The 576,716-nt window shown below is 40.9% G+C and overlaps 1 protein-coding gene across 3 annotated transcripts; it reads left to right on the forward strand.

Moving 5' to 3' along the window:
- The first annotated feature begins 107,632 nt into the window (after positions 1-107,632).
- SEMA3A (semaphorin 3A) lies at positions 107,633-373,612 on the forward strand. Of its 3 annotated transcripts, none has more exons than XM_056573400.1 (17): positions 107,633-108,277; positions 182,275-182,432; positions 187,177-187,239; positions 230,686-230,805; positions 274,347-274,440; positions 288,044-288,163; positions 305,892-306,034; positions 307,482-307,596; positions 309,266-309,335; positions 309,779-309,923; positions 312,999-313,218; positions 329,446-329,537; positions 334,878-334,919; positions 339,294-339,451; positions 344,036-344,103; positions 363,103-363,245; positions 371,412-373,612. In XM_056573400.1, the coding sequence occupies exons 1-17, from the start codon at positions 108,166-108,168 to the stop codon at positions 371,865-371,867; spliced, it is 2,319 nt and encodes a 772-aa protein (XP_056429375.1). In that variant the 5' UTR covers positions 107,633-108,165; the 3' UTR covers positions 371,868-373,612. The 3 variants fall into 3 exon arrangements, with proteins under 3 accessions (XP_056429375.1, XP_056429378.1, XP_056429376.1); XM_056573403.1 differs by lacking the exon at positions 107,633-108,277 and adding an exon at positions 146,434-146,487; XM_056573401.1 differs by lacking the exon at positions 107,633-108,277 and adding an exon at positions 160,755-160,892.
- Positions 373,613-576,716: the final 203,104 nt, after the last annotated feature.

The raw sequence follows: 576,716 nt of genomic DNA on the forward strand, positions 1-576,716 counted from the left end.
AAAATGTTCCAGAAGCTTACAAAGCTACAGTACAGGCCCAAAGAAAATATTTTTTGTAATTACGGATTCATCCAACATGTGTATAAATGGTCTTACATGTGATGTGAGTATTAAATACATATACATTGTTACTCAGACTTTTTATTTGATATTGCAAAAGTGATTGTGTATTTCTTTACAAGTTATCAGCGATAGTCTTTTTGGTTAAGTCACCTATTAACAATGACATCACAATATCAGCTCTTTAAGATAAACACTGAAGATAAAAGGCTTTTTTCAAAGGTGACTACACCCCAAATACCCCATGGTGTGTTTTTTACACTGATATGAAAATGTTTCCACTTTCCAGATGTCCCATGCTACATATTTGGCATACTGAAGGGTTTCTGATCCTCAAACAACATGTAATATTAGACAAAATAAATGAATAACAACTTTTTTGAACTATCACTGAATAAAAATAAAGAAGATATGCAATATCTGCGAGAAAAAGTAACTGCTCTCTTAAATTGGTTGGACCACCAGCAGCAATAATTGTAACAAAAAAAAAAAAAAAACTTTTAAATGTTCTTTTAAATGATTATATAAATTTTTTACGTTTTTCTTTTAAATGTTATTTTAACACCTTAAGGACCAAGGTAATTTTGGCCTTAAGGAACAAGCCATTTTTTGTAAATGTGACCTGTGTCACTTTATGCATTAATAACTCTGGGATGCTTTTACGTATCATACTGATTGTGAGACAGTTTTTTGTGACATATTCTACTTTTTGTTGATGGTAAATTTTCATCAAAACTTGCATCATTTCTTTGGGAAAAATTCCATAATTTCATGAAAAGTTTCAAAATTTTGAATTTTTCTAACTTTGAAGCTCTCTGCTTGTAAGGAAAATGGACACGCCAAATAAATGATATATTGATTCACATATACAATATGTCTACTTTTACTTCTTGAAGACATTAGAGCAGGGTTCTCAAACTGGCAGCCCTGCAGATGTTGCAAAACTTCAACTCCCAGCATACCTGGACATGCCCAGAAAGCCATTTTCTGCAGCTAATGGCTGTCGGGAATGCTGGAAGTTGAAGTTTTGCAAAATCTGGAGGGCTGCCAGTTTGAGACCCCTGCATTAGGGGTTTCAAAGTTTAAAGGGGTTATCCACCATGAGGTGATTTTAGTACGTACCTGGAAGACAGTAATGGACATGCTTAGGAAGGATCTGCGCTTCTCTTGGGGCTAAATGGCTATGTCATGAGATTACCATAACAATGTGGCTAGCTGTTTGTGAACTAGTATTACCCGTTTGACTTATTTTTTTACTACAAATCCCACAATTCCATTTCCTCCCTCTCACACATCAGCCACCCCATCCATTGAAATAAAAGACCTGTGGTTTTCAATCAGGGTGCCTACTGCTGTTGCATTAGTTGCAGATTGATCCCTCCACCCATTGAAGCAGACAGGCTCCCTGTCATCAGCTGACTAGTGAGGTCTTGGCTGCATTGCAACCTGGGAAAAATCTGAGACAACAGTAATTTTGTATGCTGTTAAAAATAAATATTGGGGTGAAAATCACAGAAGAATTGTGAGAAAACCGTCACACACAGGTACAGACACTATATTATGAACTACACTAACTTCCCAGCCCCTGTAGCATAGCTAAATAAATAAAAAATTTCTGGAATACCCCTTTAAGATTTTCAAAATCTGAAGTTTTCAGGGACCAGTTCAGTTTTGAAGTGAATTTGAGGGCCTTTAAGTTATAAATCCCCAATAAATTATTCAAAGTATTCAAAATGACATTCAGTAAGTTTGTTAACCCTTTAGGTGTTTCACAGTTACCACTAACATGTTATTGTGGCCCAATTTTTTAAAATATTTTTACAAGAGGTAACAAAAGAAAAAGCCCCACAAAATTTGTAAGTATTGAAATACCTCATATGTGGATGTAAAGTGGTCTGTGGGTGAACTACATGGTTCAGAAGGGAAGGAGCAACATTGGACTGGAATGGTTTGGGGGGGGGGGGTTCATGTTGCATTTAGGAAGCCCCCCATGGTGCCAGAACAGCGGGAACCCCCACATGGTACTCCATTTTGGAAACTACACCCCTCAAGGAATGTTACAAGGGGTACAGTGGGCCCTAACTCCCCACAAGTGTTTCACAGCATTTCATAAAAATTTTGAGGTTTAAATGAATAATGTGTTTTTTTAACACTAAATTGTTGGTGTTACCCCAAATTTAGCATTTTCACAAGGAGTAATAGGAGAAAAATCACCCCAAAATTTGTAGCCCCATTTCTCTCGAGTAAGGAAATACCCCATATGTGGATTTAAAATACTATGCTAGCGAACTACAGGGCTCAGAAGGGAAGGAGCAAAATTTGGCTTTTGGGGAGAGAATTTTGCTGAGGTGGTTTTTGGGGGGCATGTCACATTTAGGAATCCCTCATGGTGCCAGAACAGTGGGAACCCCGCACTTTGCACCCCATTTTGGAAACTACACACCATATAGAATCCATTTAGGGGTGTATCAAGTTTTTTTTGACCGTACAGGTGTTTGAGGAAAGTTTGTATAACTAAGCAATGAAAATGAAATTTCTAATTTGAATGCATATTTTGCACTTTTAGCACCAATTTTTTATTACTTTCACAAAATATGGAACTACACCTGTCAAGGCATTCATCCAAGGGTACAGTGAGAATTGTTTTTAGTTTTGTTAGGGGTTTAGCAAGGTGGTGAAAATATAAAAGTACATTGGCCAAAGTATTCGTCTAGGGGTATAATGAGAATCATTTTTAGTTTTGTTAGGGGTGTAGCAAGATGGTGAAAATAAAAAACTACACCTACCAAACTATTCATCTAGGGGTATAATAGGAATTTTTTTTTTTTTTTTAGGGATTTGCCAATTTGATTTTTGGAAATAATGCAACGGAGAAAAAGGGGAAATTACTGGATTGCTCACTAATAAGTAATAATGTAATTCCAAGGGTGTGTTTAGGGTTATCCAAAGTAATTGGAAAAATAAGGGGACAAATTCAGATATCAAAAGATGTGTGATAAATTTTGAAACAGTCTTGAATGCACAGACCGGGCTTGTGGGGACATGTCTCTCAGTAGTGTATGGTGTCTTTTCTAATGCCACGTTTGGAGCATACCCAACACCTCTTCTGTAACTTACTCCCAGATTATTTACGGGGAACTACTCCAGGAAAATGTTGCCCTGGTACTATTCTGCTCTCTGATCCTGTATCGCTGCTTCCCTCCCCTTCCTGGTCCCCAAACAGAAAGGCCTTGATAACATTTTCCTGAATTTGCAGGGATGTCCCTGTATTTCCTGCACGTTTGTACAGCACAAATGAATTATACATGGCAATTTGGAGGAGGTGCATTGCCAATTTCTTATACGAGGCCCGTGTTTTGCGAAGTTGTGGATACACACAGGTTTAGGGGCTCTATCTGTGGTACCATGGACTTGGACAGGGGTGGATCTGTCTGGGTGTATGGTGGTTAGTACAAGGACATCACCCTTGTCCCTGTACTTGACAAGCATCATGTTATCTTTGCAGACAGCCTTGCTTTCCCCCTTCTTCAATTTTTGCCGTACAAAATTTTTTGGAAGATCCCTTTGGTTTTGCCTAATGGTACCACAGGCCACAGTATCCTTGGCATTGTAGTAATTGGACACTAGTATAAAAATTGTCAAGGTGTCCAATGGGATTGATGCAATTTTGGTTAAAAACAAAAGGGTAATTTTTGCTAAAATTTGGATTATTTAAAGCAAGAACACTGTGGTATCGCAATGAGATAAGTCAACATGTAAACTTGGTGTTAGAAGCATGAAAAAAAATAAAAAAATAAAAACACTAAAAGTGGTCCAATAAAGGACAACCTGTAAACCAGGCTCAATGACATGCATAAGAAGTGAAGACTAGTCTCTCTGGTTTAAAATCACAGAAAAGCTGCCGCAGCACAAGTACAGGATAGGGAATAAGATGTCTGATCGCTGGGGTCCGGTTCGGCTTGCGATCTCTGTGCTGGGTTCGGGAGGCTGTGGCCCTTCCATTCATGGGATGGGGTGTGAAAGCAGATCCTGTACGTCTGAATGCAGCCTAACACTAAAAAAGCAGCATCAAGTACTCCTGGATGTCGGTAGATGCCTGCTGATGTTAAAATGCTATGTTATGCTATATTATGCTAATTGGAAGATACTATGAATTTTTTCATGCGTTCCAAAAAATTTGTAAAAGGATTGGTAATAGTGTTTCAAAATGCTGAAGATTTAGTATATGTTCAAAGCTTTTCTCAGCTTGTTATATATTGTACTGTGATGTTTTTTGTGCTTGTTCTACAATCAGACTGCTGGGATCTTTTGTGCAGCAACTGGACACAGTAATGCAGAGATGAACAGGAGGTCACTGTCTGAGCTCAGCTTACTGCTCAATACTTTGCTCAGCTTGCTTTGCATTGTACTGTGATATGAGCTTTTATGGGCTTGTTCTGCAGAGACACTGCTGGGATCTGTAGTGGAGGTCACTGATCAATGCATTGCTCAGCTTGCTTTCTATTAGAGAGATCTGGAAGCTTTCTCAGAACAGTAGTTCCTTTGTGCAATGCTATTTTTATCTTTTCTTCCAAGATGACAGTCGCATTGCAGTCCATAGGGTTTTATCTCCTGATTGGCCTGAGAGCTGTCATATAATGCAAACAATAATTGGATCACATAGGGTTATGTTAGCTGCAAAGAATGCTGGGCTATGTCCTCTTAGTGTCCAGTGCTTCATTTATTCAGGTCCCATGCCTCATTTCTTCTGCCAATAATAGTGTTAATGCCAAACCTGGCAAAGTTTGAAAGTTCTGCAAGACGATTTTACCCTAAAGTTCTGAGCGAGACCGGGTTCACCGGGCTAATCTATAAACAAGATAGTGGTGTGTTGACATGGCCTTCAAATTGTTTAGATTTCAATCCAATCGAGCAACCTTGGGATGTGCTGGAGAAATAATTCAAATCCATGGAGAATGCACCTGACAACTTACAGGACTTAAAGGGGTACTCTGTTGCTAGACATCCTATCCCCTTTCCAAATAATGGGGGATAAGATGTCTGATCGCAAGGGTCCAGCCACTGAGACCCCCTGCAATTTCCTTGCAGACACTTGGTGTTGTGAACATTAAGTTCAGAACTCTGGGTTCCTGAGATTGTGGCCATGATGTCACGCCACGCCCCCCTTGTGGCCCTGATTTACTAAGAGTGAAGTAAAGGTTTTGTTGTTTTTTTGGCTGTTCCAACATTTTTTTCCATGGTATTTACTAATTTACTCTGCTTTGGAAACTTTATACATGCTTTAAAGTTTAGGGTTTTCTTCCCTGAAAATTCACATGATTTTCAGAGTGGTTTTCAGAAAAAACGAGTGATTTTGGATGAAATGTAGGGAACACGCCTCCCAAAAACCATGCCCATTTTGTAGGGTGATTCCGATTCTGTTGGGTTTTTCTGTCGCTCATACTGTTGCATGGTCTGTGCCACAGAATTAAGACGCAAAACCCGCCAAAAAGAGTAGGAATCCTGTTAGTAAATGAGGGCCAGGTGTCTGCACCGAGATCGCGGAGGTCCCAGTGGCAAGACCCCTGTGATTCGGCATCTTATCCCCTATCCTTTGGATAGGGGATAGTATGTCTAGTAATGGAGTAACCCTTTAATGTTTTGCTGCAATTGTCTTGTATAGTACTGCAATGACACTTAAAACTTAGATTTTCTTTTTTATCTTTATGTGTTCTCTTTGTATAAACTTATTCTTTGATTAGCCACAAAATGCTAGCATCTACCTTATCGTTTTTTAGCAACATACGAAATATAGGTGTATAAAATATATAATCTATACTATTTTAAATGAAAAAAATGCTAATTTGCCATTCAACTCAGTAGCAAATATTGTACAAGGTAGAGATATTATTTAAACTAGCCCGGAAATTGTCTTTTATGTGCCTAAAGGGCTTTTGTTCTTCTACTGTTTAAGTTCATAATTTTATTTATTAATAATTCAGATTGTGTGTTAGGGCATGAAAAATTGTATAAGTAATGTATGTTTTCATTTTTACATGTTTGCATGATCTTTAAGAAACATATCTACAGTATTTTATTGTGTGAGTTAGCAATAACCATAAAGAGTAACTTATTTATATTGATAGTAAACAATTTTACTGTACTATGCAATATATGTGTGCTCTGTAGTAACCTTGTAAATGTCACACAATATGCAAATTTAGGATTCTTTAGAACCTTTAATAGGGCCATTATCTAACTGATATTCACTTTAATGTTGAAAACTAATTGTTCAACTTGTTCAGTCATTGCAGAGTTGACAGATCCTCCCTTAGACCAAAGTATGCACATAGTCTTCTGTGAAGAATGAGATACTCCCACCATCGTTGGTGGCTGCCAACGTCAATCATTACCACAATGCTGATTGTGGAGGGGCAGATGACACTTACTATATGACTGGCCCTTAGTGAAGTTAAAGGCACAAGGAGCAAACAGTGGATGTTGTTACTGAAAGGAAAAGACAGTTGGCACATAATAAGAAAAGAGCTTGGGCAGTTAGAGTTCTTATTCTTGGACAATGCAGAAAACTGGCAGGTCAACTCTAAAGTGAGTCATTCTGAAATGACTTGTGCTTTGGAAATTCTTCACTTCTGTTCATTCTATTACTATAACATCAGTATCAAGAACCATTGTTGGAAATTCTACAATTAGAGTGGTGTATTATTTTAAATAAAAATATTAAATATTTAAACTAAATCTACAAATGTGCATTCGGCTTCCTTGTTTGACAATGCAGTGTTATCATTACTGTGCTGCTATTATTTATATGTGTGTTTTACTAAAATGTTGCTTAAAATGAATCAGCACCCAGATTAGGAAAAAATGACTTATGTCTCATTGGAGATTTGCCCCTGAATCAACATTGCAAAATTATTGATTCAACTAGATAGACTTGTGACTGTTTTTGCTATGCTATGTTACAATCAATATTATTCCCTGTCCACATATTATTAACCCTTTAATGACCATATGATTTCCTTTTTTAATGAGCCACTACTTTTTTTTGTACCTTATCATGGTACCATTTTGAGGTGTGAATAACTTTTTGTTAACTTTCTTCTTTTTTTTTCTGGGAGGTAGATTAACAAAATACAACAACTCTGGCATAGTTTACTTTTTCTTCTTACAGCATTCTCATGGGATGAATAATGATATAATATTACAGTTCAGGTCTTTACAGGCTTGGTGATGCCAAATATTTTATATAAAAAAATATTGTAAGGGGAAATGTGTATTTTTAGAGGACTTTGCACTGCTAATATACAGCAATGTATTAGGCCTGTCAACATAAAGTTACTGGGTGACCTAACATGGAAGCCTTCATTAGGCTCCCTGGTGATATTAAAACCCATCCACATTCCAGCAATTATGTTGTCTTGGTGTCAATGGAGTGAGAGATGTCAGAAACCACTAAGATGCCACAATCACAATTTGACCATGGCATCTAAATAATTAAACTACAATGTTGGGAGGTTTCTCTTCTCCTGGTAGTTAGAGCAGGGGCCTTGGTGCAACAACTGAGCTTCAACTCCTAATGTATTGGTCAGTATTATCAATAAGCTATATCCTATCCCCTTTATCCATTCTCATCCCTTTCCTTCATTAATCTTCTTCCCTCCTTTGTTGAACTTGATGGACATGTCTCTTTTTTTAACTGTACTACCTATGTAACTATGTATGATTTGATTTCAGCACTATTACTGTACACCATTTGTTTGGCATCAATAAAAGGTACGGCAAAAATAATTATCCAACATGAGGCTAAAGTACCATTTAGAGTGTAGGCTCTCCATTTTACTTATTATTGAACAGGTGTCTTTCAAGACAAAAGAGGAGAATAGGTGAGTACTTTTATACCATCCTTAGTAAAGAGGGACTGATTGGGATGCACCACAAATATCTAACGTGTACTGCCACTTTTAGACAATATACTTGTATTAAATAATTTATTGTCATATTCCTCATACAGAAAAATATGTGATTTTTTTCAGTGATCTTGAGATTGTGAGTAAACTTAAAGGGGTATTCTGGCCATAGACATCTTATTCCCATCCGAAGGACAGGGGATAAGATGTCTGATTCCCCCCGATCTCTGTGCATCACTCGGCATTCTGTGCCGGGCTGTTGCTCCAATTTCGGACACCTCTGAGTTTCAGGATTGGAGACGCCACACCACGTCCCCTCAATTAATGTCTATGTTGTAGTTTATATGGGGCAGATTTATTTTTATTTTTTTATCTTTTTTATTTGGATTTGAAAATATGCATGCAGAACAGGCAGACAGGCCACGTATTGACATGTTTCCATGAGGAAAGCGCTTGGGTTTTTTCAGGCAGTGGATTAGTCCAATTGTAAGGGACTAATCCACATGCAAAACCATAACAATATCTTCAACATCTGCTGAATAAATTTAAGCGTTTCTGATGCAGATTTCACAGTGATATTTTGTCTTTGTTGTGAAATGATACAAAAGTTTGGTCATTTGGTTTGTTGATTCATACTTCCATTTCTTTCTAAAGAAACAATGTATTTGAAATATTTCCATATAAACACATTGAGCAGTAACTACACAATAGTGAGTAAGCAGTGAATGTGGCTCATGGCTGAATGCCTCCCTCATCTACTTCTGCTAGTGTCAGCTTTGCTCAAAATGGCACGTTTACTATTGAGTTGAATTTATTTATTTTTTGTTTTAAATTGTTTAATTTATTTGTAAAACTTTAATGCTTAGAATACTAAAATAAAGATAAACGTAAATTCACAGTAGGTTGACTATAGGTCACTTTCTATATAATATGTAAAGATCAATAGTTTGTAAAATTCAAGGATATGTAGCAAACACAAAACATATCATCAATCACACAAAAGGAAAAAAGATATGACATCTGTCCATTGCTCCTCCTGCTCATTGTCAAATATATTTAGAATGTGTCCAGTGTCTGATGTCCAATGTACTTTGGGGGTTTCGCTCTACCAAGGAGCAACAGATGTTCATCCTTCAATATCTTTTGTTCCAATAATCCTTTCTTAAAAGCATGAATCGTTTTTACTCACCCATGACTGACGTGATTGGGGGAGGGACCAAGTGAAAGATATGAGAGACAAAAAACACGAATGACACAAATAGGAACACATATGTGATGGCAGAACCAATAACAAGGAGAAAGGAAGAAAAACAACACTGACAGGGTTTCAGGAAAACATAATACCTCATGACAAATGACTTCTAAAGACAAGATGGCTAGACATAGAACAATATGCTCCATGTCTCCAGAAAAATGTTAATAATAATAGATACAATGTAGCATTATTAATACATATAAAACCGACATATTTAGAAGTGTTGTATACAGTTTGTTATCGCTCACACCAGTATGGTCCACAAAAGCATGCACGATCTAATTTATCTACGTCAGACAAATTCACAGATAAATAACAAAGATACATAAATATGCCTGTTCAAAAATGTAGGTGCAATTTGTGTGGAAAAAAAAAAACTTACATGAATTGTGCCACATTTTAAATGTGTTTAGGACACTTTTTATTTAAATTTTTTACTTAGTTTTATGAAGAGGTGGGGCTTGCCTGAAAGTGGGTATGAATTTAGTGGAAAGCAGGTAGGGATTAAAGAAGTAGTGTAGTGAAACATAACTTATCAATCGTGGGGGTCCGACCGCTGGGATCCCCCACAATCTCCTGAATGGGGCCCAGGCAGTCTGCTGGAAGGGAGCGTGCCAACCCCCGCACAGAGCAGCGGCCGACACGCCTCTTCCATGTATCCCATAGAGATACATGGAGGGGGCATGTCAGCAGGGGCTTCCTTCGGGGATCGGAACGGCTGCTTCCAGCAAACTGTTGGGGCCCCGTTAAGGAGATCAGTTATAGGGGGTACGTTATAGTTTGTGGGGGGTCCGACTGCTGGGGCCTCCCACGATCTATAACTTATCCGCTTCCCAAGACAGCCCAGAGCTGCACTTAGCTATCTCTGCCATCCAATTGAAAGTGAATACAGAGTTTTGCTAACATAAACATTTAAAATGCATCAATTTCTACTTGCTTAGCAATTATTGCTTGGTTGTGGTTATAAAGAATGAAGTATGACACAGACAACTGGTCCAAGAATACAGAATAATAGTCATTGGGGAAGGAGGATAAATTAGATTTAGGTGAATATGTTTTTTATAGGTGGAAAATAAAGTGGTAAGTTACCTTTTCTTTAATACATGTGGGAGATGAAAAAAAGATCTACTCAGAAAAACATATGAGTAAAAATGTATTAATCCCTTTAGGACGCAGCATTTTTCAGTTTCAGTTTGTCTCTTCTGAGGAGCCTCAGAAGAGACAGGTAATAGAGCTGACAAATGTATCACAGGGGCTCCCTTTGCATTTGGGACATCTTGTTAGACATCTTCTTCTTATTTTACCACATATTGGTTCACTCCAATATTTCCCTTCAAAAGAATCATGCATATCATTAATAAATCTATATAAAAGAAGGAGTGGGTGGGCACTGCTAGAGAACCACTATGCAGACATCACAATCAGTGTTCACGGGTGAATGGCTGGGTATCTGGTGCTGGACATTAACAGGGAGCAGTCCTGAATAAACAATAGCAAGAAGAAGGAAAGTATGTCCGCACTTCTTGCTATTGTTCATTAATAAATCTGCCTCACATTATGAATTCATGCAGCTATGGCCACTTTTCATAGTTGTCTAGTAAGGTGTAAAAAGGTGGTTAAAACACATATTGGGCCTCATTTACTAATGTTGTCGGTGTGTATTGTGGTTTGTTTGTTTTTTTCCCTCCTAGTTTTCCGTAATTGCTTACTAATGTGGCGCAGATTTTGGCGCGACGGCAAAAAATTTTTTGTTCAGACACTCATCTGGAAGTTTCTCTGCCAGGTCTTAACATATATTTATTTATATTAAAAATGTTAATTAGCAGTATTCGACCTTGCTTGAGGGTGGCATAGATAATCCCAACTATTTTGGACACTTTTACGACTGGGAAATTGATTTTCTGACCAGCTTTTACCTGGTGAATTTATTAACGCTCAAAACCGACTATTTTTTGTTGGTTAGTTTAGTAAAAATGTAGGGATGTGTAAAAATGATAAAGCCACGCCCCTTTTTCATTTTTTTAGGGGCTTTAGTTGATCTAGTCGGCAAAGTGTGGCGCACACTGGCGTATGGTGTCTGCGACATTGCGCAAACATTTTGCAACACAATTTGGTTGCAAAAACGGACCAAAACATGTCGGGAAAATGTTAGTAAATGAGGCAAAATAAGCTTGATGCATGGTATTTACACCATTTCTATTGGATGGCAATGAATGTCTGGTACAATATTACAAATATACTGTACCACTATCAATTTAATTGGTTCTCTATTATATTGGCCATAGTATGGATAAAGCATACAAAAATTAAAATTAGATTGTGAGCTTCATAGGTTAAAGGAATTGATTTTAGCAAACACAATCACTGTAGAGTGGTGTGAAATATAATGGCACTAAATGAAAAGGAAATTCATTACATAAATAGGAACAGCAAACACAGTGAAATCCCTTTATTAGGAGTTGGAATTTTTATGAACCCTTTTTTACAAGTATATAACAATACTTTATCAATAGGATTTACCTCTCCTACGGCCAGTTCTTGGATTACAATATTATGAATGCCTTTGGTCAATGCAGGCTTTGTCATATACAAGAGACTAGATTATTATGCAAATAAACGTGGATATATCTGATCCATAAAGAATACACCAGGCACAGCATGCTGCTTATTGGGTGGCTCTTATTATTACACTCACAGACCTGGGGTGTTCTACGTCCCATATAGATAATAGTAGTATATACAATAGTCCCAGTAGAAGTGAAAGGACGGATCACTCACCAGTTTAGCCGTATAAAAAGTATTCTCTTTATCTCTTAGTGCATCATGATGATACAAATGTGCAGGTAGGAGGAGGGATTTCAGTTCATCGTCTGTTTCGTGGAACTTCTTCCGACCTCCTCGGACCACTTCCCACCAAAGGTGCATTTTAAGGCAGGTAAAAAAGGGGGAGGGACCTTCACCATGATATTCAGTACACCTATGTGTGGTTTTTAAAACTTTTAAAAACATTCACATGACCTACAAAAACTGACAAAATTTGGCTCTATCATTTAAACCCAATGGTCCCAAAGCTCCTGTTCTTAAGATCCATCTAGTTTCCATTTGGATTAGAGTGTTATCTCTATTACTCCATCTTTTGAAATGGGAATCTGTTGCAAACCTGCAAACTTAAGGATTTCAGCGTCATTATTATGATGTTCCTTGACATGTTTTATCAACTTAGGGACATCTTTACCAGTTTTCAAGGAATTTAAATGCTCACGGAACCTGGTGAACATTTGTCTTTTGGTCTTGCCTATGTAAAAATACCCACAGGGGCAACATATACAATAAACAACATATGTGCTTTCACACGTAATAAACTGTTGTACTTAAATATTTTTACCACCTAGTGTGAGCGTGTTCACTTTTAGGTTTTGTGACCAATATGAATATTTTCTGCATACATGATTACCAGGCCCCTTCCTTTTTTACCTGTCTTAAAATGCACCTTCGATGGGAAGTGGTCAGAGGAGGCCAGAAGAAGTTCCACACCAGAAGGAAACGGACATTGCCTCGTGAACCCTGAGTCTAATCTGATATCCCCCACCTACCTGCACATTTGTATCATTGTGATGCACTGAGAAATAAAGAGAATACTTTTGATACGGCTAAACTGGTCAGTGATCCCTCCATTCACTTCTACTGAAACGTGAATATATGTTGTACTCTCAGTGTAAATACTGAACCCCAGGCCCCTGGGAGCTTTTATATATGTTTAACTTTAGGTTGTGTTATGATTCTTGGATATTCTTGCATTTTCCATGCATCAAAGGACATGTCATCAAAAACAACATGATATGCTCTGCTGATTTATATTGTAATGTTAAATGGTTTAAAATGGATTTAATCAATAAATCATGAATATCTGTCTTTTATACTTATATTAGTCTTGAATGTAAAACGGCATTACTTATTTAGTCACATTTCATTGGTGGTACATTCAACAGCTGCTCATATAAAATCCTTAGATATGATTCTGCTTTTGAATGTATCACTGAAAAAGAATGAGTGGCTAATCCGAGTAATTCTGCAGGTGTTATTACAGTCACTGCCTGAAAAGCCAAGGAGTTCAGCCAGTTGGAATTCCCTGGGAAAATGACTGGATTAAATGTAAGTAAAATAAGTGATCTATAGTATTAGGTTGGACAATGCAGATATATTGGCCCAGATTTATACAAGATGTCTGAGACTAAAACTGTCTGGTTTGGCCTATAACAGCCAATCACAGCTCAGCCTTCATATCTTAATGATTTCTGTTAAAACTTAAGCTAAGCTGTGATTGGTTGTTATGAGATAGTTTTTGTCTCAGACACATTGATATATCTGGGCCAGTATGTAGGTAAATATGAGAAATGATATTATTTTAAAAGCAAACATTGGTATGGCCACTAAATGTTTTTTTGAACAGTAGGAAGTCAAAGCTTGGAATCTGTAAATGTGACCTTACTCTGGATTTCTATTGCTATTTTCCTGTTAATGTAACACCATAAAAAATATTGCTATGATGTAAAACAAAAGGCTGTTCCACCATTAGGGCATCCCAACTATGTGGACTATATGCAGACATAAAATTACACGTGTAGCCATAACTTAAATTAAAGAGGTAACATTCTGTTTGTTGTCTACTGCATCAAGCATTAATTAGATTATGTTGCTTTATGGGCAATTTAACACCATATTGCTGACTGAAATTTTAGTCCAGATTTTATTATTAACTAGCGGTATAGTGAGGACCAATGTATGAGTCCAGCATGTTCTGTTGTTATCAGCTTTTGGGTATACATTTATGCCTCTAGAGGTCAATCCTGGATGTCAGTGTACATGTATGCTGTCGACACTGATTGAACAAGGGATACACCCCTTATCCATATCTATCTATCAAAAAAAAAGGTGCTTCAAAACGGCATCGAGAGGCCGCGGAAACATTGCTTCTGTTGTATGGTGATGCAATAATCACCCACTTTCTTTTCGCCAAGTTTGTGTGCTGTTGGAGTCTGGATTTTGTATCTATTTATCTACTATCTATCTATCATCTGTCTTTTATCTGTCTATCCAATGACACACATTATCCACATATAGTTTTATTAAAACTTTTTTACTCCAAATAAGAACTGTTTGTGTAACTAAAAACCCTTTGTGCTCTCTGTTGGCCAGACAGAGAACAATGGACAGAGATATCCTAAAAATACACTACTAAAATGAAACAGTGCACTTGAGTTAGGATTGTTGTTTTGTTTGTCAGTATGTATGATAAGACTTGATTTTCATATCTGACTCAAGGTGCATGTGTTTCTGCATATGTCATATTATTTTTTCCCCGTAAAAGTGGAAACCAATTTGTCCTACACACGTAAATCCTGCAAAACAAGGTAAGACCATCCCAATAATAACGTTCTCTCTACACTTGATATCCATAGAGAGCTCCACTGGCGATTTTTTTTAAGCCATGTTGTGTCCAGTCTAATAAATATTTAAGGATAGCAGCTGCATTATATAACTGAAGATCAGGCATATCCACTCCACCTTGTGCTTTCAAATTCGTGAAGGTGAGTCCCTTACCTCTAGGTCCCCCCCCCCCCTTATCAATTATACTGGGCATAGATGGAGATTGTCTGGATTGTCTGGAATACATACAAAAACTGTGGGAGTATATCCATCTTAAGAACACTAAACCATCAAAACCATGATACATACCGTACTTATATACCAGCAGGTCATCTAGCACCTTTCTCTGTAAGAGGAAATAATTAAATGAGTAAAGCAGTTGAAGCTGAGAAGGAGTTTGAATACCTAAAAATGTAATACTTTCCTCATTCCATTGAAATGTAAAAATGCTCTAATGTTTCCCCATATCCTGAGGAGGGAAATATTTAACCCCTCCATTTTTCCAAGATTTACTTTAAAGTTGTGCAGTTATCCAAAATGCTCAAACACCTGCAAACCAACTGGGAAGGATGTATATAGAGAGACTATATACAACAAGTCTGTATAGAAATCCAGTTTGTGCTGCTCCTGCCCAGTTTCTACTCCTTTAATGTTAGGGTGGATATGCAAAGCATTCGCCAGGCGTTCCATAGTAAGTATATAACAGATGGGACCTTGAAAGCCTCAGACAGAATCCCATTTTTCCCAATTTTTGCAGAAGGATATGAGTATTATATCATAATCGTATTACTGAAAGAAATACCACATCTGATCTGCTCTAAACGACAGTAACTTCCAATCCTTCCCTGTTGAATGCCTTCTCCGCTTCTATCAAAATTAGACACGTCAGCACTCCCTACTGTATACAATATTAGAGAAATAGTTCTCTGGGTGTTATCCCTACCCTGTCCCACCACAAACTTCACTTGATTTGAATATTATTATTATTATTATTATTATTCATAATAATAATCTGCATTTGCCTTGTTGTGTAAGACAATTCCATTTTAAAATATGGATCTAGGTTTAAATATTTCAATTAATATGTGGAGAGAAAAGGTCTCTTCTAGAAAATCAGTTGTCTGTGAACAATAATAAAAAATAAAAAAAAGTTCAGTCCTCTGTATTGACAGTTTTACGTTAGAATTTTTTTTTATCTGTTAACATACATTTTAACTTCTTGGGGACGAAGGGCGTATGCATATGCCCTCGCGTCCCGTCACTTAAGCACGGAGGGCGTATCCATACGCCCTTGGCATTTCCGATCACTGCCGCTCGCCGGGCGGTGATCGGACCGGGATGCCTGCTGATATGTATCAGCAGGCATCCCGTGGTAATGCCTAGGGGGGTCCTGAGACCCCCCCCCCCCCCCCATATCGGCGATCGCAGCAAATCGCAGGTCAATTCAGACCTGCGATTTGCCGCGATCCGGGCAAATCGGGTCACTGGTGACCCGATCTCCCGGAAAATAAGACTGATCGGAGCTATCAGAGACAGCTCCGACCAGCCTAAAGCATAGGAGCGAGGTGGCAATGTTGCCACGCCCTCCTATTCCCTGCCATTGGTCGGTCAGGCTGACCACCAATGGCAGGAGGGGGGCGGGGGGTTACAGTTCATTTCCCCCCCGCTCTGCCCACCGATCGAAGTCGGTACAGAGCGGGGGGAACACGGGCGGCGAGGTGGGGGACATGGCCCGGCTTACCCGGACCGGAGGCGGCATCCCAGAGCAGCGGCGCGAGCAGAAGGAGTGGCGGCCGGAAAGTGCGGCTGAGAAGGCTGCAGTGAAGATCGCGGTAAGTAATCTTCACTGTGGCCTTCTAAAAGCTGCAAAACTACAACTCCCAGCATGCCCACACAGCCAAAGGCTGTCTGGGCATGCTTGGAGTTGTAGTTTTGCAACATCTGGAGGGTCACAGTTTGGAGACCACTATGTAGTGGTCTCTAAACTGTGGTCCTCCAGATGTTGCAAAACTACAACTCCCAGCATGCACTGACTGTCTGGGCATGCTGGGAGTTGTAGTTTTGCAATATCTGAAGTGCACAGTTTGGAGACCACTCCCAGCATGCCCAGACAGTCAGGGATGCTGGGCGTGTAGTTCTGCAATATCTGGCCCTTCAGATGTTGCAGAACTACAACTCCCAGCATGCCTGGACAGTCTGGGCATGCTTGGAGTTGTAGTTTTGCAACATCTGGAGGGCTACAGTTTGGAGGCCACTGTTCTTCCCCAGTTGTTGCATAACTACAACTCCTAGCATGCCCAGACTGTCCAGGCATGCTGGGAGTTGTAGTTCTGCAACATCTGAAGGGCCAGCTATTGCAGAACTACACGCCCAGCATCCCTGACTGTACGGGCATGCTGGGAATTGTAGTTTTGCAACAGCTGTAGGCAAACACTGAGCTAGAGTCTGTTTCCTAACTCAGTGGTTCCAACCCGTGTGCCTCCAGCTGTTGCAAAACTACAACTCCCAGAGTGACAGACCGTACATGCTGGGAGTTGTAGTCTTGCAACAGCTGGAGGCACATGGGTTGGAATCACTGAGCTAGCCTGTATTCTAACTCAGTGGTTCCCCACCAGTGTGCCTACAGCTGTTGTAAAACTACAACTCCCAGCATGTACGGTCTGTCAGTGCATTCTGAGAGTTGTCATTTTGCCACAGCTGAAGGTTGGGGGTGCCCCCCCCCCCCCTTGGGGCGCCCCCCCCCCCCCCATGTGAATGTACAGGGTACATTCACACGGGCGGGTTTACAGTGGGTTTCCTTCAAGGAAACTTACTGTGAACCCCTGCCTGTGTGAATGTACCCTAAAAACACTACACTACACTAACAAATAATAAAAAGTAAAACACTACACATACACCCCCTTACACGTCGCCCCCCCCCCCCCCCCAATAAAAATGAAAAACGTCTCATATGGCAGTGTTTCCTAAACGGCGACTCCAGCTGTGGCAAAACCACAACTCCCAGAGTTGCCGGACAGCCATAGATTGTCCTGGCAGGCTGGGAGTCTTGCAACAGCTGGAGGCACCCTGTGGGAGACACTGCTGTAGGGTTTTGGTGGAGACAAGCCCCATCCTTATAACCGGGTCCACCCCTACTGCAAATTCCTTATTCAGGCCTCAAATGCGCATGACGCTCTCCCACTTCAGTGCCCTGTCGTATTTCAAGGCAACAGTTTAGGGCCACATATAAGGTATCTCCGTACTCGGGAGAAATTGCATTACAAATTTTGGGGGGATTTTTCTCCCATTACTCTTCGTAGAAATGGTAAATTTGGGGAAAAAACCTGCACTTCAGTGAAATTTTTTTTTTTCATTTACACATCCGAATTTAACGAAAAGTCGTCAAACACCTGTGGGGTGTTAAGGCTCACCGGACCCCTTGTTACGTGCCTTGAGGGGTGTAGTTTCCAAAATAGTATGCCATGTGTTTTTTTTTTTGCTGTTCTGGCACCATAGGGGCTTCCTAAATGTGACATGCCCCCAAAAACCATTTCAGCAAAACTCACTCTCCAAAATCCCATTGTCGCTCCTTCCCTCCTGAGCCCTCTACTGCGCCCGCCGAACACTTGACATACACATATGAGGTATTTCCATACTCGAGAGAAATTGGGTTACAAATTTTGGGGGGCTTTTTCTCCTTTTACCCCTTGTAAAATTTCAAAAACTGGGTCTACAAGAACATGCGAGTGTAAAAAATTAAGATTTTGAATTTTCTCCTTCACTTTGCTGCTATTCCTGTGAAACACCTAAAGGGTTAACAAACTTACTGAATGTCATTTTGAATACTTTGAGGGGTGCAGTTTTTATAATGGGGTCATTTATGGGGTATTTCTAATATGAAGGCCCTTCGAATCCACTTCAAAACTGAACTGGCCCCTAAAAAATTCAGATTTTGAAAATTTTGTGAAAAATTTGAAAATTGCTTCTGAACTTTTAAGCCCTCTGATGTCTTCCAAAAGTAAAAACATGTCATCTTTATGATGCAAATATATAGTAGACATATTGTATATGTGAATCAAAATATTATTTATTTAGAATGTTTATTTTCCTTACAAGCAGCTTCAAAGTTAGAAAAATGCAAAATTTTCAATTTTTTTCATAAATTTTTTGCATTTTTCACCAAGAAATGATGCAAGTATCGACAAAAATTTACCACTAACATAAAGTAGAATATGTCACGAAAAAACAATCTCGGAATCAGAATGAAAAGTAAAAGCATCCCAGAGTTATTAATGCTTAAAGTGACAGTGGTCAGAATTGCAAAAAAGGCTCCCATCCTTAGGGTTATAATGGGCTCCGTCCCCAAGGAGTTAAATACTATTTTGTGTGAACAGAAATATTTAAAAAATGCATTGGACTCCACATCAGCCCATTAATATTTTTGGGAATACCAGATCTCATGGAAAATACTGAAGTGTCTGATGCCAAACTGAATGAGTAGATCTTAAGTTTGTCATATTGAAAACTCCACTATGCATTCCATTTCTCCTATTAAACCTTGATAGGAAAGTAAAATCACACACTCGTATAAACAATGCAAATGTTTCTAAAAGGGATTAGTATAAATCATACTTTAAAGAACTAAGGCCTCAGCCAAGTCGTCTGACTTTTTGTTATTTTTGGATGTGTCAAAATCAATAGAATGGTCATTTCCCAATATAAAAAGAAAACAGGCACTCATATTTCTGACTTGGTGTTTGATTTGAATGTTTGAAGAATTCTGAAAAGGCAATCTTTCAGGTAACAGTTAGAACAAAGTAAGCCAGTTATTGTAGATTTAGTGCACATGTCAACTATTTAGCAAACAAATTAAACACAAATGCAGAACGGCTGTTATTCTGGCACCAACAATATTTTATTTGGAGTGCTCTGGCTGCCTTGGTTCACTTTCAGAATAGACCATAGAACATTTTATTTAGAATACAGAAGCATATATTTATGTTTTAAATAGTTTTGCTGCCTTTTCTGGGCAGAGGACTATATGCAAAAATGACACATGAGTAAACGAGTAAAGAGTTTTCTAGTTAAAGTAAACCTCTGCCCAAAAACATATGTTTATAAAGGTTTCTTTTATCTTATTCTTCACAATATTTTACTTGAATGAGAAGTATCTTCTGCAGTCCTTTTTAACTGCTGTCAGGAAGATGGTGTACCCATGCTGGTTCTTAGACATGGAATACACTATGGGAGGTAATGAAGCAGTTCACAATAATAGTCAGATGTTATTCAGAGTTCAGTACATAGGAAAGAAAACAAGAGACATATGCAGTTTGGGTCTAGAAACAAAGGAAGTCAACTGTGGTCAGTTTGGAAAAATTGAGACAGTAGATAAGTTTAGGAAAGCTGGATCATAGACAGCAAGCCAATAATCTGGAACAGGTACAGAGCTGGGGGTTAATATAGGGCAATTACTATCATTGTCCCCAGAGCAAGGGCAGACCATTAGCCAATGACTGGATGTAGCAAACATGTGCCTGGGCAAGGCTAAAAAGAACAGATTTCTTGGTTGTAAAGTGACAAAATCTGCAAAGCTCAACTGCAAAGTCCAAAGTTCAAGTCCAGTGAAGCTCAGTACCTATCAGTAGCAAGCTTAACCCCTTAAGGACTCAGGGTTTTTCAGTTTTTGCACTTTTGTTTTTTCCTCCTTACCTTTTAAAAATCATAACCCTTTCAATTTTCCACCTAAAAATCCATATTATGGCTTATTTTTTGCGTCGCCAATTCTACTTTGCAGTGAAATTAGTCATTTTACCCAAAAATGCACGGCGAAGCGGAAAAAAAATCATTGTGCGACAAAATTGAAGAAAAAACGCCATTTTGTAACTTTTGGGGGCTTCCGTTTCTACGCAGTGCATATTTCGGTAAAAATTACACCTTATCATTATTCTGTAGGTCCATACGGATAAAATGATACCCTACTTATATAGGTTTGATTTTGTCGCACTTCTGGAAAAAATCATAACTACATGCAGGAAAATTTATACGTTTAAAAATGTCACCTTCTGACCCCTATATTTTTTTAATTTTCCACATATAGGGCGGTATGAGGACTCATTTTTTGCGCCGTGATCTGAAGTTTTTATCGGTATGATTTTTGTTTTGATCAGACTTTTTGATCACTTTTTATTCATTTTTTTAATGGTATAAAAAGTGACCAAAAATTAGCTTTTTTTGACTTTGGAATTTTTTTGCGTGTACGCCATTGACCGTGCGGTTTAATTAATGATATATTTTTATAGTTCGGACATTTACGCACGCGGCGATACCACATATGTTTATTTTAATTTTTTTTTTACACTGTTTTATTTTTTTATGGGAAAAGGGGGGTGATTCAAACTTTTATTAGGGAAGGGGTTAAATGACCTTTAATAACACTTTTTTTTTACTTTTTTTGCAGTGTTATAGATCCCATAGGGACCTATAACACTGCACACACTGATCTTTTACACAGATCACAGGCGTGTATTAACACGCCTGTGATCAGTGTTATCGGCGCTTGACTGCTCCTGCCTGGGTCTCAGGCACGGAGCAGTCATTCATCGATCGGACACCGACGAGGCAGGTAAGAGCCCTCCCGGTGTCCTGCAAGCTGTTCGGGACGCCGCGATTTCACCGCGGCGGTCCCGAACAGCCCGACTGAGCAGCCGGGTCACTTTCACTTTAGAAGCGGCGGTCAAAGCTTTGACCGCCGCTTCTAAAGGGTTAATATCGCACATCGCCGTGATCGGCGATGTGTGGCATTAGCCGCGGGTCCCGGCCGTGGCGCGATCCCGCTTCATATCGCGGGAGCCGGCGCAGGACGTAAATATACGTCCTGCGTCGTTAAGGGGTTAAAGGCTAAGAAGAGCTGTATTTTTTCAGACAAATACACTATGCAAGCACCCGTGGACATTTTCTTCTTCTTCTGTTAACTCCTCTTTTTTTTATTAATAACTCTTACTGCTTTCTTTACATGTATTTTGGTTAGGATACAAGGGTTAGACAATATTATAATTAGGTAGGAACATTCACGGGCACCCTGAAACATCTTCATATAAAGCTGTTATCCCAATATATTTTTCACCTTTTCTATATGTCTTACTAACCCCTTAAGGACACATCCCATTTTGACCTTAAAAGGGTAGTCCGCCCCTAGAAATCTTATCCCCTATGCAAAGGATAGGGAATAGGATGTCTGAAAGCGGGGTCCCGCAGCAAACTCGCTCTGTGCGTAATGATGGGCGATACAGGGGTCGAAGCATTGTGATGTCACGGCTCTGTCCCTCATGACATCATGCCCTTAATACAAGTCTATAGGAGCAGGTGTGGCGACCGCCACGCCCCCTCCCATAGACTTGCATTAAGGGGGTGGCCTGTGACATCACGAGGGGCAGAGCCGTTATGTCACACTGCTCCAGCCCCTGTATCGCCCGTCATTATGCACAGAGCGAGTTTGCTCTGTGCAGTAATAACAGCAAGGTGCTGCAGCCAAGATCTCGGGGGTCCCCAGCAGTGGGACCACCGCAATCAGACATCTTATCTTAGCTTTTACTTCAAGACTGTTTTTTCATGATATATTCTACTTTAAGATAGTGGTAAATTTTTGTCATTGCTTTTATCATTTCATAAAAATGAAAATTGGGAATTTTTCTAACTTTGAAACTCCCTGCTTGTAAGGAAAATGGACATGTCAAATACATTATATATCGATTCACATATACAATATGTCTACTTTATGTTGGCATCAGAAAGTTGACATGTTTTCACTTTTTGAAGACATTAGAGGGCTTCAAAGTTCAGCAGCAATTTTAAAAATTGTCACAAAAAATGCAAAATCTGAATTTTTCAGGGACCAGTTCAGTTTGAAGTGGATTTCAGGGGCCATTTTGTGATAAATCCCCCATAAATGACCCTATTATATAAACTGCACCCCTCAAAGTATTCAAAAATAACATTCAGAAAGTTTGTTAAAGCTTTAGGTATTTCAAAGGAATAGCAGCAAAGTAGGGGAGAAAACATGTTCTTTTTTTACAAGGTGTAAAATAAGAAAAAGTATGGAAATACCCCTTATGTGGGCGTAAAGTGCTCTGCAGGAGCACTACATTGCTCAGAAGAGAAGGAGCAAAATTTATTTTTTGGAGAGAGAGTTTGGCTGGAATTGAAGTCAGGGGCCCTGTGTGTTTACAAAGCTGCCATGGTGCGAGAAAAGTGGACCACCCACATGTGACCACACTTTGGAAATTATACCCATCATGAAGTGAGCAGTGTGTGAGTGAAGTGAGCATTTTTGGAACAGTGGGCTGTGCAAATGAAAAATTATTTTTTTGATTTTCCTAGACCACTGTTCCAAAAATCTGGCAGACACCTGTGGGGTGTGCACACTGCACCCTTATTACATTCATTGAGTGGGGGAGTTTCCAAAATGGGGTCACATGTGGGTGGGGTTTTTTTTCGTGATCATCTCAGAACCGCTGCAACTATTAGCCACCCCTGTGCAAAGGTGCAAATCATCAATTTAGGCCTCAAATGTACATGGTGAGCTCTCACTTCACTCCCAAGCCATGTTATACACCGCAGATTGCTTTGCGTCCACATATGGGGTGCATGCGTACTCAGGAGAAATTGTGTTACAATATTTGGGGGTCTTTTTCTCCTTTACCTCTTGTGAAAATGAAAAGTGTGGGGCAACACCAGCATGTTAATGTAAAAAAAGGTGTAGCCCCAAACTTTTTTTCCTAAAGGGTAAAAAGAGAAAAAGCCCCCCAAAATTTGTATCACAATTTCTCTCGAGTACAGAAATACCCCATATGTGGCCTTGAAATATGACAAGGCTTTAGTGTGAGAGAGCGCCATGCGCATTTGAGGCCCGACTTAGGGATTTGAATAGGGGCAGACTCGGATACAAGCATGGTGTTTGCCTCCTCCACCTAAAATACCCTAAGACTCACAACACTTTAGAAAATGAAACTTGTAAAAAAAAACTCATCACCAATGTTTTTTCAGGTAACTCTGATGTGAATTGTGTTTTTGCCCTAAAACGTATTATAGGGGATTTACAACATATTAAAGCTCAACAGCTGAAAATGTGGTGGGATGCAACTACTCTAAAACAATATGTCGAAAAATCTATGATTCCCAGGGGACTACGGATACGCAAGAGATCCACAGCAGTATATGATGAGGACTTTAACATCAGGTGGGATAATGCCCTCACAAAATGCTCTTTTGAACTAATGTCCTTAGCAAAAATTCAACAACTTGAACAGTCAATTAAAAATTTACGTGAATCGTTGGAACCATATAAAAAAAAAACAAAGAATTAGAAATGCTACAACTAAACATAAACCAATCCCTACAAAAACTGGAAGAATCGGTTACTTCTATAAAAAAAACAACAACAAGATTTAACAGTGACCTCAAAGATTATACCATGAACAAGGTATACACATACAACAACACACAGACCCAGGTCAATCCTGAAAAGCCACAATGAACCACGCTATAATAGTTTAACATAAAAGATTTTCATCTGAAAATGAATACGATTATGGATCAGAAGGGTCTGAAACAGAACATGAGAACATACCAAACATGTCATCTAAAACCAACTCCAGGTCCAGAAATAACTCATATCAACCACCGCCAAAAAACGGATATCAGCCCAATGTGAACCCACACAAAAATTAAACAAGAGGAGGAACAACAAACACAGGGCAGGCAGAAAACACAAGAACCATATATCCAAGAAACAAGAAAACCTATCCACACAACAAGTAAACTCTCATCCAGTTTATAATTTATCAGCATCCATCCATTTCTACGGCACAGATTGAAGTTTTAGAAAAAGGCTTCAGTTTTGTCCCTAATAGACCCTTTGATCTTTACACTACCATTTTTGACTTAGATAAATTTATCTGGTTATTAACAGTCAAGAGACATTTCTTTGAACAGGACAAGGAAGATATAGGCAGCTATACAGCTAGCAAATCTAGTTTGAACATCAAAGGGACCAATATGATGCAATTGTCATCTAGCTTCCAGAGACAAACTGTGGTCATCATGCTTACAGATATGCAACAATCAACTGACAATATGTTCCACATTAACTCTACTGTAACTACCTTTAAAACTACTAACCCCACATTTTATCCCATAAATTCAAGATATGAAGCAATGAACATATTCCAACAGCGTGTTGAGTCAGATCTGAGAAGTCTAGAACTACAGAAGAACACCAATGTACATAACTTGACTAAGAAACAAAGACAAACACTGTCAGAATTAGCTTATAACACAAATATAATAATTTTCCCCTCTGACAAGGGGGGGGGGGGGTCAGTAGTAGTAATGGACAGAAATCTCTACAAAAAAGAAGTTATGTCAATGCTTATGGATGCTGACACATATCATAATATCCCAAGTGATATGACTGAAATTGTATAAAAACTAACTGGACAAACCATTATGAGATGGTGTACATTTAAACATAATAAAAAAAGAATATCTACTACCATTACACTCAGTTTGTCCCATATTTCCAGCTTTTCCCAAAACTCACAAAAACAAGTTTCCGCCACCACTGTGACCCATAGTTGCCGGCATCAATTCTTTACTAGAAAAATTAGGAGCTTGGTTGGATGCTCTCCTTCAGCCCCTAGTTATACGCACTCCGGGGTACATTCGTGACACAAAAACCTTGCTACAAATCACCAGACAAATGGAATGGCCAACAGGTGCATCTTGGATACCCTGCGACATTGTCACATTATACACTTGTATACATCACTCTATAGTGATCAATGCTGTTGCATTTACAAAAATACAGCAACTATGGTCCTGATTGAATTCAATACATACTGGATGTTCTTTTGTTTTTGCTAACACATAATTGTTTCTGCTTTAATTGCAATTTTTACCTGCAGATTAAAGGATACCCAATGGGTGACAAGTTTTCCCCATCTCTGGCCAATCTCTACATGGCATACTGGGAGGAGTTTGCCCTCTTTGCCTGTGTCAACCCATTTTTCCATCTTGTGAGTTAGTATGGCTGGTATATTGATGCCCTCTTCCTGGTATGGAAGGGCACTGCTGTGGAGTCAGAGTCATTTGTCACTTACCTCAATCAAATGATAATCAATTTGGCTTACAGTTCACAGCTAAATGAGACGACCAAGTCACTAACTTTCAGGATATAATGTTAACTGGATTGTCTTCTGACAACAAAGTCTACACCAAATTAGAGTAAGAGGATACAACAAAAGGACTATCATCAGAGCAAAACAATTTTTGTGGATTCAAAACCAGAAGAACATTACCTGATGGAGAGACCAAAAAACAATACAAGGGCAATAAATAGAACTGAAAGCCATATCAACAATGAAACTTTGGCTGACCTCCAAAGCAACCCTCCCAAAAATGAGAACAACACAAAACACACAAATAATAATAATCTGCCTACATTTAGTACCCCGTACAGTATTCATCTCCAAGAAATCAAAAATATTATTTTGAAACATATATCGTTATTACACCATGATGAAACCTTGTCTAAAATATTAATAAGTAATAATAATAAGTAATGGTATAAGAGTAGTACCGCGTAAAGGCTTTTCTTTACACAATCGTCACTGAGCAACTATACTCATAGCAGTGATAAACCTACATGGTTATCCTTTAAAGTTACCTATAAATGTAATCAAAACAGGTGAAATGTGTGTAAATATATTAATTCTTCTTCCTCTTTATACTCGATTAGCACTGAGAAAACATATCCTACAAAATCAGTTATCAACTGTCCAACAACTCACATTGTATATCTGACCACCTGTTCTGCGTGCAACCTCCAATGTGTGGGCTGCATGTCCAGAAAATTCAAAACCAGAATCACACCAGATTCCCGAAAGGTCTAAATTTCCGAAATGAATTGGTATACATATATTAATAATTTTGTATATTGGTATATAGGCAAATTGCATATATTAAAAAATGCATATGATCTTACTTACACAATGTGAATTGTCTCGTGTGTGAGCCCAAGCTTCCTCACACGTAGCCTGGAATGTTGCACACCACAGGTATATTTAGAGTGCATTTAGATGACTGGCCCAATAGTAGCAGACTGAGGAACTCTGAGGTCATTTGAAGTAGGATGTATAAAAAGCAAGTAACCAAAGTCAAAATATCGCTATGATTTAAGGGGTATTCCAGGATGACTATGCTACAGGGGCTGTAAAGTTAGTGTAGTTCATAATATAGTGTCTGTGCCTGTGTGTGACGGTTTTCTCACAATTTTTCCCAGCTTGCTATGCGGCTGAGACCTGACTCACTAGTCCGCTGATGACATGGAGCCTGTCTGCTTCAATGGGTGGATGGATCTCTTTGTGGGAGAGATCAATCTGCAACTAATGCAAGAGCTGTAGGCACCCTGATTGAAAACTACAGGTCTTTTGATGGATTCAGCTCATTTATGTTTCAATGGGTGGCATGGCTGATGTGTGGGAGGGAGGAAAATTGAATTATGGGATTTGTTGGCAAAAAAGAAAAGTCAATCAGGAAACACCAGTTCACAAAAAGCTAGCCACAGTATTATGGTAATCTCACAACATAGCCATTTAGCCACAAGACAAGCATAGTTCCTTCCTAAGCATGTCCATTACTGTCTGCCAGGTACGTACTAAAATCCCCTTATGGTGGATAACCCCTTTAAGGTTTTGTCTTAAACCGAAATGCATCAGCGTTTCATTTAGCTTTTAGTAGGGTTGTTTTGAGCACATGGATATTAATATATAGATTAAAAGTAAATTTTTAGGGGAGCTGGAACACTTTATCCTTTGGTTTTGGACATTCCTCCATGAGTTCGGGCTCAACTGCATAGCTGCGTGCTTCCCTGCACAAATTCCAGTTGTGGCTGCACTTGAACTACATAAGTGGTGAGCTGACTCTATGTATTTTTTTGTTTTGTACCCTATGGCAGTGTTTCCCAAACCAGTTGCCTCCAGCTGTTGCAAAACTCCCAGCATGCCTGGACAGTCAGTTGTTGTCCGGCAATGCTGGCAGAGGTTGCTTTGCAACAGCTGGAGGCTCTGCTTTGGAAACACTGGTGTACAAGCGTTTTTTTTTTTTTATGGCGGGGGGGGGGTTGGGGAGTAACATTGTAAGGGTGTGTTTATGTAGTGTTTTACTTTCTATTTAGTGTAATGTTTTAAGGGTACATGCACATGGTCGGGTTTACAGCGAGTTTCCCACTGGGAGTTTTTAGCTGTGGCAGAAAATATGCGCAGCTCAAACTCTCGGCAGGAAACTCACTGTAAACCCGACCATGTGTATGTACCCAGTACATTTTTTTTTTTTAGGGGGGAGCAAATTTCCAACCATTGCAAAACTACAAATCCCAGCATGTACTTACACAGTGGGAGATGTAGTTTTGCCACAGCTGGAGAAACACTGGTGGGAAAACCCTGAGTTAGGTAACAGGCTGTTTTACAACATCTGGAGGGAAACAGTTTAGAGACAACTGTGTTGCATAACTACAACTCCCAGCATGCCCCGACTGACCAGGCATGCTGAGAGTTGTAGTTCTGCAACATCTGCAACTTCCAGCATACCTAGATTATTTGAGCATGCTGAGAATTGTAGTTTTGCAACATGTGGAGGGGCACAGTTTGGAGACTACTGTGCAGTAGTCTCCAAACCCCTCCTTCCAAGCCCTCCCTCCAAGCCCCTCCAGATGTTGCAAAACTGCAACTCCCAGCATGTCCAGAGAGTCCAGGCATGCTGGGAATTGTATTCTGCTACATCTGGAGGACCACTGGTCACTCACCAGCACTACCCACACCTCAGCCATTACCGCTGATCTTGCCATCTCAAGATCAGCTGTGAGATCAGGGGCAGCGCACGTGTTCCCTCATCTGCTTGGACTAGCAGAGCGGGGGAACGGGACTTCAAATCCCCAGCCTCCAGCAGCGATTTGTCACTTGGCCCCATCCGACCTATTGCAGCTGTAAGAGGAGGTGGCAGTGCTGCCACTTCACTCCTACACTTTACAGTGATTGGTGCTGTCTCAAACAGCACAGATCACTGTAGTTTTCCAGACCACCGGGTGACCAGAGACCCAATTGGCCCGGAAAAGGTCTGATTCGCCAGTCAGAATTGACCGGTGAATCAGAGCGATTGCCATTACGGGGAGTCTCAGGACCTTGTAGGCATTGTCCCAGGATGCCCATTGAACAATTTTAGCAAGCATCCCATTCTGATCACTGACAGGTGTGCGGTGGTAACTAGAAAACCGTAGGGCATACAGGTATGCCCCTGGTCGTTAAAGGGGTACTCCGGTGAAAAACATATTTTTTTAAATCAACTGGTGCCAGAAAGTTAAACAGATTTGTAAATTACTTCTATTAAAAATCTTAATCCTTCCTGTACTTATTAGCTGCTGAATACTACAGCAGAAATTATTTTCTTTTTGAAACACAGAGCTGTCTGCTGACATCACGAGAACAGTGCTCTCTGCTGACATCTCTGTCCATTTTATGAACTGTCCAGAACAGCATATGTTTGCTATGGGGATTTCCTTTTACGCTGGCAGTTCCTAAAATAGACAGAGATGTCAGCAGAGAGCACTGTGCTCATGATGTCAGCAGACAGCTCTGTGTTTCAAACGGAAAAGAATTTCCACTGTAGTATTCAGCAGCTAATAAGTACAGGAAGGATTAAGATTTTTTTAATAGAAGTAATTTACAAATCTGTTTAACTTTCTGGCACCAGTTGATTTAAAAAAATAAGTTTTTCACCGGAGTACCCCTTTAATACCCCCTTGTCCTGGAGGGGGTAAAGGGGTATTCCAGGCAAAACCTTTATATATATATATATATATATATATATATATATATATATATATATCAATATATATCAACTAGCTCCGGAAAGTTAAACAGATTTGTAAATTACTTCTATTAAAAAATCTTAATCCTTCCAATAGTTATTAGCTTCTGAAGTTTTCTGTCTAACTGCTCAATGATGATGTCACGTCCCAGGAGCTGTGCATGATGGGAGAATATCCCCATAGGAACTGCACAGCTCCCGGGATGTGAGTCATCAGAGAGCAGTTAGACAGAAAATAACAACTCAACTTCAGAAGCTAATAACTATTGGAAGGATTAAGATTTTTTTAATAGAAGTAATTTACAAATCTGTTTAACTTTCCGGAGCCAGTTGATATATAAAAAAAAGTTTTGGCCTGGAATACCCCTTTAAGTCATGCAAATATCGTAAAGTAGCATGACTCTGCATCACCCTACCTTTTAATGGACACCTAGTAATACTCAAGCTACAGCAGCTGCCTAAACAATTCCTCAATAATCTCAACATATTGTCAATTCTGATGCCCGTGTACGTAAAAAGAATAGGCTTGCCTATTTTTTGCTACAGATTCTGCTCAGAATTGCATTGACAACTATGAGACAGCGCATTTTCAAGCTTTTGCCAATATGAGGAATGTATGCCCATGTTTTTTGGGCGGACAATCCTCACATTTTTGGGTGTGTGAACCCAGCCTTTGTGTGAAAATGTATTCTGGACTTAAGATTGGCTTTAAGATTTTAGGAAGTGTCACATACAATTTTGACTAAAAGTATGAAGTAGCTGTTCATGAGTTCAATCTCAATGTAACACCCCATTTGCTAAAACTTGCCTGTTTTCCCTCAAATGTGACAGATATGAGTTTACAAAGAAACAGGGTTCCCCCAGTGAGCAAAACAACAATTAAGGTTTTCTAATTTGTCACCAACCATCTTCTGTCATTGAAGCTACACAAGAATTAAAAGTTCCGACAGTCTTAGATTTATTACTCTAGTAAGACAAAAGGTGATGTGACTACTCAAGTGTGTGCGATGTGATTGAGGGTGTAAGGCAAATAGGAAAAAGGCATTTAGCAGGGCTATGTTATCTATGGTGCAGTCCTTAGAGTCTTCTTCTGAAGAGCAAGTTGCAGTTACTGGCTTAAACTCAGCAGGAAAGTTTGTATAAGGCTCTAACAGCAGCTATTTGTCCAAAGCGACCTCTCATTTTTCTAACTACATTCAACAGCTTAAACTGGAGCCAAGACAAAGAAAACATTGTCAAACCATTTTAACTCATGTAAAATGCATTAGAAAAATACCACGGTAGAATTGTTGTGTTAAGTCTAACTTCCTAAGCAGTTGTTTTTGCAGTCACCATAAACTCTCAAGAAACACTAACATTACACTTCAATAGCCTTTCTTCTCATTAACAGCTATGCATTGGATATAATTCCATCCTTTTTACAAGGCATACACGCATGTCTAAAACAATATTGAGATTGAAGTAAAGTCACAGGTAAGGTGAAACATTCTTCTTTAATAGACATCTCTAGGATTTTCCCCACAGATGCATCTGTCTGGGCCTGACCTACAATAACCCTCAAGGAGTCACTCACGTTGACTGCACTTTCTACTCTTTTGGTGGAATAAAAAGATCATTGCTTAAGGCACAAATGACTATTAGGTTAATAACACAAGCATATGTAGACCATTCTTATAGTTTTCAATTGAACTCACCAAGCACCTATTTTTTTTTACCCTAAAACTAAAACAGTGCACTCTAAAGAAGGCCGGTCTCTATTGTATTGTGCGGAGACATCTTACCATTTTGTAAAACATGGGAATGCAGAGTGTTCTTAGAGTAAATAGAAAAAGGTAGGATTAGTATTCTAAATCCCTGTACAGAATTAATAGAACTCCTGAAAAGCAACTGCATGCTTAAACCTTAATGTGAAAACAAAAAGAAAAACCTTTGATATTCAGTACATAACAGAAGAGCTAGAGGTTTGATGGATGGTGCAGGAGGGAACAGAGAAAGAGATAAGCTCTGAATTTTAGTTTGAAGTTAACCAGTGTTGTTTTGACCCCTACTAACAAACATACAAACACACGCTGCCATCAGTTAAACCACCAGTCTACACAATTCAAATATATTTTGTAAATGTCCCTAATAAAACAAAACTATGACTGCATAGAATGTATGCAATAATATGCTTTGTCTTTTATTATAAAGTCGATCGAGCTGGAAATTCAAGAAAAGCCACATCGTTGACATATGCATCCTCCTCCTCATCAATTTGTCTGGTCTTATCAGTTCTTTCAGAAGTAGTGATGGGGTTATATGGCCAAAATATACAATCACTTAATCTGTCTTCCTATCATTCCATTTAGATCATAGTAAGGTGTTTTAAACATGTCAGGTGACAAAACTTTTCCATCCTCTCAAGGATTTTTCAAAACATTGCAGGTTTGGTGTCAAGGGTGATATAAACTGTATGTATTACTGCACTGGCTACTGCAATTTTCATTTACCCAATAAGATGGAAATAAGATTTTTTGTTTCTTGTATACATGTAAAAACCATATAATTACTAAGCCTTATAACATGAGAAAGGAACATACCTTTAAGTCCAACCTACTGTGTTAATGGGGTATTCCCATCTACCATAAAGGCCTCCCGACCTCTCTGACCTTTATGCAGCTGCTGGAGGGGACAGGGAAGCTGAAAACAGTCAAAGCAGGCGAGTTACACAGTTTTAGCCCAGTAGAGTCAGGAAGAAAACACACTGATCAACAATCATGGACCGATTTCCCTTAGTGGGACCCATCTGACCTATTGTATTATCCGATTACCCATTGTCTTACTGCACCAGTGCTTCCCTTGATCCCTATTACACAGGGCGATGTGCGGCTGATCAATGACAATTTCTAAACATTTCATACAACCAAAGAGCTCCCAGGTTTTAGAATAAACCAAAATTGTACTTCAAAAATGATTAAAGGTACAGTGGAGAGTTGCCTAAAACATAAAGTTTAATCAGGTATTTAAAATACACCAACTTGTACTCAAGTGAAATAAATCAATATAAAAAAACAATAAAAATATTAAAATAGACCGGGTTACTTATATAGATTGGTGATGACGATATGTTCAAAGCATGTCACCCATAGCAACCAATTCAACATGACTCTTAATTTTGATTGGTGATAAAGCTATATACAGTGCACGATGTCACCTATACAACCAATTATGTATGGCTCTCAATGCGTTTCTGCCACATTTGCGTGGCATCCTCAGGAGAGACCAATTAGATGGCCAGAATATCAAGATCAACCAATGTATATAACACAAGGTCCTTATGGAGTGATATATACTTAGATTATGAAATCAATATTATGGGTACATTAGTCTGAGCACCATATAGGACCAATGTCCATTAGTGAGGCAGGAATCGTTGCTCCAGGTGTCAGGTACCCATGAAATTCAGCGATGATGATTCCTTGCCCGGTCAGGATCTCACGGATGGAGTGCTAACCCGCAGTGGCGGGGAGCCGTGCAGTCCTAGCGGCTTCTTTGTGGAAGCATGGGTTGGCACACAAATGTTTATGCACAATCCTACATATACTTGCTTACATGATAGTGCACTTAAGATTTAAAGGGGTTGAGAGTAACTATCTAAGCACAGCATAGTCATGCAATAAATAACATTAAAGGGGTATTCCAGGATCTTTTTTATTTGACTAGGCTACAGGGGCTGTAAAGTTAGTGTAGTGCATAATATAGTGTCTGTACTTGTGTGTGATGGTTTTCTCACAATTTTTCTGTGATTTTCACTCCAATATTTATTTTTAACAGCATACAAAATGACTGTTGTCTCAGATTTTTCTCAGGTTGCAATGCGGCCGAGAACTGACTCACTAGTCAGCTGATAACAGGGAGCCTGTCTGCTTCAATGGGTGAAGGGATCGCTTGGTGGGAGAGAGATCAATCTGCAACTAATACAACAGCTGTAGGCCCCCTGATTGAAAACCACAGCTCTTTTGATGGATGCAGCTCATTTATAATACAATGGGTGGGGTGGCTTATGTGTGGGAGGGAGGAAAATGGAATTGTGGGATTTGTAGTTAAAAAGTCGAAAAAAAGTCAAACAGAAAATACCAGTTCACAAAAAGTTAGCCACAGTATTATGGTGATCTCATGTAATAGCCATTTAGCCCCAAGACAAGCGTGGATCCTTCCTAAGCATGTCCATTCCTGTCTGCCAGGTACGTACTAAAATCACCTTATGCTGGATAACCCCTTTAAACAAGCGCTATTTAATGCTACAGTTCAGACACACCCATGGAGAAATGAGAAATATGCAAGACTATTAGCTGATCACTGCACTAGATTTCATTGTCGTAATATAAATAAATTAAAAATAAATTAGCTAATTTATATAGAATACTAATGTGCCGGTTTAAAATGAGTCTCTAACCTCTGAGCTCAAGGATAATGACTAGAAAAAAATGTTGTGATTGTTCATCTTGATATGATCCTCTTCTGTATAGACATAAAGGGAGATTTATCAAAACCTGTTCAAAGGAAAAGTTGCTGAGTTGCCAATAACAACCAATCAGATCACTTATTTCATTTTTGAAAAGACCTCTGAAAAATGAAAGAAGTGATCTGATTGGCTGCTATGGGCAACTCAGCAAATTTTCCTCTGGGCAGGTTCTGATAAATCTCCCCCATAATTTTTATATAGATACCTATAGATGTGTCTTAAATAATACCATATGTATATATTTTTTTAAGGGCATCTGACAACTTATATATATGCTGTTCTGTTTTGTAGCTCTTATTAATATCCCCAAGTTTCCTTATCCACAAATACAGTATAATATTTCATTATAATTAATAAATATTTAAAGTAAAATGAAGAGAAATCTAATAATCTATAATATAAGAGACAATGGGGGTATTCATCATCTGAGATTATTTTGCCGTCTGGAAAAAACGGCAAATAATTCCACAATTTCTGTGATAGTTACAGATGTTGTGCAATTATTTGTAGTTTTCGCAACGGCTCACAAATGAGGCCTGACCTGCTGAAAAGGGGGCATGGTTATGGACGAAGAATCATGTTCACCCCCATTCACCAGATATATGTCAGTTTACATTGGCGAGCCAGCATAAACTGCTGTTGAAATCTTTACTAGCTTATAGTTAGCGGAGATTTCACCATGTGCATCCACCCAATGTTTTATAAAGACTTAGCTTGGTAACAGAATATCCTTTCAGATTTGTAAAACATGCCAGCATTCTTTTCTATGTCTCAAGGTGCGCATTCAATAAAACATATGTACAGTATAAAGTATGTATAAAGGTCATACTGCATACATAAATACAGAAGATACATAACTGTATGCAATGCATTTCCTGAGCAGAAGTTACAAGTAATAATATTGTAAACAATTTTATAACATAAAGTTTCATTTTACAGAAGTGAAGTTTAGAATTAGCCATAGTGATTCAGATTGCATTGCAAGCGGAACATAAGCAGTACAATAATGTCACTGAATATCTGTTTTATCATATCACATTCTTCTAACTAGTTCCCACACAGGTTATGTATTTCACAATAAGCAGAAGGACTTATTTAAAGAAATCACAAATATGCTCTTAACCATGGAAACCAGTGAGATGTCCTTGTTTTCCAGTGCAGTTGTGTACACAGCACAAACTGTAATACAAGCCAATATTCATGAAAATATCTAAAGCTCAAGAGGGCCTAGTAGTCTTCAAGTATGTTCAGATTGGTCAGAATTGGTGCATAAAATGCACACCAAAATCAGATTTTTTTGTTTTAATTTTCCTGAGGAGAAAAGCGTTGGGAGCCAGGTGTAAAGAGACATTGAAATATTAACAAATTGTCATGTTTTGCTCAAAGTGGGAACACTAAACCCTATATGTAGTCAATGTCTAAGGCAACAAGTCGAGAGAGCAGTTCTGAATTCATACAAAATGGTGAATACTAGACATTTAGTCAGACATGCAACTATATTATTGCCATCTGAGTTCCCACAATCACTTGGTAACAGAAAACCTGCTGAATTTCCATGGACCTTTGAATGTCAGAGAAGAGTACTAAATATACTTTTAATCAGTATGGGGAAAGTTGGATATTTGTAAAGCTAAAAAATAGTTTTTAGGTTAAAATATTTCAAATACCAATTTTTCAAACACCATATTAAGGAAATTTTAGTGAAAATTAGGTCATAACGTCCCAAGGGCCCCATGGCGTCTGTATTGTATATGAGATGTATTGATTTTAATGTAATACATTTTCTTAGATTACATACTGGTCTAATTCTATAAGGTGACCAAACTATACATCATACATTTATATTGAGAAAGCTGATACGCTGAGGACCAATACACCTATTTTGTCCAGTTCTTGCTCTGACCCCTGTTCTGTGCTCTGTTCAAGTATTACATGATCAATTATTGATTTCAATGAGATTTTTGAGGTGCTACAATAATAATACATTATATTATAGTTTATTAAAAGAAAACTGTCAGCTTGCTGGCCTGTACCAGTTATCACCTAATTAGCATATGCCAGAAATCGAAAGATTACAGCCTAACGGCGGTGCGGATCCAGGCATGGTAGGCATCAAACTGATCAGCATCCCTCACACTACCAGCAAGTACCACTGGTTAGTGCGGGGGAGCAAGCTGACAGTTGTCCTTTAACACTGAAATAAATTGTAGAATGCAAACCTAGTGACCCTTAATTTATCTTAATATGTAGTGTGAAGTCTATTGACCAAGCAAAGATTAAATAGGTACTGTCAGATCCAAAATCCTTTTATATGTTATTACTGATGAAAATGTAAAAAAACATTTTATATGTAATTAAAAAAAACAAAAAAACAAAAACGGCTCCTAAAAATCTCACCACTAGGGGTCCCCATACCTACTGGGACACTAACCAGTCCTGCAGCAGATCAGGCTTGTCTATAAGTAATGGACAAGGCTGGAGGAGCAGACACACCAATCACCTCCCACCCCTACAAGGGAGGGACACGCCCCATTCCCCTAAGAGGATTTCTAACAGTGTGAGCTAATGAAAAAAGGTATTTTCATGAGACATAGGTTATGGAGGCATAAAAATTTGATGTACATGATCAGGATTAGGTACTGAGTAAAATATCATTAATATTATATTTTGTGGAATCTGACAGGTATGCTTTAAGTAAATTGTCCAAGAAAAGAATCTCATTGTAAAGAAATAATAGTAACTTAAATGCATGGACTTTTGTTTTGATAAACTTATTTAGTTAACTTTACTTTAATGCACCTTAACTGAAAACACTGAAATATCATTACTTTTGAAAGATGAAAGATACATTATCAGGGACCTTGATACAGACAAGAGTCCCTCTGCTCCTGGACTTCCAGATATGCCTAGTCTTAAGTTTCCTTTAGTTAAAAGAAATCTATCATCAGTGACACTGGCACTAACCTGTCAGTACAGTCAGGTAGTGCAGGTGACACTGATGACGAGTCTTACCTGATCCAATTACGTGATCCCATTCTTCCATTACATTTCTCTGTATCTTCTGTTCCAGGGCTGACTTGGTGCATGGGTGGAGCTTCTTGATGTCACCACTACTGCTTCTTTGCAGGGTCCCACTGTTAGCAAACAGTAGCAGTGATGTCACAAAGCTCCGTCCATGCTCCAAGTCGTCCCCAGAACAGAAGATATAGAGGAAGATGGAGAACCAAAGCAGGAATGGGATCAGGTAAGTATCATTGTCATCAGGGTCACATGCAGTAGCTGACTGTACTGACAGGTTAGTGCAGGTGAAACTGATGACATATTTCCTTAAAGAAAAATAATTTCTTATGAAAACAAAACAACATAATATCACAACATGATCTCAGAGCACTAAACATACTTTATTTACAGAACAACCACTCAGTGAGACACAGAGGGGGGATTTATTAAAAATCCAGTAATGAGCATCAGTATTCTGAATTAGAAGTCAAATACAAAATGAATTTGATGACTGATTTTAACCCCTTAAGGACCCGGGCTTTTTCTGTTTTTTCATTTTCAATTTTTCCTCCTTAACTTTAAAAAATCATAACTCTTAAAAGTTTTCACCTAAAATTATATATCATGGCTTAATTTTGCATCACTATATCTACTTTGTAATGACATTAGTCATTTTACCCAAAAATCTACGGTGAAACGGGAAAAAAAATCAATGTGTGACAAAATTGATGAAAAAACACTATTTTGTAAGTTTTGGGGGCTTCTGTTTTTACGCAGTACATTTTTTTTCAAAAATGATACCTTATCTTTATTCTGTAGGTCCATACGGTTAAAATGATACCCTACTTGTATAGGTTTGAATTTGTATCACTTCCGAAGAAAATCATGAATACATGCAGGAAAATTTATACGTTTAAAATGGTAATCTTTTGACCCCTATAACTTTTTATTTTTCTGTGTTCAGGGCGCTTTGAGGACTCATTTTTTGCGCTGTCATCTGAAGTTTTTAGCAGTACCATTTTTGTTCTGATCAGACTTTTTGATCACTTTTTATTCACTTTTTTGTGGTATAAAAGTGATCAAAAATGCGCTATTTTGGACTTTGGAATTTTTTTGCGCGTACGCCATTGAACGAGCGGTTTAAAAAGCGATATATTTTTATAATTCGGACATTTCCGCACGCGGCGATACCACATATGTTTATTTTTATTATTATTTACATAATGTTTTTTTTATTTTTGGAAATGCCGGGTGATTCAAACTTTTATTAGGGGAAGGGATAATTGAAAGGGTTAATGTTTTTTTTTACACTTTTCTTATGCAATATTATAGGTCCTATAGGTGGCTATAACATTGCATGTACTGATCTTTTACACTGATTGATCCATCTCCATAGGAATGGATCAATCAGTGTTTTCGGCGATTGAATGCTCAAGCCTGGATCTCAGGCTTGAAGCATTCATTCGCCGATCGGACAGCACAGGAGAAGGTAAGAAGACCTCCTCCTGTGCTACAGCTGTTCGGGATGCCGCGATTATACAGCGGCGATCCCGAACAGCTCCCTGAGCTAACCGGCACATTTTACTTTTGTTTTTAGCCGCGCGGCTCAGCTTTGAGCGCGCGGCTAAAGGGTTAATAGGGCGCGGCACAGCGATCAGTGCCGCGCGCTATTAGAGGCGGGTCCCGGCTTCACTATGACGCGGGCCCCGCCGCGATATGATGCGGGGTCACCGTGTGACCCCGCGTTATATCGCAGGACCGGGACTCATGACGTACGCATACGTCATGGGTCCTTAAGAGGTTCATGGACCCTCCTAAAAGATGCAGTGGACTCTGGAACCTTTTGCAATGGTGCAGTAAAACATGATGATGTGATAAGATGTAATTTCTCAGATAATAGACCTATTGGAAATGTATGACTAAAAATGAAAATAAATACTATGATTAGAGATGAGCAAATCGAAGTTGACGAACCCGAATTCATTACGAATTTCATGAAAAATTTGATTTGCAACAAATATGAATATCGCCGCGATTCTATTGCGCAAATCGCTTCATTAAACTCCATTTTACAGCGTTCCAGGATATTGGAGACCTAAGATGGTGGATCCACATGTGAGTACATGAGGCAGCGGATTATGGGAGGGCGGGAAACAGCAGCGGGAATGAAGGTAGGCGGGCTGACCCAGAACCACATGTGAGATGCAGCCTATCAGTGTTCACTGACCTGTGATGTCACAGCCCCTATATAATCGGCGGCCATCTTCCCTCACTTCATTTCATCTATGCACTCAGATAGAGAGGACGGGACTGTGTGTGTGTGAATAGCTTATACCACAGCGTTACACTGCAACTGCTACTCACATCAGCATTAGGGAAAGACGGGAGTGCAGAGTGCTGTGCTGTTACACTGAGAAGGATCATTGATAGCTAAACCTCCTATTCACGTTATTGAGCATTGAAGCAGAGAGGGGCAGATAGCTGTCAGCATACAGATCTCCAAGCTGCCTGAACTTTCTGAAGCATCTTATCTCCTCATTTTTCAGCCCAATTGAGTTTTTTTTTTTTTTGCTCCACAAATCTTCTGCTGCTCAGAATTGTGTGACAGAGCGCAATTTAGGGTTTAATCCCTGGATTTTTTTTTGTGGTGCTGCACTGTTGGGTCCTGCTGCTGTTCAGAAATATGTGATTGTTCAGTGGACTGTAGTGCATTTTTACCATTTTGTATCTGATAATCTGTAAAGGGTCTGGCTACATACTGTGCAGGTTTTTTTTATAGTTTTTTTCTGCGTATAGTTACGCATATATAACTGCCCTCATCAGTGCATACCGCATAGGTACATCCAAGTATTGTACCATTTAGAATCTGTTAAGCTGTCAAGGTGCTCCATACCGTCAAAGTCCAAACAATAATATCCACCGGCTGGTGTTTTACAAAAATACAAAGTTTTTTCTGCTAATAGTTAGGCATATTACTGCCCTCATCAGTGCATACTGCATAGGTACATGCAAGTATTGTACCATTTAGTACCTATTAAGCTGTCAAGATGCTCCATACCGTCAAAGTCCAAACAATAGTATCCAAAGGCTGGTGTTTTACAAAAATACAGATTTTTTTTTTCTGCTAATAGGCATATTACTGCCCTCATCGGTGCATATCGCATATGTACATCCAAGTATTGTACCATTTAGTACCTGTTAAGCTGTCAAGGTGCTCCATACCGTCAAAGTCCAAACAGTAGTATCCACCAGCTGGTTTTTTACGAAAATACTGATTTTTTTCTGCTAATAGTTAGGCATATTACTGCCCTCATCAGTGCATACCGCATAGGTACATCCAAGTATTGTACCATCTAGCACCTGTTAATCTGTCAAGGGCCTACATACTGTTCAAGGACAGCCGTAAGTAATCACCTGCTGCTGTTCTAGACAAATACTGTTTAAAAAGTAGTGTAGCATACTGTAATACCCTCATAAACGCACTTAGTATGTCAGGCAGAGAAGTGTCAGGATGTGCACAGAGGAGTGGCAGAGGCCTAAATACTTCAGGCAGAGTTGGCAGCAGACTCGGGGCGAGTGGCAGCAGGAGTCGCAGCGAGAGGCCTGAACTCCCGTTATCAGCCAGCGGTCGTGTCTCCACCAGCAACCCATCTGCCGTCGTCGATAGGTTAACACGCTCATCCACATCATCACAAGTGACATCTGACACCCCCAGTCAACAGTTGGTGGGTTCCTCAGACACAACCCTCAGTTGGCATGGCCCGGGAGCAGTCCGTGTCCTCCGTTTGCCTTTGTCCTATGCTGTTCCCTCTCCTAAAGAATTATCTTATGCTGTGGGTTCAGCTCCACTATTTACTGAGGACGATCTAATAGAGGACAGTCAGCAGCTACTGGACAGCCAAGAAGGGGAGGAGACATGTGCCGCTTGCTCTGCTAGGCGGCCAAATAGTGATGCAGAGAGTGACGTGGGAGGCGGTGTTGCAAGTGTTCAGGGTCCTGAAGCAGACACTGTTGGGGAACCTTAGGAGGACATCAGTGACGTGCACACAACTGTTGATGATGATGAAGCCGATCGCAATTGGGTGCCGGGTGCAGAAGGGGCTTCATCATCATCAGGAGAAGAGAGTTGCAGGTTGACCTTGAGGCAGCAAGGCGGTAGCACGGTTGGCAGTCAGCGTGGTGGCAGTAGTGGAAATTCAGGAGCCAAACGTACCCCGGGGGAGACCACCTGCTTCGCCGCAGCCTACCTTTCCGGGAGGTAGTGGAATAGGGGTTCCTGGTGATGGCGCCAGTAGCAGTCAATTAGTGCGGACTGCGGGTGGGAAAATCGGTGGTGTGGAAGTTTTTCATAAGGCATCTGGAGGAGGTTCACGTAGCCACATGCAAGATCTGTCGGCAGATGGTGAAGCTATTCCGCCAACAATCCATCGGCGAAGCCCTGTCCAAGAGACAACAGTATGCACCCACTCACCCAACGGCGCAGAAGTTGAATGTGCTCCTGTCCAAGTTGCTGGTGTTGCAGTCCCTCCCTTTTCAAGTGGTGGACTCTGCACCTTTCAGAGAATTGATGGCTTGTGCAGAGCCAAGGTGGAGAGTCCCAAGCCGTCATTTCTTTGCGAAGAAGGCAGTACCAGCCCTGCATAAGTTTGTACAAGAGAAGGTGGGCCAGTCCTTGAGCCTGTCGGTGTGTTCAAAAGTGCACGGCAGCGCCGACGTGTGGAGCTGTAACTACGGGCAGGGACAATACTTGTCTTTTACAGCCTACTGGGTAAATGTGGTTCCTGCACAGCCACAACAGCAACTTGGACAGGTCACACCACTTCCTCCTCCACGCTCTCGCTCCCAGGCAGTCGGTCCTGTTACAGTTTGCAACGCCGCCGCCTCCTCATCCTCCACCGTGTCCTCGGCCTCCACTGCACGTCCAAATCTCGGTGGCCCTTCATCGTACCATGTGTGTAGGGCACGGCGGTGTCAAGCTGTTCTTCACATTGTTTGCCTTGGCGAACGGAGTCACACAGGGGAGGAACTGCTAAAGTTCATTCGTAAAGAAATACGAGTATGGCTTACTCCACAAAATCTGGAAATGGGAACCATGGTGACCGATAACGGGAAGAACATTGTGTCTGCGCTGCGACAAGGAAGAGAGAGACATGCGCCCTGCATGGCACACGTGTTGAATCTGGTTGTCAAGCACTTCCTCAAGTCTTCACCCCATTTGCAAAACATCCTGAAAATGGCAAGGAAACTGTGCATGCACTTCAGCCACTCGTACACCGCCAAGCACACCTTCCTTGAGCTGCAGCGTCAGAATGGTATCCCACAACATAGTCTTATTTGTGATGTTGCCACACGTTGGAATTCCACCCTCCATATGTTGGACAGACTATACGAACAAAGAAAAGCCATCACTGATTTCTTGATGATCCAAGCAGATAGGAGTACTCCCCTGTGTAACTTCAATGTGAACCAGTGGCAGCTCATACGTGACACCTGACCTGCCGTTTGCTGAGGCCCTTTGAGGAAGCCACATTATTTGTGAGTCGCCTGGATTACATCATGAACAACGTAATTCCACTCTTACATTTCCTTCAACAAATGATTGAAACCATGGCTGGTCACGGCAATGGAGACGTTGCACCTACATCTCAAGGCTACATGAGTCCTGTGGGGGCTGAACTGGAGGAGGAGGATGATGAGGGGCAGAGCGGAGCACAGTTTAGGTTGGATGAGATGGCCGGTGTTTCTAGTCATCGGACAGGAGAGGAGGAGCAGGAGCAGCCAGAGGAGCTGGAGGGTTATGAGGAAGTTGAGACAGAGGACCCAGACACAACGTGGCAGTATGCAGTGGAGATGGAGGCAGGTAGTCCCTCCGAGTCACTGGCGCAAATTGCACGATGCATGCTCAGTTGCTTGCGTAGTGACCCCCGAACTGTCAAAATTCGTCAGCGGGATGACTTCTGGATCTCCACCTTATTAGACCCTCTCTACCGTCCAAAATGGGGGCCTTTTTTACACCCACTGAGAGGGAGGAAAAACTGACCCACTACAGAGAGATTCTACGTAGTCAGTTGGCTGATGCCAATCGGCCACATGGTCCATCCACTCGCAGGTCTGACTCGGGGGGCCCTCTGTGCTCACTTTCCACTCCCATAGCTGCTGGGGAGGGGAGGGGTGGGAGGAGCTGTACCAGCTCAATCAGCAGCAGCCTGAGTCTACAGTCGCTGATGAGTAGCTTTCTTCACTCACATAGTGAAGCAACTCATTAGCAGCAGGTAGACATGGAGCAGGACCTGAACCAGCAGGTGGTGGCATACCTTGACATGGCCATGCCAACAACCATTGAAGATCTGCTGGACTTCTGGGCAGCCAAACTTGATTTATGATCACAACTAGCAGAGTTTGCCCTGGAAAAGCTGTCCTGCCCGGCCAGTAGTGTGCCATCAGAGCAGGTGTTTAGTGCGGCCGGGGCCATAGTCACCCCAAGGCGAACTCGTCTGTCCACCAAAAATGTGGAGAGACTGACGTTTGTCAAGATGAATCAGGCATGGATCAGCCAGGATTTCCAGCCACCAATGCCACATGCCTCAGAGTAGATTGACCATGCTGCTACATCAACATTTCCCAATTATGGTTGGTTATGAAACCCTCTTGGGTTATCAATTAGGGTTATGAAACCCTCTTTGGTACTGCGATTGCCTGCTCCTGGCTCATCCTGTGTCTTTCAGGAACTACTTGCCTCACTGATGCTTCTGGCCTTGGGCCTTTAATTTTTGGATGTTTAGCAGTAGCTAAATATATGCTTAATGCAAATGTCAACATTGATCTTTAAATGTAAGGGGTTATGAAACTCTCTTGGGTACTGCGAAAGCCGGCTCCATACTCATTCTGTGTCTTTCAGGAACTACTTGCCTCCCTTCCCTCAGGCCTTGGGCCTTCAATTTTTGGATGTTTAGCAGTAGCTAAATACATGCTTAATGCAAATTTCAACATTGATCTTTAAATGTTAGGGGTTATGAAACCCTCTTGGGTACTGTGAATGCCTGCTCCATACTCATTCTGTGTCTTTCAGGAACTACTTGCCTCTCTGCCCTCAGGCCTTGGGCCTTCAATTTTTGGATGTTTTGCAATAGCTAAATACATGCTTAAAGCAAATTTCAACATTGATCTTTAAATGTAAGGGGTTGGTTATGAAACCCTCTTGGGTACTGCGAATGACTGCTCCTGACTCATTCTGTGTTTTTCAGGAAATAATTGCCTCCCTGCCTCGGGCCTTGAGCCTTAAATTTTTGGAAGTTTAGCAGTAGCTAATACATGCTTAATGCTAATTTCAACAATCATCTTTAAATTTAAATCTTGGGTACTGCTGATGCCTACTCCTGACTGCTCCTGTGTCTTTCAGGAACTACTTGACTTCATGATGCTTCTGTGCTTGGGCCTTTAATTTTAGGATTTTTGAAATACATACATACATGCTTAATTAAAATTTCAACATTTATGGTGCAACATTTTTTTCAAATTTTCTGATAATTATCACAGTAATAAACTTGAATTTTCCACAATAATAACCATTACACCATTAAACGATTGTTGCGTGTGATTTTTTTAAGTAAAATTTTCAAAAAATATATGCAGAGGGATGAACTCTGCTTCTTTATTTCATAAAAAAATTATTTTATAGAAGAATGTCTTTTGGTGGTCCACCATCCTGCATTATAGAGTCTTCTGGACTCTTGGATATGCGCTTGTTCTTAAACAAAGGTACAAAAACCAAAAATGGCCAGTCAGGGCTATGCAGATGTTGCGCCTACATCTTACGGCCACATGAGCCCTGTGGGTGCTTGTGAGATTAGGTCCTTTGTACCCACACGGCGGGGTCCGGGACACAAATTTTGATTTCAATTTCAAATAAAAAAATCACACATTTCAATGGTCTCCTCATTCTGCAGCCAACTCCAGGTTGCGTCATTCTGGTAATATATAGAGAGCACTCACTGTCCTAAATTTTCATTAAAAGTTTTCGTCAAAAATGTTTGTCTTTTTTATTAGGGATTGTGAAGCTTTGGTGCGTAATCAGCCAACTCCAGCCTGTGTCATTCAGGCAATATATGGTTTACTGATGGCGCTGCTGGGCCTGGGTCTGGGAATTTCATATGTTCTCATAGGTAGCACCCGCTATCCATAAGTCTTCTTCATAAATTTCTACAATTGTTGTGTTTTTTTGGAGGGATTGTGAAGCCCTAGTGTGTACTCATGCATCAGCCAACTCCAGGGTGTGTCATTCATGCAACATATAGGTAGCACCCGCTGTCCTAAATATTCTTAAAATTATTTTAAAAATGGTTGTTTTTTCTTTGGGATTCTGAAGCCCTGGTGTTTACTCAATGCTGCTTCCTGCTGCACTCAGCCCGTTGGTCCTGTGACAGTGTGCTACTCCGCCTCCACATCCTCCACTGTGTCTTAAGCCTCCACTGCCCGGACAAGTCTCAGTGGCCCCTCAGAATACCATGTGTGCAGGTCACGGCGGTGTCACGCTGTCCTTCACATGATTTGTCTTGGCGAGAAGTCTTGGAAACAATGGCCGGTCAGGGCAATGGAGACATTTCGCTTAAATCTCACGCCCACATGAGCCCTGTGGGGGCTTGTTGGATTTGGTCCTTCGTACCCACACGCTGGGGTCCGGGACACGCAAAGGTTGTTTTAAATTTCAAATCAAAAAATGATGGCGCTGCTGGGCCTGGGTCTTGAAATTTCAAATTTTCTCATGGGTTGCACCCGCTATCCAAAATCTTCTTAAAAAATTTCTAAAATTGTGGTGTTGTTTGGGGGGGATTGTAAAGCCCTGGTGTGAACTTGTGCATCAGCCAACTCCAGGCTGTGTCATTCAGGAAATATATGGGTTACTGATTGCCACTGTGGGGCCTGGGTCTGGTCATTTCAAATTTTCTCATAGGTAACACCCGCTATCCAAAATCTTTTAAAAAAATTTCTAAAATTGTGGTGTTTTTTGGGGGAGGATTGTGAAGCCCTGGTGTGAACTCGTGCATCAGCCAACGCCAGGCTGTGTCATTCAGGCAATATATGGGTTACTGATGCCGCTGTGGGGCCTGGGTCTGGTAATTTCAAATTTTCTCATAGGTAGCACCGACTATCCAAAATCTTTTCCAAAAATTTCTAAAATTGTGGTGTTTTTTGGGGGGGGATTGTGAAGCCCTGGTGTGTACTCGTGCATCAGCCAACTCCAGGTTGTGTCATTCAGGCAATATATGGGTTACTGATGCCGCTGTGGGGCCTGGGTCTGGTAATTTCAAATTTTCTCATAGGTAGCACCCGCTATCCAAAATCTTTTTCAAAAATTTCTAAAATTGTGGTGTTTTTTGGGGGGGATTGTGAAGCTCTGGTGTGTACTCGTGCATCAGCCAACTCCAGGCTGTGTCATTCAGGCAATATATGGGTTACTGATGCCGCTGTGGGGCCTGGGTCTGGTAATTTCAAATTTTCTCATAGGTAGCACTGGCGATCCAAAATCTTTTCCAAAAATTTCTAAAATTGTGGTGTTTTTTGGGGAGATAGTGAAGCCCTGGTGTGAACTCGTGCATCAGCCAACTACAGGTTGTGTCATTCAGGCAATATATGGGTTACTGATGCCGCTGTTGGGCCTGGGTCTGGTAATTAAAAATTTTCTCATAGGTAGCACCCGCTATCCAAAATCTTCGGTTTAAATTTCTTAATTCATCTTTTAATCTTAGGGATTGTGAAGGCCTAGTGCCTACTCATGCTGCTGGCAACTCCGGGCTGTGCTATTCAGCCACTATATGGTCTCCTCATGCTGACAACATGTCCATGCTGTGCCATTCAGCCACTATATGGTGTCCTCATGCTGCCAACACCTCCATTCTGTTTCATTCAGCCACTATATGGTGTCCTCATGCTTCAGCCTCATCCAAGCTGTGCCATTCAGCCACTCTATGGTCTCCTCATGCTGCCAACACCTCCACGCTGTGTCATTCAGTAGTGTTGAGCGGCATAGGCCATATTCGAATTCGCGAATATTCGCGAATATATGGACGAATATTCGTCATATTCGCGAATATTCGCATAGTCGTAATATTCTCGTTTTATTTTCGCATATGCGAATATTCGCATGTGCGAAAATTAGCATATGTGAAAATTCGTATATACAAAATTAGCATAAGCGAAAAATCGCATATGCGAAAATTAGCATATGCAAATTTTCGCATATGCGAAAATTCGCACACCGGTCTCACACAGTAGTATTAGAGCCTTCTTACACCACATAAGCTGGAAGCAGAGAGGGATGATCACTGTGATGTGTACTGTGAAAAAAAGAAAAAGAAAAAAAACGAATATTCGTAATTACGAATATATAGCACTATATTCGCGAATATGCGATATTCGCAAATAAAATTCGAATTGCGAATATTCGCGAGCAACACTTTCATTCAGCCACTATATGGTGTCCTCATGCTTCAGCTTCATCCAAGCTATGTCATTCAGCCACTATAGGGTGTCCTCATGCTGCCAACACCTCCACACTGTGCCATTCAGCCACTATATAATCTCCTCATGCTGCCAACACCTCCACACTGTGTCTTTCAGCCACTATATGGTGTCCTCATGCTTCAGCTTCATCCAAGCTGTGTCATTCAGCCACTATATGGTGTCCTCATGCTGCCAACACCTCCACACTGTGCCATTCAGCCACTATATGGTGTCTTCATGCTGCCAACACCTCCATTCTGTGTCATTCAGCCACTATATGGTGTCCTCATGCCTCAGCCTCATCCAAGCTGTGTCATTCAGCCACTATACAGTGTCCTCATGCTGCCAACACCTCCACGCTGAAGCCACTAAATGGTCTCCTCATGCTGCCAACACCTCCACGCTGTGTTATTCAGTCACTATATGGTCTCCTGACACTGATGCCACCACCAGGCTCTGTCATTGTGCTGCTGTGCGGCAGTGATTCTAAAAGTGATGCCGGTAATCTGCATGTTATTCTGAATAACAGTATTATTTCACTACCCCAGCACACTCCATATGCGTTTTAGAACACAGCAAAGTGTTCTACACCCTCATAGAGGCTGTATGTAGGCTTGAAATAGCCTTTTTTTAATATAGATTTGCGGCAAAAAAATTCTGATCAAAACAAACTTTTTCGGAAAATCCGGCGAGTCAGCCGAATCGAATTTTTGAAAAGTTCGCTCATTTCTAACTATGACCATGCACCAATTATTAGGAATTATGCCTATTTGATTGATATATCATACATAATACACATTCAGTCCAACTATTGGATTATCTTTATGCTCATGTTTATTAAGATACCAGAGTTTCCAAAAGTCAGAAAAAAGTGTTTGGTGTAACAATGTACAATATATGCAGACTATGAAAATTGAAAAAAGTAAAGATAATAAACATTAGATGGAATGAAAGTGTGAACAAGTAGGGTGGGTTTTCATAGTCCCCAGTGTTAATAAATTCTTGCATGTAGATATCATGGTGTCATTTAAAGATGTTATATCAGTCAGAGAAAATCTATGACTGCAACACAACTGACCAGAAGAAATTCCATGTGGAAGTGAAACTGAATTCCTAATGTATCTATAGAGGTCCAACAAATGTCTGAAAATATAGGGAGGAGTTTGTGATAAGGATCATATGGAAATGAAGACATTAAAGTTTCCTTCCATAAAACATAGATTTATATTTTATAAACCATTATGATTTGTCCCACCCCTTGTTTTCAAGCCTAACTATTCTTCTACCTTGGCCATGTTTTGTGAATAATACACATATACATGCCAAGCATAGTGTGTGCAACACAAACATTTATAAATTATTACAATAATTCTAAGAATGACATAAATCACATATCACATTGTTGCGGTTACTCAATCTAACCTCTGACTAATCTGAAGCCACTGAAAAAAGGCAAGTTTTAAACTAAAAAGGTTCAAAGAACAGTAATAGACTTACCAAAGAAAACAATAAAGATCCCCTTTCTTTAGCTGTACAATGCCTAGTCTGGCTTCTAAAACTCATAACTATAAAGGAAGCTTCTGTGATGAGAATACCTGTTGACTGGGAATAAAAGTAAAACCCACACATAGTGTCACAAAGGTCACTGGGCAGCTTTTTAAATGGTAATGTTATTATGCCAGAAACAGCACAGGTCATATTTGATCATTCATCCTAGAAAGGGATTTAATCATGTGTCAACCTGTTAAGCCATCCCAGGACTTAACTAAGGACATAAGTGTAGTTTTCACTGTCAAGCCTGTTCAAATGTGATACAAGTATTCAGGTTTGCTTTAAGATAATAAACTCACATCACCACTATGCAATATACAAAACAATAGTCAGAGTATAGGATATAAATTGTACATTATTATCATAAAATGGGTTATATAGTTTATATGTATAAATGAATGTATGTCACATATTAACACAGAGCAGGGAGGAAGTGCTCTTACCAGTGCTACAGCATTTTTCATAAAATCATCATGCAATATGGATTTGAAAAGTCCAAAGTAAGTCCATTTTCTACCAACAATTGGTGTCTCTTTCTGACATAAAATAGTATGATAGATATCTACCAATAACAGATAGATACCTGTGAAAAAAATCTATCTTGCTACACTATTTTTTCATTATTGGGTGAAGTTTTTGTGATTGCTTCACATGTCATTCATAAAATATGACAAATGTGAACCTAAATACGATAAGCTCAGTTAAAATCCAGAATGACAAACTTTATTAATATGTTTCTCTCTATGATGCCAAAAGTAAAATCTTGAAGCTTAAAGAGGAACTCTGGTACTCATGTTCTTATTCCCTAACCACAGCCCAAAGCGTCTTTCGTGGTCGACACGTCTCTTGCATGCACTGTCTATGAGAATGCCAGAGATCCACAAGTAGAGCACTCATGTATCTCTGGCTCTCCCAACATATACTTTTAATGTTTATGAACTCTCAGTACCCTCTCTCTTCTATAATGCAAACTTAAACTGTCATTTAAGTAAACTTTTGACAATTTGCACAGACAGGTCAAAAGTTTAAATTGGTTGGGTCTCAGTGCGTGGAGATTCCCTCTAGTCATTAAATAAAGCTACATGAAGTGCATGGCTGTGTGCTTAACTTTTCTGCTTGACTCCTGATCTGACTGACTGCAGGACAATTTCTCCATAGACTTATAGTAGAGTTCAGGCTTTGCTAAAAATTAAATGTGGCTGCATTCAAGAGAAAAAAAAAAAAAAAATTCTCATCCTGTTTGTTATACAAAATAGAGATATTCACATTCATTGATACCAAGCTTTTTGCATTGTACTACTGGCAATTCAAGCAGATGGAGACTAAAGGGAGGGGAGGCACTATTGTGGCCAATAATTCCCTGAGCGGGGCAATTCATGTGTCACAGTAATAAGGAAGAAACAGTGATTACCAGGGGGTCACTTTTTTTTTTATAGCACCCCAAGCCATTTTCAATATACCTGGATATCCCCTTTAATTCGCTTGCCCACTCAGAGGTCTATTTTCAGCAAGGAAATGCTATGACTGGAAATGTGGAAATCCTTCCTATCTGCTGAGATATCAATCACATTGACCTATGATCATTTTAAAAGAAGCAGCGGAGACAACTATGCCTCTTATCTTTTAAATTTATATGCAAAAATCAAAACATTTCGCCGAATTCCCATGTCTTTTTCATATGGTATTAATTCATCTCCATTAACAATATTTTATTACGGCATTCTACATACTATAGTATAGTTGTTGCATTACTGTAAAATTAAATATGGTCATGGTCACTGACCTTTTAATATGTATCGTATGAGCATGTTCTAAGCTTCTCAGTTATAAGCTTCAATGCTTCATTTAAAAAGCCCTAAAATATCACAGGCATGCCAATAAATATTGATCAAACTAAGTTGTTCATGGCTAATTGACATAAGAATGCTGAAGCCCTTTACAGGTTACTTAGAAGGATGGCTTTACGAGATCATTCTCCATACATATGGTATCCACACATAGAAAACATCAAAATGGTATGTCATGCCTTACAATGGATTGTAAATGACCGATGTCTACAGAAACATTCCCATGGTTCTAAGACTTCAATTATAGCTTATGAAAGGACTGTCTCAAAATGGTGATAACTGAAACCATTATTTGTAGATTCCATTGATTAAAATACCTTCAAGGTTATTTGTACTATATGTGCAAACTTCACCTCCGCAGGAGATTCCGTTCAGACTGTTCCTTAGTATAAGCATATAGACTTTTTCATGTGTGGGTTACATATGTGACAGAAACAAAATAGCAGGGGTTTCACATGTTTAGTAAACATCTTAAAATGAATTGTACAAAACAAGTGCATTTCATAGTATGTTTTTCATGTGTCTTTCCATTGATTTGGGAAAAATTGTGGCAATGATGGCAGTATTTTATTTTAATTACACAAGTCAGAGTGAAATAGCACAATTTTTGCACTGGTTTTGCCAGTATTTCAATCTGAGGATTGCTATAATTGCTCCCTATGGGGACCTAAAAAATTTAAAATAAATATATTGTGACTACGAAATGTCCAAACTATCAAAATATAATGTTATTAATCCTGTTCTGTGAATGGCTTAAACGTAAAAAAAAAAAAAAAATTATAAAAATGAAAAATACTAAACAAATTAAAATTGCTGCTATTTGGTCACATCACTTTTGAATTTTTTTTATAAAAAGTTATTAAAAATCACATATATACGCAAAAGTGGTACCAATAAAAAACAAAAGATTGCAGATAAAATTTGCCCTCATACAGCCCTGGAAATGGAAAAGTTAGAAAGTAATAGGTAATCAAAATAGGACAATTTCAAACATACTTTGAAATGGTGGCATATTTGCCACTTACATCACCAAGTATTGATGTGATGCAAAGACCTCTAAAAGGTGGAAGGGAACAACGTATGGTCCATTGTAACCAGTGGGGGTAAAAACTTCCCCTGTAAGGCCCGACCCTTGCATTATTAATTCCCTTCTTGGCAAGTGTTAATCACCCTAAAAAGGGCATCCCCACACAGGAACCTCTCCCTATTTCCACATACAAACACTGCCATTACCCGGGTTTTTGGGTGGAAATAGGGATTGGTTCTTGTGTGGGGCTGCAGTTTTTAAGAGGAGTAACACTTTCCTCAAAAAGGTGGAAGGGAACAACATATTGTCCATTGTAGCAGGTGGGGATAAAAACTTCCCCTGTACGGCCCTACTCTCACCCTATTAAGTCTCTTCTTGGCAAGTGTTACTCATTTTCCCAACACAGAAAACTTTCTCTATTTTCACCAAAAACCCTGGGAAATGGCAGTGTTTGTAGGGGGAAATAGGGAGAGGTTACTCAGCGGGGCCGCCTTTTTTGGGCGAGTAACACTTGTCAAGAAGGGAATTAATAATGCGAGAGTAGGGCCTTACAGGGGAAGTTTTTACCCCCACTGGTTACAATGGACTATACACTGTTCCCTTCCAGGTTTTGCACACCTTCCCTTTTGTTTGATTTAAAAAAAAATTGGGTACATATATTTTATCATAAGAAAAGTTAGGTTTTAGCTAATGCATATCCTCAATATTTACTTGTGTTTGTTACGAAATGCACTCCGGCCGCACACGCTGGCCGTGAGCGCATGGTCCCGTTACCTGCTGCTGCCGGTGGGGCTGGGATTCGCATGGCGGGACAGGACCACATGTAAATCCCAGCCCGTCACTCACCTGGTGCTTCTCCTGCCCCCGCCTCTGCCTCTCTGCTCAGGGCCAGTGCGCCCATTAGTGAAGTAACACCTGGGGCCCATTGATAAATTCCTCCATCTCCCACACTTCCCTGCCGGATCTTTGTTGCCCTAGAGCCTGAGAGAAAGCATTCCTGTCATTGTCTTGCCGTGTATTATACCCTTTGCTCCGTGACCTGACCCTGCTCCTATGCCGCCTGCCTACTGACCAGTTCCTGACTGCGCTACTGTGCCGCCTGCCCTGAACTTCTGCTATCCTGACCACAAGCTTCCTTATTCCTCCTGTGCCTCCAATTCCTCAGCTGTCTGTGTGGTCGAGCCATGCCAGGGGTAGCGACCTGGGTGTCGCCTGCCGCAGCAAGTCCATTCTGCTTTGTGGCGGGCTCTGGCGAATACCAGCGGCACCTTAGACTCTGCTTCCCGGTACGGTCCGAGTCATCTGCCACACAGGTCCAGCGGATCCATATCCACCGGTGTTCCTGTCTTCTGAAACATAAGGGTTACAGTAAGATCTGGCCATGGATCCCGCTGAGGTATCCTGCAAGAGTCTGCTTTGATGCAACAGCCATTGGCCTTGCAGCAACAACAGCAGCAGGTACTGCAACCTGGCCCACTCCCACCACCAGTTCCTTCAGTGTCTCCTGGCTCCCAGATATGTTGGTTTTTACCTTCTAAGTATGATGGTGATTCCAAGTTATGCAGAGGCTTCGTTACATTGTGCTCCATGCACTTGGAGCTCATGTCTAAACAGTTTTCGACATAACGTGCGAAGGTGGCCTTTGTCATTAGTCTACTGTCCAGAAAAGTCCTGGTCTGGGCTACATCCCTTTGGGACCATGGTGATCCAGCAGTATTGAATTGGCCTCGTCCTTTGGGGCTACGTGCTATTCAATGCTTTCTGGGATTCGCTAACTATGTTAATTGTGGCTGTCACTAAGAAGGCTTCTAATCCTAAGTCTTGGCCTTAAGAGGCTGAAGAAGCCTTCTCCCGTTTAAAGTCTGAGTTTGCCTCTGCTCCCGTGCTAACAAGACTAGATCCAAGGAGGTCCTTTGCTTTGGAGATTGATGCCTCATATATTGGAGCTGGTGCCATTCTTACTGAAAAATGCCAAGGGCAAGACTGTTACTTGTGGGTTCTTCTCCAAGACCTTCTCACCTGCTGAGAGGAATTACTCCATTGGAGATCGAGAACTCCTCGCTATCAAGCTAGCTTTGGAGGAATGGTGACATTTATTGGAAGGTTCTTCTCATCCGGACAGCATCTACTCTGACCATAAGAATCTTCTATACCTTCAGTCTGCTCAGCGTTTGAACTCCCGCCAGGCAAGGTGGTCACTGTTCTTTTCTAGGTTCAACTTCTTCATTCGCTTCTGTCCAGCAGATAAGAACATCAGGGCAGATGATTTTTCCAGGTCCTCTGACGTCATTTGTTTGGACTCCACGCCTAGACATATTATTCCTCTTGACCATTTGATTCCTGCCGCTCCTGCTGAAATTCAGCAAGTTCCTCTTGGAAAATCCTTTGTGCCCATCAGATTGAGATGCAAGGTACTGAAATGGGGTCATTCTTCCTTGACAGCAGATCATCCTGGAATACGCAAGACTCTACTTCTAATCTGCCGGCACTACTGGTGGCCTCATCTTGAACGTGATGTTTTTGATTTTGTTTGTTCCTGTGAAACTTGTGACAAAACTCCTCGACAGAGACCTACAGGACTTTTACAGCCTTTACCCATTCCAGAGACTCACCTGTTCCCATATCGCCATAGATTTAATCACCGCTTTGCCGCCATCTCATAATAACACTGTCATTTGGGTAGTTGTTGATCGGTTTTCCAAGATGGCTCATTTCATTTCAGGTCTTCCTTCTGCCCCACAGCTGGCGAAGTACTTCTTGGTGCATGTCTTTTGTTTACATAGTCTTCCTCAGCATATTGTGTCAGATCGTGGTGTGCAGTTTGTCTCTAAGTTCTGGCGAGCCCTTTGTCATCATCTGGACATCAATCTGGATTTTTTCAGGGACCAGTTCAGGTTTGAAGTGGATTTGAAGGGTCTTCATATTAGAAATACCCCACAAATGACTCCATTATAAAAACTGCACCCCCCAAAGGTATTCAAAATGACATTCAGTCAGCATTTTAACCCTTTAGGTGTTTCACAGGAATAGCAGCAAAGTGAAGGAGAAAATTCACATAAGTTGACCTGAAGTGCAGTGGGTGCGAACTACAATGCTCAGAAGAGGAGTAATATTTGGCTTTTTGAGAGAAAATTTTGCTAGGGGGGCATGTCGCTTTTAGGAAGCCCCTATGGTGCCAGGACAGCAAAAAAAAAAAAAAAAACACATGGCATACCATTTTGGAAACTTCGCCCCTTGAGGAATGTAACAAGGAATTAAGCGAGCCTTAATACCCCACAAGGGTTTCACGACTTTTGCATATGTAAAAAAAAAAAAAAATTTTTTTGTTTCCTACCAAATTTCACATTTTGCAAGGGATAATAGAAGAAAAGACCCCCCAAAATTTGTAACCCCATCTCTTCTGAGTACGGCGATGCCCCATATGTGGCCCTAAACTGTTGCCTTGAAATACGACAGGGCTCCAAAGTGAAAGCGCCATGTGCATTTTAGGCCTAAATTAGGGATTTGCATAGGGATGGATATAGGGGTATTCTACGCCAGTGATTCCCAAACAGGGTGCCTCCAGCTGTTGCAAAACGCCCAGCATGCCTGGAGTTGTTGTTTTGCAACAGTTGGAGGCTCAGTTTTGGAAACAGTGGCGTACCAGACGTTTTTCATTTTTATTGGGGAGGGGAGAGGGGCTGTGTAGGGGTATGTGTATATGTAGTGTTTTTTTACTTTTTATTTTATTTTGTGTTAGTGTAGTGTTTTTAGGGTACAGTCACATGGGCGGGGTATCACATTGAGTTTTCCGCTGGAGTTTGAGCTGCCACGCAAAATTTGCTGCAACTCAAACTTGCAGCAGGATACTGTAACTGTAACCCCTGCCCATGTGAATGTACCCTGTACATTCAAGGGGGGGGGGGCAAACCTCCAGCTGTTGCAAGACTACAACTTCCAGCATGCCCTTTGGCTGTCCGTGCATGCTGGGGGTTGTAGTGATGCAAAAGCTGTAGCCCCACTGGTTGCAAAACACTGAGAGTTTGTTACTTAACTCAGTGTTTTGCAACCAGTGTGCCTCCAGCTGTTGCAAAACTACAACTCCCAGCAAGCCAAGACTGTCCTGACAAGCTGGGAGTTGTAGTTCTGCAACATCTGAAGGGCCAAATGTTACAGAACTACAACTCCCAGCATGCCTGGACAGTCTTGGCAAGCTGGGAGTTGTAGGTTTGCAATATCTGGAAGGGCACAGTGTTCCCAAAACTGTGGACCTCCAGATGTTGCAAAACTGCAACTCCCAGCATGCTCAGACGTCAAGGGCTGTCTGGGCATGCTGGGAATTGTGGTATACAGGGTCCCAATACAGCAATGCATGTCGCTTTACGGCGACGTGCATTGCTGTAAAGGGCCCGACCGCGGCTGAAGAGGAACTCACCTGTCGCCACCGCCGTCTTCATCGCCGGGATCCGGGTCTTCAGGGACGAGGTAAGTACCGGGGCCGGTCCCCAGCACTACCCGTCCCCCGCCGCGTCCTACGGTCTTCTTCCCTTCCTCTCCGGACTTCCAGGGGCCAGGCAGGGCGGGAGGAAGTAACCGCCCCCCCCCCCCCCCCTGCGATTGGCCGGTTAGCTAACTGACGGATCACAGGGGATAGGAGGAGGTGGCAGCATGGTCCTGGCTGTCTGTGACAACCGGGATCATGTAAAATTACCGGGCAGTCGGGTCCCAGTGACCCGATCAGCCCGGTATTGCCGCAAATCGCTAGCACGATTTCGCCGGCCGACATGGCCCCTCTCTACGTGTGCCCTGGATCCCTGCTGAAGGATTTCAGCAGGGATCCGCTTCAGATCTCTGCCCGGCGTGAGGCAGGGACGGCAAAACGCCATGACGTCCTGGGACGTCATGTGTCCTTAAAGCCCAGGGTGCCATGACGTCCCAGGACGTCATGTGTCCTTAAGGGGTTAAACATCTCTCTCCTCGAGCCTCTTGTCATAAACCGGTTTTCTCAAAAGAATCTTGTCCCCACACCTGTCTCCTTTGATATCTACAAAGTTAAACAGATTCTTGCCACTAAAATAGTGAGAGGTATACAATTTTTTCTGGTTGACTGGGAGGGTTACGGTCTGGAGGAGAGATCTTGGGAGCCTTAGGAGAATATCCTGACTGTGTGGTCAAGCTGTGCCAGGGGTAGCGACCTGGGTGTCGCCTTCCGCAGCAAGACCATCCCACTTTGCAGCGGGCTATGGTGAAAACAAGCAGCACCTTTGACTATGCTCCCTGGTTCGGTCCAAGTCATCTGCCACACAGGTCCAGCGGATCCACATCCACCGGTGTTCCTGTCTTCTGAAACGTGAGTGCTACAGTGGTTTGATGTGGAGGAATGTCTGTAACTGGGGAGCAGCACCTTAAATATGTTCTGTACTCTCCATATTTGTGAAGTGTTCAATCTACTCTGATGCATCAGGAATTGGTGGGTGGAAATCCTGACTGATCCATACCTGATTCATCTTCACAAAGGTCAGCCTTTCCAGATTTTTCATGAACAGAGGAGTTCTCCTAGGGGTTACTATGGCCCCTGCCACACTAAACACCCGCTCTGATGGCACACTACTGGCCAGGCAGGACAGCTTTTCCAGGGCAAACTCTGTTCATTGCGGCCAAAAATCAAGTTTGGTTGCCCAGAAGTCCAGCGGATCTTCAACGTGTGTTGGCATGGTCATGTCAAGGTATGCCACCACCTGCTGGTTCAGGTCATGCTCCATGTCTATCTGCTGATGATTAGTTGCTTCACTATGCGGGTGAAGAAAGCTACTCATTAGAGACTGTCGACTCAGGCTGCTGCTGATGGAGTTGGTACTGCTATGGCCACCACACCCCTCCCCAGCAGCCATGGCAGTGGAAGGTGAGCGCAGAGAACCCCCTGATTCAGACCTGCGAGAGGATGGACAATGGTGCAGATAGGCATCGGCCAACTGACTACGTAGGATGTCTCTATAGTAGGTCAGTTTGTCCTCCCTCTCAGTGGGTGTAAAAAAGGCCCCCATTTTGTGCCGGTAGCGATGGTCCAACAAGGTGGAGAGCCAGAAGTCATCCCGCTGCTGAATGGTGACAATTTGGCGGTCATTACGCAAGTAAGTGAGGATGTATCGTGCTATTTGTGCAAGTAACTCGGAGGGACTCCCTGCCTCCATCTCCACTGCATACTGCCACGGTATGTCTAGGTCCTCTGTCTCGCCTTCCTCATAACCCTCTAGCTCCTCTGGCTGCTCCTGCCCCTCCTCTCCTTTCAGATGACTAGAAAAACCGCCCATCTTGCAAAACCAACTGTGCTCCACTGTGCCCCTCCCACTCCTCCTCCTCCTCCAGTTAAGACCCCACAGAGCTCATGTGGCCGTGAGATGTAGGCACCATGTCTCCAGTGCCCTGACCAGCCAATGCTTCTAACATGTGTTTTAGTGGATGAAGCAGTGGAATGACTTTGTTCATCCCGTAATTCTGGTGACTGACTAATCATGTGGCTTCTTCAAAGGGCCTGAGCAAATGGCAGGTGTCACGTATGAGCTGCCACTGGTTAACATTGAAGTAATACAGGGGAGTACCCCTATCCACTTGGATCGTCTGCTTGCATTTGAACCCAGCCTAAACATGTGCCAATCTGGAAATTAAATATACAAAAAAGTACTTTTAAATGACTGTAAACAAAAAATAAAATAAAAAATAGCATGATAAATCATTTGCATTGCTGTAGAAATAGATTTGAGAATAAACTGACCGAATGACTGAACCGCAATCCACTGTTAATTTAAATACTTCTGTCTTACATGTATACATTAAATGCATGAAGTAAACACTCATATCTCCTATATAATGTAATAATTTTTGGTATCTGAAATTGTTTTCTGCCCACACATCCTTGACATTATGTTTCTAATCTAGGAGACTCATTAAAACCAGAGGCCTTGATGTGATGTACAGTTTAGTGCCACATTTGATTTTACACTGGAATTGAGCTGATTTGCACAAGGGCATATCACATTTTTCATGCTATAAATAGGAGACAAGCTTAATCTGGAGTATAACATTATGTATTGAAGATGAAAAATGCTTGATTCCAGTTCATTCTGTCTTTGGTTTTATTTTTTCAATTACATTTGTTTATCTTTTTTTTCTTCTTTTTTCCCCTAGATCTCCAATTGTAAAAGACAAGGAAATCCATTTTATATATAAAAACATAAATTCTTTTTAGCTGTCTACTTTGAGCAGTTTTGTACACAGAAAAAGACGTAAGAACATTACAGACATAGGGGGAGATCTATCAAAACCTGTGGAGAGGAAAAGTTGACCAATTGCCCATAGCAACCAATCAGATTGCTTCTTTCATTTTTCACAGGCCTTGTTAAGAATGAAAGATGCAATCTGATTGGTTGCTATGGGCAACTTTGCCTTTCCACAGGTTTTGATAAATCTCCCCTCATAACTCTTTTCTTTTTCTTTCCACAGAGCCATATGAGGGCTTGTTTTTTTTATTTATTTATTTATTTATTTTTTTGGGACCAATTATACTTTGTAAGGACACCTTTCATTTTACAATAAAATTTACAGTGAAGACAAGTAAATTTTTTTCACGAGGGGAAATTGAAAAAAAAAAAAAAAAATTTGCCACATTTGGGAGGTACTGTTCAAGAAAAATACCAATATTACTGATGAGTACTGTTATTGTATTGTACTAAACAATAAATGCCATCCAAAGATCGTATATAATAGTCCCCTATGGACACTTAAAAAGTGTTAAATTAAAAATGAAACATGTTTTCAAAAAAATACCATATTTATCGGCGTATAACACTAACTTTTTAGGCTAAAATTTTTAGCCTAAAGTCTGTGTGCGTGTTATACGCCGATACACCCCCAGAAAAGGCAGGGGGAGAGAGGCCGTCGCTGCCCGATTCTCTCCCCCTGCCTTTCCTGGGGTCTAGAGCTGCTGTCGGCCCTTTTCACCCCCTGGTTATCGGCGCCGCTGCCCGTTCTGTCCCCCTGACTATCGGTGCCGGCGCCGATAGCCAGGGAGAGAGAAGCGGCGCCGACAGCCAGGGGGAGAGAAGGGGCAGCGGCACCCATTGCCGGCGCCGCTGCCCCGTTGCCTCCCCCCATCCCCGGTGGCATAATTACCTGAGTCCGGTCCGCGCTGCTCCGCTGCTCCAGGCCTCCGTCGTGCGTCGTGCGTCCCCGGCGTCATTGCTATTCAGCGCATAGCAATGACGCGGGGACGCACGACGGAGGCCTGGAGCAGCGGAGCAGCGCGGACCGGACTCAGGTAATTATGCCACCGGGGATGGGGGGAGGCCACGGGGCAGCGGCGCCGGCAATGGGTGCCGCTGCCCCTTCTCTCTCCCTGGCTATCGGCGCCGGCAATGGGGCGCCGGTACCGATAGTCAGGGGGACAGAACGGGCAGCGGCGCCGATAACCAGGGGGTGAAAAGGGCCGACAGCAGCGCTCTAGACCCCAGGAAAGGCAGGGGGAGAGAAGCGGGCAGCGACGGCCTCTCTCCCCCTGCCTTTCCTGGGGGTATATCGGGGTATACACGCGCACACACGCAGCCTCATTTTATCATGGATATTTGGGTAAAAAACTTGTTTTACCCAAATATCCTTGGTAAAATGAGGGTGCGTGTTATAGGCCGGTGCGTGGTATACCCCGATAAATACGGTACATAAAAGTTTCTCCCTAATAAAAGTTTAAATCATTCTATTTTCCAAATTCACAAATAAGCAAAAAAATAAATAAAAAAAAGCCATAAGCCAGAATCACTGATTTTTGTCATATCAGAAGAAAAAAAAAATTATAAAAAGAGATAAATAAAAATTGCATAAAAAAAAAAAAAAAAAAAGAAAAAAGAAACTACATATTATGGTGCAAAACTTAGCCCTCATACAGCCCCTAAGGAAAAAAAAAAAGTTAAAGATGCTTAGAAAAGGGCAATTTTAAGCATACAGAATTAAAAGGGTAATCCCCTGGAAAACATTTATTTTTTTAATTTAAATCAACTGATGCCTGAAAGTTAAACAGATTTGTAAATTACTTCTATTTAAAATTCTTAACCCATCCAGTACTTATCAGCTGCTGTATGCTCTACAGGAATTTCCTTTCTGTCTGACCACAGTGCTCTCTGCTGACACCTCTGTCCATTTTAGGAACTGTCCAGAGCAGGATAGGTTTGCTATGGGGATTTGCTTCTACTCTGGACAGTTCCTAAAATGGACAGAGGTGTCAGCAGAGAGCACTGTGGACAGAAAGAAAAGAAATTCCAAAATAAAAGAACTTCCTCTGTAGTATACAGCAGCTGATAAGTACTGCTATGAGTTAAGATTTTTAAATTGAAGCAATTTACAAATCTGTTTAACTTTTTGGCACCAGCTGATTAAAAAAAAAAAATTACCAGAAGAGTACCCCTTTAACCCCTTAACGACGAAGGACGTATATATTTACGTCCTCCGCCGGCTCCCGCGATATGCCGCGGGGTCACGCAGTGATGCCCTGTATTAACCCTTCAGACGCGGCAATCAAAGTCTGAAGCGAAAGTGAAAGTATCTCGGCTGCTCAGTCAGGCACTTCGGGACCGCCGCAGTGAAATTGCGGCATCCCAAACAGCTAACAGGATACCGGGAGGGACCTTACCTGCCGATCGGCAAATGACTGCTCCGTGCCTGAGATCCAGGCAGGAGCAGTCAAGCACCGATAACACTGATCACAGGCGTGTTAATACACGCCATTAATCTGTGGAAAAGATCAGTGTGTGCAGTGTTATAGGTCCCCTACTGGAGCTATAACATTGCAAAAAAAAAAAGTGTTAATAAAGATTATGTAACCCCTTCCCTAATAAAAGTTTGAATCACCCCCCTTTTCCCATAAAAAAAATTAAACTGTGTAAATAAAAATAAACATATGTGGTATCACCGCGTGCGTAAATGTCAGAACTATAAATAAAAATATATTAATTAATCCGCACGGTCAATGGCGTACACGCAAAAAAATTCCAAATTCCAAAAAAGCGTCTTTTTGGTGACTTTTTATACCATTAAAAAATGAATAAAAAGTGATCAAAAAGTCCGATCAAAACAAAAATGGTACCGAAAAAAAACTTTATTTTATACTATAATTATTATTATTTTTTTTTTACTTTAAATCTATCTGTAAGGAAAATATAATACCAAATAAATTATATATCAATTCACATATACAATATGTCTACTATAAAGTTGACATGTTTTTACTTTTGGAAGCCTTCACATTAGAAATACCCCATAAATGACCCTGTTATATAAACTGACATTTATAAAGTGTGTTTACCGTTTGGCTCCAGAAAGTTAAACAGATTTGTAAATTACTTCTATTAAAAAATATTAATCCTTTCAGTACTTATGAGCTTCTGAAGTTAAGGTTGTTCTTTTCTGTTTAAGTGCTCTCTGATGACACGTGTCTTGGGAACCGCCCAGTTTAGAAGAGGTTTGCTATGGGGATTTGCTTCTAAACTGCGCGGTTCCCCACACAGGTGTCATCAGAGAGGACTTAGACAGAAAAAGAACCTTAACTTCCGAAGCTCATAAGTACTGAAAGGATTAAGATTTTTAAATCTGTTTAACTTTCTGGAGCCAGTTGATATCTAAAAAAAAAAAAAAGTTCTTTCCTGGATAACCCCTTTAAGGAGAAAATTCAAAATCTTAATTTTTTACACTTGCATGTCCTTCTAGACCCAGTTTTTGAATTTATACAAAGTGATAAAAGGAGAGAACCCCCCCAAAATATGTAACCCAATTTCTCTTGAGTAAGGAAATACCTCATATGTGTATGTAAATTGTTCTGCGGGCACAGTAGAGGGCTCAGAAGGGAAGGAGTGACAATGGGATTTTGTAGACTGAGTTTTTCTGAAATGGTTTTTGGGGGTGTGTCACATTTAGCAAGCCCCTATGGTGCCAGAACAGCAAAAAAAAAAAACATGGCATACTATTTTGGAAACCACACCCCTCCAGGAACGTAACAAGGTGTACAGTGAGCCTTAACACCCCACAGGTGTTTGATGACTTTTCCTTTAACCCCTTAGCGATGCAGGACGTAAATGTACGTCCTGTGAGGTGGTACTTAATGCACCAGGATGTACATTGACGTCCTATACATAAACGCATCTCGAGAGCAGCCAGGGACCAGCCGGTAATGGCCAACATCCGTGATTGTGCGGATGTCTGCCATTAACCCCTCAGATGCCGTGATCAATACAGATCACAGCATCTGCAGAAGTGCAGCACTTAATGTGGACGATTGGATCGCCCGTAGCGCTGCCGCGGCAATCTGATCATCTGTAATGGCGAGTGGAGGTCCCCTCACCTGCCTCCGTCCATCTCCCGGTGTCTTCTGCTCTGGTCCGAGATCAAGACCAGAGCAGAAGAAAGCCAATAACACTGATCAGTGCTATGCCCTATGCATAGCACTGAACAGTATTATCAGTCAAATAGTTCACAGTAGAGGTGGTGCGGCACTGCTAGTGGTGTCCTGGGGTGTGAGACGGGGGATGGATGCTAGTGTAGCTGTGTTGCTGGAGGTGGTGCTCAGATAAGATAAGGACGGCTTGTACTTTTTGATCAAAAATGTATACTAACAACCTGTTAGTTTTTGATATTATGCTGAGAAGCAATCAGACCATTATACAAGATTGTAGATGTGCACCATGTCTGTTTTTCTACCCGAATTCACACTGTGATTTCTATCCCCTCCTTTTTCTTTGTTTTAACATGTGCTGCACTCTTCCCCACCCCCTCAGCCCAACCCTATATAAGCAGTAGTTAGCTGCACATGGGCCATTTCTTTCCTAGCTGCCTCCCAGTCTGACTGGGAGAGTATGGTAAGTGAGCTATTACATCCCTGTTCACACTGGTGTGGTGCTGTGCGGTGTCCGTTGCTGCCGTGGCACCGTGTCTGCGGGGGGGTGCGGCCCATGGACTGGTTTGAGTGGCATTGGGGCCGCTCTGCCGGTTGGTCGTTCCCCCCCTGTGGGCATTGGCGTCGCGGCGGTGGTGGTCGCCGCCCGGTGCTGCGCCATTTTATGCTAGGGACATTAGGGACCCACTCTGGATAGGTGGCCTTGACGTGGCGAGTGGGCTTGTACTTTTTGATCAAAAATGTATACTACCAACCTGTTAGTTTTTGATATTATGCTGAGAAGCAATCAGACCATTATACAAGATTGTAGATGTGCACCATGTCTGTTTTTCTACCCGAATGTACAAATCTGTTTAACTTTCTGGAGCCAGTTGATATCTATCGGCAATCCGATCATCTGTAATGGCGAGTGGAGGTCCCCTCACCTGCCTCCGTCTGTCTCCCGGCGTCTTCTGCTCTGGTCTGAGATCAAGACCAGAGCAGAAGAAAGCCAATAACACTGATCAGTGCTATGCCCTATGCATAGCACTGAACAGTATTATCAGTCAAATAGTTCACAGTAGAGGTGGTGCGGCACTGCTAGTGGTGTCCTGGGGTGTGAGACGGCGGATGGATGCTAGTGTAGCTGTGTTGCTGGAGGTGGTGCTCAGATAAGATAAGCAGTATACAGATCAGTCCGTAAGAAAAAGAAGATATCGGCACTCACCACTTCAGCTTGCAAGTCTTCTTTATTGAAGTATACTCACATACGGGGTACAGAAGAGAAGGGTAGTGGGGGGATAGTGAATGGCGACCGTGCTCCTGTTTCGCACACTTGGCGTGCTTCGTCCGGCCATATCTGAAAGTACATGTGACTGCTCGAGCGTCACCTGCACACGTGAGAGGTGTGCAGGTACGTGATAGGTGTATCACCTGGTTCACTCACATAAATAGCAGTCACAGGTACTTTCAAATATGGCCGGACGAAGCATGCCAAGCGTGCGAAACATGAGCACGGTCGCCATTCACTATCCCCCCACTACCCTTCTCTTCTGTACCCCGTATGTGAGTATACTTCAATAAAGAAGACTTGCAAGCTGAAGTAGTGAGTGCCAATATCTTCTTTTTCTTACGGACTGATTATAAGTGAAATAATTGCTATATATAGTCACCTATGTAAAAATAAAAGTAAAAAATAAAAGTAAAACAAATCTGAAAAATCCCCTCCCCCAATAAAAATGTTGTTCTTTTTTTTCCCATTTTACCCCCAATAAGTGTAATTAAAAAATAAATAAATAAACATATTTGGTATCGCCGCGTGCGTAAATATCCGAACTATTAAATTATAATGTTAATTATCCTATATGGTGAACGGCGTGAACGTAAAAAAAAAAAGTCCAAAATTGCTGCTTTTTTTTCATAACATTTTATTCCCCAAAAAATTGATAAAAAATGTATTAAAACTTTTATATATGCAAATGTGGTATGAAAAATAATTACAGATCACAGCACAAAAAATGAGCCCTCATGCTGCCGCTTATACGGAAAAATGAAAAAGTTATAGGTCAGTAAAATAGAGGGATTTTAAATGCACTAATTTGGTTAAAAATCATATTGACCCACAGAATAATATTTACCGTAAAGCGTACAGCATGAAAACGAAACCTTCCAATTTCCCCACACAAATAGTATTTTTTTTGGTTGCGCCATACATTTTATGGTAAAATGAGTGATGTCATTACAAAGGACTAGTCATGCAAAAAACAAGCCCTCATACTAGTCTGTGGATGAAAATATAAAAGAGTTATGATTTTTAGAAGGCAAGGAGGAAAGAAATGAAAATGTAAAAAATAAAATTGTCTTAGTCCTTAAAGCGTACCTGTCAGATCAATCAAAAAAACGAAACTGTTATATGTTTCTCAGTATCTCATCCTGATCATGTACATGTACTTTGTATGTGTCTGTGACCTACATTTCTCTCAGAATTAGCTTTATTTCTGAAATACCTTAATTTTATCTACCAGAAGCAGGGGGGCGGGTACTCACTGTGATAACCACTCCCCCTCCTCCCCTCCCTCTCCTCAGTCCAGTGCTTCCCAACCAGGGTGCCTCCAGCTGTTACAAAACTACAGCTCCCAGCATACCCACACATCATTTGGCTGTGCAGGCATGCTGGGAGTTTTAGTTTTGAAACAGCATCAGGATATGATTGTAGTGCCCCTTTATTACACACACACACACACACACACACACACACACTGGGTTCATATATTCTTACATATACACATTAGATAGACACACTAATATACACACATACACATATATCCACACACACATACATGCAGGGACACTTACTTTTTCATCTGCAATGCATGTTTCTGTCTCTCTCATTGATGTTTGCTGTGTGAGAGACGGCAGCAGTCTTCCTGCCCCTCCCCCTCCCCTTCTCTTCACATGAGTCTCTGCAGTGTGTACAGCCCCTCCCCCCTCCAAAATGTCCTGGAGTCCAGGACGAAGCAGTGTTCACAGATGGACTGAATGCGAATGAGGCAGAGGGGTCAGTTCTTTGACTGGCTTTTTCAGTATGAAATACTGAAAATTTTCTAATGAAAGCAATTGCAAAACCTATTGGTTATACATGCTTTACAACATATCAAAAGTTTTTATATCCGACAGTGGCCATTTAAGGCCCAAATGGGCTGAGTCCTTAAGGGGTTAAGTTGGATGTGTAAATGAATTTTTTTTAGCCTTGTTCGGGACTGTTTTTCCATGTGCAATATTTCTATTTTTGTATATGTCCGTGTCTTTCTGCCACCATGAAGGTTTTTTTAACGAGGATTCGTGAATAAAGCTTTGAAGATTTCATTCAGCTGTGCTGGCCTTTTTCTACTTTTTTCTACTTTGGTTGGAGGTAGCCGTGCACGCCCCAGGTGAGCTGAGACTCTTTCCTTTTTTTGAAATGAATTTTTTTTCATTAAAATTCAGTTTTTCCCAAAATTGTACATTTTTACAAGGGATAATAGAAGAAATGCCCCCCAAAATTTGTAACCTCTTTTCTTCTGAATATGGAAATACCCCATGTGAGGACGTAAAGTGTTCTGCAGGTGCACTACAATGCTCGGAAGAGAAGGAGCGCCATTGAGCTTTTTGAAAGCAAATTTTGCTGAAATGGTTTTTGGGGGGCATGTCGCATTTAGGAAGCCCCTTTGGTGCCAGAACAGCAAAAAAAAAAAAAAAAAAAACATGGCATACTATTTTGGAAACTACACCCCTCAAGGCACGTAACAAGGGGTACAGTGAGCCTTTACACCCCACAGGTGTTTGACAAATTTCTGCTAAAGTTGGACTTGAAAATGAAAAATTTTATGTTTTTCACTAAAATGCTGGTGTTACAAGGGGTAATAGGAAAAAAAGCCTCACAAAATTTGTAACATAAGGTAAGGAAATATCCGAGATGTGGATGTAAAGTAATCTGCGGGTGCATTACAATGCTCAGAAGAGAAGGTTGGAATGGAAGTCAGGTGCCATGGGCATTTACAAAGCCCCCATGGTGCCAGAACAGTAAACCCCCCCCACATGTGACCCCATTTTGGAAATTACACCCCTCACATAATTTAATAAGGGGTGCAGTGAGCATTAACACTCTACTGGCATTTGACAGATCTTTGGAACAGTGGGCTGAGCAAATGCATTTTTTTTCCAATTTCCCTTGTGTAAATGCAAAATGTAGGTTAACACCAGCATTTTAGTGAAAAATATAATTTTTTTCATTTTCACATCCAACTTTAACAAACATTTGTCAAACACCTGTGGGGTGTTAAGGCTCACTATACCCATTGTTACATACCATGAGGGGTGCAGTTTCCAAAATGAGGTCCCATGTTGGTATTACTTATGAGTGCGAATATTCGCAATTAAAATATTTATTGCAAAATTTTGCATATTTGTGATTATGGCGAATATAGCGCTGTATATTCGTAATTACAAATTACGGTGATCTCATCCCTCCCTGCACAGTGATCTCATCCATCACAGTGATCTCATCCCTCCCTGCTTCCAGCTTGTGGTCTAAAGAAGGCTCCCATACTATTTACTGTATTAGACTGGAGAGCAAATATCCTCATATTCGGGAATATTGTCACTAAAATTAGATAGAAGGTAGATAGTGACAATATTCACGAATATGACATGACAATATTCAAAATGAAAAATGTCATAGACCCATTAACACTCCTGTATAGACCAAGAATAGACCAAGAATTAGACGACAGATAGATAGATAGATAGATAGATAGATAGATAGATAGATGGCAGGTGGAGCAGCACTCAGAATCAAGTGGCCTTATTATCACCAAAGAATGTACAGCGACATTTCGGCCACCTCACGTGGCCATCATCAAGCAGTTCAGGTTACAAAGTGAGCAGTTTAAATTAGGTGAACATAGGGACATCACATCCTGTGGGCATCAATCTCATTATCATAAGTACACAAATAATCTGAATAAGATTACAGCAGTGCTACTCTACACATCATTCATTTCAGGAGACCTACATTACTGTAAATAGAGTGTGTGCAAAAACAACATAACAATCTATACAGTGCATCATACAGTTACATGTGATTACTCCTATAAAGTGCAATAGTGTTGGACAAATATTAATCTGTACCTCCGGATCGGGTCATGAGAAGAAGAACCAGATCCCATCCACATTAAGTATTGAATCGCAGGCAAATTCCAAAGAAAAAGAAAAGAAAACAGAAGTAAAACAGCGCTTGGCATTTTCCCTGTAGTATGTATACTTCTGTTATGCGCAGCGGCGACACATCATCCCTGCGCATGCGTATATGCTCAGCTCAGAGCTCCGGGCCATCTTAGGTGAGGGCAGCCCATTACTTGAGTCGCAGCGCATTATGCACCAGTGTGGATAGGTCGGCTCCTTACGCCTGCACATCGGCGCCTTGAGAAGCGGACCCGCCATCTTCCTTGCTTAAAATAGGACAGTTTAAGGCATTTCAGTAGAGGTAGGCTTGGTGCATCTTCCCAGTGGGCTATTCTGTGCCAAACTCCAGGAATATTGTCCTCAAGCACTCAAGGTCAGTTCCTGGAGTGCACCAATCCCATCTACTCACTCTCCACACCAGAGGGCGAGCACAGTGGGAAGGGCCCAAGCCGCTGATATGGAGATGGACTCAATGCAGCAGTATCAAAGCCAGTCCTTAATATTCGGCATCATTACAGGCTGTAGATAAGTGTCACCCCACTTTAAAGGGGTTGTGCGCTGCCCTGCAGTTCGGAGCTCCGCTCACAGCGTCCGGAAGTTCATTACTCCGAACGCTGTGTGTGGGGTCCCGTTTTCGTGGCCGCCAGGCGTGACGTCACGCCCGGCCCCTTTGTGATGTCTCGCCCACCCCCTCGTGACGTCACGCCCGCCCCCCTCTACCAAAGTCTATGGGAAGGGGGTGTGACAGCGGTCGCGCCCCCTTACCTTAGACTTTCGTTGAGGGGGCGGGCGAGACGTCACAAAAGCAACACGGAAGCCCGCACACAGCATTCGGAGTAATGAACTTCCGGACGCTGTGAGCGGAGCTCCGAACTGCAGGACAGCGCACAACCCCTTTAAAGGGAAGGTAACATGGCTGTGTGAGTAGAATAAATAAACATAAAGATGTAAATAAAAAGTAAAAAGTTAAATTAAATAAATAAAAAAGAAGTAAAAAAGAAAAAGAAGAAAAAGTATTTTTGGACTGAGGTCTTGAGATGTCCTTACTCAGACAGTGGGAGGGGATCTTGTCCAGTTCCTGACCCGCTAGAGGAAACAGTTGGTAAGTATATTATATAAATCACATAAACACAAAAAAAGTGGATCTACTATCCAACATATCGGGCATTACACATGTCATGTGATTTTGAAGTCCACATTCAGACCTCTTGGTTTGAGACTGGAGTTTGACAATCCAACTCAATTCTTTCTTTTTAAGGTTACTAGAATGATCCCCACCTCTTTTTATGGGGGGAACATGATCCACAAACATAATTCATATGTCCCTCTCACTATGGCCTGCCTCAGAAAAATGCTTGGAGACAGGGAGATCTTGTTTCTTCTTTCTTATTCTTAAAAAAGAAAGAATTGAAGAAATAGGGGAAGAGGGAGAAGAGAGGCAAGAAGTACATAAAGGATGGACGCATATGATACCAATATGATACCAATCCCATTTGCTGCATTTCTGCTGTAGATTCAACAACTATTACTAAGCCTTCCCCTATGTGCATGTCAACCTCCATCCATCCTAGATGTACATCATCATTGATCCAGCAACTATTACTGCACTTTTCCCTATATACATGTCCACTTAAATGTAGCCGATATGTACATTATTGTTGTTTCACCAACAATTCTGCGCTTTCCCCTATATACAGGGTTGGCAATTTATATGGATACACCTTAATAAAATGGGAATGATTGGTGATATTAACTTCCTGTTTGTGGCACATTAGTATAAGTGAGGGGGGAAACTTTTTAAGATGGGTGGTGACCATGGCGGCCATTTTGAAGTCAGACATTTTGAATCCAACTTTAGTTTTTTCAATAGGAAGAGGGTCATGTGACACATCAAACTTATTGGGGATTTTACAAGAAAAACAATGATGTGCTTGGTTTTAACATAACTTTATTCTTTCATAAGTTATTTACAAGTTTCTGACCACTTATAAAATGTGTTCAATGTGCTGTCCATTGTGTTGGATTGTCAATGCAACCCTCTTCTCCCACTCTTCACACACTGATAGCAACACCGCAGGAGAAATGCTAGCACAGGCTTCCAGTATCCGTAGTTTCAGGTGCTGCAGAATGGGCAAAACAAAAATTGGAACAGGACCCTCAGTTTACGCAGAAGATTTTGTTCAAACAAAACCACCGCTATTGGTCTGACACTAACCCACATTGGATAGATCCCTCCAAGACTGTTGGAACACAAAAATTGATGTTATGGTGTGGTATATGGGGTACAAAGATAGTGGGGCCATTCTTCATCAATGGAAACCTCAAGGCCACTGGATATGCAAAATTGCTGCATGATGATGTGTTTCCCTCTTTATGCACTGAAGCTGGCACGTTCCCTGAGTTTTTCCAGCAAGATGGTGCACCACCACATTATGGGTGTCAGGTCCGAGCATTCCTAGATGAACAGTTTCCTGGAAAGTGGATTTGTCATCGTGGGCTAGTTGAATGGCCCCCAAGGTCTCCCAATCTGACCCCCTTAGACTTTTATCTTTGGGGTCATCTGAAGGCAATTGTCTATGCTGTGAAGATACGAGATGTGCAGCAACTGAAACTAAGGATACTGGAAGCCTGTGCTAGCATTTCTCCTGTGGTGTTGCTATCAGTGTGTGAAGAGTGGGAGAAGAGGGTTGCATTGACAATCCAACACAATGGACAGCACATTGAACACATTTTATAAGTGGTCAGAAACGTGTAAATACCTCATGAAATAATAAAGTTACGTTAAAACCAAGCAAATCCTTGTTTTTCTTGTAAAATTCCCAATAAGTTTGATGTGTCACATGACCCTCTTCCTATTGAAAAAACAAAAGTTGGATTCAAAATGGCCAACTTCAAAATGGCTGCCATGGTCACCACCCATCTTGAAAAGTTTCCCCCCTCACATATACTAATGTGCCACAAACAGGAAGTTAATATCACCAACCATTCCCATTTTATTAAGATGTACCCATATAAATGGCCCACCCTGTACATGTCCACCTTAATCCATCCTATATGTACCTCATGCCTCCCTCCTCCCTCTTTCCCTATTCCTTCATCCTCCTTTTTCACATTTCTTCACATTCTTATCCTCTGTCTATCACCTAGTCCGAATTTTCTCTCCGCCTTCATTTATTCCTATTTTTCCCCTTGATCCCCTCTGTTCCCCTTATACACTACAATATAGGTATTCTTGTGCCCCCACATTTTTACATTGTATTTTAAATTGTGTCATTATCTTCATCTACATTTATGTATTCAGCTTCACCACCTTTTTATTCCCCATTCTTTATTACAGAATATACTGTGAGTGAGGTTGCGTTCCACGTGACGTCATCACGCCGCAATGGAACGCATCACACTCACTTCTGGTTCCAGATCCATCCTGCGCCACTTTATTCCATCTTACACTATTGTCTGTATTCATGTTTAGCCCTCCCCTGTTCACCTGCTTTTCTCCTTCCCTGATATTTTCATATGGATCTGCATTGGAAGTGACGTTGCACATCTGCACCATGGCTTCCGGTGAGCTCCGTACTTCACGCCGGCTTCTCCCTCTGCCGCAAGCACACCACCATAGCGACTGCAGTCGCTCCTACCGAGAACCAGCAACACGGCTTAAGGCCGTTTGACCCCACACAATACTCTGCAGCAATCCTTGGTAAGCCAACCATCCAATCCAGTATATTCCTGTTCCCTATGCATTTCAATTATTTCATGTATATCATTTTATGTATATCTTTCTATTTGATTTCCATGCTCTGGTTCCTTTGTCCTCCACAAATATGTTCCCAGCCACTGCCTTTACTATGGTTACACTCCCAATTACTGCTGCATAAGTTATCTATTGTCTGTCACCCACATGGCATGTTACATCTATACATACCATTGCCAATTTTACTGCTCTAGATTTAGTTTGTCAGTCTCGAGTCTGCTTCATAAATATACATATATATACGTGGCTACTTATGCTCTGTAGACCCCTATGGTCACCTTGATATACCACTGCTTCATAAGTTATGCTTTTTATGCTTTTTAATTCCAGATATTTTTTGCCCGTACGATTTCTTTCATCCATATGCACATCTCGACTGCTTTGTTTTTTAATGGGGATACGCTGTCTTGTATATAATTATTATGACATCCATTTTTGTACATAGTTACCTGTATTTATATTATGTTATTATATTTCTAGATCTGATGAAGGTCAATGTTTGACCAAAACGTTATCTCTTGTTTTGGATTGCACATGAAATAAATCTCCCATTCGCAGCATTTGAGTGCCAAGTCTTTTTTCTATCATTTAAAGGAGTGGGATCCTACTTGAGCACCAATCATCTGATCAAGAGTGCAATATTCTATTACTAGAAGTGTTGCAGACACAGTCACTGTGTACTAAACCCAAACTGGCAAAAAGACTCTCTCTCAAATACTATTAGGAATGGACTGCTGGGTATGGGTTATACCATCTACAGACTAGTATATCCAGCAGACCAGTTGGTGTGGAACAAAGACACAGATTTACCCTTAAAAAAAAATTCTCCCTCCTGTGAAAACATTTCTGCAGCTGAGGCACCACACAGCTCTCTGCCCCTCTTTGTAATATAATGCTGTTCACAGTGACTGAGGGGTTAATCGCTGCAGTAAGAATACCTTTCTGTGCAAATACGCTGTGCTATGTGTCCACCAGAACGCTGATGTGAGTAGGATGGGAAACGCTGCTCGAATTAGCTTTTCTGTGTAACACACACAGCGACGTCCGTCCTATCTCTATGCAGTGTAATGATTGATATGATGAGCCGCAAAATGGCTGCCAAATATATAGGGTTGTGACATCGCAGGGGTGACTGGCTGCTGATAGGCTGCATCCTGCATGTGATTCAGGGTTGTCCCGGCTACTTCCCTTCCCGCCTTGCCTTACCAGCGTTCCTTGCCCCATTTACTCACATGTGGATCCGCCATTTTAGATGACCTGGAGCCTGCACCGAAGTAAATGGAGTTTAATGAAGTGATTCATGTGATAGAATGGTGGCAATATTCACATTCGTTGCTGATCAACAATTTCTTGAAATTCGTAAAAAATTCGGGTTCGTCAGCTTCAATTTGCTCATCTCTAATAATGACGTCTGCTTAGACTGGAGATGTTCTCATTGTTTGTTTGTTTTTTTGTTGTTTTTTATATACAAACCTGACAAACCACTTAAGGACTGTTGTTAGGGGAAAACATTGATTCCATTGTTTACCTGGAATATAAACAGTGACAAAGGTGGTAGCTGCCTATCTCTAAGGGCCCTATTAGATGGTCCTACCAGAGACAGTAAACAAGCCCTAATGATCAATATTGGTGCACAATTGCAAAGTCTGTACAGCGCTCAATTGTTTGTGTGGCCCACAAATTAATTTTAATCAGCAGCACATCTCCTGTGAGATGTTCCTCAGAATGTTCAATTGGCTGATAATCGACCCGTGCAAAAAGGGCCTTTAAGGGGTACTCCACTACTTTGAAATCTATTCCCTAGCTGCATAATAAGGAATTAGTTTCTGACTGCCAGGGGGGTGTCTGACCTGTGGGCCCCCCCACGATCTAAAGAATGGGGCACTGTTCCTCCCTGTGCATGGAGCAGTATGTTGTCAGGAGCACCATGCACTGTCTATGGGAGTACCAGGATACATAAGTACAGTGCTTTGGTTCTGTATCTATGGTGCTCTCATATTGAGTGTATGGAGCACATGCCAACACACAGCTCGATGCAAAGGTGAAGACGGGGCCCTCAGAAGTCAATCCTATCATAATTCTGTGTTTAGGGGATACATTTTAAAGTAGTGGAGTACCCCTTTAATGCACAAACTTTGTTGAGCTCAATATGCATATGGTTAGGGTAATAGTTAGCTTAACAGAAATTTTCATTATACTCTCTTTCATGGTGTTCTTCTCTTCAAATGTGTAATGGGTAATTCCCCTATCACCTGTCATTTGACCTGCCTGGTGGTCAGCTTTAACCACAGTCAGGAAACATATATCCTGCCATAATCTTTAACAGACGTTTTATGTTTACTATTACTTTTGGGCTAAATGATTGTTGTTTATTTGTGTAGCAATTACTAAGCAATTGTTAATCAGGCAGATAAGTAGACGTGGCTGATATGCCTGATTTAAGTGTGCCTGGAGTCAATGGAAACTGAATTGTGTTTAAGGGTCTGTAGAGGAGACTGATTATTCTGATAAGTAATTCACATTTATCAAGTGATTGGGAAAGAAGAACCAAAAAAAAAAGTCTAAAAGCATTTAAAAATGTTTTATACTTTAAGTTATAAAAATTGTATATTGCTAAATATTTTCTTTTTTGACATTCTTATTACAAAGTAAAACACATTTATTTATTATTTATGTTTTTATATTGTTTATATATTTATTACGAATATATTAGATATGTCAATGTATTACATTGTTGTATTTATTATCTTTTTAAATGTTTACATTTCTTTTAATTATGTTTGTATACATCACTGACCTATGTACCCCATGGGGGGCTATGTGGAGGCTCTATACTTTTGGAACAATTTTTTGTGTGCTACTGTATGGTAAACAGCTCCACAATGCAGTGTTTAGTAGTGATGAGCGGCAGGGGCCATATTCGATTTTGCGATATTTTGCGAATATATGGACGACTATTTGCATAGTGCACATGCACAATTATAAGTGTTGATATTTGCATAAATATTCGCATAAAAAATAATATTCATCATTACGAATATATATCTATTTTCTAAATATTCACAAAATCCCGAAGTGACGATATTCGCAATAAAAATTCACATTTCGAATATTCGCGCTCAATACTAGTGTTTAGTAGGAAGCAACACGTCACTAATTTTGGATTTATTACAGAATCTTACAGAACCTCTACTTAAAATCGGAGGCATAAGGCAGCACAATGAAAGGCTTATTGAAGTGTAAGGTTTCCGTATTAAGCTCGGTACAATTCAGGGTTTTTCAGAGCCCCTATACATTCCTTACACTAGTTACACAGTAAACTCAGAGTAATGAATGGTCATTGAGAAGGTAAGTTAGTAATACTATATATGAGACATATCACTTGAGAGAACAAAGAGGGATATGAAAAAGTCCTGTGGTACATAAAAAAATTAGCAATAGAAAAAATATATTTTTATTGGGTAGTCAGTAAAGGTATCCCTTCTATAATACTTCAGAAACATATTTATTGTGAACTATTGGTTTATTTCACACAGTCTGAGGTACAAGTATGGAGATGCAGAAAAACACTAAGCCCTTTTTTCTTAAATACCATTTGGGACAGGAGGTACTGATAAGGGAGATATATTGGACATGTAAAGATAGTGGAGCTAATCCTTTTCAAAGGAAGGGAGCTTTATATGTTAACTAGGGTACAAAGTTTCTGTATCTTTTAGGAGAAGAAATCCCTGGTGGTTCTTATAGAATGTCGTGGCTACTTAAGGAGGTTGACTTTTCATATGCAAAATAGATTCATTCACGAAAGGGTCACACATCACTTATATCTAATCCATGCTGTGCTCAATGGTTTTAAACTGGTGACCAAGAATGCAAAAACACTAGTTTTGGCTTGAAGAAAACAGAAGTTCGCTGCTGTTTATGTTTCAAGTCCTTGACCTGTAAAACAGGTCAGTTTGCATGACCTTACTATGCATGAAACCCATTGTAATTTGTCATGACTTTTGCTCTGGATTATAAATGTCCTCACCTAATTTTGCTCTAAGATTAATTAAAGTGCCATACCTCATTGTCCTGTAATCTGCATTAGGTATTTCCATTAAAAGATTGACATAAAAGAAAACAAAAGCCATTAAGGTCTAGGAATATATTATGCCAGACAATAATATTAAATGAATCACCTTTCTTTTTAAAGCAAATAAATACTGAAAAAAATATATATGGTTGATATGGTTCAAATACCCCATTAGTATTACTTATTGGTGGTGCACTTATTGGTGGTGCACTTTTCAATGAGCCAAAACACAAATAAAGTGTTACATCCTGTTGCCCATAGACCATTTACTAGTTTATTTATTAAATGTAATTCTATAGTCTGGTAGAATATCTGGCACATGCTTTTGTGATTGAGAAGGAGGATCTGAGGAAACAAACAATATGCATTAGATTTACATAAGCAACTTCATGTGCTATATAGTTATTATGTGTATGACTGTGTATACAAAGAATGGAAAAGAACAGATATATAACATACTGGGTGTAAGAATCATACAGCTGTAAATGCGTATATATATATAAGTATTGGGTGTTGTCTTGTAGACAGGACATGGGTCATCGTATGATCAGTTGCAAACAAATGCTCTTATAACATCAGAAGATACAAACTTCGGAAAAAAGTACACTTTAAAATTCACATGCATACTACACTGCTCAAAAAAATTAAGAGAACACTTAAACAACACAATGTAACTCCAAATCAATCACACTTCTGTGAAATCACATTGACCACTCAGGAAGCAACACTGATTGACAAATTAATTTCACATGCTGTTGTGAAAATGGAACAGACAACAGGTGGAAATTATAGGCAATTAGCAAGACACCTCCAATAAAGGAGTGGTTCTGCAGGTGGTGACCACAGACCACTTCTCAGTTTCTATGCTTCCTGGCTGATATTTTGGTTACTTTTGAATGCTGGCAGTGCTTTCACTCTAGTGGTAGCATGAGACAGAGTCTACAACTCACACAAGTGGCTTAGGTAGTGCAGCTCATCCAGGATGGCACATCAATGTGAGCTGTGGCTGTCGGCATAGTGTTGTGAGCATGGAGGCACTACCAGGAGACAGGCCAGTACATCAGGAAATGTGGAGGAGGCCATAGGAGAGCAACAAACCCACAGCAAAACTGCTACCTCCGCCTTTGTGCAAGGAGGAGCAGGAGGAGCACTGCCAGAGCCCTGCAAAATGAACTTCAGCAGGCCAAAAATGTGCATGTGTCCACTCAAACGGTCAGTAACAGACTCCATGAGGGTGTTATGAGGGCCCGACATCCACAGGTGGGGTTGTGCTTACACTGTGCAGGACGTTTGGTATTTGCCAGAGAACACCAAGATTGGCAAATTCGCCACTGGCGCCCTGTGCTCTTCACAGATGAAAGCAGGTTCACACTGAGCACATGTGACAGACATGACAGAGTCTGGAGACGCCGTGGGACGCCACGGTGGGTCAGTAATGGTGTGGGGTGGTATTTATTTGGGGGGCCGCACAGACCTCCATGTGCTTGCCAGAGGTAGCCTGACTGCCATTAGGTACTGAGATGAGATCCTCAGACCCCTTGTGAGACCATATGCTAGTGCGGTTGGCCCTGGGTTCCTCCTAATGCAAGACAATGCTAGACCTCATGTGGCTGGAGTGTGTCAGCAGTTCCTGCAAGAGGAAGGCATTGATTCTATGGATTGGCCCGCTCGTTCCCCAGACCTGAATCCAATTGAGCACATCTGGGACATCATGTCTTGCTCCATCCACCAACGCCACATTGCACCACAGACTGTCCAGGAGTTGGCGAATGCTTTAGTCCAGGTCTGGGAGGACATCCCTCAGGAGAACATCCGCCACCTCATCAGGAGCATGCCCAGGTGTTGTAGGGAGGTCATACGGGCAAGTGGAGGCCACACACACACTACTGAGCCTCATTTTTACTTGTTTTAAGGACATTACATCAAAGTTGGATCAGCCTGTAGTGTGGTTTTCCACTTTGATTTTGAGTGTGACTCCATATCCAGATCTCCATGAGTTGATAAATTGAATTTCCATTGATCATTTTTGTGTGATTTTGTTGTCAGCACATTCAACTATTTAAAGACGAAAATATTTCATACGATTAGTTCATTCATTCAGATCTAGGATGTGTTATCTTAGTGATCCCTTTATTTTTTTGAGCAGTGTATGATATTATTCAACATTGACTGAAAATATTGTAGCATAGGCTCAAATGTATTAGTCAATAGTAAATTAGGCTAGATAACTACTATGTTGGAACCATCTGTGTATCTTTTAAGGTCATAGTGGGGGTTCAAACCTTGCCTGTGTGTTTCTCTCTCAATATTTGTATACCTACATTTGCCCCAAACATTACAGCAAGTTGCATCTATGTCTGTCATGTGGTCCAACTAACAAAACAGGTGACAACAGACCACATGTCACCTGTAGTCATCTGTCATCAGAATGTCACTTGCGGAATTAGGACTTTCATGCAGCAATGAACTGGAAGAAGCAAAGTGGGAAGGACATCAATAGCATTCCTAGATGCCACTACAGTTTTCAAGCCAAAGGCATCCAGCAGGAAGGAATAATCCTTCCTTTTTCCATTTCTTTTAAATCCACTTGTGGTTTTGGCTCAAACTGAAATGGTAGTACTGAAAAACAATGTACCTTGTATGTTATTTATGTATTTATTTATTTTAAAGCTGTCTTTTTTTTTATTTTTTTTTTATTTTAAAGCTCGTTTGGAACGAATTACCATCATATGTTGAGGGACCACTGTATATATATATATATATATATATTTCAACTGGAGTACTCCTTTAACCGCCAAAACCCCTTTTGACCTTAAGGACAAGGCCAATTTTGGTTTTTGCAATTTCATTCTTTCCTCCTCCCCTTCTAAAAACCATAACGCTTTCAATTTCCCACCTACAGACCCATATAAGGGCTTGTTTTTGCATTACCAATTGTACTTTGTACTGACATCACTTATTTTATAACATAATCTATGGCGAAACAAAAAAAAACGTATTTGTGAGGGAAATAAATAAAAAAAAAACACCATTTTGTAACTTTTGGGGGTTAAAAGGACACCTTATGTTTATTCTGTAGGTCCATACAGTTACAGGGATACCCAATTCATGTAGGATTTATTTTATTTTACTACTTTAAAAAACTATAACTACATGCTACAGCATGATCTTCTGTCCCCTATAACTTTTTATTTTTATTTTACGCATACGGGGCTACAAGAGGACTCATTTTTTGTGCCGTGGTCTGTAGTTAATATTGGTACCATTTTTGTTTTACTTGTTTTAATGGTACTTTTTGATTGCTTTTTATAAAAAAAAATCTATGCTCTATGAAGTGACCAAAAATGCCCAATTTAGCATTTTGGTATCTTTTTACGTGTACGCCATCAACTGTGCAGTTTAACTAACATTATATTTTAATAGTTCGGACATTTACACATGTGGCAGTACCTCATATGATTATTTTAACTCCTTAAGGACTGAGAGGTTTTCGGTTTTTGCACTTTCGTTTTTTCCTCCTCACCTTTTAAAAATCATAACCCTTTCAATTTTGCATCTTAAAATCCATATGATGGCTTATGTTTTGTGCCACCAATTCTACTTTGCAGTGACATCAGTCATTTTACCCAAAAATCTACAGCAAAACGGGAAAAAAAATCATTGTGTGACGAAATTGAAGAAAAAATGCCATTTTGTAACTTTTGGGGGCTTCCGTTTCTATGCAGTAACGTTTTTCAGTAAAAATGACACCTGATCTTTATTCTGTAGGTCCATATGATAAAAATGATACCCTACTTATATCGGTTTGATTTTGTTGTACTTCTGCAAAAAATCATAACTACATGCACGGAAATTTATACGTTTAAAATTGTCATCTTCTGACCCCTATAACTTTTTTTATTTTTCTGCTTATGGGTCAGTATGAGTGCTCATTTTTTGCGCCATGATCTGACATTTTAGCTGTACAATTTTTGTGTTGATCAGACTTTTTGATCGCTTTTTATTCATTTTTCATGATATAAAAAGCGACCAAAAATACATTATTTTGGACTTGGGAATTTTTTTGCGCGTACGTCATTGACCGTGCGGTTTAATTAAGTATATATTTTTATAGTTCGGACATTTACACACGCGGCGATACCACATATGTTTATTTTTATTTACACCGTTTTTTTTTTTTTTTTTATGGGAAAAGGGGGGTGATTTGAACTTTTATTAGGGAAGGGGTTAAATGACCTTTGTTAACTTTTTTTTCACTTTTTTTTGCAGTGCTATAGCTCTCATAGGGACCTATAACACTGCACTCACTGATCTCCTATGCTGATCCCTGCAGAGCCATAGCTCTGCACGGATCAGCGACATAGGGGCTCGATTGCTCAAGCCTGTAGTTCAGGCTTGGAGCAATCAAACCCCGATCGGACACCGCCGACACAGGTAAGGAGACCTCCGCCTGCGTCCCAGCTGATTGGAACATCACGATTTTATCGTGATGTCCCAATCAGCCCGACTGAGTTTACTTTCGTTTTCAGACGCCGCGGTCAACTTTGACCGCCGCCTCTGAAGGGTTAACAGTGCGCGGCACAACGATCGGTGCTGCACGCTGTTAGCCCAGGGTCCCGGCTATGATTAGCAGCCAGGACCGACCCGGTGTGATGCGGGTACAGGTACGTCCTAAGTCCTTAAGGGGTTAATTTTTTATTTTATTATTTAATTTAAAAAGAGGCACGGAGCAGCAGAACACCGATCGGACAGCGAGGAGGCAGGTGAGAACCCTCTCTCTGTCCTCTCAGCTGATTGGGACATCGCAATTTTGTCATGATAGTCTCGATCAGCTCCGCTGAGCTGCCGGGACAGTTTACTATTGTTTTAAGATGCCGCAATCAATTTTGATCACAGCATCTAAAGGGTTAATGCTGGATATCTGTCCAATCGGCGGTGCCCGACATTAACCCTGGGTCCTGGCTGCTAAGAGCAGTCAGGACCCACTGGGTTTGACGAGCGCTCAACTCATGAGCGTGCTTCAAACCCTGGTAACGGGACTCAGGGCATACAGGTACGCCCTCCGTCCTTAAAGGGGTTATCCACCATAAGGTGATTTTAGTACGTACCTGCCAGACAGCAATAGACATGCTTAGGAAGTCTTGGGGCTAAATGGCTATGTTGTGAGATTACCATAATACTGTGGCTAGCTTTTTGTGAACTGGTATTTCCTGTTTGAGTTTTCTTCTTTTGACTACAAATCCCATAATTCAATTTTCCTCCCTCCCACACATCAGCCACCCCACTCATTGAAACATAAATGAGTTGCATCCATTCAAAAGACCTGTGGTTTTCAATCAGGGGGCCTACAGCTGTTGCATTAATTGCAGACTGATCTCTCTCCCACCAAGCAATCCCTCCACCCATTGAAGCAGACAGACTCCCAGCTGACTAGTGAGTCAGGTCTTGGTCGCATTGCAACCTTGGAAAAATCTGAGGCAAAAGTAATTTTGTATGCTGTTAAAAATAAATATTGGGGTGAAAATCACAGAAGAATTGTGAGAAAACCATCACGCACAGGTACAGACACTACATTATGAATTACACTAGCTTTACAGCCCTTGTAGCATAGTCAAATAAAAAAATCCTGGAATACCCCTTTAAGTACCGGGAGAAGAGGGCATAGACCTATGCCCTCCGTCCCCAATAGGTTAAATATGGTGTTCAGCTCCTATTGACTTCAATAGGGAATGCTTAAATTAACATAAAAACAGAGCGGTTCTGTCTGAAGCTCAACTTGAAATCAAAGGGAAGTTAGGAAAAAACAGCAAGAAACACTTGTACTTTACAAATGACATGTATAAACCATGCTGAATTCCAAGCTGTTTTGAAGACTGTTTTCCCAGGCAGTTTATACAATTGATATTTATTTGGATGTGGTTTTTACAGGTGACACATGTTTATTTAAAGGGTTACTTCGCTCCCCAGTGTCCAGAACATTGAGTTCCTAACGCTGTGTTGGGGCTTCCGTGTTCAAGCCTACCCCCTCGTGACATCACGGTCTGCCCCCTGAAGGAAAGTCTATGGGGAGGGGGCACGACGGCCGTCACGCCCCTTCCCATAGATTTGCATTGAGTGGGCGGGATGTGACATCACAAAATGGGGCGTGATGTCACGATGGGGGCAGGCGTGAACACAGAAGCCTGCACACAGTGTTTGGAACTCAATGTTCCAGATGCTGGGTAGCGGAGTAACCCTTTAACTTGTTTTACCTATATAAACTGCATGACCGATTACCACATTACAAAACTGCTTTAATTTGCAGTTGAACCACATATAATTCTTGATGCAGTTTTTGACCACATGTCAAAAGTATATATAGGCACCCTTAAAAGGTAGTAGAAAATACTAGGATCCAGCAGAAAGGTCACGTCACTTTGCCTTTGGTTCACTGGAATGCCACTGCAAACCATTAGATACTTTATCACACAGATGCTGCTTTTATTTAAAGAGGTTATCCAGGATTTAAAAAAAACAGAGCTGATTTCTTAAAAACAACAGCACCACACCTTTCGACAGGTTGTGTGTGGTATTACAACTTGACTCCATTAACTTTGAAGGAACTGAGCTGCAATACCATACACAATCTATGGACACATGTGGTCATGTTCATTTAAAAAAAAAAAAAGTCAGCTCTATTTATCTAGATTTGTATACCCCCTTAAATAAACCAGAACATCTAATGTTTTTGCAGGATTGGATTAATTATGTATTGGAAAAGGGGTGTGTCCTCCCTTACGGCATGGTTAGCAAACTGATGGTGTTATCTCTGACAGTCTCCCCATGTTGCGGGGGTTGCAGACCTGTGGGCATTTGCAATGTAGCAGGCACCAACATGTTTGGCAGCATACATGGCATGCTACATTATAGGTATAACGCACCACAGAACGTACATACAGGCAGGGCTGCCATCAGAAATTTTGTGGCCCCTTATGTAGCTCAAGGCCTTCCCCTCCCCCCCATGCCTCGCCCCCGAGTCTGCCCCACGGCCTGCCCCCAATATTTTTTTTCTAATAAGATTATAGCAAAGTGCAGTCCAGTGAAATAACGTGGTGCAAGTGCCCTAAAAATTTGCCAATATTCCCACATACCGGCAAAAGAGGTAGATTCCAGCTGCATGCAAGTGCTCTGCAGACACTGAACGTGATTGCAATTACATAAAGTGACTTACAGTTAATGTCTTCACTATGTGAATAAAAGGGCGCACATTATCACATTATCCGCCATGGGCATCATGAAGACTTCTGTCTCCACAGAACCTGTCAGAGCAGCCAGACAAACATTGCTCAAACAAAATGCAGACCTCTTTACAAACTCCCTGTGTGTATTGCATTTAACAGTAATAGTGCCCACTTTGTACCCCCATTGTTTTAGGCTCCACTCTCTGTGCCCCCATAATTGTAGGCTCCAATCTCTGTGCCCCCATAGTTGTAGCCATAGTTGTAGACTCCACTCTCTGTGCCCCATAGTTGTAGACTCCACTCTCAGTGCCCCCATAGTTGTAGGCTCCAATCTCTGTGCCCCCATAGTTGTAGACTCCACTCTCTGTTCCCCCATAGTTGTAGGCTCCACTCTCTGTGCCCCCATAGTTATAGGCTTCAATCTCTGTGCCGCATAGTTGTAGGCTCCAATCTCTGTGTCCCCATAGATGTAGACTCCACTCTCTGTGCCCCCATAGTAATAGGCTCCAATCTCTTTGCCCCCATAGTTGTAGACTCCACTCTCTGTGCCCCATACTTGTAGACTCCACTCTCTGTGTCCCCATAGTTGTAGGCTGCAATCTCTTTGCCCCCATAGTTGTAGGCTTCACTCTGTGCCCCCATAGTTGTAGGCTTCACTCTGTGCCCCCATAGTTGTAGGCTCCAATCTCTGTGCCCCCATAATTGTAGGCTTCAATCTCTGAGTCCCCATAATTGTAGGCTCCAACCTCTGAGTCCCCATAGTTGTAGGCTCCAATCGCTGAGTCCCCATAGTTGTAGGCTCCAATCGCTGAGTCCCCATAGTTGTAGGCTCCAATCTCTGTGCCCCCATAGTTGTAGGCTTCACTCTGCGCCCCCATAGTTGTCGGCTCCAATCTCTGTGCCCCCATAATTGTAGGCTTCAATCTCTGAGTCCCCATAGTTGTAGGCTCCAATCGCTGAGTCCCCATAGTTGTAGGCTCCAATCTCTGTGCCCCCATAGTTGTAAGCCCCCTCTCTGTGCTCCCATAGTTGTAGGCCCCCTCTCTGTGCCCGCATAGTTTTTGGCCCCCTCTCTGTGCCCACATAGTTGTAGGCTCCCTCTCTGTGGCCCCATAGTTGCAGGCCCCCTCTCTGTGCCCCCATAGTTGTAGGCCCCCTCTCTGTGTCCCCATATGTGCCCTCATAGTTGTAGACTCCCTCTCTGTGCCCCCATAGTTGTAGGGCCCCCCTCTCTGTGCCCCCATAGTTGTAGGTGTCCTTTGTGCTCCCATAATTGTAGGCTCTGGCTTCTGTGCTCCACTGCTCCCTTAGTATGGGGTCAGACGGGACCTACTGCTATGGTCTGGAGGTGGAGTGGAGAACAGAGGCTGAATGACGCAGCTTACTTATTATTCCAGGGTCGGGCCGGGCACGCCGGGGAGTATATTCCCACTGCTGCTCCGCTTTCTGTGCTACGCTCTGGACCCGTGATGTACACGATATAACCTGTAATGGACGTGCCTGCATGAGGCACATTTGCTTCCCTACCTCCCGACAGGCACTTCTCCCTTAAGGAGACAGCGGCTGCCAGTGGAAAGGTAAATATATGGCTGGTTCATCTCACTTCACGGTGCAGGAGTAGTGAGTATTGAAGAACTCTACATGTTAAAAAGAGTGCAAATAATAACAAAAAAAGGCCATTGTATTATTTAGTTCAATAGAATTTTATGGTAAAAAAATGTTTTTATATCCATAGAAGGCAAGGAAACTGTGAGTAAACATAGCCTAATAATGATCCAGGCTTGTAACAGGATCCACAAAATCTGTATTCTGTAAATATTTCTGAAATGTTCAGCCAAATAAATATAAATGCCTTCATGTATTCACAAATCACGTATACCTTTAAGTTGTGCTAAACTTGCCTCTCCCAAATCCTGAATTTTTACATTGCAGTTTGATTTAAAGGGGTACTCCACTTACCAGCCTTTTGGCTTCATTCGGAACATTTTGTTCCACGGCCACACCCCCTCATGATGTCAGGCCACCCCCGCAGCGCTCACACAGCATTCAGGACTAAATGTTCCGAACGCAGCCGGAAGGCTGGCCAGTGGAGTACCCCTTTAACATGGTTACCATGGGTGCTCTTGTACACTTCCTGGTAAATGTACTGTGCTACACAGGGGATCAGCAATGCCTGTATGCAGGGCCGCCATCAGGGGGGTACAACCAGTACTCCAGTAAGGGGCCCGGGGCCCAGGGCGGCCCGGTCGACAGTCCTGCCCTACACTGCAGCTGCTACCTGGGTGAGTAGCTGTCACCTTAAGGGGAGAGAGGGGCTAAAGAAAAAGCTTACATAGCTTCACCTGTGTCCTACTTCTCTGCTAGTAAGGCCGGGTTCACACTATGGAATTTCCGACCGGAATTCCGCTCCTGAATTTTGGTCCGAAATTCCGCTGCTTAAAGGTACAATGCATCAATGTGAATGGGTTACATTCACACTGATGAATTCTCTGGGAGTAATTTCCATCAGAAAATTCAGATTAAAAATTCTGCCAGAACACTGAAGATGCTTAAAGTTCTGGGGGAATCCGTGTTGCAGGCATTGCCGCCTATCGGGATAGCACTGTCCGCGTGGTCTTAGCGCTGACTGATTTTAGTCTGCGCTGGCCACACTCTGAATCTCCAGCCGCAATTTTGTCAGCCGGAGATTCTCAATGTGAACCTAGCCTTACAGTCCCATATAATGGCTGAGCAATGCATGCATAAGATTTTGAGCTGCTATACCCGGATGACTCTTTCCAGGTGACAGGCATACAACATGTCACACTTAAAAAGGTGCTTTTCCAAGTTGGGGTTCCTTGTTCACACTATACATCTTCAGAAACATGTTTACAGCATGTACAGTGGGGATCAAAAGTTTGGGCACCCCAGGTAAAAATTTGCATTAATGTGCATAAAGAAGCCAAGCAAAGATGGAAAAATCTCCAAAAGGCATTAAATTACAGATTAGACATTCTTATAATATGTCAACAAAAGTTAGATTTTTATTTCCATCATTTACACTTTCAAAATAACAGAAAACAAAAAAATGGTGTCTGCAAAAGTTTGGGCACGCTGCAGAATTTATAGCATGCACTGCCCCCTTTGCAAAGCTGAGACCTGCCAGTGTCATGGATTTTCTCATGGATTGTTCTCAATCATCATCTGGGAAGACCAGGTGATGTCAATCTCAAAGGTTTTAAATGCCCAGACTCATCTGACCTTGCCCCAACAATCAGCACCATGGGTTCTTCTAAGCAGTTGTCTAGAAATCTGAAACTGAAAATAGCTGACGCTCACAAACCTGGAGAAGGCTATAAGAAGATAGCAAAAAGTTTTCAGATGTCAATATCCTCTGTTCGAAATGTAACTAAGAAATGGCAGTCATCAAGAACAGTGGAAGTTAAAGCAAGATCTGGAAGACCAAGAGAAATATTAGACAGAACAGCTTGCAGGATTGTGAGAAAAAGAATTCAAAACCCACGTTTGACTAAACAATCCCTACAGAAAGATCTTGCAGACACTGGAGTTGTGGTACACTATTCCTATATAAAGAGATACTTGTACAAATATGGTCTTCATGGAAGAGTCATCAGAAGAAAACCTCTTCTACGTCCTCACCACAAAAATCAGCGTTTGAACTTTTCAAATGAACATTTAGATAAGCCTGATGCATTTTGGAAACCAGTTCTGTGGACCAATGAGGTTAAAATTTAACTTTTTGGACGGAATGAGCAAAGGTACGTTTGGAGAAGAAGGGGAACAGAATTTAATGGAAAGAACCTCTGTCCAACTGATAAGCATGGGGGTGGATCAATCATGCTTTGGGGTTGTATTGCAGCCAGTGGCACAGGGAACATCTCACGAGTAGAAGGAAAAATGGATTTGTCACGATGCCGGCTGGCAGGTAGTGGATCCTCTGTGCCAGAGAGGGATTGGCGAGGACCGCGCTAGTGGACCGGTTCTAAGTCACTACTGGTTTTCACCAGAGCCCGCCGCAAAGCGGGATGGTCTTGCTGCGGCGGTAGTGACCAGGTCGTATCCACTAGCAACGGCTCACCTCTCTGACTGCTGATGATAGGCGAGGTACAAGGGAGTAGACAGAAGCAAGGTCGGACGTAGCAGAAGGTCGGGGGCAGGCGGCAAGGTTCGTAGTCAGGGTGGATAGCAGAAGTTCTGGTACACAGGCTTTAGACACACAAAACGCTTTCACTAGGCACAAGGGCAACAAGATCAGGCAAGGGAGTGCATGGGAGGAGGTCAGATATAGTCAGGGACCAGGTGGAAGCCAATTAAGCTAATTGGGCCAGGCACCAATCATTGGTGCACTGGCCCTTTAAGTCTCAGGGAGCTGGCGCGCGCGCGCCCTAGAGAGCGGAGCCGCGCGCGCCAGCACATGACAGCAGGGGACGGGAACGGGTAAGTGACCTGGGATGCGATTCGCGAGCGGGCGCGTCCCGCTGTGCGAATCGCATCCCCAACGGCCGTGACAGTGCAGCGCTCCCGGTCAGCGGGACTGACCGGGGAGCTGCAGGGAGAAAGACGCCGTGAGCGCTCCGGGGAGGAGCGGGGACCCGGAGCGCTAGGCGTAACAGTACCCCCCCCCTTAGGTCTCCCCTTTTTTTTGTCCGGTGACTGCCTCCCCTGGGATGAGGACACCGGGAAGGAATGGATGGTTTCCTCAATGGCAGGCAGTACAGCAGGAGTGGGAATGGGGAGGGAGGGCAGAGGGCGAGGCCTGGCACGGGGCAGTGTGACACCAGGACGAGGGCCAAGAGGAGGCACCGAGGCTTGCCTGAGTGGACTGGGAGGGGGGGAGAGGCATTTTCTGTGGCAGGCAGAGTCCCTAACGACCTTAGGGGGACCGGATACAGGAGGAACCACAGGGTCACGGCAGGGAGTACTGGGAACCGGTTTAAGGCAGTCCTTCGAACAAGAGGGACCCCAACTCTTGATCTCCCCAGTGGACCAGTCCAGGGTTGGGGAATGGTGTAGAAGCCAGGGTAGTCCAAGGAGAATTTCGGAAGTGCAATTGGGAAGGACCAAAAATTCAATTTTCTCGTGATGAGGTCCGATGCACATTAGGAGGGGCTCCGTGCGGTAACGCACGGTGCAATCCAACCTGGCTCCGTTGACCGCGGAAATGTGGAGTGGCTTGACAAGACGGGTCACCGGAATGCGGAATTTATTCACCAAGGAATCCCGAATAAAATTCCCAGAGGCACCAGAGTCCAGGCAGGCCACGGCTGAGAGGGAAGAGCTGGCTGAAGTAGAAATCCGTACAGGCACCGTGAGACGTGGAGAAGCCGACTTAGCATCAAGAGACGCCACACCCACGAGAGCTGGGTGCGAGCGTGCGTTTCCCAGACGTGGAGGACGGATAGGGCAATCCACCAAAAAATGTTCGGTACTGGCACAGTACAGACAAAGATTCTCTTCCTTACGGCGATTCCTCTCTTCCAGGGTCAGGCGAGACCGATCCACTTGCATGGCTTCCTCGGCGGGAGGCCTAGGCGCAGATTGCAGTGGAGACTGTGGGAGAGGTGTCCAGAGATCTAAGTCTTTTTCCTGGCGGAGCTCTTGATGTCTCTCAGAAAAACGCATGTCAATGCGAGTGGCTAGATGAATGAGTTCATGCAGGTTAGCAGGAGTTTCTCGTGCGGCCAGAACATCTTTAATGTTGCTGGATAGGCCTTTTTTAAAGGTCGCGCAGAGGGCCTCATTATTCCAGGATAGTTCAGAAGCAAGGGTACGGAATTGTATGGCGTACTCGCCAACGGAAGAATTACCCTGGACCAGGTTCAGCAGGGCAGTCTCAGCAGAAGAGGCTCGGGCAGGTTCCTCAAAGACACTTCGAATTTCCGAGAAGAAGGAGTGTATAGAGGCAGTGACGGGGTCATTGCGGTCCCAGAGCGGTGTGGCCCATGACAGAGCTTTTCCAGACAGAAGGCTGACTACGAAAGCCACCTTAGACCTTTCAGTAGGAAACTGGTCCGACATCATCTCCAAGTGCAGGGAACATTGAGAAAGAAAGCCACGGCAAAACTTAGAGTCCCCATTAAATTTGTCCGGCAAGGACAGGCGGAGGCTAGGAGTGGCCACTCGCTGCGGAAGGGGTGCAGGAGCTGGCGGAGGAGATGATTGCTGCTGAAGTTGCGACTGAAGTTGGTGCACAATGGTGGACATTTCCGACAGCTGGTGGGTTAGATGGGCGATCTGTCGGGATTGCTGGGCGACCACCGTGGTGATATCAGAGATATAAGGCAGAGGGACCTCAGCGGGATCCATGGCCGGATCTACTGTCACCATGCCGGCTGGCAGGTAGTGGATCCTCTGTGCCAGAGAGGGATTGGCGAGGACCGCGCTAGTGGACCGGTTCTAAGTCACTACTGGTTTTCACCAGAGCCCGCCGCAAAGCGGGATGGTCTTGCTGCGGCGGTAGTGACCAGGTCGTATCCACTAGCAACGGCTCACCTCTCTGACTGCTGATGATAGGCGAGGTACAAGGGAGTAGACAGAAGCAAGGTCGGACGTAGCAGAAGGTCGGGGGCAGGCGGCAAGGTTCGTAGTCAGGGTGGATAGCAGAAGTTCTGGTACACAGGCTTTAGACACACAAAACGCTTTCACTAGGCACAAGGGCAACAAGATCCGGCAAGGGAGTGCATGGGAGGAGGTCAGATATAGTCAGGGACCAGGTGGAAGCCAATTAAGCTAATTGGGCCAGGCACCAATCATTGGTGCACTGGCCCTTTAAGTCTCAGGGAGCTGGCGCGCGCGCGCCCTAGAGAGCGGAGCCGCGCGCGCCAGCACATGACAGCAGGGGACGGGAACGGGTAAGTGACCTGGGATGCGATTCGCGAGCGGGCGCGTCCCGCTGTGCGAATCGCATCCCCAACGGCCGTGACAGTGCAGCGCTCCCGGTCAGCGGGACTGACCGGGGAGCTGCAGGGAGAAAGACGCCGTGAGCGCTCCGGGGAGGAGCGGGGACCCGGAGCGCTAGGCGTAACAGGATTGAATAAAATTTCAGCTAATTTTGGATGCTAACTTGATGTCATCTGTAAAAAAGCTGAAGTTAAAGAGAGGATGGCTTCTACAAATTGATAATGATCCTAAACACACCTCGAAATCCACGGGGGATTACATCAAGAGGTGTAAACTGAAAGTTTTGCCATGGTCTTCCCAATCTCCTGACCTCAACATAATTGAAAATCTATGGATAGACCTTAAAAGAGCATTGCGTGACAGACAGCCCAGAAATCTTAAAGAACTGGAAGACTTTTGTAAGGAAGAATGGGCAAAGATACTTCAAACAAGAATTGAAAGACTCTTGGCTGGCTACAAGCGTTTACAAGCTGTGATACTTGCCAAAGGGAGCAGTACAAGATATTAACTCTGCAGGGTGCCCAAACTTTTGCAGACGCCATTTTTTTGTTTTCTGTTATTTTGAAAGTGTAAATGATGGAAACAAAATCTAACTTTTGTTGACATATTATAAGAATGTCTAATCTGTAATTTGATGCCTTTTGGAGATTTTTCCATCTTTCCTTGGCTTCTTTATGCACATTAATACACATTTTTACCTGGGGTGCCCAGACTTTTGATCCCCACTGTATATCTACATGGTGGTAGTTTAAAGGGGTACTTCACTGGAAAACACCTTATCCCCGCTGGGGACCCCTGCAATCTACAGGCTGGCAGAGCCAGCGTCTCGAACATGGAAGCTTGGGGCTTCCGTGTTTGTGATGTCACATCACGCCCCCTTCATTCATGTCTATGAAAGGCTACTACAGGTGTCAGCAGAGAGCACTATGGTCAGACTGGAAATACATTTTTTTTAAAGAACTTCCTGGGGAGCATACAGCAGCTGATAAGTACTGGAAGCGTTAAGATTTTTAAATAGAAGTCATTTACAAATCTTTATAACTTTCTGTAACCAGCTGATTAAAAAAAAAATGTTTTCCACTGGAGTACCCCTTTAAGGCTCCAAAACAAATGGAGGGTTCTCTTTAACAATGCTACATAAAATAACCTACTAAACAGCTGAGATGGATAAAAAAAAAAGCCCCTTATATTAAAATTCAAGATATGTACAATGACATTATGACTAGGCACAGACTATTCTACCAAAAGCACATGATATCAGCCACACATCACATTTTAGAGAGTGACAAATACACCACCAGTTGTTTCTGCCATGCAGTTAATGACTCCTTTCTGACCACCCTTTATTTGCTGCTGGTGGGAAACCTTTCAAAGCAGTTTGGTGTCCAGTTTAATTCAGAGACTTGTGATTGATTCACAACACAAGCTTTTATGTCACAACTAGCTGAGGACTAGCTGAGTCATCCTTGTTGGGGAGGAAAATCAACAAAGGAGGAAGCTTTTGACTTCATATTCCGTCCTCATATATTGTTGTCATATCCCAACCCCATATCCTGTTCTCATACCCCTATCTCCTATCTCGAACTCCTATCCAGTCCTCTTATCCCATCCTCCTATACCATCCTCCTATCTCGACCTCATATCCCGTCCTCCTATCCCGTTCTCCTATCCCGACCTCCTATCCTGTCTTCCTATCCCGTCTTCCTATCCCGACCTCCTATCCCGTCCTCCTATCCTGACCTCCTATCCCGACCTCCTATCCCATCCTCCTATCCCGACCTCCTATCCCATCCTCCTATCCCGACCTCCTATCCAGACCTCATATCCAGACCTCATATCCCGTCCTCCTATCCTGTCCTCCTATCCCGACCTCCTATCCCGTCCTCTTATCCTGACCTCCTATCCCGTCCTCCTATCCCGTCTTCCTATCCCGACCTCCTTTCCTGACCTCCTATCCAATCCTCCTATCTCGACCTCCTATCCCATCCTCCTATCCTGACCTCCTATCCCGTCCCCCTATCCCATCCTCCTATTGCAACTTCCTATCTCGACCTCCTATCCTGACCATCCCGTCCTCCTATCTTGACCTCCTATCTCAAACTCCTATCCCGACCTCCTATCCCCTCATCCTATCCCATCCTCCTATCCCGACCTCCTATCCTGACCTCCTATCCAATCCTCCTATCTCGACCTCCTATCCCGTCCTCCTATCCTGACCTCCTATCCCGTCCCCCTATCCCATCCTCCTATCACAACTTCCTATCTCGACCTCCTATCCCGACCTCCTATCCCGACCATCCCGTCCTCCTATCTTGACCTCCTATCTCAAACTCCTATCCCGACCTTCCATCCCGTCCTCCCATCCCGTCCTCCCATCCCGACCTCCTATCCCGGCCTCCCATCCCGTCCTCATATCCTGACTCGTAATATGTGTACCAGGTAATGAAATAGCTCCAGCCGAACGGAAATTAAATGGGAACATACCTTTCCCATTGATATGCATGGGACATTAAACAAAACCCCGACCCTCACAAATGGGGTAGTTAAGGGTTAAATTAACTATCCTATATTTTAAGTGGACATATAAGTAATATGTGACCAAGAATTATCGAAATATCTCCAGCCGTTTGGAAGTTATGCAGTAACATATATTTCCCATTGACTTGCATGGGACTTTAAACATAAGCCCCGCCCCTGGCAAATGGGGGGGAGTAAGGGTTAAATCACCTATCCTATGTTTGTTGTTGACATATAAGTAACATGTGTGCCAAGTTTCATGTTAATATCTTTAGCCGTTTGAAAGTTGTTGTGGAACATACACACATACATACATACATACATACACACATACACACATACATACATACACACGTTGATAGATATATATATATATATATATATATATATATATATATATATATATATATATATATATATAGATAGATAGATAAACCACAGACTGGGATTTCAGAGTTTCATACATATTTCTAATGTAACAATTTTTATTAATAGCATTTTAGTTAAGTAAGATGGCTTTATAATCTGTTACTTGTAGTTAGTAAGTATGAATATCATTAGATCACACATATGTCTTAAGAGTCTACAGATAATTTAAAACTTGATTTTCATTTTTTTTTTCATTAAAATAAAGAAAATAGATCACAAGGGGGAGTTTATACATTTTAAAATAAGTGTTACATTGTACTGTGTAGGAACTTACCGTACACTAAATTGGTAAAGATGTATTTTTTACCTATACAGTATTCACTCATTTATCTATAGACTTTATTTTTTTGAAGGAAAATGGTCATCCCATTCCCCTTCACTAAACCCAATACACTGGGTTATACTGTGGGTGCACAGGAGACCGATGCCTGGTCTCTGACTAACATATGTACCTTCAGTCCGGCTCTCGGTCACTCTGAAAGTCCGCTTCTTTATCCTGTGAATTACGCACAGGAGACAGGCAAATTTGAATTCACCCAGCGGGCCTGCCTCCAGTGCGCAATTCACCAAAGAAGGAATCAGACCTTTAGAGGGACTGGGAGCCAGACTGAAGGTACATATGTTAGTCAGAGACCCGGCATCGGTCTCCTGTTTACCCGCACTATAACCCAGTGTATTGGGTTTAGTGTGGGTAAAGGGGATGACTATTTTCCTTTAAAGGGGTACTCCACCCCTAGACATCTTATCCCCTATCCAAAGGATAGGGGATAAGATGTCTGATGGCGGGGGTCCTGCCGCTGGGGACCCCCACATTCTACTATGCGGCACCCACCTGTAACGGCTTTCGGAACCGCTGGAGGTCCTCAGGCTAATACCATCCCGACCACGAGAACGGAAGATCGTGATGTCACGAATCCGCCCCCGTGTGACGTCACACCCGCCCCCTCAATGCAAGTCTATGGGAGGGGGTGTGACAGCTTTGAAAGATCTCCCACCAGCAACCACTAAAGGGTTGTCACACCCCCTCCCATAGACTTGCATTGAGGGGGCGGGTGTGACGTCACATTGGGGTGGAGTCATGATGTCACAATCTTCCGTTCTCGTGGTCATGATGGCATTAGCCTGAGGGCCTCCAGTGGTTCCGGAAGCCGTTACAGGTGGGTGCCGCATGGTACAATGCGGGGGTCCTCAGCTGCGGGATCCCTGTCCATCAGACATCTTATACCCTATTCTTTGGATAGGGGATAAGATGTCTAGGGGTGGAGTATCCCTTTAAGTCCGTGTGCAGTTAATCAATATTTCCCCTGAGCCCCTGTACTTTAAGTGACATATGTAGTCTAAGGTCGGGTTCACACTACATAATTTCTGACCAGAATTCCTCTAAGGAATTTTGGTTGGAAATTCCGCTACATGAAGCTTAACCTCTTAAGGACCCAGGACGTACAGGGACGTCCCCGCACCCTGGGCTTTAAGGACCCAGGACGTCCCTGTACGTCCTGGCGTTTTCCGGTCCCTGCCGCGCGCCGGGCAGAGATCGGAACCGGATGCCTGCTGAAATGCTTCAGCAGGCATCCAGGGCAAACGCCGAGGGGGCCATGTAGGCCCCCCATGTCGACTATCGCCGCAAATCGCAAGGGAAATCGCCCTTGTGATCTGCGGCGATACCGGGCTGATCGGGTCTCTGGGACCCGACCGCCCGGTAATTTTGCATGATCCCGGCTGTCACAGACAGCCAGGACCATGCTAAAGAATAGAAGCAAGGTGGCAAGCCTGTCACCTCCTCCTATTCCCTGCGATCCGTCGGTTAACTAACCGACCAATCGCAGGGGGGGCGGTTACTTCCTCCCGCCCTGCCCGGCCCCTTGAAGTCCGGAGAGGAGGGGAGGAAGACCGGAGGACGCAGCGGGGGACGGGGGAGTGCTGGAGACCCGGATCCCGGCGTGAAGACGGCGGCGGCGGCGACAGGTGAGTTCCTCTTCAGCCGCGGTCGCCGTAAAGCGATATGCATTGCTGTATTGGGACCCTGTATACTACAACTCCCAGCATGCCCAGACAGCCCTTGGCATCTGGACATGCTGGGAGTTGCAGTTTTGCAACTTCTGGAGGTCCACAGGTTTTGGACCACTGTGCCCTTCCAGATGTTGCAAACTACACATCCTCAGCATGCCCTTACTGTCCAGGCATGCTGGGAGTTGTAGTTCTGTAACATCTGGCCCTTCAGATGTTGCAGAACTACAACTCCCAGCATACCTGGACAGTTTTGGCATACTGGGAGTTGTAGTTTTGCAACATCTGGAAGGGCACGGATTGGGAACCACTGTATTAGTGGTCTGCAAACTGTAGTCCTCCAGATGTTGCAAAACTACAACTCCAAGCATGCTGGGAGTTGTAGTTCAGCAACATCTGGCTCTAAAGATGTTGCCGAACTACTACTCCCAGCATGCCTGAGAATGTTTGGGAGTTGTGGTTTTGCAAAAGCTGGAGGCACACTGGTTGGGAAACATTGTCTGTTTCCTAACTCAGTGTTTCCCAACCCGTGTGCCTCCAGCTGTTGCAAAACTAGAACTACCAGCATGCACTGAGACTGTGCATGCTGGGAGTTGTAGTTTTGCAACAGCTGGAGGTCCCCTCCTGTGAATGTACAGGATACATTCACATGGGCAGGGGGCTTACAGTGAGTATCAGGCTGCAAGTTTGCAATGCAGCAAATTTTGTGCGGCAGCTCAAACTCGCAGCGGGAAACTCGCTGTAATCCCCCGCCCGTGTGACTGTACCCTAAAAACACTACACTACACTACACTAACACAAAATAAAATAAAAAGTAAAAAACACTACATATACACATACCCCTACACAGCCCCCCTCCCTCCCCAATAAAAATGAAAAATGTCTGGTATGCCACTCTTTCCAAAATGGAGCCTCCACCTGTTGCAAAACAACAACTCCCAGTATTGCCGGACAGCCGTTGACTGTCCAGGCATGCTGGGAGTTTTGCAACAGCTGGAGGCACCCTGTTTGGGAATCACTGGCGTGGAATACCCCTATGTCCACCCCTATGCAAATCCCTAATTCAGGCCTCAAATGCGCATGGCGCTCTCACTTCGGAGCCCTGTCGTATTTCAAGGCAACAGTATAGGGTCACATATGGGGTATCGCCGTACTCGGGAGAAATTGCCTATCAAATCTTGGGGGTCTTTTTCTCCTTTCACCCCTTATGAAAAGGGGAAGTTGGGGTCTACACCAGCATGTTAGTGTAAAAAAATTAACTTTTTACACTAACATGCTGGTGTTGCCCTATACTTTTCATTTTGACAAGAGGTAAAGGGGAAAAAAGTCCCCGAAAATTTGTAACACAATTTCTCCCGAGTACGGAGATACCCCATATGTGGGCGCAAAGTGCTCTGGGGGCGCACAACAAAGCCCACAAGAAAGAGTGCGCCATGTACATTTGAGGTGATTTGCACAGGGGTGGCTGATTGTTACAGCGGTTTTGACAAACGCAAAAAAAACAAAACCCCACATGTGACCCCATTTCGGAAACTACACCCCTCACGGAATGTAATGAGGGGTGCAGTGAGTATTTACACCCCACTGGTGTCTGACAGATCTTTCAAACAGTGGGCTGTGCAAATTAAAAATTTTGTACAGCCCACTGTTCCAAAGATATGACAGACACCAGTGGCAGGTAAATGCTCACTTTACCTCTTGTTACATTCCTCAAGGGGTCTAGTTTCCAAAATGGTATGCCATGTGGGGGTTATTTTGCTGTCCTGGCACCATATGGGCTTCCTAAATGCGACATGCCCCCCGAGCAAAATTTGCTCTCAAAAAGCCAAATATGACTCCTTCTCTTCTGAGCATTGTAGTTCGCCCGTAGTGCACTTCAGGTCAACTTATGGGGTACCTCCATACTCAGAAGAGATGGGATTACAAATTTTGGGGGGTATTTTCTGCCATTAACCCTTGCAAAAATGTGAAATTTGGGGGGGAAACAAACCTTTTAGTGATTTTTTTTTTTTACGTATGCAAAAGCCGTGAAACCCCTGTGGGGTATTAAGGCTCACTTTATTCCTTGTTACGTACCTCAAGGGGTCTAGTTTCCAAAATGGTATGCCATGTGTTTTTTTTGCTGTTCTGGCACCATAGGGGCTTCCTAAATGCAACATGCCCCCAAAAACCATTTCAAAAAAACGTACTCTCCAAAATCCCCTTGTCGCTCCTTCGCTTCTGAGCCCTCTACTGCGCCCGCCGAACACTTTACATAGACATATGAGGTATGTGCTTACTCGAGAGAAATTGGGCCACAAATATAAGTTTATATTTTCTCCTTTTACCCCTTGTAAAAATAAAAAAATTGGGTCTACAAGAACATGCGAGTGTAAAAAATGGAGATTGTGAATTTTCTCCTTCACTTTGCTGTTATTCCTGTGAAACACCTAAAGGGTTAAAACGCTGACTGAATGTCATTTTGAATACTTTGGGGGTGCAGTTTTTATAATGGGGTCATTTTTGGGGTATTTCTAATATGAAGACCCTTCAAATCCACTTCAAACCTGAACTGGTCCCTGAAAAATTGTAAGTTTGGAAATTTTGTAAAAATTGGAAAATTGCTGCTGAACTTTGAAGCCCTCTGGTGTCTTCCAAAAGTAAAAACACGTAAATTTGATGCAAACATAAAGTAGACATCTTGTATATGTGAATTTAAAAAAAATATTTGGAATATCCATTTTCCTTACAAGCAGAGAGCTTCAAAGTTAGAAAAATGCAACATTTTCAAATTTTTCATCAAATTTTGGGATTTTTCACCAAGAAAGGATGCAAGTTACCACAACATTTTACCACTATGTTAAAGAAGAATATGTCACGAAAAAAAATCTCAGAATCAGAATGATAACTAAAAGCATTCCAGAGTTATTAATGTTTAAAATGACAGTGGTCAGATGTTCAAAAATGGCCGGGTCCTAAGGTGTAAAAGGGCTGGGTCCTTAAGGGGTTAAAGGGGTACGCCGGTGGAAAACTTTTTTTGTTTTTTTAATCAACTGTTGCCAGAAAGTTAAACAGATTTGTAAATGACTTCTTTAAAAAAAATCTTAATCCTTCCAGTACTTATTAGCTGCTGAATACTACAGAGGATATTCTTTTCTTTTTGGAACACAGTGCTCTCTGCTGACATCACAAGCACAGTGCTCTCTACTGACATCTCTGTCCATTTTAGGAACTGTCCAGAGCAGCATATGTTTGCTATGGGGATTTTCCTCTACTCTGGACAGTTCTTAAAATGGACAGAGATGTCAGCAGAGAGCACTGTGCTAGTGATGTCAGCAGAGAGCTCTGTGTTCCAAAAAGAAAATAATTTCCTTTGTAGTTTGTGTTAGTGTGTTTAACTTTCTGGCACCAGTTGATTTAAAAAAAAAAAAAAAAAGGTTTCCACCGGAGTACCCCTTTAACATGCAGGTGAATGGGTTTTCCGTGAACCTATTCAAACTACAGTATTTTCTGGTCAGAAATGTTTTATTAAAAAATTCAGCAATATTGAACCTGCTCAATGTTCTGGCATAATCTGCTCCACAGACATTGCTGTCTATGGGGATGGTATTGCATGTGTGGTCCTAGCAACATTTGATTTAGTCGGCACTGGCAGCACTCGGAATCTCTGGCTGAAATTTGTCCGATTTGAAATTTTGAAGTGTGAACCTGGCCTAAGTCTAATCTCATGCACAGACATACCAACTTAAGGACTGTGCTTTAGAATATATGTCCAATGACCTGTGCATTCTCATGGAAATGGGGGCAACCCAGAATCGCTTGTATGTCATGATGTTTATCTCTACATAGCTTGTAATTGATCACATTAAAGGTGTACTCTGGTGGAAAACTTTTTTTTTTTTTTTAATCAACTGGTGCCAGAAAGAGAACTGTCCTGAGTAGGAGAAAATACCCATAGCAAACATATGCTGCTCTGGACAGTTCCTAAAATGGACAGAGATGTCAGCAGAGAGCTCTGTGTTCTAAAAATAAAACAATTCCCTCTGTAGTATTCTGCAGCTAATAAGTACTGGAAGGATTAAGATTTATCAATAGAAGTAATTTCTAAATCTGCTTAACTTTCTTTCTTTAGTGCACTGTGTGAACACATCCTACCGGTAATTCAAGATCTGGTTTATTCGACCAGATTTGCACAGAAAAATTTCCTTATATAGGGAAAGTTTTCTCAGAAGAAAACACACAATGCATGTTAACCCCTTAAGGATGCAGCCCTTTTTCACCTTAAGAACTGAGCCCTTTTTCGCAATTCTGACCACCGTCGCTTTACGAATTAAGAACTCGAATACGCTTTTACCGAATATTCTGATCCTGAGATTGTTTTTTCGTTATATATTCTGCTTTATTTTGGTGGTAAATTTTCTGCGTTACTTGCATCCTTTTTTGGTGAAAAATCCCCAAATTTCATGAAAATGGTGAAAATGTTGCATTTTTCTAACTTTGAAGCTCTCTACTTGTAAGGAAAATGGATATTCCCAATGGATTTTATTTTTATTCACAAATACAATATGTCCACTTTATGTTTGCATCATAAAATGGACATATTTTTGCTTTTTGAAAAAATTAGAGGGCTTCAAAGTAGAGCAGCAATTTTCAAAAATTTCATGAAAATTGCAATATCTGAAGGTACAGATGTTACAGAACTACAACTCCCAGCATGCCTGGGCAGTCTAGGCATGCTGAGAATTGTAGTTTGGCAACATCTGGAGGTCTACCGTTTGGGCACCACTGTAACAGTGGTCTCCAAACTGTGACCCTCCAGATGTTGTAAAACTACAACTCCCAGCATGCCCAGACAGTTCTGACCAATGGCAGGGGATAGGAGGAGATCGCAGCACTGCGACCTCGCTCCTAGCCCTCAGGATGATCGGGGCTGTCACGGACAGCTCCGATCATCCCTATTTTCTGGGTGATCGGGTCACCAGAGACCTGATCAGCCTGGAATAGCAGAAAATCGCATGTCATGGGGGGGGGGGTCTTAGGACCCCCCTGGGCGATGTGCCGGGATGCCTGCTGAATGATTTCAGCAGGCATACCGGTCCGGTCCCCAACCGGCTAGCGGCAGGAACCGGAATTCCCACGGGCGTATGCATATGCCCCACGTCCTTAAGAACCCTTGATGCAGGGCATATGCATACGCCCGGCGTCCTGAAGAGGTTAAAGTGTCTAATGAAGTTAGCAAATATCTACACCACACAAATAAATACAAATAAGGATGAAGAAAGATCAAAATGATGTATTTTGCCATGTGTTGAATAAGTGACCCTCTGCATTATACTGTCTCTAATTTCTGATCCTCACCATGGCTCCCCTTTCATGCCTATCCAAAAAAAACAACACCTCACACTGACTTGCATAGACTTGCATTGAGGGGGGCATCCCCGTGATGTCATGAGCGGGGCATGACCATGACGTCACGAGCCCCCGGCAGTGGGTGCATCAGGGAGATCACAGGGTCTCCAGCAGTGGGACCCCCATGATCAGACATCTTACACCCTATCCTTTGGATAGGGGATAAGATGTCTAGTGGTGGAGTACCCCTTTAATCCCATTCACAACCCCTTGCATGACTTTTCTCTAATTTTGGCTCCAGAAAAGTATCCATACTAATTTCTGATCTCTAGTATTTCTCTCCTCTCATTCATGATACTTAGCCTAGCTCCTCTCTCATTCCTGGTTCTTAGCATAGCTCTCTTTTTATTCTTCATTTCAGTATAGCCTTGGTCCTAATGGCTCCTCATCTAATTCCTAGCCCCCAACATGGCTTCTCTTTCATTAATGGTCCCCAGAAAGGCTCTGCTCTCCATTTGTCCTTCTAACTGCAAACTTATACCTCAGTGGCAGTCTGTAGGCTTACTTTTTTACTTTTTCTACAATTGCATGGATTGTTCATTGCAGCACAATGTAGGATGCAGCCTCCATTCTGACAGCCTCCCTCCTCTCCTGTGATGTTCACTGGTAATGTCCCTTGCAAATCTTCTCCTCCCGACATAGAGACGGTTCTCAACACATAAAGCTTTCAAAAAAGCTAATTGCAGTTGATTCCCACTAGTGGCAGCCTTATCCTGCAGATGTGTAGGTATAGAGAAAATCTGTTCATACACAGAAACCATTTTTGTGTCAAAGAAACAGAAAACAAGCAATATTGTTTTTTTTATCCTAGTATTGCTATGTCAAACAATCCTTTTAGCATGTGACAATCCATTTTGATGATTAACTTATAGGGTCATATGGGCTCCCTAGCCTTACAAATGTATTGTAAAAATTTTTCCTTTTTGTAAGGAAGTTATAAACTATACAGGCATATCAGATGCCTTTAAAAGGGTACTCCGCCCCTAGAAATCTTATCTCCTATCCAAAGGATAGGGGATAAGATGTCTGATCACGGGGTCCCACCGCTTGGGACCCCATGATCTCCCTGCTGCACCCAGGGTTCGATTGGAGCGTCAGGTGCGGCGCTGATGGCTAGTGATGTCACGGTCACACCCCGCTTGTGATGTCACGGCCACACACCCTCAATGCAAGTCCATGGGAGGGGGCGTGACCGCCATCATCCCCCCTCCCAAAGATTCGCATTGAGGGGGGCGTAGCCATGGCATCAGGAGCGGGGCATGACTGTGATGTCATGAGCCTCCACCCCGCATCGCCAGTCATCCAGCACGGAGCAAAGTTCGCTCCATGTACTAGATGTCTGGGGTGCTGCAGCCAAGATCGAGGGGTCTCGACACGATCAGACATCTTATCCCCTATCCTTTGGATAAGGGATAAGATGTCTAGGGGCGAAGTACCCCTTTAAGCAATTGCCTTCTATATTATTTTAGGTTTACCAAAGGTTATTTATTCCTTCCTTAGTAACAAACCCTATAAATACAATAATATGTTTTATCCTCCTATACACAATTTCCTAGTGAATTTTTATGAAACCGAGTATTTAGACAATATTTATACTTACATTGTATTTAAGTGAAATCTTCTTAAATTTTCTAGTCAGATCTGTTTTGACTAGTAACATAAGGCATTTACCAAAATATATCATCACTTGGTAGGTCTCAGATCCTGGGGCACCTGGCTATTCACTCCAGTGTCAACTATGTTTGTTACTTGTTGCTTTTTTGATGATTCTTCAACATTCTGCTTAACCTTGTTAGCACTCTGACGCTAACAATGACATCTGTCCTCCTTACCATGCTTTACATTATCTTGAGATCTGCCACTTCATAAACCTGTAGGGGGCTCTTGCCATTTGCCTTTTCTTTGTTAAATGCAGCTCTGTTTTGTTTCTCCACTGCTTTTTTCCTCCATTGTTTTCATTTATTTTATGTGTTTCAACATAAGATAAAATGTAATGAAAGTTTCAACAAAAGAAAAAATAGTCAATAATGACTATAAGAGGTGAACAGATACATACATACGTTATAAAATCAACTTTTTTTCTGGTCTCAGTTGCTCCAGATAGGTGCTGGTTTGCCAAACATTCAGGATTATTTAATGGAAAGAATATGTAGGGCAGCACTGTCAAAGCTCTGTGAAAGGAAATGGATTCAAGCTATAGGGGTTGGACCACTACCCTGTAAGTCAGTAAAACAACAGCACTCCAACTGTATATAAATCACAGTGCCTTCTACAGCGTCTTTTTTAAGGCTAGAAAAATCCTATAGAAGGGTTTCAATGCTGCTTGTACACTCTGGGCAATGTACAGTTGGAGTGCTGTTGTTTGACAAACTGGAATATTTGATGGATATTGAACAGGGAAGGGTAGGGAACCCATGGTAGGAAAACACAACATAAAAATGTAATTCAATATCTACTATCTTTATTTTGTGTAATATATTACAGTTTTTACTAGAAACAAATAGTAATAATTGTCAGATATGTATTTTTTTCTGTATTTTAAGGCATCCGGATGTTGCTTTAAAGGGAACCTGTCATGTGCCTCAACCACGGGCAGCATGAAACACTAATAGGATGTTTATCACAACTGTGTAAAGGAATCACAGTTATAAAACAGGCCAGGATAAGGCTAAGTTTCCACTTTTTTTCTTTTTTTTCTGGCAGTTTTTGGAAATCTGCCACTGCAGTTTTTGAGCCAAAGTCAGAAGTGGATCCATAAGGGAGAAGAAGTGTAAGTCCTTCCTTTATATGTCCTATTCCTTTTGAATACATTTCTGGCTTTGGCTCAAAAACTGCAGTGGCAGATATCCAAAAACTGCCAGAAAAAAAAACAAGTGGAAACTTAGCCTTAGGATTCCAAATCATCACTCATCACATCATGGTGATTTATAGAACTACACAGAGATAAAATACAGACAGATCAATCAATCAAGGCAGGTGGAGGTAGTTTTTGTAACTCTTTGGGATAGTCTTTTTTTTTTTTTTTTTTTTTAGAAGACAGTATGCTCTGAGTATGGCATTTGTTTCTTGAGTTTCTCAGTAAGCCTCTCTAAAGGACAAAAAAGACAACACAATAACAAAAATGCTAATAAAAAGAAAAACACAATACAAAATACCTCAAGTTCATGGCACTGAAAAATAAAATGTGCACATGAAAAAATATGCTTCTTCCAGATGTTACCTAGAAGTAAATATTGAAATACAAAACCCCATATATCCAATGATTTGTTTGATTATAGTTTTTTTTTCCCTTGAGAAAGCAGTTTTTCCAAAAGGCAGTATGCATTGTGCATTGCCTATGGTCCTGTTTCCCCTAGTTTGTGCTATTTTTTCCTCCCATTGAAAAATTGCATGTGCAAAAGTAAGTGTGTGTGTATGTGTGTGCGTGTGTGTGTGTGTGTATGTCTGTGTATGTGTGTCTTTCTGGCATTTTTTTCTTGAATCCTCAAAACATATGATTAAAGAATTACATGCCTTAACAAGAAAACAAAAACCATAAAAAACACACATATACTATTCCTTTCATTTGCACATCTGGCTGAAGCCATAAAATAGAACAGATGAGAGAATTGCATGTCTGAATGCACCCTTAAAGGGGTACTCCATTTTTTTTAGGTCTTTTTAAAGGGGTTATCCACCACAAGGTGATTTTAGTACGTACCTGGCAGACAGTAATGGACATGCTTAGGAAGGATCTGTGCTTGTCTTGGGGCTAATTGGCTATGTTGTGAGATTACCATAACACTGTGGCTAGCTTTTTGTGAACTGGTATTTCCTGTTTGAGTTTTCTTCTATTGCCTACAAATCCCAGAATTCCATTTCCTTCCTCCCACACATCAGCCACCCCGCCCATTGAAACATGAATGAGCTGCATCCATTCAAAAGACCTGTGGTTCCTGACACGGACAGAGGTGTCAGCAGAGAGCGGAAAAGAAATTCAAAAAGAAAATAATTTCCCCTGTAGCATACAGCTGCTAATAAGTACTGGAAGGATTAAGATTTTTTAATAGAAGTAATTTACAAATCTGTTTAACTTTCTGGCACCAGTTAATTTAAAAGAAAAAGAAAAAAATTCCACCAGAGTACCACTTTAAGAAATCTGGTGAAGATTTCATCATGTCATCTATTACAGAGCGGTGTGTATAGTATTAACTTATAATGCAGCAACATAAGCTAAACGCAGTATTTGTCTCAGAAAAATGCACACACTCGGAAAGGTTAAAGCTACAAGTAATTATGTACTAGACACTGAACAAATGACTCTCATGTACAGATTCTTTGATTCCCTAATGTGTGGCAGAGAATTGGGAATGGTGACCTTACTTTATGATAGCTGTAATGTAATGTAATGGCTCTATTTGCATATTTAGTGTGGTATTCTCAGCTTTAAACCAGAAACGGAGCATCATTTGCGCTGTATATACCATTTGCTGAATTGTATAATGGAGGGGAAATTAATTAGTCAAACGCAGCAAATAATCTCAAAATGGCATGAATTCCTTTACAGAGTGAATGTCTGTGGTAATCCCTGCAACGCAGACAGGAGCCTCTTGTCATTGAAGACCTTTAATCCAATGCCTGAAGCATGAAAGTATTCCGTGTCTAAATATAACAAGTGTGGGAATCACCAAAATCAACTTTTTTTTTTTTTTTTTACAACCACTGCTTTATTTTCACAATTACAGCATTGATCAATAGAATTGTTGAATTTGGCTGATGTAAAACCGTGGGAGTGATGAGTATAGGCCAGGAAGCAGAAGAGTTTGTGAACACTGCATTTTCCCCTATTGTGTACTATGGTGAGCCATTAATAGCACTGAGGACAGGATGCGCTGGGTTTTCCTCCACCATGAAATTAAGTCTTTACAGTATTAGACTCTATCACCGATTAATTAAAATCACACAATTATGCCCCTTTAAAAATGTGACCTGCCAGGGTGAAAGTGTTTTTTTTTCTCCATGCACTGACATAAGAGGGTTACAGGGTGTTGCAATTAGATTACGTGATTTCAATGCCCCTGCAGTTTGGGGCAAACTTCTAACCTGCTTTGACTATCTTGTTTGTGAAAGACTCACTTTTCCCATGTTTACAGGGGTAATTGACTAGAAGCATAGCATGGAAAATTGTATCTCTTCCATTGAAAGGGGATTTGACACATTATTGCAAACCTTTTGCTTCCTTGTCTAGCAGAGGGAACTAAGACCGGTGTAATTTGACTAATGAAATAATCAAGGGATTTAGAGGAGGCTGCAAGTGTCTAGATAGGTTGGAATTGTTAGAACCCTGTGGAGAATCAGCAAATATAATTTCTAATCCCCATCAGAGCGATTCTTGTCTTGAATAGAACACTAACTAGAGAATTCCCACCAGGATTGGCAGGAAATGTGGCCCTTAAAAGAGGCATGGGAGGGGGCCATATATAAAAAGTATCATTTCCACATTAGATGTTAAAATAGAGAGAAAGAAGGGGGGGGTGTCTGCAATTTTTTTTCCCCTAAGGGTGCGTTCATACAGCCGTTTGTCCCCGTTTTTTTTTTATCCCTGTTTCGGTTCCCTTCTTGCAGGCTGTGAACGGATTAAAAACAGTTTAAAAAAAATCCTGTTCATGTCAATGGGATTTTTTTTTTACAATCCGTTTACATGCGTTTGTACCATCTGCACTCATTTCCGTTTTTTTTTTTTTGATGGCAGAAAAAACGGCACATGCTGCATTTTTCTTTCATCAATAAAAATTTAAGAAAAAACGGATGCAGAAAATTTAACACTGAAGTCGGATTAACAAGGAAAACGGATGAGCCTTTAATGTCATCCCTTTGCATCCGTTTTTTGATCCATTTTTACTTCTGAGCATGCTCAGAACAAAAAAAATGTCTGGTTTATTAACTGAACAATAACGGATCCAAACAGATACAAATGGATAACATCAGTTTTCATCCGTTAGTTTCCTTTTTTTTTTTTTTTGACAGGGTCTAGACGGCCATATAAACGCAGTCTAAGCCATGAGATACATGCTTCAAAAATGTAGAAACATATCTACACATTGCTGACACTTTAATTTACTTAGAATATTTAATAAACACTTCATGACACATCCAAATAGAACTATTTCCACCTTGTTGAAACACCACAAAGTGTGTTTACAAACATATTCCCACGTTATTAAAACAAGACAAAAGTGTATTTATAAATAGAGTTCCACCTTGTTAAAAGAACACAATAGCACAATAACACAAACATGAAACCCTTTCTAAATGCATCATTTTCCATGGAGAAAATAAAAACCTGGATGAATATGCAATATGTTTAAGACCTATTTACAATGTTTTACACCGCTAAGACTTATAGTACATGAGCTCATAAAGTTTATGGAGATGCCCTTGAAATACTTTTATGCCTATGAAATGTGCAATGAAGCTTAGTTTACAGGATGGACCATGCAACCAAGTTACAAGTGTGCAAAAACTACAGTAGTAGGTAATGCATGCAGTGGGCATGCAGTGTTTCCCAACCAGGGTGCCTCCAGCTGTTGCAAAACTACAACTCCCAGCATGCCCGGACAGCCGGAGGCTGTCCGGGCATACTGGGAGTTGTAGTTTTGCAACAGCTGGAGGCACCCTGGTTAGGAAACACTGGGTAAATGTGTGTCTGCTTTGCTTTCCACATGCTTGGTGCAGGTCTCTGTTCCCTCCTCTCATCTCTCCTAGATGGTTTTTGCATGTGTTGTCTGACAGCAGGGAAAGGCAGTGGGTTGAGCTTGCCTGTTCTCCCATTGTCAGTTTGCCTTTGCTGTAGTAGGGAAAACCTGTCTGGGAGATCCTGTGTCATCTCTCTGCATGTGGACAGGAAAAGTCAGCAGCACTGCTCTCTGGACTCCTTTCTGTGCATTCTCCACTCATTCAGCTCCCACACACTTACTGAAGCACAGGATTAGTTTCTTCCACCAGATCTCCTATGAAACAATTGGATCTTTAAGCTCCAGCACTGCAGCACTGGTTCATTTCTGCTTTCCACACAACAGTTGTGCCTCATTATCCAGTGCCTGCTGCCTTATTCTTCCTCCAGATCTCTGAAGTTTCCTATCTTTCGCCTGCACATCAAGGAGAGATGATGGGATTTCTTCTACCTAGACTGCTGCAATGAGGCTGACCTAAGTCACCTGTTCTCACGAGTTGGAAGACCCCTTGTACTGAGCCAAGACTGCAGCAGGGGCACCGAGCTGCCTAAGGGACCTACAGATCTAACTGCACCTCAGCATGGGCTCTTTTACTGGGATTGCATTTCTTTTCTTTGGAGTATCGATAACAACGAGGGCGAACTGTCAGAATGTCAAAAATAACGTGCCAAGGGTCAAATTATCCTACAGAGGTAAGTCAATTCCTGTATGATCTCACTTCTTAACTGCAGCACAAGTTTGCATGTGTTCACACGTGGCTGAACAAGGTCCTTGATCAAATAATAGGGCATTGATGCTACTGTTATAGTATTTTATACGTAGTGTTGAGCACGAATGTTCGTAATGGAAATTTTTTTGCCGAATATCGGCACTTAGCGATTTCGCGAATATTTAGAATATAGTGCTATATATTTGTAATGATGAATATTCATTTTTTATATGAAGTCTGTAAAACGAGTACATCTATAGGTCATCGATTGTGCAGTGCTGCCTATACATTCAGTACACATTACAGCAGGCTTGGAGATGTAGCTTTAGGTGATTTAGTAACCCAAGAACATTCATATAATGTAGTTTATGATACTTGGGACTTGTGCCAGTGTATGCAGGGCTTTACTTACTGTCTTTGGTAATCAGGTCTGAAGGGAAAGCTTTTTATTGACCAAATGCTCACTTGAGATTCATCACCTATAGCAATGTTAAATCTGGAAAGAATAAAAGTAGCCAGGGATAATATAGGACTGTGCTGTAAAGGTGAACATGCTGGAACTGAAGTGATACTGCAGCCTGGAAAGAGGAACAGTTTCTAGCACACAATGGAACATAGGAAGGTATAAGGGTCATTAAAGGAAAATATGGAGAGGGAGAAAGAGCTGGAGTGGAAGGGGAGACACTGCCTGGAATAAAGTATCCTGTGTATGTGATTCATATAAGGGAGGCAGACTTGTTTCTATGGCTGGGTTTATCATCTAATATAAACCCTGTGCTAGAGGAAATGTTTTATTGTGGTATCAGCATGCTTTCTCAGGCAGAGGAAGATATGACACAAGTGTGAAAAACACATCTGTGATACCAGAATGCTGTTTTCACACTTCATGCCAGAGAACTAACCGAATGTAGGTGTTACCATCACATATTTTGTATAATCTGTGTTATCTTGTACATGTTGTATATTTATGCACATTCAGTATCATAATGATATATTTGAATATTGATAATATATATTCTGGTGAAGTGTATTCCGGTCTAATAATCTAAATAAGGTAAGAAGGGAGATCTGAAAAGAGCTTACAATCTAAAGTTTATACACAGTGTGTGTGTATGTATATATATATATATATATATATATATATATATATATATAATGTTCTTGTTTATTTAATACAATGAAACAAATATAAGCTGTGAAGTGACTACCGTAATCCAAAGTTGTACACTTGTCTCCCTGCTCATTCTGAATGTGTTAACAAGGGCCACCAGTAATAAAACTGTCACATATAATGAGATGAGCCTTAATTGCTGAGACTCCTTGAAGTCTAATTTTCTGCTGATTTTCAGGGCATTTCTTTACAGACTGTCACTCCCCCCTCAATAAAACAGTTCATAGTGAAAAAAAAAGGTATGAAAGCAATAAAATGGTATGCAATAAAATTCCACTTGAGGATGAGCTTGCCATAATAGACAATAAATGAGTAGGCTGAGCTGCCTTGTGTGAAGTGAGGATTCCTGTAACTTATTACAGATCAAGCTGAAGGCAAATTCTCTTATATACCTCCTACAATTAGTTTAGGGCCATTGTTATTCAGCTCTTAGGTTTTTTTTCTTAAGAGTCTGCAAATGGAGAAGACTCACGCGGAGTAAAAGAATACACTTTGTCCTTGTTTTCCTTTTGTGACTCTGTTGTATTGTCAATAAGCTTTTCTGTCCACTCGTAGAATTGTTTTGTTGAAGTTAGGACCTTGTTGCTGCTTGCAGGTATTTTGTTTTGAGGAATAATAGTACTTTTTGGCTTCTTGTTTTTTTAAACTAATTAGATGTCAAACATATCTGAAATGTGTAGAACACTTGTTCCAAAAACCATTCCAGAGTGATTCATGAAGGGTTAAATCCCTGCCAGACCTAATTTCCTATGGTCACTAGTTTTCAAAGGTCCACTGCAGCTCTGTCATTTCTCAGGCTGCCAAATACATGTCTGAGTGGTAAAAGTTAGCATGCACGTTTAGTTTTACTGAGGTAACTAAAATGAAAGAAGACCATGAGCAAATCTTGTGGGTTAGACATTAACCATATGTTTATTTTATAATGCTGGACAATGCTCTGCTATATGGAAGACAGGACACACACACAACTCAACATGTCAGCAAAATGGAATATTGGCTCATTTTCAGCAAGATCTTGGTACTACCACTTGGACATGTGGATAGATAGTACATTTTTACCTCCAATGACATTTTTAGTTCAGTCTTTCAATTTTTGAAGTCCCTTTGACTATAAAATAGCTGTGAGTTATCCCTGTAAACATTCAATCCTGGAAAGATACAGGCCTGAATGAGGGGCCTATTTATTAACTCTTTGTTTAATAGTTTTGCTAAAACAGGTCTTGCACTGTATGAAGGCAGAATATGACAGTCAGTTTGGTTCTTTTCAAGAATTTTCTGACTATCTAGGAACCTTTTTATAACTTCAATTTAATTTTGGTTGGAGATGACGCAGTTACTTTCAAGCATATGTAGAGATAGGAACACTATACACACATTGGTTTAATAAATACGAAACATCACTAATACTGCATTATTAGTTGGTATATTACCATAGTTTTTTGATGGTTTAGATGCATAGTATGCATTTTGTCATACATTTGCTGTAAAAATAAAGTGTTTGAAATAAAATATTGTACTTTATCATGAGTAACCTACTAGTAGTTTTTTTTTTTTCATTGCTTTTAAAGTGATATTTACAAAGCATATGATTAATCAATTATTTTGTAAAATAATTGTATATTTTGTTATCATCTGTCCGTTTATAAAAAGTCATTTAAAAAAAGGATGTTCAATACCTTTTCAATATTAGTTTAGTTGTACTGAATTTTATTAAATTCAGATTTGTAAAAAAAAATAATATTGTCTATATTAGACATCTGATGTTTGGAGTGTTAATATAAGGCATAACGCAAAAGAAGGATTTTATTATGCACAATATATGCCAAACTTTTGTTTTTACTTTGAAATAGTACCACTAGTAAACAGTAGACATTACATATTTTGTAGATACAGTGGATATTTTGAGTTTAAGAATTTTTGTATCAAAGGAGTACAGTACTAATGTTTTTAAGCTTGCATAGTGGTTAACACAAAAATAGTCTGTATTGTTTTGAGGTCTGCTGCCAAGAATCAGACTTGATCATATTCTGTTTTGTTGCAGGCACGGAAGAGACTAAAGAGAGGGGCAGAAATAGACATATTGTAGTGCCAGAGTTAGGCCATGTTCACACATCAGAATTTCCATGCCAAACTCCGCACAGAGATTCCGCTGCAGCAGAGTCCTGTTGAATTCAATGGGATTCTGCTACACTGTGCACACGGCGGAATTTCCGACCCAGATGTTGCTGTCATGGAAATTCTGATTTCTGTGTCCGCAGAAAGAATTAACATGTTCAAATTGCCATGTGGTCATGCCGCTGCCCACAGTCCCTGGATTGTCCGCATGGAGATTTTCCGTGCGGACAGTCCAACAAGTGAACACAGCCTTAGGGCTTGTCCTACAAGGAGATATTTTATGCCACACCTGCACCCAGGTGGGCAATGCCACCGGTGTTGTGCAAACTGAACACAGTGGCATAGCTATAGGGGTTTTGCAAATAACAGTTATACCTAGGCCTACTCTTAGGTGGCTAAAAGTTCCTTCCACAGTAATATGAAGTTAAGGGGCCCCTGTTACAGATTTTGCATTGAGACCGAAAAGCTTCAAGTTAAAGGGAACCTGTCACATTTAAATGCAGTCCTATTTGTAGGCAGCATGTAATAATGCAGAAGACGCTGAGTAAAAGATGGTAAAAGATGCAGTACAACCTGTAATATATTAATATAAATCTCTGTTCATTTTAGGTTTTGGGCGGTCCACTTTAGGCAGTGGGCGGTCCCATTATTGTGTAAATTTGTTCAGGGAAGGCTGTCAATTACGGAGTAGAACCCTCTACTGGACTCCAAAGCCCAGAAGTTTATTAATAGTTAAACTTTCCTCAAAAACCTATATAGCTATAGTGAGCTATATAGCTTCTTCTGCTCTATAAAATGCTACCGGCAGATAGCATTACATTTTTAACATGACAGGTCCTATATAAGCCATCTGATGATACTTTGGAAGGGGTTTGGAGTCACTCCCACATTAAAGAGGACACATGATGTCCTCACAAAATCTTTCTGTTAGTAAACACTTCTAGACACTGCTCTACAGTTTCATGTTCTTCTTCTAACCTCCCCTTTCCCATCATTTTAATTAGTTTATTTCAGCAAGTGTCATGTTAATCAGGGTCTAGATTGTCAGTTGGGGAGTCACCACCACTTAGAGTGCTCAGGTTCACAACCCATTAAAGGGGTACTCCGGTGGAAAACTTTTTTTTTTCTTAAATCAACTGGTGCCAGAAAGTTAAACAGATTTGTTAATTACTTTGATTAAAAAATCTTTATCCTTCCAGTACTTTTTAGCAGCTGTATGCTACAGAGGAAATTCTTTTCTTTTTGAATTTCTTTTTTTGTTTTGTCCACAGTGCTCTCTGCTGACACCTGATGCCCGCCTCAGGAACTGTCCAGATCAGGAGAAAATCCTCATAGCAAACATATGCTACTCTGAACAGTCCCTGACGTGGACAGAGGTGTCATAAGAGAGTACTGTGGACAAGACAAAAAAGAAATTCAAAAAGAAAATAATTTCCTCTGTAGCATACAGCTAATAAGTACTGGAAGGATAAAGATTTTTAATAGAAGTAGTTTACAGATCTGTTTAACTTTCTGCCACCAGTTCATTTAAAAAAACAAGTTTTCCACCGGATTACCCCTTTAATGGTTTTTGAACCTAAGCACTCTAAGTAGTACCCCTTTAATTATCAAGCAGTTGAGACTGCCCCCTTGCCAGTATATGGATAGCATTTCAGTCCATTGACTGTCAAGTGGGTGGTCAGCACTACTCGGTTTTCAATGAGCCAATGACCTGAGCACTCTCTCTGTTGAGAACTGAGCAGTAGAGGCTCCACACTTGACATTCTAGAACCATATTAGCATAATGGGGACCAAAATGAGTGCCACCTATAGCTATGGGAAGAATAGAACAAACCAAAGCATAGCAATCTGTGGATATGCAGCTAGATGCAGACAGATGGATTTTTTTAGAGTACATCACAAGTGCTCTCAAAATCTCACCTATTTAAGATTAAAGTGGGGCAATGGCAGGACTGTATACAATCAACTGTGTACAAAATGATTTCTAAGTTAGAAACAGACATTGCCTGTTTTGTGCTATATTTACAGTACATCTTGTATGACAGCATACATGTACAGTGATACATATGTTGACATCTGTAAGCAACTGCTTAACCATGCAACTAAATCTGCTTAGGCTGTTGGCATTTGAAATAAAAAATGGAGCAACATGTTGATGTTAATTACGGTGACTGAATAACGTACACAGTCTGTAGAGATGAGGAAAGTGTTATATTGATAAAAAGAGAATGTGCAGAACTACTGTACAAAGGATACACCTTCTTTACACAGTGCATTTTTACATTTTGTCAGCATCACATAAGTCTTATGGATAAATATTTTCCTGTTAAATATTTTATAGTAACATATATCCTTTACAGTAAAATATTTTTTTAGTATAAGGGTGGATGATTTACGAGTTTCCCAATGCAGGTTTCAAAACCTGCTGCAGCTAAAAAAACTTGCAAAACATCCTCTGGTGTGAACGTACCTTTAAGGGATGCATCACTTGTGTAGCTTGAGCCATGCTCATATACATTATAGAACTATCTCATGAGGTGTAAGTCCTTCTGATCACTATAAAGCAATATGGTAATGATACTGGTTTCATGCAAATTGGTAATATACAAGTTCAGACTACACAATGGGATTATTCTATGGACATGCTGGTATTCATATAACTCTACCGTAGTGAACAGTTTGCAGCTCTATGTCACTTGGACTGCAGGTAAACATGGTAGACATTTATTATGGCATCTGCTTGACCAATTTTTAAATACAGTAAATGCAATGCTTCTTAATGTACTAGTCCTGGCAATAGGTCACATGATATCTGGGTGTTCTGTAAATGTTCAGATTTTAGCAAATCAGCCCTAAACTGATGTTAAAGGGGTATTCCAGGATTTTTTTTTATTTGACTATGCTACAGGGGCTATAAAGTTGGTGTAGTTGATAATATAGTGTCTGTACCTGTGTGTGACAGTTTTCTCACAATTCTTATGTGATTTTCACTCCAATATTTATTTTTAACAGCTCAGATTTTTCCCAGTTTGCAATGCAGCCAAAACCTGACTCGCTAGTCAGCAGATGACAGGGAGCCTGTCTGCTTTAATGGGTGGAGCAATCACTTGGTGGGAGAGAGAGATCAATCTGCAACTAATGCAACAGCACCCTGATTGAAAACCACAGGTCTTTTGAATGGTTGCAGCTCATTTATGTTTCAATGGGTGGGGTGGCTGATGTGTGGGAGGGAGGAAAATGGAATTGTGGGATTTGTAGTCAAAAAAAGAAAAAAGCTAGCTACAGTGTTATGGTAATCTCATGACATAGCCATTTAGCCCCAAGACCAGCACAGATCCTTCCTAAGCATGTCCATTTCTGTCTGGCAGGTACGTACTAAAATCACCTTATGGTGGATAACCCCTTTAATACATAGCTAACTATGTGGTTGTATATATAAATTATAAAAATGATGTATAACTACTGTAGACTATATCTATACTGTATGTTGTCTGGTAACAATGCATGCAGTTTCTTTCCATCTTTTCTGTTCAATCTTTGTCATATACGTTACTTTGTGAGCATACAATATGCTAATAATAAGCACTGTTCATTTTATTTACCAGGTAAAGGGTTTTCTTTTCTTTTTAATACTAAAGCAGACTTTGACTTCAAGCTTGGACTTTAAGCTAGAGAATATGAAACCAACATGGAGTAACTTGAAACTACATTTCTTATGCCTGCATTTTCTGCCCTTTATCTCTGATCCTTTAAGAGCTGGGGGTCTAAACATGGAATTCCTTTATCAGCATCTACTTTTCTTGCCACTTGACATACATGAGGTGACTTGGAGGTACTATTTCTCAATGTTGCCCCTGGTCGTGTTCATCTTTGTTTATGAGCTAATTTTTTTTCTCTTTCCCAAGTGGCATAATATGTTAGATCCTTAAACCAAGTATGTCAGGTCATAAAAAATTCTAGTTTACAATATCCCATTACCAGAGTGAAGCCTGAGACCTATATGTTCTTTTAAGAGTGTGAAGTTACTCATAAAGCATTGTACGCAACCTTGTGATATACAGTGGGGCAAAAAAGTATTTAGTCAGGCACCAATTGTGCCAGTTCTCCCACTTAAAAAGATGAGAAAGGCCTGTAATTTTCATCATAGGTATACCTCAACTATGAGAGACATAATGAGAAATCAAAATCACATTGTCTGATTTTTTTAAGAATTTATTTGCAAATTATGGTGGAAAATAAGTATTTGGTCACTAACAAAAGTTCATCTCAATACTTTGTTATATACCCATTGTTGGCAATGACAGAGGTCAAACGTTTTCTGTAAGTCTTCACAAGGTTTTCACACACTGTTGCTGGTATTTTGACCCATTCCTCCATACAGATCTCCTCTAGAGCAGTGATTTTTTTTGGGGCTGTCGCTGGGCAACACAGGCTTTCAACTCCCTCCAAAGGTTTTCTATGGGGTTGAGACCTGGAGACTGGCTAGACAACTCCAGGACCCTGAAATGCTTCTTACAAAGCCACTCCTTCATTGCCCGGGCAGTGTGTTTGTTATCATTGTCATGCTGAAAGTCCCAGCCACATTTCATCTTCAATGCCCTTGCTGATGGAAGGAGGTTTTCACTTAAAATCTCACGATACATGGCCACATTCCTTCTTTTCTTTACATGGATCAGTCGTCCTAGTCCCTTAGCAGAAAAACAGCCCCAAAGCATGATGTTTCCACCCCCATGCTTCACAGTAGGTATGGTGTTCTTTGGATGCAACTCAGGATTCTTTTTCCACTAAGCACGACAAGTTGAATCTTTACCAAAAAGTTCTACTTTGGTTTCATATGACCATATGACATTCTCCCAATACTCTTCTGGATCATCCAAATGTCTGGATCTGGATCATCCATGTCTGGCACTGCATGATTTGAGTCCCTGGCGGTGTAGTGTGTTACTGATGGTAGCCTTTGTTACTTTGGTCCCAGCTCTCTGCAGGTCATTTATTAGGTCCCCCCCCCCCCTCCGTGTGGTTCTGGGATTTTTGCTCACCGTTCTTGTGATCATTTTGACACCACGGGGGGAGATCTTGCTTGGAGCCCCAGATCGAGGGAGATAATCAGTGGTCTTGTATGTCTTCCATTTTCTAATAATTGCTCCCACAGTTGATTTCTTCACACCAAGCTGCTTGTCTGTTGCAGATTCAGTCTTCCCAGTGTGTAGGTCTACAATTTTGTTTCTGGTGTCCTTCGACAGCTCTTTGGTCTTGGCCATAGTGGAGTTTGGAGTGTGACTGTTTGAGGTTGTGGACAGGTGTCTTTTATACTGATAACAAGTTCAAACAGGAGCCATTAATACAGGTAACGAGTGGAGGACAGAGGAGACTCTTAAAGAAGAAGTAACAGGTCTGTAAGAGACAGAAATCTTGCTTGTTTGTAGGTATCCAAATACTTATTTTCCACCATACTTTGCAAATAAATTCTTTAAAAATCAGACAATGGTATTTTATGGATTTTTTTTCTCATTATGTCTCTCATAGTTGAGGTATACCTGATAAAAATTACAGGCCTCTCATCTTTTTAAGTGGGAGAACTTGCACAATTGGTGGCTGACTAAATACTTTTTTGCTCCACTGTATGCCTTGCAATGTCTGTAATGTATATACACAAATCAAATATCCAGGAATAATATTATGTTAATTTGAATAAAACGCCACATTTTAAACATATGTATTTTAAAAAGGACCAAATCATTTGCAGTCACATAGCAGTACAGTTGAAATAACACTTTCTTATATTGTAAGGGTATGTTCACTCATAACATGTATGCAATGGATTTCACAAAGGGAAATCTATTGGTAAAATCTGATGCATTTAATCAGGAAGCTTCTCTGCATAAAATCTGTACCTAATGCTGACGATTTGATACTTAGGATTTTGGGACACATTTTACTATACAAAAAAAATGCCCACAGACATGTCAAAAGTTAAGATCGGGCGGGGTCTCTATGAAGCCTTTCTTTTCCCTTGCATGCTGAGCTAGGGAGTGAAGTGAACTACTGTGTGCTTCACCTAGCTATATCTAACTATATCCAACAGTTGGAGGAGGCCTTAGAACTGAGATCCCAACTGACCCTAATTTTTGACTGTGGGACAAAAGTTAAAGGGGTATTCCAGGACATTTTTTTTTATATATTTTTATATATTTTTTTATAATTTTATTTATATATCAACTGGCTCCAGAAAGATAAACAGATTTGCAAATTACTTCTATTAAAAAATCTTAATGCTTCCAATAATTATCAGCTGCTGAAGTTGAGTTGTTCTTTTCTGTCTGGCAATAGTGCTCTCTGCTGACATCTTTGCTTGTCTCTGGAACTGCACAGAGTAGAAGAAGTTTGCTATGGGGATTTGCTTACTCTGGACAGTTCCCGAAACAGGTGTCATCAGAGAGCACTTAGACAGAAAAGAACAACTAAACTTCAGCAGCTGATAAGTACTGAAAGGATTAAGTTTTTTTAATAGACGTAATGTACAAATCTGTTTAACTTTCTGGAGCCAGTGGATATATAAAAAAAAGTTTTTTTCCTGGATAACCCCTTTAACTCAAATAAAAGTAACGCTTCTAAAGCAGCCTCAGCCATCTATATCTGAAGGAATGTCAACCTGAATATATATTTGTTAAAAGAGATGGTTCCTTATCTGCAGAAATGACATAAAGTTATTGAAGTGGCTAATGATACTGTGTGTGTGTGTGTGTGTGTGTGTGTGTGTGTGTATATATATAATATGTCTCACTATAAACACCACATCAAGTAGAAAAGTAAACAAGCGATGGGGTGCAAGCATATCTGGAGCCTCGGTCCTCTGGTTCCAAATAATAAGAACAGATGCAGTAGTAAGAACAGATGCAGCACACCACGTAGTTGCAATCAAAGTGAATGGTTTATTCCATGATGTATCAGAGACAACGTTTCAGTAACCTCACGCTACCTTTTTTTAAGTTAGTTACTGAAACGTTGTCTCTGATATATCATGGAATAAATCGTTCACATTGATTGCAACTATGTGGGGTGCTGCATCTATTCTTACTATACATTTATATTTATTTAGATGTGTATATGTGTATATGTATATATCACAGTTATAATTCTCTTGGATGAAAACATACTCAGCTTTGCTTATAGATGAACTAATTGGGGAAAATTTATCAAATTTTGGCTAAGGTTAATTAATAGGTTTCATCTTACACAAAATGTTGATTGCCAGATGGGAGAGGGGGTGGGGGGGGGGGGGTGGGTGTAAGCCAGGGAGACACTTCCTCTGTTCCAAGGCTAAGGTTAAAACTTTTGGTAGAATGTATCACAAGTGTAGATCTGTGTGCTGTGTAGATCTACCTCACCTGTGTAAAGTTGATGTGCACTGAGCAAAACATATAAAAAAAATAAAATAAAAAAAAAGTTAAATAACTTAAAGTAAATTTTGCGCAGCCACATCCATCATGCAAAGAACCTGTGGTAAAAATAACACGTATGCCACTTTACAAGAATTCCTGAGTGCTGGGGCTGCCAGAAACTTAAAACTTTTTGTGTTGCTTGGGCAGCTTAAAAACAAAAACTCTTTTTTTTTTTTTTTTTTTTTTTTTTTAATTAACCTACCTTGGTCCCCTGGGTCTCATACTATGGTATCCATTCCCTTGCAGCTCACTGAAGTGACAGCCTGCTCTGCCAATCAATACATGAAGTGGGACATGACTGCAGTCAGTCATGGGCAGAGCTGGCGGTCATGGCAGTGAAGAAATTGTCTCAAAAGTAGGAGGTAGCTGGAGCTGCAGGGAACCAGATGACTAGACCCAGGGGGACCAAGGTTGATGAGTATGTTTTTTTTAAGCTCACCTCTGCAAGATTTGTTTTTATAAATATCTGGATAACCCATTTAATATAAAAATACTAACAATAGACAGTTTTATTATACTGTGTATTTCAACATAAAAGGTTAAAAACAGTCGTTATTGTTATAATTACTCCAAAGGACGTACACCAGATAATTATACAGTGCTCTTTATGATGGGACGTTGCCTAGGAAAAGTTATTACGGGGCTTGAGTGACACTGCCAGCATCCACAAACGCTCCTCTGTAGATCCGTAGTGTTCTCACTATTGAGCCATTCAAATGCTGGAACCGGGTTTTGTAGGTACTATCTATCTATTTGCTAAAAAGTAGCTACACAGTCCTAATGTATAGATGTTTAATTACGGTATATAAAGCGGGAAACAGTTGCTGCATATGTTTAAAATTGCATGTTTTGTATATAAAAAATATAAAACCATTCACATTTCAAGGCTTATATAAGGGGGTGGATTAGACCAAAGCTGAAGTAAAGCCACTGGAATTAATAACTTCTCAAAGAATAAACATATCTGAAAGATTCCACAGCTAGTGCACTGTGACTATGTTTCCATGGAGATTAATTGGGAAGAACCGAGTAGTTAAATAAATACATGTAAGTTCTTTCTGCAGCTAGCAAAAGCACGGAAGACAGAGTAACAGTTCTCCCTTCCGTGCATTGAAAACCTGATTTAATAGCACCATTACAAGACAACACTTAGGAAAATATACTGTTATTAGACATCTTCTTTGACTAGGTGATACTTTTGTTTTACAGACTAAAAGGAAAAACATTATTTCTGAAATATACCTATAAAGCTTTCCTAAAAAAACAGGGTTTTAACTGTTTTTAAAACTGTTTATAAGGAACTATAAATGTGAATAGTTAGTAAGAAATTACACAGGATCAATGTAATATTGTTATTGGATTTTCAAACTTTGAATATGCTAAAGAGAAAAGGTCCAGAGAGGGAAAGGGCAAAACAGGCACTTATTTTACAGTGCTCTAGGGAAAAAAATGGGGAAGATTTATCAAAATATGTCCGGTGGAAAAGTTGCTGAGTTGCCCATAGCAACCAATCAGATCGCTTCTTTCATTTTTGAAAAGGCCTCTGAAAAATTGACGAAGTGATCTATTGGTTGCTATGGGCAACTCAGCAACTTTTACTCTAAACAGGTTTTGATAAATCTCCCATAATATATCTAAATGATTGTAGAGCAGAACATATCCTTAAAGGGGTACTCCGGCGATAAGATGCCTGATAGCGGGGGTCCCACCGCTGGGGACCCCCGTGATCTTCCACACCGCTCCCCATTAGAATCAGCCCCCGGACCCTCTGGGTCTGATTATTAGCAATCACGGGGACAAAGCATAGTGACGTCACGGCTGTCACGCTCCCTCCATAGGCTTGCATTAAGGGGGCGGAGCATGACATCACACAGGGGCGGAGCCGTGATGTCATTATGCTCCTTCCCCGTGATCATCAGTAATCAGACCCGGAGCGAGCACGCTCCGGGGGATGATTCTAACAGGGTGCGGCGTGGAAGATCATGGGGGTCCCCAGCGGCAGGACCCCCATGAACAGGCATCTTATCCCCTATCCTTTGGATAGGGGATAAGATGTCTTAGTGCCAGAGTACCCCTTTAAAGTTTGGAAGAAACATGAATTATTTGTATAAATGTTACAAGTGATAAAAAAAAAAAAAAACTATTTATCATTGATAGTTCCAGAAACTGTCCAACCAGTTATCTTTAATAAGAGGAAACTGAATCATTCTTTCAGAATATCGGAATAGAAATGTTATGGTAACATACTCGCGTAGAAATTAGTTGACAGAAATACATGGAACTTCTCTAATTGTTCTCATTTTGCCAGGGAAACCAGGATTCCAAATCTTAGACTTTTATTGGACTTACTTTAATATCCCTAATCATATTAGGAAATCAGGAACACGCATAACCTGTACTGTCTCTATAAAAGAATGAGACTTGCTTCTAAGATGTTAAGCGTGGTACTTACTTCTTATGGTCCACATTGCTTTGTCAGAAAGACAATAAATATTCTGTACCAATTGTATAGTTCATTATGGAAACGGTCCCAAAAGGAACTGGCCTGGGGACAAATTCCCTTTTAGGGAGACCATTACAGGTGTCTGTATGCAGATGTACAATGTTTAAAATGGCAGTAGTTCTCATTTACAGTTTCCTAATAAATCAAATTTACATTTTTGTAGGACATAAATAAGTTAAGGTTGCCCTGATTGACAACTATATCTAGCAGAGAACATCTAGTTGACGTATTTGGCCCTCATTTAGCTATTGTAAACACAACATGTCTTGGGATGTGCGCCAGATTCTGGCGCATTGCACCAGAAATTCTGTCTGCACCAGAATTTGCACCAGAATTGATAAAAACCTGACTATCTCTCCATTTGACTGACAAAATCCAAAAAGGGGCGTGTCGGAAAGGGGCATGGTCACCAAAAAGGGGTGTGTTGCTGACATACAAAAAAAAAAACATAATTACTAAGATTTACACAGAAAATGTGGTGGATTTCAGCTGAGGAAACCCCCACAGATCAGAACATGTGTAAAATAAATAAATAAATAAATAAATAGATAAATAAAAATGTAGGGAAACCTTAGTAAACACTGTGGAAAACAAATTGTAGCAATAACTACAGAGAAAACTACACTCCATTCTTAGTAAATCAGGGCCTTTGTCTTTGGAGCAGGCTTTGTGTCCATGTCTTGTTAGAAGTTTAATCTTTGGCCCAGATTGAGGTCGAGAAAACTCTGGTTTAGCTTTTAATTAGGAATATTTCTTGACTTTGCTCCATTCAGCTTTCCTTCAACCCTGACAGTCTCCCTGCCCCAGCCACTGAACACTCCCCCCCCCCCCCCCAGCATGATGATGCTACTACTATGCTTCAACTGTAGGGATGAAATTGAAAGGTGATGGTGCCGGATTCCTCCAAATATGATGCTTAGAATTTAACAAGAAAGTTCTATTTCAGTTTTATTGGACTAGATAATATTGTTTTTCATAGAGTCTTTATTATGTATATTTTACTAAAGAGAGGCTTCTTTCTGGCCACTCTGCCATAAAGCCTATGCCTATAAAGTGTTGTAGTGATGGTTGACCTTCTGAAAGTTTCTCCCATCTTTAGAGCTTAACTCGAGTGACCATTGATCTTGATCACCTCTCTTAGCAAAGCCCTTTTCCCAGATTAGTTTGGTGGGTCAGCCAGCTCTAGGAAGGAAAAGTCCTAGCTGTTCCAAACTTCTTCCATTCAAGAATTATGGAGGACACTGTGCTCTTGGGATCTGTGCCTCCACTCAATCTTGTCTGAGCTTTACAGGCAGCTCTTTCCTCTCATTGATTGTCGTCGTCCCCCCCCCCCCCCCCTCTGAAATGCATTGTCAGCTATGAGACTGAATTTACCTCAGGCGACTCTAATAAAGGTATAGAAATATCTCAAAGATGATCAATAGAAATGGGAGACACACTCAGAGCTAAATTTCAAGTGTCATAGCATATAGGCTCTGAATGCTAATGTCCATGCAGAATATTAGTTTTTCATATTTAATATATATATTATATTTTATGTCCAAAAATGCAGGTTAGTGCAGGGGATACTTATGACAGATTCAATTTAAGCCTTCTCCAATTCCTGATTCTAATCCAGTGGTTACTTCACAGTTGCCATTGATCAGAGATTACTTCAGCAACCAGCAACTTCAGCAAGCAAAAGGTAGAACCTCCTTGTAGGAATCAAGGGTAAAGTGCAGAGGTCCCTTAGACTATCTACCCTAGTTTAGTCTGTGCCAATCTGATTGTGGTATAGTCACAAGTTAGATGCAGTGCTTGAGTATTACTATGTAGATTGTGTCCTTATACCCTTTTGGTTGTGTAATCAATTTTCTGTATACATATTTCTCATCCATTTCTCTCGGCTTCTGTCAAACCTTCCGCATTGCCCAATAGCATCTATTTATTTTATGACTGAGATTCATGACCCATCCAGATGCATTTCAGTTTGACATTTACTTACATACTCTATCTGTTAAAGAAATCATCTAATTTTTCAGTAGCATTTGTTTTTCTAACCCTTAAATTCACCTCAGGCAGTTGAAGGAAGAAGCAGTGAGTTTCCTACAGGATTTTCTAGAAACTAAATTTCACGCAGCATGTCACCATTTGACAGGGAATGTGAGTGACGTCTTTCCATTATTTGAGTGTAGGTATCCTAATGAAAGAGATTAGCAGCCGAGATAAAATCAGACATAGCTTCCTCTTGTCTGCCTTTCCGTGCCTCATTTCTGCTTTTCGTGTAGTACTTTAAGTACCTGGTTGCAATGGAAAAGGATTGTTTGATGTTGCCATTTACTGTGGGGTCTTTAAAGCAATATATGTCCAGAAACTGTACTTGAATTATTCTTATAGAGCCCTTTAAAGCATTCCACTGGCATAATGTTTTGATCTGTATCATTCCATTATGCCACATTATGAGTGGTGACAGGAAAATGTGAAACCTATCAGCTCAGGAATGAGGAAAAGACAATATGTCACGCTTGGAAGGCTTATTGCTTAAGTGAAAATATGTATATGCTGCCAAGATACAGACCTGACGTGTATGTGTCTTTGCGGAGTTCTTGGAGGGAGCTAAGTGTGCTGCACTGCAGAGGACATTTGCAGATGTAATAAAAGACATGAAATACAAAATATATGGTAGTGTAAAATGAATATGCTACTATGGGAAATATTCTATTCTCTATTAGATCTTGGGCAGCTCATATGAGCCTTGTCAGCCTCTACAAGACCATGATAAATAGCTTATGAGCTGAACAGATGTATTGTACCCTTGAGTTCTAAGGACTGTTAAATTCTTGTCAGGTATAAATTAGATGATATAAAATAACAATAAAATAACAGGATAGTACCTGCAGAGACACTTTAGACATATTGGAACCCCTTTCTTTATTCTTCATCAGTCTTACTCTCGAGGGATCCTTTGTATTGGTGATCCAATGCTATGATTTGACTTTAAAGTATAAAAAGCACATCAAGCAGAACCACATCGTCTCCTAGTCAATATCATAGCCTCATTTTATGTATCCTGGCACATTCTGCTTATAGAAATACAGTGGATTCCATATATATTGTACCACACTAAAGTTATAGGGGGTAGGTAGGTGGGTAGGTAGACAGGTAGATATACTGCTCTCAATGTATTCTCTCTGCCATCTAATATTTAAAAAAAATGTGTGCATATGTATAATATATACATACATACATATATATATTATATTTACAAAACACATTATTAATAATAATAATAATAACAACATAATAAATAAAACCCGCCTTTATAGACTCTGTTTTTTCTTTTTTCTTTACTGTACTTCTGAAAAGTGCAGGAATGGGAAAACAATTGATGCTCACATGGCCCACACACCTGCATTTGCATGACAGACTTGGTAATTTGGTACATGATTTATAGGTTGCCTTTCCTTCTAGCTATTTCAGCAGAAAATTCAAAAATTCCTTTGAAATATGAATGCGTGAACAGGCGCCGCTGTACAGCTTATTAGGCACCCTAAAGTTTCACGGCTTGGTAAGCTTGCCCCAAATGTAAATGAACTGGAAGCATAAATGACATTGACACAAAGCCAACATGGCTCATTTAGAAATAGGTGAAAGCTAGACTGACAGAGGTAGGTTCATTCTAATAAAAGCTTGGAGGTGAAACTAACCACAACAAATGTTAAGTGGGAATTTCAAGAGTAGGAAACGGCTTTGAAATATTTTCCTAACAGCCTGAATAATAATTTGAGGCCATGATGACAAAACTGAAATCTTGTTTCAATGTGTGTTACCAGCATTACTGCTCGTGCAAACTATTCCGCCAGAAGCCAAACATGTGGAAGTCATCAGGCTATACATACTGTAGTTGTCTGAGGTATATGAAGGTGACAATATGGAAATGTGTGTACTAGGCACATTATAATTTTATGCTGTCTATAAAAAGGAACAGTTGATTTATTTTTGAAATGGTTCTTTTTAAGCCTAAATAAAAGTTCTGCATATTTTTAGATTGCAAATTAAAGGGCTTAGCCAAATGAACTTCTGAGGGCTCGTATTAATAATATGTATCCCTGGAATGGTATCTAGCTTTATATAGAAATAAATGTATGCTAGAACATTACAATTGGGCACATTGGACATAATTATTTTTTATCAGGCTAGACTTATCTGTGTCTGCCCACCAAATATCTTAACTGGTGTGGCCTTTTAAACCTCACATGTTTATACTAGAAACCATAAAAATAATATTTTAGCTTTACAGTACATTTTCATTTCTTTCTTTTTAGGGGCTATTCTAGCCTATATATATATATATATATATATATATATATATATATATATATATATATATATATATTCCCTAGCAGTAAGCATTATACTGTTAAGTATCCCAGCTGCTTCTTCTCCTACTGGGTATCTTTAGTTCATCATGATAGTGTCCTTCCCATCCTGTTCACACAGGAGACTCATATTCCCACAGAGAACTGCTGGTGGGCTGGAAGCCACTTTGTGTATACCACTCTGAGATTCAAACATCACAAAACATAAGGTGTGATAAGTAGTTTAGGTTATTTATTTTTTTTTTTCTCTAAAAAAATGATATTTGTATATGATTTGTATCATCAACAGTCTGACCTGAAGGGCAGAAGTAGTAAAAAAAAGTTAAATTCACCACGCGTTCCGGTACAATGGCCTTTTTCACCTGCATAGTCATGCATGACCTCAAGGGCACACCCCATCAAAGAGGAAAAAGGTTCCACAGAAATGGTTAAGTACTACAGCTCTGTCAGAGTCTTGCTTGGCCACCAACTGTACAGAGGGACTGCCACCCACCTCAATTCCAGTGAATAAGCATTGTGGCCCTTTCTCTCATAGGAATAGTGCCTCTTTTAACCCCACGAACACAAGGAGGATAGGATTGCATAGAGTAATCCTAGAGTTCAGACCCCCACCCATAATAATGTGATGGTAAATCCTAAGGCTATACCATCACTTTATAAGACATGGATATACTTTAGACAGACAAAAATGACCCTTGTCTATATGCTCTTTTAGGACATATGGATGCTATTAATGGGGTCCATCACTGAGACAGAAGTGGCTGCTAGCAAATGGGTGCTTTCTCATGGACAAACTTGAGTCATCCATGATTTAGATCACTTTTAATAAGTGGACTGTAATAATCTATACCCCTACATCAGCGCAAACTTCTCTTAGCAAAATCAGGGAGATGTCAGGCCCATTGGGATCAGCTATTATATTCAATCTCTATAAGTTATATGTGCACAGTAGTGCAAGACTTGTTTATATACTTTAAGACAACCATAATATTTGTTTCTTAGGGAGGACAACTAACTCCTAAGCCATTGCTGAAACTAGGAATACAGTAGGTTTCAGAGCCAGTGATGGGTTTGACACTTCTTCAATATTTGACATAATTCTGTAATAAAGAGAATATACGAAATGAAAAATATTATCAGGCCAAATTTCTACTGGTATAATGCTAGCGGTAAGGCTATGTAAAAACTATTACATGAATATAAATGGAAAACATATTCATGTGAAACTAAGGAGTCCTAAGATGCAAAGAGCCTGGCCATCAAGGAATTACTATTGCTGTCATTACATTGTTAAAAATGACCTGGAGCACTGAACTTGAGACTGCACATCACAGATCTTGGTTCTAGACCTTTATAACACCCCTGGGGCTTAAAGAGTCAAAACTTCACCCAACAACTGTTCCAGCTGTGAAACAGATTCAAAGGAAGAAATAAATGTATTACTTATCTAATATATTAAATTATGTCGTAATTCAAAATAAACAATGTCCATCATACAGTAGAATGAGAATGGTATTTGATTAAATGGATGCCTCGAAACTGCAAATTGGTTCCTGTCCCGTGTAGAACATAAGAGATACAGTCCTAGCATACACAGCTTAGTGTTTAAAGGGGTATTACGGCCTTAGACATCTTATCCCCTGATACCCTGGATGAATACTTGCTCTTTTATGGTGGATTTAGCATGGCAATAGGGATAACCATAGGCAACACATTAATATATGCTAATGTCTCTCAAGTAAAAGAAAACTGTTTGCAAAGTGAAAGTATCATGGCTACCCTGTGTGTACAAATACCCCTATGTTTATTTCTATAGAGAGTTTTTTACCATGACTTAAAGAGGCACTGTCATTGTTGAAAACTTTTCATATATTGCAGGACTCATTATAACTTGCCATTTCACAATATACAACTGTTAAACATTTTTACACTTTCTCCCGAACTTAAAGCTCAAAATAGCCGCCACTAGGGGTCGCCTGTCTCAGCAATCCTCCCAGCCAGGGCCTCTGCACATGGGGCTATGTGCACTGCAGAGCATTGCACCCTAGTGTCTTCCACAGACCTAAGGGTGCAATGCTCTGCAGTCTGCTCATACCCCCACCTGTATAAGAATTTACATAGACACATGGGGGGGGGGGTGTATGTGCAGACTGCATAACATTGCACCCTGGTGTCTTCTACAGACACCGGGGTGCAATGCTCTGCAGTCTGCACATACCCCCCCCCCATGTGTATAGCAGTGTGTGTGTATGTACATTTCTATACAGGTGGGGGTATGTGCAGAGCATTGCACCCTAGTCTGTACTACTGACAAGGGTGCAATATCTGTATAGGAATGTACATACACCCAGAAAGGAAAGAGTTACAGAGTAGAAAGGAGGGATTGGCTGACTGCCAAGACTCACTCCAGAGACTCAGAGCAGTTGAGTCATCACTGTGAGGGAGACAGACACACCCCCTCCAGCCAGCAAGATGAAAAAGTAACTCAGCAGCAGATAAATGCTTTTTTCTCTGGATATACAGTACAGACCAAAAGTTTGGACACACCTCATTCAGAGTTTTCTTTATTTTCATGACTATGAAAATTGTAGGTTCACATTGAAGGCATCAAAACTATGAATTAACACATGTGGAATTCTATACATAACAAAAAAGTGTGAAACAACTGAAAATATGTCATATTCTAGGTTCTTCAAAGTAGCCACCTTTTGCTTTGATTACTGCTTTGCACACTCTTGGCATTCTCTTGTTGAGCTTCAAGAGGTAGTCACCTGAAATGGTTTTCTCTTCACAGGTGTGCTGGTGTGGATGAGGTGTGATGGTGTGGGGATGGTTTGCTAGTGACACTGTTGGGGATTTATTCAAAATTGAAGGCATATTGAACCAGCATGGCTACCACAGCATCTTGTAGCGGCATGCTATTCCATCCAGTTTGCGTTTAGTTGGATCATCATTTATTTTTCAACAGGACAATGACCCCAAACAGCTCCAGGCTGTGTAAGGGCTATTTGACCAAGAAGGAGAGTGATGGGGTGCTGTGCCAGATGACCTGGCCTCCACAGTCACCGGACCTGAACCCAATTGAGATGGTTTGGGGTGAGCTGGACCGCATAGTGAAGGCAAAAGGGCCAACAAGTGCTAAGCATCTCTGGGAACTCCTTCAAGACTGCTGGAAGACCATTTCAGGTGACTACCTCTTGAAGCTCAACAAGAGAATGCCAAGAGTGTGCAAAGCAGTAACCACAGCAAAAGGTGGCTAGAACCTAGAATATGACATATTTTCACACTTTTTTTTGTTATGTATATAATTCCACATGTGTTAATTCATAGTTTTGATGCCTTCAGTGTGAATCTACAATTTTCATAGTCATGAAAATAAAGAAAACGCTGAATGAGAAGGTGTGTCCAAACCTTTGGTCTGTACTATATAGGTCATAGACACATAAAAATTATATGCACACGATCAGGATTAGGTACTGAGTAACATATCACTTTTTTTGTTTTTGTTTGCACTATGACAGTTATGCTTTAAGCACTGGCCATCTGGGAGATCACATGAGAGATCTTTACCAGTCAATAATGTTTCATTTTTAATCCTACGATAAATATTTAAATAACTTGAGGCATTCATGAGAAGTCTTGCTTGTACAAATATATGTTCATATTGATTCTTACAACATATCTACTGTGGGGATTAAAAGTTTGGGCACCCCAGGTAAAAAAAATTCCATTAATGTGCATAAAGAAGCCAAGGAAAGATGGAAAAATCTCCAAAAGGCATCAAATTACAGATTAGACATTCTTAATTATGTCAACAAAAGTTAGATTTTATTTCCATCATTTACACGTTCAAAAAATGGCGTCTGCAAAAGTTTGGGTACCCTGCAGAGTTAATATCTTCAAGTTCTTTGAGATTTCTGGGCTGTCTGTCACACACTGCTCTTTTAAGGCCTATCCATAGAATTTCAATTATGTTGAGGTCAGGAGATTGTGAAGGCCATGGCAAAACCTTCAGTTTATGCCTCTTGATGTAATCCCCCGTGGATTTTGAGGTGTGTGTAGAATCATTATCCATTTGTAGAAGCCATCCTCTCTTTAAAGGGGTACTCCGGCGCTTAGACATCTTATCCCCTATCCAAAGGATAGGGGATAAGATGCCTGATCGCGGGGGTCCCGCCGCTGGGGACCCCCGTAATCTTGAACGCAGCACCCCAGTTAAAAATCAGTCACCAGAGCATTTGGATAGGGGATAAGATGTCGAAGTGCCGGAGTACCCCTTTCACTTCAGCTTTTTCAGAGATGGCATCAAGTTAGCATCCAAAATTTGCTGACATTTTATTGAATCAATTTTTCCTTCTACTCATGAGATATTCCCTGTGCCACTGGCTGCAATACAACCCCAAAGCATGATTGATCCACCCCCATGTTTAACAGTTGGACAAAGGTTATTTTCATTAAATTCTGTTCCCCTTCTTCTCCAAAGTACCTTTGCTCATTTTGGCCAAAAAGTTCCATTTTAACCTCATCGGTCCACAGAGCTTGTTTCCAAAATGCATCAGGCTTGTCTATATGTTCATTTGCAAAGTTCAAATGGTGATTTTTGTGGGGAGGACGTAGAAGAGGTTTTCTTCTGATGACTCTTCCATGAAGACCATATTTGTACAAGTATCTCTTTATAGTGGAATAGTGTACCACAACTCCAGTGTCTGCCAGATCTTTCTGGAGGGATTGTGCAGTCAAATGTGGGTTTTGAATAGTTTTTCTCACAATCCTGCGAGCTGTTCTTTCTGATATTTTTCTTGGTCTTCCTGATCTTGCTTTAACTTCCACTGTTCCTGAAGACTGCCATTTCTTAATTACATTCCGAACAGAGGATATTGACATCTGAAAATGTTTTGCTATCTTCTTATAGCCTTCTCCAGCTTTGTGAGCGTCAACTATTTTCAGTTTCAGATTTCTAGACAACTGCTTAGAAAAACCCATGGTGCTGATTGCTGGGGCAAGGTCAGATGAGTCTGGGCTTTTAAAACCTTTGAGATTGACATCACCTGGTCTACCCAGATGATGGTTGAGAACAATTCATGACACTGGCAGGTCTCAGCTTTGTAAAGGGGGCAGTTCATGCTATAAATTCTGCAGGGTGCCCAAACTTTTGCAGACACAATTTTTTTGTTTTTTGTTAATTTTAAAGTGTAAATGATGGAAATAAAATCTAACTTTTTATAATAAATGTATGTACAAAAGCGCTGGAGGGTGCCGTGAAAGATACCTGCTCTGCTGCTGTACTGACGTACGTGTTCCCTATATCGTACACAACATGAAGTGGAAACTAAAAAATAGTGAAAGTACGCGCTGAGTAGGCAAGATAGTAATAGTAATAACTAATATATTAATGCAATGATGCCAGAAAACGTACCTGGGATTAAATATGAAATTTAAGAACACATGGTTGGAACAAGCTGAATGTAGGATGAAGTAGACAATGTAGGTGCTACGAGGGGGAGATAAAATATACAAAAATGAATTATGGAAATTAAATTATACTCATGCGTAGAAAGTGAAGCATAAAATCGCTGGTACTACCTGACGTGTAGGAATATGCTGTCTGTAATTGTGATGTATGCACGTTAATGAATGTGCCGCAGTGGGCCGTTTTAAGGATGCTCCAGCACTGCAAAATAGGGAATAGTCTATTACATGTGGGGTAGATGAATTCTATCCACATAAGTTGATTCTGGTAGCTCTAAGGTACCTTTGCTCCCTCGGTGTTGTATCTCGCTGTCCTTTGTGCTTCTGTGAATCTCCGGGTATGTGCGGGCAGTGGGAGAGTGCTCCGGCCGGTAGCGCCTCGACCAAACTGCATCCGTTCCGTAAGTCACGATGGGAGGCGATGAATAGTGACTTCACTATGGGTGCTTGTAAGTCCACAAAGCTGGATCATCAACGCCTTTCGGAAATTCAGCGGATTTCCTTCGTCTGGATGCCCAGACAAGACGAAGGAAATCCAGACGAAGGAAATCCGCTGAATTTCCAAAACGCATTGATGATCCAGCTTTGTGGACTTACAAGCACCCATCGTGATGTCACTATTCATCGCCTCCCATCGCGACTTACAGAACGGACGCAGTTTGGTCGAGGCGCTACTGGCCGGAGCACTCTCCCACTGCCCAAACATACCCGGAGATTCACAGAAGCACAAAGGACAGCGAGATACAACACCGAGGGAGCAAAGGTACCTTAGAGCTACCAGAATCAACTTATGTGGATAGAATTCATCTACCCCACATGTAATAGACTGTTCACTATTTTGCAGCGCTGGAGCATCCTTACAACGGCCCACTGCGGCACATTCATTAATGTGCATTTACATCACAATTACAGACAGCATATTCCTACACGTCCGGTAGTACCAGCGATTTTATGCTTCACTTTCTACGCATGAGTATAATTTCATTTTCATAATTCATTTTCGTATATTTTATCTCCCCCTCGTAGCACCTACATTGTCTACTTCATCCTACCTTCAGCTTGCTCCAACCATGTGTTCTTAAGTCTCATATTTAATCCCAGGTACGTTTTCTGGCATCATTGCATTAATATATTAGTTATTACTATTACTATCTTGCCTACTCTGCGCATACTTTCACTATTTTTTAAAATCTAACATTTGTTGACAGATTATAAGAATGTCTAATCTGTAATTTGATGCCTTTTGGAGATTGTTCCATCTTTCCTTGGCTTCTTTATGCACATTAATACAAATTTTTACCTGGGGTGCCCAAACTTTTGATCCCCACTGTACCATAAAATCAATCTATGTTATACATCATGCACATGTAATACCTGATACAGAAGCATATAGAAAGTAATGATGCTCCTCACTCTATTTTTTAGCATTGTAGGTTTGGTATTTTTGCATTATATGGTATATGATTTCTTTGCATATATGGTAATATAGATTAGATTGCAAAATTTACATTTTTGTATATAATCTTGAAAACTGGATTTTAATAATATAAATATTGAGAATAGGATCAACTTTTGAGGGCCAATAACCCTAGAAATGTAGGTGAGCATGTATACTACATATACTACATGCATATTATATCTGGGTGGTTTACCTATGGCTACAAAAATTATTTTTGTTCATTTAATCATAATTTATATACATCAATTGACAAGTCATAACAATAAAACCACTAAAATGAGAAATTAATAACCTTGATGTTCTCATGAAAATGACACCACATTGCACCATGGGAAGAGAGGCAAGTCAGCAGAGGTAGCTTGATGCTTTGGGAAATAGTCTACTAGGAATCTTGGCCTCTGGCATTTCTGTGGTTGTTATTTCAGCAGATATTATCTACCTAAACACTATTGAGGACCAAGTACACTGCTTCATGGCAACTGTATTCCCTAATGGCAGTGGCCTCTTGCAACATAAAAATGTTTCCTACACTGTACTGTAAATATTCTTCAGGAATGGTAATGGGAACATAACAAAAAGTTCAAGACATTGACATGACTTCAAAATTCCCCAGATCTCATGCAGATCGAGCCTCTATAGGATCTGCTATAAAACAAATCCAATTCATGGAGGCCCAACTATTGGACATAACAAACCTACAGCTAATGTCTTACCAGATTCCACGGGACAACTTGAAAGGTCTTGTGAAGTTCATGACTCAATGGTTCAGAATTGTTTGGTGGTGCAAGAGGAACTTCCCTAATATTGAACAGGTGGTTTTAGTGTTATGATTGATCAATGTATATAATTCCTTAACTTTTGGTTTACCATTGCTGAGTACGAAGGTATTCAAGTCTTTATATGAGTAATTTATTTCTACATCATTGGTTTACCACGGTTGAGTAAGAAGGTATCTAGCTACATATGAGTAATTCATTTATAGCAGATAGCATGTGTTGCATGCTTATGTTTTGAATTAAATACCTGTTTAAAACACATTGAGGAATTCTGATGCTTCCCAGAAGTTATGTCTGTAAATCAATATATGGAAACAGAAGGGAGTAAAGTGAAATAACATAGATTAGAAACCAGCATGTGTCTCCTACAATTGCTCATGTGGGAGTGACCACAGGAGACCCCTACAAGTGTACAGGATGATAACTAACTGCCTATGACTGGAATGCAGGAAGATACAGAGAGCATATTGAATTATCAGATGTGTGCTGCGGATAACAGTTCAGACAAGCCACACACATCAAACTCAATGAAGGTGAATTAAAAAAACTCTATCAGTTTCAATACTGTTTTATTTCCCCCTTAATTTATATTTTATTACTTAAAGGGGTACTCCGCCCTAGACATCTTATCCCCTATCCAAAGGATAGGGGATAAGATGTCAGATAGCCGCGGTCCCGCTGCTGGGGAGCCCCGGGATCCCCGCTGCGGCACCCCGCTATCGTTACAGCACAGAGCGAGTTAGCTCTGCACGTAATGATGGGCAATACAGCGGCCGGAGCATCGTTACGTCACGGCTCCACCCCTCGTGATGTCACGACCCGCCCCTTTCAATACGAGTCTGAGAGGAGGCGTGGCGGTCGTCACGCCCCCTGCCATAGACTTGCATTAAGGGGATGGGCTGTGATGTCACATGGGGCGGAGCCATGACATCATGCTGCTCCGTCCCCTTTATCACCCGTCATTACGCACAGAGCGAACTCGATCTGTCCAGCAATGATAGCGCGGTGCCGCAGCGGCGATCCCGGGGCTCCCCAGCAGCGGGACCGCGGCGATCTGACATCTTATCCCCTATCCTTTGGATAGGGGATAAGATGTCTAGGGGCGGAGTACCCCTTTAATTTACTTTATGCAATATGCTTTTCTTTTTGTGAATTCTATAGAACATAGGGTCATAGTACATGGTCATAGAAATGCATTTTATCACAAAGTTCTATAAAACTATTTTGATGTCTTAACTGTTGTGGGCATGCTGCTACAAGATTTCATGACAGATGAATGTGTGGATAGTATAAAGAAAGAGCTAGATACAAACAAGCCAACATATGACCAACCTGTTGATTTCAGGCAACCCACTGTCGACTGTCTAATGTGAATAGTGGCCTCCTGATCTATGTTGTCTACATCCAATCCTTTGTTCAAAAAATAAATAATAATAATTTAAAAAGACAAAAGCTTCTGCGAGCTATGGCATTTCTCTTTTTTCCCTTTTGACAACATGAGCACATTTTGCCAAGTTGAGAGCGAGAGTGTGGTTGCTGTTGGCCAATGCCTATTGACACACCTCTACCTGTGAAATACAATATACAGAGTATTAAAGGGGTACTTCACCCCTAGACATCTTATCCCCTATCCAAAGGCAAGACCCCCGCAATCTCCCTGCTGTACCTGGCATTTGTTTAGAGCATTGGGGGCAGTGCCGGAGGCTCGTAACGTCACAGCCACTCCCCGCATGTGTCATTTAGAAAGACCCCTTGCACCAACAATCTTTATTAAAGGGGTACTCTGCCCCTAGACATCTTATCCCTTTAGCTTCTGATATCACGACCCCGCCCTGCTTGTGACATCATGACCACGCCCCCTCAACGCAAGTCTATGTGAGGGGGTGTGACGGCCGTCCCATAGACTTACTTTTAGGGGGGCGTGGCCATGATCTCACAAGGTAAAGGGATAACATGTCTAGGGGCAGAAAAAGAATGTTGGTGCAAGGGGTCTTTCTAAATGACAGAAATGGTCAAGAGGGAATTTGGGGTCTATGCCATGTATAGATTGGACTTTTCGATCCTCTGAATCAGCGGGGGTTGGTAGAAAATAAGAAACTTAACAGACTTCAGTATAGAGTAGCATACTACCCCACAGGCTGAGATGCCATTGAAGCAGCTCAAAGCAGGTATTGATTCTCATTGAAGAAATCCAGCTACATATGGAGACATGTATGCAATGCTCCTTGGCAAAGAAGTATTCAAATGATCTTTATTCCAGAAGGTATAAAACAACCTGGAAGATAGACATACATATCTGGATCTCTTCAAGAGAACAAGTATTTTCTCCCATAGCTAAATGAATAATATTATGGAGTTGAGAACACTTCCAACAACTGCCAGGAAAATGATGCATGGCAAGCGTTTCCATATACTGCAAAGAGTATACTACACTATTTCTTAATTTCCTGTAGATTTGGTGCCAGAATATATTGCCCTTTAAGCTAGCCTACATAACTGTCAAATACTGTATCTGTTCAAGGTCATATTGATATCTGTGACCATGAAAGTGTAACTACTGCTTTTAGGATGGAAGACCGTGGACGACTGCAGTTTTACAAGTGCTTGTGTTTCTTTGCCAGACACCTTTCTGGAGTTAATGATGTGTAAGAAGCTGGAACGTATTTGAAGATATATTTTCCATGTGACTTCAATAGCAATCTTTTTTTGGGGGGGGTTATATATACAACAAATATAGAGTATATTTCACTCATACAATCATTTCTGCTCCACAACTTCAGCAGGTTATAAATGTTTTGACTATGATTAGAAGAAACCATGGGTTCAACGCTCCTTAGATTCAATCTGTTAGATGTTCTTACACCTGAAAACTTATTGCAATGCAACATGTTTGAACTCTAAATCTATTGTACAGCAAAAAGTTTGATTTATTGCAAAATAATGAGGAGAAATTATATTTGAAGGCTTCATTGCCTGCACCTATTGAAAGCATATTTTACCTGTGGGCAGGCAAATTGCAACAATATTTAAAAGGCAATTTGACTTACCTGACCAGGCAAGAAAGTATTTGACTAGAGGATATTAGTGTGGCTGAATGGTTTGATAATCAGTATGGGGTACCATGTCAATATGTTCCATATGGCGCATGTTGAAACCATCATTTAACAGTAATATAACACTCACTGATGGAGGTCAGTACACTTTCAGTTGAAAACCGCTCATAAAAACAATGGACAATAAGCAGGGAAGGTATATGAAAACTTGAACAAACAATGCAATAAATATCCATTTATAAGTCACTTAATTATGTAGATATTTCCTAAAAGCACTGCTTCCTCTTCTTTTAGTATTTTACCACTGGATGCCAATATATTTTACTAATGGAACACCTGATCTGAGTTTGTCATTGAGGGACCTTTTTCTTATTTAAATACCAAGTGCGGTGCTTTTTTTTAATAATCTGGTTCCATTTATAAAGTTTCAGGAACGGAGCTTTGTTCTCGGTATAGTTGTGCTGGAAATCAAATAAATCATGTTGTTTGGCAATGAAATAATCAGAAAACATCTTTCATCTATTAGGTTTTGTAAGTAGAAGTAAATGATGTACTCTCCGCAGTAGGATCTTTTTAAATGAACGGATGGGATAATGTTTAAAATATTGAATTTAGAAGCTGGGATCAGTAAAATGCACATTTACAAGCTAATTGAGGTATTATAAATGAAATGTGTTCTTCGCAATAAAGTCAGACATAATTTATCATATGTTGTTGGACTTGGGTGTATAGGGCCCACCATTGTCTAAGAGACTGCTGGAGAAAGCAGAGTACAGTACTGTCTTGTCTCTGTCATTCCTATAGACAATGTATAGAGGGACAGTGCAATTGTGTGACCACACGCTTTATTCAGGTTGTGGTCCTCTATTTAGGATCTTAGACCCAGCAAACATACATTTATATATTTATATATAAATATGTGTGTATATATATATATATATATCTTCCTGCTTTATAATCTGATACTCAGCTGCATGATCAATGTGACATGGTTGTCCATTGAGAACTCCTAGTGGCCAGTAAAACTGCTGTGCAAGAGAAAGCTTAAAGGGGTACTCGCTCCTAGACATTTTATCCCCATTCAAAGGATAGGAGATAAAATGTCTGATCGCAGGGTATCCTGCCGCTGGGGACCCTCGCGATCTCTCCTGCACCACCCCCATTTCTCAGCTGCATAGAGTATAGAGAGGATCTAACCTACCTCAAATACAGTTTTCCAACTAAGAAAGTGATCATATATGGTAAGGACATGCTACATGGGAGGAGGCGTGATGACAACCAGGCCCCCTCCCACAGACTTGCATTGAGGGGGCGGGGCATGACGTCACAATACTCCATCCCCAGCATTGCCCACCATCAGCCATAGAGTAATCCTCTCTTTGTGCAGGTGAGAAACGGGGGTGCTGCAGGAGAGATTGCGGGGGTCCCCAGCGGCAAGATTGCTGCGATCAGACATCTTATCCCCACATCCTTTGGATAGGGGATAAGATGTCTAGAGGTGGAGTACCCCTCCTTACGTCTCTAGAATTCCCTGTAGTCAGATGATCAGAAAGCTGTAGCAGGTCCTAACAATATATGATCACTTAGTTGGAAACCTTATTTGCCATGTAAACTCTTTGGGGCTATCTAACGGTTAGGCTCATATGCTAAGGATCTGATAAGGATTTTGTTAACAATATATACTCAATGCAAGAGAGTGGTGTAACAATATCTTGAAGAATAACGAGCATGTTTATTATTATTATTATTATTATTATTATTATTATTATTTATCATCATTATTATTATTACCAGGCTGCTGCAGTAAGAAGCCTTTTGAGTGTTGAGGGGAAAACTTTTCTTTTCTCATAAAGACATGGCAATAAATGTTTTTGTTTTGTTTTTGCTGAAAGATACAGCACACCTTCCAAAAGCCTTACACTTATTTGAACTTAACACTCTTCAACTGTTCTACTGAACCAAGCTTACAAGACTACAGTCAGGTTGTTACATTTAGATATAGATAGTCAAGCACAGGTACAGTTTGGGTGTAAATTCCAGTGACAAATATTCCAGTCACAAAACATACATTCAGCATGGACTATAAGTTCAAGTGAATCTGTATTTTTGCAATATTCCATCCTATGCACATTTCCAAATTGATCTGTGGAACCACAAAGTTGTCTGTGAACAATTATTGCCCCCATTGAGGCCAGCATCAAAATGTGGGGTGTTAATCTTATCTACCCTCTCAACCCCAGACTAGACATGTGGGGCAAGTTTGGACCGGATGGAGCTTGTAGCACTAAATATTTACACTCAAGCACTGTGACCCAGCTCTGCATAATGGTTTTCTCATCCCTAATACAATGTCTACTGTATGGCTTTACTTTAAGGTCTATATGGGTAAAATAACCTTTTTGGAAGTATATTAAACATATACTGTATGGGGGAGATTTATCAAAACCTGTGCAGAGGAAAACTTGCCAGTTGCCCATAGAAACCAATCAGCTTGCTTCTTTCATTTCCAAGAAGGCCTGTGAGAAATGAAAGAAGCAATCTGGTTGCCATGGGCAACTGGACAACTTTTGGTTTGCAAAGGTTTTGATAAATCTCCTCCCCCACTACCACCCCCTATGTGTTTAGATTCATTAAACATGATAAAGAGATAGATGGTGAATACATGTAAACTAAGTTTAAAAATAGAACACTCTAAAACTCAGAGGAATCCTTTAATTTGACATTTTACAGAAAATCCAAGAGTAAAATACAAAAATATAGATCAATATTTATTACTTATGTATTATTATTATTATTATTATTATTATTCAGACAGTCTAAGTTTGTGTAAACTGAATCCAGTGTCTGACAATTCAATTTCTAAAAAAAACTGCAGATACTTCTAACAGTAACAGGATAATAGCTATAACTATGGGATTTGCTTTTATTTCATTTCATTTCTGAGCCACAGAAATTTGTACTTCAATTTTGCTTTGTTAACCTTTTGGGAACATAAAGGTATTTTCTTCTAATCTCCAGCTATATATTTATAGGTTTGTAGGTTGGCCTTGGGTCAAAAATAAAACCTGTCCTCAATGAAAATAATCTACCTGAGAAAGGGTATAGGCCAATTCATCTTTGATTTCCTAATGGCACCATCTGTGCAGCTGACCCGTACCGCACTCCAATCACTGGCTGTCTGCATCAAGGCCATGAAACTACATGAGCAACAAATGGAATAATTTATCATACTCCACTAATGCCTGTGCTGTATTATTACACTGCCCTGCCAGTATGTACAGATCATACAGTCATTGCTATGTTCCCTGCACCTACACAAAAATCACTTGATGGATGGGCTCCTTTTTTTTCTGTCTTTTCCTAATCTCCATTTTGCAAAGTGAGCAACATCTTTCCTAGAAATCTGTTTGTGTTTATCTGTTAACTCCTTTGTTGCTGTCCTTTTCAGGTTTCAGTCTTCCCGTGAAGCTGGTAAATATAGAAATTATATTTATAAATAGTAAGAAATTTCATTGTTTGTAGCATATAGGTAATTTTCAGTGATGTATACAACATTCTGTCTTATAGACAACATGAGGTTGTCCAATTTGTGGAAGAGAGAAAGAGAGGAAACATAGATGCTAGAGTTTATATGGTGCCCAGGATGGATAAATTGACTTTTATTTTATTATGTCTATGATAGGTACTTTAAGATCTGCCTACTCTCAGATTGCTAAAATAATCCCAAAGGTACTATTTATTGCAAATTCCATTACTGGTCACAAGTGGTGGCTGGAATTAGCCTTGATGTGTTCAGTTTTGGATATAAATGAAAAAAAAAGAAGTGAAAGGGTTTCAAACAGAATACACTTCCTGTGACTCAGTGGGTTTAACTTTACTGTATAGATGTTTAGTAGAGTATCTGTGTACTACTTAATGGTCACTGTCTGGTGAAAATGTTGGTACTATTCTTCAGCTACTATGTGATTATATGTGGCCATGGTATGTGTGTTATTAGACCCTTATTTGATCATTGAACAGTATTTCAGCCATAGATGGTCTTTATCAGGACATCATAAAGACCATCCATGGCAGAAAAATTACTGTACATTACAGATTTTTAAATAAAAGAAAATGGTCTTCTTGGCCCTCTTGTGCCTTGACTTTCCATTCTACTCAATAAGATGTAATAATTAAAAAAAAAATCTATTCTGTCAATACAGTGTAACAATAATTATAAATATTAATAATAATAATAATATTATTATTATTATTATTATTATTATTATTATTATTATTAAGTGCCAACAGATTCCAAAGCACTTTTCAAAACAGGAGGAGTGAGTGCCCTGCTCATGAGAGGTTACAGACAATAAGCAATGGATTGAGACAAAAGGCAGAAAGTGCGTTATGAAGACAGTGGTCTAGCCATATTTTATGAATATGGTAGGGTACATAAGGAGGGTTAACCAGTCACTAGCTAATCTCTGAATGTCTAAAGTGCATAGAGCTTAGGGGAGACTGTCAAATATGGCAATTTTGATGTCTCCAAGACCCAGAGGTTTCAAAAGAGGGCAAAATGAAAGAAGGGGAGACCAATTTGGGAATGTTATAGTCCTACTTGAAGAGATGGGTATTTAGGGAACATTTTAAAATTTTGTGTATAAGTATGAGGGTTTGGGGTATTGCATTCCAGAAAGCTAGTGCTGCTCGAGCAAAGTCTTGGAGATGGAAGTGAGAGGTTTGGATTATGGAAGATGCTAGTTATAGATCAGCAGAGTTGAGAGCACGTGTAGTATGGTAGACAGAGGTAAGAGAGTAGATATATGGGGGTGCAGCACTGTGGAGAGCTTTGTAGGTGAGAATGAGGATTTTGTACTGTATTCTGGACTGAACAGGTAACCAGATTAGGACTGACACAGAGAGGAAGATAAGTCTTGCTGCGGCATTAAGGATGGACTAGAGAGGGAAGAGTTTAGAGAAGGGAAGACTTATATGTAAAGGTCTATAGATCAAAGCAACCATGAGAGTTTTAGCTGGTCAATAGTGAGAAATGAGCAGATTTTAGAAATGTTTTTGAGGTGCAGATGACAAGAATGTGAAAGGGACTAAATATAGGAAGTGAAAGATAGAACAGAGTCAAGCATATCTCCAAGAAACTGAGCTTGCTGCCCAGGAGTTATGGTAGTACCACACACCGAGATGGAAATGTCAGGTTTAGGTAAAAACTAGCTCAAGAAGCTCAGTTTAAGAAAAAAATAGTTTCACATATAGAGAGGACATTATGTTTGAGACAGCAGAGAGACAGTCACTGGTATTTTGTTGGAGTGCAGGGGTGATGTCACGGAAAGAGGTATAGAGCTGTGTGTCATCAGCATAGAAATAGTACTGGAAACCAAATCTACTAATAGCTTTTCCAATGGGGGATGAGGACCCAGGACAGATCCCTGGGGACCCCCAACAGCAAGGCAAAGAGTAGAATAAGTACTGCCAGAAAATGAGACCCTGAAGAAGCAGTCATAGAGGTAGGTAGAAAGCCAAGAGAGAGCAAAGTGCTTAAAGGGGGTATCCACCATAAGGTGATTTTAGCATGCACCTGCCAGACAGTAATGGACATGCTTAGGAAGGATATGTGCTTGTCTTGAGGTTAAATGGCTATGTTCTGAATCCACCATAACGCTGTGGCTATCTTTTTGTGAACTAGATATTTCCTGTTGGAGTTTGTTCTCAAATTACAAATCCCATGAGCTGCACACCATTCAAAAGACCATTGTTTTCTAACCAGGGTGCCTACAGCTGTTGCTCTCTCTCCCACCCAGCTCCTTTTTTTGAAGCAGGACAGGCTCTCTTTGCACACCTATTTAGTAATGTCATGTTTTGGCTGCACTGCAACCTCGGAAAACTTGAGACCTGAGTAATTTTTTATGCTGTTAAAAATAAATATTGAGGCGATAATCACAGAAAAATTGTGAGACCACCATCACACATAGGTATAGACACTTTATTATAAACTACACTAACTTTATAGCCCCTGTAGCATAGTGAAACAAAAAAAAAATCCTAGAAAACCCCTTTTAGACAAATGGAGTGGAGATTACTGAGGAGGAGTTGGTGATCTACAGTGCCAAATGCTGTAGTGTAAGTGGAGAACCATCCTAAGATTAAGCTTGCAGGGTTCAATAATGCAAACAGACATTTCTGGGCTATCTTCATCTGTACCATATATCCATGTCACTCAGGAGTAGCACCACTTCATTCTCTCAAAGGACTTGTGAGTTGCTGTTATTCTTCTGATTATGGGGGTACTGGAGGTAGCCCCCCAGTAAAAAACACATATTTATCACCTCTGCTACAGATAGATGATACATGGTAGAAAACGCCTTTAACATGGCATACATAGTAACTTACAATATTGTGCTAGATCTAAAGAAACCATATGCCTTGGGCCTGTATCAGAAAAAATGTAATTCTAGACAAATCTGATGGCTCATCCATGCTTTAGGATGGAAACAAAATCCAGTGATAGACATAAGAAGTAAAGGCATGTTTTATATTATGTTAGGAAATGAAAAGCAATTGTGGCCTAAAACCAATGAAAAACATATTTGTCGTTCCCTATGACTCAGTTTCTGATCGCTAGAATGACTTACTGCACTATGAACGCGACATAAACATCATCTAATCATTCTTAATCCTTTATCATCTGATAATTAAACATGTTACCAGTTTTTTTGCTTTATTTTGTGTTTATGTAGATATTTTGTGTGTGTATGTATATTTCTGAAGGAAGGGTGTTTGAGAAGTGAAATTGGCATTAGCTGGGAATAAGTTTGCAAGCAAAGATGTCCATGTGCAAAAAATTCTCAAAAATGAGATATAGGTTTACTGATAGACTCGAATGTTATGCTTTATATGACTAGTTCAGAAAGTAAAAATAACTTTCCAATGAATTTTTTATTTTGGCTTTGCTTTCTGTTTAGGGGTGTTCACACTCAGCTTTATGTGACAGATTTTACTCAGCTATATGGCCTTAGACATAAGATAACTGTCTGCTGAACGCTCATTTGGGGAAGAAAGTGGTCGGCACTTCCGTAGCTGGTGGTGGTGTGCGGGGCAAGAAGAGATCAATGTAATTTAAGAAAGGCCCAGCACTCACCAGTTTTGCAGAAAAGGTGAATATTTATTCACATAGTGTCAAGTAACAGGATGTGTTTTGATGGGATGCCTTCCTCCATAGCAGAGGAAGGCATCCCGCCGAAACACGTCCTCTTACCTGATACTATGTGAATTAATATACACCTTTTCTGCAAAACTGGTGAATGCTGGGCCTTTCTTAATTTACGTTAAATTGATACTCCACTGGAAAACATTTTTTTTTCTAAATGAACTGACACCAGAAAGTTAAACAGATTTGTAAATGACTTCTATTTAAAAATCTTAATCCTCCCAGTACTTATCAGCGTCTGTATGCTCCACAGGAAGTTATTTTCTTGTTGATCTGTCCAGAGTAGGAGCAAATCCCCAGAGAAAACCTATCCTCCTCTGGACAGTTCCTGACATGGACAGAGGTGTCAGCAGAGAGCACTGTGTTCAGACAGAAAAGAAATTCAAAAAGAAAAGAACTTCCTCTGTAGTATACAGCAGCTGATAAGTACTGGAAGGATCAATATTTTTAAATAGAAGTAATTTACAAATCTGTTTGACTATCTGGCACTAGTTGATTTAGAATTTTTTTTTCCAGTGGAGTACCCCTTTAAATGCTCATTTTGTTGACAACTACTTAATCTCCATGGATACTCTCATAGCCGTACATGTGTATATCAGGCAAGCAAGTTTACTGTACTGATTGAAGTAAGGATCAAGAATATAAAGTCACAGGTATCTATTTGTTGTCAGCAGACAGGTTTTCTATAGAAATTAGACTATAATTTGACTAAAATTGGTAGTATCATTCTATTTTTATCTAATGTGTATGGCTAGCTGTACTACAGTTACAGCTATAATCTAATTATATGTGAATATATATTTTATTTCTCCATTGATTGCCAATATTGTGATGCATGTACATACCATTCAGACTTCTAAAAATTTGTAGATGTAGCCCATACACTTTCTCAAGTTAAACAAGCCTGTTTTTTTTATTTTAAAATTAGAATGACAGCATTTCTTAGTGTTTATTTGCAGTTTTCAGCATATATGGCTGTGATTGTTGAAAATGCGTGCAATCAAGAATAGCAAGTAAGTGTTTACCACTCCGGATAATAGACGCCCTTTTGATTTTGTGACTCTTTCCATATAATCATTGTCAGTATTGCACAAATCAGACACTCAATGTGTGTTTTTTTGTTTTTTTTTCTCCTGATGTCGGAGAACACTCTATATGAAAAGACTATGTGCTCTGTGCTGGTATGTATGAATTAACAGTATTCAGGTAAAGAGTGAGAACTGAGAATCTCTTTCAGTTTTTTGAATATGTCTCGGCTTGAATGAGGTAACATGTAAATGTTGCGATGACTCAGCCATAAAATCACCACGCTCTAATTATCAGCTTCTCCCGAAAGCACCAGGTGCAGGGTTTCCATATCTACGTGCGTGATGTACCTAATGGTTGTACTTAGCAATAGCAGGTGCTTTGTATCATGGTGTAAAACACTTCTTTCACTACTAGAGCAAAGTCCATTAAAATACCTCTACATAAGCCTAAATTTAGAAGAAAATCACTCATTTACCCTCCTAGATTACAAGCAGAGTCCTGCATGTATGTCAGCATTCTGTGCATGACTGTGGCATCAAAGGATAAGCTCAATTTTTATTAGCTTGTTTCCATCTGTAAATAGTTGTCCCTTGATACGTTTTTTTTCCCTATAATGTTTGTAGTCAAGTACTTAACATTGCACTTTATGCTTGTATTATTCTCTGCAAACATTGTGTTGTCAAAAACCACATGTGAAATTTGCAGTGTCAATACACTGTAATATCTGAAGATTATCAAGGGACGCAATGGTATCGAAGCAAATATAAAATGACTGTTATCCAAGACAATTGAGATAATCTTCTGGGATAGGGCTAGAGCAAACACAGCTGCTTAGAATGCCTTGACTCCTAACAATAATCAAATGAACCAGTGGGAAATATGACAAAGATAGAATCTATTCTGAAAATCTTCAGACCATTTCCCTTTTTCCACATTTTATTATGTTGCAGCCTTGTGCTATAAAAAAATAGAATAAAAAACAAGAAAAAGTGTTCTCCCATAAATCTGCACTCATACCCTATAATGAGACAGAGACAAAATTATAAAAAAGGAAACACTTAAATTTCACCTAGCACTTAAATTTCACATAGCAAATACTCTTTGCTATGATATTTAGCTCTGGGGCTTCCTATTTCTCTTGATCATCTTTGAGATGTTTGAAAAGACACACCTTGTCTATATAAGGTCTCACAGCTGACAATGCATAACAGAGCAAAGACCAAGCCATGAGGAGAAATAACAGCCCGTAGAGCTCAAAGACATGGTCGTGTAAAGGCACAGATTTGGAGAAGGATACACAAACATTTCTACTACCCTGAAAGTTTCCAAGAGCACAGTGACCTTCAACATTCTTAAATGAAATACGTTTGCTACAAACAGGACTCTTCCTAGAGCTGGCTGCCCCAAAAACCTAAGTATTCAAGGGAGAAGTGCATTGTTAAGAAAGGTGACCAAGAACCCAACCCAATCAGATTGCTTCTTTCATTTCTAACAAGGCAAAGTTAAAGAAGCGATCTGATTGGTTGCTATGGGCAACTGGGCAACTTTACCTCTGGACAGGTTTTGATAGATTTCCCCCTCTGTGTGCATGAGCATGGGAGAAACTTCCAGAAGGTAAACTATCATTGTAGTACTCAATAATCTGGGCTTTATGGTGGAGTGGTTAAAAAGAAGCCTCTCCTCAATAAAAGACACATGAAAGCTAGCTTGGGGTTTGCAAAAGAGAACCTAAAGGATTCTCAGACTATAACAAACCAGGTTCTATGATCTGATAGAACTGACATTTTTTTGGCCTCTATTGTAAGTGTGATATCTAGAGGAAACTGAGCACTACTTATCACCTGTCCAATGCCACACAGTGTAGCATGGTGGTGGCAGCATCATACTGTGGGGAATTTTACAGTAGCTGGGATAGGGAGACTGGTCAGGGTTGAGGGAAAACTGAATGGAGCAAAGTGCAGAAATATTCTTAAAGGGGTATTTATTTATTTATTACTTATTTGACTGTGCTACAGGGGCTGTAAAGTTAGTATAGTTCATAATATAGTGTCTGTACCTGTGTGTGATGTTTTTTTTTTCACAATTCTTATGTGATTTTCATCCCAATATTTATTTTTAGCAGCATACAAAATTACAGTTGCCTCAGATTTTTCCCAGGTTGCAATGCGGCCGAGACCTGACTCACTAGTCAGCTGATGACAGGGAGCCTGTCTGCTTCAATGGGTGGAGCGATCATTTGGTGGGAGAAAGATCAATCTGAAACAGCTGTAGGCACCCTGAATGAAAACCACAGGTCTTTTGAATGGATGCAGCTCATTTATGTTTCAATGGGTGGGGTGGCTGATGTGTGGGAGGGAGGAAAATTGAATTTTGGGATTTGTAGGCAAAGAAGAAAATTCAAAAAGCAAATACCAGTTCACAAAAGGCTAGCCACAGTGTTATGGTAATCTTATAACATAGCCATTTAGCCCCAAGACAAGCGCAGATCCTTCCGAAGCATTTCCATTACTGTCTGCCAGGTATGTACTAAAATCACCTTATGGTGGATAACCCCTTTAATGAAAACCTGATCCAGAGTGCATTGGGCTGCAGACTGGGCAGGAGGTTCACTGTCTAACAAGACAATGACAAAGCACACAGTCAAGAGAACATAGGAGTAGCTTAAGGACAACTCTGTGTCGGTGAGTGTCCCTGTCAGAACCTTGATTTGAACTCATGAAGCGTCTCTGGAAAGACTTGAAAATGTAGAGTACAGGGTCTGAATACTTAGGTCATTTTCCTTTTCAATAAATTAGCAAAGGTTTTAATGTTAGAGGAAACTTGATTTTTATTTTTTTGTAGAAGGCAGCAACATAACAAAATGAAAAAGGGTCTTAAGACTTTCCCAAAACACTGTATACAAGTAAATGATCTAGAAAAGGAGGTTCACAAATTATCTCAGCAGCAGTATGTTTCCTTGTCTGCATGACTTGTTTTAGACTAAGTGTGGCCTCTGGCAAAATTAAAAGTGGAGTCCACGGGTCACATGACAAAAGAGTACCATGTTTAATTGTACTACATCTCAGCTGTTGTCCATAACTAGAGATGAGCAAACTTTTCAAAAATTCGATTCGGCCGATTCGCCGAATTATCCCAAAAAGTTTGTTTCGATTCGAATTTGTTCGCGGCGAATCAATATTAAAAAAGGCTATTTCTAGCCTACATACAGCCTCTATAGGGGTATAGAACACTTTGTTGTGTCCTAAAACGCATATGGAGTGTGTTGGGGTAGTGAAATAATACTGTTATTCATAATAGCATGCAGATTACCGGCATCGCTCTTAGAATCACTGCCGCACAGCAGCACAATGACAGAGCCTGGTGGTGGCATTACTGTCAGGAGACCATATAGTGACTAAATGACATAGCGTGGAGGTGTTGGCAGCATGAGGAGACCATTTAGTGGCTGAATGGCACAGCGTGGAGGTGTTGGCAGCATGAGGACACCATATAGTGGCTGAATGGCACAGCGTGGAGGTGTTGGCAGCAAAAACAACACAATATATGAAATTTTTGACAAAGATTTCTCATAGGTAGCACCCGCTATCCAAAAATTAGAAATTTACAGACACAGGCCCCACCTCTGCGGCATCAGGAACCCATATATTGCCTGAAGGACACAGCCTGGAGTTGGCTGATGCACCAGTACACACCCGGGCTTCACAATCCCCTCCAAAAAACGACAACATTTTAGAAATGTTTTAAAGAAATACGTTTGTGTAAGAATAAGCGCATATCCAACAGTTTACAAGACTCTATAATGCAGGACGGTGGACCACCCAAAGACATTCTTCTCAAAAATAATAAACCACACAATGTTTGACATTTTTTTACAAAAACTAATTCAATATGTGTGTAAGCGCATCTGTCTCCAAAAGATCAGATCACCAAAGGACTTTTTTCGCCCAAAATGATGAAGCAGAGTTAATCCCTGTCCGTATTTTTTTTAATTTTTTTATTTTCATTAAAAAATCACACGCAACAAGCGTTCCGTTGTGTAACGGTTAGCATTCTGGAAAATTTAATTTTATTACCGATAAAATTATCAGTAAATTTAAAAAAAACACTACCCAAGAGTGTTTAATTACCCCATACATTACACCAGGAGCAGTCAGGAGTAGGCCTCAGCAGTACCCAAGAGGCTTTAATAACCCCCTACCTTTGCACGATCAATTGCGAGATCGAGCAATACCAGGCGTGTTATGCCCTCAGATTTCCGGGGGCCGCAGGCGCGCTCCACTGAACGGATTAGCGTGTCTCTATCTTTCATCGACCGGTGCTGGTAACCCACTTAATCCCGGAAAGGTAAGCTGCCGTGAAGCAGGTGGTCTCCCCCGGGCACGTTTGGCTCCAGAATTTCCACTACTGCCACACCACGCTGACTACCAACCGTGCTACCGCCTTGCTGACTCAAGGGCAACCTGCATCTCTCTTCTCCCGGTGATGAACCCCCTTTCTCCTGAGATCGAGCAATAACAGGTGTGTTATGCCCTCAGATGTCCGGGGCCGCAGGCGTGCTCCACTGAATGTATTAGGGTGTGTCCATCTTTTTTGGTAGCACCCGCAATCCAAAAATTTTAAATTTCCAGACCCATGCCCCACCTCTGCGGCATCAGGAACCCATAGATTGTCTGAAAGACACAGCCTGGATTTGGCTGATTCACGAGTACACACCCGGGCTTCACAATCCACCCCAAAAAAATGCAAAATTTTATTGAAATTGTCTGACAAAATACCTGTTTTTTAAAAACAAGCACATATACAGCAGTTCAGAAGACTCTATAATGCAGGATGGTGGACCACCAAAAGACATTCTTCCCAAAAATTATAAACCACACAATGTTTGAAATTTGGTTAAAAAATTATTACATGTGTGTAAGCGCATCTGTCTCCAAAAGATCAGATCAGGATTCTAATTGCCAAAAATGAATAAGCAGAGTTAATCCCTCTCCATATATAAATATATATATATATATATATATATATATATATATATATATATATATATATATATATATATATTTATTTATTTTTTATTTTTTTTAATTAAAATATCACACGCAACAAGCGTTCCATTGTGTAACGGTTAGCATTCTGCAAAATTCAATTTTATTATTGATAAAATTATCAGTAAATTTAACAATAACACTACCCAAGAGTGTTTAATTACCCCATACATTGCACCAGGAGCAGTCAGGAGTAGGCCTCAGCAGTACCCAAGAGGCTTTAATAACCCATTACCTTGACTAATCAATTGTGAGATTGAGCAATAACAGGTGTGTTATGGCCTCAGATGTCCTGGGCCGCACTAGTGCTCCACTGAATGGATTAGCGTGTCTCTATCTTTCAAGGACAGGTGCGTGTTGCACGCTGAAACCAGTTCGTGATAGGGATCTCGGATTGCAATTATTTAACCTTAAAACGAGGAATTACAAGTAAGTGAGGGTCATAAGCTGGTGTTGATTAAGTCCCTGCCCTTTGTACACACCGCCCCTCACTATAAGCGATTGGATTAGTTAGTGAGTTGGTTAGTGAGGTCCTCGGATCGGTCCAGGTGGGGTAGGAGAAGGCCTTGGCAGAGCGCCGAGAATTTAACGATCATTGTTGAAATTTGCATTAAGCATGTATTTAGCTACTGCTAAACATCCAAAAATTTAAGGCCAGAGGCACCAGGGAGGCAAATAGTTCCTGAAAGACACAGAAGGAGTCTGGATCATGCATTTGCAGTACCCAAGAGGTTTTCATAACCCCTTACATTTAAAGATCAATGTTTACATTTTGCATTAAGCATGTATTTAGCTACTGGTAAACTTCAAAAAATTATAGGCCCAAGGCCTGAGGCACCAGGGAGGCAAGTAGTTTGTGAAAGACACAGAATGAGTCTGGAGCAGTCATTTGCAGTACCCAAGAGGGTTTCATAACCCCTTACATTTAAAGATCAATGTTGACATTTGCATTAAGCATGTATTTAGTTACTGCTAAATTTAAAAAAATTATAGGCCCAAGGCCAAAAGCATCAGTTTTCCCCATATTAGGAGCATAGTTGTCCCCCATATTAGGAGCATACTTGTCCCCCAGATAAGGAGCATAGTTGTCCCCCAGATTAGACAGCATAGATGTCCCCCAGATTAGAAGCATACTTGTCCCCCAGAGTAGGCAGCATAGATGTCCCCCCGGATTAGGAGCATACTTGTCCCCCAGATTAGGAGCATAGATGTCCCCCAGATTAGGCAGCATAGATGTCACTCAGATTAGGAGCATAGTTATCCCCCAGATTAGGCAGCATAGATGTCACCCAGTTTAGGCAGCATAGATGTCCCCCAGATTAGGAGCATACTTGTCCCCCAGAGTAGGCAGCATAGATGTCCCCCAATTAGGAGCATACTTGTCCCCCAGAATAGGCAGCATAGATGTCCACCAGATTAGGAGTTTAGTTGTCCCCCAGATTAGGCATCATAGATGTCACCCAGATTAGGCAGCATAGATGTCCCCCAGATTAGGCAGCATAGTTGTCCCCCAGATAAGGAGCATAGTTGTCCCCCAGATTAGGCAGCATAGTTGTCCCCCAATCAGTGCGGGCCGGGCAGAGCCAATCAAAGGGCCGTATGTGGCAAGCGGGCCGTACAATGCCCAGGTCTGCCCCAGTGGGTTTCATAACCAACCAAAATAGAGAAAATTTTGTTGTAGGAGCATGGTTAATCTACTCAGACCCATCTGTCATCGGTGGCTGGAAATCCTGGCTGATCCATCCCTGATTCATCTTGACAAACGTCAGTCTCTCCACATTTTTAGTGGACAGATGAGTTCGCCTTGGGGTGACTATGGCCCCGGCCACTCTAAACACCCGCTCTGATGGCACACTACTGGCCGGGCAGGACAGCTTTTCCAGGGCAAACTCCGCTAGTTGCGGCCATAAATCGAGTTTGGCTGCCCAGAAGTCCAGCGGATCTTCAACGGTTGTTGGCAGGGTCATGTCGAGGTAAGCCACCACCTGCTGGTTCAGGTCCAGCTCCATGTCCACCTGCTGCTGATGAGTAGCTTCACTATGCGGCTGAAGGAAGCTACTCATCAGCAACTGTAGACTCAGGCTGCTGCTGATTGAGCCGGTACTGCTCCTGCCACCCCTCCCCTCCCCAGCAGCCGTGGCAGTGGAAGGTGAGCGCAGAGGGCCCCCCCAGTCAGACCTGCGAGCGGATGGACCATGTGGCCGATAGGCATTGGCCAACCGACTACGTAGAAGCTCCCTGAAGTAGGTCAGTTTGTCCTCCCTCTCAGTGGGTGTAAAAAAGGCCCCCATTCTGGGCCGGTAGCAAGGGTTTAATAAGGTGGAGATCCCGAAGTCATAGCGCTGACAAATTTTGACAATTCGGGGGTCACTATGCAAGCAATTCAGCATGCATCGTGCCATTTGTGACAGTGACTCGCTGTGACTATCTGCCTCCATCTCCACTGCATACTGCCACGGTGTTTCTGGGTCCTCTGTCGTCTCCCTCGTAATAACCCTCCAGCTCCTCTGGCTGCTCCTGCCCCTTCTCTCCTGTCCAATGACCAGAAACACCGGCCATCTAATCCACTGTAAATTGTGCTCCGCTCTGCCCCTCATCATCCTCCTCCAGTTCATCCCCCACAGGACTCATGTAGCCTTCTGATGTAAGCGCAACGTCTCCATTGCCGTGACCAGCCATGTTTTCAATAATTTTTTGGAGTAAATGTAGGAGTGGAATTACGTCGTTCATGGCGTAATTCGAGCGACTAACAAAAAATTTGGCTTCCTCAAAGGACCTCAGGAAACGGCAGGTGTCACGTATGAGCTGCCACTCGTTCACATTGAAGTTACACAGGGGATTACTCCTATCTGCTTGTACCATCAAAAAATCCGTGATGGCTTTTCTTTGTTCGTATAGTCTGTCCAACTTATGGAGGGTGGAATACCAACGCGTGGCAACATCACAAATGAGACTATGTTGTGGGATACCGTTCTGACGCTGCAGCTCAAGCAAAGTGTGCTTGGCTGTGTACAAGTGGCTGAAGTGCATGCACAGTTTCCTTGCCATTGTCAGGATGTCTTGCAAATGGGGTGAAGACTTGATGAACTTCTTGACAACCAGATTCAACACGTGTGCCATGCAGGGCGAATGGTTCACACTTCCCTGTCGCAGCACGGCCACAATGTTCTTCCCATTGTTGGTCACCATGGTTCCCATTTCCAGATTTCGTGGAGTAAGCCATACTCGGATTTCTTCCCATGTGAAGGACGTCTTGACACCGCTGTTCCCTACACATGTGGTACGATGAAGGGCCACCGAGATTTAGACGTGCAGTGGAAGCCGAGGACACGGGGGAGGAGGAGGCGCACACTGTAAAAGGACCAACTGCCTGGGAGCGAGAGCGTGGAGGAGTAAGCAGTGTGACCTGTCCAAGTTGCTGTTGTAGCTGTGCAGGAACAACATTTACCCAGTGGGCCGTAAAAGACATGTATTGTCCCTGCCCGTAGTTACAGCTCCACACGTTGGCGCTGCCGTGCACTTTTGAACACACCGACAGGCTCAAGGACTGGCCCATCTTCTCTTGTACAAACGTATGCAGGGCTGGTACTGCCTTCTTTGCAAAGAAATGACGGCTTGGGACTCTCCACCTCGGCTCGGCACAAGCCATCATTTCCCTGAAAGCTGCAGAGTCCACCAGTTGGAAAGAGAGGGACTGCAACACCAGCAACTTGGACAGGAGCACATTCAACTTCTGCGCCATTGGATGAGTGGGCGCATACTGTTGTCTCTTGGTGGCGGAATGGCTGACTACGAGCGGAAGAAGCAGGAGTGCAAGAAGGAGGGTTAGACACAATGCTCCCTTCGGCTGAGGTGGTGGAGCCTTGGCTGGATGACGGAGGGAGCGGATGGCCACTGGGTGATGCGGCAGGCTCGACCACTACATCGGAGCCACGGTTATCCCAGGCCGCTTTATGGTGGCGAATCATGTGTTGACGCAGGGCCGTGGTGCCGAAATTGGGACCCTGGCCACACTTCACTTTCTGCCGACAGATTTTGCATGTGACTACGCTAAGGTCCTCAGGATTCTTTATGAAGAACAACCACACCACAGAGTAGCTGATTTTCCCACCCGCAGTCCGCACTATTTCACTGCTATTGGCGCCGTCTCCAGGAACCCCTGTTCCACTACCTCCCTTAATGTTAGCTTGCCGCAAAGCAGGTGGTCTCCCCCTGGCACGTTTGGCTCCTGAATTTCCACTACTGCCAACCGTGCTACCGCCTTGCTGCCTAATAGACAAAGAGCAAATCTCTTCTCCTGATGATGATGAAGCCCCGGCTTCTGCACCCGGCTCCCAATTGCGATCGGCTTCATCATCATCAAAAGATGTGTGCACGTCACTGATGTCCTCCTCGTGTTCCACAACAGTGTCTGCCTCAGGACCCTGAACAATTGAAACACTGCCTCCCACGTCACTTTCCGCATCACTACTTCCCCGCCTTACGGAGCAAGCGACGCATGTCTCCTCACATTCTTGGCTGCCCATTAGCTGCTGACTGTCCTCTATTGGATCGTCCTCAGTAAATAGTGGAGCTGAACCCAAAGCATGAAATACTTCTTTGGGAGAGGGAACAGCATAGGACAAAGGCAATGGGATTACGGGGACTGCTCCCGGGCCATGCCACTGAGGGTTGTGTCTGAGGAACCCACCGACTCTTGACTGGGGTTGTCAGATGTCGCTTGTGATGATGGGGATGAGTGTGCAAACCAATTGACGAGGAGAGATGGGTCGACGACATGACCGCTGGGTGTTAACGGGAGCTTAGGCCTATTGCTGCGACTCCTGCTGCCACTCGCCCCAAGTCTGCAGCCAACTCTGCCTGACGTATGTAGGCCTCTGTCCCTTCTCTGTGCACATCCTTGCACTTCCCTACCTGACATACTTAGTGCGTTTATGAGCGCACTGTTAAGCGTATTTGTACGCAGGAAAAAATAAATTTTCTTTAATACACCGGCAGGTGTATAACGTGTGGTATAACACAAAATTTAGCACAGACACAGAAAAAAAGGTAGTATATGGAACGCTATTTGCTTGTATGTAGGCCCTTTGTAATCATAAGGCCACTGTTAAGCGTATTTGTACGCAGGAAAAAAATTTTTTTTTCTTTAATACACCGGCAGGTGTATAACGTGTGGTATAACACTTAATTTAGCACAGAGGCAGAATAAAAGGTGGTATATGGCACGCTATTTGCTTGTATGTAGGCCCTTTGCAATGATAAGGGCACTGTTAAGCGTATTTGTATGCAGAAAAAACGTGTGTTATAACACTGAATTTAGCACAGAGACAGGTGAAAAATGATAAAAAGGCACTAAAGTCCACACAAATATGACTTATTTCTGAACAGCAGCAGGACCCAACAGAGCAGCACCACAAAAAAGAATCCAGGGATTAAACCCTAAATTGCACTCTGTCACACAATTCTGAGCAGCAGAAGATTTGTGGAGCAAATAAAAAAAAAACTCAATTGGGCTGAAAAATGAGGAGCTAAGATGCTTCAGAAAGTTCAGGCAGCTTGGAGATCTGTATGAGGCAGCTGACAGCAATCTGCCCCTCTCTGCTGCAATGCTCAATAACGTGAATAGGAGGTTTAGCAATCAATGATCCTTCTCAGTGTAACAGCACAGCACTCTGCACTCCTGCCTTTCCCTAATGCTGATGTGACTAGCAGTTGCAGTGTAACGCTGTGGTATGATCTATTCACACACACGCAGTCCCGTCCTCTCCATCTGAGTGCATAGATGAAATGAAGTGAGGCAAGATGGCCGCCGATTATATAGGGGCTGTGACATCACAGGGGTCAGTGAACACTGATAGGCTGCATCTCACATGTGGTTCTGGGTCAGCCCGCCTACCTTCATTCCCGCCGCTGTTTCCCGCCCTCCCATAATCCCCTGCCCCATGTACTCACATGTGGATCCGCCATCTTAGGTCTCCAATAGCCTGGAACGCTGTAAAATGGAGTTTAATGAAGCGATTCGCGTGATAGAATCGCGGCGATATTCGTATTCGTTGCAAATCAAATTTTTCATGAAATTCGTAACGAATTCGGGTTCGTCAACTTCGATTCGCTCATCTCTATCCATAACACAAATTTATTATTGAGTCCAAATCTAAAAATATAATGAATGTTTTCTATGTTTAACCATAAAAAATAAATAAGACCCTAAAACACTTCTGTATTCTGGCCATGTTAGAGCTGTTCTCACCTGGACAGACATAGTCACATAATACATGAGTATTCCATAGAAGTTCTCTTTTCTTCTCCATCTGGACCAGGCTAATATGATGATGTCTCGTAATGTCTGAAGAAAATACCAAGACATGTGTGGCCCATAATTTCTGGAATCTGGTAATCTGGTCCCAGCAATCAGATACTTGTCATCTATTCTGTGTATAGATAATCACTTGGTGTTCAGACCCCAGATCAGACTAAAAGACCCAACCCCCCTCCCCCTCTACACACTGCCCTACATATTTAAATCATTATGACCCTCTATCTCATGTATACTGCTCCCTATGGTCTCCTACTACACATATACTGCTCCCTATCACGCATATACTGCTTCCCATGCCCCCAAATATACTGATACCTATACTCCCTATGTATTGTTACTATGCCCCCTTCACATGTACTGATCTCTCCTCCTTTTCACAGCCCTCTTCCCCATGCTTTACCCTATTACCTCCTCTGACTGACATCATCAGTAGGGTCCTTTAACATACAGTGTGAGTGTTTGCACTGCTCTATGGGCTCTCTGCAGCCCGGGCACCTACAGGGCCAGTTTCACGTTACTGTAGTCTGCCACAATTTGCACAAGATCAGAGTTTTTTCCCCGCAATTTTACTGTGATTTTGCAGAAATCATCACATCAAAATGCAGTAATGTTCCTGTGGTCCTATAGTTGTTCAGGGGGCCCTTTTGGAGATGTATCCTGCTGGTGGAGCTAAGTGATAGTAATGCTTTTAGTACATAATTCCATATCAGGTGGTTATATTGTAGCACTTCATTCTAGCACACTGTGCTTTTATTCATATTTATTTACTGTAGTGCTATTAACCCCTACAGGATGCAGGATGGACATGTATGTCCTGAGAGGCATCTGGTATGTGATCACGGTGATGTCTGACATTAAAGGGGTACTCTGCTGTAAACATCTTATCCCCTATCCAAAGGATAGGGGGTAAGATGTCAGATTGTGGTGATGCCAGCCGCCACGCCCCCTCCATTCATGTCTATGGGAGGAGGTGTGATGGTTATGTACTAGGCATCACGCCCCTCTGATAGACATGAATGGAGGGGGGGTGGTGTAACGTCACAAACGCGGAAGCTGCAAGCTTCCATGTTCCGGATGCCGCCGCTGCCGGCCTGGAGATTGTGGGGGTCCCTACGACGGGGGCCCCCATGATTAGACATCTTATCCCCTATCTTTTGGATAGGGGATAAGATGTTTGCAGCGGAGTACCCCTTTAACTCTTTAGATACCGTAATCAATACATTAGGAGCCAGGGATCATCCTGGCACAGCAGCATTTCATTGTTTTGGTCAGAATGGATAATCTATATGCCTGGACAGCTACCACACAGAGATGCAATGATCACCTAATGCTGACCTGATAGAAATCTCTTCTGCCATGGCATGATCACAAGCGAATGGAGTACTAGTTTTGATCTTGAATCCACCTGGTGACTACTTGGTAATAAATAACATATGGTGTATGATTGAATTAAAGTTATTTTTCTGGGGATTGTCAATGGTCTGTTATACCACGGACATGGTAGAAATGATTAGTTAAAGGCCCATAGCACAGCATAAGCAATCTTTTATAGGGGGAAAACATGGTTTCCTTTAAACATTTTAATATGAAAAAAGAATAAGTGTGGCATGCATGAGCTTACTCGATATATGTTGTACCATATCCAAACCTATATCCTAGATATGGCTACAGTACCCAACTTATTGTATTTACTTATGACAACTATGACAAAACAAGCAAGCCAAATGCATAGATTCAGTATTTGCTCCAAGTTGTAATGCATCAATTATTTTCTCCATGTCATTGTAGCTACAAGCAATTAATGCCAGACGGCACTGCTCTTCAGTGTCAGCAGTTAAAAATAAATGCATATATAAATTAAATAAATAAATAAAAGTTTGACATGCACATTTGGATAGGATTAGGACTCCTTAGGCCATGAACTTCCAATATACAGTACATTCCTATGTTATTTATTTACACACATTACTTAGAGCAAGAACTACTGTACAATAAATTCATGCCTGTTGTTGTCTTTTTACTAGACCATCTGAAATACTGCTCTGCAGCAATAGATAAGCTATATAAAAATTCCTTATGTAAATTAAACAGCTAAAAAAAAAAAAAAAGCAAATCTAATGCTGAGATTGAAATAATCTGTCAATGTATTGTTGTGCTGGTTAGTGCTTGTTAAAAGCTGATAGGTACTTGTGTGGGTCAAGGAGCAGGCTAGGTAGGAATCCTGAATGTCAGATTGACAGATTTTACAACTGTACTTGCCACGGCTATTTTATTCTCTGTAATGAGACTCTACAGTAGAAATGTAGAGAAGAGCAGCACAGAATAGCTGGAATGATATATGGACAACAAGCCTCCGCTATTTCTCCCTTCCATATTTTTCACATGATTTACCTTGCTTTATTTCTACTGCAGAGCCTTTCTCTCGGATCCCAGGGATCACCTAAGACCGATGGCTTTCTGATTTTCTGAAAAGGCATAAAGAGCATAATAATACATTGTTCAGATTGAAAGTAAAAATGTGCTATTGAGCCCCATAGAAAATGTAGATGACACAGATAAGGACTTTCAAGAGAAATAGGAAACCCTACATAGCCACAAGCGTGCACTTATTTCAGTGTGTAGGATTTTGTTTTTCCAGAGAAGTCGGCTTAGCAGAGTAGTACTTTATCTCCAGATTATGTAATTGAACTAAGTGTCATTTTGTGATTGCTGCATTTGCTTATATGTAATGTAAGATTTGGCAAGGGAAATGTTTGATTGAATTTCAACCTCTTAACCCCTTTTTTATGTAAAGCGTTGATAGATTGACTTTGATTTTCTTTTTTTTTAAGTATAAAGCATGTTTACTATGAATTTACTATATTTCTCCATTTTGTTTTAAAAGAAAGGCACAGTGTTTAATAATCCTGACATTCCCTGCCAGAAACAGTTTATATTTTTGTGATGACAAACATTAGCCTCTCTCTTAACATTGAGACTTAAGTTAGGGATTTTGGGTACTTTTAACCCCTTAACGACGCAGGACGTATATTTACGTCCTGCGCCGGCTCCCGCGATATGAAGCGGGATCGCGCCGCGATCCCGCATCATATCGCGTGGGTCCTGGCGCTAATCAACGGCCGGGACCCGCGGCTAATACCACACATCGCCGATCGCGGTGATGTGCGGTATTAACCCTTTAGAAGCGGCGGTCAAAGCTGACCGTCGCTTCTAAAGTGAAACTGAAAGTATCCCGGCTGCTCAGTCGGGCTGTTCGGGACCGCCGCGGTGAAATCGCGGCGTCCCGAACAGCTGATCGGACACCGGGAGGGCTCTTACCTGCCTCCTCGGTGTCCGATCGCCGAATGACTGCTCCGTGCCTGAGATCCAGGCAGGAGCAGTCAAGCGCCGATAATGCTGATCACAGGCATGTTAATACACGCCTGTGATCAGGATGAGAGATCAGTGTGTGCAGTGTTATAGGTCCCTATGGGACCTATAACACTGCAAAAAAAAGTAAAAAAAAAGTGTTAATAAAGGTCATTTAACCCCTTCCCTAATAAAAGTTTGAATCACCCCCCTTTTCCCATAAAAAAAATAAAACAGTGTAAAAAAAATTTAAAATAAACATATGTGGTATCGCCGCATGCGTAAATGTCCGAACTATAAAAATATATAATTAATTAAGCCGTACGGTCAATGGCGTACGCGCAAAAAAATTCCAAAGTCCAAAAAAGTGTATTTTGGTAACTTTTTATAACATTAAAAAATGAATAAAAAGTGATCAAAAAGTCAGATCAAAACAAAAATCATACCAATAAAAACTTCAGATCACGGCGCAAAAAATGAGTCCTCATACTGCCCCGTACGTGGAAAAATAAAAAAGTTATAGGGGTCAGAAGATGACATTTTTAAACGTATAAATTTTCCTGCATGTAGTTATGATTTTTTCCAGAAGTGTGACAAAATCCAACCTATATAAGTAGGGTATCATTTTAACCGTATGGACCTACAGAATAATGATAAGGTGTAATTTTTTCCGAAATATGCACTGCGTAGAAACGAAAGCCCCCAAAAGTTATAAAATGGCATTTTTTTCGATTTTGTCGCACAATGATTTTTTTTTCTGTTTCGCCGTGCATTTTTGGGTAAAATGACTAATGTTACTGCAAAGTAGAATTGGCGACGCAAAAAATAAGCCATAATATGGATTTTTAGGTGGAAAATTGAAAGGGTTATGATTTTTAAAAGGTAAGGAGGAAAAAACGAAAGTGCAAAAACGGAAAAACCCTGAGTCCTTAAGGGGTTAAATTACCGTATATACTCAGGTATAAGACGAGTTTTTCAGCATGATTTTTCGTGCTGAAAACGCCCCCCTCGGCTTATACTCGAATGAACTCTCCGCCTGTCCATCCCTTCAGTGGTCTTCAACCTGTGGACCTCCAGATGTTGCAAAACTACAACTCCTTCATGCCCTTGTGCAGCAGACGTGTGCAGCATGAACGTCCCTGTGCATCGTCGTCAAGGCAACGTCACTAGTCAGGGGCCGGCCCGGAGCGGAGAAGAGGGCCTCCCGGTGACAATGGACAGCCCGGAATGACTAACCCTCCCCACCGGACGGTCCCTGCAGCATAGATGGCCCGGACCAGCTCACCCTTCCTTCCCACCGATGGGAGGTGAGTAGAAAACTAAAGGGGGGGGGGGTCTGGATGATGACGAAGGCCGCAGTGGTCTTCAACCTGTGGACCTCCAGATGTTTCAAATCTAAAACTCCCAGCATGCTCGGACAGCCGGTGGCTGTTCAGGCATGCTGGGAGTTGTAGTCTTGCAACATCTGGAGGTCCACAGGTTGAAGACCACTGATGAAGGGATTGACAGGCGGAGATGATGAAGGCGGAGATGATGAAGGGGGGGATGATGACGAGGGGGGGATGATGAAGGGGGGATGATGACGAGGGGGGATGATGACGAGGGGGGATGATGACGAGGGGGATGATGACGAGGGGGATGATGACGAGGGGGATGATGACGGGGTGATGATGACAGGGGTGTTGATGACGGGGGTCTGGAAGATGACAGGGGGTGATGATGCCAGGGGGGGATGATGTATTTTCCACCCTAGGCTTATAGTCAAGTCAATAACTTTTTCTCGGTTTTTGGGGTGAAATTAGGGGCCTCGGCTTATATTCGGGTCGGCTTATACCTGAGTATATACGGTATTGTCCAGCCTGTTCTGACATGGAACATGGAGCACACTAGAGAATAATCTGGACAAAGCAAATGAGGCGTCTAGGAAACCCATTCATGTTTGTATTAGCTGCCACCTAGAGATGAGCAAATCTGATCTATCATGATTCATGTTCAGCCCAAAATTAACTTTTTTGATTTGTCTCCGTTTAGTTTATCCATGCACACTGGTAAGCTGCAATGCTGTATGCATCACAGCTTTACCTTACCACTCGTGCTGGGCCAGCCTTTCTGCACCCAATCATTCAGTGTTCTGCACAGAAGTAGTGTTGCTTGCGAATATTCGCAATACGAATTTTATTCGCGAATATCGCATATTCGCGAATTCGCGAATATTCGCGAATATAGCACTATATATTCGTAATTACGAATATTCGGTTTTTTTTTTTAATTTATTTTTTTCACAGTACACATCACAGTGATCACCCCTCACTGCTTCCAGCTTGTGTAGTGTAAAGAAGGCTCTAATACTACTGTGTGAGACTGGTGTGCAAATTTTTGCATATGCAAATTTTTGCTTGTACGGGTTTTTGCACGTGCAAATTTTCGTATATGTAAATTTTCGCACATGCGAATATTTGCATATGCGAAAATAAAATGCGAATATTCGCGAATATATGACGAATATTCGTCCAAATATTTGCGAATATTCGCGAATTCGAATATGGCCTATGCCGCTCAACACTACACAGGAGCAGGGACTTTGCCATTGACAGAAGACCCTGTTCCTGGAACATTTTGCAATCACAATGCAGTTGTGGAATTTTAGAATTTAAATTGGGATTTGAAACTAAAACAAATCTGACAAATACACCAACTTGCACCCAAAATGAATCTCAATATATTCACTTATTTCTACTGCCACCAAAAATACTGTTGTGGATATGGATACACAAAGAAACCAGGTAAAAATGTATCAAAATAATGAATAAAATGTAAACTAGAAGATGTAAGGTCATATTTAAAGACTTCCTCTTGTAAAGACAGCAAGGAAGTGGGCATATTTCATAATTTACCAACTGTTCTTATTTAGGCACCTACAAAATGTGCTACATATGTTATAATCCTCATCATAGTCTTAACTGCTCTTATTCAGCTTCTAAACCTGAAGAGTCAAGGACTGATAATGAAAAACATGTTTTCTTCAACACTGTTTGCTGAGCAAAAGGGATGCTAGAAAGTAGTGATGGCAACTAGAAGGGATCTGTTGCAGTGTTTTGTTTTGTTTTGTTTTTTCTGTTCTTTTCTGTTGTTGTTTTTAATAGTGACATTGAAGCAAAATTATTTAAGAAAGAAAGTTGTTGAACTTCTGATTATGAAATTCAAAAGCTTAGTTGGATACCCCCTTTAACGCATCCCCATAGGATCGACACAATGACGTTTTCTACACCGGACAAGCCCTTTAGGACATTGCTAGTTTGTCTAGGATTGAAAGAATGAGTTTGTTATAATTTGTCACAGTGATAATAGACAGCATTTAGCCATTTGTAATTTAATAGGTGTTAATAGATCAGCGTCTAGCAGTGTCATTATTTGATTACATGGTACTATTACATACTTCTATTACAGGAGATCTTTCACTATGATGTATGTTTGCATGAGACTACCACTTTAAACAATGGTAAGAGCCCACGCAGAGGTTCTACAGTATAATAAGTTGTAAACATTAGTAGATGATTGGTGAGGATTCACAAATAAGACAGAAACTGTTCTGTTTCTTTTCTTTTCTTTAGTTTTTTCTTTTTTTGGTCCTTCTTTCAACCACTTTCAGTTTCTGCTGATGTGTAGCACGGGCACTTTCTTAGAGTATTGCTTCTCCACCCTGAGCAGAAGACTGCAATCCAATTCAGCCTGTCTGTCATATGTAAAGAGACTGTCACACCAGACAGGCACTTTAAGGCCTATATAGAGACTTCTTATGCAAGCAGACTTTTACTAGTTGGGATCCATTTATCATAGGGTAATAGCAGCTCTCCACACCCAATGACAAGAAGTGCCATCTATCTTTACTAAATTAGCTCACCATAGCTTGCATCAAACATTCCATCTGTCTGCTAACCATCAAACTGACACCTTCACATGGTCAAAATGCAGTTTTTATTCAGGTTTTTGGCTGCTAAATCTTTCAACAACAGCCTTAACCTCTGTCGTATGGTTAATATAAGATATTTTTATCCCTTTCAGATGTTGCTTTTAGCTTTATAAACAATTTCTTCTACAGAAAAATCATTTTTAACAAGATGACATGTTTTGGAACACTTTACAATTATTGGCTTGTTTTCTTCCTTAAATCACAGGTGAAACAAGTAACTCAAGTTTTTTTTTCTACACTTTATTACTTCAGATGTTCTAATAACATTAGCAATTTATTTTGGATTAACCATATTCCATGGACAGTGTTCTAAGAATAGACGTAAAAGAAAAAGAACATCTGCACTCACCACTAAGTATCGGTAATAGCGTCCGGGAGTCCGGGATCACAGGCGCAGAATGTCGCAGGAAGCGCTCAGAGACAATACCGGTATTTCGCACAAGGATGTGCTTCGTCCGGTGCTTCACCGGACGAAGCACATCCTTGTGCGAAATACTGGTATTGTCTCTGAGCGCATCCTGCGACATGCTGCGCCTGTGATCCCAGACTCCCGGACGCTATTACCGATACTTAGCGGTGAGTGCAGATGTTCTTTTTCTTTTACGTCTATTATATGATTCTGCTGTGAGTTTTCTGCACCCCGCAGATCGGTCCTACCCTGGAAACCCTGACGTCCCGTAGCCGCTGCTAGTCCCACACAGCCAATACCTGGCAGGTGTGTATGTGCTAACCCCTATACCTAGGTGTGCTTTCCTACTATCTCTATCAGTGTTCTAAGAAAGTTACACTGGCAAATGCCTGGATTTCCATCCTCACATAACCATTGTATATTTTTAGGAAAGTATTTGTATGTCTATCTTTTTACAAACTTCTCCAGACCTTACCCCCCCATCAAGAAATTCCTGTATATCGTAATCCGACATCTACTATGCAAGGTTTAGCCTGGCTGTTTAAAGAGGACCTGTCAACTGACCTGCCTGTTTTAGTAAATACTTCATACTCCGCATGAGATAATTTTACAGCAGTATTTTTAAGAACTATTCTAGATTTGCCTACTGTCATCTAAATTTCAACATTGTATAGCAGTACATAAGGGATAACGTATAAGCATGCATGCACATTTTGGAAACTAGCAGGTTTGTATATTCCACAGAATATGTACTTTCCACAATTATACATAATATACTGTATATTTATTATCAGTGAAACATGCAGGATTTTAGAAATAAGTTCATAAGTACACACACAAGCATACAATTTGGTTTATTTTTCCTCCCAGTCCACCTTTCGTAGAAACAAGCTTGTGCTTTATTAAGAATCTATATTGTTTTTAACACTTTCTCTAGTTTCTCCTAAGCCAAATACTTTCTTTAGAGCACAGACCCCTTTAGCCTAATTTCTTGACTCTTGTTTTACTACTTCCCTTTTATCATCATTGTCTATAAGACAATATATCCCTAGAGTTTAGTCCAGGTTACATTCTCAGTTGTCAAGCAACCATGGAGTCTATAGATGGGGTTGTCTGGTATTAATAACAGCTCTTATTATACTGTTATTAATCCTAGTAGAACCTGTTGTTTCTAGATGGCTAGCTATCAGGTCTCCTGGAATCTACATTTAGATTTTGTATGAATGAGTCAAAAGGTCCCAACTCCCCACTAAAGCAATACATATAGGTTTCATCGATACAATAGGCTCGGTTGATCATATACAATAAGCATGGAGGTAGTGGTATGTTACAGTCCTCTAAGCAGTATTCGTCTTAAACTAACCAAATAACCATAAACAATTCCCACAACCAAATGACAGTTTAACAACTCAGATTGCTTTTTTAAACAGAAAAATCAGACCTGATAAAATATCATGATTATTTGTTAATGAAGTAAATAACAATCTTATTATCGCTGTTAGAAAACCAATTTATGTGATCTAAGAAAAAAAAGTTTTAGAAAAAACAAAAGTCTTGGAATCTTTCATGTGCCTTAATGAAAGTCATATGGACTTAGAAAAGAACGTGAAACGTGTTTAAAAGATAAATGATTTGCTTTGGATCTTTCAATAGGAAAAGTTTACTATGTAACATGTAATGTTCAGTAGTGTTTTCCATTGTATATGAACATTCATTTGTAATGATTCATACACAACAGAAAGGGTATTGTGCTCCCGTTAAAAGGATAATCTCAAGGAAGTACAAGCCTTTGTTCTTTGATATGTTATTCTGATACTAGTAAATCATGTGTATAGTAGGTATTGTTTAGGTCCACATGTGTTACAGCTTCAAACTGCTTCAGGGCATTTGAAATGTACAGTATATGTTACAGGGATCAATATATTTCTTCCATTTACTTCTGCTCTTCTAAACAGTAGCCAAGCAACAATATAGATCAAGTTCACTATGAACACTATGCCTACACTCTATAGAGGAGGCTAGACTGAAAACATACAATGTATAGACTGGAAAATATTATTCCAAACCAGTGTTCCTAAAACCAATGTGCTAAAATTGTCTAAAATCCATATTTTGGGTGAGATAAAAGGGGGTGCAGCTTTGGTTTAAAGAGTACTTGGCCTGAATGCACCCTAATGGATTAAAAATAGAGCATTTTTTTCTACAAATGTTATGCCTATATTTTGCTTTTAATTTTACAGACTAAAATAGTAAATATTCTACTTTTGGCAAGTGGAAATGCAAATATTATGAATGCCATATACCATATCAAGATTCTAGTAATTCTTGTCTCTTTAAGACCCATTGGGGGAGATTTATCAAAACCTTTGTAGGGGAAGAGTGGTGCAGTTACCCAAAGAAACCAATCAGATTGCTTCTTTCATTTCTCAGAGGCTTTTTTTTTCTTTAACCTCTTAAGGATGCAGGGTGTACCTGTATGCCCTGCGCCCAGTCCCGGTATATAACGCGGGGTCATGCCATGATACCAGGTCTGTCCCAGCGGCTAATGACAGCCGGGACCCTGGGCTAATAGTGTGAGGCACCGATAATTGTGTTGCATGCTATTAACCCTTTAGACGCTGCATTCAAAGTTGATCACCGCGTCTGAAATGAAAGTAAAAACTTCCCGCCAGCTCAGTCGTGCTGATCGGACCATCATGATGAAATTGCGGTGTCCCGATTAGCTAGAATGCGAGCGGAGGTCCCCTTACCTGCCGCCGTCTCATCCGATCAGCGATTGATTGCTCCAAGCCTGAAATTCATGCTTGAGCAATCGACCGCCGATAATACTGATCTTTGCCGTGTCAATGCACAGCAGTGATCTGTGTATGAGATCGGTATGTGCAGTGTAATAGCCACTAGGGGGGGCTATAACACTGCAAAAAAAAAAAGTGTGAAAAAAAGTTAATAAAGATCATTTAACCCCTGCCATAATAAAAGTAAGAATCACCCCCCTTTTCCATTTAAAAAAAAACTTTGTAAATAAAAATAAACATATGTGGTATCTATACCTACTATACACATGATTTACTAGTATCAGAATAACACATCAACTATAAAAATATATCATTAATTAAACCGCACGGTCAATGGCGTATGCACAAAAAATTCCAAAGTCCAAAATAGTGTATTTTTGGTCACTTTTTATATCATGAAAAAATGAATAAAAAGCAATAAAGTCCAATCAATATAAAAATGGTACCAATAAAAACTTCAGATCACGGTGCAAAAAATGAGCCCTCACACAGGCCCGTACGTGGAAAATAAAAAAAAATATAGGGGTCAGAAGATGACAATTTTAAACGTATAAATTTTCCTGCATGTAGTTATGATTTTTTTTTAGACGTAATACAAAATCAAACCTATATAAGTAGGGTATCATTTTAACCGTATGGACCGACAGAATAAAGATAAGATGTAATTTTTACCGAAAAATGTACTGCGTAGAAACGGAAGCCCCAAAAGTTATAAAATTGCATTTTTCTTCAATTTTGTTGCACAATTAATTTTTTTTCCGCTTCGCCATGGATATTTTGGTAAAATGACTGTCACTGAAAAGAAGAATTGGTGGCACAAAAATAAGCCATAATATGGATTTTTAGGTGCAAAATTTAAAGCGTTATGATTTTTAGAAGGTGATGAGGAAAAAATGAAAATGCAAAAACAGAAAAAAAAGGAACCTTAAAGGGGTACTCCACCCCTAGACATCTTATTCCCTATCAAAAGGATATGGGATAAGATGTCAGATCGCGGGAGTCCCGCCGCTGGGGACCCCTGGGATCTCAGCTGCAGCAACCTGCTTTCATTACTGCACAGTGCAAACTCGCTCTGTGCATAATGAGAGGCGATGCAGTGGCCGGAGCACTGTTACGTCACAGCTCCACCCCTCATGATGTCATGGCCCGCCCCTTAATGCAAGTCTATGGGGGTGGGCGTGATGGATGCCACACCCCCTCCCATAGACCTGTATTGAGGGGGTGCGCTGTGATGTCACAAGGAGGCGGAGCCATGTCATAATGATGCCCCACCCCTATATTGCCTGTCATTACGCACAGAGCAAGTTTTCTCTGTGTAGTAATGAAAGCAGGCTGCTGCAGCCAAGATCCCAGGGGTCCCCAGTGGCGGGATCCCCACGATCTGACATCTTATCCCCTACCCTTTTGATAGGGGATAAGATGTCTAGGGGAGGAGTACCCCTTTAAGGGGTTAAACGAAAGAAGCTATGGACAACTTCACCACTCTTTCTTTGCACAGGTTTTGATGTTTTTAAAGGTGAAATGTAACCCTAACATATAAAGCTTTCTTGTATTTTATAAACAGTAGTAAGAAGGAGCACAGACACAAATCATATCACATTCCATATTTTTATGCAGCTTAGTTTATTTGTGAAGTGAAGGAAACCTCATCATTTATTTCAATTAACCAATTCTAGGCAGAGAGAATCCTGGCATCTCTACTATTGTAAAACATGCTTTGGCTGTATAGAGAGAATTAAAGGAATTCCTCCTGCTGGAAGTCATTAATTGGTAATTTAATAAATAAACATCAAACACTTCATGCAAACAGAGCCAATAAAATGGCACAGCAAAGAGCTGCAAATCTTTTACTTTTATAGTGATTTATATTAGTCTAGTCGTGGACCAAATTAGCAGTATTACTGGCCATGCCTTAGATTTTATATAACAAAATACATATATAAAACTCTTCCAACAATAATTATTGGTAACAATCAAATCATGCTATGAGATCTAATAAAAATATATACTTTTACTCCAGATAACTAGTCTGTTCTCATTGTGGTCATTCAACTTTTTATCAAATCTAGAAATTTAACCTGTCACCCTTATTGTCTTTATGACATTGTTTAGTTCTAACAAAATTAAGTAACACTGTTCTTTATTACGTCTACTCTTTTCTAGGGAGGCCCTTTAAAAAAAATGCAGTCAGGGTGAATAAGAATTGAAGTATAATAAGTAAATTTACTTTCCCTCTTGCCATGCCATTTCAACAGCTCCTGGACCCGGCTGCTCTTTAATTTCTCTGCCAGTCACCAGCTGAAAACAGAGAAAGTGGAAAGCAGCTGAGATCGGAAGCCATTAGAATAGCAGGAGCGGTGGATCGGGTGAGCTGAGTATACTCTTAAGTGCTGAGATCAATTGTAATGTATTCTGAGGGTCAACAACCCATCAAATGTGATCAACAAGTCAGTTGTCAGGGGGTGGTGAGTAGATTGCAGGTGGTAATTCAGTTTATAAAGTTTATCGTGCAGTACTGACCGAATAGTGCCTTACTGGTTGCCAAGGATTTGGGTGCTGCACACATACATATTGAAGTGTTAACACTAGTGCAAAGAAACTGGAAAGTAGACAGTGCTCCAGTAATGTAGCTTCACTTCACTGTGTAATCACATATCACCAAGCTCCATAAAATTATTGGGCTACTTGAGAGAGCATAGAGTTTGTATGGGGCAGAGGAGACAATGCCGGGGCCTACACTGCACTGCTATCAATGGTAAGATGGCAAGGAATAAGATATTTAATTTCTTCAACCACAGTGTATCGCACAGGGGGGGGGGGGGATGAAAACCTATTACTCCCCTAACTAGGCCTTATCTGGCTGCTGCGCTACCTGACAAAGACACAATGATGTCCTTGTGTCACCTGCATCATTCACCCACCTTCTTAAAGGATACAGGTCTAAAGTTGCCAGTGGATCCTATGAAGCAGGGTGATGCATGTTGATGCATTGTCTCTACAGTGGAAGAACCCAGCCTATTATTAATCCTATGGTCTGTTTATCAACACACATCTGTACAGCACCAAACTCCATGGCCACCATATCTTGGAGAGTATTTACAATAATACTGCAGAGCACATAACTTTTATTCTGTTGTACTGATTGAACTTCTACCACTGATGTATTTAGCACCCAGAGGCAGTCAATCTAAGTTGTATAGGATACCAACCACTCGAAGACAGATTTTTCTTTTGTTTGTATGTGGTTGCTTGGAATATACTGTACTACCCAGAAGCTGTTGCCTTTTCTATATGGTTTGATGAATCAGGAAAAATCCCCAGGGAAAATGGCAGAATCCAGTTGATACTAAAAAACTGCAACTTTTAGCAAAATGCATATTCATTTTTATAACAAAGCCAAAGAAACCTAACTCAATTGGAGATGAAAAATTAATCCTTCATCACATGTGGTATGGCAAAAGTTTTAGTTTTCGAGTATCAACTGGATTAGTCCATTCTCCCTGGGGATATTTCCTGTATCTTTTACAAATTTTCTCCACATCGGTTGATTGTAGACTATCTACCGGCTCCCAAAGGCTGCACCACTTTAAAAACCCAAATGCCTCATAAGTTGTTGTGGCTTGCTTACACAACAACATAAGGTGAGCGCCCCCTATAAGAGGATATATCTATAGATTCTGCACCTTTTCAGACATACTGTACCACGTACTCTTTTTTTTTTTAATATTGAAGACAATTTATATATGGTTTTCAGGTAGTTTATAGCAACACATAAGACTCTCAAAGCCAGGTACTGATCTAACATTGAACAGAAGGTAACAAGTAATCTCTTTATTTATAAAAAAAATGTGTTTAAAATGAAATGGTTCCTAGGGAAGACTGTGTGAATGTTTATTTCTTCAACCACATACAGATTACAGATTAATAAAAGGGCGTATCAAGAAACTATAAAAAGGCGTGCAGGACCTGTTTAATTTCAACACAAAAGATAGAGCACAAACTATACACTTTACATTGCCTTAACTATATAATACTAATGGCATACTACTACTACTTAAATGTGTTACCTCACACACTGGCAATTATTAGAAAGTCAACCTTTTTAGGCTGTACTCTTCCATAGTATAACTTCCTTCAGAAAGTTTCATGTTCCTTTGAGCATCTCCTGCAGAGTAAGTTTTATACTTTTTTTTGTAAACCCAGTAATAGCAGCCTCTAGCATTTGTGCTGATTTGGCCCAAACTAGAAACCTGAACTGGCCAGGAGAGGAATGACCAGCCCACTTACCAACCGGCCATTAATTTAACCCCTTAACGACGCAGGACGTATATTTACATCCTGCGCCGGCTCCCGCGACATGAAGCGGGGTCGCATCACATTGCGTCAGTCCCGGCGCTCATCAACGGCCGGGACCCGCGGCTAATACCACACATTGCCGATCGTGGCAATGTGAGGTATTAACCTAATCTCTTACACGCCAGTGATCTGTGTAAGAGATCAGTGTGTGCAGTGTTATAGGTCTCTATGCAAAAGAAAAGTAAAAAAAAAGTGTTAATAAAGGTCATTTATCCCCTTCCCTAATAAGAGTTTGAATCACCCCCATAAAAATAAAAATAAACATATGTGGAATTGCCGCGTGCACAATGATTTTTTTTCCGTTTTGCCGTGAATTTTTGGGTAAAATGACTAATGTCACTGCAAAGTAGAATTGGTGACGCAAAAAATAAGCCATAATATGGATTTTTAGGTGGAAAATTTTAAGGGTTATGATTTTTAAGAGGCAAGGAGGAAAAAACGAAAGTGCAAAAACTGAAAAACCCTGAGTCCTTAAGGGGTTAATTTAAAAAATCCAGGTCTTCAAATAGGATTTCCAAAAATTCTCTTGCAAGTTATTTAACTCTCTGCTGGATTTCCCCATATTTCACTCCGCTTTGCCTGGATGGGATATGCACTTTCTGAAACCTAGTGTCTACATATGACAGGTACTTTAGGGAAGTATAGTGACCACAACCACCATTTCAGTCACTGTCTTTGAAGACACAATTATGCTTTAAAGTAAACCTGAATTCTTCTTTTACATACATTTATCTGGATTTATCTTTTCACTATATGTTCCCTAGTTACAGATCTGCAATACCACAAATTAATTTTATTCCTTGTCCTTTCCCTCTCTGATTCCCTGTTATATGTTGGTTAAGGCCACATCTAGAGACTTTTCATTAGAAAACACACACAAATATAACGACTATTTCCTGAGGATTCTGGTTTTCCTTTACTGAAAATAACACTAAGCAATTAATTCCTCAGAAGTGGATCTTTGGCACATTAAGTCCAATGTTATCGGAAAATGATAATGACACAATTAGTCTAAGAGTTGGTCCCAGATGAGGTTTGTGGCTAAAATAAACATGCAAATGTTCCCAGAGGGTGGAGGAAATCATATTTATCTCCGACTTCACGATGGGAAGGGTGTTGGTGGTTTTGTGATAGATGTGTGTCTTAAAGCAAGACGTCAGAAGGTTTCTGCCTTGCGTCCTATTGAAAGGAAACTGGAATTACGCCCTAAAAAACAGCTGTGTTGTAATTAATGTTGTGCTACAGAGATGAAAAAGAAAGGAAGGACAGAAAATGAAAGCCTAGCCTTTGTGTTTGATATACTGTCTAGTGTCTACCTTCTCTTATCAGTATGCTACTTAATTACTAGGAGCACCGAAAGACACATACTGTATACTGGACGTTATTGTTCCTATCCTTGGGAAATTCATTAGGTGCTGAGAGAATAGGAAATCATACTACATGCTGCAAAGCAGACAGCTCTAATCCTTACATTTCACAATCAGCCCATTTTTATTTATAGATTTTTTTCATTTTGCATACAGTAGAAAATAAGGAAAAAAATATAGATTTTTAAAAAAAAATTAATCACATAAACAAATAATTTCAGAAAACTCAGATACATTTTGCTGTAAGTTTGTATTTCACATTTTGTACATAATGTATTAAATATATACACAGTATTAGTGTGACATTTTTGTAAATACAATAAAAAAAGTATTTTGTTCCTCCCAGTTTTAAAGGGAACCTGTCACTAAGTTTTACTCTATATAACCTCTGGAGGCCTCAGACCACGAAACGGAGTGCTTGGCAGCTTATTTTTTCTCATTTTTTTTCTCTCTCATGCTGCATGTTCTTAGCTCCCTGCACCCCTCTTATTGCTATGACTCCCCAGCATTTACATGATTAATTTCAGTTTGCTTAGTTAGCGTCCAGTAGTGCCACCCGCACCTTTCCTCTATATTTGCCACTTTATAGAGATTAATATTGTGTCCTACTATGCCTGGATGTTTGCTGGCACATCTATATGGAGAAAACAACTTCACAAATTTCGCATGCAGTATGTAAATCAGGCTCAAGTAGTCAGTTCGGGGTGCGGGAATGCCGAAGTAGTCATGGTGCCTGGGCTGTAATCACGCCTAGTTAGGCTTAAAAAATTCTAGGTATGATTGAGCAGCTCAGTCAGGGCCTGGTGTCATTGCTCACAGCTAAGCTGTCAATCAAGTCTGTATAGTGGTTATCAGAGCCTGAATAGCCCGGGGTGCTGTGACTACTTCACCGTACCTGGTGACTACTTGAGCCTCATTTCCATACTGCATGTACCATTTATAAAAGTTGTTTTTGCTACATTGACAGATGTGCCTTTAGACATCCAGGCATGGTAGGACACATGATATTAGCCTCTCTTACGTGTTGCCTTTCGTTATATAGGGAAAAACTTAGTGACAGGTTCCCTTTAAATGTGATATAATAGACATTTTAGATTTGAACACAAAGATATATCAACCTCACTCATACCATGAGTTGTACACAAGGTATTTATACATCCAAAAGTTCACATGTTGTTATGACCTTTACCAATGCTCTAAAAAGAGACTTAAACTCACTTTAGGGTCTGATGTCTTGAGTGCTGATCACAAAGTTCTATGACCCATAGACATGAGAATTTGTTGCTGGTAGATCCTGTCAGAGGAAATGGTAATCAGTTTGGATGGAATATGTTCCATTCTATAGTGTTGGCTGAAAGCTGTATTGGGGAAAGTGTCAAATAGCTTGCTGGGCATTGACGTTTTGCAACATCTGGAGGGCCACAGTTTGAGACCACTGCTATAGACATTAGATCAGTGTGTCTCCAGCAATTGCAAACACTGCAATAGATTGTTGGCCAGTCGAACCAAACTTTGTTGAATCTCCTGAACCTATCTGGTATGTACTACCAGGGCCGGCTTCGCCTGTAGGCAAAATAGGCAGCTACCTAGAGCGCCCTCTTGATAGGCGGTGGCGTTCTGCCTGCCACAAAAAAGTTAGACAACCAGCATCTGAACCACTTGTTCAGCCAGCAACATGAGAAGGTTTGTTACAATGTGTCACCCCAGTAGTAAGCTAAATACATGAAGAGGGGCTTGTTACAATGTGTCACCCCAGTAAGGTTGGGCGGGCCAATGGACGGAGTCAAGGGGGCTGCAAAATAAGCTTTTGCCTAGGATGGCAAAAATCCTTGCATGTGTACTATGACCTCAATTTTTTTATTAATGAAAAGCAAAGTCACGACTACCAGAACCCCTCTCTATCTTGTTTTCCTTTATTTGTTTAGAGCAGGAAGTTTGCTTTTTTTTTTTTTTGTGGCCATCAGATTTTGTGATATTTTGCATTTTTATGAAAATGACTTGTCACTACTATTTCCAGAGCTGCAAGACACTTAAAATGCAGCGATACCTGGGAAAAATATGAAACATGCATCAGACCTCCTCATTGAATTAATTCTGCATTTAGCAACAAACATTCTAACACATGCTCTCTTTTTACTGTTAAGTTTCACAGCACCAACACTTCATAAGAATTAACAGTTCAAATGCTACTGAGCATCGCTGAACAGAAGCTATTTCCCCGTACACAGCACCACCAGCTCTCTGCACTGGCTGGCTGTTTTATGACATTGTGTTGGAAATAGCTTCTGTTCTCATTATTGAAAATATATATTGCACTTTAATCTTTTATTATGTCTAAGGCCTAATTATGGTTTTAAATAATGACCGAATATAAAGAATATATTATTGTTTCATGCTACATTTCTAGTTCTTATTAGGTTCTTTTTTTTGCTGTTCGACTCCATGGAAGGGGACAACTAATAGAAAACAAATGGCTACTCAAACAGCTTTCCCCCCATGGAAAATAATGAAGATCTCATTTAAAACCAGTTTATGACTCTTCTGGGCACAATGAAATATTGTTGACCTCAGCTCGTATTCCAAAGCTTTAAAATAGTTAACGGCATGTAACAATTCTATAACTTAAACAGAAGCACACCATGAAACCAGGTAGCTTTTCATCTGAAAGTTCAAACATGTATTTTTGAAACTTTTGAATAAATGTAACAAACTTATCCCTACCGTTAGATAAATGTGTCATTCTTTATGGGCATATAGTAATATTAATATCCAAACATGACAGTGCTTTAGCTTTTTCCTTAATTTAAATAAAAATTTTTTTTTTTTCAGGGAAACATCTTGTCACTCTTTGCAGTAGAGATTACAAAATTCTTAGATGCTTTTATTAAAGTCAATGAATATATTGATATTTACAAGGTTAGAAACATGGAAGAAAACTTTTAATGTAAGGGCCATACACATTATATAGAAGTAGGTTGATGGTTGACTAACCATACAACAAACTATCATCCGATGAATGATCATTTCACAGACACAGCTATTCATATGTGTACAAATTGACCATTCATGATCAATGACAATGAACAGGATGAACGATCTTTCTGGGAACATTTTGAGAAAATATTTTCCTAAATAATTATTCATGGAAGAAGGATCTTTCCCAAATGTAAAAGCTGTCCTACATCTTCTTCAATAAATTGTTGGACATTTATCTTTCCTGATCTCCCCATACACAAGAATGTCTAGCGTGGTTGAATTGAAATGTTTCTTCTATATGGAGAGAGGGGTAAGCCGCAGTCAGACAGCTCTGAATCTGGCTCATCTCTCCTAGAACAAAAACAAATCCAACAAGCCCCTAGCTTATATGCACTGATATCATCTCTTGGTGGAGATTCAGAAACAGACATACACCTTAGACATTTAGTAAAACCCTCCAGGAGTATGGGCACCTGAAGATGTTTTATCCAACTATTTCAGGCACAACCAACATTTTTCAGATGATGACGGTCAGTCATCAGTCAGCTAAAACGATTATTCATTGTTACATTGCAGCCATCATTTTGGTTGAAATAATTAATTTAGCCTGATTTGTGTTTGTACCTTTGTACCAATATCCTAATATTAACGTAATCACTACATTTACATGCAGAAGCAACACTCATACCTGGACAGATATTACACAAATCAAATCTCCTGTAGCTACACTAACCAGTCTAGTACTAAAAATGGCAAAGGTGGCTTTGTTTTAGCTATCTATACATTGTACCAGATTTTCTCATTTCTTCATTCAGAGAATGAGGCAAAGTCAATGAAGTATGAAACTTCTCTAATACGTGAAGCAATTTGCCTCTATTTAGATATTGCAGCCACAATGCGTAAGGCTTTATCACATTTGTAATTTTTTACTTTAAAGTACTTTTAAATGACTTCCTAAAAATTGATTTTCAAAATACTTACCTGAGGCTATAGGATATTTAGAGTGTGTATTCTTAATGTATTTTTGTTGCTTAGCGGGTTTATCCAAACATTGTTACATTTAGATGTTTGTCGGTTGATGCTAGTTTCACAGGGCTCGTTGACAATGTAATCTTTATGGAAATACCATCTGTCTCAAAGTCTTCTGTCAGGTGAAAGAGGAAGCTAACCGGTTAATATGTCCAATCATTTGTTTCTTCTCATATACCAGCCCCTTTTTACATTACGTGCTTGGGTAGCCAAGCAGACATGTATTATACATGCATGTATATGTAGGAGTTCAAGGCTGAGAGTTTTAAAAATGTCCCGATCAAAGCTGAAAGGATGGAGCCAGTATTGTATTATTGTGTAGTATCTGATGGATCCTTGTCGCTTGACAAATTGCCTTGAAGTCTTTGTCATCAGCATGTAACAGTATTGTGCCCAAGAATATGACTTTTAATGACCTTTTTAAAGTACAATCGTGTGTACATAATAATCTAGACACAACACCATGTTAAGGAAGGATGTTTTTTTGCTTTTTTTTTATGTTTATTCTTTCTTGCCTCAAAACAATACCAGAATGTGTTGACTTTTTTAGATTGAGGCTGAGAACACTTTAGTGATGTTTACACAAAGGAAACCATAGTGATGTATTTGGTGAGGTTTTGGATTTTTATATAAGGCTTTCGTGAAAGTTTGAATATTGGAGAGATTGTTAAAAGTTACATCTCTAGATATATGTGTGTATGTATATATATATATATATATATATATATATATATATATATATATATATATGGGGGAGGGCGGATCATGAAGCATTAGACATATTCTTTGTATATCAAGTGTAATTCAAGAGTCCATCAAACGTTTAAAAAAAAAAAAAAAAAAAAAAAAAAAACATTGGATCATAGGGTCCAGGCATTTTCATTGTACCCTCTATTATTTATTTATGATTATTTTGGTTTATTATTATTATTTTTTTTTTTTTTTGGGGGGGGGGTTATTGTGTTCCTTTAGAGGATACAACATCTTTACAATGTGAATAGAGGAATCTGAATGGTTATTTTTATTGTCAAAACTAATTAAACTCTGATGGACCCCTGAAGAACCCCATGATCAGTCAACAAGAGCTACCAGGATTACAGATCCATTACAGTGGTTATGGCTGAGTCAGTAAGGTCGGCCTTGATGCTAACAGAGTATAACATGGCTTTTCCTTGATCTTCTGCTAAGTAGAGAAAATTGTAATTATTACACAGCATTGAATGTTATTCCCTTAGGATTTTAAAGTCTTCTGTAATTCCAGTGGCAAATGTTCACCTTTATTTGTAGAAGACACCAATAGTACATTACAGAAGGCGCCAATAGTACATTACAGACCTAAGTTGTTAACAAAAAGGTTGTGTCTGGATATAATATGTCTTCATGTAAGCATGTATAAGTGCTTTCTCCATCTAGATTTAGCATGGCAGATTACAGAAAATTCAATGAAGCATCAAGATAACTAGACTATGACTATGTTCACACTGCATAATTTTTGAGCATAATTGCGCTTAGAAATTCTACTCTGAAATTCAGATGCAACAGAATCCTATTGCTGTCAATGGGATTCTGCTGCACAGTCTACATGATGGAGTTTCATCAGCGAAGTTTATGTCACGTAATATTCACCATCACCACCAAAAGTATGATCTCTGTCATTCTTTAGGTGAAACATTCGGCGCCGGAGTCTTCGGACTAAATATTTATGGCCGTAAATTCCTTCCTATAAACCTAGCCTAAAGGACAGAGATCTATGTTCATAATCCTAAAATTAATTAGAAACATAGAAAAAAAAGTACATGACCAACATGCTACACATGAAGTGAAGTTTTTACCTACTGTGAAAGACAATTAAAGGAAAACTGTCATATGTTTTGTCCCGCACTATCCACGGGTATCTGTGGATAGTGCGGGAGACGCTGAACATTTTGAGTCCTACCTTGCCCGGATCCGCTGCGCCGTTCGCCCATTATAGCTGGTTTTCGGTATATTCAAATTAGCTGCTAACTGGCACGGTCGGGGTTACTGCCTTCAACTGGCATTGTGACGTAACCATCGCCCAGCCCGTATCACCGCCCGGCTAATGAATATTCATACGTTGTTTTACACTCTCCGTCTCATCTCGGCCAAGTCCTGGACGATACTGCGCATGCACAAAATTTTCTACTATACCCGAAATCTGTCTTCAGCGTTTGAAGCAATGTTGAAGACAGCTTCCGGGTATAGTAGGAAATCCCGTGCATGCACAGTATCGTCCAGGACTCGGCCGAGACAAGATGGAGAGTGTAAGACAACGTATGAATATTCATTAGCCGGGCGGTGCTGCGGGCCAGGTGGCGGTTACGTCACAGTGCCAGTTGAAGGCAGTAACCCCGCCCATGCCAGTTAGCAGCTAATTTGAATATACCGAAAACTAGCTATAACTGGCGAACGGCGCAGCGGATCAGGGCAAGGTAGGACTCAAAATGTTCAGCGTCTCCCGCACTATCCACAGATACCTGTGGATAGTGTGGGACAAAACATACGACAGTTTTCCTTTAACTATATATATATATATATATATATATATATATATATATATGTATAGTCATACAACATAGGTTCCTATTACATAATCTAAAAAACAATTGGTAATATTTACATCTTCCAAGTATTTTTATAAGTTTCTTCATACTTCAGAAATAGCTTAGAACATGTTCAAGCTATGCAGTATTGGGGAAGTATTCTTGTTCTCTGTAGAGCTTACAGTACATTGATGAAAGTAAAACATACGTGATGACAAGGCAGCAACACTTTGTGACATGTGCAGATAAGGTGGCATGAAATCCAAGGTCATGACAAGGGTCAGCATGCAAGACAATATTAGAACAAAGAGCTGTGCAAGTCAAGTCAAATGTCTTATATCACAAAACATATTATCTTTCTTCATATATTCCAGACTAGAATGTTGTGCATCTCTTCACCAAATGTAACATAACTACTCATGTATTTCCTAATAGGAGTGTAGTTTATCATTTATAATTTTATTGCTTAAATGAGACCCTGTTACTATGAATTGGTCAGGATCAGTGTATCAAAACCTATTGTATACCAGTCTCCCTGGTGTGGTCAATATAAGTATGAAATGTTTGACAGAGGAAAAACTGCAGGAAATGTCTTATTGTTCTTTAAGGCAGCTAGGCCAGCGCAGATACAGGCATTGCCTTTGATATGGAAATAAGATATTTTAGATTTAAATGAACAAAATAAAAGTACTTGACTAAGGTGACATTTATCTTTTGAAACTACAAATCACCAATGATAGACATACAAAAGGTAAAAGCACAATAGAATTATGGCTAAAAGCCATTTTGTCATACGACAGTTTTAGCTTTTAATGTTGAAATACCTTGTCCCTAATTTGGAAAAAATAAAGATTTTTTTCATAGTGACCTAAAATTTTCTGAATATTTTTTTAATATATATATATATATATATATATTTTTTTTTTTTTTGTAGGATAAAGGCAGATTAATGCTAGACAGAAGAAAAACAGCGTAGTGTCAAGTGTCAAGCTTTTACACAAGCCTTATCAAGGCAAAAGAAAATGCATCTTTTTCAGCATATTGTGCTAACATATTGAGCAGCGTATTGAGCATTACACATTTTCAAGCTTTCTATGCTAGTATTTTGGAGTCAAGCATTGATAAACTCACCTCTTAGAAAAGTAATGATATAGAAGTAAAGAGGTTGTAATGGATTACAAAAACATAGCTGCTGTCTCACAAAACTAGTGCCACATTTGTCCTCACTTCACTTCAATGAAATTGAGCTGTAATTCCACACACAAACTTAGGACACTAGTGGCACTCTTTTACTAAGAATCAGCTATGGTTTTCGAAATCCTGAATAAAGTTTTTAACCTCTTAAGGACATAAGGCATACTTGTATGCCCTTCCTGGTTCATAGCGGATAGGTCCCAGCGGGTAATGAAAGCCGGGACCCTGGGTTAATATTATGCGGCACCGATCGTTGTTCCGCATGCTATTAACCCTTTAGACGTGGCATTCAAAGTTGATCACTGCATCTGAAGTAAATAAAATACACTCCTGGGAGCTCAGTCAGGCTGATCGGGACCTTTGCGGTCAAATTGTGATGTCCTGATCAGCTAGAACACGAATGGAGGGTCCGTAACCTGCCTCCGGCATGTCCAGTCGGCGATTGATTGTTCCAAGCCTGAAATCCAGGCTTGAGCAATTGACCGCCGATAACACTGATCATTGTCATGTTAATGCATGGGGCTGATCTGTGTAGAAGATCAGTGTGTGCAGTGTTATAGCCCCTAGACTGTAAACAAACATATTTGGTATCGCCGCGTGTGGAAATGTCCGAACTATAAAAATATATTGATTAAACCGCACTGTCAATGGCGTATGCGCAAAAAAAATTCCAAGCTCCAAAATAGTATATTTTTGGTCACTTTTTATATCCCGAAAAAATGAATAAAAAGCGGTCATTATGTTTGATCAATACAAAAATAGTACCACTAAAAACTTCAGACCACAGCGCAAGAAAATTAGCCCTCATACCACCCCGTATGCAGAAAAAGAAAAAGTTATAGCGGTCAAAAGATGACCATTTTAAATGTATTCATTTTTGTACATGTAGTTATGATTTTTTCCAGAAGTACGACAAAATCAAACCTATATAAGTAGGATATAATTTTAATCATATGGACCTACAGAATAAAGAAAAGGTGTCATTTTACCAAAAAAAATGCACTGCGTAGAAAGTTACAAAATTGCATTTTTTTCTTCAATTTTGTCGCACAATAAATTTTTTTTTTCTGTTTCGCTGTGGATTTTTGAATAAAATGACTAATGTCACTGCAAAGTAGGATTGGTTGCACAAACATAAGCCATAATATGGAATTTTAGGTGCAAAATTTAAAGGGTTATGATTTTTAAAATGTAAGGGGGAAAAAATGAAAGTGCAAAAATGGAAAAACCCTGAGTCCTTAAATGGTTAAAGCTTCCTTTTCCAAATTATAATTCCTAGAGGAGCATGGATAATAATGATGAAGGTTCTAAGTCTATAGTCCTCAAATGCCATGAATGTAGCATCTGCATGTGTGTTGAGTAGCCAGATAAAATATTTTTGGGGATATTTCCATGTAAACAATTATGGCATACCCACAAGATATTCCATTAATGCCTGATAGATGTGGGTTCTGTATTTGGAATCCACACCTGTCATTAGAATGAGGCCCCCTTCTGGCCAGGTTGTGGTGGACAGATTGTGAAAACCTGGACTGACAGAAGCTCTTTTCTTCTCACTATGAAATTAAAATGCATGATCAGCTCTTTTGAGCTTGTATGTTTATCAGGATGTGTATGGCTAACTTTAATTCCTTTTTATGAATTTGCTTTCCATTTTCCATAAATGGTGCAAATACTGTTCTAAACTGTTTTGTAACAAAGGCCTATATATGGATATGTATCCCTAAAAGCATTTGGGACCTGGTCAAATGTGGCATAATGACCCTTGTGGCATACAGGAACATGCTCTATGTGACCTTTGTAGCAACTGGTCAGCATATGTACACAAAAGGTTACACATACATGCTTAGAAATCCTTCTTTATGGTGATTTCAAGGTCTCCAATCCTTGACCATTTGTTTTTTTGCACTTAATTTTGTTAAAGTAAGTGCAATGTCTGATTTATAGAATATATATACAGAACTGTATATTTTATATCATACTAAACCATTGTTTTTATATCTAACATATCTCAATCTGCTTTTTGTTTTAGAAATGTTGGACACCAACAATTTAATTACATTTAATGGACTGGCCAACAGCTCCAGTTACAGTACATTTGTATTAGATGAAGAGCGGGGAAGACTATTCGTTGGGGCTAAGGATCATATATTTTCATTTAACCTGGCTAACATCAAAGATTATCAAAAGGTATTGTATATGAACTTGGTGAGGAAGAAATGATGTGTGTTGCCTTGTGTAGCTAAACATTTGTTGTAATCTTGTTATCATGATGAATTTCCAGTCGTCACTAGCATATCGTGGTTTCTGTTACAAAGATTGAAATTACAAGAAGATGCTTGTCTAGGACTGCAGCCTGTTGGATTGGTGGTCAGTGACTTTGGCTGCGTTGGTAGTAGGAATCCAACAGGTCAGTGTAATTCTGGACAGTAACCCAGCAGGGAACATGTCAAAGAGCTAGAAGTCATTTTTCTTAAGTTCTATAAATTTCTACTCATCTTCCACCCCCCCGGACATAGTAATATTGCCTAGTGAAATAACAGACAATCATATAGGTGTCTTATATAGGTGTACAAGACACTTATGCATATAAAAAGGGAAACAGTATGGTGTGACAAAAAACTAAACTTCAATTCCAGATCCATTTAGATGCAAACAAATATTCAATCTTCAGCTTCAAAGTCTTTTTTGTTCATCTGGTGAATTTCCATTTAATTTATCAGAGAAATGTCCAGCCAGCTTCTCCTGGCATATAGTGGATGTTAACAGGCCTCATGCCTATACATACAACGACTTTATATGATATATTATGCTTTCAGAGAGAGGGCAAAAATACATTTTAATAAAGCTTAACCAAACATTGGAGAAAGCAAGTTTATATTCATGACTTTTTAAAAAAGAGATGTCACTACAACCGTTCTTTAGTATTCTATGCCATAAAGAACCATACCCATCCACTATCCATCCTATCCGTATTTTTATCTTCAGGAATCCATCCAAGTAACAGCTCTGCCTCTTTGATATGTATACACATGTCATCAGAAATCTGATCACACATGCAGACAAGAGATTGCCTCCTGCAAGGTCATCATAATCTGCCAGGGTGATAATAAACAGTGCACACATGTATGGTCAGGTGATCAGGGGCTGAGGACTGAGTTACTACCTTGTCAAAATTCTAAAGTAAGCAAAAAATAGGATCTTCTCACTCCATTTGCGGTTTTAAAAAAGCACAAATAGTTAATAAGTTTCTATTGATTTTTTTTCTATAAAATAAATAATATTCTCTAAAGAAAATAGTAATATATAATATGTAGTAAACAAAAAAAGAATCAATGACAAATGCCTCAAGCTTGATCCAATGGAATCTGTGCAGTTAGTTTTAAAAAATAATAAATGTTAATACACCAGGGTGTGCAGGGTGGCCAGTCAAGTATGATGATAAAACAATTTAATGTCCCTTTTGGCGTTTATTACAATGTCAGGAGGCAGACCTATAGACAGTGTATGTATGATATGCTGCTCAAAAATATGATCTTATGGTGCGAAACGCAGTCATTTTTATTTAAAGTGTTATTCAAAAGGAATGTTATGACAGCCATGACGAAAAAGCAATAATGTAGACAAAACATGATCTTTCACATTGCTATTCATTCAAGTTTCATATTCCAGAATTCCGTCTGAGAGGTCTGCCTGAAATTTACTTTCAACTTTAACACTCTTGGAGTGTGACAAGTCAAAATAGCATTTACAGACAGCAGCATATGGAGCCAGCTGATCTGAACAGGAATTAGGCATTGCTCATGTGTATTCAGATTCCTAGCAAAATACCTGCCTAACCCCGATAATTGTTTACCTAGCTATAATATTGAAGATCAAAGGATACATCAAATGTATGTTTTTTCCTGATCTATATCTAATACAGGTTATGCTGGCTGATAAAAGTGAGAGCTGTCACATTGTTTATTCTGACTAGAAATTAAAAAAAATGCATTTATAGTATCTATTGTAGAATGTGTGTATACCCTACTCATACATAAAACACTAATACTATAATATACAACATCCATCTCCTTCAAACTTCAAGGGGTTGTACAAGGACAATTGTTTTTTGTTAAACAAGAAAGCATGTGGGAACTGTAGAAATAAACAATAAATCATATTTACCTGCTCTGATCCCCCGCTGCTGCTAACACTCTTCACTTCTTCTTGCTTTTGATGACATCTTGAGCCTGTAAGAAATGCATAAGAAAGCATTTCCTGTGAGAGCACAGGGAAGTGGAAACTGTCAGAGCGGCAGCAGCAGCAGGGGATTGGGGAAGTTGAGTATGCTGTATTTATTTATTTTTAAAAATTTTGCAGCACCCAAGGACCTTTCTTAAGAATGTGTTAGGTCTATCAGTTAAAACATCTTTATAGAGTTCAAGCATCTGTAGGGGTGTCTGTCCTAAAGCAAAAAAGGGGATACACACACAGTTGTTGATGTTAAATATTATACAAAACATAGCATAGTGCCTCATAGGCCCTTGTTAGGGAATAATATTGGGGTACTTGTGCATGCTTTGTGCTTACAAGCCCAGAACCTTTGCTTCTTAATATTAAAAAACAACTGAACTATTAACTGACAGAAACTTGTTTGTACATCAAGGAAAAGTATTTCAGCAGCCACAAAAAAACTAAATCCAGTGGAAGAAGCAAATTCATCCAGGCATTTGACTCACTTGATTCTATGCAAGAGCAAATATCTGTTCAAGGTCACGTGTAAATTATCTGTTCTGGTTTATTGCTCCCCCTTCTTTTTATTTATATTACATTATCCGAGGTTCCCAATAGATTCATAGTGTGGTATTAAATGAGGATCATGTTTTATTCTATACCTAATTCCTAAAAGCCTTTCAACAACCATGAATAATTGACTGTGAGGATCTCTGGATTTTGCAGTGAGTGCGAAGCCGCTTTTACTTTGCAAGAAGTACTGAGCTTAGGTAGCATTAAAAGACTAGTGATAATCATAGACTGTATTAACAATGTATCTGAAGCTAAATACCTGTTATATGGCACAATACCAGGCCAATTTACAACAGTTTATATAGTAAGTTCAGATTTGTGCTTTGGGATTTGACTGTCACCACCATTTTTCAGCTAGATCTTAAATAACTAAATATATAGAACAACACTGTATGTGACTACTGTCAAGAAAAATGTAAATTATATAGGAACACCTGTACTTTTGCTTATGGGATGCCTGGTTTGTTTAAAGGGGTACTCCGATGGAAAACAATATTTTAAAAATCAACTGGTGCCAGAAAGTTAAGCAGATTTGTAAATTACTTCTATTAAAAATCGTAACCCGTCCAGTACTTATCAGCTACTGTATGCTCCAAAGGAAATTCTTCTCTTTTTGAATTTCTTTTCTGTCTAACCACAGTGCCCTCTGCTGACACCTCTGCCCATGTCAGGAACTGTCCAGAGCAGGAGAGTTTTTCTATGGGGATTTGCTCCTACTCTGGACTGTTCCTGACATGGACAGAGGTGTCCGCAGAGAGCACCGTGGTCAGACAGGAGGGGGTGCATTGAGGGGGTGGGACGTGATGTCAGGGGGCGTGGCCACCCCTGAAGCCCGCACCCAGTGCTTGGAACTAAATGTTCTGAATGCTGGGGAGTGGATTATCCCTTAAGATTTTTAAATAGAAGTAATTTACAAATATGTTTAACTTTCTGGAGCCGGTTGATTTATAAAAAAAAAATTTCCACCGGAGTAGGCTTCTTTCACACTGCTGTTAGTACACGGCAGTGTGACGGCTGTCAGGAGAGCCAAGCAGAATAGTTGGAGAAACATTACTGTTTGTGCCGTCTTCTCCCGCTATTCATAATGGTGCTCAGTAATAGTGGTAAATGGTAGCCACTGGGATCCGTTGGTACCCGTTGCTCTCTGTCATGAGAACGGCCGTTAAAGTCAGAAGAGAAAAAAGAGACTTTGACGCTCATTCTCGACAGGGAGCAATGGCAGTGTGAAGGGGGAAATACCCCTTTAAAGGCAAATGTATATATAGTTCAACTAAAAAAAATCCAGGTAGAAATCTTAGGTTCGTTTCCCTCAATCAGTGGAAATATTTCTAAAGTGGTTATTTTGTCTAAAAAAAATGTATGTCTTAAAAAAATCTCAAAACCATTGAGATCTGTAACAATAATGTTACCACTGATGTCTCTCTGTAGTCTTATAAACTGATAAACCAGAAATCAGCTCATCATTGAAAGTTAAACATTCTTCTAGTTGAACAAAGTTTTGTTTACTATTAGTGCAAACTCTAAGAATTTTGCTCTACTGTAATTTAGCTCCCTGAAGATGATTCATGCACAAAATATCTAATGTAGAATCATTCACAGACATGGAATTGAAGTTATGAAATATACACAGAAGGTCAGCCAATTTACATATTTACCTAAATAAAAGCATGGAGCCTATTAAACCATGTATACCTTCCGCTCCACGATTAAACATCTTAAAGAAAAAAACCTGGTTATAGTCATTGCATCACTGTTTGGCTGATGGCTATCACCCAGAGTCAACAATGAGCATGCATGTTAGACCAAAAACTCTTGTCTCAATAATTCTAGAAAGTCAAGCCACGGCTATGTTTTTTTTTTTTTTTTTTAATTCATGCTGCTGCTTTACTTTAGATAATGTACCTTTAGGGAAAACCAAGCATTGGACAGGTTAAATTCCTTAAAATTCTACTTTGCCTTACTGGCTGACATCGGAAACTTTATATTGTGTGTGAACCCTATCAAAATAGGCAGAATAGAGAGAGGAATGACTGCTTTTTGGTACTTTTTGTAAAGACGTTTTATTTTTTAATGTAAATATCTAACATTTCAATATTGTTTCATGTTCTACATGTAATAAATTAGCATTTTTATATATTTTTTTTAGATTACATGGCCTGTAACTAATACTCGAAGGGATGAATGTAAATGGGCTGGGAAAGATATACTGGTAAGTTCATACCTTTGGTACAAATTGGGTAAGAATCAGCTACCGAAAGGTACTGAAAAATCAGGTTTCAAAGTGTATTTTTAATGTATTGCCTTCCATATGTGTAGAAAATGAATGTATAGTTTTATTGTTTGCATAACGATTAATCATGTTACATATTTACCATGCATTAAACTTATTAAAATATGTCTAATAAGTTATTACAAGCAAAATATTTGCATCATTACTAGAACATTTTACCTAAATTTCAATACTACATATCAATTAATAAAATAATGATGTGTGATGGATGACTTGTGTCACAGTCTTACAGACAAAAGAGTTTGCCATGCTTGTATGTAAATGGTTACTATAAAATTAAGATGGATTCCTAAGGATACTGGAACATATTTTTTTTTTTACTAATCTTTAGTTTTTTTTCTCATAGGAGATTGCACAAAATGTGTGATAAAGGTAAAAAAAAAAAAAAAAAAAACCCGTCCACTCTGATTCTGATTCTATCAAAAATGTATTTTTCTTGCTGATATAGTTAACTTTGTATTCTGGGGCTTAGTACCTTGACTTGTTTTTCTGGAATAGTTTAAAACAACTTGACTTTTTGTATCTGAATAGTTCTATTTTTTTTATTACTTTTCTCCATGTATGTGATGTTTTTCTTGGAATACTTTATATTCTCCTTTATTTGTTTTCAGTTGAGTAACAATTCTTTGATGTACAGGGTAAAAGTACACAGCAAAGTGTAACTCAAGGTTGTTATTTGTCTTGTCACTAATAGACAACAAAGGATGAGACATCTGTTTTATGAACCAACTAAGGCTTTTATCTGTATGGTCATCTCAAATACCTACTCCTAGTATTTGCATAAAACATGTCAAGTAGTTTTCTTTAAATGGGCACTGTCAGATCCAAAAACCTTTTATACATTGTACATCTTGGCAAAACATTAACCTTTCTAATATATACTTCATATGAAAATGTTATTAGCTTTTTATAGAAATCATGGCTTATAAAATCATTGTTTTGTCCAAGCTTAAAGGGGTACTCCGCCCCTAGACTTCTTATCCCCTATCCAAAGGATAGGGGATAAGAGGTCAGCTCACCGGGGTCCCGCTGCTGGGGACCTCCGGGATCGCCGCTGCGGCACCCTGCTATCATTACTGTACAGAGCGAGTTCGCTCTGTGCGTAATGATGGGCGATACAGGGGACGGAGCAGCTTGACATCATGACTCCGCCCCTCATGACATCACAGCCCACCCCTTAATGCAAGTCTATGGAAGGGGGCGTGACGACCACCACGCCCCCTCCCATAGACTTGTATTGAGGGGATGGGCCGTGATGTGACGATGCTCCGGCCCCTGTATTGCCCGTCATAACGCACAGAGCGAACTGGCTCTGTGCAGTAATGATAGCGGGGTGCCGCAGCTGCGATCCTGGGGGTCCCCAGCAGCGGGACCCCGGTGATCTGAAATTATATTGCCTATCCTTCGGATAGGGGATAAGATGTCTAGGAGCGGAGTACCCCTTTAAGCACAGGCATGGACAATGTCCAGTAAGTGAGGGTGGGCTAGTACTCCTCTGTCTGATAAGACAGGAAAGAGCACAAAGGAGTGCTATCAGACATGAGAGAGCACAGTGGATTGCTAGCCCACCCTCACTCACTGTCCATGCCTGTGCTTCAGCTCTGCGGTGGTCCCGATCACCCATAGCAACCAGCCAGCTGTCACGATGCCGGCTGGTAGGAGGTGGATCCTCTGTGCCAGAGAGGGATTGGCGTGGACCGTGCTAGTGGACCGGTTCTAAGTCACTACTGGTTTTCACCAGAGCCCGCCGCAAAGCGGGATGGTCTTGCTGCGGCGGTAGTGACCAGGTCGTATCCACTAGCAACGGCTCAACCTCTCTGACTGCTGAAGATAGGCGCGGTACAAGGGAGTAGACAGAAGCAAGGTCGGACGTAGCAGAAGGTCGGGGCAGGCAGCAAGGATCGTAGTCAGGGGCAACGGCAGGAGGTCTGGAACACAGGCTAGGAACACACAAGGAAACGCTTTCACTAGGCACAAGGGCAACAAGATCCGGCGAGGGAGTGCAGGGGAAGTGAGGTATATATAAGGAGTGCACAGGTGAACACACTAATTAGAACCACTGCGCCAATCAGCGGCGCAGTGGCCCTTTAAATCGCAGAGACCCGGCGCGCGCGCGCCCTAGGGAGCGGGGCCGCGCGCGCCGGGACAGGACCGACGGAGAGCGAGTCAGGTACGGGAGCCGGGGTGCGCATCGCGAGCGGGCGCCACCCGCATCGCGAATCGCATCCCGGCTGGAGGCGGTACCGCAGCGCACCCGGTCAGTGGATCTGACCGGGGCGCTGCAGCAACGAGGATGAGGCGAGCGCTCCGGGGAGGAACGGGGACCCGGAGCGCTCGGCGTAACAGTACCCCTCCCCCTTGGGTCTCCCCCTCTTCTTGGGGCCAAAGAACCTGAGGACCAAAAACTCAATTTTTTCGTGATGAGGTCCGATGCACATTAGGAGGGGTTCCGTGCGGTAACGCACGGCACAGTCCAATCTTTCATTGTTAACACAATTGATGTAGAGGGGTCTGGCGAGACTGGTCACAGGGACGTTGAACCTGTTGATAAGAGAGGCCAAAAAAAAATTTCCTGCAGATCCGGAATCCAAGAAGGCCATAGTAGAGAAGGAGAAGGTAGAGGAAGATATCCGCACAGGCACAGTAAGACGTGGAGAAGCAGAGTTGACATCAAGAACTGTGTCACCTTTGTGCGGAGTCAGCGTACGTCTTTCCAGGTGGGGAGGACGGATAGGACAATCCTTCAGGAAGTGTTCGGTACCGGCATAGTACAGGCAAAGATTCTCCATGCGGCGTCGTGTCCTCTCTTGAGGTGTCAAGCGAGACCGGTCAACTTGCATAGCCTCCACGGCGGGAGGCACAGGAACGGATTGCAGAGGACCAGAGGAGAGAGGAGCCGGGGGGAAAAAACGCCTCGTGCGAACAAAGTCCATATCCAGGCGGAGCTCCAGACGCCATCCGGAAGAACGCATGTCAATGCGAGTGGCAAGATGAATGAGTTCATGTAGGTTAGCAGGAGTTTCTCGTGCGGCCAGAACATCTTTAATGTTGCTGGATAGGCCTTTTTTAAAGGTTGCGCAGAGGACCTCACTATTCCAGGACAACTCGGAAGCAAGAGCACGGAACTGAATGGCGTACTCGCCAACGGAAGAAACACCCTGGGCCAGGTTCAGCAGGGCAGTCTCGGCAGAAGAAGCTCGGGCAGGCTCCTCGAAGACACCACGGACCTCAACGAAGAAGGACTGGACTGTGGCTGTGGCAGGATCTTTGCGGTCCCAGAGCGGTGTGGCCCAAGACAAGGCCTTTCCAGAAAGGAGACCACGGCAGAGTCTAGAGTCCCCATCAAATTTGTCCGGCAGGGACAAGCAGGGGTTAGGAGCGGCCGGACGCTGCGGAGGAGTTGCAGGAGCCGGCGGAGGAGATGGTTGTTGCAGTTGCAGCTGCTGTGTCAGTGACAGCAGCTGCTTTATCTGTGACTTCAGTTGCTGTGTCACGGTGGTCAAGTATGCCAGCTGGTGATTTCGTTGGGTGATCATCGTGGAAATGTCGGCAAGACTTGACAGCGGCACCTCAGCGGAATCCATGGCCGGATCTACTGTCACGATGCCGGCTGGTAGGAGGTGGATCCTCTGTGCCAGAGAGGGATTGGCGTGGACCGTGCTAGTGGACCGGTTCTAAGTCACTACTGGTTTTCACCAGAGCCCGCCGCAAAGCGGGATGGTCTTGCTGCGGCGGTAGTGACCAGGTCTTATCCACTAGCAACGGCTCAACCTCTCTGACTGCTGAAGATAGGCGCGGTACAAGGGAGTAGACAGAAGCAAGGTCGGACGTAGCAGAAGGTCGGGGCAGGCAGCAAGGATCGTAGTCAGGGGCAACGGCAGGAGGTCTGGAACACAGGCTAGGAACACACAAGGAAACGCTTTCACTAGGCACAAGGGCAACAAGATCCGGCGAGGGAGTGCAGGGGAAGTGAGGTATATATAAGGAGTGCACAGGTGAACACACTAATTAGAACCACTGCGCCAATCAGCGGCGCAGTGGCCCTTTAAATCGCAGAGACCCGGCGCGCGCGCCCTAGGGAGCGGGGCCGCGCGCGCCGGGACAGGACCGACGGAGAGCGAGTCAGGTACGGGAGCCGGGGTGCGCATCGCGAGCGGGCGCCACCCGCATCGCGAATCGCATCCCGGCTGGAGGCGGTACCGCAGCGCACCCGGTCAGTGGATCTGACCGGGGCGCTGCAGCAACGAGGATGAGGCGAGCGCTCCGGGGAGGAACGGGGACCCGGAGCGCTCGGCGTAACACCAGCAACATTGAACTGACAGTTTTTGGTCCTGCAGTCAGCTTTGATAGCGGGATCTAAAGGGTTAATAGCCTCGCAGCGGGGATCGCAGCTGCAGACTATTACCTGAGACCCCTGGCTGTTGATTCCAGCTGGGGACCGAGCTGTATGGAGTAGAATGACGTCACAACCTTGCTCCTTGGCTGCTCTCCCCTTCCCAGGACGTACCCATAGGCCCTGGGGAGGGAAGGGGTTACTAAATAGGTAGTTGGATGACATGGAAGATTAAAAAAAAAAGTTCTTAAAAATATGTTTAACATAAAAAATATATATTAAAAGCTTAGGTTATTTTCTGATTAGGCATTCCCTTCAAAGACAGGCATTTTATATAACTAGAGCTCCGTATTTCTTAGAAACTCCCTTGCTTTAAATGCATGTTTTATTCTATACAGTATTACTTTAACTGATTCATTTGATTGGAGGTTAGAGATCAGTAACATTACTTTACTTGTAGCCATTTATCAGCGGCTACTAATAAACTTGACCAGACTTTAAATCAGAACATCAAAAACAGGCAGCAAAAAAGTGCAGCACACTTTTTCACAGATCTTATACACTGTATCAGTAGTTAAGTGCTATGCCAAATGTTAAACATAAAGCTAAACAAAGAGGTCAAAATCTCCACTAAATATAAACCTGCTCAAAGACCCCATAAAGCTACCACCAACATTGATTGATGATATAATGATAGCTCCCAGTGCCTGGAGATAAATATTTAGTTTCACCTTAGGCTCCCTGAATTTATTCACAATTGACGTTTGTGTTAAAGCCCTACTGCCCATTTAAATACAAGCTCATTTATCTTGTGCACAATTTGTATTTCATAGGTTTCTACACAAATACAGACACATTGTATGGCTACTTTTAAAACTGTTAATTAGATTTTGTTTTTATTATTATGCAAATAAAATGATATTTTAGACTGATAATTAGCTGTTAAAATATTCTCAGTTCACCCAAACACCAGCTATTAAAAAAGTTGCTGATATAACAACTGTGAAATTGTCTAAAATTAAATGACATTAATAATATGTTATCAAATTAAAGATCATTTAATTAGATTTGAGCAAACTTTTTAAAAGTTCAGCTCAGTGGGCTCGACAAAGTTTCCCAAAAAGTTTGATTCACAGTGAACAAGATCTCTGGGAATCTGCAATGAAATAGGCCTCATAATATATACATAATACTGCCAAAGAGCACTGCAGCCCTGTATAAGGCTGGGTCCACACTACGTTTTGTCCCATACGGGAGCGCATACGGCAGGAGGGAGCTAAAACCTCGCGCTCCCGTATGTTACCGTATGCGCTCCCGTATGTCATTCACTTCAATGAGCCGACCGGAGTGAAACGTTCGGTCCGGTCGGCTCATTTTTGCGCCGTATGCGCTTTTACAACCGGACCTAAAACCGTGGTTGACCACAGTTTTAGGTCCGGTTGTAAAAGCGCATACGGCGCAAAAATGAGCCGACCGGACCGAACGTTTCACTCCGGTCGGCTCATTGAAATGAATGACATACGGGAGCGCATACGGTTACATACGGGAGCGCGAGCTTTTAGCTCCCCCCTGCCGTATGCGCTCCCGTATGGGACAAAACGTAGTGTGGACCCAGCCTAACACTGCTGTGGTCACCTAGGAATGTATTTATGTAGTTTTAAAGTGGTTTTAAGGCTAAGTTAATGTCAAAGTTACAGCAACATATGGTTTAAAAACAAACTGCACTGGCAGTATGCTTTCTATGCTTTTTAACACTCAAAGAAAGGTGCAAAAGTCTCCTTTTTTGTTGAGAGATGCCTGCCGATGTTAAAATGCTTACAGAGGTATCGGAAGATGCAATGACCAGTAGACAGCAGGCAGTGGTGAACTAGTGATAATTTTAAATAGGAAATGTAAAATATGTGTAGCTCACTTAGGATAAAAGAAATAATGTGCTTGAGATTAAAGGTGTTGCCTTCACCCAAAAGGCCTAATGTAATATGTAGAAATTATAAATAAAAAATATTTATGTGAACCAGTCCTCAAAAGCACAGGGGAGAGAAAAAGGAAAAGACTAGTGGAGATGGGATCCAAGAAATGGTCTTTATTATATAAAAAGGATATATATGACCAATCGCCTAGCAGGGCCCTTGCTAAAGGCGAATGGAATATACTGGGTAAAAAATAGATATAATAAAAAATACAGAATATAGTAGGATTAAAATGAAATAAATATGATGGGTAAGTAGCACCAAAGAAAATTAATTAATTAAATATCTGCTGTATATATCAGGAGAAAACGTTCTCAGTCCATATAATTCATAGGGATATTTCAATGAAAAATCCACAAGAAATGTCCAGAATGAAAAGTCACAATTAGTTTGGGTGTGTCCGGAGTAACGATATATGGTAGTGAGTGTAGCGACAATAGCTACAATAGGAAATTCATGGACAGGTAATGCAGACAATGTGGCAAACACTGTCAGCGATGAAGATGTCAAGTCTCGGTGCACAGCACCACTCACCCTCCTTTGGAGTCCTCAGGTCCGGGCTGGCACGGCTGTAGCTATAGCTACTGAAGAAAAGGCCCGCGGCCTTGAAAGGCGTCTAGCCCATTATCTGCACCATATCCATAAGTGTATATCACTTCAAATAGACTGTATCTGCCATATTCCAATTGCAACAGCTGGATGCCCGCGATTCCGGGACCACTGCTGCATGCGCACTGTTAGCACCTTATTCATACGTGCAATCCGCACCACCTGTTACCTGCATCCTCTCACAGCCCCGGTCGGCAGAGTTACTCCTGGACATCATCCTCCTCAAGGCCGGACGCCTCCCGTGCCAGCCCAGGACACTCGGACCCCCGGAGATTCAGCCATTCACCCAGCATACCACCCAGGCGGGCATTGATATCCAGAGTGCCGGACTCAGCCGTGCCAGCCCGGACCTGAGGACTCCAAAGGAGGGTGAGTGGTGCTGTGCACAGAGACTTGACATCTTCATCGCTGACAGTGTTTGCCACATTGTCTGCATTACCTGTCCATGAATTTCCTATTGTAGCTATTGTCGCTACACTCACTACCATATATCGTTACTCCGGACACACCCAAACTAATTGTGACTTTTCATTCTGGACATTTCTTGTGGATTTTTCATTGAAATATCCCTATGAATTATATGGACTGAGAACGTTTTCTCCTGATATATACAGCAGATATTTAATTAATTAATTTTCTTTGGTGCTACTTACCCATCATATTTATTTCATTTTAATCCTACTATATTCTGTATTTTTTATTATATCTATTTTTTACCCAGTATATTCCATTCGCCTTTAGCAAGGGCCCTGCTAGGCGATTGGTCATATATATCCTTTTTATATAATAAAGACCATTTCTTGGATCCCATCTCCACTAGTCTTTTCCTTTTTCTCTCCCCTGTGCTTTTGAGGACTGGTTCACATAAATATTTTTTATTTATAATTTCTAGTGATAATTCTAGCCAGGATTCGTGATGCTCCCATTATCATCACCATCCATTTTTTTTTTTACCAGACATATTGAGATTTTAAAGTTTTGTTTATGTCCTTGGAGTGATTTGGGACTCACCTCAAATTTCACTCTCACTGCTAGAAATTTGTATGCATGTTAAACCCATAATCTAAGTTTTTTTTTTAAATTAAACCCAGAAAATACATGTAACATGTCCTTAGATGGCTGTTCCATGTTTTCTCTCAACACTTTGAAATGGGAGGCCACCGCCATAGGTTAACATACTGATCAATGCTTTGCTCTGCTTGTAATATGATGTTATGGGTTCATTCACTGCTGTCTGGGATTTGTAGTGCACCAACTGGACACAATACTGCAGATGACAGGAGGTCATTGTCTGAGGTCAGCCTACTGATTAATGCTTTACTCATCTTGCTTTAAAATTCAGTTGGATTTGTGAAAGCTTTCTGGGATCATAGTTCTTGTTTTCTTTCAGCTTTCACTCTCCAAAATGGCAGCCTTATCAGCCTCTTAAACCCCCTCCCTATGCTGCCTCCTCATTGGCCAGGGAACTGTATGTAACATAAATGTAATCAATGATTGGATGATCTAAGGTCATGTGATCTTGTTGATAGCTGCAAGCAATGCTGGCATCATATCAGTGTTCCCAATACCTCCTCCTTTCATTCAGGTGCCCAAATGCCATGTGTTCCTCATCCCTTTTTGCTATTATCCTCACCATTGCCAGGCTCGTGTGAGCCGAGCCTGGCAATGTTCAAAAGTTCTGTGAGCTGCTGTAACCTCAAAGTTCTGAGCGAGACTGATTTTGTCAGATTCAGCTGGCTCATCTTTGGCTCAAGAATACTGACAAAAAGGGCCCATGAATAGGTTATGTTATATCATATGTCATTGATCAATGGAGAGAGGAAGGGGTGCCATCTGATTGCTAAGTGATAGCCACAGTGGTTGCAATGTGTGTGTGTATATATATATATATATATATATATATATATATATATATCATTTTGTATATTAGGAATGAGTGAATGGAATCTGACAAATCCGAATTTGTTACCAAATTCAGGAAAAATTTGATTTGCAGCGAAATGCAAATATTGCCGCAATTCTATCAAGCAAATAGCTTAATTAACCTCCATTTAGTGCGGTCCAGACTCCAAGGCATCTAAAATAGCGGAGCAACATGTGAGGACATGGGGCAAGGAATCCTAGGAAGGGGGGAACAAGGGTAGGAGGGATGACACTGAATCACATGCAGGATGCAGCCTATCAGCAGCCAGTCACCCCAGTCACAGCCCTATATACTTGGCAGCCATCTTGGAGCCAGTCACTTCAGCCTTTCACTGCAGAGAGATAGATAAGGACAGACAGTGCAGTCTGTTGCACAGAAAAGCTTTTTCCAGCAGCGATTCACCTCCTAGACAAGTCAGCATTCTGTTGCACAGAGAGAGGGAAAGAGAGCAGTGTGTGTTTCACAGAAAAGCATTCTTATTGCAGCTATTTACCTCCCAGTCACTGTCTACAGCGTTCTATTACAGAGGGCAGTGTGTTGCACATAATAACAGCAGTGATTCAGTTTAAGCGCAAATCCTGCCTAGAGGCACTGATAGGGAAGGGAGTGAAATTGAGGGAGAGAGCGAGCAATTTTGGGTGTAGTAGACAGTGACTGTGTGCTGCAGCACTGGTGTGTACTGTTGGTGTTGTGCACAAATACTTTTTTCTGCCCTCATAAGTGCATACCACATACGTACATCTAAGTGGTGTACTATTTTGTTCCTGTTAAAGTCCCAAGGGGCTAGATACTGTGAAAGGACAGCCAAAAGTACACACCTGCTGCTGTTCTAGACAAATACTGTTAAGCGTAGTGGAGCACATTCTACTGCCATCCTAAGTGCATACCACATATGTACATATAAGTGTTGTACCATTTTGTTCCTGATAAATTCTTAAGGGCCTAGATACTGTAAAAGACCAGCCAAAAGTACACACCTGCTGCTTTTCTAGACAAATACTGTTTTAAGTGTAGTGAAGCGTATTGTACTCCCCTCATATACGCATTAAGTATGTCAGGCAGAGAAGTGCCAGGATGTGCACAGAGGAGTGACAGAGGCCTAAATTCATCAGGTGCAGGCAGAGGTTTCAGCAGACTAGGGGCGAGTGGCAGCAGGAGTCCAGCGAGTGGCCTGATCTCCCAGTATCAGCTAGCAGTCGTGTCTCGACCAGCAACCCATCTGCCATCATCGATTGGTTAACACGGTCATCCACTTAATCACAAGTGACATCTGAAACCCCAGTCAACAGTCTGTTGGTTCCTCAGACACAACCCTCAGTTGGCATGGCGCGAGAGCAGTCCCTGTCCTCCCATTGCCTTTGTCCTATGCTGTTCCTTCCCCATCAGTAGTATTTTATGCTGCCCAGCCAAGAAGTGGAGGAAACATCCGCCGCTTCCTCCGCTAGGTGGCCAAGTAGTGATGAGGAGAGTGACGTGGGAGGTGGTGTTGCCAGCATTCAGGGTCCTGAAACAGACACTGTTGAGGAACCTGAGGAGGACATCAGTGACGCGCAAACACTTGTTGATGATGATGAAGCCGATCACAATTGGAAGCAGGGTACAGAAGGGGCTTCATCATCATCAGGAGAAGAGGGTTGCAGGTTGCCCGTGAGGCAACAGCTGAGCCAGCAAGGCGGTAGCATGGTTGGCAGTCAGCATGGTGGCAGAAGTGGAAATTCTGGAGCCAAACGTGCCCGGGGAAGACCACCTGCTTTGCAGCAGCCTACCTTCTCTGGAGGTAGTAGAACAGGGGTTCCTGGAGATGGCAGCAGTAACAGTCAATTAGTGCAGACTGTTGGTGGGAAAATCAGCTACTTGGCGGTGTGTCAGTTTTCAATCAAGCATCTGGAGGAGGTTAACATAGCCACATGCAAGGTGTGTCGGCAGAATGTGAAGCGTGGCCAGGGTCCCAATGTTGGCACCATGGTCCTGAGTCAACATATGCTGTGCCACCATAAAACGGCCTGGGAGAACCGTGGCTCCGATGTGCTGGTTCAGCCTGCTGCATCACCCAGTGGCATGCCGCTACAAGTTTCAGCCAGCCAGGGCTTCACCACCTCAGCCAAAGGGAGCTGTGTGTCATACCCTCCTTCTTTCGCTCCAGATGCTGCTGCTCCTCCTACTTTTAGTCAGTCATTTAGCAAGCAATCCATCGGCGGAGTCATGTCCAAGAGACAACAGTATGCACTCACTCATCCAATGATGCAGAATCTGAATGGGCTCCTGTCCAAGTTGCTGGTGCTACTGTTCCTCCCTTTTCAAGTGATGGACTCTGCACCTTAGGGACAATACATGTCCTTTACGGCCCACTGGGTGAATGTGGTTCCTGCACAGCCACAACACAAACTTGGACAGGTCACGCTGCTTCCTCCTCTACGCTCTCAGGCTGTTGGTCCTGTGACAGTGTGCAACTCCGCCTCCTCATCCTGCACCATGTCCTCAGCCTCCACTGCACGGACAAGTCTCAGTTTGTGCAGGGCACGGCGGTGTCACGCTGTTCTTCACATGGTTTGCCTTGGCAAACAGAGTCACACAGGGAAGGAACTGCTAAAAGTCATTCAAAAAGAAATCTGAGCATGGCTTACTCCCCGAAAACTGGAAATGGGAACCATGGTGACTGACAATGGGAAAAACATCTTGCCTGCATTGCGACTGGGAAGGCTGAGCCATGCACCCTAGATGGCACACGTGTTCAATCTGGTTGTCAAGCGGTTCCTGAAGTGTTTCCCCCATTTGCAAGACATCCTAACAATTGAAAGGAAACTTTGCATGCACCTCAGCCACTCTTACACCACAAAGCACACCCTCCTTGAGCTGCAGCGTCAGAATGGTATCCCCCAACATAGTCTGATTTGCAATATTGCCACACGTTGGAATTCCCCCCTCCATATGTTGGACTGATTATACGAAAAGAGAAAAGCTATCACCGATTTCTTGATGATCCAAGAAGATAGGGGGACTCCCCTGTGTAGCTTCAATGTCAACGAGTGGCAGCTGATACGTGACACCTGCCGTTTGCTCAGGCTTTTTGAGGAAGCCACATTATTAATAAATTGCCAGGATTTCAGGATGAATGACGTCATTCCACTGCTTCATTTCCTACAACACGTGTTGTAGGGCACTGGAGAAGTGGCACCTACATCTCAGGACCACATTAGCCCTGTGAGGGCTAAACTGGAAGAGGAGAAGGGGGAGGGGCACAGTTAAGCACAGTTTCGGTTTTGCACAATGGGCAGTTTTTCTAGTCATCTGACAGGAGAGGAGGAGCAGGAGCAGCCAGAGAAGCTAGAGGGTTATGAGGAAAAATGGGGGCCTTTTTTACACCCACTGAGAGGGAGGACAAACTAACCTACGACACCCTCTCGCAGGTCTAACTCGGGGGGGGGGGGGGCTGCACTCACCTTCCACTGCCATGGCTGCTGAGTAGGGGTGGGGTGGCAGGAGCAGTACCAGCTCCATCAGCAGCAGCTTGAGTCTACAGTCACTGATGAATACCTTTCTTCACCCGCATAGTGAAGCAACTCATCAGCAGCAGGTAGACCTGGAGCAGTACGACTTGAACCAGCAGGCGGTGGCTTACCTTGACATGCCTATGCCAACACACCTTGAAGATCCGCTGGACTTCTGAGCAGCCAAACTTGATTTGTGGCTCCAACTTGCAGAGTTTTCCTTGGAAAAGCTGTCCTGCCCGGCCAGAAGTGTGCCATCAGAGGGGGTGTTTAGTGTGACAGGGGCCATTGTCACCCCAAGAAGAACTCGTCTGTCCACAAAAAATGTGAAGAGACTGACGTTTGTGAAGATGAATCGGGCATGGATCAGCCAGGATTTCTACCCATCAATGCCTGATGCATGAGAGTACATTGACCATGGTGCCACACCAACACTTCAAAAATATGGATAGTGCAAAACAGATGTAAGGCGCTGCTCCCCAGTTACAAACATTCCTCTGCATCAGACCGTTTTTAACCCACCTTCATCACTAGGTACTAGACACGTGCAATTTGTTTCGTAACAAATTTTCCCTTTTTCGGATGTTCGTTACGAAAAGAATGCACGAAAAAAAAATTACAAAATCCCGAAAAAGCATACGAATATGAATATACAGTTAACGAATGCATCCGTTAACTAACGCATAACGAATATGCATGTATACCAGTATACCGAATGTCGGGGCCATGCATCAACTGCTATCCAGCAGTCCATAATGCTTAAGCTGTTGCCGGATAGCAGTTGAAGCAGCCCGGGCAGGTTCACTCACCTTTCTGCGCTGCTCCGGGCCTTCCTCCAGTGGGTCCTGGGCTGGTCCGGGGCCTTCATACGGGTCTCCCTCTGAGGTCGTCATGACGCGGTTGCGCACACGTCCCGTCATCCAATAGGAACGGCGTGCGCCAGCGACGTGATGACGTCGCTACGGAGGCCCAGTAAGGCCTTGCGGCAGACAACGGAGGACCGGAGAAGACCAGGAGAGCCCAGCAGAGCCCAGCGGAGTACCAAAGAGGACTAGGAGAGCCCAGCGGAGGCCCGGGGACACCATCGCAAGCAGCGGGGACAGGTGAGTAGGACTTTACTTTTTTACATTGCACGAATCCCTCAACATACAAATTGCTATCGTATGTTGAGGGATCACTAGACATGTGCAGAACCAAAAATCAGAATTAACAAATGCATTAGTTGTTTTTAACAAATGCATCTGTTTTTTAAACGAATGCATCCGGAAAAAAAAAATGCATCCGAAAACCGAATATGACGAGTGCACAGCATTCCAAATATTCACAGAACCAAAAATTTTTAAAAAGCGAAAACGAACAAAACGAAAAAAAGACATTTTTGGTTCTGCACATGTCTACCTGGTACTGGTATTGCCACCCACCGCACCACTCTGTCACCGGGTCACTTTCAGGACTCTTGATGCTGCCGCTGCCACCTCCAGGCTGTCTCATTCTGCCACCATATGTTCTCCTCATGCTGCCGCCAACTCCAGGCTGTGTCATTCAGCCACTATATGGGATCCCCTTGCTGCCGCCAACTCCAGGCTGTGCCATTCAGCCAATACGTGGTCTCCTCATGCTGCTGCCAACTCCAGGCTGTGTCATTCAGCCACTAAATGGTCTCCTCTTGCTGCCGCCAACTCCAGGCTGTGTCATTCAGCCACTATATGGTCTCCTCATGCTGTTTGTACATTACTTAAAAGTTTTTTAAGGTAGCACTTGCTACCACTAATCTTCAATTCAAATTTGAAAATTTGTCTTTTAATCTAAGGGATTGTGCGGCCCTATGGTCTCCTCATGCTACAGCCAACTACAGGCCGTGTCATTCAGCCACTATATGATCTCTCATGCTGCTAGGACATTACCTAAACATTTTCATGGTAGTACCATGAATCTTCAAATTAAATTTGAAAATTCATATTTTAATCTTAGGAATTGTGAAACCCTATGGTCTCCTCATGCTGATGGGACATTAGCTAAACATTTTTATGGTAGCACTAGCTACCATAAATCTTCAATTAAAATGTGAAAATTCATCTTTTTATCTTTGGGATTGTGGGGCCCTATTGTCTCCTCATGCTGGCGCCAAGTCCAGGCTGTGTCATTCAGCCACTATATGGTCTCCTCTTGCTGCCGCCAATTCCAGGCTGTGTCATTCTGCAAGTCATTCTGCCACTCATTGTGCCGCCATGTGACATGTGACTCCTTGTTGGATTTGGTCTTTTGTAACCACACATTTTATTATTAAATCTTAAATTTAAATTTCAAAAAATTGATAGAGCGATAACAATGAACCATAACTGATTAAATGAAACATTCGCACTTTCACAGTCAGAGGAGCGCTGAGAGGCAGGGTCTGGAACAGGTGGTATCTCGCCTGGCAGAGGACTGGTAGCTCGATTTTAAGATAAAAGTACAAGCTTTTTCACTGCAGCCACTTCTAGGTTTATGCACCCACTTATCCAATGGCACAGATGCTGAATGTGCTCCTGTCCAAATTGCTGGTACTGCAGTCCCTCCCTTTTCAATTGGACAGTCAGAGTATGAGACAGTTAGAGGCAGTGGCTGGAACAGGTGGTAGCTCACTTCGCGGCGGACCGCCAACTCGATGCTCACCAGAATGGGTAATCAAAAAATTTAAATAAATTCTAATTAAATTTAAATAAAAATTACATTAAAAAATCTGCCACATCCAGATGCTCTACAGCAGTGATTCTAATAGCGATGCCTGTCATCTGCATGTCGTACTGAATAACAGTATTATTTCACTAACACAGCACACTCCCTATGCGTGTTAGGACAAGTCAAAGTGATCTACACCCCCTATTGAGCCTCTCTGTAGGCCAGAAATAGACATTTTTAATAGCGATTTGACTTAATTTTTTAGAGACTGGAGAGAGTCAAGCTGTCAGTTTTTAATCTATATTTAAATTTGGATTTTTCAACTAGTCTTTTATTAATATAAAGGGTAAACTACAGAAGTAGATGATGTATCTGTGCATAAGTCCCACAGATTAGTTTGATGGTGCACAGTTTGGTATTGTTTTGTTTTTGGGCATCCATTCTATGAACTGAAAAACGACTGTACATTTCTACTTGCCACCTGACTCTGCACAATAAATATAAACAGGTTTTATAGTGTCATTAAGCCAGTGTCATGTTCATTATGTTTAGAGTCTTTTGCTAGAACATTGGGTGGGTTCCAGATGGCTGAAAGTGCAGCATTCTTTCTCGCTGCCAACTCTTAGGATATATTGCATTCTTCTCTTCCGAGCCAATATGATGGTTTAGAACTGAATCCCAGACAATTTATAGACCTTTTTTAACATGTTTAAACTGTTCCAGATTGGGTTTACCCGAAAACCTCTTCTTTGTTGGATTATTCTTTGGTCAGTGGCACTAACATGACTATTAAAATTAGAAAGCTTTTCTATTCAGTTACTTTTCTGAAACTGAAGAAAACAAAACTCACTTGATAAAAGAAAATTTGATGCTAATCTTTTCATGATTGCCTACAAGTATGTGGCCATCCAGTTACATATGTCTGCCTTGACTTCCAATATATATATATATATATATAGATATATATATATATATATATATATATATATATATATATATATATATATATAATTTTTTTAAGCAAATTTACACTGGTCAGCTATAACCACTGACATGTGATTTTCTTTCAGCAATGGCACCTGTAAATGGGGGGGGGGGGGATATATTAAGCAGCAAGTAAACAGTCAGTTCTTGAAGCAAGAAATTTAAGGCCGTGAGCAACTTTGTGAAGGATCAAATAATGATGACTAAATGACTAGGTTATATTCAATATGGTATATAACACATGGCACCTAAGGCCAGTGATTGGCTGCAGAATCATGTAAACAATGTATTTTACAAAGTGCCATCTTCACAAGAGGCTCAGTGGGGGAAATCCAATAGGTGACAGTGCTAGAGCAAAGGCAAATTTAGCAAGTTATATAATAGCCTTTTACATTAATTGGTTTATTTTGTTTTACTTGCTTTTACTGGCTGTAAAAGTCTAAGTTTTCTCTCCTGCCAAATTTTCTATTTTCATTTTAAATATTTTAAGTGATGACGGATCATAAACTCTAATCTTTTCAAATCAGTCTACTTTTCCATTTCTTAATTCAATATTTGGCATAAAGTATATATGTATATTTCTCTTTTGGATTGGATATTAAGAGCAAGTACCTTTTTTGCAAATTCTAGGGATGAGCGAATCGAATCTGACGAATCCAAATTCGTTACGAATTTAAGGAAAAATTTCATTCATAACGAATGTGAATATCTTGATTTGATCACGCAAATCGCTTCATTAAACTCCATTTAGTGCGGTCCAGGTTTCATGGGCCGGGCATCTAAAATGGCTGATCCACATGTGAGGTTATAGGGTAAGGAATCTTGGGAAGGCAAGGCGGAAAGGCAAGGCGGGTAGGCGGGATGACCCTGACTCATGTGATGTTCCGCTCCCTATGCATGTTACAGCAGGACAAAGTGTTCTACACAACTATTGAGGCTCTCTGTAGGCTGGAAATAGGCATTTTTATTACAGATTTACCTCGAATAAATTCATACCGAATCAAATTCTTTCGGAAAATTATTTGAATCGACCCAATAAAATTTTGCAAAAATTCACTCATCTCTAGCTAATACATGTGTTGATTTTGACATTTGTACACATGGATTACATTTATCTTAATTTGTTTCTCCAATTTAAAACTTTTATTTTTTTTTGGCCAAGCATGTAGCAACTGAAAGCTTATAATATTTATCAATGATATGTTAATACATATTAATACATATTTTTTATGCGTTTCAATTCTTTGTTAAATATCACATTTTTAAAATTATTTATACTATAAACTTCTCTATCAATCATATTGGCATAACTATTACATGTGACTTAACATATCCTGATTAAAATAAACAAATAAAATTTTACTGTTGGATCAATCACTGGAAGCTGACACCCTCCATTTAGATTGTGGTTGAACACACTGTATATTTTCAGCATCTGAACTGACATGACATCTTGGTAAGATCACAAGACAAACCTAGCATAAAAAACTGAATTGTCATAAATTCAATAGTAAAAAGTCAGGTTGTAAAAAAACACACCCCTTTTTGGGACAGCTGTAGCCCCCTTTTTTTGGTGACCATGCCCTGTTTTTTGGTTTGTAGGTTTTGTTGGTTTATTCTGGTGCAGACACAATTTGTAGCACACAATCCGAACACACAACACAATGCAGAATGGGCTCCTAATAGTATATCATAGTCAGAGGTGAAAAATATTGTAAATTGATCCCTATCATTGTTGGTGCATGATCCATTCTCAGAATAGGTAATGTGAGGTGGAGTGAACTTTTCTACCTGAAGAGCTCCAATTCTTTCTAACATGTTTGCCCCAGGTATGCTTTCAGATAAACACAGTAATTCATGGTTATCTGTCAATGGTTTTCCTAACCAGGAAAAAATATGTACAGTTAGTAACACGTGGATAGTAGTAGACATGCTATAGGTATTTTTATTATCTACAACTTTCTTAGCTGTTTAGCAGTTAGTATGAATATCCAGCTTGATCTCTTCTCATCTCTTTTATGCACACCACTGAAGGAACTAAAGGATATATTTAAAATTAGATACACACCAATCCTGGGAAATTAGATAGATAGATATAAAAATTTCATTTTTTGGGGGGACTCGACATATGTGCATGCAGCACTCTGCACTCTGATAGGATCAGTTGTAGGAAACTCTGTGCTTTTTCCTCTTCTCGACTCCACTTTACCCCAACCATTTAAATCTCATTGACTTAGAGAATCCAATTTGTTAGTAAGTCCAAAAGGTTAAGCACATACTCGAGTAGCTTAGGCACAAACTGCGCAGACATTGTCTATTCTTTTTTCCCTTTCAGATGTGATTGTATCCATTATTTTAAACAAGATCAAAATAATTTCATTGAATTGCGTCTGAATCTGATCCAAACTAATAGTTTTGGCTCCGTGCCAGACAGACTGTTAGTTAAATATAAAATTCCTAACATTCCGCAGGGTAGGGTTTCTTTGGCAATAATAACAGTGTTCTTTAAGCACGGACTGGATTGAGAAGTCCCAGAGAGATCATCTCGGGGTGACCACCCTTAAGAAACTAATCTGTATTTTGAAATCATTAGATGAAGCTAAACAGTAAAATCATGTCAGCTTTTACATGTGCGTAAGGCAGATGACTATCTATTCCAGCTTTACTGGGGAGGACAGAAGCAAGACATTCTTCAATGGACATGAGCGGAAACACCTAAAATTTAGTATGTTAACTATGCTTGTCCCTAGTGAATATTGCTTGTTATTCCAGAGGTCATGAAGGTGCCAGGGCCAAAGCAGATGAAACATATAGCATAGCATAAAACATTTCTACACTATATTTCATACAGTAGGCTAAAATCAGTAATGTTAGTGAGGCCTTGCACATAGTAATGCTTCATGCACATATCTGGTACGACACCATACAGCTCTGTATGACTGAGCTATATACAGTCAATATTCTATTATTAGATGTCTTGTATGATGTTATATGTTTACACATGAACAATGCTTTTATCAGAAAATTCTGGATATTGACTGGAAAGATGTTCCTTTAAAAAAATGCCTCAACCTGTGAAGAAAGAAATTTCATACTGTGTAAAATTGAAGAATACTGTACAAGCTTTTAATGCATTTACAATGCATTGACCAATACGTAGAAAAATAAGGTATCACGTGGACCAATAATGATCACCTTGCGGATCAACAACTTATAGAAAAGAATAAGATGTCATAAAACTTAGCCTTTAATTAGCTCTATTAAAAATACACCCAATCAAAAAGTGTGTGTGATTCAAAATAGTACTATCACCAAGCATAAATCATAATGGTACAACTAGAATGCATCCCGCCATTTTGATGTGGGCCAGAAAATGACAATAATTGAAATCCAAGCATCAAACTATACATAAACACTGTATCAAATACATTCTACAAATAAACCCCTTACTATTCACCCAAAGCATTTCTGTTACGGCCTGAGGTAATAAGCAGACTAAACGTCCTCAGGGGTTAAAGAAGTGTAAAGGGAAAATTCTTATGTTTACAAAGTATTTTGAGCAAAGAATGACAACAGCAGATAGCAGCTTTTGGCCAAGAACAAGAGGTGCAAGATGTAACTATCTTATACTCCCCAGCAGGTAAGATAGCCTGCTATTGACCAATGCCATATGGGGGTTTAGGTGCTTCTCCTCCTGTAATTCACAACGCACTCCACTGGGGTATTATGGTATACAATGCTGACCTAGTAGTAAAAGAAAAAACAAATACAGCACTCAGTAAATGATACTAGTCAAGTGTTTACCCTCTCCTGGCGTAGTATACATATGTAGATATACTCACAGTGGGGAAGAAGAGGCCAGTCAAAAGCTTCCTGAACAGAAAGGACCGCGTGTATATTAGTAAACTAAAGGTCTTCTAATAACCACAGAGCTAACAAACATGCCTACAAACCATGAAAGGCTAGGCTGTTACTTACTTGTTTTACAATGTATTTACAATGCATTACATATATTAATAATATTGGTGTCATACTGTATTTTAAAGCCATACATGTGTACATAAGCTCTGAGGTTATTTCCCTCCTTTTCATTTGCTTCAATAGAATTTGAGCTGGTTTAGGAAAATCATTGTCCTGTAACAGTAAAAACTATGGCACACATACAAGCTGTGTCCTTTCACATTCATCCTGTCTATGAGAAGAGTGGATTATTGCAAGAAAGGCAAGTGCCTGAAGGTGCAGAGTTTGTCACTCATCTACATACCTAAAGTGTAGACTGACAAATAGTGAAGAATGTTCTACTGATCCACCACCCACAGTACTGGCATTGTTAATAGGCCTAAGCAAAGGATTACTTGTTTACCAAGTACAACATTTTGCCAAGTGAAAGCCTATATGTCTTTTGGTGGTCTATTGTTGACCATAACAAGTATGTTAGTGACCATAATACCATAGATTCAGTGTAATAACCTGTCAGAATTTCCTGTTTCTAAATGCATGAGGCATATACAATACCGGGACTAACCACATATTTACAGCTTTAATGTTTTTTTCATAGGGCAGGATAAATTACAGCGAATGTATCCTGTGATTTATATGGTTTATACATTCTCAGCTGGAAAATGTGAAAATACATATTTAGGCATGTCTTTAAATCATGCTCCCCTGGAAAACAGAACTATAAATAACTGTGACAACATTACATGTTTTTATACTGATCTCTATAGGGGCTGAGTTAATTTTGCATCATAATAATTGAGATAATAGAGCTGGGTTATTTGTAGTTCATTGTCACACTACAGAAAACATGCATAACAGCCTCATCTCTGCTACAGCATTGCTCAGTGTGGATTATCCTGCTCCTGCTCCAAGCAAATATAAAAAATAAAATAAAAAAAATCATAAAAAGACATTAAAAACATCTTTAAATTTAACAATATGCAGACATTGTATGGCAAATTTTTACCCACAGTATACCACAATTTTGTGTAATAATGAATTCCCACAGTATAGTACATTGCATTTACCGTATTTTTTGCCGTATAAGACGCACTTTTCTTCCCCAAAACTGGGGGGGGGGGGGAAGTTGGTGCGTCTTATATGCCGAATACACACCTATCGGGTCGGTCCCTGCGGCCATCAACAGCCAGGACCCTGTATTAACCCTGATTTGACCGCCCTGTATTAACCCTTCAGACGCGGCGATCAATGGTGACTGCCGCATCTGAAGCGAAAGTGACACTAACCCGGCTGTTCAGGACTGCAGCGGTGAAATTGCGGCATCCCGAACAGCTTAAAGGACACTGGGAGGGACCTTACCTGCCTCCTCGGTGTCTGGTCCGGGCCGTGATCCCCTGCATGGCCGGCGCTCTCTTTCGACGTCGTTGCGCACGCCGTCCCCTCATCCAATAGGATGACGGAGAGCGTGGATCCCGGGGAAGAAGACGTCTGGAGCATCGGGGACACCACGGGGACGCGGCGACAGCGATGGAGCGTCATCCAGGGCAGCGGTGCAAATCGCTGACGGGTCCGGAGCAGCGAGAACACGTGAGTATTACCTCCTACCAGTGGTCTTCAACCTGCGGACCTCCAAATGTTGCAAAACCACAACTCCCAGCATGCTGGGACTTGTAGTTTTGCAGCATCTGGAGGTCCGCAGGTTGAAGATCACTGTTGGGTTAAGAATCTTTTTTTTTCTAGATTTTGCACCTTTAAAATTGGGTGCGTCTTATATGCCGGTGGGTCCTATAGGGCAAAAAATATGGTAGCTTTTTGGTCCTTTTTTGAAAAAAAAAAAAACATAATTTGATGAGGAAACAAACCCCAGCTGACCATATTGGAGTACAAGGACCTTTTACATCTCAAATGACCCTTTATTTACCAATGAACATCCCCTGCTCCTTCAGTTTTCTTCCTGAGTTTGATAATATTGAGGTATAAGTGACAAAATATGACTCTGTATGGTGCTTTATGCAGAGAATAAGTATGCAGGTCCATCTAGATCTTCTACCATGCTTTACAGTGTCTATTACTTATCTGTTCTTTGTTTCCTTTCATACACCTTCATCATCTTGGTGATCATCTTAGATACCTCCATGTGTTCACACGTGCAGACTTGAGGCCAAATACTCTATGGACAAGGATATATGTAATATAGAGGCAGCCCATGTGGAAACTATAATGCTCCTAGAGAAAGGGTGACCCAATCTAGGCTTGCTGCATTCAGTGGATTCATAGTTTAGGCTAGGTTTCCACTTGGTTTTTTTTCTGGCAGTTTTTGGAAAACTGCCACTGCAGTTTTTGGGTCAAAGTCAGAAGTGGATCCATAAGGGAGGAAAAGTCTAAGTCCTTCCTTTATATTTCCTATTCCTTTTGAATACACTTCTGGCTTTGGCTCAAAAACTGCAGTGACAGAAATCCAAAAACTGCCAGAAAAAAAAAGTGGAAACCTAGCCTTAGGCTTTAAGTTAACTTTGAACTTTGGTGCATGCACTGTAAAAACACTTCAGTATTTGCCACTTCTGCTTTTAGAAATCATGTAAATAATATCATATGTGCCAGTCATGCTTAACATTGGGCCATTGAGGCACTCTAGAGACAGGGACGATAACACTGAAAGTGAATTTGTAGCTCTACATGTCATTGTCTAATTGTGGCTGGTATAATATGATCGTTATCGATAGTTTTTTATGGGAAATATGGGCGGTGTTGTGCTAATTCATGAAGGGAACTTGACATTATTACATATTGCAGAGCTATATTTACTAATAGGCATAAATTAGTAGTCTACTGAGGCCAAAATTAGAAGTTAGCACTATTTTTTTTATGTTTAGTTCATTTCTTTAATTCACTGCTGCCATTTTCAGTAGGGGGAGGGGGGACGCTTGCACCAAGCTCTTTTTGCACAGTGTATACTTTGCACCTGAGCTGACTAGTTGTGAAGGAATTACATGCCCTAGACAATCAGCGGCTGTGACGCTGCAATGTACAAGACTGCATCCTGGTGACCTAGGATCTCTATGTTTGATAGCACATTGTAAATGAATATATCTCTGATGGCACCCAGTGCCACTGCTCAGCACTTTCTGCTTTTACTCTCAACACAAGGAAAACCCCTTCAGCAATTCGCTGATTGAGGTAGGTCACCGTGGGGGGCAGTGAAGTGCTGAGTGGGCACTTCCTTAAGACAGAGAGCAGCAAGTTTAAAGTAGTGCAGAGCAGGCATTTGACCATGTTTGAAGTAATGATATAGTGAACAATTCTTTCTTGCATCATTTTGTAATGCATAGCTTTTAAAATTAGTTACTAATCTTGTCCCTACCAAACACTACTGTTTTTGAAAAACATTGATTGTATCTTTGAAACGCACAAAACCGGTATAATTTATAATCAAAATAAACCTAAGTACAGACCGGCTTAACATAAACGTCTAATAAGAAGGTGAAAGTAGTGCAGGAAAATGGCCCCTTGATCATCACTAATGCTCAGAGATGAGTGAATCGACTTGGTACAAATTGGATTTGCTTCAAATGTTTTTCCAATTAGATTGAATGTGTAAGAATTCAAACTTTTTTTAAATTATTTTTGGATAAATTTTTCCCTGTTCCTGTACACTGAGAAGCCTGGAAGTAAGCGGTGATGCAGTATGCATTGCAGCTTCCACTGAATATAACACTACATCAGGTGGTTTCAGCGGTCTGCACCTGGCCAAGCCACTCAGGGAACAGGGACTCTTTCCCTTGACACACTTTGTGTGAGCAATTGCAGGACAACCAAGGTCCTTTCAAAACGGAATCCAAAATAAATCTGGCAGATTCGCTGAATCAGAGCAAAAAGAATATCTAGAGATTTTTTTTTTTTTAAACAGAGTTGTAATGTCTGCCACTTGGGCAATTCAAAGAAAACACCCAAAAATATGTCTTTTTAAATTATTCTGAATAGCAGGCAAAAATTCTGAGTAATTTTAGTACATGAATTTATATAGAAATTCTACTATAAAGACAACATATTCACTATCGAATAAGGAAAGAAATTACATTTTAAAAGACACAAATGAGTTTTTTTAAAGCGTACTTTTGATTTTGTTTCTGTTTATCAGGCTCATAAAATGACATGATAGAGGAAAAAGAACAGTGAGAAGTAACATTGTGCTTTAAGATGAGATGAACATTTGTTGTAAAACCCAACATCTGCTGCTCATTTACAATACGAACCCTTGATGGACAATCTGCGTTCTCCTTAAGCAAAAACATACAGAGCATTGTAAAAAATTCCACTCTCCAAACCATTTGCATGTGAGATAAAATGTAGCCATTCTGATGAACTGATGTTTATGTTACTTGGCTGGTGCTTTAATGGCAACATGTAAAACTAACAAAGGTTTAAATCATTTAGTTTGTTGATCTTTAGATATAATAGCTTACATTTTGGGGGGGGGGGGAACTTGTGTCACTTTCCATCGATTTCCATAATGTGGAAGACTGAACAAATGTTGTATTGTCCTATACATGCATACAACGGATGGAAAGTGTTACCATCGTCTTCATCATCATTGTGGTCTGTTGGGCAGAGGGGTAGCAGGGATGAAGCAAAAGTTGTGCACCCTTTTTACCATTATTTTACTTGGATGGCTAAAAGAATAGAACATGTTATAATTTCCTCTGAGTAAATGTGTTTTACATATGTTTGTTTAAAATACATCATACTCTATTTACCATCTTTTGGACCCATTGTAGAGAAGTATAACCACAGTACTATTTTTTCAGTTATTATCACCTATTAGATATTCCAGACTTCCTGTAATGTGTTTCCCAAAACTAAATGCAGTTCTTTAACCTTAGTTACTACAAACAGTACATGCCATTCATTACTAGACAGCTATTTAACAAAGTAGAACTTCCTAAAGTAAGCTAGAGATCAGATGGTACTTATTAAATAAAATAGTCAAATTACCATAAATATTAACAATTTTCCTCTATAATTCCTAGAGGACAAGAAACTATTATAACGTCTGAGTTCCTACTGTTTCAGTTAACCCACATACAGCTAAAGCTTGTGTTCCAGAAATATGTGCAATGCAGAAAATGACAGATCTATAGACATGGTAAAATACTTACAGAGCTGGAGATTTCCAAGCTGTGGCCCTGCTGATTTGTGTGCTCTATATGCTGGCAGATTTGCTTGGCAAAAGCATGGGAGCTATCGAAGTTCATTGGCTGCTATTACAGTATGTGTATTATGTGTTTTATTTATTATTTTAAAGACAAATTCATACTATAAGCATATATAGCCATATATCTGTTGCATATGTCAAATGTCTGATATGTAGTGCTCCCAACACAATTACCTTTTGGTAGAACAGAGGTTCCACAAGCTGCTCTCCCCATAACAGCTTATGGAGGTTTCTGACCTGCTCCCTCTGGATACTGACACTAGAACTGGATTACCATTCTTTGCCAGGTCATGTGGTTTAAGAAATACTTTTTTAGGGTTTGAGAGGATCTTTACATACTAATTCACAACAAAAAATTCCAGCAATATACTAAACTGTCGTTAGACATATGTAATTAGGTCTAAAAAGGACAGAACTCTATTTATAATTGAGCTGACTCCATCTGTATACAGTCAATTGTCAAGAAGGCAGGACCAAGCAACTCAACTGCTGAAGCCTGGCATGGCTCCCCTCTCGACTTCCCCTTCCAGCTTTTCTGTGATTGATGTAAATAGCCATGTACATCAGTCAAAGAGGGTCTGAGAGGTGACGGTGAGCAAGAAAATGTGCCAAGTTATGTCACTTGGTCCGCTCAACCCCGCCTATTTGACATTTTAATAAGAAATCAAAAGGAAAGGTACAGGTTTTTTTTTTTTTTTAAGTTGTCAAATGATGTCTGTAGCTCTTAGAAGCAAATATAGCTGACAGATTCTGTTTATGAAAAATTTTATTGAAATGCATTGTTATTTATGCTTTTGCAAATGCTTTGGCTTTTCCCGGCTTTAGCTCACAATCCCAGTGGGTCTCAAAAGTTTTACTAACTCACAGTTACAGCTTAAAGTACCCATAGACCTTATACTAAAGTCAGGTTACCGGTGGGTTTGGTCAACTGTTTTAGGGAAATCAGAAAATTGCCTTTAACCCCTTAACGACTCAGGACGTATATTTACGTCCTGCGCTGGCTCCCGCGATATGAAGCGGGATCGCGCCGCGATCCCGCATCATATCGCGTCGGTCCCGGTGCTCATCAACGGCCGGGACCCGTGGCTAACACCACACATCGCCGATGTGTGGTATTAACCCTTTAGAAGCGGCAGTCAAAGCTGACCGCCGCTTCTAAAGCGAAACTGAAAGTGACCCGGCTGCTCAGTCGGGCTGTTCGGGACCGCCGCGGTGAAATCGTGGCATCCCGAACAGCTGACCGGACACCGGGAGGGCCCTTACCTGCCTCCTCGGTGTCCGATCGGCGAATGACTGCTCCGTGCCTGAGATCCAGGCAGGAGCAGTCAAGCGCCGATAACACTGATCACAGACGTGTTAATACACGCCTGTGATCTGTGTAGAAGATCAGTGTGTGCAGTGCTATAGGTCCCTATGGGAACTATAACACTACAAAAAAAAGTAAAAAAAAAGTGTTAATAAAGGTCATTTAACCCCTTCCCTAATAAAAGTTTGAATCACCCCCTTTTCCCATAAAAAAAATAAAACAGTGTAAAATAAATAAATAAATAAACATATGTGGTATCGCCGCGTGCGTAAATGTCCGAACTATAAAAATATATCATTAATTAAGCCGCACAGTCAATGGCGTGCGTGCAAAAAAATTCCAAAGTCCAAAAAGCGTATTTTGGTCACTTTTTATACTATTAAAAAATTAATAAAAAGTGATCAAAAAGTCCGATAAAAACAAAAATCATACTGATAAAAACTTTAGATCACGGCGCAAAAAATGAGTCCTAATACCGGCCCTTATACTGAAAAATAAAAAAGTTACAGGGGTCAGAAGATGACATTTTTAAACGTATAAATTTTCCTGCATGTAGTTATGATTTTTTCCAGAAGTGCGACAAAATCAAACCTATATAAGTAGGGTATCATTTTAACCGTATGGACCTACAGAATAATAATAAGGTGTAATTTTTACCGAAATATGCACTGCGTAGAAACGGAAGCCCCCAAAAGTTACAAAATGGCATTTTTTCTTCGATTTTGTCGCACAATGATTTTTTTTTCCGTTTCGCCGTGCATTTTTGGGTAAAATGACTAATGTCACTGCAAAGTAGAATTGGCGACGCAAAAAATAAGCCATAATATGGATTTTTAGGTGGAAAATTGAAAGGGTTATGATTTTTAAAAGGTAAGGAGGAAAAAACAAAAGTGCAAAAACTGAAAAACCCTGAGTCCTTAAGGGGTTAAATAAGATACAAGATATATAACTCACTAATATAGAGTTATCACAAATTATACTGTTTTTTTTAAATAACCCTGAAAGGAGGTTGTGTAGACCTCTTAGTGTCAGTGTGGTATTGTCTTAGTAGCTTTTTGCCGCCCAAACCTTTCGTTCAGGGAGGGAGGGATAAGCCAGTGCCAGAGCTATTAGGGGAGTTGGGGATAACCCTCATATTAACACTTATGTAAAATTGTGTGTTTACCTCTTTATGTTTTGTATTGTTGTGCTATGTGCTATGTCCTGTTTTATCCCAGATATCTTTGTACCTGTAGTTCTTTTGTTATAAAGGACTGGCAGACCTCTGTACTTGGCAGTGCTTCCAAATTCTGCCATTATTGATGGGACATGCATTTTCCTGACTGCTAGCATGTAGGAGGTAGTGGAGGAGTTTCTGATTATCTGCAAAGGTCCATGCAGAGCCGATACTGATATACTGTGTTATGACACATAGCATTGTGACTGAATGCTGTTAAGAAGAGAAAAAGGGAACTTTAGGCACCAGTAATGTAGAGTGTGGCATGACAAGTGAGGTGCCAGAGGAGCCTGCTCGGAGTGTGTAAAGAAAGCAGGTCTGACCTCTGCCACTATGGAGTGTGCCGGTAAACTGCAGACAAAGTCAGAGAGCTGGGAAGCCTGTGTGGAAAAGTGTTCTAGGGAAGACACCATAAAACTGTTTATGAGCCAAAATGAGAGACCACAAGCTAGAGCACTGAGTGGTGCTACACAAGTCATCCCAAGTGTTATTCCCGGAGTAAAAAGATAGTGAGTAGTGAGAGAGACAGAGATTGTGGTTGTGCAGGCCAAGTAAATGCAGGTCCTGAGAGAAATATAGTGGTTCTGAGGACCTACAGATGCACAGAGCAACATGTAAAGTGACCGGTTAACCCCATAGGTGTGGTGCATAGGTGGAGAAGCATGTTAAGAACCCCAGTTGCACAGCACAATGAGCAGTCATTTTGAACACAGCCCAACTTTAGCTAAAGGACAACAAACTTCTATTTATGTACTGGTTTTACTAACCCCTCCCAGGCTGATGCCTTAGACAACCCTCCTAGACTCAGCTATAGATTTCTCCAGGGTTTAAAGGGGTTATCCACCATAAGGTGATTTTAGTACAGAGTAAGAATCCATGCTTGTATTGGGACTAAATGACTATGTTGTGAGATTACCATAAAGCTGAGGCTATCTTTTTTTGAACTAACTATTTCTTGTTGGAGTTTGTTTTGTTCGTAATTCCTTGTTTGTAGGTGTAAGGTCTCTTTTCTCCCTCCCACACATCAGCCACCCCACCCATTGAAAAACACCTGCAATCTCTCCAATGCAAAAGACCAGTGTTTTCTGACCAGGGTGCCTCCAGCTGCTGCAAGCCTATAATTCACTGCAGAATGATCTACCTCCCACCCAGCAGTCACTCCACCCATTGAAGCAAAGACAGGCTCCCTCTGATCAACTGACTAGTGATGTAATATCTCGGGCCACACTGCAACCTGGGAAAACCTGAGATTTTTTATGTAATTATTTATGTTGTTAAAAATAAACCCTGGGGCAAAAATCACAGAAGAATTGCGAGACCATCCATCAAACACAGGTACAGACACTATATTATGACTAGCACTATATTATGACTACACTAGCATAGTCAAATAAAACTATTCCGGAATACCTCTTTATGTCTCTTACAACCAGACCCACTTTGGCTTCCCTGAAACCTAACTTTTTTTTACCTGGTGGAATATGACAGCACATTAATGTCTATCCAAAATATTATAAGGCAGGCTATATGTTTTGTCCTTGGCCATCTGAAAAATCAAGTGTATGGCATGATTGCCAATTTCAGCAAAACATTTGCCAAAACATTTTAATTTGTTTTTGTATTTATTATCATGATCTGTTATTTTATTCTGGGATGTAGCTGGTTTGATTGTTTATTCAGTATGAATGATCCCATGACCATTGGTTGTCCTATGTATATGTTCTGCTTTATCCTATAGTGCCTTTTTGTTCCAAACGCTTCATGTTAACCGTTGCGTGCAATTTCTTTTCATGTTAAACAAATGAGATTGTGAGTGAATGTCTCTTCTACAGAAAGATTTCATTACTGACACATGCAATTTGCTTACATTTTATTTAATTTTTCCCCTTTTGCTAGCCAAAAAGGAAGCAAAGATAGAGTTTCTTCAGAGAAAATAATGCATGGGATCTATCTAAACATTCCTACATTTTGTTTGAATGTCTCTGTGTGTGGCAGATGTTTGACAGATGGATAGACTTTATTTTTATAACTGTCCATGCAAAGTCAGCCTAAAATAGCCAAACCATTGTTCTCTGTGAATAAGACCGATGTTACCAACGCTTTACTATTTAACTCATTTATAAATATGATTTATTTTATTACTAATCTGATTTGTACAAAGTTACTTATAATACAAGGCAGGGCAGAGTAGCGCCACTTTAAGATGAACTTCAGGTACTACAAAATTATTTGATAAAAAAAATGCCTATCAATACAATTATGCTATAAAACATGAGAAAATGCAATGTATGCGCATTGTTAGATTTAACTTGATTTACCATACTTACAACTACCTCCTTAGGCAGTGTTTTCCAGACACTGTGTCTCCAGCTGTTGCAAAACTACAACTCCCAGTATGCCCGGACAGCCTTTGGCTGTCCGGGCATACTGGGAGTTGTAGTTTTGCAATAGCTGGAAACACTCTGTTTAGAAAAAGATTGACCTTAGAAATATGCGTACTGTTTTCTACATTAAGGGTACATTCCCACATGGCGTATTTGCTGCGTATTTGCTGCTGCGTATTTTATTTTCTCTGTTGAAGTCAATGGGTAGGAAAATATGCAGCACCAAATACGCAGCAAATACGCAGCAAAATATGCCGTGTGGGAACGTACCCTAAAATAAAATTTTTATTGGTTTTGTTGTGTTTACATTTTGATCAATAAGGGTGTATACACATACAGAGGATTATTGCAGACATTTTTGTCAGGGTTCCATTCATCTAAAATAAACCAATTTATCAAACACACATTTTCCAATTCTTCACAACATTTTCAAAATCTAAATTTTTCAGGGACCAGTTCAGTTGTGAAGTGGATTTGAAGGGCTTTCATATTAGAAATACCCCATAAATGACCCAATTATAGAAACTGCACCCCTCAAAGTATTCAAAATGACATTCAGAAAGTTTGTTAACCCTTTAGGTGTTTCACAGGAATAGCAGCAAAGTGAAGGAGAAAATTCAAAATCTTCATTTTTTTACACTTGCATGTTCTTGTAGAGCAATTTTTAAAATTTGTACAAGGGGTAATAGGAGAAAAAGCCCCCCAAAATTTGTAACCCCATTTCTCTCGAGTAAGGAAATACCTCATATGTGTATGTGAAGTGTTCGGCGGGCGCAGTAGAGAGCTCAGAAGGGAAGGAGCGACAATGGGATTTTGGAGAGTGAATTTTGCTGAAATGGTTTTTGGGGGGCATGTCACATTTAGGAAGCCCCTATAGTGCCAGAACAGCAAAAAAAAAAAAAAAACTGCATTCTATTTTGGAAACTACACCCCTCAAGGAACGTAACAAGGGGTCCAGTGAGCCTTAACACCCCACAGGTGTTTGACAACTTTTCATTAAAGTCGGACGTATAAACGAAAAAAAATTTTTTTCACTAAAGTGTTTTGTTTTCCCAAATTTACCATTTTTACAAAGGGTAATGGGAGAAAATGCCCTCCAAAGTTTTTAACCCCATCTCCTCTGAGTATGGAAATACCCCATGTGTGGACGTAAAATGCTCTGTGGGCGAACTACAATGCTCAGAAGAGAAGGAGTCGCATTTGGCTTTTGGAAAGCAAATTTTGCTGAAATGGTTTTTGGGGGGCATGTCACATTTAGGAAGCCCCTATGGTGCCAGAACAGCAAAAAAACAAAACACATGGCCTACTATTTTGGAAACTACACCCCTCAAGGAACATAACAAGGGGTACAGTGAGCCTTAACACCCCACAGGTGTTTGATGACTTTTTGTTAAATTTGGATGCGTATATGGAAAAAAAAATTCACTAAAATGCATTTTTTTTCCCAAATTTTATATTTTTACAAGGGGTAATAGGAAAAAATGCCCCCCAAAATTTTTAACCCCATTTCTTCTGAGTATTGAAATTCCTCCACGTGAGGACGTCAAGTGCTCTGCTGGCACTACAATGCTCAGAAGAGGAGGAGTGACATTGAGCTTTTGGAGAGAGAATTTGTTTGGAATGGAAGTCAGGGGCCATGTGCGTTTACAAAGCCCTCCCATGGTGCCAGAACAGTGGACCCCCCCACATGTGACACCATTTTGGAAACAACTCCCCTCACAGAATTCAATAAGAGGTGCAGTGAGCATTTACACCCCACTGGGATTAGACAGATCTTTGGAACAGTGGGCTGTGCAAATGAAAAATCAAATGGGCACTGTCACCAACTTTATTTTTTGATATGTTGTAGTACTTATGTACTACAACATATCTCTAATATACTTTAATAATTTTTTTTTTCATTAAAAAGGTTTAATTTACATTTAAAAACCGGCTACTGAAAAAGGACTGATTTTGGAGTGGCAATCAGTCCTTTTTCAGTTAGGCTGCACTCGCTCCCTGCCTGTCAATCAGACAGGCGGGAGCGAGCGCATTGGCTCCCCGGCCACTGGCTGGGAGGCCACTCCTCCCGCACATCACCGCCGCCGCCTCATTGCCGCCGCTGTCCCTGCACGCCCACTGCCGGACTCTGCAGTAACTGCAAGTGTAATGAGAGAACGGGGTATGCGGGGTGGGGAGGAGGGAATGGGCTAGTGCCGTAGCGGGGGGGGGGGGGGGTAACGGGCTACCAAAAAAAAAAAAATAGGATGGTGGGAGCTACCCTTTAAATTTTTCATTTTCACGGATCACTGTTCCAAAAATCTGTCAGACACCTGTGGGGTATATATGCTCACTGCACCCCTTACTACATTATGTGAGGGGTGTAGTTTCCGAAATGGGGTCACATGTGGAGGGATCCGCTGTTCTGGCACTATGGGGGGCTTTGTAAACACACATGGCTTCAATTCCGGACACATTTTTTCTCCAGAAGCCCAATGGCGCTCCTTCTCTTCTGAGCATTGTAGTGCACCCACAGAGCACTTTAAATCCACATATGGGATATGCTCTTACTCAGAAGAAATTGTGTGACATATTTTGGGGTTCTTTTTCTCCTTTTACCTCTTGTGAAAATAAAAAGTATTGGGCAACACCAGCATGATAGTGTAAAGGTTTTTATTTTTTTACACTAACAGGCTGGGTTAGACCCTAACTTTTCCTTTTCATAAGGGGTAAAAGGAGAAAAAGCCCCCCAAAATTTGCAACACAATTTCTCCTGAATATGGAGATACCCCATATGTGGCCCTAAACTGTTTCCTTGAAATACGACAGGGCTCTGAAGTGAGATAGCGCCATGCGCATTTGAGGACTAAATTAGGGATTGCATAGGGGTAGACATAAGGGTATTCTACGCCAGTGATTTCCAAACAGGGTGCCTCCAGCTGTTGCTAAACTCCCAGCATGCCTGGACAGTCAGTGGCTGTCCGGAAATGCTGGGCGTTGTTGTATTGTAACAGCTGGAGGCTCTGTTTTGGAAACACTGCCGTATGATACGTTTTCATATTTATTGGGGAGGGGGGACAGTGTAAGAGGGTGTATATGTAATGTTTTTGTGTCTTTATTTTGTGTTAGTGTAGTGTAGTGTTTTCAGGGTACATTCACACTGGCGGGTTTACGGTGAGTTTCCCGCTAGGAGTTTACGCAAAATTTGCCGCAGCTCAAACTTGAAGCAGGAAATTCACTGTAAACCCACCCGTGTGAATGTACCCTGTACATTCAAATGGGGGGGGGGAACCTCCAGCTGTTGCAAAAGTACAACTCCCAGCATGCACTGACAGACCGTGCATGCTGGGGGTTGTACTTTTGCAACAGCTGGAGACACACTGGTTGGAAAAGCTTAATTTAGGTTCTGTTACCTAACTCAGTATTTTTCAACCAGATCGCCCCCAGCTGTTGCAAAACTACAACTCCCAGCATGTACTGATCGCTGAAGGGCATGCTGGGAGATGTGGTTATGCAACAGCTGGAGGTACGCAACTACAACTCCCAGCATGCTGAGACAGCTGTTTGGGCATGCTGGGAGTTATAGTTTTGCAAGATATGAAGAGCCACACTTTAGAGACCATTGCACAGTGATCTCCAAACTGTAGCCCTCCAGCTGTTGCAAAACTACATATCCCAGCATGCCCAGACAGCAAACTGCTGTGTGAGCATGCTGGGAGTTGTAGTTTTGCAAGATCTAGAGGGCCACAGTTTAGAGACCACTACACAGGGATCTCCAAACTGTAGCCCTCCAGCTGTTGCAAAACTGCAAATCCCAGCATGCCCAAACAGCAAACAGCTGTCTGGGAGTTGTAGTTTTGAAACATCTGGAGGGCTACAGTTTAGAGACCATTGTATAGTGATCTCAAAACTGTAGCCCTCCAGATGTTGCTAGGCAACTACTCACCGGTAGGATCGCGCACCAGGGAGCCGCATTGCCGTCCTCTGCTGCCCGCCGCCGCCTGACAATGGTAAGTGGACCTCTGGTGCCGGTCATCATCGGTTCCCCCATTCTGCCCAGACTACTGTGGTTGGGCAGAACGGGGGGGAACCAAACTTTAATCCCCCCGCCCCCTACCTGGTATTGGCCGGTCGCTTCTGACCGACCAATAGCAGGGATAGGAGGTATGGCACCCTTGCCACCTCACTCCTATCCTGTTAGGGAGATCAGGGGTGTCTTGGACAACCCCGATCCCCTTTATTTTCTGGGTCGCCGGAGACCTGTATGACCCGGAATCGCCACAAATCGCCAGTGTGAATTGACCGGCGATTTGCGTCGATCGCCAACAGGTTCCCCCTGGGCATTGGCATGGGATGTACAGGTACGCCCTTGGTCCTTATGTACCAGGGCATCAGGGCATACCTTTACTCCCATGGTCCCTAAGTGGTTAAAGTGATAGTCTGGTTAAAAAGTATTTTTTTTTTCATATCAACTGGCTCCAGAATGTTAAACAGATTTGTAAATTACTTCTATTAAAACATTTAAATCCTACCTCCTACCAGTACTTATCAGCTGCTGAAGTGGAGTTGTTCTTTTCTGTCTGACCACAGTGCTCTCTGCTGACATCTCTGTCTAGCTCAGGAACTGTCCAGAGCAGGAGAAAATCCCCATAGCAAACCTCTCATGCTCTGGACAGTTCCTGAGACAGACAGAGGTGTCAGCAGGGAGCACTGTTGTCAGACAGAAAATAACAACTCAACTTCAGCAGCTGATAAGTACTGGTAGGATTCAGATTTTTTCATAGAACTAATTTACAAATCTGTTTAACTTTCTGGAGCCAGTTGATATGATTTTTTTTTTCCACCAGAATACCCTTTTAATACCTATTGCAATCCACTACATGTGGCACACCATTACTTTCCTATAGAGCTAAGAGAGTAACCATAATGCATTGGATTTAGACCTTAACAGAACATTTTTAGCTAAACAATCCTCAACCAGTTTTATTGGATTCTAAGGCTATGTTCGCATGGCTGAATTTCTAACACAGAATCCCGCTGAAATTCAAGCTCCATTGACTTCAATAGGATTCTGCTGCAGAATTCAGCAACATATAAGACTGGTCTAATATTTTTGCAGAAAGCAGAATTTCCATGGCAGAATGCCCACCGCGGAAATTCTGATGTGTGAATGGGACTGTGGAATCCCGTTAAAATCAAAAGGCAGTAAATTATGATGGAATTTCTGACATAATTCAAAATCCGCACATGGAAATTCTGCCATGTGAACATAGTCTTGTGCAAGATAATCAGAAAAACAGCACAGAAGAAAATCCCAGGATGTCTGGCCCCTAAATACTACAACTAACAATCTACAACATAAATTTCCTAGGTATAAGTTTAAATTCACACAGTGATTTCTCATGCATAGTCTGTGAGAATATATGTAAAAGCTGCCTTAAGTACATGTACCATTATTTTAAATCGGATTGCGCACCATAGTTTACACTACAGATGTAAGTGGCATGTCCATGTGGGACTAGTATTAGAATGGGCCTTATTCTATGTCCAAAATAAGGAAACATTTGTGACAGTTAAGAGTGAATACACAACATGAAGACAGACCAAATTGTGGATGTTCCTAAAGGATCCAGCATAACCCTCCATTGAAATAAACAGGTCACATCCTGGTCACACATCTTGAGTGCCAGACATATCCCAAATCTGACTGTTCAGCTGCTGTGTGACAGTATCTGTGTGTATGTTTATAAATAGTTATATTGTGAGTCTATACCATATGGATTGTCTTTATATTCTTAGAAATTTATTTAACCATTTTTAGGCTTTGGGTACTGTGCGATTATATAGCAGCATTTCTATACAGTAGCTTTAAAGGAGTATTCTTGCATCCGACATCTTATGCCCTAAGCAAAGGATAGGGGATAAAATGTCGGATTGCTGGGACCCCCCCTGCGATCTCTGTGCCGCACCTGACATTCTGTGGCAGGTGCTGCTCCAGTCTTGGAAACGCTAGTGTCTTGGACTGGAGACATGACGTCCCGCCATGCCCCCTCCATTCACATCTACGGAAGGGGGCGTGACGGCCATCATATACATGACTGGAGGGGGCGTGGTGTGATGTCACAAGATGACGTGGCGTGACGTCACATCTCCAGTTCCGGAAACCAACATTTCTGAGACAGGAGCAGCACCCGGCACAGAATGCTGGGGGCTGCACGGAGATTGCGGGCCAGGGTAGACCAGAGGGCAGGTGCTGGATTAGGCATGTTTATAATTGTGTAGTTTATTTTTAAAGAAATCAGGATATCCCTTTAAAGCCAAAAAGAAATTGCATATCAAATAATTTCACTGTACATATAAATATTCAGCAGCCCCATGGATTTGAGTTCATTCATATTACAACTCTTTATTGATTTTAGTAAGAATGTTGTAAGGTTTGTGTTCTACCACAGCGGCAGACGGTGCATTATCCTATAGGAGTTTATTCAGAGCTTCGGCCATCTACCCAATGTGACTGCATCTAAGGAGACAGATTACATTTGCAGTTGACATATTGATAAGGATATGCAGAACTAGTGCTTTAAATAATAAATCGGCTAAATATACATTCCAGTGCAGCCGGGTTATATTTCTGTTTACTGAACATGCCTACTTGAAGTCTTTGCTCTCATTGTTTATTTAAAGCATAGAAAGACCTGACTGTAAAATATTTATGTATTTGTACATGTTTCTCACAGTACTGCTGTGCCAGATTGTCATAGCTCAGCTCTTGCGTGTAACAGTAAAATAAGCTTTCTCCATATATTTAGTTTATTTGTAAATTCTTAAATAATTACCTATTAAATTACATCTAAACAGTCAAATTTACTTTATTAATGTCCAATTTTAATAAGGTGTAGAGTGTACCCTCTAAATTATACTGTAGGTAATGTTGTAGCATCCACTTCCCTAACATGGTTATATTATCAGGCTCGTTCTCTTTACAAGCCTAGAATCCTGGTCTGTATTTACCACTAGATACTGTAAGTCAAAAAGAAAGAAAAGTGATACTTTGGTAGCCTATCATGTTTGTCTTTTCCATCTTTTGCATGTTGCATGTAACATTTGTTTGTCCATCAAAAACATTTGTTGTCACACAAGACAACAGATGCATTTTGAGACATTTTAGCTTACCGTATATAGTCAAGTATAAGCCCACCCAAATATAATCCGAGGCCCCTAATTTCACCCCAAAAGCCCAGGAAAAGTTATTGACTAGACTATAAGCCTAGGCTGGGAAATACATCATCCCCCCATGTCATCATCCCCCCCGTCATCATCCCCCCCTGTCATCATCCAGACCCTTGTCATCATCCATACCCCCGTCATCATCCCCCCCTTCATCATCACCGCCTGTTCAGTGGTCTTCAACCTGTGGACCTCCAGATGTTGCAAAACTGCAACTCCCAACATGCTGGGAGTTGTACTTTTGAAACCTCTGGAGGTCCGCAGGTTGAAGACCACTGCGGCCTTCGTCATCATCCAAACCCCCCCCCCCCCTTTAGTTTTCTACTCACCTCCCTTCGGTGGGAAGGAAGGGTGAGCTGGTCCGGGCCATCTATGCTGCAGGGACCGTCCGGTGGGGAGGGTTAGTCGTTCCGGGCTGTCCATTTTCACCGGGAGGCGCTCTTCTCCGTGCCTGCCCCGGACTAGTGACGTTTCCTTGACGATGACGCACAGGGACGTTCGTGCACAGGCTGTGAATTAATGTCCCTGTGCGGTGTTGTCAAAGCAACGTCACTAGTCCGGGGCAGGCCTGGAGAGCGGCAAAGAGGGCCCCCAGGTGTAAATGGACAGCCCAGAACAACTAACCCTCCCCACCGGATGGTCCCTGCAGCACAGATGGCCCAGACCAGCTCACCCTTCCTTCCCACTGAGGGGAGGTGAGTAGAAAACTAAAGGGGGGTCTGGATGATGACGAAGGCCGCAGTGGTCTTCAACCTGCGGACCTCCAGAGGTTTCAAAACTACAACTCCCAGCATGCCCGGACAGCCGATGGTAGCCGATGGTAGTTTTGCATCATCTGGAGGTCCGCAGGTTGAAAACCACTGAGAAGGGATTGACAGGTGGAGAGCTCACTCGAGTATAAGCCGAGGGGGGCATTTTCAGCACAAAAAAATTGTGCTGAAAAACTCTGCTTATACTCGAATATATACGGTATATTGCAAATTCACTGCACATCTATATATTTTTTTTAAACATATTTTTTATATATATAAATATATATATATATATATATATATATATATATATATATATATATTTTTTTTTTTTTTTTTCTTTTTAATTGAAGGCAGTTATTACAGTAAATATTTGGCATTAAACCCCACTAACCCCCCTGTAGAGTACAGAAAGCTACTACCATCCGGCTGCAGTTGCCGATGCAATGCAGTTTCTGATGCATCTAAAGCCTGCAGTGGAGTAAAAAAGTAAGAAAAGTGTAAAAAAAAAAAATATAAAAATAAAATAAAATGATATTTTTCCTCGTATTCACATTCTGTTTTCAGCTCAAAAACTGCATCCAAAGCTGCCACAAAAACTGCATGTGTGTTTCTAGTCAGGTATATAGTGTATATATGCTGTGAATGTTACCCTGTGTTAAATTCTACTAGAGGAATAAATAAATAATTAAACACATCATATAATCTGAAGCACAAAAACCACTTTGTATATGCTGTTTGTAAACAACCCTTAGGCTTGATTCACATAGTGTTGAGTTTTGTTTTAGCAGGATTTTGGGGCTTTATGTTTAAAACTGTGGCAACCAAATGTTTGCTGTGACAGTGATTTTTTTTTTAAAAACCTTACATGCTTTGGAGATGGTATCTGTAACAGAAACTAAACTACTAATCACCATCATATGTGTGAATTTGTAGCATTTTAGCCTTTAATATGCTTTTTTTTCATAGGTTAAGAGCTTTCTTCAAAATGTGTAAAGGGAGATTTTCATTAACCCCTTAAGGACTCAGCCCATTTTGGCCTTAAGGACTCAGACAATTTAATTTTTACATTTTCATTTTTTCCTCCTCGCCTTCTAAAAATCATAACTCTTTTATATTTTCATCCACAGACTAGTATGAGGGCTTATTTTTTGCGCGACCAGTTGTCCTTTGTAATGACATCACTCATTATATCATAAAATGTATGGCGCAACCAAAAAACACTATTTTTGTGGGGAAATTAAAACGAAAAACGCAATTTTGCTAATTTTGGAAGGTTTTGTTTTCACGCCGTACAATTTATAGTAAAAATGACATGTGTTCTTTATTCTGAGGGTCAATACGATTAAAATGATACCCATTATTACATACTTTTCTATTCTTGTTGCGCTTAAAAAAAATTATAAACTTTTTAACCAAATTTGTACGTTTATAATCCCTTTATTTTGATGACCTCTAACTTTTTTATTTTTCCGTATAAGTGGCGGTATGGGGGCTCATTTTTTGCGCCATGATCTGTACTTTTTTTTGATACCACATTTGCATATAAAAAACTTTTAATATATTTTTTATAATTTTTTTTTAATAAAATGTATTAAAAAAGTAGGAATTTTGGACTTTTTTTTTTTTCGTTCACGCCGTTCACCGTACGGGATCATTAACATTTTATTTTAATAGTTCGGACATTTACGCACGCGGCGATACCAAATATGTCTATAAAAAATGTTTTTTACGCTTTTTGGGGGTAAAATAGGAAAAAACGGACGTTTTACTTTTTTATTGGGGGAGGGGATTTTTCACTTTTTTTTACTTTTACTTTTACATTTTTTAACATTTTTTTTTACACTTGAATAGTCCCCATAGGGGACTATTCATAGCAATACCATGATTGCTAATACTGATCTGTTCTATGTATAGGACATAGAACAGATCAGTATTATCGGTCATCTACTGCTCTGGTCTGCTCGATCACAGACCAGAGCAGGAGACGCCGGGAGCCGCACGGAGGAAGGAGAGGGGACCTCCGTGCGGCGTTATGAATGATCGGATCCCCGCAGCAGCGCTGCGGGCGATCCGATCGTTCATTTAAATCGTGAACTGCCGCAGATGCCGGGATCTGTATTGATCCCGGCACCTGAGGGGTTAATGGCGGACGCCCGCGAGATCGCGGGCTTCGGCCATTGCCGGCGGGTCCCTGGCTGCGATCAGCAGCCGGGATCAGCCGCGCATGACACGGGCATCGCTCCGATGCCCGCGGTTATGCTTAGGACGTAAATGTACGTCCTGGTGCGTTAAGTACCACCTCACCAGGACGTACATTTACGTCCTGCGTCCTTAAGGGGTTAAAGGAGTACTCCGTCTCCACCAAAGGATAGGGGATAAAATGTCTGATTGCAGCTGCGGCACCCCAGACATCCGGTGCACCTTTGCTCCGTGACAATGACTGGCGATGCAGGACGGAGGCTTGGGACGTCATGGCCACACCCCCTCAATGAAAGTATATGTGAGGGGGCATGACAGCCATCACGCCCCCTCCCATAGACTTGCATAGAACTTGTGTGGTTGTGATGTTACAAGCAGGGCTTGGCCGTGATGTCACAAGCCTCTGGCGCTGCATACGATGCTCTAAACGAACGCTGGGTGCAGCAGGGCGATCGTGGGGGTCCCCAGTGGTGGGACCCCTGGGATCAGACATCTTATCCCCTACCCTTTTGATAGGGGGATAAGATGTCTAGGGGCGGAATACCCCTTTAAAGGTATTATTTAGGATTTAAAGAACATAGCTATTTTTTCTCCAGAAAGAGCGCCACTCTTGTCCTCAGTTTGTGTTTAGTATCGCAGCGCAGTTCCATTGAAGTGAATGGACCGAAGTTGGAATACTACACACAACCCAAAGACAAATGTGGCACTGTTTTTAAAAAAAGAAAAAAAAAAACTAAGTTGCTGGATAACACCCAATAAAATCCCAAGTACACTTATGAGGAACGTTGTATTTTTCTCTTTCTTTCTCTATTTTAGATGTATACTGTATGAATAAAAAGCAGGGAACATTTCTACATATGCCATATGAGATCAGAGCTAACAATAGTACAGTCAAATAGTTTTTCGTCTTCAGTTGTAGTAGTTTGAGTTGATGTTGTTTGTGAAATATGAGCCATTCAGAAGTAGTGACATTTGGAAATGTGCGAGTTGCAGTAGAATCATGGGATTACCGCAACATGACCTCAGTGTTTCCTTATGGAAAACAAGACGGCAAGCAACCTTGAAATCATTTAAATAAATTTGATGTGGACTTCAACCCGTAATATAAAATATTTTCTTGTGTTCTGTGCCTGTATGGAGACAGTTTCAAAATGATATCAGATAAATGCACGAATCGTTCCTTACATCAAACATGGAACAGTTGGTGTTAAAGTAAAGTTTCAAAAGGGAAAATTTAGAAAATTGAAATCCCCCTGGAGATTACTTCTGTCTAATAAAAACCTAATACTGTATTAGAGAACTTCTATTTTAGAAGTCAGTAATATCATCTTTAACGTGGCTTCCAAGGGGGAAATTCCCTTTAAGTTTGTAACAGATACACTGTATCGTGATTGTAGCGTAAGGAATGGATAGGTTACGATCTTCTTACAATGATTTAGATGCGGTTCTATCCATAAAATGATTGTAGATATAAACAGGCAATGCATAAAATATAACAAAAAGAGGGAAACCTGCCGCATGCTCATGTTCACAATAACAATCCATTATCCCCGCATAATTTATAGTGCATTCATATGTTTTGTCATTGTATTCAGGAGCCAAAAGACAATGCAGTAAATGGAGCACTTAAACCACATTTCTTGGTGCTTTATGCTCATATAAAGAAATGTTCTTTGTGTCTGACTGTTTGTTCTTTCTTTCCTCTGACTTGATGCCATTAATCTGTTATATACTGCCCTTTGTTTTCTACCAAATTGCTGTAGATGTGAGAATGTAGACATGTGAGGGACTCTGCCTATGAAGCGATGTCTTTTTAGGCCGGCCGCCAACAATAAGGAGAGAGGTGTACTGTGGTTATGACACATATACATACACATCACACCTTTGGAAATGTTCTTTCTCAGGGCTGGATGTCTGCACACAGCTGTGAAAAGCAGTGGGGTTAACAAAATAGTAGACCTGTGCTCCTTTACAAGTGCAACAAACATTAGTATGGTAAAGGAAAATGTCAGTCATGGGTCACAATTACATCATGTATCATGTAGCATAGGATAATACAGATGTCATATTTGGATGCATACACTTCATAAGTGATTTGAAGTTTCTACTGGAAGATGGTGAGAAATGTTTACAAATTCAACTAAACATCAGGGGATTTGTTGGGAAAAGTCACATGGTACAAAATCAGTATACTCCCCTCTGGATAATAGTAATGATAGATGACTGTTTTGTATATCAAAATATGAAATACAAATAAACAAAATAATGAAACATTTAAAGTAAACATGTTACATGCAATATTAAATAGTGCAGGAGGAGCTGAGCAGATTGATATATAGTTTTGAGGGAAAAGTTTCCGGATAATATTCATATGGACAATTCTGCTCATTCTGGGCCGAGTAGTCATGTGAGACAGGTATATATACTCATATATGGAAGATAACAAACTCTGGGTTCTTTTTTTCTGAGGAGAAATCTAGCTTAGAGACAATCTGATTACAATTTACAAAGATATGAAGGGACAGATCTTTCTAGTAATCCTTTTTACACTTTGGCCTGTAACCTTGTTTCTATGGGTGCAATAAGGAATTCAGTCTATGATCCACACTGAGACTTTTGTAATTGAACATATTTTGTGAAAAAAATTGTAACTAATAATCCAATATAAGAGATATTGCAGTCAAATACCAGAAGGCAGAGAACTTGGTACATAAAGGTGTTTATGCCTTTTCCTTGGTTATGCTAAGATCCAAAGTTATGCCCATTCTACAGGATAAGGGAGAACTAGCTGATCAACGGGGGTCCGACTGCTTGGAAGCCCCATAGAGAATGAATAGACTGGCTGTGCATTTGTTTTTGGGGGAAATTATTCTCCTTTCTCAGGATCGGTGGGGTCCCATGGGTTAGACATTTACCAATCAGCTAGTTTGATAACAGAGGATATTTTTGGATTTTGAGAGAAACCCTTTGCTTTGCTTGCTAGACACACAAATGTAAACTTATGATATATAAATTTGACTCTGTATTATTATTATATTTTTTTTTATAAAATGTCATCATTGTCATCATTGCTTGTACTATTATTTTACACTCTGTGTCATGTTCTTGATTCTATAGGAAAAGAAAATGCTAACTTTATCTTTCTTTAATTTCCACAGAAAGAATGTGCAAATTTCATAAAAATTCTCAAGGCATATAACCACACGCACTTGTATGCATGTGGTACCGGAGCTTTCCACCCTGTTTGTACCTATATTGATATTGGCCACTATCCGGAGGTAAAATTCTAATATTTGTTTTTCTAATATGTCAAGCTGATGTTACTGAATGTGGTAGACCATTAGCTAACTATGTCATCATGTCTACTCTTGGGTACAGCTGCCATCTTCTTATTCAAACAGAAGGAAATGATGTATGAACTGATCTAAATATATAAATAGAGCCACTCCTGTACAAGTATACATTTTATACATTCATAGTATATTTATGGAAACCATGAAAGTCATTATTCACTTGCGTTGAATTAAATATGACGGTTTTTACCAAGAATGTAAAATATCCACACATAGTTTATTTAAACTTTTAAAAATGCTTATGTTGTGTCTCTGAATTCTTTATAAGAATGATTCAGTGAAATCTGATGTGGATTCAATCTGGAAAATAAAAAGTACTAAATGTAACTAGTCACCAGGGTGTTTTCTCGGAGTCCCAGTGCCACCCTCTTGTCATCACGTTACTTATCCAAGAGCTCACACTGGTTTTGAGAAACCGAGAATACAGCCAGTGAAGGCTATATAGGTTGCCATTAATCTTGTAGAAAAAAGGGTCAACTGGAAAGTATCCAGAGCTGGATTAAGATTTGAAAGCAGGCCTGGCATACAATAAACCATACCAACTGACTGTGGAGAATATGGAACACATTTTTACTTTAGTGTAACTTTCCACATAGGACTTGATCATTCACTCATCAGCTTGTAATTCTGTCTATCTACTGGCAGAAGCTCAAACTTTAGGCAGGAATAGAGGAGGGAAATGTTTACAGTAAAGTTGTCGAGACTGTATTAGTCTATATTTTAATAAATGTGGGAATGAGATGTGGACCAAGGCTGTAAATACACTGCTCAAAAAGATAAAGGGAACACTTAAACAACACAGTGTAACTCCAAGTGAATCACACTTCTGTGAAATCACACTGTCCACTCAGGAAGCAACACTGATTGACAATCAATTTCACATGATGTTGTGCAAATGGAACAGAAAACAGGTGGAAATGATAGGCAATTAGCAAGACATACCCAATAAAAGAGTGGTTCTTCAGGTGGAGACTACAGACCCCTTCTCACTTCCTATAATTCCTGGCTGATATTTTGGTCACTTTTGAATGCTGGCTGTGCTTTCACTCTAGTGGTAGCATGAGACGGAGTCTATAACCCACACAAGTTGCTCAGATGGCACGTCAATGCGAGCTGTGGTAAGAAGGTTTGCTGTGTCTGTCAGCGTAGTGTCCAGAGCATGGAGGCGCTACCAGGAGACAGGCCAGTACATCAAAAGACATGGAAGAGGCCGTAGGAGAGCAATAACCCAGCAGCAGGACCACTACCTCTGCCTTTGTGCAAGGAGGAGCAGGAGGAGCACTGCCAGAGCCCTGCAAAATGACTTCCAGCAGGCCACAAATGTGCATGTGTCCACTGAAACGGTCAGAAACAGACTCCATGAGGATGGTATGAGGGCCCCGACGTCCATAGGTGGGGGTTGTGCTTACAGCCCATCACCGTGCAGGACGTTTGGCATTTGCCAGAGAACACAAAGATTGGCATATTCGCCACTGGCGCCCTGTGCTCTTCACAGATGAAAGCAGGTTTACAATGAGCACATGTGACAGAGTCTTGAGACACCGTGGAGAATGTTCTGCCACCTGCAACATTCTCCAGCATGATCGGTTTGGCGGTGGGTCGGTAATGGTGGGGGGTAGCATATCTTTGGGGGGCCGCACAGCCCTCCATGTGCTTACCAGAGGTAGCCTGACTGCCATTAAGTGCCGAGATGAGATCCTCAGACCCCTTGTGAGACCATATGCTGGTGCAGTTGGCCCTGGGTTCCTCCAAAGGCAAGACAATGCTAGACCTCATGTGGCTGGAGTGTGTCAGCAGTTCCTGCAAGAGGAAGGCATTGATGCTATGGACTCGCCCGCCCTTTCCCCAGAACTTATTCTGATTGAACACATCTGGGACATCATGTCTCGCTCCATCCACCAATGCCACGTTGCACCACAGACTTTCCAGGAGTTGGAGGATGCTTTAGTCTAAGTCTGGGAGGACATCCCTCAGGAGACCATCTGCCACCTCATCAGGAGCATGCCCAGTCACTGTACAGAGGTCATACGGGCACGTGGAGGCCACACACACTACTGAGCCTCATTTTGACTTGTTTCAAGGACATTACATCAAAGTTGGATCAGCCTGTAGTGTGGTTTTCTACTTTGATTTTGGGTGTGACTATATATCCAGACCTCCATGGGTTGATAAATTTAATTTCCATTGATAATTTGTGTGATTTTGTTGTCAGCACATTCAACTATGTAAAGACAAAAATATTTCATATGATTAGTTCATTCATTCAGATCTAGGATGTGTTATCTTAGTGTTCCCTTTAATTTTTTGAACAGTGTACTACTGAACCACCGTGTGGCAGTTCAACCCAAACCAGTCACCAGATTCTAAAGATCAGGACCTATAGTAAATGCATGTATTGGATGAAAAGTAGGTAGTGTTTCTAATTGAGACTACTATAGGGAGAGGGGCTTCATCACTAAAATGTATTTGTGATATTTACATTTGCGGAATAAATCCCCCCCCCCCCAAATTCACACCCCCTCCCATAGACTTGCATAGCGTCACGATACTCCGGCCCCATGGTCACCACCCGGTTGTTTGTGAGCTGGCACCGTGGCGTGCAGCTAAAACAATACAAGATGGTGGGGGTCCCCATCGGCGGGACCTCCGCAGTGAGACATCTTATCCCCTATCTTTTGGATAGGAGATAAGATGTCTCAGGGCTGGAGTACCCCTTTAAGTTAGCTATTTACAAGAAACTTTATAGTTGTAGGGTTCTTCCTCTAGTCTCCCATAGAATTTTTAAAACTGTACACTGATTTTAAAACCATAACAAGAAAATATGTATAATGCACAGGAGAAGCTGAATCGAAAAACAATGGGGGTAATTTACAAGAGTGGAGTGTAGTTTTCTATTTTTTTTTTCCAAACAGATATTTTTCCACTGTATTTACTAATGTTTCCCTATGTTTTGTACTTTCCCTACGTTTTGCTTTTTTACATGTGCTCTGAACCGTCTGGTTTTCCAGAGCTCTAATCCACCACATTTTATGTGAGAACATTAGTAAATATGTTGGGATTTTTCAAAACTGTTGGGTACACAACCCCTTTTGTCAGGACCACATTCCCTTTCACCCTCGATTACACCATAGGATTTCGTTTTTTTTTGTTGCAAAACGAAACCTACAACACAATTTGAGCGCAAACCCGGGAAGAAAGTTGGGATCATGTTAGTAAATAACTCCCAATACGTTTCAGCCCTATAGAAAATTTACCCTTATGTAAACTCTGGCTTTGAGAAATTGTGAAAATTAAGCATGAAGATATTTGAACAGTTGACTGCTGACTGTGAATGTGTTTTTGTCACGATGCCGGCTGGCGGGTGGTGGATCCTCTGTGCCAGAGAGGGATTGGCGTGGACCGTGCTAGTGGACCGGTTCTAAGCCACTACTGGTTTTCACCAGAGCCCGCCGCAAAGCGGGATGGTCTTGCTGCGGCGGTAGTGACCAGGTCGTATCCACTAGCAACGGCTCACCTCTCTGGCTGCTGAAGATAGGCGCGGTACAAGGGAGTAGGCAGAAGCAAGGTCGGACGTAGCAGAAGGTCGGGGCAGGCAGCAAGGATCGTAGTCAGGGGCAACGGCAGAAGGTCTGGAACACAGGCTAGGAACACACAGGGAACGCTTTCACTGGCACAATGGCAACAAGATCCGGCAAGGGAGTGCAGGGGAAGTGAGGTGATATAGGGAAGTGCACAGGTGAACACACTAATTGGAACCACTGCGCCAATCAGCGGCGCAGTGGCCCTTTAAATCGCAGAGACCCGGCGCGCGCGCGCCCTAGGGAGCGGGGCCGCGCGCGCCGGGACAGAACAGACGGAGAGCGAGTCAGGTACGGGAGCCGGGGTGCGCATCGCGAGCGGGCGCTACCCGCATCGCGAATCGCATCCCGGCAGGCAGCGGAATCGCAGCGCCCCGGCTCAGAGGATGAGACCGGAGCGCTGCAGCGGGGAGAGTGAAGCGAGCGCTCCGGGGAGGAGCGGGGACCCGGAGCGCTCGGCGTAACAGTACCCCCCCCCTTGGGTCTCCCCCTCTTCTTAGAGCCTGAGAACCTGAGGAGCAGACTTTTGTCTAGGATGTTGTCCTCAGGTTCCCAGGATCTCTCTTCAGGACCACAACCCTCCCAGTCCACTAAAAAAAAAGTTTTCCCTCTGACCTTTTTGGAAGCTAAGATTTCTTTGACAGAGAAGATGTCCGAGGAGCCGGAAACAGGAGTGGGAGGAACAGATTTGGGAGAAAAACGGTTGAGGATGAGTGGTTTGAGAAGAGAGACGTGAAAGGCATTAGGGATACGAAGAGAAGGAGGAAGAAGAAGTTTATAAGAGACGGGATTAATTTGACACAAAATTTTGAAAGGACCAAGATAGCGTGGTCCCAACTTGTAGCTAGGGACACGGAAGCGGACATATTTAGCGGAGAGCCATACCTTGTCTCCAGGGGAAAAAACAGGAGGAGCTCTTCTTTTCTTATCCGCGAACTTCTTCATGCGTGATGAAGCCTGTAAGAGAGAATTTTGGGTCTCTCTCCATATGATGGAAAGGTCACGAGAAATTTCATCCACAGCGGGCAGACCAGAGGGCAAGGGAGTGGGGAGGGGGGGAAGAGGGTGACGGCCGTACACCACGAAAAATGGGGATTTGGAGGAAGATTCAGAGACCCTGAAGTTATACGAGAATTCGGCCCATGGGAGGAGATCTGCCCAGTCATCCTGGCGGGAGGAAACAAAATGTCGCAAATAATCACCCAAGATCTGGTTAATTCTTTCTACTTGTCCATTGGACTGGGGATGATATGCAGAAGAAAAATTTAATTTAATCTTGAGTTGTTTACAGAGAGCCCTCCAGAATTTAGACACGAATTGGACGCCTCTATCCGAGACAATCTGCGTAGGCAACCCGTGAAGACGAAAAATGTGTACAAAAAATTGTTTAGCCAACTGAGGCGCAGAAGGAAGACCAGGAAGAGGGATGAAATGTGCCATTTTGGAGAATCGATCAACGACCACCCAAATAACAGTGTTGCCACGGGAATGGGGTAAATCAGTAATAAAATCCATACCAATCAGAGACCAAGGCTGTTCGGGGACAGGCAGAGGATGAAGAAAACCAGCGGGCTTCTGACGAGGAGTCTTATCCCGGGCACAGATAGTGCAGGCTCGCACAAAGTCCACAACATCCGTCTCCAGTGTCGGCCACCAATAGAAGCGGGAGATGAGTTGCACAGATTTCTTGATGCCCGCATGACCTGCGAGATGGGAGGAGTGACCCCATTTGAGGATTCCGAGGCGTTGGCGAGGAGAAACAAAGGTCTTTCCTGGAGGAGTCTGCCTGATGGAGGCAGGAGAAGTGGAGATCAGGCAGTCAGGTGGAATGATGTGTTGCGGAGAGAGTTCAACTTCTGAGGCATCCGAGGAACGAGAGAGAGCATCGGCCCTAATGTTCTTATCGGCAGGACGAAAGTGAATCTCAAAATTAAATCGGGCAAAGAACAGAGACCACCGGGCCTGGCGAGGATTCAGCCGTTGGGCAGACTGGAGGTAGGAGAGGTTCTTGTGGTCGGTGTAGATAATAACAGGAGAACTTGATCCCTCCAGCAGATGCCTCCATTCCTCAAGTGCTAATTTAATGGCTAGAAGCTCTCGATCCCCGATGGAGTAGTTCCTCTCCGCTGGAGAGAAGGTCCTAGAGAAAAAACCACAAGTGACAGCATGCCCGGAAGAATTTTTTTGTAGAAGAACAGCTCCAGCTCCCACAGAGGAGGCATCAACCTCCAATAGGAAGGGTTTGGAAGGGTCAGGTCTGGAGAGGACGGGAGCCGAAGAAAAGGCAGACTTGAGTCGTTTAAAGGCGTCTTCTGCTTGAGGAGGCCAGGACTTGGGATCAGCATTTTTTTTGGTTAAAGCCACGATAGGAGCCACAATGGTAGAAAAATGTGGAATAAATTGCCTGTAATAATTGGCGAACCCCAAAAAGCGTTGGATAGCACGGAGTCCGGAGGGGCGTGGCCAATCCAAGACGGCAGAGAGTTTGTCTGGATCCATCTGTAGTCCCTGGCCAGAGACCAAATATCCTAGAAAAGGAAGAGATTGGCATTCAAACAGACATTTCTCAATTTTGGCATAGAGTTGATTGTCACGAAGTCTCTGAAGAACCATACGGACATGCTGGCGGTGTTCTTCTAGATTGGCAGAAAAAATTAGGATATCGTCCAGATATACAACAACACAGGAGTATAACAGATCACGAAAAATTTCATTGACAAAGTCTTGGAAGACGGCAGGGGCGTTGCACAGGCCAAAGGGCATGACCAGATACTCAAAGTGTCCATCTCTGGTGTTAAATGCCGTTTTCCACTCATCCCCCTCTCTGATGCGGATGAGGTTATAGGCGCCTCTTAAGTCCAATTTAGTAAAGATGTGGGCACCTTGGAGGCGATCAAAGAGTTCAGAGATGAGGGGTAAGGGGTAGCGGTTCTTAACCGTGATTTTATTAAGACCGCGGTAGTCAATGCAAGGACGTAGGGAGCCATCTTTTTTGGACACAAAGAAAAATCCGGCTCCGGCAGGAGAGGAGGATTTACGGATAAAGCCCTTTTTTAGATTCTCCTGGACGTATTCAGACATGGCAAGAGTCTCTGGGGCAGAGAGAGGATAAATTCTGCCCCGGGGTGGAGTAGTACCCGGGAGGAGGTCGATAGGACAATCATAAGGCCTGTGAGGAGGTAGAGTCTCAGCTTGTTTTTTGCAGAAAACATCCGCGAAGTCCATATAGGCCTTAGGGAGACCGGTTACTGGAGGAACCACAGAGTTACGGCAAGGGTTACTGGGAACCGGTTTTAGACAGTTCTTGGAACAAGAGGACCCCCAACTCTTGATCTCCCCAGTGGACCAATCCAGGGTTGGGGAATGAAGTTGAAGCCAGGGAAGTCCAAGGAGAATTTCCGAGGTGCAATTGGGGAGGACCAAAAGTTCAATCCTCTCGTGATGAGATCCGATGCTCATAAGAAGGGGCTCCGTGCGGAAACGTATGGTACAGTCCAATCTTTCATTATTTACACAATTGATGTAGAGGGGTCTGGCGAGACTGGTCACCGGGATGTTGAACCTGTTGACGAGAGAGGCCAAAATAAAATTTCCTGCAGATCCAGAGTCCAAGAAGGCCACAGTAGAGAAGGAGAAGGCCGAGGCAGACATCCGCACAGGCACAGTAAGACGTGGAGAAGCAGAGTAGACATCAAGGACTGTCTCACCTTTGTGCGGAGTCAGCGTACGTCTTTCCAGGCGGGGAGGACGGATAGGACAATCCCTCAGGAAGTGTTCGGTACTAGCACAGTACAGGCAGAGGTTCTCCATACGGCGTCGTGTCCTCTCTTGAGGTGTCAGGCGAGACCGGTCGACCTGCATAGCCTCCACGGCGGGAGGCACAGGAACAGATTGCAGGGGACCAGAGGAGAGAGGAGCCGAGGAGAAGAAACGCCTCGTGCGAACAGAGTCCATATCTTGGCGGAGTTCCTGACGCCTTTCGGAAAAACGCATGTCAATGCGAGTGGCTAGGTGAATAAGTTCATGTAGATTAGCAGGAATTTCTCGTGCGGCCAGAACATCTTTAATGTTGCTGGATAGGCCTTTTTTGAAGGTCGCGCAGAGGGCCTCATTATTCCAGGACAATTCTGAAGCAAGAGTACGGAATTGTACGGCATACTCGCCAACGGAAGAATTACCCTGGACCAGGTTCAACAGGGCAGTCTCAGCAGAAGAGGCTCGGGCAGGTTCCTCAAAGACACTTCGGATTTCCGAGAAGAAGGAGTGTACAGAGGCAGTGACGGGGTCATTGCGGTCCCAGAGCGGTGTGCCCATGACAGGGCTTTTCCGGACAGAAGGCTGACTACGAAAGCCACCTTAGACCTTTCAGTGGGAAACAGGTCCGACATCATCTCCAGATGCAGGGAACATTGGGAAAGAAAGCCACGGCAAAACTTAGAGTCCCCATCAAATTTATCCGGCAAGGATAGGCGTAGCCCTGGAGCGGCCACTCGCTGCGGAGGAGGTGCAGGAGCTGGCGGAGGAGATGACTGCTGTAGCTGTGGTAGTAACTGTTGTAGCATAACGGTCAGTTGAGACAGCTGTTGGCCTTGTTGCGCTATCTGTTGTGACTGCTGGGCGACCACCGTGGTGAGGTCAGCGACAACTGGCAGAGGAACTTCAGCGGGATCCATGGCCGGATCTACTGTCACGATGCCGGCTGGCGGGTGGTGGATCCTCTGTGCCAGAGAGGGATTGGCGTGGACCGTGCTAGTGGACCGGTTCTAAGCCACTACTGGTTTTCACCAGAGCCCGCCGCAAAGCGGGATGGTCTTGCTGCGGCGGTAGTGACCAGGTCGTATCCACTAGCAACGGCTCACCTCTCTGGCTGCTGAAGATAGGCGCGGTACAAGGGAGTAGGCAGAAGCAAGGTCGGACGTAGCAGAAGGTCGGGGCAGGCAGCAAGGATCGTAGTCAGGGGCAACGGCAGAAGGTCTGGAACACAGGCTAGGAACACACAAGGAACGCTTTCACTGGCACAATGGCAACAAGATCCGGCAAGGGAGTGCAGGGGAAGTGAGGTGATATAGGGAAGTGCACAGGTGAACACACTAATTGGAACCACTGCGCCAATCAGCGGCGCAGTGGCCCTTTAAATCGCAGAGACCCGGCGCGCGCGCGCCCTAGGGAGCGGGGCCGCGCGCGCCGGGACAGAACAGACGGAGAGCGAGTCAGGTACGGGAGCCGGGGTGCGCATCGCGAGCGGGCGCTACCCGCATCGCGAATCGCATCCCGGCAGGCAGCGGAATCGCAGCGCCCCGGCTCAGAGGATGAGACCGGAGCGCTGCAGCGGGGAGAGTGAAGCGAGCGCTCCGGGGAGGAGCGGGGACCCGGAGCGCTCGGCGTAACAGTTTTCTACATATGGTGGGGAGTTGAGGCTGTGCACCTTTTTTCCCAATTAAACTGTAAATTTTTACTTGACAGAGTGCTAATGCCTAACATGTTCTTGATGATTACAACAAAAGTTGCCAGGTTCGGGTTCAAGCTATGAAACACTTGCCTGGTGGCTGATGCTGACTAAAGCGGACATTTTCAGTCCCTCATAGATCATAATGTATTCTGCACTGTATTCCGCCCAAAGAATGAACAAGTTCATTCTTTGGGTGTAAACATTTCAGAGGTAGAAATTTCAGATGCAGAAATTCCATAGTGTGCACTGTGCAGCAAAATCCCATTGATGGCAATGGGACTCTGCTGCATTGGAATGCAGCCAAATTCTCCTAAAAAATTTTGTAACAGTGCCTAACACTTACACCATGTGGCTCTTAAGACATTTTAAGAATGCTTACTGGGCACAATCAGACTTTTTTTGTAGTCGTCACTGGCAGGGGAGAGCCTCAGTGCTTCTGGCAGCTTAAATGAGATGTCTCATACTTAAAATTACAGAAAAACCTATCCTCATTATGCAGGATAGGGGATAAGTCTTAGATTGTGGGGATCCGACCGTTTGGGCCCCCCGCAATCTCCTGTACAGAGCCCTGGATGCCCACCGGAGCAGCGCTCCCTGGAAGCCCACGCCCCCTCAATATATTTCTATGAAAGAGCCATTTGTCTATCTTCTGGATCTCCCATAGAGATATACACTGCTCAAAAAAATAAAGGGCACACTAAGATAACACATCCTAGATCTGAATGAATGAACTAATTGCACATAGTTGAATGTGCTGACAACAAAATCACACAAAAATTATCAATGTAAATCAAATTTATCAACCCATGGAGGTCTGGATATGGAGTCACACTCAAAATCAAAGTGGAAAACCACACTACAGGCTGATCCAACTTTGATGTAATGTCCTTAAAATGAGGCTCACTAGTGTGTGTGGCCTCCATGTGCCTGTATGACCTCCATACAACACCTGGGCATGTGCCTGATGAGGGATGTCCTCTGGACTAAAGCATCTGCCAACTCCTGGAAAGTCTGTGGTACAACGTGGTGTTGGTGGATGGAGCGAGATGTCCCAGATGTGCTCAATTGGATTCAGGTCTGGGGAACGGGCGGGCCAGTCCGTAGCATCAATGACTTCCTCTTGCAGGAACTGCTGACACGCTCCAGCCACATGAAGTCTAGCATTGTCTTGCATTAGGAGGAACCCAGGGCCAACTACACCAGCATATGGTCTCACAAGTGGTCTGAGGATCTCATCTCGGTACCTAATGGCAGTCAGGCTACCTTTTCCAAGCACATGGAGGACTGTGTAGCCCCCCAAAGATATGCCACCCCACACCATTACTGACCCACCGCCAAACTGGTCATGCTGGAGGATGTTGCAGGCAGCAGAACATTCACCACGGTGTCTCTAGACTCTGTCACATCTGTCACATGTGCTCAGTGGGAAGAGCACAGGGCGCCAGTGGCGAATTTGCCAATCTGGTGTTCTCTGGCAAATGCCAAATTTCCTGCACGGTGATGGGCTGTAAGCACAACCTTCACCTGTGGACGTCGGGCCCTCATACCACCCTCATGGAGTCGGCTTCTGACCATTTGAGTGGACACATGCACATTTGTGGCCTGCTGGAGGTAATTTTTCAGGGCTCTGGCAGTGCTCCTCCTGCTCCTCTTTGCACAAAGGCGGAGGTAGCGGTCCTGCTGCTGGGTTGTTGCCCTCCAAGGCCTCCTCCATGTCTCCTAATGTACTGGCCTGTCTCCTCGTATCGCCTCCATGCTCTGGACACTACGCTGACAGACACAGCAAACCTTCTTGCCACAGCTCACATGGATGTGCCATCCTGGATGAGCTGCACTACCTGAGCAACTTGTGTGGGTTGTAGACTCTGTCTCAGGCTACCACTGAAAGCACCGCCAGCATTCAAAAGTGACCAAAACATCAGCCAGGAAGCATATGAAAGGAGAAGTGGTCTGTGGTCACCACCTGCAGAACCACTCCTTTATTGGCGGTGTCTTGCTAATTGCCTATAATTTCCACCTGTTGTCTGTCCCATTTGCACAACAGCATGTGAAATTGATTGTTAATCAGTGTTGCTTCCTGAGTGGACAGTGTGATTTCACATAAGTGTGATTGACTTGGAGTTACATTGTGTTGTTTAAATGTTCCCTTTATTATTATGAGCAGTGTACCTTTTAATACCAAGATTAAGAAGTGGGAGACGGCTTTATTTATGTACATATAGCTAGATTCTTGTTCGCCAGCATGTACCATCAAAATGATGCATTATTAGGGAAATTACAAACAATTATTATAAGATAATTTTCTTAATTAGAAATATAACAGTGCATTTGGTTGACAGTTCCTCATAGTATATAAGTTTATAATAAGAGTTTATGTTGGTTTATGTTTACATTTTAGTACAGAAATTGCAATGTTACACGTTTATCTGACACAGATGGTAATAAGTACTGTTAATATGGCTGTATTAAGTGGCATTGCTTAAAGTGGAAGTCCAGTGAACTGAACTTATCAGATAATTGATGTGTCAGATCATGGGAGGCATGACCAATGGGACCCCCTGCAAGCTCCTGTACATGTCCTTAGCGAATTCCAGCCCCCGCCTTCCTGGACAGATGCAAGTAACGGCCCACAAAGAGCCATTACCTTTGTCCATCCAGGAAGGAGGGGACTGCAGCATTTTGAGGATGTGTAGCCTCTTCCCCTAAAGAAGATTAGTCACAGTGGTCAGACCCCCCTGTAATCAGACACTTATTCCCTATCATGTGGTAAGGGTCTATAAAGTTCAGTTTTCTGGACTATCCCTTTAATGTCCTACAAAACTAAACTTTTATGCTTGGGTACAATAAGTACAATGCTTGTAAAATGTCTACAATATTTATCAGTTTCTGGTGTTACTTTATTAATCTGTGCTGAATATTTATTTAAATGCAATTTAACATACTAAGTTCACTGCAAGTCTCCCAGTATATCCAAGTCTATGAACACATGCCATTCTGTACCCAAATAACGTTATTAGGATAAATTCTACAACTTTCCCTGTATCTGCAAAACAGCACATAAGCCATAAAGTAAAACTTAGCTTCTTATAGAATATCTCCTCGGAATGTAGACTTTTGTGCTTTACCTGTCCCCCCAGGCCTCTAATCCATAGTAATAACCAACAGGAAATTCCTTCTCCAAAGTACAGTTTTTTTTCTGACAGTGTTAGGAGAGGGTCACAAAGTATAGCGGTGGGGAATATAGGTTAATTGTTATTATTTTCAAACACATGTATTGTGTTTACTTTTTAGTTTTAATGGTTCAGAATGCAGTACATTTATGAGTTTAGATAATTACCTAGTGACAAACCACTTTGGATGTATTGTAAAAAAATATTGTACAGTCATTTTTATTAATAATAACCTTAATAACTATTAGTTAACACATTCCACAGTGCTTTAGTAGAATTGGTAAAATACTTGGTAGAAATGTGTTAGAGCTTTTTTTCATTTTATAGGGAAATAAGTAATAGTTTAGTTCTAAGACACTGTCTAATAGACAGTATACATTTAGACTCATCTAGGCTTTGTGTAAACTAAGACTAATAAAACAAGTCTAACACTAGTTAACACACAGATGTTTGCCCATATTATGCCTCACAAATGGCAAAAATGCCTTTTTTACTTTTTTTTTCTTTTACTATTAAGCTCTATTAAACTCAATTGTGAAATGGCTGTTTGCTTATATATGCTGCCATAAAATTAAGTGATATGTCATTTTTTTGCATTTTGGATAGTATTTTCAGCCTTCAAGACTAAAAGTATAGCCAAAAAACAGTGTGCAAAGATGGCCTATAAGAGCGCCAGATTTTAAACAGTGGCTTAGGCTGTTTGAAAATCCTAAGCCAAAAATCTGTGTAGAGATCTGGCACAATTTTTTTGGCTCAAAATGTCACATTTAAAGTGCATCTATCACCTGGAATTTTATTACTAAATTGTGGACTGTGTCAGAGAGGTGTCAAGTAAAGAATAAAAATATTTACTTCTCTTTGGCTGTCTATGGCTTTAATCTTGTTAAAGAAAAATGGCCCAGAGTGTGTGGTGCTCCCCAGAATGCAATTTCTCTCTGCTCTCATTTCTTTGTGATAGACAGACAGGACTCGGCTTCCATCACCAAGCCCTGTTGAAATCCCACACTTTCATTTTGGAACGTGATGCATGTATGGCGATACAGTGAGGCCTTTGCCAAACTTGACAAACCCATGGCACTACTTGAGACCTCTGTGACACTGTGTGCCCTTTAGTAATGAAACTCCAAGTGTCAGAAGCACTTTAAGCCATGTCTCTTTTTCCAGAGCAACAATCCTATTTGGACATGGTGCACATTTTAAAGGGGTTATCCAACATAAGGGGATTTTAGTAAGTACCTGCCAGACAGTAATGGACATGCTTAGGAAGGATCTGCACTTGTCTTGGGGCTAAATGGCTATGTTGTGAGATTACCATAACACTGTGGCTAGATTTTTGTGAACTGATGTATCCTGTTTGAGTTTTCTTTTTTGTCTACAAATCCCATAATTCCATTTTCCTCACTCCCACACATCAGCCATCCCACCCATTGAAAAATAAATGAGCTGCATCCATTTAAAAGACCTGTGGTTTTTCAATCAGGGTGCCTACAGTTGTTGCATTAGTTGCAGATTGATCTTTTTCCCACCAAGCGATCGCTCCACCCATTGGAGCAGACAGGCACCCTGTCATCAGCTGACTAGTGAGGTCTCGGCCGCATTGCAACCTGGGAAAAATCTGAGACAACAGTAATTTTGTATGCTGTTAAAAATAAATATTGGGGTGAAAATCACAGAAGAATTGTGAGAAAACCGTCACACACAGGTACAGACACTATATTATGAACTGCACTAACTTTACAGCCCCTGTAGCATAGACAAATAATAAAAAATACCAGGAATACCCTTTTAATTATTTTTGTCTTTTTTGCTCTGAAATACAGTCTAATAAAATGTGTGTGAAACTTATAGTGCATACACTTTTTTTCAATATCCCCATATGTTTTTAGACAGTTTTCTGTTTCACCTACAGTAGCCTACCCAAAAAATGTAAAAAGTAGCTCCACCAAAAATGGATTAAATTCTGTGTAGGAAACAAAAAAAATAAAAATAAAAAATATTATTATTTTAATGCTTAAAACCTATCATTGTCAAATGTTACACATATGCTTGTTATATTTTGCAACATAAAAGTTATATAGAAATAAATCAATAAATCTATAATTCAAAGTAAATATGTTTTTCTTTTAATAGAACAACCAGGGAAGATTTTCATAACAAAGAACAAAAAAGGCTGATTTCACGGACAGTTAATTATTAGGGGGTTTCTTTGACGTCTATCATGTTTTTCAGTCATAGCAATAATTTTCTATGTGACAGATTAAAAAAAAATCTTCATAATATATTTCTCCAAGGTCCTGCTTAAATCATTACATAGCAATTAATCACTTGTTCTTTTCAGCTGTCATTTAGTATATTCAGTTTTGCCCAAGCATATTTCATAATTATACATTAGTGTTTTTTCAATCTATTTGTGTCTAAGTGACAGATATACAAGTCAGTAATTATGTCGGAGCTGCGTTTTAAATGCCACTGTTCGTGCTTTTACATGCAGCAAATACGGTAGTGGTTTGGAATTGCTAGAAAATAAAGTAAATTTGCCTACTATCCATCACAGGTATTTTCTGTAGTCTCTATTATACATTTTATATTCTTAGTATACATTGATTAGTAAACATTAATAAAATGTATCTAAAAGTCCCAGCTTATAGCTGCTCTGTGTTTAACAAGTAGACATTTTAAAGATTATCTGTCACCAAAATTAATTTATCTATCTATCTATCTATTTATCTACTGTACAACACTAGAGAAAGATTGCCTTCAGATCACATTGTGATTCTCTTGGATTTTATCTTTGTATCTTATCTTAGACTATATCTTAGTCAGAATATCTGCTAATGAAGGTACAAGGGAAGTATCTTGTATAAACATGACATTGAAGTCCTGGGGAACCTAAATCTTAGAGCACACGTAATATTCCCGATCCATGAGAAAGGACCAGCGATCAGCTGACCAACAAGCAAGCATTCCTTTGTCAGCTGATCATTTGACATCTTTTGTGCAGTCAATAAAATAACCCTATATAAACAGGTGATGTGCTGCCGATAATGATGATTTTAAAGGGCCATACAAACAATCCAGCAATCATTTTTGCAGCCAAGCACATGATGGACTGAGCCTTGTGAAGGGTCCGTAAACAAGCTCTAATCAATGAGCTCAGAGCTATTTGACTACTTTAAATCAGTCCATCTAATAGGACCTTTAAAGGGGTACTCCGTAGGCTTGCATTGAGGGGCGGAGCGTGATGTCACCTGGGGACGGAGACGTGACGTCACACTCCGCCGTCCCTGCGGTCGACCGTAATCAGACCCGGAGCAAACACGCTCCGGGGACTGGTTACAAACGGGGTGCCACATGCATGATCACGAGCGTCCCCAGTTGCAGGACTCCCGCGATCAGGCATCTAATCCCCTATCCTTTGGATAGGGGATAAGATGTGTAAGCACCAGAGTACCCCTTTAATGAGTGGAAACCAGAGTACTACTTTTTCTTTGGGCTACTCCTAAGAGCATTATCTAAGCAGTTAGGTACCACAGCAGGCTCACGCTGATTTTTACACAGATTAACCTTTTAGATTCACCCCTATCTAAAACCATGCAACAGAACTGCTCAAAGCAATTGAAGAAGTTGTCCCAAAAACAACGCCAACCCTGTGATTGTTGGGAGGACCAATGATGGAGCCTTCAGTGACCACTTATGACCTATCCTGTAGATATACGCTGAGTATTGTTTGTAGGAAAAAATAAATATTGGTTGAATACCATGTCACTTATACTACAACTCAGCAAGTATAAAGAAATGCAAAAGCATCCACATCTACATGGTTTTAATGTAGCTGAAGGATGTTTCTTCAACTAATAATGTTTTTACTGTGTGACTACAGGTCAGTGCTCTCTGAAATATATACTGTTGTAATTATACATTTAACATTACAGCTATAAATAATGCAAACATTTGTAGAAAGAAGACCTGTCAAGAGGAAAATAATAGGAACACCTCTGTATAGCAAATCTCATCTTACATGTCGTGCATGAAGCTTACGTGCATAGACAGGTGTGTGTAAGCACAGGAAAAATCTCCTGATATTTTTCTAGTTTTCGGAGATGTAATCCTTAATTATTTTATTCTAGATAAAGACTAGATCTCACTCGGAATAACACAGCAAGTAGTACAATTGCATATGGTGCAGTGACATTAAAGTCGATGAAAAGAAGAACAGAGACAATTGAACTCAGGACTAATGACTTTCTTTACAATCCAGAAGAGCTGCTTGCTGAGCGTTTGATCAATACCACATATAATCCAATTTTAGGCTGCGGTAGAGACTGTGATTATAGTGAATGGTTAGACTAAAAAGTTGCAGAGCGTTCTCACTGGGTAATGCTTTCATACCGACTGAACTCGATGAAAAGTGTATCCAAGACTTGCTATGACAAATTGTTCTTTCAGTCTTGAATTTGTAGGAATCTTTTGATCTCATGTGTCTGTTTTTTCAGCTTGATATTAATTGCAAGTAAAAAAAACTAGCAATTTATGTCAGATAAATTGACACATTAAATGTATCATTAAAGGGACCCTGTCAGTAAGATCATCTTAGGGCAATAAAAGTAATTGACAGGGACATGTAGCTCAGGTGTTGAATTAGGATTTTAGACCTGTTCCTTTGATAAATAGTACTCTTACAAACTGGTTGTGGCCGGTACAATTTGTCATAATGTGAATTTTTGGGAATGTGTGAAACACTAGAAGTGCAATGTCAGTAACATAGGTGTGAGTAGAGCAATTGAAGCCATAGCTGCCCTAAAAAAATGAGTCCATATTGTGGCTTGTTGCTATATAGCATTACTTTGTTGGTTCTCTATGGGTGTTACTATTTTTTGTGACACAACTATTCATTTGACACAACTATTCACTTCTAAAATTCTTTTCCTTCAATTAATCTGAATATAAACTAATAAGATAGTTTTATGCAACTAACAATGTATAATATTCAAGAAGGTTCCAGGAGTGGGCTCAGGCCTCAAATGTTCAGCCAAAGACAAGGTCTGTTTCCTATGGGTTAGTTAACTTGTCTGACACATGATATGTCTTGTGTATGAAAGTTAACAATGCAGTTGTAGTGTCATGTGTACTGTATAGATGTAGTGTGGGCCCTCTTGGGTGCCAAAGGAATCCTGGTCTGACACTGTGCATTAGTAATAGTTTACGGTTTACTTGGTAATGAAAAAAATGTAATCCCTAAAAGCCTGCTACCATTACTTGCTGTACATGTGATAGGAAGCTTTCTGTCAACTTGAATTCTGGAAGTGCAATGTTATTCATAGCACATGTCCATATTTTCTTATATTTTTCATGAGGAATTTGGCTGATGTGTTCTGCGAAGTTTGACCTTCATTCAAAGAACAGACGTTGCTTAGATAAATATCTTGGAGACCACACAGCACAGCACATAACCAAAAACTTTTATGTAGAATTGTAAAAACTGGTCTTGGATACATGTGCAGAACCACAAATGTGGCAATGAGGAACCTTTTTCAGCTTAAAAACTTTGCAAGAAGAGGTCAAATCCTGTGCATGTTAAGCCAGCACTTTGATTCACCATGAAATCAATTTTTTATTTGATCACATTACTGAATTCTTGGATAGAAGATATAGTTACTTATACACTAGACATATGTACACAGTACTGTCACTACAGGTACATGTGTATGACACAAGTAATGCATGCTCCACCAATGAACTTTTATTGTGAGTAAATGAAGATGCCTGCCAATATCCCCAAATATTTAATGTGCACAGAGATTATTTACATCACATTGTAACTTGTTGACTCCCAATAAGAATCACCCAGAAACCCATAATGCTGTAACTATTGTCTTGTATCTCACTAGGTATGGTCATGCTCTGAGGTTATGTCAAAGGATTAGCTGGTAGAGGGGGAGGTAGCTAGTGCAACAAGTGCCCAATGTGCTGGGTGCTAGAGAAGAGCCAACTAGACATTCTGCTTTAGCCAATGTATTCAAAGTATTATTAAAACAAAAAACATTTGACATCATACAGACATGGATGGGATATGAGTGCTGGGGCCCTACCAATCACTAGAATGAGTAGGGGGAAATGCTTAGCAAAGCACTTTTCTACCTGTCTGTAGAAGGTCTATGGAGCCTGTCTCCTGCAGCAAAGAGAGAGACGGCCATGTCTTTGTCTAGTGATCCTAGGTGTAAAACTTCTTATACCATGCCACACAAAATCTGGTCACTGTTGTAAAATTGAAGCATAACTGAATAACCGCTTTGACACCTATCTCTTAATAATATCATTGTTCTCTTATATAGCACAAAGTCTTTTGGGCCCTCTCAGGTACCATTGTCAGGGTGCTTTTACCTCTATAGCCCTTGCAACTACAGAGTTAACCACCAAAAAAGTTGGTCACATGTGTCAGTTTATAGCACATAAAAATGCCAATGATAGGAGACTTTCTGCAGGTATTGTGTTCAAAGCTTAAATAAACCCATACACCAGATCTATCAAATACTAAAATCGAGTGATGTGTTACACATTGACAGAACCATTTCACCAGACCTCTTTTTTCCACTTGTTTCCATATTACAATTCCTTTCTTCTACACATAACATCAGATTAGTTAGAAAACCATAACTATAGCCCTAACTTAACTGCAGCCTAAATAATTCCAATTGTTGGAAAAGGTGAAGATAGCACGTGGAACATATCGGGTTTAATAAAGCACTCAGGAAGCCGATAATAACCCTGTTCCTGTGTGGCTTACATTTTTAAATAGTCAAAGGGAAAAGCATGGCAAAAGTAAATATGTAGCATATGTAGTGTGTGAATGGGTGTGATACCACCACCCCTACCTATTGAGTTTTCCTAGCCCTAGGGAGAAATACATCATTAATGCACTTACCTAATTCCATCAGATTTGTGTTAGCCATATTCTTCTTTACAGGTTGAAAATGAATTAATCCTTGGGATATGTACATATGTGTCTATGCTCTGGATTCAGAGTAGGTGATTATAAAGTGCTAACCAAGCAAGGACAGCTGTTACGCCAAGCGCTCCGGGTCCCCGCTCCTCCCCGGAGCGCTCGCTACACTCTTCTCACTGCAGCGCTCCGGTCAGATCCACTGACCCGGGGCGCTGCGATACCGCCTCCAGCCGGGATGCGATTCGCGATGCGGGTAGCGCCCGCTCGCGATGCGCACCCCGGCTCCCGTACCTGACTCGCTCTCCGTCAGTCCTGTCCCGGCGCGCGCGGCCCCGCTCCCTAGGGCGCGCGCGCGCCGGGTCTTTGCGATTTAAAGGGCCACTGCGCCGCTGATTGGCGCAGTGGTTCCAATTAGTGTTATCACCTGTGCACTTCCCTATATCACCTCACTTCCCCTGCACTTCCTTGCCGGATCTTGTTGCCATCGTGCCAGTGAAAGCGTTTCCTTGTATGTTCCTAGCCTGTGTTCCAGACCTCCTGCCGTTGCCCCTGACTACGATCCTTGCTGCCTGCCCCGACCTTCTGCTACGTCCGACCTTGCTTCTGTCTACTCCCTTGTACCGCGCCTATCTTCAGCAGCCAGAGAGGTTGAGCCGTTGCTAGTGGATACGACCTGGTCACTACCGCCGCAGCAAGACCATCCCGCTTTGCGGCGGGCTCTGGTGAAAACCAGTAGTGACTTAGAACCGATCCACTAGCACGGTCCACGCCAATCCCTCTCTGGCACAGAGGATCCACTACCTGCCAGCCGGCATCGTGACAACAGCATTACACTTCTCCCAATAATATATACCTTACATTAAAGAAAAAACACAATATATATTGCAGTTTGTTGTCCTGCTAAACAATTTTTCAGAGCTGTTTGGATTGTACAAGACTGGACTATGTAAATTAAAGTAAGTATATTTAATAGCAGACATTGTTAGTATATTTTCTAGTGATACCAAACAAAGAAAACGAGCTCATATAAATAAAGACTAGCCTATATATTATTTTATCTATCTATCTATCTATCTATCTATCTATCTATCTATTCATGGATTTGCATATCTTTTCTTGACTCTTTCTATCTGGGGATTAAGTAATTGTGCAAACATTCAGATTGCCCCTAGCTGTGGCCTGCCAGCTGTGCATTGCTGGCAATGTTCCCTCTTAGCCATCATTTGTGCTGCCCTTCAAGTTCCTCATTATCGGCTACACATCCCCTATTTACATGGGGGCATGTGCGGCCAGTGATTTTATTGGGTGCACAAAATATGAGAATAGCAGTAAAACAAGTGTTAGATCGTTTGTCCGCTGATCGCTGGCCCGTTTTACACAGACGATTCTAGAAAAGCTCATTTGGCCTATGTAAAAGGATCTTTAGACTGGATGGGGCTGATAAAATGACCATGTCGCCATGAAATACTATCTAATCTATTGGCACCAAGGTATAAAGCAGGAAGATCTGAATACATAAATAGCAATTAGATCATAGTGCATGTTGTGGATGTGTGTCTGTTTCTGTTTTTGTGAGATATATACCTTTGTGGGAACATGTTCCATATATTTTCTAACTTATTGATTAAAATCTCTTTCTGTTTTAACAAGTCCAGAGAACAATGTCATTTAGTGATCGGATCACTAAACGCCCTACTTAAAGGGGTGCTCTGCCCCTAACATCTTAGACCCTATCCAGAGGATAGGGGATAAGTTGTCAGATCGCTGGGGTCCCACTGCTGGGGACCCCCGGGATCTCTGCTGGGGCACCCCGCTATCATTACTGCACAGAGCACACTCGTGGGCAATACGTGGGCCGGAGCATCGTGACGTCACGGCTCTGCCCCCTCGATACAAGTCTATGGGAGGGGGCGTGGCGGCCATCACGACCCCTCCCATAGACTTGCATTAAGAGTCGGGCCGTGACATCATGAGGGGGCCGAGCCATGGCATCACGATGCTCCGCCCCCTGAATCGCCGGTCATTACACACAGAGTGAGTGTGCTCTGTGCAGTAATGACAGCGGGGTGCTGCAGCGGAGATCCCGGCGATCTGACATCTTATTCCCTATCCATTGGATAGGCGATAAGATCTCTAGGGGCAGAGAGCCCCTTTAAGAATAGAAAGACCATAGATTTCAGTCAATAAATGATAAGTCATGATAAGTCATGCTGTCTTTTCCTGCTTTGTAACATGATTTTAGTAGACTAGGTAGACAAGAGTGAAGAGTGGGTGTCGTTTCTGCTATTTCTTTTAATTCTGGGAAACCCCTCTAACTAAAAGGCCCCCAAAAGTATGCTCTCATTATCTAAAATCATGACCATCTCGCTATAGTTTCTAGAAACATTTACGGCATATACATTAACAAGTATGGGCTTGTTTTATATATATATATTTTTTTTTTTTGGTGTAGCAATCCATTTGTCAAATTAATTTATTTGACACATTTATTTGACATTTGTATAATATATATTTATAGAGTATAACAAAGGCATCCAATAATGCAATAAACCTTTTAGCAAGGATATGAGTAGGTGGAGATAACTCAGCAATACTATATTATATACTATACTGAAATGAAGACCTTAAAGAAGTCTTCGAAGAAGATTGTAAATATTTTCAGTTAGTTATGACATAAGTTAATAAAATTACTTTCTTATCCATTGCATATATATATATATATATATATATATATATATATATATATATGTATATATTATATAGTAAACATAAATAAATAGAATTTAGCAACAAGTAGTAAATGAGTAATATTTTTCGTTCTTATATTCCTAAGTCCAAACAGTCTTTTGATTTATGATGGCTATGAGACTATAAACTCTTTTTACATGGCTTCTTTATTAGAAATCTCTTACTATACACAGTAAGCCTCAAATTCTCCCAGCCCCTAGCAATTCTTAGGCCTTAACCTTCCACTTTGGCAGTCTACTATTTCCCTGTGGTTTACCATCAAAGTGCTAGTATTGCCTATTGGTTTTATTTTTCAGACTGTTCTGTGCCAGCAACCCTAAACAAGTCAAATATACTTTAGCAAATAATTCAGCATATTTTACACGACAGACAAGGGCTCTTGTTCAGGAAAAATCTAGCTGCCGTTAGGATTTTCTTGCTAAACCTATACTGTAAGAAAAGATAATGTGTCAGACAGCAAAGCAAATTCGTTTTCTATATAATGATAGAATTAGCGCTAGTAAAGAATCAATTGAGGCTCACATAATCTTCACACTTTGAAGCTAAGTTTATCCTGTTTTCACACTTGTATAACAAATTTCTTGTAACGTTATACAAAAAATGGCATGCATAATGTACAAGAAGTAAACAGTGTTTCCTCAACACATACTGTGTGAGCAAAAGAACAAATGTTGTGTAATATTACAGAAGAAAAGCATAGAAGATCTTAGGATGTTCAAATAATATTTGCTCTTGATGTTGTAAGCAAAAAAATTAAATAAAACATAAATAAATAAAAAATTGAAATGAAAGAATAATAAAAAAGATGAGCTTCTCATAACAACAGATAAGATTTAAGTTGCTAGCCTGTTCTAGAAATATAAAACCCCATTCCAGGCTTTTTCCTATTCTCAGAGGTGTGTGCTTAGATACCTTAGAGCAGTGTTTCCTGACCAGTGTGCCTCCAGCAGTTGAAAAACTACAGCTCCTAGCATTTGGCTGTCAGTGCATTCTAGAAGTTGTAGTTTGGCAACAGCTGGAAGTCGCATAGAATCCTTGTAGTTCGAAGTACTATTCAAATGTGTATTTATATGGCACAACTTAAAGAGTACCTGTCATGAGCTTGATACATTTTTTAATCTTAATCCTCATTGTGATAAACCACTTTATTTTTATTATTTTTTTTATTTCATACCATGATATTGTTGTGTATCTTCTGCTCAGTCTCAGTGAGCTCCACAGACTGGGAAGGGGCATTGTTACGCCGAGCGCTCCGGGTCCCCGCTCCTCCCCGGAGCGCTCGCTTCTCTCTCGCTACCGCAGCGCTCCGGGCAGCTCCACTGACCCGGTGCGCTGCGATACCGTCTCCAGCCGGGATGCGATATCTTCAGCAGTCAGAGAGGTTGAGCCGTTGCTAGTGGATACGACCTGGTCACTACCGCCGCAGCAAGACCATCCCGCTTTGCGGCGGGCTCTGGTGAAAACCAGTAGTGACTTAGAACCGATCCACTAGCACGGTCCACGCCAATCCCTCTCTGGCACAGAGGATCCACTACCTGCCAGCCGGCATCGTGACAGTAGATCCGGCCATGGATCCCGCTGAAGTTCCTCTGCCAGTTGTCGCCGACCTCACCACGGTGGTCGCCCAGCAGTCACAACAGATAGCGCAACAAGGCCAACAGCTGTCTCAACTGACCGTGATGCTACAGCAGCTACTACCACAGCTTCAGCAATCATCTCCTCCGCCAGCTCCTGCACCTCCTCCGCAGCGAGTGGCCGCTTCTGGTCTACGACTATCCTTGCCGGATAAATTTGATGGGGACTCTAAATTCTGCCGTGGCTTTCTTTCCCAATGTTCCCTGCACTTGGAGATGATGTCGGACCAGTTTCCTACTGAAAGGTCTAAGGTGGCTTTCGTAGTCAGCCTTTTGTCTGGAAAAGCTCTGTCATGGGCCACACCGCTCTGGGACCGCAATGACCCCGTCACTGCCTCTATACACTCCTTCTTCTCGGAAATTCGAAGTGTCTTTGAGGAACCTGCCCGAGCCTCTTCTGCTGAGACTGCCCTGTTGAACCTGGTCCAGGGTAATTCTTCCGTTGGCGAGTACGCCGTACAATTCCGTACTCTTGCTTCAGAATTATCCTGGAATAATGAGGCCCTCTGCGCGACCTTTAAAAAAGGCCTATCCAGCAACATTAAAGATGTTCTGGCCGCACGAGAAATCCCTGCTAACCTACATGAACTCATCCATCTTGCCACTCGCATTGACATGCGTTTTTCCGAAAGGCGTCAGGAGCTCCGCCAGGATATGGACTTTGTTCGCACAAGGCGTTTTTTCTCCCCGGCTCCTCTCTCCTCTGGTCCCCTGCAATCCGTTCCTGTGCCTCCCGCCGTGGAGGCTATGCAGGTCGACCGGTCTCGCCTGACACCTCAAGAGAGGACACGACGCCGCATGGAGAATCTCTGCCTGTACTGTGCCAGTACCGAACACTTCCTGAAGGATTGTCCTATCCGTCCTCCCCGCCTGGAAAGACGTACGCTGACTCCGCACAAAGGTGAGACAGTCCTTGATGTCTACTCTGCTTCTCCACGTCTTACTGTGCCTGTGCGGATATCTGCCTCTGCCTTCTCCTTCTCTACTATGGCCTTCTTGGATTCCGGATCTGCAGGAAATTTTGTTTTGGCCTCTCTCGTCAACAGGTTCAACATCCCAGTGACCAGTCTCGCCAGACCCCTCTACATCAATTGTGTAAACAATGAAAGATTGGACTGTACCATACGTTTCCGCACGGAGCCCCTTCTAATGTGCATCGGACCTCATCACGAGAAGATTGAGTTTTTGGTCCTCCCCAATTGCACTTCCGAAATCCTCCTTGGACTACCCTGGCTTCAACTCCATTCCCCAACCCTGGATTGGTCCACTGGGGAGATCAAGAGTTGGGGGCCCTCTTGTTTCAAGGACTGCCTAAAACCGGTTCCCAGTACCCCTTGCCGTGACTCTGTGGTTCCCCCTGTAACCGGTCTCCCTAAGGCCTATATGGACTTTGCGGATGTTTTTTGCAAAAAACAAGCTGAGACTCTACCTCCTCACAGGCCTTATGATTGTCCTATTGACCTCCTCCCGGGCACTACTCCACCCCGGGGCAGAATCTATCCTCTGTCCGCCCCAGAGACTCTTGCTATGTCGGAGTACATCCAGGAAAATTTAAAAAAAGGCTTTATCCGTAAATCCTCCTCTCCTGCCGGAGCCGGATTTTTCTTTGTGTCCAAAAAAGATGGCTCTCTACGTCCTTGCATTGACTACCGCGGTCTTAATAAAATCACGGTAAAGAACCGCTACCCCCTACCCCTCATCTCTGAACTCTTTGATCGCCTCCAAGGTGCCCACATCTTTACCAAACTGGACTTAAGAGGTGCTTATAATCTCATCCGCATCAGAGAGGGGGATGAATGGAAAACGGCATTTAACACTAGAGATGGACACTTTGAGTATCTGGTCATGCCCTTTGGCCTGTGCAACGCCCCTGCCGTCTTCCAAGACTTTGTTAATGAAATTTTTCGTGATCTCTTATACTCCTGTGTTGTTGTATATCTGGACGATATCCTGATTTTTTCTGCCAATCTAGAAGAACACCGCCAGCATGTCCGTATGGTTCTTCAGAGACTTCGTGACAATCAACTTTATGCCAAGATAGAGAAATGTCTGTTTGAATGCCAATCTCTTCCTTTCCTAGGATACTTGGTCTCTGGCCAAGGACTACAAATGGATCCAGACAAACTCTCTGCCGTCTTAGATTGGCCACGCCCCTCCGGACTCCGTGCTATCCAACGTTTTTTGGGGTTCGCCAATTATTACAGGCAATTTATTCCACATTTTTCTACCGTTGTGGCCCCTATCGTGGCTTTAACCAAAAAAAATGCCAATCCCAAGTCTTGACCTCCTCAAGCGGAAGACGCCTGTAAATGGCTCAAGTCTGCCTTTTCTTCGGCTCCCGTGCTCTCCAGACCTGACCCATCTAAACCCTTCCTATTGGAGGTTGATGCCTCCTCTGTAGGAGCTGGAGCGGTCCTTCTACAAAAAAATTCTTCCGGGCATGCTGTTACTTGTGGTTTTTTTTCTAGGACCTTCTCTCCGGCGGAGAGGAACTACTCCATCGGGGATCGAGAGCTTCTAGCCATTAAATTAGCACTTGAGGAATGGAGGCATCTGCTGGAGGGATCAAGATTTCCGGTTATTATTTACACCGATCACAAGAACCTCTCCTATCTCCAGTCTGCCCAACGGCTGAATCCTCGCCAGGCCAGGTGGTCTCTGTTCTTTGCCCGATTTAATTTTGAAATTCACTTTCGGCCTGCCGATAAGAACATTAGGGCCGATGCTCTCTCTCGTTCCTCGGATGCCTCGGAAGTTGAACTCTCTCCGCAACACATCATTCCTCCTCACTGCCTGATTTCCACTTCTCCAGCCTCCATCAGGCAAACTCCTCCAGGGAAGACCTTCGTCACTCCACGCCAACGCCTCGGAATCCTCAAATGGGGTCACTCCTCCCATCTCGCAGGCCATGCGGGCATCAAGAAATCTGTGCAACTCATCTCTCGCTTCTATTGGTGGCCGACTCTGGAGACGGATGTCGTGGACTTTGTGCGAGCCTGCACTGTCTGTGCCCGGGATAAGACTCCTCGCCAGAAGCCCGCTGGTTTTCTTCATCCTCTGCCTGTCCCCGAACAGCCTTGGTCTCTGATTGGTATGAATTTTATTACAGACCTACCCCCATCCCGTGGCAACACTGTTGTTTGGGTGGTCGTTGATCGATTCTCCAAGATGGCACATTTCATCCCTCTTCCTGGTCTTCCTTCAGCGCCTCAGTTGGCTAAACAATTTTTTGTACACATTTTTCGTCTTCACGGGTTGCCCACACAGATCGTCTCGGATAGAGGCGTCCAATTCGTGTCAAAATTCTGGAGGGCTCTCTGTAAACAACTCAAGATTAAATTAAACTTTTCTTCTGCATATCATCCTCAATCCAATGGACAAGTAGAAAGAATTAACCAGGTCTTGGGTGATTATTTACGACATTTTGTTTCCTCCCGCCAGGATGATTGGGCAGATCTTCTACCATGGGCCGAATTCTCGTATAACTTTAGAGTCTCTGAATCTTCCTCCAAATCCCCATTTTTCGTGGTGTACGGCCGTCACCCTCTTCCCCCCCTCCCTACTCCCTTGCCCTCTGGTTTGCCCGCTGTAGATGAAGTGACTCGTGATCTTTCCACCATATGGAAAGAGACCCAAGATTCTCTTTTACAGGCTTCATCTCGCATGAAAAAGTTTGCCGATAAGAAAAGAAGAGCTCCCCCCATTTTTGCTTCCGGAGACAAGGTATGGCTCTCCGCTAAATATGTCCGCTTTCGTGTCCCCAGTTACAAACTGGGTCCACGCTATCTTGGTCCTTTCAAAGTCTTGTGCCAAATTAATCCTGTCTCTTACAAACTTCTTCTTCCTCCTTCTCTCCGTATTCCTAATGCCTTTCATGTCTCTCTTCTTAAACCACTCATCATCAACCGTTTCTCTTCCAAATTAGTTTCTCCCACTCCTGTCTCCGGTTCTTCTGACGTCTTCTCAGTGAAAGAGATACTGGCCTCCAAGACGGTCAGAGGAAAAAGGTTCTTTTTGGTGGATTGGGAGGGCTGTGGACCTGAAGAGAGATCCTGGGAACCTGAGGACAACATCCTAGACAAAAGTCTGCTCCTCAGGTTCTCAGGCTCTAAGAAGAGGGGGAGGCCCAAGGGGGGGGGGTACTGTTACGCCGAGCGCTCCGGGTCCCCGCTCCTCCCCGGAGCGCTCGCTTCTCTCTCGCTACCGCAGCGCTCCGGGCAGCTCCACTGACCCGGTGCGCTGCGATACCGTCTCCAGCCGGGATGCGATTCGCGATGCGGGTAGCGCCTGCTCGCGATGCGCATCCCGGCTCCCGTACCTGACTCGCTCTCCGTCTGTCCTGTCCCGGCGCGCGCGGCCCCGCTCCCTAGGGCGCGCGCGCGCCGGGTCTCTGCGATTTAAAGGGCCACTGCGCCGCTGATTGGCGCAGTGGTTCCAATTAGTGTGTTCACCTGTGCACTCCCTATTTATACCTCACTTCCCCTTCACTCCCTCGCCGGATCTTGTTGCCATTGTGCCAGTGAAAGTGTTTCCTTGTGTGTTCCTAGCCTGTGTTCCAGACCTCCTGCCGTTGCCCCCGACTACGATCCTTGCTGCCTGCCCCGACCTTCTGCTACGTCCGACCTTGCTTCTGTCTACTCCCTTGTACCGCGCCTATCTTCAGCAGTCAGAGAGGTTGAGCCGTTGCTAGTGGATACGACCTGGTCACTACCGCCGCAGCAAGACCATCCCGCTTTGCGGCGGGCTCTGGTGAAAACCAGTAGTGACTTAGAACCGATCCACTAGCACGGTCCACGCCAATCCCTCTCTGGCACAGAGGATCCACTACCTGCCAGCCGGCATCGTGACAGGCATCCCCAGCAGGCATGACATCATATGAAGCCCTACTGGGGAGAACTTCCTCACTCTGTTACATGCAGCCTAGAGCAGTTCAGTGTGAAATGGGCTGTGATTGGCTGAGACCGTACTCCCCCCCCCTCAGCTCTCAGCTACATAAGGAGGCAGAAATATTTAGAACAAAATTAAGCACTATGTAGGGAAGGTATCATGACTTTATAATCTAGCTTAGCTCAAAGGGAAAGGGAACTAAAATACTTATCTATATACACTGTGCTGAGCTGAGCTGCATTTCCTGACTTTTGTCTCTGCCAGGTACTGTCTAGTTTTTTTTTTGTTGTTGTTTTTTCCTTTTTTTATAAACAGTTTCTAGTTATATGTTTGGCAGACAGATACTCCTGCGATAGGCGTAGTAGGCATAGTGTTTATTAGAGGTGATCGGCTAGAAAATAACAGTTCATACCTGAAGCTTGTAATCTTGTTTGGGAAGTGACCCATATCTTCTGAACTCCAGCTCAGATTACAGAATGGTTTGTTCAGCGATGGTTGGAATATGTTCAACAGTCTGAGTAGGGAAATGAGATTTAGACTCCCGAAGAGTAATATAAAACTTTTGAGTGAAGGGAATATTTGAATATATACTATTTCTTGAATCCAGGCTGACAGTGAAGAAAATAAATAGTAAAACACGTACTTAAACTTCCATATTTATCTGTATGATGCTGCATTTTTATGTGTGAAAGTCAAGGTGCATATTACAAGATATTCGATTTTTTGTATTCTCAAAGGTTTTAAATTCTCTCTGTGCACATCCAATACAGTGAACCTATCCTCTGGAGAAATCATGTGAATAACTAAGCAATGTTATTGCTAAATAGACAGTTTTTATATTCAGTCTTATAGGAAGGATCGGGATTCCTCTCTTGTAAATTCTGCTTTGCATGTCTTTCTTATTTGTCTAGCTTCTATGTGACTGATAAATCCCTCTGTTCTGCTGACCACTCATGCTGACATGCACTGCTCAGGAAGGGCATGTCCAAGACAAGCACTGAACTTGCCATCACTCCCCATGCCATCACTTACTCCCTCAATCTGCTGTGCTGGATTTTTCAATCTGATCTTTCCAATCACAGCAGGCTGACCTGTAACCCCTTCCTCTCTGTTTTCAGACATGAGTCTTATAGACAGGAAAGGAGTGAACACAGAGAAATGCTAGTCATGCCCTTACTTTCTGGAGTTTGTCTCAGACTGTGCTTCAGCTGGGACAAAGACGATGCTGCAGATAGGATTTTGTTTTGGATGGTATTGGGCCACCTAGTGGTCTTTTTGTATAAGCCATAATTTCTAGAGATGAGCAAAGTTACAGTACTTCGATTCTCCATGAACCTCGCGGCTAGGTGGTTGCTGACTTTAGCCTGCATAAATTAGTTCAGCTTTCAGGTGCTCCGGTGTGCTGGAAAAGGTGTATACAGTCCTATGAGACTCTCTTAGGACTGTATCCACCTTTTCCAGCCCACCAGAGCACCTGAAAGCTGAACTAATTTATGCAGGCTAAAGTCAGCAAACGCTGAGCCGTGAGGTTCATGCAGAATCGAAGTACTGTAACTTTGTTCATCTCTAATAATTTCAATAAAAAAAAAAACATGGAAAGGTTAATGTTTTGCCAACATGTACAACATATGAAAAGTTTTTTTTTTTAATTCTAATTCATTATTTCTAGTTACTATTATTCAAAATAAGAATGTATATCAGTAATATCAAGTTATCAAACATGCACGACTGGACTGTCCCACCAAGACTTGTGAGGTTTAGCAGAAAACTATGTAACCCAGGCTAGGTTGACATATGCATCGAGTGTTCTTTTTGGGTCATATTTTGCAGATTCTGTCCGGCAGCAGAAAATGAAGCTGCTCTGTCTGTTGCATACGGTACAAGAGGTGGCTTCACACGGAGCAAAGGGAAGGATCAATTAGCACCAACCGGACCACAGGAGAAAATCAGATAGGAGACTTTGAGGTTTATTTCACAGAATGCAATGCGTTTCGCTGTGCAAGTGCAGCATTCTCAAGCAACTTTAGAAAGCTGTGCTTGAGCTGTTATATAACATTTTCTATGAATCTGTAAGTCGAGATCACTAGTGTATTATTTTTGATTTACTAAAATATATCTGTGCAATGTTTCAGACTTAACAACTAATTGGCCTCAACAAATCACATTACAACTCGCAGAGCAAGAATATAAAAATGTGTAGCTGGAGAAAATGAAACTGTCCACAAATATCCTCTGTATCCATCCACAAGTTCCTCTTCCAATTATTTTGCATGTTAACAGAACAAGGTTGTCTAGTTAGGTTCTGGAATTCCTCATTCAAGGACGTATATTTTCCCAGGGAATCAACTGTCAACCCAGGCTCCAACTAAACTTGTCATATCTGAGCCTAAACTGATCTCACCTTTCAACGTGAAAGTCTTAAAAACAAATCTTTAGCTAACAAAAATATGCCATGTTTTTTATTTGTTTCCCTCTATTATATCCTTTTTTGATAGAAAGCAGGAGGATCGTTAAAAGACTATTATACGCAAAGAAAAAATACTGGACATAGATCACACAGAGTGTGTTCAAATGCCTTAAACTAGCTGCAAGATTACACATATACTAAAGATACTGTAAAGCTCTGAACTGTGATACTGTAGTCATATTTATAATAATCACACATATATTTTATATCTGTTGCATCACAAACAAAAAATATATAGCCCTATTGTTCAATTAAAGCATTACTTTCATTTATTAAACCTTTGACATGTCACATAGATGTCAAGTCAAAAGTTTAACTCAGTGGGGGTCCCAATGCTAAGACTGTTTCAGATCTGTACATATAGGTAAGTAATGTGCGTGGCTGTGCACTTCACTCCCGGCTCAGCGCTCAGTCTGATTGCAGGAGATGGGCTCCATTAAAAGTCTATGGAGCTGTACTCCTGCAATGAGACAGACTGACCCTCATTTACTAAGAGACAAGTTTTCTTTTGTGGTTTTCTTTTTACCCCATGGGAAATTTTTGCAAAGTATTTAGTAATACTTCCCTACATTTTGCTTTTTTTACAACTGCTCTGAACTGTCAGGTTTTCCACAGCTCAAATCTACCAAATATGTTGGGATTTCTCAAAACTGATGGAGAAATGCCCCTCTTTCATTAACCACACCCCCTTTCCATGAAGACACATCTTTTTCGGGTTTTCCAAGTGAATAGTCAGTAGGCTTTTTTTGATTTTTTTGTCAGAAATCCTGTCACATGACTAATGCGACACACTAAAAATCAAATCTACTTGGAAAACCTTAGTAAATGAGGCCCATTGCTTACCAAGTCGGGGAGCGAAGGGTGATGGGACTAGGCAATATTTTTTAGACTGTTTGGTGTGATTTGTTTGTTCAAAGTGAGTGTCCCTTTTGTAAATACTATGAAACCAGATTCACACAAGCAATGATTAGGTCAATTTTACAAGGCATTTTATTGACATGTTGTCATAAAGTTTTTGCATAAAGTCTTTATTTGACAAAAATAGAATAAGTAGTTTTCTGCTATACCTAATTTCATCAGCAGCACTCACTGAGTACCACCTGAATGAAGGTACACCTAATGTGCAGCAAGCACTGGGATGAGTATCTTCTTATTTTATTATTCAATTTTTTTTATCAGAACTGTTCTATTCACTGGTAGTATTATGCAGTTTTATATGTATGTATTCTCAATTACAGCATGTCTTTTGGATGATGAATGGAAAGCTTATTGTCTGTAGCACCCTTTAAGGCTGAGAAATAGCATGCAGGACAGAGGTTAAATTGTCCATGTTTAGAAAGGATTAGAGGGCATGTTAGAAAGAGCAATGGGAGTCAAGAGCTCAGACTACATTATTAATGATTTATAGATCTTGGAATAAAGCAGATCCATGGAGATATTCACCCCTTTTAGAGATTTGTTATTGTATCAGTTTATGAGCTGCCACATTTACATTTCTTATTATTTTAAATTAACTTTTAACCTTTTTTAAACACCATGTCTAAAGTACGATAGGATGATGTAAATCTTTGACATCTATGACAACAAACATTTTTCATTTGCCTGGAAGTTAGTAATTTATAAGCTGTTCTCAGTACGTTAAGCATGTGCAATGACCACATTGTTCATTTAACAGATCTGACCTTTAAGCTATCATAGTCAAGTGGTGTTTTAATCAGAAAGCAGAACCTATAGGCTTTGATTTGCATGTCTTATATTTTTGTTTTCTTTTATATGCTTCTGTTTTAGGCCATGGAACAAAATTTGTATTGGGTTGAAATAATCTTACTTTTTACAAAAGTAGAAAAAGAATGCACAAGAATGGCACTGTTCATGAAAATAATAAACTTTTTAATGCTACTAAAGTGGATCTGTCATGTAAATGTGCCCTATGGCATAATATTACTGAGAAAGACAGATCCACTCTTTTATTAGCAAATGCACAGCAAATATTGTGTCATTTGGCTATTAGATATAAAAAATAAAAATGACTGTTAATTACAGCCCCCTGTATTCATGAGACCGTAAGAGGAGTATCCCCTGCTTCTTCTGACCTTCCTCACCCTCCTCTTCATAGTATTTGGCAAGCAGTAAGCCACTAGTCATTGGTGAAATGGATGGATGGCTGGATGATGGATGGATGGTGGCAGGCTAGACTCCTTTATGTAGACAGTAGATCTGTAACCATGAGTCCACTATATTTGGCTGCTCCTATTAGCCAAGCAGCACTATATATTTGGAATCCTTTTGGCTAGTAGGAAAACAGTCCTGTCCCACTGGTATGCTGCCATAAAATAGAGAAGCATGTTTATGTGATAAATCCACCTTAAAAGAACAGAAGTAGAAGTATTTAAATTTAAATCTGCATCCATTCACTTCTCAATGTCTCCCTAAGCCTCCCTTGCAAAGAATATAGCTAAAGGTTTTTGGGCCACGGTGCAGAAGTTCAGTTTGGGATTCTCCTTTCCCAAGCACATGTGAAAAAAACAAAATCTCAGTCTGTATTAATTTAGATCCCAACATTAATGTGGACCCCAATACTAATGTAGATTTTAGACCAGATGGAGTTACCACTCCTCTTTCCCAAATAAGATGATTCTTCAACTTTCAGCAGTGCCAATGTACATTCTGATGCCATCCAACTATGAACAGAATCAAAATCCAGTGTTGTGCCCAGACCCTAAGCGAAAATGCTTCCAAGATAGCCTGCAACTGCATCTCCATAAGGACTTGCCCTGGTGCCCTCCATTACAGCATCAACGAGAATGCTCTTGGTACTGTCAGCTACAATAACAGTGACAACGTAAGACTAGAAACTGGAACTTCAGTGGGACCTGCGGGGCACCAGAGGTAGATCTGTATAATTTTGTTTTATACCCCAACACTTTAAGAATTACTTATATAAAACTGGAATGCCCCTTTAACTCAGCAGTACTGCACATGAAGAGGTTACTAAAGTAGCATGAGCTTATGTAGAGCCATCTTATGCAAACTACGCATACCCCTGTTACCACAGTAACTGAACTCTGTTAACACATGGTGCAGAGGACCAAGGTCCCCCTGGCTTAAGAGCCTAGACACTACGGGGGAGATTTATCAAAACCTCTCCAGTTGCCCATAGCAACCAATCAGATAACTTCTTTCATTTTTCAGAGGCCTTTTCAAAAGTGAAAGAAGCGAGCTGATTGGTTGCTATGGGCAACTCAGCATCTTTTCCTCTAGACAGGATTTGATAAATCTCCCCCTACATAGTTTGACAGCTATAGCTTTGTCACTCTCCCTTGCAGTAAATAGATTGCACATAACCTCCTATGCCCTAGGGAATTCCCTTACCACCCACAGCACCCATAATGGTCTTTTTCCATAGTAAAATTTATCTATGAATGAATAATACTAAGATGAATAATACTATTTGTACAATATAACATTTAACCCCTACAGGACCCATGACGCAACGGTACGTCCCGACACCCTGGGTCTTAAGGACCAGGGACGTACATTTACGTCATGGGCAGTTCTAGTCCCCGCCGTGCACCGGGCGGGGATCGGAGCGGGATGCCTGCTGAAATCATTCAGCAGGCATCCCGTGCAAATGCCCAGGGGGGTCATCAGACCCCCCCATGTCGGCGATCACAGCAAATCGCAAGTGAATTCACACTTGCGATTTGCGCGATTCCGGGTCATTACGGGTCTATAGTGACCCGGTGACCCGGAATGTAAGGGGGATCGCGGGTGTCTAAGACACCCACGATCCCCCTGAAGCGATAGGAGTGAAGTGGCACGGGTGCCACCCCTCCTATCCCTGCTATTGGTGGTCTAGACGCGACCACCAATAGCAGATCGGGGGCGGGGGGGTTTACTTTAGTTTTCCCCATCCTGCCCACCCACAATAGGCGGGGCAGGACGGGGAAACGACGGGGACCGGCGCCGAAGATCCACTTACCGATCCGGGCGGGCGACGGAGGCTGCAGGCGACGGAGATCGGCGTGCGGCGATGACGTGCGGCTGGATCCGACGGAAGCCGGTGAGTTGCCTAGCAACATCTGGAGGGTACAGTTTGAGACCATTATACAGTGGTCTCTAACTGTAGCCCTCCAGATGTTGCAAAACTACAACTCCCAGCATGCCCAGACAGCTGTTTGGGCATGCTGGAATATGTAGTTTTGCAACAGCTGGAGGGCTACAGTTTGAGACCACTATATAGTGGTCCCTAAACTGTAGCCCTCCAGATCTTGCAAAACTACAACTCCTAGCATGCTCAAACAATGGTTTGCTGTCAGGGCATGCTGGGAATTGTAGTTTTGCAACAGCTGGAGGACCACAGTTTGGAGATCACTTTGCAGTGTTCTCTAAAACTGTAGCCCTCCAGATGCAAAACTGCAAATCCCACCATGTCCAAACAGCAATCAGCTGTCTCGGCATGCTGGGAGTTGTAGCTTCGTACCTCCAGCTAATGCATAACTACATCTCCCAGCATGCCCTTCGGCGATCAGTACATGCTGGGAGTTGTAGTTTTGCAACAGCTGGAGGCACACTGGTTAGAAAATACTGAGTTAAGTAATAGAACCTAACTGAAGGTTTTCCAACCAGTGTGCCTCCAGCTGTTGCAAAACTACAACTCCCAGCATGCACGGTCTGTCAGTACATGCTGGGAGTTGTAGTTTTGAAACAGCTGGAGGTTTCCCCCCCCCCATGTGAACGTACAGGGTACATTCACACGGGCAGGCTTACAGTAAGTTTCCTGCTTCAAGTTTGGGCTGCCGCAGCTCAAACTTCTAGCGAGAAACTCACCGTAACCCGCCAGTGTGAGTGTACCCTAAAAACACTACACTACACTACCACATAATAAAGAGTAAAACACTACATATACACCCCCTTACACTGTCCCCCCAATAAAAATGAAAAACGTATTGTATGGCAGTGTTTCCAAAACGAAGCCTCCAGCTGTTGCAAAACAACAACTGACTGTCCAGGCATGCTGGGAATTTAGCAACAGCTGGAGGCACCCTGTTTGGGAATCACTGGCAAAGAATACCCCTATGTCCACCCCTGTGCAATCCCTAATTTAGTCCTCAAATGCGCATGGCGCTCTCTCACTTCGGAGCCCTGTCGTATTTCAAGGAAACAGTTTAGGGCCACATATGGGGTATCTCCATACTCGGGAGAAATTGCACTACAAATTTTGGGGGGCTTTTTCTCCTTTTACCCCTTATGAAAAGGAAAAGTTGGGGCTACATCAGCTTGTTAGTGTAAAAAAATAAAAAAATTTACACTAACATGCCGGTGTTGCCCTTTACTTTGTATTTTCACAAGCGTTAAAAGGAAAAAAAAGACCCCCAAAGTTTGTAACGCAATTTCTCCTGAGTACGGAAATACCCCATATGTGGGCGTAAAATGCTCTGCGGGCACACAACAAGACTCAGGAGTGAGAGTGCACTATGTACATATGAGGTCTAAATTGGTGATTTGCACAGGGGTGGCTGATTTTACAGCTGTTCTGACATAACCCCCCCCCAAAAAAATACCCACATGTGACCCCATTTTGGAAACTACACCTCTCACGGAATGTAACAAGGGGTACAGTGAGCATTTACGCCCCACAGGTGTCTGACAGATTTTTGGAACAGTGGTCCGTGAAAATGAAAAATTTTATTTTTCATTTGCACAGCCCACTGTTCCAAAGATCTGTCAAACGCCAGTGGGGTGTAAATACTCACTGCACCCCTAATTAAATTCTGTGAGGGGTGTAGTTTCCAAAATAGGGTCACATGTGGGGGGTTCCACTGTTCTGGCACCACGGGGGGCTTTGTAAACGCACATGGCCCCTGACTTCCATTCCAAACAATTTTTTTCCCAAAAGCTCAATGCCGCTCCTTCTCTTCTGAGCATTGTAGTGCGCCAGTAGAGCACTTGATGTCCACACATGGGGTACTTCCATACTCAGAAAAGATGGGGTTACAAATTTTGGGGGGTCTTTTCTGCTATTAACCCTTGCAAAAATGTGAAATTTGGGGGGAAACACACATTTAATTTTTTTTATTTTATTTTATTTTTTACATATGCAAAAGTCGTGAAACCCCTGTGGGTTATTAAGGCTCACTTTATTCCTTGTTACGTTCCTCAAGGGGTCTAGTTTCCAAAATGGTATGCCATGTGTTTTTTTTTGCTGTTCTGGCACCATAGGGGCTTCCTAAATGCGACATGCCCCCCGAGCAAAATTTGCTCTCAAAAAGCCAAATATGACTCCTTCTCTTCTGAGCATTGTAGTTCACCCGTAGTGCACTTCAGGTCAACTTATGGGGTACCGCCATACTCAGAAGAGATGGCGTTACAAATTTTGGGGGGTCTTTTCTGCTATTAACCCTTGTAAAAATGTGAAATTTGGGGGGAAACACACATTTTAGTGAAAAAATTCAAATTTTTTTTTACACATGCAAAAGTCGTGAAACACCTGTGGAGTATTAAGGCTCACTTAATTCCTTGTTACGTTCCTCAAGGGGTCTAGTTTCCAAAATGGTATGCCATGTGTTTTTTTTTGCTGTTCTGGCACCATAGGGGCTTCCTAAAAGCAACATGCCCCCCAAAAAACATTACAGAAAAACATACTCTCCAAAATCCCCTTGTCGCTCCTTCGCTTCTGAGCCCTCTACTGCGCCCGCCGAACAATTTACATAGGCATATGAGGTTTGTGCTTACTCGAGAGAAATTGGGCTACAAACATAAGTATACATTTTCTCCTTTTACCCCTTGTAAAAATAAAAAAATTGGGTCTACAAGAACATGCGAGTGTAAAAAATGAAGATTGTGAATTTTCTCCTTCACTTTGCTGCTATTCCTGTGAAACACCTAAAGGGTTAAAACGCTTACTGAATGTCATTTTGAATACTTTGGGGGGTGCAGTTTTTATAATGGGGTCATTTGTGGGGTATTTCTAATATGAAGACCCTTCAAATCCACTTCAAACCTGAACTGGTCCCTGAAAAATAGTGAGTTTGAAAAGTTTGTGAAAAATTGGAAAATTGCTGCTGAACTTTGAAGTCCTCTGGTGTCTTCCAAAAGTAAAAACTTGTCAATTTTATGATGCAAACATAAAGTAGACATATTGTTTATGTGAATCAAATTTTTTTTTATTTGGAATATCCATTTTCCTTACAAGCAGAGAGCTTCAAAGTTAAAAAAATGCTTAATTTTTCAAATTTTTCATCAAATTTTGGGATTTTTCACCAAGAAAGGATGCAAGTTACCATAAAATTTTACCACTATGTTAAAGTAGAATATGTCACGAAAAATCTATCTCGGAATCAGAATGATAACTAAAAGCATTCCAGAGTTATTAATGTTTAAAGTGACAGTGGTCAGATGTGCAAAAAACGCTCTGGTCCTGAGGTGTAAAATGGCCTGGTCCTTAAGGGGTTAAAGGGGTACTCCGGTGGAAAACTTTTTTTTTTTTTTTTAATCAACTGGTGCCAGAAAGTAAAACAGATTTGTAAATTAATTCCATTAAAAAATCTTAATCCTTCCAGTACTTATTAGCTGCTGAATACTACAGAGGAAATTATTTTCATTTTGGAACACAGTGCTGTCTGCTGACACCTCTGTCCATTTTAGGAACTGTCCAGACCAGCATATGTTTGCTATGGGGATCTTCTCCTACTCTGGACAGTTCTTAAAATAGACAGAGATGTCAGTAGAGAGCACTGTGCTCGTTATGTCAGCAGAGAGCTCTGTGTTCCAAAAAGAAAATAATTTCCTCAGCTAATAAGTACTAGAAGGATTAATATTTTTTTTTATGGAAGTAATTTACAAATCTGTTTAACTTTCTGGCAGCAGTTGATTTAAAAAGAAAAAGTTTTCCACCGGAGTACCCATTTAATATTCTATGCAGAATGGTAAGAATGTGGACTCATGGCTACCTGCTGTGCAAGGACTGGATCTAGCACATAAATCTTATGCAGTTGCTCTTCGCAGTAGCATGTCAGCCTGTTCTAGGCATTCTTAGCCTGCATTATGGAATAAATTAGTAAGTAGCTAAGGATTGCGTACATGCTATAGTCTGAATATTGACACATTAACATTGCTATTGACAGATTTACTAGCGCCAGTGCAATGGAGTCATTGAAATCTCTGGAAACAAGGCAAGCCACTGATAAGTAGCCAAAAGCTGAGGGGCTTGAAGCATTGCCCTGGCAGGTTCATATTTGTCATGTTGTAAAAATACATTAACATAAGGAAAGTTGAGCAAAGTTGCAAATTCATTGTAAATCCTAAATAACAATCCAAAATAAAGTGCTAAACTGCTTTACTGGTTCTTTACAGAGCTTAAATTTGCCAGTATTTCTTTTACATGCCTGTATGGAGATAGTTGTTCCTAGAAATGACAAACCAACCTACTGCATTATAGGAGCTCAGCTAAGCTGGTTATAGGCAATATAACTGGTTCTATTGATAACCACCAAAGCTGTTAATGCAGTCCTTGGATTCTAATACTTATGCAATGTTTTAGTTACTTAGCTTTTTTCATATTATAGTAAATTGTATAATCCTGTTCAAAGGGGGAAACTGGTATTCAAAAAAATCACTTAAACAACAGTGCAACTGAGTCCTTAAAGGGGTACTCCGGCGCTTAGACATCCTATCCCTTATCCAAAGGATAGGGTATAAGATGCCTGATCACGGGGGTCCCACCGCTGGGGACCCCCGTGATCTTGTATGCCGCACCCCTTTAAAATCAGTCCCCGGAGCGTGCGGGACCCCCACGGTCAGGCATCTTATCCCCTATCCTTTGGATAGGGGATACAATGTCTAAGCGCCGGAGTACCCCTTTAAAGCAGCATATAGATTATATACTGTCTAGCCATCTCTGCTCAAAACATCTGAGACATCAGAAGTAGACTCCAGCTTGTCTTTTTTTCTTTTTAAGCTGTTTTTGACAATATTCATTATGTGCACGTTTGGAGAATAGCTATTTAGGTGGGCTATCACTCATATTTACCATGTTCCATGTTCCATGAAGAAAAAAAAAATCCCCAAACTAATTTGTCATATACCAATCTATCCCTATATAAACCCTGAGCTCATGTGCAAAGGCAACACAGAACAATAGATGTATAGAAAGAAACTAGCCAATACTTTTACCTAAAATCGAATGCTGGGATGTCACTAAATAAGTGGGGGATGAATTTATAAGTCAAGGTATTCTCCTTATATAATTTCTCCTGAGCACATGAACAATAATAGACAAGGTTGTTTATCCTAACCATAAATAATGCAAAAGGTGACATGTCAGGAAGGATTTTATTCAAAAGTTCAAAAGTGACAGATTTTCTTACATGACATTTCTTCCTGAAACCTGCACAAAAAACCCAAATAATCAGTTGTTTGTATTTTTTATGTTTATTTTTTTAACTATATAAACTGTTATTTTTTTTATAAAACACAATAAAAAAAACACCTTCACAACAATCTGAAATAAAAAAAATTAAAATAACACCTCTACCCAAGATATTATCAGATTTGAGACACCCCTCAGAGGGTCCAAACAGTGCTCTCAAGAGAGAGAAATCTGCAGTTCGGATATATTTTTGAAGGCTGTGACTGTGACGACCTCATTCAGCGCTACTGTATTGTGTGACTTGAAGTTGTGTGGGTACTGTACCTCCCTAGTTTTCTTCGAGCGCTCCATTGGAGAGCATACAATTTAGTGTTTCTATTAATGTGGTTCATTGTTCTGGAATACTTTTACATCATGTGCTGTGTATACAGTACACAACTATACAATATACTAATGTAGCAGCTGAGTTAAGGGATTTTTGCAAGCCCAGATATAACTGATTAAACTGAAGTTATCAGTGCATTTTATATTAAGTAATAAAATATGATATCTCATGCATAAGCTGAATATTTAACCTACAGGTCATATTTCATTGGATATTTTTCACCAATTTTAATATCATTACATCTCACCTTCTCCATGTTTTTACCTTATAAGCCCTCTGACCTGACGCACTGTGGTGGCTTTTCTGTTCTGTACCATTTTGTGCGGTAATGTAAAGCATGGTATTCTGCAAGCTCTCTAACATGCTCTCCAACATGTCTCCTTTAATCAACTTGAAAAGAAAGGAATGCGGCAAAAGAGACAAATGTTTTTATTGCTTGGTCCTGTGGGCCTCCTTGTGAATCACTTCAGAGTGTGCATCCAGTTATGATGATGCCGGTTATATGATACAGAAATAGACCTCACATGTCAGCGCCGAACTGAAGCATATAAACACTCAATATTCTTTCCGCTCATTTCACTCTAATAGCTATTCCCTCCTTTAATGTAACACGTTGCATTAATACGGGAGAAACGGTAATTGAAAAGGATGGCCTTCCTCTTGATTTAAATTGATAGCCACTGGAAAGATTGCTATTAATTATAATAATTATTAGTAAGGCTTAAAACGCAAAGTGCCAATCCAATGTACAACTTGATGCAGAAATTCTAGGGTGCTGGCACAGCATATAATTTAATGTTGGACACTTTATAATATGTGCAATGCAAAATGCAGGATGCTGGTATATACTTCATTATATCTCACGCTGGGATTTAGCTATATATCTGGTATATATCTGCTGCTTTGTGTTGCAAATGTAATTACCATGGTCAGATTATTTTCATTAATGGTCTCGTAGACCTTCAGGGATTGTACAATACATTTTAAGCCTTCCTTAGTGGCATTAGCAAAATAGCAGCTAGCCTAAAGGAAATTTAGACATTAAATGGCATTGCTTGGGTTAAAAAAAAAAAAGCCAAGGTGATAAAATAATATAACACACAATATTCACCTGTTTATTCCTGCAGAGGCCAGGACTTCTCTGCAGCTTTGACGTGCCTGAACACTTTGCAGCTTCAGTGACCTCAATGGTCTTGTGCCCACCATTGCTGATCAGTTAAAGGGGTACTCCGCTTCTCAGCGCTTGGAACAAAATGATCCGAACGCTTAGAGCCTTCACCGGGATCTTGTGATATCATAGCTCCGCCCCCTCATGACATCACACCCTGCCCCCTCAATGAAAGTCTTTGGGAGGGGGCGTGACAGATGTCACGCCCCCTCCCATAGACTTTGCATTGAGGGGTGGGTCCTACATCATGATGGGCGGTGCTGTGATGTCACAAGCTGCCGGCTCTAAGCGTTCGGAACATTTTGTTCCAAACGCTGAGCAGCGGAGTACCCCTTTAAGTTCTCTAAAGCATGCAATTTAGGGAAGTTAACAAAGGCAGCGATGTTTGATGCATGAGGATAAATCAGGTGACCATGGTATATTTTGGTATTTTATCACCCTAACAGGCTATAAATTTGTATCATATACCTTAGACAACATGTTTATTTAAAGTTTTTTATTTTTCCGATGTAAAACTATTTTGGTTTAAGGGTGTGTTTGTTTAACATTTTATAACCCGTCTGGAGCAGAGAATCGAGGCATACCCGGCATGTTTGAAAAGGGGTTAGCACCTATCAATGGGGCTGTGTCCATTTTGTTTTCAGGCAATTCAACACATTGCTTGTGTCTTTTTTTATGCAAGAATCTAAAATCTGTTGCAGAAATAAAAATCAAGCCATTGTTTACAGTGTAAACTATTGGGTAGAGGCCCATTGTCTTACCACTATTATAATACTGTAACAAAGTTTGCAGTTATTATTTTAACCCTAATATAACTGGGCTCAGAGTAAAGAAGTAACTCATGGCCGCATGGTCAGAATCACACCCACATAGTCTATAGCAATGGGAACACACACACGGTTCTGCATAGAAATTGGAACACAATATATACTTAGTTGCTTTTTTGTTTTTTATGCATTTGGAGCAGCATAATTATTAGTTGGAGTTCTGGACTTCCTTTATTTCCTTGGTATGATGCTATATTATAAAATTAGTGAAGAATAATGGATACACATACAGAAGAAATAAACTATATTAAGCTAATTTTAAAGGAAAACTGTCAGCTTGCTCCCAGCCAGTACCGCTGGTTAGTGCGGGGGACACTGATCAGTTTGATGCTTACTTTGCCTGGATCCGCCCTACTGTTCGGCCGTAATCTTCTATTTTCGGTATATGCTAATTAGGTTCTAACTTGCACCGGTCGGGCTAACTGGTACTCTGACGTCAGCCTTTTTGGCTGCAGCACCACCCAACTCATCAATATTCCTCCCCTCCCTCCGCCTCTCCCTCTTCTCCCCGCTCTGCAATGAAGAGGCAGAGGGAGGGGAGGAATATTGATGAGCTGGGCAGTGCTGCGGCCAAAAAAGCTGACATCAGAGTGCCAGTTAGCCCGGCCGGTGCAAGTTAGCACCTAATTAGCATATACCGAAAATAGAAGATTACAGCCGAACGACAGGCCGATCTGGGCATGGTAAGCATCAAACTGATCAGTGTCCCCTGCACTACCAACCAGTAATGCTGGTTAGTGCTGGGGAGCAAGCTGACAGTTTTCCTTTAAAACATCTGTATTTTTATTCTTATTTTCAATTGAAAAAATAACAGTATCTACTTTTTTTTCCCCTTACCAGGATAACGTTTTTAAGCTTGTGGATTCCGTTTTTGAAAATGGTAGAGGGAAGAGTCCTTATGACCCAAAGTTGTTAACTGCATCAATTTTGATTGGTAAGTACACACATTGTGCCACATTCTCCATGTGTCCATCTGTATGACTTTTAAAGGAATGACAAACATGGAAAGCACCGTATGTATTGTGTATACAGTGACCATTTTTCATGTGCAGAGAATTATCCTTGTTTCCTTTTTTTTTTTTTTCAAAGTAAAGCTTTATTAAGTTTTATAGTAAGGTAATACAAGAACACGTACCGTATTTTTCACCCTATTGGATGCATTGGCAAATAAGATGCACCCTATTTTAAAGGTGCAAAATCTAGAAAAAAAAGATTCTGGACCCAACAGTGATCTTCAACCTACGGACCTCAAGATGTTGCAAAACTACAACTCCCAGAATGCCCGGACAGCCGTTTGCTGTCCGGGCATGCTGGGAGTTGTAGTTTTGCAACATCTGGAGGTCCACAGGTTGAAGACCACTGGTATAAGAGGTAGTACTCACGTGTCCCCGCTACTCCGGACCCGTCACGATGCCCTGGATGTCGCTCTATCGCTGTTGCCGCGTCCCCGACGCTCCGGACGTCTTCTTCCCCGGGATCCACGCTCTCCGTCGCCATCATCACGTCGCCGTCATCACGTCGCTATGCACACCGCTCCTATTGGATGACGGGACGGCGTGTGCGACGACGTGATGATGTGGAAGGAGAGCGCCGGCCATGCAGGGGATCCCGGCACGGAGCAGACACCGAGGAGGCAGGTAAGGTCCCTCCCGGTGTCCTGTAAGCTGTTCGGGACGCCGCGATTTCGCCGCAGCGGTCCCGAACAGCCCGACTGAGCAGCTGGGTTAGTGTCACTTTCGCGTCAGACGCGGCGGTCAGCTTTGATCGCCGCGTCTGAAGGGTTAATACAGGGCATCACCACGATCGGTGATGTCCTGTAATAGCCGTGGGTCCCGGCCGTTGATGACCGCAGGGACCGCCGCGATAGGTGTGTGTATTCGCCGTATAAGACGCACCAACTTTCCCCCCCCCCCCCAGTTTTGGGGAAGAAAATGTGCGTCTTATACGGCGAAAAATACGGTAAGTGAACCCTGTTTCCTTTTAAGTGGCTAAAGATATTTAAACTGGGGCAGAAAATTCTGTTTTATTTATTCATTTAGTTACTAATTTGTTTTACAAAATGGGTCTAATTTAAACAAATGTATTCTTCAGTTAGTGAATAGTAGGAAAAGAATTGACCAGTCCTTGTTGTGCAACAAACTGACCAAGGGTACAAACTATAATCCTAATTGTATAACTGCATACAGTTTATGGAAAGATGTATTGTTTTATTTTAAAGTATAATTTGCAGTTTTGCTACAGTTTTTAGCAATTAATGGTTTACAACAATGCATCCAATTTAATGTGTAAGTGAGAATACATCTGTTCTCCGGTTACATTTGGTTTTGTAATTCCCTCATTCCAGGGACGGTTTCCTTCAAGCCGATTGTTGACCTTCCTGCTTGAAATGGCAGTCATTTCTTTGAATATTTCACAGTTAATAACTACAGACTGGTTTCCTGCAAGGATCATTTCAGTCACCTACCAGCTTTATGTTTGAAAAGAAGGTTCATTCACAACAAATGGTGTAAATGAATGTTTAACATTTCCAACTATACTTTTTGTGTTAGTAAACCCTACAATTTCCTGTGAGAATTTGTTATCGTGAACCTACTTCAGTACATAGATAAGTAGATAAAATCTTTTCAACGAGTTATTAGTCATATGAACACATACACTGTTGTTATATAATTTGTGTCTTACTATAAACCATGCACCATTTCCATGGTTACTACCACACTTATTGTAATCCAATGCCCAATGTGTCTATTTTTAACATTCATAGTTAATTATGAAGGCTTTGTGGCTTAGCACAGAACATATTGTTAGCTCAGAAACTGTCATACAGTATAAGAACTATTTACGTGATCTATTCAAGTTATAATAACATTTAACAAAAGATTGGTGACAGAAAGAGACCACCTAGTCCATCTAGCCTGCCCTTATTTTATTTTAGGATAGATATATGTTTATTCTGGTCATGCTTACATTTATTTACTCTGGATTTACACACCATATCTGCTGAAAATTTGTTCCAAACATCTACTACTAAAATAATAAAGTAATGATATCTGACATTGTTTCCAATCTTCCCCATAACTAACCTCAGATTGTGCCCCCATTGTTCTTGTGTTTAGTTTCTTATTAAAAACATTTACTTTCACAACCATATTTAACTCTTTAATAAGCTAAATGGTTTAAATGATATCCCTCCTTTTTTGTTTTCCTCTGAGCTGTACAAATTAAGTTCTTAACCCCTTAATGACAATGGACGTAAATGTACATCATGCTTAATGCACCATGATGCACATTTACGCGCTGTTATGACCGTGAGCGCCGGACCGGTGCTCGTGTCATGCATGGCAGGTCCCTGCTGCTATCAGCAGGATGTCACACGGTTGTCTGCCATTAACTCCTCAGATGCTGTGATCAATACAGATCATGGCATTTGCGGCAGTGCGGTACTTTGAATGGCTGATTGGATCTCCTGCAGCGCTGGCGTGGGGATCCGATCATTCAGCATGGCGGCCAGAGGTCGCCTCACCTGGCTCCGGCTGTCTCCCGGGGTCTTCTGCTCTAGTCTGAGATGAGGCAGAGCAGAGCAGAAGATGACCGATAACACTGATCAGTGCTATGCCCTATGCAGAGCACTGAACAGTATTAGCAATCAAATGATTGCTATAAATAATCCCCTATGGAGACTATTAAAGCATCAAAAAAAATAAAAAGTAATTTTTTTTTTTTTATTGAAAAATCCCCTTCCCCAATAAAAAGGTAAAATGTCAGTTTTTCCCGTTTTACCCCCTAAAAAAGCATTAAAAAAATGTATAAACATATTTGGTATTGCCATGTGCATAACAGTCTGAGCTATCAAAATATATTGTTAATTATCCCGTCCGGTGAACGGCGTAAATGTAAACATTTCAGTCCAAAATTTCTGCTTTTTTGTCACATTTTATTCCAAATTTTTTAATAAAAATTTATAAAACGTGAAACCAAAACAAACGTGGTACTGATAAAAATTACAGATCATGGCACAAAAAATGAGTCCTCATACCGCCCAGTATACGGAAAAATGAGAAAGTTATAGGTGGTCAAAATAGTGCAATTTCAAACATTCTAATTTTGTTAAAATAGTTTGAGATTTTTTTTAAGCTGTACAATTCTAGAAAAGCATATAACATGGGTATCATTTTAATTGTATTGATGCACTGAATAAAGCAAACATGTCATTTTTACCGTAAGTTGTACAGCGTGAAAACAAAATTTTCCAAAATTTGCTAATTTGTGTTTTTTTTTTTAATTTTCCCAAATAAATATTTGTTTTGTTTGTGCCATACATTTCATGGTAAAATAATTGATGTACAAAGTACAATTGGTGACGCAAAAAACAAGCCCTCATATGGGTCTGTGGATGGATATATAAAAGAGTTATGATTTTTAGAAGGCGAGGAGGAAAAAACGAAAATGCAAAAATAAAATTGGTCTGGTCCTTAAGGCCAAAATGGGTCTAGTCCTTAAAGGGGTACTCTGCCCCTAGCATCTTATCCCCTATCCAAAGGATAGGGGATAAGATGTCAGATCACCAGGGTCCCGCTGCTGGGGACCCCTGGGATCTCCGCTGCGGCACCCCGCTATCATTACTGCACAGAGCAAACTCCCTCTGTGCTTAATGACGGGTAATACAGGGACCGGAGCATTGTTACTTCACGGCTCTGCCCCCTCGTGACGTCACGGTCCGCCACCTCAATATAAGTCTATTAGAGGGGGCGTGGCGGCCACCACGCCTCCTCCCATAGACTTGCATTAAGGGGGCGGGCCGTGACATCACGAGGGGTCGGAGCCGTTACATAACGATGCTCCGGCCCCTGTATTTCCGGTCATTACACACAGAGCGAGTGTGCTCTGTGCAGTAATGATAGCAGAGTGCCGCAGCGGAGATCCCCTCGGTGCAGTGTCTGTGTGTGAAACTACTCTTAATCCCTTAAGGACCAGGCCATTTTACACCTTAGGACCAGAGTGTTTTTTGCACATCTGACCACTGTCACTTTAAACATTAATAACTCTGCAATGCTTTTAGTTATCATTCTGATTCTGAGATTGTTTTTCGTGACATAGTCTACTTTAACATAGTGGTAAAAATTTATGGTAACTTGCATTCTTTCTTGGTGAAAAATCCCAAAATTTGATGAAAAATTAGAAAATTTTGCATTTTTCTAACTTTGAAGCTCTCTGCTTGAAAGGAAAATGGATATTCCAAATAAAAAAAATTTGGATTCACATATACAATATGTCTACTTTATGTTTGCATCATAAAATTGACGAGTTTTTACTTTTGGAAGACACCAGAGGGCTTCAAAGTTCAGCAGCAGTTTTCCAATTTTTCACAAAATTTTCAAACTCACTATTTTTCAGGGACCAGTTCAGGTTTGAAGTGGATTTGAAGGGTCTTCATATAAGAAATACCCCACAAATGACCCCATTATAAAAACTGCACCCCCAAAGTATTCAAAATGACATTCAGTCAGCATTTTAACCCTTTAGGTGTTTCACAGGAATAGCAGCAAAATGAAGGAGAAAATTCACAATCTTCATTTTTTACACTCGCATGTTCTTGTAGACCCAATTTTTTTATTTTTACAAGGGGTAAAAGGAGAAAATTTATACTTATATTTGTAGCCCAATTTCTCTCAAGTAAGCACATACCTCATATGTCTATGTAAATTGTTCGGCGGGTGCAGTAGAGGGCTCAGAAGCAAAGGAGCGACAAGGGGATTCTGGAGAGTACGTTTTTCTGAAATGGTTTTTGGGGGGCATGTTGCATTTAGGAAGCCCCTATGGTGCCAGAACAGCAAAAAAAAAAACACATGCCATACCATTTTGGAAACTAGACCCCTTGAAGAACGTAACAAGGAATTAAGTGAGCCTTAATACCCCACAGGTGTTTCACGACTTTTGCATATGTAAAAAAATAAAAAAAAATTTCACTAAAATGTGTGTTTCCCCCCAAGTTTCACATTTTTGCAAGGGTTAACAGCAGAAAAGACCCCCCCAAATTTGTAACCCCATCTCTTCTGAGTATGGAGGTACCCCATAAGTTGATCTGAAGTGCACTACGGGCGAACTACAATGCTCAGAAGAGAAGGAGTCATATTTGGCTTTTTAAGAGCAAATTTTGCTCGGGGGGCATATCGCGTTTAGGAAGCCCCTATGGTGCCAGAATAGCAAAAAAAAAACAACCACATGGCATACCATTTTGGAAACTAGACCCTTGAGGAACGTAACAAGGAATAAAGCGAGCCTTAATACCCCACAGGGGTTTCACGACTTTTGCATATGTAAAAAAATAAAATAAAATTTTCACTAAAATGTGTGTTTCCCCCAAAATTTCACATTTTTGCAACGGTTAATAGCAGAAAAGACCCCCCAAAATTTTTAACCCCATCTCTTCTGAGTATGGAAATACCCCATGTGTGGACGTCAAGTGCTCTGCTGGCGCACTACAATGCTCAGAAGAGAAGGAGCGCCATTGAGCTTTTGGGAAAAAAAATTGTTTGGAATGGAAGTCAGGGGCCATGTGCGTTTACAAAGCCCCCCGTGGTGCCAGAACAGTGGAACCCCCCACATGTGACCCTATTTTGGAAACTACACCCATCACAGAATTTAATAAGGGGTGTAGTGAGTATTTACACCCACTGGCGTTTGACAGATCTTTGGAACAGTGGGCTGTGCAAATGAAAAATAAAATTTTTCATTTTCACGGACCACTGTTCCAAAAATCTGTCAGACACCCGTGGGGCGTAAATGCTCACTGTACCCCTTATTACATTACATGAGGGGTGTAGTTTCCAAAATGGGATCACATGTGGGTATTTATTTTTTTGTGTTAATGTCAGAACCGCTGTAAAATCAGCCACCCCTGTGCAAATCACCAATTTAGGCCTCAAATGTACATGGTGCGCTCTCACTCCTGAGCCTTGTTGTGCGCCCGCAGAGCATTTTACGCCCACATATGGGGTATTTCTGTACTCAGGAGAAATTGCGTTACAAATTTTGGGGGTCTTTTTTTCCTTTTAACGCTTGTGAAAATAAAAAGTAAAGGGCAACACCAGCATGTTAGTGTACGTTTTTTAATTTTTTTACACTAACAAGCTGGTGTAGCCCCAACTTTTCCATTTCATAAGGGGTAAAAGGAGAAAAAGCCCCCCAAAATTTGTAGTGCATTTTCTCCCGAGTACGGAGATACCCCATATGTGGCCCTAAACTGTTTCCTTGAAATACGACAGGGCTCCGAAGTGAGAGAGCGCCATGCACATTTGAGGACTAAATTAGGGATTGCATAGGGGTGGACATAGGGGTATTCTATGCCAGTGATTCCCAAACAGGTTGCCTCCACCTGTTGCTAAATTCCCAGTATGCCTGGACAGTCAGTGGCTGTCCGGAAATGCTGGGAGTTGTTGTTTTGCAACAGCTGGAGGCTCCGTTTTGGAAACACTGCCATACAATACGTTTTTCATTTTTATTGGGGGGACAGTGTAAGGGGGTTTTTATGTAGTGTTTTACTCTTTATTATGTGTTATTGTAGTGTACTGTAGTGTTTTTAGGGTACATTCACACTGGCGGGTTACAGTGAGTTTCTCGCTAGAAGTTTGAGCTGCGGCGAAAAATTTGCCGCAGCCCAAACTTGAAGCAGGAAACTTACTGTAAACCTGCCCGTGTGAATGTACCCGGTACGTTCACATGGGGGGGCAAACCTCCAGCTGTTTCAAAACTACAACTCCCAGCATGTACTGACAGACCGTGCATGCTGGGAGTTGTACTTTTGCAACAACTGGAGACACACTGGTTGGAAAACCTTCAGTTAGGTTCTGTTACCTAACAGTATTTTCCAACCAGTGTGCCTCCAGCTGTTGCAAAACTACAACTCTCAGCATGTACTGATCGCCGAAGGGCATGCTGGGAGATGTAGTTATGCAATAGCTGGATGTACGGAACTACAACTCCCAGCATGCCGAGACAGCTGATTGCTGTTTGGACATGCTGGGATTTGCAGTTTTGCAACATCTGGAGGGCTACAGTTTTAGAGAACACTGCAAAGTGATCTCCAAACTGTGGTCCTCCAGCTGTTGCAAAACTACAATTCCCAGCATGCCCTGACAGCAAACAATTGTTTGAGCATGCTAGGAGTTGTAGTTTTGCAAGATCTGGAGGGCTACAGTTTAGGGACCACTATATAGTGCTCTCAAACTGTAGCCCTCCAGCTGTTGCAAAACTACATATTCCAGCATGCCCAAACAGCTGTCTGGGCATGCTGGGAGTTGTAGTTTTGCAACATCTGGAGGGCTACAGTTAGAGACCACTGTATAATGGTCTCAAACTGTACCCTCCAGATGTTGCTAGGCAACTCACCGGCTTCCGTCGGATCCAGCCGCACGTCATTGCCGCCCGTCGATCTCCGTCGCCCGCAGCCTCCGTCGCCCGCCCGGATCGGTAAGTGGATCTTCGGCGCCGGTCCCCGTCGTTTCCCCGTCCTGCCCCGCCTATTGTGGGAGGGCAGGACGGGGAAAACGAAGGTAAACCCCACCGCCTGCTATTGGTGGTCGCGTCTAGACCACCAAGAGCAGGGATAGGAGGGGTGACAACCCTGCCACCTCACTCCTATCGCTTCAGGGGGATCCTGGGTGTCTTAGACACCTGCGATCCCCCTTCTATTCCGGGTCACCGGGTCACTATAGACCCGTAATGACCCGGAATCGCGCAAGTCGCAAGTGTGAATTCACTTGCGATTTGCCGTGATTGCCGACCCCCATGGGCATTTGCACCGGATGCCTGCTGAATGATTTCAGCAGGCATCCCGCTCCGATCCCCGCCCGGCGCACGGCGGGGACTAGAACTGCCCATGATGTAAATGTACGTCCCTGGTCCTTAAGACCCAGGGTGTCGGGACGTACCGTTACGTCATGGGTCCTGTAGGGGTTAAAGGGCTATTTAAGGGAGATTTGTTTTTTGTAACGGTGTTCACGCAGGGGCTATGAAGAGAATAAACCCTATACTTACCTTCCTCACTTCTCCCTGTCAGTATTACTGAGCTTTGGTCCCACTGTGCATCACTTCCAGGATTGGGGTTGGCACATGGAATGGCAATATACTAACAAGAAAGATAAGTATAGGGTCTTTTCTTTATAGCACCTGCCAAAGTACCATTAGAAAAGCAATTCTCCCAGGAATACCCATTTTATCCCTCTTTTCTGAAATCCTGGCTACCATAGAGCTGCCAATATCAGATTCAGACTGAGGATTATTTCCCAAAATGTGCTATTTATTTTAAGACATTGAACTGCAGTTTCCAATACTTAGACCATTTGTTAAACATTCCAGGAAAACAAATATGGTATGTCATACTTAGCTGACTGTTTTGTGGATCAATAATATCATAGGAATTTACCAATATAATGTGACAAGTTTATCTAGTGCACATAGTTTTTATTGTGTGCAGGCTCTCATTGTTGTTTTGAGCCATTCTGTCTGACCTTATGCATGCAGTGAAGGAACGAGAAGGTGCGCTGATCCTTTATATTAAGTTCCATCGATTTTTTTTTTTTTTTCAGACGCCTGTGGAGTAAGTGATAACAAAACAGGGATAAGGTTATATAAAGGTTGAGCAAAACATCAAAGTCACTTCAATGATTCAAGTTTTATGTGTTTTTCATAAAAATACATGGGCAAAGCTGTAATTATGGGTATTTTTGTACATCAAGTTAAAACCCACACACAAATTGTTAATAAGACTGCAGTGCTGGTACATTTTTGATCATATACCTCATGCTGAGCAAGCCGGATCATTTATAGTACTACCAACCTTTGATGTGAACCTGTTTAATTCCATATCCCTGCTTAATGTCATGTAGATCTCATTTTTCTATTTTAAATACTTTTTTTTTTCTTAAAGTTAATTCTCTTATTTTAATATTGCTCATTATTTATATTCTAGTTAATTATCTCTGGACTGTTCAGATAACTGAATTTGACTTAATAGCGGTAATGAAAACCTCAATACAATGAAACCTGGATCTGCCATTCTTCCTAAGCAGTTTGAAATGAGCCTAATAAAAATCCTAATTTACTTCTTTTTGATTATATTTCATTTACTTGACAATTTAACTATTGCCTTTTTGGATCTCTCAGTGCCGATAAATATGTAACTTCATGTCAAAATTTATAGGACATTGCAGGAGTAGGGGCGTTGTTACAAAAATCCAGTGATCCGGCTCAGTAAACTGGCTACAACAAATAATTTATGTGACAATTGATGTCACAACTGATGGTAAAGTTCATTAGTTCTCTATGGCACGGAAGCAAGTTATCTCTGCAGGCCAGATGGGCAACACTGCAAGATGCATTCAGCATGTGCAGAAACCCAATGTCCCAATTAAGAACTGTATCATTCAAATGAATGGGGTTACTTCTATCATCAGTTTTACTCTGCTTTTCTACCGTGCCGGAGAGAAACTGAGGCGGATCACCAGATATATATAATGGTGCCCTCAGTAAAGTATGGGTTGATGCTGGCTTCCAGCTGTTTGGACCTTTGCACTTTTTGTCAGGCTGTGTTCAAACGAAGATTTACTTAATTGTTTTTGAAGGATATTAGTCATATGCTCTCCCTTAAATGAAATCTGTCATCAGTGTCACCTGCGCTAACCTATCGGTACAGACAGATAGTGCAGGTGACACTGATCATAGCCATACTTACATGATCCTGTTCGGTGCTCCTGTTCTCTCACTAGCTTCCTCTGTACATTATCCTACGATCAGGGGTTGACTTGGAGCATAGGCTGAGCTTCCTGACATCACCGCTGCTGTTTGCTAGCAGCAGAACCCAGCAGAGAAGCAGCAGCGATGATGTCAGGATGCTCCACCCATGCACAAAGTCGACCCTGTAAAGGAAGATACAGAGGAAGATAGCGGGAGAATGGGAGCACGGAATGATATCAGGTAATTATGGTTGACCTCAGTGTCACCTGCATTTGTTTCTCCAATGATGCTAGAAAGTTATGCAGATTTGTAAATTACCACTATTTAATTATTCTAGTACCTAAGATCTGCTTTCTGGACATAGTTATAAAGTTATTTCAAATCTGACGTGGTGCTTCCACCTGTCGCCTCTGTATGTTTTGGCAACTTCTACAACAAGAGAGGGTTGACCTGGGAGTTTGCTTCAGCTATGAACAGTTCCTGATACAGACAGAGGTGGCAGCTTAGAGCACCGTGCTGTAATGGAAGGAACTATACATCTTCCTCCAGGACATACCAAAGCTGATAAAGGCTTGATAGATATTTTTAAATATAAGTTAATAACAAATCTGTATAAATTTCTGGTATCAGTTGATTAGATTTTTTTTTCACCTTAAAGAGTACCTGTCACTAAATAAACTGTTCTAAACTAACTCAGGCTGTATTCCTTATACCCCTCCCACCCTTTAAAAAAAAAAAAATCAGAGCTGTGTATCTTACCATTCTTCTTGCCCACATAGTGCAATCTCCCAGCAGAAGAAAGTGGGCATTTCCCAGCAGGCATGACATCACTGAAGCCTGGTGGGGGATCACTTCCGCCTTCACATTGTTGCAGTGCTGTGATGAAGACCTGAGGCTCTGTGCAGCTTTCAGTGAGGCTCTCTGCATGTGTAGTGAGGCTCTTTGCAGTTCTCAATGAGGCTCTTTGTAGCTTTCAATGAGGCTTTGTACAGTTGTCAATGAAACTCACTTCCTGAGTTTGGTATCCTGCCAGGCTGGGAGGAGACCAAACTCACTGTATTAATAGCAGCAGGGACCAGAACAGAGTCACCTAGTGGCCATTTTTTTTCTATCATTTTAAACATATTCATGTTGATCATTTTAAAAGCAAGTGAACGGGAAAGTGTCTGCTAATTACACAAGGAACACTATATTAAAAGTTTTATTTTATTTACAGGTACTCTTTAATACCCTTTAGTAACTACTTCTGCCACTTGCATACCATATGAATAAATTTTCAGTACCCTAACCTTTCACCCATAAAGTACCAAGCATGCCATAAGACATCCACTTGACAGATCTGTTTTACTCTTTGAAGGGAAAGTGAACCTTGTATTTACTTTCTGTCTTCAGACAGATCCAAATGCATACTGCAGCCTATATTTTAATACAAAATAAATTGTCTAGACAGAATTATCCACATGGAAAGTTGTCAGACATTTGGCAAAATTAGATACTTTTGGCAAATTTCCTCCCCATAGAAGTCTATAGATACTGTTCAGAACATACAGAAACCTTATTTCTGTTTCCAGAGATATTCTGCCAAGTGTATGTAAAATGTGGTGTGAACTGACTCTTATTTGTAGCCTTGGATTAAACTTGAATACATTTGGCTGTGTGCATGTTCTGTCTTGATGGCAAATGATACAGGTAACTTTATGAACCATCGTTAGAAAAGCAGACATGTGGATTTTATATATGTAAGGCTAGAATTCCACTGAGGTTTTTCATGCAAAAATGCTGATAAAAATGCCCATTTTGCTGCATGGTGTTTTTTCTGTGAAAAAACGCCGCGGCCAGATGTTAGCTGCAAGTCAATATTGAACTGCAAAATGCCGGATCCGCTTTCCGTTTTTTTTTTAATTTTGGATTTTTTTTAATCCTTTAGGTGTTTTTCAGCTTTTTGGGCTCAGAGGCTGGTTTTCAAAAACATCCTCAAATTCAGAGTATGGCACTTTTTTCGGGAAAATCTTGGCATTTTCCTCCCATAGAAGTCTATGGGAATGAAAAAACGCTAAGAAAAAAATGGCATGTGGGCTTTAACTTTGGCGTTTTTGCAGGCAGTTTTTATTCTTTTTTTGGACTTTAGCAATCCAAAAAAGTGATGGATATACCTTTTTTTTGTTACATTTTGTAGGGTACCATTAAAAAATATAAATAAAAAAAAGATACAGTAGTGATGGAAAAAATTGTATTTAACAAAATTTCTATTTTTTAGAACAACATTTTTTAGTAATTTTTAAACAGGGATCAATTTATGTGGGTGGGCAGATAACTAAAAATCTAGCCAGCAATATAAAACATGTAGAAAGGGGCCATTTCATTATAAAAAATTATCTCCTAGGACTGTATCCACCTTTTCCAGCCCGCCTGAGCACCTGAAAGCTGAACTAATTTATGCAGGAAAATTCATCAACTGCCGAGCCGAGAAGTTCGTGACGAATCGAATTTACTGTAAGTTCGCTCATCTCTAATTGGAGGCTCTCTGTTTGGAAAGACATTGCAAAATGTCCTAACCAGGCCCAGGAGCGCCATTTTTGAAGCTCTGGGCCTGTTGGTACTGGCTCTTCCCGCCACTCCTGTGGCGGTGGGTACCAGGTAATAATTGCAGGGTAAGCGCTAGCTGTTTTTGGGGCTAACGATAAGCCTTGGCTTAGTAATGGAGTCCGTCAATAAGACAGCTTGCACCTCTAAGCCTGAAAATTCAATAAAAAAAAAAAAACACGACACATTGGAAAAAGTTTTTTATTTTAAAAAAACACTCCCCCACAGCCCTGGTTAGCCATTTTATTAAAAGAAAAAAAAATACAGTTCATCCGCATAATCCTCTGCATACATGGATCTGAAACGAGAACTAAAAGAAACACAAAAAATTGGCTAGGACATTTTTGGCGCTCTCCGCTGGGGAGAACGCCCATAATGCAATGTCTTCCCAAACAGAGAGCCTACAGTTGTTGCAAAACTACAACTCCCAGCAAGCCCAGCTGGGAGTTGTAGTTTAGCAACAGCTGGAGTCTCCCTGTCTGGGAGGACACTGCCAGAAGGGTCTGTTCACATTTTACAAAACGTACAATGTGAACAGAGCCTCACACCCTTACCAGCTTGGCTCCCATCTGTAGCTCTGCAATTACATTATCACTAGGAGGCGGAGCTACACCGACCCGGCGGGGACAGGGAGCGAGGGAGGTAAGCAGACCTCGTCTTCTGTATACACCATATACAGCTATCTATAGATAGCTGTATATACTGTATATCGCCCAAAGGGGCTATAGGAGCATGGAGTCCTGTCAGTATAGTGACAGGATTCTCGGCTCCTGTGTAGTATACACGGGTACACTATACACCCCTGTATACTATATAGGGCCTGGGAAGGTGAGTAGTGATGCTGTACATCACTCATCACCTCCTTACACTCTGTTGACTGGGCGCTCAGCATCTGACCCACAGAGTGGTACCTGAAGGCTTTTTACTGGCAGTTTTTCCTGGCGTTTTTGCTTGTGGGAAAAAACCTCAGTGGGACACTAGCCAAAGTGTGTTTAGGAAGGTGAATATAAAATATCACAGTTCAACATTGAAAATGAAAGAAAAAAAAGTTTGTTGGACATCTGGTGTGTACTAAACTATATACATTTCTGAATGAAAAGTGAGCATGCTGTAGCTGTTTTACAAAGGACATAAGTCATGTTATAACATTGTGGGTCTTAAATATGATCGAGCTGGCAAAAAAATATAAATTGTTGATTTTTTTTTGTTTCATTTCACAGATGGGGAGCTGTATTCAGGGACTGCAGCAGATTTTATGGGAAGAGATTTTGCTATTTTCCGCACGCTTGGAAATCATCATCCAATTAGAACGGAGCAGCATGACTCCAGATGGTTAAATGGTAAGCAGAACACCTATTATAAAACAAAGTGGATGTGGAAACACTTAGATTATAAGTTCTGGAATAAACCATAGAGAATTGTTAAAAATCTCAAGAATGCTTCGTTATTTGTTAGATTTATCCAGTTTACTAGGTTTTTGGAAAAATATTGAAGTAAATGGCTCCTGTTAGGATAGTCTTTAGTTTTATTGATGCTATGCACCTTTTTTAAGACAATTAATCAGATAATAGTTGTGTTTTTATTTTGTTGCTGCATTTTATTTATTGAAATCTGTATTTGATAATTATACACTTTTACTTTTAGGCCTTCATGCATATTAAAGGGGTACTCCGGTTGAAAACTTTATCAACTGGTGCCAGAATGTTAAACAGATTTGTAAATTACTTCTATTAAAAATTCTTAATCCTTCTAGTACTTATTAGCTGCTGAATACTACAGATGAAATTATTTTCTTTTTGGAACACAGAGCTCTCTGCTGACATCATGAGCACAGTGCTCTCTGCTGACATCTCTGTCCATTTTAGGAACTGTCCAGAGCAGTTCTTAAAATGAACAAATATGTCAGCAGAGAGTACAGTGGTCATGATGTCAGCAGAGAGCTCTGTGTTCCAAAAATAAAATAATTTTCTCTGTAGTATTCAGCAGCTAATAAGTACTAGCAGGATTAAGAATTTTTAATAGAAGTAATTTACAAATCTGTTTATTTTTCTGGAGCCTTTGGATAGGGGATAAGATGTCTTAGCACTGGAGTAACCCTTTAAGTAAAAAAGCCCATTATATATGGCCAATATTTGTGCCTCATGTACATACTGCATAACCAACATTAGGGTGAGATAGGTTGGACATTACAGAAGTGAGATTTTACAATGTACCCTTTTGGAACTAAATTCACATTAAATACCCATATTTGCATTGCATTGCACTAATTTAATTGTATTCAATAAATTAAATAGTCCTAAAATTAACATGTAGATAAGCATTTATAATATTGTATTAAAAAGGTTTCTAGACCCCCAGAGAATAAAACATTGGGGCTCTATGGAATATTTCTAATGGGATTGGAATGGCATTCTGTAGAAAGCACTGACTTAGTTACATAGGTCATATCCATAGGGGACCTGTTGATTTTGCTCACTTGGAAAGCATAGAAAGGGTAAGAAAGCTGAGCCATGTAATGACAGACATATATCTATGTAAACTATTTTACTTGTTTTTAGCAAGGTTGGGTACATTCTAAGCCTGCATATGAAATCTGTATTATGTGACATAATTACTAGAAGCCTGTTGAATCTTTTCCGTAAATATCTATTTTGATCAGCAATACTATTGTTTGTTACTATATTATTCTGTCATTATTTTTTTTTACATAAGGTGGCTTTAGGTAGCGATTTCTTTTCTTGAATGTGAATGCGTAGATAATATATTGAAAAAAAGTATAGCCGAGTCAATAAACTTTGTGCTTTTTGGTTTTATAAGAAAGAGCATTATTCTTGAAATGTCAATGTCAAATGGAACACACACATACCAGACATGATTCTCACCATCATTGATCAATCTTCTTCATTCAGACCACCACATTGAACTTTCAGCTGGTGTTCAATACAGATTTACTGTTCACTGGATAATTTGAGTTCATGTCCATGGGGGAAGTTAAGAGATGTACCAGAAGGAGGATGTCGTGACAATGCATGTCACCATGGTGTGACTGGCTTAACTGACATAACTTTGTAAAGATCTCCCCCTGTGAAAATAAGACCCATTTGCAAATTAATTAGTTTCTGGCGGCAGCTTGATTGTTGACCTAAAGTTTGTAGAATGCAAAAACAATTGGATTAGTGTGTGGGATATAAAAGCCCATTGCGGCATTTGAGTCTGTTTTTCCAATCTGCTGAAGACAAATTGAAGAAATCTATCCTACCATAAAGCAATGTTGAAGGTTAAGTGTGAAATAACTATAGTAACAGAAACACAATGTGTCCTATGGTCCAGTGATTCAGGCCAACCCACTTGATACTTCCTAGAGTGTTTGTATAGAATGCGGCATGAAATGAAGCCCCACATGGTATGCAGATCAGACTTATGTTCATTAATCAATTACAAAGGTGTTAAAGAGAGACATTCAACTACTGGACATGTCTTCAGAAACTCGAGAAAAGCATTCAGTTCTAAAGAACCGACAGAAAAGGAACAGAAGTTAAATGTTAAGAAAATAAACATCTTTTATAGGACTTAGAGGGTCTAAATAAATCATCCAGATGGTATACCAATTGTGTGGTATATGATTAGAATAATAATTATGATAACTATGGGAATAATCCACTACCTAAAGTCATGGAAATCCAATGATCTGGAATTTCACAGAAAGAAATCAGAATTTTAGATCCCCCCCCCCCCCACCATTAGTCAATAATAAAATTAAAAACACTGCCATGAATGTCACTTCTGTACTGTTGATTTTGCATTTAAAAAATAAATTGCAATATTATTTTGTGGGGGGGGGGGGAATGGGAAAAAAATGATATTTTACCATTTCTATTTATCTGTATGCTTTATGATGTCCCCCTTATGGTAAGCATGTTTTTTATGTGTTTGCTTTTTTAAACCTGTTAAGGATGAAGGGCATACAGGTACCCCCTTGTGTCCTGGTACTTAAGGACCAAGGACATACCTGTACGCCCTGAATCCTTAAGTGGCTTTGAAGCAAGAGCAGGAACAGGGGTTTTGTGAGCCAAAATGGCAGAGAAGGGTCCCTTTACCTGCCTCCTGCCACCTGATGGCCAATTCAATGATGTAGCCTTGCTTAGCCGGGTGATATCAGTGGATCACCGATCTTACTTTGTATTTTTTTCATGGATTTTAAAAGGAGAGGAGGAAAAAAACGAAATACAAATACAAAAATGAAAATTGGCCTGGTCCTTAAGGTCAAAATGGCCTTGGTCCTTAAAGGGTTACATTTTTTTTTTCAAACATTTACAAAAAACATGTATTGGTTTATACAAATAAAACATGATCTTCTTACTGAAAACCGTATAATGCAAAAATACAGTATATTCCCCTTGATCCGGCCCCGTTCCCCTACAATAGCTTTATAATCAATTGTTAACTTTTGCCTTGGCTGGTTATCTTCCCAAGGTCATTTCAAGTCTTTTTTTTTTTTTTTTTTAATGTAACCTTTAAATTAGTGCATATGTTTACATGTTTTACTGCCTTTCCACAAAACAAATCAATTTGTGTGTATACATATATATATATATATATATATATATATATTTAAAAATGTATTTGTTTTGTGTGTTATCCTTAACAAATATGTATGAGCGCTTGTAGTTTCATTTATTTATTTAACTTTTTGCGTATTCAGGGCAACATATTATTTATTATTGATAATTATTCCTGTTTTTTTTTTTTTTTTTAAGAGGCAAAGAATACCTTTGTGCATTTTTATTATTTTTGTCAATCTTAAAACTTTGTGTTAGATAACCTCTTAGATAAACTATGACTGCATTATTTTAGAGGTTAAATTACCAGGTCATGGAGTCAATAAACAACTGAATTACAGTAGATGCAGAGGAATGATTAGATTAGCAAGTGCTCCTTACTTCTGTTTTGAAAAGAATAAGAATCCCTCACATGTGACAACCATAGTGTAAGTACAGTATGTTTTCTGAGTGCTTAAAAGGGTGAGTGGAATGTGAACAAAGGCCCATGATACCACAGCTTTTGGGGTCATCTGAAGTGTTATAGGGACAGGAGAAATAATACAGATCTGCCTCATCACCTTTCTCATTGCCAGCACACCCCTCACTGACCTCTCCTTCTGCTCTTCACACAGGCTAAAGTGACAGCTGCAAGCATGGCATCCACTTTACCCTGTTCTATTTCAGACTAGATCACAGGTTTGTAGATTTAAAACAAGGCCAATTTCCCATATGTAGTCTTTTTCAAGCCTTAGCTAGAGTAGTTCCATACACAGAAACAGGGGGGCTCAACCACAATATTGAAACGGGGTGCTGCCCTCAGTGAAAACATACACAACATTCTCCAAAAAAAAGCAACCACTGAATATAAAGTGCACCCCCCTGAATTAAAGGGGTATTCATAATATAGTGTCTGTACCTGTGTGTGACGGTTTTCTCACAATTCTTCTGTGATTTTCACCCCAATATTTATTTTAACAGCATACAAAATGACTGTTGTCTCAGATTTTCCAGGTTGCAATGCGGCCAAGACCTGACTCACTGGTCAGCTGATGACAGGGAGCCTGTCTGCTTCAATGGGTGAAGTGATCGCTTTGTGGGGGAGAGATCAATCTGCAACTAATGCAACAGCTGTAGGCACCCTGATTGAAAACCACAGGTCTTTTGAATGGATGCAGCTCATTTATGTTTCAATGGATGGGGTGGCTGGTGTGTGGGAGGGAGGAAAATGGAATTGTGGGATTTGTAGTCAAAAAAGAAAAGTCAAACAGGAAATACCAGTTCACAAAAAGCTAGCCACAGTGTTATGGTAATCTCATGACATAACCATTTAGCCCCAAGACATGTGCAGATCCTTCCTAAGCATGTCCATTACTGTCTGCCAGGTACAGACTAAAATCACTTTATCGTGGATAACCTCTTTAACAATAATATCCCATGATTTTATGAAATATCAAAAAACAACATGCATAATGGTCACATAGACAATTAAAAACATTTAAAATGTGCATTAAGAGCCACAACACTATCTCAGGGCAGGACCATGAACCCCTCCTCCCGAGCCCTGCCCTACAGTCTAATAATAAGGGATTTCAGGGGCCCCGTTCCTGCTCTATCATCTGGATCACTGGATCTCATTTGGTTTGCTATGCTTGCACTATGGGATGTCTTTACTTAACCTTTATTCTTGGCTAGATTATGCTCAAACTCGTTCTGCATTATGACCTTGTACATACTATAGCCTTGAATACTATTGCATATACCGCCTTACACATTAGTTTAGTATAAGGTACCCATAATCCCCATACATTTATTGAATACTCTGTGTATTGTGTTATATTTATGCAGCATAGTAATTGGGAGTACTGTGTATGACTTATTATTAGATTGCAGGACGGGGTCATATCTCGGGAGGAGGGGTTCATGGCCCTGCCCTGAGATAGTGTTGTGGCTCAAATAGCATTTTAACCTGTTAAGGACCCAGGGCGTACCTGTACTCCCTGAGTCCGCTCCCGATCTGTGGCCCCGCGTCATAGTGGGGTTGGGCCCGGCCTCTAACAACGGCTGGGACCCGTGGCTAATGGCGCGCGGTATTGATCGTGCTGCCGCATGCTACTAACCCTTTAGACGCAGAGTTCAAAGTTGAACGCTGCATCTAAAATGAAAGTGAAACCATGCCGGTTAGCTCAGGGAGCTGTTCGGGACAGCCGCGGTGAGATCGCGGCATCCCAAACAGCTTACAGGACAGCTGGAGGGTCCCTACCTGCCTCCTCGCTGTCCGAATGCCGAATGACTGCTCAGTGCCTGAGATCCAGGCATGAGCACTCAAGCGGCAGAATCATCGATCACTGGTTTCTTATGAGAAACCAGTGATCAATGTGAAAGATCAGTGTGTGCAGTGTTATAGGTCCCTATGGGAGCTATAACACTACAAAAAACAAGTGAAAAAAAAAGTCAATAAACCCCTCCCCTATTAAAAGTTTGAATTACCCCCCTTTTCCCATAAAAAAACAGTGTAAATAAAAATAAAAATAAACATATGTGGTATCATTACGTGCGGAAATATCTGAATTATGAAAATATATAATTAATTAAACCGCACGGTCAATGGCGTGCGCGCAAAACAATTCAAAAGTCCAAAATAGTGCATTTTTGGTCACTTTATATATCATGAAAAAATGAATTAAAAGCGATTAATAAGTCCTATCAATGCAAAAATGATACTGCTAAAAACTTCAGATCACGGCACAAAAAATTAGCCCTATTTTTCCCCATACGCGGAAAAATAAAAAAGTTATAGGGGTCAGAAGATGACGATTTTAAACGTATACATTTTCCTGCATGTAGTTTTGATTTTTTCCAGAAGTACAACAAAATCAAATCTACATAAATAGGGTATCATTTTAACCGTATGGACCTATAGAATAAAAAGAAGGTTTAATTTTTACCGAAAAATGTACTGTGTAGAAACGGAAGCCCCCAAAAGTTACAAAATTACGTTTTTTTTTTTTTCTATTTTGTCTCACATTGATTTTTTTTCCGTTTTGCCGTAGATTTTTGGGTAGAATGACTGACGTAATTTGTAGAATTCGTAGAATTTGGGGCACAAAAAATAAGCCATCATATGGATTTTTAGGTGAAAGATTGAAAGAATTATGATTTTTTAAAGGTAAGAAGGTAAAACGAAAATGCAAAAGCAAAAAACCCTGGGTCCTTAAAGGGGTTAAATGTTTTTAATTGTCTATGTTACCATTATGCATGTTGTTTTTTGATATTTAATAAAATCATGGGATATTATTGTTAATTCAGTGGTGTGCACTTTATATTCAGTGGTTGCTTTTCTTGGTGGTTAGCTAGAGAAGTAGCTTCCTCTTCAGACACCCTGCCCTAAGTTGTCCTCACTTAAAACAGCATGGGGTAAACAGTAGGGTTAAACCGTTTTCCCCACCACAGAAATTCATTGTATATGTCCTATGAAAAAACACACACAAAATAAAATCTTGTGATCACAGGACTGGATCCAAACTAGTCCTTCATTCTAAATATTTTGCTTATTTACAGACGTATAAAATTCTGCACCCTAACGGTAATAAAATTGCATTACAATTATGAGCTTTAGTAAATAACATCATGTCTTATTGGTTGTTATGGAGTAAAGATCTGGACAGGGCTGGTGCAAGGATTTTTGCCACCCCCTTGACCCCGCCCATTGGCCCTGCCCTTTGACACACCCCACCTTACTATGGGGTGGCATGCTGTAACAAACCTCCTCCTCATTTAATCTCCTTACTACTGGGGTGACACACTGAAACAAACCCCCTCCTCATGTGATCACATTACTACTGGGGTGACACACTGTAACAAACCTCCTCCTCATGTAATCTCCTTACTACTGGGGTGACACACTGTAAGAAACCCCCTCCTCATGTAATCACCTTACTACTGGGGTGACACACTGAAACAAACCCCCTCCTCATTTAATCTCCTTACTACTGGGGTGACACACTGTAACAAACCTCCTCCTCATGTAATCTCCTTACTACTGGGGTGACACACTGTAAGAAACCCCCTCCTCATGTAATCACCTTACTACTGGGGTGACACACTGTAACAAACACCAGTTTAGCAAACAGTATCACATTTAGCAGTATTAGATAGTTACAGCAGACAGTATCACACATTATAGGATTAGATACAGGGGCTCAACAACCAGTATCGGACATAGAGGGATTAGATACACAGCTCAGCATACAGATCACACATGGGAGATTAGATACAGGGGCTCAGAAAACAGTATCACATGTGGGGGATTAGCTACACAGTTCTTCAGACAGATCACACATAGGGGATTAGATACAAATCTCATCAGACATATCACACATGGGGGGATTAGGTACAGAGGATCAGCAAACAGTATCACACATGAGAGGATTAGATACACAGCTCAGCAGACAGATCACACATGGGAGATTTGATACAGGGGCACAACAAACAGTATCACACATGGGGGGATTAGTTACACAGTTCAACAGACAGATAACACATGGGGGATTAGATAAAGGGGCACAGCAAAAAGTATCACACAATAGGGATTAAATGCACAGTTCATAAAACAGATTACACATGGGGAAATTAGATACAGGGGCTCAGCACACAGTATCATACACTGGAGCATTAGATACACAGCTCAGATCACACATGACAGAAAACTCACCAGGTAAACGTTTCTTTCCTCTCTCTCCGGTGGCTCTGAGGACAGGAATAGGGGGATACTTGTGGCTGAACTTTTCACCCTGGTTTCACTGAAGACACGTGGAGCGCAGTAGCTGAGGCAGAGACCTCGGGGGAGGGAGCAACGCTCCTCCAGCAGGATAAAGTAAGCAGAAAAGCTACAGTAATGTGGTGGTGGGGGGGGGGTAGGGTTTTGAAGCAGATGGTACACTGGATCTGTCAGTGCTTCTCAAGCTAATGAGAAGCGGGAGGGGAGTGTACAGTGGAGCTCACACAGCACTCCTCCAGCAACATGAGTGGCAGGGTGGAGGTGTTGTGGGACGGGGGCGGCGGCGCTGTCACAGACAATCTCTGCTTTCACTTGCAGTGTTCCTCCAGCATGATGAGGCCCAGGGAGGGTGTGTGTATTGTCAGTGGAGCTTGTGTACAGCGCTCCTCCAACATGGGGCGGGGGTTGTGCTATCAGGGCTGCGCTGGGTGATTAAAAAGCTAACTGATTGTGTTTGCTGCAACAGGCAGAGAGGCGCCCCCCTCCAGGGGCTACTCTAGGCGGTTGCCTACTTCGCCTATAGGCAGAGCCGGCTCCGGATCTTGATATAGTTTTAAAAATATCTATATGGAGTGCTTGAAAATAAATATTTAATGACTTTTACTGGCCATTATTACTACTATAACCACCCCTTGCATGTTGATAAAATAGTTAGCACTTTGACCCTAGATGACCTTTTTGTAATTACCTTGATTCAAAAATCACTACCATGACCAGCATGCAATTTCATTCCTAGTCTTTGGGGAAAATAAATTCAGCTGATTTTAGACTTTTTCAACAATTACAACTATTTTGGATTTGTTGTACTTCTTTCATTATTTTTTTTTTCAGTTATAGGGAAACATTAAGACAATATCAGAACTGTAAGATGACTAAAAGTCACCTTGGAAGCATAACTGCCTGCATAAAAATATGAAGCTTTTTTTTTCCCTATTTGTGTATGTGTATATTTATTTTAGTGAATATGGTCCTTTGCAGCACAACAGTGTTGCTGTTCTGACACTAGAAATTTCATTGGTCTTTGCAACCCACTTTTGCACAATTGTACGTAATGTACAATGATCCACTAAGTGTAGAAATCATTGAAAAACTATGCACAGAAATAACTCTAGACAGTACTGTTCTCCCTTTTCCTATGACAACTTGCTCTACCAATTGCTTCCATCCATCCTCTATTTTCTACTTCTTGCTTATTCTAGTAGGAAAGCGTGGGAAACTGCAGCAGCTGTCACCGTGCTTGTCACAGTCTCAACACTAAGAGAGGGAAACTTAGGTCACTATGTAATGGGGCTACAGACAGTAGTAGTCAAACTTGGGAATAAGAATGAACTGTGTAATTGTGACTGATTTATAGAAGTAGTTTAAGAGAACCAGTATGTTGTATATAAAGGTAAAGTGACAGTGAAGAGATGGACAGTGTTGAATTGATGGACTAAATAATCTGGATTGTATAATCAGAAAGCCTTGTAAATAGTTTATAGAAGATCATGCCTCTCTATATACGGATTTAGTACTAATGGTTTCACAGTGTACGGTATTTACTGTGATCTAGCTACTGAATCGTGATTCCTGTTCTACATAAAATCATCTTTGTTTTTGCACTTAGCTCATTGTATACATTATGACAATGAATGTTGAATCCACTGTGGATTTCTCTATATATGATAGTATTGAAAGGATTTTCTAGCTCAAAAATAAAAGATTCTTAGTACTATTTTAATTATTCAGCCAATTATATATTCTGACTCTTTCTGTGAATCAGTCATGATCATAGTGACACAAATGTATTTTACTTGAAAAGCATTATGGTTACATACCCTTTGTATTATTCCTCCAACGTCATTGTTGAGCCAATTACGGTATGTTAAGAGAAAGGAGAGGGCCCTTTTATACAGACTACTAGAGGTGGCTCTAGACTTTGTGAGGCCTTAGGCGATACTTGAACATGAGGCCCTCACTACAGAGGCTCCAGATTTACAATTCGGCATTGCACCTTCCCATAAAATGCAGGAGAATCTCAGAATCTATAAAAATTCACATAAATCTCCTATACTAATGACAGATGACTGAGATGTCCCCCTTGTGCCAGGATGTGTAGCAGAAGTCCTCAACACTGTGTGTCCAGCCTGTGAGGGGCATAAATGAAGCAGCAGAAACAGGACCTAAAGGGACCTCATAGTGACCGACAGAGGTTCTCCCTATGGCTCTGCTGCCCCATATGTCTTCTCCTTCCTGACACTCCTTGAAAAACCTTCCCCTGTCCTGCAGCTCTTCGCATGCAAGCCCTATAAATTCCAGTCTTTAAGGACCCCTCCTCCTGATCCTCCTTTAATAGGTGTCCTTACGGCATCTTTTGTCCCGCAAAATAAATGCTGTCTGTCCTCGCTAGACCCCTCCAATTTCCTGTTCCCTACTAAAGACCCAAATGTTCCTCCTTTCCCCTCCTGAAAACCTCTCCTCTCCTCCTGTACCCCCTTATATGGAGCCCTCTTCTCCTCCTGTACCCACCAATATAGATCCCTCTTATGCCCCTTTACCCCCTTATAGAGCCCTCTCCTTCTGTTTCCCCTTATAGAAAGCATTCTTTCCCTCCTGTACCCCCTTATATACAGCCCCTTCCTACCCTCCTGTACCCGCTTATATAATGCCCTCTTCTCCTGTACCCCCTTTTATAGAGCCCTTTTCCTCTCTTCCTGTACCCCCCTTATATTCTCCTATACCTACTTATTTACAGCACTCTTCCTGTCCTCCTCTACCCCCCTTATAAAGGGCAATCTGTATACAGACAGTGATTTACCCCCTTATCAAGTGTACTGTTTAAAGGGATTATTTTTGTAAGGACATTAAAAAAAACTGTTTAAAGGAGTACTAGATCTTTTAAAAAAAAACATTCCCTTTTCACAAGATTGGGTATTGGTGTCTTATCTCAGGGAGTTCAACCTCTAGGACCCTTACAATCTCTAGAATGGGCCCCAAATTTCCCTGATGCATGGAATGTAGGGTTGTCATGCATTCCGTCCACTGTCTATGGGAGTGCCAGAGATACCAGAGTACAGCGCTCATGTATCTCCCATGAAGAATGGTTGGAGCGCATACTGATCCTGTTCTACATGCAGCATGGAGATTTAGGTCCCTGTTCTGTAGATCACAGGGGATCCCAGAGGTCATATACCCCACAACAGACATTTATCCCATATTCTGTGGATAGGGGATACATTTTGGAATACTACAGTACCCCTGTAGGGAAATAATTTAGGGCACTACATGTAAAATATAGTGAGAAGTAATAGCAAATAATATCTGATATGATAATCCATAAATACAACGGTAACAACACATCTAAGGTCTGTAATAATTTTGTTTCTTATTTAAATATATTTCAGTTCTTTTTATTAATAACCATTCTTGGATCAGTTAAAATAGGACAGTACCAGTTATGTGTAAATTTTTTCATTTTAATAAGGTTGGTTTTAGTAAGTTTTTCTCTTATTTCCATTGCCTTTACTTTTCATACATTAATGTGTGTGTGTGTGTGTTTACTTTTTGTCTGTTTTTATTTTGTTTCAATGCAAAACATAGTTGGCAAAACATAAAAGAATCATGCTGCATGTTATTTTTCTCCAAAAAGAAAGCTTGTATATTTACTATTTCCCATTTTACAACAAAAGAAATGATCTTGCTGTCATAAATAGGTATTTTAAATGTTTCCTACACCTCTTAGAAAAGAAGGAATTCCCATCTAAATTCCCAAGGTGATAAAGAATGACTATATAAATTATGCTAAAATTGTTCCAGATCATGATCTGCTGTATGTTAATAGTAATGAAAAGGGGGAGTGTTAACTCAAAATGGCCATAACATTATCAGATGCCCTGTGTGGAATAATTTTGAATCTATTCCAAGTTTCATTTAAGATGTAGTTTAAACCAGGTGGTAGAATTCATTGGAAATATGAATCGTTGGTCATTTTGGCACAAGTAGTCATTTTTATGTGTTTTCAGGGAATTGTAAAACACCAATGAGTGAGGGAGTTACAATACAGATTGATTTTCTGTGCTTTTATTATGACCAAGATACTTGAAATAGCAGATATCCTGTCTCAAGTGCTTAACAATGCAAACAAAGCCATAAAAAGTGTAATAGAAAAAGTCAAGGCAAAGTCAAATTGTCCTGATTCTGAAAAAAAGAAAGAACATCTTTGTACTCTTCATTTTGCTAAAGAAATGCGTAAAAACAAATGCTTTCAATTGCTATTGCAGAAAGCTGTAGCTACAAATGAGTTTGCATTGTGCGTGGAAGATGAATTGGTGACCACGAAAGATTTAGCAAGTGATCAATCAATGTCCTTTGTAGCATTTCTAGAATACAAGAAATGTGTGGTATCATTGTATATACCAAGCAATTGGGGATGGTTCCCAAATACTTCACATGCAGAGATTTGTAAGTTGGAAGCCTACCTGATGCCAAGTGAGCGTCCAAAGCCAGGCAACTGTAATGAGCGTTAAACTGTCTCCTTGCCAAACCCATTGCTACTTTAGTACCAACCTAAAATTTAGTAGATGTTCAGCTGTCTTGTCTACAAACCACTACAGGAATGATACTGTTATATCCCTAGTCAAAATATACATGTTTATGTTCAGCTTGTGTATTTTTTTTGTTTTGAAAATTAAATTTGTTCTTTTATCTACGTAGAGTCTGAATTGTTTACCATTGTTTATTCCTCAATGGTTTTCTGAATCATGGTGCTCATTTCCAGGCAGTAAAAATCCCTTAGGCTTAATGTGAGTCATGAAACAAATATGATAGATTTACTAATTAAATACATGTTTCCTGATATTGAAAATTTTAACATTTTGTATGAACCCTTTCTGTAACAATATAATGTAGAGGTATAAAGCATATATAGCCCCTTAAGGACTCAGGGCGTACCTGTACATCCTGAGTCCACTCCCGTTCTATAACGCGGGGCCACAGCTTTTCATGTCACAACACTGAAGACACTCTGCTACAATGTAAAGAAGTGAGTGCACAATGTAAAGAAGTGAGTATATCAGTGTTTAACCCGCTAAGGACACAGGGTGTACCTGTACGCCCTGAGTCCACTCCCTTTCTATAACGTGGGTCGGGCCCAGCCTCTAACAACGGCCGGGACCCATGGCTAATAGTGAGCGGCACTAATCGTGGTGCCGTGAGCTATTAACGCTTTAGATACGGCGTTCAAAGTTGATTTCCACATCTAAAGTGAAAGTAAACTACCTCCGGCTAGCTCAGTGAGCAGTTCAGGACTTCCGTGGCAAAATTACAGCATCCCGAACAGCTGGAGGACACAAGGATGGTGCCTACCTTCCTCCTGTGTGTCCGATTGCCGAATTGTTCACTCCGGGTCTGATTACGGGCGACTACAGGGCCGGCGGCGTGTGACGTCACGCATCCACCCCCGTGTGACGTCACGCTCCACCCCTCAATGCAAGCTGACGCTATCACGCCCCCTCCCGTCGGCTTGCATTGAGGGGCGGAGCGTGACGTCACACGGGGGCGCCGGCCCTGTAGTCGCCCGTAATCAGACCCGGAGCGAACACGCTTCGGGGACTGATTACAAACGGGGTGCCGCGTGCATGATCCCGGGTGTCCCCAGCTGCGGGACTCCCACGATCAGGCATCTTATCCCCTATCCTTTGGATAGGGGATAAGATGTGTAAGCACCGGAGAACCCCTTTAAAACGGTACTCCACCCCTAGACATCTTATCCCCTATCTAAGGATAGGGGATAAGATGTCCCGCTGCTGGTGACCCCCACAATGTCTCCTGCAGCCCCCCGAGTCATCAGCAATTCATGTGTATAGTTTGCTTATCTGAAGCAAACTGTTTGCAGGCTTTCTTGTGCTTTACCTTTAACCCCTTAAGGATTCAGCCCAATTTTACCTTAAAGGAGAAGTCTCACAGTAAACAATTGTTCAGCTTTTAGTGCAGAAGGTAAAGTTATACAGGTTTGTAAATCACTTCCATTACCAGTGCTGCTTAGAAACCAGCTTTATCTGCATTCTTCTGTCTGACAGGAAATTCAGCTGTTCCAGGTTTTCATGACTTTCGACCCCCTATTCAGGCTGTTATCAGCAGCATCCAGGGGCCGTGACGTGACAATTACCCAGAAAACCCCTGTGCTGCAGAGAGCTGACTGAGCTCGAGCTTAGCCCCTCCCATCTGATGAATATTCACACTGTCCTCCCTCTGTTCTGCAGTGATTGGCTGAGCAGCACTGCCTATATGTCGGCTGATTCAGATCATAGTTCTCTCCCCTCTCCTTGCTAATGTTTTTACACTGATAACGGAGGAGAGGGGGGAGGGGAGGGAGCTGCCAGCGTAGGGCTGTCTCACTGAGAATGGAGGGGAGGGAGAGTAGAGTGGTCACTCTGAGCACTGGGGAGAGAGGAGTGCAGGGCAGAGGAGGGGGGAGGTGATTGTGCCACTGTAAAGCTATTTCATTGAGAGGAGGAGGGGGAGGGAGTGATTTTACAGTGTAAAACTGCAGCTTCAACTCCAGGGTCCCTCTCTCTGAGCACTGAGATTACATTTTGTTTCCTCGTGGCCACCCTGCTGTATAGGGCTATGATTGGAGCTCAGTGTTATGTGGGAGTGGCTAACATAAGTTAGGGGAGGTAACAAGTTCTCTGCTCAGGCAGCTGAGAGCAGGAAATGTGAGCAGTGCATGCAGGGAAATGTAGTCTTTGAGATCACAGGCATAGCCACCATAACCAGGAAGTAACTGGAATTTATGAGCTGAATAGCTGGTGAATGGGGGGCGGAAAAAAAATCACAAACATGTCAGAGAGGTGGTAGGTGAATATACTATGGAATGGCTAGGTATCTTTTTTTTCTTTGCTGCATGGGATATCTTCTTTAAGGACGCAGCCAATTTTATTTTTATATATTTTTTCCTCCTCACCTTCTAAAATTCATAACTCTTTTATATTTCCATTTCCAGACCCATGTGTGGGCTTGTTTTTTGCGTGACCAGTTGTACTTTGTAATGACATCACTAATGTTACCTTTAAATGTATGGTTAAGCCCCCAATTTTTTTTTGTGTAAGGAAATGTAAACGAAAATCATAATTTTGCTAATTTGGGGGGCTTTGTTTTCGTGTTGTACACTTTACGGTAAAAAATACATGTTTTCTTTATTCTTTGGGTCAGTACGATTAAATTGATACCCATGGTTACGTACTTTTCTATTATTGTACTGCTTTTAAAAAATCTCAAACTTTTTTACAAAATCAGTATGTTTAAAATTGCCCTATTTTGACCACCTCTAACTTTCTTATTTCACCGTACTCAGGGATTTGTAAGGGCTAATTTTTTTGTGCCATGATCTGTAGTTTGTTTTGGTACCAGATTTGTGTATATGTGACTTTTTGATCGCTTTTATTACATTTTTCTGCAGTTTGATGTGACAAAAAAGCAGAAATGTTTGACTTTTTTTTTCACCATAGGGGATCATTAAGATTATATTTTTATAGTTTGGACATTTACGCACGCAACAATACCAAATATTTTTATTATTTTATCTTTTTTTTCAGGTTTTATGTATTAATATGGGGGAAAAGGGTAATGAAAAATGTTTCTAATTTTTTTTTTTACTTTTTTTTACACTTTTTTAGTCCCCATAGGGGACTATTTATAGCAATCATTAGATTGCTAATACTGTTCAGTGCTTTGCATAGGGCATAGAACTGATCAGTATTATCGGTGATCTTCTGCTCTGGTCTGCTGGAAGGCAGATCAGTGCAGAAGACCCCGGGAGACGGACGGAGGCAGGTGAGGGGACCTCTGTCCGCCATCTTGGCTGATCTGATCGCGCGGCAGTGCCACGGGCGATCAGATCAGCCATTATAAGTGCCGCACTGCGGCAGATGCTGTGATCTGTATTGACCATGGCACCTGAGGGGTTAATGGCAAACATCAGCATGATTGCTGATGTCCGCCTTTACTGGCGGGTCCGCGGATGCTGACAGCAGCCATAACCCACCGGGAATGAAGCAAGCGCATCTCCTGCACTCGTATCACAGCTGTGCCGTAAATGTACAGCGCTGTGTGCTAAGAGGTTCTTTGCAGCGCCATACATTTACTGCGCATGTCCTTAAGGGGTTAAAAGAGGCTTCCTTCTGGGGTGACAGCCATGCAGAACAATTTGATGCAATGTGTGACGTATGGTCTGAACACTGACAAGTTGACCCCCCACCCCTTTACCCCCTGCAGCAATGCTCACAGCACTTATACGTCCATTTTCCAATGACAATCTCTAAATATGACGCTGAGCATGTGCACTCAACTACTGGGGTTTGTGGGGAGGCCTGTTCAGAGTGGAACCTTTACTGTGAAACCACTGTATCGTCACAACATTAAACTGTTATACAGGTTGTGCAATCACTACTTTTTACTTCAAAGTGTCATTTCTTCATTGTTGTCACATGAAAAGATGTTATAAAATATTTACAAAAATGTATGGGTTATACTCACTTTTATATAAGATACTGTAGGTCAGAATTGGTAGAAGCATGTGGAAATGTCATATAAGCTCAGTTAAAGTCATTTTAATAAATAACAATACAATATGGCATTTTTTATTACTTTGTAGCCTTGGGCACCCTGATTCCAAATGTGTTTTTTTAACTTCTTGTTTTGCCTCAAGATATAGGGGTTTTACTTTTTGACTGACCGTCTGAACATTTCACTGAATAGACAGAGGGATAGAAAATGTATTGCAATTAGGAGCTGAATGTGATTAATGCTTCTTGGCCTCCTTTTCATACCCTCTAAGGGTACATTTACACCAAGGTTTATAGTAACAGCATCTGTATATGGTTTTATTTCATAGAACCTTAGACCGGCATTAAGTAACTGTACTAAAAAAAGTGAACCCAGGCACAGTTTGCTGGACAAAAAAATGGGTCCTACCACAGTTTCAAAACTGTATAGTCGTCAAATACTTTTTTAAATTTAGTATTGTAGTAAATAAGAGCCATATAAAACAGTGTGTGTCTACAGTCTGATACAGTTTTAGCTCACATGGGGTTTATATACCTAAACTGAATGCCAACCATATGCACAAATCATGGTGTGATTGCACCCTAAGCTTAGTAGTTACACCAAAGTTTGTAATAAAGTTCTCACCTATCTGACTATTCAATGAAAAGTTCATACCTCAAGAACTACTGTAGAAACAAAGTTAAAAAAGAAATATATATATTGGAATCAAAGCATTCAAACTATGGAAAACTCAATGGACTGACCAGAGGTTCTTTTTAAGTTTATAAATGCTAACATTTTCAACAATTGAAGTAGTCCCATTTTGAACCCTTGCTTGCTATATAATAAACTATTCATAATAATAATAATAATAATAATAATAATAATAGGAATGCTCTCTAATACATGTAATACAATTCATACTAAGTGCCAAAGAGCCAGATCTACTCTTTGGAGTATTTCTCTTTGTTGGCTTGATGAATGGGCGTCCTGAGCTGGAGATCGCCTCTGTTATCTTCATGTTCTTTAATATAGCAATATATATATATATATATATATATATATATATATATATATATATATATGTCATTATAGTTAATGTACAAAGCTATTATGGAAAACTGCGTATGCTACAGAAGTGAGGCTTTGACAAATGTACTTAATGCAGCATTGGTAAATAAGCTCTGATCACATATAAAATGTCCTGTATGTTTCTCATCTGCTTAGATCCTCGGTTCGTTGGGGCATATCTAGTGCCAGAGAGCGACAACCCGGAAGATGACAAAGTATATTTTTTCTTTCGTGAAAATGCAATAGATGGAGAACATGCTGGAAAAGCAACACATGCAAGGATAGGACAATTATGCAAGGTAACATAAAAGTAACCTATATAAAATAAGAATAAAACAGTGATGCAAAGTAAAATACACAACTTGCATCATTAAAGGGGTATTTTCATATCAACTGGCTCCAGAAAGTTAAACATATTTGTAAATTACTTCTATTAAAAAATCTTAACCCTACCAGTACTTATCAGCTGCAGAATTTGAGTTGTTCTTTTCTATCTGACCACAGTGCTCTCTGCTGACCCCTCTGTCTGTCTCAGGAACTGTCCAGAGCAGGAGAGGTTTGCTATTGGGATTTGTTGCTACTTTGGAAAGTTCCTGAGACAGACAGAGATGTCAACAGAGAGCACTGTTGTCAGACAGAAAAGAACAACTCAACTTCAGTAGTTGATAAGTACTGGAAGGATTAAGATTCATAGTGAATATGCAAATTTTGCAAACATAGGATGAATATCTGTCCATATATTCATGAAATATCACAAATTTGAATATCATTACCACCCTTCAAAAAAAAAAAAAAAAGAAATTTAACATTTTCTGCGAGCATTCAGGCAGCTGAAAAACTATTTGAAAGGGTTAATAGCTTATCAGCCTGCATAAAAAAAGGATGCATATAGAGTAGATGCTATTTAAATAATCAAATCATTTATCTAAGGCATGCCTTTAAATGGTCCTATCCTTTGGATTCTCATCTGGCTCCTATCAGAATGCCATTGCCTGCAGTATTACTTTTTTATTTCTTTATTTATTCATTATTTTTTTTTATTCCATAGAGGTCAAGAATCCAATCTTCCCCTGCTGTGATTACTCATGGAAAAAAAAACAAAAATAAAAATAAATCTTGACACTTGAGTTTCTCTTTCCTAAAGGCATTTACCTTACTTTTATTATAAAAAGAAAAAAAAGAAAAACAAATATTTGGCAGCAGATATTTTTTGCACTTTTCTCATAAAGAGACATCTTATTATTTTTAATAAGTGATTGTATACCAGATGTTGTAAGTGTTTAGAGTGCAATACATATGTATATTTATGCCCAATGGCATATGAATATGTTATTCATCAAGAACTTCTCTAGAGTATGTACTGTGATGACAAAAACCACAAATCCTTATGAGCAACACATTTGAGATATTTTCCAAATACAAAATAAAATCTTGTTATTTTCCCAAGAGTCTAAACACACTAACATATTGCACAGCAACATAATTTATATCAGAGGACAAATGTAACATTGCTGGAATGTGCTATAGCATAGGGAGCTTGTTATATACTGAACATGTCTTTTACATTACGATTTTTGGAGAGTATGTAGCCTTGATAAAATGTTTCAACAGACAGTAAATGGAAATATAAGACATATGGTAATTGTGTATTACTTAATAGCTGGCAACATTTAAAAAAAATAATCTATGTCTTGAAAATAATCTATATTCTGATACTTTGCCATTTGTTTCCTTAATGATCGACAGAATGATTTTGGTGGGCACAGAAGTTTGGTCAACAAGTGGACAACGTTCCTGAAAGCTCGGTTAATTTGTTCTGTTCCTGGTCCTAATGGAATTGATACACATTTTGACGAATTACGTAAGTTTCTTCTCTAAATATAATAATGTTCATTAACCCCTTCACATCTTGGCTAGTTTTGACCTTAATGACCAAGGTCCATTTTTCAAAACTGACACATGTCTCTGTGGGTATCATTTTTGTTTTTCATGACAAATTTATACTTTATATTAGTGGTGAATATTGATATATTCAGTGTTTTTTTTTCTTTTTTCTTTTTAGGATGTTAGAAGGTTTATAGATTTAGAAGCAAAATTTCAAAATCAAGGACCAGTTCAGTTCTGAAGTAGATTTGAGGGACCTCTATGTTAGAAACCCCCATAAGTCACAACACTTTAAAAACTACACCCCTGAAAATATTGGGAATGACATTTAAGAAGTTTATGAACCCTTTTTGGTGATTTACATAAATGAATGAAAAGTGGAAATACATTTTTAATTATTTTTTAATTTTTTTTTTTTGGGGGGGGGGGGGGTAAATATTCCATTTTAATCCACTTTTTTTTTCTAGAACATAGCAAGTGTTGAACTGCAACTCAATGTTTATTTCCTTAATTCAGACATATTTGGAAATATTCCATATGTGGCTCTTTTGCTTTATTGGACTTCACCACTGGCACTGATTTAAAAATGATGGAGCACCTAGTGGATTTGGGGGCTTTTAAAGTGCCAAAATATTTTGGGAGACAAGTTGACTTTTTCATTGGTAACATTATTATAATTTTTTTTTACTTCAATTTTGTTTATGAGGTGCTATAAATAAAAAATCAATCTAGAGCTTTTTTTTTTAATCTTCCCCATGCAGTATAAATGACATACATATATGTCCGGATGCAGCAAAGCAGCCTCTTCCGAGGTGTACATGTTTGTGATTATGAAGGAAGGATTAAATATTAGATTCATTTTATAATAGTAATCTCTTGCCTGTTGTGAAACAATTCTGATACAAAATATTTTATTGTGCATTAATATTGTTCTTTTCTTTTTTTTTTACACATTTGCATGCCTGACTTAAAAAAAAGCAATATTACCAAAAAAATTATCAACATAAAAACTGACACTGACTTGATAAATGGGTTGTTCCTCAGGTCAAAGCATAATGTAGCTATAATTAATTCAATATTCTAATTTCTATACAGCAGTTTGAGGAGGGTGATTATTTCTCTCGGAAGATTAAAAAAGGAATAACTTAAGCAAAGACATTTAGAAGATAATCTTCTTCTTCCTTTTTTTTATATAATAAAATCCACTGTGATTAAATTGTTTCTTACTAAAATATACTTACATTTAGATGCACAAAGAACATTATAAGAAAGTGAATAAAGTATAATAATCTAAGGATTGTATTATTTAAATATCAGAATAAAAATGTTAGTAATACTCGCAGTATTCTTTTTACTTAGATATAATATTTCAATTGAAACAACTTTTTTCAAATGTTTTAATAGATGCCATGCATGTCATAGAGAAGCTACTTTATGTTTGTTGATTTTCTTACATGAGGGCAGCGTACTACACATTTTACTAGCATTTATTTTGTAGCATTTTCACAGCTGGACTAATAGTATTTAATTGAGCACTAAAGTGTTTTATAAAGTGATATAACAAAACTGTATATTTTTTTGTTCTCTTTTATCCAACCAGAGACATGATTTGCTTTTATACTGTTGTTTTTCCTCTTCTGTTTTAGAGGATGTGTATATAATGAATTCCAAAGACCCAAAAAATCCAGTTGTGTATGCCGTTTTTACAACTTCAAGGTATAATGTGTTTTCCCTAATAGAATTGGCATGTGTTATTTCTATTATATTTCTTACAATTATAAGAAATAGATGATCAACAGAACTGATTTTACAAATCTTACCAACTAAAGGTGCTATTCTCACCCCTTTCTGATAATCAGTCTTGAGATTGAAGGGTCCTTTGTACTGCTTTAGAACTCTATTTCCTCCAGTTTTCCCTGCACCCCTGTATGGGGAACTGCAGCACAGCTTCATTCCAGGGGTGACACTCACTGATCAGAAAGTGAAAGCATATCCTAATGAATGTCCTAAATATTTCTATTTAAGCTATATTTATGTTGTATTTAGTGGAATTTCTACTTGTACTAAAACTATATTAAATAGAATGTTGGTAAAAAATTTCCAGTTTATTAACTATTACATTTTTCTTGTATTTTTTTTTCTTTTATATATGTTCCTAGTAATGTATTCAAGGGTTCAGCTGTATGTATGTATAGCTTGTCTGATGTACGAAGAGTGTTTTTGGGTCCATATGCTCACAGAGATGGTCCAAATTATCAGTGGGTGCCTTATCAAGGAAGAGTCCCTTATCCTAGACCTGGAACTGTAAGTAACTTTATTTAATGTGCAAACTAAATTGCTTTGTGGGCATACTGTATATAAATCAAAATTCATTTTCCGGTAACTAAAATGTATATTTCCTTTATTTCCAATAAACTCCATTTGAATGATTTTTATGCAAAATTTTAATCACTTAGTATCTTGATTAAACACACTCCCTGTCAAAAGTGATGGAAATATGACCACCAGGATATCTACCTATTTTGTAAAAAAAATTCACAAATAACAGACATGACCATAGCCATATAAGTGTTAATTCTTTGTGATAAATTATAATTTTGTTTGTATGACTTATTTAAATGTGTAACTGCTGTCAGTATAAAACTTTAGGCTCCAAGCTGTCATGGAAACCCATCAGCAAGTTTATGGTATAGGTAAAAAAAACATGGGACATGATGGATTGGACATCAAAAATCTAAACCTTTTAGATTTTTCAATGTAGTTTACATGTCACATGGAAGTTGTCATAATGGACAGCAATGTAAAAATCAAGCAGAGGTTTGGAAAAAACTGCCTGCCATAAGCCACAGAATGCCCAGAATATTATCAAGATGGACTCAGTCAAGTGGTGTATTTTACAAAGAGTAAGATGACCAGCATTCCGATCAACCTATTTTCTTTATTTAAACAATGGACAGTACAGTAAATGACAACATTTCATGCTTTGACCTTACTGCTACCTGTATTTAATTAGGCTGTCTTTTCTTGCAGCTATTTGCAAATCTAAAATAGACAGGTGATACCAAATCATAGACAAATCAAATATTTTTTTTTTAGTTTCAAAACTGAAAGGGGGTTATCCAGGATAAAAAAAAGAACAGGTCTATTTTATTTCAAAGACTGCTCCCTGTCTGCCTCCACCACTTGGTGTGGTATTACAACTTTGCTCCATTCTCTTCAATGGAACTGAGCTGCAGAACCACACCCAACCTGGAGACTAACAGGAAGCCGTCCTAAAAGAAATTATCTCTGTTTTTCAATTCCTGGGTAACCCCTTTAACAATGTTTCTTTAGTGAAATCCATGACTCAAACTATTTTCCTCACACCCATATTGTCCATATTGTTTTGACTTCTTGATGTGGAAAAACGCACCATAAATTAAAATTATTTACTTTAAAGTTAGAATGCTCAGCTATGTATTTAAAAGGTTCATTTTGTATCATATCTTTGGATATGACTAAAAAGTTCAAGGGAGCAAGCACTTTAAAATGAACCATATATTTGCCAATATTGTTTTCTCCTAATAAAATTTTTTTTTTCTTAGCAGAAATACTAAAAGTAAGCAAATGCCATTACCAAGTAAAACTTAGAGAAATGTAAATACTGAACTTCCAATGAAAATACATTTATAAAATAACGTAATGCAAATGCTAATAAATCAATTCTTTGAATGAGTAAACTCAAAAATCTGTTGGAGGGTAACACTAGCTTGTTTGTGACAATATTGATTTTTATACCATTTACTATTTAAATATTAATAACACTTAGATCAAGGTTAAAACAAAGATAATCGATTTTGCCCCTGTTGTATTTTCGTGAGAAATGTATACTCCTAGTTTGAATATGTTTGTTATAAAAACTAGGATATAAAATATATATCAAGAATATACTATACACAATAAATTGTTATCTAATTGTGTAAATATCATACTGTAATATGAGTTCAATGGGAAATAACCTATAATGTATTTAACTGGAAACCAAATGCTCTTCACTAATCTTTACTCCTGCGTCCATTGGTCTCAATGTTGTAAATGTAAACAATGATATTGTTGCAAAAAGGTTTTATCATGGTAACTTATGTAACTCTCCCTGTACTTTAATACTAAGATCTTGGCTCAAGTGGAGTTTTCATTGCTTACTAACAAGTAGAGTATGGAGTGAAACTAATTGATGAAAGCCAAAGTGGATTTATATGTACTCACAAGAATGGCTTTACATGTATAACATGTAATCCTTATGGCTCACATGTTAACATAATCTAAATTTGAGACTAATATGAAAGTATGTGACTAGTATAACGCCTAATATAGTTATTGTAACTGTATAATGTTTAAAAGTGGGGAAAAAAACCTGATAATTCAATAAAACTGACACAACGCTGCTATTATTTTTTGTCTTGCCTTTAGAACATTTAAAAACAAATAAAAAAATGTTGCAGCATACCTTAAAAGTTCCCAATTTTCCCTCTGGTTCATCAATTGCATTTCTAAGGGATGACATCATTTTGCTGGGTGACATCACTGTGGTTGACATGTTACTGCCTTAACTCATGAATGATTGCTCCGCTCTATGACCATTGACACAAAGTCATGAAAACATATGTGAAACCTGGGGAACCAGAACAGCAGCAAGGGAACAATGAGTGGGATTTTACACATACTGCTCCAAATTAACTAAAACTGTTTAACCATTAGACAGTATAAAATTAGTATAAGAATGTGCCAAAATATATCAAAGTAGCTCAAGCTATTTGAGAGATGGGTTTCATTCTTAGGTTATGTTCATGCACTGTTTTTAGCCTCATTGTGAGCCTTTTTTACTGCTTTTTATTTGTTCACACTGTTTTTTTCACAATTTTTATTTTGCTCTTGTAAGATTTGTATAGTTCAAAATAAGGCTCAAAAACAGTGTGTGTGTTTGTGTGTGAACCTAGCCTTAGACTTTCAAAGTTTAGACCAACTATTAGATATTTTGGGGCTTTTTTGTCATAGTTTTAAACCATGGTCCCTTTTATCAAGGCCACACTTTTTTAAAGTTTGGCATTTGCTAATGATAGCTTTATCAATTTTTTATAATGATGAGGTTTTCAAAACAGAAAAATACTTACGGTTAATATAGTAATATACATTAATGGCTATACATAGCTTTCTGTTGTTGTTATTACTATCATTATTATTATTATTATTATTATTATTAGCTAAACAACTCTATGATCAATACATATACTGTTTTGGTGCTAATTATTTCTAAATGCTACTTTTTCCCCAGTCATACTAGAATTCTATTTATTCATTTGTTTGCATGTTTATTTATTTTCCTTTAAATACATTTTTTAGTGCCCAAGCAAGACATTTGGAGGCTTTGACTCAACAAAGGATCTCCCAGATGAAGTTATTATGTTTGCCAGGAGTCACCCAGCCATGTACAACTCTGTTTTCCCAATAAACAACCGCCCAGTCATTATTAAAACAGAAGTCGATTATCAGTTTTCCCAGATAGTAGTTGATCGTGTAGAAGCAGAAGATGGTCAATATGATGTAATGTTCATTGGAACAGGTATGATTTTTTTTTTTTACTGTAACAAATGCTGTAAATTTTATAAATAATACATGTAAGAAGGGGTAAACTTCAGACTAAACAGGAACATCTTAGCCAGTGAGGAAAATCATGGTTAAAAGGAATAGCTTAAATATTAACACTGGGATGAGATCACAGTATAAGGACGTGTGTTGGAAAGGATCTGTTTCATTCTGAGTGTGATATTATTGCTAAATGCCGCCATCAAAGTATGCCATTGGGTACTTGGGGTCAGTTTTCAGATTCCTCTGTTGTAAATCTCCTGACTCAGTTCAAAATGATGCCTGACATAAATCAGAAGAAAACTGAACACTGGTCTGAAGCTTTAGTTCCTAACATTTTACATCTGTGGGAAAGTCTTATGGTTAGTTCAGGAAGAGGGCATATGTGGATTGAGAATTAAAGTGTGAAATAATTTTTGCTATGGGTGTTATGGTGTCGAGCCCTCACAATTAGTTCCCTTTCTGCTAATCTGATTCTGTGGGAGCTATAAAACTTCCTCTGTCTTCCTCTGACTTCACTTTAGTTTCTGCCAGACTTGCATACAGTTATGTGGAGTGAGAGTTTGATGTTATATTAAGCATTAATACTATAGAAAAATCACTTAGTTTTACAGTTAAATGCAACTATACATTATCAGATATATCTAACAGACGTCAAGGATTATTAATAAAAATTTTAAGAAGAAAGGGAAAAAAGGGATTTTTTTTTTCTTTTTTTTCCGACACCTTTATTTATTATAATCCCCGAATACATCCATGATATGCCATCTTCCTATAAACATTTTTAAAAACACCAATGTTTTACACTTAAGAAGTAATTTTTAATGGATTTTCCACATCCATGTTTTACCTCACAACACTAGATCATTAGCATCACCTGCACAACGATCCAGTCCACAATTTATACATAACAAACGACAACCATCCAATCACAAGGCTGCTGCAGGAATAAATATTACCTTCCCACTAACAGGCAGCCATTGCTATTGAAAAAGAGGTAGATGAGTACCTCGAAACGTGTCTAGCCTCCACCACCTGTACCCCAGTATTGTCAAACTTGGCATCATCCATTGGACTGTAAAAACTATATCAGAACACGCTCCCGGGATTGCACGTATTCCGTTTGCCAGCGGACATCTCCCTGGTAACCTCGCTCGAGGACATTGCTGGTAAGAGGCACAGTGTGCCAAACCCCTAAACCCACTCAAACTTTCCCCATGCCTCCAAGGTAGAGTGATCCACATTTGAGGGGTCTCCAGCGCTGCAGAGCGCAGCTTCATGCACCCACAGGATTACAAATAACAGACTATCTATATCTCAATTACTAATCTCTATCCCTGTGCCGTCAGGGTAGAGTGGGACCAATATAAGGAATCTCCAGCGCCGCATAGCACACCGAATTCACTCACTTACCAGCACGCTTCCACACGCAATATCTCTAGCAGATACGAGCCACAGAGACATCGCTGCTCAGATCATAAGATATAGTATTCCACCCAGCATAGCACGATCCCCGTGCATGCACCTATAGCTCTACCTATTATTTGCCTAACTGGGATACCAGCACTTATTACTTATACATTTTATGCCTATTTTATTTTTATTTTCTAATTTATGTACATCTACTATCAGTCTTATCGTGGTAAGCCTGATGTAAGGGCCCTACAAAGGGCACCACAAGAAATATCACTATTGTTGTATTAAAAGAGTACTCTGGTGCAGAGTATTCCTGCTCCGTCCTGCCCGGGCTGCAAAATAAATTAAAATACACCATCACTCACCTCCCTGGGTTACCGCGGAGCACCACTACAGCTGATCGGTCCTCCGGTCCATCTCCTTCATACTTCCAGGTGTAAAGAAGCGTCACATGGCGCTCAACCTATCGTCGGCCGAGGCAGAACATTGCGGTGGCCTGCGATAGGCTGAGTGCCATGTGACGCTTCGTTACACCCGGAAGTATGAAGGAGATGGACCGGAGGACCGATCAGCTGTAGTGGCGCTCCGCGGGAACCCAGGGAGGTGAGAGATGGTTCATTTTCATTTATTTTGCAGCCCGGGCAGGACAGAGCAGGAATACTCTGCACTAGAATACTCCTTTAATGAATTGTTTTAATTCAATTTAACTCACTGGATCTACTATATATATATATATATATATATATATATATATGTATTCATATATATTTTTATACACCTATACATTGGTTTAAATCAAGCCCAGACTTGAGGAAAGTGTACCCCCACTACATACATTTCTGTGCAATTATTTTAACTAGTCTTCCATCTTCATCTTCACAATGATTGTCCTTTTCCCTAAAGCCAGCCAAGGGAGTTTAACATTGTACAGGCTTGTCAACCTTATTACAATGCATGTATCTTGTACGTGTATTGGTACATGTTACACTTCTTGTATTGTCCAAGCTAATTAAATGACACTTATAGTATTGCAAGTCAAGGCAGGTTTGTAGCATCTTTGTTGCCCCCAGACAATTGACATGAAGTGACATATGTAGAATGGTAATGCTCTTGAGTAGACACTTGATATAAGTTGACAGAAATGTTAATTAGCACATTACTTTGAGATCTAACAAGATGGCCAAAGGATACTATAGAACTATCTGGCAGACCTGAATAGTAAACACCTGTGCGAATGGTAATCTATTCTGCACCATTTGTCCTGACAGATATATTGAACATTTCTAGAGTAATGATATCCTCCCAGCTCTGGTTTGACACCTCCATGCTTAATTATTAATTGTGAAGCTGAATTATTCATTATCAATAGTCTTCTCATTACTAGTCTTTACAAACCTGTCGCCTGGGTTAAAGGACAGCTGCTCTTTATCGCCCTAAATAGGAAGTAAATATTGCAAATTGAACCAACAATGGATGCCTGAGTGCTCCTTTCCTTCCTTAGATAATCCCCATTAATGTCAGTCTTAAGTCTCAACATTTAAACATAATGTTACCCGTCAAAACAAGTAAAAAGGCTACACTGGATATAACTCAAGAACACATTTCAGGGCATCCAAAATACAGTTCAGTGATAGGTGGTTATTTGCTTTCTTTGATCCATGTACAGAAAGTAAAAAGTATAAACTTTGCATTGTTCTATATACCCTGTAGCTTGTGTGACTTACCAAGTGCAATCAATGTCTCTCGGTGGATCAATTCTCTAAATATATGACCTGAGGTAATATTTCAAATAGTGGAAGCGCTTCTGTCATTAAAGTGAATTAATAGCCTTCTTATCCTTTAGCCAAGCTGTAAAATGGAGCCTATTGATCTTAAAAAAGTAGATGTTTTAATTTGTGTGAAAGTATTTGAAACTCTACTCTGCAGAACTTGATTTGTACCTCAGATACAGTGCAACTCTGGTACCTGAGGCCTGATCACAGTCTCCATAGTGATTAACTTATGTTACCTTTGACCTCTAAAGTTTCTGCAGATGCAGAGGCTCCGAAATGTACTTTATGCAGAGTATTCTTCAGAGAGAACCAATTCATTTTAATTAGGGTGCCCAGAGGTTAGTTGTCAAGTTTCACCCTTTACTTATCAAACTTTACATCTACCCTAAAACATTTATTGCAAAATAAGTGTTGAAAGTTCGCACTACCTTATTTTGTTCTTGACACATTTTCTTTCAGAACTTAAATTAATTTCAGCATTCAAAATACTACCTTTCACGTTTCTTCGAAAATTGTTATAAATGATCCATATAATTTTGCCTTGGGAAAACACCCCAATGTACGACAATACTACTAGTAAGTTAATGGTTGCTATTAATCACATCAAGCTTTTTGGAATTATATAGAATAACATGAATAGTTTGTTGTTGTAGCTTACAAATGCTTTTCCTGAAAATGCCCAGTTGTCCTATTCTTCTGGATTTCAGGATACTTCATACAGTGTAGCTGGCCTGTTTGAGTTGCTTTGATCATATAGTTTACTTAGTGGTATAACTAGCATCAAACTGGGATAAGATGGGCACCATGGAGAAACTTAATATGAAGGATGATTATAAAAATATATACAGAACATGATCATATCAACTTCAAACTGCATTCTACACTATAACATATTGTGTATACAGGCTAAGCCACTAAACTATACTAAAAGTTATTTGTTAATACATTTCCTTAAAATTTTCTCTAGCAGCAAGTCATAGGGTCTATATCAGCTTTAGGTAATCTCTTCTGGAGGTACTTTGGTAAAACAGTCAAACCCAGAGAACAGCTTGGGTGTCTTGGTTTCCAAACAATCTACTAGGACCTTGTATCTAACAAACAAATACACAAGATATTGATGAATACTGTACAATACATTAGTTTAATTAGAAAGTTTGAATAGTATTATTACACGGTTGTGTATTTAAATAGGGTTGTATCGCTGCTGCAACACTTTCACATAACCCAGCTGATAATGTGGCCGGGTAAACTATGGGTCCACAAATATTGATCACTCTTTGCACTGATAATGTGTGGTAAATAAAAAATGTATATTACATTTTGGTTTACCGCAAGGGGTTCATTTGTGATTTAAATAAACTCTTTCTATGTTATAGATCACAAGATATCACTGTTTTCTTGCATGTTATTTTATTGGGAAGGATACATACACTTGGCTGTGTTCTGGTTTCAAGTAAAATCTTTTTCAACATGGCTGGCATTTACCCAATAAAGAAACATTTGAGGGCATGATGATTTTTTTTTCTCTTCATCTACTTTGTTTTATTAGGGGGTAGTGAGCCATATAGATCATCTCTGTAACCATCTTCACTATTAGGATATCATTTATGCATGTAATGGATAGGGTTTTGAATGGGTACTAGAAACCCCAATAATGGCTATATATTTAAAAGGCCAGAAATTACCTGCTGAACTGTGCCTTTTGAGGAAAAACATTATATGTAATGATAAACTAGAATATTATCATGATAGTTATGCCGTAAATGTTGTAAAACACAATACAGTATGTTGTGGAGCTATTGCTTCAGACGGTTGGGTTGGATGCCTGGTATTTTATAAGACAATAATCTATTATTACTGTAGAAGGTGGAAGCTGGAAGGAAGATATCCAGTTGCTACCGCAAGAGTAATACCAGTTAAGTGGCATCTGACCAGATCAGCCCAGAAAGCCTTTGTGCCAAGCATCGGAGATAATGGCAGGAGAGACAAGCTAACGGTGTAGATGGCAATAGCACAGCAAATAGAGTACAATTTGGCAGAGCTGACTTGGTTTTAGTAGCAGAGCTAAGTAGATCAGAAGCAGCCAGGTGGAGTTTAGCTAACCCAGTATGTAGCGGCGTCGTCAACAATCTAGGTCATTCACTGAAAAATCAGGAAAGTACAAGCAAGATAAGACAGATGCAGAGTCATGTAACAGGACTGGGTCAAACACAGGTATTTAGGACAGGAACAGATCAAACACCTTCGCTGTAGATAAACTACACTATGGCACAGGCACCACAGAAAGGGAAAAATGCTCACATATAGGTGGTGCCTGGCAGGAATTGGAGGAGGACAGGAACCAGGAATGTGCACGAACCTTAATGAAACAGTCGTGCATGCGTGCAGCCCCTGCAGGGTGTGCCAGAAACTGTTGCTGCATGCAACAGTACAGAGTAGGATGTCTGGGGTCTGCAGCAGGAAGAAGGAACCGAGTGTGCGGCTTGGCCAGCGTACATGCAAGACAAGTTTTACTTCTTATTTTACAGGAAAGCTTTTAGTTCATTTTGGTACTATTTTGAGGTATGTAAAACTTTTTGGATGCTTTCTGATTTTTGGGGGGGAGAAGGATTTACAAAATACATAAATTCTGGCTTTTTTTTTTCAATGTTAACCATGTGGAATAAACAGTGACATAATGTTACAGTTTAGGTGATTGTGAGTGTAGTGATGCCATATAGGTGTTTTTTTATTTATTTAATCTTACAATGGTCTATAGATATAAGGTAGGGTAACATAGAAAGTGGGTGGTGCCACCAGTTTAAGAATTAGTAAGCAGTGCCATTCAGCAATACAGCATGGATGCTAGGTGTGGGTAGTTGGCCAATCAACTATTGATGACCTATCCTTTGGAATATATGACAGTCCTTAGACATAGTGAGAAAATAAACTCATAACATTTTAAGTAAGAAGAAAGTAAACTTATTTTAATTATACACAGATATGTACCTGGGAGGTGCAAGCACAATTTCTGAAATTTATCAGTGCACTATAGACATCTCCTTGATGTAATTTGTATTTTAACTCTGTGATGACTACACCACATTAATAAATGGGCAGCTCATCTGGTCCTTGTGCCTTCAGCACTTGCACACAGTGCTTAAAGGATCGCATTATTACACTGACAATCTGATCCTGTGCTGTAACACGGAACTGAAATGATCAGCACAGAACACACATTGAGCTTCTGCATTCGGCTGGTCACTAGGGTAGCAGTAAGGACACAGGGATTCCCTTAGTAGAGTAGACCTAGGGGCATGGAAGAGGATATGTGATCTGCATCTTTTCTAGGAGCGTCCCCCAGGGATGGTGAGAATAAAGATTTTACCCTTTATAATGCTTTGCCAAGTGTTATATAGGGTAAAATCTGATGATTGGTTCCTTTAATTCCTCCTCCCCCACAAAAGTTAAAACCTCTCTAATCATGTGATAATTCCAGATAACCACATCCACAAACACATTTTGTATAGGTGTAAGGTGCTCAGACATTGACATGTTCCTGACACACAGAATGTACATTAGGCCTAAAATAGCATTTTAAAAATCACCCACGGCCAGCAATTTTACCTAGTTTTTCCTGCTTTTGTTCTTTTGTTGAAAATTTCCTGCACCTAGATATTTATCACTCACGTGTAGAGGCTGTGCCTAAACCTAAGGGAGGATGATATATTTAAAGCCTAAATCCAACCATAGTGGTGCAGTACGTTGTGCATTGTACACATATTTACTATTGCTATACATGAGAGAACTAGTTGATTAATTTTCAAGGTAAATATTGTTTATTGAATAAACAGGCTTAACCTCTTAAGGATGCAGGGCATACCTGTACACCCTGAGTCCACTCCCTATAAACCGGGGCCACAGCCTGAGATCCAGGCATGAGCAGTCAAGCAGCAGAATCATTGATCAATGTAATCCTATGGTATAACAATGATCAATGTAAAAGATCAGTGTGTGCAGTGTTATAGTTATTATGTTATTATTCATTCTTTCTTTTGTATCAGTGTTATAAACTCTCAGTACTTCTATTTGCACCCCCTTGCACTAGCACTTTACATAACTGTTTTGGCTCTATGCATTTATTTTTCCATACTGCATGTGGTATTATAAACTTTTAGCTATACAAGACTCTATATCCCTATATATTTTATTATATTCCTCAAACATTTTTTAGTATTTATATCCATTTTTTATGAACACATTAATTAATTCTGTATATGCCATTTTTATGTGTAATAAATAATATTTTTAACCATGAATTTTTAGTGTATTATACCTTTATTCCTACCGTATTGCATTTATCTACATTTGGGGTTATCACATATTTCGGTCAGATGTGTTTTTTTACACACATTTAGGTGATATTGCATTTTCTGGTTCTTGTGAACCCCTCCCATAAGTAGGGTATAATTTTAATCATATGGACCTGCAGAATAAAAAGAAGGTGTAATTTTTACCGAAAAATGTACTGTGTAGAAAAGGAAGCCCCCAAAAGTTACAAATGGCATTTTTTCTTCTATTTTGTCACACAATGATGTTTATTTTCAGTTTCAATGTAGATTTTTGGGTAAAATGACTGATGTCATTACACAGTAGAATTGGTGGCCCAAAAAAATAAGCAATCATATGGATTTTTAGGTGCAAAATTTAAAGAATTATGATTTTTTTATGGTAAGGAGGAAAAACCGAAAGTGGAATTTTTTTTTTTTATAAATCAACTGATGCCAGAAAGTTAAACAGATTCATAAATTACTTCTATTTAAAATCTTAATCCTTCCAGTACTTATTAGCTGCTATATGCTCCACAGGAAGTTCTTTGAATTTCCTTTCGGTCTAACCACAGTGTTCTCTGCTGACACCTTTGTCCATTTTAGGAACTGTCCAGAGCAGGAGCAAATCTCCATAGCAAACCTAACCCTCTCTGGACAGTTCCTGAAATGGACAGAGGTTTCAGTAGAGAGTACTGTGGTCAGACAGAAAGGAAAATTAAAAAGAATAGAACTTCCTGTGGAGCATATAGCATCTTATAAGTACTGGAAGGATTAAGATTTTTAAATAGAAGTAATTTACAAACCCGTTTAATGTTTTCCAGTGGAGTACCCTTTTAAAACAACATGAAAAAATCTGGAACAATTATCTTTTCAGAATTCATAGACAGTCAAATGTGTCTCTAAAAAAAAAGACATCCAAAAATTGGGGATGAACGAACTAAAAAAAGCACCTTTAGAGATTAAAATGCAGCATTTCAAAGGTAAAATTTTGGTAATGAAGGGCAAAAAAAAAAATGTTTATGAAATAACTGTATGTAAAACTGCATTTAAGTGTGTAGTAGGCAAATATTTTTCACATTTTTGCTCCTGTCTGTTCAGGGTTTGGGAAAAGCTGTACATTTTCAGGGCATGCCATATAGGTTAAATAAAGTGCCTCCAGCATGCAGCTGCATGGAGAGTAAAGTGTAAATTCAGCTGTACTCCATCTTGACAAGTGCCCTCAAAGATCAACTAAGATGTTATCTGGACCTTTGCACTTATGTGACACTCTTTTGGCCTCTGATATATGTACTCAAATGTTTAAGAACAACCATAAAACACACAGAAGCTCATAAAAAGTACAAGAAAATGCATGTCGTATACAACTGAGTTATACTGCTTTCTTCTGGTATTATGTAGAATTTGTATTTAACTTAATTTTATTTAATATTTTTCATTAGGGATGAGCGAATCAAATGTGACGAATCCGAATTAGTTATGAATTTCAGAATTTTTTTTATTCCCAATGAATGCAAATATCGCCGTGATTCTATTGTGCGAATCGCTTCATTAAACTCCATTTAGTGCGGTCCAGGCTATGTAAAATAGTGGATCCACATGTGAGGACATGGGGCAAGGAATCCTGGGAAGGCGGGAACAAAGGTGGGCAGGATGTCCCTGAATCACATACAGGATGCTTCCTTTCAGCAGCCAGTCACGCCTGTGATGTCACAGCCCTATATAAAATCGGCAGCCATCTTGCGGCCAGTCACTTCAGCCTTTTACTGCAGAGAGAGATAGATAGGGGCAGACAGCGCAGTGTGTTGCACAGAAAAGCTTTTTCCAGCAGCGATTCACCTCCTAGTCAAGTCAGCGCTCTGTTGCACAGAGAGAGGGAAAGAGAGCAGTGTGTGTTTCACAGAAAAGCCTTCTTACTGCAGTGATTTACCTCCCAGTCACTGTCTACAGTGTTCTAGTACAGAGAGCAGTGTGTTGCACAGAAGAACAGCAGCGATTCAGCTCAAGCACAAATCCTGCCTAGAAGCACTGATAGGGAAGGGAGTGAGATTGAGAGAGAGAGTGCAATTTTGGGTGTAGTACACAGCGACTGTGTGCTGCAGCACTGGTGTGTACTGCTGGTGTTGTGCACAAATATTTTTTTAAGCATACTGTAGCGCATTTTTCTGCCTTCATAAGTGCATAGCACATACGTACATCTATGTGGTGTACTATTTTGTTCCTGTAAGGCTAGGTTCACACTGCGGAATACGAGTGCGGCCAGCGCTGACTGAATCAGTCGGCGCTCGGACCGTGCGGACACTGCACTCTCCAATTGATTGCAATGTGTTCCGCGAGTATTTCCGCCTTGCTCATTCTTGAGCCAGAAATTTTCAAGCGGATTTTCAGTTCACAAATTCCGCTTCACAAATTCCGAAGTGTGAATTTGTGAATGAAAACCCATTCACTAGACTATACATTTTAGTAAGCAGAATTTCTGCCTGCAATTTCAAAGCGGAATTGCAGGTGGCAATTCTGCAGTGTGAACCTAGCCTTAAAGTTTCAAGGGCCTAGATACTGTGAAAGGCCAGACAAAAGTACTCACTAGCTGGTCTTGTACACAAATACTTTTTTAAGCGTACTGTAGCACACTTTTATGCCTTCATAAGTGCATAGCACATATGTACATCTAAGTGGTGTACTATTTTGTTCCTGTTAAAGTCTCAAGGGCCTAGATACTGTCAAAGGCCAGGCAAAAGTAGTCATCGGCTGGTGTTGTACACAAATACTTTTTTAGGTGTACTGTAGCCCATTTTTCTGCCATCATATGTTCATATCACATACGTACATCTAAGTGTCGTACCATTTTGTTCCTGATAAAGTCTAAAGGGCATAGTTAGTGTAAAAGGCCAGCCAAAAGTACACACCTGCTGCTGTTCTAGACAAATACAGTTGTAAGCATAGTGAAGCGTATTGTATTCCCCTCATATACGCACTAAGTATGTCAGGCAGAGAAGTGCCAGGATGTGCACAGAGGAGTGGCAGAGGCCTAAACTCATCAGGTGCAAGAAGAGGTCAAAGCAGTCTAGGGGCGACTGGCAGCAGGTGTCGCAGCGAGAAGCTTGATCTCCCGGTATCAGCTAGAGGTCGTGTCTCAATAGACGGTTGGTTCCCCAGACACAACCATCAGTTGGCATGGCCCCGGGAGCAGTCTCTGTCCTCCCATTATCTCTGTCCTATGCTATTCCCACCCCTAAAGGAGAATCTAATGCTGTTGGTTCAGCTCCACTTTTCAGTGAGGGCGATCTAATAGAGGACAGTCAGCAGCTACTGCCCAGCCAAGAAGTGGAGGAGAAATCCACCGCTAGGCGGGCAAGTAGTGATGAGGAGAGTGACGTGGGAGGTGGTGTTACCAGCATTCAGGGTCCTGAAGCAGACACTGTTGAGGAACCTGAGGGGGACATCAGTGAAGTGCATACACTTGATGATGATGAAGCAGATCACAATTGCGAGCCGGTGCAGAAGGGGCTTCATCATCATCAGGAGAAGAGGGTTACAGGTATCCCGTGATGCAGCAGCTGAGCCAGCAAGGTGGTAGCTTGGTTGTCAGTCAGCATGGTGGCAGAAGCTGAAATTCTGGAGCCATACATGCCCAGGGGAGACCACCTGCTCCACGGCAGCCTACTTTCCCAGTAGGTAGTGGAACAGGGGTTCATGGAGACGGCAGCGGTAGCAGTCAATTAGTGCGGACTGTTGGGAAAATCAGCTACTCGGCGGTGTGGCAGTTTTTCTTCAAGCATCTGGAGGAGGTTAACATAGCCACATGCAAGATGTGTCGGCAGAAGGTGAAGCGGGGCCAGGGTCCCAATGTTGGCACCATGGCCCTGCGTCAACATATGCTGTGCCACCATAAAGCGGCCAGGGACAACCGTGGCTCCAATGTGGTGGTCCAGCCTGCTGCATCACCCAGTGGCACGCCGCTCCATGTTTCAGCCAACCAAGGCTCATCCACCTCAGTCGAAGGGAGTTGTGTGTCATACCCTCCTTCTGTCGCTCCAGATGCTCCTGCTCCTCCTTCTTTGAGCCAGTCATTCCGCCAGCAATCCATCGGTGAAGCCATGTCCAAGAGATAACAGTATGCGCCCACACATTCAACGGTGCAGAAGCTGAATGTGCTTCTGTCGTTGGTGCTGCACCTTTCAGAGAACTGATGGCTTGTGCCGAGCCGAGATTGAGAGTCTCAAGCCGTCATTTCTTTGCGAAGAAGGCAGTTCCAGCCTTGCACAATTTTGTGAAAGAGAAGGCCGACGTCTGGGCCTGTAACTATGGTCAGGGACATTACATGTCATTTACGGCCCACCGGGTGAATATGGTTCCTGCACAGCCACAACAGCAACATGGACAGCTCACTCCGATTCCTCCTCCTGTCAAAGGCCGTTGGTCCTTTGACAGTGTGTGACTCCGCCTCCTTATCCTCCACCGTGTCCTCAGTCTCCACTGCACGGACAAGACTAAGTGCCCCTTCAGCATACCATGTGTGCAGGGCACAGCGGTGTCACACTGTTCTTCACATGATTTGCCTTGGCGAACGGAGTCACACAGGGGAGGAACTGCTAAAAGTCATTCATAAAGAAATCGGAGCATGGCTTCATCCACGAAAACTGGAAATGGGAACCATGGTGACTGACAACGGGAAGAACATCTTGTCTGCGCTGCGACAAGGAAGGCTGAGCCATGCGCCCTGCATGGCACACATGTTCAATCTGGTTGTCAAGTGGTTCCTGAAGTGTCCCCCCATTTGCAAGACATCCTAACAAAGGGAAGGAAACTTTGCATGCACTTCAGCCACTCGTACACCGCAAAGCACACCCTTCTTGAGCTGCAGCGTCAGAACCGTATTACCCAACATATTCTGATTTGCGATGTTTTCACATGTTGGAATTCCACCCTCCGTATGATGGACCGACTATAGGAACAGATAAAAGCCATCACCGATTTCTTGATGATCAGAGCGGATAGGGGGACTCCCCTGTGGAACTTCATTGTCAGCCAGTGGCAGCTCATACATGACACCTGCCGTTTGCTCAGGCCATTTGAGTAAGCCACATTATTAGTCAGTTGCCAGGATTACGAGATGAACGTCGTCATTCCACTGCTTCATTTCCTACAACGTGTTGGAAATGATGGCTGGTCAGGGCACTGGAGACATGGCGCCTACATTTCATGGCCACATGAGCCCTGTGGGGGCTGAACTGGAGGAGGGGGAGGAGCACAGTGGAGCACAGTTCAGGTTGGGCGAAATTGGTGGTTTTTCTAGTCATCTGACAGAAGAGGAGGAGCAGAGGCAGCCAGAGAAGCTAGAGGGTTATGAGGAAGGCGAGACAGAGGACCCAGACAGACTGTGGCAGTATACATTGGGGATGGAGGCAGGGAGTACCTCCAAATCACTTGCACAAATGGCATGATGCATGCTCAGTTGCTTGCTTAGTGACCGCCAAATTGTCACCATTCGGCAGCGGGATGACTTCTGGCTCTCCACCTTATTGAACCCTCGCTTCCTGCACAAAATGGGGGACTTTTTTACACCCACCGAGTGGGGGGACAAACTGACCTATTACAAAGACATAATACGTAGTCAGTTGGCCAATGCCTATCGGCTCCATCGTCCATCCTCTCACAGGTCTGACTCGGGGGGGCCCTCTGCACTCACCTTCACTGCTATGGCTGCTGGGGAGGGGTCAGGTTGCAGCAGCAGCCTTAGTCTACAGTTGCTGATGAGTACCTATCTTCACCCGCATAGTGAAGCAACTCATCAGTGGCAGGTAGACCTGGAGCAGGACCTGAACAGCAGGTATGCAGGTGGTGGCATACCTTGACATGCCCAGGCCAACACACCTTCAAGATCCTCTGGACTTCTGACAGCCAAACTTGATTTGTGGTCGCAACTAGCAAAGTTTGCCCTGGAAAAGCTGTCCTGACCAGCCAGTAGTGTGCCATCAGAGGGGGTGTTTAGTGTGACAGGGGCCATTGTCACCCCAAGGTGAACTCGTCTGTCCACGAAAAATGTGGAGAGACTGACCTTTGTGAAGATTAATCGGGCATGGATCAGCCAGGATTTCCACCCATCAATGCCTGCTGCATGAGAGTACATTGACCATGGTGCCACACCAACACTTTACAAATATGTATAGTGCCAAACAGATTTAAGGCACTGCTCCCCAGTTACAAACATTCCTCCTCATCAGACCTTTTTTCACCCTCCTCCGTCACTGGGTACTGGTATTGCCACCAAACGCACTCACACGGTCATTTTCAGGACTCCTGATGCTGCTGCTGCCACCTCCAGGCTGTCTCATTCTGCAACCATATGTTCTCCTCATGCTGTTGCCTCCTCCAGGCTGTGTCATTCAGCCACCATATGTTCTCCTCATGCTGCCGCAAACTTCAGGCTGTGTCATTCAGCCACTATTTGGTCTCCTCATGTTGCCCCAAACTTCAGGCTGTGTCATTCAGCTACCATATCGTCTCCTCATGCTGCCACCACCTCCAGGCTGTGTCATTCAGCCACCATATGTTCTCCTCATGCTGCTGCAAATTCCAGGCTGTGTCATTCAGCCACCATGTGCTCTCCTCATGCTGCTGCAAACTCCAGGCTGTGTCATTCAGCCACCATGTGTTCTCCTCTTGCTGCCGCAAACTCCAGGCTGTTTCATTCAGCCACCATATGATCTCCTCATGCTGCCGCCACCTCCAGGCTGTGTCATTGAGCCACTATATGGTCTCTTCATGCTGCTTGTACATTACCTAAACATTTTTATGGTAGCACTAGCTAGCATAAATCTTCAATTTAAATTAGAAAATTAATCTTATCATCTTAGGGATTGTAAGGCCGTATGGTCCTCATGCTGCCGCCAACTCCAGGCTGTGTCATTCAACCACTATATGGTCTCCTCATGCTGCTGGGACATTACCTAAACATTTTTATGGTAGCACTAGCTATCATAAATCTTCAATTTAAATTTGAAAACTCATCTTTTTATCTTAGGGATTTTGAGGCCCTATGGTCTCCTCATGCAGCCGCCAACTCCAGGCTTTGTCATTCAGCCACTATATGGTCTCCTCTTGCTGCTGCTAATTCCAGACTATGTCATTTTGCCAGATTATGGTCTCCTCATGCCACCTCTAAGCTGTGTCATTGTGCCGCCATGTGGTACCTTGTTGGATTTGGTCTTTTGCAACCATTTTATTATTAAATCTAAAATTTTAATAAAAAAAAAAATTGGTAAGCGATAACAATGAAGCATAACTGATTAATTGAAACATTTGCACTTTCACAGTCATGGGGGCGCTGAGAGGCAGGGGCTGGAGCAGGTGGTATCTCACCTGGCGGAGGACCGCCAGCTCGATGCTCACCAGAATTCACATTAAATAGAAATTACATAAAAATTCTCTTTATTCTTTTCAATTTTGATGCCATCTGGTTTCCCTGCTGCCACATCCAGACACTCTGCAGCAGTGATTTTAATAGTGATGCCTATAATCTGCATGTCATACTGAATAAAAGTATTATTTCACTAACACAGCACACTCCCTTTGCGTGTTTGGACAAGGCAAAGTGCTCTACACCCCTATTGAGGCTATATGGTGTCTTCATGTTTCCACCACCTCCAGGCTCCTCATACTGATGCCACCTCCAGGCTCTGTCATTGTGCCGCTCTGCAACAGTGATTCTAATAGCAACGCCTCTGATCTGCATGTCATTCTGAATAACAGTATTATTTTACTAACACAGCACACTCCCTATGCGTGTTACAGCAAGGCAAAGTGTTCTACACCCCTATTGAGGCTCTCTGTAGGCCAGAAATAGCCATTTTTAATAGCCGTTTGCCGCAAATAGATTCGGACAGAACCACATTTTTGCGGAAAATCCAGGGAATCGGCCAAATTGAATTTTTAAAAAATTTGCTCAGCTCTATTTTTATATTTTCACTATACTATATGTTAACACAAATACAAGCTAGTCTGATCCCCAGGGATCAAATTAAAGAAATATGAAATACATTAGGCATATTTTAGTACTTAGGCTATGTTCACACCATAAAAAAAGCGGACTTCCACCCTAATTATGCAGAAGTGGAATTCCGCATCTTTCTGCATTTATGCAGAATTTCTGTGGAATTTATGTGGAAGTTCCAAATGAATTCTCAGTGCCCAGTGCTTTTCATTCATTACTTTTGTTAAATTTCATGTGGAATCCACATGAATTCTGCGCAAATTCTGCACAAAATTCTTATCACTTCCGCATTTTTCTGAGAAAAAGCCACATTCACTTCAATGAACATCTTAATTCCGCATAAATTTTGGACAGGACCTTTCTTCATTCTGAAGCGGAAAGACCGATGAGGAAATTCAGCAGTATGAATGGGTCCATAAAGTGCAACTCACCTTTTTGCACTTTATGGACTGTGTGCTGCAGTGATATCCTTTTGCTATGTGTGTTTTCATTCATGGCATACTATTTTGCCTTCTTCTATTTAATAACATGACAGTGATTTAATGATTTTAAGTCTAAAGAACAAGTAAAGCAAATAAAGAGGATGAAGCAGTATTTCCTGTATGTGTTATTGGTAAAACTGTATGTCATGCGTACACCACCATTCACATACCAAATACCATTTAAATACCATCAAAACACACACATTATTTATCTTTGTATTTTTATTTTTTTAGACATTGGGACTGTTTTAAAAGTTGTTTCTGTTCCCAAGGAGACTTGGCATGATTTAGAGGAAGTACTTTTGGAAGAAATGACTGTGTTCAGGGTAAGTACACCTTCTTGTTAACAACACATATGACATATATATACAGGTATATGTATATATATATATATATATATATATATATATATATATATATATATATATATATATATATATAGTAAATTTGAGTAGCCGTATTAGTCCAGTGATGCAGATGCAAATCAAAAAATGTTGCAGTATCTTGTAATACTTTTTTTATTGGACTAACAATGTCGCAGTATCTTGTAATACCTTTTTTATTGGACTAACATTGTTTGTCCAATAAAAAAGGTATTACAAGATACTGCAAAATTTTTTGATTTGTGTATATATATATATATATTTTTTTTTTTTGTGTGGCCATAATTTTTTTCAGCGTGGCCTTTTAAGGGGTATTCCGGGATCTAAGCTTTTATCTCCTATCCAGAGGACCCGCTGCAATCTCCCTGAAGAAGCCGCATCTCCAGTGTTGGAAACTTCCAGGTTTACAAGACTGGAAACAGGACATAACGTCACGCCCCCTCTGTGACGTCACGCCACGACCCCTCCGTTCATGTCTATGGGAGGTGGCGTGATGGCCATCATGCCCCCTCCCATAGACATGAATGGAGGGAGCGTGGTTTTTTGTCACAGAGAGGGCGTGATGTAGCGTCACATCTCCAGTCTCGGAAACCCGAAAGTTTCTGAAACTGGAGATGCAGCCCTGCATACAATGCGGGTGCTGCAGGGAGATCGCAGAGAGTCCCAGCGGCAGACCCCCTGAGATAAGACATTTTATTCCCTATCCAGTAAAAGCTTAGATCCCGGAATAACCCTTTAAGCCTCTTGGGAATGGAGTTCACCAGAGTTTCACAGGTTGCTATTGGAGTCCACTCCTCCATGACAACATCACAGAGCTGGTGGATGTTAGAGACTGTTTTTGGATGCCCCACAGATGCTCAATAAGGTTTAGGTCTGGAGACAAGGCCAGTCCATCACCTTTACCCTCAGCTTCTTTAGCAAGGCAGTGGTCATCTTGGAGGTGTGTTTGGGATTGTTGTTTGAATATTACCCTAAAACCCAGTCTTCAAAGGGAAGGAATCATGATCTGCTTTAGTATGTCACAGTACAAGTTGGTATTCTGTAGCTCCCCAGTAGCACTTATGCTGGTCCGGACCATGACCCTTCCACCACCATGCTTGACTGTAGGCAAAACACACTTGTCTATGTACTCACCTCGTTGCTGTCACACACGCTTGACACCATGAAGTTTATCTTTGTCTCATTGACCACAGGACATGGTATCAGTAATCCAAATCCTAAGTCTGTGTGTCTTCAGCAACTGTTTGTGGGGTTTCATGTGCTTCATTTTTTAAAATGGCTTTCTTCTGGGATGACAGCCTTACAGACAATGGCGGGGCTTCTAGCCCCTTATGGACATGCACCGTAAATGTATGGCGCTGTACAGCGCCATACATTTACACGGCACGGCTGTGACGAGAGCACAGGAGCTGCGCACGCTTTATTCCCGGCAGGTCCCGGTGGCTGTCAGCAGCCGCGGACCCGCCGGCAATGGCAGACATCAGCGATTGCGCTGTCGTCTGCCATTAACCCCTCAGATGCTGTGATCAATACCAATCACGTCATCTGCGGTAGTGCGGCACTTAAAATGCCTGATCTGATCGCTTGCAGCACTGCTGTGGGGATCAGATCAGCTAAGATGGTGGACGGAGATCCCCCCTCCTGCCTCAGTCTGTCTCCCTGGGTCTTCTGCATTGATCTTCCTTCCAGCAGACCGGAACAGAAGATCACCAATAATACTGATCAGTGCTATGCCCTATGCATAGCACTGAACAGTATTAGCAATCTACTGATTGCTATAAATAGCCCCCTATGGGAACTATAAAAGTGTAAAATAAATGTAAAAAAAAGGGAAAAAAATAAAAAAGTGAAAAAAACTGTGAAAAAGCCCCTCCCCAATAAAGTTTTAAATCACCCCTTTTCCTCATATTAATACACAAAAGCGTAAAAAATAAATAAATAATAATAAACATATTTGGTATTGTCGCATGCGTAAATGTCCAAACTATAAAAATATAATGCTAATGATCCCCTACTGTGAACAAAGTAAACGTTAAAAAAAAATCCAAAATTTCAGCTTTTTGGGCACGTCAAACTGCAATTTTTTTAAAAATAAAAAGCGATCAAAAAGTCCCATATGCGCAAACGTGGAACTTCAACAAACTACAGATCATGGCGCAAAAAATTAGCCCTCACACATCCCTGAATATGGAAAAATAAGAAAGTTAGAGGTGGTCAAAATAGGCAATTTTAAACATACTGATTTTGCAAAAAAAAATCGTATGAGATTTTTTAAAAGCAGTACAATAATAGAAAAGTATGTAACTATGGGTATCATTTTAATCGTATTGATCCAGAGAATACAAAAAACATGCAATTTTTACCGTAAAGTGTACAGTGTGAAAACGAATCCCCCACCCCAAATTTACAAGTTTATGATCTTCGTTTAAATTTCCTTACACATGAAATGATTAAAATGAGTGATGTCATTACAAAGTTCAACTGGTCACGCAAAAAACAAGCCCTCATATGGGTCTGTGGATGGAAATATAAAAGAGTTATGGATTTTAGAAGACGAGGAGGAAAAAACAAAAATGCAAGAATAAAATAGGCTGTGTCCTTAACCCCTTAAGGACTCAGCCCATTTTGGCCTTAAGGACTCAGACAATTAAATTTTTACGTTTTCATTTTTTCCTCCTCACCTTCTAAAAATCATAACTCTTTTATATTTTCATCCACAGACTAGTATGAGGGTTTTTTTTTTTGCGCGACCAGTTGTCCTTTGTAATGACATCACTCATTATATCATAAAATGTATGGCGCAACCAAAAAACACTATTTTTGTGGGGAAATTAAAACGAAAAACACAATTTTGCTTATTTTGGAAGGTTTTGTTTTCACACCGTACAATTTATGGTAAAAATGACGTGTGTTCTTTATTCTGAGGGTCAATACGATTAAAATGATATCCATTATTATTTACTTTTATATTATTGTTGCGCTTAAAAAAAATCACAAACTTTTTAACCAAATTAGTACGTTTATAATCCCTTTATTTTGATGACCTCTAACTTTTTTATTTTTCCGTATAAGTGGCAGTATGGGGGCTCATTTTTTGCGCCATGATCTTTACTTTTTTTTTATACCACATTTGCATATAAAAAACTTTTAATACATTTTTTATAATTTTTTTTAATAAAATGTATTAAAAAAGTAGGAATTTTGGACTTTTTTTATTTTTTTTCGTTCACGCCGTTCACCGTACGGGATCATTAACATTTTATTTTAATAGTTCGGACATTTACGCACGCGGAGATACCAAATATGTCTATAAAAAATGTTTTTTACGCTTTTTGGGGGTAAAATAGGAAAAAACGGACGTTTTACTTTTTTATTGGGGGAGGGGATTTTTCACTTTTTTTTTACTTTTACATTTTTTTACATTTTTTTTACACTTGAATAGTCCCCATAGGGGACTATTCATAGCAATACCATGATTGCTAATACTGATCTGTTCTATGTATAGGACATAGAACAGATCAGTATTATCGGTCATCTCCTGCTCTGGTCTGCTCGATCACAGACCAGAGCATGAGACGCCGGGAGCCGCACGGAGGAAGGAGAGGGGACCTCCGTGCGGCGTTATGAATGATCGGATCCCCGCAGCAGTGCTGCGGGCGATCCGATCGTTCATTTAAATCGCGAACTGCCGCAGATGCCGGGATCTGTATTGATCCCGGCACCTGAGGGGTTAATGGCGGACGCCCGCGAGATCGCGGGCGTCGGCCATTGCCGGCGGGTCCCTGGCTGCGATCAGCAGCCGGGATCAGCCGCGCATGACACGGGCATCGCTCCGATGCCCGCGGTTATGCTTAGGACGTAAATGTACGTCCTGGTGCGTTAAGTACCACCTCACCAGGACGTACATTTACGTCCTGCATCCTTAAGGGGTTAAAAGGGTTTTCCAGGCAAAAACTTTTTTATATATATATATCAACTGGCTCCAGAAAGTTAAACAGATTTGTAAATTACTTCTATTAAAAAATCTTGATCCTTTCAGTACTTATGAGCTTCTGAAGTTAAGGTTGTTCTTTTCTGTCTAAGTGCTCTCTGATGACACCTGTCTCGGGAAACGCCCAGTTTAGAAGAGGTTTGCTATGGGGATTTGCTTCTAAACTGGGCGTTTCCCGAGACAGGTGTCATCAGAGAGCACATAGACAGAAAAGAACAACCTTAACTTCAGAAGCTCATAAGTACTGAAAAGATTAAGATTTTTTAATAGAAGTAATTTACAAATCTGTTTAACTTTCTGGCACCAGTTGATATAAATAAAAAAGTTTTTGCCTGGATAACCCCTTTAAGGTCAAAATGGGCTTGGTCCTTAAGGGGTTAGGGAAGAATACAATGCTTCACAGAGTCACTGAGCAGCAGCCCACAGAGTGTCAATGGGTCTATAACTGCTGAACACATAACACCTAAATATGAAATAGTTTAGTTTAAATTATGGGCCAGAAAACAAGTAGAATTCTGTTTATATTAAAAAAACAATTCACTAAAACTCACTACAACAAACAACTCTTGCATGGTATCCAGTTGGGTGTTTGCAATAAGCTGGCACATAGACACTTTCACAAGCGCTACCACTGGAATACTTTACATATTGGCCCACTAATTTGAAAGTTATATTTTACAGACTAAATGATTGAAAATTAAATGGGAGTAAGTAGACTATTTTCATATTGTTGTATTCCACATAGAAGCTATATTTTTGTCTCTAAATCTTTTCATTTGCCAAATTCATTTTTTTGACGGTATTCTATTACAAAGAAGTGAGTTCTTCCCAGCCCTTTGAAATATTATTTCTACATGAATGAGCACATATTGCGTGCAGTTTATGAAAGACTCTCCAAGGCATCCTGCAGGTGTTTAAAATTCAGTGTTAATATGGGCTGCTTAGGAGAAGTGAAAACTTGAGTGTATAAAGTTGGAAGGCATATCATCCAGACTCAGAATAGCTTTAAAAAAATAATAATAGTAATGACTTTTCAAATAACATTACCTCACAGTGGTTTAATAAATAAATCATTATAGTAAACAATAAATAACGTATCTCCTTAAAATGTTCTGTTTTGGTACATCTTGCACAAGTTTTAACAATATGTTGGAAGAATTAATTTTTATTGTTAGATTTACCGCTTTTCAAGTATGTTTTGTTCTTTTTTTTATGTGATTTAATTATTATTATTTTTTTTTATCAGTGTTAATATAGCTAAGCCCATCTATGTTTTTGTACTTCCCCTCCAGGAACCTACAGCAATTTCATCCATGGAGATTTCCACAAAGCAAGTATGCAATGGCTTTTACTTCACTATGTTTCCATTATACTATAGTTTTAACATCTTCCTGACAGTACCTTGGCTGAAGCAGATCTATTAATTGTGATAACACATTTGTTTCCTATAATTTCCCATTAGCTGGTTGTAGAACAGCATCATTAAAGGCCACGTAAGAAGGAAACTATTAAATGCTCTCAATGCTCTTGTGTCACAAGCACAGCGTAAATTTGTCAGCTAGTTGACTGTGAACTTGTTCCATAGTTTATCTTGGATTATCTCCTGGCATATAAAGTTTCCATGCATAGAAACACATCTTAAATGGAAATTCATCTTTACTGCTAATTTGAAACACATTCCATAATTATATAGAGTGTATATTGTTGTTCATGTGATTTCTTTAAAGCACCACCTTTGTAGCGCTAAATGGGTTCTTCAGTGTCTTGGCGACCATGTGTTGCTACCAATGTAAAACAACATAGGAGAAAACTAGACAATAATATTCATGTCCTACACCATGGCCAGCATTTATCATTGTAGGTGTAAGTGAAGCATTTTTCTACACCTTTTTTTTTTTTTGTGTGTGTGTGTGCTGGTAATGTGTAGGAGCACCAAATTTATTAAATGGTCACAGAGCATTTGATACATTTTTGTGCAGGTCACATTTTCTGAAATTTCTCTCTTCACATGGACCAAAAAGCTAAGCTAAGTCTGGGCTGGTGTAGTTTTAGAGACTTTTTAGTGGCTTTGCGCCTTTTTTGCACCTTTTCACAAAAAGGAGCAGTTGATAATACCCTTCCATATCATGTGTATTGCCAAAATCAGTGGATTGCAACTCAAAATCAGCAAAAATGCGTAAACCAAAAGGTGCAAAAAAGGCACAAATAAACCCTGCTTGCGCATTTTTTGCGTCTTTTGTAGACACAAAAAACAGTCTAAAGACAATGATAAATGACCACCCATATATTTGAATAAGCTTGTATGTAGCTCCTTCAATTACAAACCCAAATACAAACACTGCTCACTCGACTCGGTACAAAGAGTGAGGATGTTAAATGGGTACACCTTCTCCACATTTTAACTTCTTGGATACTATTTTCCTTTTTGCAGATTTTAGTCTAGAGTTGCAGATTTGCTCTGTGAATTTCCATGCATTCTGTAAACAGAAAAAATATATTTCAAGATATTGCTGCTAATTCAAAACGTCCACAGCTAAATCTGCTACAATGTAAATATATTGTGGATTTTAATATGTACCTTTAAAGGTGTACTTCGGAGGGGAACAAAAACTTTTTCATATCAACTGGTGCCAGAAAATTATACAGAATTGTAAAAATGTAAAAAATCTTAAACCTACTTGTATTTATGAGCTGCTGTATGCTCCAGAGGAAGTTGTGTAGTTCTTTCCAGTCTGACCACAGTGCTCTCTGCTGCCACCTCTGTCCATGTTAGGAATTGTCCAGAGAATGAGCGAATTCCAGTAGCGAACTATTTATGCTTGAGACAGTACCTGATAGAAACAGAGGTGTCAGCAGAGAGCACAGGGGTCAAACGAGAAAGAGCTACACAACTTCCTCTGTAGTATACAGCAACTGATAAGTACCGGAAGTCTAACTATTTTTAAATAGAATTTACAAATTTGTATAACTTTCATGTACCAGTTAATTTGAAATTTTCTTGTTCCTCCAGAGTATCCCTTTAACTTTTCACTAACTTCTGATCTAGCATAGTGACATGTGAGAAATTGTAATTCGTGGGAGTCCAGGTGTTGAGAGGCTGAGCACTATGACCCTTTATTTCTGCTAAGCTCTCCTTGGAAAGCTAAGTGTGCAGTGTATGGATTAGTTTCTGCTCAGCTCTACTTAGAAAATCTACTTTTGTTGAATACACAAAGAACCAAGAATCGAGGGGGCTCAATCAGTAATAATGTGGGTGCTGATAAGTGTACATATACATATGAACCTGAAAGCAAAAGAAAAAAAGCGTAACACTGAGAAAATATCAGCACACCAGTATTGTTATGCATAATGAGACAAATCTTTATTAAATACATATAAACCACTACAAACAACCACATACAGGTAATAGGGAGGAAAAAGGAATAAAATCAATAAAAAATATGGGCTACACAGTAAAGCCCAAGCACAACTATAGGGAGGGGCCATGAACCCCTCACCTAATAATTGGCACCCGTCCCTCTCAATAAGATATGAGCACACTCCCTCCAGATACCATAAACAATAAATGTATATATGCATATGCAAAACAAGGGAAAGAAAATAATACAGCAAATGCTATCAATATCAACTGTACTCCGATAATAGATCCCTGTATATTTGCAAGCGTTAGAAATGGTTGGAAGCAAACATCCCAGACTGGATGGAGGGATAAGAAGATGATGCAAAGAGGTATGGGGATGGGGCCACAAGAGACCCCATGCGTTCTGTCGCTCCTAAGGCGACTTCCTCAGGGGTGTTGACAAACATACACCACACACTCAGCGAGCAGAAACAAAGGGGCACAGTGCTCAACTGAGAGATCTATGAGGGTCTTAGCAACCAAACTCTTACCAGTCATGTCAGAAGTAACTGAAAAGTTTGCGTGCACTTTATCTAGAATATTGAAGTGAATTAAGAAATTCTAAAATAATGCTGCAACATTTTGCCAACATAAACTGAAATAAAATAAAAATATTTTTTACACATTATATGAATAAGATTTCTTTAAATTTCAGCCACTTTGCTGTTATTTTAATATGCTGTAGATTTGCCAGACGCAAATCCAAAGTGGAAAATCCAGCTCATGTTGCACATCAATGCAATCTGATACTTTAAGACACATTGCATAGCATAAGAAACTTCTTACAATAAGCTGACCTGTGATGAACATACTGTAGTACATAGTACAGTATTACCATATGTAATAAAACCACATCAAAACTATATTTTCCAAACCCAATAACTGGAAACTATTTACCTATGTATTTTTAAACTTGGAAAGCAGACTTTAATGTAATACATTCAATGTCCTGCTGTCCCATGATACTTTTCTTCACGCTCAGATGCAATGTTCTAAAAATCCAGATGAAGCTATGCATAATACATAGGCAAAACAATGTGAAAAAGAATTTATATTAAATGAGGATTACGGTGAGGCTGTCGTGTCGCTTATGCGGCCACACAATAAATTATTTTTCACTATTGCCTTTGTGTGATTTAAGGATATGTCGCACAATACAAGCAGGATATCTTTGGCTCTTAAGTGCTGTATTACCTGGATATTACAAATGTTTAAACAAACACCATAACACAGTTTGGAAACAGCTTTCAGAATCCATATGGGATTTTTTTTGTCTGTTTGAGTTAATTGTATTTGGCAATGGAACATGTTTTATTTGAGAGCAGGGAAGGATCTGTTGTGCTGGCAGAACTACAGTTAAATGCATCAAAACATATATTCTCTGCTTAACTCCGGAAACACAACTACAGGCTTCAAGGCTTTCTGTCTTTCTAAGTGTTGGGCAGTTTGACACTTAGTGAATGGGGACTGCTTTCTCCCATAACGGGAACTGTATTTGACATAACGCCCGGACACTGGATTCATCTGTAGATTAGGATTTGCTTATAAAGAAGCACATGTTGTACAGCTTGTAAATTGTGGTTGTACTGCATGTAGTGTATGTAAATTGTACATAACCATATGGCCACAGTAGGCTCCATAAATATGCAAAACTGTGGCCAAAATGTTTTTAAATTAATGAATTCAGTTGTTGTCCTGCAGTTATTGGGGCGACTACAGTACCTCTGATCAAAATGGAAAACAAACAATTAGGCAGCTATAAAGGTGCAGGGATATCAGTACTGGAAATTCTGGAAAATACACTTGTAAGACTATTGCACCTATACACAGAAACTGTTACAGCATTTTTTGAAACATTACAAATTTGCATTAAAAAAAATTCTTATGCCCAAAAACCTATTTAAGACTGTGTCGCATCCTTTTCCATGTGCCCTATAAATATCATTTAGGGATGACTCCTCCTTGTGTCTCTCTTCTACTAGTCAAAGCAGAGCACTGCTTTAAAGAGAATAGCATTTCTTTAAATTAACACCATGTTCTTCCAGATTTCTATCTACATCATAGTGGATCAGATCAAACAACCCTCTTATCTAAAATTCCAATGCTCTTTGAATGACATTGTGTTGTTTAGCTAAAAAAAAGGTTTAGCTAAAAATAGGAAAAAAATAATTTATAATAAACATAGAGGCATATAATAGAAAGTAAGAAAAAAGTGGAATACGTTTTGTACGTTTTGTCAATGAAAGTCTTTTACTATGCAACTTCTTCTACTAATTTAGCTCTTAACAATAAAACATCTATTTTACAGCAACAACTGTACATTGGTTCACCGATGGGAGTTTCCCAGATCCCTTTACACCGCTGTGATGTTTATGGAAAAGCATGTGCTGAATGTTGTCTTGCCAGGGACCCCTATTGTGCCTGGGATGGTTCTTCATGCTCCCGCTACTTTCCTACTGCTAAAAGGTGATAACCTCTAAGACATACTGCTTATTGTATTAGCCTGTGGAGTCCTACACTCTGTGTGCCTTTAACATTCTTCTGACATGTCATAATCTCCATAACATATGGCTGCTTGGTGTTGTAGGAAAGAAAGCAAAGAGGGCAGATGGTATGTGCTGCTGAGTTTTATTTTATGGCATGAAATGAAATGCCTCAAACATGCATATGTCCATTTGTCCCGAAGCAGCCTCGGAGAGAAAGGAACATTTTTTTTTTATAATAATAAGAGGAGCACAATGTTAAAGACGCATGATAATGAAAGGTCATCATCCAGATAAATTAATTAATTATTATATAATTGAATGACTCATAATCGCTGCCTTTGATGCGGCGTTCCTCCCTCATTCATTGCATATCAAAGGGCTGAGACCACAGTTGAGCGCAGACAAAGTTACCACTTAGCTGCATGAAAATGCTTTGTGGCTCCTATTTCATAAACTCATGTGTTGTCTTAATTTCCACTTATGACATTTGTTTGATATTCTTCAGTAATTCTATAAATAGATCGCCAGAATTACTCAGCTCTATTCTTTGAAATGTTTGACTAAAAATAATGAAGGGGAATTTTTTTCCGGAGGAGCCACTTGTGCCCCGTGGTTTATTTTGATATATTAGATGGTGAGAGTGGGCAGCCGAGTTTAATAAAACAAATGAATTCTCTGCCTAAGAAAACAATCACATTTGCAATGGGATCTCGCATTTAAATGTTATTGCTTTCTATTGAAAATGTCCTTGAACAAATTGAATCACCTCTGTGCAATTGTGCAATCTGTTCTTAGCATGCACAAAGTAGACTGTAAGTAATCTATTCAATAAACAACCTTCCAAGGCATAGGAGACGCAGTACACTTCCTTTTCAGCCTTTGTATGAAATGACTTTGATCCCCAGCAGAAAATAACTGATTATCCCTCTATAACAGCTGACATGACTGATGCAACCAAGTGTCTCTACACCAAGAATACTTGACTTTTGTATACAGGAAGCTGAGTGAGATGATTAGAAGCGGATTTACAGCTCTGTTCTCAGACTAATCCCCTTTGCTGTGTCCTGACTTTGCAAATCCTCCAGCCATTTTCTACAATGACATTTTTACCATTTACGCCAAGCTTTGTGTGCTTAGCCTTTGTTTATGAATGGACTTCTACAAATTTTAGATATAAAAAAGAAAAAAAATATTGAAAACAAAAAAAATCTAAAGGTAAAATCTTTTGTAAAATAGAGAGAGAATATTTGTATTTATGAGTAATGGATAGACATTGTACAAAAACAGAAAATATATTAATAATCTCTTTATAAATAATAGCCATTACATACAACAATAAAGGAGCAACATTGTTACACTCAGCAATATTTAATGTCATGCATTTAAGCATTTACTTAAATGAAAAAAAATATATATATAGATAGATATATATCTATCTATCAAGTTGAATGTAACGGGTTTAAGCCAAATGAACCTTTGGTGCTCCGGTTCCACTGGATAGGTAAAGGATGAAGGCAGCACACCACAGTAATAAAGTCCAAAAAACTAGAATTTATTCCATGATGTGGATTACAACGTTTCGGCGATCTCTCACCGCCATTTTCAAGACTTGAAAATGGCGGTGAGAGATCGCCAAAACATTGTAATCCACATCATGGAATAAATTCACGTTTTTTTGGACTTTATTACTGTGGTGTGCTGCCTTCACCCTTTACATATATATATATATATATATATATATATATATATATATATATATATATATATATATATAGATAGATAGGTAGATATATAGATAGATAGGTATAGATAGATACAGATATGTATATATGGCACAATACAGCAGTTTTGTTATGTATAGTTGCATTAGGTGTTAACGGAGTACAATGAAACAATAAAACTTATCCCCTATCCAAAGGATGGGGGACATGTTTTAATCTCAGGGGTCTGATCTCTGGGACCCCCACAATCTCCTGCATGGCACCCTGGCAGTCCCCAGGAAGGGGGCATGCCGACCCCTGCAGAAAGCCACGGCCAACACACTACCTCTATGTTTCTCTGTGGGATACATAGAGGGGTGTGTCTGCTGCTGCTTCATGTGGAGCGTACGCCACCTTCCTGGGAACTGCTGGGGTGCCGTGCAGGAGATCACAGGGGTCCCTGCAGTCAGACTCCCTGCGATCTGAAACTTATCCTTTATCCTGTGGATAGAGGATACGTTTAATTGCATAGGAGAACTCCTTTAGGGTCTATTCACACGCACAGTATTCTGCGCAGATTTGATGCGCAGTATTTTATGCTGCAGATTTCAATGTAAACTAAATGACTGGATACAGCTTCCAATACTGGACGTGTGAATGGAACCTTAAGATCCTGACCAATTGTAAGAACAAGTGAGGCTGAGCAAGACATATATATATATATATATATATATATATATATATATATATATATATATGTTAGCTGAGTACCCTGCGCTGCCCGGTTTTTCCTACCTAATCCTTGTGGGTGAAGAAAAGCAACAAAGGTTTCTTCATATTTTGTCCTCATATCCCAACCTCATATACCGTCCTCATATTCCGTCCCCATTTCCCATCCCTATATCCGATCCCCATATCCCAACATCATATCCCTTCCTCAAATCCTGTCCTCATATCCCATCCCTATATCTGATCCCCATATCCCGTCCTCATATCCCAAACTAATATCCCATCCTTACATCCCAACCTCATATCCCGACCTCAAATCCCGTCCCCATATCCTGACCTCATTTCTCCTTTCATTTCCTCATATCCTGTCCTCAGGTGGGGCTGCATTGTAGTAAAGATAATGTAAGCTGAAAATAAAAAGGGGTGTGGCTTGAAGAGTGGGCATGTTTTTGAAAGATGGGGCATGGAATGCGGGGAGGGTGTGGCCTGCCAGCTGGACTGACGCATTCACCAGGAGATGCAGAGCGAAGCTTGTGGAGTAAGGTACCAGAAGTCCTATATACTTGCATGGGACTTGAAACAAAAAAAACATCATTCACATATGGGGGTAGGTTAGCTGTACGGAAGTTATGCTGGAACATACATTTCCCAAATATTTGCATTGGACTTTAAACAAAAACCCAGACCCTAGCAAATGGGGGTAGGTAAGGGTTAAATTACCTATCCTATATTTTTAGTGGACATATAAGTAACATGTGTAAAAAGTTTCATGTTAATATCTTTAGCCGTTGGGGTTTATTTACATTGGGATTTATTTACTAAGAATGGAATGTAGTCTTCTTTTGTGGGTTTTGATTCCCAACAGGTATTTTACCAAGGTATTTACTAATGTTTTCCAACATTTTGTTTTTCTACAACTCTTCTGATATGTCGGTTTTTCCTCAACTCAAATCCACGGCATTTTCTGTGGAAACCTTAGTTAATATGTTGTAATTTTTAAAAACTGTCAGGGACACGCCCTTTTGTCAGGACCATGCCCCCCCTTTTTTTTTGTAAAATGGAGGGTTTTTTGCCCGCAAATTGTGTCGCATGGAACATGCGACACACTTTGGGCGCATAACCTGAGAAAAAAAGTTGTGATCACACTAGTAAATAAACCCCTTTGAGTTATTTATATATATATATATATATATATATATATATATATATATATATATATATTCTGTCTTTAAGAATGTAATTGTATTAATTAGAAAGTTACAAGTTCACATAAAGTCTTCCATAGTTTTGGAGTCTTTAAACACATAACAATAAGACCAATATAAATTCTTCAGACCTGCAAAGAAAAGAAAAAAAATGAAGTACTCTTTGAATACTTTTCTGTCTTATTGAACACCATGTCAGCAGTTTGCAGGCCGAGATCAATATTTCCAATTGCCCTAGAAGAATCTGCGCACACCTTCTCAATGAACGTACACTGAATAACGTGTATTGATCTTTGTGTAACATGCTGTTAGATGTGTAAAGAACTTGATCAGAAATTGTTATATGACAAAAGAAAACAATAGTATGTGGAGTTGTCTTTTCTAAATCGAATGCGGAACAACTTAAATGCTCTTGTCCAGCTTTCTGAAAGAACATTGCCTTTGAAATTCCATAATTGGACTTGAATTCACTTATTTGACTACATAATATGCAGAATTATCTTACCTTAAAATTGGAGCATATTTTTAAAAGCTTCTTCAAAGGAAGAATAGGAATAAAAATGCACAGTATCTCTAAGGTCTATTTTTTCTAAATTATGCAATACATTCATCTCTATAATGTAGTCATTTGGCTGCCATTGAAATAAAGTTCTATTCATACTATGTCTATATGCATATACCCTGGTATACATGCTGCACATATGGAACTGTATCCGATCCCATAGTTGTCTATGCTTTCTATAGACTGTTTCATTGTAATAAAATACAATATTTTTGGCATGCTTTTTGATACCCTTGTGTTAGATGGAAAGATCAACAACACTATCCAATACAGTTATCTTTTGGTATAAGTCCAGATCATGAAATGTCATTGTCTTTCAGGGGGAATAATAACAAATTCATTTATATTTTTTAATCTGCCATTTTTAGACGCACAAGAAGACAAGATATCAGAAATGGGGATCCTTTAACTCATTGTTCAGATTTACAGCATCATGGTGAGTAACGCTATAATTCCACAGTAATATTAAAGAGGATCAATGTACTTTTTATGATGGAAAAGAGCTATTAGAATAGATGGTATATAGAAAAATGGCATATTTATCCACTGTGACACCTCGTCTCGGTAATATCTCTGTAAAACATGGATAAATAAACTAGTTGCATGCTCGTTTGTTCGTTTAAAAGTAAAAAGTAGAAGTAAAAAGTAAAAGTAGATTAGTGCTTGTTGTTTATGCTTGGCTATTTATTTCCATCTTCTGTGGTATGGACTACCTTGTTAATTGGTAAAAGAAATAAAGAAAAGTAGTAAAAGTAATAAAATGTATTGCATGGGGCACAGCATAAAAAACTTAAAAAAAAAGATTTGTTATTGTTTTTTATTTTTTTTATTTAACCACTTCCCTCCCTAGGACATATGCATATGTCCCAGTTTCTAGCTAGTTAGCACTAGTTAGTATTCATATGTCCTGGTGATAATCTTCTCAGCGCGGCATGCTGCAGGAGAACACTGGAGGGACTTGGCTGTCAATCACTCCTGATCACGGAATCTATGGGATTGAAAGGGGCGGGGGCTCCCTCTGTTCACCAATGGAGATCCTGCGATGCGATCATGGGACCCCGTTGGTTGCCATGGCAGTAGGCCAGCTAATGGCCTCCTGTCTGCCTAGTACAGCAGCCTGTGAGGTCCAGCCAGGCTGGATCGCACAGGCTGTATGTCATTGTATACTGATAGTTCTACTGTGCTGCAGTACACATGTACACATGTTTTTTTTAAGGGTACTATACCACATTTTTCTGCCCTCAAAAATCCCCTCCCCCAATAAAAAAGTAAAACGTCCGTTTTTTCCTATTTTACCCCCAAAAAGCGTAAAAAACATTTTTTATAGACATATTTGGTATCGCCGCGAGCGTAAATATCCGAACTATTAAAATAAAATGTTAATGATCCCGTACGGTGAACGGCGTGAATGAAAAAAAAATAAAAAAGTCCAAAATTCCTACTTTTTTAATACATTTTATTAAAAAAAATAATAAAAATGTATTAAAAGTTTTTTATATGCAAATGTGGTATAAAAAAAAAGTACAGATCATGGCGCAAAAAATGAGCCCCCATACCGCCACTTATACGGAAAAATAAAAAGTTAGAGGTCATCAAAATAAAGGGATTATAAACGTACTAATTTGGTTAAAAAGTTTGTGATTTTTTTTAAGCGCAACAATAATATAAAAGTATATAATAATGGGTATCATTTTAATCGTATTGACCCTCAGAATAAAGAACACATGTCATTTTTACCATAAATTGTACGGCGTGAAAACAAAACCTTCCAAAATTAGCAAAATTGCGTTTTTCGTTTTAATTTCCCCACAAAAATAGTGTTTTTTGGTTGCGCCATACATTTTATGATATAATGAGTGATGGCATTACAAAGGACAACTGGTCATGCAAAAAACAAGCCCTCATACTAGTCTGTGGATGAAAATATAAAAGAGTTATGATTTTTAGAAGGCGAGGAGGAAAAAATGAAAACGTAAAAATTAAATTGTCTGAGTCCTTAAGGCCAAAATGGGCTGAGTCCTTAAGGGGTTAAAACTTCAGATTTTTTTTTCCATCACGGCTTTAAAATTTCCAGAAATTGAACATCTTTAATTCTGACCCCCTATAACATATATATTATTATTATTCGTTTATGCTAAGGCCTAGACATCCATGACGTAACTGTATGACATGTCTCAGAGATTGTTTGCCATATAAAAAAATCTGCAGCAATTTACAATCCTTAGTTATTGAGAAACACACACTCACATCTATAAGCATGTCAAAATCCCTACAGTGCCGAGGGTACAGCTGTGTTGAAGTAAAGGAGATACATCATAAGAATTGGTTAAACTTCTTTCTGTGTGTGACTGGCTTTACTGTATCCTGAATTCATTTTGCTATGTTTCTTATATCATCTTTTTTCCGATATTTTTATTTTTTTTACCAATCCAGCTATTTTAAAAATGCACTCATACACTGTTGAGTTAGTAGCATTGTAGAAGTAGGCATCTGTTCAAATGGTTTTATAATGTAATAGAAAAAACAGAGAAATACAAACAACATATGGTCTAATCTAACCATAACGCAAAAGCGTAAAATTATGTCAATTTCCACCCAACTGATTCATATCAAAATAAGTGACTGTACATAATGCTTACATAGTACTAGCATGAAATCTGCAATGATTGTAGTTAACTGTTTTGTTCTTTGACCCCATCAATCCCCCCCCCCCCCCCAGACACACACACACACACTTTGCATAGCTAACTGGATGTACAGAAATGGGGGGGGGGGGGGGGGGCGAGAGTAAGAGAGAGAGAATGTGAAGGATATAGAAATTATATGAATATAAACATATTTTAAAAATGTTTTATTTTTAGTAGTAGTATTATTAGTTTGTAATAATTTTAAATTATGGTGTCAAACTTTACATTTACTTTTGATCTGTAGTACCTAAAGGTTTTTGTATACAGTATGTATAGACCTGTACAACTATATTTGTGTTGTTTTTTATTTTACTCTTCAAACTTTCAATATTTTAGCAGTTCCTCCTAGTATTCAGTCACTGTACTGGTCTTATTGCTTACACTAATGGTAAATGTTCAGTGTTTTCTTTTTTTTTTTTTATAGATTATTCACCTTCAGTAATAAACACTATTGCATGATCTGCAGTATGCCAAGTTTATTATTGTATTTTGTGGAATTTTTGACCATTGTTCATATTTTCTTTGGTTTAATGGCCAAGGAGAGGTTAGCGAGTAATCTAACATTTAATCTCTGCATCCCCTTAGCTATATACATCATTTATGTATTCATTTTTCATAAACAATGTTACATTACTTTTGTATTAAAGTGGATTCTGGGAACAGACACAATTCTGTGTATTATATGCTCACACTTCTAAAAGAAATACATAACGCTAACTGTTGTGTGTTTATTAATATTGTACTCTGTTCTTACTGCTAAAGGGAATATGGCGGGGAAACCAGCGGGCCTTTTATTGCCACAAGAAGGCAGGCAGATCTCTCTTTATTAGCTTGAGGCAGGGAAGAACAATTTTAATAAAATACAGCAACATTTTATTTACTTATAACCTTCTAAAATAACTCTACATTTTAAAATGAGTCATCCTGTTCATATAGTTTCAATTTCAGCAGCAATAATGTTTCAGTTCTGTGTGTTTTACTAATGAATTTACTTTATTATTATAACACTCATCAAAAGGAGAATGTGGGATGAAGGGCATGTCCACAGGATAATAGCCATATGTTTTTTGCTGTGGAAACCAAATTGATTTCCGTGGCAAAACTTATATGATGTCAGAGTCGGAAACCTTGTTTCTATTGACTACAATGAGGAACTGCACAGAAAAGAAGTGATATGTCTTATGTTTTCCAAAAGGCTGCCCCCCCCCCCCGCCCCCCCGCCTGCGACTTAGAGAGCCACGGTTCATTAATGCCATGTGCACAGGGCACAGGCCCTTAAAGGGGTTATTCAGGAAAAAAAATGTGTGTATATATATATATCAACTGGTCCAGAGAGTTAAACATATTTGTAAATTACTTCCATTAAAAAATCTAATCCTTTCAGTACTTATGTGCTGCTGAAGTTGTGTTGTTATTTTCTATCTAAGTGCTCTCTGATGACTCCTGTCTCAGGAACTGTCTAGAATAGAAGCAAATCCCCATAGAAAACCTTTTCTACTCTGTGCTGTTCCAGAGACAAGCAGAGATGTCAGCAGAGAGCACTGTTGCCAGACAGAAAAGAACAACTCAGCTTCAGCAGCTGATAATTATTAAAAGGATTAATATTTTTAATAGAAATAATTTACAAATCTGTTTAACTTTCTGGAGCCAGTTGATATAAAAAAAAAGTTTTTTTCCTGGAATATCGCTTTAATATCAAACTGTCTCATAACAACCAGTTGGAGTCTTACTTAACTCATAAATAGAGAAACAGAACGTGATCTGTTTATCCAGACTTTTGGAAAATTAACAATTTAATTCCTTGTTCTTATCACCTAACTCTATATTCTTAGATATCACATTTTCACCAGCTCAGTCAGGAAGCTGGATCACCAGACATGCTAGAAGGGGAAATGCAGGTTTCCCCCCTTTCCCCTGCAAAATAACTGGGCGTAGGACCCAAGAGAAAACATGTACATGTACCCAAGACATGCGCTTTCACATCAGTTGTAGTATCAGTTGCTCCATCAGTTGTGGCCAGTTTACTGAGCTGGATTGCCAGATATATGTGATGGTGGTCTTACATGACTTACACCACATTTTTTGTGTGTCTTATATAGGTTTTAGATGCTTTTGTGCCTCTCCCGACAAGTGACAAGGTATAGCAGAAAGTAGCTTGGCTTACTTGAAATAGAGGAATGGCTGTATACCAAAAATGTGGAAAATGTTGGTGTGTGTTAATGGCGTAAAAATTAGCCAACTGGAAAATTATCTAAATGTCTAAAGATGTGCACATTTTAAAGGCCTAAAGATATACACTTTGTATCAGTTAGACATTTATTTATTTATCTGCCCCAATGCTTTTATAATTCTGGAATTCTGGGTGTGGGTTTCATTTTCCTGTCCTCAAGACACAGAATACACAAGACAGATGGTGTTAGGTCTGTCTTTTATTTATACCTTTTATTTTATAATGTTTTTTTCTTGTATTTGGGTAATATCTTTTTTTTTTTGTCTATTTTATTAAAGCTTTAAACTTTTAGTTTGCACTCATATGCTTTAGAATAACACACTATGTGTTGGGGATTCATCGCCCATATAAAATAGAAAGTAGCAGCATGAATCTAGCATATGCATGCACTAAGTTGTATTGTGATTTATGTGCAAGATTGGGTAACACAGCAGATTAATACCTTACAGTCCAATGTCATGTGCTAGGAAAGCATGTAGGGAACATATGATAAAAACCTGTTAAACCTGGAAGGAAACTGCATTTAACACTTACAGTAGTTAGTCATTAAAGGGTTATTCTGATAAAAAAAAAAAAAAAAAAGATTTCATATTAACTGGTGCCAGAAAGTTAGTTTGATTTTTAAATTACGTCTATTTAAAAATCTTAATCCTTCCAGTACTTATCAGCTGCTGTATGCTACAGAAAAAGTTGTGTCCTTTCCAGTCTGACCACAGTGCTTTCTACTGAAACCTCTGCCCATCAGGAACTGTCTGGGTATAAGATCATTGCTGGTTAGCCCAGCAGACAGATGATTTGCCTGTATGGTATAAATGCTCTTGTTAAGAACTTGTACGGGACTCATTGCTTTTTAGACATAGTATCAGTAATATTGCTTTTCATTTAAAATGCCTGAAGAAGAGGTATTACCGCGAAACGTGTTGCATTGTGGGCAATAAATGTGCAATTCTCCTATCCGGCTCCCAGCACCCTTTGTGATCCAGCCCTTTCTCCGGAGGTTCATTTGTTGTATTCATTTAAAATGTCTGAAATACCAATAAATCCACAAACCATTCCCTTGTGCAATGACTTGACATATTTGGCCTCCTTCCTTACATTTTTGTAACGGAAAAAAAAAACTTTCAGCGCTGTCAGTATTTTGAGAAGATATGAACAATGCATTGATGTCTGGCACACATCATATTTCTTACATATCTGTACTACATTTCAGTTGGATTGATACATGGACACGTTCTGTAGTATTAGGGGCCTTCCTATTAGAAATACCCCACAAATGACCCAATTATAAAAACTGCACCCCTCAAAGTATCCAAAATGACATTCAGTAAGTTTATTAACCCTTTAGGTGTTTCACAGGAATAGCAGCAAATTGAAAAAGAAAATTCAAAATCTTCATTTTTTACACTCGCATTTTCTTGTAGACCCAGTTTTTGAATTTTTACAAGAGGTAATAGGAGAAAAAGCCTCCAAAAAATTGTAACCCAATTTCTCTCCAGTAAGGAAATACCTCATATGTATATGTGAAGTGTTCGGCGGGCGCAGTAGAGGGCTCAGAAGGGAAGGAGCAACAATGGGATTTTGGAGAGTGAATTTTGCTGAAATGGTTTTTGGGGGGCATGTCACATTTAGGAAGCCCCTATGGTGCCAGAACAGCAGAAAACCCCACATGGCATACAATTTTGGAAACTACACCCCTCAAGGCACGTAAGAAGGGGTCCAGTGATTAACACCACGCAGGTGTTTGACGACTTTTCGTTAAAATCGGATGTGTAAATGAAAAAAAAAAAATTTTTCACTAAAGTACAGTTTCTTCCCCAAATTTACCATTTTTACAAAGGGTTATGGGAGAGAATGCCCCCCAAAATTTGTAACCCCTTCTCTTCTGAGTATGGAAATACCCCATGTTAGGACATAAAATGCTCTGCGGGCGAAATACAATGCTCAGAAGAGGAGGAGCGCCATTGAGCTTTTGGAAAGATAATTCGTTTGGAATGGTAGTCAGGGGCCATGTGCGTTTACAAAGCCCCCTGTGGTGCCAGAACAGTGGACCCCCCCACATGTGACCCGATTTTGGAAACTACACCCCTCACAGAATTTAATAAGGGGTGCAGTGAGTATTTACACCCCACTGGCATTTAACAGATCTTTGGAACAGTGGACTGTGCAAATGAAAAATAAAATATTTGATTTTCACAGACCACTGTTCCAAAAATATGTCAGACACATGTGGGGCGTATATGCTCACTGTACCCCTTATTACATTACACGAGAGGTGTAGCTTCCAAAATGGGGTCACATGTGGGGGGGTCCATTGTTCTGGCACTATGGGGGCTTTGTAAACTCATGTGGCCTTTGTAAACCCAATGGCGCTCCTTCTTTTCTGAGCATTGTAGTGCGCCCACTGAGCACTTTACATCCACATATGGGGTATGTTCTTACTCAGAGGAAATGGGGTTACACATTTTGGGGTGCTTTTTTCCTATTTTCCCTTGTGAAAATGAAAAATTTAGGGTAACACCAGCATTTTATTGAAAACATTTTTTTTTTTCATTTTCCCATCCAACTTTAATGAAAATTTGTCAAACACCTGTGGGGTGTAAATGCTCACTATACCCCTTGTTACGTTCCGTGGGGGGTGTAGTTTCCAAAATGGGGTCACATGTGGGTATTTATGTTTTTGCGTTTATGTCAGAACCACTGTAAAATCAGCCACCCCTGTGCAAATCACGAATTTAGGCCTCAAATGTACATGGTGCGCTCTCACTCCTGAGCCTTGTTGTGCACCCGCAGAGCATTTTACGCCCACATATGGGGTAATTCCGTACTCAGGAGAAATTGCGTTACTAATTTTGGGGGGGCTTTTTTTTTTCCTTTTACTGCTTGTGAAAATAAAAAGTATGGGGCAACACCAGCATGTTTTTTGTTTTTTTTTGTTTACACTAACAGGCTGGTGTAACCCCCAACTTTTCCTTTTCATAAGGGGTAAAAGGAGAAAAAGCCCCCCAAAATTTGTAGCGCAGTTTCTCCCGATTACGGAAATACCCCATATGTGGCCCTAAACTGTTTCCTTGAAATACGACAGGGCTCTGAAATGAGAGAGCGCCATGCGCATTTGAGGACTAAATTAGGAATTGCATAGGGGTGGACATAGGGGTATTCTACGCCAGTGATTCCCAAACAGGGTGCCTCCAGCTGTTGCTTAGCTCCTAGAATGCCTGGACAGTCAGTGGCTGTCCAGAAATGCTGGTAGTTGTTGTTTTGCAACAGCTGGAGGCTTCGTTTTGGAAACCCTGCCGTACAAAACGTTTTTCATTTTTATTGGGGGGGACAGTGTAAGGGGGTGTATATGTAGTGTTTTACTCTTTATTATGTGTTAGTGTAGTGTAGTGTAGTGTTTTTAGGGTACATTTGCACTGGCGTGTTACGGTGAGTTTCCCACTAGGAGTTTGAGCTGCGGCAAAAAATTTGCCACAGACCAAACTTGAAGCAGGAAACTTACTGTAAACCTGCCCATGTGAATGTACCATGTACGTTCACATGGGCGGACAAACCTCCAGCTGTTTCAAAACCACAACTCCCAGCATGCACTGACAGTGCATGCTGGGAGTTGTAGTTTTGCAACAGCTGGAGGCACACTGGTTGGAAAACCTTCAGTTAGGTTCTGTTACCTAACAGTATTTTCCAACCAGTGTCCCCCCAGCTGTTGCAAAACTACAACTCCCAGCATGTACTAATCGCCGAAGAGCATGCTGGGCGATGTAGTTATGCAACAGCTGGAGGTTACGCAACAACAACTCCCAGCATGCCGAGACAGCTGTTTGCTGTGTCAGCATGCTGGGATTTGCAGTTTTGCAACATCTGGAGGGCTACAGTTTATAGACCACTGCCCAGTGATTTCCAAACTGTGACCCTTCAGATGTTGCAAAACTACAAATCCCAGCATGTCCAGACAGCAAAGAGCTGTTTGAGCATGCTAGGAGTTGTAGTTTTGCAAGATCTGGAGGGATACAGTTTAGAGACCACTATATAGTGGTCTCAAACTGCAGCCCTCCAGCTGTTGCAAAACTACATATTCCAGCATGCCCAGACTGTAGCCCTCCAGATGTTGCTAGGCAACTTACCGGCTTCCGTAGGATCCAGGGAGCCGTCTCTTCTGCCGCACGCCGCATGCCGCCTGCGCCGATCTCCGTCGTCGCCCTTTGATCACCGTCGCCCGCAGCCTCCGGAGGGGTAAGTGGACCTTCGGCGTTCGGTCCCCGTCTTTTTTCCCATCCTGCCCCGCCTATTGTGGGAGGGCAGGACGGGGAAAACGAAAGTAAACCCCTCCGCCCCTGATCTGCTATTGGTGGTCGCGTCTAGACCACCAATAGCAGAGATAGGAGGGGTGGCACCCGTGCCACCTCACTCCTATCGCTGTAGGGGGATCGTAGTTGTCTTAGACAACCGCGATCCCCCTTCTATTCCGGGTCACCGGGTCACCATAGACCCGTAATGACCCGGAATCGGCACAAATCGCAAGTGTGAATTCACTTGCGATTTGCGCCGATCGCAGACATGGGGGGTCTAATGACCTCCTGGGCATTTGCACGGGGTGCCTGCTGATAGATATCAGCAGTCACCCCGGCCCGGTCCCCGCCCGGCACGCGGGGAGGACCGAAATTCCCACGGGCATATGGATACGCCCTTCGTCCTTAAGTACCAGGACGCAAGGGCGTATGCATATGCCCTTCGTCCCCAACAGGTTAATATCTACAGCACTCCTTTGTACTTACATATGTATACACATTTCTGCATCTTTATGACATACAGGATTGAATTTTTCAGCTTTTTGTTGTCTTTAAAAAATAAAGACCTCCAGAGACTCACACATATACACTGTGTACTCTATGCATGTACTTTAACCTCATTGTTGCAGCTGCTAATCCAAATGAATATAACCCTGCTTAAGTACAGCCCTGGCATGAGCAAAGAGCTCCATCTTGTGCATCTTCTGGATACTTTTGTCTTCCTTCCATGGACAATTTAGAGGGTTTGCCTTTTTTATGTACAGGAAAATTTTCAGGGTGTAACCCCTAAAGGATGCAGGGTTTTTCAGTTTTTGCATTTTAGTTTTTTCCTCCTTAACTTTAAAAAATCATAACCCTTTAAATTTTCCACCTAAAAATCCATATTATGGCTTATTTTTTCTGTCACCGATTCTACTTTGCAGTGGCATTAGTCATTTTACCCAAAAATCCATGGTTAAATTTAAAAAAAATCATTGTGCGACAAAATCGAAGAAAAAACGCCATTTTGTAAATTTTTTGGGCTTCTGTTTCTACACAGTACATTTTACGGTAAAAATGACACCTTTTCTTTATTCTGTAGGTCCATATGATTAAAATTATACCCTACTTATATAGGTTTCAATTTGTCGTACTTCTGGAAAAAATCATAACTACATGCAGGAAAATTTATACGTTTAAAAATGTCCTCTTCTGACCCCTTTAAGTTTTTTTTATTTTTCCACGTACAGGGCAATATGAAGGCTCATTTTTTGCACCGTGATCTGAAGTTTTTATCGGTACAATTTTTGTTTTCATCTGACTTTCTGATCACTTTGTAAAAATTTTTTAATGGTATAAAAAGTGACCAAAAATACGCTCTTTTGGACTTTGGATTTTTTTTTACGTGTACGCCATTAACCGTGCGGTTTAAATAACAATATATTTTTATATTTCGGACATTTACGCATGCGGCGATACCACATACGTTTATTTTAATTTTAATTTACACTGTTTTATTTTTTTATGGGAAAAGGGGGGTGATTCAAACTTTTATTAGGGAAGGGGTTAAAGGGGTTCTCCGGTGCTTAGACATCTTATCCCCTATCCAAAGGATAGGGGATAAGATGCCTGATCGAGGGAGTGCTGCCGCTGGGGACCCCCCGTGATCTTGCACGCGGCACCCCGTTTGTAATCAGTCCCCGGAGCGTGTTCTCTCTCCGGGTCTGATTACGGACGACCACAAGGTCGGCGGCGTGTGACGTCATGCCTCCGCCCCCCGTGTGACATCATGCTGCGCCCCTCAATGCAAGCCCACGGGAGGGGGCGTGACAGCTATCACACCCCCTCCCATAGGCTTGCATTGAGGAGTGGAGCGTGACATCACACGGGTGCGGAGGCGTGACGTTACACGCCGCCGACCTTGTGGTCGCCTGTAATCAGACCTGGAGCAAACACGCTCCGGGGACTGATTACAAATGGGATGCCGCATGCAAGATCCTGGGGGTCCCCAGCGGTGGGACTCCCGCGATCAGGCATCTTATCCCCTATTCTTTGGATAGGGGATAAGATGTCTAAGCATCGGAGAACCCTTTTAAATGATCTTTATTAACACTCCCATAGGGACCTATTACACTGCACACACTGATCTTTTACACAGATCACTGGTGTGTATTAACACGCCTGTGATCAGTGTTATCGGCGCTTGACTGCTTCTACCTGGATCTCAGGCCTCAGAATCTGGACCAAAATGTTAATGTTTAACCCCTTAAGGACCCACGACGTACCAGCACTCCCGCTCTATAATGCGCGGCCACGGTGTGGACCCACAACATAGCGGGTCGGGCCCGGCCTCTAACAATGGCCAGGATCCGTTGCTAATAGCGCGGGGCACTGATCGCGGTGCCGCACGCTATTAACCCTTTAGATGCCGCATTCAAAGTTGAACGCTGCGTCTAAAGTGAAAGTAAATCATTGCCGGTTAGCTCAGGGGGCTGTTTGGGATTTCCGCTGTGAAATCACTGCATCCCGAACAGCTGTGAGACAGCAGGAGGTTCCCTTAACTTGACTCCTGGTGTCTGATCGCCGAATGACTGCTCAGTGTCTGAGATCCAGGCATGAGCAGTCAAACTGCAGAATCATTGATCAATGATTTCCTATGAGAAACCATTGATCAGTGTAAAAGATCAGTGTGTGCAGTGTTATAGCCCCCTATGGGAGCTTTAACATTGCAAAAAAAAAAAGTGAAAGAAAATGTGAATAAAGATCATTTAACCCCTTCCCTAATAAAAGTTTGAATCACCCACCTTTTGCCAATTAAAAAAAGTGTAAATAAAAATAAAAATAAACATATGTGGTATATGCGGAAATGTCCAAATGATAAAAAAATATATTGTTAATTAAACCGCACGGTCAATGGCATACGCGCAAAAAAATTCCAAATTCCAAAATAGTGTATTTTTGGTCATTTTTTATATCATGAAAAAAGGAATAAAAAGGGATCAATAAGTCCTATTAATACAAAAATTGTACTGCTAAAAACTCAGATCATGGCGCAAAAAAAGTAGCCCTCATATCGCCCCATACACAGAAAAATAAAAAAGTTATAGGGGTCAGAAGATGACAATTTTAAACGTATACATTTTCCAGCATGTAGTTATGATTTTTTCCAGAAGTACGACAAAATCAAACCTATATATGTAGGGTATCATTTTAATCATAAGGACCTACAGAATAAAGAGAAGGAGTGATTTTTAGAACAGAAGCCCCCAAAAGTTATAAAATGGCGTTTGTTTTTTTTTCAATTTTGTCTCACAATGATTTTTTTTTTCCGTTTTGCTGTAGATTTTTGGGTAAAATGACTGATGTCATTACAAAGTAGAATTGGTGGCACAAAAAATAAGCCATCTTATGGATTTTTAGGTGCAAAATGTAAAGAGTTAGGATTAGGTAAGAAGGAAAAAACGAAAATGCAAAAACTGAAAAACCCCGGGTCCTTAAGGGGTTAATTTGTTAATTTGACAGCAGTCAGAGAACTTGAAGAAGAAAGTAGGAGCTTTAAAAAAAAAATGTAAAAAAAATTGCATAACGTTGCATAACTACAACAAGTAAACTCTTTTTATTTATTTATTTATTTATTTATTTTTGCATAAAACCAGAAAACTTCCAAAATAAATAAACTCATCGTTAAACTCATTAAACTTGTCTAAGGCTTCATTCATATGTAGTATTTTGGTCCCCTCATTTTGTAACTTATTATTTTTTTTTTTTTTTGGTCAGAAGCGGGTCAAATCTTTTCAACATGTGTTTGGTTTACTCCTGTTTTGGTAAAAAATATTGACCAAAATGAGGACCAAGTACTGATGAAAATATTGTGTGAACTGCTGTAAATAGTAATATATACTGTGTATTTCAAAACCACATGCTAGATATACCTTATTGTAAATGTTTTTTTCTAACAGACCAATATGTAATAGGATTCTACTTAATTTAATAGCCCTCCTGCACTGACTAATGCGGCCCCTAAGGACTTGTGTGACTTATTGCTCCTTCACACATTCATGCTTTTTTGTTTAAATGTTGTTTTACATCTTCTTCCGTTATACAAAAGGATTTAAACTTTTTATATTAATGACTTGTGGTGTTATAAACTGTTCTGGAGTTTGGAGTTATAATATTCCCAAACTGACACATTATACCTTTTAAAGAGTATAATAATTTATTTGCAGATTATGGTGGAAAATAAGTATTTGGTAAATAACAACATGTTAATCTCAATACATTGTTATATACCCTTTGTTGGCAATGACAGAGTTCAAACATTTTCTGTAAGTCTTCACAAGGTTTTCACACACTGTTGCTGGTATTTTGGCCCATTCCTCCTTGCAGATCTCCTGTAGAGCAATGATGTTTTGGGGCTGTCGATAGGCAACACGGACTTTCAACTCCCCCCAAAGGTTTTCTATGGGGTTGAGATCTGGAGACTGGCTAGGCCACTCCAGGACCTTGAAATGCTTCTTACGAAGCCACTCTTTCATTGTGCAGGCAGTGTGTTTGGGATCATTGTCATGCTGAAAGACCCAGCCATGTTTCATCTTCAATGCCCTTGCTGATGGAAGGAGGTTTTCACTCAGAATCTCACAATACATGGCCCCATTCATTCTTTCCTTTACACGGATCAGTCATCCTGGTCCCTTTGCAGAAAAGGCATCTTTGGATGCAACTCAGCATTCTTTCTCCTCCAAACACGACGAGTTGAGTTTTTACCAAAAAGTTTTATCATCCAAATGCTCTTTAGCAAACTTCAGATGGGCCCAGACATGTACTGGCTTAAGCAGGGCGGTACAACTGGCACTACATGATTTGATTCCCTGGTCGCGTAGTGTGTTACTGAAGGTAGCCTTTGTTACTTTGGTCCCAGCTTTCTGCAGGCCATTCACTAGGTCCCCCTGTGTGGTTCTGGGATTTTTGCTCACTGTTATTGTGATCATTTTGACACCATGGGGTGAGATCTTTCGTGGAGCCCTAGATCGAGGGAGATTATCAGTGGTCTTATATGTCTTCCATTTTCTAATAATTGCTCCCACAGTTGATTTCTTCACACCAAGCTGCTTGCCTATTGCAGATTCAGTCTTCCCAGCCTGGTGCAGGTCTACAAAATTAGTTTCTGGTGTCCGTCGACAGCTCTTGGTCTTGGTCATAGTGGAGTTTGGAGTGTGACTTTTTGAGGTTGTGGACAGGTGTCTTTTATACTGATAACAAGTTCAAACAGGTGCCATTAATACAGGTAACGAGTGGAGGACAGAGGAGACTCTTAAAGAAGAAGTTACAGGTCTGTGAGAGCCAGAAATATTGCTTGTTTATAGGTGACCAAATACTTATTTTTCACCATAATTTGCTAATACATTTTTGTAAAATAAGACAATGTAATTTTATGGATTTTTTTCTCATTAAATCTTTCATAGTTGAGGTATACCTATGATGAAAATTACAGGCCTCTTTAATTTTTTTAAGTGGGAGAACTTGCACAATTGGTGGCTGACTTAATACTTTATTGCCCCACTGTACTACCCAATGACTGCAGCTAAATCTATTGCTAAAACTAAGAGTCTTGCTATGCATATGTATCTTCGTGTGACTAGCATTATATGTGTATTGTGCAGACCAAATTTACAGTGCATAGTTTCCATCTCTGCCCCTTTCATAGAGTATATAAACATTTGAAACTGTTAGAAACCATATGATCTATGCCTGATTTTTATTTTTGTGTATCAGATTCAGATGACTGGCTATACCATAAAAATGATGAAAGCTATTAAAAACAAACAAGAGGTCATTCCTCTACAGTTTGTTTTCTTTTACTGGGGCCACTATTTAAACAGTTTTCTTGGATAAGAATTTGAGTCAAACAAGCTTTGATCAGAGATTTTGAATCTAAAAAGTATATGGAAATAATCAGATTCATAAAAGGCATGGTAATGGTTGATGTAACACATTTTATGTTTCAGAGTATATGGAAACTGTTCTCATCAAAAATAAAGGTTAGGCATTGTATAAAAATATGTTTTATGTGATTTTGTCATTTTTAAGATCTCTTCTTTCAATGTTTATATTGACAAGATGAAACATTATCCTGCCCATGTGATAGACACACAGGCACACACAACTTTTTGTGAGAAAGCTCTGATAAGAGTATTGTACCTCGAAAGTTCTGAGAACCTTTTAAAATAATAAAATGACCAGGAAATATAATCACTCAGTATGGGTAGGAAAATCTCTTAAAATAACAGCTAATAGACAAAGGAGTTTAATAATTTAAATAGATGGATTAGACAAGAAATAACTATAGGGGACACAGATAAAGTGATCAAAACTGGGACACTTTAGGGGCCCACAGTTTAGCCATCTAAGTAAGCAGCATGAAGATAACATTTATATTATTATATTATTATATTAGCACATTAATATAATCATACTAAACAGAGATATCTCTATACAAATGAGTATATTTAGATTTATAGTAAACCTTCCAGTTAAAATATTTAACCCCTTAAGGACGTGGGGGTTTTCCATTTTTGCATATTCATTTTTTCCTCATCACCTTCTAAAAATCATAACGCTTTCAATTATGCACATAAAATCCCATATGATGGCTTATTTTTGCACCACCAATTCTACTTTACAGTGACCTCAGTCATTTTACCCAAAAATCCATGGCAAAATGTAAAAAAAAAATATTGTGCGACAAATTGAAGAAAAAAAAAGCCATTTTGTAACTTTTGGGGGCTTCCGTTTCTACTCAGTAAATTTTTAGGTACAAACTACACCTTATCTTTATTCTGTAGGTCCATATGGTAAAAATTATTCCCTACTTATATAGGTTTGATTTTGTCATACTTCTGAAAAAAATCATAACTACATGCAGGAAAAATTATATGTTAAAAATTGTCATCTCCTGACCCCTATAACTTTTTTTAATTTTCTGTGTAGGGGCCGGTATGAGGGCTCATTTTTTGCGTCGTGAACTGAAGTTTTTATTGGTACCATTTTTGTATTGGTCTGACTTTTTGATCGCTCTTTATTAATTTATTCATGATCAAAAAAGCGACCAAAAATACGCTATTTTTGTCTTTGGAATTTTTTTGCGCGTACGCCATTGACCGTGCGGTTTAATTAACAATATATTTTTATAATCTGGACATTTCTGCATGCAGCAATACCACATATGTTTATTTTTATTTACACAGTTTGTTTTTTTTATGGGAAAAGGAGGGTGATTTGGACTTTTATTAGGCGAGGGGTAAATTACCTTTAGTCACTTTTTTTTCACTTTTTTTTGCAGTGTTATAGCTCCCATAGGGGGCTATAACACTGCACACACTGATCTTATACAGTGTTCACTGCAAAGCCATAGCTTTGCATTGATCAGTGTTATAGGCAGTCGATTGCTCAAGCCTGGATATGTGACTTGGAGCAATCAATCGCCGATCGGATATGACGGAGGCAGGTAAGGGGACCTCCGCTCGCATCCTAGCTGATCGGGACATTGCGTTTTTATCGCGATGGTCCCAATCAGCCCGACTGAGCTGCTGGGAAGCTTTCACTTTCATGTTAGACGCGGCGATCAACTTTGATCGCCGTGTCTAAAGGGTTAATTGTGCGCGGCACAACGATTGTTGCCACACGCTATTAGCCCAGGGTCCCAACTATCAGCCACCAGGACCAACCCAGTATGACGCGGGGTCACGGCATGACCCCACGTTATATACTGGGACCAGGCGCAGTGCATAGAGGTACGCCCTACATCCTTAAGAGGTTAAATGGTTCTGGGACATATATTTTTAAGGGGAACTCTGGTACTATCCACAGAATAGGGGTTAAGTGTCTCATCGTGGGGGTCCGACCATTGGGACCCCAGTGATCTCCTGCCTGGTACCCCTTTGTTCTGAAGCTTTGTTTTCAGAACACCAGCTCTTCTCTCACTCAGGGCGGCCATGGTCGACACATTCCCTTATATGTAGATCTATGGGAGAGTCAGAGATACAGCACTTGTGTACCTCTGGCTCTGCCATAGAGATACATGGAGGGGGTGTTTTGACCACTGCTTTGTGTGGTGGATGAAAATAATCTAATGATGGCTCCGAAATTATCCTTTTTCCAAATAGGGGAAGGGGTAATAGCTTTTCTATGTGTGTGGTATAGAGAGAGGCAGATCACCTTCACTTGGTAGCTTAAATATGCAGCATTCTGTTAATTACCTTTTGCAGGTCACCTTGGAAATGTGACCTTGTCACACAGTGTTCTGGTGGTCTCTTTCTTTATTAGGCATTGTAAATATTTTCTTATCCTACTGTGTTTTTATCATGTAAGGTGTGATGCTCATGCTTTGTGTCACTCAGCTGCCTTAGCTGCTAATTGTCTTAACTTTGCGACTTGTTTAGGAAATTTTGAAGTCTAAACACCATTTCAGTAAGGTATGCCAAGGGGATAATAGTCTGTAATTGCAAAGTGATTTTTTATAGCAAGATTAATACTCAGGAAACTCTGTTCTTGTGAAAGGAAATAATTAGTAGAAGAACGTAGACTGCAGTGTTTGTTCTCCCAATTCGTCAAAAGTAAATATATTATGGAAATAATTGATTGGAGATTGTTTCCTCAATAACATCGCCACTGATTGTAAATCTCCCCCATAAAACTATGGAAAACAATATCCAACTGCAATATATTACAGAAAACATGTTTTTAACCATACAAACACAAACTGAGTTTATATGGAAAGCCACAAGGCTAGATTGTATACATTGTAAAGTATAACTCCCAATTTCCTTGTTAAGAAGGAAACTGACTGCGTTGGGAAGGATCACCATAATAGGTTTTCTTCTTTATGTGCCCTTTAATTTGTGCAATATAAGAAATTACAAGCTCTAAGCCAGGAAAACGAATATTACTGAATGCCAAGATTATTAAATGTTTGGAGTTGTTTTCTTTAGAATTTTCTATTTGTTAGAGCCCACAATTGAGTTCTTTTTGGGTGGTCCATCTAAAACAAAGGGCCTTCCAGGGAAACACCTTTTAAGAGCTAACATAGATCAATTGGGAATTTCTTTTAAAAATTGTTGACCTATAGGTAAAAATACAAAAGATTTTTCAGGCTATGACATATTTAGATCATAAACATGTTTTTGACTTTGTTTAATGGAAGGGGAATATAATGCCAATATAATTCACAAGAAATCTTAGGGTTTTAGTTTGCAAGAAAATTTAAAAAGCCCTTTAAATCTTTATATTTTTGGAGGATGACTACTAAGGGGCTCATACATTTTCATATGACTCACTGTCTTTCTCCGGAACATAACACAAATCCTATCCAGCTGCAGGGTAGGCTAAGTTCACAGGGTAGGCTGTTGTGCTCCTTCCCATTCTGGAACCGCTCTGCTTTTTTGCGCCAAACGGACCCAAAACGGGTCAGAACTGACACCACCAGATCACAACTGACATCACAATCAGATTCAATTGACTTCAATGGAATCTGTTGGGGATCCTGTATTTTACTGGTGTTGATCAAGGAAAAAAATAGGACATGAACTATTTTTTTCGCCACTCAACTCTCGATGTTCTGAGTGACAAGACGACAGAGCCCATTTACTGGAGCACAATAGCAATTTGAATGAGCCCTTAGGATCATCAGGTTTTATTATTTGTAGGGAGTAAGAATTGACCAATCCCTATTTGCTTCTTTGAACTTCCTTTTGTACAACATAGCAGATTTGTTTGCAACTGTGCCAAAATATTGTTGTCATTTGCCGTCTAACATGACCTTTTTTTACATTTATAATGAGTTTTACACACTTTTCTGCCACAGCTGAAAAAAAAGAGACCTAGAGACCTGCCCTTGGAAAAGGTAAATGGTCTCAGGTAAATGGTTTAAGGTGCAACACAGTATGTCAAAAATATGCTATAATTATGGTGAAAGAGTCTGGCAAAGTTTGAGCCAGCTCATAGTTGGTCTTAACTTGCCTTTTTGATAAATCTAACACATTCATCGACTGCCTAGTCTACATTTACACTACGTAAGAACTAGGCAAAAAAAAAAAAAAAAGAATCTCCTGCCTGTGTTGGTCATAAAATGTTTTTTTCTTGCAACAGAACAAGCCAAAAGCCACCAGTACTTAGCCATCATTGAAGGAAAAAAGTTTTAAAATGCAAGTTCCTTGAGTGAAAATAGTATTCTGATGTGGTGTTCTTTATACTTTCAGATGATCCACATAGACAGAGTTTGGAGGAGAAGATAATCTATGGTGTGGAGAACAGCAGTACATTCCTAGAGTGCAGCCCAAAATCACAGAGAGCCACAGTATTCTGGCAATTCAAGAAGCAGAATGATGAAAAGAAAGAAGAGGTAAATAAAACTTTTTCTGCTACCTTTGAAATAAATGTAATGACTGGTAAACAAGTTGGAGTTGGCAGTGCTAGGTAGTCTCTGTATTTTATCATTGTACTAAATGGAAAATTAAATATACTAAACTAAATAAACTAATATGCATTAGTTAATATACCTTCCTATTTCAATAGCAATATAAACATGGTCGATCATTAAACTCCATTTAGTGCAGTCCAGGCTTAGTGGAGCATATTGTACTCCCCTCATAGGTGCATACCACGTACGTACATCTACATGGTGTACCATTGTGTTCCTATTATAGTCTTAAGGACCTAGTTACTGTGAAAGGCCAGCCAAAAGTACACACCTGCTGTTGTAGAAAAATACTGTTTTAAGCATTGTGGAGCGTATTGTCCTCTCCTCATATACGCACTATGTATGCCAGGCAGAGAAGTGCCAGGACGTGCACAGAGGAGTGGCAGAGGCCTAAATTCATCAGACACAGGCAGAGATCGCAGCAGACTAGGGGCGAGTGGCAGCAGGGGTCGCAGTGAGAGGCCTGAGCTCCTGGTATCAGCTAGTGGTCGTGTCTAGACCAGCAACCCATCTGCCATCATTGATTGGTTAACACGGTCATCCACTTCATCACAAGTGACATCTGACACCCCCAGTCAACAGTCGGTGGGTTTCTCAGATACAACCCTTAGTTGGCATGGCCCGGGAGCAGTCTCTGTCCTTCCATTGCCTCTGTCCTATGCTGTTCCCTCTCCTTAAGAAGTTTCTTATGCTGTGGGTTCAGCTACACTATTTAGTGAGGACGATCTACAAGAGGACAGTCAGCAGCTACTGCCCAGCCAAGAAGGGCAGGCTGTCTCATACTGCCATCATATGTTCTCCTCATACTGATGCAAACTCCAGGCTGTCTCATACTGCCACCATATTCTCCTCATGTTGATGACAGCTCCAGGCTGTCTCATACTGCCACTGTATGTTCTCCTCATGCTGTTGTCAGCTCCAGGCTGTCTCATACTGCCACCATATGTTCTCCTCATGCTGATGCCAGCTCCAGTCTGTCTCATACTGCCACCATATGTTCTCCTCATGCTGATTCCAGCTTTAGGCTCTCATACTGCCACCATATCTTCTCCTCATGCTGATGCCACCTCCAGGCTGTTTCATTCAGCCCTCATATGTTCTCCTTATGTTGATGCCAGTGCCAGGCTGTGCCATTCAGCCACTATTTGGTCTCCTCTTGCTGCCATCAACTCCAGGCTGTGTAATTCTGCCAGGTTATGGTATCCTCATTCTGCTCCGACCTCCAGGCTGTGTCACTGTGCCGCTATGTGGTCTCCTCATGCTGCTGCCACCTTAAATAAAACTTTTTAGGTTCATCTATTTGAAATCAATTTAAATGTTAAAAAATATCTTTAATATTTTCAATTGTGAGGCCCTATGGTCTGGTCAGGCTGTTGCCACCTCCAGGCTTGGTCATTCAGCCACTATATGGTCTCCTCATGCGGCCACCACCTCCATGCTGTGTCATTCAGCCATTATATGGTCTCCTCATGCTGCCACCACCTCCACGCTGTGTCATTCAGCCACTATATGGTCGCCAACTCCAGGTTCTGTCATTCAGCCACTATATGGTCTCCTCTTGCTGCCACCAACTCCAGGCTGTGTTATTCTGACAGATTATGGTCTCTGTGACAGTGATTCTAATAGCAATGCATCTAACCTGCATGTAACAGTATTATTTCCCTAACACAGCACACTCCCTATGCGTGTTAAGGCAAGGCAAAGTGTTCCATACCCCTATTGAGGCACTGTGTAGCCCATAGCCGTTTTTAACAGCGATTTGGCCCGAATAAATTTGGACCGAACCGAATTTTTTCGTAAAATTCGACGAATTGTCCGAATCAAATTTTTAAAAAATCCGCTCCTATCTAATGTTTACATAGAAACAGGCATTACTCTGGGTTGCTGGGTTTGAAAACTGTAGTACAGTTGCATCAGTTGTTACATTTGAATAAGCTTCTTAGAAACTACTACTAAAATGTCATGTATCAGTATGTTTAAAAACAAAAGAATAGCTTCATCATCAGTTGTGGCTAAACTTTCTGTTGTAATCAAATCCCATTCTTTTGTCCCAGTCTAATTTAATCCCCCGCCAGAACACAGGCTCACTGGATTTTTGTAGAGGTGCATGTTTCTACATAAATTCCTGCACATCAGAGGCTGCCTGTTTGCCTTTGCTGAAATTTTCCTTGCTGTTATTATGCAAAAATGTTCTAATTTCAAATAATTATATATATATATATATATATATATATATATATATATTTTTTTTTTTTTTTTACTTAATACATGCACCCTTCTATATTTTAAATAATGTGTACACTCCAAATATGTTTCTAGATGTTATCCATTATTGTGACCAGCTCCAAATATACTAGGGGAACATAACAGATGAAAAGATACTGGGCCTCATTTACTAAGAGTGTTGAGTTTTTACTAGTGTGAAATGCTGTTTCGGACGGGCAGGATTCCCCTCTATTTAATATGGGAATTCACAGATTTACAAGTCGGGAACATTTTCTCACCAGCTATTTCTAAGTGGAGATTTCCAGCCATTTATTTACAGGATTTTCTGTGAATTCAATAGTAAATAAGTTGGGTTGTGAAACCACGCCCCCTTTGCGAAAGACCACATCCCTTTTTCGGCTTTTCACAATGCAATGTTGGGTTAGTCTGATTTTCCTGATGCACACTGTCGCATACTGCCTGAGACATGTCCCATACAGTCTCGGGCATATCTCAGACATTATGCGCCAAAATAACTTGGAAAAACCCAACAAAAACTAGTGGGTTTTAGCTTAGTAAATAAGGGCCACTGTGTTATAGGTTTTACTTATGACTTTTTGCTAGTCTACAAAAATTTTAACTATGCTCTCATTTTCAACTTTATATTACCAATTTAAATAGCAGACTATTGAGATAAACACATCGTAGATTTCCTTTAGGTACAATAGCAATGTATGGAGGAGTATAAGGATTATGTTTCATGCATTGTTGAGAGAGCTCCACCATATCTGTAGTATCTGTAAAGTGTGTATAAAAAGTTACAGGGCTGGTAATAGACTAAAAATACTTTATTAGGTAATTAGAGCAAGTTGGAAAAGTGATTTTCTTCAGCTGTAAATTTCTTCATTACTACAGTTTCGCCGACACAGATGGTAGTTTTATAGGTATTCTTTTTTTCTTTTCTTCCTGAGATAAGTATTTCTACTATTGTACATATAGGCATGAAATGATTTGTAATCACAATCACAATAACACTACAAAAGTTCTTTTGAAAATATTATGAATTATAATTCCAGAGAACTCAGAGCACATTTATTTATTACACTCACTAGTGTGACAACTAATGCAACACCTCTTATAATAAATATAAATATGCATGCACTTTTTTATAGTAAAATAATGTAGACATCCATAATTGCTGTTATGATAAGTTTGGATATGCAGTTTTAGACCAGGGCAGAGACAACTGTAACAGATGTGTAATGAGCTTGTAGATCTTTGAGCCATATATTGACCCAATAGAAGAACAAAGAAAAAGGTTCCACACCCATTGGTACAGAGTAAAATTATTTATTTAGTACAAAAATATAAAATCCATAAATCCAGTAGTGAAGAGCAAGGCAGATGTTTATAGAGTCCAGAGTGAGATGGTGGACATATGTCACTAGCGTACAGCTTGAGGTGGCTTACTGGTAGTGGCAGGAAGGGGGAGGGCTGGTGGTTAACTGATGTTACTATTGTACTGCATGAGATGGCGGACAGATGTCACTAGCTTACAGCATGAGTTGGTGGACTGGTAGTGGCAGAAAGGTGGTGGGCTAGTGGCTAACTGATGTTACTATTGCACAGCATGAGATGGCAGACAGATGTCACTAGCTTTTGTTACTGGAAAGCCGTGGCAAGCTGGCTGCATAGCTTCTCCTAATACAAATCCAATTTAACCTCCTTCTCAGAAGGTGCGAAAAATTCCCCCACTTTGGGTTTATGCCAAGGGTCTAAGAGTGTGGCTATCATTACTCCTCTCTTCTCTTCAAGCCTACAATATGCTCGTTATTGTACAAGTAGGAAAGCATATACCTAGCTATCTTTGCCAGCTTTTCCGAGGGCCAAGCTTGTTGCACCTCCTTCCCATACTACCAGGGTTGGTCTTGCTCCTCCTTGTCCTAAGCAGTGTCGTCTTGTGTAAGGTACTTGTCTCCTCTCTCTTCCATAAAGTCAATCTCCAAATCCTCCTGAGATGACTGGTTCTGCCAGAATATCACAAAAAAATAAAAAATAAAAATAACAAGAGATTGCTGTAAAAAAGTGCACACCCAAAGAGAATATCAATAAACAATGGAATCTTTATTATGAAAAAACATACATAAATGAATATGTGAGACAACACAAGGACATCTAAAAACAATTAAAAAGCTCATAAAGTGAGCAAAGGACAACATGGAAAGGGGACATGAACCCCCTTTCACCAAATCCCGTCCTGCAGTATATAATGTATAATCAATAAATCTGCTTATCCAAAAGTGCACAGTGCATACAATAAAGTAAATGACCATACAGTAATAAATACCTAAAGTGCACAAAATAAACAAATAGAGATATGACAAATAGGAGGTAGCAAACCACAAATGGAGGAGCAGCTGTATGAAATGATGCAGGACAGGATCATCTGGAAACCCATGCGTTCCGTCACTCACAGGTGACTTCCTCAGGGGTGTTATGCCATTATATTGTACATGATTAATAGTGATACCTGACAGGTGGAGTATCTGTCCGGAGCCCCACATGGTGCTGAGTGCACGCCATGTCTTTGCGTGTACTTCCGCCCACTGTATTGTGTGCGGTGCTTTCGCCCTAGTGAAGGCTAGAGTAAGCATGCACCGGCAGCGTGATTGTGCTGTACACAGTGTAATACGTATTGCGTTGATGCATGGGACTCATAACGAGTCATGTGAATCAGTCATGTGATCACATGGATGTCCCTATACTAGAAGCGTTATGGGAATGTTGCACATGCGCCAGATTGAGGCCAATGTAGTTTAAGCACGTAAGTATGAAGGTACATGACTAACAAGTACATGATATGGGTAAGCATGGCATACAGTTGCACAAAAAAATATTTAAAAAAATAAGAAATAAGAAGGTATGCATATATATATAATATATATACAAGCAAAAAGAAACATAGCCAGCAGAGCAGCCTAATACACGGGTGCACACTGCTATGGCAGATACAGAGTATACAAAAAAAGAGGATTGCAGCAGCACACATTGGTCAAAAAATTTAGGCTCTTAGCGCACTTTTTGATCAAAACGTGTCCCCCATCCACCACGGGGAGGTGGCCTCATTTAGGATGGGACCCTAGCACAAATTCTGAGCCTAACGCTCAAATATCCACTCACCTCTGTTGGGCATATAGCCTCTGACTGGGTGACATGCTGGATCCATAAACAATTTAAAACTCCACCTGTGAAAAAGGGGGAGGGGTGCACAGCTAAAGAGGGTGCCATTGCCCCTGAGTTGTACATACAAGCAAAAAGAAATATAGCCAGCACAACAGTCTAATACACGGGTGCACACTGCTATGGCAGATCACATATACTAGTGCCAATAATGATAAAATATTGAATTATATTATGTGCCATAAAAGTAATGCCATATCACAACACACATCCACATATGGGCAAAAATGTAATAATGTACATAAGTTTATAAACCTCAGTATATTGGTGCCAGTGAGAATAAAACAGTAAATTACATTATATACCGTAAGGATAATGCCACATCGCAACGTACACCAACTTATTTGGTCTGACCAGCAGAACTATAATGCCATGGGAAAACCAATATTTTAATGTAATTTACGGTATATAGGGGTGGTTTATATACAATATCGAGAGCAGCATGCACCATAAAATATGGTATAACAACTAGGGAGCCATTTGTAAAAAAAAAAAATAAAAATAAAAAACAGAGTGCATCATATTCCTAAAGAATAATGCCCCAACATAAAACTTATCAACATGACCAACCTAAATGGTAATATCATATGCTATACTAAATTCAGTGTGGGTATAATAACTACAAATCCATAGAGCATATTACAGAAGTGGCCAGTATACAATATTAGTATGGTGTACCACAGGGAATATAGTATAGCTAATCTGAGGCCATTATGGCTATATGGTGCCAAGTGCACACTAAAATTCCTCACCATATGCTCTAGATACAGCCAGCACAATAGTTATATAACCAGCCTGGTCCTGCCTGTGACTAACCCCCCTAGAATCCCATAGTGATACATACTACAAGGCCACAAGCCAATTGTCAAATTCAAAAGCTATATATATATATATATATATATATATATATATATATATATATAAATGTATGTAGCTCCTGTAAATTATATGGGAGATAGCTCCCAAATCATAAACACCATTAAGTACCAAAAACACCCAAATCCGTATGTCCACAATATCAGCATGGTAAATGTAAATCTGTGGGCCATATGTGGGTAACAAACACCCCTTTTTTTGTTGCATCGTATGGTTCTGCCACAACTCGTAGGGTTTGTTTTGGTTGCTGGGTGGATGTCTCTGTGCTCCTTGGTGTGGTTCAGCTTGCTGAGCCAATTAGAGTCCTCCTGATTGCAGCTGAGGCATATAAAAGGAGGGCCTTTTCACAGTCATTCCCTGCTAGTGATAGTTCTTAGTAACTGACTTAGCAATCTCTGTACTCTCTATTTATTCTGGTTTTGTGACTATTGGCTTGGGTTTTGACTTCCCTTACTGTACTTCGTGCTCTCCTGGTTTAGACTCGGCTCTCTGACTACATATTTTTGTGTGTGCGTGTTTAGGTTTGTTTTCTGGTAGTTGTGTGCCTCCAGCCTTTTCCGACCTTTCGTCAGTTTTGTAGTTTATTGTTTTGAGTTTTTGACTGTCCCTCACTTATTTAGGTAGGGACCGCCTCTGTGGTTGTGGACCCGTTATTTAGGATGGGTATGCAAGTAGGCAGAGATAGAGGGAGTGGGTGAGCTCAGGGCTGCACTTTATCCCTGCCCATACATGACACCTCCTTTTCTGGTCCCACTCCTACCTTATCCAACTTCTCCTCCTCAAGTAGAACATCCGTACTGCTGCAATCGAGATGTGAAGTCTACTCCATCCCTCCTTCTACTATCATCGCCATCAGCAACTGCTTTCCTTACGGACATATCTTGTAGCCTCCTCAAACGGCATGAGCATGGGACATGTATCCCTGAGCTGTAAATGACACTGGCTCTAAAAATTGTCTTGCTGTTGCATGAGAAAGTTGGTCAATGCTTTGCATTGTTGGTAGAGGTGGTCCAACATGTGTAAGGTGGAATTGGGGAAGACCGTTTTGGCGCTGTTGGTGAAGCAAGTCATGTTTAAAAGCATACGAACGGCTAAACCAAATGCAAATTTTCATGCATGTAAACACCACTGTCTTTAAACCTGGACAAGTTTTCAAGAAACGTTTGACCGCAAGGTTTAGCACATGTGCCAAACAGGGAGAGTGACATTATCGGTGACATGTCCCAATTTCAGCTCATGACCTGTGAACCAGTGTGAAACCTCTTGTTGCAGACAGAGCAACAGCTCCTCCACTGTGTGGGCCACTGCTGCATGTTCGGGTTCTATAATGTGATATGGCAATGTCCAAGACCATTTCCAGAGTAAAGTACCTATATGATACTACAGGTTTATTGTGAGATGTTCTAGGTTAGACTTGATAGACTCTTGTCTTTTTTCATCTTTACAAATTATGTAACTATATTCTAGACAAAGTTTTGAGCAGACTTCTTATAACAGTATTTTAGAGACCCCCAGGGTAGATGCCCCTATTGCCATGCAATTTTATGTTTCTGATGTGTGCAGTTTCTAAAGTAAACCTTCCAGAAACATTTCCCTGAATATACCGTATGTGGTTTGTACTACAAATGTATTAAAACAAACTGTATCTGTCAAACAAATATATTAGTTAAATGATTTTCCATGCATTTTCATTGATTTTCCAATTGATGTTTAAGTTTTTAAAATCAACAAATTGCATAACTTTCCTTTTATTCTCACTTTTTACAGGTAAGAGTGGATGATCGTACCATTAAAACAGATCATGGTCTTCTCATCCGCACCTTAAAGAAGAAAGATTCAGGAATCTATTATTGTATTGCAGTAGAGCATGGATTTATGCAAACACTCCTTAAAGTAACTCTAGAAATTATTGATACTGAACATCTAGATGAACTTCTGCACAAAGATGAAGATGGAGAACACCAGAAGCACAAAGAACCATCAAATAACATGTCACCCACACAGAAGATCTGGTATAGAGACTTCATGCAGCTCATAAACCACCCAAATCTCAATAGTATGGATGAATTTTGTGAGCAAGTATGGAAAAGAGACCGCAAACAACGTCGGCAAAAAAATGCCAATGCCCAGGTTAGCCCCAACAAATGGAAGCACATACAAGAAAACAAGAAGGGCAGAAACAGGAGGACCCATGAATTTGAAAGGGCACCAAGGAGTGTCTAATCCACATTACCTCTTCAAACCTCATCCGAGTAGGATTTGTATAGACATTAAACTGGAAAATGCAATATTCATGAATCTTTTCATGGCATTATTTGGATGTTTACAGAGTGGAAGGTTCACACAACTTTCTACTAAGTCTAAATAAAATACATTAGTAACTTTCCAAATAGACTTAGACTACATAGACAAAATGTAAAATTTTAAAGACAAAGTTTCACAGCTTGGTTTTCCCATTTCTGAAGCAATCCTCATCAGATTTTTCCATTTATTTCCTTTTCCAAGGAGAAACAGTTAGTTTACCTTCTTGCCATTGAAATGAGAAAAGCCTAGCATCAGTCGTCAACACCGGTCTGGAACTACCGGTAGATGACATTCACTATCCTTCTTAAAAATAAGCTCATATTGTACACTTACAGTAACTTGCTTTTTGTCTAACCACCATGTGCATATTTGTATGATAAGATAAGATGATGCCTGGGAATGTACAAAACCCAAACCTTAAACTGCAACAATAACTTGGCTGCTCCCAAGCAAACAAGTTGAGCTTACTGATCTACTACTGATATCTTCAACCAGCTTTGACCTTAAGTTTTAATGTACTAAATCTAATTTAAACGTACCATGACAAATATGCAGTAAATGTCATTTGTTATTCATTCTATTTTTTTTACTAGTTGTAGCACATTCTTTTTTTTGTCTTGCACGATTTTTTTCTTAAAAAATGAAAATATTTTTATTTTATTTTTTGTCTTAACATTTTTATTTTAAAGAGTAATGCATTGAATACTTAACAAGGGGGTGATGTGTCATATCATGGAGATAACAACACATTTTGTAGTTAAAAGGAAACTCTACATACAAAAATAAAGAGAACAGATATTCTGATGAAACAATGTTTTGGATCCAAGGTCTGTCTAACCTAAATGAAAACAGTATAGACTGCTAAAATTTGAAGATTAGCAATGCCTTCCTGTTCAGAATTTTCTACATTTAGCTTCTTTGGAGACTGAGTGGCATTACTAATGCATAAAATACAGTAGTTATGCCAATCACTTTCGTAATAATTGCCTGGTTATAGTTGTTAAAATGAAATCTGTTCATAAGCTTTTGATATGTTATATAGAAAATGCATCCAAATATTCTGCCCATCTTCTTAAATATCCAAAAGAGTTGATTGTTCCAATAAGAAATTGTAAAACAAGGGTTTAGAAATATATGTGTTGTGTTATCTAGACATATAAACATTGTTATAGATGGCATTTTGTAGACTTACAGTATACATGTATTACTTGACTTGCATATGAGATACAGACATGTCAATTTTGGGATCTGGCTATGCAATCTTATAAATTTATAGCTGTCCAAATTAGCTAAATTCTATGAAGTTTCATAAACTATGCCACTTTTGCCTATGGGCTAGATCTGGCATTGCATCATAGTCATATTTTATTGCATGGGGCTAAGCTGCAATACCAGATACTACCCAAGAGATTGTGACCATGTTATGAATAAAGGCAACCATGTCTTTAAAGAAGATCTAGTCAAAACTGTATAGAGCAAGGCCAGAATAACATTAGAAATGTTTACTGACCTACGATAGCCACATTCAAAATTCACAGACAAATAGGTCTATGAATTTTAAATGTGAGTATCTTGGCTCAGTAAACATTTCCAATGTTATTCTACGAGAAACATATTTTGCCTTTATTCATTTATTAAAGGGGTATTCCAGGAAAAAACTTTTTATATATATGTATATATATATATATATATATATATATCAACTGGCTCCAGAAAGTTAAACAGATTTGTAAATTACTTCTATTAAAAAATCTTAATCCTTTCAGTACTTATGAGCTTCCGAAGTTAAGGTTGTTGTTTTCTGTCTAAGTGCTCTCTGATGATACCTGTCTCGGGAAACTCCCAGTTTAGAAGAGGTTTGCTATGAGGATTTCCTTCTAAACTGGGCTTTTCCCGAGACAGGTGTCATCAGAGAGGATTTAGACAGAATAGAACAACCTTAACTTCAAAAGCTCATAAGTACTGAAATGATTAAGATTTTTTAATAGAAGTAATTTACAAATCTGTTTAACTTTCTGGAGCCAGTTGATATATAAAAAACGTTTTTTTCCTGGAATACCCCTTTAAGGGGGAGAGATGATGAATGAATGAATGAATAAATAAATAAAGGATCCTTTTGTAACAAAGACTACTATAAAGTTGAGTTTACTATTTTACATGGCAACATATAGAATTATATTTTTTTTATATACCGTATTTATCGGGGTATACCACGCACCGGCCTATAACACGCACCCTCATTTTACCAAGGATATTTGGGTAAAAAAAGTTTTTTACCCAAATATCCATGGTAAAATGAGGGTGCATGCGCCGCGCCGTGCAGCGCATAGCAACGACGAAGGGGACGCACGCCGGAGGCCTGCAACAGCGCGGACCCGACCCAGGTAATTATGCCACCGGGGATGGGGGGAGGCAATGGGGCAGCGGCGCCAGCAATGGGTGCCGCTGCCCCTTCTCTCCCCCTGGCTGTCGGCGCCGGTTCTTTCCCCCTGGCTATCGGCGCCGGCAATGGGGCGCCGGCACCGATAGTCAGGGGGACAGAACGGACAGCGGCGCCGATAGCCAGGGGGGTGAGAAGGGCCGGCAGCAGCGCTCTAGACCCCAGGAAAGGCAGGGGGAGAGAAGCGGGCAGCGACGGCCTCTCTCCCCCTGCCTTTCCTGGGGGTGTATCGGCGTATAACACGCACATAGACTTTAGGCTAAAAATTTTAGCCTAAAAAGTGCGTGTTATATGCCGATAAATACGGTACATAAGAAAACTAAGAGTGGCATTTCATACACTGTCCTTATGTAACACTCTTCTCATGTCTGCTGCAGTGGCGGTTCACGCATTTCAGTAAATCCTGCATATCTAAGGCTACCCATTTAGCAGCCTTAGAAATCTATGCCAGCTCAGTTGGCATAGATTTGAAACAGCAATTTACACCAGATTTTGAATCATAAATGTAAATACATTTTGTGCTAGGAGAGGCCGTGTCCCACCACACAAAGCCACACCCCATTCCTGGCCACTTGACGAGTGCATTGCTAAAAAAAAAAATATATATTTTTTTTTATTTCCGGTTTGCACCAAGCAAAGCCAGTAATAAGTTCCTCCCTTTGTCTGATCCACATTTTAATACATGATAATAACCTCACTATTCTCAAATTATTATTTAATTGTATTAGCACAAGTGACATTTAAGTTGTCTCTTATAGAATGTTTATTTTTATAGGTAAATGCACAAATGACAATTATACTTTTCTGGGAATTTGTGCTATTTTTACCTTATAATCAGCATTATATAATTAAAAACTAGTAATAATTGGTATACACTTGCACTAGTTTCAATTTATCATGAATGGTAACATTTAAAATTTTTAGGCCGTGTTGCAGAAGAGCCACCACTATCACCTTAATAGAAAAATGTATTTCCCAGTATATTCTTTGGGCAAAATGACAGTTTAATTACTTTTTTGTAGATATGAACATTTGTAATACCACTCAATGTAGCCTTAATATTGTTTTGAGGCTAACCACTGACTTTACTATTAGCAGACTGTCTGCCATAGGGGTAAATAAGGATGAGATGACTTTATATTTCAAACCATATATTTTTTTGTAATCCCTGAGAAATGCTTCCATTTTGTTAATTCTTCTGCCTTAGAAATAACATTGTCATTTGGTCACCTGGACGAGGCATGTCTATGGTGGTGTCAAATCATTGGCCAGCTAGCAGTTATGGCACATTTCTGACCAGCATTAGTGACATATTGTGATTTCCAGATATCAAATTTATAAAGAAGACCTTTGTTTCCTCCTTCTAGTCATTACTATTACTCTTATATGTTCCACTGTTACTTGTAATACTCTCAGAAGAAAGGTTGTCAGTCAACCACTGATCTTTACATAGAGTATAAAGGCGTCTCTATTTATAGACAGGTTATTTTTGAATGCTGTATGTAATGGCATCATCTATCCATAGCTTTACTACAAATTGTTTAAAGGAGAATTAACTCATGTTATTATAGATTGTGATCCTTCTTTAGTCTTTATGAGGCCAATGGGATGCTAAGTAATTAACACATCTAACCATTTATTCTATTTACTATATTACCTGTTAAAACATGTTGGAAGTCTAGTACGTGAACAAGAAAATACAAGTATTTAGTTTTGTTTTTTTTTCTAAACCATGATCACAGTACAGACCATCTGCAGTATATTTATTTCCCTTCTCATTCGTATGGCATAGTGAACATAACATACTAAGATATTATTATATTGTAAATTGATTATGATCTTTTATTAATTAAATAGAAAACTAGGTTTGGGGAAAAAAAATCTTTATTAGAACAGTAGAATATGGAAAAGATTTGTGGCCATATCCTTGGATCCAAAACATGTATTTTCAGAATATTTGAATGTCACTTTCCTTTCTTTCTTTTCCTTTTTTATTTTATTTTTTGCAATGGTTGTGGTAGCACAATGTGGTTTTAACCCTATCAAGACACCGGTGTGTCAGCAGCACAATAATTTTATTTATCCTGTTACTTATACAGTACATGACCAATGGGATATGCACAGCTATCCAGCGTGCAGTAGTTGTTAAATACGTTTGCTCTAGCTAAGCAATGGAGCCGAAAATGGTAAGCACATATCTGTAAATAGATAGTTCTGTACATTTTCTAACTTGTCTTCCACTGCCATATTCATCATGAACCATATAACATGACAATGCTTCAATATTGGACAACAATGATAAATATTGTGCAAAACGTGGCTTTGCATTTACTGTACAGACTCAAGGCCCACTTAGAGCAACTACTGTATGTAAAAAAAGACCTCAGAACAACTATTTGCATGTGAAGAAAGTCTCTGATCCCATTTTATGCAGTATTTAGTGATATCAATGGTATGTGTTTAAATAGTTTGGTTTTGCTACCTGAACATTAGCCAAAAGAGATGTAAATATTTTTCAATAGTTAGGGAGGTACAGTGTAATGTACTGATAACCATAGGTACTCCATTTCAATGTGCTCACGTACAAATATAATCATACAGTACAAAGCCCAAATGTCAGCCACATACTCTGGCCTAGCAGTGGTAATTTTGCTGTTTTAATGTGTTTCTATCAACAAGCCGAAGAACAAAGTGCTTATGTTTCATTGTTAATATGTATTAATGCATTGTATGGGGGAATTAAAAAAAAAAAAAACTGGAGAGGAAATGTATTAAGACTTGCTGCTGTAAATTATTCTTTTTGGCATGTATTCAATTGTTAAATAAACATTTCTTCAAAATAACCTAAATGATATATCGTCATGAACTAAAGAGAAATTGGCCAGTTTGTCTTATGCCTACTGTACGTGTCTAGGTTATTGTGTCATAAAAACACATTCAGTTTCTTAGAAAAAACCTAGAGGTACTACTTAGGAGAATGAATTGTGTAGATGGAAGGTGGAATTTGGTGTCTGTGTCTATGGCTGCATAATGCTTGTACAACACGTGTAGTACAGTATACTGATGAAAGTGTGCACAGTAGTAAATAGTAATAACTCAATCCTATAGAAGGGATTGTAAAGGGATGTTCTTATCTGCCTTGCAAAGCACAAAGCAGTGGCTCCTCTTCTATCCAGGGAGGGCTTCTGGTCTGTGATTGACACTTGAGACACTCTGGTAGTGTGCAAGCTACTAGCACTTTGCATGGCTTACTGGCAAAGTACAGCTTACACACAAGCAGAAGAGCCTGTGTCAGTGATTTGTTTACATAAAGGTAGGGTTCTTTGCAGAGAGAGTGTGTGGTGTCAGCAGTAGCCTGTTGACTACTTTAGAGTAAGGAGAGGTGGTCTGTAACTGAGACGAGTAGTAAACAAGAAGCATTGAAAAGCAGCTGTAACATGAAAATGAGGCAATTTTGAAAATGATGTATATATTTACAAAAGTGTATAACTTTGCTTGCCCTACAGTTTAAAATCAGTTTATGGAGATTAAAATACCCCTTTAGGTCAGCATTAATGAAATGTGATATTTGCCAGAAAGTCAATGGGATTCTCACACTAACTTTAGCTCTCTGCACACATCTTTATATTTCATTATAGAGACTGAAAACCTTAATGGGGTTACTTCGGCCCTAAGACATCTTATCCCCTATCCAAAGAATAGGGGATAAGATGCCTGATTGGGGGGGTCCCGATGCTGGGGACCCCCACAATCTCGCATGCAGCACCCACCTGTGGGAGCTGCACGCAGCGCTGCAGCCTCTGAGTCTGCCGGGTCATGACTACGATGCCGGAGTATCGTGACATCACTACTCTGTCCCCGTGTGATGTCCCCATAATGCAAGTCTATGGGAGGGGGTGTGGTGGCCCTTATGCCCCCTCCCATAGACTTGAATTGCGGGGGTGGGGCGTGACGTCACATGGGGCGGAGTCGTAACATCACAATACTCCAGCCCTGTAGTCGTGACCCAGCAGACTCAGAGGCTGCAGCACTGCAAGGGACTATTTATTGCAATCTTTGGGATGCAAATACTGAACAGTGCTATGCATATGCAGAAGCCAGACCAGAGAAGAAGACTGTAGGAGCTAGCCGGAGCAGTGTGTGAAGCTCCGCCAGCCATTTAACACATCGGATCACCCATGATGGCACCACGGGTGGTCCGTTGTGTCAGCATTGATTACGGCATCTGAAGGGTTAATGGCAGACTTAAGTGGGATTGCTGATGTCTGCCATTATCCATGAGGTCCTGGCCAGCTGGTTCCAGTCACTGTGTCGGGTGACACAGTGATCGCGGAGCAGCATGGAGTACATGTATGCCGCGTGCCCTCTGGTATGAATTTTAACACATTAAGTATGACTATTTGTTGCCAGATGCCTGCTAGTGTTAAAATGCCCATGGAGGTATCAGAAGACGCAGTGGATTTTTCCAAGAGGGCCAAACAAATTATGCCTTTTTGAGAGTAAGAACAAATTTTGAGTCTTAGTGAAGATGCCATACATTTTTCCAAGTGTTCCAAAAATTCTCCCTTTTGGGAGTTGCAACAGGATTGATGTCCAAACATAGTGAATCAGAAATATCTTTTGTATGAAAAGAAAAAAATTATCCAATTTTTAGACATCATGGTTTGTGTATGTGTAGGCCTGGTTGGTACAGCAGCACCAAGAGTGGTGGACTGGTGGGACAGCAGGATGTGGCGGACTGGTGGGGCTGATAGATGCCAGCGTACAGCAGGGATGGTGGTAGTACTGTCTAATCAGTGATATTTGTCACAGGATTTTTACATTTCTCACTGATCCATGTCTGATTTAGTTTACAAATGTGTTTTTTCACGTTGCTGGCAGACAATCTTGTTCCCTTAGGGGAGACGCAGCTGCCTTCCGCGCTGAACACCGTTCTCTGAAGGGTAGACAAACTGGGCAAGTTCTGGCCAATGGTATAATCTGGTGACCCAGAAGTCCATGGGGTATAGGCTCCACATAAAAGCATTAACCCCTTAAGGACCAGGCATTTTTTGTTTTTTGCACTCTCGTTTTTTCCTCCTTACCTTTAAAAAATCATAACTCTTTCAATTTTGCACCTAAAAATCTGTATTATGGCGTATTTTTTGCACCACCAATTCTACTTTGTAATGACATCAGTTATTGTACCCAAAATCTACAGCGAAGCGGAAAAAAAAATTATTGTGCGACAAAATTGAAAAAAAATGCCATTTTGTAATTTTTGGGGGCTTCCGTTTCTACGTAGTACATTTTTTGTTAAAAATTACACCTTTTCTTTATTCTCTAGGTCCATACGGTTAAAATGATACCCTACTTGTATAGGTTTGATTTTGTATTACTAATGAAAAAAAATCATAAATACATGCAGGAAAATTTATATGTTTAAAATTGTCATTTTCTGAGCCCTATAACTTTTTTTTATTTTTCCATGTTCAGGGGGCTATGAGGGCTAATTTTTTGCGCCGTGATCTGAGGTTTTTGTCGGTACCATTTTTGCATTGATTGGACTTTTTGATCGCTTTTTATTCATCTTTTCATGATATAAAAAGTGACCAAAAATATGCTATTTTGGACTTTGGAATTTTTTTGCGCGTACGCCATTGAACGTGTGGTTTAAAAAGTGGTATATTTTTATAATTCGGACATTTCCGCACGCGGCGATACCACATATGTTTATTTTTATTTACACAGTTTTTTTTTTTATTCTTGGAAATAAAAGAGACCTTCCTCCGCGGCACGGCGATCAGTGCCGCGCGCTATTAGCGGCGGGTCCCGGCTTCACTATGACTCCGGGCCCGCCGTGATATGATGCGGGTTTACCGTGTAACCCCCCGTTATATCACGGGAGCGGGACTAGGTAGTTTACGCCTTTGGTCCTTAACAGGTTAAACACATTGTGAATGTTAAATATTCATTTTAGACCAACTTATGTGTATTTTCTGGATGTTTTAATCAAACATATATCTCTCTGGGCTTAATATAAATATGCATTTAAAAGTGTTGACATTGAAAGTTGACTAGCAGTTACTCTACTACTTGACCACCAGAGTGATGGTCTGTGGTAGTTGTAGTAGCCAGTGAATAACAGACTGTGGTGGATTGGTTGTAGTTGCAGTAGCCAGCTGACAACAGGTAGTGGTTAACTGGTGGGACTTGTAGTAGCCAGCAGGTAGTATGTCTAGTACATTTGACAGGTGTTCTGGTCCTACTTTGGCTAATGTCTTCTTTACTGACAGTACCACTACCCTCCTGCTCTAAGCACACCTTCTCCTTCCAACCTAGTTCCCATGTCCTGTTCAACACTACATTATTATTTAACTTCTCCTTATCTGCTCTGCCACTCCTCTCAGCATGAACTACTGATGTCCTATCATGGACTAGCTGCTCCCCCATTCTTACAATATCACTAATACACCTACCACCACGATGCCCACTAGTGCTATGCTCGGCAATTGCGGCTTGGGTGTGGTTCTGCAGCTCTGTTCCATTGAAGTGAATGGAGCCAAGTTGTAATACCACACCCAAAGTGGAGACACACAGGGAGCGGTCTTTGAAAGACAAGTCTGTTTTTCGAATTCTTGACAACCCCTTTAACCCCTTAAGGACCGAGCCCTTTTTCACCTTAAGGACCAAAGCATTTTTTGCAATTCTGACCACTGTCACTTTAAACATTTATAACTCTGGAATGCTTTTAGTTATCATTCTGATTCCGAGAATGTTTTTTCATGACATATTCTACTTTAACTTAGTGGTAAAATTTTATGGTAACTTGCATCCTTTCTTGGTGAAAAATCCCCAAATTTGATGAAAAAAATGAAAATTTTGCATTTTTCTAACTTTGAAGCTCTCTGCTTGTAAGGAAAATGGATATTCAAAATAATATTTTTTTGGGTTCACATATACAATATGTCTACTTTAGGTTTGCATCATAAAATTTCTTTTTTACTTTTGGAAGACACCAGAGGGCTTCAAAGTTCAGCATCAATTTTGAAATTTTTCACAAAATTTTCAAACTCGCTATTTTTCATGGACCAGTTCAGGTTTGAAGTGGATTTGAAGGGTCTTCATATTAGAAATACCCAATAAAAGACCCCATTATAAAAACTACACCCCCCAAAGTATTCAAAATGACATTCAGTAAGTGTATTAACCCTTTAGGTGTTTCACAGGAATAGCAGCAAAGTGAAGGAGAAAATTCAAAATCTTCATTTTTTACACTCGCATGTTCTTGTAGACCCAATTTTTGAATTTTTGCAAGGGGTAAAAAGGAGAAAATTTTTACTTGTATTTGAAACCCAATTTCTCTCGAGTAAGCACATACCTCATATGTCTATGCTAATTGTTCGGCGGGCGCAGTAGAGGGCTCAGAAGGGAAGGAGCGACAAATGTTTTTTGGGGGGCATGTCACCTTTAGGAAGCCCCTATGGTGCCAGGACAGCAAAAAAACACACATGGCATACCATTTTGGAAACTAGAACCCTCAGGGAACGTAACAAGGGGTAAAGTGAACCTTAATACCCCACAGGTGTTTCACGACTTTTGCATATGTAAAAAAAAAAAAAAAACGTTTTACCTAAAATGCTTGATTTCCCAAAAATTTTACATTTTTAAAAAGTGTAATAGCAGAAAATACCGCCCAAAATTTGAAGCCCAATTTCTCCCGATTCAGAAAACGCCCCATATGGGGGTGAAAATTGCTCTGCTGGCGCACTACAGGTCTCAGAAGAGAAGGAGTCACATTTGGCTTTTTGAAAGCAAATTTTGCTCTGGGGGCATTCCGCATTTAGGAAGCCCCTATGGTGCCAGGACAGCAAAAAAACACACATGGCATACCATTTTGGAAACTAGACCCCTCAGGGAACGTAACAAGGGGTAAAGTGAACCTTAATACCCCACAGGTGTTTCATGACTTTTGCATATGTAAAAAAAAATATTTTTTTTTACCTAAAATGGTTGGTTTCCCAAAAATTTTACATTTCTAAAAAGGGTAATAGCAGAAAATACCCCCCAAAATGTGAAGCCCAATTTCTCCCGATTCAGAAAACACCCCATATGGGGGTGAAAAGTGCTCTGCTGGCGCACTACAGGTCTCAGAAGAGAAGGAGTCACATTTGGCTTTTTGAAAGCAAATTTTGCTATGGGGGCATGCCGCATTTAGGAAGCCTCTATGGTGCCAGGACAGCAAAAAAAAAAAAAAACATGGCATACCATTTTGGAAACTAGACCCCTCGGGGAACGTAACAAGGGGTTAAGTGAACCTTTATACCCCACAGGTGTTTCATGACTTTTGTATATGTAAAAAATTTTTTTTTTTTTACCTAAAATGCTTGTTTTCCCAAAAATTTTACATTTTTAAAAAGGGTAATAGCAGAAAATATCCCCCAAAATTTGAAGCCCAATTTCTCCCGAGTACGGCGATACCCCATATGTGTCCCTAAACTTTTGCCTTGAAATACAACAGGGCTCCAAAGTGTGAGCGCCATGCGCATTTGAGGCCTAAATTAGGGATTGCATAGGGGTGGACATAGGGGAATTCTACGCCAGTGATTCCCAAACAGGGTGCCTCCAGCTGTTGTAAAACTCCCAGCATGCCTAGACAGTCAGTGGCTGTCTGACAATACTGGGAGTAGTTGTTTTGCAACAGCTGGAGGCTCCGTTCTGGAAACAGTGGCGTACCAGACGTTTTTAATTTTTATTGGGGAGGGGAGGGGGGCTGTGTAGGGGTATGTGTATATGTAGTGTTTTTTACTTTTTATTTTATTTTGTGGTAGTGTAGTGTAGTGTAGTGTTTTTAGGGTACAGTCGCACGGGCGGGGGGTTCACAGTAGTTTCTCGCTGGCAGTTTGAGCAGTGGCAGAAAATTTGCTGCAGCTCAAACTTGCAGCCGGATACTTACTGTAATCCTCCGCCCATGTGAGTGTACCCTGTACGTTCACATTGGGGGGGGGGGGACATCCAGCTGTTGCAAAACTACAACTCGCAGCATGGACGGTCTATCAGTGCATGCTGGGAGTTGTAGTTTTGCAACCGCTGGAGGCTCCGTTTTGGAAACAGTGACGTACCAGACGTTTTTCATTTTTATTGGGGAGGGGAGGGGGGCTGTGTAGGGGTATGTGTATATGTAGTGTTTTTTACTTTTTATTTTATTTTGTGGTAGTGTAGTGTAGTGTTTTTAGGGTACAGTCGCACGGGCGGGGGGTTCACAGTAGTTTCTCGCTGGCAGTTTGAGCAGTGGCAGAAAATTTGCTGCAGCTCAAACTTGCAGCCGGATACTTACTGTAATCCTCCGCCCATGTGAGTGTACCCTGTACGTTCACATTGGGGGGGGGGACATCCAGCTGTTGCAAAACTACAACTCCCAGCATGGACGGTCTATCAGTGCATGCTGGGAGTTGTAGTTTTGCAACCGCTGGAGGCTCCGTTTTGGAAACAGTGACGTACCAGACGTTTTTCATTTTTATTGGGGAGGGGAGGGGGGCTGTGTAGGGGTATGTGTATATGTAGTGTTTTTTACTTTTTATTTTATTTTGTGGTAGTGTAGTGTAGTGTTTTTAGGGTACAGTCGCACGGGCGGGGGGTTCACAGTAGTTTCTCGCTGGCAGTTTGAGCAGCGGCAGAAAATTTGCTGCAGCTCAAACTTGCAGCCGGATACTTACTGTAATCCTCCGCCCATGTGAGTGTACCCTGTATGTTCACATTGGGGGGGGGGGGGGAAACATCCAGCTGTTGCAAAACTACAACTCCCAGCATGTACGGTCTATCAGTGCATGCTGGGAGTTGTAGTTTTGCAACAGCTGGAGACACACAGGTTGTGAAACACCGAGTTTGGTAACAAACTCAGTGTTTTGCAACCAGTGTGCCTTCAGCTGTTGCAAAAGCTACAACCCCCAGCATGTACGTACAGCGGAAGGGCATGCTGGGTCTTGTAGTTATGCAACAGCCGGAAGCATACTACATTGGCTGGGGATGCTGGGGATTGTAGTTATGCAACAGCTGGAGACACACTGGTTTACTACTTAACTCAGTGTGCCTTCAGCTGTTGCAAAACTACAACTCTCAGCAGTCACCGACAGCCAACGGGCATGCTGGGAGTTGTAGTTATGCAACCACCAGATGCACCACTACAACTCCCAGCATGCACTTTAGCTGATTGTGCAAGCTGGGAGTTGTAGTTACACAACAGCTGAAGGTACACTTTTCCATAGAAAGAATGTGCCTCCAGCTGTTGCAAAACTACAACTACAGTTGTGGTGGTCTGCCTCCTGCTGTTGCATAACTACAGCTCCCAGCATGCCCTTGTTGCATGCTGGGAGCTGTTGCTAAGCAACAGCAGGAGGCTGTCACTCACCTCCAACGATCCACACTGCAGGACTGTCCCTCGCTGCCGCCGTCGCTCCTGGGGCCCCGATCCCAACAGGGACGCCGGGGATCGGGGTCCCCAGCACCTGGGGTCGTTTTCCCGCACCCGCTCACGTCCTCCGGAAGAGGGGCGGAGCGGGTTGCGGGAGTGACACCCGCAGCAGGCGCCCTGATTGGTCGGCCGGTAATCCGGCCGACGAATCAGGGCGATCGTGAGGTGGCACCAGTGCCACCTCACTCCTGCAGGCTCTGGAGACCCGATTGACCCGGAATCCGCCGCAGATCGCTGGACTGAATTGTCCAGCGATCTGCGGCAATCGCCGACATGGGGGGACATAATGACCCCCCTGGGCGATATGCCGGGATGCCTGCTGAACGATTTCAGCAGGCATTCGGCCTCGACTCCCCTCCGGCTAGCGGTGGGGGCCGGAAATGCTCAGGGCGTATCCATACGCCCTCGGTCCTTAAGGACTTGGAAACGGGGGCGTATGGATATGCCCTATGTCCTTAAGGGGTTAAGCCTTCTGTGTCACTACATGTAACTCAAATTGAATAGAAACTAATCTTGCCTGTGATTGTCTTCTATAATAGTGGAACCACTTGAGGAACACTATGCTACATCACAAAATGGAAATAAGCAAAGGAGAGTAACAATATCAATGATATCACAAAACGGGTTCAAAAGATAGTGATTAGAGATGGGCGAATCAAAGCTGATAAAGTCGAATTTGTTCCGAATTTCATGAAAAATTTGATTCTGAACTAATACAAATATCCTTGCACTTTGTGGTAATGAATCCCTTCATTCACTACATTTTGTACAGGACGGGGGGCTAAAATGGCAGCTACATGTGTGAGGACATGGGGCAAGGAAATCTGGGAAGGCGGGTAGGTGGGATCACCCTGAATCACATGGCGGCAAGCAGCCTATCAGCAGCCAGCAAGCTCTGTGATGTCACAGCCCTATATATTTAGCAGCCATTGCCGAAGAAAGGCATTTCCTGTTTTGCTGAGAGAGCAGAGACTGTGAAGCCCGCATTTGTCCTGGCTAGAGAGAGAGGAGACACTGTGTGGTCACTAATCAAAGTTACTGACAATACAGATCAGCACAGGGGAAATCCATTGACCTCAATCCTGCATCACTGCAGGCCGGGAGAGTTTAGAAGTCGTTTCATAGTCTGCCAATTGAGATCATCACCAAATGAACTCCCCATTCAAAGACTGCAAGCAACCATTGTGACGCCACATCCAGGCTCTGTCATTGTGCCACTCTGCGGCAGTGATTCTAATAGCGATGCCTGTAATCTGCATGTCATACTGAATAACAGTACTATTTCACTACCTCAGCACACTCCCTATGCGTTACAGCAAGGCAAATTGTTCTACACCCCTATTGAGGCTCTCTGCAGCCCGATGTTTTTAATAGTGATTCACTGTGAATATATTTGGATCTAACTAATTTTTTTCAGAAAATTTGGCAAATTGCCCGAATTAAAATGTTTAAAAATTGGCCCATCTCTAATAGTGATGGCCAAGCTAATGGCTAAAGATAGCAAAAAATAAAAAATAAGAAAAACCCATCATACTGCAAGTATAAATCAAAGAGATGTGAATGCCCAGATACAATGAATATACAATGTCATATTACAGGACTATAAATGCAGTGATGTCACAGTATATACAGTAGGTACCAAACACATTGATAAAGTTGAAAGTTTGTGCTCATTATGTCAGCATAGGGTTAATAAACAGTGATGTAATAGTGAAGCAAATGAACACTAGCTATCCTTGATGTTACAGAGCGACCACTGGGTCATTCTACAACTACTGCACCCCTTAGTGAAGACCCTGAAATTATCTAGCTTCCAGTTATTGTTTTTAGAAACTTTCCAGTAAGAAATGATAAAGCGAGTTAGGCAAAAAAAAAAAAGGTGTACATTTCTTTAAATCCTTACATTTCATCTCAAATCCTTCACACGTTCAGGAGAGAATCTTAACACTGCATACATTGTTTTAAATATTGTCTTGAGAAAGAGTTATATAGCATGCCAGACCTTAAGGCTATGCAATATACAGATCATTTCCATCCTGTAGTTATTGCCATGTGGCCTGATGTTCCTAACATGGCCATTAGAGAAAGAACAATAGTGTTTTCAAGCAGACAGTTTAAATGCCAACCAACAGTCCTAACCAAGCAATGAACACGTTGGCATATTTCATTATAATCAGCGAAACTTCTCAAGTTCAAACCCTTATTACAGACTCCTTAAACAATACACCATTGTAATGTAACAGACAAAATATACACAATAGCTTCACTGTCAAATGTTTCCTTTAGTAACCTACTCAGAAAGCATACAGTATGTGTCCTGTGTACTGTATCGTAAATCATACTTGTTTCTTTACCCTGTATACACTATCTACACTCAAAGTCCTCAACATAGAAGTTGCACCACCAAAAAGGAAATGCTCCGCCGAGCTGCCGAGATTGTTTTTTTTTACATTTCAGATGCTGCAATCATTTTTGATTGCTGCCTCTAAAGGATGAATTCCAGGAATTAGCCTGATCTGCATTGTCCGGCATGAACCCTGGGTCCTGGCTGCTGATAACAGCCAGGACCCTTCGTGTATGAAGCACACTCAGCTTGTAAGTGTGCTTGAAACAGCGGTAACAGAACCAAGGTGTACAGGGACGCCCTGCGTCCTTAACTACCAGAACACAAGGGTGTATCCATACACCTTGCATCATTAATGCGACAAGTGTTCAGAGTATATATGCACCTACCCAAATTACAATCATCATATGAAATTATAATTGAAAAAAGTGGGGTACAGTCCCCAGGCACTCTTTAACCACTTAAGGACCAGGCCATTTTACACCTTAGGACCAGAGCGTTTTTTGAGCATCTGACCACTGTCACTTTAAACATTAATAACTCTGGAATGCTTTTAGTTATCATTCTGATTCCGAGATTGTTTTTTCGTGACATATTCTACTTTAACATGGTGGAACATTTTTGTGGTAACTTGCATCCTTTCTTGGTGAAAAATCCAAAATTTGATGAAAAAATTCAAAATGTTGCATTTTTCTAACTTTGAAGCTCTCTGCTTGTAAGGAAAATGGATATTCCAAATACATTTTTTATTCACATATACAATATGTCTACTTTATGTTTGCATCATAAAATTGACAACTCACTATTTTTCAGGGACCAGTTCAGGTTTGAAGTGGATTTGAAGGGTCTTCATATTAGAAATACCCCATAAAAGACCCCATTATACAAACTGCACCCCCAAAGTATTCAAAATGACATTCAGTCAGCATTTTAACCCTTTAGGTGTTTCACAGGAATAGCAGCAAAGTGAAGGAGAAAATTCACAATCTTCATTTTTTACACTTGCATGTTCTTGTAAACCCAATTTTTGAATTTTTACAAGGGGTAAAAGGTGAAAATGTATAATTATATTTGTAGCCCAATTTCTCTCGAGTAAGCACATACCTCATATGTCTATGTAAAGTGTTCGGCGGGCGCAGTAGAGGGGTCAGAAGCGAAGGAGCGACAAGGGGATTTTGGAGAGTACGTTTTTCTGAAATGGTTTTTGGGGGGCATGTTGCATTTACGAAACCCCTATGGTGCCAGAACAGCAAAAAAAAACAAAAAACACATGGCATACAATTTTGGAAACTTTACCCCTTGAGAAATGTAACAAGGGATTAAATGAGCCTTAATACCCCACAGGTGTTTCACGACTTTTGCATATGTAAAAAAAAAATAATAATAATTTCACAAAAATGTGAGTTTCCCCCAATATTTCACATTTTTGCAAGGGTTAATAACAGAAAATACCCCCCAAAATGTGTAACCCCATATCTTCTGAGTATGGAGGTACCCCATAAGTTGACCTGAGGTTCACTACGGGTGAACTACAATGCTCAGAAGAGAAGGAGTCATATTTGGCTTTTTGAGAGCAAATTTTGTTAGGGGGCATGTCGCATTTAGGAAGCCCCTATGGTGCCAGAACCGCAAAAATAAAACGCATGGCATACCATTTTGGGAACAAGACCCCTTGAGGAACATAACAAGGAATAAAGTGAGCCTTAATACGCCACAGGGGTTTCACAACTTTTGCATATGTAAAAAAAAAAATGTGTTTCCCCCAAATTTCACTTTTTTGCAAGGGTTAATAGCAGAAAATACCCCCCCAAAATGTGTAACCCCATTTCTTCTGAGTATGAAAATACCCTATGTGTGGACGTCAAGTGCCCTGCGGTCGAACTACAATGCTCAGAATAGGAGGAGCGCCATTGAGCTTTTGAAGAGTGAATTTGATTGTAATGGTATTCAGGGGCCATGTGCGTTTACAAAGCCCCCCGTGGTTCCAGAACAGTGGACCCCCCCCACATGTGACCCCATTTTGGAAATTACACCCCTCACAGAATTTAATAATGGGTGCAGTGAGTATTTACACCCCATTGGCATTTGACAGATCTTTGGAACAGTTGGCTGAGCAAATTAATAATTTAATTTTTCATTTTCACGGACCACTGTTCCAAAAATCTGTCAGACACCTGTGGGGGTGTAAATGCTCACTGTACCCCTTATTACATTACGTGAGGGGTGTAGTTTCCAAAATGGGGTCACATGTTGGGGGGTCCATTGTTCTGGCACTATGGGGGCTTTGTAAACACATGTGGCCTTCAATTCCGGACACATTTTCTCTTCAAAATCCCAATGGCGCTCCTTCTGTTCTGAGCATTGTAGTTCGCCTGCCGAGCACTTTACATCCACATTTGAGGTATTTTCTTACTCAGAAGAAATGGGGTTACAAATTTTGGGGGGCATTTTTCCTATTTTCCCTTGTGAAAATGAAAAATTTAGGGTAGCACCAGCATTTTAGTGAAAAAAATATATATTTTTTTTTCATTTTCCCACCCAACTATAACGAAAATTTGTCAAACACCTGTTAATGCTCACTATACCCCTTGTTACATTCCGTGAGGGGTGTAGTTTCCAAAATGGGGTCACATGTCGATATTTATTTTTTTGCGTTTATGTCAGAACCGCTGTAAAATTAGCCACCCCTGTGCAAATCACCAATTTTGGCTTCAAATGTACATAGTGCACTCCCACTCCTGAGCCTTGTTGTGCGTCCGCAGAGCATTTACGCCCACATATGGGGTAATTCCGTACTCAGGAGAAATTGCATTACAAATTTTGGGGGTCTTTTTTTCCTTTTACCTCTTGTGAAAATAAAAAGTAAAGGGCAACACCAGAATGTTAGTGTAAAAATTTTTACACTAACAGTTTGGTGTAGACCCCAACTTTTCCTTTTCATAAGGGGTAAAAGGAGAAAACGCTCCCCAAAATTTGTAGTGTCATTTCTCCCGAGTACGGAGATACCCTATATGTGGCCCTAAACTGTTTCCGTGAAATTCCGTGAGAGAGTGCCATGTGCTTTTGAGGACTAAATTAGGGATTGCATAGGAGTGGACATAGGGGTATTCTACGCCAGTGATTCCCAAACAGGGTGCCTCCAGCTGTTTCTAAACTCCCAGCATGCCTGGACAGTCAGTGGCTGTCCAGAAATGCTGGGAGTTGTTGTTTTGCAACAGCTGGAGGCTCCGTTTCTGAAACACTGCTGTAAAATAAGTTTTTAATTTTTATTGGGGGGGGGGGGGGGGACAGTGTAAGGGGGTGTATATGTAGTGTTTACCCTTTATTATGTGTTAGTGCAGTGTAGTGTTTTTAGGGTACATTCACAATGGCGGAGGTTTACAGTGAGTTCCCTGCTAGGAGTTTGCGCTGCGGCGAAAAATTTGCCGCAGTTCATACTTGAAGCAGAAAACTTACTATAAGCCTGCCCGTGTGAATGTACCCTGTACATTTAGATGGGGGGGGGGGGGCAAACCTCCAGCTGTTTCAAAACTACAACTCCCAGCATGTACTGACAGACCGTGCATGCTGGGATTGGACTTTTGCAACAGCTGGAGGCACACTGGTTGGAAAATCTTCAGTTAGGTTCTGTTATCTAACTCAATATTTTCCAACCAATGTGCCTCCAGCTGTTGCAAAACTACAACTCCCAGCATTTTTTGATCACCGAAGGGCATGCTGGGAGATGTAGTTATGCAACAGCTGGAAGGATCGCAACTACAACTCCCAGCATGCTGGGATTTGCAGTTTTACAACATCTGGAGAGCTACAGTATAGAGACCACTGCAAACTGTGGCCCTCCAGATGCTGCAAATCTACAAATCTCAGCATGCCCAGACAGCAAACAGTTGTGTGGGCATGCTAGGAGTTGTAGTTTTGCAAGATCTGGAGGGCTATAGTTCAGTGACTACCATATAGTGGTCTCAAACTGTAGCCCTCCAGCTGTTGCAAAACTACAACTCCCAGCATGCCCAAACAGCTGTTTGGGCATGCTGGGAGTTGTAGTTTTGCAACATCTGGAGTGCTAGAGTATAGAGACCACTTCAGTCAGATCCAGGGAGCTTTCTGCACGACATCGCCGCCCGCCAATCTCCGACGCCAATCATCGCCTGCAGCCTCCGGATCGGTAAGTGGATCTTCGTCGTTCGGTCCTCTGTCGTTTCCCCGTTCTGCCCCGCCTATTGTGGGTGGGTAGAACGGGGCAAGTGAAAGTTAACCCCCCCGCCCCTGATCTGCTATTGGTGGTTGCGTCTAGATCACCAATAGCAGGGATAGGAGGGGTGGCACCCCTACCACCTCACTCCTATCTCTTCAGGGGGATTGTGGGTGTCTTAGACACCCGCAACCCCACTTATATTCCGGGTCACCGGGTCACCATAGACCCGTAATGACCCGGAATCGAGCTAATCGCAAGTATGAATTCACTTGCGATTTGCGCCGATCGCCGACATGGGGGGATCTGATGACCCCCTGGGCATTTGCGCGGGGTGCCTGCTGATAGATATCAGCAGTCACCCCGGTCTGGTCCCCACCCGGCCCGCGGCGGGGACCGAAATTCCCACGGGCGTACAGGTACGCCCTTGGTCCTTAAGTACCAGGGAGCAAAGGCGTACCTGTACGCCCTTGGTCCTTAAGGGGTTAATGGGATACATGGAAATGGGTAAGGGGATGGGGGAAAGGGAGAGAAGGTGTATAGGGAGAGTAAGAGAGGTGTTGTGTAGGGGAAGTAAGAAGGAAAGGAAGATGGCTACAACGCCAAGATGGGGGTGCAGTTATCAAAGGCACTGACTAATAGGGTGTCTGGAATGAAGAGGAGGAGAGGAGCAGGCCTAGGGACGAATGACTAGTGAGTAAGGTAAAGGGGGTAGTGGACAGTGCGAGAGGGAAAAATAGAAGGCTACAACACTGGAAAATTAAATAAGCAAAGATTTATTCAAGATTGTTACAAGGTGGTTGAATTCCTAGACTGCAGTGCTCTTGCGGTTGTCATTCCCAAGCTAATTATACAAAATATGGTCAATAAGTACCTCTAGTTAGAGTGTACATAAAGGCTCCTAAAAAGAGACTGAATAAAAATATTAAAATGTATAAAAAAAAACAATAAAGATGTAAAATAAGTCCCCCCAATCTGGTTAAAGTGGCTCAGGTGATGTAGGAGGTTCTAGATGTCTTGGGTGGTGAATATGGTTGCTGTGCAACCAATCAGGCTTAGCTGGATCTGCTCCCTTATAGGAGAAACTGGTGTTGTAGTAGTATGATTGGTTACTCCATATGTCGCTGCTGTGCAGTCAATATAAATGTCCCTATGTGTCTGTATAACTGGTAATCATATGAATCACTGCTATGCAGTAGATATTAGTACAGTTTGTGTTGCTGTCACTGGGTATATTGCTGATACTGTGTATCTATGGTAGGCACTGTGTGCTCCATTAAAGGGGTACTCCACTCGGCAGTGTTCCGTCTGCGTTCGGAACATTAAGTTCCGAGCGTTGTTTGCGCGCTGTGAGGGGGCATGAGAGTCGCCACACCCCCTCCCATAGACTTATAGTGAGTGGGTGTGGCCTGACATCAGGAGGGGGCATTGCCAACCCCCATAGCGTGTGCACAGCCTTCGGAACTAAATGTTCCGAATGCAGCCGGAACACTGGCTAGTGGAGTACCCCTTTAATAAATAATAAAATATACAAGGAGTAAGATTGCAACAAATTAGTATCAAAGGTAGTACCATGGTTATTATGAATAAAACACTTATTCACCCAGTCTGGTTCTAAATGCAAAATAGATTTTTTATAGACTTCTGCACATTTGTCATATTTGTCTATCTGGATCTACCAACAACATAATGGCGAGATTCATCAAAACCTGTGCAGAGGAAAAGTTGACCAATTGCCCATAGCAACCAATCAGATCGCTTCTTTTTATTTTTCAGAGGCCTTTTTAAAAATGACAGAAGTGATCTGATTCATTGCTATGGGCAACTGGTCAGCAATTCCTCTGCACAGGTTTTGATGAATCTTCCCCATGTGTATGGTAACAGCCTTACTATCCATATCTCCCTTTAAATGGGCACTCTCATTAAAACTCATTTTTGCTATTGCCCTGCTTATGATAAATAAAAATCTTTCTAAGGTTACATTCACACTGCCGGTTGTCTCCGGCGGTGTGAAGCCCGTTATTTTAGGATCGAGAATAGACTGAGATTAAATAGTGCTTGCACTGTCTTTTTCTCTGGCTATTCTCTCCGAAAATAAGGACGCCAGTGTACCTCATTGACTGTAATGGGGTCCATCGGGACCCGTTATTGGCCATTATGACCTGTCAAAATTATGGCCGTCAAACTGCAAAAAAATAAAGGAATGTCCGTATTTGACGGGGCATACCGGCATTGTGAAAGGGTCCTAATGTACTTTGATGTAAAAAAAAAAAAAAAATTGGTTTTCTATGTTTTATTTGTGTTAAAACAAGCTGCCACTAGGTGTCACCCTACTTGTCTAGAGCACATTTCCTCCCATCTTTTGCACAGACTTTGGACTCCTGCTGCAGTCTGGAGTGCTGGAGGTGGGGGTGGAGTGTAGCCTTAGCCAATGATAGCTCATCTCACGCACTGAACTGCTCTGGGCTGTGTGTAGCAGAGTGAGGGTGGAAGTTCTTCCCTGTATGGCTTCGGATGATGTCACGCCTGCTGGGAAAAGCCCCTTCCCAGTCTGTGAATCTAACTGAGACTGAGCAGAAAATAAAGAGCAATATCAAGAAATACCACACTCCAAGTTGACAAAATAATAACAATAAAGGAAAGGGGTGGTTCATCATGATGGGGGCAGTGAACTGGGAGGATTATAACATTTAACAAAATCATGAGAGGTACTCTTTAAGAACTTAAGGGGAAACAATGGTTCAAACCCTGTATCCTCTTAGTCGATACTAGTTCAACTGTGTCAAATTTATAAATGTAGTGCACAAAATGTCATAAAATGCTGTCGACTGGCAGCAATGGACAGCTGCGTCATTTTACAAAAACAGAGTCCAGCCTTGAAACGGATCTCACACCCGAATACCGATGTCCGCTGATATTAAGTATACCAACATACTGGATGCCACCAGCATGGTTCACACTCAAGGATGCATTCATATGTGCATATTTTCTGCTTTTTGCTATCCATTGACTTTAATGGGTAGCAAAATCTGCAGAAGAAAATATTTTATATTAAAATTATTATAAAATATTTTATACAGTACCTACTGTAGAGTGTGAGTGGCACCACAAGTATTTGTATACATAATGGCGGTGGACATCTGTATTAGGGCGAGTGATCTGTTCCAAGGCTGGATTCTGTTTTAGAAAATTAACACAGCTGTACATTGGTGCTTTATGATGCTTTGTGCTCTGCATTTATACATTTGACACAGATGAACTCATATCGACTGAGAGGATGCAGGGTTTGAACTATTGTTTCTCTTCAAATTCTTAAAGGGAGACATGGGTGGATAGTCAAGTTGTACTCACACACATTATATTGTTGATGGATCCCAATAAACAAATATTACAAGTATGCAGAAGTCTATGGAAATATATTTTTCTGGTATAATGTTGCCCTCTAGTGATTGTTTCGTATATTACATCACATATCAATACAGAACTTTGGTAATTAACATTCATACCTGTGTAGGACTATTAAAATGTATTCATCATATGTATGCAATGAATAACAGTCATTTGCATTTTGATGAATCAATGGAAAAAAGGATTTAAATGATTTTTTCCAAGGCTTGTCAATTTCCAGAGATAAAATTGTCTGAAATAAGTAATTAACACTTCCATATAAGCAATTTGCATTTTATAGAATCTACTGAGAAAATCTTTTTTAGACCATCTTCACACAGTGTAAATTTTGTGTAATATTTATGTGTGCATTTTGTGCCGACATTTTTGCAGATTACAGACGAATATTTGCATGTAAAATAGCACATTCATTCAAATTTCTAATATTAACCCCTTAATCCCTTAAGGACTTAGCCCTTTTTCACCTTAAGGACTCGGCCGTTTTTTGCAATTCTGACCACTGTCACTTTAAACATTAATAACTCTGGAATGCTTTTACTTATCATTCTGATTCCGAGATTTTTTTTTTGTTACATATTCTACTTTAACAAAGTGGTAAAATTTTATGGTAACTTGCATCCTTTCTTGGTGAAAAATCCCCAAATTTGATGAACAAAATGAAAATTTTGCATTTTTCTAACTTTGAAGCTCTCTGCTTGTAAGAAAAATGGATATTCCAAATATTTTTTTTTGTTCACATATACAATATGTCTACTTTATGTTTGCATCATAAAATTTATGAGTTTTTACATTTGGAAGACACCAGAGGGCTTCAAAGTTCAGCAGCAATTTTCCAATTTTTTTACAAAATTTTCAAACTCAATATTTTTCAGGGACCAGTTCAGGTTTGAAGTGGATTTGAAGGGTCTTCATATTATAAATACCTCATAAATTATCCCATTATAAAAACTGCACCCCTCAAAGTATTCAAAATGACATTCAATCAGTGTTTTAACCATTTAGATGTTTCACAGGAATAGCAGCAAAGTGAAGGAGAAAATTCACAATCTTCATTTTTTACACTCGCATGTTCTTGTAGACCCAATTTTAGAATTTTTGCAAGTGGTAAAAGGAGAAAAATTTTACTGGTATTTGTAGCCCAATTTCTCTCGAGTAAGCACATACCTCATATGTCTATGTAAAGTGTTTGGCAGGCACAGTAGAGGGCTCAGAAGGTAGGGATCGACAAGGGGATTTTGGAGAGAACATTTTTCTGAAATGGTTCTTGGGGGGCATGCCCCTAGGGTGTCAAAACAGCAAAAAAAAAAACACATGGCATACCATTTTGGAAACTAGACCCCTCGGGGAACGTAACAAGGGATAAAGTGAGCCTTAATACCCCACAGGTGTTTCATGACTTTTGCAAATGTAAAAAAAAAAAAAAAAAATTACCTAAAATGCTTGTTTTCCTAAAATTTTTACATTTTTAAAAAGGGTAATAGCAGGAAATACCCCCCAAAATTTGAAGCCCGATTTCTCCCGATTCAGAAAACACCCCATATGGAGGTGAAAAGTGCTATGCTGGCTCACTACAGGTCTCAGAAGAGGAGTAGTCACATTTGGCTTTTTGGAAGCAAATTTTGCTCTGGGGGCTTGCCGCATTTAGGAAGCCCCTATGGTGCCAGGACAGCAAAAAAAAAAAACACATGGCATACTATTTTGGAAACTAGACCCCTCGGGGAACGTAACAATGGGTTAAGTGAACCTTTATACCCCACAGGTGTTTCACGACTTTTGCATATGTAAAAAAGAAAAACAAATTACCTAAAATGCTTGTTTTCCCAAAAATTTTACATTTTTAAAAAGGGTAATAGCAGAAAATACCCCCCAAAATTTGTAACACAATTTCTCCCGAGTATGGCGATACCCCATATGTGACCCTAAACTGTTGCCTTGAAATACGACAGGGCTCCAAAGTGAGAGCGCCATGCCCATTTGAGGCCTAAATTAGGGACTGGCATAGGGGTGGACATAGGGGTATTCTACGCCAGTGATTCCCAAACAGGGTGTCTCCAGCTGTTGTAAAACTCCCAACAGGCCTGGACAGTCAGTGGCTGTCTGGTAATACTGGGAGTAGTTGTTATGCAACAGCTGGAGGCTCCGTTTTGGAAACAGTGGCGTACCAGACGTTTTTCATTTTTATTGGGGAGGGGGGCTGTGTAGGGGTATGTGTATATGTAGTGTTTTTTACTTTTTATTTTATTGTGTGTTAGTGTAGTGTAGTGTTTTTAGGGTACAGTCGCAAAGGCGGGGGTTCACATTAGTTTCTCGCTGGCAGTTTGAGCTGTGGCAGAAAATTTGCCGCAGCTCAAACTTGCAGCCGGATACTTACTGTAAACCTCCGCCCATGTGAGTGTACCCTGTACATTCACAATGGGGGGGAGAAACATCCAGCTGTTGCAAAACTAAAACTCCCAGCATGCGCTGACAGACTGTACATGCTGAGAGTTTTAGTTTTGCAACAGCTGTAGGCACGCTGGTTATGTATCACTGAGTTTGTGACCTAACTCAGTGTTTCACAACCAGTGTGCCTCCAGCTGTTGCAAAACTACAACTCCCAGCATATACGGTGCATGCTGGGAGTTGTAGTTTGCAAGAGCTGGAGGCACACTGGTCGTGAAACACTGAGTTAGGTAAAAAAAAAACTCTGAGTTTCACAACCAGTGTGCCTTCAGCTGTTGCAAAACTACAACTCTCAGTAGTCATCAAAAGCCAACGGGCATGCTGGGAGTTGTAGTTATGCAACCAGCAGAAGCACCACTACAACTCCCAGCATGCACTTTAGCTGATTGTGCAAGCTGGGAGTTGTAGTTATACAACAGCTGAAGGTACACTTTTCCATAGAAAAAATGTGCCTCCAGCTGTTGCAAAACTATAAGTCCCAGCATGCCTATAAGGGAATGCTGGGAGTTGTGGTGGTCTGCCTCCTGCTGTTGCATAACTACAGCTCCCAGCATGCCCTTTTTGCATGCTGGGAGCTGTTGCTAAGCAACAGCAGGAGGCTGTCAATCACCTCCAACTGCTGCTCCCCAGATCAGTCCCTCGCTGCCTCTGCTCCTGGGGCCCCGATCCCAACAGGGACGCCAGGGATCGGGGTCCCCAGCTGCCGGGGTCCTCTTCCCGCACCCGCTCACGTCCTCCGGAAGAGGGGTTGAGCGGGTTGCAGGAGTGACACCCACAGCAGGTGCCCTGGTAAAACGGCCGACGAATCAGGGCGATTGTGAGGTGGCACCAAGTGCCACCTCACCCCTGCTGGCTATGGCTGTTCGGGGCCGTCAGGGACGGCCCCGATCAGCCAGTAATTCCGGGTCACCGGGTCACTGGAGACCCGATTGACCCGGAATCGCCGCAGATCGCTGAGCTGAATTGTCCAGCGATCCGTGGCCATCGCCGACATGGAAGGACATAATGACCCCCCTGGGCGATATGCCGTGATGCCTGCTGAACGATTTCAGACGGCTAGCGGTGGGGACCGGAATTCCCACGGGCGTATGGATACACCCTGCGTCCTTAAGGACTCGGAATGCAGGACTTATCCATATGCCCTGCGTCCTGAAGGGGTTAAGGGGTTTTTCATTTTTTGTAGTTTTGTTTTTTCCGCCTTACATTTTAAAAATAATAACCCTTTCAATTTTCCACCTAAAAATCCATATGAGGGCTTATTTTTTGCGGCACCAATTCTACTTTGTAATGACGTCAGTCATTTTACCCAAAAATCTATGGCAAAACAAAAAAAAAAATCATTGTGCAACAAAATTGAAGAAAAAATGCCATTTTGTAAATTTTGGGGGATATCCTTTTTATATAGGTTTAATTTTGTCTTATTTCTGGAAAAAATCATAACTACATGCACAAAAATTTATGTTTAAAAATGTCCTCTTCTGACCCATATAACTTTTTTATTTTTCTGCATACGGGGATGTATGAGGGCTAATTTTTTGCACACTGATCTGAAGTTTTTATTGGTGCCATTTTTGTTTTGATCGGACTTTCTGATCGCTTTTTATTCATTTTTTATAGTATAAAAAGTGGCCAAAAAAACGCTGAAATCATTCAGCAGGCATCCCGGTCCTGAGACCCCCCCCCCCCATGTCGGCGATTGGAGAAAATTGCATGTCAGTTCAGACATGCAATTTTCTCCTATTCCGGGCTGATCGGGTCTTTGGTTACCCGATCACCTGGAAAATAGGGATGATCGGAGCTCTCAGTGACAGCCCCGATCATCCTGAGGGATAGGAGCGAGATTGCTGTGCTGCAATCTCCTCCTATCCCCTTCCATTAGTCGGAACTGAGTTCTGACCAATGGCAGTGCACAACAGGGGGTTGCCATGGAAACCCCCCGCTCTGCCCACCCCTGGATGTCGCACAGAGCGGGGGGAGAGGATGGCGGCCTGTACCTGGAAAGAAGATGCCGTGGGGACCGCCGATCATCGCTGGAGACTGCGGAGATCAGCGGCGCAGATAGGGAAGCGACGGTGGGGAGGGGAAAGGAAGGGGGCAGTAAGCGATCTTTACTGCTGCCCTTCCTAGTGGTTGCCAAACTGCAATCCCAGCATGCCCAGACAGCCAAAGGCTGTCTGGGCATGCTGGGAGTTGTAGTTTTGCAACATCTGGAGGGTCACAGTTTGGAGATCACTATTACAGTGGTGCCCAAATGGTTGCCCTCCAGATGTTGCCAAACTATTTTCATAGTTCAGACATTTACACACACGGTGATATTACATACGTTTATATTTATTTACATGTTGTTGTTTTTTTTAAAGAGGAAAAGGGGTGATTCAAACTTTTATTAGGGAAGGGGTTAAATCACATAGGGGGCTATAACATGCAGTACACTGATTGCCAGTACTGATCAATGCTATGCTGTAGCATTGTATTGATCAGTATTATCGGCGGTCGATTGCTCAAGCCTGGATCTCAGGTTCGGAGCAATCAATCACCAAGTGGACACGCCGGAGGCAGGTAAGGGACCCTCTGCTTGCGTTTCTAGCTGAACGGGACACCACGGTTTCACTGCGGTGATCCTGATCAGACCAACTGAGCAGCCAGGAATGCTTTTTTTTTTTACATTAGATGCGACAATCAACTTTGATCGCCACATCTAAAGGGTTAATAGCGCATGTCACCACGATCGGTGATGTCCGTTATTACCGTTAGCCACAAGGACCGACCCAACATGATGCGGGGTCACTGCGCAACCCTGTGTTATATCGCTGGAGCGGGTGAAGGACGTACAGGTACGCCCTGCGTCCTTAAGCAGTTAGTGAAAAGCTCATTTTAGATACAATGTTTGAGGTAGGTATTGTTTATCCAGGACCTTTTGCATTGTATGGTAATTTTTGAGATCTAGACATGGGGCCCCATCTTAAAAGAGAAAATAGCATACAGCACAGTAGTCACTTTCTTTACTGTATTTGGATTCTTGGAACAGTGCAGAAGTCTACTACCAGAAAGGAAACCAAAATGACACTCTTTTTGCCTCTAGTGAGATAGGTATGGATATGTTTACCATATATGTTTTCCTGACACAGATGGTTGATGTGCACTACAAATGCTGTGAAATAAGCCTATGTTAGGTCTTAGATTAGCATAATATAATATTTTCAATTTGCATTAAACAGCAAGTCCTGGCCTGATCACATTGCTGGTCAAATGAATTCGACTGAAACGATCACAGATCTCTGTGATTCTTTCAGTTTAGGTTTCTAAACCCATGGATGGGCCAGAACTTGCAGTTGTCACACAAACACAAAAAAGGGGTCTGCATTACTTGTGTCTGGAATTAGCCAGTTAGTCTATGCTGAATTAATCTCTGTTTAAAAGTGAGTAGACATGTGAGTAATGGAACACTTGACTCTGAATGCAACTTCTTCATTTAACAAATTAGGGAATTGTTTAACACATCACTAGGTAGATAGATGGATAGATAGATAAAATATACCTGTAGAGCAGCACTACAACACAGATGAAGTACCAATGGGTGCCGGCAGTTGAATGTCCCGGGTTATGGGTCATAAGTAGATATCCACACCAAGAAGAAAGATACTGCAGCACTCCAAAATAGATAAACGTGGGTAAAATTTATTGAATAAATAAACTTCACCCATGTTTACCTATTTTGGAGTGCTACAGTATCTTTCTTCTTGATGTAGATAGATAGATAGTAAGCAAGCAACTGGTAAAATGGTGAATGGGAGGTATGCCTGAGGCTTCTTGTCTCACTTACATAAGACTGGAGTTTGGGTCCGGATTTGGGGAGTGACTGAAGGTTCTGCAGATAAACACTCCCATACTCCAGTTCTGGTGTGTGTTGAGGTTGACGACTTGACTTCTGAACCTGATCTGCACTCAGAAAGCAACGGAGAGAAGTTGTTCTGAAGCAGATCAGCTTGTCTGTGGTATGTTGGATACTGATACACTGCACAAACAAAGACTGACTTTGGGACTAAATGTGCCAAGGTTTGGGTAAGAAGCTCAGAATGTTATGTTTATGAAAAGAACCTGATGTGAAGTACGGCAAAGTTTCTGTTATACCGCATGTTGCAAGTGGAAATTGCTGTATGCTAATTATTACAATAAAGTGTAATGTATGTTTATGTAAAAAAAATAAAGGGAACACTTAACCCCTTAAGGACCGGGTTTTTTTTTGTTTTTGCATTTTCGTTTTTTGCTCCTTGCCTTTAAAAAATCATAACTCTTTCAAATTTACACCTAAAAATCCATATGATGGCTTATTTTTGCGCCACCAATTCTACTTTGTAATGACGTCATTCATTTTGCCCAAAAATCTATGGTGAAGCAGGAAAAAAATCATTGTGCGACAAAATTGAAAAAAAAAACGCTGTTTTGTAGCTTTTGGGGGCTTCCGTTTCTATGTAGTACATTTTTCGGTAAAAATGACACCTGATATGTATTCTGTAGGTCCATACGATTAAAATGATACCCTACTTATATAGGTTTGATTTTGTCGGACTTCTGGAAAAAATCATAACTACATGCAGGAAAATTAATACGTTTAAAATTGTCATCTTCTGACCCCTATAACTTTTTTATTTTTCCGTGTATGGGGCGGTCTGAGGGCTAATTTTTTGCGCCGTGATCTGAAGTTTTTAACGGTACCATTTTTGCATTGATAGGACTTATTGATCACTTTTTATTCATTTTTAAATGATATAAAAAGTGACCAAAAATGCACTATTTTGGACTTTGGAATTTTTTTGCGCGCACGCCATTGACCGAGCGGTTTAATTAATGATATATTTTTATAATTCGGACATTTCCGCACGCGGTGATACCACATATGTTTATTTTTATTTTTATTTACACTGTGTTTTTTTTTTTTTTTTGGGAAAAGGGGGGTGATTCAAACTTTTAATAGGGGAGGAGTTAAATGATCTTTATTCACTTTTTTTTTTTCACTTTTTTTTTGCAGTGTTATAGGTCCCATAGGGACCTATAACACTGCACACACTGATCTTCTATGTTGATCACTGGTTTCTCATAAGAAACCAGTGATCAACGATTCTGACGCATGACTGCTCATGCCTGGATCTCAGGCACTGAGCAGTCATTCGGTGATCGGACAGCTGTCCTGTCAGCTGTTCGGGATGCCGCGATTAGCCGCGGCTATCCCGAACAGCTCGACTGAGCTAGTCGGGAACTTTCACTTTCACTTTTAGCCGCGCGGCTCAGCTCTGAGCGCGCGGCTAAAGGGTTAATAGCGTGCGGCGCCGCGATCGGCGCTGCGCGCTATTAGAGGCGGGTCCCGGCTTCACTATGACGCCGGGCCCGCCGTGATATGACGCGGGGTTACTGTGTAACCCCGCGTTATATCAGAAGAGCAGGACCAAGGACGTACCGGTACGTCCTTGGTCCTTAAGGGGTTAAACAACACAATGTAACTCCAAGTCAATCACATTTCTGTCAAATCACACTGTCCACTCAGGAAGCAACACTTATTGACAATCAATTTCACATACTGTTGTGCAAATGGAACAGACAACATGTGGAAATTATAGGCAATTAGCAAGACACCCCCAATAAAGGAGTGGTTCTGCAGCTGATGACCACAAACCACTTCTCAGTTCCTATGCTTCCTGGCTTATGTATTGGTCACTTTTGAATGCTGTCGGTGCTTACACTCTAGCATGAGACAGAGTCTACAACCCACACAAGTGGCTCAAGTAGTGCAGCTCATCCAGGATGGCACATCAATACGACTTGTGGCAAGAAGGTTTGCTGTGTCTGTCAGCGTAGTGTCCAGAGCATGGAGATGCTACAAGGAGACAGGCCTGTACATCAGGAAGTGGCCGTAGGAAGGGCAACAACCCAGCAGCAAAACCGTTACCTCCGCCTTTGTGCAAGGAGGAGCACCGCCAAAGCCCTGCAAAATGACCTCCAGCAGGCCACAAATGTGCATGTGTCAACTCAAACCGTCAGAAAAGGCTCCATGAGGGTGGTGTACGGGCCCGATGTCCACAGGTGGGGGTTGTGCTTACAGCCCAACACCGTGCAGGACGTTTGGCATTTGCCAGAGAACACCAAGATTGGAAAATTCGCCACTGGCGCCCCGTGCTCTTCACAGATGAAAGCAGGTTCACACTGATCACATGTGACAGACGTGACAGAGTCTGGAGATGCTGTGGAGAACATTCTGCTGCCTGTAACATCCTCCAGCATGACCAGTTTGGCGGTGGGTCAGTAATGGTGTGGGGTGGTGTTTCTTTGGGGGGTCACACAGCCCTCCATGTGCATGCCAGAGGTAGCCTGACTGCCATTAGGTACTGAGATGAGATCCTCAGACCCCATATGCTGGTTCGGTTGGCCCTGGGTTTCTCCTAATGAAAGACAATACTAGACCTCATGTGGCTGGAGTGTGTCAACAGTTCCTGCAAGAGGAGGGCATTGATGCTATGGACTGGCCAGCCTGTTCCCCAGACCTGAATCCGATTGAGCACATCTGGGACATCATGTCTCACTCCATCCATCAATGCCACTCTAACACTCAAGTTTCAGAAGACAGGAACCCCGGTGGATGTGGATCCGCTGGACCTGTGTGGCAGATGACTCTGACCGTACCAGGGAGCGGAGTCTAAGGTGCCGCTGGTTTTCACCATAGCCCGCTGCAAAGCAGGATGAAATTGCTGCGGCAGGCGGCACCCAGGTCGCTACCCCTGGCACGACTCGACCACACAGGCGGCTGAGGAGATGCGAGGCACAGGAGGGATAAGGCAGCTCGTAGTCTGGATAGCAGAAGGTCAGGGCAGGTGGCACAGTTGCGGTCAGGACGTAGCAGGAGGTCAATTGGCAGGCGGCAGAGAAGCAAGGTCGGGTCATAAAGCGAAGGATCAGGTACACGCAAGGCAGAAACAGGAATACTTTCTCTCAGGCTCAAGGCAACAAAGATCTGGCCGGAGGGTGGAGGAATATATAAATGAGCCACAGGTGAATCGCACTAATGAGCACACTGGTCCTTTAAATCTTAAAGCTCCCGTGCGCGAACGCCCTAGGGGACAGGGACACGCGCGCCGGAGCAGAAAGGCAGAGGCTGGGGCAGGAGAAGCACCAGGTGAGTGACGGACTGGGGCTCGCATGCGGGCGCGTCCCACGATGCGAGTCCCAATCCCGCCGGCAACAGCAGGTAACTGGACCATGCGCTCACGGCCAGCATGAGCGGCCGGAGCGCATAACGTAACAGCCACATTGCACCACAGACTGTCCAGGAGCTGGTGATGCTTTATTCCAGGTCTGGGAGGACATCCCTCAGGAGACCATCTGCCACCTAATCAGGAGTATGCTCAGGCATTGTAGGGAGGTGATATGGGCACGCGGTGGCCACACACACTACTGAGCCTCATTTTGACTTGTTTTAATGACATTACATCAAAGTTGGATCAGCCTGTAGTATGGTCTTCCACTTTCATTTTGAGTGTGACTCAATATCTAGACCTCCATGGGTTGGTATGTTTGATTTCCATTGATCATTTTTGTGTGATTTTGTTGTCATCAGATTAAACTATACAAAGATGAAAGTATTTCATACGATTAGTTTTTTGAGCAGTATATATATATATATATATATATATATATATATATATATATATACACACACACACACACACACACATACAGTGGGGGCAAAGAAAATTATTTAGTCAGCCACCAATTGTGCAATTTATCCCACTTGAAAAGATGAGAGAGGACTGTCATTTTCATCAAAGGTATACCTCAACAATGAGAGACCTAATGAGAAAAAAAATCCAAAAATCATAATGATCACAAGAACGGTGAACAAAAATCCCAGAACCACAAGGGGGGACCTAGTGAATAACCTGCAGAGAGCTGGGACCAAAGTAACAAAGGCTACAATCAGTAACACACTACGCCACCAGGGACTCAAATAATGCAGTGCCAGATGTGTCCCCCTGCTTAAATGGGCATTGTCAGATACAAACACTTTTGATATGTTGTAAAGCATGCACAACCAATAGGTTTTGCAATTGCTTTCATTTGAAAATTTTCAGTATTTCATACTGAAAAATCCAGTCAAACAATTGCCCCCCCCCCCCACCAGCTTGGACACCTACTAGTCCTGCTGTGTCCATGCATCATAACCCTGTCATGGACACACTTTCTTGACTGACAGCTGTGAGCGCAGGGCTCACAGCTGGAGGAAAAATCCTCCCACTGTCCGCTTGTGTCCCGCTACTGTCAGTGAGGACAAGCTGGGAGTTGTAGTTTTGCTAATGCTAGGGGAAATGTGAGCAGACAGCATACTGAAGCAGGGGGCGGAGACCCGACAGTGAGGCCACGCCCCCTCCCTTTGAGAGGAATTCAGACTAGGAAAAATAGTGGATGTATGCGATCAAGATGGACGGAACGTGGACAGGATTCCCAAAGAACGGTTATTCAAGACAGGCTTCCAGCTCTCAATACTAAACAAAAGAGGAAAGAGGATAAAAATTAAAAACAGATAATATAGATTAAAAAGTGAACAACCAAAACGGTTAGTCACCACACTAGGAGGTATCCGATCAAGAGAAGTATAAAAGTAATAAATTCAACAAGCGCATGAAAGAGGATGGAATCAGGTATTATAAAAATGGAGCAAAGGACAGATTCTCATTCAAACCAAATGGATGTAAAGTTTTCAGACGGTGGATCCACTGTGTTTCTCTTTGGGCTAAAAGTTTTTTCCAGTTTCCTCCACGTGGGCTTATAAAAATCCTGTCTATGCCTCTTACCTGTAGATTTGTAGGGTCACATGAATGCTGAAGTTTGAAATGGCGTGGAATTGTGGTAAGTCTGGATAGATCTTCTTCTTCCTTGGCTGATATAATCCCCAAGACATGCTCACGCACCCTTTTCTTCAATTCTCGTGAAGTGAGGCCTATGTAAACCAAATTACAGGGACAGGTAGCATAGTATATGACACCGACTGTACTGCATGTGATTGCATGTGTGATCTTAAATTTCTTTTGTCCCACTAGAATCAAGAAAGCTATTGCTTAAGAGAATATTCGGGCATGCCACACAGGATCCACATGGTTTACATCCCCACTGTGGACCTTTGGATCCAAACAGTTTAGGTGGTTGTTTGCCCCCATAATGACTATGGACGAGCATATCCCTGAGGTTCGGTGCCCTCTTATACGTAATGGAGGGATGTGGTTGCAGATACAGTGACAGTGTGGGGTCTAGGCATAGGATGTCCCAGTGCTTAGCCAAGATGTTGCGAACTTGATCTGATTGTGAGTGGTACATAGTAATGAACCTCACCTGGTTATCCCGTCCTATTGGGGGTTTGGTCTGGAGAAGAAGGTCACGATTCGTATATTTGGCCCGTTTGTATGCCTTCCTGATGCATCTTTCGTTGTAGCCTCGCTCTCTAAATCTCATACTTAATTCTTTGGCTCTACATTCAAATGTTTCCATGGTGGAGCAGATTCGGCGAATTCGTAGGAACTGCCCAGTCGGAATACTCTGTATTAGTTTGGCTGGATGGGAAGAGTTGGCATGAAGGAGGGCATTTGTAGAAGTTGGTTTTCTGTAGAGATCAGAATGGAGAACACCTTGGTCATCAACATGGAATAAGATATCCAAAAATTCCATGTTTTGCCTGCCAAATTTGTATGTGAGTTTGATATTACGCTCATTAACATTTAGAGCATCAATGAATGTCTGAAGTTCATCAGCTGATCCCTTCCATACAAAAATGATGTCATCAATATACCTTGCCCACAGGTGGACCTTGTCCACCTGTGGGTAGGTTTGTGAGAGAAAGATGTCCCTTTCCCATGCCCCCAAAAACAGGTTGGCGTATGAGGGCGCACAAGCTGCCCCCATCGCAGTTCCCTGTAATTGGAGGTATATGGACTGCCGGAAAAAGAAATAATTATGTGTCAATGAGAAACACAGACCCTACAAATCTACAGTATTGAGAGCTGGAAGCCTGTCTTGAATAACCGTTCTTTGGGAATCCTGTCCACGTTCCGTCCATCTTGATCGCATACATCCACTATTTTCCTTTCCCCCCCCCTTCCCCCCCCTTCTTTTAACATTGTTTTATAATATCTCTAAAGGGTGCCAGACCATAACCTCACTTGTTTTTAAAAAAATATATGTTTTCCTTTGTACATATTGTTCATATATGCATATATTTGCACGTTTTGCACTTTATTCATGTTTACTATATACGCATGCACGCGTATGTTTACATACACACGAATTATATACTCTATGTCCTGATTCACATGCCATCATCCACATCTGCCTTTGTGCACTTTATTCATGTATATTATCTCTATACATACTTATATTTTCACACACACATATCAGCTCCTTATTTATTTAATTATTTTTACATTCTCTAATCACTTTTCTTACATTCTCTAATCACTTTTCTTATTGTCTTCCTATTAATTCCTTCACACATTTATCTGTTTTATTATTATTTATTATTATTTTTTATTATAATTTATATACCCCATGAATTTGGTCACCAATCTAATTACTCTACACAGTTATTATTTACACATACGATGGGGTTTCACTGTTCCCCATCTGCTATTGAATTAATTATATGTCTTCTTTCATTATTTTTACACTTATATATGATATATTTTTCTACCACACATTTAATTCATTTATTATTAATTAACCTTTTACAATTTTTAATAATTTGATCATGTTTAATATCATTTTCTCTTTATTATTTTTAGGTATAATCATTATTGTATTTCCCTATTTTTATTTTTTATTTTATATCATTTTATTTTATTTTAATTTATTTTATTTTATTTTTATACTTATTTTTATTTTCTTTTGGTTGTTGGTCATTATTTATTACATTTGTATGCCATTATAATTATTCACCATCACTTGTCACTTTTTGTCACTTTTATTTATTCACTAGTTTGTTTTGGTTACTCACCTGGTGGTTTGTTATTGTTGGTGTCAGGTTTCTGTGCTTGCGATTATTGTCCACTATCAATAAAGTTACAATTTTGTTTCGACTGAGACCCTATCATGTGACCACACTTTGTGGTCACATGATATGCTGTCAGATCAGCTGCGCTGAGATTTCTGGCTACGCCCGCTTGGTTTTGTGCTGACAGGTCATGTGACCGCATAATGCGGTCATGTGACATGTCACCGTCACGGACGCATTAGAGACTTCCGGTTGCGCCTGCGCACCGTAGGGATCTTTGCGTTCCACGCTGGAAAGCACGCCATGGAGATATGTGCTCATATGCACAATAAGGAAGTGAGGTCAGTGGTAGCACCTGCGTCTTAACTACGGGCTATGCGATAATTGGAGTATATAAATGCCGATCATAATACTGAGGATCCCATTGGTTAGGGCAGGATATAAAGGTTACAGACTCTCTTAGGTTAGTCACGCCCCCTGAAGAAGCGGCATAACAGCGAAACGATCGTTGGGGTTCAGGTGTAGGTATGGTTTGACACCCTTTATTGCATAGTTTTGGTTGGCAGCACCCTTGTATCCTACCAGCTATTGTGGCATTTACTCCTGATACTTGCATATTTTGATGTATTTGTGTCCTACCATTTCCCTACATCTTTGTATGTTCACCAGTGCCTATTTATTCTCTTTTCCAATTTTAATATTTAAAAAAAGATTTTATTACTAAATTGTATTAATAAAGTTGATTTTATATACTCTATTACTTTGCTGTGTACTCTGTGGTATGGCTCTCTTTTTGGTGTCATATATTAAACCGTACCTAGTTCAAAGAGATGGTGGGCTGACGCCATAATGGTGCCGCGCGATCCCGGAAGTGGCTGCAGCCATGTGACCGTATCGGTCACATGACCGGAGACACGCCCGTGTGATGGCGCGGCGGTAAACAAAGTCCTCTGTGTCAATGGGAAGCGCCGGGAGGATGGAGGCAAGGCATTGCGGAAGGCGCATGCGCACGTGTGTTCAGGCCGAACTTAGACAAGGTGAACAGTGCGAATAGTGCTAAAGTGGATCATGCAGTGCAAGTGAAAAAACAGTGAACAACAAGTGCGACATAAAAAAGATAGATAATAATGAAAAGTTAATACCTACCTGAGGTGATTACTGTGTACGACAAATTAATTACAATATGTGTGGCAATAGAATGAATGTGATTGGATAGTGAAGGATGCCTGTGTATCAGTCAAATGTGAGCATGTACACATTTATGATTGGTGCATTTGTTTGTCTCTCATGGTCATTAGTTAGGGATAGGTCAGTCCACCATATAAATAGAACACCTGTATCAAGGAATAGCCATGCCCCCTGACGAAGCGCATTGGCGTGAAACGTGCGTTGGGGTAGGTGCAGGTAACTACATGGCTCGGTTGTGGTAATATACACTTGTCATTCTTTCTGACCGTTGTTGCATTTGCACTCAGTTTATTGAGCTTCACTGCATAGTTTGCATCTCTTCATGTGAGTCCCTTGTTTATGCAATGTTTGTCAGTGTTCTTTTCATCCAAATACCCCTCACTTTGAGCCTGTATGTTTCTGCCTTCTCTTCCAGCTGTGTACACTGTGCTTTTTAATTGCTATGATGCATTTTTTATATGATTCTCAATAAATAAACTTTTGTAATGTTTCATACATTCTTGTTGCTGACGCTTTTTGTTGTTGGTGTTGAATTTTCCCAGTGGGTGGCCTCGGCAACATATTCTTTGTTGTATTGCCTTATAGGTGACATTTTGTTTCCTGTTTTTTTCAGAGGAATCTTTTGTCCAGAAATGGATTTTTCAGCCAGAGAAGTGACCTGGCGATCCAAGGTCAATGATCTGTTTAGCACAAGTGACACAAAGCTGGTAGGAGCAGACCAAATGAATACACGTTTATTTAAGTCTACATTGATGAATTTACTACATAAAAGAGTCAAGGTATGGTGGAACAAATCCTCTCTTGAGCAATATGTGAACAGAAATTTTATCCCAAGAGGTCTTCGGGTGCAAATATTCCCGTCATATGGGCGAGATGACGAACAGTTTAGCAAGCAATGGGAGGAAACGTGCAATAAATGTTCTATGACATTTTTACAATTAATCATAGATCTCAATACAAGAACTCTTGATCAAATTACATGTGATATTGAGATTGCAACAAAACAATTATATGATGCGCTGAGTGAGCCAGAGATTGAGTCTTTTAAGAAGGAGATGGATGAAGCCCATAAAATCTGGGAGAAACAGATACAGGCACAAAAGACAAAGAAATTTCATAGAGACACACAAGATTTTTTGAACAATAGAATCTATAAATGGAAGTTTTCAAGTTCGGCGATGCGTTCGAGGTCTCAGTCCATATCCTCAATGACGTCAGTAGATGCGGAATCTGATGCCTCATCTGTGTCCACAAGGAACTCGAGACACCACTCCTACAAAAGGAAGAAGGATCAGTCAAATGGTCCACCTAGCCGCAGACGCAATGATAGAGCCAACACCTCTGATGCTCAACGCCAAAACCTTAAGGTAATCAACCTTTCAGATTGAGTTTTAACACCTGCCCAGTTAGATGTTCTAAATCTAGGTCTCACTTTTGTTCCTACTTCTAGAATTAATCAGTTTGATACCATTAAAGATCTACATCTCTTCGCGCGAAAGTTAGTATTCAAGAAGATCTTTCATAATCAATCCTCTGCAACAATTTGTTCAACAAGAAATTAATATATTGCACTCCAAGCCCTCGAAGAATTGTCAGATGAACAACAAGATACACCTCCTGAATGGTTTCCCAAAACTCTCACATCAAAATCACGTAAGTGTCTCTTTCACTCGTTTCCAATATTGATCTGTTTGTTCAGTTGGTATCAAAAGAAATTGAAGGTATTAACACCGAGCACACTCGTCAGAACTGTACCACAAGCCAACGTAAAGCGATCAATGAGTTACAAAAAATGAAGGATGTTGTCATCAAGCAATCAGATAAAGGTGGGAACGTGGTCATTTGGCCCACCCACCTTTATGAAAAAGAAGCTCAGAGACAACTGCGAGATACTGCCTGTTATAAAAAATTAACATTTAATCCAACTATTAAATTTCAGGCTGAACTAAAAGAGATCCTTCTATGTGCTGTCTCTAGAGGAACCATCACACACCAACAGATGGGACAACTGACGGTTGAATATCCCACAGTGGCAACATTATACCTCCTGCCCAAGGTGCACAAGCACCCGACGTCTCCACCCGGCCGACCAATCGTATCAGGTAGGAATAATTTTTGTGAGCCTATTTGTAAACTCATAGACTCTGTCCTACGAGATATGGTTGAAACATTACCATCATATCTAAAGGACACCACTGATGTCCTTCGCAGGATGCAGGATATACATCTCAAGGATGACATGCTAATTGTTACATGCGACGTCGAATCGCTTTATACATCCATTCGACACACGGATGGTATCACTGCAGTAAAACTCTTCTTTAGGATGTCTGATACAGAAGTTGGAGTTGGTGAGTTCATTGTTGAATTATTACAGTTCGCCTTGACCCACAATTTCTTCCTGCTTAAACACTCCTTTTACTTGCAAACACAGGGTACAGCAATGGGGGCGGCTTGTGCTCCCTCATATGCTAATCTGTTTCTAGGCGCTTGGGAACGTTCCATTTTCAGGACTGACACTCACCTTTCTGTTGACAGGGTCCAATACTGGGCAAGATTTATAGATGACATCATCTTCATATGGAAAGGCACGGTGGAAGAACTGAATCTATTTATGGAAAATCTTAATAGAAATGATCAGAACATCAAACTTACCTTCAAGTACGGACGGACCAATATGGATTTTTTGGATGTCACATTCAAGGTAGATGATAGTGGGACCATACAGTCGGATCTATACAGGAAAAGTATGGCTGCTAACTCACTTCTTCATGCCAATTCTTCCCACCCTAGGAAACTCATTCAGAGTATCCCTATTGGCCAATTCTTACGCATACGTCACATTTTTTCGACTGAGGAGTCGTTTGAGATAAGAGCAAGAGAATTAAGTCAACGATTCCGTGACCGGGGCTATGAAGAACATGCCATCCGGAGAGCCTACTTCAGAGCTAAAGCTGCCAACCGGAACACGCTACTCCAAACTCGACCTAAGAACAACAAAGATGAACAGCTGAGGTTCATCACCACATTCCACACACAATCCAACGAAGTGAGAAATGCATTGGGTAAATACTGGGACCTATTGACCTCAAATTGTATATCCAGAAGTATCCATCTGTCACATATAGAAGATCTATGAATCTTTGAGATAATCTTGTACATAGCCACTACACAGTACCCTCTATGACAGTGATACCTGATAACAAGGGCCCACGTTGGGGCTGTAAATCATGTGGCAAATGTGTGGCATGTAAGAATATGGCTGATGATACCCATTTCTTTGATTCTAGTGGCGAACAGAACTTCAGGATTACACATAATATCACATGTAACACTGTCGGAGTTATCTACCATGCAACATGTCCCTGTGGACTTATATACGTTGGCATGACCACGAGAGAGTTCCAGAGACGTATAAGGGAACATGTTCTTGGTATTGCAGCCGCCAACAATCAAGATGATTTATCCAGTCTTACCGTCATCCCCAGACATTTCAAGATACACCATAACAGTGACCCCCCACAGGATTCAGGTTCAGAGGAATAGATAGGATCTTCATCAGTCCCACAGGAGGTGAGTGGAGAAAATTGTTGGCACAACGGGAAATCAGATGGATTGTGAAACTCAAAACCATGCAACCTGCCGGACTCAATGATTATATCAGTTATGCCCCCTTCATATAATCATCACATGTGTATTCTATATTTTTGGTCTGCTCCCAGTTGTTTATTTCTGGTTTTATTGGGTTTTTAATTATCTTATTTTAATTCTTCTCTTTCTTTTTCTCTTTGTCTCTCATTCCCTTTGTTTCTAGAGTTCCTTGCTGGATGGGCACCATTTCCCACTGGACTATCTACTGTTCAATGCACCTTATATCTTTTTGCTGCTAATGTGATTATTAATTAGTAACCGAGCCATGTATTATTTGCGCCTAGGCGGCATTCATTTTTCTGCATTTGCACTTTTTTGCATGTGTATAGATGCATTTATTCTTTATGCACACCTCCATAGATCTTAATATTAGTTTTATATGTGTGTGTATATACATAAATTTCCCTTTAATGTTCCTTCATAGAATAATATTTTTATATATATTTTTTATATATTTTTTTATATATTCCAATAATGAATTGTCTACTAATCATCCATTACTGATGTGGTTTAATACTATAGTCTATTATTTGTTCACTATGCTGTGTTATGTTATATCCACATTAACACATGGCACTTATCTCACTATCACATAGTCACACACAGTCTTAACAACACTCACATCATCCTTACACCACGTTCACTTCCTTCATTTCCCTTTTTACATGCTCACATTTGACTGATACATACGCATTCTTCACTATCCAATCACATTCATTCTATTGCCACACATATTGTAATTAATTTGTCGTACACAGTAATCACCTGAGGTAGGTATTAACTTTTCATTATTATCTATCTTTTTTATGTCGCACTTGTAGTTCACTGTTTTTTCACTTGCACTGCATGATCCACTTTAGCACTATTCGCACTGTTCACCTTGTCTAAGTTCGGCCTGAACACACGTGCGCATGCGCCTTCCGCAATGCCTTGCCTCCATCCTCCCGGCGCTTCCCATTGACACAGAGGACTTTGTTTACCGCCGCGTCATCACACGGGCGTGTCTCCGGTCATGTGACCGATACGGTCACATGGCTGCAGCCACTTCCGGGATCGCGCGGCACCATTATGGCGTCAGCCCACCATCTCTTTGATCTAGGTACGGTTTAATATATAACTACTTCCTCTAGGCGGCAGCTTATGATTGGTGCATTTGTTTGTCTCTCATGGTCATTAGTTGGGGATAGGTCAGTCCACCATATAAATAGAACACCTGTATCCAGGAATAGCCACGCCCCCTGACGAAGCACATTGGCGTGAAACGTGCGTTGGGGTAGGTGCAGGTAACTACATGGCTCGGTTGTGGTAATATACACTTGTCATTCTTTCTGACCGTTGTTGCATTTGCACTCAGTTTATTGAGCTTCACTGCATAGTTTGCATCTCTTCATGTGAGTCCCTTGTTTATGCAATGTTTGTCAGTGTTCTTTTCATCCAAATACCCCTCACTTTGAGCCTGTATGTTTCTGCCTTCTCTTCCAGCTGTGTACACTGTGCTTTTTAATTGCTATGATGCATTTTTTATATGATTCTCAATAAATAAACTTTTGTAATGTTTCATACATTCTTGTTGCTGATGCTTTTTGTTGTTGGTGTTGAATTTTCCCAGTGGGTGGCCTCGGCAACATATTCTTTGTTGTATTGCCTTATAGGTGACACAAAGAACTTTTTGGTAAAATCTCAACTTGTTATGTTTGGAGGAGAAAGAATGCTGAGTTGCATCCAAAGAACACCATACCTACTGTGAAGCATGGGGGTGGAAACATCATGCTTTGGGTCTGGTTTTCAGCAAAGGGACCTGGACGCCTGATCCGTGTATAGGAAAGAATTAATGAGGCCATGTATTGTGAGATTTTGAGTGAAAAACCTCCTTCCATTAGCAAAGGCATTGAAGATGAAACATGGCTGGGTCTTTTAGTATGACAATGATCCCAATATATAAATGTAGTACATGTACATATATCTATGGCACTGTTATGTTTTGGGATTGCTTTGCTGCATCTGGCATAGGACATCTTGACTCTGTAAAGGGTAAATAAAATCTCCAGACTATCAAGGCACTCTGGAGCAATATTTTCTGCCCAGCGTGAGGAAGCTTTGTCTCGGTCACAGGTCAAGGGTCCTCCAACTGGCCAATGACCCAAAACACACAGCTAAATACACCCAAAAATGTCTGAGAGCAAAACTTTGGACTATTCAGAAGTGGCTTTTATGAGCCCTAACCTTAATCCTATTGAACATTTGTGGAAGGAGCTGAAATGTATAGTCTGGAGAAGACAACGTCAACACCTTTACTCCTGAGCCATCTGGACCAGTATGCCAATGAGGAGGGGGCAAAGATTCCTGGAGACAAGTGCAGAAGTCTCATTGAGAGCTAAAGAAACCACTTGATCGTAGTGACTGTCACTTGTGTCCAGAACAGTTTCATTTTCATTTGTGTCCAGAACAGTTTCATTATTTTGTTTTTCAAGTTGATTCTGTTAAACCACAATAAAAATAAAAATAAAAAAACAAGGTCTTGTTTTTATCAGATAATTTTTTAATATATGTTTAATCATTATTCCTTTTGTCAGTTTCACGTTATTTCAGAGGGCATTGTTCCTTGTCTTTAACAGAAGGGTACCAACAATATTGTCCACATCTGTAAGTAGACCATTTGTTATGACACTATGCTCTGGGGTCTCCAACTTCTTCTGACCATCTTGATCACCTTGATCGGAGTCTCTTAAGATAAATTTAGGTGATTAGACATAATTTCTCACAGCTGACAATGTATATCAGATCAAAAAGCAAGACATGAGAGGGAAATTACTGACTATAGAGCTCAGAGACCGGATTGTGTGGAGACACAGATCAGGAGAAACGTAAAAAACATTCTGCTGCTCTGAAAGTTCCCAAGAGCACAGTGGCCTCCACAATTCTTAAAATGAATTTAAGAAATAATTAAGGGAGAAGTTTCTTGGTAAGTCAACTGAACCAGAACCCAATGGTCACTTTGACTGGGCTGCAAAGATCCTGTATACTGATGGAATAAACTTTCAGAAGGACAACCATCACTGCAATACAAAAGACACATGAAAGCCTGTCTGAAGTTTGCAAAAAAAAAAAGAACCTTAACCCCTTGGGGACGGAGGGTTTTTCCGTTTATGCACTTTCGTTTTTTCCTCCTTACCTTTAAAAAATCATAACCCATAACCCTAACAATTAAAATGATACCCTACTTATATAGGTTTGATTTTGTTGTACTTCTGGAAAAAATCATAACTACATGCAGGAAAAATTATAAGTTTAAAATTGTCATCTTCTGACACATAACTTTTTTTTATCTTTCTGCGTACGGGGCAGTATGAGGGCTAAATTTTTGCGCTGTGATCTGAAGTTATTAGTGGTACCATGTTTGTATTGACCGGACTTTTTGATCACTTTTTATTCATTTTTTCCTGATGTAAAAAGTGACCAAAAATACACTATTTTAGACTTTGGAATTTTTTTGTGCGTACGATATTGACCTTGCGGTTTAATTAACATTATTTTTTTTATAATTCGGACATTTCCGCAAGCGGCAATATCACATATGTTTATTTTTATTTACACTTTTTTTTTAAATGGTAAAAGGGGGGTGATTCAAACTTTTATTAGGGAAGGGGTTAACTGATCTTTTTTAACTTTTTTTTTATTTTTTGCAATGTTATAGCTCCCATAGGGGGCTATAACACTGCATACACTGATCTTTTACATTGATCAATGGTTTCTCATAGGAAACCATTTATCAATGATTCTGCCACTTGACTGCTCATGCCTGGATCTCAGGCACTAAGCAGTCATTTGGCAATCGGGCAGAGAGGAGGAAGGTAGGGGACCCTCCTGCTGTCCCACAGCTGTTTGGGATGCTGCGTTTTTTCCGCGGCAATCCCAAACAGCCCCCTGAGTTAACCAGCATTAGTTTACTTTCACTTTAGCCGTGGTGTTCAACTTTGACAAAGGGCCACGACATGGCCCCGCATTATAGAAAGGGAGAGGGCTAAGGGCGTAGAGGTATGCCCTCCCTCCCCAACAGGTTAAATGGGTTATCCAGGAATGGTAAAACAGAATTATTTTCTTTTTAAATCAGCTCCCTGTCTGTCTCCTCTTTGGTTGTGTATTACAACTTTGTTCCATTCACTTCAATGGAACGAAGCTGCAGAACCATACCCAACATTGAGACAGATAGGGAACATGTTCTGAAAAAAATTAGCTCTGGTTTTCTATTCCTGGATAACCCCATTAAGGACTGTTAGACTGTGAGATTCAAGATTCTCTGGTTTGATGAAACCAAGATTGACATGTTTGGCTTTACTTCTAAACATCATGTCTGGAGAAAAACAGGCTCTGCTCATCACCTGCCCAGTACAATTCCTACAGTGAGGCATTGTGCTGTGGAAGTGTGCTGATCAGGGTTGAGAGAAAGTTAAATTGAGCAATGTACAGATATATTCTTAAAGAAAACCTGACACAGTAGGAACAAAATTAGGTTATAGGTTGAACTTAATGGACTCTGGTATTTTTCGAACCTTAAGAACTATATAACCATGTAGAGTGCCCTGACCCTTTGACTTGGCCAATGGTTCACCATGCAAGACAATGACATAAAGCACAAAGCCAATACAACAGAGGGGTGGCTTAAAGAATACTCTATGAATGTTCTTGAGTGGCACAGTCAGAGCCCTGACTTGTACAAGGGTTCAAACATCTTAGCAGAAAGTCTCAAAACTGAGTGTGCAAGCGTTATGGCATCATACCCAAGTAGACTGGAGGCTGTAAAGGCTGCCAAAGGGCTTCAACTAAATACTGAGTACAGGATCTGAACACTTAAGTCAGTGCAATATTTAACTTTTTCCTCTTCAATAAATTAGCAAAGATTTCTAACATTCTATTTTTACTTTACCATCATGGGGTATTGAGTGCAGAATGATGGGGAAAAACTTAATTGTTTCACTTTATTTAAGCTCAAGGCCACAGAATAATAAAATGTAAAAAGTGAAAGGTTCTTAAAAATTTTCAAATGCACTGTTGCTTTTAGTTGTCATTTCATGGTAAAAGTGTAAGCCCCTGAAATACTTACACCTCATAAAACTGTGCCCTTTTGAAAATTAACCGACCTTTAACCTTTACCCTGAAAATTTAAGTCAAATAAGTTAAGTAGAAAGGAAGAAGACAACCGTGACAGTTACACTTTTCTACAAATATATAGTTTTTGTAACAAAACGATTTTTATTACCTGTAGCTACTAGGTTTTCATTGTAATTAGTGTTCCATGATCTGTAATAAACATGTCAAAGTCTACATGCTCCCATGCCACCAGAATTGCCAAATTCCATCTAGCGCGTTAACACAACTAGACCTTTATAACTGGCACTGCAGGAGTTTAACCTGGGGCATTGGTATCTGGCCCCATACCATAAATGAATAAGTTGAAGTGTTGACTGAAATTGATTTCACTGAAGAGGTAAAAATGCGGTCAGCAAAGTGGAATTTATCAGACAAAGAGCCCTAACAGTAAATTCTTTCTTTATTTTTACCATTATCTTCCATGTAGCAATAATAAAATCCTAGCAACACTTACCGAATAAAACAATGATTAAACAACACCTAATAATAATTATAACAGATCCCTGTACACTTTCTTTTCAGGAAATCATAAAATTAACACAAAAATACTGGTCAACTTGTGTAGCGACCCCTGAAATGACTGTGTTTTTCATATTACACTGAAGTTATGTATAGAAATGTTCAGATGGAGCATACTTTGACACATTGTATAAATATGCAGTATGTAGATTTAATTCATTGTAGGATTTATTTATTTGATTTATTTTTTGTTAAAGGGGTTATCCACCTGAAGCTGACTTTAGTATTTACTGCCAGACAGTAATGAACATGCTTAAGAAAGATCCACACTTGTCTTGGGGCTAAATGGCTATGTTGTAAGATTACCATAATGCTGAGGCTATCTTTTTGTGAACTGGCTATTTCCTGTTGGAGTTCATTCCCTAAAACTACAAGTCCCATCATCCCTTGTTTGTAAGTGTGAGGAAATTTTTCTCCCTCCGACATATAAGCCACCCCACCTGTGATCCTTCCCATGCAAAAGACCAGTGTTTTCTGACCGGGATGCCTCCAGTTGTTGCAAAACTACAATTCTTGCAGAATGATCTCCTTCCCACCCAGCGGTCGCTCCACCCATTGAAGCAAAGGCAGGCTACCTCTGAATACTTGACTAGTGATGTAATGTCTTGAGCCGCACTGCAACCTGGAAAAACTTGAGACAATAGTAATTTTGTATGCTGGTAAAAATAAGCATTGGTGGAAAAAAAATTGCAGAAGAATGGTGAGACCACTATGAAAGACAGACACTTTATTATAAAAAAAACCACTAACTTTGCAGCCCCTGTATCATATTCCTATAAAAATAAATACTGGAATATCCATTTAAGCTCCTTAAGAATCAGAATTTTTGCATCTTTGAAATCTGTGTTTACATGTATAATATAGAAAATCCTTTATCATAAAAGTTCAGATCACATCGTAGAAGATAGCTTCAGTTTATTGCAGTACAAAAACAACAGGACCCTTGAAGCCAGTGACAGGAGTAGGTGCAGGACGTTGCAGACGTTTAAAGGTGTGACAGCTGTTTCACCCGCCCAAGCAGGCTTAACAGAGCACCACAAATTCTCCCAATCGGTTAAGGGCTTTATAAAACCAGCGTGCTCTTAGCTATACAAAATCATATATAGATGTAGGGTAGATACAGTTATACTTAGCACCACTGGTATAGCGTGGCAAAGAAAAAAAAAAAAAACTCTTATACCGTACTCTGGCCAGTCCTCAATCACAATTAATCACTTGACTCAGGGTGGTGATATCCATAGTGCACATAACGCAGTGTGAATATGTCCAAAAAGAGAAAATATGCACTCACCGTGTCTTGTAAAAGATGGCTTCAGTTTATTGAAGTGCAAAAACTACAGGACCCTTGCAGCCAGTGATGGGAGTAGGTGCAGGACACTGCAGATGTCTAAAGATGTGATAGCTGTTTGACCTGTGCATGTGGGCTTCTTCAGACCACCTTCGAGATGTGGTGAGTGCATCTTTTCTATTTTTGGACATATTCACACTGCGTTATGTGCACTATGGACATCACCACCCTGAGTCAAGCGATTAATTGTGTTTGAGGACTGGCCAGAGTACGGTATAAGAGTTTTTTTTACCATGCTATACCAGCGCTTCTAAGCATAACTGTATCTACCCTGCATCAGCAAAAACATAACGATAATAAAAAAAATACATATAATATGTCAGTGATACCGCACTGTAAATGGCATAAAAACTACAGTTCTTGAATATGCAGTATAAGCTCAAATCAACTTTAGGCCATGTTCACAGACAAAAAGGGAACAGACAGTGAATTGGCATATAATCACATAAAAATGTATGAAAAAAAGTGAAAGCTATCCATATATGTTACTTTGACATTTAATCTACACTCTGTACCTTAGAAATGTCTGGAGCTTTACCTGAGTACATTCTCATCTGATCATTTAAAGGACAGGAAAAAGGAAATTGCACACTGGTTGGCTTTAGGTAAAAGTCTAGCAATCCCTTTAATATTTAAACACATCAAATTCATATTTCTTTATGTTATCCTGCCCTCCAAACAAAGACTAAATTGCTTTAATAGACAGGGCATATTTAAAATATATTACATTTTATACAACAAAATGGTGCTTTACTGTATCTGGATTTATGTACATCTTGAAATGATTAACTGCACCTGCATTATGCATGAGAATAGGTTCATTGAGCTGTCCTGCGTATTATGTGTATCCCGAAATGAAAAGAAAGTATTGTATGTGAAGCAGAAAATCTCCATTACAAGGTAAGTCTGCCACCTAGTGCTCATTGTATAGTACACACATTGTGGTAGCACTGATAACAAAAAAATTGCTTTTATTTTTAAAAATTCCAGCGTAATTTTTTAAAGTTGATAGACGTATGTCCTTTTTCAACCATACTAACTATGTAACTATAACAAAAATATCCTATTTTAATTAATAACTATTATAATAGCAAGCTCCAGAAAAGTCTTTAGTGTTAGATACTTGAGACATAAGGAAATTTTGCAGTGGTGACATTTAATTCATATTTCATATATAATATATACATATCAGATACATGGAGGGACATGCCATCCACCGCTATGTGCAGTCATCTTCCGTAATCAGGCATGGAATGGAGGTCGGGCAATACATTAAGAGAGCCAGGGTGCCGGGCAGGAGATTACGGGGAGTCCCAGCGGTCAGGATTCTGTGGAAAGGGGATAAATACTCATGCCTCGGAGTTCCCCTTTAAAGATCCAAACTAAGTAAATGTGTTTAAATTAAAAGTGTATGTACAGCTAGTAAGGGGAGCATTTTTCATACTGACATCCCATAATGCGCAACAAAATGCCTCTCTGTTTAGTCTTAAGAAAGGAATGACCGGATCTGAATAATCTTAATAATAAAAAAAAAAAATTATGTATACACTTGTAGGAATCGGTAGTTTGGTTATCTATGTCTTTGGGTCTTAAAAAAAAAATAAAAAATTAAAAGTATATATATATATATATATATATAGATATATATATAATAAAAAAAATAATAGTGTATACATTTGTGGGACTCAGAAGAGTGGTTATCTATGTCTTTGGGTCTTTAAAAAAATAAAAAAATAAAGTATATATATATATATATATATATATATATATATATATATATATATATAATACAAAAAAGAGGATTGCCTTACACTCAGTTACCAACTCACCTCTGCTGGGCATATAGCCTCTGACTGGGTGATATGCTGGATCCATATACAATTTAAAACACCACCTGTGAGAAAGGAGGAGGGGTGCACAGCTAAAGAGGGTGCCATTCCCCCTGTATAGTAAATACAAGCAAAGAGAAAAATAGCCATCACAACAACCTAATACACGGGTGCACACTGCTGTGGCAGATGCAGAGTATACAAAAAAGAGGATTGCAGAAGCACACATTGGTCAAAAAATGTAGGCTCTTAGCGCACTTTTTGATCAAAAGGTGTCCCCCATCCACCACGGGGAGGTGGCCTAATTTAGGATGGGACCCTAGCACAAATTCTAAGCCTAACACTCAGATACCAACTCACCTCTGCTGAGCATATAGCCTCTGACTGGGTGACATGCTGGATCCATATACAATTTAAAACACCGCCTAGCTGAATACCCGACGTTGCCCGGTTTTTCCTTCCTAATCCTTGTTGGGGAGGAAAATCAACAGAGGAGGAAGCTTTTGACTTCATATCCCGTCCTCATGTATTGTTGTCATATCCCAACCCCATATCCCATCCTCCTATCCCAACCTCCTATCCCAACCTCCTATCTCAACCTCCTATCTCGACCTCCTATCCTGACCTCCTATCCTGACCTCCTATCCCGACCTCCTATCATGACCTCCTATGACATCATCATATTCCTACCTCCTATCCCGACCTCCTATCTCGTCCATCTACCCCAACCTACTATCCCAACCTCCTATCTCGACCTCCTATCTCGACCTCCTATCCCGACCTCCTATCCCGACCTCCTATCCCGACCTTCTATCCCGACCTCCTATCTCGACCTCCTATGACGTCATCATATCCCGACCTCCTATCCCGACCTCCTATCCCGACCTCCTATCCTGACATCCTATCCTGTCCTCATATCCCGTCCTCATATCCCGTCCTCCTATTTCGACCTCCTATCTCGACCTTCTATCTCGAACTCCTATCCTGACCTTCTATCCCGTCCTCCTATCCGGACCTCCTACCTCGACCTCCTATCCCATCCTCCTATCTCGACCTCCTATCCTGTCCTCCTATCCCGACCTACTATCCCGTCCTCCTATCCCGTCCTCATATCCCTTCCTCATAACCTGTCCTCATATCCCGACCTCCTATGTCGACCTCCTATGTGAACCTCCTATGTCGACCTCCTATGTCGACCTGTAATATGTGTATCAGGTATTGAAATATCGCCAGCCGTATGGTAGTTATGTGGGAACATACATTTCCCATTGATTTGCATAGGACCCTCACAAATGGGGGTAGTTAAGGGTTAAATTAACTATCCTATATTTTAAGTGGACATTTAAGTAACATGTGATCGAGTATTATCGAAATATCTCCAGACGTTTGGAAGTTATGCAGACATATATATTCCCATTGACTTGTATGGGACTTTAAACATAAACCCCGCCCCTGGCAAATGGGGGTGAGTAAGGGTAAAATCACCTATCCTATGTTTGTTGTTGACAAATAAGTAACATGTGTGCCAAGTTTCATGTTTCAAATATTTGAATTGCAAATTTTTACTGCAAATATCGTCACTTTGCAATTTCACAAATATTTAGAATATAGTGATATATATTTGTTATGAAGAATATTCTTTTTTTTTTTTTCACAGTACACATCACAATAATGTGTAGTGTGTAAATAAAAAGTGATCATCCCTCCCTGCTTCTAGCTTGTGGTCCAAAAGTAGGCTGCAATATTATTTACTGTGTGAGTCGGTGTAGAACATGAAAATGTGATAGATGCGAAAATTCGCAAATATCGGCACTTTCAGAGGACACTGATCTCTCACGTCTTTTAGCTTGTGGGCCAATGAAAAGGATGCAAATACAGTTTTCAGAGGATAGTAACATCCCTAGTAACCAATTGAAAAAGTAGTTAGTTGAAAGATATTGCGCATGCGCACTTTGTGAATTTCATTATGAATTTGCATGTGAATGAATATGTGAAATTCGCGAACATAGGACAAATATTCGTCCATATATTCATGAAATATTGCAAATTTGAATATGGCCTATGCCACTCATCCCTAATTCATACCTCACATGCCAAGTACCGTGTACACTGCTGATCTATACATTTGTGGGGCTGGGTGCTTACAGTAACATTTGCAGTTAGTGAATGTAGTTAGCTGCAATGTCCACAGTACTGAGCAGATTGATATATAAATTTGTGGGTAAAATTCCTGGATAAATATATTTTAATGTGTAACAGATTAATGCTATTGCATTTTGCCCATGGAGAATCTCAGTGTAACATTCAATCATTAGGCATCAAACAAAAAAACTGGCCTTTCTTTATGTACCATAAGACTATTTTCAGAACTATGATATGTCTTGTAGGTGTTGATAATCACTTTTTGTGACTTTTGATAGATAATGTCTTGTATGTTTCAATACTCTGATATTTTTTATTGATTTGTTATGAGATTTTTGTGATTTGTCTTATTTAAATAGACAAAGATTCAAATCTGAGTTCTAAAGAAGTTAAGTAACTTAATAGGCCTTTATTGACAATATTTTAGGATACTATAGTGAGTCTGTTCTACAGGACTGTTCTATAGGACTGTTCTACAGGACTGTGGTGAGGGGTCAAAAAGGGAGCCTGAAATTATTGGCTTGTAAATGTAATCTCTATTGTGGGTAACTTTTTTAAAGCTTTCAAGCTGATTCTATATTCTGAAAATAAAAGTATATATTTTTGCATCCACATGGGGTTATGAGCGTACTGGCAAATTGGTCTGACTATCTTTTATGGGAGAGTAAGTTTTAGGCTAAGTTTCCACAGTTTTTGAGCCAAAGTCAGAAGTGGATCCATAAGGAAGGAGAAGTGTAAGTCCTTCCTTTATATGTCCTATTCCTTTTGAATACATTTCTGGCTTTGGCTCAAAAACTGCAGTGGCAGAAATTCAAAAACTGCCAGAAAAAAACAAGTGGAAACTTAGCCTTAGACTGGACCTGGGTGAGTCACTGGATGGCATATATCTCTATGTTTCTAAAGTAATTGATACCACATAAAAGTATCCACTATGTCTACAGGAAAGATGGCTTCTACACAAATATCTTTTCATATGAGCAATACAACTTCCATTGGACAGTGTCATAGAGAACTCACTGAAAGAGCTCAAAGGTCTAGATGGATTTCTGGAGGATATTAAAATTACAAGTTATAGTTAATAGATTGAGGGTACATTCACACGTACAGGATCTTCCGCATATTTTTGCTACATACTTTTTGCTGTTGATTGTGCTACCCATTGAAGTTAACGGGTAGCAAAATCAGCTGCAAAAAATATGCAGCAAAAATATGCAGCAAATCCTGTATGTGTGATCGTACCCTTATGCAAATTTTCGGTCTGGAGATTTATTTTTGTTTACCGTATTTGTAGTCAGAAACATTTTATTTTTCATTAAAGGAAATGTGTCATCATTTTTTTAAATTAAATGTTTGTTATAATAAACAAATGTAAATGTGCATATTTGTGTGTAGCAAAGTGTAGTGCATTTGTATTTATTATCGATAAATGTTTATACTGGGGGTTGCCATGTCTAAAACAGCTCTCTGACACAGGGAGAGTTGCTTTATGGCAGACACAGGGCACAAGGGGCTAACAGATGCCGAGAGACTAACTTACTTACATGATGAGACCATACTAGCAGTACAGCAAAGTGGCAGCTTTACTGCTAGTATGGGTGATAGAGGAAGCCAGTGCCATGATCCTGGAATCTGGAGAGGAGGGGGCAGGGGGAGATAAGACTGAGCTCCACCCAGGGTCGGGAGATAAGGAACCTCTGTACAGGACAGCCCCAACAGCAGACACAGTGACAGTGATGGATGTGAGTAGTTAAACCTTTCACTGTCACTGCTGTCCTGCTGTATGGGGAGGTGGGGGAGCTCCGTGTACTGTGGTTGCTGTTGCAAAACTAAAAATCCCAGCATGCTCAGACAGCAAATGGCTGTCTGGGCATGCTGGGAGTTGTAGTTTTGCAAGATCTGGAGGGCCACAGTTTGAAGATCACTGTGCAGTGTGTACGGACAGCAAACTGCTGTCTGGGCATGCTGGGAGTTGTAGTTGTGTGCCTCCAACTATTGCATAACTACAACTCCCAGAATGTCCTTCAGTTGTCAGTACATGCTGGGAGTTTTAGCTTTGCAACAGCTGGAGGCACACTGGTGAGGAAACACTGAGTTAGTCTGCTACCTAACTCGGTGTTTCCCCACCAGTGTGCCTCTGGCTGTGGCAAAACTAAGACTCCCAGCACACACGGTCTATCAGTACATGCTGAGAGTTGAAGTTTTGCAACATCTGGAGTTCTGTGTTGCCCCCCCAAAAAAGTACAGGGTACATTGACATGGTTGGAGTTTGAGCTGCATGAAATTTTCACTGTAAACCTGACTGTGTGAATGTACCCTAAAAACACTAAATTGCACAAAATAAAGAGTAAAACCCTACATACACACCCTTACACAGTTCCCCCTCCTAAAAATTAAAAATGTCTCTGTCTCATATGGCATTGTTTCCTAAACGGTGCCTCCAGCTGTTGCAAAACAACAACTCCCAGTATTGCCGGACAGACATTGACTATCCAGGCATGCTGGTAGTTTTGCAACAGCTGGAAGCACCCTGTCTGGGAAACACTGTAGTAGGGTATTTTTGGTGACAGAGGCAAACATCATACTTGTATCCGGGTCCGCCCCTATGCAAATCCCTAATTTAGGCCTCAAATGCGCATGGCACTCTCTCACTCCAGAGCCCTGTCGTATTTCAAGGCAACAGTTTAGGGCCACACATGGGGTATTTCCATACTTGGGAGAAATTGTGTTAACATTTTGGGGGTCTTTTTCTCCTTTTTTCCCCTTCTGAAAAGGAAAGGTTGGGGGCTACACTAGCTTGTTAGTGTAAAATAAAAAATAAATAAAAATTACACTAATCTTCTGGTGTTGCTCCATACTTAGTTGTAACTCACTATATTGAGCGTGCATATGTGTGCATCTCTGTACTGAGCATACATGCTTACCTAACTGTACAGAGCATGCAAATGTCTTTACTGAATGTACGTGTGTACCTCACTATATTGAGTGTGCATATGCATGTCTCTGTACTGAGTGTACCTCTCTGTAATTGACTGTACTGAGTGTGTGTGTTCCTTTCCTGTACTGACTGCACATGTCCCTTATTCTACTGAGTGTGCATGTGACTGTACTGAGTGCACTACGTGTGAATGTGCATATGTCTCTGTACTGAGTGCACCTGACTGTACAGAGCATGCATGTGTCTCTACCAAGCGTACGTGTGTATCTTACTAAATTGGGCATGCATATGCATGTGTCTCTGTACTAAACATATGCGTGTTCTTGACTGTACTGAGCTTGTATGTGCATGTCTCTGTATGAGAGTACATGTTGTACTGTACTGAGCATATGTGTGTCCCTGAGTGTACTGTACTTATTATACATGTGTACTTGACTGTATTGAATGTGCATGTGTTTCTGTATGAGCGTACATGTGTACCTGACTCTATGGAGCGGACGTATATGCACTTAATTGTACTTTGTGTGCATGTGCGTGTCTCTGTACTGTGCATATGCATATACCTGATTGTACTATGCATGCATGTGTACGTGTCTCTGTACTGAGCATACATATATACCTGATTGTACTATGCGTGCATGTGTATGTGTCTCTGTACTGAGCGTACGGGTATACCTGACTGTATTAAGCATGTGTGTGTCTCTGTACTAAGCATATAGGTGTACCTGACTGTATTGAGTGTGCATGCGTCTTTACTGTGTGTGCATATGCTAGTATCTTTGTACTAAGTGTATATGTATACCTGACTGTACAGAGCGTGCATGTGTCTCTGTAGTGTACGTGTACATGTGTATCTGATTGTATTGAGCGTGCATATGCATGTGTCTCTATATTGAGCATACGTGTGTACCTGACTACTGAGTGTGCATGTGTCTCTTACTGAGCGTACTTGTGCACCTTACTGTTTTGAGCCTACATGTGTACCTGTCTGTACTGAACATGTATGTGTGTGTCTTGGTACAGTCAGGTGCACGCTTACGCTCAATAGAGAGTTTGCATGAGTCTCTGTACTGAGTGTGCGTGTGTTCTATGATTGTCCCTTACTGGGTTACTGCAGACTGACTGTAGGGGGAGATGTTTACACTAGACTGTGAATCGTGGAATAGATTTGTTAAAATGTCATCCACTGGTATAATAGTATGCTGCAGATTTTTTTTTTACCTGGAAAATCTGCAGCAGATTTTTCCAATTCAATTATACCATTAGTCTGTAGTAGCTGTACTTTACAACTGTTCAGTCACAAAACAAGATGGTGCGGTACTGTGGAATTTTCCCCCCTTCTCTTGCACAGACACAAGAGAAAGGGAAGTGTGAGGTCACCAGCAGGGAGAGGGGTGGGTTAAATTTGCAGCAGCCAAGTTTTAAGTTACTCTCTCTCTTCACATTCTCATTTTAGCTCCCTCTACTGGTCAACAGTGGGATATAACAAAACTTTAATAATTATTTTTCATACTTTCTGACAAGTAATTTTTTTTAAGATTTCCAAAAATATTTAAAACATATAAACAAATGTATTTAACCTCTAAGAAAAAATAATATAATTTGGTAACATATTCCCTTTATTGTGATGAAAATAGTTTTTTCCATTATTGGTGTGGTGGTTGCTTTCCTCTGGATCAACATTGCAGAATAATAGACTGAATTGGATACATCTATTGTTTGTAGTTTTTAAGCCTTAAAACACTGTTACTATTACAATCCTCATCATAACCACACAATAATTGATTACTGGGATATGCACCACATGTGACATTTAACAGAATCTAAATTATAGAACAATTTACAGCAAAGCCTAAATCTTAGCCAAAGTCTTAACTTGTTCTTTTTATGCCAGAAAGCCCAGGCAGTTTAATCCCAGGAATCATTAACAAGACAGTCTTTCCCTGGCTGTCATCTATCCTTCAACAGTCAATTCTATAATGTACATATCTCACCATGTCATATGTTACTAGTGCCAAATAGTTTCTCAGTCTGCCCTCCAAAACAGCTAAATGTATTCCCGAATCCCTATAGCTCAATTCAGAGTAAAGCACGGTACAACCAAACCACTTACATTTAAACATTCTACACAAACAAACATGAAGATTTCAGTCTAATGTGATGACTAGAGATGAGGAAATGGAATCAGACAAATCCAAATCCGTTCAGAATTTCATGAAAAATTCGATTTGGACCGAATCCGAATTTCCACTTGATTCCAAATAACAAATTTCTTCATTCACTCCATCTTGATTTTCCTCTAAGGCTAGGATTCCACAGAGTTTTAGCAGTAAAAAAATGTATTTCATAAAATTTTTATTTTCTATAACAAAACTTTAATGAATTTTTAAACAGGGACCAATTTATATGGGCCGGTAGGGACCTAAAAATGTAGCTGACAATAATAAAAATAAAGAAAGGGCCATTTAAATGCTAAAATAATATATTTTTTAGAAATAATTTTGTTAAACTTAGTAATGTAAATGTAAAGTAATGTAATTTTAACCCCTTGGGAACGGAGGGTTTTCCAGTTTTTGTACTTTCGTTTTTTCCTCCTTACCTTTTAAAAATCATAACTCTTTCAATTTTGCAGCAAAAAAATCCATATGATGGCTTATTTTTTGCGCCACCAATTCTACTTTGTAATGACATCAGTCATTTTACCCAAAAATCTACGGCGCAACGGAAAAAAATCATTGTGCGACAAAATTGAAGAAAAAATGCCATTTTGTAAATTTTGGGGGCTTCCGTTTCTACGCAGTACATTTTTCAGTAAAAATGACTCCTTATCTTTATTCTGTAGGTCCATATGATTAAAATGATACCCTACTTATATAGGTTTGATTTTGTCGTACTTCTGGAAAAAATCATAACTACATGCAGGAAAATTCATACTTTTAAAATTCTCATCTTCTGACCCCTATAACTTTTTTATTTTTCTGCATACGGGGCGGTATGAGGGCTAATTTTTTGCACCGTGATCTGAAGTTTTTAGCGGTATCATTTATGTATTGATCAGACTTTTTGATCACTTTTTATTAATTTTTTTATGATGTAAAAAGTGACCAAAAATACGCTAATTTGGACTTTGGAATTTTTTGGCGCGTACGCCATTTACCGTGCAGTTTCATTAATGATATATTTTTATAATTCGGACATTTCCACACACGGTGATATCACATATATTAATTTTTATTTTTATTTACACAGTTTTTTTTTTTTATTTCAATTTTTTTTAACTTTTATTAGGGAAGGGGTTAAATGATCTTTATTCACTTTTTTTCACTTTTTTTAAAAAATGTTATAGCTCCACTGATCTTTTACATTGATCACTGATTTCTCATACAAAATCATTGATCAATGATTCTGCCGCTTGACTGCTCATGCCTGGATTTCAGGCACTGAGCAGTCATTCGGTGATCGGACAGCAACGAGGCAGGTAGGGACCCTCCAGCTGTCCTGTAAGCTGTTCCGGATGCCGCGATTTCACAGCGGCCATCCCGAACAGCTTCCTGAGCTAATCGCCACTGCTTTACTTTCACTTTAGACGCGGCATTTAACTTTGAACGCCGCGTCTAAAGGGTTAATAGCACACGACACCGCGATCATTGCCACGCGCTATTAGCCATGGGTCCCGGCCGTTGTTAGAGGCTGGGCCATGGTGTGGCCCCGAGTTATAGACAGGGAGCGGGCTGAGGGCATATAGGTATGCCCTCCGTCTCCAAGGAGTTAATAATGTAGTTAATAAAGTGTGTTTAATTTTTTTAGGTAGTACTACCACTCCCAGCATGGAACAGACTGTTTCATGATGGGAGTAGTAGTACCTGTACTAATAGACAGATCGCCCGAGGTGTCACTTCTGACACCCATTGCGATCCTCCTATATAATGTATAGAAGCTGCGGCACTGTGGCTCTTCTGCATGTTCCTGCTTTATGTTCTGGGATGTAAAGTTCTTCACATCACAGATTCATATTTCCCGCAGAGAGCTGTGATTTGCAAACTCTCTGTGGGAAATATGAATAATAGGTATATATAGGACAGTACAGGGGACCAGAGAAGAGTGGCTGGCCGCCCGCATCTATACATTATAAAGGAGGATCAGGAGTGACACCCGCTGTGATCTTTCCTTTACCACAGGTACTACTGCTCCCAACATGGAGCACACTCTGCTCCATGCTGGAAGCTGTAGTACCTGCATTAATAGACAGATCGCAACAGGTGTCACTTCTTACACCTGTTCTGATCCGTTTATTCATGTAGGTACTACAGCGACTAATTATCACGAGCGATATTATAAATATTTTCACTTACTTTTTTAGCCCCATTTATTTAATTTTTTAAGGCATTTAGATGTGCTGGCATGAATAATTGCAGGGGTAATAGACAAGCTTAGGACAGGGATATCAGTAATATGTATAATACAGTGGGCAAAAAAAGGCTGGCAGTTTCCTTAATTTACCAAAAATACATCAATTTACAGAGGTCTTCTATCAGAAATGAAAGATACTTCAAATTGTAATTTGTGGAGGCAAATGGCTGGGACAATAATATATGTACGATATGTATTTAATTTAATTGGGAAAGATGATTTCATTGTAATTACGGTATACAGCATGAGCTGATTTTAAATGACAAATTACTGAAAAACTATTTTTGCAATTCCAATGTCTCGGCTCTGTATGTGAAAAATCTTTTATTTTTTATGTAGGGGTTAATAGGAGTTGTAATTCCTGAATTCCAGTACAATGGTTGCAGCGGGACAGCCGGGGAGTCTATGACCATCCTGGGGCCGTATGAATGGAAGAAATAAAGTTTTGAAATATACAGTAGCTGCTCTAATTAGAGCAAATTAAGGTTAATTGAATATAGAGACTCAATTAAGGTGAACTAGGTAATAGAACATCAAAGGAATGTAGATCAAGTGGTCTAACCTTAATTGGTTGTGGTTTTATTATTTAATTAAGGTCTTTCCCTCCAATTTCCTGTTCTTCATTCATCTGTCTGCTGTGTGAACAAAAAAAAAAAAGAATTATAATATATATACATATAGGGATCCGTTGCTGTAGCACAACGACCATTTCCCTCCTACACCTTGCTGTTGTGCATGTGGGATATTATGTGTTCATAATGTATATTGATTTTAAATACTTAAGGAAAGCCTGTCACCACGCACCTTCAAGTATAGTGCATGCCTGATATCCTCCCATCTAAACCACCACAAAGTCAGCACTACAGTAGAATAATCTTGATATCCACCTATTCCACACACAGATTAATGAACACTATAGCGCATCCATAAATGATCACATTCTCCCTTGTACAAGTGTAAGAATATGTACACAGGACATTATATATTTTATCAGGTGCCGCACACACTATTTGATCATATGCAAACCTAGATATTATATGGTATCATGCACATTCCTCCTTCTCAGTTGCGTTTTCTAGAATAAGCATGACAGTCCCATTTGTTTACACCTCAATAGCTTCCATTGTTAGGCACCCTTAGATATCCAAAGAAGGCTACGTTAATCTTCTATTCTTATATGTATTGGTCTTGTGCGTTTATTTCCAATTCACACTTAGAGATATTAGATCATACTTCAGACTGTACCAAAGTGCGTTATGATTGTGCTTGTCAGAATAAGATAGTGATCACTACAAAAGGTCGCTAGTACAAAATCCATATCAGCAACAATGATCACAGCACAAGTTTACATCAGCACAATATTCCAGCTGCATCACATATCAATGGCAATATATTTTCTCCACACCTTCAGTGCATATAAAACAGCACTAACACGGTACACAGCACTCAACCAGTGTATCAATAGTGCTTCAGAGATAATTCAGTACACCAGTGCATAAATAAAGACTTCAGGACTTCAGTGTTACATAGATACTAACAGCCTTGCCTTCATGGACACCTTTAGGTGTCTTGATTGCTGTGTCCAATTCACACCATGCGATAGTATGCAAGGGTGATGATAATACTCCATTATGCACTTTGCAACGGCAAATATTTATAGGCAATAGATTTTTTCCATTGGTCACAGTCCATTCACATTCAACAATAATATGCTGCCGTTTTATTGCACGTGGTGACTGGTGCTAAACTACACTTCATCCACATAACTGCTCTGCAGGATATGATAGTCCATCCAACATTATGGCATATGACTCAGACGAAACAGTCCAAATACGATATTCGGCACTGATGGCAGCTGTATATATATATATATATATATATATATATATATATATATATACAGGGACGTGCACACATAGGAGTGAAAGGCCCCTGCCCTTTTCCTCACCTGCCCCTCTAGTGCCCTCATAAAAGGAGCTGCAGACTTAGGTTGACAGGTGAAGTAAAAAGGATCCATTGCTGGGGAGTTGTATGTGGTTTAATGGAGGGTGCTGTGCCCTCACTGCAGCAAGGGGGCGCCACTCACCCTGTCATTATCTGCTATTTCTAAGCTTCTCTCCACACGGAGGAGACAGGAGCAGCAGAGGCAGAGAGAAGCCCCGCCCACAGCATGTCCGGACACACATTTCAGTCTGTGCAGCCCTTAATGTAAGTAACTGTATATATATGTGAGTGACTGTATGTCAGTGTGTGTGTATGTGTGTATATGTGTGTGTGTGCTATGTGTATATATGGGTGTGTGTGTGTGTGTGTCTATCTCTATGTATATGCAGAGAGGGATGGCTGGGGCCTTACTGTAAGTAACTGTAAATAAATAAATATATATATATATATATATATATATATATATATATTGTATGTCAGTGTGTGTGTATGTATATATATATATATATATGTGTGTGTGTGTGTGTGTGTGTGTCTCTATGTATATGCCTATATATGTGAGCAAGTGAATCTGTGTATGTATGTATGTATGTATGTATGTGTGTATGTATGTATATGTGTGTATGTATATGTGTGTGTATATGTGTATGTATGTATATATGTATGTGTGTATGTATTTGTATGTGTGTGTATGTATGTGTGTGTATGTGTGTGTATGTATGTATGAGCAAGTGAATCTATGTATGTATGTGTATGTATCTGTGAGTGAATGTATGTGTGAACCTGTATGTATGATGTGCTTATTGGCTATATCTTTTAGTATATATTCCATGTTGTATGTGTGTCTGTGTATTTATGTTTCTTAATGTATATTTGTACCTGTATCTATGTGTAAAAGTGTCTTTTTGTATGTGTGTATATTACCTATGTACTGTATGTGCCTTTATGTTATGTGCTTGTATTTATTGTATGAAGCACATTATTAGGGAATTATTGGAGGAATGTAAACACAGTATATATTTCATTATGTTGGAACATTATATTTTTTCTGTATGCGGTCACTGTGTATAGATCCTTAGGGTGCGTTCACATGTGCCTATTTTTGCTGCAGATTCTGCTTCCTATTGACAATGGGAAGAGAAATCTGCTAAAGCAAATCTGCAGCATATTTGCAGCAGAAAATACGCACGTGTGAACGCACCCTTAGTGGTGGCACAGTATAGTTAAATAATAGTGGCACAGTATATAGTTCATTAATGGTGGCACAGTATATAGGGAATTTATAGATGAATGGTGGCACAGTATATAGTTCATTAATGGTGGCACAGTATATAGGGAATTAATAGATGAATGGTGGCACAGTATATAGGGAATGAATAGATGAATGGTGGCACAGTATATAGGGAATGAATAGATGAATGGTGGCACAGTATATAGGGAATTAATAGATGAATGGTGGCACAGTATATAGGGAATTAATAGATGAATGGTGGCACAGTATATAGGGAATTAATAGATGAATGGTGACACAGTGTATAAGGAATTAATAGATGAATGGTGGCACAGTATATAGGGAATTAATAAATAAATGGTGGCACAGTATATAGGGAATTAATAAATGAATGGTGGCACAGTATATAGGGAATTAATAGATGAATGGTGGCACAGTATATAGGGAATTAATAGATGAATGGTGGCACAGTATATAGGGAATTAATAGATGAATGGTGGCACAGTATATAGGGAATTAATAGATGAATGGTGGCACAGTATATAGGGAATTAATAGATGAATGGTGGCACAGTATATAGGGAATTAATAGATGAATGGTGGCACAGTATATAGGGAATTAATAGATGAATGGTGGCACAGTATATAGGGAATTAATAGTGGCACAGTATATAGGGAATTAATAGTGGCATAGTATATAGGGAATTAATAGATGAATGGTGGCACAGTATATAGGGAATTAATAAATAAATGGTGGCACAGTATATAGGGAATTAATAAATGAATGGTGGCACAGTATATAGGGAATTAATAGATGAATGGTGGCACAGTATATAGGGAATTAATAGAAGAATGGTGGCACAGTATATAGGGAATTAATAGATGAATGGTGACACAGTGTATAAGGAATTAATAGATGCATGGTGGCACAGTATATAGGGAATTAATAAATAAATGGTGGCACAGTATATAGGGAATTAATAAATGAATGGTGGCACAGTATATAGGGAATTAATAGATGAATGGTGGCACAGTATATAGTTCATTAATGGTGACACAGTATATAGGGAATTAATAGATGAATGGTGGCACAGTATATAGGGAATTAATAGATGAATGGTGGCACAGTGTAAAGGGAATTAATAGAAGAATGGTGGCACAGTATATAGGGAATTAATAGATGAATGGTGACACAGTGTATAAGGAATTAATAGATGCATGGTGGCACAGTATATAGGGAATTAATAAATAAATGGTGGCACAGTATATAGGGAATTAATAAATGAATGGTGGCACAGTATATAGGGAATTAATAGATGAATGGTGGCACAGTATATAGGGAATTAATAGATGAATGGTGGCACAGTATATAGGGAATTAATAGATGAATGGTGGCACAGTATATAGGGAATTAATAGATGAATGGTGGCACAGTATATAGGGAATTAATAGATGAATGGTGGCACAGTATATAGGGAATTAATAGATGAATGGTGGCACAGTATATAGGGAATTAATAGTGGCACAGTATATAGGGAATTAATAGTGGCATAGTATATAGGGAATTAATAGATGAATGGTGGCACAGTATATAGTTCATTAATAGTGGCACAGCATATAGTTAATTAATAGTGGCACAGTATATAGGGAATTAATAGATGAATGGTGGCACAGTATATAGTTCATTAATGGTGACAGTATAAAGGGAATTAATAGATGAATGGTGGCACAGTATATAGGGAATTAATAGATGAATGGTGGCACAGTATATCGGGAATTAATAGATGAATGGTGGCACAGTATATAGGGAATTAATAGATGAATGGTGGCACAGTATATAGGGAATTAATAGATGAATGGTGGCACAGTATATAGGGAATTAATAAATAAATGGTGGCACAGTATATAGGGAATTAATAAATGAATGGTGGCACAGTATATAGGGAATTAATAGATGAATGGTGGCACAGTATATAGGGAATTAATAGAAGAATGGTGGCACAGTATATAGGGAATTAATAGATGAATGGTGACACAGTGTATAAGGAATTAATAGATGCATGGTGGCACAGTATATAGGGAATTAATAAATAAATGGTGGCACAGTATATAGGGAATTAATAAATGAATGGTGGCACAGTATATAGGGAATTAATAGATGAATGGTGGCACAGTATATAGTTCATTAATGGTGACACAGTATATAGGGAATTAATAGATGAATGGTGGCACAGTATATAGGGAATTAATAGATGAATGGTGGCACAGTGTAAAGGGAATTAATAGAAGAATGGTGGCACAGTATATAGGGAATTAATAGATGAATGGTGACACAGTGTATAAGGAATTAATAGATGCATGGTGGCACAGTATATAGGGAATTAATAAATAAATGGTGGCACAGTATATAGGGAATTAATAAATGAATGGTGGCACAGTATATAGGGAATTAATAGATGAATGGTGGCACAGTATATAGGGAATTAATAGATGAATGGTGGCACAGTATATAGGGAATTAATAGATGAATGGTGGCACAGTATATAGGGAATTAATAGATGAATGGTGGCACAGTATATAGGGAATTAATAGATGAATGGTGGCACAGTATATAGGGAATTAATAGATGAATGGTGGCACAGTATATAGGGAATTAATAGTGGCACAGTATATAGGGAATTAATAGTGGCATAGTATATAGGGAATTAATAGATGAATGGTGGCACAGTATATAGTTCATTGATAGTGGCACAGCATATAGTTAATTAATAGTGGCACAGTATATAGGGAATTAATAGATGAATGGTGGCACAGTATATAGTTCATTAATGGTGACAGTATAAAGGGAATTAATAGATGAATGGTGGCACAGTATATAGGGAATTAATAGATGAATGGTGGCACAGTATATCGGGAATTAATAGATGAATGGTGGCACAGTATATAGGGAATTAATAGATGAATGGTGGCACAGTATATAGGGAATTAATAGATGAATGGTGGCACAGTATATCGGGAATTAATAGATGAATGGTGGCACAGTATATAGGAAATTAATAGATGAATGGTGGCACAGTATATAGAGAATTAATAGATGAATGGTGGCACAGTATATAGGGAATTAATAGATGAATGGTGGCACAGTATATAGGGAATTAATAGATGAATGGTGGCACAGTATATAGGGAATTAATAGATGAATGGTGGCACAGTATATAGGGAATTAATAGATGAATGGTGGCACAGTATATAGGGAATTAATAGATGAATGGTGGCACAGTATATAGGGAATTAATAGTGGCACAGTATATAGGGAATTAATAGTGGCACAGTATATAGGGAATTAATAGATGAATGGTGGCACAGTATATAGGGAATTAATAGATGAATGGTGGCACAGTATATCGGGAATTAATAGATGAATGGTGGCACAGTATATAGGGAATTAAGGGTGGGTATGGTATATAATTAAAGGGAAACTGACAGGCTGTTGACTCGCACTAAACCAAATACACTAGGTCACAGTGCATATATACAAAAATTGGTCTTTCCATTTTCTAGGTATTGCCCCACATTGCTAGCATGCAATTTCAGTCTTGCGCACAATGGAGGCGGAGCTTCCCTGCCTCCATCCTGTATGCTGTGCTATGCCTGGACGCCTTTGTATATTTATAATTTTTTTTTTTTTTTGCCAACTCTAGTATATTGTAGACTGTAAGCATATATTTGTGTGGTGTCCATCTCTTCAGTGTAAGAACCAGAGCTGTGTGGAGATTCCTGCATAAGGTGGGTGCTGGGTTATTGGGGATGGGTGCTGGGTGATGGGTGCTGGGTGCTGGGGGATGGGTGATGGGGGATGGGTGATGGGTGATGGGGGATGGGTGATGGGGGATGGGTGATGGGGGATGGGTGATTGGTGCTGGGTGATTGGTGCTGGGTGATTGGTGCTGGGTGATTGGTGCTGGGTGATTGAGGATGGGTGATTGGGGGATGGGTGATGGGGGATTGGGGGATGGGTGATGGGTGCTGGGTGATGGGTGCTGGGTGATTGGGGATGGGTGCTGGGTGATTGGTGCTGGGTGATTGGTGCTGGGTGATTGGTGCTGGGTGATTGGGGATGGGTGATTGGGGATGGGTGATTGGGGATGGGTGATTGGGGATGGGTGATTGGGGATGGGTGATTGGGGATGGGTGCTGGGTGATTGGTGCTAGGTGATTGGGGATGGGTGCTGGGTGATTGGTGCTGGGTGATTGGTGATGTGTGCTGGGTGATTGCTGCTAGGTGATTGGTGCTGGGTGATTGGAGATGGGTGATTGGGGATGGGTGCTGGGTGATTGGTGATGGGTGATTGGGGATGGGTGATTGGGGATGGGTGCTGGGTGATTGGTGATGGGTGATTGGTGATGGGTGATTGGGGATGGGTGGTGGGTGATTGGTGATGGGTGATTGGGGATGGGTTCTGTCATATAGAGCTCAGGTGGGGCATATAGGGGGAGATTTATTAAAACCTTTGCAGAGGAAAATCCTTCTGCAAAACGATTTGATTGGTTGCTATGGGCGACTGCACCGCTCTTTCTCCGCACAGGTTTTGATGAATCTCCTCTATAATACAGTATATTATAGGGCAGCTGTCACATGTTTTCTGTAAATAAGATTGGTAGCACAGCCAAAGTGTATATACACATGGCAGACCTCAGAGAAACTGTTCTTGACTCGCTTTTACAAAAACACCAACCTTTATGGGGGCTAGGAATGTCGAGGAGGCCCGGCGGGAGTCCACTGTGCCAGACTTAATGGGCAATGTGCTGCTGCCCAGGGACAGACGTTTTTTAAATGATAAAAAGTGCCCTCTTTAAATGATAAAAAGTGCCCTCCCTGTGTATATATGTATATATATATATATATATATATATATATATATATATATATATGAATATATGAATATGCAAAGCAGCTCATTACACCACCTTATTCAGGTAGTGTTCCCTGGTATCAGCTTAGCTCCTGTTAAGGAATATGAAAAGCTAATCAGGATTTATTCCAAGCCAGACTACTTCCCAAAAGGAAAGTTTCTACCCATCTGCAGACAGCTGTTTCGTGGTTTTTGCCACTCGTCAGTAGAGAGCAGGGTGATCTGGCTTGGCTGGGTTAAGAGGCCTGAGAGCAGCTAAAGGGGATGAGTATTTATCTCAGGGAGAGATTACCACTCCTGGTATGACGGAGCTTCATAAGGCCATTTTGCACTCGTCAGTACAGAGCAGGGTGATCAGGCCTCTTACCCCAGCCAAGCCAGATCACCCTGCTCTGTACTGACGAGTGGCAAAAACCACGAAACAGCTGTCTGCAGATGGGTAGAAACTTTCCTTTTGGGAAGTAGTCTGGCTTGGCATAAATCGCGATTAGCTTTTCATATTCCTTAACAGGAGCTAAGCTGATACCAGGGAACACTACCTGAATAAGGTGGTGTAATGAGCTGCTTTACATATTCCCCTACCCAGAATGCCTGCGGAGTGTAAAATGGCCTTATGAAGCTCTGTCATACCAGGAGTGGTAATCTCTCCCTGAGATAAATACTCATCCCTTATATATATCTCATGTGAAAGTTTACATCTAAATACATCTACAGTATATATTATTACATATTATCCATATGGTACATCGATATGCTGGGTTCTGCAACAATATTGAGATATACTGCAGGACCCACCGACAGTCAGTTTGCAAACAGTGCAAAATATATGTTTGAAAACTGTCCGTGGGTACCACCGATCCTGTAGCATATCTGACCTGTTCTGATTTGAGTACCCACGGACAGTTTGCAAACATATATTTTGCACTGTTTGCAAACTGACTGACCCAGCATACCGAGTATATGAACCACATGGATAATGTGTAATAATATATACTGTAGATGTATGTAGATGTAACCTTTTGTTTGAAGCCTACCTGTGGTGTGCTGCCTACATTTTTTCTTTGCATTGAGGAACCAGTGGGCTGAGGTTCAGCACATACGTGCACCCCAAATCCTTCTTTTTTACTTATTTTCTGAAGTGCTGTTTCTATTGGATATATATATATATATATATATATATATATATATATATATATATATATATAAAAAAAGAAAGATCAGGGCAGCACTCCAATAGTGTGAAAAAAGATATTCAAATTTATTCCATCAAAACAATGTGCAAAACAGCAGCGACGTTTCGATCCTCTCCAGGATCTTTTTCAAGCTTGAAAAAGATCCTGGAGAGGATCGAAACATCGCTGCTGTTTTGCACATTGTTTTGATGGAATAAATTTGAATATCTTTTTTCACACTATTGGAGTGCTGCCCTGATCTTTCTTTTTTTACATTTGGATGGATCGTTGGACTTGATCCTTTTACAGGTTGCCTGCACCCTTTCTTATATATCGTTTGGACTTTTTGAGTGCTGTTGCTCCTTTGTTTTTTATATATATATATATATATATATATATATATATATACATAGTTACATAGTTACATAGTTAGTACGGTCGAAAAAAAGACATATGTCCATCAAGTTCAACCAGGGAATTAAGGGGTAGGGGTGTGGCGCGATATTGGGGAAGGGATGAGATTTTATATTTCTTCATAAGCATTAATCTTATTTTGTTCCAGGAATGTATCTAATCCTGTTTTAAAGCTGTTAATTGTTCCTGCTGTGACCAGTTCCTGAGGTAGACCGTTCCATAAATTCACAGTCCTCACGGTAAAGAAGGCGTGTCGCCCCTTGAGACTAAACTTTTTTTTCTCCAGACGGAGGGAGTGCCCCCTCGTCCTTTGGGGGGGTTTAACCTGGAACAGTTTTTCTCCATATTTTTTGTATGGGCCATTAATATACTTATATACGTTTATCATATCCCCCCTTAAACGTCTCTTCTCAAGACTAAACAATTGTAACTCCTTTAATCGCTCCTCATAGCTAAGATGTTCCATGCCCCATATTAGTTTAGTCGCGCGTCTCTGCACCCTTTCCAACTCCGCAGTGTCCCTTTTATGGACAGGTGACCAAAACTGAACAGCATATTCCAGGTGAGGCCGTACCAATGCTTTATAAAGGGGGAGTATTATGTCCCTGTCCCTTGAGTCCATGCCTCTTTTGATACATGACAATATCCTGCCGGCTTTGGAAGCAGCAGCCTGACATTGCATGCTATTCTGTAGTCTGTGATCTACAAGTACACCCAGATCCTTCTCTACCAGTGACTCTGCCAGTTTAATCCCCCCTAAGACATACGATGCATGCAGGTTATTAGTACCCAGATGCATAACTTTACATTTATCCACATTGAACCTCATTTGCCAAGTGGATGCCCAGACACTTAGTCTATCCAAGTCATCTTGTAACTTATGCACATCCTCTATAGACTGTACTGTGCTACAAAGCTTGGTGTCATCTGCAAAGATAGAAACAGAGCTGTTAATACCATCCTCTATATCATTGATAAATAAATTAAACAACAGCGGTCCCAGTACTGAACCTTGGGGTACACCACTAATAACCGGGGACCAATCAGAGTACGAATCATTGACCACCACTCTCTGGGTACGATCCATGAGCCAGTGTTCAATCCAGTTACAAACTAAAATTTCCAAACCCAAAGACCTTAACTTACCTGTCAGACGTCTATGAGGGACAGTATCAAATGCTTTAGCAAAATCCAGAAACACTATATCCACAGCCATTCCTCTGTCAAGGCTTCTACTCACCTCTTCATAAAAGCAAATTAGATTGGTTTGACAACTTCTATCCTTAGTAAACCCATGCTGGTTATCACTTATAATACTATTATCCCCTATGTATTCCTGTATGTAATCCCTTATAAGTCCTTCAAACAATTTACCCACAATGCACGTTAAACTTACCGGTCTATAGTTTCCTGGGGAAGACCTAGAGCCCTTTTTGAAGATTGGCACCACATTCGCCTTGCGCCAGTCCCTTGGCACAATACCAGACACCAGAGAATCTCTAAATATCATGAACAGGGGTACAGATATTACTGAACTTACCTCTCTAAGAACTATATATATATATATATATATACAAAAAAACAAAGATGTACCGGGAACCTTCAATAAAACTTTACTTTTAATAAGTCCTTTTAAAAAATACTGAAATAGATTATCAACACTTAGATACACTCTGACCGAAATCGGAGCTCTTGAGCGATGCAGAGTCCCCTTATTTTGCACTATAATTCCACATACTGTAAACTTGACTGTTATTGCACAAATTGAACAGCAGCATATGGCATTACTACATGTTATTGCACATTTGTCCGTACTTTAGATTATATCTGCTTGTGTGGGAGTTCAAGATACAAAATAAAATAAAAATATGTAAAGTCCAGATACTCGATTGCAGCTTTCTTATAATTATATGCAACAATTTCCAGATTCATCCTTGTTATTAACTGCTCCAGTATATTATTCTTGTAGAACCTATTATACGTCCGTTGTAGCATACGGCACCCAACAACATTAGTGCTAAATAGTCTATTCTGCAAATATATCCAAACAATTTTATATATTTACTTCCACTGCTTTATCTAGTGCATAGTTCACATTCAATGCGGTATGTAATCACACACTGCAATTGTCGAAGCAAGTAGCGCACTCCAAACAGTATTATATTCCCTTCCACTGCATTATGGACATCCAGTACACAGTTTACATTTAATGTGGTATATAGTCACCACCTTGTTTATCCAAACAAGTACCACAAATTCAGAATATATTCCATTTCATGAACCATTTAAGTTAGTATGCATACTATGCGTTTTTTAATGCATTTTATATTTTCAAATAGTTTGTTCCAGCTATTAAAATGATGACAACGGGACATACAATTTATAGCCTCTTACACATGTATGCTGTTATAGGTCCAGGACAAACCGCAGCAATAATGTCCATTTACCATATGACCATATTTAGACACCCAACAGGCATGTACTTAATAATCACACTTCACTCCTATGGATGTATACTAGTCTTCCAATGAAAAATCCCATATATATATATATATCCATATATATATATATATATATATATATATATATATATATATATATATATATGTCTATATATATTATTTAACGCTCACACAGCAGACAGATGAATGAAGAACCGGAAATAGGAGGGAAAGACCTTAATTGAATAATAAAACCACTGCCAATTAAGGTAAACCACTTGGCCTACATTCCTTTGATGTTCTATTACCCATTTCACCTTAATTGGATGTGGTCTCATTATTCAAGTAACCTAATTTGCTCTAATTAGAGCAGCTACTGTATATTTCAAAACTTCATTTGTTCCATTCATATGGCCCCAGGATGGCCATAGACTCCCTGCTGGTCCCACTGCAACCACTCCCATCTCCCCTACATAAAAAATAAAAGATTTTTCACATACAGAGCAGAGACAATGGAATTGCAAGAAGAGTTTTTCAGCAATTTGTCAATTAAAACCAGCTCATGCTGTATAATTACAATTACATCATCTTTGCCAATTACATTAAATACATACATACATTATTGTCCCAGCCATCTGCCTCCGCAAATTACAATTTGAAGTATCTTTCATTTCTGTACATTTATGGATTTTTGCCTACTGAATACCTTTCCACGGCTCGTCTCTGACACCCACAATTATTCATAGCAGCACATCTAAATGCCCCCCCCCCCCAAATTAAATAAATAGGGCTAAAAAAGTAAAGTGAAAATATTTATAATATCGCTCCCGAAAAATAGGCCCTGTAGTACCTGCATGAATAAACAGATCAGAACAGGTGTAAGAAGTGACACCTGTTGCGATCTGTCTATTAATGCAGGTACTACAGCTCCCAGCATAAAGCAGAGTGTGCTCCATGTTGGGAGCAGTAGTACCTGCAGTGAAGGAAAGATCCAAGCGGGTATCACTCCTGACACCCGCTGTGATCCTCCTGTATTATGCATAGATGCGGGCGGCCGGCCGCTCTTCTCTGGTCCCCTGCACTGCTGTATATATATATATATATATATATATATATATATATATATATATATATACCTATTATTCATATTTCCCACAGAGGTGTGATTGGTTGGAACCATCTGGCCAATCACAGCTCTCTGTGGGAAATATGAATCTGTGATGTGAAGAACTTCACATCCCAGAACATAGTCCAGGATCATGCAGAAGAGCTGCCAGCTGCCCGCTTCTATACATTATACAGGAGGACACCTGGGGCGATCTATCTATTAGTACAGGTACTACTACTCCCATCATGGAACAGTCTGTTCCATGCTGGGAGTAATAGTACTACCTAAAAAGGTAAAAATAAAGTAAACAAGAAAGGGAAAAAGTTAAAAACACACACAGGTTATTATATCGATTTGCTGCCAATTTATTCAGTTAAAATGAATTTGTTTCAAACAATTCGGCAAATCAGCTGAATCGAATAATCCAAGAAATAATAATTTATGCAGCACTATTTAGTGTGGGTATATTTTCATTACTACAATGTTTATTATTTTAGGAAGCACACTTTTTTTTAAAAGCTCTTCTCTAATGTGTTGGACTTGGAGTGTAACCATAATATTTTTTTTCTGAACAGTCAGCTAAGAATTATGTTTGTGATGTCATTTGTCAGGAAACCCATTGTGTATTAAGTAAAGGAATAAATATCTGTTGAAAAGGGCAGACACAGAACAGAATGCTGGAGAGCAGCAGGTTCATTCTAGGTCTCCTGGTCAGCAAAATAAGATACACAACAATGTGTTCCCTATTTAGGGTCCTACTGTACTATTATAATTTATGTCCATTGTTGTTTCATAGTATGGACATAAATTGTAATGGTACACTTGCTACTAGGGTCTTAAGTATTAACTAAAAAAATAACCCATAAGACCTACCAATGAAAAGGATTATTATCATTGGGTGGTATACTTATGTGGCAATCTGGGGTAGTATAGAGTTGTGAGAAAGTGGGTCGGCTAGTACTTGTAATAACACAACTAATATGTTACCGGTGGCTTGAGTGGTCCTATGTTAAACTCCCAGACGCTATGGCTAGTGGTTATGAGAAAACAATGTGATGGATACTTAGCTGGCAGGTTTGTCATGCCAGAAGTAGTGTTGTGATACAATAAATGGTGGATGTGGGTTGTAGTTACATGGCAGAAGTAATGCAACCCTATGAATAAATAAATGCTCCCATTAACCACTACTTCAGTAAAGAGGCTTTCCGTATCAAGGCTCTGGGAAATGAATACCTCAAAACCCAGGAATGATAAATAGCAACTTGTTTTTACTTGATGCAAATCCGATACAGTAGAAGACACTTGAGATCATATAGACTTGAGACGCAATACTTGGAGCACAATAGGTAGAGATGACTGGTAGTATGTCACTGTTACAGTCCTTATGAAAGCGTAGCTATTTTGAAACTTGTGGTTTTTGTACTAACTCTCTCTTGTACTAACTTTCTCTAGTGGTATATATAAGAATCAAAGGCATGCAGTGTTTTCTGGCCTAGCTTGTTCTCCACTGGACTATTTTGGGATAAGACTTGAGACTGAAGAAATGAAGACCTAAAACTGAAGACCTTGGGACTTGACTGTTAACTGACTCTGTACTGATTGTAGTTCAATTTAAACAGGCTTCAAGGGTCTTCATGGGCGTGAGTGTGCCGTGGTAAACTTATAAACATTTCGTCCCGCATTTATGTTTCCTTGGGAGACCTTACTATAAACATCTCCTCCCTCATTTATGTTTCCTTGGGAGACCTTACTATTTGTGAGGACATCCAGAGAGGTTGTCCATCGCTTGTAAAAGCTAGCCCCAAGGATACCAGAACCTTCCTTTGCTAAAAGGCCTAATCATCTATATCAGCTTTGATCATTTCCCTAAAGCATCCACTTGTGATGATAACACCCCTGTAGTGGGACATGCTAGACAGGTTTAAGTATAAAGCCTGATGGGCTGTATTTGTGCGAGGGGCGGAAGTAATTATCGCTCCCTGCACTTCCAGGTGGGGCTTATTGGGAACATAACTTCCCCCTCTCCTACAGGGACGGAGCACGTGTCGTTTGTGGAATCTCTGCTTCCTGTGGCAGTCTGGTGTTTGAATCTCCCACAAAAATCTTCAGAGCTGCTGCTCACGGTGCGGAGGCCTCGCTGATCATGAGTCTGGGGGGGTGCAGGCGCGGCATCCTGGCAGCTCCGCTGACTGTCTTATCTGGGGATGCTGTGTCTCACTCTGATTATAAGGTAATATAGGGCAGGTATGGTTCTGGCTGGCTCTGCCCGCAGTGGTATTGGGGGCCAGGAGCGGCAAGCAGGTGAGTTAAATTGGTGCTGGGGGTGGTGCGGCCTCAGCATTTCGCGCAGCCCGCTAGCTGCCTCATGGCGACATGTGGACAGCCCGCACAGCTACAATTGTCTATGCCCTTGGGACAGGTTGCGGCAGCTGCCCAGTCCTCGTTATGCGGTCCTGTCAGCTTGTCTGCTATCGTTAATCTAAAGTATAGTGTAATGCTCTGCAGAGGGTTGTTTCAATATAACGTTTGCTGTATACAGTGTGGTGCAATGCTCTGCAAAGAGTCATTTCAATATAACTTTTGCTGTGTGCTGCGGTGCTCTGCGGGGTATACGGTGCCCTTGCAGTATACGGTACAGTGTAATGCTCTGCAAAGGGTCTCGTTACAATATAACATGTACTGTATAGTGCAGTGCTCTGCAGATGGTCTCGTTACAATATAGTATACATGATATACAGTTATGGTGCAATAATCTGCAGATGGTCTCGTTACAATATAGTATACATGATATATAGTTAAGGTGCAATAATCTGCAGATGGTCTCATTACAATATAGTATACATGATATAGTATGCAGATTAGTGATTATAGCAGCCCATGCTGGATTTAGAGATTTTCTGCTGACTGACCGAAGACTCAGTCATGTTTCTCCTCAAGGACTCAAGGACTGTGCTTACCACCAGGCTTTGAATTTCCCCTGTGCGCTGAGGTCTTCCTTAGATTGGCGTGGCTGCAACTCCAACTAACTAGGTCCAGACCCAGACTTAGACCGGCCAACTCCTCCCCCTACACTACATAAAGGCCAATTTTGGGGGGCTCCCATTGAGGTGTCAGGGTCACATGATAACCACAGGATAACATTACCAAATAATACAACACAGTATAATAAATTTGACCATGGAGCAATGGGCCCAGCATAGAGACAGCAGGAATGCCCAAGGCAATCTTTAGCCCACAGTACAGCCTCTGGTGCTGGGAAACCACAAGTTACCTTGTGATCTGGGCTTACATAACCTCAGGACACCTGTTCTTTTCCCTGTTCCCATGCTCTCTTATCGGAAGAGTTGTTCTACACTTTGGCCACAAGATGTCAGTGTCACCTAACTTCAATATTTCTCTTCAAATATGACTTCAAAACTTTGTGTGAGTGTAGACCAGTGTTACTCAAATGCTGTCTTCAAGTACCACCAACAGTTCATGTTTTCAGGATTTCCTTGAATCAGGTTATTGAATCAGGCATCACCATAGTTATATTACTTGTGAAAGACCAAGGAAATCCTGAAAACATGACCTGTTGGGGGTACTTGAGGACCGTGCTTGAGAAACACTGGTGTAGACTATGTTGTAACCCTTTCATAGCCTGTTAGTTAAACAAGCACAGTGTGCAAACAATATAAAATGCATTAAACAATTTAAAGTGCCAGAATTCATCCACTACCCAATCCTATATCCTATTGTAGGATATCCCACTTATAATAGAGGCAGACCATATTACTGCTATAGGGCTTATGGTAAGCTGTATGAATTCATATGCACTGATTTACTATTAGTCATGTCTACAGGGGCCAATTTTACAAATACTGTATAAAGTAAAACTGAGTAAGGGCCAGTTCACACCACCTTTTTAGCAATACGGGACCGTATCCAGCTGGGGGGAGCGAAAACCGGGCGCTTTCGTATCCCAACCGGACCCGGCCTGTATGTAATGTATTTCAATGAGCTGACCGGAGTCAAACGCAGACGGGCGGCTAATTTTTGCCCCGTATACGGTGTTCTAACCGGACCTAAAACTGTAGTATACCACGGTTTTAGGTCCGGTTAGAGAACCGTATCCAGGGCAAAATTGAGCCGATATACCACGGTTTTAGGTCCGGTTAGAGAACCGTATACAGGGCAAAAATGAGCTGACCGGAGTCAGCGTTTGACTCCAGTCGGCTCATTGAAATGCATTACATATGGGCTGGATTATTGCTAAAAATGTTTTGTGAACCCAGCCTAAAACAGATTTAAAGATGTACAAAGGACATTTTTTCAATGCATTATGTTACTTGTCTGGTATAAATTCTTTGGAAAAAATGGAGGAGAATAAATGAAAAATGTCAGGCAGTCCAGGTGGGAACCGTGCCTATATGTGAATTCTTGATAAAAAAAAAAAAAAAAACGTCACCCATTTTTAGTGCATCTGTGCCAATTGCTGTCAAACTGTTCATGCAAACTTGCCATCAAATATGATGGGTGGTACTTTAAAAATACAAAAAATTTGTATTGTCCATGACCTGGAAGAAACAGACATCAACAATGTTACATGGGCTGGATTTACATTAGCATTGAACTCTGTTCAGGAGCTTTGTTGCAGAGTCAGTTTGTTGATCAATAGACACAATCGAGACCCGATCCCATTGACTTGGAATGAGGTCCATCAGGTTTCCGTCAGGTGTCCGTTGTTTTTCAGGTGTTATACAGAGAAAAAAATTCCGGCTTGCAATATTTATTTCTTTGTTCAAGTCCTGCAATTTGAACAGACTCAGAAAGTGGAACTCAATTTTGATTTGAATCTTGCCTTAAAGGGTACTCTGCCCCTAGAAATCTTATCCCCTATTTTATAGTTGATTATAAGTGTTGTGTACTCTGCACAACCCAAAAAGGTGAGAGTATTACCACTGAAATGTTCTGAATACTGTAAAAGATTTACAGCATATACAGTGCCCCTGCTTTTATTTTGCTGTTCTTTTTTATATATCTTTGGACCATGGTCACTTGCCCTAAAACAGCAAATTAAGTTTTGCAAATGAACATGTAACACTCTGCATATAAAGTCTTGTATAAGTAGGGGGCTATGCCTTGCAATACATTTAAAGGGGTACTCCAATGGAAGACATTTTTTTTATCAACTGGTGCCAAAAAGTGTAACAGTAATTTAAAAATCTTAATCCTTCCAGTACTTATCAGCTGCTGTATACTACAGAGGAAGTTCTTTTTTTCTTTTTTCTTCTTTTCTACCTGACTACAGTGCTCTCTGCTGACACCTCTGTCTATGTCAGGAACATCCATAGTTTCAAACGTGGCCTAAAAACACATCTCTTCAGACAGGCCTATAACAGTCTCTAATTGGCCTCAACATATCCTCAACATTTCCTCCACATATCCCCAACATATCCCTAACATATCCTCAACATATCCCCAACATATCCTCAACATATCCCCAACATATCCCCAACATATCCTCAATATATCCCCACACCTCTTGTTTGAATAGTTATTGTGTAATTGTATGTCTGATACATGGCTTTGTTTGTACCCCATAATCGTAAGCACTGCGGAATCTGTAGGCGCTATATAAATAAATAAATAAATAAACTGTCCAGAGCAGGAGCAAATCCCCATAGCAAACCTATCCTGCTCTGGACAGTTCCTGGCATGGACAGAGGTGTCAGCAGAGAGCACTGTGGTCAGGTAGAAAATAAATTCAAAAACAAAAGAACTTCCTCTGTATCATACAGCAGCTGATATGTATTGGAAGGATTAAGATATTTAAATAGAAGTAATTTACAAATCCGTTTAACTTTCTGGAACCAGTTGTTTAAATAAAAAAAGTACCCCTTTAAATGCTTTACAAGGCATTTCCCCCATAGAAAATTCTGGCCAGCACTCAAAATTGTACCATGTCACACAAAACACCACCTCTTACATTATCTGTCACATTACACTGAAGTTACACAGGCACTTAAGGTAGTACAACTTAATAAAAATAAAAGTCTCCATGCAGCTTTGAAAGGCATACATACATACTTATGTCACTGTGTTAGTATTGCTATAACAGGGAAAGCATGGGATTTGAATGGAACCGTCACACTCACTATGGGTTAACTTTTTATGGCATGTTTTATTTACAAGCAAATCTCCTGTGTGTTGACATCTCCACTTGAATGTTGATGTTATCACAGCTTTACCGCCACATGGGGTTTTCTTAGATAACAAAACCCACACTTTCCTTTTCTTTTCCTTAACGCGCAAACTCTTGTGATCATATAACACGTTTTAGAAAACATTGCGATTACTGGACATATGAGATGTTAATTTATGGGGGAAATCAGATGCAAACTGCAGGAGGTTATGGAGAGAATGCACGATTATTCCGCTGCAGCCACAGTGATCACAGGCCTGTTCCAGCTGTGCTCTTCACCCTTAGTAAATGTCAGGTTTTGGTCAATGGCACCCAGCATGCATGATTATTTTGTCAGAGAGTTTAGGTCCTACGCAGAACAGCTCATGGGGTGTTTTTCTCTCTGGCTGGACCGCTGTTATATTTACCTCAGGCCATGGAATTTCAACCCCAATTTTATTAGATCGCCCACTCGTGGGGCCAAGTGTTCTGTAAAAATAAATATCACAGTAAGAGGAAGCGAAACATACTTTTGTTTTTGTTTTGTTTTTTTAAACAGAATATAACAATTGTAGATGAGTTAATTGTAGAGAATTAGAAGCATATTACAGTATGTAACAATGTAACATTTTAAAATTGTATTCATTTATTTATTTTATGTTATGTAGAATTTTGTATTTATATATCATTTAATCAATCTGCCTGTCTGTCCACCTATCAATCCATGTATCCACAACATTAGAGTTTTTTCTGATAACAGGTAGATTATTATTTTTTATTTAAAGAAAATTATGGCCCAGATTGTCTATTGAAATGTTTAACATACATCCAATACATAAGATTTACAGTCCAAGTCCAAAATAAATCCTTTTTAATTTTTTTTCTTCATAACGGGGGCGAAAAGGAAAGCTTACATTTTATAACTGGGCCCGTTTGTCTTAGTACTTTTTTTTTTATAATGCACCATGTCAGATGTATGATAAAAAACAAGTAGTATGTGCATTTCTAATTCATTTCCTACTATGGAAGCTTTTATTGGAAATATACAATTGCAGTTATTTTGAGCCAAAACCAGAAGGGCTTTCTGCAGAAAGGAGAAAGTATAACTCGTTCCTACTTATTTCCCATTCATTAAATCTGTTTTTGGAGTTTTCTAAAAAACAAACAAACTATCATGATCAGACCCTATCGGTCCAGCCAAGACGCCAGAGATGGTGCAAGGGTTAAAGCTACTAGACCTCTGGGTATCCACTACTCGTCCCAGCAAGTCACCAAATTAACCCTTTGATAAACATGTTTCCCCAGAGCTTCCTTTAGAAAGGTGAGCTCATATATTTAGAGATCGAGACCAGAGCTGATTAATTAAAGTTTTTTTTTTTTTTTAAATCAACTGGTGCCAGAAAATTAAACAGATTTGTAAATTACTTCTATTAAAATTATTAATCCTTCCAGTACTTATTAGCTGCTGAATACTACAGAGGAAATTATTTTCTCATTGGAACACAGAGCTCTCTTCTGACATCATGACCACAGTGCTCTCTGCTGACACATCTGTCCATTTTACCACTTGGGGACAGAGGGTTTTCCAGTTTTTGCACTTTTGTTTTTTCCTCCTTATCTTTTAAAAATCATAACCCTTTCAATTTTGCAGCTAAAAATCCATATGATGGCTTATTTTTTGCGCCACCAATTCTACTTTGTAATGACGTCAGTCATTTTACCCAAAAATCTACGGTGAAACGGAATAAAAAAATCATTGTGCAACAAAATTGAAGACAAAATGCCATTTTGCTATTTTTTGGGGCTTCCGTTTCTACGCAGTAAATTTTTTGGTAAAAATTACACCTTATCTTTATTCTGTAGGTCCATACGAGTAAAATGATACCCTACTTATATAGGTTTGATTTTGTCGTACTTCTGGAAAAAATCGTAACTACATTATACAAAATTTATACGTTTAAAATTGTCATCTTCTGACCCCTATAACTTTTCTATTTTTCCGCTTATGGGGCGGTATGAGGGCTAATTTGTTTGCGCCGTGATCTGAAGTTTTTAGCGGTACCATTTTTGTATTGATTAGACTTTTTCACATAAAAAGTGACCAAAAATAAGCTATTTTGGACTTTGGAATTTATATGCGCGTACACCATTGACCGTGTGGTTTAATTAACAATATATTTTTATAATTCAGACTTTTCTGCACAAGACAATACCACATATGTTTATTTTTATTTAGGGGCTATAACACTGCACACACTGATCTTTTAAACTGATCAATGGTTTCTCATAGGAAACCATTGATCAATGATTCTGCCGCTTGACTGCTCATGCCTGGATCTCAGGCACTGAGCAGTCATTCAGCGATCGGACAGCATGGAGGAAGGTAGGGACCCTCCTGCTGTCTTTACAGCAACTTTGAATGCCATGTCTAAAGGGTTAATAGCTTTACTGCGATCAATGCCGTGCGCTATTAGCCACGGGTCCCAGCTGTTGTTAGAGGCTGGGCCCGACACGCTATGAAACGGGGTCACGGCATTGCCCCGCATTATAGACACGGAGCGGGCTCAGAGCGTGTAGGTGCGCCCTCCGTCCCCAAGGAGCTTAAGAGTAGGAGAAAATCCCCATAGCAAACATATAACATGCTCTGGTAAGTTCCTAAAATGGACAGAGATGTCAGCAGAGAGCACTGTGTTCCAAAAAGAAAATAATTTCCTCTGTAGTATTCAGCAGCTAATAAGCACTGGAAGGATTAAGATTTTTTAATAGAAGTAATTTACAAATCTGTAATTTGGGGTGTGTGGCACCCTCTTTAGCCGTTCACCCCACCCCTCTCAGACTGGAGGTGGTTTAGTCAATGGCTGATCCAACATGTCACACAGTCAGAGGCTATATGCACAGCAGAGGTGAGTTATCATGGTAGGGTCCCATCCGATATGAGGCCACCTTCGCGTGGTGGATGGGGGGACACATTTTGATCAAAAAGTCCGCTAAGAGCCTCCATTTTTTGACCTAGAGTGCTGTTGCAACTTTCTTTTTTGTACATTTTGTATTTGCCACAGCAGCGGGCACCTGTGTATTAGGTTGTTGTGCTGGCTATTTTCCTTTTGTTTTTACTTTGTAAATTGGGGGGTGTGGCACCCCCTTTAGCTGTGCACCCCACCCCTCTCAGACTGGAGGTGGTTTAGTCAATGGCTGATCCAACATGTCACACAGTCAGAGGCTATATTCACAGCAGAGGTGAGTTATCATGTTAGGGTCCCATGCGATATGAGGCCACTCCACGTGGTGGATGGGGGGACACATTTTGATCAGAAAGTGCGCTAAGAGCCTCCATTTTTTTACCTAGAGTGCTGTTGCAACTTTCTTTTTTGTACATTTTGTATTTGCCACAGCAGCGGGCACCTGTGTATTAGGTTGTTGTGCTGGCTATTTTTCCTTTTGTTTTTACTTTGTAAGTTGGGGGGTGTGGTACCCTCTTTACCCGTGCACCCCACCCCTCTCAGACGGGAGGTGGTTTAGTCAATGGCTGATTCAACATGTCACACAGTCAGAGGCTATGTGCATAGCAGAGGTGAGTTATCATGTTAGGGTCCCATCCAATATGAGGCCACCTCCGCGTGGTTGATGGGGGGACACATTTTGATCAAAAAGTCCGCTAAGAGCCTCCATTTTTTTTTACCTAGAGTGCTGTTGCAACTTTCTTTTTTGTGCATTTTGTATTTGCCACAGCAGCGGGCACCTGTGTATTAGGTTGTTGTGCTGGCTATTTTTGTTTTTACTTTGTAAGTTGGGGGGTGTGGCACCCTCTTTAGCCGCGCACCCCACCCCTCTCAGACGGGAGGGGGTTTAATCAATGGCTGATTCAACATGTCACACAGTCAGAGGCTATATGCATAGCAGAGGTGAGTTATCATGTTAGGGTCCCATCCAATATGAGGCCACCTCCGCGTGGTTAATGGGGGGACACATTTTGATCAAAAAGTCCGCTAAGAGCCTCCATTTTTTTTACCTAGAGTGCTGTTGCAACTTTCTTTTTTGTGCATTTTGTATTTGCCACAGCAGCGGGCACCTGTGTATTAGGTTGTTGTGCTGGCTATTTTTGTTTTTACTTTGTAAGTTGGGGGGTGTGGCACCCTCTTTAGCCGCGCACCCCACCCCTCTCAGACTGGAGGTGGTTTAGTCAATGGCTGATCCAACATGTCACACAGTCAGAGGCTATATGCACAGCAGAGGTGAGTTATCATGCTAGGGTCCCATCCGATATGAGGCCACCTCCGCGTGGTGGATGGGGGGACACATTTTGATCAAAAAGTGCGCTAAGAGCCTCCCTTGTTTTACCTAGAGTGCTGTTGCAACTTTCTTTTTTGTATAATTTACAAATCTGTTGAACTTTGTCACCAGTTGATTTAAAAAATAAAAAAAAGTTTTCCACCGGAGTACCCCTTTAAACATTTATTCTGAAAAAAGATATCACAGTGCTACATATAAAATAAACAAATGACATACAGGTTCAAAAATATATAAAAGAGTTCGGCAAGACAAGTTCAAAAAACAAAAAGAAAAGTCCTTACAGCATAATGATATAGAAGTCCTTGTGAGTAAGAGTCCAGCTGCATCTTAGCATGTCTTGTCAACTTTTGCCACAGGCTTGAACAAAGGTTTGTCCAGCATCTCAGTTTTATAGTGTCTTTTTAGGTGGGAAAAGGGAATTCATCTGACCCCACAAAGTGTGGTGGGGGGGGGGGGGGGGGGAGATCTGCCATCTCTCTTTCCTGGGTTCTTATCTTAGTTTGTTTTATGATGGCCAGAGTGCCTGACTTCAAAGGAGGATAGACAGATAGACAGACCCCCAATTAAACTGGAATACCCATCACCAAATACACAGTCCAAATGAACCCTCACCCATGCTCCATGTCTTAGATTATACATTATTCACAAGTACAATTATAATACACATGTATGATTCCATAATAGGGCCTGACACAAACTGAATAAAAAAATTAAAAAAATAAAAACTTCAAAAATATATATTTGTTTGTTTATCAATCTGTCTAAAAACCAAAACTGTCTAGTTTTATCCATCACAGCTTAGCATCCATATCTTAACGAGTTCTGGTAAAATGAAAGATGAGCTGTGATTGGTCATTATGGGAGAACCAGATCGTTTTGGCATCAGAAAGATTGATAAATCTGGGCCACATGGTTTCATAATACATACAAAAAAATGTGTCCCTATTATTCTATTGTAAAACCAATTTTAAGAAAATGAAGATGCAGAAATGTAGTGTAAACGAAGTCTAAAATGATGTAGTGCTTGGGCGTAGTCAGAGGAATTTCAAGATGTGTTTATGGAATTTTTCACTGACTCTTTTGCTGAATCTGTTTGGCTCGCTTTATTCTTAATTACTTTAAAATTTGTCAGAAATGGAGCTTTAGACTTTGCCAGATGTAATTCTCTTCATGAATGACTGCATTGGGTTTTCCCTGTGAAATGATACCCAACCCTGGAACTGCAGTTAGATTTTTCAGCAGACATGAAAATAAGTCAAGTGCAAAAATAAAGCTTGGAAGCAATGATACATTTAATTTTGAGTCACTGCTAGTTTAAAGTTGAAAAAATAAATAAATAAAAGAACACTTATATGGTTATCCTTATGTGACTCAGTGATGCCTTCTCCAGTATAACTAACATCCTTCCATTCAGAGCCAAAGTTAATATCTTAATACTATCTCCCTTTAGAATACAATATCATTTGTACATTTCTTATCTTTTAACATTAAAGGAAATGTTATGGGGTGGGGGGCTTGATTTGATTTGGGATATTTTGTACTCTTGGCTTTGGCCTTGAGTAGTAATGCTCACCAACCTTTTGTGAAAGAAGCTACAATCTAAAAAATCCAGCAACTTGCACGCTATCTTACAGAGTTTAAAGGGGTACTCTGCCCATAGACATCTTATCCCCTATTGAAAGGATAGGGGATAAGTGTCCGAACCCCCCTATCGCCGGGCCAGCACCCCAGTAATACACTGAGCAAAGTCGGAGTTCTGAACATAAATGTTTAGAATACCGGAGTGCCGTGCTGTATGTGCGTTTCAATGAATATTCTGCTTTGGAGTTCACATGAAAACTGTGTGTAATACATCTTAAAAGTAAATGGGGCTCAAAGGTCAAAGATAAATGGTTTAGAATAATTTGTATTTATTAATATAGAATGAAAAATTCTATATTAATAAATACAAATTATTCTAAACCAGATATCTTTGACCTTTGAGCCCCATTTACTTTTAATATATTGTCCCTATTTTTTACACCGTGGGTATAGGTGTTTGTTGGGTTGCTCAGGTCTTTAGTGACAGTCAGATAGACAGGAGCCTCTCAATTGTGTTTATATTATTGTGTGTAATACATACCTAAAGTTTTGTTCTCGTGGAAATACACACAATAGTCCACAATGTAGTCTGTGTAGAAAATGCATTGGGTAGTCAAGACATGGATTAGGCCTACTGAATGGGGATGTTTCATTGATAACCTATGTTCTAACCATTACAGTTGTTGAGCAACAGGGTGATTAATAGACAGAATAGTAAAGGGCACCAATAAAAGTCATTTCAATAAATTTTAGGTGCCTAAGTAACATTCTACCCCCCCCCCCTACAAATGTAACAATAATTATAATTTAAGCAAATTTGAGCAAACAAAACACCTTATATAAAGTTGAAAACTAGGGTGGGTAATGATGTACCACACTATTACACATCTTGGAATACATACAGACTAAGGGTTCTATATTAAACAACCCATACACAGAGACAGGTAGCAATTACAAAGACATATACAGATAAGGGCATGGCTACAAAAGGCTTTTGACCCTAAATATGCAGATTAGTCTTTGGAACCCACAGGGCACTCCCCTCATCTGCTAGATTACAGTACAGTACAGCCTACTGGCCATCAATCAAGAGCATAGATGAGGTGACCTGCCTCTATACCCTAAAAATCTGCTGATAGGTCCAAATTAAACAAAATAAATAAATAAATAAAATATCTAAATAGGAGTTCAGCAATGATCCTATAATTTACCTAAAGTATTAAGAAAGTAAAGCTTATAGGAATGCTTGAAAGATAGAAGTAAAATCGTGCAAAAGTGCAGGGTGGGCAATTTATATGAATACACCTTAATAAAATGGGAATGGTTGGTGATATTAACTTCCTGTTTGTGGCACATTAGTATATGTGAGGGGGGGAACTTTTTATATGTGAGGGTGGTGACCATGGCGGCCATTTTGATGTCAGCCATTTTGAATCCAACTTCAGTTTTTTCAATAGGAAGAGGGTCATGTGACACATCAAACTTATTGGGAATTTCACAAGAAAAACAATGATGGTTTTAACATAACTTTATTCTTTAGATTTTGTTCGGTGATGAGGCAAACTTTTATGTCAATGGTGAAGTTAACAAACAAAACCACCGCTATTGGTCTGACACTAACCCACATTGGATAGATCCCTCCAAGACTGTTGGAACACAAAAATTGATGGTATGGCGTGGTATATGGGGTACAAAGATAGTGGGGTCATTCTTCATCAACGGAAACCTCAAGGCCACTGGATATGCAAAATTGCTACATGATGTTGTGTTTACCTCTTTATGCAGTGAAGTTGGCACGTTCCCTGAGTTTTTCCAGCAAGATGGTGCTCCACCACATTATGAGTGTCGGGTCCGAGCATTCCTAGATGAACAGTTTCCTGGAAAGTGGATTGGTCGTCGTGAGCCAGTTGAATGGCCCCCAAGGTCTCCCGATCTGACCCCTTTAGACTTTTATCTTTGGGGTCATCTGAAGGCAATTGTCTATGCTGTGAAGATACGAGATGTGCAGCACCTGAAACTACGGATACTGGAAGCCTGTGCTAGCATTTCTCCTGCGGTGTTGCTATCAGTGTGTAAAGAGTGGGAGAAGAGGGTTGCATTGACAATCCAACACGATGGGCAGCACATTGAACACATTTTATAAGTGGTCAGAAACTTGTAAATAACTCATGAAAGAATAAAGTTATGTTAAAACCAAGCACATCATTGTTTTTCTTAGGAAATTCCCAATAAGTTTGATGTGTCACATGACCCTCTTCCTATTGAAAAAACAAAAGTTGGATTCAAAATGGCTGACTTCAAAATTGCCGCCATGGTCACCAACCATCTTGAAAAGTTTCCCCCCTCACATATACTAATGTGCCACAAACAGGAAGTTAATATCACCAACCATTCCCATTTTATTAAGGTGTATCCATTTAAATGGCCCACCCTGTACAACAGAGTATGAAAAATACTCACAATCAAAAAGCATAGGAAACAGATGAGCCTTTATAACATCCATACAATGATCACTCCTCTCTTGCACTTTACACCCTAAGATGGTTTTAGGTCCGGTCACAAAACCTGATACGGGTCAAAAATGAGCCGACCGGAGTCACCATTTGACTCCGGTTGGCTAATTAAAGTGAATGGAGTTCAGCGCTGGTCCGGCTGGGGTACGTGAGAGCCCAATTTGCCCCTCCCCCAGCCAGATCCAGCAACCATAGTTTACAACCCAGATGTGAATGCAGCCTAAGTTGCTGTTTTTTGTTTGTTTGTTTTAAATCCACAGTTATCTTTGGCAAGGTATGTGGCAGTCTCACATATGCCATCTTAGGATGTATATGTGGCCTATATGTTGGTCTTTGCTGCTTTCAAGTAACCACAGCTTTTCATGGCTTGTAATATTGTATTATTGTTATATTGTATTAAAAAGGCATATGTAGTCGTCTGTAATATTATACACACAGGTCTTCTAATGATTTAGAATTGTTGTAATATATTTATTCATTTTAATGGTTTGTATAGCTATAGTAGGTCCATACTGGCACACCTGCTCCCTACACTACTTTGTATTTTATCACAATTTTTCATGGTGGATTTAAACTTTTTATTAAGTTATGTTGTATGGTTTCAACCTAGTTTCAATTATTGGCCAATGAGGTTCTTTGACATATATGACAAGGTTTTTTTTTCTGTTATGTATCTACGGCAAATGAATCTGGCAGAACTAGAGCAACTAAACTACAGATTATCTGAGTATGTTCATGCTTGTCAAAATATATTACTAGGTTGTATGCATCTTACATGACTATATTTTGAATCCAAAAGAAAGTTATTTTTCTAAGATTTTGATTTCCTTTTTCTGAAGGTCAAAACAATGTGATGCTAATGTATACAGGAAACAAAAAGCTGACTATTATTTTATAGGAAAGTCTACATGTCACTTGAAAAAAAACTTTTGATATGTCATGGAGACATGTCAAAAGATTTGATCAGTCAGGGTCTCAGTGTTGAGAATGAGTGGGGATCAGTGTGTGGTGGCGCATATTGCCTCCTGGTTCTCAGAATCTTTGTTTCGCTACTCTGTTATAAGTCCATGAGGCAGTGAGCTTTTGGAACTTTTGGCATGTCCTTGTGACATGTCATAAGTTTTTTTAAGTGAAAGGGACATTCTTTTTTTAATTGACAGGATTACACAGTTTAAAAAAGTTAACATTTTTTTTTACAAAATTACATCCATAAAACTGAGTTTTAAAAAATCTGTATTTTTGCAGAAAAATTTATTGTATTAAAGTCTATGGAAAACTGGCTTTCATATTGTATAAAAAATTGTTAATAATTCCTAATATTCATTGAACTTGAAATATTGTCCAGAATGACAAAATCTGACTGCAAAAATTGATAAAAAAAAACATAAAAATGTGAAATAACCTGCAGTAATTTTCACATCTTTGCTTAAGAGAAGGGAAAAATATTGTTGTATTTTTTACAGCTACAAACTGTTACGCCGAGCGCTCCGGGTCCCCGCTCCTCCCCGGAGCGCTCGCTTCACTCTCCCCGCGGCAGCGCTCCGGTCACGTCCTCTGACCCGGGGCGCTGCGATTCCGCTGCCAGCCGGGATGCGATTCGCGATGCGGGTTGCGCCCGCTCGCGATGCGCACCCCGGCTCCCCTACCTGACTCGCTCTCCGTCTGTTCTGTCCCGGCGCGCGCGGCCCCGCTCCCTAGGGCGCGCGCGCGCCGGGTCTCTGCGATTTAAAGGGCCACTGCGCCGCTGATTGGCGCAGTGGTTCCAATCAGTGTGTTCACCTGTGCACTTCCCTATATCACCTCACTTCCCCTGCACTCCCTTGCCGGATCTTGTTGCCTTAGTGCCAGTGAAAGCGTTCCTTGTGTGTTCCTTGCCTGTGTTTCCAGACCTTCTGCCGTTGCCCCTGACTACGATCCTTGCTGCCTGCCCCGACCTTCTGCTACGTCCGACCTTGCTTTTGCCTACTCCCTTGTACCGCGCCTATCTTCAGCAGCCAGAGAGGTGAGCCGTTGCTAGTGGATACGACCTGGTCACTACCGCCGCAGCAAGACCATCCCGCTTTGCGGCGGGCTCTGGTGAAAACCAGTAGTGGCTTAGAACCGGTCCACTAGCACGGTCCACGCCAATCCCTCTCTGGCACAGAGGATCCACTACCTGCCAGCCGGCATCGTGACAGTAGATCCGGCCATGGATCCCGCTGAAGTTCCTCTGCCAGTTGTCGCTGACCTCACCACGGTGGTCGCCCAGCAGTCACAACAGATAGCGCAACAAGGCCAACAGCTGTCTCAACTGACCGTTATGCTACAACAGTTACTACCACAGCTTCAGCAGTCATCTCCTCCGCCAGCTCCTGCACCTCCTCCGCAGCGAGTGGCCGCTCCTGGGATACGCTTATCCTTGCCGGATAAATTTGATGGGGACTCTAAGTTTTGCCGTGGCTTTCTTTCCCAATGTTCCCTGCATCTGGAGATGATGTCGGACCTGTTTCCCACTGAAAGGTCTAAGGTGGCTTTCGTAGTCAGCCTTCTGTCCGGAAAAGCCCTGTCATGGGCCACACCGCTCTGGGACCGCAATGACCCCGTCACTGCCTCTGTACACTCCTTCTTCTCGGAAATCCGAAGTGTCTTTGAGGAACCTGCCCGAGCCTCTTCTGCTGAGACTGCCCTGTTGAACCTGGTCCAGGGTAATTCTTCCGTTGGCGAGTATGCCGTACAATTCCGTACTCTTGCTTCAGAATTGTCCTGGAATAATGAGGCCCTCTGCGCGACCTTCAAAAAAGGCCTATCCAGCAACATTAAAGATGTTCTGGCCGCACGAGAAATTCCTGCTAATCTACATGAACTTATTCACCTAGCCACTCGCATTGACATGCGTTTTTCCGAAAGGCGTCAGGAACTCCGCCAAGATATGGACTCTGTTCGCACGAGGCGTTTCTTCTCCTCGGCTCCTCTCTCCTCTGGTCCCCTGCAATCTGTTCCTGTGCCTCCCGCCGTGGAGGCTATGCAGGTCGACCGGTCTCGCCTGACACCTCAAGAGAGGACACGACGCCGTATGGAGAACCTCTGCCTGTACTGTGCTAGTACCGAACACTTCCTGAGAGATTGTCCTATCCGTCCTCCCCGCCTGGAAAGACGTACGCTGACTCCGCACAAAGGTGAGACAGTCCTTGATGTCTACTCTGCTTCTCCACGTCTTACTGTGCCTGTGCGGATGTCTGCCTCTGCCTTCTCCTTCTCTACAGTGGCCTTCTTGGACTCTGGATCTGCAGGAAATTTTATTTTGGCCTCTCTCGTCAACAGGTTCAACATCCCGGTGACCAGTCTCGCCAGACCCCTCTACATCAATTGTATAAATAATGAAAGATTGGACTGTACCATACGTTTCCGCACGGAGCCCCTTCTTATGAGCATCGGATCTCATCATGAGAGGATTGAACTTTTGGTCCTCCCCAATTGCACCTCGGAAATTCTCCTTGGACTTCCCTGGCTTCAACTTCATTCCCCTACCCTGGATTGGTCCACTGGGGAGATCAAGAGTTGGGGGTCCTCTTGTTCCAAGAACTGTCTAAAACCGGTTCCCAGTAACCCTTGCCGTAACTCTGTGGTTCCTCCAGTAACCGGTCTCCCTAAGGCCTATATGGACTTCGCGGATGTTTTCTGCAAAAAACAAGCTGAGACTCTACCTCCTCACAGGCCTTATGATTGCCCTATCGACCTCCTCCCGGGCACTACTCCACCCCGGGGCAGAATTTATCCTCTCTCTGCCCCAGAGACTCTTGCCATGTCCGAATACGTCCAGGAGAATCTAAAGAAGGGCTTTATCCGTAAATCCTCCTCTCCTGCCGGAGCCGGATTTTTCTTTGTGTCCAAAAAAGATGGCTCCCTACGTCCTTGCATTGACTACCGCGGTCTTAATAAAATCACGGTTAAGAACCGCTACCCCTTACCCCTCATCTCTGAACTCTTTGATCGCCTCCAAGGTGCCCACATCTTCACTAAATTGGACTTAAGAGGCGCCTATAACCTCATCCGCATCAGAGAGGGGGACGAGTGGAAAACGGCATTTAACACCAGAGATGGACACTTTGAGTATCTGGTCATGCCCTTTGGACTGTGCAACGCCCCTGCCGTCTTCCAAGACTTTGTCAATGAAATTTTTCGTGATCTGTTATACTCCTGTGTTGTTGTATATCTGGACGATATCCTAATTTTTTCTGCCAATCTAGAAGAACACCGCCAGCATGTCCGTATGGTTCTTCAGAGACTTCGTGACAACCAACTCTATGCCAAAATTGAGAAATGTCTGTTTGAATGCCAATCTCTTCCTTTTCTAGGATATTTGGTCTCTGGCCAGGGACTACAGATGGATCCAGACAAACTCTCTGCCGTCTTAGATTGGCCACGCCCCTCCGGACTCCGTGCTATCCAACGCTTTTTGGGGTTCGCCAATTATTACAGGCAATTTATTCCACATTTTTCTACCATTGTGGCTCCTATCGTGGCTTTAACCAAAAAAAATGCTGATCCCAAGTCCTGGCCTCCTCAAGCAGAAGACGCCTTTAAACGACTCAAGTCTGCCTTTTCTTCGGCTCCCGTCCTCTCCAGACCTGACCCTTCCAAACCCTTCCTATTGGAGGTTGATGCCTCCTCAGTGGGAGCTGGAGCTGTTCTTCTACAAAAAAATTCTTCCGGGCATGCTGTCACTTGTGGTTTTTTCTCTAGGACCTTCTCTCCAGCGGAGAGGAACTACTCCATCGGGGATCGAGAGCTTCTAGCCATTAAATTAGCACTTGAGGAATGGAGGCATCTGCTGGAGGGATCAAGTTCTCCTGTTATTATCTACACCGACCACAAGAACCTCTCCTACCTCCAGTCTGCCCAACGGCTGAATCCTCGCCAGGCCCGGTGGTCTCTGTTCTTTGCCCGATTTAATTTTGAGATTCACTTTCGTCCTGCCGATAAGAACATTAGGGCCGATGCTCTCTCTCGTTCCTCGGATGCCTCAGAAGTTGAACTCTCTCCGCAACACATCATTCCACCTGACTGCCTGATCTCCACTTCTCCTGCCTCCATCAGGCAGACTCCTCCAGGAAAGACCTTTGTTTCTCCTCGCCAACGCCTCGGAATCCTCAAATGGGGTCACTCCTCCCATCTCGCAGGTCATGCGGGTATCAAGAAATCTGTGCAACTCATCTCCCGCTTCTATTGGTGGCCGACTCTGGAGACGGATGTTGTGGACTTTGTGCGAGCCTGCACTATCTGTGCCCGGGATAAGACTCCTCGCCAGAAGCCCGCTGGTTTTCTTCATCCTCTGCCTGTCCCCGAACAGCCTTGGTCTCTGATTGGTATGGATTTTATTACTGATTTAGCCCCTTCCCGTGGCAACACTGTTATTTGGGTGGTCGTTGATCGATTCTCCAAAATGGCACATTTCATCCCTCTTCCTGGTCTTCCTTCTGCGCCTCAGTTGGCTAAACAATTTTTTGTACACATTTTTCGTCTTCACGGGTTGCCTACGCAGATTGTCTCGGATAGAGGCGTCCAATTCGTGTCTAAATTCTGGAGGGCTCTCTGTAAACAACTCAAGATTAAATTAAATTTTTCTTCTGCATATCATCCCCAGTCCAATGGACAAGTAGAAAGGATTAACCAGATCTTGGGTGATTATTTGCGACATTTTGTTTCCTCCCGCCAGGATGACTGGGCAGATCTCCTCCCATGGGCCGAATTCTCGTATAACTTCAGGGTCTCTGAGTCTTCCTCCAAATCCCCATTTTTCGTGGTGTACGGCCGTCACCCTCTTCCCCCCCTCCCTACTCCCTTGCCCTCTGGTCTGCCCGCTGTGGATGAAATTTCTCGTGACCTTTCCATCATATGGAGAGAGACCCAAAATTCTCTCTTACAGGCTTCATCACGCATGAAGAAGTTCGCGGATAAGAAAAGAAGAGCTCCCCCCGTTTTTTCCCCTGGAGACAAGGTATGGCTCTCCGCTAAATATGTCCGCTTCCGTGTCCCTAGCTACAAGTTGGGACCACGCTATCTTGGTCCTTTCAAAATTTTGTGTCAAATTAATCCTGTCTCTTATAAACTTCTTCTTCCTCCCTCTCTTCGTATCCCTAATGCCTTTCACGTCTCTCTTCTCAAACCACTCATCCTCAACCGTTTTTCTCCCAAATCTGTTCCTCCCACTCCTGTTTCCGGCTCCTCGGACATCTTCTCGGTCAAAGAAATTTTAGCTGCCAAAAAGGTCAGAGGGAAAAATTTTTTTTTAGTGGACTGGGAGGGTTGTGGTCCTGAAGAGAGATCCTGGGAACCTGAGGACAACATCCTAGACAAAAGTCTGCTCCTCAGGTTCTCAGGCTCTAAGAAGAGGGGGAGACCCAAGGGGGGGGGTACTGTTACGCCGAGCGCTCCGGGTCCCCGCTCCTCCCCGGAGCGCTCGCTTCACTCTCCCCGCGGCAGCGCTCCGGTCACGTCCTCTGACCCGGGGCGCTGCGATTCCGCTGCCAGCCGGGATGCGATTCGCGATGCGGGTTGCGCCCGCTCGCGATGCGCACCCCGGCTCCCCTACCTGACTCGCTCTCCGTCTGTTCTGTCCCGGCGCGCGCGGCCCCGCTCCCTAGGGCGCGCGCGCGCCGGGTCTCTGCGATTTAAAGGGCCACTGCGCCGCTGATTGGCGCAGTGGTTCCAATCAGTGTGTTCACCTGTGCACTTCCCTATATCACCTCACTTCCCCTGCACTCCCTTGCCGGATCTTGTTGCCTTAGTGCCAGTGAAAGCGTTCCTTGTGTGTTCCTTGCCTGTGTTTCCAGACCTTCTGCCGTTGCCCCTGACTACGATCCTTGCTGCCTGCCCCGACCTTCTGCTACGTCCGACCTTGCTTTTGCCTACTCCCTTGTACCGCGCCTATCTTCAGCAGCCAGAGAGGTGAGCCGTTGCTAGTGGATACGACCTGGTCACTACCGCCGCAGCAAGACCATCCCGCTTTGCGGCGGGCTCTGGTGAAAACCAGTAGTGGCTTAGAACCGGTCCACTAGCACGGTCCACGCCAATCCCTCTCTGGCACAGAGGATCCACTACCTGCCAGCCGGCATCGTGACACAAACATGCACGATAATATAATGTGTGAATATAGTGTAAAAGTGTTTTTGCTGTATTTCCACGTAAAATATGATTACAGATGGCAGCTCTTGGGGCCCCAATGTTTGTTTACAAGCAACATGAAGCTTGGGGTCTAAATACATAGCAGTAATCAATAAAATCTCAGGTGAAAACATGAATATAGTGTATTGTATTATAATTATTTATGTAATTGAACCAGTCCAATGAAATGACAAGTGTTTACTTTGTTTTAGATGTTACCTTTTTGTGGTAAAAATTATGAGAACGTTAACTAAATTCAATTCAAAGTGCACAATTTTTCCTTGTATTGTTGTACAATGAGTGTGAATACAACATGTGTCAACATGAGAATACCTTTTAGCATCACCACATTTAATGCTATAATGGATGTGCTGTCGTATTTGTAAAAAACTTCAATACAGTTCATCTCTGAGAAAACATCCTCTTTTCACTCCTGCTTTACACATTAAGGCGAAAACTTGTAGGGTCAATGGTGGTCTATATGTGTTTATTTAGCAGACCATAAACTGACCAAGCAAGTTCTTCAATGATGCAAAAAGAATACTAAAATCTTTCCAACATGTGAGGTCTGTGCACATCTAGCCCATCTTTTGTTTATGGGTCACTAAAATGAGGTAAACACGGACAGTCTGGTAATGTTTGGTAGATGTAGTAATATGCAAGTAAAAACCTAAAAATGTATTAAAAGATACTTTTAAAAATGAAAATTTTTTTGCTACTTTAGATTGTTGTCATTTCTTCCGAATGATATTTGTATCCAACTGACATCTAAATTTGTATTTACAAATATTGAATGGAAACATCTACTATCTCTCTTTGGATCCTGTGTAAAAAGATCTTTAACACTAAGTAACAGTTAGACAAATATTTTAGCTTGAAATTTCCTATAATTATTGAAATAATACTAAAGGTCAGGGCCATTAACAAAAATTATATAACTTTTCAGTGGTGTTAACGGTAAAATAGTTTTATTTTCTATTTTTTTTTTGGGGGGGGGGATTTATTGCCGTTGGGTGGAACAACTTTTAAAATAGTTTTATTTCCGTATTAAACCACCATATATGTTAGTCATGGAGATTCTACTGCAATTGCTGAGACCGAGATCGCACTGGTCTTGGCAGTGTTAACCACATTGATGCCATGGTCATTACTGACCATGGCATCTATAGGATTGACAGAGGGAAGAGGCCCAATGGGTCCCAATGGTTTCCATGGCTAGAGGCCAGATGATGGCCTCCTGTCTGTTAAGTAAGGAAGTACGTGAGGTCTGGCCATAAGCTGGGTTCCACAGGCAAACTGTCGATATATACTAAGGCTGCTTTCACACCATAAAAATACCTCTGTTATAAAAATCCTGGAAATCGGCCGTGAAACGGCTGTTAGAAAATCCCTTTATAGTCTATGGGATTTTTCTAATATCCATTTTAACCCGTTATCGCCTGTTATTAATAACGGCCGTTATTTTGTGATGGGCGAATGAACAGAAGAAATAGTGCATGCACTATTTCTCCCGTCACTATTGCCCATCACAAAGTAACGGGCGATAACAGGTTAAAACGGCTATTAGAAAAATCCCATAGACCCAAAGTCAGCTAGGCACACATACAATTAGCCTTCATGCAACACTGCCAGACAAAAATTAAAAAGTTATGGTTTACCAAACATGTCAACACAAAATAGGGGTAAAAAGATTTTGGTGTGTAAACAAAAAGAAAAAAGGATATAATTTGGGTATCACCATAATCGTGCTGGCCCAAAGAATAGGGGACATTTTTACCATACAGTAAATGCCATGAACACCATGTAGAAAATGTCAAATCTAGGAAATGATGATTTTTTAAATTTTTAACATCATTTCACAAAAAATGCTGCATGTATTAACAAAATTTACCCCTAATATCAAGTACAATATGTTATGAAAAAACTATCTCAGAATGACTTTGCTCAGAAAAGGTTTCCAAATTTTGTAATATTTAAAGAGAAATATGTCATTTTTGAAAGAAGGGGCCTGGTCATCAACCCCTTAACGACCATGGATGTAAATGTATGTCCCGGTTTGGCGGTACTTCGCTCACCAGAACGTACATTTACGTCCTGCGTATGACCACGAGCATCAGAGCGGTGCTTGCGTCATACACGGCAGGTGTATGCCGGGGACCCGCCGATAATGGCTAACATCCACACGATCGTGTGGATGTCCGCCATTAACCCCTCAGATGCCCTGATCAGTACAGATCACGGCATCTGCGGCAATGCGCATATTAAAATAGATGATCGGATCCCCGCAAACCATCAATTTTTTTGGGTTTGCCGTACATTTTATGGTAAAATGAGAGGGTTTATTATAAAGTACAATTAGTCACGCAAAAAACAAGCCCTTATATGGGTCTGTAGATGGAAATATAAAAGAGTTATGGATTTTACAAGGCAAGGAGGAAAAAACGAAAACACAAAAATAAAATTGGCCTTTTCCTTAAGGTTAAAATGAGCTTGGTCCTTAAGGGGTTAATGTCACAACAGGTCGCGTCATTAAATATTTAATAGATCAGAGTGAAAAACTACCCATTAGTTTGTGACACAACAAACACAATATAATACATATAAACAATTATTGGCCTCAATCAATTAGGACTCTCCTAGGACTGTATCCACCTTTTCCAGCCCACCGGAGCACCTGAAAGCTGAACTCATTTATGCAGGCTAAAGTCAGCAAACGCTGAGCCGAGAAGTTTGTGACTAATCAAATTACTGTAACTTCGCTCATCTCTAGTTATTAAGTTTGAAAACACATTAAAGAGCGTACAGATTGAGCAATGATATTTGGAGTCAAATTGAAGAGCGATATAAATAGGTCTTTTGTCTTTCGAAGCATCCCATGCAACTTTGTTTTAGGTGGGATGTTTTTAGGTATGGCTATGATAGGAATTTGTTTGTAAATCCAGATCTTGACAATCTATGAAAGTGCTATGTATGAGCACTCCTTCAGTGAACATTGCATGGTTGGAAGTTGAATATTTACCTAACCTGCATATACTCTGTTTGACCTTTTATTATGAACTGTGGTTGACCGTTTATTGCTGTAACTTGCATGTGTTTAATTTGTTGTTTCATTTGGTACACTGATCCTGTATCTTCAAGCTTCACCATTTCACACCACATTAGTCACCTCTGAGAAATGCGTTGGTGGAAATAACGCAAATTGAGGCCAGGGTATCTCAGGCTGCCCTTTTGAGAGTAAAGCAAAAGTTGCCATGAAGGGTGTAGCAGGGTTAGGCATTTGCTTAATATTTTGTAGGTGTCTCTGATACCCAAAAAAATTTAAAATAAAAACTCTGTCCCATTGAAGCTTGGATTACACAAGACCTCTGAAGATGTCCTGTGGTATTTGGTATCTAGCACCAAGACATAGCACTAGATCCTGTCACATACCAGTCCCAAGGGCTGGCAGGTGAAGACAACAGCATTCCAATGTTTTTTTTTCCTCAGCTTTCTGCAATAACATAGGGAGTTAAAAAGAGACATTTAAAGTGGTACTCTGCTGAAAAACATCTTATTCCTATCCAAAGGATCTCCGGGCTTGGAGCTTCCTCATTTGTGAAGTTACGCTACACCCCCTCCTTTCATGAGCACCTAAGGGGTTGGTCCCTGATTGTGCCCTGACACCGCCCCCCCCTCCGCATTCTCAAACCCCATCGGCCCTCCTCTTCCCCCCTCCCTCCCTCCCCCCTCCTATTCCCCCCTCCCTCCCCCCTCCTCTTCCCCCTTCTTCTCCTTTCTCTTTTCTTTTTTTTTTCCTTTTTTCCTCCTGTTCTAAGTTTTTTCCGGCTTCCACTTTTTCTTCTAATTTCCACCTCTCCACTCCCTTTTCTTTTATTATTCCTAAGAATTCTACAACAACATGATGATTACTGTAAAAATTGTTTACTGATTACTCCATATATTTCACATTTATTGTTTGGTAATGGCAGCTGCGACTGCCACTGTTGTTGGTTGTTTGTTTGTCTTGGAAAATGAACACAAATTTGATTAAAAAAAAGTAACATCCATATGAATTCTAGGTCCTTAGATTTCCAAGCACAACATTTTCCAGGGCATCATACTGCCAGAGTGCAATCCTTCTGCCATCTCTTATCAATGTATGCAAAGGAAAGTAACACATATACTTGGCAATCCACATGATGTAAAAGAAAAACAATTCATCAGACCAAGCTCCTTTTTTCCATTGCTAGTTGGTCCAATGTGGCCGATTGTAGGCACTTCTGATGGTGAACATGGGTCAGCATAAGCCCTCTGACTAGTCTGTTACTACGCAGGCCTACTAACAGCGAGCTACAATGCAGTTTGGTGTGACACTTTACTGTCATTACAATTTTAAAAAGAAAACATCATTAAGGCATTGGATTTCTCTATATTGGAATCACAGTCTGTAGAGTTCCTGTCTACAACGGGAATCTACCACTTTATGGTCACTGTGTGACTGAATTTTAGTCTTATAGTCTTATTATAGTAGTTAATATTCTGTAACAGTATAGTGGTATTACTAGTCACTACTGGAAATAAGGGTCTTAGAATAGTGCATTATTTCCAGGGTAGTGTTACATTTTCTTGGTTGCTTTTGGAAATTAAGAAAAACTGAAAACTAGTCAAAAGTTGTATCAAGATTTCTTCCTGCTCAGGTTTTCAAACTGTCTACAGACATTATAATAAAATAGTGGAACCTCTAATAGTATTATGTTGATTCTCCACGCTGTTTTCTTTTAAGCACTTAACTCTACAATAGTAATCTCAGACAATTATGCTTAAATTATCCATGGCAACCAAGGAAATTATACAGGAAATCAGCCAGAGGTAACATTCAGCCATGTCTTGTTAAAATGTACAAAACTCTTCGAGGTTCCTTTTTTTTTATTCACAGATGATTTGACAGAGTATGTCAGGTAATGTCATTTTACCATACGATACAACAGTGTTTATTTTGTATACAGAATTCATGTCATTACTACAGAAAAGCTATTTGAGTATTTAACTCATCGTGTAGTTAGTTAGTGGTCAGCTCTCCTGATGTGTGTTCCTAAAATAATTATAAAGCATATTTTCATCAAAATCTACACTATACTTTTTTCTGTTATTCTTCCTAGAAATATGTGGACACACTGACACCTAGACATTTCCATTACCCTCCTCAATAGCGTTTATTAACTCACAGTTTGACATTGTAAGCATTGATAAGATATTGCTACAATGTGACAAGTCCCATTAACAATGCAACACCCAGTGGTCAATCCATTCATTCATTTTCAGAAAAAACAATGTAATATAAATATAAGGATGGCACATTTCAATTGTGTAAGAAAAAAGTAATTTCCATTCCATGATGAAAACACATAGATGCTAAAACACCATGAACTGTTTTTTAACCCCTTAAGGACTAAGCATTTTTCAGTTTTTGCACTTTCGTTTTTTCCTCCTTACATTTTAAAAATCATAAACCAAAAAATTTTGCACCTAAAAATTCATATGATGGCTTTTTTTTGCGCCACCAATTCTACTTTGGAATGTAATGTTTGTAATAACATCAGTCGTTTTATCCAAAAACCTATGGTGAAACGGAAAAAAAAATTAAGAAAAAATGCCATTTTGTAACTTTTGGGGGCTTCCGTTTATTCGCATAAAATTTTTTGGTAAAAAAATACACCTTATCTTTATTTTGTAGGTCCATACAATTAAAATGATACCATACTTATATAGGTTTGATTTTGTCGTACTTCTGGATAAAATCATAATTACATGCATGAAAATTTATACGTTTAAAATTGTCATCTTTTGACCACTATAACTTTTTTATTTTTCCACGAATGTGGCGGAATGAGGGCTCACTTTTTGCACCATTATCTTAAAGGAGTAGTCCAGTGGTGACTCAGTGGTGAACAACTTATCCCCTATCCTATGATCAATGGTTTCATAGAACAACCTTGATATGTGTGCTCTGCGCTTGAATGATAAAGCCTGGCCCTGCTTTATCATTCCCAGCGTAGCAACCATTGGTGCAACCAGTGGGGGGAGGATAATAAAGCAAAGAAAGCAGACAGTGGGATGGATAGGTTAGAGAGGGGTCAGGACATAATAGTGGGTGGAGAGGAGTCCTGTGGGGGGAGGTTAAGAGCAGTGGATAAGGAGATCCATGGGTTACAAACCAGCCGTAAAAATAAATGTAGCCCGAAAAATTGTAACCCCAATAATTCAAAAAATTCCATTAGCCCCAATAACTACAATAAGCCCCATTAACTCAAAAAATCCCATTAGCCCCAATAACTCAAATAAAAACATTAGACCCAATAACGCAAAAAATCCCATTAGCCCCAATAACTTAAATAATAACGATAGACCCAATAACTAAAAAAATCCCATTAGCCCCAATAACTTAAATAGTACAATTTAGCCCTTATAACTCAAATAATAACATTAACCCCAATAACTCAGAAAATCCCATTAGTGAGACTATATGTGTAAAACTTAATGGAAATGTAAAGTTCACAAATGCCAGAAGCCTAACAAATAAAATGGGGGAGCTTGAGGCCTTGATACTGGAGGAACATATTGATATAGTTGGGGTCACTGAGACATGGCTGGACTCCTCGCATGACTGGGCTGTCAATCTACAGGGTTTTACATTGTTTCGCAAGGATAGAATGAACAGGAAAGGTGGTGGAATCTGTCTGTATGTTAGAAGTGGTATGAAAGTCAGTGTGAACGATGCCATAGTGTGTGATGATTCTGAGGATGTGGAATCACTGTGAATTACAAAAGGAGGGAAATACTGAAAAAATATTATTTGGTGTAATCTACAGACCCCCTAATATCACTGAAGAGAGAGAAGGTCGGCTGCATAAACAAATAGAGAGGGCTGCCCGGGCCGGTACAGTGGTAATAATGGGATATTTTAACTATCCAGATATAGATTGGGGTCAGGGGCTGGCTAAAACTACAAAGGGGAGAAAATTCCTAAATTTATTGCAGGATAATTTTATGGGCCAGTTTGTGGAGGACCCAACAAGAAATGATGCCTTATTGGATCTGATCATTTCCAACAACGCAGAGCTGGTTGGTAATATAACTGTGCGGGAAAACCTTGGTAATAGCGACCACAATATAGTTACTTTTGATTTAAAATGTAGAAAACAAAGACAGACGGGAAGGCAACAACATATAACTTTAAAAAGGCAAATTTCCCTGGGCTGAGATCTGCACTACAGGACATAGCCTGGGGGGAGGTGTTCTCAAATACTGATACAGAAGGTAAATGTTACATTTTTAAATCAACTCTAAATAACTATACAGCTAAATATATACCAAAGGGGAACAAATATAAACGATTAAAACTAAATCCTACATGGCTGACAAATGATGTTAAAAGAGCAATAAACAACAAAAAAATTGCCTTCAAAAAATACAAATCTGATGGGTCAGCTTTAACATTTAAACAGTACAAGGAGCTTAACAAAATCTGTAAAAATTTAATAAAAACAGCAAAAATTCAAAATGAGAGACAGGTGGCCAAAGAAAGCAAAACTAATCCTAAATATTTTTTTTAGATATATAAATACAAAAAAAACAAAGGACAGAGCATGTAGGACCCCTTAATAATGATAATGGAGAGGTTGTCACGGGCGATCAAGAGAAGGTGGAGCTACTGAATGGGTTCTTTAGTTCTGTATATACTATGGAAGAAGGAGGAGCTGACATTGGACAGGTCAGTGCTGGTAACACATCATGTAATGTACTGAACTGGCTTAATGTAGAAATGGTACAAGTAAGTTAAGTAAAGTAAATGTAAGCAAATCCCCAGGACCGGATGGACTACACCCACGAGTTCTTAGAGAGGTAAGTTCAGTAATATCTGTACCCTTGTTCATGATATTTAGAGATTCTCTGGTGTCTGGTATTGTGCCAAGGGACTGGCGCAAGTCAAATGTGGTATCAATCTTCAAGAAGGGCTCTAGGTCTTCGCCAGGCAATTATAGACCGGTAAGTTTAACGTGCATTGTGGGTAAATTGTTTGAAGGACTTATACGGGATTACATACAGGAATACATAGGGGATAATTGTATTATAAGTGATAGCCAGCATGGGTTTACTAAGGATAGAAGTTGTCAAACCAAACTAATTTGCTTTTATGAAGAGGTGAGTAGAAGCCTTGACAGAGAAATGGCTGTGGATATAGTATTTCTGGATTTTGCTAAAGTATTTGATACTGTCCCTCATAGTCGTCTGACTGGTAAGTTAAGGTCTTTGGGCTTGGAAACTTTAGTTTGATACTGGATTGAACACTGGCTCATGGATCGTACCCAGAGAGTGGTGGTCAATAATTCATACTCTGATTGGTCCACGGTTATTAGTGGTGTACCCCAAGGTTCTATACTGGGCCCGCTGTTGTTTAATTTATTTATCAATGATATAGAGGATGGTATTAACAGCTCTGTTTCTATCTTTGCAAATGACACCAAGCTTTGTAGCACAGTGCAGTCTATAGAGGATGTGCATAAGTTAAAGATGACTTGGATAGACTTAGTGTCTGGGCATCCACTTGGCAAATGAGGTTTAATGTGGATAAATGTAAAGTTATGCATCTGGGTGCAAATAACATGCATGCGTCGTATGTCTTAGGGGGTATTAAACTGACAGAGTCACTGGTAGAGAAGGATCTGGGTGTACTTGTAGATCACAGACTTCAGAATAGCATGCAATGTCAGGCTGCTGCTTCCAAAGCCAGCAAAATATTGTCATGTATCAAAAGAGGCATGGACTCAAGGGACAGGGACATAATACTCCCCCTTTATAAAGCATTGGTACGGCCTCACTTGGAATATGCTGTTCAGTTTTGGTCGCCTGTCCATAAAAGGAACACTGTGGAGCTTGGAAAGGGTGCAGAGACGTGCGACTAAACTAATATGGGGCATGGAACATTTTAGCTACGAGGAACGATTAAAGGAGTTACAATTGTTTAGTCTTGAGAAGAGACGTTTAAGGGGGGGGGGATATGATAAACGTATATAAGTATATAAATGGCCCATACAAAAAAAAATGGAGAAAAGCTGTTCAAGGTTAACCCCCCCAAAGGACGAGGGGGCACTCCCTCCGTCTGGAGAAGAAAAGGTTTAGTCTAAAGGGGCGACACGCCTTCTTTACCATAAGAACTGGGAATTTATGGAACAGTCTACCTCAGGAACTGGTCACAGCAGGAACAATTAATAGCTTTAAAACAGGGTTAGATACATTCCTGGAACAAAATAACATTAATGCTTATGCAGAATTATAAAACAACAACCCTTCCCCTTATCCCCTTACACCCTTCCCTTCAATTCCCTGGTTGAACTTGATGGAGGTATGTCTTTTTTCAACCATACTAACTATGTAACTATGTAACCAAGCTAGGACGAGAGGTAAGCCCTCTGGCAACCTCAGCAGGGGATTGTCCCCCCCTGCGATTGTGCTGTGGGGGGCTCAATCCACCCCACTGGGCCACCAGGGAGCATTTAAATGTCCCTTTAGACGCCACAGTCAACATTGACAGCGACAATCTAAAGGGTTAATAGCTGGCCGCGGCAATCGCCACATGTTGGATATTAATGCCGGCCCTCCAACTACAGGAACCAGCTGGGGGCCGGCCGGTATGATGCGAGCTCGAGTCAGGAGACCCCTGGCCCTCACAAATGGGTGTAGTTAAGGGTTAAATTTATGATCCTATATTTTAAGTGGACATATAAGTAACATGTGACCAAGTATTTTCAAAATATCTCCAGCCGTTCGGAAGTTATGCAGAAACTTATATTTCCCATAGTCTTGTATGGAACTTTAAACAAAAACCCCGACCCTGGCAAATGGCCGTGAGTAAGGGTTAAATTACCTATCCTATGTTGTTGTTGACATATAACAACAAAGATGTGGTCTCAAATGGCAGGAGGTGCTCAACCCCAAATGCAGTTGTGCATTTATACTGGGGGAGCAGATCCTGCACTTGTGGTGCGTTGCTAAGGGCAATCCCCAGCATAAAAAATGCATATAATGGGGAATGCCTGCAGCAGACCACAAGTGCACAATGGTATCCTACACCAGATGAAAGGTATGGATGTGTAACATAAAGAATAAGCAACGGACCACAACGGACCACTGCTCCCCCAGCATAAATGCACAACTGTATTTAGGGTTGAGCACCTTCTGCCCTTTGAGACAAGGTCTTTGTTATTGTTTAAATTTTATACTTGGAGGTGTATAAACTCCACATTTAATGCGCCTTGATCACTATTAAGGCAGCATTAAGGTCCACCTGTGAGGCCGGCAACACATCAACCAACTTGGGTGGGGCTTATAGCCTGCCTCCCTCCTCCCATTGTATGTGTGCCCAGCCACACTGGAGGTAACTGGGAGGAGGCTGTGAGTCAGACCTTATGCTGCTGTAATTGCCCATTGGCCCCTTGTATTGCCCATACCTCACAGGTAGGTTTAGTGTTAGGTCCCGTGCCACTTGAGAAACCTTGGCGGTGGTGTGTGGGCTCCGGTATGTCCTTCATATAAGGATATACTGGGTAATGTCTCAATTTTACATCAGTTTTGAGGGTTAGCCAATGTCATTGTTTACATCTACTACAGTAGTGCATGTTGACATATAAGTAAGATGTGTGCCAAGTTTCATGTTAATATATTTAGCCGTTTGGAAGTGATGCTGGAACATACACACACACATTGAGTTTCAAAGATATATATATATATATATATATATATATATATATATATATAGATTAGATTTCTTTCCTACTGCCCATTAGATGCCAGCAGTGGTCTAAAAGCCATTTATCACCATCTCTACATTACAATGTGTCAGTTTTACTTTTTCAGCCACCCTAGTGAACTTTCACAGCAAGCCCTCTAATGTTCACACAAATGTAAATTTTCTTTTAAGGCACATTACACATATAGACAGCAAATACACATGGAAACTCTATCAATGTTTAAACCTGGGTGGTAGCTTACTGCCTCATTGAATTGGTAGTATATACTAATTTATAGTCATATTTTATTTTTGATGTTTAACAGATGTAACATAGGTGTATACATTAAAAATGTACATAGAGGCATAGATGTAGACATGCATGGGAGGAGAAACATAAGTCTCTTTTTTATATTTTTCCTGCATTTAATTATTGTGTTTGGTTCAAAAATAGCCACAAACACTGTAAATCTCACTTTTACACATTCCTTATTATTGTGTACTTGTCCCTTTATGTGGTTCCTGATTAGTGTTGAGAAAACAGAACCTGTAAAACTCAGATTTGGTCCAGACTTTAGGAAAAATATCTATAGGAAAAATATGCAGCTGCCTAGAGCGCCCTCTTGATGGGGGTGCTGCTCTGCCTGCTGCAAGAAAGTTAGTAACCAGCCAGCATCTGAAGCACTCGCCGCTCATCTGAAACACCCACCCAGCCAGAACCACCATCATGTGAGGAGTGGGTTTGTTACAGTGTGTCACCCCAGTACTCGAGGATTACATGAGAAGGAGGTTTGTTACAGTATGTTACCCCAGTAGTAAGGAGATTACATGAGGAGTGGGTTTGTTACAGTGTATCTCCCCAGTAGTAAAGTGGGGCTTGTGAGAGGGCGGATACAATGGGTGGGGTCAATGGGTGGCAAAATTAGCTTTTGCCTAGGGTGGCAAAAATCCTTGCACGAGCCCTGGCTAGGAAAGCTTTATGCCATCACCAAACGGAGGCATGATTTGGCACCGATCCTGCATCAGGACAGTGGCATCATCTGCCCCAGTCTCACATGTATGGGATCGGCACAGAGGACATCACAGGCTGGATGTGTGATCTTGTGCCAGTCATGTGTGGAGCTGGAGATATCATGTGGAATATCAGGGCAAATGGTGAAAACTAGCCCCATCATGCCCAGCATGAGTATTTAGATGAATATCATGGCTCTACTGAGGTAAGTCTTATGAGGTCTTTTTCAAAGGTAGATAGTAAAGTTAGTTAATAAGACTCCAAAACTTTTGTCATCTCTGATCAATGTATCAAAAGTTGTTTTTAATGACACTAACAGTTTAAAACAGGAGTATTTATAAACTTACTACTATCAAATATCCACATAGTTATAAGCAACGTGAAAAATTGATATCAAATTATTTGTGCATAGAATTGTTTGCTTTCAGGTATTGTGTTTAATAATGCCACCAGTCATTTCATGTAAAGAGAACAGGTTTTAGTGATATGGTTGCTGCAATTATAGAAGTAATTCTAATTTGGGATAACTGAGTTGTGACCCCACAGAAGGGTCAGAGTGTAACCATACCATTATTGCAGTATGATTAGATGGGTCATAGTCATCAGTGCACTTAACTGAATCACTGCAGGCGGTCCAATGGACAGATGGTTTAGATATACAGTACATGACACATGTGACTAGCAATCATGATACAACAATGTTCTGCCATAGACCAACTAGGCTGTGAATCAATTGCCCTCCATTTATGCCTATCACGTCCCCCATGGTAAGGCACACACAATAATAACTTAAAAGGGTAAAGATTAGCCAAGACATATTTATCATACAAATCGGGGGGGGGGGGGGGGGGGCACACATAAGCAAGAAAACTATAAATCAATTCAGAACACCATTTTGTATGATTCTCCCTTCTTTCTGCAACTTTTCTGTGACTTTTTAAAAGTGCTTTCTGGAGGCAGTTTGGTGAGCCATCTTTGGGCTAACTTAGATTAAAGGGGTACTCCGGCGCAAAGACATCTTATTCCCTATCCTATCCTATCTCTTTACGTGACAGCTGTACACCCCCTCCTATAGGCTTGCATTGAGGGGGCGGAGTGTAATGTCACACAGGGCGGGGCCCTGACGTCACAACGCTCCGGCCCTCGTGATCGCCAGTAATCAGACCCGGAGCGAACACGCTCCTGGGACTGATTATAACGGGGTGCTGCGTGCAAGATAATGGGGGTCCCCAGCGGCGGGACCCCCGCGATCAGGCATCTTATCCCCTATTCTTTGGATAGGGGATAAGATGTCAGCGCCGGAGTACCCCTTTAAGGCTGATTTGGAAGGGTTTGCGACTTTTTGTTTCACATTTGCAAAGTGAAAACTTAAATTGACTTTTGTAAGATTGTTTGTAGCTTTTTTGCTTACTGTGTGAAGTCGTGAATAAATAAAAAAGTGCTTTGACGGACATGCAACATTTGATGTGCTGAATATAAGCAAAATATAAAACCTCTAAAGACAACAATAAATGTCCTGCCATATGCCTACAACCAGTCATTATTAAGCTTTATACCGAAATATTTCCAGTTCCACTTGCAGCTTAAAGGAGATATGTTCAATCATATCCCCTATCCTGCAGAAGTTTTTTTTCCATGAGACTACTCCTTTAAAAAGAAGGAAAATCAACATAGCTAACATTGGTAAATGAAAATGTATTTCCAAATAGACTTTCTTGATGAAAAAATAAATAAATAATATCTGTCAGAAATAGACAAAAGTCAGGGAATCAATTCCAATAGGACAGAAGGGAGAGTTGAATTGGGTGAAAAATGTGTTAAAATGTGTCAAATTTCCACACATAAAACATGTGTGGACATTCCGCACATTTGAATAATCCGGTGGGTGATAGAACCTCTTGGAAATGTGTCGTCTCATTGATGGCAATGCATTTCAGAGCAAATAGACAAGTCTATTCTTTATGCAGATGCCGAAATCGGGATTGCAAGAAATATCTTCCATAACTGATGCAAGACTAGGATCAAGCACCAATGAACGGCATTTTACAATACATGCAGAAATATTCTTACCTTGCCTGTGAAGGTTTATGAGCGGACTGCAAGTAAAAGCTGTAAATAAGATTGCATTTATTTACACGCTGATAGGAAGCGTACATACATCACAAAGGAACAGAGAAGAGCAATGACTTTTAATGAGGTTTACTTTAACATTGCTGAAGCATGGAGATTTGTAAGTAAAATTGTTAGCACTGTTAGTGTTGCTAGGGAGACAGACAATAGGATAATCTACAATATATAGTGAAGCATTTTTCTTCAGCTTCTCTGTTCTGAAGTCTAATGCAAATCTGTTTAGGAGTGTAATAAAGATTCTCATGGGGCACATGCTGCTCCTCATTTACATAACAACAGTATATATTGTATTTTTTCTGTGATTCTCACCATGTGCATAGCTTACATATTCATATTTATATCAGCGTCTTGTATGTTTTCATGAACTTGACATAACTTATCATTACAAATGAGAAAACCTCCTGAATTTTGTTTGGGAGGATTCACTCATTTTGGCCACCAAATTCAATTTAGAATCAACAGCTAATTCAAGTTTGTTTAGGAGCAGGGACTTTTGTCAAAAGACAGGAATCCCTGCTTCTATACCACTGTATGTCTGGCTGATGAGTAAACATTCACTGGGCAGGGGGCAGAATGTCAACAGTAGCACATTTCTGCTTACTCTATACTGGAAAAGGTTTTTAGTTTTTTTTTAACTTATGGCAATATTTTCTTTGTTAAACCTGCTTGTGTACAGGAGCCCAGACACCTGCAATTTAACTAGATAGGCCCAGCCAGTCCAGATAGGCCCAGCAAACATAACTATACAGTAAGGCACACAGTCTATACTTTGAAGCTCAGTATACACTAGAAATGACTCTTGTCAAAGACCCTGTAATTTGCTCAAAACAAATCTTCAAAAAAGTTTAAACAAATCATAATTTTTTGAAAATTTGGAACAAACTATTATTTTAGGTATTATTTTTCTTTTATTTCACTTTGTTTGAATAGAAACATTCTAGGTCTTTAAAAAACAATAAGTACTTTTACACCTTGGTGACGCAGGGCGTACGCACATGCCCCTGTTGCTTATGGACTCAGGGCGTACCTGCATGCCATAAGTCATTGTTACCGCGGTTTAAAGCGTTCCGCCGATTGGGCCGATGCCTGGCATTAACCTTTTAGACACCATGATCAAAGTTGATTATAGCATCTAAAATGAAAGTAAAAGTGTCTCAGCAGCTCAATGGAGCTGATTGCGACTAATGTGACGAAATCGGACAGCGGGAGGGTACTTACCTCCCTTCTTGCTGTCCGATCAGTTCCCTATTGCTCCAAGCTTAACCCCTTAAGGACCAGGCCATTTTACACCTTAAGGACCAGAGCGTTTTTTGCAAATCTGACCACTGTCCCTTTAAACATTAATAACTGTGGAATGCTTTTAATTATCATTCTGATTCCGAGATCGTTTTTTCGTGACATATTCTACTTTAACTTAGTGGTAACATTTTATGGTAACTTGCATCCTTTCTTGGTGAAAAATCCCCAATTTTGATGAAAAAAATGAAAGTTTAGCATTTTTCTAATTTTAACTTGTATTTGAAACCCAATTTCTCTTGAGTAAGCACATACCTCATATGTCTATGTTAATTCTTCAGTGGGCGCAGTAGAGGGCTCAGAAGGGAAGGAGCGACAAATGGTTTTTGGGGGGCATGTCACCTTTAGGAAGCCCCTATGGTGCCAGGACAGCAAAAAAAAAAAAAAAAACACATGTCATACCATTTTGGAAACTAGACCCCTCAGGGAACGTAACAAGGGGTAAAGTGAACCTTAATGCCCCACAGGTGATTCACGACTTTTGCATATGTTAAAAAAAAAATTTTTTTTTTACTTAAAATGCTTGGTTTCCCAAAAATTTGACATTTTTAAAAAGGGTAATAGCAGAAAATACCCCCCAAAATTTGAAAACCAATTTCTCACGATTCAAAAAACACCCCATATGGGGGTGAAAATTGCTCTGCTGGCGCACTACAGGTCTCAGAAGAGAAGGAGTCACATTTGGCTTTTTGAAAGCAAATTTTGCTCTGGGGGCATGCCACATTTAGGAAGCCCCTACGGTGCCAGAACAGCAAAAAAAAAAAACACATGGCATACCATTTTGGAAACTAGACCCCTCGGGGAACGTAACAAGGGGTAATGTGAACCTTAATACCCTACAGGTGTTTCACGACTTTTGCATATGTAAAAAAAATATATATTTTTTTACCTAATATGCTTGGTTTCCCAAAAATTTTTACATTTTTAAAAAGGGTAATAGCAGAAAATACCCCCCAAAATTTGAAACCCAATTTCTCCCGATTCAGAAAACACCCCATATGGGGGTGAAAAGTGCTCTGCTGGCGCACTACAGGTCTCAGAAGAGAAGGAGTCACATTTGGCTTTTTGAAAGCAAATTTTGCTCTGGGGGCATGCCGCATTTAGGAAGCCCCTATGGTGCCAGGACAGCAAAAACAAAAACACATGGCATACCATTTTGGAAACTAGACCCCTCGGGGAACGTAACAAGGGGTTAAGTGAACCTTTATACCCCACAGGTGTTTCATGACTTTTGTATATGTAAAAAAAAAATGTTTTACCTAAAATGCTTGTTTTCCCAAAAATTTTACATTTTTAAAAAGGGTAATAGCAGAAAATACCCCCCAAAATTTGTAACACAATTTCTCCCGAGTACGGCGATACCCCATATGTGGCCCTAAACTGTTGCCTTGAAATACGACAGGGCTCCAAAGTGAGAGCGCCATGAGCATTTGAGGCCTAAATTAGGGACTTGCATAGGGGTGGACATAGGGGTATTCTACGCCAGTGATTCCCAAACAGGGTGCCTCCAGCTGTTGTAAAACTCCCAGCATGCCTAGACAGCCAGTGGCTATCTGGCAATACTGGGAGTAGTTGTTTTGCAACCGCTGGAGGCTCCGTTTTGGAAACAGTGATGTACCAGACGTTTTTCATTTTTATTGGGGAGGGGGGCTGTGTAGGGGTATGTGCATATGTAGTGTTTTTTACTTTTTATTTTATTTTGTGTTATTGTAGTGTATTGTTTTTAGGGTACAGTCGCACAGGCGGGGGTTCACAGTAGTTTCTCGCTGGCAGTTTGAGCTGTGGCAGAAAATTTGCCGCAGCTCAAACTTGCAGCCGGATACTTACTGTAATTCTCCGCCCATGTGAGTGTACCCTGTACGTTCACATTGGGGGGGGGGGGGGGGAGAAACATCCAGCTGTTACAAAACTACAACTCCCAGCATGTACGGTCTATCAGTGCATGCTGGGAGTTGTAGTTTTGCAACAGCTGGAGGCACACAGGTTGTGAAACACCGAGTTTGGTAACAAACTCAGTGTTTTGCAACCAGTGTGCCTTCAGCTGTTGCAAAAGCTACAACCCCCAGCATGTACGGACAGCGGAAGGGGATACTGGGTCTTGTAGTTATGCAACAGCCGGAGGCATCCTACTTTGACTGGGGATTGTAGTTATGCAACAGCTGGAGACACACTGGTTTGCTACTTATCTCAGTGTGCCTTCAGCTGTTGCAAAACTACAACTCTCAGCAGTCACCGACAGCCAACGGGCATGCTGGGAGTTGTAGTTATGCAACCACCAGATGCACCACTACAACTCCCAGCATGCACTTTAGCTGATTGTGCAAGCTGGGAATTGTAGTTATACAACAGCTGAAGGTACACTTTTCCATAGAAAAATGTGCATCCAGCTGTTGCAAAACTACAAGTCCCAGCATGCCCATAAGGGCATGCTGGGAGTTGTGGTGGTCTGCCTCCTGCTGTTGCATAACTACAGCTCCCAGCATGCAATTTTGCATGCTGGGAGCTGTTGCTAAGCAACAGCAGGAGGCTGTCACTCACCTCCTGCTGCTGCTCCACGATGCCGCCACACATGTCAGTCCCGCCGCCGCCGTCGCTCCTGGGGCCCGATCCCAACAGGGACGCCAGGGATCGGGGTCCCCAGCACCCGGGGTCTTCTGCCCGCACCCGCTCACGTCCTCCGGAAGAGGGGCGGAGCGGGTTGCGGGAGTGACACCCGCAGCAGGCGCCCTGATTGGTCGGCCGATGAATCAGGGCGATCGTGAGGTGGCACCAGTGCCACCTCACCCCAGCTGGCAATGTCTCTGACGGCCCCGTTCAGCCAGTAATTCCGGGTCATCGGGTCGCTGGAGACCCGATTGACCCGGAATCCGCCGCAGATCGCTGGACTGAATTGTCCAGCGATCTGCGGCAATCGCCGACATGGGGGGACATAATGACCCCCCATGGGCGATATGCCGGGATGCCTGCCGAACGATTTCAGCAGGCATCCGGCACCGGCTCCGCTCCAGCTAGCGGCTGGGGCCGGAAATGCGCAGGGCGTATCCATACGCCCTGTGTCCTTAAGGACTTGGAAATGGGGGCGTATGGATACGCCCTGTGTCCTTAAGGGGTTAAGGTGAAATTGGGCTGAGTCCTTAAGGGGTTAAAATTGTAGAATAAGACTCTGAAATGTATTTGTACACACAGAGTCATAACTCAAGGATCCTGGACCCCCAATGCAAATCCCAAAACATGGCCTCTTACCTCCTGTCTGTTTTTTTTTTTTTATTATTATTATTCTGGTTCCTTTTTGCATTGCATAGTTGCCTATGAGCCCTTTCATGGATCAGGACCTGGGTATGACTGCTTCCTCTTCACCAGTGTTTTCCAAACAGGGTGTCTCCAGCTGTTGCAAAACTACAACTCTCAGCATGTCCGGACAGCCCTCGGCAGTCTGGGCATGCTACAAATTGTACTTTTACGCCACTGGAGACACATTGGCCCACATTTATCAAAGAATGTCTACGGTAGAGGTATTTTCCTCATTTATTTGGGTGGTGGGTGTTACGCCGAGCGCTCCGGGTCCCCGCTCCTCCCCGGAGCGCTCGCTTCACTCTCCCCGCGGCAGCGCTCCGGTCACGTCCTCTGACCCGGGGCGCTGCGATTCCGCTGCCAGCCGGGATGCGATTCGCGATGCGGGTAGCGCCCGCTCGCGATGCGCACCCCGGCTCCCCTACCTGACTCGCTCTCCGTCTGTTCTGTCCCGGCGCGCGCGGCCCCGCTCCCTAGGGCGCGCGCGCGCCGGGTCTCTGCGATTTAAAGGGCCACTGCGCCGCTGATTGGCGCAGTGGTTCCAATTAGTGTGTTCACCTGTGCACTTCCCTATATCACCTCACTTCCCCTGCACTCCCTTGCCGGATCTTGTTGCCTTAGTGCCAGTGAAAGCGTTCCTTGTGTGTTCCTTGCCTGTGTTTCCAGACCTTCTGCCGTTGCCCCTGACTACGATCCTTGCTGCCTGCCCCGACCTTCTGCTACGTCCGACCTTGCTTTTGCCTACTCCCTTGTACCGCGCCTATCTTCAGCAGCCAGAGAGGTGAGCCGTTGCTAGTGGATACGACCTGGTCACTACCGCCGCAGCAAGACCATCCCGCTTTGCGGCGGGCTCTGGTGAAAACCAGTAGTGGCTTAGAACCGGTCCACTAGCACGGTCCACGCCAATCCCTCTCTGGCACAGAGGATCCACTACCTGCCAGCCGGCATCGTGACAGTAGATCCGGCCATGGATCCCGCTGAAGTTCCTCTGCCAGTTGTCGCTGACCTCACCACGGTGGTCGCCCAGCAGTCACAACAGATAGCGCAACAAGGCCAACAGCTGTCTCAACTGACCGTTATGCTACAACAGTTACTACCACAGCTTCAGCAGTCATCTCCTCCGCCAGCTCCTGCACCTCCTCCGCAGCGAGTGGCCGCTCCTGGGATACGCTTATCCTTGCCGGATAAATTTGATGGGGACTCTAAGTTTTGCCGTGGCTTTCTTTCCCAATGTTCCCTGCATCTGGAGATGATGTCGGACCTGTTTCCCACTGAAAGGTCTAAGGTGGCTTTCGTAGTCAGCCTTCTGTCCGGAAAAGCCCTGTCATGGGCCACACCGCTCTGGGACCGCAATGACCCCGTCACTGCCTCTGTACACTCCTTCTTCTCGGAAATCCGAAGTGTCTTTGAGGAACCTGCCCGAGCCTCTTCTGCTGAGACTGCCCTGTTGAACCTGGTCCAGGGTAATTCTTCCGTTGGCGAGTATGCTGTACAATTCCGTACTCTTGCTTCAGAATTGTCCTGGAATAATGAGGCCCTCTGCGCGACCTTCAAAAAAGGCCTATCCAGCAACATTAAAGATGTTCTGGCCGCACGAGAAATTCCTGCTAATCTACATGAACTTATTCACCTAGCCACTCGCATTGACATGCGTTTTTCCGAAAGGCGTCAGGAACTCCGCCAAGATATGGACTCTGTTCGCACGAGGCGTTTCTTCTCCTCGGCTCCTCTCTCCTCTGGTCCCCTGCAATCTGTTCCTGTGCCTCCCGCCGTGGAGGCTATGCAGGTCGACCGGTCTCGCCTGACACCTCAAGAGAGGACACGACGCCGTATGGAGAACCTCTGCCTGTACTGTGCTAGTACCGAACACTTCCTGAGAGATTGTCCTATCCGTCCTCCCCGCCTGGAAAGACGTACGCTGACTCCGCACAAAGGTGAGACAGTCCTTGATGTCTACTCTGCTTCTCCACGTCTTACTGTGCCTGTGCGGATGTCTGCCTCTGCCTTCTCCTTCTCTACAGTGGCCTTCTTGGATTCTGGATCTGCAGGAAATTTTATTTTGGCCTCTCTCGTCAACAGGTTCAACATCCCGGTGACCAGTCTCGCCAGACCCCTCTATATCAATTGTGTAAATAATGAAAGATTGGACTGTACCATACGTTTCCGCACGGAGCCCCTTCTTATGAGCATCGGATCTCATCATGAGAGGATTGAACTTTTGGTCCTCCCCAATTGCACCTCGGAAATTCTCCTTGGACTTCCCTGGCTTCAACTTCATTCCCCTACCCTGGATTGGTCCACTGGGGAGATCAAGAGTTGGGGGTCCTCTTGTTCCAAGAACTGTCTAAAACCGGTTCCCAGTAACCCTTGCCGTAACTCTGTGGTTCCTCCAGTAACCGGTCTCCCTAAGGCCTATATGGACTTCGCGGATGTTTTCTGCAAAAAACAAGCTGAGACTCTACCTCCTCACAGGCCTTATGATTGCCCTATCGACCTCCTCCCGGGCACTACTCCACCCCGGGGCAGAATTTATCCTCTCTCTGCCCCAGAGACTCTTGCCATGTCCGAATACGTCCAGGAGAATCTAAAAAAGGGCTTTATCCGTAAATCCTCCTCTCCTGCCGGAGCCGGATTTTTCTTTGTGTCCAAAAAAGATGGCTCCCTACGTCCTTGCATTGACTACCGCGGTCTTAATAAAATCACGGTTAAGAACCGCTACCCCTTACCCCTCATCTCTGAACTCTTTGATCGCCTCCAAGGTGCCCACATCTTCACTAAATTGGACTTAAGAGGCGCCTATAACCTCATCCGCATCAGAGAGGGGGACGAGTGGAAAACGGCATTTAACACCAGAGATGGACACTTTGAGTATCTGGTCATGCCCTTTGGACTGTGCAACGCCCCTGCCGTCTTCCAAGACTTTGTCAATGAAATTTTTCGTGATCTGTTATACTCCTGTGTTGTTGTATATCTGGACGATATCCTAATTTTTTCTGCCAATCTAGAAGAACACCGCCAGCATGTCCGTATGGTTCTTCAGAGACTTCGTGACAACCAACTCTATGCCAAAATTGAGAAATGTCTGTTTGAATGCCAATCTCTTCCTTTTCTAGGATATTTGGTCTCTGGCCAGGGACTACAGATGGATCCAGACAAACTCTCTGCCGTCTTAGATTGGCCACGCCCCTCCGGACTCCGTGCTATCCAACGCTTTTTGGGGTTCGCCAATTATTACAGGCAATTTATTCCACATTTTTCTACCATTGTGGCTCCTATCGTGGCTTTAACCAAAAAAAATGCTGATCCCAAGTCCTGGCCTCCTCAAGCAGAAGACGCCTTTAAACGACTCAAGTCTGCCTTTTCTTCGGCTCCCGTCCTCTCCAGACCTGACCCTTCCAAACCCTTCCTATTGGAGGTTGATGCCTCCTCAGTGGGAGCTGGAGCTGTTCTTCTACAAAAAAATTCTTCCGGGCATGCTGTCACTTGTGGTTTTTTCTCTAGGACCTTCTCTCCAGCGGAGAGGAACTACTCCATCGGGGATCGAGAGCTTCTAGCCATTAAATTAGCACTTGAGGAATGGAGGCATCTGCTGGAGGGATCAAGTTCTCCTGTTATTATCTACACCGACCACAAGAACCTCTCCTACCTCCAGTCTGCCCAACGGCTGAATCCTCGCCAGGCCCGGTGGTCTCTGTTCTTTGCCCGATTTAATTTTGAGATTCACTTTCGTCCTGCCGATAAGAACATTAGGGCCGATGCTCTCTCTCGTTCCTCGGATGCCTCAGAAGTTGAACTCTCTCCGCAACACATCATTCCACCTGACTGCCTGATCTCCACTTCTCCTGCCTCCATCAGGCAGACTCCTCCAGGAAAGACCTTTGTTTCTCCTCGCCAACGCCTCGGAATCCTCAAATGGGGTCACTCCTCCCATCTCGCAGGTCATGCGGGTATCAAGAAATCTGTGCAACTCATCTCCCGCTTCTATTGGTGGCCGACTCTGGAGACGGATGTTGTGGACTTTGTGCGAGCCTGCACTATCTGTGCCCGGGATAAGACTCCTCGCCAGAAGCCCGCTGGTTTTCTTCATCCTCTGCCTGTCCCCGAACAGCCTTGGTCTCTGATTGGTATGGATTTTATTACTGATTTACCCCCTTCCCGTGGCAACACTGTTATTTGGGTGGTCGTTGATCGATTCTCCAAAATGGCACATTTCATCCCTCTTCCTGGTCTTCCTTCTGCGCCTCAGTTGGCTAAACAATTTTTTGTACACATTTTTCGTCTTCACGGGTTGCCTACGCAGATTGTCTCGGATAGAGGCGTCCAATTCGTGTCTAAATTCTGGAGGGCTCTCTGTAAACAACTCAAGATTAAATTAAATTTTTCTTCTGCATATCATCCCCAGTCCAATGGACAAGTAGAAAGGATTAACCAGATCTTGGGTGATTATTTGCGACATTTTGTTTCCTCCCGCCAGGATGACTGGGCAGATCTCCTCCCATGGGCCGAATTCTCGTATAACTTCAGGGTCTCTGAGTCTTCCTCCAAATCCCCATTTTTCGTGGTGTACGGCCGTCACCCTCTTCCCCCCCTCCCTACTCCCTTGCCCTCTGGTCTGCCCGCTGTGGATGAAATTTCTCGTGACCTTTCCATCATATGGAGAGAGACCCAAAATTCTCTCTTACAGGCTTCATCACGCATGAAGAAGTTCGCGGATAAGAAAAGAAGAGCTCCCCCCGTTTTTTCCCCTGGAGACAAGGTATGGCTCTCCGCTAAATATGTCCGCTTCCGTGTCCTAGCTACAAGTTGGGACCACGCTATCTTGGTCCTTTCAAAATTTTGTGTCAAATTAATCCTGTCTCGTATAAACTTCTTCTTCCTCCCTCTCTTCGTATCCCTAATGCCTTTCACGTCTCTCTTCTCAAACCACTCATCCTCAACCGTTTTTCTCCCAAATCTGTTCCTCCCACTCCTGTTTCCGGCTCCTCGGACATCTTCTCGGTCAAAGAAATTTTAGCTGCCAAAAAGGTCAGAGGGAAAAATTTTTTTTTAGTGGACTGGGAGGGTTGTGGTCCTGAAGAGAGATCCTGGGAACCTGAGGACAACATCCTAGACAAAAGTCTGCTCCTCAGGTTCTCAGGCTCTAAGAAGAGGGGGAGACCCAAGGGGGGGGGTACTGTTACGCCGAGCGCTCCGGGTCCCCGCTCCTCCCCGGAGCGCTCGCTTCACTCTCCCCGCGGCAGCGCTCCGGTCACGTCCTCTGACCCGGGGCGCTGCGATTCCGCTGCCAGCCGGGATGCGATTCGCGATGCGGGTAGCGCCCGCTCGCGATGCGCACCCCGGCTCCCCTACCTGACTCGCTCTCCGTCTGTTCTGTCCCGGCGCGCGCGGCCCCGCTCCCTAGGGCGCGCGCGCGCCGGGTCTCTGCGATTTAAAGGGCCACTGCGCCGCTGATTGGCGCAGTGGTTCCAATTAGTGTGTTCACCTGTGCACTTCCCTATATCACCTCACTTCCCCTGCACTCCCTTGCCGGATCTTGTTGCCTTAGTGCCAGTGAAAGCGTTCCTTGTGTGTTCCTTGCCTGTGTTTCCAGACCTTCTGCCGTTGCCCCTGACTACGATCCTTGCTGCCTGCCCCGACCTTCTGCTACGTCCGACCTTGCTTTTGCCTACTCCCTTGTACCGCGCCTATCTTCAGCAGCCAGAGAGGTGAGCCGTTGCTAGTGGATACGACCTGGTCACTACCGCCGCAGCAAGACCATCCCGCTTTGCGGCGGGCTCTGGTGAAAACCAGTAGTGGCTTAGAACCGGTCCACTAGCACGGTCCACGCCAATCCCTCTCTGGCACAGAGGATCCACTACCTGCCAGCCGGCATCGTGACAGTGGGTTTGACTAGTGTGCATCTTATTTATCAAGACGGTGCAGCAAGATGAGGAATTTTATGCAGCTCTGCTGGGAAAAGCTCTATCACATACACTTTTTCTAGACACTTGTGAGGGAGGGAAGTAGAATCTTTCCCAGGTCCTGGATTTGGTAGGTTAGGTGTTTTTACTTACTTTCACAAAGCTGTCGGGACATTTTTACTTGCAAATTTGATTGTGATGTCTAAGGGGTTAAAGCCGGGCATCACCATGATCAGTGATATCTGGCATTAGAGATGGGTCCTGGTGGCAGATAGCCACCAGTACCACCCAGCTATGACCTACACTCAGCTTCTGAGCACGTGTCATAGAAGGGGTGTGGGACGCTGTCGTCCACAAGAGGTTAAAGGTTGAATTGTGGAAGGTAGAAGTGATTCTCACGCCTACTGGTAGGTGGTGTGGCTTTGCCCCTAAAAAAAAAAGTACTTTTGCGCACAAAATAGCGACTTTTGACAAAAGTTGCAAATTATAAATACGTGACCACTGCATGGTCAAAAAGAAAAAGTTCTGAAACTGTCAATATCGAAAGACATATAAAAGTCGCTAAATATGCTGCTTGGATTTGAACTGAGCCAAAACATAGACAAAAAATGCTCTAAAAGCATTGATAAATCTCCCCCATTGTGTTGAAAACATTGCTCTACATCCCCTGTAGCATCTGTACATACATATTTTCCTCTCTGTATACTGTAATGTGTGCAATTAAATTAATTTGAAACTGTAATGTTTCTAATGCCCACTAGATGTCCATGTGCAGCAGTAAAACCTCAATCCAAGCATTGAAATGATATTCTCTGTAAAGTAGCTTTCTCTTCTTCCCATCAAAGCATCAAGAGGAAGAAAAATAAAACCCCAGCAAATCTGCCAAGAAAAGACCACTTACATTCCTTCATGCCCACTTCTGACAGGTTACTTATTCTAAAATATTTTAAAACTTTAAAAGCAAAGTGTTGTTTTAGTGTCGGTGTTGCATTAGGAAATCCTATTCAGAATATGTTCACAATCAGAAGTGAAGGAAAAACGGAAATGACTAATTGGTGTCATAAACAGAATTCCTATTTTATAGCTGTTAATACTGTAATGGTATTTAATATATCCCGACATGGACATAATATGCAGCTTCCTGATAAAGAAAACTTCAGTCAGCCTATGGATAAATGAAAAGGCTGTGTGTCAATATAGTACTGTGTTAAGAAATAAAAAGTAAAAGTCCACTTTATTGCCAAATCTAGAAAGGGAGTGGACTGCAGTGGGCTGGGGTAGTTATTTTTGCTTATGAAGCCCCCTTTAGACTGTTTGAGACATCTGGAGAAATGATTGTCCAGAGAAGAAAAGATGATCACAACCATGAATCCTGTGTCATCTTGAGACCATTCATGTGTGGGGTTGCTTTTCAATGAAAGGACCACTGCCATGAATAAAGAATTGTTTCTAAACATCCTTCAAGATGTACTGTGCCTCAAGCAAGCACCACATACTGATGGTTGCGTAGCTAAAATGCCAATGAAAAAGGCCCAAATAACGGAGTTCCGGGGTAGATGGGGCCAAATCAGAGAACAGCCAAACTGTGGGTGGCAAATTATGTGCTACAGCAAGAAGTTGATCACAGACCTCTGCATAATGCAATTTGAGGATGACATCCCTAGGTATGTCAGGGTTGTGAGGTCTTGTCAGGGCCCAATGCACCTGGTCCATGTGAAGTAGCTCCGGAGCCAGGGATGGGAAAAATGGCTGGAAAAGCATAGTAATGGACATTTTAAGGTTGGTCACCTGCTCAGGAAGGCCCTGGACCCTCAGATTAGCCCTCCTGGACCTATTCTCTAGATCCTCTAGCTTCAGCTCAGGAAGCTCAAGCTTATCAGCATGGTCAGTAATGTCCCTGCGGTCAGCCTCCAGAGCATCTGCAAGTTCCTCCATCTTGGTCTCCGCCTCTGAGATCCACTGACCAAGGGCCTGGATCTGGAAAGTCTGTCACTGCTTTCCTCAGTTTGTTCTCAAAAGTTGCTGGATATTGTGGTACATCGCTGCCAGAGAGAGGGACTCAGGAGCCAGCACATCTTTCTCCTCTTTAGAGTCTCCCTCATGGCTTGTAGCGGGTGCCACCATGTTGAAAGCAGGGGCCGTCTGGAAAAGTTTGGGGATTGACTCATAAAGCCCCTGTGAATCAGCCTGGAACTTCTTCCTGCTGGATCGGGCATCCTCGACACCTGGTAAGCCTGATCTCATTTGCTAAATGCAGACTACGGTGCTGAGAGCAGCTGATATCTGTGCAGCTGGCGCGGAGCTCACATTACCTGCTTCCTCTCCTGTGAGCCACACGCATGCGCCCCATCAAGACCAACTTCTTCCAATGGTCCAGGAACAATTTGATGATGAACAATGCTTTTTACAGCATGGAACACCATGTCACAAGGAAAAAAGGATAACCAAGTGCCTCAGTGATTTTTGGGTCCATGGAAAGGGCATTCCCCAGATCTCAATCTTATTTGTCTACCTCAAAAAGCCGGTGGACAAACAAAAACACAGAAATAGGGATAAACTCCAAGCACCAATGAGAAAGAATGGCAATCTGCCAGGATATATCCCAGAGGCTGATATCCAGCGTGCCAGGGAAAATTAAAGAAGCCTTGAAAAAGAAGAGTGGGCACTGTAAATATTGAGTCTTTACATAAATGTCATGTATTTGTCAATAAAAGTTTAAAAACTTATATCATAGAAACATCTGAATAAATGATCTAACAATGAAGAAGCGAACTTTGTGAAAATGTTTAGGTATGTGAAAAACCTGGGTCAATGTGTGTGTGTGTGTGTGTGTATATATATATATATATATATATATATATATATATATATATATATATATATATAATAAGTATGTGATGTATGTGTTTGTGTGTCCGTATGTTCCAGCATAACTTTGAAATGGCTGGAGATATTTAAGTAAAACTTTGTACACATGACTTATATGTCAACTTAAGGGTGCGTTCCCACACGGCGTATACAGTGTATTTCACGCTGCACAAAATGTACGGCAGTAGCGGGAAATACGCTGCGTATTCCTTGCTCACTATACACACATGGCTTTACGGCAGCAGACCTATGCGTGTAGTGAGTTTTGGAGGCGGAGTCGCGCGTCACAGTCACACTGGCACACGGCCCCGCCTCTAAAACTCACTACACACATAGGGCTGCCACTGGAAAGCCCTATGTGTATAGTGAGCAAGGAATACACAGCGTATTCCCGCTGCTGCTGTAAATTTTGCGCAGCGTGAAATATGCGGCATATACGCCGTGTGGGAACGCACCCTAAAGGGGTATTACAGGATTTTTTCTTTATTTGTGTCTGTACCTGTGTGTGATGATGATCTCGCAATTCTTCTGTGCATTTTGCCCCAAAGTTTATTTTTAACAGTATATAAATGAAGTCTCAGGTTTTCCCATGTTGCAGTATGGCCCAAGACTTTACATCACTAGTTGGGTATTGAGAGGGAGCCTGTCTGCTTCAATGAATGGAGCAACCGCTGGGTGGGAGGGAGATCATTTTGCAACTAATTGTTTTTTTTGCAACAGCTGTAGGCACCCTGGTTAGAAAATGCTGGTATTTTGCATGGAATGCAGCTCAATTGTGTTCCAATTGGTGGGGTGGCTGATGAGTGAAAGAGAGGAAAGTTACCTTACAATTACAAACAAGGAACTATGGGACTTGTAGTTGAAGAAGCTCCAACAGGAAAGATTTACAAAAACCTAGCCACAGAATTTTTGTAATCTCACAACATTTAACCCCAAGACAAGCACAAATCCTTCCTAAGCATGTCCATGTACTGTCTGGCAGGTACATACTAAAATCACATTATGGAGTAGAAGAAGAAAACAGACGTAGCGACACACACCAGGCAGGTACTTCTTTATTCACGGAGCTGTGACATCAAGCGGGGTACAGGCGGGGGAGTGGGATGGAGGAGGGGCAGCCGGAACAAGTTGTTTTGTGCGCTGTGCGCACTTCCTCAAGCCGGGTGCACACAGCGCACAAAACAACTTGTTCCGGCTGCCCCTCCTCCATCCCACTCCCCCGCCTGTACCCTGCTTGATGTCACAGCTCCGTGAATAAAGAAGTACCTGCCTAGTGAGTGTTGCTCCGTCTGTTTTCTTCCTCTACTCCAGTTGCTACTGTTTTAGAGCTGAGCACCGCCGGCACAGGTCTGCTACGTCTGGCTCCAGTCGAGTTGCGTTCATCTGTGATTTCTTGTGGCCTAGTTCTTGTAGTGCCGGCTTTCTACCTCTATGTATACATGCTAAAATCACATTATGGTGGATAACCCCTTTAAATTTAATAGATTTAAATTAAACCTAAACTACTCCCTTATTTCAGGGATATAAGGATGGGATTACTGGATATTGGATACTGGATGAGAATGGGATATGAGGACAGGATTTAAGGACAGGATATGAGGACAAAATATGAGGTCAGGAATGTAAATTCCTGTACATGAGGTCAGAATATGAGGGCATGATATGAGGACAGGATATGAAGATGGGACAGAATATGAGGTTGGGATACATGGTCGGGATATGAAGTCGGACATGAGGATGCGATATGAGGGCAGTATATGAGAAGGGGATATGGGATAGTGATAAGATGACGGAATATGAGGATGGGATATGGGAATGAGATATGAGGATGGTATTTGCCTGGAAATCTAAGTGTTGTTTATGTTTCTATACCATACCAGCCAAATTGTTTCTGAGATTTACGTACTGGCCTGCCATTCTGATTTCACTTAGGATCTGCTTACAACCAGGCCAATGGTTGCATTTTCGTTCCATTTCAAACACCCCAGTGTTTGCCATGCTCTACCTATGTATCTGGAGAACCACCTGGCACATAATTCCTTGTTTTGAAGCTAAGCACAAAACTATTTGTCATCTGCAAACTTCATGGAATTTACCCTTAGTGAAAATATTCAGATATCCATCAAAAGAATATCCGTAAAAATGTTCATAAGGAAGGCTATAAGAAAACTCATGTGACATCATAGAGGTAAGCTATTTATGCAGGAATATGAGTGTCTAGTTACAGATTACACTTCTCATTTCTAAACTGGCTTCATTTCTGTTGTGAGAGCAATGCTAATACAGAGTGTCTCTAAACACATTGGGACACAGGGAGGAATTTTCCATTTGTGGTGTTTATGATGCCATTTCTATATCTCAAAGTGTTTGTTTTTGGCTAGCTTATGTGAGACAAATTCATGAAATTATTACATGTTGTTTTAAAAATTTGTTGTACCTACATATGTGCATCTAACATGCAAAACATATGTGGCATGATAGCCATGCTCTAGGCTGGAGCCAACCTAAGCAAAAAATGTGCATCTCTTTTAACTCCTTAAGGACACAGGGTGTACCTGTACACCCTTTGCCCCCTCCCCTTCTATAATGCTGACTCAAGAGCTGGCATTGGGGCTGCTCTGCCAGTCAGTTGTTCCCCATGTAGGCACTGGCGTGATGTGACTAGCAGGCTTGCACTGTTAATTTAATAAATGTTGCTGAGAAGCTCAGGAACACGGTGCAAGTAGTAGATGTGTGACCATGTCTGTTTTTCCCATTTGAGTTCATAATATGCATTTGACCACTACTAATACCATGACATGGACACCTTTAGTTGTAATAAGGATCAGTGCAGAAGAGTCCTATCTAGATTGAGTGTAGTAAAATAAGGCATCTCAGGAGACATAATTCGGCATCTCGCTGCAAGGTCTGCTTAAAGGGGTTATCCAGGAATTGATAAACAGAAATAATTTCTTTCAAAGACTGCTCCCTGTCTGTCTCGAGGTTGGATGTGGTTCTGCAGTAGACTTGTGCACAAGAAAAATGTTTGTTTTGTTTCGTTCTTTCGTTGTGGAATTTTTTTTCGGTTCGGTAATATTTTCGGGTTTGATTTTTCGGATACACTCGGTATTCGGGTATTTGGTTTGATTTTTTGGATACATTCGGTATTCAGGTACATTCGGGTAAATCTTTTTATTCTTTTTTGGACTTTAGCGATCCTAAAAATTGATTGAGATACCTTTTTTTATTAAAATTTCGTAAGGTACCATAAAAAAATATTAATCAAAAAGATACAGTAGTGATGGAAAAAAATGTATCTAACGAAATGTATCTTTTTTATTCTGAAATGTTTATTAATTTTTAAACAGGGATCAATTTATGTGAGCGGGTAAAGCACTAAAAATGTAGCCAACAATAATAAAATTGTGTGTGCGTGTTTTTCACTTTAAAAAAAAAAATTTTTTTAGGTAGTACTACTACTCCCAGCATGGAACACACTGTTCCATGATAGGAGTAGTAGTTACCTGTACTAATTGACAGATCGCCGGGGTCCCTTGTGATCCTCTTGTATAATGTATAGATGCGGCGGCCGTTCTTCTATGGTCCCCTGGACTCACGTATATATACACCTATTCATATTTCCTGCAGAGCTGTGATTGGCCGGATGGTTCCAGCCAATCACAGCTCTCTGTGAGAAATAGGAATATGTGTATATATATGGCCGTGCAGGGGACCATAGGAGAGCGCCGGCCGCATCCATACATTATACAGGAGCATCAACGCAGGTGTCAGGAGTGATACCCGCAGTGATCTTTCCTTAACTACAAGTACTACTACTCCCAACATGGAGTACACTCTGCTCCATGCTGGGAGCTGTAGTACCTGCATTATTAGACAGATCGCAGCGGGTGTCAGAAGTTACACTCACTGCAATATGTCTATCAATGCAGGTACTACAGCTCCCAGCATGGAGCAGAGTGTGCTCCATGCTGGGAGTATTAGTACCTGCAGTAAGGGACAGATCCCTGCGGATGTCACTCCTACTGACAGCCGCTGCGATCCTCCGGATGTGAATGTCGGGGTCAGCTGTTCTCAAGGCTACAGAGCCGGGAGAACAGCTGATGCTGAGCCGTAGGTATACATCGTATATCTACTGCCCAGCAAGAACTTACAGTGAGCCTGCAATGTGTATACAGTATACACATTGCTCGCTCACTTAACCCCTTGCTGAGCTGTGCACTATGCCCAAGCCCAACAAGGAAAGAGTTAACTTACACTGCTGGCCAGTGTAGGTTAACCCTTTAGGCGGTATATACTATATACACCTATCTATAGATAGCTGTATATAGCGTATACAGAAGACGAGGTCTGTGTAGCTCCACCCCCTAGTGATGATGTCATTTGGGGGCGGAGCTACAGAAGGGAACAAGGCTAGTTAATCTGAAGCTCTGTTCACATTGTCCGTTTTGTATAATGTGAACAGACCCTTTTGGCAGTGTATACCCAGACAGGGAAACTCCTGCTGTTGCTAAACTACAACTCCCAGCATGCTGGGAGTTGTAGTTTTGCACCAATTGGTGGCTCCCTATTTGGGTAGACATTGCATCATGGGTGCTCTCCCTAGCGGAGAGCACCAAAAATGTCATAACCAATTTTTTGTGTTTTTTTCTTCTCATTTCAGATCCGTGTAAGCAGAGGATTACTGCGGATTCGATGGATTACGGCAGATTATTTTTTTTCTTTTAATAAAATGGTTAATGAGGGCTGTGGGGGAGTGTTTTTAAAATAAATTTTTTTTTCCAATGTGTTGTGTTTTTTTTTATTGAATTTTCAGGCTTAGTAGTGGAAGCCGGTCTTATTGACGGAATCCATTACTAAGCCATGGCTTAGCGCTAACCCCCAATTATTACCCTGGTACCAACCACCACAGGGGTGCCAGGAAGAGGCGGTACCAACAGGCCCGGTGCATCAAAAATGGCGCTCCTGGGCCTAGGCAGTGACAGGCTGGCATTATTTAGGCTGGGGAGAGCCAGTAACAATGGCCCTCGCCCACCCTGGTAACGTCAGGCTGTTGCTATTTGGTTAGTATTGTGCTGAGAATGAAAATACGGGGAACCCTATGCGTTTGTTTTTTAAAATTTATTTAAAGAAAAAAAAAAAAAAAAGAACATATAGGGTTCCCCGTATTTTCATTCTCAGCACAATACCAACCAAACAGAAACAGCCTGACGTAACCAGGGTGGGCGAGGACCATTGTTACTGGCCCTTCCCAGCCTAAATAATGCCAAATAGCAACAGCTGGAGTCTCCCTGACTGGGTAGACACTGCCAGAAGGTTCTGTTCTCATTATGCAAAACGGACAAAGTGAACAGAGCTTCAGATTAACTAGCCTTGTTCCCTTCTGTAGCTCTGCCCCCAAATGACGTCATCACTAGGGGGCAGAGTTACACTGACCTCGTCTTCTGTATACACTATATACAGCTATCTATCTATAGATAGATGTATATAGTGTATACCGCCCAAAGGGTTAACCTACACTGTCCAGCAGTGTATATTAACTCGTTCCTTGTTGGGCTTGCGCATAGTGCACAGCTCAGCAAGGCGTTAAGTGAGCCAGCTATGTGTATACTGTATACACATTGCAGGCTCACTGTAAGTTCTTGCTGGGCAGTAGATATACGATGTATACCTACGGCTCAGCGTCAGCTGTTCTCCCGGCTCTGTAGCCCTGAGAACAGCTGATCCCGACATTCACATCAGGAGGATCGCAGCGGGTGTCAGGAGGAGTGACATCCGCAGGGATCTGTCTCTTACTGCAGGTACTAATACTCCCAACATGGAACACACTCTGCTCCATGCTGGGAGCTGTAGTACCTGCATTAATAGACATATCGCAGCGAGTGTAACTTCTGACACCCACTTCGATCTGTCTATTAATGCAGGTACTACAGCTCCCAGCATGGAGCAGATTGTACTCCATGTTATGAGTAGTAGTACTTGTAGTTAAGGAAAGATCACTGCGGGTATCACTCCTGACACCCGCGGTGATGCTCCTGTATAATGTATGGATGCGGCCCGCGCTCTCGTATGGTCCCCTGCACGGCCGTATATATATACACATATTCCTATTTCTCACAGAGAGCTGTGATTGGCTGGAACCATCTGGCCAATCACAGCTCTGTGGGAAATATGAATAGGTGTATATATATATATATATGTCAGTGCAGGGGACCATAAGAGCGGCCGCCACATCTACACATTATACAAGAGGATCGCAAGTGACACCGGCGATCTGTCAATTAGTACAGGTAACTACTACTCTCATCATGGAACAGTGTGTTCCATGCTGGGAGTAGTAGTACTACCTAAAAAATGTAAAAAAAAAAAAAAAAGTGAAAAACACGCACACACTACATTTTTATTATTGTCGGCTACATTTTTAGTGCTTTTCGTTAGATACAATTTTTTCCACCACTACTGTATCTTTTGTAATATATTTTTTTTTTTTAATCAGAATGATTCTTTACGTTCGTTTACGGATAACGAATGCATTCGTTATTCCCTGTATGCATTTGGTAGATAACGAATGCATTCGTTATTTTGCTATTCATATTATTGTGGCTATTCAGGAATGTTCAAAATATGTTTTTGTGCATTCGGATCAGTCTGAATGCCCGAAAACGGTAAAATTTGGTAAATTAGACATTCGTGCCGAAACAAATTAAACATGTCTATTCTGCAGCTCATTTCCATTGAAGTGAATGAAGCCAAGTAGTAATACCACACTCAAAGTGGAGACAGACAGTGAACGGTATTTGAAAGAATTTTGGACTGTTTTTTTAAATCATTGATAACCCCTTTAAAAAACTAGTGTGCCTCCAACTATATGTTAGATATGACTGGGCAGCTTCAAAGGCCATGGTACAAATTGACCTCAGACCACTTACATCATGGGAAAAAGCTGTGCAGTTAAAAATACTGCAGTAATCAGTGGAAATTGGAATTGGTAATGTCCAATAATTGTTTATTATTGGAATAATTTACCATGTTCTACATCGATGAAGTCCCCACCTGTGTTAAAATGATTATGCAACTATTCTTTAAACAGATTGTGTTGTTGTTCTGGGCTGGGCACCCCAAAAGTACACTTACATAGAAAAAAGGAAGTAAATACAACTTTTGGATAGCTAGTATCAGTCATGAGAAAACTATGTGTTGTGTCCTGGAGAACATTTTTTAAGGATTTTGCACAATAGAAATGTTTTCTGCTTCCAGACATGATATGCAGACATGGATATGTTATGCTAAGATAGCTGTATATAAGTACATCTTCATTAGGAGACCCACCATATTTACTACTGAGCTTAACACTATGTGTTACCTAAATAAGTAGAAAATAATACTATTGCAATCTATGTACAGTAATGTGACACGCACATTTACCATTAGGGATTAGGTGCATACTTTAGATGATTTAAAAGCAAACCTGGAAACTGCTGAATAAAAAAAAAAAAAAAAAATACCAGACAAGGTTAACAGGAGGACGGTTTTGTTCCTCTACAGACATCTGTTTTTAAAGGAAGGAAAGGTACAACTTCAAAAGGTATCCAACAATATCCAGAGGCAAATTCTAGATTACATGTTTAACTTGCTCATTATTATGGACATTTAACAACGGGTTTAGTCAGGTTTTCTTTACTATAATTGTCGCAAAATTGTCGCAACTGCGACTACACGATTTTTCGTGCGACATTTTGACTGGAAAGCGAGAAAAGCAAGTTTTCCTAAAATTTACTATGTAGTAATAATTTTAAAATGGACTACGGGTAGTCAGGTATTTATTAACTGCGAAAGTCGCAACTGCGCAAAAAAAAGTCGCAACAGCGTTAAAAATTGACTAAATTTACTCCAGCTCAAACATGGAGCAGAAAAAGCTACTACCAAAGTAAAAAAGGAAAAATTGCTTACGTGGAAGAAAATTATCAACAGGCTGAAACCAGTTGATAAATACGTCGCACATAAGCAAAAAAAAAGTAAGGAAAAAATTACTAAAAAAAAGAATACATAAGCAAACATTGATAAATGTCCCTCAATGTGCCCAGTTTTGACCTGGCTATTAATTTATAGCAAAAGATCAACAAAAGATAACAACACACTAAACAAGGTTAACAGTAAAAAAAAAAAAAAAAGCAGATGACATGGACAATTACCGATCATTAAGATGCTATCTAATTCCAGAAAATTGCTCAGAGTTAGAAGAAAAGCAGGAGGTAGTAATCCTTTAAGTGTAAAATTAAGTACAGGAAGTATTAAACCTAATTAGTACAGTTTGTAGAGCTGGCATAGACCTCATATATACAGTGAATCTGGAATATGTTTCTGTGTGAAAATAAATACACAGTGATACCCCAACTTAATTAAATGGTTAACATTGCAAAAAAAAAAAAATCTGATCAAAGTCCTCCTGCTGGGATCCCAAAGAAAGAGTGATATAGACCTTTGGCCCAAAGCAGTCTTTTGTACCTCTTTGTTTCTGGTAATGGGCTAAGACCTCCATCAAATTGAGGGAGAGGGAGATAGTATGTTAACATATAGACAGTGGTGGCACTTGAGTTTGTATTATGAAATAAATAAATGTCTAATGTGATTGCCCATGTTTGGGGAGTCAGTGTACTTGTTTTAATGGACTTTTCCATAAGTTGTTTATGTAGCACCATAGACTTTAAAAAAACTTTTTTTGTTTCAGATTCTAAAATAATTCCAAATACTGAAACTTTAATTTTTCCACCAGTTGTAGAACAACATATATATATATATATATATATATCTATATATATATATATATATATATATATATATATATATATATATATATATACATATATATATATATATTTTTTTTTTTTTTTTTTTTTGTGTGGGGATTTTCTTTTATTTAAACAAAATGTTAAATTGATTGTATTGTTTACAGTTCCCTGGGTCAACATCTTGCAGTACAAGGCTCCACTAAAACAAGGCCATATGTCCACTGCCTGCTGTCTGCTGGCTACAACTATCCCTAGTCTACCCACCACTATTTGCTATCCACTGGCTACAACTATCCCATGTCCACTCACCACTGCCTCCTTTCCGCTGATTACTGCAACAACCCCCAGTCCACCCACCACTACCTGCTGTCCATTGACAAAAGGAAATATTTTTTGCATCTTTATTTTAATGTTACAAAGCATACAAAATCCACTAGGTTAGTGTGTTTTCAAGCAAGCTTGGATTACTGTATGTCGCTGTAACTTTGACATTAACCTAGCTTTAAGGGTAGGGTCACATGTGCTGTATTTCATAGCATATTTTGCTGCATATTTGCTTCTGCATATATTTGTACCCATGAAAGTCAATGGATAGAAAAATATGCAGCAGCAAATATGGAACAAAATTCTGCACGTGTGACCCAACCCTAAAACCACTTAAAATCTCCTTTAATACATTTCTAGTTGACCCTAACAGTGTTACGCAGGGCTTTAGCACTATTAGGCAGTGTTATACACAAGTTTTGAGGTTTATTCTCAGTATTTTTTTTTTTATTCTGCAAGTCTGACAAACCAAACTCTTCAAAAGTTCACTCAACTGTAATTATAACAGTAAACGTCTAATTCATTCAACTAACCTCCCATGTACACCTGCAACATTTGGATCAGGGGCACATACTTCAAAATGGCTCTAACAAAATGTGTTAGTGTTGCCCATAGTTAAATTACCCTTTTCATTTTCAGACCTGCCGCAGTAAAGAGAAGCCTAGAAACCATTGTTGCTTCGGACAGCACAACCTTTTTTTTGTTTGTGCGTTTCTAGTTCATAAAGAATTACCTTTTCTTTTAAAACATCCTTTATTTCCTATGACCTAGCTTGTATGCACACATGCTCCTGCTAAAAAATGATATTTTGAGCACTATATTGACAGCATAGGAGAGCACAGCCTATTGCATTAGGGTGTGCACCCTAAAGCACAAACTCACACCGCACGTGTGCGTATATGTCAGGATTCGGCAGGCTGGAGGTGGATCCTCTGTGTCAGTGAGGGATTGGCGTGGACCGTGCCGGCGGACCGGTTCTAAGTTGCTACTGGTATTCACCAGAGCCCGCCGCAAAGCAGGATGGTCTTGCAGCGGCGGAAGCAACCAGGTCATATCCACCGGCAACGGCTCAACCTCTCTGACTGCTGAGATAGGCGCGGTACAAGGGATTAGGCAAGAGCAAGGTCGGACGTAGCAGAAGGTCAGGGCAGGCAGCAAGGATCGTAGTCAGGGGCAACGGCAAGAAGTCTGGAACACTGGCTTGGGATACACAAGGAACGCTTTCACTGGCACAATGGCAACAAGATCCGGCAAGGAAGTGAAGGGGAAGTGAGGTAATATAGGGAAGTGCACAGGTGAACACACTAATTAAAACCAGGCGCCCATCAGTGGCGCACTGGCCCTTTAAATCGCAGAGAGCCGGCGCGCGCGCGCCCTTGGGAGCGGGGCCGCACTCGCCAGGACAGCACAGACGGGGAATGAGTCTGGTAAGCAGGCCGGGATGCGCACCGCGAGCGGGCACGTCCAGCATCGCGAATCGCATCCCGGCTAGGGACATTATCGCAGCCCTCCCGGTCAGCAGGTCTGACCGGGGCGCTGCGAACAGGAGAACGCTGCGAGCGTTCCGGGGAGGAGCGGGGACCCGGAGCGCTCGGCGTAACAGTACCCCCCCCCCTTGGGTCTTCCCCTCTTTTTTGAATCAGAAAATTTGTGAATAAGGTCCTTGTCGAGAATGTTATCCTCGGGTTCCCATGACCTCTCCTCAGGACCGCAATTCTCCAAATCTACAAGAATTTTTTTTTTACCTCAAACAAAATGTCGCAAATAGTCACCAAGAACCTGGTTAACTCTCTCCACTTGCCCATTGGATTGGGGATGATAGGAAGACGAGAAATTTAATTTGATTTTAAGCTGATTACAGAGGGCCCTCCAGAATTTCGACACAAATTGAATGCCACTATCCGAGACGATATGCGTGGGAAGCCCGTGAAGGCGAAAAATGTGCACAAAATTTTTTTTTGCCAACTGTGGCGCAGAAGGAAGACCTGGAAGTGGAATAAAATGTGCCATCTTGGAGAAACGATCAACGACCACCCAAATGACTGTATTGCATGGGATAAAGGCAGGTCTGTTATAAAGTCCATAGCAATCTGAGACCATGGTAGCTCAGGAACAGACAGAGGATGAAGGAGGCCGGCAGGCTTCTGACGAGGAGTTTTGTCCCGGGCGCAGAGTGTACAAGCCCGAACAAAATCAGCAACATCTGCTTCCAGGGTAGGCCACAAATAAAAACGAGAGATGAGCTGGATGGACTTTTTGACGCCAGCATGGCCGGCGAGGTGTGAGGAGTGTCCCATCCTGAGGATCCTGAGGCGCTGCCGTGGAGGGACGAAGGTCTTTCCAGGAGGAGTTTGTCTGATGGAAGCTGGGGAAGCGGAGATCAGACACTCAGGAGGAATAATGTGTTGTAGGGAGGCTTCCATTTCAGAGGCATCCGAGGAACGAGAGAGGGCGTCAGCCCTGATGTTCTTGTCAGCAGGGCGAAAATGAATCTCAAAGTTAAAACGGGCAAAAAACAACAACCACCTAGCCTGGCGTGGGTTCAGCCGTTGGGCAGACTGAAGATAAGAGAGATTCTTGTGATCAGTGTATATAATAATTGGGTATTTGGACCCCTCCAGCAGGTGCCTCCATTCCTCGAGGGCTAGTTTTATGGCCAGCAGTTCTCGATCACCAATGAAGTAATTTTTCTCCGCCGGAGAGAAGGTCCTAGAAAAGAAACCACAAGTAACGTTATGTCCAGAAGAGTTTTTTTGCAGGAGTACAGCTCCGGCTCCCACCGAGGAGGCGTCTACCTCCAGTGAGAAGGGTTTAGATGGATCAAGTCTGGAGAGTACGGGAGCAGAAGAAAAGGCAGTTTTGAGACGGTTGAACGCCTCGTCCGCTTGAGGAGGCCAGGACTTAGGGTTGGCGTTTTTCTTGGTTAGGGCCACAATTGGGGCCACAATGGTGGAAAAATGTGGAATAAATTGTCTGTAGTAATTGGCAAACCCCAAAAAACGTTAGATAGCTCGGAGTCCGGAGGGGCGTGGCCAATCTAACATGGCTGACAGTTTGTCCGGGTCCATTTGAAGTCCCTGACCAGAGACTAAATAACCTAGGAAGGGAAAAGATTGGCATTCAAAGAGACATTTCTCCATCTTGGCATAGGATTGATTGTCCCGGAGTCTCTGAAGAACCAGGCGGACATGACGGCGGTGTTCTTCGAGGTTAGAAGAGAAAATCAAAATGTCGTCCAAGTAGACCACCACACAGGTATATAATAAATCATGAACAATTTCATTTACAAAGTCCTGGAAGACAGCAGGGGCGTTTCAGAGCCCAAAGGGCATAACCAGATATTCAAAGTGTCCGTCTCTGGTGTTAAATGCGGTCTTCCACTCGTCCCCTTCCCTGATGCGGATGAGATTATATGCACCTCTTAAATCCAATTTGGTGAAGATGTTCGCACCACGTAGGCGGTCAAAGAGTTCCGAGATAAGAGGCAGGGGATAGCGTTTTTTTATAGTGATTTTATTAAGACCGCGGTAATCAATGCATGGTCGTAAGGAACCGTCTTTTTTGGAGACAAAGAAGAACCCTGCTCCGGCAGGGGAGGAAGACTTGCGGATTAATCCCCTTTTTAAATTTTCTTGGATGTACTCCGTCATGGCTTGTGTTTCAGGAGCTGACTGGGGATAGATTCTGCCCCGGGGTGGATTAGTACCAGGAAGGAGATCAATAGGACAGTCATAAGGCCTGTGAGGAGGCAAAGTCTCTGCTTGTTTTTTGCAAAAAACATCGGCATAGTCCAGATAGGCCTTGGGGAGACCTGGTATCGGAGGAGCCATAGGGTTTTGACTGGCAGGACTGGGAGCAGACGTAAGGCATTTTTTGTAGCAAGAAGTACCCCAGTTCTTGATTTCCCCGGTGGTCCAGTCAAGGGTAGGGGAATGGTGTTGAAGCCAAGGCAGTCCGAGAAGAATTTCAGAAGTGCAGTTAGAAAGGACCAGAAATTCAATCTTTTCGTGATGTGGTCCAATGCACATTAACAGGGGTTCTGTGCGGTAACGCACAGTACAGTCCAATCTTTCACCATTAACTGAGGCGATGTAGAGAGGTCTCACGAGACTGGTCACTGGGATGTTGAACCTGTTAACGAAAGAGGCCAAAATAAAATTTCCTGCAGATCCAGAATCCAAGAAGGCCACAGCTGAGAAGGAGGAGTTAGAAGAAGAAGTCCGCACAGGCACAGTAAGACGTGGAGAAGCAGAGTTCACACCTAGAGCTGTCTCACTTTTGTGCAGAATCGGAGTGCGTCTTTCCTGAAGTGGAGGACGGATAGGACAATCCTTCAAGAAGTGTTCGGTACTGGCACAGTACAGGCATAGGTTCTCATTGCAGCGGCGTGTCCTCTCTTGTGGTGTCAGGTGAGACCGGTCTACTTGCATAGCCTCCACGGCGGAAGGCACAGGAACCGATTGCAGCGGACCAGAGAAGAGAGGAGCCGGGGAGAGAAACCGCCCACTGCGAACAAAGTCCATATCCTGGCAGAGCTCCTGGCGTCTTTCGGAAAAACGCATGTCAATGCGGGTGGCCAAATGAATAAGTTCATGCAGGTTGGCAGGGATTTCTCGTGCGGCCAGCCCATCTTTGATGTTACTGGATAGGCCTTTTTTGAAGGTCGCGCAGAGGGCCTTGTTATTCCAAGATAATTCGGAGGCGAGAGTACGAAATTGGATGGCGTACTCGCCTACTGAAGAATTACCCTGGACCAGGTTCAGCAGGGCAGTCTCGGCAGAAGAAGCTCGGGCTGGTTCCTCGAAGACACTTCGAATCTCCGTGAAGAAAGAGTGTACGGAGGCAGTGACAGGATCATTGCGGTCCCAGAGCGGTGTGGCCCATGACAGGGCCTTCCCAGACAGGAGACTAACCACGAAAGCCACCTTTGACCGTTCAGTTGGAAATTGGTCCGACATCATCTCCAAATGCAGGGAACATTGCGAGAGAAAACCGCGGCAAAGTCTAGAGTCCCCATCAAACTTGTCCGGCAACGATAAACGGAGGCTGGATGCGGCCACTCGCTGCGGAGGAGGTGCAGGAGCTGGCGGAGGAGATGGTTGCTGAAGCTGTGGTAGAAGCTGCTGTAGCATAACAGTCAGTTGAGACAGCTGATGGCCTTGTTGCGACTGCTGGGCGACCACCGTGGTAAGGTCAGCGACAACTGGCAGCGGGACCTTAGCGGAATCCATGGCCGGATCTACTGTCAGGATTCGGCAGGCTGGAGATGGATCCTCTGTGTCAGTGAGGGATTGGTGTGGACCGTGCCGGCGGACCGGTTCTAAGTTGCTACTCTTTTTCACCAGAGCCCGCCGCAAAGCGGGATGATCTTGCAGCGGCGGTAGCAACCAGGTCGTATCCACCGGCAATGGCTCAACCTCTCTGACTGCTGAGATAGGCGCGGTACAAGGGATTAGGCAAGAGCAAGGTCGGACGTAGCAGAAGGTCAGGGCAGGCAGCAAGGATCGTAGTCAGGGGCAACGGCAAGAGGTCTGGAACACTGGCTTGGGATACACAAGGAACGCTTTCACTGGCACAATGGCAACAAGATCCGGCAAGGAAGTGAAGGGAAAGTGAGGTAATATAGGGAAGTGCACAGGTGAACACACTAATTAAAACCAGGTTCCCATCAGTGGCGCACTGGCCCTTTAAATCGAAGAGAGCCGGCGCGCGCGCCCTAGGGAGCGGGCCCGCGCACCGGGACAGCATAGATGGGGAACGAGCCTGATAAGCTGGCCGGGATGCGCACCGCGAGCGGGCGCGTCCCGCATTGCGAATGGCATCCCGGCTAGGGACATTATCGCAGCGCTCCCGGTCAGCGGGTCTGACCGGGGCGCTGCGAACAGGAGAACGCTGCGAGCGCTCCGGGGAGGAGCGGGGACCCGGAGCGCTCGGCGTAACAGTATATATATATATATATATATATATATATATATATATATATATATATACATATATATATTTTACATATATATATATATATATATATATATATATATATATATATATATATATTTATATATATTAGCTAAGTACCTGGCGTTGCCCGGTTTTTCCTTCCTTATCCTTGTTGTGGAGGAAAATCAACAGAGGAAGTTTAGACTTCATATCCCGTCCTGATATATTGTTGTCATATCCCGACCTCCTATCCTGACCTCCTATCCCGTCCTCCTATCTCGTCCTCCTATCGTGACCTCCTATCCCGACCTCCTATCCCGACCTCCTATCTCGACCTCCTATCCCGTCCTCATATCCCGTCCTCCTATCCCGTCCTCCTATCCCGACCTCCTTTCCCATCTTCCTATCTCGACCTCCTATCTTGACCTTCTATCCCGACCTCCTATCCCGACCTCATATCCTGACCTCATATCCCATCATCATATCCCGTCCTCATATCCCGTTCTCCTATCTCGACCTCCTATCTCGACCTCCTATCCCAACCTCCTATCTCGACCTCATATCCCATCCTTATATCCCGATCCGTAATATGTGTACCAGGTATTGAAATATCTCCAGCCGTAAGGAAGTTATGTAGGAACATACATTTCTCATTGATTTGCATGGGACTTTAAACGAAAACCCTGAGCCTCACAAATGGGAGTAGTTAAGGGTTAAATTAACTATCCTATATTTTAAGTGGACATATCAGTAACATGTGACCAAGTATTATTGAAATATCTCCAGCCATTTAGAAGTTATGCAGTAACATATATTTCCCATAGACTTGCATGGGAATTTAACAAATACCCCTACCCTGGCAAAAGGGGGTGGGTAAGGGTTAAATTACCTATCCTATGTTTGTTGTTGACATATAAGTAACATGTGTGCCAAGTTTCATGTTAATATCTTTAGCCATTTGGACGTGATGCTGGAACATACACACATACACACACATAAGGGCCCTCATTTACTATTGCAAACTCGACATGTTTTGTCGGGTTGTGCGCCAGATTCTGTTGCATTGCACCAGAAATTCTGTCTGCGCCAGAATTTATGTCAGAATTGAAAAAACCCCAACTTATTCTCCATTTTGCTAAGGAAACCAGAAAAATGGGTGTGGCCGCCAGGAAAAGGGGTGTGTGGCCTCCCAAAAGGAGTGTGTTCCCGACATTTTCACAAAAAAAACTACATATTTACTAAAGTTTCCACATAAAATGTGGTGTATTTAAGCTGAGGAAATCCAGACAGATCAGAGCATGTGTAAAAAAAGCAAAATGTAGGGAAAGGGGAAAATGTAGGGAAACCTTACACAACACTCTTAGTAAACGAGGGCCATTGAGTTATATATATATATATATATATATATATATATATATATATATACACTAGTGTTGCTCGCGAATATTCGCAATGCGAATATTATTCGCGAATATCGCATATTCGCGAATTCGCGAATTTCGCGAATATAGCGTATATATTCGTAATTACGAATATTCGTTTTTTTTTTTTTTTCTTCACAATACACATCACAGTGATCATCCCTCTCTGCTTCCAGCTTGTGTGGTGTAAAGAAGGCTGTAATACTACTGTGTGAGACTGGCGTGCGAAAATTCGCATATGCGAAAATTAGCATATGCTAATTTTCGTATATGCGAATTTTCACATATGCTAATTTTCGCATACTCGTATTTTCGTATATGCGAAAATAAAACGAGAATATAACGAATGTGCGAATATTCGCGAATATATGACGAATATTCGTCCATATATTCGCGAATATTCGCGAATTCGAATATGGCCTATGCCGCTCAACACTAATATACACACACAAACAAATACACTTTTGCTTGCATGCACACATAAACATACCTGCACAATTTGCTCATGATCTCTATGTGAATTGCACTCAGTAAACCAGCCCAGGTCAGGTGCTTTGTGTGAACAATATGTAGTATCATGCAAATTTAACCCGATAACGACCATGGACGAGTAAAGACGTCCAGGTTGGTGGGCGTTCCGGCACCTGGACGTCTATACTCGTCCATTATTCTCGTGGGTGCTGCCCAGTGCACCCACAAGATCGCGGCAGGGACTCGGCTGTATCACACAGCCGGTACCCTGCTGCACTGCCAGGACCAAAGTAAACTTCGGTCCCGGCAGTTTTAACCCTTACAGCCACGGTCGGAAGTGACCGCGGGCTGTAAGTGTTATGACAGAGGGAGGGAGCTCCCTCTGTCACCCCTGCAGCACCCCGCATCGCGATTGCGGGGTGCTGTGTGTGGCCACGGCTGGCCGGGGCCTGCCGCACTGCCGGGAGTGAAGTTCACTTCCGACAGTTTAACCCTTACAGCCGCGGTCAGAAGTGACCGCGCGCTGTAAGGAGTTCTGACAGAGGCAGGGGGCTTCCTCTGTCTCTCCTGCAGCACCCCGGAGCATCGCGGGGTGCTGCTACATACCTGGGAAGTCAGGGGTCCTACAAAGACCCCCAGGTCTGCCCTGGGTATTGCCTGAAAGGACGTGCCAAAGTGTAAAAAATAAATAAATATTAAAGATACATTTTTTAAATGAATCTAATAAAAAAAATGCATAATGTCTAGGATCGTATTGGCGGACATCCGCAGCATGTAATATGCTGCGGATGTCCACCATGTGATCCTACACATAATGCAGGAGTCACAGTAATGAGCTCCCTGCTGTGGCTGGGTAGCTTTGTGTGTCCACTCATAGCGGCGGATTTCCCGCCGGCAGTCATGAGCGGACATACTGAGGTACCAAGCCGCAGCAGTGATGGATATATTCGCCATGAGCGGGTGCTTATTCCCACAACATGGCAGATATATCCATCAGTAGCCTTAACTGTCACAAACAGACACGTTATACTGCTAGCTGACCAAGGACCAATCAGAGAGGTCCCTGGTCCAGCCAATAACTTGTAGGGGTGCGGTATATAAATGGGGTCACTTGTGGGGGTGGGGGCACTGTTCTGCCCTGAAAGCCAAATGGCGCTCCTCTCCTTCTGAGTCCTACCACGTGGCTTAGGAACCATATATGGCCTAAGCGGGGGTATTTCCGAACATGGGACAAGCAGCTAAATAAAATATAGGGTGCAGTTCTTTCAATATCAGAAGTGATGTACAAAAAATATGCCCCCCAAATGATGCATTTGTGAAAAATTGCAAATTTTGAATTTTTAACACTGACTTTGTAATAATTCCTGCCAAAAAACTATGGTGTTAAAATACTCACTGTACCCCCTAGCAAATACCTTGAGGGGTCTAGTTTGGGGTCATGGGGTCATTTGGGGGGGGTGATCCTATGTTCTACTACCTTTTAATTTCTGCAAACCTTGCATAGCACATAAAAAAAGATGTACTTTTCAAATTTTCAAAATTTTCAACATTTCAAGTTAAATTGTTAGGCTTCTAATTAATTTAAAATGTTAATTAAAAAAAAAAATGACGTCAAAATAAAGTAGACATTTGAAAGTATAAGTTTCATAAACTATTTGGTCAGTAAGTATAAATATATGCAACCTATTAGTGTTAAAATAGCAAAAAATCTTAATTTTTTGTAAAAATGTCATGATTTTTTGCATTGTAAAAAAAAACTACAAATGATATCGGCCTACTTTTACTATGTACATGAAGGACAACTTGTGACAAAAAAACAATGTCAGAATTATCGTGATTAGCAAAACGTTACCAGTGTTATTCTCCAATAAAGACAGACATCTCCGATTTGAAAAAAACAGGCCTGGTCTTTCAGGGGCGTACAGGTTTATTTGTATTGGTCCTTAAGGGGTTAAAACAATAAATCAGAATAATCTGTATTTGAATCTGAACTATCAGTAGATAGCCATTTGCCCCTTTAATATGTGACATAGATTCGTCTGACTGAGGCTGAACGAATGAGTAAATGAAATAAAAATGTGGCATGAAGGAAGAAGAAATAAACTCTTAGTATACATGACTGAGGAAAAAAAAATAAAATCTGAAAAATATATATATAAAATAAATAAACAATAGCTGTTATCATTAAAGCTGTTAAACTAAAACATTAGGGTGACTAACTTACTAGAGAATCCATAGAAAGATGGTAGTGCTAGCGTACACTGTCATAATAATAATTATATAACCAATAAATTACACAAATTGATGCTTTAAAAATGAAAAAATCACCTCTAGCAGATATTGGCTGCCGTAAGCCATTCTGGGAGAGAGGGTCACGAGCAATGCCGCTGGTATTGCACAGTAACCACCTGGTCATGCCTCCCTCACCCTTGTGTTGCCGTGACTCCGCCTCTGCATGACGTCACGGAACATGCCGCGCATGCTACAGGGGAGGTCTGGAAGCGGAGCATGTCTGTCTTACACTGTGCGGCGATAACGCTCGCATCAGGGCCGGTTTTAGGCTTAGCATAGCCCTGGGCAAAATCAAAAGTGGGGCACTAAAAGTCGTAGTAGTGCACTATCCAGATTTGCACATTTCTATTCACTTCAAATACCACTAAAAATATCCAAAAAGCAATTGAAAAGTCTGATCAAAACAAAAATGGTACCGTTAAAAACTACAAATCACAGCAGTATAGCTCCCCCACAGACATGCAGCCTTCAGCCATATACAGTGTAGGGCTGGAGGCTGTATGCCTGTGTACTGCCCCACTTCAGTGCTCAAACGACTGCTCCTCTGGTCAGGGGTCATGATCTACTGCTATGGCCTATAGGCCCTGGGACCGGCAGAGAGGTGGTTGGAGCACTGAAGATGACGTGCAGGTAACTTAGAATGCGCGCGTGCATCCTCCTCCTCGATGCTCCAATGCTTCGCTCCTCCATTCCTATGGGTGCACGCACGGGACGTCAGTGATGCCCTTGTGTGTGCTACCTCCCTGCGGCCACTGCATTTTTAAAGTTAACGTGGGGCCGCAGAAAGGTAACCAGGACATCCTTGTGTCCCGAAAAGATCTTCCGGGACACAGGGATGTCCCGAATGTGACGGGGCCCCCTGCGGACTGATCAGTGGTGGATCCCCCCCCCCCCCCTGGATCCACCACTGAGCAGCCCACAGGGGGCTCACTGGGGAATGGGGCACGGAGGTGATAGAGGCTTGATTAGTTTGAGGCTTGATTAGGGTATGCTCAGGCACACCAGGCACACCCCGTGCGCACACCTATGATTGACAGGGAACTGTGTAAAGCCTTTGTACAGTGCTGTAATATAATAATAGAAAGTAAAATAAATATGACAAATTCCTTTGACTGTTATTTTGTACTGTAGTTCATAAGCAGTCAAAGGTCGAAGCTGAAAGCTTCAATATTGTGTAGCAAAAATATATGAATTATATATTTCAAACTTGCAATATTTCTTAAGAGTCAGACCAGTAAGAGCTTATATAAAAAATTATTTCATTGTTTGTATCCTCATTCACAGCTTTGATGTTCCATTCTTTAAAGGTTTTATTTATTAAAGGAATCAACATTTTACTTCTATTATCCTGCTTGAAACAGGCATCTGTTACATCATGCCTATAATGTCTGTACACAGTGAAAAGTGCCTGCTATTAGGTTAACCTTGAAAGTGTCTCTCCTTTATACTGCTATTTATATTTACTTCCCAGTCAACAAATGTCCCAATATATCCATCCATTCATTTTCCATAATAGGCTGTTGATCTTCAGCAAAGCTCTGCATGGTAGTAATTTATGGGAATAAAGGACAGAGGAAAGCATGAAATGCTATTAAATGCTATTAAGACTATTGTTGCTACTAGGAATTTATTTCCAAATTTAATTTAAAGTCACTGTTTTGCATTATGTTCTTTAAGGGGTTTTGAACTGTTATACTAATAAGTCTTATATATTTGAGTTATTTAATTAAAGCAGGAAAGCATATTTAAAAAAAGAAAAACTACCACAAGAGGGCATTGTTTTAAATAAGAGGGGCAAAGGTTTAAAAATAATATCAGGAAGTTACTTTACTGAGAGAGTAGTGGATGCATGGAATAGCCTTCCTGCAGAAGTGGTCGCTGCAAATACAGTGAAGGAGTTTAAACATGCATGGGATAAGCATAAGACTATCCTTCATATAAGATAGGGCCAGGGACTATTCATAGAATTCAGATTATTGGGTGGACTAGAAGGGCCAGATGGTTCTTATGTGCCGACACATTCTATGTTTCTATGTTTCTAATTGAGTTTAACCCCTTAACCCCTTAAGGACTCAGGGTTTTTCCGTTTTTGCACTTTCGTTTTTTCCTCCTTACCTTTTAAAAATCATAACCCTTTCAATTTTCCACCTAAAAATCCATATTATGGCTTATTTTTTGCGTCGCCAATTCTACTTTGCAGTGACATTAGTCATTTTACCCAAAAATGCACGGCGAAATGGAAAAAAAAATCATTGTGCGACAAAATCGAAAAAAAAACGCCATTTTGTAACTTTTGGGGGCTTTCGTTTCTACGCAGTGCATATTTCAGTAAAAATTACACCTTATCATTATTCTGTAGGTCCATACGGTTAAAATGATACCCTACTTATATAGGTTTGATTTTGTCGCACTTCTGGAAAAAATCATAACTACATGCAGGAAAATTTATACGTTTAAAAATGTCATATTCTGACCCCTATAACTTTTTTATTTTTCCACGTATGGGGCGGTATGAGGACTCATTTTTTGCGCCGTGATCTGAAGTTTTTATCGGTATGATTTTTGTTTTGATCGGACTTTTTGATCACTTTTTATTCATTTTTTAATGATATAAAAAGTGACCAAAATACGCTTTTTTGGACTTTGGAATTTTTTTGCGCGTACGCCATTGACCGTACGGCTTAATTAATGATATATTTTTATAGTTCGGACATTTACGCACGCGGCGATACCACATATGTTTATTTTTTATTTTTTTTACACTGTTTTATTTTTTTTATGGGAAAAGGGGGGTGATTCAAACTTTTATTAGGGAAGGGGTTAAATGACCTTTATTAACACTTTTTTTTTACATTTTTTTTGCAGTGTTATAGGTCCCATAGGGACCTATTACACTGCACACACTGATCTCTCATCCTGATCACAGGCGTGTATTAACACGCCTGTGATCAGCATTATCGGCGCTTGACTGCTCCTGCCTGGATCTCAGGCACGGAGCAGTCATTCGTCGATCGGACACCGGGGAGGCAGGTAAGAGCCCTCCCGGTGTCCGATCAGCTGTTCGGGACGCCGCGATTTCACCGCGGCGGTCCCGAACAGCCCGACTGAGCAGCCGGGTCACTTTCACTTTCACTTTAGAAGCGGCGGTCAGCTTTGACCGCCGCTTCTAAAGGGTTAATACCGCACATCGCCGCGATCGGCGATGTGTGGTATTAGCCGCGGGTCCCGGCCGTTGATTAGCGCCGGGACCGACGCGATATGATGCGGGATCGCGGCGCGATCCCGCTTCATATCGCGGGAGCCGGCGCAGGACGTAAATATACGTCCTGCGTCGTTAAGGGGTTAAAGGGGTACTCCGGTGAAAACCTTTTTTCTTTAAAATCAACTGGTGGCAGAAAGTTAAACATATTTGTAAATTACTTCTATTAAAAAATCTTAATCCTTCCTGTACTTATTAGCTGCTGACTACTACAGAGGAAATTATTTTCTTTTTGGAATGCTCTCTGATGACATCACGAGCACAGTTTTCTCTGCTGACGTTATTATAATAATAACGCTTTATTTATTGTTGTCCTTAGTGGGATTTGAACCCAAGTCCCTAGCACTGCAAGGCAAAAAAAAAAAAAAAAACAGTGTAAATAAAAATAGACATATGTGGTATCGCCGTGTGCGTAAATGTCCGAACTATAAAAATATATCATTCATTAAAATACACGGTCAATGGCTTACTCGCAAAAAAAATTCCAAAATAGCGTATTTTTGGTCACTTTTTATACCATTAAAAAATGAATAAAAAGCGATCAAAAAGTCCGATCAAAACAAAAATGGTACCGATAAAAACTTCAGATCACGGCGCAAAAAACGAGCCCTCATACCGCCCTGTACGTATACATTTTCTTGCATGTAGTCATGATTTTTTCCAGAGGTACGGCAAAATGAAACCTATATAAGCAGGGTACCATTTTAACCGTATGGACTTACAGAATAATGATAAGGTGTCATTTTTACCGAAATATGCACTGCGTAGAAACGGAAGCCCCCAAAAGTTACAAAATAGATTTTTTTCTTCAATTTTGTCACACATTGATTTTTTTTTCCATTTCACCATGGTTTTTTGGGTAAAATGACTAATGTCACTGCAAAGTAGAATTGGTGACGCAAAAAATAAGCCATAATATGGATTTTTAGGTGGAAAATGAAAAGGGTTATGAATTTTAAAAGGTAAGGAGGAAAAAACGAAAATGCAAAAACTGAAAAATCCTGCTTCCTTAAGGGGTTAAAATACTAATTGTTGAAAAATATTTTAAAACTTGGTCCCCCAAGTGTGTATCTTGAAAAGTAGCTGGCAGCTCAACTTTGTTTATTAAAAAATATTAGTGCACTTCATGTACTTTATTAGTCAAATTTTTCCCTTCTATGGGAAATTCTTGTTACCAGCACCCCCATCCCCCTCCCTTTCATGCAGTAACAGTGTGATGACTAGAAGAAAGGGCAAAAAAGCAGGGGCCTCCAGCTACTCCAAATGATGTTAGGTAGAAATTAAAACGTGACTTTTATTCCATCATTTCAAAACAGAGGATATCCATAGTAAATATAAAACGTACAAGCAACATTGTTATGCTCTGAGTATGGGCAGTAGCGGGCCACACTGTTCTTCTGCTGTTCCAGGTATCTCTCTCTCTCTCTTTAACAAGCATTTTATTACAGAAAGGGAAATATTTAACGAATAAAATACATTGAAGAAGTTAATAAAATTGCTTACACTTTGTAAGGAAAGAAAAATAAAGTGATAGTTACCCTTGGCGGATGGCAGTTGTGATGGGAGCAATTACTTATTCAGAACCATACAGCACTTTGAACATAAACACACATATAAATAAAATTCACTTTGTATGTCATATGTAAATAGACTTGTGTATGGGTGTATAATGTATAATGGAGGTAAATAACTTTTTATAACTTATTATTCTCTTTCATCCACTTCTTCCAAGATCAGAAATTAAAATTTTCACACAGAATTCATTATAACATATTAAAGTTTAAAGCAAAATAATCTTGTAGCCTTCAATATAAAAAGTACATCTAAAAACAATACACTTGTATTCTGTAGAATCTCTAATACAAATGTTTCAGGTAAAAAAAATGTTAAAACACATGTAAACATAGTTTGCTGAACCAAACACATTAAAAGGGAACTTGTCATCACGTTCATGCTACTGTAGCCAAGTAAACTCTCTTTCCCACCAGCCTTGAATAATATATTTTTCTCTGTTGGGTATAGGGGTAGATCCATCACTCAAGGCTGGCAGAGCCGGCAGAAGCCACAAGGTAACTTTCAAGGATATTGGGGGAGATTTATCAAAACCTGGTCAAAGGAAAAGTTGCTCAGTTGCCCATAGCAACCAATCAGGTCGCTTCTTTCATTTTTAACCAGGCCTCTGCAAAATGAAAGAAGCGATCTGATTGGTTGCTATCGGCAACTCAGCAACTTTTCCTCTGGACAGGTTTTGATAAATCTCCCCCAATAAACTTAGAGAGGCATATAGTAAATGCTGAAGAAACTGGAACAATTTTACAACTGGTGCAATTGTCAGTGAAATCACACAATTCATACCACCCTTTGCCAGACTGGAATGATTTAAAAAGAATGGGAACCATTTGTTAAAATGTCCAGAATGGCCACGATTGGTCAGTTGATACTTACCAACCAATTGTTACGCCGAGCGCTCCGGGTCCCTGCTCCTCCCCGGAGCGCTCGCGGCGTCTCTCTCTCTGCAGTGCCCCGGTCAGACCCGCTGACCGGGAGCGCTGCACTGACATTGCCGGCGGGGATGCGATTCGCATAGCGGGACGCGCCCACTCGCGAATCGCATCCCAAGTCACTTACCCGTCCCGGTCCCCGGCTGTCATGTTCTGGTGCGTACGGCTCCGCTCTCTAGGGCGCGCGCGCTCCAGCTCTCTAAGATTTAAAGGGCCAGTGCACCAGTGATTGGTGCCTGGCCCAATCAGCCTAATTAGCTTCCACCTGCTCCCTGGCTATATTACCTCACTTCCCCTGCACTTCCTTGCCGGATCTTGTTGCCTTGTGCCAGTGAAAGTGTTTAGTGTTGTCCAAAGCCTGTGTTCCAGATCTCCTGCTATCCTCTTTGACTACGAACCTTGCCACCTGCCCCGACCTTCTGCTACGTCTGACCTTGCCTCAGTCTAGTCCTTCTGTCCCACGCCATCTCAGCAGTCAGAGAGGTTGAGCCGTTGCCGGTGGATACGACCTGGTTGCTACCGCCGCTGCAAGACCATCCCGCTTTGCGGCGGGCTCTGGTGAAAACCAGTAGCAACTTAGAACCGGTCCACCGACACGGTCCCCTCCAATCCCTCTCTGGCACAGAGGATCCACCTCCAGCCAGCCGAATCGTGACACCAATCACAGTGAGTACCTAGAGGGATTACACAGCTCCTGTTATCAACATTTTACTAGGCCTTGTGGCACAGTGATGGCTATTTTGCTGAAAAAACAGAGTGATTACTAGAGATGAGCTAACTTTTGAAAAATTTGATTCGGCCGATTTGCTGAATTCTCCCAAACAAATTGTTTCAGGTTGAATTTATTTGCGGCAAATCTAAATTAAAAATGGCTATTTTTGGCCTACAGAGAGCCTCAATAGGGGTGTAGAACACTGCTTTGTTCCAACACGCATCTAGAGTGTGCTGGGGTAGTAAAATAATACAGTTATTCAGTATGACATGCAGATTACAGGCATCACTATTAGAATCACTGCCGCAGAGTGGCACAATGACAGAGCCTTGAGGTGGCATCAGTATGAGGAGACCATATAGTGGCTGAATGACGCAGTGTGGAGGTGTTGGCAGCAGGAGGAGACCATATAGTGGCTTAATGACACAGCATGGAGGTGTTTGCAACATGAGGAGACCATATTGTGGCTTAATGACACAGTGTAGAGGTGTTGGCAGCATGAGGAGACCATATATTTGCTGAATGACACAGCTTGGATGTGGCTGAAGCATGAGGAGACAATATAGTGGCTGAATGACATAGCGTGGAGGTGTTGGCAGCATGAGGAGACTATTTAGTGGCTGAATGACATAGCTTGGATGTGGCTGAAGCATGAGGAGACCATATGGTGGCTGAATGATACAGCATGGAGGAGTTGGCAGCATGAGGAGACCATGTAGTGGCAAAATTACACAGCGTGGAGGTATTGACAGCATGAGGAGATCATATTGTGGCTGAATGACATAGCATGGAGATTAGAAGATGGATTTTAAAATTTAAATTGAAGATTCATGGTAGCTAAAGCAACCATAAACATTTTTAGGCCCAGGCCCAGCAGCATCAGTAAACCATATATTGGCTGAATGACACAGCCTGGAGGTGGCTGAAGCATGAGGAGACCCTATAGTGCTGAATGGCACAGCCTGGAGGTGGCTGAAGCAAGAGGAGACCATATAGTGGCTGAATGGCACAGCCTGGAGGTGGCTGAAGCATGAGGAGAGACCATATAGTGGTTGAATGGCACAGCCTGGAGTTTGTGGCAGCATGAGGAGACCATATAGTGGCTGAATGGCACAACCTGGAGTTTGTGGCCGCATTAGGAGACCATATATATTGTCTGAATGGCACAGCCTGGAGTTGGTGGCAGAGAAGGAAATAATACAGCCTCATAACCCCTAAGATTAAATTATGAATTTTGAAATTTCCATTGAAGATATAAGGTACCTAATGCTACCATAAACACATATAGGTAATGTCCTAGGCCCAGCAGCATCACTAAAGCATGTGGTTGCTGAATGGCACAGACTAGAGCTGGCAGCAGCATGAGTAAACAAGAGGGCTTCACACACCCCTAAGATTAATTGATGCATTTTGAAATTTCCATTGAAGATGTATGGTACCTAGTGCTACCATAAACATATATAGGTAATGTCCTAGGCCAAAAAGCATCACTAAAGCATGTAGTTGCTGAATGACACAGACTTGAGCTGGCAGCAGCATGAGTACACAAGAGGGCTTCACAACCCCTAAGATTAACCCCTTAAGGACGCAGGGTTTTTTGTTTTTTTCATTTTTATTTTTTCCTTATCACTTTCTAAAAATCTTAACGCTTCAATTTTGCACCTAAAATTTCATATTATGGCTTATTTTTTGCACCACCAATTCTACTTTGCAGTGACATTAGTCATTTTACCAAAATATCCACGGCAAAGCGGAAAAAAAAATCAATGTGCAACAAAATTGAAGAAAAAATGCCAATTGTAACTTTTGGGGGCTTCCGTTTCTACGCAGTGCATTTTTCGGAAAAAAAGGACATCTTTATTCTGTAAATCCATACGGTTAAAATGATACCCTATTTATATAGGTTTGATTTTGTTTTACTTCTTAAAAAAAATCATAACTACATGCAGGAAAATGTATACGTTTAAAATTGTCATGTTCTGACCCCAATAACCCAAGGGCTCATTTTTTGCACCATGATCTGAAGTTTTAATCGGTACCATTTTTAGATTGATCAGCCTTTTTGATCGCTTTTTATTCATTTTTTCATGATTAAGAAAGTGACAAAAAATACGCTATTTTGGAATTTGGAATTTTTTCGCGTGTACGCCATTGACCGTGTTGTTTAATTAACAATATATTTTTATAGTTTGGACACATATGTTTATTTTAATTTAAATAGTTTTTTTTTAATGGGAAAATGGGTTTTCTTACTTTTGTTAGGGAAGGTGTTAAATGATCTTTATTATCTTTTTTTTACCCTTTTTTTTGTAGTGTTATCGCCCCCCCCTGGTGGCTATTTCACTGCACATACCAATCTCATACACAGATCATTGCCATGCAATGACACGGCGAAGATCAGTGTAATCAACGGTCGATTGCTCAAGCCTGGATTTCAGGCTTGGAGCACTCAATCGCCGATCGGACACGACAGAGGCAGGTGAGGGGACTTCCGCTCGCGTTCTAGCCGATCGGGACATCGCAATTTCACCGTGATAGTCCCGATCAACCCGACTGAGCTGCCGGGAAGCTTTAACTTTCATTTTAGTTGTGGCGATCAACTTTGAACGCCGCGTCTAAAGGATTAATATGAAATATTCATTGAAGATGTATGGTACCTAGTGCTACCATACACATATATAGGTAGTGTCCTAGGCCCAGCACCATCAATGACACAAACTGGAGGTGGCTGAAGCATCAGTAAACCATATACTGGATGAATGGCACAGCCTGGAGATAGTTGAAGCATCAGTAAAACATATATTGGATGAATGGCACAGCCTGGAGGTGGCTGACGCAGCTTTAAACCATATATTGGATGAATGGCACAGCCTGGAGGTGGCTGAAGCATCAGTAAACCATATATTGGATGCATGATACAGCCTGGAGGTGGCTGAAGCATCAGTAAACCATACATTGGCTGAATGACACAGCCTGGAGCTGGCAGCAGCAGGAGTAGACACTAGGGCTTCACAATCCCTAAGATTAAAAGATGAATTTTGAAATGTAAATTGAAGATTTATGGTAGCTATTGCTACCATAAAAATTTTTTAGGCCCAGGCCAAGCAGCATCAGTAAACCATATATTGGTTGAATTACACAGCCTGGAGGTGGCTGAATCATGAAGAGATCATATAGTGGCTGAATGGCACAACCTGGAGTTGGCCGAAGCATGAGGAGACCATATAGTGTCTGAATTGCACAGCCTGGAGTTAGCAGAAGCATGAGGAGACCATATAGTGTCTGAATGGCACATCCTGGAGTTGGCAGAAGCATGAGGAGACCATTGAAATTTAAGATATTTAAATTTAAGATTTCTAAATTGAAATTGAGGATTTGGAAATTGAAATTTTAACTGCAAAGTGTTAGTGTCCCGGGCCCCAGCATGTGGTTACAAAGGACCAAATTTAACAAGGAGTCACATGTCACATTACAGCACAATGACAGAGCATGGAGGTGGCATCAGTATGAGGAGACCATATAGTGGCTGAATGACTGCCTGGAGTTTGTGGCAGCATGAAGAGACCATATAGTGGCTGAATGGCACAGCCTGGAGGTGGCTGAAGCACGAGGATACCATATAGTGGCTGAATTAGACAGCCTGAAGGTGGCAGCAGCAGCATCAAGAGTCCTAAAAGTGACCCTAATGCAAAGGAATTTCTGAAACTGGGTACCAGCATCTTAATTATGTTTTTCAGTATCCATGGCAGCACAATGAGAAGCCTGAAGGTGGTAGAATCAGCATGAGGACACCATAGAGCAGCACAATTAGAGAGCCTGGAGGTGGCAGCATCAGCATGAAGAGACCATAGAAAAGCACAATGAGAGAGCCTGGAGGTGGAAGCATGAGCGTGAGGAGACCATGTGGCGGCACAATGACAGTGCCTGGAGGTGGTATCATCAACATGAGGAGACCATAGAGCAGCACAATGAGAGAGCCTTGAGGTGACAGCAGCAGCATGAGGGCCATGCCAAGTGAGGGTTAAGTCTGAGGAACCCACCGACTGTTGACTTGGGGTGTCCTAAGTCACTTGGGATGAAGTGGATTACCGAGTGAACCAATCAATCACGGCTGCTGGGTTGCTGGCCAAGACACAAGTGCTAGCTGACACCGAAAGCTCAGACCTCTCGCTGCGACTCCGGTTGCCACATGCCCCTATTCTGCTGCGACCTCTGCCTGCGCCTGATGAACTGAGGCCTCTGCCACTCCACTGTGCACGTCATGGCACTACTCTGCCTGACATACTTATTGCATATATCAGGGGAGTCCAATACACTTCACTGCACTTAAAACAGTATTTGTCTAGAACAGCAGCAGGTGTGTACTATTAGCTGTCCTTTCACAGTATATAGGCCCTTGACAGATTAACAGGTAGAAAATAGAACACTTCTTAGATGTATATATGTGGTATCAGGTATGCACTTATGAGGGCAGAACAATGTGGTACAGTACGCTTAAAAAAAATTATTTTAGTAAAACACCAGCCAGTGATTACTTTTGCCTGGACTTTCACAGTATGTAGGCCCACGACAGATTAGCAGGTAAAAAATTGTAAACTACTTAGAGATGTTGGTATGTGGTATGCACTTATGAGGGCAGAAAAATGCGCTACAGTACACTTAAAAGTATGTATTTTTGTAAAACACCAGCCAGTGATTACTTTTGCCTGGACTTTCACAGTATGTAGGCCCGCGACAGATTAACAGGTAAAAAATAGTACACTACTTAGTAATGTAGGTATGTGGTATGCACTTATGAGGGCCGAAAAATGTGCTACAATACGCTTAAAAATACGTATTTTTGTAAAACACCAGCTTGTGATTACTTTTGCCTGGACTTTCACAGTATGTAGACCCACGACAGATTAACAGGTACAAAATAGTACACTACTTAAATGTACGCCTGTGGTATGCACTTATGATGGCAGAACAATGCGCTACAGTACCCTTAAAAAAACATATTTTAGTAAAACACTAGCCAGTGATTACTTTTGCCTGGACTTTCACAGTATGTAGGCCCACGACAGATTAACAGGTAAAAAATAGTACACTACTTAGTAATGTAGGTATGTGGTATGCACTTATGAGGGCAGAAAAATGTGCTACAGTACGCTTAAAAATACGTATTTTTGTAAAACACCAGCTGGTGATTACTTTTCCCTGGACTTTCACAGTATGTAGGCCAACAACAGACTAGCAGGTACAAAATAGTACACTACTTAGATGTACGTATGTGGTATTCACTTATGAGGGCAGAAAAATGCGGTACAGTACGCTTAAAAAAAACGTATTTTAGTAAAACACCAGCCAGTGATTACTTTTGCCTGGACTTTCACAGTATCTAGGCCCTTGAAAGAAACGGGTACAAAATAGTACACTACTTAAGATGTTTGTATGTGGTATGCACTTATGAGGGCAGAAAAATGCGGTACATTACGCATAAAAAAAAACACCAGCAGTACACAACAGTGCTGCAGCACCAAAAAGCTGTGTACTAAACATAAAGTTGCACTCTGTCAAAGACTATTAGTAATGGACTGCTGGGTATTATACCATCTACAGACTAGTATAACCAGCAGATGATTTGTTGTGGAACAAAGACACAGAATTGCGCTGAAAAATTATTCCTGCCTCCTCTGCTAGGGTTTATGAAGTTGATGCAGCTTGTTGAAATATATGAGGCAACACACAGCTATGTGCCCCTCTTTGTGATAGAAGAAGAATGTGACTAGAAGGTTAATGGCTGCAGTAAAAATCCTTTTCAGTGAAAAAACACACTGCTCTCTGTCCACCAGGACGCTGATGTGACTAGGATGTGAAACACTGCTGGAATGAGCTTTTCTGTGTATCACACACACATCAATGTCCATCCTATCTCTCTGCAGTGTAATGAATGATATGACGAGCCGCAAAATGGCTGCCGAATATATAGGGCTGTGACATCACAGGGGTGACTGGCTGCTGAAAGGCTGCATCCTGCATGTGGTTCAGGGTCATCCCGCCTACTTCCCTTCTCGCCTTGCTTTCCTGCCTTCCCAGCATTCCTTGCCCTATGTACTGACATGTGTATCTGCCATTTTAGATTCCCTGGAGCCTGGACCGCAGTAAATGGAGTTTAATGAAGCGATTTAGCGCGATAGAATCGCGGCGATGTTCGCATTCATTGCAAATCGAATATTTTATGAAATTCGTAACAAATTCGGGTTCATCAGCTTTTATTCACTCATCTCTAGTGATTACCTGCCAAGGATTAAAATGCTGAATTCTGCAATCACTAAAAAGGGGGGAGGATGGAAAGTATGATTTTTTTTTTCCTGGGATATAAGGAAAGGTAGCCTTTACTTATGGCGTATCATGTTACATTAAAGAAATACAAATTTTTTATTTTTGCCGTTTACACACACTCTTCCTGCATTTTTACAGATTTTTCCTTTCAATGAATTCTTCACTTAATTGGGTTTGGCATGATTCATGAAATGCATTGGTTTTTCAACAGGACTATGAATTATTCTGTGATTTTTTACAGAATGCTAAATGTACAAGGTCAATAAGCTGCATTTCATTTTTCTGTCTTCAAAATTGATTCCTTGTAAGAGTCTTATATTGTATGCAATTTGAAGATAAATAACAGCAATCGATCAGAAATATATACGACTCGTAAAACACAAATGTATGAAATTCTGTACTAGTCTGGCCTGTATTTATTAAAATTGAACTCAGGGCACAATTGATACACTATGTTATGCCCAATGCAGGTGTTGGAAGAAGCCCTCTCCACAACAATAATGTGGGTCCAACTTTGATGGGTCCAACTTTGATGGGTAAACATAGCTAAAGCTTATCCTCGCGCCTCAATCACATTACAAATAGAGCATTAAACATTGCTAATCTGCACACACAGCATATAGATTCTGAACATAGGCAAAACATAGTCACAATTAAACTGTTTGGACAATATGGACCCATTGGCAAAACATCAAACTGCACATCGGCATTGTTTGGCCAACAGTTATCCATCCCGGCCTCCCCATACATGTGAATGCTCGACACGGCCAAACATTAATGTGTCCTGTATGAGGAGGGAAAATATAAACCAAATCTAGACAGCTCTGGTCCTGTCCTATGTCTCCCTAGACAATAGGGTTGGGCATTTAAAATCAAAGACATCATCTGTTGCGGGCGAGTCAGGAGGCTATCATACATGTGAAAGAGTTGACTAAACCTGCCGGTCGTGGGTTTGGCAAAGTTTAGTATGGAGTGCATTAATACACTTTCTTTTTAGCCTGATGCTTTAGTGGCTGAATAAATATTTTGCTTTATGACTTTTGTTCTAAATCTAGACTATCAGTGTCTATGGCCTCATAGATCAGCATATGTTGAAAGTACATGGTATGTGGTTCCTCTTACAAAGTATTTATTGTATTGTTTTAATTGAATCCACATTTAATTGTATTTCTTTCTAAAGAGCTTTATGAGCAGATAACAAGTATATATTCTTCTATAGATTTTAACTGTTATGTTTTCATTCATATGTGAAATATGGACTAGATTAATAAATAGCATTATCATGTAATATTAATCATTTGATCCATATGATAGATTTACATGCATAATCACTGGCGATCTGTTTACTGAGACATCCACCAATCATAGAAACAGGGGTCTTGACATTTTGGTGGTATTAAATGTTCAGCCATTAGTGCAGAGGAATAAAGAGAAGGCAACTCACCAAATCTTCATGACTTCTTCTTTATTAGGCAGTCGTATTCACATCTTGACAGGGGGGGGAGACATGCAGAGGGCATGTAGAAGAACAGAGGCTACAGCTACCATTTCACACTGTTAGTGCTTCATAGGGCCTCTCGTTTACTGCTGGTCACAGGTAAGTTTAAATAGGGGCATGCTTCACCATCACCAATCACATTAAATTACACCTATTCACATGGCTAACAACAGAAAAGATGTTCTTGGAGGTAAGTACATCAGGCAAACAAATTCATGTCACATCTATCATTAAGCCCTAACGGACCTACAGCATTTGTTCTTATAATCCACTTAGTTTCTTGTTGAAGGAGTTTCATGTTTCCTTGTATTCCCAGTTTTGGGTTAACCCCTTCTAATCCAACAAACTTTAGGACCTCTGGGTTTCCATTGTGTAATTCAATTACGTGTTTAATATGACGAGGAGCACCCTTACCCGTACGCACGGAATAGAAGTGCTCCCTAATCCTAATAAACAATTGACGGATTGTCTTCCCCACGTAAAAAAAAAAAAATCCAAAAGGACAAAAGATGGCATATACTATGCATTTTGAAAGGCATGAGATGAGTTGTTTGACAGTGTGTTCTGTACCTCCTATATTGATCTGTTTGCTGCACTTATATTTTCAAAAACTGTGATTTTTACATTAAAAATGTCCTATTGACGCCCATTCTCTTAGCCAATTCTTTTCTTTCTGTATAGTTTATTTATTTTTTATTTATTTTCTTATCTCCAATTGTTGTATTTCTTCTATAAGCTATTAATGTTTTTCGTTCAGCTTAGTTTTTCAAGTCTTCCTCTGCTTCTATGATGTACTAATTATTTTTAATAGCTCTTTCTATTATTTTATTCATCGGTGAATTTGAAAAGGAAAATGTGAATCTCCTTATTACACTATGCGCTCCGGCCTCACACCTTGGCCGTGAGCACATGGTCCCCTTACCTTCTGCTGCTGACGGGGCTGACACTCGCATCGTGGGACTCGCCCACATACGAGCCCCAGTCCGTCACTCTCCGGGTGTTTCTCCTGCCTCTGCCTCCACCTCTCTGCTCCGGCGCACGTATCCCCATCCCTTAGGGCATGCGCGCACCGAAGCTTTAAGATTTAAAGGGCCAGTACGCTCATTAGTGTAACCACCTGTGGCTTGTTTATAAATTCCTCCTCCCTTCTCAGTTCTCTGCTGGATTTTTGTTGTGCCCAAGTGAAAGTGTTCCTTTGTATTGCCTTGCCATGTACCAGATCTCCTGCTCTTGTGACTTGTCCTTGCTCCTCTGCCGCCTGCCTACAGAACTCCTGCTATGTCCTGACTATGCTACTGTGCCGCCTGCCCTGATGTTCCAGACTACGAGGTGCCTCATCCCTTCTGTGCCTCGCATATCCTCAGCCGCCTGTGTGGTCGAGCCGTGCCAGGGGTAGCGACCTGGGTGTTGCCTGCAGCTGCAAGCCCATCCTGCTTTGCAACGGCACCTTAGACTCCGCTCCCTGGTACAGTCCAAGTCATCTGCCACACAAGTCCAGCGGATCCACATACACCGGAGTTTCTGTCTTCAGAAACGTGAGTGTTACACTCCTGTTTTTTGTTGTTTTTTTTTCTTTTTAGTAATTTTGTCCTGTCCTCTTTTATCAGCTTTATTTGTACTATCTTTCATTAATTTTACCGGATATTTTCTTTCCTTTAATCTGTTCTCTAACTCGTCTGCTTGGATTCTGTATGTGTCGTCTGTTGAGTTCATTCTCTTAAGGCGTGTGAACTGTCCATGTGGGATTCCCTTTTTGACTTCCATAGTGTGCGAGCTCTGAAAGTGAAGTAATGAATTTTTGGCGACTTTTTTTCTATACCATTCACTAATTAATATTCAACTTTTAGTCTGATGTCTCAAAACTCAAGGCTTTGATTGCCAAACTGGCTAGTAAACTTCATGTTCATCAAGTTGCACTCGTTCATATATGTAGTGAATTCAAAAACTGTTTTTCTGTTCTGGACCATATTATAAGGATATCATCCACAAAATGCACGTACAGCTTGATGAACTGGGTAAATGGATTAGTAGATGAAAATATGTACCTACTCTCTAGCATTGCCAGGAATATGTTAGCATAAGTACAGGTCACGGGGGTCCCCATCGTGGTCCCTGTGTCCTGTCTATACCATGATTAATTGAATTTAAATGTACTGTTACTGAGGATACAATCCAGTGCCCAATAGACAAATTCTATTTTACAGTCCTATAAGCAATGTGATCACGTACCTAGAGGTCTCCGGACATACAAAACATCTGCACAGTTTCAGGACGACGAGACCTTCATGCAGGGATAGAAGCAAGCACATATAGAGCACTCACAAAAAACCTGCTACAGATCGTACTGACAAGAAATCGTATAGCATATGATAGAATGGCTAATGATCTCAGCAAGGCCAAGAATGAGTTAATGAAACGCGCACTAGAAATGCATTCAGCTACTTTTTTCAAGAAACTAGAAAAGAGACTATTGGTGTTACAATAGGATATGAAAATGAAAAAGAGAGATACATTCTTACGAGACAGAAAGGACTATGAATCCAATCAAGTTTTCTCCTGACATCTTAAAGATAATCAAAATAAAGAAGGAAAACGTCTTTACCAAAAGAAAAATTAAAAACTTAATGAACCAACTACAGATTCTGATGGTAGCACGTCTGATGAAATACCAATAAATCCTCAAAGTAACAACCAGGAAAAGAAAAGACCCCCTTTAGGAGGAAAAAAGTACAAGAAGCAGGAAAAATAAGAGAACAGATCAAACAGAAAGAAGGGAAGAAGAGAAAAGCAGTGTCATTAATCTATCTGAAGTGACACTGAGTAATAATTGTATTTCTCTTCTGTCCAAGGGACTGAACTATGGGATGTCCGAAAAGTTTAATTATGTACAGTCCGAAATTGATGTGTCCAGAGTCTTCAGAAAAATGAATTTGTCTAAAGTTTTTTGTAATAAATCCCCACTCAGCATGATTTGAAAGGGAGAAATCCCTACTACTATTGATCCTTTGGAATTCACTATAGTGTCTAAATTTGTAGATGAGGATACTAAAGTTGTACAGATGCTCACTTTAGAGTTTGAAAATGAGAAAGAGAGGCCAATTTACAATGTGAAAAGGGATTACGAGAGATTCACTAAAGGAAATGTCTATTTTTTCTCCACCCATTGCACAGGGTGGTCATTTAGACCTTTTTTCACAAGCGGTTTTGAAGTATAATCTATACCCCCCCATAGTACCTAATTCCAAATTTCACAAAAAAGAATTGGAAGCAATGGAATGGCTTAAAAAGAAGGAAGACATAATGGTTACTAGATCAGATAAAGGAGGGAGTGTAGTTGGTGCGTAGGTGCGTGTAGTAGGTGCGTGGAGCACCTACATGCTTCTACAATAAAATACTAAGCCAACTTTAAAAAAATTTAGCTACACAAGTAGAGATTGGGATGTTATCCCAAAAAGGTGCAGAGACATTGATACCTGTATCCCCTACTGCTTCTAAATGGTACTGCCTGCTGAAGGTGCATAAGTCCCCTGGGTAGACCCATTGTCACTGAGATCGGCACAGTGACGAACACCTTTCACATTATGTTGATTGGCTCCCTTGTCCACTCCTCCCTAACATACCTTCTTACATAAAAGATACGGGAAACCCAGGGGCATAACTAGAAACCCCAGGGCCCCGGTGCACAAAATTGCCCTGGGCCCCTCTACCACCTGACGACCCGCTTCCCCAATTCCGGACAACCTCTTACCGCACAAAGATATCTGTGACTACAGGTCTGATGGGACACAGTTAGGAGAGTACACAATGATATCAGTGACCTGAGTGATGTATTCTCTGATGTCTTTTCTTTTCTTCTTCATCTCGTCCAGATGTCAGGACTTCTTCCAGCTCCATCTTCTCTGCAGAGTCTGACAACCGGACATCATTGACTCCGTCCTCATTTTGTCAGTAGATCCTCATTCTCTGTATGAATACAATAATCATTATTATTCTGCTAAGTACTCTACCCCCTGAATATAATACTGCCACCTACTGTACCCCCTCAATATAATATGCCAACTCACTGTACCCCCTGAATATAATACTGCCACCTACTGTCCCTCCTGAATATAATGCTGTCACCTACTGTACCCCCTGAATATAATGCTGCCACCTACTGTACCCCCTGAATATAATACTGCCACACACTGTATCCCCTGAATACAAAACTACCATCCACTGTACCCCCTGCATATAATACTGCCACCCACTGTACCCCTGATTATAATACTGCCACCTACTGTACCCCTGAATATAATATTGCCACCTACTGTACTCCCTGAATATAAAACTACCATCCACTGTACCTCCTGCATATAATACTGCCACCCACTGTACCCCGTGAATATAATACTAACACCTACTGTACCCCCTGAGTATAATACTTCTACACACTGTATCTCCTGAATATATCACTGCCACCCACTGTACCCCCTGAATACTGCCTCCTACTGTACCCCCTGAATATAATACTTCCACACACTGTATCCCCTGAATATAAAACTGCCATCCACTGTACCTCCTGCATATAATACTGCCATCCACTGTACCCCTGCATATAATACTGCCATCCACTGTACCCCCCTGAATATAATACTGCCACCTACTGTAACCCCTGAATATAATACTGCCACCGAATGTAACCCTGAATATAGTACTGCCTCCAACTGTACCCCTGAATATAATACTGCCTCCGACTGTACCCCCTGAATATAATACTGCCACTCACTGTACTCCCTGAATATAATACTGCCACTCACTGTACTCCTTGAATATAATACTGCCTCCTACTGTACCCCCTGAATATAATACTGTTATATACAGTACATACACACATCATTCATACATACAGTACATACACACATCGCCTCCACCCCCCACACACATGCATAATACATGCATACACATCATGCATACACATATCATACATACACCCGCCACCTCCAGATCTCCCCCAGCCCCCGCATAATACATATCTACACATCATACATACAGTACATACACACACATCATTCATACATACAGCACATACACACACATACATCATACATAGAGCACATACACACATCAATCCTACATACAGCACATACACACATCATTCATACATACAGCACATACACACACATCATTCATACATCATACATACAGCACATACACACACATCATTCATACATCATACATACAGCACATACACACACATCATTTATACATCATACATATAGCACATACACACATCATTCATACATCATACATAAAGCACATACACACATATCATTCATACATCATACAAACAGCACATACACACATCATTCATACATACAGCACATACACACATCATTCATACATAATACATACAGCACATACACACATAATTCATACATCATACATACAGCACATACACACACACCTCATTCATACATCATTCATACAGCACATACACACATCATTCATACATCATACATACAGCACATACACACATCATTCATACATCATACATACAGCACTTACACACATAATTCATGCATCATACATACAGCACATACACACATCATTCATACATACAGCACATACACACAATCATTCATACATCATACATACAGCACATACACACATCATTCATACATCATACATACAGCACATACACACATCATACATACAGCACATACACACACATCATTCATACATCATGCATACAGCACATACACATGCATCATTCATACATTTTACATACAGCACATACACACATCATTCAAACATCATACATACAGCACATACACACACCTCATACATACAGCATACATCATACATACACATATCATACATACAGCACATACACCCACATCATTCATACATCATACATAGAGCACATACACACGCATCATTCATACATCATACATACAGCACATACACACACATCATTTATACATCATGATCACTTCATGAAAAATCAGATACCATTATTTAATATTCAGGATGGCTGAATGTGTGCATCCCACAAATCCCTCCTCCCCAGACCACAGACATATTTAATAACTGCCTCAGCAATGCTAGAGAGTAAGTACATATTTTCATCTACTAATCCATTTACCCAGTTCATCAAGTTGTATGTGCGTTTTGTGGATGATGTCGGCCGACATTTATTATGGTCTTTAGACAGTTTTTTGTGTCTAGAAAAGACGCAAAAAAGGCGCAAGCAGGGTTTATTTGCCCCTTTTTTGTGCCTTTTGGTTTACAAATTTCTGCTGATTTTGAGTTGCAATCCACTGATTTTGAGTTGCAATCCACTGATTTTGGCAATACACATGATATGGAAGGGTTTTATGAACTGCACCTTTTTGTGAAAAGGAGCAAAAAAGGCGCAAAGCCACTGAAAGGTCTCTAAAACTATACCAGCCCAGACTTAGCTTAGCTTTTTGGTGTATATGAAGAGAGAAATTTTTGAAAAATTTTACCTGCACAAAATTTATCAAATGCTCTGTGACCATTTAATAAATTTGTTGCTCCTACACATTACCAGCACACAAAAAAAAGGTGTAGAAAAATGCTTCACTTACACCTACAATGATAAATGCCGTCCGATATCCTTATAATATGGTCTGGAACAGAAAAACAGTTTTTTGAATTCACTACATATATGAAGGAGTGCAACTTGATGAACATGAAGTTTACTAGCCAGTTTGGCAATCAAAGCCTTGTGTTTTTAGACGTCAGACTAAAAGTAGAAGACGGAGTATTAATTAGTGAAGGGTATACAAAAAAAGTTGCCAAAAGTTCATTGCTTCACTTTCAGAGCTTGCACACTATGGCTGTCAAAAAGGGAATCCCACATGGACAGTTCACACGCCTTAAGAGAATCAACTCAACAGACGACAAAAACAGAATCCAAGCAGACGAGCTAGAGAACAAGTTAAAGGAAAGAAAATATCCAGAAAAATTAATTAAAGATAGTAAACAGAAATCTGATAAAAGAGACAGGACAGAATTACTAAAGAGAAAAAAAACAAAAAAAAAAAACAAATAGTAGATTCACATTTTCCTTTTCAAATTCACTGATGAATAAAATAATAGAAAGAGCTATTGAAAATAATTGGTACATCATAGAAGCAGACGAAGACTTGAAAAACAAAGCTGAAAGAAAACTATTAATAACTTATAGAAGAAATACAACAATTGGGGATAAAATAAAATAAAAACTACACAGAAAGAAAAGAATTGTCTAAGAGAATGTGCCTCTAATATTAAATGTAAAAATAGCATTTTTTGTAAAATATAATGGCCCTCATTTACTTAGAAAATCAGGTTGTAAGTCTTTCTTGCTTTCTTACCCGACTGCTTTTTTCCCCTGGTATTTATTATTATGTCGCATCCTGTTGGTCGCACTGGGTTTTGTTGGTTTTGGTTTCCAACTCCTCTAAGTTGTCGGGAAAAAATCCACAACAATTAAACAAATTCGGGTTGGAAACCTTTATAAATATGTGGGAAAGCTAGCTCAGAAATGTCAGGTTACGCCCCTTTTTCGGGTTTGGGAGAATCCACACCGGGTCCGTCGGGAAAAAATGTTGCATAGTGTCGCAGACTGGCGCACGATGTCTGCGACATGTCGCAGACAAAGATGCGCCAAAAAAACCCGACAAAACAAGTCGGGTTTAGAAAAGTAAATGAGGGCCAATATGTGCAGCAAACAGATCAATATAGGAGGTATAGAACACACTGTCAAACAACTCATCACATGCCGCTCAAAATGCATAGTATATGCCATCTTCTGTCCTTGTGGATTTTTTTTACGTGGGGAAGACGATCCGTCAATTGTTTATTAGGATTAGGGAGCACTTCTATTCCGTGCGTACGGGTAAGGGTGCTCCCCGTCTTATCAAACACTTAATTGACTTCCACAACAGAAACCCAGAGGTCCTAAAGTTTGTTGGATTAGAAGGGGTTAACCCAGAACCGGTAATACAAAGAAACGTGAAACTCCTTCAACAAGAAACTAAGTGGATTATAAGAACAAATTCTTCCAGTACTTATCAGCTCCACAGGAAGTTCTTTTCATTTTGAATTTCTTCTTTCTTACCACAGTGCTCTCTGCTGACACATCTGTCCATTTCAGGAACTGTCCAGAGCAGGAGCAAATCCCCATAGCAAACCTCTCCTGCTCTGGACAGTTCCTAAAATGGACAGAGGTGTCAGCAGAGAGCACTGTGGTCAGACAGAAAGGAAATTCAAAAAGAAAATAACTTCCTGTGGAGCGATATAGCAGCTGATATGTACTGGAAGGATTACGATTTTTAAATAGAAGTAATTTACAAATCTGTTTAACTTTCTGGCACCAGTTGATAAAAAAAAAAAAAATGTCCAGGGGAGTACCCCCTTAATGATAGATGTGACTTGAATTTGCTTGCCTGATGTACTTTCCTACGAGAACATCTTTTCTGTTTTAAGTCATGTGAATAGGTGTAATCTAATGTGATTGGTGATGGTAAAGCATGCCGCTATTTAAACTTACCTTTGACCAGCAGTAAATGAAAGGCCCGATGAAGCACTAATAGGGTGAAATGGTAGCAGTAGCCTCTGTTCTTCTAGGTACCCCCAGCATGTCTCCCCCCTGTCAAGATTTGAATATGACTGCCTAATAAAGAAGAAGTCACAAAGATTTGGTGAGTTGCCGTCTATTTATTCCTCTGCACTATTGGATTTGTCACGTTGAACTTTACAGACAGAGATCCACTATACTTCCAGACATCAGCAACTATATAGCACATACCACCCAGAAGTCCACTAGTGGCAGTGCCCAATAGCACTTATCTTGTGTTGGAATTAAATGTTCAGCATCTATTACAAGTGAAGTAAATAAGATGATGTGCAAATGGTATAGTAAAATAGGTTACACAAGAAGACACCTCCAAATGTATTTATTCGTAATATATTTCAATTTTTAAAGGAAACATTAGTGAGCAGAGAAGGCACATATTTTTTATGGAATATATATTCAACTTTAGGTTGTAACAGAATGGCACAATCGTTAAACAAAATATGGCAAAAAAAATGTACATTAAATAAAAACCCCTGTTCAAAACTCTGCATACCCTTAGTTTTTAATTCTGTGTATTGCCCCTATTACCATCAATGACATCAAGCAGTCTTTTGTAATAGTTGTTTATGAGGCCCTGAACTCTCAGGTGGTATAGATACCCATATGCCTTGGCAAAATGCCTCCAGGTTATGTAGAGGTATGGTTGTTGTGCATAAACCTAATACATTTAAGATCTCCTCAGAATGGCTTGATAATATTAAAGGAGTACTCTACCCCTAAACATCTTATGTCCTATCCAAGGGATAGTGGATAAGATGTCTGATCGCAGGGGTACCGCTACTGGGAACCCCCCATGGTCTCTTGCATGCCACTCTCGCATTCTGAACTTTTTGTTCTGAAGTTCAGAATGCCGGGGTGGCATGCAGAAGATTGCGGGGGTTCCCAGCGGCGGGAACCCTGTGATCAGACATATTATCCCCTATCCTTTGGATAGGGATAACATGCCTAGCGGTGGAGTACCCCTTTAAGGTCAGGAGACCAGAACCTTCACTTTTTCTGTAGTAACCTTTGGTGAACTTGGCCAAGAGCGTTCCATGCACAGCTTTTGTGTAGAATAATTCAAGTTGTCTACCAGTATTTTCCAATAAAAACATGGCAGACAAGTTTATACAAGTGTTTTTACAACATAGGTACAATGTGGCTAGAAAACAAGCATTTATTTTTCATATGACCTTTAAGATGTATGTACTTCAAAAAGAAGGGGGTACTCTCACCCTGGTTAGCTCAGCTTTGCACTTGTTTTATGCATTTCCCTTGTAGTATCCATAATAAGCTGTTTGCCAGAGGTTTAAGAAGGTAAAAATATAGCAAATAGACTATTACTAGTCTGGAATCACTTTAACCCCTTAACGACCATGGACGTAAATGTACATCCTGGTTTGGCGGGACTTCCCGCACCAGGACGTACATTTATGTCCTGTGTATGACCGCGAGCATCGGAAGAGTGCTTGCGTCATACACGGCAGGTTCCGGCTGCTAGCAGCAGCCGGGGACCCACTGGTAATGGCCGACATCCGCGATCACACGGATGTCCGCCATTGACCCTTCCGATGCCGTGATCAATACATATCACGGCATCTGTGGCATTGCGGCACTTTGATTGGATGATCGGAACTCCCGCAGCGCTGCAGTGGAGATCCGATCATCCAGCATGACAGCCGGAGGTCCCCTTACCTAGCTCCGGCTGTCTCCCGGGGTCTTCTGCTCTTGTCTGTGATCGAGCAGACCAGAGCAGAAGATCACCGATAATACTGAGCAGTGCTGTGTCCTATGCATAGCACTGCACAGTATTAGCAATCAAACGATTGCTATAGATAGTCCCCTATGGGGACATAAAAAGTGTAAAATAAAAGTTGAAAAATGTAAAAATAAAAAGTAAAAAAAAAGTGAAAAATCCCCTCCCCCAATAAAAATGAAAATTGTCAGTTTTTCCCATTTTACCTCCAAAAAGCGTAAACATTTTTTTTTAATAAACATATTTGGTATCACCGCGCGCGTGAATGTCCGAACTATCAAAATATAATGTTAATGATCCCATACGGTGAATGGCGTAAACGTAAAAAATGTTAAAAGTCCACAAATCCTGCTTTTTTGTCACATTTTATTTAAAAAAATTAATTAAAAAATGATCTAAAAGTTTTACATATGCAAATGTGGTATCTAAAAAAAGTACAGATGACGGCGCAAAAAATGAGCCCTCATATACGGAAAAATAAAAAAGCTATAGGTGGTAAAAATAGGGCTATTTTAGATTACAAAAAGTTTTAGATTTTTTTTTAAGTGGTACAAAAATATAAAAGTATCTAGCCATGAGTATCATTTTAATTGTATTGACCCACAGAATAAAGAACAAGTGTAATTTTTACCATAAAGTGTACAGTGTGAAAACAAAACCCTCCAAAATGTGCAAAATTTTGGTTTTCATTTAAATTTCCTCCCTAAATTTTTTTTTTTGGGTTCTCCGTACATTTTATGGTAAAATGAGAGGTCTCATTACAAAGTACAATTGGTTATGCAAAAAACAAGCCCTTATATGGGTATGAACATGGAAATATAAAGGAGTTATGGATTTTAGAAGGCGAGGAGGAAAAAACAAAAACGCAAAATTAAATTTGCCTGGTCCTTGAGGTGAAAATGGGCTTGGTCATTAAGGGGTTAAAAAGGACTTTTAATACTGAAAGTACACCTTTAACTCTTAAGGCACCATCAAATACAGGCCCATCATGATGACAAGTAGACTGTGTTGCTATGATCAACAGGAGCCATTGCAGCAGGAGACAGCAGTGGTTGACAGTTGGACTCCTGCTACAATGACTGGGATCAGATTGGGAGATTTATCAAAACCTGTCTAGAGGAGAAGTTGCTCATAGCAACCAATCAGATCACTTCTTTCATTTTTTTTAAAAGGCCTCTGAAAAATGAAAGGAGCGATCTGACTGGCTGCTATGGGCAACTCAGCAACTTTTCCACTGGACAGGTTCTGATAAATCTCCCCATGAGACTCCTGGCTGTTCATGACCTTGGTCATACCATGTTAAAATTGTAAGCAATAAAAAATACATATAGAGCACGCTGCAATTAAAATGACCTATAAAACAAATTTAAAGTTAATTTTTTCTGAGTAGAGACAGACACTGAAACATGTTCTTTTTTATATTTTCTGATTGTAATTTTTAATAAACCTATTTTTTTTACATTATTATGAGATCTGCCATCTTGCCCGAGCTGCTTTTAACTGCCTTTACAGATATGCCACCTTGATGCATATGGGAATAATATGCTTTTATTCACCCTTTTTACTTCTATGGGAGACCTCCAAGCATGCATTGTGACCTATGTAGGAAAAGGGAAGAGGTGAGTTGTAACTATTACCTATTGGTGTCCCCTTTAACTGTAATTCTGCCTGTGAAAAGGAGGAGACTGCTGAAAAGTTTTCTCTACAGTTCAGGAAGTGTGAGCTTATTATTAGGCTTAGTGGCCAGAATAGAAAAATGACAGATTTCAGAATTATTTAATAATATTTACAGTAACATGGGACACAGAAAAGACTTAAAACTATTGTGTGATGCTGACGCTTCAGTAGGCTGAAGGATCAGTGACGTCATGATCATGTGATCAGACTACTGTGTGGGTGAAGCTATAAGAGGCTGCACATAAGAGCACACATTGGAGGAGGGGGAGAGAGGCATATGGGGCAATGTGTGAGAAACTGGGGCACATAGAGAGCATCTGTTCAAGAAAGAGTGGGGCAAAGTTGGGACATCAATGTCTGAGATAAAGTTTAATATGGGGACATCTGTGACAGAGAAGGGGACATGAACACAGCCTGTGTGAGAAAGAGGGGGATATAGGAAAACTTTGATAGAAAGAAGAAGAGACAGAGACAGCCTATGTAAGAAAGGGTGGGGTGTGCATGGAGAACAATGTACTGGAGGTTCATGTGGAGCTGTGGAATGGAGGTGTTTTGAAAGGCCTGATTAGGTCACTGTTACTATTTGGGATCTAAAAGGGGCTCAATTAATTGTATGGATCACAAACAGGGGTACTTTTATTGTGTGGGGCCACTGCCATCTAGTTTGATTGTTTTCAGGAGCACTATTAAATTGTGGCTGGAAGAAATCCTCATGGTAGTCTAGGCCAGACATAGAATAAAAGGGAGAGTTAACGCCTTCATTCAGTGAAGACAACACATGTGAGTCCAAAACTTTCCCAATGAGAGCGTTATTACATATGCCATCTTTGCACATGTGAAAATATGTGGGTGCTATTACATATGCCATCTTTGCACATATGGTTAGCATTATTCAGAATAATGTTTTCCTAATTATTGATTAAAAATGCAGTACACATACAGCATTCCATAACAAAAAAAAATCAAATGTGTTTTAATGGGATTTAACCCCTTAACGACCCAGCCTTTTTACACCTAAGGACCCGGCCATTTTTTGAACATCTGACCACTGTCACTTTAAACATTAATAACTCTAGAATGCTTTTAGTTATCATTATGATTCCAAGATTAATTTTTCGTGACATATTCTACTTTAACATAGTGGTAAAATTTTGTGGTAACTTGCATCCTTTCTTGGTGAAAAATCCCAAAATTTGATGAAAAATTAGAAAATGTTGCATTTTTCTAACTTTGAAGCTCTCTGCTTGTAAGGAAAATGGATATTCCAAATATTTTTTTTTAATTCAAATATACAATATGTCCACTTTATGTTTGCATCATAAAATTGATGTGTTTTTACTTTGGGAAGACATCAGAGGGCTTCAAAGTTCAGCAGCAATTTTCCCATTTTTCACAAAATTTACAAACTCACTATTTTTCAGGGACCAGTTCAGGTTTGAAGTGGATTTGAAGGGTCTTCATCTTAGAAATACCCCACAAATGACCCCATTATAAAACTGCACCCCACAAAGTATTCAAAATGACATTCAGTCAGCATTTTAACCCTTTAGGTGTTTCACAGGAATAGCAGCAAAGTGAAGGAGAAAATTCACAATCTTCATTTTTTACACTCGCATGTTCTTGTAGACCCAATTTTTGAATTTTTACAAGGGGCAAAAGGAGAAAATTTATACTTGTATTTGTAGCCCAATTTCTCTCGAGTAAGCACATACCTCATATGTCTATGTAAAGTGTTCGGCGGGCGCAGTAGAGGGCTCAGAAGCAAAGGAGCGACAAGGGGATTTTGGAGAGTACGTTTTTCTGAAATGGTTATGGGGGGGGCATGTTGCATTTAGGAAGCACCTATGGTGCCAGAACAGCAAAAAAAAAAACACATGGCATACCATTTTGGAAACTAGACCCCTTGAGGAACATAACAAGGAATAAAGTGAGCCTTAATACCCCACAGGTGTTTCACGACTTTTGCATATGCAAAAAAATAAAAATAAATTTCACTAAAATGTGTGTTTCCCCCCCAAATTTGCCTTGAAATACAACAGGGCTCCGAAGTGAGAGAGCACCATGCACATTTGAGGCCTGAATTGGAGATTTGCATAGGGGTGGACATAGGGGTATTCTACACCAGTGATTCCCAAACAGGGTGCCTCCAGCTGTTGCAAAACTCCCAGCATGCTTGGACAGTCAACACTGGGAGTTGTTGTTTTGCAACAGCTGGAGGCTCAATTTTGGAAACAGTGGCGTACCAGACGTTTTTCATTTTTATTGGGGAGGGGAGGGGGGCTGCGTAGGAGTATGTGTATATGTAGTGTTTTTTACTTTCTATTTTATTTTGTGTTAGTGTAGTGTAGTGTTTTAGGGTACAGTCACACGGGCGGGGGATTACAGCGAGTTTCCCGCCGCGAGTTTGAGCTGCCGCACACAATTTGCTGCATCGCAAACTTGCAGCCTGATACTCACTGTAAGCCCCCTGCCCATGTGAATGTACCCTGTACATTCACGGGGGGGGAGGGGGGGGGACCTCCAGCTGTTTCAAAACTACAACTCCCAGCATGCACAGTCTATCAGTGCATGCTGGTAGTTATAGTTTTGCAACAGCTGGAGGCACCCAGGTTGTGAAACACTGAGTTAGGAAACAGACAATGTTTCCCAACCAGTGTGCCTCCTGTTGTTGCAAAACCACTACTCCCAAACATTCTAAGGGATGCTGGAAGTAGTAGTTCGGCAACATATTTAGAGCCAGATGTTGCCGAACTACAACTCCCAGCATGCTTGGAGTTGTAGTTTTGCAACATCTGGAGGACTACAGTTTGCAGACCACTAATACAGTGGTTCCCAATCTGTGCCCTTCCAGATTTTGCAAAACTACAACTCCCAGTATGCCAAAACTGTCCAGGCATGCTGGGAGTTGTAGTTCTGCAACATCTGAAGGGCCAGATGTTACAGAACTACAACTCGCAGCATGTCTGGACAGTAAGGGCATGCTGAGGATGTGTAGTTTTGCAACATCTGGAAGGGCACAGTGGTCCCAAAACTGCTGAGCTCCAGATGTTGCAAAACTGCAACTCCCAGCATGCCCGGACGCCAAGGGCTGTAGTGTAAGGGGACCAGATGGAGCAGTCCAGATCGCTTTACGGCGGTCTGGACTGCTGCAAAGGTCCCGCGCCGCCGAAGATCCACTCACCTGTTGCCACCACCGCCGTCTCCCGGGTCTTCAGGGACGAGGTAAGTACCGGGGCCGGGCCCCAGTACTACCCTGTCCCCCGCCACGTCCTCCGGTCTTCCTCCTGTTCTCTCCGGACTTCCAGGGGCCGGGCAGGGCGGGAGGAAGTAACCACCCCCCCCCTGCGATTGGTCGGTTAGCTAACCGAGGAATCGCAGGGGTTAGGAGGAGGTGGCAAGCTTGCAACCTCGCTCCTATACTCCAGCATGGTCCTGGCTGTCTGTGACAACCGGGATCATGCAAAATTACCGGGCGGCCGGGTCCCTCGCGATTTGCGACAATCGCCGACATGGGGGGCCTACGTGTTTGCCCTGGATGCCTGCTGAAGCATTTCAGCAGGCATCCACTTCTGATCTCTGCCCGGCGCGCATCAGGGACCGGAAAACGCCATGACGTACTCATACGTCATGGGACCTTAAAGCCCAGGGTGCGGAGACATATGCCTACGTCATGGGTCCTTAAGGGCTTAAGCGTACTACTAAAGTATAACATGTAATTGCCATGTTCATACAGAGTTTCTGGGTGTTTGTTTTGGGGTATATCATCCAAAATGAGTACCATAAAACATATTAAATGTGTACCATATTGTTTTCAGTGCAATATGTGTCACATTTTACGCTGAATTGCTGCGTATTTCATTTTAGTCTAACATGTCACTTATTCTTACAGATGCAAAAAATGCATTGTTTTTTACATACTGCATGCAGACAACCACTGTTCCAAAGACTTACATAGAGCACATTAATTTAGCAAAAATGGATGCAAATGTTTAGTGATTTTACTGACACTTAAAAAAAAATATGCTTGAAAATGCATGGTGTAAACGTAACCTTAAAGTTTTACTGAGTGAAAATGTTTTGATTAGTCACAGACACTAGTTTTGATTGGTCAGGCTTTTAGTGTGGAAAACATTACCAATCTCTAGATATAGCTGGGAAAAGTGTGTGGCTGTGTGCTATACTCCATGGCTTGCCTCCTGATCCAACTTATTGTGGGAGAGGAGCTCCATTGTAAGTCTAGGGATCCCATCTGCTGTAATGATCTGCATTAGAGTGTATACAGTCACATACTTTTCTCAGCTATAAATAGTGATCTGTCGGGGTCTCAGAGATCAAACAATCAAAGCTTTTGACATGTCTGTGTGGCATATTCAATTTTTTTTTATTTTTTTTTAAGACCCATGATATGAAAGTGGTTTTCCTACTTAAATAAGTTGGTAGTAAAGTACATAAGAAATATGTTTCATTTAACATAATTAATCAGTTTAGACATATTTCTATTTGGGGTAAAACGCCTTTAACACCTTCCCACTATAGGATGTATGCATACATGTATGCCACATGTTTGCGCGCTGGTATGTATGCATACGTCCTAGCGATCTACTGCACTGCCGCGGGCAGCGCAGGAGATCAACGGAGAGAGCCAGCTCTCAATCACAGCCAGGGTCCCACCGCAGCTGCCAGGGCTGTGATTGCGCCATTCCCGGCTGCATTAACCCCATAGATGTCGTTATCAATCCTGGTTACAGCATCTCTGGTGTTGACAGGGGGAGGGTGCTACCCCTGTTCACCAACGGCGACGCCACGATATGATCGCGGGTCACCGTTGGTTGCTATGGCAGCAGGAGGTCAGATGACCTCCTGTCTGCCTGTTACAGAAGCCTGTGAGATTCTGCCTGTAAAAAAGTGTAACAAATAAAATAAAAAGTTCAATAAAAGTATAAAGTGTAAAAAAATTTAATAAAATGCCCAAAAGCCCTGTATTATCATAAAGAAAAAAACACAAATCATATACATAATAGGTATTGCCACTTCCGTATTGATCTGTACTATAAAACTATAATGTAAATTATCCCTCATGGGGAACACTGTAAAAAAAAAAAAAAAAAATCAATTTCGGTACAAATTGCCAAATAAAAAGATCAAAAGGTGGCACAAAAATGATGCCAATAAAAAGTACAGCTCATCCCGCAAAAAATAAGCCCTCACTCAATGGCGTTGGATGAAAAATAAACAGTTATGGCTGTTGGAGAATGAATGGTAGAAAAATTATTTTGCTCAGAAAAGGAAAAATAACATAGAAAGCTATATAAAATGGGTATCGCCATAATCGTACTGACCCACAGAATAAATATAACATCACTTTTACCACACAGTGTACACAAAAAAATAATAATAATAAAAAAAACGCCAGAAATGTTCCCGTTTTTCACAATATTTCGGAGTTTTTCACAAAAATGCTTAGTATGTCCCATTCTTAATGCATGAAATGAACACAGGGACTTAAGAGGAAGCAGCTTTTATACATCTACATCAGCATATAGGCAGAATGACATACCACACCTTCTAGCAAGGTAGCCCCCATTTTATATTTGGTGGACTTCGTAATTTCAGTTGGGCTGTAGCTTTTTAGTATTTTTAGTCTTAAATATATTTATAATACAAAGACCCAACATTATCTGAGTACCCATGAAAAGGGTAAAGTTTAATTAAGATCCATCTTGTTTCAGCTCACTTAAAGTAAGGTGTCACAATGATAGGACAAGCTTCATGCTTAAAAGAAGTAGGGCTTGACTGGGAAATTATCTGAGAATATAAGCCCTAGATACAAGAGGTGATCTTCAGATAGTCTGTGTTAGCAGAGATAATCTCCTTTCATACTCCCTGTGTGTTAGTTTATACCCATAAGCATTTAGTGGAATGAACTGTACTAAATATGGGTGTGTTGGGCCACTTTGAAGTTAAGCTGTGTAAACATCTTCAATAGATCAGGTCATTGGATTACCATTTATTAGACACCTCTGCCATTGTGAAAGACCTTTTCTCAAGATCAAAGGGAATTTGTATCTTATCTGATTTACCATATCGACTACAGGCTTACAGGTTCACTCGCTGATGGAATAAATGATAAAATACTTTGACAGACAATTATGCCCCATTGTATATACGTTTCTCAAATGTAACCTAAAACTTTACTTTACAGGACTAGTTTTTGTTAGTTGGGCAGGTTTGATCGTGTACAAATTTTATGACTCTTTGTGTGTTCTTCACTGAGATTGATTTAAAATGTAGAAACAGTTTATGGTATAAACACAAAAAAAAAGGAAAATTTTAATACAGATATATAAAAAAAAATGCTACATATTAGTAAATCAGGAGTTAAAATAGCCACATGCCCTTAAAAAATTTACTTATGTAATCATTGTAAAATATTGTATTTTTCTGGTATTTGTTCAAGCTGATTTTTGTTTTCATTTACTGCCATATTTGACCAGGTTTACATTTCTGTCTTGGGTTCTGTAACAAATTACAGACAGAATACTGCAACGTGCTGCATTATTTTTTCTAAGAAAATGCCGAACACCTTGCCCGAAGGTCTCAGACCCATAAAAATTAAACGGGATTCAGCAGGTGTTGTTCATGTCCAGTATATGAGTGATCCAGACGCACCATTTTTTTCATTGTTTTACTCCAATAACGAACCAGAACAATGAAATCCACAAAAAAAGTGTGAAGCCAGCCTTAGTTGTCACTTTGGTATTACCGTCTCAGCCAAAAATAAACATACCGTATTTATCGGCGTATAACACACATTTTTTAGGAGTTTTTTTTTTAGCCTAAAGTCTATTTGCGTGTTATACGCCAATAAGATGCTGCAGTTCAATGATTTAAAGTGGGCGCTTTAAATTAATGAACTGCAGCGGCTTTTGCAGGTCCAGAGACCTGCCATCGCTGCCCGATTCTCTGCCCCTGCCTGTCTTGGGGTCCAGAGACTACTGGCGCTGCTGCCCCATTGCCTCCCCCATCCCCGGTTTTTCTGACCCCACAGAAGCCCCCAGGAAAGGCAGGGGGAGAGAGGCCGTCGCTGCCCGTTTCTCTCCCCCTGCCTTTCCTGGGGTCTAGAGCCCTGCTGCCGCCGCTTCTCTCCCCCTGGCTATCGACGCTGCTGCCCCTTCTCTCCCCCTGGGTATCGGCGCCGCTGCCCCTTCTCTCCCCATCGCTGCCGGCGCCGCTGCCCCATTGCCTACCCCATCCCCGGTTTTATAATTACCTGTTGCCGGGGTCGGGTCCACACTGCTTCTGGCTCCGGTGTGGCGTCCCCTGCGTCGTTGCTATCATGAGTGACGTCTTCAATGTGATGTCACTCGTCATTGTGCAGCGCTGCGCATAGCAACGACACAGGGGACGCCACACCAGAGCCAGAAGCAGCGTGGACCCGGGGTCAGCGGCGCCGAACAGTGTATCGGGGTATACACATGCACACGCACCCTCATTTTACCAAGGATATTTGGGTAAAAAACTTTTTTTACCCAAATATCCTTGGTAAAATGAGGGTGCGTGTTATAGGCCGGTGCGTGGTATACCCCAATAAATACGGTACTTAGGATATGCTGTAGGAAAAACATAGTTTGTTGTTAGTTATTGAAATAAATAAGACCTGTGGCCTCTTTTGACCTTTCTGTTTAAAAAAAATACTTAAAAATTACATATTCCTCTTTAATATATATTTCTTATGAAAGACCAATTCTGGAGCATTTTTTTTTCTTATAGCTTCATGTTGTGACATGAACCTATTAACGACCATGGACGTCTATGCCCGTCCATGTGCCATTAACGAGGTATGACGTGGGCTCCCGACTTGAGCCCGTGTCATACCAGCCAGCCCCCAGCTGATTCTTGTAGCTGGGGGCCGGCCTTATTAGCCGACATGCGGCGATCGCCGTGGCAGGCTATCAACCCTTTAAATTGCCGCTGTCAAAGCTAACACTGGCGTGTAAAGGTGCCTTTATCCCATCCCTAGGGGTCCAGTGGCATGGATCGCGATCGCAGGGGGGGGGGGGAGGGATCCACTGTGGAGATAGCCGGAGGGCTTTCCTCTGCTACTGTGCCGGATCCGCCACTCAGAATGATAATGCCTAGCAGGACCAAGCTTTATCAATCGAGTGCAGAACACACAGATCAATGTGGTTCTATGGAACCACATTCATCTGTATCAGGAAGCAAATGATTAAAAGTGTAAAAACAAAGTTTAAAAACACACACATTAACCCCTTCCTTATTAAAAGTTTAAATCACTCCCCTTTTCCCAAATTCCATATAAAAAATTTGTAACCATAGTAAAAATAAACATTTGTGATATCACCGCATGCATAAATGTCCGAACTATAAAAATATTTTGTTAATTAAACCGCATGTTCAATGGCGTACGCGTAAAAAATTTCAAAGTCCAAAATTGCGTATTTTTGGTCACTTTTTATACCATAAAAAAAGGAATAAGAAGCGATCAAAAGGTCCGATCAAAACAAAAATCGTACCTATTAAAATTAAAGATCACGGCAGAAAAAATAAGCCCTCATAACACCCCGTACATGGAAAAAGAAAAAAGTTATAGGGGTCAAGGACAATTTTAAATGTATTAATTTTCGTGCATGTAGTTATGATTTTTTTCCAAAAGTACGAAAAAATCAAACCTATATAAGTAGGGTATCATTTTAATTGAATGGACCTACAGAATAAAGATACAGTGTAATTTTAACGGAAAAATGTACTGCGTAGAAACAGAAGCCCCCAAAATTTACAAAATGGTGTTTTTTCTTCAATTTTGTCGCACAAATTTTTTTTTGCCCATTTCACCGTAGATTTTTGGATAAAATTACTAATGCCATCACAAAGTAGAATTGGTGGCGCAAATAATTAAGCCCTCATATGGATGTTTAGGTGCAAAATTGAAAGGGTTATGATTTTTAAAAGGTAAGGATTTTTAAACGAAAGTGCAAAAACAGAAAAACGTTTGGTCCTTAAGGGGTTCAATGGGTACTTTGGTGGAAAACAAATGTTTTCAAATCTACTGGCGCCAGAAAGTTAAACGGATTTGTAAATTACTCCTATTTAGAAATCTTAATCCTTCCAGTACTTATCTGCTATTGTATACTACAGATGAAGTTGTGTAGTTCTTTCCAGTCTGACCACACTGCTTTCTGCTACCACCACTGCCCGTGTCAGGAACTGTCCAGAGCAGAAGCAAATTCCAATAACAAACCTCTCCTGCTCTGGACAGTTCCTGACATGGACAGAGGTGTCAGCAGAGAACACTGGGGTCAGACGGGAAAGAACTACAAAACTTTCTCAGCAGCATACAGCATATGATGAGTACTGGAAGGCTTAAGATAATTAAATAGAAATAATTTACAAATCTGTATAACTTTCTGTCACCAGTTGATTTGACATTTTTTTTTTCCACTGGAGTACCCCTTTAAGTTGTTACTCATACTAACTATGACAAAATATCCAAACTGTTGTTAATAGTTGGGGCGCATCCCTACACTGTCTGATATCCAATCAGAGTTAGCGAGGGGTAGCACCTGAGCATCGGAGAAGCCTGGTACATGGCCAGGAATGTATATTACTGTTGGCTATTTATTTCTAGTAAGAATAGTAGCTGAAGGGCACCAGAAAATTTGTTCCAAAATGGCTGTTTTATAGAGACTAGGGCCCTTTTTCCTAAAACAGGTGAGTCTGCAAAGACCACAATATCCAGGTTAATAATAGAAGTCAACTGAAAAAATTTAACTTACTGTAGAGGCAGAGAAAAAGAGCTGATGGTAGTAATTAGTTAGTGTTGTATGCAAATAGTTAATCTAGCGAACAGAGATTTAGGATTACATATATATTAAACAATATGCGAATAACACTGTTCTACAGGTAAAAAGTTGTGAGCATGAAAACAGCTGTTCTTACATACTTTTGGTGTGCTAAAAATGAAGATAACATTAAAAATGATTTCCCTGATATAAGCAGCCAACTAATAAAGTAAGGTTTATAAAATGCATGATGCAACTTACACCACAGATTACAAAATCAGTATTGGTGACCAATAGAAAACCGCCAAGCGTACCAAGATGATGCAATATTAGCTAATAGTATGTCACCAAATTCTATAAAAGTCACAATATCTGTTGCTTGGTGAGTTTAGGGTGGGTTCACACTGTGTTTACAAACTATGGGACCGGGATCAGGCTAGGGGGAGTGAACACCTAATTTTTGCCCTGTATCCGGTTTTCTGACCGAACTGAAAAAACGTGGTATGCTTTGGTTTTCAGTCCGGTCCGAAAACTAGATACGGGGCAAAAATGTCACTTTGGGACTCTGGAGAGGTCATTCAGATGGGATATGGGTCCAGATGGGATATGGAAGCGCCAGGTTTTCATTCCCCCTTTGCCAGATCTGGTTCCCATAGTTAGAAAACACAGTGTGAACCCACCCTAAATTCGCCAAAGAGCAGATACTGTGACTTTTATAGAATTTGGTGATGTAGTATTAGCTAATATTGCATCATCTTGGTACGCATGGCGGTTTTCCATTGGTCACCAATACTGACTATGTAATCTATGGTGTAAGTTGCATCATGCATTTTATAAACCTTACTTCATTAGTTGGTTGCTTATATCAACTAAAGCCATTTTTTTATGTTATTTTTTGTTTTTAGCACCCCAAAATTATGTAAGAACAGCTGTTTTCATGCTCAAAACTTTTTACCTGTAGAACAGTGATTATTAGTCTATTACCTGTAGTGTGAAAAGGTTAAATGTCCGTTGCATGAAAACAAGAGCCAACTAGCAAATTGCATTATTATATTTGAATTCAGCTTCTGAAATTCATTAAGAAATGTCACATTTTATTTCTAAAACTAAAAAAAAAAATCTGTAGAACAGTGTAAGTAAGCAACTAATTATTGAACAATTGTGAACTGCAATATGCAGTAAATAATTAATTAATCAATTTAAAAAAATGGCATACTTCATAAGCTATCATTCATCACCATTAACTGGTTGCCTTCTAAGGACGATCCGGGTCGTCCTGAGACGGCAACCGTTGTATGGCACGGGCTCCCGATTCAAGCCCGCGTCATACCAGCCGGCCCCCAGCTGATTCCTGTAGCTGGGGGCCAGCATTAATAGCCAACATGCAGCCGGCTATTAAAGGGGTATCCCATGAATTCTTTTTATTTGACTATGCTACTGGGGCTGTAAAGTTAGTGTAGTTCATAATGTAGTGTCTGTACCTGTGTGTGACAGTTTTCTCACAATTTTTATGTGATTTTCACCCCAATATTTATTCGTAACAGCATACAAAATTACTGTTGTCTCAGATTTTTATCAGGTTGCAATGTGGCTGAGACCTGACTCACTAGTCAGCTGATGACAGGGAGCCTGTCTGCTTCAATGGGTGGAGGGATCGCTTGGTGGGAGAGAGATCAATCTGCAACTAATGCAACAGCTGTAGGGACCCTGACTGAAAACCACAGGTCCACTTATGTTTCAATGGGTGGGGTGGCTGATGTGTGGGAGGGAGAAAAATGGAATTATGGGATTTGTAGGCAAAGAAGGAAATTCAAACAGGAAATTCCAGTTCACAAAAAGCTAGCCACAGTGTTATGGTAATCTCCCAACATAGCCATTTAACCCCAAGACAAGCGCAGATCCTTCCTAAACATGTCCATTATTGTCTGCCAGGTACATACTAAAATCCCCTTATGGTGGATAACCCCTTTAACCCTTTAGATCGCTGCTGTCAAAGTTGACCATCCCTGGTGGTCCAGTGGGGTGGATCGCCCCCCCTGCAGCACGATCCACTGCTGAAGGAAGCCAGAGGGCTTACCTCTCCTTCTGTGGCAGCTGCTGTGCTGTGAATGATAAAGCCTGGCAGGACCAGGCTTTATCAATCGAGCGCAGAGCACACAGATCAATGTCATTCTATGAAACCACATTGATCTGTGTGAGAAATCTAATGATCCCTCCTAAAATTCCCCTAAGGGGACTAGAAGTGTAAATCACCCCCCCCCCCCTTTCCCAAATTCCATATAAAAATATAACCATAATAAAAATAAACATATGGTATTGCTGCGTGCGTACATGTCCGAACTATAAAAATATCTTGTTAATTAAACCACATGGTCAATGTCGTATGCGCAAATAAATTCCAGAGTCCAAAATAGCGTATTTTTGGTCACTTTTTATATCATGAAAAAATGAATAAAAAGCGATCAAAAAGTCTGATCTATACAAAATGATACCGCTAAAAACTTTAGATCACATCGCAAAAAAAGAGCCCTCATACCGCCCCATACGCAGAAAAATAAAAAAGTGATAGGGGTCAGAAGATGACAATTTTAAACGTAATAATTTTCGTGTAGTTATGATTTTTTCCAGAAGTAAGACAAAATCAAACCTATATAAGTAGGGTATGATTTTAATCTTATGGACCTACAGAATAATGATAAGGTGTAATTTTTACAGAAAAATTTACTGCATAGAAACGGAAGCCCCCAAAATTACAAAATTGTGTTCTTTCTTCTATTTTGTCCCACAATGATTAATTTTTTTGGGTTTCACCGTAGATTTTTGGGTAAAATAACTGATGTCATTACAAAGTAGAATTGTTGGCACAAAAAATAAGCCACGTGTGGATTTTTAAGTGCAAAATTGAAAGGGTTATGATTTTTAAAATGTAAGGGGTAAAAATTAAAGTGCAAAAACGGAAAAATGCTAGGTCCTTAAGGAGTTAAATACATGTCACTGGATAGCAGAGACTATCAAAAGATATGCTTATATACTGAGGGAACAATAATGCTGGTGGAAGATATCTCGTGATTGGCTAAGTGGGTGCATCATCTAAAGCAGAAAGAGGCAAAGATTACTAGGGAATAGTGCTGTCAAAAGAGTAGCAGTATGGGATCAGCACAGGTAAGTATGGCTAATGTTTGTTTTAACAGCACCAATGGGCATTTAAAAATTAATTTAGGCTGTAAAAACCCTTATAATAATGAATAAAGTTTTTTTTTTTTTATTCTAACGTGAAACATTTAAAAATACATGGTCTGTCTACTGTATGCTTATTTTATTTTTAAACTATTTGATTCTGATGAACTGTTAAATATGTAAATGTGTTTCTAGTAAAGCCAGCCAGTTTGTATAATTTAGTAGTTTAGTGATCTTTTAAACTAGATTTTGCACTTAAAACATTTTCATGTAACAAAACACAATATATTGCCATCAAGAAGTCATAAATCCTCACACCCTTTGATGTAAAAAATAAATCACATACCACAGAGACTTGAAATAACAATAAGATGTCCATTGATTGGTCCATGTTCATTTGCACACTTTTTAGCACATGTAGCATGCACAGTATGCTAAAAAGAGTTGCAGCATTTTATGAGAACTGGAAGATGTCACTTCTCCCAGCAACAATGTTCTCAATATAAATCTTTCATTTGGACTTTTGTTTTTTATTTGGAAAGCTGAATTCATATGCCTAACACATGTTACCTGTTAAGTGCAAACAGACGTCTGCTTAGAATTGTGGTGTCATTCTCAGTCACCAGATTAGATTTACACTTCCCTTATTATTCACTGCACTGGTCACTGTGGGGGAGATTTATCAAAACCTGTGCAAAGGAAAAGTTGTCCAGTTGCCCATAGCAACCACTCAGATTGCTTATTTCATTTTGCAGAGGCCTTGTTAAAAATTAAAGAAGCAAGCTGATTGGTTGTGTGATGTCCCAGTACGGGACATGGTCCTGTACTACCCTTAGGCCCTGTCAGGTTGAGTCCCTCAGTGACCTGGGGGCTCCCCTGCAAGGTCTCCCTCTGTTGGTTTTATAAAGGTGTGTGTGTCACTTTAATACCTAGACAGGATCACTATGCATAGGTAGTATAGAGGACCTGTGGGAGGTCTCAAGGACCTGTGTAAGTCTGTCACATGTTATGTTATGCAGTCATATAATTTGTTGTCACATGTTCTCCCAGAGAGCACCAGCTTAACCTATGACCCGCAGCTTGACCAATAAGCTTTAGTCCAGCCCCCCACTATATAAAGGGGCGGCCATTATAATTCTTTCTCTTCCTTTACTGAGAACCAGCCAGTAGAGATGTCTCAGTGCAAGTGATCAGCATCTGGAAGACCCCAAAAGCTACAGTCATTCCAGTAAGTCTCAAGTCTATGTCTGCTGTCACTACAAGTAGTCAAGTCCTGCACATAGTCAAGTCAAGTCTAATTTCAAGTCTAGTTAACTACAAGTATATTGGTCCAGCAAGCTGTGAGGTCCTCTGGATCCTGGCCACCTCTCAGTAAAGCCTCCGTTTGACCATAACTGGTTGTGGATTCTCATTTTACTTCTAGCAATTGGAATAGCAGAGAATCCGGATGTGCAATGTTCCGAAACCCGAAAACCACACTTGCGTCAGGAACACTAGGATTAATACCATCCAAGCCCCAGGGTTAATACCATTTGATCCAACCCCTCACACCGCTACACCCGTGGTCCTGCTATTTCACCCGGTGGTCCCCCACAGTTGGCATGGGAAACTTTTCTTCTGAACAGGTTTTGATAAATCTCCCCAGACTTCTGCTGGACTCACATATTGCTCCATTTCCACTATCAACAGGGGCAGGCAATCAAACATGAAACAGATACTAACAAGCTAAGCTTGGAACATAATAACAGGAAATATAGCATATGTAAAGGATATTGGATGTTTACAGATAATCAAACAGGTTTGATTTACTCTGTCTATTTATTTATTTATTCATCTATCCATCAATCTATCTGTCTATTTATCTTCAGTACATTCGGAAAGTCTTTAGACCCATTCACTTTTTGCATTCTATTGTGTTGTGACCTTGTGTAAAATAAATAAATAAATAAATAAATAAAAGAAAAAAAAAAAAAATATATATATATATATATATATATATATATATATATATATATATATTATTTAATTTTTTCCCTTTTCTGCATGTAATATCCCAAACTGCTAACAGAATGTTAGAAATCTTTGCTAATTTATTGACAAGGAAAAAACTAAAAAATGCATTGACTTAAGAATTCACATACTTCATTCTGGACTTAGTTGAAGAACCTTTGCCAGCGATTACAGTCTCCAGTCTACTTGGGTATGATGGCACAAGGTCTCAAGGATTTGCGGATTGTCTGCCATTTTTTAAAAGTCATTTTCAGGTCTCTTCAGTTCTACTGGGTTCAAGTCAGGGCTTAATTCAAATAATTGTGTTGCTTCTGGACTTAGGGTCATCATCTTGTTGGAAGGTAAATATTTAGCCCAGTCTGAAGTCCAGAACTGGATTAGGTTTTTATTAAGGATCTCTCTGTACTTTGCTCTATTCAGCTTTCCATCAGCCTTGGCAAGTCTCCTTGTCCCAGCTGCAAAAAACACCCCACAGTATGATGCTGCCACCACCATACTTCACTATAGGGATAGTATTGGGCAGGAAGTGAACAGTGCCTTCTTTACGACAGACATGACGTTTAGAAATAAGAATGGAAAGCTAAATGTTGGTTCAATCAGACCAGAGAATCTTGCGTCTTTTACAGAGAAGATACTTTTGTTCCTGGCCACACTGCTATAAAGCCCAGATTACTGGATTACTACAGTGATGTTTGACCTCCCAGAAGTTCCAACTTCATCTGGACAGCCAGAGGGACCATTGAGTTCTCGATCACCTCTCTTACCAAGGCTCGTCACTCCCGATTACTTTAGTGGGGTAGCCAGTTCTCAAATGAGTCCTGGCTGTTCAAATGTCTTCTGTGTAAGAATTATGGCAGCCAGTATATTCTTGGGAACTTTCAGTGCAGCAACATTTTTTATGTATCCTTCTCCAGATCTGTGACTTTAAACAACTGTTCCTGGGAATCTGGAGTTGGTGGAAAATAGCCATTTTTATTGTTCAGTTATCATTAGAGGTTATATAATATTTTTTGCACTTTTATAGTCTATCTTTCCACATGGTTTTATTAGGGATTTTGCCTCAAAAAATGCTGAATAGGCCGCACTGCATTTTTCCGTAGGAAAAACACAGCAGCCAGATGTTTGAACGGAGTCAATAAGGAAATGCAAAATACCCAACCCAATTTAGCATTTTTGGGATTGGAGTTTTTCCCCTGACCCCAATGTTCTGCTGCAATCTGTCAGTTTTGCTAAATCACAGCATGCTGAGACTTTGGCATTTTTTAAGCAAAAACGCCATAGTTTCAGCATTGCTGGAGGGGAATAGTAATGCATAGCATCCCTACTTCCCTCCGCAGCCAGGCAGCCTATGCAGAGATCATGATTCAGCTGTGCTTTTGCTACAGAGCAGGGAGTATAGCTGATGCTGACCAGTAAATTTACATTGTATATCTACTGCCCAGCAAGAACTTAAAGTGAGCCTGTGATGTGTATACAATAGACTCATTGCTGATTTGCTTAACCCCCCTGCTGAACTGTGTGCTAGGTGCCAGCCTAGCAAGGAAGGAGTAAACTTACACTGCTGGGCAGTGTAGGTTAACCCTTCGGGAGGTAAACAGTATACATTTCTATCTTTAGATTGGCTGTATATAGTGTATATAGAAGCCGATGTCCACTTACCATCCTGGCTCTCCTCCCTAATGATAATGTCATTAGAGGGAGGAGCAACAGACAGGAGCCAGAGTGCAGAGGCGGTTCCAGACTTTGTGAGGACTGAGGCTCCACATAATTTTCTGCAGACCTCCCATGGTAATCCGATCCGACATCACTGTGTATATAAAAGAGGTTATCCGGCTGGAGGGTTTTATTTTCAGAACTATGCCCATATCTAGTACATAAAAACATAAACCTGTGCATACCTCCAGTGTTCCTGCAGTGCCTCAGGTGTCCTGCTCTGGTTCCAGGCTGTGATCCTCTTCCTGAGAGAAAGTGTGATGCCTGGGCTTGGAGTGACACCACGACCCAGCGTGTCATACTGCCGTTAGGCCAATCACTGGCCGAGGCGGGACATTGCTGTGCCCAGTGATTGGCCTAGCGGTAGTATGACACTCTGGGCCCCAGTGTCACATCAGGCTCAAACGTCATACTTTCTCTCAGGAAGAGAACTGCACTCAAGGACCAGAGCAGAACACCGGAGGCCCCATAGGAGAGCTGGAGGTAAGTACAGGTTTATTTTTTCATATACTAGGTATGGGCATACTTCTGAAAATAAAACCCTTCAGCTGGATAGCCCCTTTAACCATGTACCGTGACATCACTGTGCATATTTACCCTGTTCCGGCATGTCACGGTATATATTAACCCTGTATTGTGATGTCGCTGTGCATATTAACCCTGTACTGTGAGTCACAGTACAGAGTTAATATGCACAGCACCATCACAGTACATGGTTAATATACAAAGTGACATAACAGTACATGGTTAATATACACAGTAATGTCACAATACAGGGGGAGGCAGTCTTGCAAAGTACAGGGTTAAGCAGTGTTGTCACAGTACAGCATCAGTGTGGCACTGCACATAGTAGTAGGGAGGGTATCATGGGGGGCATCGGAGGGCACGGTCAGTGTTATCATGGCTGTGTAATGTTTTTGTAGCCGGCCGCTACAGAATAGTGGAGCATGGTGGTGGGGGCAAAGGCACAGGAGGCTGCTGCGTGCCTTTGCTGCAGCTGCACTGCCAAACATTGTCTGTGTTTACATACTGTGGTGCAGGGGTGGACTGACAACTCATGGGGCCCCCATGCATCCACCCAAGTGTAATACAATAAATTAATATTTTAACTCCTTTGGGACATAACCCCTTTTTGCCTGGAGCCAACGTAGATAGATAGATCAGTGTTTCCCAACCAGAGGACCTTCAGCTGTTGCAAAACTACAACTCCCAATATGCCCATACAGCTGAAGGCTCTCTAGGCATGCTGGGAGTTGTAGTTTAGCAGAAGCTGGAGGCACCATCGTTGGGAAACACAGATAGATATATAGATAGATAGATAGATAGATAGATAGATAGATATGAGATAGTAACATAGAAACATAGTTCATAAGGTCGAAAAAAGACCAGAGTCCATCAAGTTCACCCTATAAACCTAATGAGTCCCTACTAAGCTGATATAGATCTAGAATCCGTAACCTGTAATGTTAATATTCTCCAAAAATGCATCCAAACCCCTTTTAAATTCTTTTACAGAGTTCATGGGAAAGATCTCTGTACTGTCACCTGATATATTTGTACATAGTTATGAGGTCTCCTCCAAGCCTTCTTTTTTCTAAACTAAATAACCCTAATTCTGCTAATCTTTCTGGGTACTGTAGTCCTCCCATTCCCCGTATTACCCTGGTTGCCCGTCTTTGAACCCTCTCCAGCTCCACTATATCTTTCTTGTACACTGGTGCCCAGTACTGTACACTGTATTCTATGTGTGGTCTGACTAATGATTTGTACAGCGGTAGAATTTTTTCCTTGTCGTGGACATCTATGCCCCTATTGATGTACCCCATGATTTTATTTACCTTGGCAGCAGCTGCCTAACACTGGTCACTACAGCTAAATTTACTATTAACTAAGTCTCCCAAGTCCTTTCCACGTCAGTCGTCCCAAGTGTTATCCCATTTAATACATGATCCCAGCCCGGATTTCTCTTCCCCATGTGCACAACCTTACATTTATCAGTGTTGAACCTCATCTGCCACTTCCCAGTCCAAACCTCCAACCTATCCAGATCTATTTGTAACAGTGCACTGTCCTCTATTGTGTTTACTGCTTTACAGAGTTAAATATCATCTGCAAAGATTGCTACTTTACTATTCAACCCCTCTACATGGTCATTAATAAATATATTACATAGAACAGGACCCAAGACTGACCCCTGTGGTACCCCACTAGAAACAGTCACCCAATCAGAATAAGTAGATAGAGAGATAGATACTAGAAAGATAGATACATGAATAGATAGATAGATATGAGATAGATAGATACAGACAGACAGACAGAGAAATGACGTAGAGAGATATATAGATCAGTGTCTCCCAAGAAGAGTGCCTCCAGCTGTTGCAAAACTACAACTCCCAGCATACCTGGACAGCCGATCATTAGTTTTACACTATGTGGGAAACACATAGATAGATGGATAGATAGATAGATAGATAGGTGATAGATAGATGTGAAATAGATAGATAGATATATAGATAGATATGAGATAGATAGATATGAGATAGATAAATAGATAGATAGATAAATAAATAGATGTGAGATAGATAGATAGATAGATAGATAGATAGATAGATAGAAAGATAGATAATAGATATGAGATAGATAGATATGAGATAAATAGATAGATAAATATATATGAGATAAATAGATAATAGATAGATAGATATGAGATACATAGATAGATAAATACAAAGCCAAAATGAACAGTGGCACACCAAGTGCCAAAAAAGAAAGGTGGTTTATTTAAAAAAATGTGTTAGGCAATGTTTCAGCTGAAACGTTGCCTAACAAGTTTTTTTTTAATAAACCACCTTTCTTTTTTGACACTTGGTGTGCCACTGTTCATTTTGGCTTTGTGTTTTGGAGGGGTCCCCAACCTGGACCTGACACAGTAGGCACCCGTGCACCCCTTTTTTTTCCTGGAGTGCTGTTTTTCTGCTTTTTCTAGATAGATAAATAGATAGATAGATAATAGATAGATATGACATAGATAGATATGAGATAAGTAGATAGATATGAGATAGATATGAGATAGATAGATTGATACAGTAATTAAGAAATGGCAGTCATCAGGAACAGTGGAAGTTAAAACAAGATCTGGAAGACCAAGAAAAATATCAGACTGAACAGCTAGCAGGAGTGTGAGAAAAACTATTCAAAACCCACGTTTGACTGCACAATCCCTCCAGAAAGATCTGGCAGACACTGGAGTTGTGGTACACTATTCCACTGTAAAGAGATACTTGTACAAATAGGGTCTTCATGGAAGAGTCATCAGAAGAAAACCTCTTCTATGTTCACTTTGCAAATGAACATATAGACAAGCCTGATGCGTTTTGGAAACAAGTTCTGTGGACCGAAGAGGTTGAAAGGGAACTTTTTGGCCGGAATGAGCAAAGGTCCGTTTGGAGAAGAAGAGAAACATAATTTAATGAAAAGAACCTCTGTCCAACTGTTAAGCATGGAGGTGGATCAATCATGCTTTGGGGTTGTATTGCAGCCAGTGGCACAGGGAACATCTCACGAGTAGAAGGAAAATGGATTCAATAAAATTTCAGCAAATTTTGGATGCTAACTGTATGCCATCTGTGAAAAAACTGAAGTTAAAAAGAGGATGGCTTCTACAAATGGATGATGATCCTAAACACACCTCAAAATCCACGGGGTTTACATCAAGAGGCGTAAACTGAAGGTTTTGCCATGGCCTCCACAATCTCCTGACCTCAGCATAATTGAAAATCTATGGATAGACCTTAAAAGAGCAGTGCGTGACAGACAGCCCCAAAATCTCAAAGAACTGAAGACTTTTGTAAGGAAGAATGGGCAAAGATACCTCAAACAAGAATTGAAAGACTCTTGGCTGGCTACAAAAAGTGTTTACAAGCTGTGATACTTGCCAAAGGGGCCAGTACAAGATGTTAACTCTGCAGGGTGCCCAAACTTTTGCAGATGCCATTTTTTAGTTTTCTGTTATTTTGAAAGTGTAAATGATGGAAATAAAATCTAACTTTTGTTGACATATTATAAGAAGTTCTAATCTGTAATTTGATGCCTTTTGGAGATTTTTCCATCTTTCCTTGGCTTCTTTATGCACAATAATACAAATTTTTACCTGGGGTGCCCAAACTTTTCATCCCCACTGTATGTCTCTCTCTCTCTCTCTCTCTCTCTCTCTCTCTCTTTCTCATATCTATCTATCTAGTTCATATCTATCTATCTGCGTTTCCCAAACAGGGTGTTCTCAGCTGTTGCAAAACTATGACTTCCAGCATGCCCAGACAGCCGTTGGGAGCATGGTGGGAGTTGTAGTTTTGCAACAGCTGGAGACTCACTGTTTTGAAAACTCTGGGGGATTACCAGAGACCAAAATGAGACCACATTACGGCTGCCATAACTGTTGGAATTAAATCAGCAGAACAACTAACTGCATAACAGATGACTAATAAAATGAAAGGGTGTTGGGGGAGTGTTTTTTTTTTTTTTTTTAAATAAAATAATTTTTCCAATGCTTTTTTTAATGTAATTTTCAGGCTTAGTAGTGTAAGCCATCTTAGTAGTGGATGCCGCCAAAACAGCTAGCGCTAATCCCCAGATATTACCCGGTACCCACAGCCACAGGGCTACCAGGAAAAGCCAGCACCAACAGGCCAGGAAAAAAATGGCGCTTCTGGGCCTAGGCGGTAATAGTCACGCATTATTTAGGCTGGGAAGGGCCAGTAACAATGATCCTCACCTACCCTGGTAACCTCAGGATGTTGCTGCTTGGTTGGTATCTGGCTATGAATAAAAATACGGGGTACCCCATGCTTTATTTTTCAATTTATGTATTTATTTATAGAAAAAAAAATGCATAGGGTTCCCTATATTTCATTCTCAGCCAGATACCAACCAAGCAGCAACAGCCTAATGTTACCATGGTAGACGAGGACCATTGTTACTTGCCCTCCCCAGCCTAAATAATGCCAGTCTGATACCACCATGGCATTGGAGCACCATTTTTGATACTATGGGCCTGTTGGTACCGTCTTTTTCCAGAACACTTGTGGCAGTGGGTATCGGGGTAATATATGGGAGTAAGCGGAGTGGAGCTACACAGACCCAGCCGGAACAGGGGTGAGTGAAGTAAGTGGAAGTCTGGCTTCTGTATACACTATATACAGCCATCTATAGATAGCTATATATACTGTATACCGCCCGAAGGGACTACAGGACAAAGGGACTATTCCTGGCTCTTGTATAGTATGCACAGGTACACTATGCTCCCCTTTATACTATAGGGCCAGAGGAGGTAAGTAGTGATGCTATGCATCACTCCTCCCCTCCTTACACTGCGTAGGCTGGGCACTCAGCATCCGACCCACAGAGTGGTACCTGACGACTGTTTCCATACACTAGCAAAAACATGAAAACAACTGCCAAAACACAGTTTTTCTGGTGTTCTTTCTGGTGTTTTTTCAGGTGTAAAAAAAATAATAAAAAGGAAACATAGCCTTAGTGTAGCCTAGCATAATTTGCATATGTTTGACATTATTGCCCAAAGGTAGCTATTTCCATAAAGACTAGCTAATGTACATGAAAAAATAAAAATTCAACGTAGTGTGACAGTAAATCTAGATATGATGACAGGGCCCAATAGCTAAATGTAGCTCTTTTATGGGAAAAAGAGTAATCAAATGAACAGCTAGCAACAGTCTTTTAAAATGCTGAACATAAAGTGAGTTTATATAAAGCATCTAAGCATTTCTTATATACTACAGGCTTGGTGTCTACTCTAGGCACACTTGTTTGATCCCCCTGAATAACTCTGCAGCAGGTATGTGCTATAATTTACTTGTCTCCCTTTGAAGACAAGACTAATTATGTTGCGTCTTATGGCTGGAAGATCTTGGATAGACATTCATTATGAAGACGGGAAGCATTTTACATGTTTGAACATAGTTATTTTTACTCCAACAGCAAGTTTAAATCCACTTAATATTATTAGGTCTTGGGGCTTTATTCATAATTGGAATAGACCATAGTATAATAATTAGTCACTATCACCCTCTGACCTGCCTTCAAGTAATAATGCACATTATCAAGTGACTTAGACCTATAGACCTAGACCTATTCACAGTATGTAGACCCTTTCTTAATATATTTTTGCTTTTGATCAATAGCCTTCTTTCAGTTTCAATTTAATATGTTTAACCTTAAGCATGCAGGAATAGAATTGTGTAAGGTCAAAATGTTGTCTATCATAGCACTAAATGTAGTACATACTAAAATCTTTAATTTTAGGGTTTTTCTTTATGTGTACTATTTTTTATTGTTCACTTTTTCTTTAAGGAAAAATTCCACTTCTTTTCAGAGATCATTTGACAAAAATATTTTGTATTCACATTGAGAGTAATAATTGCTGCAGAAAATGTAAGTGTTATAGCAAGATTAAATGTTATTCCCTAATAAAAGGGTAGGGAATAACAAGCATATTGGAAGGGAAATTACTCTTGGTAGGGAAATTAATCTTAATAATTTTCATAAGTCCCATAGAGAGTGAACAAAGCCATGGTTGAGCGTGCACCCAGCAGTTTCATTCACTCAGGGGACAACTGACCTCTGCTCTCATGATTGATGGGGCCCAGTGGTCAGACACCACTAATCAGCTAGCTATACCCAATTCTGTGAATAGGGGAAAACCTTTGATCGTTGGGTAATGCTTTTAAGTAGAATAAAGTGTCTCAAAAGAGAATTTAATTATTTAGCATTTTTTATGGTGCTCCTATAGAAATAAATGGACGCGTGCATCCCATTTGGAGATAGTCAGGCGTCCTAGCGGTCTACTTATCCCCTATCCACATAAGGTAAACCTGGCTACAGTACCTCTTTAAAAAGTACAGCATTATTAGATAACACTGTAGAATTTATTGTGTATGCCTTGTGTTTAGCTGATGTGGCGTGCATAGGTTTTTAGCCATACTGATTCCAAATCAATCACAGAAATGATTTCCTAACTACTGCCTACCTTTCCCTTAAATCCTATGGTTTTGCCGAGAGAGGAGGCAGAGTTTTGTCATTTCTTAGATGACCTGGCTAGAATCCAGAAGGCTGAGACTTAAAGGGGTACTCTGACCCTAGACAGCTGATCCCTATCCAAAGGATAGGGGATAAGATGTCTGATCGTGGGGGTCCCGCTGCTGGGGACCCCTACGATCTCCCTGCTGCAACCACTTGTCATCAGCCTAACAGAGTGAAGATCGCTCCATGTCTGCTGGGGTGTGACAGCCGCCACGCCCCCACCCATAGACTTGCATTGAGGGGGTGGACGTGATGTCATGAGGGGCGGAGCAGTGACATCATGATACTCCGGCCCCTGTATCAATAGTCATCAGACATGGCGCAATCTTCGCTCCATGATGCTGATGACAAGTGGGTGCAGCAGAAAGATAGGGAATAATATGTCTAGGGCCAGATTACCCCTTTATGTGTGTTTTTAGAAAAAATTCCAAAGGCAAAATTGTGTATTTTTGGTCACTTTGTATACCCTAAAATTTTTTAGAAAAAACGATCAAAAAGTCCCATCAAAACAAAAATGGTATTGATAAAAACTTCAGATCACAGCGCAAAAAATCACACATCTCTGTACAGGGAAAATAAAAAAGTTAGGGGGGTCAGAAGATGACAATTTTAAACATACAAATTTTGGTGCATGTAGTTATATTTTTTTTTAAAGTTTTAAAGTAAAATAAAATAATACCTATATAAATTTGGTATCCTTGTAACTGTATGGACCTACATAATAAAGATATTGTGTCAATTTTACCGAAAAGTGCACTACGTAGAATCAGAAGCCCCCAACATTTACAAAATGGTGTTTTTTTTCCCAATTTTGCCCCACAAATATTTTCTGGTTTTGCTGTAGACTTTGTGATGAAATGATTGATTTCATTACAGAGTACAACTGTGTTGCAAAAAACAAGCCCTCATTTGGGTCTGTAGGTGCAAAATTGATAGTGTTCTGATTTTTAGAAGGTGAGGTGTAACATACAAAAATGAAAAAATGAAAAAAAAACTGTGGTCCTTAAGGGGTTAAAAAAAGTCTTAATCCTTCTAGTACTTATAAGCTGCTGTAAGCTACACAGGACGTTGAGTTGTTCTTTTCTGTCTGACCACACTGCTCTCTGCTGACACATCTGTCTGTATCAGGAACTGTCCAGAGTAGAAGCAAATCCCCTTAGCAAACCTCTCCTGCTCTGGACAGTTCCTGACATGGACAGGGGTGTCAGCAGAGAGCCCTGTAGACAGCCTAGAAAGAACTACACAACTTCCTGTGGAACATACAGCAGCTGAAGTACTTGAAGGATTAAGATTTTAAATAGAAGTAGTTTACATATCTGTTTAACTTTCTGGAGCTATTTGATATGAAAAAAAAAATGTTTTCCACCGGAGTACCCCTTCATAGTTTATGTCCCAAAAGCGCACTAAATTTTACGATAAAATAGATTGGTAAATTATTTGTATGGCTGCACACATTTAAAGTGAAAATAGTGGACACTATAGACTTTTTGAGGATATGACTCACTTGTCAAACTATAAAGTCTATCTTCTATAATTGTCTTGCTAAGCCTATAACTTTTTTCTCAAGTATAAGTTTTATTAAGTTTTCCAAATAACATGACCAATAAAAGAAATCTAACTGTACAGAAGTTTGTCATATAATGCAACATAACATGATAGGAATGATAGCTCCATATATCAAAATAGTATTATAATCAGCAGTATATCAGTGATAAAGAATAAAACATAACATCAAGAAAGAGAGGACTCATATCCATAACATAGAAGGAATAAACTGCCAAATGCATTATCCGTAGACTACCATAACAACTGTACAGAGACAAAAATTCTGCAAATAGAAGAAAGAGAAGGAGAGGAAAAGAGGAGAAACGAATGGAGAAGGAAAGGAAGAAGAGTCCAGAACGAGGGGCAAGTGAGGGGGCAAAAGATAGGAGAGGCAGGAAAGATAGCAGAAGGGAGGGGAACGTACCTCATGGTCGAGTAGTGCTCCGGATTCTCGCGGTGCCCAAACAAGATTACATGTCCAAACCTGATTTTGTGTGTGTGTGATCTTTTCAAAATCATACAACACAAGCCCAAGATATGACTTCAGTAGGTCTATATGCAATGCTAAGGAAATATTTTGATTGCAATATGTAACAATAAGTTCCATACAATTACTAACTTATCTCTGATATATTGAGAAGCATGCATTAATGCTTGAGAGGCTAGAGGTCATGGAGTCCACTACTTGACTTTGAAGGATGGTTGGAAATGATAAAATTACATTATTTCTTTGCATAGTTTCAAGAATATACATATATAAAAAAAGTAATTCTATACTAACCAACAATCCATTAATGTTCTTCAGAAGTAGTGCATGACCCCATCCATTTCAAGCATTGATGCATTTGTGATGGTCAGCTTGCAAAGTGTCCAGGAGAAAGACAGCATCAGCTTCCTTTATTCAACATTAGAGTTGAGCAAACTTTTTAAAAGTTTGGCTTGGCATGCTTGCCAGGTTCTCTGAGAACCAGCAATGAAATAACCCTAAAACATGTGTATAAAACTCCATTGGTATTCCCAAATTATTTTTTTTTGCCGTTTTTTTGGAGTCCTGCCACTGCAGTTTTTGAGCCAAGGTCAGAAGTGTATTCAAAAGGAATGAGAAATATAATAAAAGGTTGTATACTTCTCCTTCCTGCTGGATCCACTTCTGGCATTGGCTCAAAAACTGCAGTGGCAGGACTCAAAAAAACACCAGAAAAAACCTGTGTGGAAACCTTGCCTAAAAGCTCTCAAGTCCTGTACAACACTAAGTTATGGCATCAGCCCATGGTAACTAACAGCTTGTTTAAAAACACACTGTACCAGCGGATTTTTTTTATGTTTTTAAAACTAAAATAAAGGTGTATAAAGTATGACTTTTGGGTGCCAACAGGTGTTAAAATGCATACGGAAGTACCGAAAAACACAATGGCTTTTTCCAAGTGTTCTACAAATTCACCCTTCTGGGAGTTGCAACAGAAATGGTGTCCCAAAAAAGTGAAGAAAAAAAGGGGAAGTTGTGGACTAGTGATACTTCTAGCCAGACTGATGACAAATCCACTAACACCTGGCGCACAGTCATATCGTCAGACTCTTTTTTCCTCCTGACATGATCGAGAATGAGTCAATCAGTCTACAAGGTCCTAATTATCGTCAGAATCTATACAACCCCAGAAAGACATTGACAAGTTTTCATTTTTATCTTCCTGATGCTGCTGCTACTACTTACAGGAGGCACCAAGCTGCTGCTATGATTTTTTTTTTGTAAATAAAAAAGATTTGGTGGCTATCGTTATGATTTGATGTGATTGGACACTCACCAAGAAATCAAGTGATGTGAAAACTGCCAACTTTTGCTCTTAACAATTCTAATGTGGATTTATGTTAAATATCTGTAGAAATGCTCTTTATTTGGATTAAACCTAGAGAATACACATAACTTGACTTAAGATGTCTATTCTGTGTTTACTATCAATACTTTCAATTCGTATTTATGTTAAAGGAGTACTCCGGTAGCAGAGTCTAGCGTGTTTGTAGCAAGTTTAGCGATTTTGTAATTCACATGTTATACATCTGTCCACAGCATATATGTTTTTTACTTAAATCTTTTCTGTGAGGGAAGTTCAGTAGTTTTTCTGGTTGCTTTTGACTGTCGTCCACACTCTTGTTTGTTCACTGTTGTGGACAAAACTTCAGAGCTGCAGGCGTTGCTGTTTTTTTCTCTCTCCTGCAATGGTTTTGCCCCTTTTCCCCACCCCTGTAATGAATGTTCATTGAATTGTTGCGGGAGGAGGAATGTCTCCTCCAGCTGTCAGCCAGCTCTGTGCCCAGCTCACAATGTACTGAATACCAGCGGGACATCGCTGTCGCTGGTGATACGCTGACAGCTCTGTGATGTTCACGTCCCCAGGAAGCAGCATGAGGATTGCAGCGGAGGACCGTGAGGCCATTACCGTGGCAACGGGGGAATGCAGGAAGGTGAGTCAAAGTTTATTTTGTTTATTTTCGCAGCCTGTGCACAGTAATGTGTAAATTTCATCAGTACAGATGTCCTTTAACCCTTGCTGGGGGGGGGGGGAGGGCAGGAAGCAGAGCAGCGCCCGTAGGTCACATATGATTAGTTCCCTAATGTGGGGACAGCGCGCTGCAGATGACAATTCATTGGGGGGAGAAGGAGAGCAGCGCCCGCGGGTCACAAATGATTAGTTCCCTAATGTGGGGACAGCGCACTGTGGATGACAGTTCATTGGTGGGGGAGAAGGAGAGCAGCACCCACGGGTCACATAAGATCAGTTCCCCCTACTGACAATTCATTAATTCCCTGATGTGGGGACTGTGGGGTGAGAAGCTGACAATGAGGGTGGGGTGAGTAAACTAATGACCAGGGCAGTGAAAGGGAGTGCTAAAGGGGAAAGAAAAAAAATGCCGCCCACAAACAGGGCTTGGCAGCAACTCAAAACATGTTGGGCAGGGCACCGGAAGAGGAGACAGGATACAAGGCATGCTTGGAGCTGTAGTTTCTAAAACAAAGGCAAAATGGAAATAGATGCTACACTACATGGACACACTTGTGCAAATAAAGGAAAAGAAAGACAAACAAAGAGCAAGCAGGAGATGAGAGACAACAAGAAAACTTACCTGCAAGGGTAAGTAGAAACTGAAAAAAACACATTGGCAACCGGAGTACCCCTTTAAACACAGATTGAACCACTACATTTCTGATTTAAACCCAGAACATACAGGCAACTTGGCCTAAAATGTGAATTCCACTTTCACTACAAAAACTTTTATTGTGTATTTTATGTTAAAATACTGGTCATCCCACTGCTTTTCTTAGCTTGCTTTGCATTATAATGTGACAGCTTTAATGGGCTCATTCTGCAGTGACACTGTTGGGATCTGTAGTTCACCAACTGACCACAGTAATGCCCGTGGCAGGAGGTCACTGTCTGTGGACAGCCCACTGATCAATGTTGTGCTCAGCTTGCTTTCTATTGGATTTGTGAAGGTTTTCTGGGATCAGTATTTCTGGTGCACTGTCTGCTCTCTTTTTTCAGTTTTGTTTTGTCTAAGATGCCGCAATGCAGAGCATAGGGTTTTATCAGCCTCTTAAACTCACCCCTATGCAGTCTCCTAATTGGTCGGGAGCTGTATGTCACATAATGCAAGCAATGATTGGATAACCTGGGATCATGTGATCTTGCTGCTAGCTGAAAGGTGTGTTGGGCTACTCTGATGTCATCTTAGTATTCCTAGTACTGCCTCCATGCACTCAGGCACCAAAACACCATGTATTCCTTATCCCTTCTGCTAATAATAGCGCTGTTTCTAGTATTGCACAAGCCAAGCCTAGAAAAATTTAAAAGTTCTGAGGGCCAAATTTACCCTAAAGTTTTGTGTTCGCCAAGCTCAGGTCTCTCATCTCTATACAAAATTATACAAAATGTTGTAATATGTCAGTACAATACAAATAGTTGAGCAGAAAACCTAAATATTCTAACAATAGACTGTAACTAACCCTACTGCCCCTACTAGAGTGTTGCTCTGTGGCCTGTGCAGAGGCCATTGTACAAGCAAGGGGATTGGTAAACTGTGTCCATTTCCTGAACCAATCTTATTTGTTTACTGGTGTTACAGTTCACTATAATCCTCCCTGTGATGATAAGGAGAAGACTGCGGAAAACAGGACGTGTCATCTTATTATTAGGTGTAGTAGCCAAAGTTAAAACAGCTAAATTTCAGGATTATTTCAGAATGTAGATAGGAAAATGAAAAAAAGAAAATTGCAACAATTCATAAAAAATATGTTTAACATAAAAACTTGACTTAAAGGGGTACTCCGGTGAAAAACTTTTCTTTTTTAAATCAACTGGTGCCAGAAAGTTAAACAGATTTGTAAAATATTTCTATTAAAAAATCTTAATCCTTCCTGTACTTATTAGCTGCTGAATACTACAGCGGAAATTATTTTCTTTTTGAAACACAGAGCTGTCTGCTGACATCATGAGCACAGTGCTCTCTGCTGACATCTCTGTCCATTTTATGAACTGTCCAGAACAGCAAATGTTTGCTATGGGGATTTCCTTTTTCCCTGGACAGTTCCTAAAATGGACAGAGATGTCAGCAGAGAGCACTGTGCTCATGATGTCAGCAGACAGCTCTGTGTTTCAAATGGAAAAGAATTCCACTGTAGTATTCAGCAGCTAATAAGTACAGGAAGGATTATGATTTTTTTATAGAAGTAATGCACAAATCTGTTTAACTTTCTGGCACCAGTTGATTTAAAAAAAAAAAGTTTTTCATCGGAGTACCCCTTTAAATAACAGGTCTTTTTCTGATAATACGTGCCCTTTAAGAACATGTTGCCCTTTTTTTTTCAAAATATTCAGTAACATGGCTGGTGGTTCATGAATAGATAAGGTATATTCATATGTAGGTAGATAGATAGATAGATAGATAGATAAATAGATATGAGATAGATAGATCGTTGTGTCATACATTCTTTTAGGTGACCACATAGTATCTGATTATTTTAGAAAAAAAAGTATGTAATCACAGATTTGATAGGTTTCTGTTTTTTACTGTTTCATAGTATTTTGATTTGTGAGCATGTCAGTGGCTTACACCAGGAAAGCTCAAATAGGACATAAATATGTTTTTGCTCATGAGGTCACATAATTTAGCATACTTAAAAATATGATGTTACTCTGTGCCCCCCATCTGTCGTTCTAGCCCTGTGTTTCTAATGAACATTCAAGTTGTATCCAGCTGTAAAAACAAGATGATCAATAATATGTTTATAAACTCTCAGTGGGAATCTAAACTGAAGAGTTATAGGAAAACCAGCTTCCTGTAGAGGGAGGTAACAAAGACAATGACAAGTATGCAGTGGGAGAGGAAGGGTGCTTGAGCTGGAGGGGTCCAAGGTTAGGTTTGGTAACCACCTCATCACAGCTGGGAAGTTTGTCGTCACCACCACTGTATGTCAGTGTCACTTTTCGTTAGGTAAATTACAATGTAAAGATGCTTCTTTAGAAAACAGAATAAGAATAAATGGCAACCTTAATCAAAGAAACTATAAATACTATAATAAGGTTTAGTTCATCCGGCAACTTTTCCATCGTACTGATCTATTATAGGATATTACAGAGTCTGTTTGGTTTCTGTCTTTTTTATCAGACAAAATAGTACTGAATGTTCTGTTATTTTGTGTGGCATTTTCCACAGAATTTGTGATGCAGGCTCCTAACAAAACCCTCAATGCAGATGTGATACTTGTCTAATATTTACAATTATCTTATGAGGATTTAACTAAGGATATACAAGGTCCAAGCAAGATGAGGCATTACATGCTGACCGGTAGGGGTCTGTTCACTGGGGCTCCCACTGATCTGTAGAACCAAGGTGAAATGTCTACCAGAATGAACAAAGTTTATCATGCAACGTGAAGAAGAACAGAGGGAGCACTCACGATTAGGAAGTAATTTCAAGTGGTGTCTTTAATCTTGAAAGTCGGTGCAGTGCAAGCACTCCATGGAGCGGGACGCCAGGGGTCCGCGAACAGGACAGGTAAACAGACGCTTTTGCGCCGAACATGCATCACTTCTTCTGAAGCACTGCGTGTTCGGCGCAAAAGCGGCTGTTTACCTGTCCTGTCCGTGGACCCCTGGCGTCCCGCACCATGGAGTGCTTGCACTGCACCGACTTTCAAGATTAAAGACACCACTTGAAATTACTTCCTAATCGTGAGTGCTCCCTCTGTTCTTCTTCACATTGTATGTTTTGAACTGGTTTTCTGACGGGTTAAGCATGGGAAGAACCTTTGCAGTGGTCCCGCTTCTGAGCTCTGCTGCTGTTGCTATTGTGCATATTGGAGAAGCTACAAGGTACACACAGCAGTGCCGATCTCTGTTTCTTCCACTACAAAATTGTGTACACTGAATTTATTGCCTTTAGGGCTTCCAAACATTGCAAAGCTCAAACAAGTCAGTTTCTCCGTTATTTCATCGGGCCGTGGCGCCACTGTGTGCATTTATATTTAAAAGGGATTCTTTGGATTTTCACAGAAAATGACAGCAGGATCATCCACACTAATGTGAATAGACAGGTATAAAATGTGGGTGACCCTGTTTTTAATGCTTTTTATGAGGCAAAACTCAGTACAGCCATTCAGAAGATATCCTACTTATTAATAATATGGTAATTTCTTCTCAGATGTAATGAAGTTGGGCTGCTGCTGTATGTGGAATGCTTTATTTTGCCCACTCCAGATGATAACCCCTACCCCCTTCTGCCAGCATGATTACAAAATGATGAATTTGAATGGAAGGACGGAGTTATCGGCTGAAGGGTGGGAGTTTATTGGCAAAGTGTTAGTAGTAAGTAGCGTTAGAAACTGGGTCCCCTACATTATTACGTTTAGTATGGGTGATCATGCTGTCATTTCTTTTCCTTTAAACAGCACTCAGAGCTGTTAAACAGTAAAGCAATGATATATTACCAATGAGATAATACAAGATATTGCATAGGTCAAAAACTCCAATGTACTCATTGGCCCAGATTTATCAATCTGCCTGAAACTAAAAATGTCTGGTAAGTTTTTATATCTTAGTGAGCTTTGGTGAAATGAAAGCTGAGCTGTGAATGGTTTGGCAAAACCAAACAGTTTTGGTTTCCACAAGATGGACAAATCAGGGCCATTGTATGTATGGGATATACTGTGTGAATTAAATGCATCAACAAATATGATCAATTAGATTCTAATGTTTGCTGAGCAGAATCCGAATGAAATTCAGAGGTTAAGTCATCTGGAAAATCAACACTAAGGACTGCTCAGGGCACATTACTTGGACAAACATATGCCTAAAGTAAACTTTTTGACAAGAAGTTTATCTATCACAAAGATAACATTTATCACAAGGTCAAGTGAATATGAAACCATTACAAGTCTCAGTAACCACAATATGAACACAAGTAACAGTAAGTCTTCGCCAACATCTGTTTTACGACTGGATTCCAAAGTAATATAAACATGAATATAATGTGTTATTTCAGTTTCAATTTCACCACCTCCTATAAAATAACACAGAAGTGTAATGTAATCTCCAAGTACTGCTGCCACTGTTCAATTTCACTTTCTAGGCCGTTGGGTGTATATTCTATGGTAATCTGTTACTTGGGATGGCTACTTTAGTGTCGTATTCCTAAAAATAGCATTCTTGTAACTAATAGTTATGGTATTTACCTGAAGGGAGGATTACTTTGCTATTTTAATAAACATTCCCTATATTGACAAGTCACTGAAAAGTGAAGAGCAATTGGTAACTGAGTGGCCAATGTTCTCTATTGTTTCTTTTGAATTTACTATCATTTTTCCACTGTTTAACTGTTTTTATTGTAAGACTCAATCTTCATGTATAGGAAAGAGGGATGTTTATGTGCCTTAATCCCATCAATGAATAACCTGACCACACCTCTAACTCCCTACAGGATTTTCTGTTAATACTTTCAATAAAATACCGATGACTATTAATAATATTAATTCAAGCAGTCACAATTAAAAGTGTCAGTTTATTAACAGCAATATACATAGTTACTCATAATAATATTAATAGTTACACCCATATATCATGATTGTCAATCGATACTGCCAGAGATAAAGCAGTATTATTATCTGTCACAATAAGACATTTAGTAAAGCTCATATCATTCTTATATGCTTAATACACACACACAACAAACTATATGTGAGTGGCCTATTGTACAGTTTAAGAAGCACTCCATGATTTTTATTTATTTATGCTTAAATTTGGCCGTATATGTTATTATTAGATTATGTACAGGGTTTTGTGTATGCCTTGTGCTTACCTGTTTTAGCTGATGTGGAATGCATGGGTTGTCAGCCATACTGATCAGTCACAAATCCTCTGGCTTCGTATAGAGAGGGGTTAAGTCTCATTACTGCAATATCAGCAGTATCATACAGATAGAGCTGGGTGGGGAGGAAAGGGACCCCACTAACTTGTCATATGAATGAAGCCTGTAATAGTGGGACATTCTGGAAAGGACCCCATAGCTGTACCTGTACCCATGTTTATTTAAAATACTTTAAGAAAGTAATTAATAAATATCAGAAGAATATATATTTATATTTATTATTGAATACTTTACATATGCAGTATATTGATTCTATAATGTCTAATGCACTAAGAATATAGACAATTCCTAACAAACAATAAAGGGGTATTCCAGGAATTTTTTTTATTTGACTATGCTACAGGGGCTGTAAAGTTAGTGCAGTTCATAATATAGTGTCTGTACCTGTGTGTGACAGTTTACTCACAATTCTTCTGTGATTTTGACACCAATATTTATAAAAAAATAAAAATAAAAAACTACAGACCACAACGCAAAAAATGAGCCTTTAATTATCCCTGCAACCAGAAAAATTAAAAAGTTTTAGGGGTCAGAAGAGGGCAATTTTAAACATACAAATTTTTGTGCAAAAAGTTATAACTTGTTAACAGAGGTAAAACAAAATCATTTTAATATCATTTTAATAGTATGGACCTACAGAATAAAGATAAGGTGTCATTTTTACAAAAAGGGCACTATGTAAAAACGGAAGCAGCTAAAATTACAAAATGGTGTTTTGTTGTTTTGTTTTCAATTTTGTCCCACAAATACTTTTTATTTTATTTTTTGTTTCGCATAGATATGGAGGTGAAATGATTAATATCATTGCAAAGTAAAATTGTTAGCGCAAAAAAAAACAAGCCCTTATATAGGTCTGTAGGTGGAAAACTGAAAATGTTATGATTTTTAGGAGGTGAGGAGGAAAAAACAAAAGTGCAAAAAATGTAAAAACCCTCACAAGGGGTTAAAATAGATCAAGTATATAAACTAATGTGATTTTTTCTGTGTTTTTAATTCATGTTTCTGACTTGATAGCAGGTACTGTAGGAACATATGTACAGTACTGTACGTTGCATGATCTATATAATTAACCATTACCCTTTTTACATGATATATTAACCTTATCAAATTGTTTTGTCATGCTGTCAAAATAGCTGTACTAGTCCATTCATGATGATCCATCGCCATGCATTATGTAGGTTTCTAAGAACAAGTATGTTACCAATAGCTTTTAACATTTTCAGTAGGTTGTGGTGCCTGGCACTAGTATCTCTACTTTGTATAGTTTGTCCGTCATAATTCCTACTTTGCACTATATCTATCACATGTTGTCCACATGCAATTTATCTTACGTCTCTTGAGTTTTAATGACTACCGTGACCTTATTCTGCTGTAAGGCTTCATTTTACAGTATGCAGAATTAGGATCTGTTTCTTGTGTAAACTGAGGGTATATTATATAAATCTACAGTCATGGCCAAAAGTTTTGAGACTGACACCAATTTTGGTTTTCCAAAAGTTTGCTGCTTTAGTGTTTATAGATCTTTTAGTCAGCTGTTTCTATGGTAATAATGAAGAAGCCCACTCCCTTGTATGAAAAGCAATTCCTTCTCAGGATGCTTTACTGTTGGTATGACCCAGGACTTGTAGTGCTCACCTTTTCTTCTTCAGAAAATATTTTTTACAGTTGTCCTTAAAAGTCTAAAGGGGGCTTCAGTATGGAAAATAATGTAAAAATATAATATGCATAGCACATTCGGCACTGGGGTATATTATAAACCTCATACATTAGGGAAAATCTGCAATATGAATGACTGTAGGTCCAATTGTTATGTGAAATGAAGCATTACGCAGAGAACAGCCAAGAGAGAACAATTGCAAACGTAGCACTCACCCTTCCATTTAGTCGAAGAAGCTTTATTGAAGAATAACATTACTGTACAACGATCCACATCATGGGAAGAGAACAGACAAACAGCCCCCTGCGAGCAGGGGGCTGTTTGCCTGTTCTCTTTCCATGATGTGGATCCATGTACAGTAATGTTTATACTTCAATAAAGCTTCTTCGACCTAATTGAAGGGTGAGTGCTACATTTGCAATTGTTCTCTCTTGGCTGTTCTCAGTATGGAAAATAAGGTTACCCCAGTCCTTTGTAATCCAATCTCTGTACAGGGGTAACATGTTTTTTTCTGAGGAACGCCCTTGATCCTTTGATGATGTTGGTATGCTGTTTTTAAGGAATTGTATGATTTTCTGCAGGGAGCTGTAGACAGTAAAAGATGCTTCTGTATGTAATGCTTTGAAATTAAATCAATCTGAGATATTCTATATTTATATTTACCTTACTAATGTAGTTCAAAGCCCAAGTAAGAAAGTTTAAAAGGATTTCTTTGTAACGCGCAAAGACTGGTGAATAAAGGGGAAACCACTCCCAGCATTTTAACCCCTTAAGGACCACGGGTTTTTCCGTTTTTGCACTTTCATTTTTTCCTCCTCACCTTTTAAAAATCATAACCCTTTCAATTTTGCACCTAAAAATCCATCAGATGGCTTATTTTTTGCGCCATTAATTCTACTTTGCAGTGACATCAGTCATTTTACCCAAAAATCTACGGCAAAATGGAAAAAAAAATCATTGTGCGACGAAATTGAAGAAAAAACACAATTTTGTAACTTTTGGGGGCTTCCGTTTCTACGCAGTACATTTTTTGGTAAAAATGACACCTTATCTTTATTCTGTAGGTCCATTCGATTAAAATGATACCCTATTTATATAGGTTTGATTTTGTTGTACTTCTGTAAAAAATCATAACTACATGCAGGAAAATTTATGCTGTTACAGCGAGCGCTCCGGTCCCCGCCTCCGGATCGGAGCGCCCGCCGCCTGCTTCTGTTGTCCCCGGTCCCCGGCGTCTCCCGGTCAGAAACACTGACCGGGAGCGCGGGTCCTATTGTCCCAGGGACGCGGCTCGCGTGGCGGCTGGCCACCGATCATGCGCTGCGCCCTCCTCCTTCATACCTGCGCTCCGGCGCGCTGCTGCTCCGTCCTCGGTGTCCCGGCATGCGCGCCGTCTATGGTTAATTTAAAGGGCCAGCGCACCAATAATTGATGCGCTGGTTCCTGATTCCCCACTTTGTCCCTGCCTATTTAAGTGTTCATCCCATTCCTGCCCTTGCTGGATCTTTGTGCCTAGTTCCATTTTGAAAGCGTTCCTTACTGTTGTATTTTGCCTTGCCCATTGCCGTACCCGTTGCTATTGTCCTTTTGCCTGTGAACCCTTGTCGCCTGCCCTGACCTCTGCTACGTCCGACCACGCTCCTGCCTTCTCCTTTTGTACTACGCCTGCCTCAGCAGTCAGTGAGGTTGTGCCGGTGGGAGCCGGAGCTGTGCTGACCCAGAAGTCGTCCAGGGGTAAGACCATAACCTGTGGCTTCTTTTCTAAAACGTTTTCCTCTGCTGAAAGGAACTACTCCATAGGGGACAGAGAACTGTTGGCTATAAAATTGACCCTAGAGGAATGGAGACATCTTCTTGAGGGTGCCCCTCACCCAGTGAACATTTTCACGGACCATAAGAACTTAGCCTATCTCCAGTCTGCCCAGAGACTGAACCCCCGTCAAGCCCGTTGGTCCCTGTTCTTTGCCCGCTTCAACTTTGAGATTCATTTCCGTCCTGCTGCCAAGAACATTAGGGCTGATGCCCTTTCTCGCTCTTCTGACGTTGTGGGCGACTTACCTACTCCCCAACACATTATCCCACCTGAACGTCTCATCTCTGTGGCTCCCACGGACTTGCACCTTCTACCTCCTGGCAAGATC

Source organism: Hyla sarda, chromosome 4 (assembly GCF_029499605.1).
Source record: "Hyla sarda isolate aHylSar1 chromosome 4, aHylSar1.hap1, whole genome shotgun sequence".
NCBI lineage: Eukaryota > Metazoa > Chordata > Amphibia > Anura > Hylidae > Hyla > Hyla sarda.

Coding starts and splice junctions, on each gene's coding strand:
- SEMA3A (XM_056573400.1), top strand. CDS start 108,166: ATGGGCTCTTTTACTGGGATTGCATTTCTTTTCTTTGGAGTATCGATA. Junction 307,597..309,265: donor TACACATTTTGACGAATTAC/GTAAGTTTCTTC, acceptor CTTCTGTTTTAG/AGGATGTGTATATAATGAAT. Junction 313,219..329,445: donor TGTAATGTTCATTGGAACAG/GTATGATTTTTT, acceptor TTATTTTTTTAG/ACATTGGGACTGTTTTAAAA.